This window comes from Tinamus guttatus, unplaced genomic scaffold (genome assembly GCF_059628265.1).
Source record: "Tinamus guttatus ecotype Peru unplaced genomic scaffold, ASM5962826v1 Tinamus_guttatus_pri_ptg000026l, whole genome shotgun sequence".
Taxonomy (NCBI): Eukaryota; Metazoa; Chordata; class Aves; order Tinamiformes; family Tinamidae; genus Tinamus; species Tinamus guttatus.
Window position 1 is genome coordinate 1,599,201 of NW_028288560.1, and position 543,595 is coordinate 2,142,795.

Here is a 543,595-nt window from a genome sequence, read left to right on the forward strand (position 1 = left end):
TGAGCGCCCCTTTGAAACCCAAATAGCCTATGGGTCCAGCTGCTTCCCTTCGCCCTTTGCTTAATAAGGCCTTCAAAGAGCTCCGGTGTGTTCACAAGGCCCCGTTAACTCCTCTGCTGAATGTCACGTTTACCTGCGCCCACGCTAATTCCACTCCTCATTAAGACACCCATGTCCTCCAAGGGGGGACTGTCATCCCCAGCCATTTGTTCCTGGAGCAGCCGAACACGGAGGCTCACAGCAAGGGAGCTCCCAGGGGGAGCATGAGAGACATGGGTTGTGGAAGGGCCTGGCACGGCCTCATGATGAAGAAACGGGCTCATTGTGTGTTTGGGCCAAAGCTTCTGAAAATCACCATGATGGAGCTTTCCCTGCCCTGCACCAGCTCGCTGTGCAGGACAGCCTGCTCCCCTCCCCTCCGCGTCCCACCCGAGGCTGCTGACGGGACGCCCGCGCCGTGCCGCGAGCAGAGCGCGTCTCACCGAGGCGCCACCACGCTTTCCACCTGGCCCGGCTGCCGGGAGGCCTCGCCAGTGCCGCCAGCACCGCGCCAACAGGCTGGCCATGACAGCAACCACGAGTGGGGCCCCTCTTTATTGGATCTGGCCTGGTTGCTGGAGCAGCCTCTTCCTGGGGTGAAGGCCGCGCAGGGCTCCGCTGCCGGGCGCTTGATGCTGCGTGCGACAGGCCTGCAGGCTGCTCAGATCCAGCGACGCAGCCCCGTGACGCTGTCGAAGAGATAGTCCCTGCCCGTGCCTGCAGAGGGGACACAGTCGACGCGGTGCCCCGGCATTGCCCCAAGCGCCGGGGGCCTGGCGAGGGGAGGGCACTCACGTGGGTCATGGGCCCGGCCATCAAACTGCACCTGTGCAAGAGAGCGCGGACAGGGCGCTGAGGGCCGGCCCATGCCTGTGCCCGCGCCGCGGTGCCGCTGCGGCCGCCACGTACCGGGCTGCCGGCGTCGGGGCGGCCCCGCAGCCGCTCGCCCCTCTGCGGCGCTCCAGCCCTCTGCCCTGCCAGGTCCCAGGAACTGCGGGCGGGAGGACAGAGCAAGATGGGGGCTGTCGGCCACGAGCTGAGAGTGCTGGAGCCCTTCGTCAGGGCGTTCATGAAGTGCCCAACGGCCCCAGTATCCCCCCCCAGGGATGCTGCTGGCAGCCGCCGAGCACATCCTGTCGAGCTCATGGGGCGGCCAATTTTCACCTACCTGATTGTCCACCTCTCTGGCCGGTATCTCCCCAGGTTGGCTCTGAGGGCCCAGCAGGAGACTATGGGGGAGCCCTTTTTCCCCTAAATATCACGGCCCTCTCAAGGTGACCGAGAGCAGCCTTGCGACAACATGGACCAGCTCTGGGCACCCCCTGGTCCAGCCCACTGCGTTCCATGGGCTCACACGAGCCAAGTTCCCTCCAGTAACTCAGTCCTCATCCACTGCTGCCCGTTCTCTCCTCCTTGAACCCTGGCTCAAGTGCAGAGGCCTGGAAGACTTTGCCAGCAAATAAAGGCAAAAAAAAAAAAAAAGGCACCAAAAACCTCAGTCTTTTCTGTCTCGCTATCACTACCCCTACAGGCTCGGGCAGTGTTTGAAAGGCTCCTTCGGTGCCTGACCCTGCTTCCCTCTCCTGTATGAATTCCCTGCGTAGACAAGCAGGTCTCATAGAGCTGCTTGTTCCCCGGGTGCCACGAGGGACCGTTCTTGCCCTGGGAGGACTTGCTGTCCTTGAAGACTCGCCAGCTCCCTGGAGCCCCTTTGAGCCGCCGGCGCTGCATCCCATGGGTGCTCCTTGCCAGGGCGCTGGTGAAGGCCGCGGGGCTCCTCCTGCGCCCTGCCTCATGGTGGCTGCTGAGCGCCCGGCTGTCCCTAAGCACCGCATCCCTCAGCAGCTCCTCCTTGTCAGTAAACTGCAGAGCCAGCAGCACCGTTTGGCTCTGAGGGTTAGAGCAGCCCTGAGAGCCACTCTGAGGTTCAATAGCCCTCGAGCACAGTGTGATCCAGAGGCTTCATTCGTGTCCCCGCCACAGGCAGGGGCCCTTTCGCCAGCCAGGGCTGGCACAGAGCCCTAAGTGATGCCACTGCTGTGCTGTCCCGTGTCACCTGGAGCCCTGTCTACCCCAGCCCGGCCAGCAACATGGCTGTCCCTGTGCAAAACCACCACCCCACCGTCAGCCCTCCACACCAGACAGGGCCCACGTCAGTGCCAGACCCTTCCCCTTGGGCATGCTGCTCCATGGAGCGGCCTGGAGCAGCAGCACAGACCTAAACCAGAAAAAAAAAAAAAAAAAAAAAAAAACACAAGACCCATTGAATGACCCCCAGTGAGAGGTCTCGTGTCCCCAACTGCCTGCAAGGTTGCTGCGGAAGCCCATGACAAGAATCTCATCGACGCTGAGGTGACCCACATGTGCTGCTGACTCTGCTGCCCAGCCAGATGTCACCCCAGGCCTATGTGGGCACCTACCTAGTGCCTCTGAGCAGCTTGCTGCGGCCTCGGGCACTGTGAAGAGGAGCAGAGAGCAGCTGTGAGCCCTCAGTGAACGATCAGGGCCCGGGCTGCAGCCCCCAGCTCCACGTGGTGGGAGCTCTTGTGGCCCCGGCACGAGCCAGCGGGATGGTGGCCCCAGCAGGCCGGGCTCACCTGAGCAGCAGGGCATGGGCCGCGCAGCCCAGGGCGGCCAGAAGCAGGGCGCCCGAGGCAGTCAGAGCCACCACGAACCAGGCTGGCGGGCTCCACGTTGCCTCCGTCCGCGTGATGATCACTGGCTCCTTCCGCGGTGTCTGCAAACGTGCACGGGGGCAGAGGGCCACCGTCCTTGGGGCCCGTGTAGGAAGGATGGCATGCCCGGACACGTGGGCAGAGCCAAGACCTCCGCTCTGTTTCACGGAGGAGGGTTCCACTTACCGAGCGCCAGGCGGTACTCCAGGGTGGCACCGTGGTGGGCTGGGGGGTGACGTGCACCACCAGCATCACTGTGGTGCTGCGGCGCGGGACACCGGGGCCACCCCACACCTCCACCAGCAGCACAAAGGTGCGGGGCTGGTCCAGGCCATTGGGGACATGGAGCAGGGTGTTCCCCTCCATGCGGAAGTACCTGTCCTCGTTGCCTGGACAAGAAGCTCCGCTATAAGGCCCAGACCACAGCGCAAGACCAGGCACCCTCGCTGCTGCAGCTCCTCACCCCTGATGATGGCGTAGGACAGCGGGGCACCCTCGCTGCTGCCCTGGCACGCAAGGCGTGTGACAGGCTGGCGGCTGCCTGCCTTGGATGTGACCCGCAGCTCCTGCACCTCGGGCGTGCACACAGGCGCCTCGCCGAGCACGGCCTGCCGGGAGCCACAACCCTATATGAGCCACTAGAGAATCCACAACTATTTCATTGGATGATTGGCCATAAGGAGGGGTCCAAGCATCCAGGTGACGGGCCCAGGCACCAGAGAGGGTGAATCTGCTGTCTGGGCACCCCATTTCCCCTGAGCCTACACGAGCCAATACACAAGCTGGCTCCCAGCCCCTCATCTGGCTGCACCAGAAACTGGGCGCCAAAGGCAACTCGGGACCAGTTCCTCCCTGGAAGAGGTCGCTAGCGGAGCCACCGTGGCGATGCCCCTGCCCACACCTGCACGTGCACGGCCACGTTGCACAGGCAGCTGCGCCGCTTCGCTGGGTCCGCGTCGTTGTGTGTGTCCGTGAGCCTCACCACGAGCCTGTAGCTCTTCTGCCGCTCGTAGTCCAGGGTTCCCACCACGTAGATCTTGCCTGCCAGGGTGGTGCCAAGCTGCTGGGCACCCATGGGCGCGCTCGAGCCCAGCTGGGCTTCAGGAGGGGGCCCACGCTCACCCATGCGTGTGTCGACGGAGAAGGGCTGGGCAGAGCCCACGCGCTCCTCGAGGCTGTACTCGATGCTGTGCAGTGGGTAGTCACGGTCAGTGCCAGTGATGCTCCCCACGACCGTGCCAAAGGCTGCAGTCTCCGGCACAGTGAAGGCCGTGCTGTTGGGGCACTGCGGTGCGTATTCATTCACAGGTGTCACTGTCACAAGCACGGGCACGCGGGCTGTGTGGCACACAAGGTGGCTCAGCACTGCCCGCCCTGTCCCATGTCCTGTGCCAGCACTGCCTAGGCCCTCAAGAGCGGCAACAGGAGAGGAACTTTGTCCTGCTGGCCAGGGTGTTGGGGGGCCAAGAAGGAGCTTTCTCCCTCTCAAGCTACAGTGGGGCCAGCCCTGTCAGTCTGTACACGACAGGGGGACATGGGCACAGTGGGGCACGGGGTGACGGACACGTCACTCACTGCTCCGCGGGGGCTGGCCTCCCGCTGTCACCACAATGGTGACAGCGAACTGGAAACCCACAGCAGCTGCAAGCTCGGAGTCGTAGTCCAGGGTGGTGTTGACCTGCGGAGTCCGGACAGAGGTGGTCAGGCAGAACCGGGGTGTCCTGTGGGGACAAGGTGTCCTGCAGGGATGGCGTGTCCTGCAGGGATGGGGTGTTCCTACAGGGACAGGGTTTCCTTCAGGGACAGGATGTCCCCCCGAGGACAGCAAGGAGATTGCGTAGGCAGGATGCCCCCAGAGCCACGGGGCTTGCAAGCACAGGGTGTCCTGTGGAGCTGCTGCTGTGCCAGGGAAGCAGGGAGGAGAACCTGGTGGGACTGAGCAGGAAGAGGGCCCCAGGGAGCCCAGGCCCTGTACGGCTGCCATACAGCAGGCAGACGGACACCACCGTGCCGCTCATGCCCACCCCCTGCCCACCCGCAGGGCTCACCAGAACGGCGCCCCGGCCCCGCGCTGTCCCAGCCCCCCTGACCTGCAGCTGCGGCCCCTCCATGCGGAATAGGGAGTGCGAGGTGGCGGCACCCTCAACCGCGTAGTGCAGCGCGCCATCAGGCCCGGTGGGCCCTGCGCACCGCAGCGTCAGCAGGGTCCTGCCGGGGGGCACTGTCTCGGGCACCCGGGAGCTGCGGAAGGGCAGGGGCAGCGTCAGCTCCAATCCCGCCGAGCTCCAGGGTCCCACGGGCCTTCCGCACAAGGAGAGCCCGAAGCAGCCGTCCCCACCACTGCCCTGTGACCTCCCCCGGGAGACCCACGCAGTGCCAGGGGTCCCCGTGCAGCACCAGCCCGCGTGGCCCATACATGCCGAGCGCCGGGACACAGCGTGGCGCCTGCTGGCTCCGCCGGTGCACGGTGATGTTGAGGGTCATGGTGGCACGGGCCATGGGCGTCCGCGCCTCATAGGCCTGGACGAGCAGCTGCGTGTGGGCCGCCTGCGGGAAGCGCTCCAGGTCCAGCCGACGGGTGCTGCGGATCTCACCGCTCACTGCAGGGCATGGAGGGAGCCTCACGCTGGGCCGGGGTGGCCCAGGTGGGGACACGCTTAAATGCTGGGGGTGTCCCTGCGGTCCCCTCTGCTTGCCCCACTCACCCGCGTCAACAGTGAAGAGCGCTGGTGCCTCTGGATTAAGAAGGACATAGCGGACCTTGTCACCACTGGCGTGGACCTGTGTCACCAGCTCCAAGGGGCCTATGCCCTCCGGCACCGCCACATCCCGCCATGACTCTCTGTGAGCACAGACATCAGACACGGCATGGCACGAGGCCCAGCGGCCCCAAGCCTGTCCCCACTCACGTGAAGTTGATCTGGGGACGGCGCGATGGCAGCACTTCCACCGTCACGGCCCCGCTGCAGTTGTGCCCGTGCCGATCCATCACCACGATCTCCAGCCTGAACACCTGCGGGCAACACCGGGGCCGGAGCCCAGGGGGACAGCCAGGAGCAGGGGCCACCCACCTGCCAGCAGCAGCACTGGGTCCTCAGGATGGGGTGAAGATGGGGATGAGAACAGAGAGGGATGGGGACAGAGACAGACATTGGGATAGAGATGAGGACTGCAACAGGGCTAGAGATGGGGATTAAGATGGAGGTGGAGGTGAGGATAGAAATGGGTACAGAAATGCAGATGGAGATGGGAATAGGGATGTGGATGGAGATGGAGACAAGAACAGAGATGGAGAAGGGATGAGGATGTGAATAGGGATGGGGGACAGGGAAAGAGGTGGAGGTGGGAACAGAAATGGAGATGGAAACAAGGATGGGGCTGAAGAAGGAGATGGCGATGAAGATGAGGATGGGAATAGGAACAGGGATAGAGATGGGGACAGGATGGGAATGGGGACAGAGTTGGGGCTGGGGTGCCCATGTGGTGAGGGACAGGCTGCTGCGAGCCACGGACAGGGCCATGGGGCTAATGCCAGCCAGGCTGGGATGAGGGCGATACCAGCGCTAGGAGACCTTGGCACTCACCTGGGTGCTGGGCCTGGGATCAAAGCCGCTGGCAGGTACCAGCACCGCGCCCCGTTCAGAGAGGACAAGCGGAGTGTCATTGTTTTTGAGGTAGAACTGCAGAAATGGGACAAAAGGGAGAGCAGAAACCTCCCGTCTCCCGTGTCCTTGGCAGCATCCTGTGTCTACCTTCTCCCGACCCACGCCCCAAAAGATGACAGAGGGCAGGAGGTTGGGGTGCCCCAGGCAGTCGCCCCTTGCTGGGGGGGACCCCACTGTACCCAGGACTCACTGTCAGCTCTCTGGCCGTCTGGAACGGCACCACAGTGTATAGGAGTGTCTGGGGCGCCACGTCTGCCAGGACCTGCACCGTGTCTCCTTCTGAAGCACAACAGGGGCACCCAGAGAAGACTGGTGTGAGCCGGGGTGGCCAAAAGCTGCCCCCGCCATGGGCAGCTGCGCCCCATGCCTACCGCTTCGGGTGCCCCATCTCTCCGCCGCTGGCACCGACCGTTACCTGTGCTGGCAAAGCTGGCAGCACAGCGGAGCGTCTGCACCGGCGTCACCCTGACGAAGAGCTGCCCTTCAGCCTCCTCCTCGCCGTGGCAGGCAGCCCGCAGAGTCAGCGTGTACTGGTTCACCCAGCGGGCATCAAGTGCTGCGCCCGTGCTCAGCGTGATCTGCCGCAGTGGCACAGTGCTCAGCAGGGCATGCACGACCCCTGGGCTCCCAGCCAAACCCCCTGCCCTCAGCTGGCCTGGGCACTGCCACCCGGCTCTACCTCAGCCTGAAACGTGGAGGCGAGCGAGCCGTTGCTGCTGACGGCGACGGGGTTGAAGGGACCAAGCAGGGTGGCATTGGGATCTGAAGGACTCCTGGGCTCAACACGGACCAGCATGACCCGGGGGTTGCTGCTGCCGTTGCTGCAGAGCAGGGTCACCTCGGCCACGGCGGTGCCTGGTGCGGTGTCTTCGCTCACGGTGACAGTGTGTGGCAGGCCGAGCAGGGCTGGCAAGGGCAGGCGCCCATGGACCAGGCTCAGGTCGGGGCCTCCGTCACCAACGCACCAGGCTGGAGAGTCACCCAGCTAGTCTGAGGAATCTGCTGTCCCTGTGCCCTGCGGTGCCCAGTGCGCCCTGCTCTTACCTGCGGCAAAAGACCCTGGAAAAAGGACAAGACGACGTCATCCTAACCTGCCAGAGATGCCCCAGTCCTGGTGATGCTCTGGAGATGCCCCCCGGGAAGCCCTAGAGATGTCCCAGCAATGCCTGGGTGATCCTCTAGCTGTTCCACCTAATTCCTACCACCACCCCATTCCCATCCTGGCGAAGGGGGCTGGCTGGGAGAACCTGTCTCCCTCTGCCCCCTGTTCTCACTGTCCCACGCAGCACCTGGCCAGAGGTGCCCTCAGCCCAGGCACTGGGACCCCCTGGCCAGGAGGTTCATACCTGGGCAATGAAAGGTGAGGAGGAGGACGAGAAAGGTGAGGTGGCCGTCCATGCCCATGGCTGCAGGTAGCTCTGTTTGGGACACACCAGAGCTTGTTGCCATAGGTGCCGGGCACCACCCAGGCCATGGCTCGACCCAGGCTACTTGTAGCTCTGGCTGCAGCCCCAGAGCGGTGGGATGTGACTTTGTCCCAGCAGCCACAGCCTCCACGAGCACAGACCTCCATCCTCACTGAGCCCTTGATCCTGGGGACAGAGGGACAACTTGGCACAATAGAGGCACGCCGCACACAGCCCTTTTGCGGGGGTTTTAACCAAGGCACAACTGCCCCTCACCAGCTGCGGAGCACACAGACCTCTCCGGCACGGCCGGGCCCGTGGCCACCAGAGGGCACGGCCACCCCACCGTGCCACATGTGCCAGCTCCCTCCTTGCCTGCAGCCACCCGCCTGGCACGGGAAAGCCTCAGTTTTCACAAGGGGCTGACCAGGACCTTGCCAGCCTGATGCGAGCTGGGACTAGACAGCTCTTGACTACGTGGAGGGACCGCAGCGGTGACAGGCACCGGCTCTGCCCAGCTCAACCGTGACCACCTCAACCAGCTTTAGGGGGCGGCCGGGAGGAAGAAAATGATGTTCAGCCAAGGGCTGCTGCCCTGGCAGCTACGGACTTGCCACGTGGGAACCAGGAAATAAATTAGCTGGGAGCTAAATTTTGGCCTTGTTCTTCATTTGCAAACCAGGGTGCCAGCTCCCAGAATTCCTATTAGACACTATTAGTGACCAATTAATAGACACTGGTGGAGCGCAGCCCGCGTGGCACCCATTTCCCCCAGGAGAGCGGGGCTGCCCAGCAGCGGGGTGACAGGGTGGCGGGGCAGCCAAGCGCAGGGGCGGGAGGACCCGGGCTGTCACCATGGGTCCTGCCCTGCCCGACGGGGCACTGGGCTCCAGCGCTGCCAGGGCTCCTCATCCTGCCCGGCCCCGCCGCATCCTGGGCTCCTCAATTGGAGCGGCGGGTCCCGCCCAGCGCCACCGGGGCGGCGGGTCCTGCCCAGCCCGAACGGGCAGCGGGTCCTGCCCGCCCGCGGCTGCGCGCAGGAGCTGCCGCTCGCCGAGCGGCTTCGCGTCGCGGGCGGGCCGGGCCGGGCCGGGCCGGACCGGGCGGGGCGGCGGCGCCGGTGCCGCTGCGGGCCCGGGCCCGGGCTCACGTTACGGCGGCCCCATTGGCTGCGGCGGGGCGGGGGGCGGCGCCGGGCCGAGGGGCCGGGAGACGGCGGGCGCTGCGCTGCGCGGGGCCGGGAGCGAAGCCGGAGCGGGACTGCGAGCAGAGCCGGGAGCGGAGCCCGGAGCGGGGCCCGGAGCGGGGCCGGGAGAGGGGCCGGGGCGGCCGGGCATGAGCAGCGCCCGCCTGGACGCCTGTCTCGGTCAGCTGCGCGCAGACGTGGTGAGTGTCCCGGGCGGGCGGGGAGCGGCCCCGGGACCCCCGGCGCTGGCGGTGCCGTGATGTCACGCAGCGATGAGCTCAGCGCCGTGATGTCACGCACAGGGGGCAAGAGGCACCCCTTGGGTGCCAGGACGACGCGGGCGCCCCGGGTGCCCCGACGGGACAAGGTTGTCCCGCGGCTCCCCGGGTGGCAGCTCTGGGGATGCCAGCGCTGTCACAGTGCAGTCCCGCTGGCAATCGGCATCACTGAGCACAGCCGGGGCCACGAGGGGCTGCGGGACCCTGTGGTGACAGCCCGGCCTCAGGTGGCCCGTCCGGGCCCACGGGCCCTCTTGGGGCCGTCCCAACCTCCGGCAGCTCCATGGCCACCGCCGGAGTCCTGCCGCAGCCAGGCAGGTCGGGGCCCATGCCAAGCCAGCGGGTCCAGCTGAGAGGGTCCCCAGCCAGAGTGGCTCCGGCTGCTGCTTGCCAGAGGGGGCTGTGAGCGCCGGGCACAGACGCAGGCGGTCGTTGGCATTCCGCTTTGCACCGTATCAGAGCCCGAAGGAAAGCGGACGTCAAGCCCTGCTTTTTTGGCTCAAACAATGGGAATTCAAGCAAAAGGAGTGGCCGGGTTCCCAACACGAACTGTTCCCTCAAATACCCACCCGGGAAGACTCATTTAGCCCCTTGTGTGCCCCTCCCTGCTGCCATTTCGGGGGTGGGGGGTTCCTGGGACGCCAGGCCCAGGCCTGCCTGGGCCATGACGTCACCCCAGGGTGTCCCGGGCTGGCGAGTGGGTAGGGTGGGGTGGCCGTGTCGGTGCATGGGGGGGACGCCCGGGTTGCCCTGGGGGATGCAGACAGCTCCGCGGCCCCCTGTGCTGCTTGGGCCTGAGTGGAGGGCGCGAACGGCCACCCGAAGCCACTAGGGAGCGGCGGGGGGGCTGGCGGCGCTGCGGCCCCGTGTCGTTTCCCGGCAGGCGGCGGCCGGGGCTTGCTCAGCGCGACGTGCTGCTGCACGCCGGGCGCGCTGCGGGCGGGAGCCGCGTGAAAGCGGCACCCGGGGCTGCGGGCAAGCCAGGGCCTGCGCCCGCGGCGCCCCGCGCCAGCTGCACGCCCGGCTGTGGCGGGCGCCGCTCCTGTGGCACGGGCGCCCCGGCCGAGGCGCTGGCCTCGGTCCCCCGCTTCCCGCAGCAGCTCCATCTCGGGCGCCAGGCGCAGGGGGGGCTGCTCTCGCTGTCCCACGGGCCACGGTGGCGTGGGAAGGGTGACGGCAGCTGTGCTAACCTGCCCTTCTCCCCCTGCTGCAGCTGTGCCTGCGGGAAGCGGGGGCCGCGCTGCAGGCCCACATGCACTGCATGAGGCAGGCGCTGCACGAGCTCAAGCGGGCGCAGGGCCCGGCCCCGCGCGCCGCCCCAGTGCCCGGGTCCCTCAGTGAGCAGCGCCCGCCCTGCCGCGGCTCGGACGTCTCGGAGGCGGACTCAGCCTGCTGCCTGGAGCCCGGTGCTGAAGAGGATGAGCGGCCCTTGGCCACCCGCTCGCCGCCGGCCAGTGAGCGCAGCTTGGAGTTCGACTCGGGCTACTCGGAGGTGTCGGGGGGCACGTGGCGGGAGGAGGAGGCGCCCGTGCTGCGGCGGCACCCGCCGCCCTGCCAGCGCGCGCACCGGCTCTCCGTGGGCGCCTTCCTCCGCGGCAGCTCGGGCCAGGCGCCCGCCCCAACCCGCAAGGCCCGGCCCAAGTCCACGTCTGACGCCTGCCTGGAGCAGTGGCGGGTGCTGGAGCCAGGCGATGCGCAGGACTGGACCGTCTCGCTGCTGTCGCAGAGCCGCAACCGGCAGCCCCTGGTGCTGGGGGACAACTGCTTCGCCGACCTGGTGGAGAACTGGATGGACCTGCCGGAGGTGGGCGCCGAGCCGCGGCGCCTGCCCGCTGCCGAGCCCCCCCGCTGGCTTGGCAAGCCCCACGGCTTCCTGCTCAACCTCTCGGGCAACGTGCGCCGCAAGCTGGCCAGCATGGCACGGCCCCGGGCGGCCGACGGCGCCCGCCGCGACGCCTCCAAGCGCCTCTCGTGCCCACTGGGCTTAGGTGCCCAGCCCAAGGGCACCTACTTCCACCAGTCCCACAACAACCTCGCGCAGCTGGCCACGGACTTCAACCGCTTCACGGCCCTCATGAACAGCCGCAGCCGCCAGCCCATCATCTGCAATGATGTGATCGGCTACATCTAGTGCTGCCCGTCCCCCGCCCCGCTCCCCTGTAAATAAACCTTGTTTTTGTACGGTACCACAGCCACCACCGCTGCTTTGTGGAGTGCAAGGGCTGCTCTGTGGCACAGCCGGCCTCTCGGCGCCCCAGCTCCTGGCAGGAGGGACAGGGGTGACTGGATTTACTGGGTGCGCTGGTGGCACAGACCTGTGTGACAGCATGAGGGCATTTGCAGCCCGTGACCCCATACAGGAGCTGATCCTGCAGCTTTTATTCACAGGGGAGCTGGCACCGCGGGCACGGCCACCCTGGTGGCCTGTGGCAGACTCAGGGCATGTAGCAGAGGAGTGGGGGGCAGCTGTCATCGTCCTGCTCCTCCTCTCCCTCACACACGTAATGCAGCTCCAGCTCCCGGGGCCTTGGCTTGCCGGCCGCCTCCAGGCTCTCCGACAGCCTGCACAGAGGGAAGGAGAAGGGGGGTTGAGAGGGGGGCAGGCTGCTCCCCCCAGGTTTTTGGACACAGGGAAGGCTGCATTCGGTAGCTCCTGCAAGGAGAGGGCTCAGGGTGCTCCCGTGGCTCCTGGCGGCACGGGGTCGTGCCACGGGAAGCGCGGCCAGCAGGATGTTTACCCTGCAGCGGCTGCAGCGCCGGCCCCGGCTGCGAACGGCTCTGTGCAGAGCGGGAGAGGGAGGGCGCGGACACCTCCCACCCCCCGCGCCGGTGCCCAGCACGGAGGCGCTGCCGGGGGGCAGGATGAGGCAGCAGGAGTGGAGCCAAGGACCCACCTCTGCGCCCGCTGCTGCGCCTGCGTCGCCTCGTCCCATGCCCGGTCGTAGAGCGTGGTGTAGCCATACAGGAGCATGGTCACGGCCCGCCCGTGCTCCCGCTGCAACAGCCAGGGTCAGGGCCAAGGTGAGGGGCGGGCGCACAGCCCCCAGGGCAGCCCATGGCGCTGCCCACGCCGTGCTCACCTCCAGCCGCTCCAGGAGCTCCTGCACCGTCAGCTCCTGCCCATCAGCGCCGACCGCCTGCACCTCAAGCCGGTCCCAGCAGTTCCACTCCCTCTGGCCGTACTGCGGGGCGGAACGGGCTGGGAGCAGGCCCTGAGCAGGGCACGGGCGCAGAGCCGCAGAGGGGACAGAGCAGGGCACGGCCATCCCCTTGATGCCACCAGAGTGACCGGGACACAGCCAGCCCCGCAGGCGTTGCCAGCCCCCATGGGGAGCCAGCGCCTCCCCGCACAAAGCCCCATTGAAGCGCTCCCCGGTCCCACACAACGGCCCCTTCTTGCTCCTCGCCACCCGCCTCTGGCCTGAGGGGGTCCCTGAGCCGCCAGCCTCAACACCGGTCGCCGCGGAGCAGAGCCAGCCGCGCTCACGGGGCCGCGCAGGGCGAGGGCTGCGGTGGCCTCTGCGGCCGGGCGCCATCTGGCACGGCCGCGCCGCCATCTGCCCTCGCCGCGGGGCGCGCGCTGCAGTGCCGGCCCCGCTCCTGCCGCCCAGCTGGGACGGGCGGTCGCACCTGGCTGCTCTCACCTCCCGCCACCTCCTCTCACCTCCTGCCTGTGGCAGTGAGAGCCTGGCGGAAAGGGGCTTAACCCCACGCTGGCCGAGGCGGTGCGAGCCTCCATGCTGCACCAGCATGGAGGGATGGCCGCTGTCCCGCCAGGACTGTCCCCACCGGGGAAGGCCAGGCCGTGGCCTGCTCGTGGCTCCTGCCACGGCCGAACTGGAGACCGTGACGCATCGGGCTGGGATATTGCAGGACACAAGGCAGCGGGAGCTGTCACAGGGCGACATGGGGCGAGCAAAGGGCCCTGAGGGTGCCAAGGGGCGGTGGAGCATCCTCCACCATGGCACCGCTGTTCCGCTGCGTGGCGGGACGTCCCCAGCGCCTCAGCAGCCCCGACCGGGGGGCTCATCCAGGCGCTGCCATGGGGCCGAACCACATGCAGGGCCATGGGGCGCAGGCGCAGCGAGGCCCTTGGAGCCGGAGCGGAGGCGTTGGAGGCGCCTCCCCTCCCCCTCTTCCTGCCCCCGGCCCTGGGCCCCCCGGGCCAATCTGGTTCCAATCGGCGCTTCCTGCCGCACAGGAAGGGCTGCCTCGCACGCCATAAACCCCCAGACAAAGAGGCCTCTATCGCCCAGACGGTCCCAATGTGGGACTGCCCCCCGCCCCCGCCGTGGCTCTGCTTTCGCTCCCGGCAGCTCTGCCCGGCCCCCGCGCAGCCCGGGACCCCGGCCCCGCTCCCCCCGCCCTGCGGTGCTTCCCCGGCTCCGGACGGGGCCCGCTGCCAGCTGCTCGTGGCTGCTCCAGCTGCTTTCCATAAGGCAGCTGTGAGCTGCCGCTGCGGCCTGCCGCCCCCCTTGCCGCGCGGCCCGCTGTGGGGCGTCAGCGCGGTCTCAGCCCCACGGCAGCCCTGAGCACCCCGCTCGGGCCCACGTGGCCGCTTGGGGACGGGCACGAAGCTGGGGTGGCAGGAGGGAGGCTGGCAGCTCCAGAACGGAGCTCGGCCCCGCTCCGCAGCGCGAGGGGGGCGGCGGGGCCTGGCGAGCAGCCCGCAGCCGGTGAGGCCGCAGGAAGGAGCTGATTCCTCCCGCCTGGAGACGTGCCCAGGCCCCACAGGCCCGGGCGCTGTTTCCGGAGCCCCGGCTGCCCAGGCCACCCCTCCTACACAGCCGCTCGGCGTCCTCGCACCCGGATCTGCACGCCAGGCACTCGGTCACCATCAGCGCCACGAGCCGGGGCACCCAGCGGGCCCTAGGCAGCCCTGTGCCCCAGGAGAAGCCCTTGCAGATGAGCACGCACCGCGGGTGAGAGAGAGTCCTACCTTGTAGGTGGAGGGTGGCAGGGGCTGGGCGCGGAGCAGCAGGGAGCTGGAGAGAAAGAGGTTGCTCCTACGGTAGCAGCTGAGGTCCTGGCAGCCCCACACGAGCTTGTAGATCTCCAGGCAAGCCAGGCCGGCCACGGCCATGGTGGTGGTGGCAATGGCGGGCACGATTCGTCCCACGAGGCGCTTGCTCTGCGGGAGGAGTGGGCATCACCAGCGGCGCCCACACAGTGCCGCACCGCCTGCCGAGCCCTGCCCCATGCCTCACCGTGAGCCAGTCGGCACGGGGGATGCCGTAGTTCTCTGCGCGCAGGTTGGACGCGGCTGTGACAAAGTCTATGTGCAAGTTGTCATCCTAGGGTGAAGAGTGCAGGGACAGTGGCACCGCGCAGCAACTGAGCCACCAGAGACCCCCAAAGACCAAGCAAAGCCCCTGTGGGCTGCTCAGGGACAGCAGGCTCCCAGCCTGGAGATGAGGCAGGATGCAGAAACGCTCCCTGCCTTCCAGGTCTCCTGGCTGGGAAATGACTGGCAGCGTTACAGGACAAGCCCTGTGCTCTGCAGAGCAGCTTCTGCGCTGGGGACAGTGCCCAGCACCGGGCACACGCCTCCCTCAAGCCCTGCACCTGCCCTGGGTACCTTCTCGAAGTGGATGGGCTCCATGATGGGTATTTGTGTCTCCTCAGTCTCCAGCAGCTCCTGTCGCCACTGTGCCAGCTCCCGGGTGAGCTCTGCCAGCTGCCCTTGGTCTGGAGGCACAAAGGGGCCCCAGGGGGTTATTCTTGTCCCAGCATGGGCCTCGTTGCCCCTGCAGCTCGTGGGCCAGGAAGCAGCAGCACCAGAGCCCCACTAGAACCAGGTTGGTCCCAGGGCTTCCCGGGCCAGAGTTTTATCACAGGGCACCCAGGCATCCAGGAAACAAGCCCTAACGAGGCCCTACCCACAGCCTCCTGGACCTCCTCCGGCTCCTCCGTGATGTTGATGTGAAGTCCCTCCTGAGGTGTGAAGGGCGGCAGGACCATGTTGTGCAGGATCTCCCGCGCAGCCGCGCTGTCACCGTGAGCCAAAACCTTGTGCGTCTGAGCAAAGAGGCGGGCAGCAGCCATGATATAAGCCACGTGGGAGTCCTGGGGTGCAGAGACGAGCAGTGCAGTGAGGACCATAGGTAACCTCCCCAGTGCAGCCTATGAGCCTGCTCCTATGCTGCTACAACCAGGCAGAGCAGCCCAGATTTGTCCTGAGGGGGAGAAATGTCTCTCCTCCCGGCCACAGAGCTGAGGACCTCCTCGGCATTTCCGCAGTGCCCTGGCAGACCAAGGTAACGAGGACAGACCCTGTCCAGGACTCTGCAAGTCCCAGGCAGGCTCTGTGAGCTGGAGCACAAAGCAGGTGCTACACGTCAGCTTGGCCCACAATGCTCCCATTCTGCCTGTGACTGTGGCCCAGCATCCCTCCTACCCCATCGAGGACCTGCATCTTTCCCCCCAGCCCACCAAGCCCGCCGTGGAGTGTGAGGTTCATGTCCCCAGCCCGCACAGCTCTTCCCTGCACTTACATCATCAGGGTTAAACGTCAGCTCATGGGGACACCTCCTGTTCCCCGACCAGAAGGCAATGCCGGGGCTGGTTTCCTGGGCACAGGGAAAGCAGAGTCAGGCTTGAGGGGGAGGCTGGCAGAGGACAGAGGGGGCAGGAGGCTCCCAGTCCTGCTTGGTGTCAGGCTCACGTGGTCCGGGGGGACGGTGAGCAACAGCTGGGAGATGGTGTCATGGTAGCAGCTCTGCCAGCGCCGGCGGGCCCAGCGCACACAGTCCTGCCAGTCCCGCGGCCTCTCCTGCAAGCTCTTCCGCACTCGCTGCAGGACCTCCAGCGCCTCTGGTGCCTCCAGGTGCTCCAGGAAGGCCGGGTCTCTGTGAAACCGGGTGTTCCTAGGGCCGGTCCTCATCCTGGCCTCCACAGAGCCTCTCCCCGGTTCACAGCAGGCAGAGTTGACTGCCCAAAGAGCCCTCACCAGCAGGGACAAACATCCTGTCCCAGCTGACGGGCAAGGCCTGACTAGTGTCTCTGGAATAACCCAGCAAGGTACCTTGAACGGGACGCAACAGTCTGTCCCCCGGCCCCACATGCAGCAGCAGCGAGCAGTGCTCTAACAGCAGCCACGGTCCCCTAGCTCTGCCCCCTGCCCTGCCTGGGCACCTTCACACCCGACACCCACACTCACGCCAGGAACCGGTTGACATTCTCTGCAGAGAGCCTGAAGAGCCCCTCAAACTTGTCTCGTGCCCACTGCGGAAGGGAAAGCGAGGGTTAAACATCCAGCCACAAGTGCTCACCCCAGCACCCCCCTGCACACAGGCTGCAGAGACTGGGGCTGGCACTTTGGACAGTCAGGGGATATCCTGGGGGACCCTGTAGCCCTATGAGCCCTGTGGTGCAGCACGCAAGAGCCTGCCAACCCCTGAGACAGGAGCGCCTGGTTTGGGACGCTGCCTGACACTCCTGGTTGGGGACAACCGGTCCCAAGCCCTGCCCACCCTGACATGTGGGACGATGCACGGCCCATGCGGCACCCCGTGGTCCCCAGGAAGCCCAGGCCGAGGTGCCACGGGCTCCGTGCCAGGCGGGGAGAGGCCGTGTCCGGGTTTGCGCGGGGCGGGGGGAGCGCTGGGCAGGGACGCACGTTGCGCTTGGGCCTCCAGCCAGGAAGCAGCTGGGGCCCGTATCCTGCCCACGGCTCCCCGGCACGGGGCTGGAGCTGGGGGGAACGGCTTCCTGCAGGAAAACAAAGGCCGGGGCCTCCTCCATCAGCACCAGGGGCCGCAGCTCCCGTGCGGGCCGGCCCCGGCGCCCAGCTAGCGCGGCCCTACCTGCAGCGTGTGCTCAGTGGTCCAGGGGAAGTGTCGCAGGGTGCAGAGGGGGAAGGTCGGGTCCACGGGGTCACTGGCAGGTCCCAGCAGCCTGGTCAGGTGGGGCACCATGACGAGCACGTTCCCCTGTGTGCCCTCTGTGCCTGAATCCACCAGTGGCCTGAGGGAGCGGCAGCAGCGGCTCTCCAGGTAGGTACCTGTGAGGAACAAGGAGTGCCCAGGTGCCAGAAAGGCTTTTTGGCCTAGAAGAAGTGGAGACAGCCAAGGCCCAGATGGAGACCCCAGGCCCAGATGGACAGCACCGGGTCCCCTTCTCTCCCCACAGTTACATGTGCCAGCTGCCCACCCAAAGCCATGCAGAGTGTGTCCCACTGGTGGCACATGCCGCCTGCAGCCAAGCGGCACCATCCTGCATGTGGCTCCCGCTTGCCCCAGGTACTCACGGGTCTCCAGGTTGTCCAGGGCGCTGGCAACGCCATCTAGCTGCTTGAAAAAGTCAGCCCCATAGATGAGCTCCGTGGCAGGTCCCACCTGGTTCTGGTGCGCCGTCACCTTGATGTCAGGGTTCATGAGCCTCACAGCTGCAGCTGCTACCTCTGCCTTTGGCTTCTGTGAGCGCAGAGAGGGTACGGGCAGTTCCCGCAGCCCCACTCTCCGGCCTGTTTGGGGACCCCATCCCGGTCCTACGGACACCAAAGCCCCTGGGTTCTCCCGGGGAAGGGGCATGGGGCCGGGTGCTCCAGTCACTGCCAGGCCTCGGCTCACCGATATATCTGTCGAGCGGAAGAGGAACTGCCGGTGGAGGTTGGAGCGCGCGATGTTGTCCGTGTCGGTCACCGTGATGTCCCCGCCTGCCCCCGCGGCCAAGCCCATCATGGCAAAGTTTTTCAGCAGTTCGCAGCCGATGGCACCAGCTCCCACCTGCCAGGACAGAGCTGTCACTGTCTCCTGACATGTTGACTCTGCTGTATCCACCTCCCCTACTTACCACAAAGTATTTCTGGCGACCCAGTCTCTCCTGGAAGTCAGCCCCGAACACAGCAATCTGGCCATCGTAGCGAGAGCCCCTCTGTGGGGGCAGACGAGCGGCAGTGAGCGGGGGCAGCTGCGGCATCCCCAGCGGCCCAGGCAGCTCCTTGGCACAGCGGGGCCAGGCTCAGTGCCAGGCGGCTCTCACCGGGGCGCAGTCCTCCTCCGTCAGCCGCGCAGCCCCCTCCATGGCCAGGCACTCCAAGGCATCGCAGTAGAGCCACTGATCCAACGGCAGGAATTTCCCAGAGGCGGCCTAGGCCAAAACAGGGTCCCAGCAGCTCCACAAGCTGCGGCCTCGCAGTGGGCTCCCTGCACCCGGGATAGATGATGACCCTTTCCCTGCGGGCCGGCAGAGCCCAACATATGGACACCAAGTGCCCTCTCGTGGCCACCAACGGCTGTAGGGTGGCCACGCAGGGTCGCACGAGCCGCGCCAGCTCCCCGGGCATCCAGAGCAGGTCCCCGCGCGGTGCCAATGCCACCCCGCTCACCTTCAGGGCCTCCTGGGCTGCCAGGCCCCCGACGAAGGCCGCCATGGGACAAAGGTCCCCCGCACTGACGCTGGCGAAGGCTTGCACCAGGGCCTCGTCCAGGGGCCTGTGCTGCTCGGCCAGCCTCCGGGCCAGCTCCAGCACCCGCTGGGCATCCTCCTGGAGCAAAGAGGTGCCCCATGCGCAGGATCCCTCCAGCCGGGGGGATGAGCACACGGAGAAGGCAGGGCCAAGGGCAGAGCGGAGGGAGGCTGGAAAAGGGTAGGCTGGGGCCTCACCGGCGCCCGGGGCCGCGGGAGGCGCCCGTGCTGCTCGCGGAAGGCGTGCAGGGCCTGGAAGGCCACGTGCAGGCTGCGCCTGCGTGGCAGCTCTTGGGGAGTCGACACTCGAAGCTTCGGTTCCGCCAGGGCTTCGCGCAGGGACTTCTGTGGGCAGCATCCCGGGTGCTCGAGGACAAGACGCCTCTCCGGAAGCACCAGGTTGCCACAGCACCTTGGGCACAGCCCTGTGGCTCCCCAGCAGGGCCTGGCTCGCACATCCAGCCCCAGCCTGGTCACGGGCAGACTTACATATGAATGCTCTTGGGGCAGATGAACCTGCTTCACTTGGCCCCCACAGCGGTATGGCGAGAAGGAGCTCGTGTCACCAACCTCCAGGTGAAAGTCATCTGTGAACGGCGTGAGAGAGGGAGAAGGACAGGCCCAGGCAAGTGAAGAAAGAGCCACAGTTCAGCATCTACTGTATTTTTCCAGGACATCAAACTGCAGCTGGGACCCTCTTTCAGCACTCACGCAGACCACAGCAACATCCCACCACGCTCTGGCGATGGGAATCTCTGCGGCTCGGATCCAGGCACCCCTGTGGCGAGACCCCATGCTGCCTGGGCCCCGTTTGGTGCTCACCCAGCACATGGACAGGGCAGGGCTGCCGGCCGTTCAGCTCCGTCATGCCCTCCAGGCCTGAGAACGTCACCATGTCGCCATCACGGAAAAGGTGGCCACGGCCGTCTTCTGCCACACACGTCACGATTCCTGGGTTGCCCTGGGGAGAAAAAGGGGTATGAGCCCAGCAGACCCTGATCCTGGTAACTTGAATCAGCTAAAGGAGGTGCCAGCATTTTGGAAGAGTGCTGTGACGCCAGAGGGTCCTCAGCGAATGGACAAACGACACAGAAGGCCATTGGGATGCGTCATGGACTAGATTTTGGATGTGGATTTCGGAGTCTGCTGAGGTTCACCTCCTACCTGGGAGACGTACTGCACGAAGGCACAAACCGGTTCAGTGTCGGCTGGGTCATGAACAACAAAGTGCTCCCCAAAATCGCAAAATAGCTGCCTGAGATAGGAGCAACAGCAGGTCTGTTAAACAGGAACCTCATGAAAGAAAGACCACCAAGTCCTGCCCCTGGGATGGAATAACCACGGCAGTAGGACAGGCCGCAGGGTCATGGGCTAGAAAGCAACTTTGCAAACCAGAGCAGGGACTAGGGGAGACAACAAGGTGACCAGAAGTCAGCAGCGTGTCCCTGCTGCAAAGATGCCCGTAGTAGCCTGGGCTACACGAGCAAGAACATGGGTAGCTGGTGGGGGGTCCTGTCCCTCTTTTCAACACAGACCCCAGCTGGAGCAGCGAGTGCAGAGAGGACAAGACAGGATCTTCTCCAACCTGCAGAGCCAGGACAAGAGGAGACATCCCAGGCTGGGACATGGAAAATATCTATTAGATACACGGACAAAATTCTTCACTTTGAGGATGGCGAAACACCAGAACAGGGTCCTGGGGAGGTTGTGGATTTGCCATTCTTGGAGACATTCAACACTTCACCGGACACAGTCCTGAGCAACCTGCCCTGCGGCAGTGTTGCCCAGACCAGAGCACCCCAAAATGGTTCATGCCTCAGCAGGGTTAGGTGCAAGGTTTCCCACAGGCTGCCCACCCCAGCCAGGCACGGATGGCACCCCTGCCACCATGGGCCAGTTCCTGCCAGCCACAGGGACCCTGGGCATCACGCACTTACCCTGCCAGCCCCTTCACATCGGCCACGATGAAGCAGATGCCCCGGGCATGGCACAAGTCACCGATGCAGAGTTGTTCCTCCAGCAGGGAGTCCGTGAGTACCACAACCTGTACCACCAAGGGCGTCACGGCTGCCATTCCCACCCCAGCTCGGGGCTGGAGCAGGTCCCAAGGCTTCAGGGGCCACTGCAGCAGCCTCGAGGCAACGGTGCCCCTCTGAAGCCGCTAAGTCTGTGGGACACCAGGCAGGCAGGGAGCCCTCGTCCCAGGTGAGCGTGGCTCACCTGGAAGGAGGCGAGGAAGCTCTCCGACAGCTCCCCGCTGTGCGCTGTCACCACCACGCGCGAGTTGAGCTCCGCGAGGCGCCGCTGCGACGCCACAGCCCGGTTCTGGCCCTCGTCACGCTCTGTGAGGAAGAACTGTGGGGGGAGACACGCAGTGAGCGCCCCGACAACACGACACCCTGAGGAGGGGACGGAGCACTTGCGCTGGGGGCTGTACCCATGAGGACACCCAGTGGGCTCCACCTGCTATGACAGGGCACTGCACAGCGACGGGGAAGCGCGTGCGCTCAGGGCGCAGGGCTCCCCAGGTGAGTGTTGGTGAGGCACCCTGAGGAGCACACAGCGGGACAGGGCACCCTGCACGTGCCACGCTGGTGATGGGGCTCCCCGGCTCATAGCTGTGGCGTGAGGCACCCCCCGGCTCTACCCACGGCAGGTTGCACCTTGAGGCCGGGGCACCTTGGCCACAGCTGTGAGCACAGCAGCTCACCCTGGGGTCGATGGTGGAGGGCTCCCCGCTCATAGCCATGATGGGGCTGAGCACTCCAAGGCCTGTAGCATGATGAGGGGGCGTCCCAAGTGCCATAACTGTTGGCTGAGGGGCCCCCCTGGGCCATACCTGTGCTGGTGCGCACATTCGCGTGACAGCGGGGCACTGCAGGAACTGCACCCGTGACACTGGGATGCTGACCAGCTTGCGCCCGCGATGCAGGGCCATCCAAGGGCCATCACCATGACACCCCACGGGGCACCCCCGTGACAGCGGGCTGCTCCCCAGGCTGTGCCTGTCACAGCGGGGCACCTCGGGGACACGGAGCGCAGGCGCCCGGCCACGGCGCGCCGTACCTGCGAGGCCCGGTCGGCGGCGGTGACGGCGGCGGTGTCGTGCAGGGTGACGGCGCGGACGCCCGCCAGCACCAGCGCCTTGGCCACCTCGGCGCCCAGGCCCCGCAGCCCCGCCACGAGCACCGCGGCGCCCGCCAGCCGCTCCATGGCGCCGCGGCCCAGCACGTAGCTGCGGAGAGGCGGCGGGCGTCAGCGCGGGCCGGCCCGGGGCTCCCTTCGCCCCCGCGCCCCCGCGCCCCCGCACCCACAGCTGCCGCGAGTAGAGCCCCTCGTCGGCTGGCGGCCCCGCGCCCGCCATGGCGGCGGCCCCCTTGGTCCCGCCCTGGCTCCGCCCGGCGGCGGCGCGGCCCGAGGCGGCGGCGATGGCGGCGGCAGCGGGGCCGGGCTGGGAGGCGCCGTGGCGGGCGCTGGGCGCGCTGGGCCGGGAGCTGGCGGCCGAGTGGGCGGCGCAGGATCTGCGGGCCGCGCTCTGCCAGCTGCTGCTGCTCTGGCTGGGGCTCAGCCTGCTGGGCATCCGCCTGGCATGGCGGGCCTACGGCGGCGCCGTGGCGGCCCTCTGCTACCGCCCAGGTACCGGCCGCGCCGCCCGGGGCCGCCCCGCGGCGCGGCGGCCCCGCGCTCACTCCTTCTCCTTCTTCTCTTTCTCCGCAGGCCCGGCCGGACGCAACGGCGGCACCGCCGACCACCCCTGCCCGCCGCGGTGAGTCTCCGCGCCCGGCCCGGCCCGGCCAGGCCAGTGAGCACCGGCCCCGCGGCCGCGGCTCAGCCTGCCCCTGGCGAGCGGCCTCCCCACGGTGCCCGGCCCCACGAGCGCCCGCCCGGCCCTGCCTGCCCCTTCCCTCCTTGTAAGAGCCCTCCTGGCTCAGCCTGCCCCTTGCCAGCCCGGCAGGAGCCCTCCTGGCCCTGCTTGCCCCTTCCCTACAGGCAAGAGCCCTCCCGGCCCTGCTCGCCCCTTGCCAGCCCGGCAGGAGCCCTCCTGGCCCTGCCTGCCCCTTCCCCGTCCGGCAGGACCCCTCCCGGCTTTGCCCGGCCCTCTTTGCCCTCCCAAAGTGCCCACCCCGCTCATGGCTGCTCTCAGGCCTCCTGGCCGTGCTGGTCCCCGCAGCGCTGCTGACCCCGCTGCCCCGTGTGCCCCGCAGGGAAAGTCCATGCGCAGAGCCCGCCAAGATGCACCGTGAGTGAGGGAGCGCCGAGAGCCGCCGCACGCCGCCTGCTGCCATTAAACCGCTGTGCCCACCCCGCCGCTGCCCCTTGCTTCAGGAGCTGCCAGGAGACGAGGCTGGGGAGAGGGACCGTTCGTTTATTGGGGGCCGGGGACACTGGTGCCCTCCACGGGGCGCCAGGCCTCACTTGGCCATGTAGTAGTGGGTGGGCACGAAGGGCATCTTGGTGACGAGGGCCGGGTGCTGCCGCTTCCTCACCTCCACGGTGAGCGCCGTGCCCGCGCGGCTGTACGCGGCCTCCACGTAGCCCATGGCGATGTTCTTGCGCAGGGAGGGCGAGGGGCACCCGCTGGTCACTGTGCCTGGCACCGCAGGGACACGGGGGGTGAGCAGGGCCGCACGCCTCCTCCCCCCACCTCCACGGGTGCCTCTCAGGGCTCCCTGGTCACTGTCACCATCACCCTCACCAGGCTGTGGCCACCAGCCATCCCTGCCAGCTCCCCACTTACCGACGGGCCTGCCCTCGGGTCCCAGAATGGCTGTGTGCGGCCGCACGGGGGGCCCCACGGAGGTCAGCCCCACGCGCTTGCGCTTCGGCTTCTCCTTGATCTGTGCCATGATCACGGCAGCGCCAGGGAAGTCCATGGCCATACGCCGGCGCTTCCCTGCGGGGGAAGAGACAGGTGCCGGGTGGAACAGGACCTCCTGCATCCTTTGCTGTGCCCAGAACATCCCGCTCTGGTGACCCCCTCGTGGTCCCTGTCACGTTGCTCCTCCTTGAGACCCAGGCTTCTCCACTCTCTGCTATAGCCTGCCTGTCCCCCTGAGGTGGACACAGAGGGAGAACATGGCCAAAACCTACCCAAGGTCCACACCAAACTGGCCTCCACAGGCGTGGTCGTCTCATCAATGTCATTCCCGTAGAGGCAGAGCCCTGCCTCCAACCGCAGGCTGTCCCTGGCCGCGAGCCCGGCCAGCCACACTTCAGGGTCACCGAGCAGCCGCTCCGCTAGCTCCACAACCCGCCCTGCAGGTACCGAGATCTGTGCAGGGACATGGGCATGGTCAGCAACTTAAAACATCCACTTCCCCTCCTGTTGCACTATGCGAGCTCTGCTCTATAGCAGGATGGTCCTGATGCAGACCAGCCCCTGACTCTTGGTGATACCTCCACACCATCCTCGCCCGTGTAGCCGCAGCGTGTGACTCGGCAGCCTGGCACGCCAAAGACTGTCATTATTGCGCTGTTCATGAAGGACAATTTGCCTAGGTCATTGGAAAGTCCTGCTTGCAACACCCGTGCCATGGAGGGACCTGGGGAGACACAGGGGCCTTTGGGGAGAAGCAGTATGACGGAAAAGGGAGGGGGCTGGTTCACAGCATGGGGAGCGTCCTGGTTTCCCGGAAAGGGCGGGATTCCCCCATGATGCCACTTGGCGCCAGCCCGTGTAGGGAGCCCACTACCTTGCAGAGCCAGCAGAGCGTTGTCCAAGACTTCCAGGTGCACATCGCTGCCAACTGCCTGCAGCTCCTTCACTCTGTCCTGCAATGGTGACATGACAACATCTGCCACCATAGGGACAAGCAGAAGCCACCCTGAGCTCCACAGCCACCCTGAGCTCCGCATAGCTGTGGCCACCAGCCCTGGCTTGTCTAAAGGGAGGGGAGACGTTTTCCTGCAGCCTGCAGGGCGCTTCAGTCCTGCTCATCCACCTTCTGTAGCCCCCCGGGTGAGCCCAGCCCAGGCAGGAGGCAGTGGGACCACGACCCTGTTGCATGTATCAGGACAGCGCCCCTACCTTCATGATGGCCAAGTCCTTGTCAGCACAGCCCGCGTTGGACACCACGTACAGGTGATCTTCTGAAGTGTTTGTCACGATGAGGTCATCCACGATGCCGCCCTTCTCGTTGGTCAGCAGCGTCAGGGTGCCCTGCAGGGGAGAGCACGCTTGCCCTAAGGAGCCGCGGGTAGGATGCATGGGCGGCCAGCAGGTAGCCCCAGGGTGGCCAGCAGGGCTGTTTGGCTGCCCACATCCCTTCCTCCTTGCTCAGCGCACCCTCCTTGCCCAGCCGTGTGGTGCCCATCCCTGTGTCCTCGCAGGTCCTCCCAGGGCAGGGTTGGGGAGTTCCGTCCCTTGTAGGGTGCTGCTAGGGCTGCAAATTCAGTGGCACCGGGTGACATTTTGGACATGGGGACTGTAGGGAACCGTGCACGCAGCATGAAGCCGCCAGGCACTGGCAGCGTGCGGAGCTGCGGGTGGCAACGAGGCGCTCGGCACCGCGGTACCTGGTCCGGCTTGAGCTCCGCGATGTCACCGACCACCAGGCTCTCCATGAACTTGACGCGGTCGCGGCCGTACACGCGGCTCTGCCGAGGAGACAACGATGCGAGGGGACAGTGACATGAAGAGACGGCGATATGAGGCGATGGCGACATGAAGCCCCGCGGGGCCGCCCGCGCCCGCCCGCTGCCGCTGCCCCCGCTACCTGCAGCATGTGGGAGACGTCGAAGAGGGAGCAGTGGCGGCGCGTGTGCAGGTGCGACTCGAGGTGGCCGGGCCCGTACTGCACGGGCATGCTCCAGCCGGCGAAGGGCACCATCCTGGCGCCGCGCGCGCGGTGCAGCTCGTGCAGCGCCGTCCGCCTCAGCCCGTCCCGCGGCGGCGGCGCCCCCCGGCCGCCCCCCGGCGCCGAGGCGAGGCGGCGGCGGCCGAGCGCGGCGCGGCAGCCTCCCCGCAGCATCCTGCGGCCTCTGCCCCGCCGACCCCGCCGCCGGCTCCGGCCCCGGTCCCGCCCCGCCGGGGCGCCTGGGACATGGAGTCCGGCCGGCCCCGCCGCTGCCGCCGCCGCCCCCGGCCCGCCCCGCGCCTGGCGGCCGCCCAGCGCCCGCGGCCCCCACTCGCACCGGCGCCGGCCGCGGAGAGGCGGCACCGCTGGCCCCCCCTTACTGTGAGGCACGGGACTGGCAGGTGCCCCCCTCGGGGCCAGCTGTGGGGTCAGGGTCACCCCATCAGCCCCCCGGGCTCCGCCTGGCACTGGCAGGGGGTGGCGGGCTGGAATCAGGCCCACTGCTCACCTTGGGCTCAGCAGGGGATGAGGGGCAGGGGTTGGGGACCACTGTCCCGTTACGGTCAGCCCTGGAGTTGGCAGGTGGGAACGGGCAGGGATCAGGCTCACTGCCCCCCTCGCGGTCAGCCGTGGGGCTGGCATGTGGGGACAGGCAGAGACCAGGCTCATTGTCCTCCCTGGGGTCTGCTCTGGGGCTAGCAGGTGGTGACAGGCAGTGACTAGGCCCCCTGTCCCCCTTAGGCTCAGCTCTGGGGCTGGCAGGGGATGAGGGGCAGGGGTCAGGCTGCTGCCCCCACCCACGGCAAGTTTGGGGACAGCCCTGGGGCTGGTGGCAGGGTGACCCCCCACCCAGGGCCAGCTACCCCCACGGAGCAACCTGGCATGTGGTGACCCCCAGCAACAAAAGGGAACAGGGCCAGCGAGGGAGCCAGGCCAGCGAGTGCTGCTCGTGGTGCCAACGGGACGCCCTGCTCTGGGCTCAAGAGCTGTTGATCCCCCATGAGGGCCCCCAAGACACCCAGGTGCAGCCAGCGCCAATGTAGCAGCTTTTAGTCGCGATTTAGTCTCTTCCCGAGCAAGCGGAGTTCTCCGAGCAACACGGGGAGCGCCGAGTTCTGGGCACGTCCACAGCCCCGACTTGGTCCCGCAATGGCGCAGGCCACACTCCCTTCCCCTGATCTCCAGGAGCAGCTGCTGCAGAGATAAGGCCCAACTGGCCTCCACCCTGCATGGGAGGACCCGGAGCGATGGGATGGGACAAACCAGCAGCAAACTGCAGGAACCAGGGGCCCCAGTGCCACAAGGGGCTCGCACGGGGCTCACGGGAAGGCAGCGCTGCCACCACCAAGCGCTAGGACAAGAGGAGTCAGGGAAAGGGACAGGCAAGGCTTGGGAACGGCTCCGTGCAGGAGTGAACTCGGGAGAACACAAGCCCCTCGTGTCCCCTGCGGGCGCCAGCGTCCCGGCGGAGCGGCGTCCCGGCGGGTGGCTCATGTGTAGGACAGCAGGTTGATGTCGTAGCAACCGTCCACCTGGGAGACAGAGCAACAGTCGGCATCTGTGCAACACCGCGCTGTGCCAGGTGCCCTCTCCCCGGCCCTGGCACCGCAGCGGGACGCCTGTGCGGCCTCGCCGCCCCAGCGCACCGCAGGCTGCCCCCTCCAGGCACGTGGACAGTGACTGCAAGGCCACAGCCGGGGCACCTCAGGGACAGGGCGATGTGACTCACGTCAAAGCGCCCGATGCGGGCGGCAGCCTGGCGAGCGCGAATCACCTCCGTCAACACCCACATCTGCTGCGCCTCTGCGGACACCTTCTCTGGATCAGGGAGCTCCTGGTGAGAAGAGCAGCAGAAAGAGCAAGGTCAGAGCACTCAGGGTGACGTCACAGCCCACACGGACAGGGCTGCAGCGCTGGGGCTGAGCACGGTGCACCAGAGCAGCCGGGCCACCCTCAACGAAGACGGCCAACGGGGCAGGACTCCTGTCCATCTCCCCACAGACACCGTCCCCTCCTCAACCCCCTTCTCCCAAACCCCGAGGGAGCCATGGGCAGCCGGGCGCTTGTGTCCCGGAGGAAGGAGCCCCTTGTTCCTGACCTCGCGGGAGTTTCCCAACCCTGGAAAACAAGAAAAAAAAGTAGGGCCGTGATCTAGGAAACGGCCACCTGGTACCTCCGGTGGCCCTGAGCTGTGGCTGTCCCCAGCACAGAACAGCCTGTCTCTGTTGGTTTGGAGCGAGGACAAAAAACACGTCATTGGCTAATGATTAAAAAAAATCTCATCACACAGTCCAGTCTCCCAGCAGCCTCCCCGCTTCACGCTCCTCAGGCCTTTGCAAGCTCAGAAGTTTTATATCGGAGGGGGCACTAAATCTCCTCTCCAGGTGCGGATCTTCACTTGGCCAGGACTTACAGTCTCACATGCCGCTCTGGGACTCGCTTCTCCAGAGTGAGAGAGCTGCGCTCTCTGAGCTGCGCTCCCCGTCCCACACACCCCAGCTCCTGCTCTCAGCCATGCAGGACACAGCGGGGACGCGGCGTGGGACGACTCCGTTGTCAGGGCAGTGCTTTCTTGGTTTTTATGGGCAACTGAAGTAGCTGGCTCAGTGTATTTTAACCGAAGTCCCTCTCTTCGCCCAGCGAGCTGGCCACGTCCCTCTGCAGTGCCCACGGACTTCGCTCACCAGGAGGCTGGCACGAAGGCCTGGCTGCAGTGCCGACAGCCCTAAACCCTTTCCGCGGCCACAACTGGGGGCTGTGATTTCCCTTCAACCGCCTGTTGTTGGAGCTGGGCAAGCGCTCGGTTCACTCTGTGCCCGTTTGCAAACTGCCAGGGGGTGCAAAACACCCAGGGACACGAGGGAACGGTGACGCTTCCCCCACTCCCAAGCACCCCACAGCTGCCTGGGCACTGCCACTGCCCACTGGTCCCCAGTGACGTCCCTATCCCCACCATGAAGGATGGGCAGATTTAACCTCCCCTATTGCACAGGACAGGCAGGATTTACTCTTGTCTGAACTCTGCAAGCACGAGCGAGAATGCTCCCAGTCCTTGCTACTAATTCCCAGTCAGGGCCTGGATGGGGCAGGATGCAGCACAGGGAAGCTGGGACCACGTGCAGGGGTCTCCTCACAGCACCGCCTGCCCTGGCGTGAGCTCTGCTCCGCAGCTCCCTCGTGCTTTGCATTGCTGGAGGGCTCTGGCTCCGTGCGGCCACAGGGAGCTCCTGCCTTCTCCCTCGGGACGCTGCAGGCTGTTTCCAGCAAACCACAGTCCTCCGGAGTCACCCTCTGGGCTCCGCGCTTGGGGAATCGTGGACGGATTGAGGCCAGAAGGTCCAGCCCCAGCACCCGAACTAGAGCAGGCTCTTCAGACCTGCATCTGGCCAAGCACTGACTTGTCCCCAAGGCCTGTGACCCCACAGCACCTCCCAGACGTTGTTTTAGCTTCCAACGTGGAGCTTTGTCCATGCAACCAGCAGGAATAACCTGTATCCCAACCTGCGCCATCGCCTCCTGCCCCGTGCACCTCCAGGAGGAGCCTGACTCTGTCTCCTCATCCTCCTTCACCTTCTCCTTTCCAGGCTGCAGGAAGGTGCCTCTCGCAGCCCTCTCTTGCACACCACGTGTTGCTCCTTTGCATCACAGCCTCTCCACCCTCCAGCCCCCCGCAGGATTTTGTCTCCCAACCTCCTCCTGACTCCGCACGCCTCTCCTCCCCCGGACAGCCCTCACCTCTGCAGGCACCCAGCCCTGCTCACATCACACCTCGCCCACTGCTGAGTCCAGAAGCCACCAGCGTCCCACCGGCAGACCCCAGAAACACCCGGGATGCCGGCCTGTTTCCCATCCCCCTTTCCCAGCAATACCCTAACGGCGGCTCCTCACCCTGTGCAGGACAGCCGGCTGCTCCGGAGGAGCCAGCTGCGAGAGCCAGGAGGGAAAATCTTTCTGCGGGCTCTGAAATAGAGAGCAAGGATCACACAAGCGCCGCCAGCCCCGCTCCATCCTTGCTGCAGTCCAGACCGCTCCACTGCGGACATCGCCGCTGCCATTAACGCGCATGTAGGGTGGGCGTCTGCAACCGAGGCTGGTGCAGGTGGGAAACAGGTGGAAATGAGGGGGGAGGGACCTGTCACCTTCTGGCTGGGCGGGTAGATTTGCAGCTCCTCGATGGTGAAGTGCAGCCAGACAGGTGAGGGCTGTCGCAGGATGAAGCGCACGGCCGTCACCTGGTCGACGTCGCAGAGCATCTGCAGGGCCGGGGTCGCCGTCACCGCTGGGGCGCAGAGCCCCTGGAGCGCGGAGCGGAGCCCCCGGGGGGCACCCACCTGGTGTCGGAGGAGGGAGAAGTAGTCCTGGGCGCCCTCCTCGGTGTGCGGGCTGGCCATGAGGCGGTAGTCGCGCACGCACGTGAGCCACTTGCGCGGGCCCTGGGCGCGCTGCACGCGCACACTCAGGAAGGCCGTGTAGAAGTTGCGGAACACGATCTCCTGCAGCTGTGGGGGCAAAGCGGGTCAGGGCACCCGCATGGGCTCACGGAACCGGCACTCAGGCACCTGCATCAGGTCCAACCGGCCCAGCACAGATGCTGCTTCCAGCAGCGCCCCCCTCTCCCCGGTACCACCCCCACCCAGTACTGGGTCTGGTACCACCTCTGGCACTTGCTCACCCCAGTACTGAACCAGGAGAGCTTCCCCCTCCCACCGGTATCAGGCCTCCAGCACCGCCTCCCCATCACTACAGACCCGGTACTGGGTCAGGACCTCCACCCCAGATCAGTACCAGGCTGGCACTGCCTCTAGCATCTCCTCATACCGTTACCGGGTTGGGATCGGCTCCTTCACCCGCCTCGCATTGCTACCGGGCCCGGTACTGAGCCAGGACCGTCCCCCGGTCCTTCATGGGGCTGGTGCCACCTCCCGCATCTCCCCCGGCCCTTATTGGGTCGGTACCGCCTCTAGCATCTCCCCCCACCAACACCGGGCCCGGCTGCACCTCTAGCGCCCGCTCACCCCGGCACTCCCGCCGGCACCGGGTCGGTACCGCCTCTAACGTCTCCCCCCTATCCCGCCGGCACCGGTGCCGGTCCCGGCCCCCCCGCTCCCGCGCTCACGTCGGCAGCGGCGCCGCGCGGGAAGCGCAGCTCGATGACGGCGACGCCGGGGCGCGCGGGCTCGGCGCCGCCCCCCAGCTGCAGCGCGGCGGCCGCGCGGGCGGCGCAGGGCAGCGGCGCGCGGGGCGGCCCGCCCGCCGCCACCGACATGGCGGGGCGCCGCGCCCTGACGTCACGCCGCCGCGCCCTGACGTCACGCCGCCCGCCCCGTCACGTGGCGCCCCGCCCCCCGGGGCACCGCCCCCGCCCCCCGCGCTGCCGCCAGGGGGCGCCCCCCGCCCCCGCCCCCGCCGGGTCACGGCCCGGGGCCAGTTCCGCGTGCGGCACCGCCGGGAGACACGAACCCTCCCTACAAACACCCCAAACCCGGCTACAAACACCCCAAGACCCGGCTACAAACACCCGAAACGGTGCCGGGAGACACGAACCTGGCTACAAACACCCCAAAACCCAGCTACAAACACCCAAAATGGTGCCGGGAGACACGAACCTGGCTACAAACACCCAAAACAGCGCTAGGAGACACGAACCTGGCTACAAACACCCCGAAACCCGGCTACAAACACTCAAAATCCGGCTACAAACACCCCGAAACCCGGCTACAAATACCCCAAAACCCGGCTACAAATACCCAAAACGGTGCCAGGACACACGAGCCCGGCTACAAATGCCCCAAAAACCTGGCTATAAAAACCCCAAAACAGCGCCCAGGAGACACGAACCTGTCTACAAACACCCAAAATACAGCTACAACCACCCAAAACAGCTTTGGGGAGATACGAACCCAGTGCAAACGCCCCAAAACCCAGCTAGAAACACCCCAAACCCGGCTACAAACACCCCAAAACAGCACCCGGGAGGCAGGAACCTGGCTACAAATACCCAAAATGGCGCCAGGAGACATAACCGTGCTACAAGCACCCCAAAACCCATCTACAAACACCCCAAAAGAGCGCTGGGAAACAACCTGGCTACAAACACCCAAAAACCTGGTTGCAAACACCCAAAACGGTGCCGGGAGACACGATCCCAGATACAAACACCCTAAAAGCCAGCTACAAATACCCAAAACAGCGCCCGAGCGGCCGCAGAGTAGCCCAGGCCAGAAGGGATTTAACAAAAAAGGGGAAAAAACAGAAAAAATCACAGCCCTAAAGCAAGTGGGCAGCAGCAGGGGCCCCAGGCTGCTACTCCGGGAGCCCCGCGGCTCCAGCGACAGCAGCTTCCTACTTTTTATTATTATTATTATTATTAGAGGCTGTATCAAAAATTTCCTAAAAATAACGAGAGTGGAGAGTTCACCGATTTGTTTGTGGCTATTGACTTTCTGGTGCCTTTTTTTTTTTTTTCTCTCTTTTTTTCCCCCGTTTTCTCCCCTTCCTTTCCCGTCAGCAGTGGCTGGGAGAGCCGGGGGCGGCGGGAGGTGGCTCCAGGATGGTGCCCCAAAGTGGAGCCAAATGGGAAGCGATGGCGCCGCACTATGGAAAATAAACAAAAATAGCCAAAACAGTTGGGGAAGTGTGAAAAAATAGAGTGAAAAGGGAAAAGAGAGGATCCCACCATGACGCCGGTGGGCAGGGATGCTCATGGGAGCCGCTGGAGCCACCTCCGAGCATCCCGTCCCTGGTGGAAGGTTTCTCAGCCCATCGGAAAATGGGATCGCTTGGATTAATCCCTTCACCCCCTCAAAAAAAAAAGGCTAAAAATGGGAAAAAAGAAAAAGAAAAAACAACCTTCCCCCACCAATACTTTGTCCTCTAGATCCACCCTATAACTAGACCCCCTGCAACAACCACCTCTCCCCCTTGTCCCCCAAACGATACATCCACGTTTAGGTAAACAGCAGAATTAAACGTAAAAACTTAAAACCGTTGACTTCAGAAAGTCCCTTGGATTTAATTTTTTTTTAAGTTTTTTTTTTTTCATTTTTTTTTTAGGCTACCTTTCATGTTACGTCCTGTAGCTAGACACACGTGAATAGAAAAAAAGAACAGTACAGTTAGTGTTAAAGGCAAACAGCGGAGACCCAGAGCGCGACGCCAGAGCTGCCTGCCCGCCTGGCCCCCCCGGCCCGGAGAAGCCCCCGCCGCCAGAAATACGTTTTTGAGCCAACATCTTCTTTTTTTTTTTTTTTTTTTTTTTTGTCCTTTTGTTTTCTATGAATAAAATAAACCCAAAAGCTTGTTAGGCAAAAATAAAAGGAGTGTCCCCCCCGTCCCGCCCCGCTCCCGCCCTGAGCCGCCCTCCCCGCCGGGCCCTGTGGCGCGCTGGCCCCGCGGGGCGCGCGCGGCCCCGGGACGGGCTCCTGCACGGCGAGGGGGCTGCGGGCCCGCGGGCGGCCCCGGCGGCCGGAGGCGCCTTCTGCAGCGAGAGCCGCCCGTCCGTTAAGGGGGGACGTAGGGCGGCGGGGACCTGTACGGGGTCATGTTCTTCGGGCGGGAGCCTTTGCCCTCCATGGGGGCGGTGAAGGGCGGTGGCGGCTGGTAGGGCGGCGCGTTGGGGTCCTCGTCGCGCAGCGGCGCGTACTCCCCGATGGGGTCCTGGTTGAGCGGCGTGGTCTCGGGCACGCTCTGGTTGGGGTACTCGGGAGGGGGCAGCGGGGCTTTCTCCTCCTGGAGGATGAGGGGCATGCTGGAGGACGGCGGCGGCTTGGAGTCGTCCAGCTCGTCGGCGAAGATGATGGGGACGCCCTTCTTGATGAAGGTGGCCTGGTCCTCGATGGTGAGCTTCCCTTTCCGCTTCTTGCGGTAGCAGATCATGGCGATGATGCCCGCCACGAGGAGGATGGCGGCCACCACCACGGCGGGGATCACCGTGTGCAGGTACACGTCGTCCTCGCTGCTCTTCTCGGGGTCCTTGCCAGCCGCCACCGTCGGCGTCGCCTCCGACGCCACCCTGCCGTCCTTGGTCACGGGGATGAACTGCATGTGGCGGCAGCTGCCGGAGCCGACGACCGACACGTTCAAAGGCTTGAACTCCGGCTGCAAGACGTTCGCCAGAGCCGGGCTCGGGCCTCCGGCATCATCCGCGATCCTCCTGCTCAATGTCCGGATCTGCTCCCGGGGGCAGGGCTCGAGGGGCAGCGTGTTGTTCGTCCACTCCACGACGATGGAGCCTTTGGTGATGCCCTGCACCGTGATGGTGCTGCTGTTCCTGTCGCCGAATGCCAGAGCCAGCTTCTTCACCAGCATAATTTTTTTATGGATGTCGTTCGCCACTGCGTTGTGGTCTCCTTCCAGCCTGGCTTTGAACTTCACTGGGGCCTTGTCCCCGTGCGGCCGCTTGTGCACGTGGATCTCAAAAGCGTCCACAGCAAAGAGGCCGCCTTTGTCGGTCGCGTACATGAAGTACTCGTGCTTCCCCACGTGGTTACGGTCAGGCATGCCGTACATGAGCTGACTGGTGCTGTTGAACTGCACCCACGAGTTCTCTTCTATCATCTGCTGCTCCTTCAGCTTCAGGGTGAGCTGCAGCTTGTCCGTGGTGGTGTCCTCCTTGTCATAGAAGGTATCAGAGGGTATTTTAACCTCGAAGTACGTGCCCTCCCACGCGTCAACCCTGTCGATGTGGTTCGTGAGCTTGGGCGGCTCATTGGGCTCCCAGGGCCGGGGGAGCCCGCTGGCCGTGGTGCGTGCGCGGCTCGGTGGCGATGCCGTCGTCAGCTTGGTGGGGGGGGATCTCGTGGTGCTCGGAGGCTTGGTGGGCCGTGGCGTTTTGGGTCTTCGGGTAGGCCTTCGCGTCGTCGCCGTGGAGGAATCGGTGGTGGACGGGGTGGCTGGCTTCAGGGTGGAGACTCGCGGCTTCTTGGTGGTGGTGGTTGGAGGGGTAATCACGGCCGTGGGCTCTACGAAGCCAGGCATCGTGGGGCGAATGGGCACAGTCATTGTGCCCGTGGCTTCTACCACCTTGGTCGGCTGGATTGGCCCCAGGGTGGGCGTCTGCACTATGGGGCCCCTTGTTCTGATGGTGACCGTGGGCTTCCTCGGCAGCGGGATGGGCTCCCTGACCGGGGGAGCTGTGGTCTCCGTGGGAGGCGCGATGGCCGGCGACGTTGGCGTGGGGACGATCCTCGTCGGTGGCTCTTGGGCCGCGGTGGTGGGTGGCCCGATGGCAGTCAAGGGTGTGGGGGTGGCATTGATCTGCCGCCGCATCCTCTTGGGGAGATGAGGTTTCTTGTTAGCAATGTGCCAGCCAACAACAGGGTAGCCAAGGCGGGCAGACATGGTCCCCTCTTTAGCCGGAGCCTCAACATTGCTGATGTTGGGGACGGTGTTTTGGCTCAGAGAACATCCCAGTTTCCATGAGAGTAAGGCCCCATTTTCCACCACCTTCTTTGCGTTTCCGGGTCCTGCCATGAAGGCGGACATGTCAAAAAGTCTGTTATTTACAACAGGAACCAACTTCATGTTATGAAGTTCCATCTGCGAGAAGCTTCTCATTCTCTTTAAAAGTTCAATCCTCTGCTTTGGTGTCATTTTTGTTAGGTCGGCATCCAAAATGACGGTCAGGATAGTGACCGGCTCTTCCAACCCACACGCAAACAGCGCTGCCTCACCCATATCCTGGAGAACCACTCTCAAGGACTGAGGCTCATTGTGCTCCTCTTGGTGCACCTCAATGGAGAACACGTTTGCTGCCTGCGGCACGTGGCTCCCGTTGGGGAACACCTGCAGCGTGGTCACCGAGATGTAGTGGACGCCCTTGTCTGTGTCAAGGGGCAGGCCTTCGAGCGAGCTGCTCTCCGCGTTCCAGTGCAGCCACGAGGGCAAGGAATCCTTCCCCGCCTCAGAGATCTGTAAACAGGAGAGACACAAGAAAGCGCTTTTAGGAGGAGGGCATCAGGACTGGTTCTACCGGCAGCGCAAGCAGCGAGGAAGGACCTCCCTGGCCAGGATGGGGCAGTGTGTCTCCATCTCGGCATGGTGACACAGGCTGCTTGTGTTGCAGACACCTGTCCCCACAGGCTCAAGGGGCCTGGCAAGAAGAGTGGCCCAACGCAGCACGTGATGTTGGGCCCCAAAGGCCTCCTGCCTGCCTGGTGCCAGCTCTCCAGCCCTCGTCACGCAGCTCCAAAGCACAAGCGATTCCTTTTCTCTGAGGGCAGAAGGGTAATTTAAGATGACGGACAGCTACAAAGTTGAGGGTGAAGCTACGTGACACGGGCAAGCCCATCTAAGGGCGCAGCACTGCTGCAAGTGGCTGCGCTCCTCCCTCTTCCTTCTCTCCCACCCCTGCTATCCCATCTCCTTCTTCCCCTTACAAAGCAATTCACCCTGATAGCCTGGCAAAACCCAGCCTTTTCAAAGTTATTCTGCTGGCTAATGGACTCGATTAGCTCAGGAAAGGTCAAGGCTAGGCCAGTAGAGGGCTGGAGGGGACGGTTGGGGGCAGTGACCACTTAGCAAAGTCCTTCAGGCAGCACCCCCTGACTTTGGTTCTGCTCTCCAGACACTGGAGGTCTCTAACAAGCTGCGCCGCTTGTGCCACAGTGCTTCATGTCTTGCACATGGCTTCAGGCCCGTTTACCTCCCCCAAGAGCCCGGCCAGGCCCCAGGCTCGTGCCTGGAAGCAGCTCCCAAAGGACCCCGACTACCTCAGCGAGGTGCTGCTGGTGGGGGCACCACGGCAGCTGAGGCTAGTACAAAGCTCAGCGCCCCTCACCTCTTCCTAGCTCTCAGTTAGAAAGAGATATCAAAGAGCTGCTTGGCCGTTTGAGGAAGGGCAAACCAAGGACCTACAAGAGGCAACCACCACCTCGGTTTGGTCACCGCAGAGTGTGCGGCAGCGCTGCGGCCGCCAGCTTGGGCAGGCAGGCGCACGGACTCAAACTGCACTTAGACAGGCGCGTACAAGAAAAATCTGCTGTTAACCTTAAATGTGATGTGTGGCATGGGTGAGTGGAAGCCAATTTAAGAGTGAGAGGCTTTCCTCAGGACTGCAGCAGTCTAAGGGAAGGAGGAATGCATGGGAAGCCTCCCGACTTCCATAGGCTGGAGAGAAGGAGAGGCAGAGGTGGCCTCCCCAGCTGCCTTCTCAACTTACTTGCTCTATATCCACTGGCTTTTCCCCATGGTCATCATCCCGAGGCCACCCTCCTTCTCAGCAAGTACAGGCCGCCGTCCTGCCCGTGTGCGGAGCCAAGGACAGGCACGTCCCACCCTGGGCACGTCCCTCCCTGGGCAGCTGACGTGCAGCTCCGCTGCGAGCCCCGTCTCCACGGTACAGGAAGGACACGTCCAGGAAGCCCCAAAGCTTCATTTGCTCCCGTTTTGCTTCTAAATCACAGGGGCCTAATGGCAGGGTAAGGGGCAGCCGCAGCGCAGCGGCAGTCGCGGCGCTCCATGAGGCCTCGCGGAGCGGCACCACGTCCAAGCGGCGCAGGTCACTTCCCTGGCTGCTCTCACACTTCTCGGCTGCAAAGAAAAGCGCCTCTACTTCAAAAGGCTGGGGAGGAAAAACAAAGAGCAGGATTGTTTGCTGCCAGCAACACTGAGGCCAGAGAGACAGGGAGCAGGCTGGAAATCCGAGACAGGGCTTGGGTTTTAGCAGGACTCCGGAGCATCTTCCAGGCACTCTCGGCAGGCAAAGCCTCCCAGGCTCCCGGACAGGTCCCAGGAAGCAGCGGGCACAAGGCAAGGGCCATCTCCTGGCTCCGAGGGGTCTCTCTCCCTCACAACACTGCCCTGTGTGCGCGGAGCGGCGGGGAACGGTGCCAGCGGGCCCTGCGCTGGCTTGGCTCCTCCGTGCTCTCCCGGGGCAGGAATGTGCCTGTTCCTGGGGCTGGAGACTCCAGCAGCAGCTACCAAACGGCTGAGTGTGACGCTCCGGTGAACGTGCTTTCATTCGGCTTTGTGGCTTACCCATTTATCTGACAGCAAACTTAGTTTTGGCAATGTTACATGCTGCTTCTGCTTCTCCTCGCCGCAAAAGGAGAAGCCGCTTTTGCCAAAGGAGAAAGGAGGATTTTACCTGGCACGGACACATTGAACCAAGCCTGTCTGCTGCAGGAGCAAAGGACCAAACTGTCCTTTCTTGGGCATTTTAGCCCAAGGGGGACAAATGCAGAGTGTCCTCCCACCCAGCCAGGAGCTGACTTGCAGTTGGGCCCCTTCTCACAAAAATAAAAATAAAAAATAAAATAAAACAAGCACACCCCCAAAATTGAGGCATCAGGCCAGCATCTGTTAGATTTTAGAATTTAAATTGCCAAGAGCCAGACTTTGCCACTGTCCCCTCATGCTAAAATTAGCCACTAACCTGCCCACAGGAGGGGAAGAAGGACAGGGCTCGGCCCAAGGCAGGAGCCCGGTCAGGACAAAGCCACAGCTTTCACAGACAGGAAGGATAAAACCCTTTGAGGTGCTTAATGCTTGCTAAAAAGTGTAATTAAAGGCTACGCTTGGAATAACTTCTTTCCCTCCTGTGCCCTCCACAAGAGCTTTTAATTACAGGATCACCCACTCAGCACCGTTTTCCTGTGATCTGGCGCTTTCAGCCGCACGGGACATGCGTGGAGCGGGAGCCAGGGAAGCGAGGGCCAAGGGCAGGGAGAGACTCGTCCCCTGCTTTTCTTGAAGAACATCTACTGAAAAGCAGCCCTAGGCACCTTCGTTCTCAAAGTCAGGACACTGGGTCCGAACCTGACCCGACTCAGAATGGTTCTAAAGAACCAGTGCTAGATAATTAACTTCGGGTAGATGCTCTCAGGTGAAAAATAAGGCTCTTTTGAAAAGCAAAATCACTTCCTGACCAATCACTTTTTTGGGACAGCTCATTCTAGCAAGGATGTGACAGCTCCAAAATGTTTAGAAAAACCAAAAACACTTAAACTTGTTTCAAGAAGAGCTGAACCAGTTCAGCTGTCTCCAATCTGTGAAGATACGCGGGCTATTTGTGAGGGTTCTGCACCAAGGCAATTAATATAACCAGATGTACATGTATGACACACACAAAATCCGGGACGCTGTCTGTGCCTCCCCTGGGAAATTTGGGGGAAGTTACCAAGTGAAGAAGAGTCAAAGGCACCGCTCTGCTTTAAACACAGCCATTGCCCTGCCAGCAAAGATTCACCCAGGCAAACCCTGCAAAGGAAGAGCCTGACAAGATTGGACTGGATAATCCGAGCAGTTATTCTGGCCTTGCAGCCCCTCGGGCTGAATCAAACTCCTTGTTCACGGAGGATCACGAAGCAGGGACCTTTGCTTGGGTTTGTCCCGGCCGCAGTTGTCCGTGTTACAGCGCTTTGGTGTTCAGCCCGGCCCATCCTGCTCACTGGGGTGTTTGGGGCAGAGCAGAGGGCCCTGGACTTTCTTCTAGCACCATTTCTTTCAAATATTGCTTCAAACAGTATTTGCTGGGGCTCCACAGAGTTAATGATTTGGGATCTCTAGCTTTCCCGTTATAACTTTTCCGGTTTTGTATGTACACAAGAAATATCGGCCTTAAGTCCAAAGCCCTGCCATTTCCCTCAAGGGGTCTGGTTTCAAAATACCTCTTCTGTTGCTCAAGGGGAGGATAAAAAGGCTGTCTTTGTGCTCCTATTATTTGAGATAATTGTAAATGAATGCTTATCGGGGAAAGATTACACAAGACGGTTAAGAAATTAGCCGTGTTTGCAATTTTAAATCCATACAGCGGCCTGGCCGGCTTTGAGGACCCTGTTCCCAAAGTCCTTCTGGATACAGGCGGCCTGTTATTCTAGGCCCGCCAACTGCCGACAGGCAGCTCCTAAAAGGAGATAGCTCCATTTGATTTGTTTTCTAAACTCGGGTCTTACAGCCCTGGAGTTCAGTCGAACAAAGATAAGCAAACACGAAGCGAGCAAAACTGCTGCCTCTAAGGGAATCTGAGCACGAAAACACATTCTTGCCGATGACCCTCCGGGTATTTACTCCTCCTCCTCCTCCTCCTCCTTTCAAGGAACCCTGCAAAAATGGAAGCAAATGTCCCTTGCCAAGAGATGGGCTCCTTGGGATCTGTCTCTGAGCTCACCCTACTACACCGTGCCGAAATCCCAGCCTTGGGGCCAAGCACTTGGGAAGCATCGAGGGATCTTCCAGACTATGTTTTACCAGACCCTTGCCAACCGGCAGCAGGCAGGGACGCAGCCCCTCCTCAGAGCAGCTTCCTACGCCCTTTCAAATCATCCCTAGAAGAATTTTGCAACTGTTTTGCAGCTGGAAGCGAGCAGGGATCTGCCTGCAGCTCTGCCAGATCTTCCAGTGCCCCCAGTTGTCCCCTCTCAAAGGTCCATCTGTTGCTGAGGGACGGGCCAGCATGCCAGCGATTGCACGAGGATTACACTTGCTGATGGTTGTTTACTGTACAATAGGCTCTTAGTCTTGGTTGCTCCTTCTGGATTATCCTAATATCCATGGGCAATAATGGAAAACATCATGGGGGCCCTCTCTCGATCCGGACAGAGGGCAAACTGAGCTCCATTTAGGATGAGCGAGCTGCTGCGGGGCACTGTTACTCGCAGAAGAGCAGCAGTCCTAGCTCAGAGCAGCTCCACAGGCTTTCCCTGTGTCCCATGCAGGGCAGACAGTAAAGGCTCCAATTCCACACCCGCACTGCCACAGATTTTGCTGGGAGACCTGGCGCTGCCTGTGATTTTTGGTGCTGGCACGGCCAAACCTGCCCGTGGGCATCCTCAGCAGCCCATGCTCCTCTGAGCACCAACAGCTGCTTCAGGTGAAGGTGGGACCCCACGGACACGCATCAGCTGCTCCAGGATGTCCCACACAGAAGCATCTGTCCCTGGAAGTCTCAAAACAGCCCGCAGGCTTCACCAACTCTCCGACAGCTTCTGGCATTTGGATGTGGAAGTTCAGCCCCAGGCACCAGGACAGACTAGGGGTTGGCCTGCTGGAAAGCAGCTCTGCAGAGAGGGATTTGAGAGTCCTGGTTGACAAGTTAACCGTAACTCTTCTCGCTGGTGGCCAGTGACAGGACAAGGGGTATTGGGTGCAAGTTGAAACACAGGAAGTTTCATCTCCATGTGAGGAAGAACTTCTTTGCTATGAGGGTGCTAGAGCCCTGGCACAGGCTGCCCAGAGAGGCTGTGGAGTCTCCTTCTCTGGAGATCTTCCAACCCGCCTGGATGCCACCCTGTGCCACGTGCTCTGGGTGTCCCTGCTGGAGCAGGGGGCCTGGACTAGATGATCCCTAGAGGTCCCTTCCAACCTCAGCCATTCTGGGACTCTGGAATTCTTCGGGCTCAGCAAAATGGCTGCGCTACCGAAAAGGCCACGGGCTGGCAGAGCCGCGGCCAGCGAACGCCGTCCTCGCATCCGCCCACCGTGCCCGCTCCCTCTCCACATGCGTCGGGGATAAGGGCGCTATTGAGAGCCCCGCTCCGCCTGGGCAAGGGAGCACAACAGCTGCTTCACGGGGAGGTCACCACAAAATGTTGAGTGTCCCGAGAAATCCGCCTTTTCATCCGCTCCCGCCGCCAGCTTGGAAGGGTTTGTTTGGCCGCATTGTTGGAGGGGGAACGCGGCGCCCGCCCGCGCGAGGGGCCGGGGTCGGCGCTGGCTGCCCACATCCCACTTTCTCCCTTGTTAGCGGAGCGAGCGCGGGGCGGGAAAAACCTCCAAAAGGAGAGGGCGAGAGAGAAAAAAAATCCATGAAGTTCAGCCAGGCTCCTCTTTCAGCGCGACTTTTGAGAAGCTAAAGGCCAAAGGGAAGCGAAAGAGAAAAATACGCGGCAGGAGGGGTGCCAAGCGGCGAGGGTTTGGGCCTGCGGCCCCAGCGGTGCCTCACGCGGCCCAGCCCCGCTCCCGCTCGCAGGACGCTCCTCGGCGCCCTTCGCCGTCCCCTTCTCCAGCCGCCCGCGGGCGCAGGGCGAGGGCCCTGCGAGCAGGACACAGCAAGCGAGGAGCTTCTCAGCCCGGCCAAAAAGCTGGGTTATAATTAGATGGAGTCATTTTTTCCACTCCTTCCAATTCAGAGCTTGTTACTAAGCGCATGCTGAAAATGCCAATTCCCTGACTCTGGCTTGCCGACGGGAAAAGATAAGCGTCCCACCTCCTCCCTGGCCCCCCAGCAGGAGTTTTATCGGATTATCTTATCTCTGAAGATTTCAACACTGCAGTGGAGCAAAGCCCTGCCCAAGCCGCCCTTTGCCTGGACCTGTTCCAGCCGCTGCCGTTCAGCCCCACATACGCACGTGTAAATAGTTGGCTACATCTTCGAGTCCCCAACAGTCTCAGGGTGAACAGGTGGTGAAGCTCAAAAGGCTCCGGCACCAAGAGCCTTTCAAGGGAGCAACGCTTGCAGCAGGGCACCGAGACCCAACGTCCCAACCGTGGCAGGTCGCGCTCTGCGGGCCCCACAGACCCTCCTGGTGAAGGTCTGATGAGCCTAAACCTGCTCAGTAAAAGCCACTTCACCAGATGGCAAACAGAACAGCCAGGGGAAGTGCCAAAATGGGGCTCCTATCCAGAGAGCACCCCTCGCAGCTGGACAGCCCGAAAAGCAGATCTGCTTCAGAACCGTCCCGGGCCCATTTCATTCGCCTTTCCTAAAGCAACAACTTCCTCACGAGTGTCTAGATGAGCACGTCCTAGCGGCACCTGACACCCTGTGGGCTGCCGCAAGCTGTAACGCAGCATCTCACGCCGCGGAACAAACCCTTAGTCTTTCCACTGGCTCTAACTTGGGCTCCATGCCCAAACAGGGCTGCCCTGCTCGGGCTGGACCTGCAGGCCATGTTCCTGGCCCGTTTCTGAGCCAGGCAGCTCTGCTCTTCTGCCTGTGCAGACTACAGTGTCGTGGCTCCCCCCCGGCAGCTGTTGACCTCTCTTCAAGTTGTTCAGGGTTAGAAAGGGTGCCATTACGCTTCTGTACGTGCCTGCCTTGAATATTTAGCTCTAAACGCCACCGCTAAGCACTTCTGCAGTCACTCGGTGCCCAGATGCCTCCTGCTTTCTGCAGCCAGGCTGCCAGAAAACGCTACCACTGCCTCTTCTTTAGAGTACAAAGTCCTTTCTCTGCAGCTCGGGGACAGCAAATACAGGCAGACAACGGCTGCCACGGCAGGTCCCATTGCTGGGAAGGTCAATGCCCACCTTTGTACGAGGCCTTCTCCACAGCCAAACTCGGTGTCGGCTTTCCCGGTTCACGATGGGATCCCATCTCCGGGGCGATAAGAGCGGAGCGTCGGGCGCTCTGCAATAGCTGCTGTCCTGAATCCGGACAAAAAGCGCTCGGGCTGGCTGTGCTGTGACCCCGCACCAGCCCTCGCAACGGGAGGCTTAGATTTCCATGCAAGAAGAGCAGGATGACGTTAAGAGATGGGACGAACGGCACTAAAATAGAGCGCGAGTTTAGTAACACAAAAGTCAACGGTTGTTCACTGAGACTGATGTTCTCACTTGGCATCTCAACACTTGGAAGCGGGGATAAAAAAACACCCTACAGACCCGGTTACTTCAGCTGATCACAAGACGTCTGAGCTGAAGTAAGGCAGAAAGGGAAGAGCAAACAATTGTGGGATATATCAGACAAGGTTATTTATAGCAGAGTAAAGGAAGTTTTAACGCCTTTATGCAGGACTCTGGTAAAATCTCCCCCAGGATATTTTGTGTAGCTCTGGCCACGCAAAAAAAAAATCAAGAAAAAGAACTTGAGTTGGAGGAGGTGCAGAAAACATCCGCGGAAAAGAAAGCTGATTTTGAGAGAAGACCAAAGAGATTGGCTTGTTTAACCAAATAAAAATCAAGACAGGGAAATATGCCTGTCACTTATAAATACATGAAAGGAAGTAAATATTATGATGGTAGGAAAGATGGTTAAGCTAAAGGGCAGCACATACAAAAATTTCTAGCCATCTCTAGAGCTAGGCTAGAAGCAGTGTTTTTTAATCAGAGCAGACTGATTCTGGGGCATCCTTCACTTGGAAGCAGTGAGGACAGGCAACCAAACCAGTTTTAAGCAAATGTGGTAAAACCATGAAAAACAGGACGCAGTTGACCAAGTTTGTCCTGACCACAAGTTTTCACAGGTCGGGTTCAGCAATGTCTTTGGTAGACACGAGATAGGGAGACAGGCCAGAGACAATGGCAAACAAGGGTGACGGGAGCAACCTTCAAAACGAGGCGCCCCAAGCTCGCCCTGCTCCCCGTCACGTAGCTGTCACCAAGCGCCAGCCTCATCGCTCTGCGCCCGCACAAGCACAGCCACCATCCAGAGGGTGTTTTCAGGAAGGCAGCACGCAGAGGAAAGGGGTTTCCAACAACCAGGTCTGACTCAGAGCAGCCACAAGCCCAGGCAGTCAGGCAGCTTCAAGAAAACAAGAGATCCTGGAGCAAAGCTAGGCGGTAGCTGCTACTTCACATCTCCGTGCGTCCGTCTTTGCTTTCCGACTCCCTTCCTGAGTGCTTTGGAATAAACCTGAGTGTTTTTTTTTTTCCCTCTTCGCTGAGCCACAGGGCGTCCCATGCTCTTAGCCCCCTAGCAGCACCAGGGAAGCAGCTCTGCTCTCCGAGCACGATGCGGATTTACGCCGGGCTCCAAACGCCTCGTGGCGCGCCGGCCCAGAGACGTGTTTTGTCTACGGCAGCTGGAATCTGCTGAGGAGCAGGGAGAGGATCCGAGAGCCGGGTTCAAGGCAAGCCCCGCCACGACTCCAGCCAGCTGAGGAATAATCGCAGGGAGTTATCTAGAAGTGAAGCAGTCGCTTTCTTCGGCCTCCAGATAGGGAGCTCCTGCAGGCTTGGGGGCTGGGGACAACTTTTATTTTATTTTTAAATGAGATTATACCCATTTCTTAGTTACCTAAGAGAATTGAATACAGGCAACCACATCTCACTCTGACCCACCGCATCATCTCACAGGGGACAACCCTTAGTCTTTAAGTACAGGGGTTTGCAGCATCCAAACGTAGACGTTGTTATGCTGCGGCGTAGCTCACTTTGCCCCAAACACAGAGGGCATCCAAAGAAGAGACCAGAACAAATCGCCCTGAAGTTTTCCAGCCAAGCAAAACTCCATCCCAACCCTCCCAAACTGCCCACGCAGTTCCCCTTAGCCAGAAAGCAAATCCCCGTAGAAAGGGCTGGCTCCGCTCAGCGGCCAACGCTGCGTTCTCCGCTGGGGAGCCACCTTCCAGATCCACCAGTTCAGCGAGGCCGCCCCAAGTGCCCAGGAGCCTGCGTCACCTCTTAGGAATCAATTTGGAGGGGAACAGATGCAACTCGCTTTGGGGCCAGCCCACAGGCAAGCATGGAAATCGCTCCCAGCCTTGGCTGAACCAGATGCCACCAGCAGTTGTCCTTCAAGGCTTCCTCCAGTGCAGCCCATTTGCAGCTCCTCAAACGGCCGCTGGTTTTAGCAGAGGTGCCTCAAGGCTGCACAAGTTTTGTTGTAAGGTTGCTGAAATGATGTATCACCATTTTCATTTAACTCCTGGAGCTACCAAGGGGCAACGTTTGGCCAGGGAAGGGATACAGGGGTATTACAGCAACACAAAAAACTTCTTGCCATCAAAGGATACCAAAGCAAATACAAAATTCCAACCCAAAGTCACTACATCAGCAACAGAAGATCTTGATAACCCTTTCAAAGATCTTGAAACCCTTTCAAAAGATCTTGATCCCTTTCAAAACCCAAGGGATTTCCAAGCAAAGCGCAAAGCTGCCTCAGCCCTGGCTGCAATACGGAGCAGAGGGATCCATGCGGCAGGGGTAGGAGCGGGGGGCCCAGCGACCCTCAGGAGCCCCCTTGTTCCTACAGGTTCAAGCTGAAGGGGCTGCTCCTTTCAAGGACGCTGTCCCTGCCTGGCTGTGTGATGGTCACCGTGCTCATCATGGAACATTGAGCTTGGGAGGGACATCTAGGGATCATCTAGTCCGAGCCCTGCTCCAGCGGGGACACCCAGAGCATGTGGCACAGGGTGGCATCCAGGCAGGTTTGGAAGATCTCCAAAAACGGGGGTTCTGTGGATTCCTGCCACCGAACGGCACGGGGACATCCAGCATGGGGAAGACAAGTGCGTGCTCCTCACCTGGCAACGGCCACCACCGCCTTCCTTCCCAAGCGGTCTCGCCAGCTCCGAAGTAAACTAAATGCCATGCTTTTTACTGGGAAACCAGCCTGCCCGGCCCCTTCTCCAACTCCCCTAAGTGCAGGGTGCAGCCGCTGCCCTCCTCCTCCTCCCCGCGGGATGGGCTCTAGCGCTAGCAGTTGCATTCTTGGGATTTCCTGCGTATCGCGGGCATACGGCAGCCCCGACGCCCTCGTACGCGAGGTCTCGCAGCTGAGCAGGGTAGCGGCCTGGCTGCAGACAGATCTAAAGCAAAACTGCCTTCAGGGAGAAGCAGAGCTGTCAGACTCTCTTCTGACACGCTCTGCATCTCCCTCTGATCGTCTAAAACACAAGGGCTTGCTGTTCTTACCCCCTCACCATAAATAAATAAAAATAAAAATAAACCTGTTTCAATTTTGCTCTCTAGGGAAGTTTTGCAAAACTGGAAAACTTCTTCCAAACCTTTCTCTTTTTTCCGTTTAAAATCAGACTTTCCTGAGCTGTCCATGAGGTAGGCAAGCAGCTGGTTGGCAATCATAGTTTTGGAGGTGTCTCTGCCCTCCTTCCACGCTAGCTTGACATTTTCTTGCTCTGAGTACCAATCCCCAAAAGTCACTTTTTCAGGTGTGACCAGCAGCCTGAGGGTAGGTTGGAAGAAGAGACCCCAAAGACCCCCAAAAGACCGAGGTACAAGGCCAGGAGAGACTGTGTCACGGGTGGTGCAGAGCCCTACTTGCAGAATGAGAGCTGCCTAACAATATTTTATTGCCACAGGGAAGGAAGCACCTCAGAGCATCAGAGCAGCGGTCCCAGCTCCCGAGGCAACATCTTCCTGTCAGGTCAATGTGCCCATCCTTCCTGGGGCTGGATACTTCAGATTAAGTGCAGCCCACCAAGCAGATCAATCACCACTTAAGGAAAGAGGTCTCCAAGTCTGCTGTAGAGAGAAGGAACTTTGTAATGAGGTGAGAAAAGGAATTTTCTTTAATCCTTCTTCTCTAAGTCCTAAAAATTCTCCAGGCTGCCTCGTAGTCACCCCTGTGACCCATCCTATCAGGGGGGGCCTAGCTTAGCTCCTGCAGCTGCACATGGGATCCTGAAAGCAAGCCTTGGGGAATGCCATCACTCACCTGGACTATTTCTCCATTGGAAGCAATTAAATCCATGGGGATGGAGACTCTGAAGAAGCGGCCCACCACGGCGGAGCTGTCAGGGATGCCCACCACAGCGGGGACAGTCTCTCGGAGGTCCGAGAGCACGGAGTGCATGGAGGCCTCCAGCTGGTTCTCCCAGTCCCGCACCACCTCGGCCGCCTCGCCGGGCCAGTGGCAGTGAACAGAGGCCGCCAGCAGCAGCATGGAGAGCCAAGTCCTCCCCCGGCACGGGGGCAGCGCTGCGGATCCCAGGGTCATGCCGTCCCACGATGACGCTATCCAGCCGCCGGGAATCTGGAGGCACCGCAGGGCAGGCAGGGCGGCCGCAAGTCCCTCACAGGAGCCTCATCCTAAGACTCTCCGGAACCTGATGGAACAAAAGACACCAAAGCAGCACATTAATTACGATACCCAATGGGCAGCTGACATGCACAGACCTTGTCTGATATGCAGAGGTCCACCTGCCCCACCACCATCTTCGTTTCAGTTCTTTGAGGTAGCACATCCAGGAGAAAGAGCTTTTTGGTTCTTTCTTTGGTGCACCTCAAGAAACAGGATCCACCTCCTCGTCCGTCACACACCTCCTGGTCCATGCACATTTGTGCTGCCCCTGCAGCCCCCGCACCTCAAGATCACCACAAGGAAGGAGAAAGCACCAGAGCAGACACAACTGATGCTAGAAGCCGAGAACAGGGGCATTAGGTGACCTTTCAAGGAAAGCTGGAGTCAGGCTGGGACATCGGAGAATTTAAAAGCTGATGACCCAGCGTGGAGGCGCCAGGAAATCTTTGGTGCTTGAAAGCCACCACCTGGACAGCTCGATGTATGACAGATGCTTCTCTGATCCATGAGCCTGGCTTTCAAGCCAGGTCTGCTGTTCCTTCCAGTTTTTGTGTTAGCCAATGTACAAAGGTTTGATTTTGTGGCCAGCAGCACAGAGCAGCATAAGCTCTGCACGTGCTGCATCCCACACCTCTACCCACTGACCAGTTTTCCATCTGCTTCCTCCCCACCAAGAGCCTTTTGGGGCTCTCCAGGCAGCTCTATGGTCCCCCTCACAGCACCTCCTAGTCACCGGGGAGGACGTGCCGTGGGTGGGCAGCACTTAGAGGGGATCTGGAGGACAGCAGCACTGCCCAAGGAAACCTCAAGAGCAGGCTGCAGGACTGCACAGGACTGGGCTTCCTCAGGGCTTGGCATTTCCAGCTTCCATAACCAACTCCCTTTTCCCGGGCTGCGGCGGGAGAAGCAGCTCTGAATTCCTCGAGCAAGCCCCGTCCAACTCGTAACCACAAACAGCAAGGCTCGGCGGCTCCCAGGCACGGCCGCTGCTTATTTTCCTCCAGTGTGTTCCAGCGGTGCCGCACGACGCGCATCAGGCCTTCCCAAGGGACCCAGCCGCGTGGGAAGGGAGATCCCAGCGCTCCGCGCTCTGCCGAGCCGAGACCCCGGGCCGGAAAGCAAGGAGGACAGGCCGTGTGTGTTAACACCCCCCCGTAGCTCTAGCCACGTTGCTAACAACCCCTCTGCCCCAGGCGCAGTGACCTAGAGGCTGGTCTTGGGGCTCACCACGAGCAGCCGCTATGAAGGGCAACCCTCGAGCGGTGCGTTTGCCCCTCGATGCTTCTGCAGCCGCACGAAGCTCCCCGTGAGCTCCAGGCAGATGTGAGGATGCAGAAATCCCTCCAAGGGCTGCTGAGACACCCACACAGATGACCAAAGAGCTTTGCCTTTCCAGGGAAGCGGGTCCTGGCAGACCCTGGCAGTTCGTGTGGGGGTGGCTGGGCTCCCGATCCAACTGAGGGCCGATGCCAACGCAGGAACCGCCTGGCGGCCCCGATTCTCTGTCAAACAGCTCGGCTGGTCTGCCGGGATATCCACCGTTTTCCATCTCCGGGTGCCCCATTATCCTGATGCTCCCACTTCCCAAACTTTACCCCTTGCAGGAGAGCTCTGAAATGTCCAGGCCTACAGGCCAACACCAGCCGCTGCTCCTGGCCTGGTTACCAGTGCAACTCTAGCGCAGCTCTGCGCTGGTGGCCAAAACGCGTGACTCAACCTAGGGCGTTCCTCGGTGCCTGGAGATTTGGGCAGAATGGAGCCGATCCCTCCTATCTGCCACCAGGAGAGGCAGGTGAAGGCAGCAGGGAGAAGCACCAGAGCAAGCAGCAAAGAACTCCCGTTTGGACCGTTGGGCCCCTTGGCCAAGGCAAATCAGACCCTGGCAGGGAAAGACTAGTTTGGTACTTGCAGGTCAAATGAGGAATTCGGTTTCGGGAAGCTGCAAAATAGTCTCAGCATGCGGAAGCACAGAGCTAAGGAGGTGGGTGAGGAATTCAGTAGCTGGTATCCAAAGAAAATGCATCGCAGAAGCACCTAACGTAGCTCCACCTCAGCAAGCCACTGAGGGAAGCCGCAACGGTGCCAGACTCCCGCCCTGCACGTGCTGGGCCAAGAGCAAGAGCCAGGGCAGCTCCGAGACACCAGAGTCAACCACTCACCCATGGTTCCAAGGTCCACGTGGACCACATCACTCCAAGACGGAAAACCCTTCCTGATGCCTCCCATTGGAACCCGAGTCCAGCTCAGCACGTCCATCGGCTGCAACCACGGCAGGTCCAGATGCAGCCGCAGAACAGGCAGAAGGATCGCGACACGCAACGAGGGGGGAACAAGCTGCGTGCAGGAAACATCTGCGCTCAAGCTGCTCTTCCGTGAGCAGTGGAGCTCACGGGAATATCGCAGCACGGAGCACAGGCCACTCATTCACATGAGCTCAAAACAGGGCCAAAAGCCAAACACAGAGGGACTTCTGCACTGCTCTCTGGAAAGCAAGAGGAGCTCGCTGAGATGGTTCTCAGAAGTTTCAAGGCTCAAACACCCCAGCTTATCTAGCTGCCACCCTGCTGCTGCTTTCCAGCAGGATCTGCGCTGAACGCACGCAGAGGTTCAGGTTAATCCTGAATTTCAGGATGTTTCGTTCTGTCTGATCTTCTGGAAAGAACCGAGTTTCCCTTTACCCTCCTGCTTCTGCGAGAGCTCTCCTGCTCCCAGCGTTAAACCTCCGAGATATTGGATTAAACATCAAAGTCGGCACCAACATCCGCTTCAGCCCCAGCGCGAGCTCCTTGTGCCAGACGGCCGGTGCCAAAACCCCCCTTCCAGGGGCACGGATTTTGGCCTGCGCCATGAAGCTCTCTTGATATGATAGTGAGCTCGATGGGACGCTGACTTGTCAAGACAAAGCTGGAGCTTGTTCCTTCTCCATGCAGCTCCCAGGCCCATTGACATGTTAAGGATGTGCACTACCTCCATTATTCAGGAATGCAGGGCACAAAAGACGGGGCTGAAAGAAAGGAGCAAGCCCAGGAGAAGGCAGCTAATCCCAGCCACGCTTTCCCCCTCCCCCAGAGCCTTTCATTGCTCCCCGTTGCAGAATTTGAAGGCAGGAGACGGGCCCTGGCAGGGGGGACGCGACTGCCCTGGAAGCCCGTCCTCCCCGTGGCCGCTTATAGGACAAGAGTTGGGGGAAATGCAGCCCCGCTCCAGCTGTGTCTAATGCTCGCAGAGTCGCATCACTGGGCTCTGCTAATTAGCCACCCCTGGCACATTAACACCATTGAAGCCAGGATGCAAAACGGCCGGGCAACTAACTTGCCCGTCCCTGCCTTGAGATTTAGGAGAGTTAGGAGAAATCCCGCCGACCTGAGCTGCTGTTTATCAATATGCTCATTAAAACAGATACTCATTTCACAATCTTTTTCCTGGTCAGACTCACCTATTTCTACCCACACTCGCTGCTTAACGTGACACATCCTGGGCAGGAGACAAACCATGACCCTCCTGTCGAGGTGAGACTCGGTTGCAAAGTCACCAACTTGTTCCTGAAGTCACAAGCGCCACTAAGAGCAGCTTCATGAGGGCTGTGGAGGAAGTGGTCACGGCAATTGCCACCTCCGAGAGGTTTCTATTTTGCTAGAGGAAGTGCCGGTAAATATTTAAAGGCCGCCTCTGAAAACGCTCCTGAAGAAGTGGGTTGTCACATCCTCGATATTGCTGAGCATCCAAGAGCTGCAGGAGGCCCGAGGTGGCGCTGCCGGGGCCTCCCCGCAGCCAAGACGCAGCTTTCCCGGCCACCCTCAGCTCCTCGCAGCTCCAAACCTGGAGTTCTGTGCTGCCAAAAAAGGCAGAACCCTTCCCAGAGCCCTTGCATTTGCATCTCGGTGCCTCCCTTTGCCCAACAACAAAACGCTCTGTTATCCCCCACCGGCTCCAAGCCTTTCCCAAGGGAAAAAAAAAACCCGGGACCAAAGAGACCGCCGGGATCACTGTGTGCAAAAGCGGCTCAGAGCCATGGGAAGAGCTAAATTCCCCCGTTGTGCTATGTCTGCCCCTTCAAAATCTGCCTTCCCTGCAGGAAGAGCTTCCAGCAGAGCAGAGGCACCCGCGTGAGGGCACCCACAGGAGGTGAGAGAAGGGGCGTGCGGTGGCAGCAGCATCTGCTCCAGCGCAGGGGGTGCACGAACCCTTCCCGGTACAAGCAGCTCCTGGAGGCAGAAGGCTCTGTGTCCCAGGCCTGGAAGAGCCGAGGAAGCGGTGGCCGGCGCTGGATACTTCCCACCGTGTAATTACAGGCATCTTAGTCAAACAGAGCCACTGCTTTCCTGGCCGACACATCAGGGAAGGAGCGTTCAGCAACAAGTCAGCGCGGAGGGCTCCAAATAACGACCACTTTCATCAGCTGCGGTCGATATTTCTTGTGTTTTCCGAGCTCACCCTTCCAGAAGGGAAGATTAGGAGGAAGGACCCCAAGTATCAACTCAAACCCTGGGGAAAAAACTGTCAGAGAGCCACATGGGGCACCTAAAAGTGCAAGGGGAAGAGGGGCCAAGGATCTGCTCTTGCCTCCTGGTGAAGGACCAGGAGTCCAAGGAAGCAAACGTGGAGCAGGCTCAAGAGCTTCGGTCCCCAGGATCTAATGAAGATGATTGATGGACAAGGGGAATTCACGCAGGTGAAGTTCAACACAGCCTAGGATTTGACACTGCATTGAAGGGCTGCGAGCAGAACCTAGTGCTAAATTGCCCAGGAAATTAAACGGCAAGAGGTTAAAAGCAAAAGAAGGGGGAGCTAAGAGCTACCTCTGAAAAGGCTGCACAAATGGCTCTTCTGAAGGCTGAAGGAGAACAGGCATTAATACGTCTAATACACACACATACACGTGTGTGTGTGTGTATATATATATATACACACACATATATATACACACACACATATATATAACACCGAGGGGCACTGGGAGCTAGAAATGTTGGAAACGCAAGATTTAGGCCTCCAAGGCACGGCTTCAGGCCTCAGTTTAGGCCGATGCGGTGGCACTGCTAAGGCTGCATCCTTCCTGCCGCATTGTACAACGAGGGAAAAGGTTGTTTGCAAGACCCTAACGAAACCTCAGCTGAAGCCCAGGAAACACCTTCCCAGGGTGGACTGCTCCATTACACAGAGCAGGAGATGCGGTTCTCTCCGGAGGGAGTTACGAGCGTCAAAACAAGTGAGGCTAGAAAGATTCGCAGCTCTTGCTCGCTTTCTTAATTGAATTAAGGCTGAAGAGAACCCCTTATGAGGCTCCGGAGAATCCACGCGGAAGAGAGGCCCTGAATATCCTCACCGGAGGAGAAGCTTCCACCGGAGGTTTGGTCTTATTAAATGCTACAGAATCCACAGCGGGAGGAGAAAGACCCCGAGGGATAAACTCTGTGCCCAGGAATTCGACCGGAGCCTCCTCCCCGCGCCGGCGAAAGGGGGGAGCACTCGCAGAGCGGGCCGAGGAGCGAGCGCAGAAACAGCCTCCCACTCCGCCATCCCCTTCCTTCTCTTTTAATATTAAAAAAAAAAAAAAAAAGTATAAAACTCCTTTGGCCAAATTAGCAAGCTGGGGCTGCTCGGGGTAAGGGGCAGATCGATGGGCAGGGCGGTCAGGGTTATCCACGTCCTTAGGAAACCCAATTGAACCCCCAAAGGTCCGTGTAAAGGCAGCACCTCCGTGGCCTCAGCCCTGGTGGGACCCGTGCACCCAGATTTGCAGCAGAGTGCCTGCAAACCCCCCCGTTTTGGCCGTATAGGGCACTCAGCAACATTTCGGAGGGCGCTGCCCCAAGGCAAACACTAGCTTTGCCGATGGTATTTAAGGAGGCGGCGAAGCTGGGACGCCCGGGAGGAGGCCGCTCGAGCAGCCTCGCACAGTCCAACGGGAGGAGCAAACAGTCCCCGAGCTCTGCAGGCACCAAAACCCAACAGCCGGGGAGGAAACCGCGACCAGGCTTGACGCACACGCATCAAAACACCCCATTTCCATGTCCTGCCTTGGAGACAGCCCGACACATTCCGAGGAGGTCGCAATAACCTGGCGAGTGCTCCCCAAACTCCTCAGATAAGGAAATATTTCAAGAGGGTCCCTGATGCTTTTAGCTATGCAATCGCGCGTGGGTCGAGCTCAGGGTCCTTCCCCTGCGCACCAGGGAGAGCAGCGCCGGGCACAGACAGCCCCGCGGCCACCCGGAGGGTACGAACCCCCCAAACATCTAGCGGAGACACGGAGAGAGGCAAGCGGCACCAGCAAAACGCCAAGTTTCCAGCACTCGGATGACAGGCGCGGTATCGTTTATACGGTCGGTGCCAGCGTAACTAAGGGCAAGCACGCGGTGTTTGGAAACAGCCCCGTGTCCCAGCGGTTTTACCACCCCACCCTAAAGCATCGAGCCAAGGCAGCTTCCTTGGAGCTGAAGGAATCGCTCAGCCTCAATTTATTACTCAGTGGCCGGGAAGGCCAGAGCTCCTCATCCCGCTCCATTTGCCATTAACTTCCATTTGCTCCCTGCGGAGCGCTCGGGGCATCGGCCACGTACCCGCAGCTCGGCACAGGCATTTGCCCGGTTTCTCATGCAAACTGAGTGCTTTTTGGCAGAAGGGGATATAAATGTTCCCAGCTTAACCGCCGAGTGCAGAAGGGGAGAGCTGTGAAACGAGGCAGCACTGCTCCTGCGCCGCAGGGGACAAAAAAGCCTCTGGAAGAGGAATTAATTCCTGGAAGATCAGTGGCAGCCGGGCAGCACAGCGATCCCGTGGCCTCGGGACCACAGCAATCACCAAACAGAGGGTCCCACCAACACCAAACCTGATTCCTTGGGGCAGGTGCCTCTATTTTATGGGCTCCCTCAATTCTTGCCCGGGGCCAGAGGCTGGAGAGCTGCGGTGGAGCCTTCTGCTCTCCGCAACGACCTGGTGCAGGGAGAGGGATTTCACTAAGGAAGGGACCGGCTGCCTCCACCAAGACATCTCATTCACGGGCGTTCATCTCACCCTGTTATCTCCCTGCCATTATCTTATTTGCCTACCTGCGCTGTCTAATTAAAAATACGGCCCTTATCGGGTTCTGCCTGCGGCCTTAGCAAAGTTGACAGCTTCAGGCATTGGGCAGGCTGCCTCAGGAGCGGGGAAGGACACAGCACCTTGCAGGGGTGGCTCCAGCACTAGGAAACCCAGAACCAAGTTATTTCAAGGCCAGCTCATTCAGGGAACTTGGCTCCAATGAGTATCAGTGGGATTTGGGTATCTGTTTTTGACACTAATGCTCTGCCCCATCCATGTGCATCCAGGAGTCGCTCACAAGGGCCAAGCTCATGGCTGGGGCCAAGCCCTGCGCGCCCAGCAGCCAGCCCGGAAAGGGAGAGGAAAGCTCGGGAGAAACAGCCCTGTATCCAGAAAACTCCTGCTCCCCGGAGCAGTGTAAGCCCCTCTGTGCAAGCAACGTGTCCCTATCCCTGCAAGCACCCCAGGGTGCTCCCAGCAAACCCGCCGCAGCACCCGCAGCCGGAGCGCGCTCTGGGCCGGCACCCAAAATCCGGGAGGAAAAGAATCAAAAGCAAAAATTTTTCAAGAAGCAAGCATGATTTCTCATCTATTTCTGACAAATTTCAACTTCAAATAAGCTAATATCTCCAAAGAAAGTGCACGTGCTGCTTGGGAGACTCCCTACTCCCACATTCACATTCCTACTGCCGGGCTCTGGCTCCTGCAGCTCTGCAAAGCGGCCGGTGGCGATTCCAACACGTGGCAAAACACAAACTGCTGGGGCAGAGGGGACAAGAGCTACTTAAGGAGATGCTCTTGGTGCCACAGGAGGAAGGCAAGCCAGGATGGAGAGGCCTTCGAGGGCTGAGGGTGGTTGGGCTCCCCGTGCTTTTGTAACGCAAAGATGCTGGGAAGCAATTCACCTGCTTCGCACAGGATGGGCCCTTCACTGCAGTCCCCGGGGGCAAAGGGAGCAATTAGGTACCCGGTTACGTGCACCAAAGCTTCCCTTTGCCTATTCTTATTTTACCTCAATGCTTGCACAGTGTTTTTTCAGTTTTCTGGCATTAAGAGAGTGCAGCTTTCAGACAAGAGCTGTAAAGTTTTGATCTGAATCATGCCTGTGCTGGAGGAAAACACTTCCAAGGGGACAAAAAGCTGCTACAGCTCCTGGTCACTCCCGTTATTTCCTGGCCTGGAGAGGTGAGGTTGTTATTTAGTTTGGGAATGAAGACTTGGTTATGCTGCAGCCTGGATTAGCCTCTGCCTTCCAGACAGCCCTTAAGAAAAACCCAACTCGAATTCCAGATTTCCACAGATTTACCCTCACTAACAAGCCCAGCCACAAGGGTAGCACTGGAACTGCGAGAAGACCCTGGACCCACCAAGAAGTTGGAACCATAAGTGCAGATGTGCCTGGAAATCTGCTCTTTTCCATAGGCTAAGCCTAAAAGAAACCCCTCTCCCAACTCTTCCAGCAAGAGAACAGCTTGCTCCAGGTAATGCAAAAAACTGCACCCAGGTTGCAACAAGTATATATATATATATATATGTATATATATAAATTAATCAGAATACACCAGTATTTGGGAGCTGGTCACAGCCAACCCAGTTCATTCCCATCTCCCACCCCTTTATCCCACTTTTGCTCCTCCGAACAGGCGAGCTCTCCGTCCTTACCGTTACGGCAGCGGAGGGACAGGATCCCGGCTCCCAAAGGCAGCGGAGGGACGGGATCCCGGCAGTTATTCAGCCTGTTTGACCCCGGGCTGGAGGCGGCCCTTCCCAGATAGCATCTCTGCATAAGCTCCCTCAGATAAAGCCCACAAAACACCGGCCCATTGGAGTCCTTCAGACATCCATAAGAGGATAAAGTTCAGGGCAACAAGTCAGTCCACCAGTACCCCCCAAGTTGTGGGACAACAAGCATTTCACGGTGAAAAACACCAAGTTTTGGTTGTTTGCATTGACCATTTAACACATTTTCCCCCTGCTCTCAGCGAGCCCGCGGCAGATGGGCAGCACGGGAAATTCCTGGGCTCGCGATTAGGCGGGGGAGCTGAACGCGGCTCAGCTGCCCCAGCCGCTCCGAGACAGGTGGTTTGGCCGGCGCCGCTTCTGGGCTCCCTCCTTCGCAGGACACTGCGGAGGAGGGAAAAAAAAGGCAGCCAAAGTGAGAAAGGGCTGAGTTTACCCAGCTGTGTGCGGAGCGTGAGAGCCGCTTGGCCCAGGCTCCACGGAGGCAAGTCCTGCGACGCGGAGCTGGGAGCAAATCCCGGCTGGATTCTCCGGGGTCTGCAAAAAGGGTTAAGGGCAACATCCCTTAACCCTGCTGCGTGGGTCTCTCCGCACGCCGACCCACAGCCGGGCTCCTTCCAGGCCTTTGCTTGGTAACTCCCCCTGAAAGCAGCTCCCCGCGAGCCTCAGCACCAGTGAGGCCGACGGCACCGCGGGATGAGGCCGATCGGCAGCAAAAAGGCACCATCTTCTTCCCTGCTCCAACCAAAATCCGATCCCCAAACACAAACCTGCTTTAGGCAACGTGTCTGAGCAGCAAGAGCTTGGAAATAACATTTCACTGTTGCAAAAAGTTGCGTTTCTGCAATCGAACTTTCCTCTGCATCATAACCTGGCTGCCCCCTTGTTTTCTTACTTGGGAAAGCCGTTTCTTCTACTGCCCTTGCGGGAAAGCAAAGAATTGGAGGAAAACCTGATAAGAGGACCGAGGGCACGTTGCCTTCATTTGTTAAAACTTATCAGCTCCCCAAATCAGCAGCGTCGCCAGGAATCGCTCCGAACCCCTGGCGTTGAGGGGGAGCCGAATCACCGGGAGACTCGAGATGGGAAAGAGAGCCCAGAGCGCGCAGCTTTCCCCGCGTGTCCCGCTACCACCCCAAGGCGAAACGCAACGGCTTATGGAAAGCCAGTGTCCAGCCAGCAAATGCTCACGCTGCCGTGGAGAGTCCCCAAGCCACCGCCACGGGGTCCTTCTCCCCTCCCTGCGGCTGCTCTGTCGCGGACTGGAGCTGCACGATCTCGCTTGCCCACGCGGGCGATGCCCTCAAAGCACCGCTGCCTCCAAATGAGGTTTTGCCCACAGAAGTAACACCAGATTCCTTGGAGACGCAAGGCCGGGCATCGAAGGACAAAGTGGAAGGGCAGCAAACGTGACTCACTAACTTAACCAAGCTCACTGCCTTCCACACGGGCTGCGGGGCCGCGAGCCCCAACGTGCTCCCCGTCTTTCTTACGGGGCTGCCAGCCCATACCTTGCGGTGCCACCGGAACGCTTGGCCTCCAGCGGGCCCTTCTCCCCCGCAGCAGCAGCACGAGCGCTACCTGCTCTTATCTCCAGCCCCTGCAGGGGCTGCAAGCGCTCGGAGAGGCAACGGGGGGACGGAGCCAGAGGCAAACAGCAGCTCTCGCAAGAATGAGCCCTTCTGTCGGGCCGCCGTGATTGATAAGCGCGTCCGCCGGTCCCCACCTGCCGCTCGCATTCCTGGCATTTCTTTCTGCAGCTTTTTCTCCCCGAGAAGGGACCAGCTGCTCAGCGGCGGTTGCAGGGGAGACTTTGCAGCGAGGAGCAACAGGCAGCAGATTCGCCGAAACGCGGGGATTTAGGGCATGCCAAGGCCAGCTGATTTCCAAGAAGCTGGAGATGCTGCTGGATGGGTTGATGCCAGGAGCTCTGGCAGGTTCCTGCCCTTTCTGCCAGCTGAGCCCGCGATAAGTTAAATGGGAGTTAAAGGCTTCCCCCCTCACCACCACTGCCAACACATCTTTTAAATCCCCTTTGGATAAGGCAGGGAGCGCCAGAAAAGTCCTCGCTACCCCAAGTCACCTTCTGCACCGCTCAGAGCACCCTGGGCTGAAAGGGAGGGAAGGGGGGAAAGGGGCCAGCGGAGCGGGACAGCCGGCAGATCCGCAGGGACAGCTGCGCAGCAGCCGCCCGAGCCCGGATTCCCGGCCAGCACATTCCCGCTGCCAGAGCGGGGCGGGAGCCTCCGCGCCGACTCAAATGGGTCGGAGCTGAGGAACGCGCCCCGCACCCTCCGGCCGCCGCAGCACACTGCCGCCATGGACGCAGCGGGAGCCGCGTTCCGGGTGCAGCCTCGTGGTTTCTCCGCGCTGACTTCTAACGTCGCACGGAAGCGGCAAAGTTGTTGCGGAGACTCAAAGCAGGTGGCGATGGGACACACACACCTACCTGTTTGCAGAAGACGGGGTTTAGCACCCCAAAGAGCCCAACCCCTCCGTCGGATGTGGCCTTTGGGGTCAAGGTTATTTAGAGGTCCCGTGTCCACTCCGAGGGCTGCATCAGCCCTGCTGAAATGGAGTCGGTGCCACCGCGTCCTTCCCAAAGGGACCTGATCCCACGGCGAGAGGAACGGGCAACTGCAAATAAGTCCAAGGGGTTTTTGCTTATTTGGCTTCTGTGGGGAAAGAGGCAGAAAGCAGCGGCAGGGACATTCAAGGCCCCTTTTCCTTGGCTTCTCCCTTGCGGCCGCAGGGGCTATTTCCACCCGTGGCAGCGCCGCTCCCTCGGTCAGCGCGGATGCGGTTTTACGAGCGAGGAAGCACCAAGGCGAAGGCGGGAACACCTCGGGGTTGGGATGCTGCAGAGCTGCCGGCAGCGCCGCGCAGGGTCCCCTCCGGCGGGCGGCTTCCGAGCCAGATTTAGCCGCGTTTCCCGAGCTTCTCATCCCCATCCTTGGGAAACAGCCACAGGTGGGCCCGGCCTTCGCCAGGCAGGTGTGAGCAGCGGGGGATCCGCTCACAGGAACAGCCACCCGCTGCTTTTATGGCCCCTGGGGGAAATCTAAACAGGAACTGCCTATAAATTAACTGTCCATAAAAGCGACGGGTTTGTGCAGGGCGGCAGGAGGTCGGGGAGGTCTGCTGGGCCCCGCGACACAGAAAACCCCGTTACACTTTGCCTTGCAAAGCACAAGGACGCAGGGTTTGCCCTGCTGTGTGGCCATCGAAGTCACTCTCATTCACTGCACACTAATAATTTCGCATTTCCCCTAAGCCCTGCAACGCAATCCAGATGTCCAAGCAGTTTTCAGCCCAGGAAGCCAAACACGTGCAACGTAAGCAACGGGTTTTAGCTCTGTCTGGGCAGAAAGGAGCCACGGGTGGCTACAGAGCCACTCTCCCAACCTTCTGGGCTTCCTTTTCCTTAGGGGGATTACTTAAGAGGCAATAGCAGCCCCTTGGGAATATCTGTTTGATTAAAATAATAGAAGTTTCCAATTTGAGAAGAGGACATGCCCCCCTTTTGAGAAGGCAAAGGTGGAACTCACATCTCTCAAATAAAATCGGGGAAACTTTTAAGCTGAATGGCAATACAGCGTCCCAGAGGATATTTTAAGCAGCACTGGAGTGGCATTCCAGGCCACAAAAACACTTTCTATAAATATTTTCAATTAAGTCACCCCACTTCCAAAGTGGTCTTAGGTAACTGCAATGCAATATTCAAATCTGAAACTTGAACCTGTTGTCCGAATTCGCTGCTTTACAACATGAGGATGTCCCTGATTTTTTTCCTAGGGTGCTTGTCTGAGAATATACTTATTCCGGGTTATGACATAAGGTCTCCCCTGACATCGGTCCACAAATCAAGTGATTTTATTTTAAATCCCATTTCGCCTCTTCCAGATGTCAATGAGCAAAAAAGTACACCAATAACCACGTGTGCAGAACGCCACTGTCTCTAATGCTGTTGTCACTGCCAAAAGTCATATATAACTAGTGCTAATTCCTAGGGGCTGAGTTGGAGAAATATATGTATACACCGTCACATAATAACGCACAGACATGTCAAACCTCCCTCCCTGATCTGCCATCTCCTCCCTGCAAAAGGTGGCAGGGATGTAAAGAGGGAAAACAGGTTGTCCTGCCTCCCAGCCCAGGCGTCTTGCCTGTAAATACAGAGCTTTGGGAGAAGTTTGGGTCAAAAGCCTCTTTGAGATGCTCACGTAAAGGCAGGTCTGAAACCAACCAGCCCTTCGATCCAAGCACAAGGGATCCAGCCCAATATCCATCCTTTCTGCTCCATGGACAGAAAGGGAAAACCCAGACGTGGCAGGCAGCAGTTTTAAAAGGTCCTAAAATTATGGGATATAATTTAGGCTGGAGCCCATATCCAAACCCTGATGGTTGCCTGGCTTCTCCTCCAGTTCGCGATATACGTCCTCATGCACCAGAGATGCATCTAAACCCTCAGAACAGGTTTCTACAGACACATAGCAGGGCACAATTATTAATATCCATGAATAAATCCAGAGCTACGTGAGCGCAGAAAACACCCAGCACGTAGCTGCGGCCGAGACCAGAGGCCGATATCAACTGAATGGAGGGCAGCCAAGGCCAGGGCCTCTGCGGGGAGGCGGAGGAGGAACCCGAGCAATTTGCGGATCAAAGGAGCAGGGCAGCAGCGGGGAAACAAGCGGCAGGGTGGGAGGGTGAGGAGGGACAGCCCTGCGCCCTGGCCGGCGTGGGAGGAAGGCCGGTGCTCGCAGCTCCAGGGCCTGAGGAGCAGCAAGTACCAGCGCCACCGCGCCAAAGCTCCCACCTCCCGGCGTGGGAAACGATCTACGTGCAAGCGAGCGCCGCGGGTTTTCATCGCTCGAGTTATTCATTGATTCCCGAGCTCCTTTGCAGCGCGTGGCTTAATCAGTAGCCTCTTGCATCAACGTTAGGCCTCAAACACAGAGGTTCGGCCTGGCTGCTCTTAAGGCAGTTGGGGTTAGCGAAACGGGAGAGCCCCAGGCCGTTTGTGAGACGTGTCTGCACTCTCTTTCCCACCCTGGTGCCAGCAGCGGAACGAGCCCAGCAGCTTCTCTGCAGCCAAAAGGGGCCTCTAAGGTCTCACAGTGCAACCCAGCCACTCGGAGCCGTTCTGGAGCACGAGCAGGAAAGACCCTCTGCAGAACGTCGCCTCAGGGCCAAGTCCGCCTCTCTCTTCACCCAAAAGTTCCTCTAAACCTTCCTGCTTTAAAGGGGCAGCTTTGCAGCCAAGGTGCACGTGGCCCATCTGCAGCACCAGCAAAACCTCCTCTGTGGCTCTGCTGAGGCTGCCACCCGCACGAGCAGGGGCAATGCCCGAGCATTGACCCGCCGACTCCTTCCTGCAGCCTCTTCTCCGAGGCTCAGAGTCTCGGAGGAGTCGAGCACGCCGAGGGCACCCTGGTTCCCTGCGATTCCCAGAGGTTTTTTGTGTTTTTTTAATCTGATAGTAACAGTAGAAGACTATTAAAAAAAACACACTCGCCTAAGCGACTCCAGAGTCTAAAATAAACACAGCAAGGCCCATTTGCGAGGGAGTAAAAATAGGTTGTTCCTAGCCCTTCCCAGGACCTCTGGTTTGTACACAAAAGCTTCACAGGTTAACTATAAAAATACCCAGGCCCTTCCACACCAGCAGACACAGAGGAAGGTCCCCGTCCGAGCTCGACGTGAGTTTTCTAGCTGTGCAGAAACCACCTGGCATCCCCGAAACTTGTCCTTAAGGCCGTGCGGCGCCCTCCTGTTCTTCTAAAAAAAAGGAGGGCTTCATCGCAATGATTTCATTAACTCCGAAATCTCGTGCCCAGCTCTGCGGTGGTGGCGACCAGCCCTGTGGAGCAGCCGCAAGGAAGCCGCGTGTCGGAACGGGCCAGGCTCCGCTCGGTGGCCCGCTGAGGAGCGTCGCTTCTGCTGGATTAACTTTTTCAAGGCCTGAATGTATCGGCTGGTCTCTGTGTTACCAAGGCCTCCATGGAGCAGAAAAACAGGAGCTAAGAGAGCAGGATGTAGAAGAGCTGAGTGCACTTTAGTTGTTACATCCTTTCAAACGACTCATCAACCGGACTGGGCCCATTTACGACGCTGCCTTAAAAACCAAAAAAGGGCCAGGGGAGAATCTACAACGTGGCTGCAACCTGCTGGCCTTTACACAGGCCCCGAGGCGGGCGCCGGGCAAAGCGCCAGGCGTGTTTGTCCCCGCGCCGCCGTGCGCGCGAGCCCCCGGCTCCAGCAGCCTTCCCACAAATGGAAGGCGCCGCTCCGGGCGCCGCGCAGGGATTCCTGCACCGCCGCCGACCTCCCTAAAAGGCATTGCCACCCGCTGGCACACGGAGCCGCCCGGCCGAGCAGGCATCGCCCGCCCCTGCTGCGGCCAGCGAGGCCGGGGATGCAGATTCCCGCCTTGGGAAGCGCCTCGGGCTTCGCTGGCCTAGGGATGGCGCCGGTTTCGCGGCTTCCCCACGGACGGGGCGGCCACAGACATCGCTCCGCTCGGCTCTCTGCTCTCACCATTGAAATTCAGCTCCAGAAACTCGGGCTCAGAACGAGGCTGCATAAATTAAGCAGCAATTTGGGGCTTTGGGCAAGAGGCATCAACATCTCAGAGGGTCCTTAATGCAGCCGATCTCATTCCAAATGACAAGGACAAGAAAAACACGTTTGCCTGTGAAATCCACGTCTAGGCGAGCTGCTGATATAGGAAACTCAGCGCTTTGATCCCAGATGATGGCGTTGATGTGGCCACGTGGGATGCAAGGCCAGGGTTCCCGAGATGAGCTACGCAGGTCTTTCAGGTTTCAGCCCCCCGATTAAAGCAAACCTTGGAAAGCGCAAGGTGCCTGCGACGAGGACTCTGGAAAACCACAGCATCCCCACGGTTGTTCCCCCGTTTCCATCTCGCCACCTCACACATCGTTTTGGGACGTCGCAAACACCGCTCCAAGACACGCGCACAAAACCTAGCCCTAGAGCAGCAGCTCTCGGGTCTGTATTCAAAAATACCCCCTGCCAGCGGCCGCTCAGGGCTCTCTGCGTCACCTCCAAGGCACTCCAGTCCTTTCCCAAAGCACGCACGGCTTTGGGAAGAGGTCCCAAGAGGTTCCAGGCCTCTTCCAGGGCTGTTGCTTCCCAGGACAATCCCCCACTCTGCAGACAAGGCAGGACATTTCTCACCCTACCCACAAGACTGCATTTCAGTGGATTAAATACGTTTTTTTTTTTGAGTTATCCAACGCACCAGGGGGTGCACAGAAAGTGTGATCACCTTGAAGTCCTGACATGGGATATCGGGCCCCATTCCCTGCTTTTTTCCCATTTTGCCCTGCATTTAGTGATGAAGATTGAAGAGAGGCTGCCTGTGCCCTACTTGGCATCTCTGTAGGGCCTCACTGAGGCACCCTGAGCCACCGCCTTCCCCCATCCCATGTGACAACTAGTCCTACTGCCACTGCATGGCACCTTAAAGTGCTCTGAGACGTGATCTTGCAGGTGATGTCACAGCAACACAAGATCCCATCATATAAAACTTTAATAATTTAGGGCCAAAAGTGCTTCAGAGTCAACTCAAGGAGGGCAACCCCATCCCATCTGCCTGTGCTCTCATGGGAGAATCACCTTTACCAGATTCAGCACAGTAAAAAAAAAAAAAAAAAAAAACACAAAAAAAATCACAACTTTGACAGATTTAAGTAAATAGTTTGTGTTCCCTGTTCCAAACGTCTCTTCCTCCCGGGAAAGACATGCTCTGACTTGCAACAGTACCGTGGGCCTTTTCAGCTGCTGTTACTCACCGGATTTCCACACCTCAAGCTCATCAAGCAGCTCCAGTGAAGAAACCTCTTGGCAATGCCAAAAGATGGAGGGGAAAAGAGGGTTCCAGCGGGACATCTCCCATGTGTTTCCCACTATTGTCCTAGGCAGCAGCTGCCTGGCGCATCCTGACGGCGACGGCCACCTCCCCCGGGCAGCTGCATCCGCGCACACGGCAATTCCCGCCTGGCAGCCAGCTCCGAGCGGATCTGCTCCGCGGTAATAGTCCACCCGGGCGCTTCTGGACAAGCCGGTGAGCGACCTGGCACTGGTTTCGTTGCAGCCACTAAGCCACGTGAAAAAGGCATCTGGAAACACACGAGCTGCTGCTTCTCACCCGACTTTCCTATGCCGAGACGCTGCCCGCGAGATCCCTCTCCCGCACGGAGGGTTGACTCGCGTGGACAGCGCACGGGCCAGAAGATCAGTCTAAAACCTGAAGCGAGACGAAAGGAAGAAGAAAAACAACTTGCCAGCTCTGCTAATATACCAATAACTCCTTCCCAAGGAGGAGCTGAAGGAAAAAAGACAATAATTTGCCTTTAAAAGTACTCCGGAAACCAGCTCGGCAGGCAGCTGCCACTGGGTCCAAGCAGGAGGACACCGGCCATGTTAACACTTCCAGCTGAGCCTCAGGACCATCTCTTTAAGGGGGATGTCCAGCAGCAGGTCCCAAAGCAACGTCCAGGACCCTTCCCTCGGCCCCAGCAGCTTTTGTGCCCTGGAAATTTGGAGTTTTTTAGCTCCAAACGCTCTCGAGCTCCCATAGGCACCCGGGTCAGTTTGGGAGCGGAAGGGAAGTGTCGTGTTTTCCTGGATCAGTGCAGAGCGCAGGGCTGAGCCAGCTGCTGTTGTTAATACTGAGGCTGGTTTTATTAACACTGTGAACGAGCCCCTCACCCAAGCACAAAACCTGCTCACACTCCAGCGGAGCTTCCCCAAGCAGCACAGTCCAAGCAGGCAGCTCCTGCGCTCGAAGGCCAAGTCTCACCAAGACTCACGCTCTTAATTAGCTGCCTCTGAAGATTCCTACCCATAAACGCTTCCGTAGGGGCTTCGGTTAGCCCGCGGGGATTCCCAGAGGCAGCCAGGAAATAGGGCTTTTCTCCCAGGCACTCAGCCGGGGCGACCAGAACTTGCCCTGTCGGCAGCGTCGCGATCTCAGACCACCGCGTCACGCTCAGTCGTGATTTCTGAAAGCCAAATCCTCCGCGTCACCACTGGCTCTGTTCTTCTGGCCTCTGCTTTTCTTTACCAAGCAGGGGAGAAGTCACCTCAAGTGCCCTCCCGAGGAACCGTACGGAGCCCGTGCTTCAACCAGCGCGTCCGACCATGCACGAAGAATCCATGAGAGATGGAAAGGGATTACCTGGAGGCAGCAGGATTAAGCATCGCCGGGGGAAGCTGCAGCAGCCTCCGGTTCAGGGAGGAGAACAAGCCTGGAAGCTGCTGCGCCGGGTCGCGCAAGGGCAGAGCGCGGAGGCCTGTGGAAAGGGCCCGTGCTCTGGGCGCATCCGCCAGCCGGAGGAGTCGTGCTGGGGCGGTGAGTGGCAAAGCCACCAGCGTGTCACCTACCTGCACAGGCTGCTCCCGGCACAGGCGGGCACGGAGCAAGCGCGGGGAAGCAGGAGGTGGAGGGGCTGGTTGAGCGGAGAGGACGGTGAAAGCCGGTGCGGCTCCCGGGGCGGGTTTTGGGGAGAGAAGCACACTTTGATGTAGCAGCACAGAATTACGCGGCAGGGACCAAAGAGCAGGGTTACGGCTCCCGTTTCTAGAAATAAGGGACACGAAGCACTAGGTCCTGGAGATGCGATCCTGGTTTGCGCGGGAGCAGCACCACGGCTCCGCATTCCTGCTCCCCGCACCAGGAGCTCATCCACCTCTGGGCAAGTCCCTTCAGGCCCGAGGTAGCCACAGCAATCACCAAGCCCCCTCCTCGGCCACGCTAAGAGGAGAGGAGCAGACACGACTTTTCACCCCAGCCCATCCCCATTACAACATTCTGGAGCCCCGATGACTTCTCAAAAGCTTGAGTCCACTAGAAACAATATTACACCTTTGCCAGTAACAAATTAATCCCTTTTCGAGCTACCTTTGATTGCAAAGTTTTTATAAGGTTGCAAGGGTGCCAATTATTACACTTTCCTTACAAACACATAACTAACCCAGATGAAGGCTGCAGGCAGTTACACTCTGCTTTGGTTTCCCCTGTACATTTCTGGGGGGGGATTCATATTTAGTCTTCACCTGTTTATTCTTCTTATTTTTACACAAACTTCTTAGCTCTCTAAAGGCCAAAACCTGACAAAGTTTTATTCAAAGATGTGGTAAACTGTTTCCTGTGAGATAACGAGCTGCTGTGGAACATAAAACAGGGGCTCCCACCAAGCCCGTGGTGGCTCTGCCCTCCACACACACAGCACGGGAAGGTGGGCGTTTTGCTGAACTGTTTGCTCAGAGAGGAATCAAATTGATCCTGTGCAGCCATCCAGCACTATGGTACAGACCTTTATATCAAATTGCTGCTCCAAAAAGATCTGGGCAGAGGGATATGCGAGAGATTTGGGAGCTGGGGGAAAGGTGCAGGAGGACGATGCCCCTTGGAGGCAGTGCAGCCCCAAGCCTGCACACGATCAGCATCGGGATGTAGGGGCAGAGCTGCAGTGTGCAGAGGAGACTCTCCCTGCCTGATTTCTAGACTCTGGGCAACACAGATTGCTGAGAAGAGACCAATAACTTTTCCCTGGACAGCAAAAATCTATCAGAGGTTCCCATTTTTCCCCTCCTAAGGGAAGTGCTTTGTTTTCTGAACACTGCTGTCCCTTCCTGATGGGATTCTGCAGTTCAATCCAGAGAAGACTTCAGAATAACATTTTATCCTCCAATGCAGGCCTCCCAGACACTGCTAAATAAATTCCAGTGCAAATACCTTCTTCGGGATGGGAAAACACTGTGCATGTTCTTTCACGCGGGAATCCAGCAACTCCTACAGCACAGAGGACTCGGGCACTCAACAGATGTCGAGGCCTGATTGGGAAGTCTAAGGGACAGACACACACAGGGACCAAATCCTCTCAACTCGGAATATTCTTATCACTACAAACCCGATATCAAAATCATCACAGCGTCAGCTCTCCCACTAGCACCGAGCTCCAGAGCTGTGAGTTTACGGCAAGAGCATCTTATTAAAAGAACCCCTTATCTTGGGGAGAAAAAAAAGCCAAGTATTTATCCTCTGAGGGAGCAGATCTTGGAAGGAAGATCTTTTTCTTAGAGGGAAAGAAAAGGCATCACTCCCAAGTGCTCACTATCTGCACACAGTTACGTTGCCTTGCTGCCTCCCGGCTCTCGATACACCCCTAGCAGTTGCCACCTGTGCAAGACCTTCCCGATAAGGAATAACAAAGATAACCGGAAAAATACCTCACATTCCAGCTCAACTTCTGCAATGTCTGGAGAAGATCTGGTGGAAACCCTCCTTGCTGTAGAGGACACAGGGAGCTAGAAGCCAGCGGGAACATCTCGGCTGCAGGACAGCACGGGGGGGTTGTTTTAGGGAATCAGTTTGGGGACGTCACCTGCCTTGATTCAACAGGATTTTTCCATGCTAAGGTGGAAAACTGTTGGGTCAAACCACAGCTCAACCTTTCCTTACTTTCAAGTCCATCCCAAACCAGCCCCCAGGGTTGGGATCAAGCGAGCAGCAGTTATCTGCCGAATGCCAATCCCCACCCATGAGGAACATGTCACAGAAATTAAGCTCTCTGAAGCCCAAACGTATAACTGAACTTGCCAAAAAAGTGCCCAAAAATTCCCAGTGGGAATTCATAACCTATGAGCACTCAACACTAACAAACCTAAAATTACATTAAGGGAATATACCAAAATCTCTCCTGTAATCACTTTTTCAACGCTCGAGGAAGGAGCGGAGGAATGTCGCTTGTCAGGTCCTTAATGAGTAGTATTTCCAAAGTCAAGTATTTCACAAAGGAGCTTCTGAGCCAATTTATGGAGAGTTGCGAGGAGCTGGAATCCAAAATATTTCTCAAGTTGTCCATCTGACCCTCTTATGAATTGAGGCCTTCTCAGCAAATCTATCAGAACATGTGGCCCACATGCGAACCTGGGCCACCGTTACGGCCCGCGCGCAGCGGCTGGGCATTCTGCTCCGCGTGCCGAGAGGGCCTCGATTCACGAGAGGGTCAGACAGGCAACTTGAGAAGTGTTTTGGAACCTGCCTCCCAAAGCGCTGCGGTGAGGAGAGGGAGAAAACGGGAACTCGAAGGAAACCCTCATTGTGTGAAGAGCTGCTGGAGCCTGTGAACTTGGAATCCCATCAAGAATCACCCTCCAGCCCTGTATGGGCTCTGCTGGCCAGCAAAACCAGGGAGATACTCAACTTTGATGAAGAAATATCTGTTGTAGCTGATAAAACAACCTCAGGAGACCACGCTGCGGAGAGAAGGGCTTGCTCCGATTCCCCTCCCGACCAACTTGCTAAGCCAAGGGAACCTGAGGAGGAGGGGGAAAAGGGGACAATCTCATGCCAAGATGGACACACAAAAAGGCCACGAAGGGGAACCGTGGGGCCACACGGAAGCCCCGCAGCCCCTTCCTCTCCCAGACCTCAACGCGCTGCTCCGAAATGCTGTCCCGGACGTGGAAGAGCCATCGGCAGAGACTCCAGGCAACCTCCCAGCAGGCATCAAGGCTGGCCTGGGAGAGGCCGATGCGACCTGGAGCAGGACCACGGCTCCTTCCTGGGGTGCGTTGCACCATTTGTGCCCGTCTTAACTCATGCAGAAGATGCCACCGGACAAGAAGCTTCAGCCTGAATCCAGCCTGTGCTTCCAAGCCGCAAGAAGCCCAGCCAAGCAGGTCGCTGCCCATCCGAGCAGGTCACTGCCAAGAGGTAAAGGAGGCCCCCTTTTCCTCACCCGGAACGAGGCCACGCGCTCCCGCCGCTCCCCTTGCGCCGTCTCCTTCTCATCGGCTTCCTACGTGTCCCACTAGCAGGGGGAAGTTTTCTTCTAGGAGAGCAGAGACAGCTTCAGCCAAACGATAAATGCAAAGAGTGACATACAGAAAAACATATTAGAATGGAAAGTGCGTCCACAGAGCTTATTCGGGTAGGTTCAGGCACTAACTTCTTTTCCAGCAGCACTTTAATAGTCTGCTGGAAACTCGCTCCATGTCATGGCACAAGCCCTCGAAGCACAAATTCCTGGGGTTGATCTTCCACGGTTTAAATGTCGCCACAGTCCCCTGCAAATTGGGCTTAAGGTGCAGAGCCCTTCAGACTGCACAAACATGCTGAAAACAAACATTTTCGGCATACCAAGATCCCCGATACGCCAGGTCGATCCCACCACTGGTTTATTTGTATTTCACCCAGGTCACCACTGAAGTATTTGGAGCTCAAGGAGCAGCAGCTCCGTGGTGTCACTACCAGAATAGCAAAGAAACTGGCTCAGAAGCAACAAGCTACATTAAGCCTTGGGAAGCAGAGAAGTCCTGATATAAATCTACACAAAACCCAACTGTTGGGGCAAAAATACTGCTTATTTTTGCCTAAAACAAACTCTGGGCTCCCCTCTGACCTTGTAATGAGTCCCGGGCATTTCTAAGAGTAGTTAAGTGCCCTGGGTTAACAAAAGCCATACCAAAAAAAAACCCAAAAAACACAGAACCCACTTGTTTTGGACAGTGCTTAAAGCAAGGGACGCTTGGAAGCTAATATGACTCTAAATAAATATATATCCTAATTAGGCAAGAGTTTGTGCCAGCTCCCAAGAAGCACAAATTCCTGGTGGGAGCAAAGGCTCCAACTTGCAGTCGGGCAGGTTTTGCCGGGTGTCTCTCCGAGGAAAGCTCCCCGCACGCGGGTTTACTCCCGAGCTGCTCCCGCTGGCACACTACCCTGTATTTAGGAGCACAATGACAAGAGTTGGGAAGAACGAAGAAGTGGTTTAGGATGCTTGGAATAGCAGTGGGTCTGCGCAAAGCAGACTACACTGAACTAGAAACTACTAAACTAAAGCCCGGGGGCAGAAAGACAGGCATGAAAGTAAAAAACTTTAAAAGACAGCTTTTCTCTATAAGTTTGGGAAAGTTTTTATTTGGGAACAGCATTCCCAAGGCAAGAGATGCCTGTGGTCCCCTCATATGATGGCAGTGGGTAACAGAGAGAAGCTCCTGCCAGGAAAGGCAGGGAGAAAATAAGTGAAGTTTGGTCTTTTTCCACAAAAAGAGGAGCTCGGTCTCATTCCAGAGAGCGAGTTCTGTCAGTGCCAGATTCTCAGGGGCCAGAGAGTCCCAGGGCCTCAGGACGGACCCTGCCAAGTCCTACCTGCTCCCAGGTCCTCCAGCCTTCGGCTCCCAGGCAGGAGAGCCAGGACGGGGCCGAGCTCCGAGGCTGTTTGCGGAGTTTGAGACGCGGGCGCAAACTGCGGCACCTCCTCTCGCAGCAGCGACTGAGGGGAGAGAGCTGCAGCTCAAAGAGTCGCCCCAAAGACGAGCGATTTTGCAGCCTGTTACTCCCGAGGTGCCAAGAGGGCTGCAGCGGCCACCCCCCGCGCGACCCCTTGGGGGCCACGGGGCTTTTGGTTTAAATTTAGCCCCCCGAGACAAAACCAAAGTTAAACTGTTGCACCCCAAACAGCCCCCTCCGCGGGGCCGGCGCCCAGCGGCGGGAGCCAAGGTCAACCCCGGCCCCGCGCGGCGCCGGGGCGCGGATGAGACGCGAGACGGGGGCACCGCGCGGCACCGGCTCCCGCGGCCGCCCCGGAGCCACCTGCGCCCGCGCGGAGCCCGAGCGGGACCCGCGAGCGCCGGGGCCCGGGCCCCGCTGAGGGCGAGAGCGGCGCCTGGGCAAGAGGGGCGCCCGGACGGGGCCAGCCCGGGGGGAGCCGAAGGGAGCCCCGAAACGGGGGGAAGAGCCCGATACCCGCGCGCCGCCCCCGCGCCCCCGCTGCGCCCGGGCGCTTCTCCCGCCGCCGGCGGGTCCCAGCACGGCCCGGGCGACCCCCTCCCGCCGGCGCCGGCCCCGCTCCTCCGGCGGGACCCCCCGACCCGAACCGCGAGCGGCGGCCGGGCCCTGCCCGCCGCGCCGCGAGGCCCGGCCCGCCTGGCGCCACCGGGAGGCCGCGGCCCAGCGCGCCGGGCCGCCCAGCGGGCCCCGCCGCGGGCTCCCAGCACCGGAGGCCGCAGCCCGCCGCGAGGCGCAGGCCGCGGCGCCGCTCCCGCCCGCCGCTCCAAGGGCAGGGCAGGGCGGCCGCGGCAGGTGCCGCCGGCGCCGCGGCAGGCCCGGCCCGCCCGAGCGCGGCGCGGCCCTCCCCGTCCCGCCGGGCGCGCGCGGCCCCTCACCGGTCGTGGCGGCGCCGCCGGGCCCGGAGGCCGCTCCCCGCCGCGCTCTCGCCGCCGGCGGCCGCGACGCAGCGAGCGGGCGGGCGCGGAGCGAGCGCGACCCCGCGCGGGCACGTACCTGGGGGCGGGGCGGCGCGCGGCGCCTGGCAACGCGCGGCACGAGCGCGGCCGCGGCCAATGGGCGCGCGGCGCTCGCGAGGCCCCGCCCCCTAGGGCTCCGCCCCCTCCGCCCTCTAAGCACCGCCCTCCAGGCCACGCCCCGCACCTGGCGCCGACCACGCCCATCCTCAGCAAGCCACGCCCACCCCCGTTAAGCCACGCCTCCATTCCTCAGGCCACGCCCCCTCCCCCCGAGGCGCGGGCTCTTGGCCCGGTACCGGGCCCGGGGCGGCCCTGCGCGCCCCGATGGCCGCGGCGGAACCTCCAGCCGCCCCTGCTGCTCCCGCCACCTCGGCCCCACCGCTGCGCGGCTCAGCCCGGTCCGGCCCAGGCCGGCCCTCCTGCTCCTCTCTTGGCCCCTGGCCCGGAGGCAAATATTTGCCCGGGGCCGGCAGCGGGCCTGACCCTGCCCCGGGGCCACCCCCCGGCCCGCGGAGCGGAGCTGCGCAGGCCCGGGGACACAGCGGCCGTGCCGGGGACGATGTGGGCCGCGCTGGGGCTCCTGCTCGCTCTGGCCACGGGCCGGGGCTCAGGTAGGCACCGCTGCCGTGGGCCCTGTGGGCCCGAATGGGCCTGGCAGCCCCCTGCCCTCCCCTGGCTGCCCCCAGAAGAGCTGGGGGAGGTTGGAGGGCTGCGGAGGGCGCCGAGTGCCGCACAGAGCGAGGGGACTGTCCTTTGTGGGGCTCCCGCGCTCCGTGGGGCAGCGATCTCCATGCTCCATGGGGCAGGGATCTTCATGCTTCATGGCAGGGCTCCTGTGCCCCACGGGACAGGGGTCCTGGTGCTCCAGGGGACAGGAACCCTCTGCTCCATGGGCCTATGATCTGTGGGACAGGGTTTATTTCCACCATGGGACAAGGGTCCCCATGGGACAGGGATCCCCATGCTCTGTGAGGCCGGGGGTCCTGTGCTCCACGGGGCAAGCATTCCAGTGCTCCATGGGACAGTGATACTGGGCTCCATGGGGCAGGAATCCCCATGCTCCACAGGGCACCGGCTCCGGTGCTGCATGGCATAGGGGTCCCCAAGCTCCATAGGGCAGGGGCGCCCTTGCTCCGTGGGCCAAGTCCCCAATCTCCACGGGGCACCAATCCTCTGTGGTGTGTCCATGGGACAGATCCTCTCCTCCGCGGGACAAGGTTCTCCAAGCTCCGTGGGCCAGCGACTCCCGTGCTCCATAGGGATGGGGGGGTCCTGTGCCCCTTGGGCCCAGGGTCCCTATACCCCACGGGGCAGTGGGTCCTGTGCCCCGCGTGCCAGCGCCGGCCGCCGTGCCGGGACGGGAGGGCTGAGCTCCCCGCCGCGCTCCCCAGGCCAGCGCTCGCCCCTCAATGACTTCCAGCGCCTGAGGGCCACCGAGCTGCTACCAGCACCCACCAGCACCACGCCGCCGCCGCCGGAGCACGGCACCGCGGAGCAGTGCGCCCAGCGCTGCGCCGCCAGCCCGGCCTGCCGGTGAGCGGGACGGCGCCGCCCGCGGCGTGCCAGGAGTGCCGCCTTGCATGGTGCCATGCTGGGCCTCCCTGTGCCCCCAGGGCCTTCCACCATGAGCGGCAGGGCCGCCTGTGCCAGCTGCTGCCCTGGACGCAGCACTCGCCCCACGTGCGGCTGCAGAAGAACCTCCGCTACGACCTCTACCAGAAGAAAGGTGGGGGACCCGCTGCAGCGACGGCGGCGGCGGTGCCGGCCCTGCCGTGATGCGGCGCCCGCCCCTGTGCAGACTACCTGCGGGACTGCGTGGTGGCCGAGGGCACCGGGTACCGCGGCACGCAGGCCGTCACGGAGAAGGGCCTCACCTGCCAGCACTGGCACGCCACGGTGCCGCACGACCACAGGTGCCACCGCGGGGTGCACGGGCGAGCGCCCGGCCTGCCGGGTGCCTGCCAGCTGCGAGCCTTTTGCCCGCAGGTTCCTGCCATCGTCGCGGAATGGGCTGGAAGAGAACTACTGCCGCAACCCCGACGGCGACAAGCGGGGCCCGTGGTGCTACACCATGGAGCCCGGCGTGCGCCACCAGAGCTGCGGCATCAAGAAGTGTGAGGATGGTGAGCGGCGCCATGCCAGGGATGGGCGCTGCATGGCACCGCCGTGGCGCTGAGCCCCTGCTCGTTCCGGCAGCCGTCTGCATGAGCTGCAATGGGGAGGACTACCGCGGCGCCGTGGACCACACCGAGTCGGGCACCGAGTGCCAGCGCTGGGACCTGCAGCACCCGCACAAGCACCCCTACCACCCAGACAAGTATGAGTGCCCCCAGCCACGCACACACTGCCGCCGCTGTGGCCACCGTGCTCATCTTCTGTGCTCATCCATCCCCAGGTACCCCAACAAGGGCCTGGATGACAACTACTGCCGCAACCCCGACAGCTCGGAGCGGCCCTGGTGCTACACCACGGACCCCGCGCGCGAGCGGGAGTTCTGCCGCATCCGCGTCTGCAGTAAGCACCGCTGCGACAGGGCGAGACGCCCCGCGGGGGGCAGCCGGCCGCGGCGCCAGCCCTAACCCTGCTGCTCCGTCCCTGCCTGGCCACGCAAAGCAGAGAAGCGTCCACGGCCTGGGAATGTCACCAGCGGCTGCTTCAGAGGGAAGGGCGAAGGCTACCGGGGCCGGGTGAATGTCACCGCCTCGGGGATCCCCTGCCAGCGCTGGGATGCGCAGGAGCCCCACAAGCACCACTTTGTGCCCGAGAAGTACCCGTGCAAGTAGGGCTGATGGCACCGGGGGTGGGCGGCGGTGCGGGCACCCCGCTCAGCACCCTGCGTGCCATCGCATCCCCTGGTAGGGACCTGCAGGAGAACTACTGCCGCAACCCTGACGGCTCCGAGGCGCCGTGGTGCTTCACCATGCGTCCCTCCCTGCGTGTGGCCTTCTGCTTCCAGATCCAGCGCTGCGCCACCGAGCTGGGCGCCCAGGGTGAGGGGCACAGCTGGGGCACTGGCGGGGATGGTGGGCAGCCTGCCTGCCCTCCATGAGCCGCCCTCCGTGCCCAGACTGCTACCACGGCCACGGCGAGCTCTACCACGGCCGCGTGAGCAAGACGCGCAAGGGCATCACGTGCCAGAAGTGGTCAGCGCGGGAGCCCCACGTGCCACTGTGAGCGCGCGGGCACGGGGTTGCGGGGCCTGGTGGCACGCGCCGGTGCTGAGGTCTATCCCGGTGCCACCAGCATCTCGCCCAGTAGCCACCCCGAGGCGCACCTGGAGGAGAACTACTGCCGCAACCCCGATGGCGACAGCCATGGGCCCTGGTGCTACACCATGGATCCGCGCACGCCCTTCGACTACTGCGCCCTGAAGCCGTGCAGTGAGTGCGCAGCGGGAGCGGGCGGGCGCCCCGCACCGGAGCCCCTGGCCCGTGCCCACCCTGTGCTTCCTCTCCGCAGCTGGGGACAGGGTGCCATCCACGCTGGAGCATGCAGGTAGGAGTGCTGTGCCACGTGCCGCGGCAGCGCACGGCTCCGTGGCTCACGGTCGCGCTGCCTGCAGACGCCGTGGCCTTCGAGCGCTGCGGCCAGCGGGATGAGCGGCTGCAGCAGAAGGGGCGCGTCGTGGGCGGCCGGCCTGGCAACTCACCCTGGACCGTCAGCATCCGAAACCGGTGAGTGCCCGGGCTGCTGGCGGCACCCGGCATCTGAGCGGGCACCGCACTCACCGCGGCCCGTCCTGCCCGTGACAGGGCTGGCGTGCACTTCTGCGGGGGGTCCCTGGTGAAGGAGCAGTGGGTCATCAGCAGCCAGCAGTGCTTCTCCTCCTGGTAAGTGGCCCCATGGGGTGCGGGGAGACCTCCGCAGCTGGGCACGTGGGGTTCCCCAGCGGTGCCCTGATGCCCTTCCCTGTAGCGACGCCGACCTGACAGGCTACGAGGTCCAACTGGGAACCCTCTTCAAGGACCCTGGCCCCGAGGACCCCGACAAGCAAACCATCCCCATTGTGCGCATCGTGTGCGGCCCCTCCGAGTCACACCTGGTGCTGCTGAAGCTGGCGAGGTGAGCGGGGTGCCCGCGGTGGAGGCCGGGCCGTGCCGGCGGCGGGGGCAGCGGTGGGCGCCGCGAGCCGAGCCGTGTCCCTGCCGCAGGCCGGCTGTGCTGAACAAGCGGGTGGCGCTGATCTGCCTGCCGCCCGAGCGCTACGTCGTGCCCGCCCAGACCGTGTGCGAGATTGCCGGCTGGGGGGAGACCAGAGGTACCCGCGGCGGGACCCCTGCCCTGCCTGCAGCGTCCTGCTGCCCGGGGCGTCCGCCCGCCTGCGGCATCTCCGCAGCCTTGACATCCCCCTGCCTGCGGTCTGCCCCTGCCTAGAGCATCCCCCTGCCCACAGCATCCCCTGCCCATGGCATCCCCTCCCCACAGCATCCCCCTGCCCATGGCATTCCCCTCCCACACCATCCTCCTGCCCATGGCATCCTGTGCCAATGGCATCCCCCTCTCCACCACAACCCCCTGCCCAGGGCATCCTGTACCCACAAAGGCCAAGTCCTCCTGCCCATGCCATCCCTTTCCCATGGTATCACCCAGCTTGACATAATCTGCTGTCCGCAGCATCCTTGCACCCACAGCATCCCCCTGCCCATGGTATCCCTCTTCCTCAGGGTCCCCTTGTCCATGGTACTCCCTCTCCCCCTGCCCACAGCGCCCATGCCCTGCCCGTGGACACCCTTCCCCCCCCCCTGCCCGGGGGGCACCCCCGCCTCGTGTGCTCCCTCCCTCCCCACAGGCACCACGGATGACTCCGTGCTCAACGTGGCGCAGCTGCCCGTGCTGTCCAACGCGGAGTGCAGCGCGATGCTGCGTGGGCGCATCAAGGACAGTGAGCTGTGCACCTCGCCGCTGCGCACCGGCGTCGGCGCCTGCGAGGTAAGCGCTGCCGCGGGGCCCCCGGCCACCTCGCAGCGCCTGTGGGTGCCACTGCCGGGGTGGCACGGAGTTATGCCGCTCTCTTGCTCCCGCAGGGGGACTACGGGGGGCCCCTGGCCTGCCTCACCCACGACTGCTGGGTGCTGGAGGGGGTGATCACCCCGGCCCGTGTGTGTGCCCGCACCAACCAGCCTGCCCTTTTCATCCGCGTCTCCCTTTACGTCGACTGGATGCACAAGGTCATGAAGATGGCCTGAGCCGGATGGCGCGTGGCCCGGTGGGCCCACGGGGGTGGCCTGTCCCTGCTCGCTGTGACCTGGAGGTGCCACCTCCTTGCCCACCCGCAATAAAGGCAGAGGCGCCCAGCCCGTGACTGCGTTTGGAGGGAGGCCGGGATGCCCATTGCCCTGGGTCGCAGGACACGGGGACGTGGTGGCTCATCTGCCAGCGGGCAGCCAGGAGGCCCCTGTGGCCACGTGCGGTATCCCAGTGCCTGTGGGCAGCGGGTGGGCACCACTGCATAGGGTCTCATCTGTTTATTTAGAGTCAAGGCCCCTCCCCGCCCTGTCCCTGGCTATGCCCACTCCCCCTGGTGCCAACCCCGGGGACCACGCCAGCCCCAGCACAGCCTCGTCACCGCGGCCCTAGGGGCTGTGCTGGTCCGGTGCGGCCCGGCAGGGCTGGCCCAGGTGACGGATGATCCAGCGGGCACAGCTGGTGAAGACGTTGGCCTCGGTCTCCACGCCGGACAGCGCGTGGTTTCCCTCCGGGTACCAGAGCAGGCTGCCGGCGGGAGGACACAGGATCAGCCCGGGTGCCCGCTGGGCCCCTGGCTGCCCGGCAGTGCCAAACTCACCGCACCGGGATGTCCCGTGCGCGCAGCACCCGGTAAAACTCCAGCGCCTGCGTGGGGGACACGCGTCGGTCCCTTGCACCCACGCACAGCAGCACCGGCGCCCGCACCTGCACACAGAGCCCATGGTTGGTGCCCGGCAGCGTCTGGCACTGGTCCCCGCTGCCACCGCCGCCTTACCTGGTGCGCCTGGGCGATGGGCGAGCGCTGCAGCATGGCAGCCAGGTCCTCAGTGCGCGGCACCCGCTCGAAGGAGTAGGGCAGCCCCAGCGATGCGTAGCGCCTGCGGGACGGTGCCGTCAGCGGGCACCGGCAGGCCCCGGCACGCGGGGACGGGGCGCCTCACCAGTCAGGGATGTCGGAGGTGCCCAGCAAGGTGGCCAGGTTGGTGACGGGGCTCCGGACGGCGCAGGCGCGGTAGAGTTCAGGGTGGCAGGCGAGCAGGTGGAGGGCGATGAAGGCGCCGTGTGAGCCACCCAGCAGGGCCACACGGCGCCGGTCCAGGGCCTCGTCCCGCAGCGCCTGCTCGGCCGCCAGCTGCGTGTCAGCCACGTCCTGCTCGCCCACCCGCGACAGCAGCGAGGCTAGGGCGGCCTGGCCAAAGCCCAGCGAGCCGCGGTAGTTCACTGCGGGAACGGGCGCCGTGGCAGCACGGGGCAGGGGCGCCAGGCCCTGCGGCGGCGCAGCGCCCACCCCGGCCGCACTCACCCATGAGCACGGCGAAGCCCAGCTGGCACAGCGCCGCCATGGCTGGGCGCCAGCGCGCATCGAAGACAGCGTGGGGGCCACCTGGCGACAGTGTCAGGATGGGGAGGGAGGTGGTGCCCGCAGCGGCGCCCGGCGCTCACTCACCATGTGGGCACACGAGCAGCGGGTGCGAGGCCGTGCAGGCCGGCGGGCTCAGCAGCAGGGCCTCGAAGGGCTGGGCTCCTGCGGCAGCACAGAGCAGCCGCTGCTCAGCGCCCAGGCCCAGGTGCCACCCGCGTGTCCCCGCACCGGGCACTCACCGCGCAGAGGAGGGCTCTGCTCCTCGGCGGGTGGCTGCACCGTCAGGGTTTTCCAGGAGACACCGGGCACCGGTGGGACGTCCTCCGCATACACCCACTGGAGGGTCAGCTCCTGGCCCGCTGGTGGCAGCAGCGCCACCACCTGCCACGGGCAAAGGTGCCACCAGCGCAGACTGGAGGGCACCAGGACCGTGGGCAGACCCATCGCTACCACTGGCAGGGCGCAGCTGGGCCCAAGGGTGGCACTGGCCAGGCCATGGCCGCCCACCCTGCCAAGGGTGTGACACACTGCGCCATGATGTGCCCGCCGTGCCGAGCCAGGCCAGGCCTCATTGTCCCATCCCATGCCATGCCCATCCTTTCCCTGCCCTGCAGTTCCAGCCATGCTGTGCTGGGCATGCCATGCCCTCTGCACCATGCTGTGCCATGCCATGCTGTGACACAGTGGTCACGTGGTGCCAGACCATACTGTGCTGTGCCTCACCATGCCATGCCAGGCTGTCCCAAAGCATCCCTGGTTGTGCTGCGCCATATAGGCTATGCCATGCCATGCCACAGGGGCTATGCCGTTCCATATGGCCTATGCCGTGCCATGCCGAGCCATAGGGGCTATGCTGCACTATACCATGCTGTGCCATATGGGCCATGCTGTGCCACAGGGGCTACGCTGTGCCAGCCCTGCTCTCTACCTTGCCATGCCACGATGTGCCCTGTCATGCCCTGCCTGCCCCCGGCTGTGCCCTCGTGTCTGCGCCGCGCATTGCTCGGCTGCCCTGCGGCTGTGCCACCCTGCGCCTCTCCTCACCAGGCTGGGTGGCCGGTTTGGGGCCGAGCATGTGGCCACCAGCAGGTCCCGCTGGGCCGTGAGCAGCTCCCAGCAGCCTTCGGGCGAGCCTGGCAAAGCAGAGGGCACCGCTGCTCGCTGGGCTCCCTGTGGCACGCGGGGTGAGCAGGCAGCCCCGTACCTGCCGTAAGGTTGGTCACTGTGGCCACCTCGGTGTCCACCAGCAGCAGGTCCTGTGAGGGAGCAGAGCGTGGGGTGCCGGGCGCCATGGGGCCCATGGGTGCTGCTGCCGGGCGCCCCACTCACCGTGCGGCTCCGCTGCGGGGTGCTGAGCAGCGCGCGCCGCCCGTCAGCCGCCCAGCACCGTGGCGGCAGCGCGGTCGCATAGATGCCAGCGAAGGCGTTCCCGCCGCCTGCCGGCTCCTGCACCACGTCAAGCACCGTGGCTGCCAGCCTGGTGCGCCAGAAGAGCTGGGGGTGGCCGGGGGGTCAGGGCTGGGGCTGGTGGCACCGGGCCCGCGGGCGGCAGGATGGTGTCGTGCTCACCACACGCAGCTGCAGGCACTGCCGATGAGGCCCCCCGGCCACCCCCTCCAGGTAGAGCAGGCGCCGGCCGTCGGGGCTGAGCCGGGGAGAGCACGCAGCACGGTGCTCGGCGGACAGCAGCTCTGTGGGAACACGCTGGGGGCGTCAGGGTGGCGGGGACCCCCTGCACGGCCAGGGACCCCAAGCGTTGCCATCGCGTCCCCCCGGCGCCGCTCACCGCAGCGCCCGCTGGCCAGGTCCAGGTAGAAAAGGGCCGACCTGGGGAGGATCAGGGGGCGGCTCAAAGCGCCAGCCGTGCCCGGGGCCACCCAGTGCCACGGGGACCCACCTCCTGTTGGAGCAGGCGCTGAGCCCCAGGCGGAAGGGCTGGTGCCACCAGCCCACGAACACCACGCCGCTGTCCTCAGGGGCCCACAAGGCCTGCGCGGGAGCCAGGACACTGTATCAGCCCCTGGGGCGGCTCCTGCCCCCCGTGCGGCTGGCGTCACCACCCGGAGGGCTGTGCTCACCTGCCCGGGGGACACGTCCTGCGGGATGCCCTGCAGTACGGTGACGCTGCCCTCCTTGAGGCACAGCACACACAGGACGGGCACGCTGCGGCCGCTCAGCGCCTCCCCCCAGTCCTCGCGGTACACAAACTGCAACGGGCACGGGGTGGGCGCCTGGCCCGCGTGTGGCACTTGTGGCACATCCCCACGGGGGGACAGCCTGTTCACAGGGCATGGGGCATGCCCGTAGCATGCCTGACATGCTCACTGCGTGCACAGCACAGCCCTGCTGTACACGGCCCCATTCTCAGGTGTTCCCCACCTTCTCCTCCTCCTCCTCTTCCTCCACCACAGGCCCGGCCGCTCCCGGAGCAGCCCCAGAAAAGAGGGGCCGGGGCTCGGCCTGGCTCTTCTCAGCCACGTAGAGCAGCCGTGTCTCCGCATGTGACCAGGCCAGGCAAGCAAAGGGGCCTGGCGCAGAGAGACGGTGCCAGGATGCCAAGGCCCGGCACTTACGTGGGCCAGGCGGGTATCCGGCACCGGCGGCTGTGCCCACCCCGCAGTACCCTGCACTTCGGCAGCGCGGGACGGGATCTTACCCTCCGTGTAGACCGCCCCGTGCTTGCCCAGTGCCGTGAGGTCCACGCTGCAGCAGCGGCCGGTGCTGCCCCACACCTGCAGCCGAGCGGGTGTCAGCATTGTGTGCCAGCGCCGAGCCACCCGGCGAGCCGCCGCGCCCGCTTTACCTCCAGCAGCTCGTGGCCCTGGCCGGAGCAGCGGGTGAGCGCAGCGCGGAGGTGCCCGCTGGGCGAGAGCTGGCCCAGGAACCTGCGAGGGGGCAGGAGGGCCGCAGTGAGGGGCGGCCCGCGCATGTCCCCACACCACAGCGCTGCTGGTGCTGCCCTGCGCCGTACTCATGGTGGATCTCAGCGCTGAGCGCTGTGCGGTGCACGGAGAGTGCCCCGGTGGGCGCACGGCGCACGCTGTAGTGCCGGCTGAAGCGCAGTTGTCGCTGGCGCTGCGGGTCAGGCTGGCTGCACTCTGCAGAGACAGTGGTGGTGAGTGTGTGGCCGGGCACCGCGGTGGCGCCGCGCGGGCTCCTGCACTCACCTGTGTAGAGTGGGAAGGCACCGTCGCCCCCGTCGCCCACGGCCGCGTAGGTCACGCAGGGGAAGCGGCTGAGCTCATGGTAGCGGGCAGTGACGGCCCGCGGGCTGCTTGGCAGCTGCGTGTGGGAGCAGAGACGCTGGCACCGGCGAGGCGACCCCTGCTGTGCCCACTGCAACGGGGCTCTGCCCACTGCCCTGGGGCCCATGCGGGACCCCTACCTCAGCGTCGGCCTCGCGCCCCGAGGCCATGGGCCCCGCTCCGTCGTGCTGCGCCCGGTGAGCGGCGTCTCTGCTTCTGGGGCCGGGCAGGCCGCCAGGCTGCGCAGGCGGCACCCGCGCAGGAACGCGCTGGGCAGCCCGCTGGGCTCGGGCCAGGCCGCCAGCTGCCTCGGGAGGCCCAAGGAGGCACCAGGGGGAGGATCCGCACGCACTGGCTGCTGGGCATCGGCACCAGCAGCGCCAGGCACGGCCCCGTGTGGCCCCTTGGGGGAAAGGGACCTGGGCACTGCCTGCCCCACGGCCACGAGCACCCCGGGGCAGAGGCCGCACAGGGACTCGATGGTCCTCACGGTCTTTTCCAACCTAATGACTCTATGACACCCCTAGCAGCGACGGCACCGCCCTGAGAGATGACACGAGAGGCAACACGGGCGCAGGCCAAGAGTTTATTGGGGAGCCAGAGCGCGGTCTCAGCACCGCAGGTGCTCGAGCAGCCACAGCGCGATGTTCATGAAGCCGTCGGCTTCGGCCTCGACGCCAGCCAGAGCGTGGCTGTTGCCTGGGTACCAGAGCAGCCTGGGAGGGAGGAAAGAGTGGTGAGCGCCACGGCCGCGTGCGGCCTTGAGAGCGCCCAACGCCCTGCACTCACCGCGTGGGGACGCCACGGGCCTTGAGGGCCCGGTAATACTCCAGGCCCTGCTTGGGGGGCACGCGCAGGTCGTCCTCGCCCAGCAGCAGCAGCACGGGCACGCGGACCTGCCCGAGAGCAATGTGGCCTCAGCGCCCTGGAGCCGCTGTGTGGCCGGGCTGGAGGCACAGGGACAGCACGTACCCGGTCAACGTAGCGTATGGGCGACTTGTGCAGCATCTCAGCCCACTGCGCTGGGTCCGGCAGCGCGTTGGGCGCGTAGGGCAGCCCGGTCTCTGTCAGGCACCTGCGGGGCGAGAGCCGTGAGGGGCAGGGGCTGCCGCAGGGGCTGCTGCTGGCGTGGGGCACTCACCAGTCGGGGATGTCGGTGGTGGTGACCATGGAGGCGATGTTCACCACAGGGTTGCGGACCACGCATGCCTGGTAGGTGTCAGGGAACTGCCCGATGAGGTGGCAGGCCAGGAAGCCACCGTGCGAGCCACCCATGAGCGCCACGCGGGTCGAGTCGAGCGCCTCCTCCTGCAGCACCTGCTCCACGCAGAGCTGCGGGTGCCCGGGAGCCCCGCTGAGGGCGGTGCAGGCTCCCGCGCCCAGCGCCCGCGGGACAGACATGGGAGCCCACTAGGGGAGCCCCCACGGCCGGCGCGGGGCACCCCAAGGAAGGCCCCATGCGCCAGGGCCGTACCTGCACGTCCTGCACGTCCTGCGTGCCCACGTTGCCCAGCAGGGAGTCCACGCTGTCCTGGCCGAAGCCCAGCGAGCCGCGGTAATTCACTGTGGGACACGGCGCCACGGCCCTTGTTGCTCCCACCACCCCAGCCTTGCGGCCAGGCAGCACTCAGCTCCGCTCAGTGCCAGCCTCGAAGCTGCCCCGTCTCCAGCAGCACTCACCCAGGAGCACGGCGAAGCCCATGCAGCAGAGCACAGCAGGGTACAGCATCCACCCGGCCACAAACACGGCGTGGGGCCCCCCTACGAGGCAACGGCCACGGCAGTGAAGCCTTGGCTGGCACATGAGTTGCTGGAGGGGCGGGACGCAGGGGAAACCTCACCGTGGGGCATCACGACGAGCGGCGGCTTGTGGGCGGCGTGGCCCTCGCTTGGCCGCAGCAGGATGGCGTCGAAGTCAAGGCCACCTGCGGAGGCAGCAGGGCCGTGAGGTGGCGGCGCCGAGCGCATGGCCTGGCCGCCCGCCTGCACACGCGCCCGCTGCTCACCGTAGCGCGCATGCTCCTGCCGCGGGTACAGTGTGCGCACGGCCCACGTGATGCTGGGCACTGGCGCCGCATCCTGCAGGCACTGCCACCGCACCTGGGCCTCCCGGCCCGCGCCGGGCAGCAGGGCCACTTTCTGCACGGGGAGGACCGTGTCAGCGCCGGGGCCGAGAGGGGCCAGTAGGTGCTGGGGATGGGGCCGGCGCCTTACCAGCTTGGGGGGGCAGTTAGGGGTGGAGAAACTGGCCACCAAGATATCCCTGTCGATGGTGAGGAGAGTCCAGCTCCCCTGAGGAGCATCTGGGGAGAAAAGGGGCGAGGGCCGCCGCAGGCCACGGGCAAATCTCCCCCAGATCCCGTCACTGCCAGGGCCCTGCCAGCTCAGCAGGGCGGTGGCACCTACCAGCTGTCAGCGAGGTCACCGTGCCCGTCTGCGTGTCCACCACAAAGAGGTCCTGGGAGCAGGGGGCAGAAGGGAGCAGAGCCCTGAAGCAGCCCGGTGCCGGGCACAGCACCCCCCAGCGCCACCCTGTTCACCCAGGCACAGCACCCTGTAGTGCCACCCTGTGCACGACACCCCCTGGTGCCACCCTGCACACCAGGCGCAGCACCCCGCAGTGCCATCCTGTGCATGACACCCCCTGGTGCCACCCTGCACACCGGGCGCAGCACCCCGCGGTGCCACCCTGTGCACAACAACCCCCGGTGCCACCCTGTGCATGACAACCCACGGTGCCACCCTGTACACTGGGCACAGCACCCTGTGGTGCCACCCTGCTCATCAAGGCACAGCACCCCCCGGTGCCACCCTGCTCACCCACCTGCTGGCTGCGCTGTGCCGTGTCCAGCAAGAGCCTCTGGCTGTCGGCAGCCCAGCACAGCCCTGGCAGGGCGCTGCAGTAGATGCCCGGGAAAGCGCCTGCAACGAGCGCGGCAGGGCTCAGCAGGCACCGCCGCGCCGCCCCGCGTAGCCCCACGCGGGCTCTACTCACCCGCCGCCTGCCGGGGCACGGCCTCCAGCACGGTGTGCGTGCGCCGCGTGTACCAGTCATACTGCGGGAGACAGGGCGCTGCCGTGAGCTCCCGCGCTCGGCGCTGCCGCCCCGTGCTGCACGCCCGGGGCGCAGGGCGCTGCTCACCACGCGCAGGCGGCTGCACTGCTGGTGGGGGCCCAGCGCGCTGTTCTGCAGGTAGGCGACGCGGCAGCCATCAGGGCTGAGGCGCGGGGACCACGTGGCCTCGGTGTCATCGGAGAGCAGCTCTGCCAGGGCACGAGGGGACAGTGAGGGGGTGTGAGGGGCGTGGGGGCCGGGGCGATGCCGGCAGTGGGGACAACTCACCGCACTTCGCACCCGTGAGGTCCACGTAGAAGAGCGCGGACCTGCAAGGAGCGATGTGGTGTCACTGCGGTGGCAGGCGGTGGGGCGGCCCGGGCGCCGCGCTCGCTGCCCCGCTCACCGGCGGTTCGTGCAGTGCCGCAGGCCCAGGCGGAAGGGCTCGTGCCACCAGCCCACGAACACCACGCCGGTGTCACCGGGTGACCAGAAGGCCTGCGGGCAGAGTGGGAGAGCAGCTCAGGCCCTGCGCCTGGGGTCCTCCATCCCGTCCGACGCCGGGGCCGGCTCTTCCCATGGTCTCTCTTCTCCAGGAGAACAAAGAGCCCCAGCCCCAGTGGGAGACGTTGGCTGCCTCGCGTGCTCTCACCTGCCCGGGGGAGACGTGCTCCGGGATGCCCTCCAGCACGGAGATGCTGCTGCCCTCGATGTCGAGCACACAGAGCACAGGCACGCTGCGGTTGCCCAGCGTCTCGCCCCAGCCCTCGCGGTACACGAACTGCTCGCCCTGCAACGTGCCGCCAGTGCCATGGGCACTGTGGGCCACGGGGCTGGCGAGCAGCGCCCCCAGTACAGCCCCTCGGGCCTCCCTACCTTGACGGGTGCCTCCGGCTTCTTGGGGCAGCCCAGGTCCTCTTCGGCGGAGCCGCCCAGCTCAGGCGCTTTGCTCTGGAAGAAGGACTCGGCCTTGGGCCGCTTCTTCTCAGCCACGTAGAGCAGGTGAGTCTCCGAGTGTGACCAGGCCAGGCAGCCAAACTGATCTGCGGAGAGAGGCTCAGGCAGGGACCGCCTGGGAGCCGCCAGGGCCGCAGGTGCCTCCCCGCACACCGCTCACCGTCGTCGTAGACGCTGCCGTGCTTGTCGAGAGCTGTCAGGTCAATGCTCTTCACCTTGCGGTTCTGATCCCACACCTGGGGGCAGAGCCGGCGGGGCAGCACCTGGCCACGGCAGGGAGCAGCACCAGGCACCCCGCGCCACATGCCCCACTGCCCGGGGCCAAGTCCTCACCTCCAGAAACTGCTTCTCATCCTCCTTGCTCCGGGCCTTGCGCAGGACGGCCTTGAGGGCGCCGCTCGGGGACTCCCGGCTCAGCAGCCTGCGGGGAGGCCGCCCCGTGAGCTCCGCGTGAGCCCCGGGGACACGGGCGCGGGCGGCGCGGGGACTCACTCGTCTTTGAGCTCGGAGCAGGCGCCCGCTGGCCCCGCATACACCACGGAGCAGCCGTCATGGAAGAGCAGGTACTGGCGGCAGAACTTGATGCTCTCGGCCCGTGCCAGGTCCCGCTGGGACCATGCTGCCAGGAGGATGACATGAGCGGGGAGCGGGGGGTCCCCGCACACGTCCCCCCGGCCTCGCGGTGCCCGTACCCGTGTAGAGGCTGCAGTACTTGCCCCCGTACTGGGTGGTGACGTCGGGGCCGACGCAGGCGCTGCTCAGTGCCGGGTGCTGGCTCAGCTCCCGGTACAGCGCTGCTGCCTCCTCGGCGCCCGCCAGCGCCTGCGGGACAAGGGCCGTGGGGGCACCCGCGCGGCGGCACCCCGGGACCCCCAGGGGCAGGTCCGGGAGCGCGTGGGGGGTTCTCAGGGCACGGGGGGATAACAGGAACGCACGGGGTGGGGGGGGGAAGCAATGGCGGGGGTTCCTAGGGCAGTTACTGGAACACGTGGAGCTGGGGGGCAATACCGGGGTCCGGGGGGGACAGTTCAGGAGTGCGCGGAGGGGCAATACCAGGTACTGGGGGGCAGATACTGGAGTGCACGGGGCGGGGCGGGGGGCAATACCAGGGTCCGCGGGGGTAGTTACGGGGACCCCCGGAGCGGGGCCAATCAGCAAGGTCCGACGGGAGGGGGGGGGTGCTGTGCCGGGGTCCGGGGCAATGACCCCGCGTCCCGCATGGGGCAGAGGCGACTCCCGCGGTCCCGGGGACCCGCCGCAGTTACGGGGCACCAGGGCGCGGGGGGGGAGCGGGGGGCGGGGACCCGCTGACGTCACGCGCCCCCTCCCCAGCCCCTCACCGGCGGCTCCATGTCGCGGCGGCGGCGGAGCAGCGCGGCCACTTCCGGAGCGACAGGGGGCGCGGCGCGGCGAGGAGCGCGTTCCCATTGGCTGCGACGCGGCGGGACGCGCGTTCCCATTGGCTGCGGCGCGGCGCGCGGCGGCGCCCCCTGGCGGGCGCGGGCGCCGCCGCCGCCGCGGGGCTAGGGGGCACCCGTGGGCTGCGGGGACCCCCGCGGGCTGCGGGGACCCCCGCGGCGACGGGACCCGCACGGCGAGGGCCGCAGCCCGGCTCCGTAGGGGCCCCACGGTGGAGCCAGGAGCCCCCCTGGCTCCCCTTGCCCGGTCGCGTCCCGGCCCCCTTGCCCGTGCGCAGCCCAGGCAGCAGAGGCGGCGTGCGGTTCATATCAAGTCCTTTTTATTCTGTTTCCCACAGAAATACCTGGTAGGGGCAACTTCTGGTACGGAGTCACGATTACAGCGGCGGGACACGGGTTACTAACGGGTCTCACAGGGCACAGCGGACACGCACACCGTCACAATGTTCAGAGGGGGGCACCCGGCGTCGCGCTCGCCACCGTCAGCTGCTCCTGGGGCTCAGCCTAGCTCTGCTGCTGCTGCTGCTGCTTTGCGGCTCGCCCACGGGGCCGTGGCCTGGTGTCCCCCCTCCCCAGCCGGGCCTGGACGGGGGTCCCGGGGAGCCGCGGCTGGGGCGGGGGGCTCCTCTCCGTCCCACGTGCGCTTTACACACTGTACAGGTATTTACAGCGCACGGAGCGGCGGGCACCGCAGCTGGCAGCCCCGGCGGGCAGCGGGTTAGACCTGGAGGCGCCCTCGGGCGATGCACTTGTCCTCAGCAGGGCCCAAAGGAGACCGGCCCCGGGGGCACCCGCCAGCGCCGCAGCCCCTGCCCCAGCGCTGCAGGTCCCGGGGCCGGGCACCGCAAGGGCTGGGGCAGGCAGCGAGCGGGCACCGGGGCTGGCCGCCTTTTGAGACTGCGAGCAGCAGGTCCCCAACAACAAGTGCATAAATGTGCTAAGAGCATTCAGTACAGGTGATGGAGTGATGGAAAAGAGAAAAGAAAACTCCAGGCAAAGAACGGCAAGCACTGAAACGCAGATGAAACCGTGCAGAGAAGTAGCAAGCCATGCTCTACGACAGGACAGACAGTCACGGGCTCTATGGCTACCCTTTGGCAAAGTGGCCCTCGGTGGGTCGAACATGCCACTAACTTAAACTTCATATGCACAGGTGGGTTGATAAGAGTAGTTATCCAGTTGCTCAGCGGCACGCTTGCACTTTAAACCCTTATACATAACATTGAACTTAGTAGCTATTAACAGGTCTTGTTCTTAAAGTTGTGGTATTTCATTGCATAGAACATTAGACATGAGACTCGGTCGCTGCTACCCGCGGGGTGGGTCACACCAACGAACGGCGGTTGGAACATGCTCAGCGTAAGAGAGAGAGAGAGACGGGCAGGAAGCTGACGACACGCACAAATGAGAACCGGAGCGTCTGTACACGAGCTGGAGTTCTTTACAGTGGAACGAGCTGTCTCGTTTGGGTTCCTCCTGGGCGCCCGGGCCCCGGGCAGAGAAACCTCCTCCTGGTGGGGTGAGCGAGCTGCTGCTCTGAGTTGCTTCTCCATCGTTCTGAGCATGCCCACGCGTCATGGCTTAAAGAAGGACTTGAATTGCACAGTTAAGAGGAAGGAGATATTGGCAGAGGCAAAGCTCTCCTGATCTTGTCCCATTGGGTTGTGCTCTTTTAGTAGCCTTCTGCGCTCTATTGCTTCTACAGACAACAGCCCCATGTGTTAACTCATCGTACAAAGCAAAGAGGAAAGAGGATTCGGTATAAAGTTCAGGGGAAAAAAAAGAAAGAAGAAACAGAACAGAAAACTAAACCAAACCCAGGAAACCCCAAGAAACCAAAGAAAAGCGAAAAGGAACCCCCCGCCCTCGACAACGAAGCCCCGTGCCCCCTCCCGGTGCGGATGAGGTATACACAGAAATCAAAGTGGGATGATTAAGGCTGTTCTTCAAAGAAAAAAAGGATCCCCAGGTGGCCTGGAGCACTGTGTGCCGGTACGATGGAAAGCACTGCCGTTTGAATGCTTCAGAATGGCTTCAGGTTGGCTTTGCGTGCTGAGACACGGGCCTGGCCGGCGTCTGCTTTGGGAAAGGCCAGCCCGCTTCCGTGCTGCCTCCCGGAGTCCTATGGCCTCTTATTTCAGTAATGAAACAGTGTTAGGTCCTAACTGAAGTTCTCCTGAGCCCCAGCTCGGGGTCGGAGCGGTTTCCAGTGCAGGGGGCGGCACGGGGACAGGCCCCGTGCGCGCAAGGGACCGGTGGGACAAACTGGAATGTGAAGGAGAAACGGAGCCGGCAGCTCCCAGCCCTCGACTCGCACATGGCTCAGAGAGGGAAAAACCTATGAAGACGCTAGAGTTCAGATTCAGAGGGAGCAACTCTGCGTATAATCTTGAGAAAGGGCTACGGTTTCCAACTCAGCCCCTTGGCATTTGTCTGGGGGGGAGGGGGCCCGGGGCAGCCTCAGGCCCCACCTACGTGACACAAGGGTCTGGATCGGGCCCGTCCGAGGCGGCATCCGGGCGAACGTCCCCGCAGGCTCCGCTGTGCCCGGCATGGAGCGCGTGTGCTCAGGGTCCTCCGCCAGGCCCCCGCTCCGGCCGCTGTCTGCTCCACACAATGCAGCATCCAGGGATTGCCCTGCTTTCAAAAGCTGGGCGGGAGACACACAGAGGAGCGTTAGCCGCAGCGGCTCTTGCGCCCCCGGCCACCGGTGTCACTCGGCACCCCGCAGTGATGCCGAGGGGCAGCGAGTGCATGTGGCGCTTGCCGTGCCTGGCTCCTCCATCCCCAAATTACTGTCCCTTCCCCCACCACGTCCTTGTCTTCCTTGAGAAGCTTGCAGGGAACACGACCCCTCTTGCACAAAGCGAAGGGGAGCGAGTGGTGGCAACAGCCCAAGCGATGCTGCCGGAGGAGCAGCTGCCTCCACCCACGCGGCTGGACAAGCTCCCGGAGCAGAACTCGTGAGCGCCGGAGAACGGCTCGAGCCGCCCAAACTATCCCGGCAAAACCGGTGTCTGCACAAGTGTCCGGAGCAGGATCAGCCCACACGGTGCTGCAGAGACTGGACAAATGGAGCCAAGTGCCCCCACTTGCTGGCTCGGGGCTGCGCGTGCAGGCGTTTGGCAATGGGACCAGGCGACGAGGCACGAGGACGAGCGCCCCAGGGTGAAGGGGAAAGGGCTGCACCAGCTCCCACAAGGGTCCTGCTCAGGAGCCGCTGCTTCTGCCACCTTCCTTCCCTGTCCTTCTGCACCACTTCCCTGCTCATCGCCCCCAGCTCCAGCCTGCCCAGCCTTCCTGCTACTCATGGCGTAGCCCCAAATAAGCTACTGTCCCAAGAATCCTGCCCAGCTGCTGTCCCAAGTGCCCCCAACCCCTTCTTGCAGAGAGGGCAGGTCCTTCTGGCCCTTCTCCACAGCCCACGACATGAGCTGGGCTCCTGGGGTGCCCGCGACCACCTCCTACTGCCATCCCAGGGACAACGGGACGGGAGAGAGCTGGCAGGCCGGGAATGGGCTGGGCACAGCGGGATGGCGGGATGTGAGGGACCCCAGCAGGTCTGGCTCTGCCCCAGGACACTCACTGTTATACTCAGAGTCCAACGCTGCGTGCTGAAGTCACTGGCTTCTTCATAGGTTTTTCCCCTTGCAATGACTAGACCTCTACTCGCTTCCCAAGCTCCTGCAGTGGGAGGCAGCAGGAGGAGCTGTGAGGGCATAGCCGGTGCACATGGAGGTCGGAGCATCCCTCGCTGCCGGGGATGCTCCACGGAACGAGGGGGCTCCGGGCCACTCACCTCATGCTGTTCTCTCACCAGAACGAAGTGAATTTCTTGCCGAAAGCCGACACCGCTGCAGAGGGGAAGCCACGAGAGGGGTGAGCGCTCCCGGGGGAGCCCGACACCCCCCGCTCCCTCTCCCAGCCATCCGGCTCCACAGCACCTGGGCTGTCCCCTCTCAAATTGGCACCTGGCCACGTCTGTCCCACCAATAGCCCATTGGTTCCCAATGGACCCTGGAGCAGGGGTTATCCGGAGCTGCATCCCCTCTCTGCCCCACAAGACTTCTAACTGCTCCCACATTCTCCCAGCCCAAAGCACAGGAGCTGCTCATCCCTCGGGCTCGGAGCAGCGTGCGGCACCGAGGGGCAGCCCTTACCTTCAGTCAGTTTGCCTGCTTGTTCCGCTGCCCCTCCTGGCAGGATTTTGGAGAAAACGCTCTCTCCTTCCGCCCCAGGCTGCGCAGCTGCCGTGCCGGCCGGAGCACGCGGCCCCGCTGCCTTCTGGCCAACCTTGCTCTCTGCCGGGGCACAAGCAGAGGTGCCGTTAGCAGAGCAAGGGCCAGGAGGGCAGAGCAAAGCTGGCGGCCCGGGGGAGGCTGCAGAGCGGATCCTCCAGCCAAGGGGCTCCTGGGGCTCCTGGCCCAGCGAGCGGAGGTTGGGGCAGGTCCCCACAAGCCGCCCCTGAGCAAGCAAAGTCACGGGGTGGCACTGAGCAGGGCACGCGGTCGGCGCCAGGGTGGCACCTCAGGGTGGCCTGTGGCAGGTGACCCTGGGTGCTCGGAGGGACAGGGCGCCCTGGCTGGCCCCCAGCTTGTGGCGCAGCCACCTGCGGGCAACTCACCTGCTGCTGCTCCGAGGGGCTGGGCCGCCGGCGTCCTTCCCTGCTGCTGCGGCCCCTTCGCCGCCTTGGTGGCCTCCGCAGGCTCCACTTTCAGCTGCAAGGCAGAAAACGCCTCCGAGGGTCCCGTCCTCTCCCCAGGAGCTGGGCAAAGCGGCCGTGGGGAGAGCGGCACAGCACCCGCCAGGGGTGATGGGGTGGAAATGTCCCAAAACGCCCTGGGGAAACTGGCCCCAAGCCAGTGAGCAGGGGGGACCCGGTCCTACCATCTCCCCGGGGTGCTGTGGGGCACGCATTGGCCACGACCTGCCCTAAAGGTCCCCAGGCCAAACCTTTCCCCTGCCACTCCTCGCTTCGTTCCCGCTGTGCCAGGGGCTTCCTCAGGCTTTGCCCAAGAGCGAAGCTGGGAAACAGCGGCCCTGGATGGGTCACAGTGCAACCGCACTGAACTCGGGCAGGCTCCATCCCTCCCACACAACCCCGTGCCCTGCCCTGCGCTGCCAGGGCACAAAGACGGCCCCAAGAGCAGCCTCGAGGCAGGGAGGCCAAGCCCGCACTCACCGGCATCGGTTGGTGACCTCCTGGCTGTGCATGGAGCACGGCCGCGGCCTTCCCGGGAGCCTGCGCTGAGCTCGGCGGCTGCTGTGGCGGCCGCGAGGAAGGAGCTCCCTGCATCCTGCCGCCCTTGGCCTCCGGCTGCGCGGGCCCCGCCGGCTGCTGCGCGGGCAGCCGGGTGGCCGGTGGCTGCTGCGCGGGCGGCCGGGCGGCTGGTGGCTGCTGCCGCGCTTGCGGCTGCGGTGCGTGGGGCTCTGCTTTCTGCCCCGGGGCTGGGGGCCCGTGCGGCTGCGAGGCCTTCTGCGGTTTGTGTGGCTCGGCACCGTGGTGGTGGGCGGCCGGGCGGGACGGCGGTGCGTAGTCGGCGGTGCCGTACGTTGCCCGGGCCTCAGGCTGCTGGCCCTTCTTCTGGGAGGCCGTGGCCGTGTGGCCGCGGGGCTCGTGGCGGCCCGGCTCGTGCCGGGGGTGCTGCTTGGCGGCGCGCCGGGGCTGCTCGTCGCCGCCGTGGCGGGAGGAGGCCGAGTGGCGCCCGTAGTCGCCGTGATGCCGGTGCTCGCGGGCCGGGGCGTGCGGTGCCGGCGCGTACTCATCGTGCTGCCACAGCTCATCGTCCGGGGGCTCATCGTAGTCGTGGTAGGTGTGCTTAACCGGGGGTCTCTTCTGCGAGGAAGAGTGGCCACCGTAGTGCCTTACCCTTTCTGACCGCGCTTCCCTCGGCTTATCAAACCAGTCTGTCTCCTCCTGACCCAAATGATAGGCTTCAGAAACCAAAAACAAATCACAGTCAATCTCTCGCTCCACAGGCGTGGACGCAGCCCGGGCTGAAGCCATGCAATGAGATAAAAGAAGGCAAGCAGCTTACGACACACACAGAGGGCACCGCGCCGCAGCACGAGCAGACCCCGCGCCACCAAGACACGGGATGGGACACGGAGACGGCAGGGCATCGAGCAAGCACTGCACGGGACCTGCTAACACAAAACACCCAGGACAGAGACTGGAAAAGGGAGGAAGGCACATGTCAAGCAAACGGAGGCTGCGAGAGTGTCTTTGCTTTACGACTGGACGAGCATGCCCCGGGGAATCGCCATGCTCTGGGGTGCATCACCACAGGTAGCTGTTACCTTCGCTGTCTGAAACAACGCAATGCGAATCGTCCATGGCGTAACCTTCCTCGTGCTTGTAAGCGTGATTCCTTGGCACATCTTTGATGTGTTCTTGCACATCAGGCAACGAGTGGCTGGAGCAGAACTGGGAGCAGGGGTCCCCGCCGGCCTGCGGGCCGGGGCCGCCAGAGGAGCGCGACACCCCCATGGACTTTCCCAGGGGGCTGATGGGGCTCTCCTCTTCCGAGGCCTGCGTGCGAACGGGAGTCCTCCCGCGGCTCTGGCTCATGCCAAGGGACGAGGGCTTGGAGCTGCCCTTCTGGGAGCGCTCCACACTCTCCCTGTCATAAGATTTGCTGCGGCTGCTCACGTCGCGGCCGGACGACTTCTCTACCCCGTAGCCAGATGAACGGGTCCTGCTTCCGGATGAGTAGACGCGGTCGTCCTCGTCCACCAAGTCCCTGCTGGAGATGCCGTAGTACTTCTGCTGCTCATACACATTCTTCTTGAGGCCGTAGGTGATCTCATCCTGCAGCTTCTTCGCCCGGGAGGCCACATTACTGCTGCTGACTGATGTGGTCACTGTGTAGGAGGCCAGGTCTGACTCCACGTCTTTGGCTTCTTCAATGGGAGAGAACTTGGAGATCTTCTGCTCCATGCCCTGCTTCCTGTGCTTGCTGCGTTTTGAGGAGACCACGGCGGGTGCCAGGTTTTTGGAGGAATGCTTCGGCATCGCCATGCCAGACCCGTGCTTGTCCGCCCGCGAGGAATGCCGGTACTCACTGTCCCCGTAGTAGTAGGACGAGCTCCCGGAGCTCCCTGGCATCCTGCCATTGCTCTCCCTGTGGTAGCTGTTCTTCCCTCGGTGCTCAGCACCGTGATGGTCGTACATGTCCTCCTCAGACTCCTCCTCTGCTTTGGAGTAGCAGCAGGGTCTGCTTGAGCTCTCAGGATCCATGAGCTCCCCCTTCTCCTTGCCGTGGCGGCCGTTAGCGCTCTGGCCCTGCGGGTCCCCTTTGTGGCCGTCCCCTGCCGGGCTCTCTTTGGTCAGCTCGCTGATGTCATCGATCATCACGTAGTTGCGGGGAATGTTCTGCTCCAGGTTGGTGTAGAGGTTCTCTGACGAGTAGCTGGCTGACGGGCTCGCCGTGACGCCGGCCGGCCGCGCCTCGGGGGCCTTGTACTGCTCATAGCTGCTGGTCACCGTTGCGGTGCTGAAGGCGGCTTCGGGTGCTGCGGAAGAGATGGCCACCGTGGGGCCGCCGATGACTTCGTAATTGGTGGGGATCTTCTGCTCCAAGTCAGCCAGCGAGGTTTGCCGCGGCTTCTGGTGCGGGGCGTGCGCGTCTGCCTGGCTTTGGAAGAGCGCGCTCGGCGCCGCCGGGCCGCCCGCGGTGCTGGGGTAGGTGCTCTGCGCGTGGTAGGGGTTGGGCGGCCGGAAGCTCTGCTGGCTCTGGGCGCCCAGGTCTGCCTGGTAGGTGGTACTGGGTGCAAAGCCGTGGCCCTGAAAGGCGCTGGCGGCGCCGTAGGCCGGGCCCTGCGCGGCCTGGAAGGCCTCCTGCGCGCCGCTCGCCGCGGGGTAGTGCGCGGGCGGCTGCGCGCGCGGCGGCAGGAAGGCAGCGGTGCCCTGCGGCCCGCCCGCGTACTGGTAGGTGCCGTAGGAGGATGCCGAGGTGTACGGCGCGCCGGCAAAGTCCGCGTAGTGGCCGGGTGGCGCAGCGCCAGGCCGCGCAAGCAGCCCACCGCTGTCGTAGCTCGAGAGGCGCAGGTTGTTGAGCTCGCTGTCGGACATGTAGTCCCTGTTCTCCCCCAGGCACCTCAGGTAGGGGTAGTCCCTCCCGCTCCTGTCCTTCAGCAGCGATTCCTTCCGCTGCGTAATTCCCAGCTCCAAGTACTTCAGCTTGGCGTCGATCTCCTTCTCCTCCTCGTCGAGCTCGGCCTGCTTCTTGCGCAGCTTCGTGGACTCATGCTCCACCAGCTTCAGGTCACGGTCGATGTCCTTGAGCAGACTGGCCTTGGTGACCTGCACGGCGGCGCCCGCCAGCCCCTTGGGCGCCAGGCTCGACAGGTACATCTGGGGGTGCGCCTGGCTGGCCAGCGGCACGTGCGCCTCCTCGGGCGGCGGGCTGGGCAGCGTGCGCTTCACCTTGCGCGTCAGCGGGCTCGACTGGAGGGAGGCCATCTAGGAGCGAAGCAGAGACGCGTTCAGCAGAGCCCTTGCGAGGTGGCCACGCTGCAGGGGGGCCCAGGAGCATCCCCTGCGCTCTGGACTGCCTCGGAGCCCAGCACGGCTTTCTCCAAGGGGGATCGGAACCTTGCACCCAAGCCCAGGAGGAGCCTCGGTGCAGGAGCCCCCAGGACACGTCCATGCCTGCTGGTGCAGGGGGAGCGTGCAGGGCTTGGGTGCCTTGAGGGTCACTTCTCCTCAGCAGAAGCTCCCTGGGTGCAGAAAATCCCAGGAAGGCCCTTGGATGCCCCAAGGCCAGCATCACCTTGTGCTGCCATCACCGCAGCCCAGGCCATGAGCCCCAGGGCGCCCCAAAGCCACCGCAGGGGCTACCTGCCCACAGGGCAACCTTCGCAGCGGAGCAGCACCCAGGACTGGGGGCTGGACCGCCTCGAAGACCCGTTCCCAAAATGCTGTCCATGCAGGACTACCAGGCTACTCTGTCCAGCTGGGAAACACAGGCTTCCCGTAGGGAATGTTTTCCCCAGGGAACAGCCAGGAATGGGGGTGTCAGCAGCATTGCTGGGGAGCCCGCTCTGCACCCTGCTTTTGGCAGAAATATTGAGGCTTTTGCACGTGTTCCCTTGTGCCCAGAGAAAGCCACGTTTATATAAAACCACAACAAATAGGATGGAAGTAACAGAAAGGGCACTTTCTATGAATAATTACCAGGAGTGGCAGCCGTCCAAGTGCCGGGCTGGCCTTGCGTGTGCCAGCAGCGAAACACTGTGAAGTGCTGCAAAAAACCAACACTTTGGGTCCTCACGTAGTTTGCAGCAGGGCTTGGAAATTTGGCAGGAGAGGGGCCTTGCAGAAAGCTGCTGAGACCTGGCCAAGCTGGAAGCTCTAACAAGTGCCTGTTTCCCAATCACACTCGGTTCTGGGCAGTTTCCTCCTGAATTACAGCCAGATTTTGTGCAGAAAAGTATTTAGGGTGTTCTTGTCAAAGCCTGGATGCCTCATAGGGAGCCTCGTACCTGAGATGGGTGAGCAGGCAGAAGCGCTATCTCAGAACGGGCGGAAAGCTGAAGCTTTGCATCAGTTTTGCTCTTTGGGGCAGGAAAAGGGAACCAAGGCAGTTAAAAGCCCTGGGTCCTACGAAGGAGCTGCTGGCTCCATTCTGCTTGCAGATACGCAGCAAGTTCAAAGGGCTGGAGCTTGCATGGGCCTGGAAGAGCGTCCTTGTGCATCCCGGCACTGCGACACGCTGCAGTCCTCCCCACTGCTCAGCCGCTGACAGGAGGATTGCAGAGCACCAATACGTGCATGGAGCCCGCCACTAGCTGCTGCAAGCAGGCAGCCTTTTAAAATATTAATTGCTGGAGCACTAACAAAACTGAAATGTCCTCTGGGGCCTCTTGGAGCTGTTCTCCAAGAGAAAGGTTATTCCGGCGTGGGACGAGGCTGGCCTCAGGAGTTGGGCCCAGCCTGCGCCTGCATGAGGACGTGCAGGGGACTCCTTGCCAGGCTCAGGACACTCTCCTGCTGCACAGGCTGTTTCTGCACACAAGAGGGAGGGACAGGAATCTGGGGACAACCTGCTCCCTGTGTGGAAAAGATGGGCCAAAAGACTCAGCTCTGGGCCAGCCTGCACAGAGCGCAGGGCTCTGGCCTTGCCGGTTTTATCTGCCAGGGCCATTGCCGAGCAGGAGGCAAATGCGAGCGGACAGGACGGAGGAGACCATGGCAGCACGGAGGGGGATGAGGACCTGTCGGGACAGCCGGGCTGCATCATTCAGCGCTATTCAGTGGCCAACAGGCAAGTGTCACCCTCCGTCCTCGCTCCCGGGGCTGCCTGCGAGGCCGGCCCTTCTCCGTGTCTCAGCCCTGCCACAGAGCGGAATGGGGCTGGGAAGCGCCAGGCTCGGCAGGCTCCAATCACAGGCTCCCATGGACAAGCCGAGGACTGGTAGGAAAAGCAACCCAGCCCCTCCGTCACACCTGGAGGAGGAAGAGCTCGGCCAGCGGCAGCAAGTGCCTTGGTGACAAAGCTGGCTTTTCTCCAGCACCTCCACGGATTGTCCCTTCCTGCTCTTTGCCAGGGAATTCAGTGCCTCTGGCTAGTCCGCGGCTGGCAGATCCAAGTCTCACAAGCCAGCCTCTATCCAGCCACCTCTCCTCAGTCCTCCCTCACCGGCCAGTTTGTGCCATTAAACCCCAGAGGGATGTGGAGGGGATGCTGGTCGGCTCTCCCAGGCACTGAGGAGTTGGTGGAAGATCCGGATCCACATGCCCTTCTCCCCCAGGTGCTGCCCACGGAGCTGCCTCACAGTCCCCAGAATGCAGGACATGGGCTGCACCGTCCCAAACTGCTCCCAGCAACATGGGGACCCAGCCCCTGCCCCGGCACCCGCCGCGGCTCCAGCCTCTCCTGGCTCCAGGAGACCTGAGGACCTGGCGAGGGCAGAGGCCCCAAACCCCATGGAAAACCCTGCCAAGGCAAACGCTGGGGCAGAGGGCAGCACCGGGGCAGTGCCCAGTGCCAGGAGCCTCTCGCTCACTGTCCCGTTAGCACCCCCAGCCCCAGCAGACGTTGGGCTTGGTGGTGCTGGTAACTCCAGAGCACCCAAGCGAGTTCCCGAACCCGCTTACCTGGCTGCCCGGGAGCAGCGGATGCTGGTACAGGGAGAACCTGTCCTTCCCGGATTCCTCCGACGTGGGGCTGATGGGCTTGGGGTCGGACAGGGATCGCTGCATGGTTTTGATGGGACGCGGCAGGGTCTGCTGGCGCTGGGCAGAGTCAGCCGTGAAGTGCTTCTGCGGCGGCACGTGAGCTTTGTTGAGCCTCTCACTGGTGGCGAAGGAGGACTCGAGGAGGCGGTGCGGGGACAGGGGGGACACGGGTGAGTAGAGGACCTGCGGGGACCTGGGGGGCTGCCGGGTCACCAGCTGCGAGAGGGAATCAGTGGGCAAATGTGACTGGTACCCGATCTCCAGCGGGTCCGGCTTCTTCTTCTCAAACTTGCCCAGGCTCTGCTGGCGGACGGCATGTGGGTCCAGCGGCCCGGCGCTGCCCATCTGCATGTTGGCGGAGTAGGGCGTGATGGTGGTGGGCACGGTGAGCTGGGGCACCACGATGCCCGGCTGCGGCGGGGCCTCCGGCTCCGTCTGGCAAGCGAGGCTCTCGCCCCGCTGCGTCTTCTCGGGTGCCGAGATGTACCGCACGATCTCCACGCGGGGGTCGTGCGTGGTGATGTGGATGGAGGGCGAGACCCGGTGCAGCTGGTCGGGCTCCGTCTGCACGGAGCAGTCGCTGATGGTCTGGATGGCCACGCTGGCCGTGCCGCGCGCTGCGCCGTCCTGCTTGCCATCGGCAGCAGCATCAGTGTGCCGCGAGGGCCGCGAGCGCCGCCGGCGCACGGGCTGCTCCCACTCGCCGCTGTCCTCCTCGTCCGTCTGCACGCTGCAGTCGGTGCTGCGCCGCGGGCGCCGGCGCCGCGAGAGCAGGTAGCGCTCCTCACCGTCCTCCTCGTCCGTCTGCACGCTGCTGTCCGTGATCTTCTTCACCACCACCTCCTTGTCGTAGGCGTCCCGCAGCCGCGGCATCGAGTTTCTCTTCTTCATGCCCCGGCCGGGCTCCCACGGCTCCTCGGCCTGCAGGGACATGTCCGAGGCGGAGCTGGTGAGCGGCCGCGGGAGGCCGGGGTAGCGAGGGCCGGCGGGAGCCTCCTGCCCCACGCCCGGGGCCCCCACGAAGGCCTGGCCCGGCGGTGGCCAGAACTGCCCATTCTGCGCCAGGCTCCTCTGCATCTCGGTGGCTGCGTCGGGCCCTGGGGGCAGGCGGCCGGGGGGCTCGCCGGGGAAGGCGCTTTTCTGCCTCTTCTGCTCCTCCAGCTGCTGCTGCAGCTGCTGCTGCAGCTGCTGGATCTGCTCCAGCTGCAGGCGCTGCTGGGCCAGCTGCTCGCGCTGTAGGGCGAGCTGCGCGTGGCGCTCCTCCTGCTGCTGCTGCAGCACCTGGTGCTTGATGGACTGCAGCTCCTGCAGCTCCCGGTGCACCAGCAGCTGCTCCTTCTCGCGGTGCCGCTGCAGCTCCACGCGCTCCCGCTCCAGCTCCTCCTGCAGCCGCAGCTGCCTCAGCTTCTCCAACTCCACGCGTTCCCGCTCCAGCTGCAGCACGTGCTCCTGCTGCTTCCGCTGCCGCTCCTCCTCGCGCTCCCGCTCCTCCCGAGCCGGCCCGACGGGCTGTGCTCCCTCGGCCTTGGGAGCGGCAGGCGCCGCCGGGGCCGCCTGGCTGCTCTCCTTGGCGCCCACCGCCGGCCCCTCTTCCCGGGCAGCCTCTGCTCTCTGCTGCCCCGCTGCGGGCGCCGCGACGGGAGCCTTGACCGCGGGCCCGGTGCTCACGGCACCCGCACCAGCCGCCACGGTGCCCACGGGCTTGCCCAGGTACACGGGCGTCTCCACCGGTGCCGACGCAGCTGGGAAGCGGCCGGGAGCTGGGTAGCGATAGAAGCCCTGGGATGGCAGCGGCATGCGCGGAGTCACTACGGGCACTCTGGTGAGGCTGGCCAGTGGCACAGCCGTGATGCTGCCTGGCCCGTATGGCCGGTAGAGCCCGCGGAGCATGGGGCGCAGCACCGAGGCCGGCTGCGTGGTGATGGGCAGCGTGGAGGCGATGGGCGTGTTGATGGTGGAATAGATCATGCCGTCGGCGGCCCGCACCGTTGCGGCGGATGGGAAGGCCTGCCGCGCGGCGCCCAGGCGCATGCTGGGCGCGTGCAAGTTGCCCATGGCCTGGCGCGCCTCGGGGAAGCTGGGGTTGTACATCCCAGCTGGCTTGGCGGGCGCGACGCCCGGCTGCGCGGAGCCACCGCTGGCGCCGTAGGGCAGGAGCTCGGGACCGCCCGTGTGCCGGCCCCCGTAGTGCTCCATGGAATTGAGCGCCGCGCACATGCGGCTGATCTCGCGCGCCGTCGTGGCACTGTAGTGTGCCAGGCTGGACTCCTGCAAGGGTGCCAAGTCGCATCGCGATGAGTAGCGGTAGTCGGAGTAGATGTTGGACGCCGAGCTGTACCTCCGCATGGGCAGCGGGTGGCTCAGCAGCTCCGAGGGCTGGCGGAGGTCAGAGAAGGAGCCGTACTGCACGCCGTGGCCCAGGAAGCCACCCTCAGTGAAGCTGATGCTGTAGGAATGCTTCATGGTGCTCAAATCCACAGCGGCGTCGCCAGCAGGAGCATGGAAGGGCTGATCCGCCTTTGGGGGGTAGTAGTTCATCCCGATTTCGGACAGGTTTGTGTCTGACATGGAGGAATAGAGCCTCCCAAACATGCCAGTGGGGTAGAACTTCTGCTCCTCATACAGGGTAGGGGCTGGAGCCGGCTGCTCCCGGTACGGGAACGCCTCTGGCAGCTCTGCATCCTTGCTCCCATAGTAGGGGCCGCTGGGCTTCCTGCTGGGTACCGCATCCCCGGCTTTCTTCTCCGGCATCTTGGAAGAGGGGTTGAAAGCTCCGGTGCAGCTGCTCCCGAAGGGGAACTTGTAGACCACATCGCAGCAGGCCACTTGGCTCTCGGACTTCATGCCGGTGAGGTCCAGCACGTTGGCTGGGGGCTCCTCTTTGACCACCTTGGTTACCGGGCTGGCTGCCACGTCCTCCACCTGCACCATCAGCACCTGGGATTTCTTGCCTCCCAGCGCCATGAGAGGGCTCTGAGTTTTGAGCTCCACTGGTACGGCACGGTACAGCTCCGAGCCCTGCTCCGGTGGGAATGCTGGGGTGATGCTGCTGACGCCGAGCACGTTCTGCGCATTACTGCTCTGCGTGAGGAGCACGTCCTTCTTCAGCAGAGGTGTCATCTGGCTGGGCAGGTTGTACCTCGCAAACTTGGCCTGCTGAGGGGCAGCCGCCTCAGCCTTCACGGGCGGCGCAGGCGCAGTGGCCCCGCTCGCGCGGAAGGCACCCGTCTGCACGCCCTGCTCCACCTGCTTCACTTGCGCCAGGCACACCGGGCTCCCAGCCCCTTGCCCGACGTCCATCCTGTTCTGGAAAGGGTCTCCGTAGACCACGGGCTGCTTTGGCTGCGAGATGATCATCGGCGAGGCGATGGCGACGCCGGCGCTGCTGGCCGCCGCGATGACGGCATGCGGCTGCTCTTGGGCGTTGAGGTTGATGATTAAGGGCTGGATGGCCGTGGACTGTCTGCCTGGGATTTGGTCCAGTGTGAGGCAGTACTTCCTAGTCTCCGTAGCCAAGGAGGTGAGATCCATGCCTTGGTCTGTTATGATGATGGGGGCGGACTTCATAGCCGTCCGTAAGTCCACAGCGTTGGTGCTCGGTGCCTTGGGACCTGGCTCCACGCGGGATGTGCCGGGGATCGAGGAGATGCGGCACAGGGAGATGTTTTCAGCCGGGAGCGCTCCCCAGGTGTAGAGCCCCGCGGCGTCCGCAGTGGTGGGCGCCTTCGGCACGCCGGCGCCTGGCTCCTTGGCGGGCTGCGCCTTGCCGTAGGCGCCTGGCAGCTCCTGCTCCAGCGTCTGGCTGTAGCTGTGCACCGTCCGCTGCCGGCTTGGCGACGCGGCGGGCGACGCGGCGTCGCTCCCCGGCTTCGTCTGGCTGGACGCGTCGGCCGCCAGTGGGACGAGCGCCTCCTGCGAGGACGGCTGCCGGGTCAGGCGTGGGGAGCCGGCGCGCTGCGGTGTCTGCGTCCCCTGTGCCACCATGGGTGACACTGCCGGGGCTGTGGCGCTGGCGGGGACATCGTAGGGCACAAGGGGGCTTTGGGTCTGGGTGGAGAATTCTGCGGTGGACTTGGCTGCCGGCGCCGGGGGCACGGCTGCCCGTGGGACGACGTGAGTGGGGCTCTGCGTGGGAGAAGTGGGAGACAGCGGCGGGCTGGAGCTCTTGAAGAAGGGGTAGGACTTGTGCGGCAGGGCCTTGCTGTCACTTGCGCCCTGTAGCTTCTCCCTGGCCGTCTGCGCGCTTACCTCAGCAGTGCTCTTGCCCCAGCTCACGTCCTCCGTTTGAGAGCTGTAACTCACGGAGCTCTTGGTCGGGCCGTAGCTTCTCGCCAATCCAGACGTTGCCTCCGGGCCACTTGGAGCTGCAGAGCTGTAGATTCGCGGCGTGCTCACCGCGCCGGTGGCCACCGTGGTGACAGCAGTGGTGCCTTTGCCGTAGGCATATGGAGCTGCGCTGGCCTTGGCAGCCGGGCCGGGCGCAGCCGCGGTGCTGCGCAGCTTGCCGAGGTCTTGTCCCTCTTTCGCAAAGTGCTGGGTGACCCGCACGTCGGGAATGACCTTACCCGTGCTGCCTTCGGAGGCCGAGAAGGAGACGGGAGCCGAGAGCTGAGTGGGGCTCGTGCCGGGCGTGAGCGGCCCCCCGTTCTGCTTGAGCAGGTCGGCATAGGCGCTCTCGGCGTGCAGGAAGCGTTTCTCCTGATACGCCTCTTCCTGCCCCTTCTTCTTCTCTTGCTGCTCCAGAGCCAGGTCAAACGAGGAGGAGTGGTGCATGCGGGAAATGCTCTGCGATGTCTGCAGGATCTCCTCGTACACGGCGCCCGCCTTCGAGAGGCCCCCCTGGTAGTCAGGCTGCGCGGGGCGCCCAGCGCTGCCGTCGTACCTGTACTCGTTCACGTACTGGTACTCAAAAGTGCTCTGGCCCTCGGTGCCGCGGTAGCCGACCTGCTGGTAGCCGCTGTAAGAGACTCCCTGCTGGGCCTGCTGCACCTGCTGCTTCTGCATCATTTCTGCCTTCCTCATCATCTCCTCGTAAGCTTCCTCAGCGCTCTTGAGGGGCTTGCTGGAGGGCTGGCTGGAGCTGCCCTCCGCCTTTTCTGTGGGTGAGTACAGCGACATGAAGGTGGGCAGGTTGTACTCGCTGCCGGATTTGTACAGCTTGGAGGCCACAACATCGAAGCTCTCCGCCTCCGAGTCGACGGAGGGCGAGTACTCGGAGCAGGAGGAGCGGTGCAGCTCCTCCATCTCGGCCGCCTGCCGCAGCTCCTCGGTGGGGGAGGCGTCCTCGATGGGCGAGAGGTTGCTGGGCGGCGTCTTGGAGCGCTCTCGCCTCCGCTGGGCCCTCAGCTCCTCCTTGTCGCGCTTGGTTTTGCGCGCCGTGCTCCGGATGCGCTGCTGCTCCACCTCCCGCATCTTCTCCTGCTCCCGCAGGAGCTCCTCTTCCTCGCGCAGCTCCTCCTCCTCAGAGGAGTCCTCGATGGTGGGCAGCAGCGGGCCGTGCGAGCGGTGGCGAGCCTTCCTCTGCTGCTTCACCTCCTCCAGCCGCTGCCTCCGGCTGGGGCTGCTGTCGCTGTCCTCCTCCAGGGAGGAGATGGAGGTGGGAGAGGTGCCCGACGTGTAGCTGGGCGTCGTGGCCGGCAGCGTGGAGGTCGAGTACTCGCCCCTGGAGCGCTCTTCCGGGGAGCCCGTCAGGCTCTCCATCTCCAGCTCGGGCTCCCTGTCCAGGCTGGCGTCTGCGTCCTGACTCATCTCCATGTCCCTGCTGTAGCCGTTGGTGCTGTTCAGCTCGATCGTCTTGAAGCGCCGCAGCCCGCCCTGGGCCGTGCTCACGTCGTCGCCTTCCACCGCGTCCAGCTCTTTCCTCTCCTCCTTGTAGAGGCTGCCGGAGCTGTGCGGCAGGCGCCGCTTGGCCGGGGGTGGCTCCTTGCTCCTCTCGGGCTCAGGCTTTGGCCCGGTTTTGGGGACGCTGTATTTGACATGATTGTAGTCCTCCTCTTCCTCCTCAAGGTTGTCCTCCTCGGCGCTCATCTCCATGATCTGCCGCCTCATGAACTCCTCGTCCGTCACCTCGGCCTCCCGGCCTGTGGGCCTGCCCGGCACCGGGGAGAAGCCCCCTTCGCTGCTGTCCTCCACGTAGTCGTGGCGCAGCTTGCTGCCAAACTCATCCGACGACTCCACGCTCTCCCGCTGCTCCCGCTGGTTCTCCCACTCCACGGAGTCTTCGTCCTCTTCCAGGATGTCTTCCAGTTCCTCGTCGGAATCAAAGGCTTCCGGGGTGATGGAGAGGTACCGCGGCCTCTGCCGCTGCCGTTGCTCGTCCCGCAGCTCCGCGTAGCCCTTGCCGCGCTCGCCGGGCTCCGCGGAGGCGCCCTTGGCCTCCAGGAGGGGCCGCATGCTGCTCTCCAGCTTGGTGAGCTCCGAGGGGCTGGGCGGGCTCTGCCCCGCCAGGCCGGTGCCGCTCAGCTTCTCCTCCTCCTGCTGCACCAGGCCCGTGATCTCGCTCTGCGAGCTGGAGATGCCGTCGGACGAGTAGCCCGTGTCGCTCAGGCTCTGCGGGCTGCGGGACAGGTCGGGGGGATAAGGCTTGCTTGCTTCCTGCGGGCGAGAGAAAGCAAAGGTGAGACCTGCCCACAGGCGCCTGCTTTGGGCCCCTTTCTCCCTCTGCTGCCAGGCAAAGCAGTGGGAAGCCCCGCAGCCCGGGCCAGCGCAGGGAGCCCCGAGCGGCCGCCCCGTGGCCCAGCGACGCCCCAGGAGCTCGGCAAACACGGGAAGGGGCAGCGGGTGGCTGCCGCCTCCCACCGCCACAGCCAGGCCGTGTCATTCGACTCCTTCCCGAGCGGCTGGAGTCGGCAGGGACAAGGGGAAGGTGACTCCGCGCTGGGTCTCAGATAGCACGACACTGCCTTAGACTTGGGAAACCCACCAAGCGCCAAGGTCGAGCCCGGGCTCTCCTGCCTGCTCTAACTCTCCGCCGCGCCCCACAGCTCTCCTAGGACACCTCATATTTGTAGCAGTCTCCTTTAACGCTTTCTTTTTGAGGTGAAAGGCTCGCCAAGGAGAAGCTCAGAGCCCCGTCCCCGCTGCTGCCTCCGAGAGCTCCACGAGTGGCTGCACATGGGGGCTCAGCGAGACGTGGCACAGCGTGGGGGCACCAGCGTCTGCGCTGGCCGCGTCCCTGCTCCAAGGACACTGTCTGCTTTGCCCAAGGTCTGTCACTCCCAAAGCTGCCCCCTGTGCATCCTGGGGAGGGGATGCCTTGGAAATAGCCACCTCGCAAGCAAACAGAAGGGCTGAAGGCGACGGGAGGCATCTCCCCTTGGGGCTCTGCTCTTTGGGAATGTGCAAAAGCTGCCCCGCTGCGTTATGGAGAACGTAGGTGAATGAGTTGTGTGCCCCAATGCTGGAATCCTTTGGATCCGCCAGCGCTTCCCATTGAATCCTGCCCCCAGCAAGGGCTCGGTGCCTCCTGGTCCCTGCTAGCAGGCAATTTGTGTGAGTACTGGGAAAAGTGCATCGCATCCGATGCTCAAAGCCGCTGCTGTGAAAGCAGATGTTCTCCCGAGGATAGGAACTGTTTAACCCACCCTAAGGGGGCATTCAGTGGTATTAGATTATAGGGTGGGAAAAGGAGCTGGATTCATAAATTTGTTCCAGGAACTGAGCTCCGTCAGCGTTAACTCCGCTTATAATTAATACTAAAAGGTTGTCTGCTGGTAATATTGATTTTTGACTATCCACCTGTTTAGAGACTTGTACAACTCCAAACGCAGCTGAAAACCTTGGCATATTTATGGCTCCAAGCCCTGAAGCGGGCAGAGGAGTTTGAGGCGCGGGGCTTCACACTTGCTCTTGCACCGGCACCGGCCAGCAGAACCCGAGTGCTGCCGTGGGCGCCACGCCAAGACCTGCAGGGTCAGGATCCCTTCGGGATGCCCATCCCTGCTTTGGGGAGTAGCACCCGCGCTGCGCACGTTCGCCGGCATAGCCAGGCCTGCGTCGAGGCCACCATGGCCTATGGTGGAGCAAGGACCTTCTGTGTGGAGGCAGCTGCTTTTGGAAGGAGCATCAGGGCTGGAGAGGACTATGGTCAGAGGGCACCTCTCCAGAAGCCCTACCTTGTTCTCCCCAGCGCCCACAAAGCACCAAAAGGCCATGTGAAAAATCCCCTTGGGGCGCTGCGCTGCCCCCAGGGCTCGGGGAGCTTTGCAGCAAGCAGGGAGGCAGCGCTGAGCTTTTAACCGTTCAAGAGAATTGGGGAGCACCCGCAATGAGGCTGGATTTGGGAAGGGCGCGGGCTTGATGCCCAGGAAGGTGAGAGGCTGGAGATCTCGATTCCTGTGCATCCCCCTGGACAGCCTGGCAAAGCCTCGGGAACACCACGAGCACAGCAGCTTCACTGGCAGCATCCGCTGGGCTCCGCGGCCTCTTAATGAAATTTAATTTCCGTGATTGACGATTCTTAAGGTGGGTTTGCAGGGCAAGGCAGTGCCAGGATCCTTGTGAGACGCCAGCACAAATAAACCAGCACAAACAAACCAGCACGTTGGTTTAACTGATGTTACAACTAGGTGAGTGCAGCACTCGGAGCTGCTTCGAGCACAGGTGAAGGTAACGCAGCACCAGGGAGACACCCAGGGCGTTACTCAATTCAAGCAGAGTCAGCAAACATCGGCGTGGGGTCTCTGCCCAGGCCTTCGCCTCCAGCCTCCGCTGCATCTTGAGCGTTTCCCCAGAAAGCATTGAATTAAAGAGAAAAAAAGGTGGGAGGAACAAAGAGCTCACAAAAATACCCTCTCCTGCAAGAGAAGCAAAAAATGCTTTGATGGAAACAAATTTTTCATTTCCTGACAAGGCTCCAATGCCCCTTATCCTTTTAAAACAAGAGGCAGAAGACTGAGTTATTGCCTCATGCCCAAATTCACGTCCTCATAATAAAAATGAGCGGGCTCCTATCTAGCATTTGAAATCCTTAGCAATTCTGAACCAGAGGTGTTCTGCCTCCTAAAAAGCTTTTTCTTTTTTTTTTGCAGGCTGAACCATTTCGATTAAACAGTTTTCATTCTGCTTTGCAGTAAACCCCAGGCACCTGAATGAAGATTCACCTGCAATCAGCCCTGCCCAGCACGTGATGCCCCGAGGCGACCGCAGGGTGAGGCCAAACCCGGGCAAAGCTCCTCCAAGCGTGGAGCAGCCCCGGCACCCCGGGGCTCTCCGCTGCCGCCTCCGAGGGCATGACCCTGGCACTCACCTCCTGCTCCTTGGCCCTGGGCGCCTCGCCGGGCGCCCGGCTCTCCTTGCTCTCCGCCTCGGCTTTCGCGGCTGCGCTCTTCCCCTTTGGCGTCGCGCTCTCCGCGCCTTTGGGAGGCTCGGCGGGAAGCTTGGGCAGCGCCTTGTCCTCTGCGGGAGCCGGCGGCTTCTTCTCCGGGGCAGCCCCCGGGGTCCTGCTCTGCTCCGGAGTCCTGAGATTCCTGGCGGGCGACGGGTACCTGTCGGAGGGGGCGGCCGGCTCCGCGGCTCTCTGCTGCTGGCCGCTTCCTGGCGGTTGGTGGCGTGGGGAGCCCGTCGGCGGTTGCTTCGGGGCAGGCAGTGGCATTGGGGCAGGGTCCCCCAGGCTCCCCTCTAGCAGCCTCTGAGTTTGGCAGTTCAAGCAGAGCCACTCGTTTTTCTGCAAAACAGAGGAAGGGAAATGTCAGCCTCAGATTGGGAGGCTTCGTACAACAGGGCCCAGGGGCCTCTTGCCTCCTCTGGGGCTCAGAGGAAGGAGGACCTCCTGCTACACACCAGGGACGTCTCGTCCCCATCCATTCAAGCTTCCCACAAGCTTCCTCCCCCACACCCAGCAGGGCCAAGGATTTTTGGCAACAGCCACAAGGGATTTTTGGCAACACACCTTGGCTGCCCTCGTATCTTTGAGAGGCTTCAGCTCCTGGAGGAACTGCTTGTCCCTGCATGGCCCTTGGAAAAACCTTCTCCCATCCCCTCAAGGAGGAGAAGAGGCCACATCTTCCACTTGGGGCTGAGTTCGGGTTAGCCCAAACATTGTCAAAGCTGGGGACTCCTGCTCAAACAAAGCCACACGAGCAAGTCCTGCTTGGTGCCAACCGCGCCAAGAGCACCGCGATGCCTTTAAGGTCAAGAGAGCAGATGCTGGAGGAAGGACCGAAAGCAACGTGGCCGATCAGCGGTTTCTTTCCTTAATCCCTCGGCCTCCGCAAGCTCCGGCGTGCAGCCGGCTGGCTGTGTCAGTGCGGCCCTCACCTGCTCTGGCTGCCTCCGGGGGCGCCAGCAGGGCTTTGCCGAGGCTCTCCTTGGCTTCGTGTTTCATTAAGGAGGACAACGCAGGGTTGTGTTACCTGCTTTACACCTCCTGCCAACCCCACGGTGCCCGGGCGGCTGACACCCCGCTGCTGTTGTCACAAGCCCAAGTGACCATCTTCTGTGCTGGATGCTCCAAAGGCCACAAAAGAACATGCAACACCCCATGCAGCTCCTCCAAGTACTGCTTCCCCCACAGCTCCTCATCCTTGCCGCAAATATGTGTGAACGGAGCCCTTGGGTCACCTGGGCCCTGCTGCTTGCCTAGGTGTGGTGCCCGCGGTTTACAGCTCCTGCTCAGCTCTTTGCAGTAAGTCCTGCATCCCAAAATAATGTCTCTTCCACACACGACTTGCCCCGCAGCTCTCAGCTCATTGCATAAATGACGCAAAGAGGGACCTACTACAGGATCCTACCACCAGCAGTTGAGGCAGGACAGCCTGAAGGATTTCCTCCCATTGCCTTATTTCTAAGACTTTGATTATGTGCTGAGGTTTACCTTGGCTTTTTACATGTTTCACTTTGACGGCAGCCCATCAGAGCACCTAGGTGGTGACATCTGTGTCAGCACCCTGGACTCCCGCTCAGGGTTTCTCCTCTGGGAAACTGATGGCTTCTCCCACTGCAGCACAGTAAGTTTGAGCACTTGCTGGGCAGAAAAAGCCCATCCTAGGGATTTTTCAAAAATTCTGGAAGGCCACCTAAGCTGGGCACTGGGTGAACAGGACTGGGGCATTCTCAGAAGAACAGGAGTTGGAGGCAACAACACTTTGAGTTGGGAGAATAAACGAAACTCCTTTGTCATGTGCGTAACATCCCCAGCTCCTGCTCCCCGTGCTGACCGCGGGAGCCCTGGAGTGCTGTCCCCCACGCTGGGAGCCCAGGGATGCCATGGGGATCAAGCCCCATGGGAATGCCTGGCTGCCGTCACTCCGCTGCGGAGCCATGAGCGCTGTGGAGGATGGCGCCTGGTCCAGAAGATCCATTAGCTCCTGCTGCACGGCCAAGTTTGTTAGCGTGATTATAACCCCCTTCCCGTGGCGAGGGATGTGCTCCGGCCCCCAGGAGACTGATGGCGCGGCAGGAACCGGGAATAAAAATAACGTGTCGGAATCGAGGGAGTTACCATGGCGACACGAGTGCTCCGGATGCGGGGCCGGATGGACGGGCACGCCAAAGGCTGCCGCCTTCTTATCTCCCCGTGCTGGTGCACATCCCTCTGCGGGCTGCCAAACTTGCCAAAGCACCTTGTTAGGAGAGCACCTACAGCAGCAGGCTGCCCAAGGGGTTCCCTGTGCATCCTGCAGAAAGGGAGGCCCCAAGATGAGGGGGAAACCATGTCGTTTGGACCTTGCTTGGAATGGTAACGGTCCTAGTTGTCTCGTGGTCGATGTGCAGTTGAGGATGAGGCAACGCGCGTGCCCTCCCCAAGGGGATCTGGGGGCTCAGGGATGCTCTCCTTGGTGGTCCAAAAAGACTACAAGAAGCAGCAAGCTCCTGAGAAGGGTCTTCTAGCTGGGGAGAGGATCTCCAGCTCATGGTTCAGCTTGGACACAGTCATCAGAGACAGACTAACATGTCGAAGTCCTTTCCCAGAGCACCTTGACAAGCTGAGGATGGTAAAGAGTGAGCAACTGGGTCCTGCATTGAGTTTCAGGCTGTTTCAGGCTAGCAGACATAGCCAAGAATAACCAACTTTTTTTGACTGAGCGGGCACACATCCCACTGCCTACATCCTGGTGTCTCAACTGCAGAGAAGTGCTGCAGAAGAGCAGCAAATTCACATCAAGAAAATGCAGTCAGGGAGAAATTACTACCCATCTCAGCAAAAATGCATTAAAAAGAGTCTTTCAGGCAGCATGGTGCCGGCCAGCTGCTGAGCTCTCAGAAGATGCTCTTGCATCCCTACAGCTGTTCCTGCAAAAAGCAGCCACTTTCCCCAAGCTCAGGAACATTGTAGGAAATTCAGGTACTCGGAGCTCTCGGTAATTTTAACCCAAAAGAAGGTTTATTTTTTGGAAATGTAGATTGCTTTCAAAGAAATGCAGGTGCCCTCAGTGGGGCAGAGGGCCTAGAAAGGCATTAGGCTGCTCTGAGAGGACAGTAAAGCTTGGCCACCACAGCATAAGGGTGTCCTGGGGACACGGAGCTCCCGGAGCACTGGAACTCCCTGGTCTTTCACCAGGGCAGGGGCAGCACCAGCTCCTCAGCCCAGGTTCTTCCTCCGGCCAGGAAACCCTTCCCTCCTGCATCTCCTTGGATCCTCCTGGCATCCTTGCATTGCAAAGGGAGCTGTTGGGCACAAACTGAACCAGCTAGTGCATCCCCAGGAGCAATTCCCATGGGATGGCTCTTTGCATGTCTTGAGCTGACCTTCCTCCCTCTCTTCTGCCTTGTGAGCAATCGCAGTGTTCCCAGATGCTTTCTAGGGAGAGATACGGAGCTTCACAAGGAGTCCTAGGGAAGGAGAACATCACGCTGCTGCTCCAAGGAGCCTGGGCTCAGGGTCTTCTCTAAGATCTCAGGAGCTTTTTGTGGAGTCTGTATCATTTAAAAAGTGAAACTTTGCACAGCAGCGGTTTTCTTCACCTCTGCTCCAGCCTTCTGCATGGCAAAGGCAACAACTTAGTTTTCATGTAGTCTCCTCATCTCAGGCACGGGGTTTTCAGAACACCCCACAGACCACAATGCTCCTGCCTGTGTTGCACGAAAGGACAACCAGGCAGTACCTGCCAAAAAAGGCCTCTTAAACTCAAGAGAGGCTTAGAGCCTGATCCTCAGCCCCTTCAGGTTTTCCAAGGAGAGATAGACTTTTCCACGCTGCAGGGCACGTAGTGAATCTGGCATCCACTTCAGCATGGGCAGCTTTCAGCAAGGAGATGGCAGCACCCTGTGGGCTTCCCCAGCCAGGTGATGGCTCCCCACAGAGGGGCACCGGGCTCTGCTCTTTGGGAGCTGAAGGGGAAGAGCGAAGCCTAGCAGAATGCCTTCAAAATTACATTTCCAAAACGATGGAAGGCATAAAGGAACAAACCCTGGGTTTCCTCGGGCTACCCTGGGAAGGGGCTGCTCAGCAGGACAGCCTGGACTCGCTGCCAAAGCGCTGCCCCTTCCACACGGGTTATGCCTGCCCGAGCCATCGCCGTGCAGCCCTCGTGGGCGCAACGCAGCCACCGCAAGGACGTGTTCGGCAGCTCCACGGATGAGCTGGATCCTGTGTGCAGCTGCTCATGGGCTCCGAGGGCATCTCCACAACGCCCAGGCCCATGAACACAGCAGAGCTCCCCTTGCTCTGCCTCCTGTCACAGCTGCTGCCTGGAAGAGCAACCCCCACCTGCAACAACTCACAGCTTGGTCACCGACTGTCCCACTCATGCCATTGCCCTCCGTTTTAACCTCTAGCTGGAACTGGTACCAAGCTGCATCTCATCTTATCACCGATGTGTCTGTGCAAACCTGCTGGAGAGAGCTATGGACTGAAGGGAAGCAGCTGTTACCACGCAGAACAGTTTATCTTGCCGAGCCCTGGCAGGAGGAGGCACACGTGCAGCACGTGAATGGATATTTATCACCAGGCTGGGTGATAAACCTGTCCGAGCTTCCTCAGAAGAGGTCTGTATTTCAGAAAGCACCTCTGCAGCATTGTGACAGGCTGTGTCCACAAGCAAGGGCAGAGCAAGCAATCACAGCAGCACGACTACCAAGATAAAGATTTATGGGCTAGGCCTGATGCTTCTGCACATGGAAAAGCAAACGCGAGTTTGGAAGAAGTGTTGGTACCACTAAAAGCCCAACCATGAAGGGGTTCTTGGCTAAAGACAAGGGCACGTCTCTGACTTCTGGAGAGGCCCCAGCGCTAGAGACACTGCAGCTCTCCTGGCAGCCCTGCCAGCCCCGTGGCTCGTGCCCGGTGTGCCAGGGACCCATCCTTGCCGCAAACCATCACAGCCACAGAGACTTCTCCTCCTAGCTCCGCAGGCACTGCCTTTCCTGGCCCTCACCACAGCGTTACCGGATCCTTCCCCATGCCGTGAACCAGCTAGGAGCCCCTCTGCTCTTCCCAAGTCTCCTCTAGAAATCGCTCTTCCTTGGAGTCCCATTCCTTCTTCCACCAACAAACCCAGCCCTATTTCTTCCCAAAGGGAAGTCAGCAAGAAAAGCCAAGCCTAACTCTGCATCACCAGGGCCTAAGCACACAGTGCCTGCTCCACTGCCTCCCCTTCTACCACCTTGCAAACTTTGGCACCTAGGGGCCTGGTCAAGCTGAACTTTTCCAGGTGGAGACCCTGAGGAGCAGCAACTACCCGGGGGCATCAGTGACATCTCCCCAAGCCATCTCTTCATGGGAAAGCCATTTAACCCAGCTTTGGAAGTGCAGGGCAGCCCCTAGGCTGAGCTAGCTGCCTCTCTCTTGTCTCATCCATCTACTGGAGACATCTTCTGAAGATGGACAACCTGCCCCTCTGCATGTGTCTCCCCAGCAGAGCATTGGAGGGCAAAAGCAGTTGGAAAGCCTTGGAGCAGGCTCTCTCCAGAGCCTACACGCTCCTGTCTCTTCTCTCATGCAGTTCTTTAAAACCTCTATTGCACCTTTTAGGGAGCTGCAAACGGCTTTCAAAAAGTGGCTAGAAGAGAGCAACCATCCAGCTCAAAAGTACCTGTACCCTAGTCCACTCCAGCAGCCTTCAACCCCCAGAAGCTCAGCAGCTTCCCCACCAGCAAGGCCAGGGCTGGCTCACAGCTATTTTAAACCCTCTCCCATAACACCCTCCCCAGCATCACAGATGCTTTTAATTTCCAGTCTTTCAGGTATTTTGGTTTAAAGGAAATTAAACAAGGAAGGCAGGTTACTGCAATAGCTTACCACTTCGCTGACTTCACACAGCTTCTCTTTTGCTCTGATTTGTTTTCCTCCATACAATAAAGGTTTAATAACATAATCATAATACTTAAAGTTCTTTATTTTTTTTCTGGGTTATCAGAAAATAGTGGGTATGCAAGTAACAAAAAAAATTCCCTGAGACATTACCCAAAGTACACGCTGTGCAGAAGAGAACAGGACAATCTCGCCTGGTGAAATTCTCAGCAAGAGCCATCATTTTATGACCTGGAAAAAGCAGCCTGCAAGTGGGGCTGTAAGTGGCAGAAAGCCTGCAGGGACAGGGAGGGAGCTCTGTGTTAAGAGATCAGAAGCTCTTTTCCCCTCGAGTCATGAAAGGGCTATTTTTACCTATGCAGGAATGTCCAGGAATAGGGGGGGCTTGACATTTGCTTCACTTCTGATGTTTCGTGATTTAAAACCTGCTCTTCTCTCTCTTTTTTTTCTTTTTTTTCCTCCTTTTTGCTAATAGCCAAATGTTCAAAGCCACTCAGCTCAGGCTCCTGTTTGGTAGCTTCAGAAAGCTCAGGGTGGCAAACTTACCCAAGAAACAGGCAGGGACTGGCCCGCTGTTCCCAAAGGAGCTTTTCATCCTTTGGGAAAGGCGGCCTCTCACGGGATTGGACTGGAAAGGAGGCCGTGGAGGTGACTTCCTTGGGCTTCCACCTGGAAGGTGAGGGCCACCAAAAGCCCATGCTCCCGGGCATAACCAGTAGTGGATATGGTACTTGACCTTGTATAATGGGAAGCTCAGGAAAGGGGACAACTATCATATGAGTGGAGTAAGTGGCAAGTGGCATATTCAAAACCTGAATATGCCGCCTGGGCAAAGGCAACATCCCAATTGCTGGAGTTGTTTGAGCTTAACTTAGCATCAGTTTTGGTTCTTTATTCTCCTCTGCAGCATCGAAAATGCCACGGGCAGAAATGAGACATCCCACCAGGCCTGCTGAGGTTCTTGGTGTCCCTAAGAAACGTCACTTGTCCCTAAGAAACATCACTAGTTCCTGGCTCTGTGCTTTGCTCACGTGCTCACGGTTCAACTGATCTCCATCTTTTGGGTCAGACCTAGGGATTGATCCGTTTTAGCAGGAACTGAGGGACTTCTTCCTCTGAGATCACTTGGACACTGCTCAGGCACTCACTCCAAGGGCCTGCAGCCCTCGGATGTCCTCCTGCTCCTCCTCCACTCTTCTCCTGAGGTACATCAGGAGAATCTCTAAGTTTTTGCAAGGTGCTGGAGATATTTGGTTGCTGAAAGTGTTTGCCCACTTTCCCACGGACATTTCCGGGCTCCCTGTCAGGTACACGACAGCCTCTGCTCCTTGCAAAGCAGAGCAGGGAGCAAACCAGCAGAGAGCCTTCTTGGGCAAGCCCTGGTGAGCCCGGATGCCCGCGACCTGCCCCCTGCAAGGAGCCTCCCCTTGCTCTTCATAGGTACATCTCAGCAACACATTAGGGCCTTGTTGGAGCATAAAAACCCCAAACCTTTCAGCATGGCTATATTTAATTACTGCTTAATCAAAGAGAGAGAGTAATTAAGGGGCACGTACAGCCCATTGTATCTTAATGATTGCATTTGTCTTCTTTCAGCCTCTACTCTCATCGCTTGGCTCCTGAGTCAGATCTCCTCGCCCCGCTCTGCTGTGTAATTATTTCAGGCTGCAGAAGAAAATGCAATTGCACGACACAAATTGAATCCCTTCCTCATGGAAATGTACGGTGTTTCAGCTTTCTTCCAGGAATCCCATTTTCTTTCGCCAGAGCTCCTGCTCTGATGCAAGCGGCAAAGGGAGGGAGCAGGGACAGCCAGGCTCTGCCTGTCGTCTCCACGGAGGGCCTTGAACACCCACCAGAGCACTCAGACCATAGCCCAGCCCGAGCACTGCCCTTGGTTTCCTCTTAGCTGTGGCTCCAAGGCTGCTTTTCTTGGCGGCTCTGCTAGTCTCGGCGGCTCCCCCATCGCCATCCTGCTCGCTCGGATGTGACAGCTCGGCTCTTCATGGGACACACTGGGAGCTGCAGGAGGGAAGGATCTGGGCTAAATATAGCCCTGCCAAAAAGCATCTCGAGCTACACTTGGAAATGCCACTTGCCTGTAACAGTCAGCAGAAAACCTCCAGTATGAGCAGGAGACGGAACTTTAGGAGCGGGAAGGCCGCAGGTTGAGTTGGAGCGCAGCCTCCTGCGGCTGCGAGAGGGGCCGGACAACCTAGGAAGGGATCTGTCAGGCCTGTGCTTTATCCTTCCTGCTTTGCTTCGGGAACAGCGCTGCCAGCCCCGCTGCCGGGGCAGCCGCTCTCCGATCCGCTGCGACGGGCCCCGCTCTCCCTGCAGCCGGGCACGCGGCCTTCGCGATGCGTCGCATGGAGTCACCGGTGCCCTTTGAAGGCCCACGGAAGATGCGAGAAGCTGGCATCTCACCTGGCACCCCACGGCTTTCCAGCCCTTTGCAAAAAGGAAAAAGGAACAGGCTCGAGCCCCTCAGCATCCCCGGGAAGCTCCTGCGAGGCCACGAGCGACAGGGCGCACGAGCGGGGTCCCCAAGCTCACCGGGAGCTCTGTCCCCTGCCCCGCTGTGCGTTACCCCGAGCCCCCACGGAAAATCAATACGTGTGCACGGCTGCTAACAGCAGGAAGCCGCTAATGAGCGAATACATTATTTTTTCCCTAGGCTGCAAAGGGCTCCCTCCGGCTTCCCCAGGCAGCAATGGACACCGCACGCAGCGACGCGGCCGTTCGGAACGCGGCCGGGCGGAAGCGGAACATCCGTCCTCGTGTTTCTGCGCTTGCTGCAGCGAACGCCCCGTTGCCGACACTTCCAGCTCCCCGCACATGAGGGAGCAGGAACGCCCCGAGGCGAATCCTGGGCCATCAGGGCCAGCCAAAGCAGCGGACACCCTGGGCAGATGGGGCAGCACCTAGGAGCACCCAGCCACCGCCGGGAGGATGTTTCCTCCAACCCCTTTCCCGCTCCCACCTCTTGGGCCTCATCTTCAGGAGCACCCTCAAGAGCTAAGGATGACCTGCATAACTCTCCTTGCTACCAAAACTCATGAGCTCGGTAAAGACGCTGGGTTTGAGGCACTGAACATGGTCCTCTGCCAACCACCCCATGCTGGCAGGTGACAAATGACCCGTCTCTCGCTGCCCCATAGGGTCCCACAGCACCTCTGCTCCAGGGAGACCAACTCTGCTCTTTCAAACAGATCAGCTTTACAGCAGCTCTTCTGAACTTTTATCTCACTTGGAAATTTGCTGCTCCCAATTCAGACCTAAGGAAGAGTTTACGCATTGCCAGCTGCCTTACTTGAGGCACAGAAGTATATAAAAAAAGTGCTTTAATAAAACAAACCATCTCTGCCTTGACGTTGGTGACAAACACATCCCAGGAGATTCATCTCGCCACTGAATCGTAACGAAAACCTGTCGCTTCTGGGGGGCTTTGGGGGAAATTTAGGCTCTTGGGCACAAAGCCAGCAGAAGACTCCAGAGGCCGGGAATGCCAGGGATGGGGCTTGATGCTCTGCAGTTTGCAAGCCCGCTTGGCCAAGGGTTGAAGCCCTTGGGCACCAGGGAGCTGAGGGGGCCCCTGGGATTTCAGTGGTGACAGCCAACAAGATTAAGCTGCCCCTGAGAAAAATACAAATGTTGGATGACCAGATGATGGGCTGGCTGCTCTAAACCCGCTGAAAGATTAACCAGATCCGACAAAGATAATAATAATTAGGATGTATTTAGTGCTTTACATTGGCAAACTGCGGAACACACATGAACTAATTGTCTTCTCCTGGCCAGGGAGGTAAGTAGGTAAGGAGCTTAGGGCAAAGGCACTTAGGCATCTGTCTGAACCGGCCCGCTTAAAGATGTTGAAAATCTGGCACTCGGGCCTGATCCTTGGAGGTATTTGCAGTCTACAGGAGTCAGGTACCTCTAGGTACCTTTCAGCATGGTGCTCCCGAACCCTCACCCACGGCCACATGCTTTGGGAGCTCTTCCCGGGGCAAGGAGCTGAACCAGCTCATGAGCTGGATGCCAACAGCAGCTGGCGGCTTGCGCATGCCGGGGCCTCGTGCACCAGGGGTGCCCGGGGGCCCTGTTGATGCACCACATCGGAGCAGCTGAGAATGATGCCCGGCTTCAGCCGTGCCCAGCGCGAGTGGCATAAGGAAACATGCGATAAGGCAACGGTTGCTGCAGGCACCGCTGCGCACGGCGGCGCTTCCGACAGCTCCGCACACTTCCCTTGCACGCTCCGTGAAGGATTGGCGGCTGCCCCAATGCTGGAGTCTGCATCAGGCAGGCACTGCTGCTTTGACAAGGAAACCAGTGTGTGGAAAGCCCCTCGAATACCTTCTTGGGGTCTCCAGGGCTCTTCTCCGCAGTCCTGGGGCTCTCACGGGTACCTTGCAGCTCTGGCCACCTTCCCCCATGGCTCTGCAGGGTGGCCAGCGCCACATGGCACAGCCAACCCGTGGGGGTTTCTCCTTCCAGGACGTTTTCTGTGTGGTTGTGCCAGCAGTTGTAACATGTCCATATGGTCAACACCTTCACAGGGTTATTCTGGGGAGACTACCAGGTCACAGAGAACACTGTGATCAAAGCTGCAGTCAACAGCCCCAGGCAGAAGCCTCCCATCGCTCCCAGCACAATCCCAAAAAGCAGATCCCAAAAGGAAATTTGGGTTCATTTCCAACACAAGAGCGACCACACGACAGAGAACAGCGGACAAGATGTGGGAAGGGCAGGGGTATGGGAGGAATGAGGAAGATGCAGGGCACAAGGGGCCACGTTACTGGGCGAAGAACTCATGCTGCTTCATGAAACACCCATGTTCCCTGCACAGGACAGTGACACTACAGGCACTGGTGCAGCGGGAGGGCTACGTTTATCCTTAACTGTCTCCTGGGCACCCCCAAAAAGCATAACACTGATGGAAGGACATATCAAATGGATGTGAGACAGGGGCCAGGAGAGCACAGGTAGGACAACCAGGACAAGCTTTGCAGAGCTGCAGTTTGCAGAGATGCCACCAGAGCCAGAGCAGGAGGTGCAGCCCAGGACAAGAGCCTCATTCTCACGCCGAAGCCTTGAGGCCGAAGGCTTCGGAGCTCCTCATGCTCCTTTTTGTCGCTGCGCCCACGGGGTGCACACGTCGGGGCTGAGCACCCCATCCTGCTCATGCTGAGGGTTTCCACTTGCTGGCGAGTGGCCAAAGCAATGCTAGCCAACCTCCAGCGGGCCCTGCCCTGCAATCGGCCTAATTCGATAATGGGGAACACATAAAACGGTAAGTAACTAAATGAGAAGGCTTCCTGCATAATTTTGGTCAACGTTGTCACTTGGCAAGTTAATCAAACACTGAATCCCCTCACGACTGTCAGATTTTCGCAGCCTCCTCGGCAAGCGCTAGTGTCGCTTGAACCTCTGTGCAGCGAGTTCAAGGTCTGAGGGTCTCCGCTCTGGCCAAAGCACTGGTGGGGTCTGCAGTCCTGCGAGCTGTCCCTCCTGACACCGTCTCGAGGATGTGGTCCAGCTGTTTTTGCTTTACGCAGCCAAAACAATATCTATTAAAACGCTAGGATGGGACCTGCATGCTGCAAGATGCGCGGCCTGAGGTAGGAGTGTCCTCCCCGCCGCATCCCAGCTCTCAGATGCCTCTCGCAGGAATATCGCAGCTACGTGCTGACAAGCACAGCCCAGGGCTCCGTGCTATGACAGATGGCCGACTGGAATATGTGGAAAACACTTCTGGTATCTGAATCAAGATCCAGCCTAACAGCAAGAACCTCCTAAAATCATTTCTTGGGGCCCCAGTTTGGGATATCTCATGGCGCCGCTCGCAGGAAGCCTCTGGTTTAGGGACTGTCCTGGTATCTTTCCTGCTCCCTTGTGACAGGGCTCTCCTAAGGCACCGCCAATGTCCAGGCCTCAGAGGTTTCCAGAGACGGAAGCACCGCGGTGTCCTGGCCGTGAAGAGCTCTACGGAGAGGCCTTCCACCAAGGCAGCCCGCGCAGCGTACTGCCGCGTCGCAGCCCAGCTCTTCTCACCAGCGTCTCCGAGAAGCTCCATCACGGCCTTTCCCAGCCCTTTTCCACGGATCTCATCAAAGCTGCTCTCTCACCTGCCTGCCCCGCTCCTCCTGTGTCCTCAGCTGAACGCTGCTGCTAATTCGCGCGGCTCCCTGGAAGCTGCTTCCCAGCTAATGCTTTCTTCCCGTCCGTTTTAGCCCATTATCGCAGCAGCGGCCTGGGGAAGCGGCTCAGATCACGTCCCTGCAGTCTGCAGGTACCACATGCCCTGTCAGAACCAGCCGAGCAGGAGCCGCTTGCCAGGCCAGGCCGTGCCAAGGGGACACGTCCTCGCGACAGTCACAAATGGCGAGAAGGATAAATCAGCCCAACCTATACCCTGGCCTAAGCCAGCGTGCTCATAAAAGGTATTTTTACCTCGGGCATAGCTAGTAAATAGCCGAGGACCTTGTTTTACCTCTGTCTTGGGCCTCACCTCTTCTAAGAGGCTGAAGCAGTGAGGAAGCCGTGATGTGATTGGAGTCGACCGTGAGGAAATGCTGCGTTTCAGCGGAGCGCCTGGCACAATGGCATGAGCAAGCACGGGCACAGAATACTTCCCTGGCCACCATGGCCCCTTTGCGACCAGCACGAAGCCAAAGCAGCTTCGTTTCATAGAATCATAGAATGCTGAAGGTTGGAAGGGACCTCTAGAGGTCATCTAGTCCAACCCCCTGCACACGCAGGGTCACCTAGAGCACGTGGCACAGGACTGCGTCCTAGCGGGTTTTGAAGATCTCCAGAGAAGGAGACCCCACAACCTCTCTGGGCAGCCTGTTCCAGGGCTCTGTCACCCTCACTGTCAAGAAATTTTTCCTTAAGTTCCTGTGGAACTTCTGGTGTTTCAGTTTCTGGCCGTTTCCTCTAGTTCTATCAGTGGCCACCAGTGAAAAGAGGCCAGCACCATCCTCCTCACTGCCTCCCTTGAGGTACTTCTAGACACTGCTCAGGTCCCCTCTCAGCCTTCTCTTCTCCAGGCTGAACAGGCCCAGCTCCCTCAGCCTCTCCTCATAGGGCAGATGTTCCAGGCCCCTGACCATCCTTGTGGCCCTGCACTGGACTCTCTCCAGCAGCTCCACATCCCTCTTGTACTGTGGAGCCCAGAACTGGGCACAATACTCCAGATGTTTCACCGCTTGGGTCTCCAGGAGACCACAAAGGGCTCAAGGGAAGGTAGAAAAAAGGCTGGTATCTAACTGGCAGTGCCTGTGTGCACCAGAAGGCCACACCAACGTGGCCAAGGCCACATGGGCTTCGCAGGACAGCGATTGTCCGCTCATGAGAGGGCCAATGCGGTTGTGTGATGCCGCGGGGCATCAATCAACGCCCCAAAGGCAGGGGATGCTGGACAACCATCCCTCGGGGTGACGCTCCAGCACGGATGGCGCTCGGGCCTCGGTGGCATTGCCAGCAGCAGGCAGGAGCTGCAGGGACAGTGATGGCAGCTCCAGGTAACCGGAGGTGACAGGAGCGCAGACACAGTGCCAGTGACGCTGGGGACAGCTTGCCTCAAGTAGAACCCGAGCCCGGCGTCACTCACACAGAGCACCAGCTCGCAGCAAGCAGCACGAGCGCCTGCAAGCCGCCGCTGCTTGCGTGTGCTACCTGCACGTCTGCATTTGCTAACTGCATTTATCAGGGCGCTGTTTCCGAGGTTTAGATATACCTCCGCCCCTCTACGTATATGTAATACACACACAGCTGCCGATCAGTCCCGCAGACAGCGTTGCTGGAACCCAGCTGGCTGTCTGCCACCACGTCAGCAGGGCTGTGGCCTTGGGCTGCACGTTGTGAGCCTCAGCCCAAGCGCAGAGCTTGCAAGGAAACTCGAGCAATTGAAGACAGGATGCCCATGTTTCCAGCGGCAGCTTTTTGCCCAACGAAGGTGATTACACAAAACCTGGAGCTCCTTTGACTTTCTGGAAGGAATCAACTGGACCACGCATGCCCCGGCGGACTGAATTCAGTTGCCAACTGGTCAATTTCGTGGCCAGGAGTATCAGAGCCAACGCCACCCGCAGATCAGCCCAGCTGAAAACCACTCAGGTTATTTCTACTTTTAAATACAGCGTTCAAGCGCACATGGGAGTGATGTGCTCCGCAGCCACCAGCCTCTTCTCATCTATTAATTATCCCCTTCAACCAATTTGCACCTTATTCCCTGCGTCAAACGCTCCTGACTTAGTGTCCTAGACTAGCAGCTTCTCCTCCGCCAAGTTAAGCAGTTCCTTGCTGGGGATGAGGCACCTCGTTCCGCAGAGATACTTGGGCAGCAGCAGCCAAGCACCTTGAAACACGGATGCTCCTCTCCTTGCCCACCGCTTTGCCCCCACTTTGCCTAGTGCTGAGCCACTCTCCTCTGGAACTTTCTTTTATCCCCCTTCTCCATACCCCATTTCCACCCATCTCCAAAATTAGCACAGCTGCTTGGCGACAGGAAGAGCCCGTCTATATTTTCTCAGCGAAAAAAAAAAAAAAATCTTTTCCAATCGCAAGAACACTTCCAAGCTGGAGGACTAAAACTGTTTTGCAAGCAAACGAGCATATTTTCAAATGCACCCAAGCTCCGAGTGCCTACGTGGGCTGTGTGAAGGGGCTTCTAAAAAAAGGGGACACAGCTGTCCAAAATTTGGAAACTGGTGCTTTTGGAGAGTATATATAGCCATCTCACCCCACTCAACATATTTCCTTCCAGTTCATTAGGTAAAAAAAAAGTAAAAATAAATAAAAGCAGGAGCCCATTCAGGAGAGCACTTGGATGCTCTTGGCTTGCCTAATAGCCACGGGATGGATTCCCAAGGCAGCGGGTGAGCATCCAGCTTGCTGGAAATGGCCTATTTAACCGCCGAGTCTGTCTCTGCAATTCTGCACTAAAATCAGCTGCGGGAGAGAGAACATCTGTGCAAAGCGAGGGGGCTGTGGGGAACCCGCCCGTTCGGGTGCTCCGTGGCCCCACGATCCCTACACGAGTTGCCTTTTCCAGCCGTCTGCGGCTCTGCGTGGGCTCCGTGAGGCTGCGGGATGAGCCCGTTAGTCTGATGCAGGAGCTCTGGATGCTTTAGGACAAGCCCGTGCTGTGGGCCGTGCTGGACCACGCTCCTCCAGGCTGCAACGCCCGCAGAGAAGCCCAGAGCTTTCGTGTACAGCAAGTTCCTGTGTTCCCTAGGCCTGCTTAGGGCAAAACATAATTTCCAAGGTTACTTTAAGATGCCCTTTGAGCAAAGGCCAACTCGAAGAGACCGAGGGAGGTCTCCCTGACACTGCAAAGTTGTTGGGTCCATCCACCCAGACCCAACAAGGTCCCCCTTATCACGTCGGCCTCTGCGCTTGTGTTCAGAGAAGACACAGCCCTGATTTCACATCCTTGCACAGTGCAAAGGCACCCCTCACTGGACAGCTGCTCTGATACTCATTCGGCCTCATGGCTATTTCCAACTGTATGTTTTATTTCTTCAGAGTACCGGCTACCAGTCATCATTCTCCTTCTACATTAACACCTTGACCATTAACCAGCCATCCCTTTCTGCTGTAAACACATGCAGCTAAAGCAACCTCTCACGTTGTATAGATGAATAGATTGAGCGTCTTTACAAAGAAATGGGAGAAATTATGTAAATTCTGAAAGCAAAACGGGAGGAGGTCTGACAAGGCGCAAGGCCAGTGCTGTCTGGGGACTCTTCTAGCATGGCTCTTCCTCCCAGGAGTTCAACTTGGCAGTATGAAACATCTGCAAGGGGCACCTGACCATGCTCTTGTGGTAGAAAATGCAGGAGTGTAGCTCAAGAAAAGTGAGGAATCAAAAACCAAAGCGCCACAAAAGAGCAAGAGAAAGAGGAGGTCCACGTGAGGAAGACCGAAGATCACAAAAATGCTCTTTTTCCGCCGCAGCCCATTTTGCTGAGCCTTGCAATGTCTTCCTTTCTTATCTTCAAGCCAGAACCAAATTAACTACTAGTTCAGTTCCAAGAGGCTGAAGCCAAATGGATGAAGAATTAAGAAGATTTTCTGTTCCCAAAGAAATACTGCCAACAGCATTAAGCAAGAAGAGTTTTTGGTCTGTTTTCCAAAGATTAGCTGTGGCTGTCCCAAGGAGGACAAGTTTGTGTTTGCCTGTTTTCCTACTGTCTTCCTTATAAAGCTGCCTGGACTACTGATGAAACTGGTGAAGTCCCTGCCAGGAAGGAGGGTCTCATCTACGTCCCATCTACAACACGCTCTGCCAGAAGATCAGCACGTGGAGCTCAGTGGATCTAAGAGGGGTGACATGGCTTGTGGCAGACAGACAGTGAAGGAAAAGTCATCATAATCAGAAACTTAAAAAGATAAAGGTTGAAGACATGACAAATGTGAACATACAAAACCTGACTCATGGGCCTGTACAGGATATATCCTGCCATGTGAGGTCATAGCAGCTTGGAGCGTTGCAGGTGTGCGATTCCTCAAGATCATGTCCGTGAAGCTCTCAGCTGGCTGAACAAGCTCCACAACTTTAAGCGACTGGACAAGCACCAAAAGTGCCACCATGTGCTAAGCCATCCCATACCTCTACCTGTCCAGCTGTTGGTCCTTTCCAGGGGATGTCTAAGAGCAAATAATGGAAGTTTTCAGAGTTAAATCAAAACACAGCTCCAGGCCTCTGCAGCCAAGGTGACCTCGGGTTTAACTAGAAGTGGTTAAGGAGCTGACCCCCCTTGTTAAAGCTTGCACAGACCATGCTGTGAAGACCATCTTTTAACTATGCAGGAGGGAGACGGATGTGGTGACTGTCCTCTGCCCTATCCTTACCTTCCATCTGCTTCCACATGCACCTGGAGACTGGCTGGTGGCCACCACACTCACCTTGATGCCCTGACCCACTTCCCACAGCTGTATTAGCACCACTGAGGAACCACTCTTGGAGAAACCCTATCTCTACACCGACACCTCGAGGTAAAAAACTCATGATGCCATTTGGCACCCAGCACTGAAATCCAACAGCACAAGAGTCTATTCATCCCCATCGATAAAGAAGTAATATATGGTTCATTTTTGTTGGAATCGATCTGGCCACGCACTGTAATTTACTTGGTGATGTGCTACTCCCTAACCAGATTCATCAGCCTGCCAGGCAGCCTTATCTCCAAGAGCCCACGTTATCAGGATGTATTTCTCTGCCAAGGTTAACAGGTGCAGGGGGACCTCCAAACAACACCTGCATATGGATCAGGCTGTGCTACCACCCAGGAGGCACCACCACACATTGGATCTGGTGGGGACCAGGTCTGCGTGGCCACCACCTTGGACCACCATGTGTCACACTCCTTTATGCAACCTGGCCAAACCACAATGTCAAATATTTCTCCTGGACCCACTGCTGTTTCATGCAGAAAAGGAATAAAATATTTTTTGTGTTTTTCCAAGTAAGAAAAGGAAAAAGAAAAACCAACTTTTTTTCTCCTAAGTTTATCAGAAAAGTCTTATTTAATCTAAAGCTTGTTTTTTCATAGACACTAGTGTTGACTAAAATATCCTGCCAACCAAGCTGTAATTTTCAGCATCTGATAAAAGCAGATTCGAGCTGATTGCTCGCTATAATGTCTCAAGCAGCAGCCGCTCCCTTGCAAATCAGAAGAAAATAAGTCTCTTGGGCAGCTTCACTCCCAGGCCCACGTTCTCCTGCTGTGGAGGGAGCAGGAGGTCACCTGCAGGCTCCCCTGGCTGTTTGGCACAGGGGTCCACATCCCTGGGAAGTTTCCTCTGCACGACCCCAAGGAATTCCAGCCCGAGCCACCAGCACTGCCATACGGACACTCAGAGCAGGATTCCCAGGCACCCTGGAGACCATAGCTGTGATGGACCATTTGTACCAATCATCTGCCCCTTTCCAACTCAACGCTGGAGATGCTCCAAAGGCAGCTCTTCAGTTGCATGCATCCCATGAATAACCTGCGATTCCCACCGTTTTTATCTTTTTCCTTCCTTTCTCTCTTCATTATGGGCTAGATCTATGCATTCTTTTTTAGCCCCTGCAAGGATTTTTATCCTGGAACACATGTATTCCTAGAAATGTGGATGCTTTCATTGCTGCAAGCAAAGTTGTTTGACCCTATTAAACAACTGCTGTTTCTAAAAAAGCACTTATATCCCAGTCCAAGCTGCAAGATTGAGAGCCTTGATTTCAGCGGTAGAAATATTTTAATTAAACAAGCTCCCTTTACAGGATAAATCAAATAAGCTTGAAAAAAATAAACTCTCATAATCTTCCATGCTTCTGCACAGATCAATAATCTATTAAAGAAAAAGGCTCAGAAACATTCTGGAAACACCAATGTAGAACAGAGACAGATGAGCAATTTTCCTTCCCAAATTATAGATATCAGCATCTTTCCATGCCCATGCCTTGCAATCCCTCCATCACCTTGCCTGCTATCCAAGCAAAAGCTTGAGCAACACAGTGAGTGGGCAGGGGGGCTGCAGGGCCCTCGGCAGCTTTGGAAGGAGCTTCTCCAACCTGCCCGGATCTGGCTCCTTGGATCAGAGCTCGTTGCAGCTGGACTTTAGATTGAAAAAATCAACATTTTCTGGCCAACTGGAAGGGTAAAGACAAGCCTAACTGTTACGGCTGTCATTCGGCTCCATCATCAGAGCAGCCAATTCCTTGGCAAGTTTTTGCAAGCTCCTGCATCTCCCCATGAATTCAGCTGCTGCTAGCTCCCATGAGCCTTCCTTTTCACCTCTTTAACAGAATTGGCATTAAGGTTTTGGCAAATATTGGTCAAAATGTATCTTCTACTTGACATTGCACTCCAGTGGAAGCAGTAGACTCTCATCATATCTCAACCTGGGGTTAATGGGCTGCACAAAGCTGGGGATTTTGGGAGATGTAAGCAAAACCACATTACTGTCGCTGGTGGTTTGTACTTGTCCGCATAGAAGTGAAGCTGAGCTGCTTTACACAACCATCATTTGGGTTAAGGATCTCTAACCATCACTTAGAAACACAGTTTTTGGAATGAAATCTGAAATTCTCCTCTCCGTATTTGTCATTCCTCCATCTCAGGATGCTGTCCTAGGTGTTCAGAGGGCCTATGGACGACTTCCCACATCCCTGGGGTGTTTGTGGCAGAGCTCTGACAGATCCCACCAGTGATGGTGTGTATTGAAGGTGCCAACGTAGTAAGAAAGTTTTAGCAGTGAGATCTACCTAATTTTATGAATATGTAGAGAAAAAAGATGGGAAAGTCCTCTCCAGACAAGGTCAGCAGAGGAGAACAGCCACCACGTAGTGCCCTGCGACAGCACGAGAGAGCGACCAGGCTGCTGCTGAGCTTCACTATCTTGCGCTTGCCACGGGCTGGGACCACACACCACGGCTGTCCCCATCCCTCCAGCTGCCTTGGGGCGGCTTCCTTGCGACTCCAATCCGCACGAGTTTCCCTAATCCCATTTCACACTGCGGCCCTGCTCCTGCCAGGCTGCCCGAGCGGGCCGGCGCACTCCAGCCCACGCGACTGTGAGGCCCGAGCACAGACGCTGACGGTTGTCGCCCGCCCGACGCGTCACGACGGCGCCTTGCGGCTGGGAGGTGGAAACCAGCTACTTGGACGGCACGGGGGTGGAAGAGGATGGCGGGAGGAAGGCTCCTCCGTCTGCCCTTCCCCTGCAGCTCGGCAAGGATCCTGGGAGCAGGGGGAGGGGGCTCTTAAGCCTCATGTGGAGGCCGCGCGGCGCGGACTAAGGCACGTGCTGTCCTCACGGCACCGCTGCCCGTGCTGAGCCCTGGCATTAGAGCTGCCAGCTCCTCCGTGTGCGACCACCCGGGATCCTTGGTGGCGCCACCGCCATGTGGCTGCGGGCTCAGCACTTCCGCGGATCCCAGCAGGGACATGGCACCAGCCGTGCGACCCAGTGCCCAGGGACAGAAGTGACACCACGCGGCCATTTGGATTCCCCCATCCGCCAAGGAGCTCCCCTCTGCCTTGTCTAAGTCTTGGCACTTCTCCCCAGGTCCTCCATGGAGGACATGACACAGAAAGGTTTCCCTATGGAGTCTGAGAAAAGCAAATGCTCAAACCCGATAGGCCCGGGAGACACCCAGCTCAACGCTAATGATCCACAAACCTTCCCCTGGGTGCCACGGAGTTGGAATCTAAAGGTCAGCCTGAAGGTCACCACCTTCCCTGCCATCATCACCCCATGAGGCCACCCAGCCTTCAACTTGCTGGGATGCAGCAAAGCAGAGAGACGTCGCAAGCTCTGTGCGACGCCACGATAAAGAAATGAAGCTACGCAGGGAGGCAAATCTCACGTTCCCTCCTCAGACAATTCTCCCAAATTATCTCCTGCTACAGCCTCATAAACCCAGCAGCACAAACAGCAGCAATATTAGTTCTGGGAGCATGACAGCCCAGCAGCACCGCTCAGACCTACTTGTGACACTGCTTGGGTTGAAACCACGGGAGGTTTCTTCTGCAGAGCACGCAGAGGAGTCACTCACTGTTGGACCCACATTTTGCTCTCCAGGGCTGCCCCAGCAAAAGCCTTCAGACCAGGCCACTCGGAAGCCTGGGAGCTCTTGGACAATCTCCTTTTCCTGTGTCCTCTTTGCTTTCAGCAGAGAGATGGGCTTTGGCCATACTTAGCAGTTCCAAGTAGATCAGGAAATTATATATAGGTGGGAATTTCACAGCTACTTTGTGAACAGCGAGTCCTGTCGGCGTACAGCATGTGTGAATTCCAAGGGCGGCACTTTGCTGACAGAGAGCGGGATCTGCTCATGGCACGGCCTACTCAACAAACCTGGACCTACCACATCTCCACAGGCAAGAAGCACGGCACCTTATATATATATATATATGTATATATATATGTGTATATATATTATATATGTAAAATACACATTATGCCTCACCTTATACGCTTATACCCTCCTTCATGCTATCAAGGGCCATTCCCAACCCAGTGCTTGTTTTCTTTGCCACGTGGGTTTCTGTGAGAATATTTGTTCTCTGAATCAACCAAAAATCCTTTGAATCGATGCTTCTCTGCTGTCAACAGGAATCAGGTGTTTTTTGTGCTCCAAATGTACAATTAAAAATATCCTGACAAAGAAAAAAAAAATCACCCAAACTGTCACCAAAGTCACAGAGGCTCAAATATGCTGCATATTCTAAGACTTCCTCTCTAAGGAAAAGAAAGCAAGCATCTAAAATCTGAAACGATGCCCAAAGGCAAGAGGATCCAAAACTAAAGATCGCAAATCTCAGGCCTGCATGCAGCCAGCCTCATGCTTTGGTTGCATCCCATATGAAATGGCTATGCGAGACGCTGGGAGATGGAGTTCCCCCAGCTGCTGCAACGCTCCCGCAGACCTGGCCTAGACCCCCACACGTCCATCTCGCACACACCACAAACACAACCCGTGGTACTGATCAGACACCGGCTGCTATCACCATCCCACTCGTAACACAAATAACAGCAGAAACTTTCTTGTGGCAAGGGAAAAGGCAAGTATTTCAAGGCACCATCTGAAGATCCCGAAGCAGATCTATAGAGAGAAGCTCACAATGACGTCCAAGCTTCTCTAACATTCTCCTTCCCACTTTCAGGTAATGCAGGGCAATGACTTCTGCAGGCTACTCATGCAAAACACAATGTATTTTCCCCACTTTTCACTTCATGGATGTTCTTCTTGAGGCCATGAGACATGTAAAAACTAATGCATGGCCTAACTCTTCCATACCACTTCCACCGAGCACTGAGTAACACCCATCATGTCCCAGGTGCTTAATGGGTACAGAGCAGCCCTCAGATAATCTCCCTCCCAGAAGACTCATTCTGCCGAGGAAGAGGCTGGTGCTGCTCATTCCTGTGGCCATTGCCCTATGGTCATTCCTCCTGCATGGAGAAGGACATGGGAGTGAGAAGGTGCACCAAGGGAAGAGGGAGACGTGAAGGTCCACACGCTTTCCTCCCCTTGGTTTGCACCAGCTGTCAAGGTGAGGCTCTCTTCACCTCAACTTTTCAATTTGGGGCAGCATGAGGAGCAAAAATCCTTGCAAGAAACCACACTGCGATGGCATCCCTCTCTCCATTGGAGTTGAAAGGTGCCTCCACACCGGTGCCAAACCTGGGGATAATTAAAATCAGAGGAGACAAATCCTACACCCAGCAGCTCTTTTGAAGGAGCAGCTTCCTTTAGGTCCTGCCAGCAGATGATGGTCATTAAACGGCAGCAGGGCATGCACTGAATCAGGGTTCCAGAGCCCGGGCAAGGCCCGCGTCAGGACTTCCTGAGCTCAGCACACCTCGCCGAGACAACACACGTACTTATTTTTGTCCTCAGAACAGATGGCAGTGGGAAGACAGCAACGTGAAGGAGAAGCAGGAGTCTTTTGCAATAAAGCTTGCTCTGTTGCAGATTTTGGGGGTATTTTCATGGTAGCCAAGCTGACCTCTGAGGCAGCTTATGGTTTAGCTTCTGGTGGTGCAGTGGGAACAGCTTATTGAGAGGCTCCTGGAAACTGCAGTTGCAGCCAGGCAAGATGTGGGGGAAATTTGTTCTGGTTTCCAAATACTGTGTTGCGGGCACAGCTGGCGTTTGCTCAGCACTGCCTCAGTAAGGCACAAACAGAAGAACCAAAATAATCCTCGCTAGATGGAGGTATCACAGAATCCCAGAACCCTCTAAAAAGAGGGGGCAGTGGGGCTCGGGCCGCCGCCAGGCAGAGGGACAGGGACAAGATGGTTTGGAGCAAGGGTGGCTGGCAGAGAGGTGCTGCTTCCCGCCCAGCCTTGGCCTCGCTCCCTCGTGGCAGGGGCCATGGGGTATAGGAGAGGGCAGAGGGAGGTGCAGGCCAGCGGGACATGGGGGAAGGACAGTTCTGTGTCTCTGGGCTCCTGCTCTGCTCTGCCCGGGCCTTGGGGCAGACGGTAACCCTGTGCTGGCCCGGCAGGTGCTCCTCAGCCATGGCCTCCAAGCGCAAAGCCCCAGCCAGGAGCACCCTGTGGGCAGAAGCAAAGAAGCCAAGGCCGGGGAGGAGGATGGACCCTGGCAGCCCAGCCTTGCTGAGAGAGCTCTCGCCAAGAGCCGCAGAGCGGACAGCCCCGCTGGAGCAGCCGCCGCGACAGGCAGCGGCGGAGGAGGCCGAGGAAGACCCGGCTCATCTTCCTGCACATGGAGGGCAGCGGGAATTTATTCTGCAGGGAGCAGGGGACCAGTGCCGTAGCCGGCGGTTGGCACAGGGCTCATCCCTCGGGCCAGGGCCAGGCAGGGTCTCGCGGCCGTGCCGCTCACTGTCCCCCTGCCCTCACAGCCCCCAGGGTGCAGCCACAGCCGCCCGATGCCGCCAGCACCAGCACAGAAGCGGCGGCAGCTCCCAGCTCTGCTCGTGCTCCCGGCTCCAGCTCAAGAAGCCGGCAAACACACGCGTCGCCCTCCGCCTCTGCGACACCCTCGAGCTCGCCATCAGACCCGGCGAGCTCCGCAGCCAGCAGCCGAGGGGAATCCGCGTCGGCTTCCAGCTCCCCGGCTCCCGAGAGCAGCCCCCAGGCAGCGCGGCCAGGACCGGAGCGACGCCCAGGACGCTCCCGCCTTGCCCAGCGGACCCGCCACCCCTACAGGCGGCCCTGACAGCCCTGCGGGACGAGCCGTGTGCCCACCGCCAGCTGTGGCACTGGTGCCCTGCCCCCTGCACAATAAAGTTTCTATCTGTCCTCCACGCACTGGGAGATGAGCCTGGTCTTCCTCGGCCTCCTCCGCCGCTGCCTTTCCCGGCAGCTGCTTTGCAGGAGGGCTGCAGTGGGGCTGTCTGCTTTCCCGCTCTTGGCGAAACCATCTCTGGAGCTGGCGAGGGCCCCGGCCCTGCTCCTCTGGCCTTGGGGGCCTCAGGAGGCCGGCTGGCCTGAGCCGGAGCCCAGGGCGCCGGCAGGAGCTGAGAGTCAGGGAACTCAGATCCCCTCTGAGTCTTCTCTTTTCTAGACAAAACAGGTCCCGCTCGCTCAGTCTTTCCTCCTACAATACATGCTCCAGTCCCTTAATCATCTTCATGGCCCTATGCTGGTCTCTCTCTAGAAGCTCCACGTTCCTCTTGTCCTCGGGAGCCCAGAACTGCACCCAGCACTCCAGGTGCGGCCTCCCCAGAGCTGAGCAGAGGGGCAGGATCACCCCGCCAAAGTAGGCCTCATACAGATGCCTCAGGCCATTACCAGGCGAAACGAAGCTCCACCGGGCTCTTGTCAGACCACATGATGCAGCTGCCGCAAACCTGCAGCAAGCGATGGCACGGCCACGTGCTCAAGGAGGCTCATAGGAGCGAGCAGTGGGCTAACGCAGCCTCTTGCATCAAGCTTTTTATGAAGACTGTCATTACCACAGAGCTCTCCTCAAGGCTGAAAGGCCCCAGTTCTCCTAGTTTATCATTATCATAATTATCATAATTTTTATTATAGTTATTCTGCTCCAGGAGCAGAGTTTGGCAGTTACCATTGTCAGACTCCATGATGTGCCTGTCAGCCCATTTCTCCAGCCTGTTGAGGTCCCGCGGAAGGGCAGTCTTGCCATCCAACAGGCCAACCACGTTCCAAAGAGCCGCTACCGCACACCCCCTGCAAGCCAACGTTCCCTCCCACCCACTTAAGAAGATTTTTAAGGAGCAGCAGTCCCGGTACCAACGCCTGAGAAGACCCAGTTAGACTGAAAAGACCCTTTGAACCCAGTGGTCTGACTAGTCTTCTACCCACCTTGCACACTCCCTGCTCAATCCGTCGTCTTCCCAGTTGGCCTACAAAGGATGGAAAGAGTAGGTCGGAAGCCTTCCTAGCATCCTAGGCGACAACAGTTCCTCAAGCAACGGCCAGATGACCCCCTCACCAACATCACCCTCGGCACCACACATGAGCCTGCACATAGCAACCTTTGGTGCTCATTTCCTTGAGTCACATCAGCAAGGACAAAAAAGAGCAGATACGATAAATATTCTAGCAGCTCAGATGGGTAAACAGCAGCAGCTGCTCCTTTAAAATTGTTTCTCTTCCAAACACGCTGGAAAACTGTTTAAGTTGCAAAGTGTTATCTGGGGTTTTGGAAACAGGTTCTTAATTAGCTGGAACTATTCGCTTGGTAGAGAATCATTTCCAGAAGCACCTAAACAGCTTTTAATATCAGATCTAGCAATAGACCCGCTGATATTATCAAACATTTCTTTGGGGCTGTTACTAGAGCACCTGGTTATGCCTCTCTCCTTGCTGCAGAAACTGGATGTCCCAGCAATGTACAATCCCTGGTCTGATGGGACCAGGGCAGTGTCCAGCCCAACCTCCTCCACTCAGCACTGAATTCACACCACGTTCCTCAACGTTTTGGGGTGGGGTAGGGTTTGTCCAGCCAGCTCTGGTAACGCTGCCCCAGACAGTCCCCATCCCTCAAGGTCCTACTTAAATACTTCACCATCCTTGTGGTGGTTTTTTGCTCTTATGCCCAAGTAGAATCTCCCTCTTTGCAATTTATGACCACAGTCCGGTCCTGCCTCCACTTGCCTCTGACCCAGCCAGCAGCAGCTCTGATGCCCCAGATCCCTGCAATAGCTCTATGGGGTTGGCCCGCGTTGGGAATTTTGCATGAGTCAAGAGAGAAGGGCAAGAATTCAGAGCATTTCATCCCCTGTGCTTGCTGTAATTGCAGTAGAAAGCAGCTAATCTGAGAAGAGCACCTGATGTACAACATCACAGAAAGGAGGAAACCTCTGGTCAGATAAGGGATTAAAAAAGCAACCATGTTTCTGAGCATCAGCCCTGCTACCTAAAAGTAGGACTTGTTTACATGGACAGAAGGTGATGGAGTTTCCTTTAGTAGGCTGTTTGGTTTCAATTGCTAATTTTGCATACTTTCTAGATCTCACTTCCTGAGATGTCACCTTGACCAATGCATTTCGAACTTCCTAAGAAAGCACAAAATTAACAGACGATTTGTCATGTCCCTTTTTAAGGGCGCCAGCCAAGGAATTCCGCATCACGCAACGTGGAGCGGTCCCTGATCCGGTCAGCCTGGATCCCCTCCTTCAACATTCATCTCTTCTCCCGCATTGCTCATTGGGTTTCTTCTCCTTGCATCCCGCCTGGGACCGCATTGAAAAAATTGGGGGGTTTTAAATGAATCTCTGATGTATCTTTCCGTTTCTAGCAGGGCAACACAAGAGGAAAAGCGGCTCACAGCCGCGGGGAGGTTAACCCAGTTTAAAGGAGATAAGAAAAGCGTTTTGGCAGCCTCAGAGGCAATTTGGGAGCTCACAAACTCTGATGTCTTGCGCACTGTTAGGAGCTTAAGGAATCTGCTTGGCCCGCACAAGTGGACGTCGCCGAGCCATCCTGAATTGTCTCCATTTATGGAAACGGGGCATCGGAAGCTGTAACTGCCCACACCGCACTGGAACCATCTTTCCTGAGGAAATACAAACCACGCGGAGCTGTTAGGCACTGCCTAACCACCCCAGAGCGCGGTGCTCCACGGGTGACGTCCAGCTCTCGTTGACAGGGCCTTGGGCTTGCTTGCGGCCGTTGGCAGCTCTGGATGAGCAAGAATCATGTCCTTCGCGGGGGATTTGCTCCGCCAGCCACGTGCAACCCGGGGGATGTCAGCTGCAGAGCCACCCGAGGGACTCGGCCGCTCAATGTGCCCGCCTTGTTTCACACCGGGAGGTGCAAAAAGGCACCCGGAGGACTTGCAAACTAACGGAGCAGGAGGAGTATCCAAACTCTCATTTTAGGTCAACGGAGGCTGCTATCTCCTCGCCTTCCATTTTTTCTAAGGGACTTGTTTTTTTGCATCTGTAAGTGCAGGCCAATTTCTCTCCATTTGCCTCAGAGTTTCCAGGCCACCGTCACATGCAGCCACTGTCCTTTCTGTGCAGGAGGGTGGTGACAACGGCCACCTTTGCCACCTGGGAGAAGCAGCCCCCAAATATATGGCATGGGGCTGGATCTTGGGGCAATTCCCAAAATCAGGGCTGTTATTTCAAAACATGGGGTGCTGCAAGGTGGAAGAGGACCCCAAAGCTCCCTAAGCAGCGAGTGAGGGCCATTGACCCACTATTTCCACTCCAAAGTGACCAAAAACAGCCGAGATCCCCAGGCTTTGGTTTTGACCAACTTCGCTTTGCTGCAGTGTCTCCCAGTCTCTATTCCTGTGACTGGCAGTCGCTTAAGGAAATTTCACTCTGTTGGACCTTCGTGGAGTTTGAAATCGGCTTATTCCATCTCGCTGCACAGCCGAACTCTGCGTGTGGGCTCCGTTACACAACGTTCCCGTGCAAACTGCCACCCAGCACCGAGTGGGCTGAGCAGGAAGGAGCCTCTGCGCCTCTCCTCCTCGGCACATCTCCCTAGGAAACCTCTGATTTTGCCTTTTCGTCTTTCTAGCCAATTCCCAGGCCTGGAGATGGCAGCACACGCCGGGTGCAGCATCCTTGCACCAGCTCTTCTTGCAGGCCCTCCCCTTCCTCCTGAGGGTGCAGAGAGTTGCTTGCATGAGGGGGCTCTTCCAAATCCTTGGCTAAAAAGGAGTCCTGGGTGCAGCTGCTCTCCCTCTCTTACCTCCCCTAGTACCCAAACTTCATCCACAGATCAAACAGCTCCTTGGAAAATGCCACGGATGGCAAGTCCATGCCAAGAAACAAGCCCAACCGACAGAGCAGAACTCCCTAAAAATGGAAAACTCAGGGATTTTTTTTCCCTCCCTGCTAAAGCTCAGACCAAGGACATGGTGAAGCAGCTGCATCATTTCCAGCAGCTCTTGGATTACACTGTGGGTTGGGAGCGCTGTGAGCAGAGCAAACCCTGAGGATGAACCGCCTCGAGCGGAGACACACGTGGGGATAGCATGGGGTGATGTCAAACACTATAATTCCCCCGGCCTCCCTACAGATGGGTGGCATTTATCAGTTGCTAACGCATGTAGCTGGATTCGAGGGAGAAGCAGAAGAGCATAACACCAGGAGACTCCACAAGAATAATTCTGGCAAGTTCCTGAAGGACTCCGCGGAGAGCCTGGATGTGACAAAGCTTTGAACGCCACCGAAGCAAGCACGACATGTCACATGCTGAAGGGTGACATTATCAATGCCCTGCTCCACGGGGATTATTTCCAGTCACATAAGCAAACACTGCCTGGAGTCCACTTGTGGCCACTGCGTTGCGCTAGGAGATGGTCAGATGAGAGAGACATATATAAATATATATATATATATATTAAAACACACACATTAGGCTCTACAGACAAGAACTATCATCAGAGTCACACCAAGAACCATGGAGTTTAATCGAGCAGTTGGTGCGGATTGAAACCAGAAACCAGCAGAGACTCCTGCTTTTCCCAAACACCATTTCCTCAGGGAACAAGCTCACATTTGACGGAGCATTCCTGCAGCCAGCATTTTGAGGGGAGTTTTTTCTTCCTTTCTAACCATCGACTCGGCTCCTTCTCGGACATACCCATGCCACGGCACCTTCATTTATTTACAGTTTCGAGGCAGGGAAGGAGAAGAGGAAGCCTGCAGGGATACGCACTGTCCCGGGAACACAGGAGGTGCCCATCACTCCAGCTGCTGTTTTTCCTGCCTCTCCTCTGCGTCCGGTTAATTCTCCAAAGCAGAGCAGAGGAGGGAGGCTGGGATTTCTCTCCGCTCAGATGCTGCCATGCGACACTGCCCAAACATTTCTCCTCAGGAAGAGGTGCCGTGGACTGCCAGCCTGGAGCGGAGATGGCTCCCGAGGAGCAGCTCCGTGTCCAGGTGGGAGACGGTGCCGCACGGGGGTGTTCGGCTCTGCCCTGGGCCCTCCGTGCTCAACAAGTCCTGCTTGCCCACGTCCCTCGGGACAGAGGGACAAGGGAAGGAGCCCGGGACCCTCCCGGAATGAAACCACAGCACCGATTTGTCAAAAACTCCTTTCTTCTCGATGACTTCACTATCTCCAGAAGCTGGATAAAAATCAAAGACGAACAAGGCACGCGGCTGTTGTAGGATCAAGCAGATGAGGATACGTTAATACCTCTGCTTCTAATTACAATGGTTTATAGCAATAAATACACCTCCTCACTAATCTCGTCTCAATTTCTGATTAATTGAAAGGAGCTGCTGTAAGAGCATCGCGTACAGAAGGAGAATAAGGAATCATCGGGCTTGCTGAGCAATCCAGTTTCACCACCAAGGAAATGGCAACAGCATTTTTGCAAAGAGAGGAGCTTCGTGGTACTCACACGCTCCCAAGCATTTCGGTAAAGATCCAGGGAAGCATCTAGGGGGGTTCAAAGGTTTGGTATCCAATTCCTCTGGAAGATTAGAATCTGGATGTTTCCTCCCAAGGATGCACCTCCATCACAGGGCAACCGTCACGTCCTTTCTTACTTCCCAATACTGGGTGGCAAATGCCCATTCGGTGCCTCGTTTCGGAGCCGCTCAGCACCAAGGAAACGGAGTTGGCCCGGGCCACCTGCAGGGTACCTGCCCCAAGGGGCTTGGAGGCCACCAACTCCTGTGCAGATTCCCAGATTATCCCTAGGGTGAAATTCAGTGCATTGAGCCTCTTGCACATTCAAGCTATATGGATTATTCCGAGCACTAACTATGAAATTCCTCCTAGAAAGGGGAACAGGCTGCCCAGAGAGGCTCTGGAGGCTCCTTCTCTGGAGACCTTCTAACCCTGCCTGGATGCCACCCTGTGCCCCATGCTCTGGGTGTCCCTGCTAGAACATTGGGGTTGGACTAGATGGTCTCTAGAGGTCCCTTCCAATTTAGTTATTCTGGGATTCTGCGAATATTATATAAAAAAATAAACTTTAAAAAAAGACTTGACAGTTTCATTTTTAACAGCAAGGAGGACAGATTTGAGACACGCAGCATATTTGGCCTGTGATGATGCCTCCAATTTTGTCAGCCACCATCTCTGGCTGCTTCAGGGTGCCAGGCAGCTGCCTGGTTTCTGCTGGCATTACATTACATTATCTCCCCAGGTCATGCCATCTCCTTCAGACCTTTCTACTTCAACATGTGGCAAACGCTGGCAAAAAGAAGGGCTCAACCAAACACTTCCACCCAGCTGCTGACCCGTATGGCCCCAAAATTATTCAGGAAATCACAAGGTAAATGGGACACCTTCTCCTGACGCACCTCAGGAAGCTCTTGTTTTAATTTTCTATTTTCCAGAGCTGGGCAGCTCTGCAGGGCTTCCCCCCAGCTGCAGGCCCTTTCCCAGGGAGTGAGCTCACATGCAGGGACCTCTCCACCTGGAATCCAGGCCAGGAGGAGGCAGAAGATCCCCAAGGAGGCCGTGCATTCAAGGAGCAGCTCTCCCCACTCAAAAGGCATTCCCTGACCATCCTGTGGATCCTAGTGGATCTCAGGGAACCCTCCCGCCAAGCTGACCCCGGCTGACATGACTCGTGTGAGATGCTCAGCACCTACACCAAAAGCTACTCGCAGCCCCACGCAGCATGTCTGAAGGCCACCAAGCATCCACAATGCTGAACCCTCTCCGATCTCACAACCGCTTCTCCCAGAAGGATAATCCAACGCGGATAATCCATTGATTTAGGCATCTCAGGGGTTTCTTAGTTCACAATTTCAGTCTGAAATCCTTCCCTGCGCTTTTTTGCAGCCTGTGCTCTTCCGTTGAAGGTGACCCGTCCGGCCAAGCAGCAAGGTGCCCGCACGGCACATCTGCCAGCAGGCCCTGGATGAGCCCTTCCCAAGGCGAGGGGACGCAGCCCGGACCTCCGGAGCTGGATAGAGCCACCCGCAGGTATCCCCCAGGCTTAGCCTGGCAGCTGCTACAAGCTGCCGGTTGGGACTTCAAGAGCAAGGAGGGAAGATCTTGTGCTAGACCCAGACACAGCTGAGTTTTGTGAATGAACTGAATTCTCGTTTTTTTAGTTCTCCACCAGCTATTTATAAAACCCCCTCCAATATCCATAAAGCACTACAGCAGCTTCAGCTTATTCTGCTGCCTGTCTCTTCTCCTGCTTTGCCTATTTTTGCTGCCTTCTCCTGCCTCCAACTTCCTACACTGACAACGGCGACGCTTTTTAAAGCTTCTCAAGGTCAAGAAAGTCCCGAACGAAGGCACGTTAGGGCAGTTATTGATCTTTTCTCCATCTTCCCCTTCCCCAGTGGCTCTGAACTGTGAAATCTCAGCCAGGAGACAGAAAGTTACTCAGGCTTTCCCCACTCTGGTGAGTTTTAAAATTCACGGTGCCCGGTTCACAGGGATATCAGATCCTCCCGGAGCGCCAGCCGCGTATTTCCGATCCCGCGGACGCATGGCAAGGGCACAGTCCCCTCCATCTAACCAAGGGCAGCTCCCGAGCAGCTGGTTTCCGAAGGATTCTGCCTCAGCAAAGTTCCACGGGCAGGATCTCACCCCTGCTCAGGAGGAGCAATGCAGGGACTAGCAAAGCGGAGCAGGGGACAGGAACCGAGCGCGTTGCACGGACAAGAAGTGATTCCCTAGCCCATTTCTCCGTGCTTCCCAGGAAGTGGCACGACCAACACCGTGCGGCGAAGTTTTGCCACCCATTACAGCCAAACTCAACCTGCACTGCTGCCTGCCGGGGCAATCGCCCTCTCCTCCCCAGTCCTCATGAAGCCACTCGTTGAGAACGAACCCAACGGGGACGGAGACGCCACGGCAGGGCGCTGCGTCGCTGCAGCAGGCAGGAGGTGGCCTGTAGCAGCCGCCTCACAACATCTGGTCTCACTTAGGCTGGTTTTTGAGCAAAGGTGGGGGGACCTGTGAATCTACTCGACTCTTGGATGCTGCCTGGGACTGCAGTAGAGGTTCAGACGGGTCTCAGAGCTGCCCCGATGCCCACCTGACCTCCAGCATCACTCGCTGACCCACCGCAGCAGCCCCGATTCCCCGCTAAGGCCAAGGTCTCTGCCCTGTGCGACCCACAACCTGCACCCTGGGCTTCGTTCCTGCTGCCCTTCCTGGCAAATCCCTCCTTGGTGACCAACACCTTGGCACCGCTAGCCCAGCCAGCGCAACAGCTCAGCGAACGCAGCGGAGAGCAGCTCCGAGTGCCATGGCACAGCTAACGGCCGCCAAAGGAAGATTTCATTCACTGCAAAGAGGTCTTCGTTTAGAGGCAGACGACACGGAAATCCCTCACCTTGCTCAGCTCCTGTCATCCCGGCAAACACGCAGCTTGCTTTATGAGCCATGGAAACGAATTTGCAAGCACAGGCAACAGCTTCGCCTGCAGTATTAATCAGAAATGTTTACATAGGGCTGACATTTGCCCATTAATAATATAATTGCGTCAAAAGGAGGAAAGGAAAAGGGAAAGGAATCAGGAGCTCTAATTTTATGGCTAAAGAAAGGCACTGCCATCCCTAAGCTCCTTTTCTAAACAGCTTTCGCAAGGGGTTTGTTATTTGGACGAGTCCAAGAAGCTCCAAAGATGAGACAGAAAACAAGAGGCTGAAGCTGGAGCAGGGCTGGTTTCTACCAGGGCTTCTCCATGGCACACAGCTGGAGAGCTCCAGCACCATAACAGGAACACAGATTTCATGGGAGAGGTGGACACGGATGCTACAAACCAGCCCTTTCACGGGACCTTTCGGAAGGCACCTCGGGATGGCTCCCGCCTCTGCAGGCCCGAGCAGGGCCCAGGTGCCCCAGCTCACCGCAGCAGCCAGCAGGTTAATTACAGCAGGTTAAGAAGCTGAGGAAACTCCTGACTCACAACAAGCTCTTAATTACCAATTCCTAAAGGGATTTGAGGGCTCGCACAGCAAAGCTGACTTTCCTGTCACACTGTCATACAGGGCTTGCTCACTTTGATTTAAGTATATATGACTGACCTGAATAGTAGCACCTCACCCCTACTCTGCTGCTGGTCTGGGAGCTGCTTTTGGTCCAACGCCAAGTTCCTAGCTCTAAAATAACATGAGATTTCCCAGGGGGGAATCCAAGTTTGGACAAGGCAGCGCCACTTGCTTGAGCTAGCTCTTCTGGCAGGTCTTAGTGGCAAGACACCAAGCAGTTCTACCCACCGCTGGGCCAGCTGTCCCCTCAAAACTGAGTGCACAAGTGACAGGAGCCAGCTGTGAGCACTGCAGCATGACCCCGCCTGGGAAAAGGGCTGTCCTCATGGCAGGAACAAAGATTCAGAATAAAATAAACCCTATGATCTCTCTAAGAATTCATGGGAAAAGCATCAGTTAGTTTATTCTATGGCCACATCTTCCTTCCAGAGGCCCATGGTCTGCTTCATGGACAGAGCACCAACCCGAATCTTCCAGGCAGGATGCAGAGGCCTTTCCATGGTTGGGGAGGCTGAACGGTCCAGCCTTTCCATCCCTGAGAAAGCAGAAGGCGCTGCCTGAGAGCGGCGCGAGGCAGGAGCCGGGGCTTCCCGGGAGAGCGCTGAGCCGGTGGCACTCCCTTGACCCTGCTAATCCTCTTTGACCAGGAGCCACGGACTAATTCCACATTCCCGGCGCCAGCACGGATCCACCGCGGGGGCTGGGAGAGCAGCGGGGAATTGGGCATCGTGCTCTGCGCCATCCCCCTCGAGCAACGGCCTTGGACGAGGTGCTCTTCAGAGCATCCTGTTTCGCACCTTCAGGAAAGGGGCAGGGATGACTGGAGTCCCACAAACACTAACTCCCTCCTCCCTTCTCACTCACTCCTCACTTACTCCCTCCTCCCTTCTCACTCCTAACTCACTCCTCACTTCAAACTTACCCACTGCTCCCTTCTCACTTCCAACTTACTCACTTCCTCACTCACTCCCTCACTCCCTCCTACCTTCTAACATTACTACCTGGTTGAGGCTGCCGATATTAGCCAGAAAGGGAATGTATCCCATGAAAAATCCAAGCAAATGCTGATCTTAGTTTTTAATATCAAATACAGACAGCAAAGAGCACAATGGTATTTACTGATGAGAGCAGGTAGGGAGATGTATTTCTCAGACTGGAAAACCACAGAAACTACCCGTAAACGAGGACATGGAGCCTAGACCAGCACCAGTGTCATGGTGCCCTGGTGGAAACACCCAGCAGGCAGCTACCACCACAGGGATGCAGCCCTGCTTCATCCCCCTCCACCAAGGTGCAAAATCCCTCCCTAACTCTCCACTCCCACCACTGGGCTCTTACAAAGGGACCCCTGCAGAGCACGGGCCTCGCCGGGGCTCCTGCGCTCACTTTCTGATGGTCAGAAGCATGGAGTAAGCAAGAGAACAAGTGCAATAGCCTGTGCTGCAGAGACAGGCGGCTCCACACTCCGGAGAGGGGCTGGGGTCCCGTAGAGCTGGCAGCGCCCCGGAGCAAGGGGACCCGCTGAGCGTAACCCAACCTGCGGCTGTCCCAGCCTCACACCCTTCAACAGAACACGTCACAGCTCCAGTTTCAGCCCGGCTCATTAGGCGAAGGGGGCATCGGGCCATGTTTATTGAGCGGCACAACACGCGTAGTTCATTCGGTGCTTAATCCAAAACCACCAGAGTCGAGCGGGGTCACGTAGGGAACGCGCCGTGGTGTGAGGGCACGCGCCAGCGCGCAGCTCGCCAGATCACCTGCTCGCTCCCTGGGCAGACGCCGCTGCAAACAAGAACCATCTCTCACCTCCCAGAAAAACAGCTCCACAGCCCGTCCTCCCGCAACCGAAACCTCATTCCTGCCCGCGCCGCCACCAGACGGAGGCTGTGGCACGAGGAGCGGGGTCTGATTCGGTGCGGATAGGCCCACAAGCTGTTCCCAGAAGCCAGATTCCTGTGGGAGGTATGAGGAGGTGGGAGGAAGGCTCCAGGCACCTCTAGTTCTGCTCTGTTAATTCCTGTAAACAGCTCGTTGAAAGCTGGGTAACATATATCAAGCCAAGCAGGAGAACCGGAGGTGGGGCACAACATTTGGGCTTCCTTGTCACCACGGCCTCCTCCTCAGCTCCTGGACAAGGAGCCTCCAGCACCATGAGCCCCCACAGCCTCCTTTTTCTCCCGGAAAGCACTGCTAAAATGCCATGTACATGTCTGGACGTGGCACCTCTCTCTCTGCAACTGGATGGCCCAGCTGCCCGCTCTTCTCCAAGAGCGGAGTCAAAGGGAAGCTAGTCCTGCTAGAGGACAGACTGTGCCCATGACCCTCACGGCTCGATGTGACCCAGCAGCCTGGCCACGGCCTGGAAGAGCCTCTTGAACTGCCCTTCAGCTGGCCCGGACTGTGCAACCTGCTCCAGTGCGGCGAGAACACGGGAGGAACAAGTCACCTTCAAGACCTGCATAAGAAATCTACTTCTCTAGATAAGGATGAGGAGAGAAAACACCTAACAAAGGCACTTTTCCTCAGAAAAAAAGACCAGCACTTCCCTGAGAGCAGTCACAGCTGAGCAATACTGATCGGAAATACCGCTTGCTGCATAGAAATTCTGAGCACAACAGTTTGACACAGAGGGAGAGCGACGGGAGACAACGTCCTAGCCGGATTAGTCGCCCACATAATGCTGGTATTCAGGGAAAGAGCCTCACCAGCTCCTTTCCCACCTTGCACCACCTGGAAATGAAGGAAGACGCTTTCTTTAGTCGCTCGACACCTACTCAATTCAGCCCGTGTCACCACAGAAAGCAGCACTTTCAAGCCTAGCAAAAGATAAGTTGCTAAATGTGCTCTGCTGAAATGCTAGGGGAGATGCAGCTCCTTAGAAGCCCCCTGCAACACAGCGGGGAAGTGGGAGGGGAAGGCAGAGACCCAGAGCTCCCGATTCCATCTTTAGCTCGGGAGTGGGATGCGGATGAAAATATCACGGATAAATAATGTGACGCTTTCAGGGGAGATCTGGAGTTTTCAGGGACTGCAGGTAGGGGCAAAAGCTTTTCCTGCCTTCCATTCACCTGCCAGGCTGTTCCTGGAGGACTCCTGCTTCTGCAGCGGCTGGAGCACAAGAGGCTTCCAAAGGAAAGGCTGCTCCTGGCAAGGGCCAGCTTGCAAGCTCAGGAAGCAACAAGCAGCACTACAAGTTCAGGGAAAGGAGCTCATTTTGCTGCACTGCTGAGGACTAGCAGCAGGAAAGGTGGTCAGGAACCCCTCCAGATTCATTAGCGCCTGCAGGAGGCTTTCTGTCTCACAGCCAGTCAATCAGCGCAGAGCGCTCGCGACAGCAGTAGGGAGGCTCAGAGCTGCTCTCCGAGCTGGGCCGCAGTGTTGCCTCTGGGCAGAGCCCCATTTGTCACAACCACTTCCCGTCTCCCTGCACCTACACAGGTGCAGATCACTTTTCCGAGCGGCACTTTGGATCTTCTTCCCTGCGTTTTGTAACGGCACGTGGCCGCATCTCCTAGATCCCTCTGCTGCAGGGGGCAGCCTGCCGGCTTGACCGCTTGCCTTCCCTGATTTTGATTGTGTGTTCAGCTAGTTGAGAACAGGCACGTACGGATGGTCACTGGTACATACGGGGATGGAACGCAAACATAAATATGTGGCAGACAGCCTGCTTTTATTATGGTTTAACAGCCCCAGAGGGTTTCACCTCCATCAGCAGCCTTGCGCATCCAGCCTAGCTCAGCTCCTTCAGGACTGGCTTGTTCTCAGACGTCAGTATTAGACGATGTCAGTTTTGGGGGGTCATTTTTCCTCATTTTCCCCTGCCATTAACCCACCTGAACCAACACAGCTTGGCTGCAGGGTAGTCGGAGGCCTCTCAGCATTGCTGGTCTGCAGAGGGAAGCCAACGGCTCCCGGTGTCTCTGCAGAGCAAGCGCCTGCGCCAAGGGACCCTCTTTCACGGCCGACCTGCGCAACAAAATTAGAAGCAATTCCATTTAGCTCTCTGTGCTAAAGGCTCCCAAATGCTTTGCCGAGTGGGCGTGCTTGGAAACTATCACACGAGGCTGGTTATGGCACGACTGGAAGCAACCGGGCTGCAGTACCTGCTACTGCACTGCAGTGCCTCCCCACGGGGAGGCCACCTCCCTGGCAAGGTGACTGGCACCGGGGCAGTTTGGTGACTCATTCTGCTTGCCAGCTCTCTGGCCGCTTGCCGGGAAAGAGGGATGATGGCAGCTGGCCCGGGTCAGGCTGTCTCCTGGCCTTCAGCCTCCTTCCAGGGCAGGAGCAGCCCCAGGGTTCGTGCCTGGCTGCCACCGTCCTGCTCACCACAGCCACCCGTCCCCATTGCAGGGTCACCTGTACCCAGAGCCACAGCTACTACCCCGGGCAGTCACCCTGAGCCCTCTGCTCTTGTGCTCTGGGGCTTCCAGGCTCCCTTCTCACAGCGCCGCTCATCACGGCGTCTCTCCAGCCACACTGCTCCTTCCCTCTCCCTGACCATCCCCTCTGGCCACACACTCAGGTCCCTCTGAGCCACTTGCAGTGACCATTCTTCAACAGCCGGGATGAGTTTTGAAGGGAGCCCATGTTAAAGCATTAGGATTAACGTGCATTAAGACCTGGGTATTATGCAGACCCACAGGTCACTACAGGGAAAGGCTGCTGCCAGCACCTCCTCCTCATCGCTCACCTTACAGACACCAGAAACAGCCAAATCCTGCCCAAAACAGCAGGTCACAGCACTGCAGGGCATGGGACAGCTCTGGGCACTCAGGAGGGTTGTCCCAGGGGGGATCTGCATCAAGACACTCCTGGGCTGCTCCTGATGATGCCCTGAGGGAGGCACTGGAGAGAGGCACTTATTTGGCCTCTGAGCTTTGCAGATGCCTCCACTGATACCAAGGCTGGTATATGGATGGCTAATATATTCTCTCCTGCTTACTTTCATTTTTTTCTGGGAGTCTTTCTTGAACCCCTTCACTCCCCAGCTTATCTCTGGGGGTCATCAAGTGTTAAATCACACCTTGGAGCACCTGCAACCAATATGAGTGTCAGAATTTATGTTTCCCACTGCATCAAGAGGGGAGAAGTCTCCCTCAGTGGAAGTTCATTAGTGCCTCTCTGGCAGCAAGGACAGTCTAAATACTTGTCCTACATCAGGATGGAAACATTATTTAGCCTTGTTTTCCTGTGCGATTAAACATTTTTTGCCTTGAAACTATGATCACAAGCAGCCCATCCCCAGAGTGACGCAAAGTCTTGACTACTTGCTGAAACAGCAGTGATGCAGCAGTTTCGGAGGAAAAAAATACATTCTCCTATCACTGTTTTGCAGCAAAACTTCACCTTTCCTCTGAAAGGAGAGCAGACCACCGTGCTCCATACGCTCCCTCCTCTCCTGAGGTTCACCATGATTCACACTCCTTGAAGCCAGGGGTGAAGAAGCTGCATGAGCTCCAGCTGCACCCAAGGTACCTGCCCATCTCACCTGGGACTGGATCAGCCCCGCACTGAAACCCCCTCAGCTTTCACTCAACATCAAGGTGCTGAAACATAAAAGCAATTAATGGATCAAGCCCTGCCATGTCCAGGAGTGGTATATGCATTCCTACTCACAGCCAAGCCTGGATACCCGATTTTCTCACCCAAATACACAGAATAGGAAAGAAACAGTGCCTAAGTGCTACCTAAGTTTTCTGCTCATGAGTGGATTCTGCACACAGGTCTGTTATTAAAAACATACCGCACATGCTGGTAAATAATTTCCAGCTTGTTTCCACCGAGATGGATGGCTGGAGGTTATATTCCAACATCCAAACTACAGCCACTTTCTGTGTAGCTCTATTATGAAAACACTCATTTTGCACTGGGAAGATTGCTGGTTTGGTTTTTTTTTTTTTCAACCTCTCACAGATGCAGCTTTTCGGCATAAAAATGACTCTTGGTGGGAACAATAAGCAGAACATTTCAATGGAAAATGCAGTTACGTAAGAGCCCATCTGACGAGTGTCCCAATACAAAGAGGAGCCTTTTTACACCTCTCCGCACAGGCTGCGTACCAGCTCGGGACGGGAAACGCTCCTGCGCATCCAACATGACGGCGAACGGCTTCAGGAAGCAAAGGAAATCATTGGGGGTAACTGAAACTGCGGGGAGGAGCTACAGGCACAACACGTGCCCAATTACTCACGGCAGAGCCAAGCCAAGATTAACAATCCCATCTCGGGGCATTTAGAGCTCGTTGAGTTTTCCCTGTGTTGATGATACCAGTTTTATGTCTTATCGGTTGCAAGATGCAGCGCTTCAAGAAACCCTGGGTGTCCTCAGGCAAAGGTTTCCACCAGGGTCTTGAAGCTCCTGTAGAGCAGGGGTTGTGGACCTGGTTTGCATCATACCCAGGTACCCATCTCCTGCCTCCAGGCCAAGCAGGGACCAACATAAGGTGCAGCCCAGGATGAAACGTGCCAGCCTCCACCTTCCTCTGCTTGCCCCGAGGGCAAGCCTTTGCCACCAAGCCAAGCGGTTGCCCTTCAGCGTCTCCACTGGCCAGGAAAAAGCAAGGCCATCTCCAAGAATCTGGAAGTTCTTGCCCACTTTCTGGTGAGGCTTGGAAAGCTCAGCCTCCCCAGGACACAGCCTCCAAGCCTGACAAGTGACTACACTGATCTTGGGCAGCACAAGACCTCAGGCTGCCAGTGGTCGCACGTGCCAAGGGACTCCAAAGCCTCGACAGGAAGCAGCAATTACAGTCTCTCCCCTCAGACCCCAATAACAGGGTGTGCACTGAAATCTGCAAGGCTGAAAACAGCCTCTGAGGGTTGCAAACCCCTTGTAGCCTCGCAAACAAACCCAGCAACAGCCCGGCCCCGTCCTCTCCCCAGCTCATCAGCAGCAGCGACCGCCCCGCGCGAGCCCTTACCTCCACCAGGTGAGGCGTCGGGTTGAAGCCGCACATGTTGCAGACCTGCTGCCTGCAGGTCGTGCAGCTGTTGTAGTTGGGGGGCTCGCCGGAGCCCACGTTGAGCTCCGCTTTGCAGAGCGGGCACAGGACCCTTGCTTTCGGCACTTCCTTTGGCTTGACTTGCTCCGCTTTTCCTTGCTTTGGAGCTGGCGCAGTCCCAGCCCTACCCGGCGCCCCGGGCGAAGCACCCGGGGCTTTGAGACCAGCTTCTTTGCTGGCGTCGCTGAAGACGATTTTTGGAGGCACTTTGCCAGAAGACTGCGGACTCGGAGGGGGCGCTTCTGGCTGGACAGACATAAGTGTGCTTGCCTGGGTCAAGAGGGAAGCCCCGAAGCCAAAGAGCTTCCCCGTGAGACCCTCCTGGGCTTGTTCTTGTGTGCCGGGGGTTGGAGCCGCGGCCTTTGCTGGGGAGTCTCCCACAGTCTTTCTCTGCTCGGAGGAGGAAGGCTTTGCTTGTTGATGCTGAGCGGAAGACCTCCCCGCTTCCTGAGGAGCGGCAGGTTTTGGCTGGCCTTGGCCACGCTGCTCCCGCGGAGCCGCGGCGGCTTTGGGGGGCTCCGGCTGCGGGCCGCCGGCGCCCGGCCTGGCGCTTGGCTGCATAGTTCCCGGGGGCTTGTCCTGGCCTGCGGCGACCTGCGCGGGTTTGGCGGGGGAGTGGGACGGAGACGGCGCCGGGGAGTGGAGCTGCTGCTGGCTTTTGGAGCGAGGAGCCGTGGTCATGTCCATCCCCAGGGCTCGCTGCATCTGGCAGTTCAGACAGAGCCACTCTTTCACCTGCGAGACAGAGAGACAGCGGGCAGTGAGCGAGGAGCCGGCAAAGCGCGCGGTTCTGAGGGAAAAACAACGAGCAGCTTTTCCTTGAGCAGCATTTGCTGGGCGGCCAAGATGCCGACTTGAGAGAGAAGGGGGAAAAACGGTTAATTTTCACTCTGGAAACAATGCGCTGGATGCACAGGAAAACTCCAACACTCCCTGGCTAAGCGGCGATAAATGAAAACCTTCCCCCTCGGGAGCCGTTCCCGATGACACACTAATGTCGGAATTAAGTTAATTAAAAGAGGCCGTGTGAAAGCTGGGAGCCTTCTGATAGGAGGCATCCCATGGATGCTCAGCAGCCCTGCAAAGATTAATACAGAGCAGTCTCCAGGATAACCAGGGCTGCTGCAGACACTTCCTCCAAGACAAGTGCTAAGCAGGCAAAAAGCACCAGAATATTCCCCAGAGTGGAGCTGTGTCACACACAGAGGGCCTGAACAGTCACCTGGAAACCCAGAGACTTTAAGGGCTTAAAAGCTGTAGTTTTGGGTATAGTATCTCTATAGGGAAGGCCACCAGACCTGCCCTGCCAAGTCGCTTCTTCAATATTTGGCTCAGAGCTAAGCGAGGAGCAGCTCAGCTCCTCCTCAGCAATCCTGCATCACATCGTTATTTCTCCAAGCCTTTCCAAACTACCTATTTTCTATTTGCATTGTTGATGCTATTGCAGTGTTATTAGAGATGCTGTAATTTCTCATGGTCTTGCTCTCACTATCCTGAGCCATAAACCAAAGCAGACAGAATTCCTCCCCCTTTTTTTCTTTTTTTTTTTTTTTTTTGGAATTAAAAAGTTCTGGAATTTCTCCTCGCCCTCCTATTTTGGGAGAACATCTCCTGAAATCTCGTCAGCTCCGCACCCCGTCCCCATCAGCGCTGATTAAGGGAGAACCAATCCTTTCTGTTCAGGTTTCTCTCTGCCCGCAAAGTTCTCCAGCATCTAAGAAATGCAAATCTTCCCTCTCTGCATAATCTTCTTAGCTGCACTTTAAGACCCTACGGCTGGATGGAAACCGGGGAAGGGAGCTCTTCCCACAGCATCTTTTCTTTTTAAATTTGTATCCAGCTTCTCTCCCACACGCCTTGGTGACAGCAAGGGAATACCGGCTAGGGGACAGTCATAGCATCCTCGGCACATCGGGGACCACAGCCACGGGGACACATTCCACACTCCTATCTACATTTATATAGCCTCTACTCACTGTAGCCCAGGACAGGCTCGGGTTTGTTTTCAAGGACAGGAAAACTCGTTGCTCCCCTCCTGCATAAACTTCCAACCTACCGACTCCAAACCACCCAATCGCGTGCTAAGGAAATTCAATTAATTGCCCTTGACTGTCTACCAGTCTTAACGAGAAAGACTTGCTGTTGGTGCCTAACAAACCTTTCCACATTGCAGATTTGCTGCTTTGTGGCCCTCCCTGAAATGCAATTTTGGGTGGGATTATCCAACTGCCTGGCCAGCTTTTCCCGACACAACCAGTATTACAGCACAGGGCTTGCATAGATCACAAAAAGGCTTAAAGGATCCTAATAAAGCTATAGAATAAAGAGCTAATAAAGAGGAGTGGCCAAGTAATTTGGTCAAAGACTCTTTTCACAAGAAAGGCAAAAGAGGAAATATCAAATCCTGATGAGAACCATTGCTTACCAGCCCCATGGAAGTTCGGATTTGGTGGAGTACTGGGTAAGGCACAAAAATAAATGAAGCAGGGGATTATTCAAGGCACTTGTATCACTTGGCTCTGAACACAGCTTCTTCCCCAAAGACTAACCACACAAGGGGTAGACACATGGAAAACGGTGGAGGGAAAATGAAAAGATAGTTCTCCCCGCTGCTTATACATCCATGCTAAGAGGCTGGGTAACAAGCAAAATAAATGTCACTACAACGACAAAATTGCTGTTGAACCCTTCTAAGGACGGAGGAGCATAAAACTGCTTTCTTGAATGGTCTGTATATGAACCATGCATATGCAGTCAGGTATTTATTTGAACAATCTTCTCTTGGATTTGCTGCTTGAAGCATCTGACAAAATCTGACTAGGGAAATACTGAAAGAGGCAAATCAAACTGGGAGGCAAAGGATGGTCCTACAGCTGACACAAAGTGAGGAAGGGCCATGGGCAGGTTCTAAGCGCACGTTGCCACTTTGCAGAAGGAAGGGCTCAATTAGAAACAAAATCAACAGCGACCATTTGGTTCAATACGCCAAATATCCCCTGAAGTTAAGGAGAAACTGCAAAGTGCATAAAATGCATGAAAAGGAAAGAAGTTTGGAAAGAAACAGGCAAGTGCTGGGGCAGGAGAAGGGATTGGTTGGGTGTATTAAGGGCAGCTGCCACCCTAGAAAGGACATGGGTCCATTACTCGCTGGAGACGAAGCTGTTAACGAGAAGATATGGCACAAACACTGTAATGACCAGGGCGAACGTCTGGCAAGAAGCAAACTAACAGCCATTCCGAGCACGAAGCACTTCCAGCTTATTAGCGGTTGAGGGGAACATCCGGCAACATCTACCAGCGCCGAGGATATTTCAGTTTGGCAGATCTGAATCATTTTGCATCCAAGAGCTCCAGAAGAGCGAAGGAATCTGCTACAGGCTGACATTCATTTCTAAGCAGTCTTGTGGAACTGGGGGAATTTTAGAAGAGCGGAAGAGGTTTTTTGCCTGAATACCCAACGAGGCCACAACACGGCCGGAACGGGACAGCGAGACAGACATCCGAGACGGAAAGATGACACTGCACCAGCGAGGAAGGAACCGAGGGCAGCGGATATGTCAGTCAACGTGATTTTAGGGAAAAAATAGGTGACAGCAAGCAAACCTGATTTCCTTGTTTGCTAAGGCAGCGCATTTGATATTTGCGGTATATTTGATGTCCAAGAAGTGCTTTGACCTAGTAATGCACAGCTTGGATTTTTTTTTTTTTTTAAAAAAACGCTATAAAATATGAAAAGTGAACGTGCTGAATGGCATTCAGGGAGCCTGAAGCAGGAGGAGGGAGGTTCAGCTGCCTCTTCCCACACCGACAGATTCATTCCAGAGTCATTAGCGGTTTGATATTGATATTTTTAAAAGATTAATGAAATATCGAAGATGATGTTGATGGGATATGCAAAAGTGATTCGAGGAACGGAGAAAACATCTGAAATGAGAAAATTAGAGCAGCCCTTCTTTTTAGCTTATCAAAAAAGAGATTAAGAAGTGACTTGATTATGCTATAGAAGCACATTCAGAGGAAACAATATTAGGCACTAAAAGGTTCTTAATCAGGCAGGAAAAAAAGGCATAAAAAGAACTAACGACTGGCAGTGGAAGCCAAATATATTAAGCATCGTTTTTAACAGCAGATGTTTCCAACCATTAAAAAAATTATAGACATGCTGTTGAGCTCAGTAGAAGCCTATACCGAGGTAGAGCTCACAGCCTTTCATATATGCGGTGATTTATACCTGTATTGATGCTACAGGCTTGGAAAATTTGAACTACGGAGTGTTTTTTTCTTTAAATATTTGGTATGAGGCTGACCCTTGCAGGGCATCCAGCACCAGCCCTACACAACAGCCCATGCACTAACTACGCTCAAGGCTTAGGCTCATCCCCACCCTTATCCTCACGGCATTCCTAATCTTCCCCCCCCTACTTAAAAATCCCTTGGTAGGAAATAACGGAGGCAACTCGTTGGATTTAGAAAGCTGTTGAGTTACTCCAACTGGGAAACAATCCCAGTTTCCGGGAATGATGGAGAAACAGGGAGTTCCTCCACCTCATGCAGGCTGCCCAATGCTTTGGGCTCGTTCACGAAGGCCTGGGGTTGAACACAGCAAAAGGCAGAGCACCTCAGGCAGCCTGGTGGAACCCGCAGCGGCCACGCTTTCTGAGGGGCTTTCGGGCTGCTTTTAAGAAGAATTATTATCCTCTCCTGTAACAACACAAGGCCAGCTCCACCAAAAAGGTCACAGGAGGAAAGCAGGCCCCCGTCAGCAGGATTGGCACCCTGTTTGCACACAAAAAAAGTCAGAGGTCTGCAGAACACCGTGGAAGCTGCAGGTAGCGTATCTGTGAGGGTCCCGTTTGGAGGGAAGAGGAGGAACATGAAGGAGTGTGGATACTACCGGGAGGAGAGGTCTCCTGGGCAGGCCGGCCTTCAGGAGCTTCCCTGGGTCCGTGGTCCTGACGGATGCGCCAGCTCCGCTCCCCTTCCCGAGCGGCCTTACGGAGGGAGGCTCTGCTCGCTCCAGATGGAGAACAGGAGGACGCGAGCGTGGAGGCAGCGTGGGCTGAAATTCCCCGGTCAAAATCGAAAGCACAGTTACACAAGAAGCCAACCGCGCCAGAGGGACTGTGCAATTAAAAGTATTTTGGCACTCCATTGACAAGAGAATTAGTCTCTGAGGCACTTCTGGAAAAGGCCACCTGATGCTTATCTTTATCTTCAAGCATCTCAACACAAACAAAATCCAGTCCGTCCCCCTTCTGCCCGGGAGGGGAAACCATTAAATCGTCAGTAATCATTCTGCTAACGCTTGCCAGAAAATCATCAACATGTGCTGGCTAGCAAGAGGAACAAACCCCCAAACTCATCTTCTTCACTGCAAACAACAGATGGGAATTCTGCATTTGTCCCAAGAACTGAGTTATGGGATAAGACAGTGCCATTTTATCCTATTAGTCATTTCTTAACTACTTTCCCTTACATAAATGTGTGTTTCTTGCTAGTACTCCCAAACTAGCAGAACGTTTCTAGTGTAAATCCCGGCTATCTCACACGTTTGTCCCCCAGCGCCCTCCAGCCAGTGGCTCTTATTGCTTTTACAGTCACCAGGAACCACAAATACCATTCGGCTCTTCTGCATCTAGAAGAGCACTGGCAGAGTGAACATCACGCTGCATTCGTGCTCTTCTGGTAGGAAAACACTGCGGGGATGTAAATAAAATCATCAAAAAGCCCCGGAGAGGCACAGAGCACCCACAGCGCCGGGTGCCCCTCCAGCAAGCCCCAAATCCTTCTCCCACTTGCAGCAGTAGCTGCTCCGCATCACGGGGAGGCTGCAGAGGATTTGCCAAGACAGCCGCAGCAGGGGGACCGAATGAACGCTCCTGCTTCTCAGAAAGGGTGTCAGGAGGCAACGCTGCTACTCGCGGCATTTCTAAGGTTCGTCCCCCTGCTGCGCCTGCCAGCAGGAGCGTTTGTCAGGCGAGGGGAAATGCGGGGCCCGATTCCTCCCCTCGTTTATCCCAGTCACTGATATTCGAGTCAACCTTTGCAGCGATGTTTCTAGTTGGCAGTTATGTAAGGGAGATCGGGAGCAAACTCGCAACATCCAGCTGTGGGGAAGAGGCGCTTCCCCGGCGGGAGCCCCCGCGCGCCAGCGAGGCGCCCGTAGCTCACGATCAACGCGCGGGAGGACGCGCAGACTCTCCGGATCGGAAAGAATCTCCCGCTGCCTCTCTCCAGCCTCCCTGCCTCGCTGTTCAGATGATCTTTCCCTGTATAACACAATCACCGACCCAAAGATTAAACAAAACTATCACGCACTGAACATCTTTGCTACTAACCTTGATCTGCCATTACGCACAAGACAGTTCTTGCTCCGTAAGGTCTTCTACTGCTAGAAACGTCATCTTGGCGGCTACGTCCCTGGAAAATGCACGAGTCCAACTCTTCTGCAGTGCCCTTGCTGACCGAGGAGAATTAATTGGTGGCAGGAAACCTTCTCCAAGCCAGACCTAGCGTTGCTCCTCTGCAAAGGGGCCACACAACCTCCTTGTGGAGCACAGGCCTCCCCAGCGAAACAAGTTGTCACCCAGCTAAACATGTCACCCAGCCCCAGGCACAGGGACAAGTCCTTCCAGTTCATTAGGGCCCATTTCTCGTGCAATTTGCTGCCTCGCCAGCTCCTGTTCAGACAGTTTTTGTGCTGCGTCCCCAGGAACGCATGAAAGGTTTGGACATGTGGATGGCTCAGAGGATGCTCTGTGCCTGGTCGGGGAGAGCTCAGCCCTGTTTTCCTTCTGAATCTTTTGAGTTTTGGGCACAGCCACGCCGTGAGCATCGCTCCGAGCCTCCCCTTGTGCCACGTCCTGCACCGCTCGGATAGGAGCCCTCTCCATCAAGAGGACAAAGCAGCGGATGGCTCTGCCTTCTCTGTTGCTCTATGTCGCTGCGAGTCGTCTCCCGGAGAGGCATCCGAAGGAACAAGACGCCTCTGGGGCTGGGTAACTTACTCTGTTTTCTGCAGAATTAAAATAGCAACCTGGGAGGCAGCAGGGAAGCTCGCAGGAAACAAGGATCACTGCGGCTCAAAACTGCTTCCATTCACTGGCCCCCTGAGCCCAAAGCAGCAGAAACGTGTGAGGACCCTGGGTTTCTCTGCACGTGAAGGGTCGGCGGGGGTAAATCAGCTACCAAATACAGCAGTGCTGCAAGACGCAGGAGCTGCAATAAAATAAAGAGCATAGGTGGCTGTGGATAAGCAGATTTAGGAAGGATGAATTTACGAGCTCAGTTTCCCATTGGTAATGCAGAAGGAAATCTTCATTCCTCTGCTGTGCAGCTCAGCATTTGGTCATGACCGGGCCCCAGACAGCCTTTCCCCGGAGTTCCTGCTTGCTCTGGGAATACAGCTGGGAATCCTTCGGCATAATTACAGTACTAGCAGATAACGCTCGGCGCTCAACAACTCACCTCAGCGCACGGGAACGTACACTGGCTCTTTCTGGCCTCAAACTGTGCAGCTTCTCAGCAGCTTCACCACTGAGACTTGGCAGGGGCTCAGTAAACCACGCTGGGCAGGGTTTGGGACCAAAAAAAGGGACAGCATCGCTCTGAACGGACAGCTGACGTCTCCCCAAGCAGGAAGGGAGGCTCGGGAGGCTCTGCCAAGCTTAACTTCCACCCTCAGAAGTCCTTGACATGACCGTGACCACCTCTGCACATCCCCAGCACATGACCCATCTTAGACCCCAATCCAGGCAGATCCCCTTTTCAAGGAGCCTGGGCCCAGGCAAGAGGCTGCTTCTCAGCAATACCATCATTCTCTTATAAACTTTGAAAGGCTTTTTTGCCACATATTTTTATCACCAGTCATTAACTCAATTTTGCTCATTTTTAACAGCCCAACAGGGAACACGAACATCCTTTCCAAGAGCCCAGTAACCTGCTATGCCACCCAATAACCCCTTGCCCACAGGACTACACATAGGTACAATCCAGCTTTGTGTTTTCCACTCTCTAGGAGCCAGGGTATTAACAGGGTTTGTAGATCCAGCTGCCAAAACACCCACTTTTGTAGGGTTGCTTGTGTGGTCAGGAGAAAACCACATCTCTGCAAGTGCAGACATGGTATCTGTGGGTCTTTCAATTACACTGCCACTAGCTTGGCCTTCAACACCCTCTTGGCACGTCCCAAGCACATGTGGATCCTCTTCATCCTAACAGGAGGACAAAACCAACACAGAGTTCCCATAATCCAATAAAGTATTTTGAAAGTCACAGGGCAGGTCTGGCCTTCATTTTCTCTAGACCAAAGGAGGCAAAAAACATCTCAGTTACTCTGCTCCAATCCCTATTCATGGGCGAACAAGCTGGAATGACCAAGCTTCATAAACGAACAAACTGGAGCAAGCCAACACACCAAAGCGGAATACATTTGCTTGTTTTATTTATTCTGGATTAAATATGTAATAAATGTTCCCGCAGAACTTAAAGGCCTGAAGAGAGACAAGTCATTCCATCTTTTTACATGCCTAAGCAGATTTAATTGCTCAATTATTCCAGATAAACACGATAAGTTCCTCTGCCATGAATAATTTAGGATCTAACTGGCCACACAATGAATGGAACACAAATCAGTGGAAATCTATGGTTGCAGCAAAAAAAAGCAGGCAGGTTCTGAGACATCTGATGATTTGGAGATACCTTGAAGTTGCCATGATCTGTCATGAGTTACAGGGAGAATTATTCTTCTCTGCATGTCTGAAAGTCCACTTAGAACAAAAATGTACAAACTAAGTGCAGAAGGTTCTGCCTGAAGCCCCTGGTGCACCTCACAAGCGTGTTCATGGCCAGAAGTATTTGTCTTATGTACCTTCATACCAATTTGTAGGGCATAAAAGCAGTTCTTCGATATTATCATCCCTTTCCTATTCAGTTGAAAGAACCAGTGCCCTGTCCTCCGCATAGCAGGAAAGGCCCCAAGTATTAACAGAGGACTTGACATGCGAGCTTTAGCTCTGCCCAGCAGCAGCTGCCCATCACAACTGCTGCACTGAACCAACGGGTGGGCGCTTGGGGAAACGTGGCACCGCGGAGCAAGAGCAAGCACAAAACCTCTAAACCTCCTGCGGTCTCCCTGGAGCGACCAAGAAGCCACAGAATGGGAACAGAGGGAGCTCCGAGCAAATTGTTTGCAGCTATATGTGTGTGCAGGGAGGGGAGATAGAAGGGCAAGGAGATGGAGGAAGAGGTGGGAGGAATAACGAGGATTGATAGTGTGGCAGTCTCAAGCATCCTCACCTCATATGCATCATCTTGAAGCGACTTTGGCCAGCTAGGGGATGATTTTGTGCCAAAGTCCAGCTGTAACCAGGCAGATGACCAAAGGAGCAAGAGGGTTAACTGCCCACAGCAGGTCTGGTCTTGCCTGAAATCACTCAGCCAGGCTCAGGTTGTCCTGTCACTCAGCATAGGCTAATATTGAACCAAATAGCCATAAAGGCAGGAGGTGCACCCAGGAGGAAATGCTTACGGCAGATACCCCCTTTTATTCACTGTCTGTACCAGGGTAGGTGTCTCTAAGAACTTCCTCAGATGATAATGATGAAGCTTAAAAGCTGCGCAAAAGCAGCCCAGGATGCAGTGCACTGAAGCATAGAGGTCTGCAGGGATTATCTTGAATGATGGCATTGGGAAGCTCATGAAGAGACAGGGGAAAGGAGAACTGCTGGGAGGAAGAAAGGGGTCTGTCTGCCACGGGAGAGCAGAGAAGGCCCCGGAGATGGAGGGTTACACCTGGAAAGCGTCCAGAAGGTCTGGTGATCCTAAACCCACGGTCACAAGACTGTCCCAGGCCAGCAACTTCCTAACACAAAGGAGAAATGAACATTTGTGTGAACATTTCCCCAGTAAAACGGTTGTGCGGTCAATATTCCTGCTGGTCAGAGGGCCAGGTACCACCTCACGGTTCCAGCGACCCACAACGAACGCAGAAGGGCAGTTAATGGGAATCGGGGCTGCTTTGCCAGGTCACCCAACAGGAAGTCACAGGGGCTGCAGTGACAGTCACAGGTCACTGCAGGAACCCCTGAATAGCAGTTTCTCCATGCAGTAAAAAAAATCAAGCTGATTTCCTACTTAAGGTATCCACTTTGAAGAGCGCATCTTGGCACCTATGCCATAATGTGCCCATCAGCTCCTACCCACACAGCATAAGGTACCCACGTCCACAGGTGACTGCCACGTTCACACTGCAAAATCCCTGCTCTCCATGTGCCAGCCTGGCACAAAGACCACGGCGATCCAAAACCATTGGTCTTACCACTCAACACCTGTTTTACTTAAATACGTCACAAAAACCATGTTAGAGCTAATGTATTGTTATTTGCATCCAAATGCACTTTGACATAGCTTATAAGTAACAAGTTGCCATCCTCTAATAAGCAAGAAATGTATTATTTCTAGCAAAAAAAAAAAAAAAAGCAAGTAATTAGGATTTCAACAGATACCTGTAAAGCCACACAAAGGATACGTAAAATCCAGTGAACAGTTAAGAAGGAGATGCTTAATTGCCAACTAGCTTGCAATTGCAATCACCTTTTCTCCCTCAAAAAAGTTACAAAGCGAAAAGGCAAAATTAAAAACAGTCATTTAAATCACTGTTTCTGCTCGCTGGTTTAAAGTCAGTATTGCCATGGTGATCTAAATCAGCACAGCCGGTGAAGCTGCCCACCCCGAATCAGAACGGCTCCTGCTATGGGAAAGGGAGCCTTGTCTTCCAGCAATGAATAGCCAAGGAAAAAATATCAAATAAGGGCCCTGTTGGGGGCCTGAAGAATCATCTCTGAAAGCAACGCACCCAACGTGTTCTCACAATTTACAGGCTAAAAAAATGGACCAACCTGTCCTCAACTGTTGGCTATCCTTGGAAATGAGGCCTGTCTTGTGTTTGTGAAAGGCTCACAGGTGGGACTGGAGGAGGCAGGGCTGGGCAGGCTCCCATTTAAAATACACAGGTGGAGGGATGGGAGAAGACACCCACCACCCACAGCTGCTCCTTGCATCCTGACCCAAACCCAGGCAGAAGAGAACCACTGGAAAACTCTAGCTTCATTAATGAATGGCAGGAATGCAAAGAGCTTGTTTTACATTATCCTGAAACTGTATCGGAATCTAAAACCGCATCTTAAATTGAAGAAAGTTTCTGGTGCTGGCGGCTGTGAAGGAACGGCTGAAATGGGAACATCTTCGAGATGGTGGCGTATGCCAACGTCTGCAAGCAACCTTGAAGCCTTCTCTGGGAATTACGGAGCCATAAATCCCTGAGAAACAAACTACATTGCTCCTTTGAGCGAGATAGGAGCCCTAAGACCCTGCCATGAGAGAACCTGTCCATGTCACCGCAGCAGAAGCCTCGCAGGGCAGGAGAATAACTAGGCAACATGTCAAGAGACATCAGGACTGCTCTCCCATGCTGCTCCCCCAGAGAAAAGACCCATCTTCCAAGGGGAAGAGGACCCAGCTATCTCAAGAGGCAATTCCTTTTGCTGCCCCTTCTCCAAATATGAGACAGGGGTACTGCCTTGAGGGTCAAATTAAGGGTTTGGAATCCCTTAATTTAACCCTGATCCTAAGGAGAGCCAGGCTGGGACACAGATTGAAAAAAATCTGCTTTTACAAGCCATTATAAGTCTCACAGAACACCAGAGTTTAGATGAGATGGGATTTAACTAAAATCTCAAATGAACTTGTCAGGCCAAGAAGAAGAAGAAAAAAAAAAAAAAAAAAAAAAAAAAAAAACCACACACCACACAGCTTCTTTCCCTAGTAAGTCGTGTGTTTCTCCCGAAAGCATCGACAGGCAGGATGGCCAACTCCAGGCAGCCCCCTGCGCTCTGGCTGTGCAAGTCTTACAAGAAGCACAATTTCTATAAAAACGTTTTTCCTCAAGCTAGGGACCTCTACACATACTCGTTAAGCGATGGGCATGCACAGCAGCTCTGAGCCAAGTCCAAGTTCTTCCTGGCTGCCGGCACAGCAAGAGAGTACATTTGGCTGGATTGGTAAATAAGACTCTGGAAACCCTACAACTTTGTCACACAAGAGACTGAAAGAGCAGCAAACAGCATAATCCAGGCTGGTTTCATCACTCTGCTTGGGCCTGACAAGCTCCAAACGCCACTTAGAAATGCCATTGGAGGGAAGGAACCATCTATCTTGCCATGATGCCTTCATATTTAGGCAACTGTAGTTCAATTACCGGCTCTTGGGACAATACTATGTCCTGAGATCAAGGGATCTCAGGATCTACAAAGTACCTTTTCCAGACAAGGCAGCAGAAACGCTCAGTGCTTTCAGAGCCCTCGTCCAGGGCTGTTCTCCTGGAGATGTCTCCGGGCTGATTTTGGAGAGTCATGCACCAACCTCTTCAGCTGAACGGTGGGAGCTGCGGAGCCTCAACCACTGCAATCAGGAAACATCTTAAAGCAGAGAGACGTTAGCGACGGATGGGCCGTTGAGACAGAGCTCTTTAGAACCCTCCAAATGCCATTTCCCTCAAAAACAGCAGATCCCCCAACTCTTTGGTGCAGACCTCTGGAAACCGTGACGTCCAGCACCCGCATAAAGCATTTTTCAGCATGTTCCTCTGAGCTCTGCTAGAACTTGGCACCTACAATTTGTTTTCAAAACCAGTATTTCAGAAGTCCCTGCATCTTTTTTCTCTTCCTAATTCAATACTGCAATAATGATCAGCTCCTGAAAGCGAGTAATGAGATCCCAGCAGCAGTTCAAAGACAGATGGCAGCAGCAGCATGCCTGTGCGGTGATATTTTTCCAAGCGCTCTCAAATTTGAAAGCCACAATCGTATCATCTGGAAAATTAATATGGCAGGTCAGAACAGAAGGTAGAGTTTGTAAAACCAATTTCAGGGCATTAGCTGGCCTGGCCCAGCATTGAATACTCACTGGGGACTCTGCAAAAACCCATCAGGGTTCATTCCCTAGTCTGCCAAAGTCCTTTTGGGGAAGTTGCTGAGGACTAGAACAGCCTAGTTGGATCCGATGGATCAGTTCACGTGTGCATCACCCATTGGCACCAAAAACAGAAAAGGATATTTGGTTTTTTGCAGGCTTGACAGGTTACACAATGACAAGGAGGGGCATTGCTCATGGTGGGCAAGAGGAGCCAGGCGGATCCTGCAGAGCTCAGGACACCTCTCTGCAACATCCTTGTTATTTCAGAGTAATCCAGCAGTTAGGGTAGCTCAACTCTTCCTCAGCGCCATCATGGAATTTTCTTACCGCCCACTTGCTTTTAATTGAGGTCTTCCCCCTAGGCCTGTGTATTATCTACTGGGCATCATGCTCCATTCAAGACTTTCCCAACTGGACATGGTGACAACACCAGACCAGAAGTGCAGGATGTCTCCAAGGCAGATAAGAAGACACAGCATGTCTGAGTGTACAGTCTGAGCAAACATCCATGTGCTCAAGGGCCACGATTCAGCTGCTTCTTGAGAAGTTCTGCACCTCCAAAGTTGCAAGACTCCAACCTTTTTGGCTTCTCCTTCAACAGCTCAGGGCCTGCAGCTCTCCTCCTTGCCCAGTTGTTCAGATTTTGGGGCACTCACTTCAGTAGAGGCAACCGAAAAAGAGGCAAAAAGATGAAAATAAACCCAGGACAGTGCTCCCTAAGCAGAGCCAAGCTTAGCAGCACCCCTGCCTCCCCAGGAGGGAAGCTACACGTACAGACCTACATCCTCACGCCCTTAGCAGGTTTGCCCAGCAGACAGAGCAGCACCCGTGCTCCCTGCGAAGCGGAGCTGTGCGCAGTGACAAGCTCTCCTGCTCTTTGGGGACACCGCTTCCAGGAGCTGCTTGCTAACGACAATTAAATGGGCCGAACGCTGCTGCTGACTCCAACATCGGGCCCGGGCTGCGACTGATGCAAACACTGCCTGTAGGGCGCTGATAAGGATGTTGGATGATTCAGAACACTCTAGACGTAGCTCAACATCCGAGCCTGTTCGTGCTTCTGTCTCTGTGCGGCAGGAACTCCGTGTGCCACGTTTCTTAGGAAGGGAACGAGAGAGGCTATAGGTAGGGGGACACCAAAACTTCCATGACATGAAGCCCGAAAGCCACGTGCCTGTTTTCCCCACTGCAGATATCTAAGGGCTATACAGAGGCCTCCACGTAGAGAGCTTTGCAAGCAAGAGCTGTGTCCCAGCCGCTGGCGGCAAGGATCTAGCCCAGCAACTTTTGCGACACCTTTAATTCCACAGACCTGCTACAGAAATGAGCCCCACATCATTGAGGCCACATTTTGCTCTCTCATTTTCGGGATTGAGCTATTCCAATAATCTCCCTTTGACTTCATCCAGAGCAGAAAGTCAAGCCAACAGTACCATATATTTACGTTGTGAACTGACTCCAAAACCGAAATCCTCCCCTTTGGCTGTCCCTGATCAAAAGATTTTCCAGCCTAGATTAAAGGGCGTTTCAATGAAAGCAAAAATAACCCATTTTCATAGTTCAATTAGCACCACATCCCCTCAGATAAGTGCAGCCTGGGAGCATATTTGCACATTACGGCTCAGGGATGAGGAGCAATGTAAAACAGGAGTACAAGACCCAGTCGCGAGGTTGCCTGAGCTTAAATTAAAACCCTGAGGAACCCTCGGCAGGCACCAACCGCTCTGCTGATGTTCACAAATAACTTACCCTATTCCCAGCTCTATTTCCAGAAGTTTCTGATATTCTTCAGTTCATCACACTTGGTTTAAAAGAGAAAAAAAAAAAAAAAAAAAAAAAAAAACAGAATCCTCTTTCTGCCTCTGGGTGTCTGAACGCGATTACGTATGAGCAAAAGACAAAAGAGCAGCTGAGGAAGGAGCTCTGCTCGGAGAAGCAAGTTGGATTTTTGGCAATAAGAGCCCAGAGAGCTCTATAAATAACAGCAACTTCGATTTAGCTAAAGTTCAGGTCAGAAGAGATGCCACTGGGATGTAACCACTTCTGCCCAACATCAATATCTCTAAGGAGGAGACAAACTTTAGAAGACTTGATCCTGGATGGTAAAAAGAGAGCCACATCGCTGCGTTTCCTTCCACGCCAGTGTTTTCTTAGCCAGGCTACACGTGCAGCTTGCCCCATTTGGCTAAGAAGGGGCAATAATTTTGTCTTTTTGAGGACCAAGAGCTCTCACACCTGCTTCCCTCCCAAGCCACCTCCTACCATGGCAGTGGCCAAGGGCACAGTGAATGTGGCCAAGAGTCGAACTCTCTTAACTACAGCTGAGAAGTGACTGGTGGAAATACAAAAAGAGAGAAAAAATACACAATTCCTGATTTTTCCTGCAAAATCGGATCCATTTTGAGCTCGGCAGCAGTTTTCCCATTATCCAACTTACTTTTCTCTTTAGAAAGCTCAGCAAAAAGAAGAAAGTGGGTTCCCTAGCCAGCGCTCTTTTAACGCTAACATGGCAAAATCAGATGAACGCTAGAGAAGGAGATTAAAAAAAAAAAAAAATCAGGTATCATCCAAGCAAACAGCTTGCTGTAACATAATGTACCAAGAAAGGCAAATGGAGGGTTATCGTGGCGCAGCGTGCGGCTTTGCTTCATTTGATATTTATTGAGCAAAAGAAAAGGCCAAGAAGAAAGCTGGCTGCTTTTTTCTCTTGCAGAAACATTAATCTTCACTTCCAGTTGTTCTTATTGCTTCTCCCCACCGCGTCGTCACGCAGGAAGCCGCCGTCCTCGTCCCCTCCTAAGAATTTAGCGCGTCACTGCGAACCTTTATGCTTTCCTGTAGATCTGTCCTGGCCGCCTTGATTCATCACAACCCAAACTCGGTAGATCACAGTCATTGCTTTTAGCGAGGCTGAAGAGAGCCATGAGTAACACCAAGTTGTATTAGTCACTGGGAATCATTTAGCCAAGCTATTTTTGATTTTTTTTTTTTCAAACCTCTCCAAGCGAAGTTTTCATTACTTGAATCATCCTAAGCACTGAGAAGTAAAAGGCAACATACAGCAAGGAACAGTTAAAATTACTTATAAGCTTTCCTTTGTCGCTGGCTCTAACTCAATTGCAATCTATCAAACACAAAACTTGCCTATCGTCGCAGACAGCTCCAAGAAGCCCCTGTTTGGGCTGCAGCAGTGGCTGAAAACGCAGACGAGGTGTTTATATTTAGAAAGCTTTAGCAAGTACAAGTAAAATCAGCTATTCTCTAGCCTCACATTAGCTTCTTTATTCAGTGCTAATTGCTCCATTTTAAAAGGTACAGTAGGAATTAAAGAGTTTGACCAGGCGATACCGGAAGCATCATTCACTGGTGTACTGCAGACACAGGATGCAACAGGGTGGGGATATACGTGGTCCAGAGATAAGGGGACCAAAAGGTGAAGAACACCAATGAACAAAAGGTAACATGCAGGGAATACACACTAGGGTGCCACCTTTAAGGCCAATATCAATATTTTCTATTATAAAAAAGTGTGTGTATATATATATATATTTTTCACTAAATATGGGGCAGGAGCATCGCTCCTACAAGCACAGGCTGAGAGAGCTGGGCCTGGTTAGCCCAAGACCGAAAGAGGATCTTATCAGTGTGCACAAGTACCTGAAGAGAGGGTCAAGAAAATGGGACCACATTATTTTCATCTGCCCATAAGGCCCCAAAGACAGGAGAAATAAAATTATCAGCTTTGCTGTTCAGGCAGAATAAGCAAAATTGAAACTTTGAAGAGCCTCCCTCACTTCGCTCCCATGGCAGGGGGGACATAGGCCTGGAGTCACTCCCAGCCTGCTTGGCCTGACGCTGCGTTGTGGAGCCTGCCCAGTACCACCTGCATCAATGGAGGTCTGAAAACTCCCTGTCTCGTAATCAATCACCTGCTGCTTACAAATTTATAGTAGTTAGAAGGTGGCTTAAAACCCCGAGCGCTTCAAAACATGAGGAAGTTCCAGATCTTCCAAAGGGCTTGCTTGGTTTGCTCCTTAATGAAGGATCAATAAGGAGAATGACCTGTTTGGGCTGTTTAAAAAGGGCAACAGGGACAGGAGAGATTAAATCTCTCATAAAGTCGTATTTAATTATCTATAAGCAACTAATATATTCACCCTTCTCCATCCATTACTTCTCTGCTCAGCTCCTTGATTGCTTGTGAGCGTGCAGGTCAAGTAGGATGAACCACAGCTTGCACTAGGAGCCTCTACTTGCAACCAAAATATCAGAAGCTTCTAGCTTTGTTATAACATAGAGCAAAAAAATCGGGCCATGTGTCAGGTTACTATAGGTCTGAAAATGTGGCTTCAAGCCACATCCATTACGGAAACAATTCATGCTCTGATTTAATGACTCCAGGAGTACACAAGTTAATGAGAAAGCCACACTAGACCTATGGCCAACCGTTTCCCACAAAATCCTATCAGCATTTATTAGACTCCAGTGTAAAATTCCAGCCTCACAGAAGTCAAGAGGGATTTTGCCTACATTTACACAGTAGTCACTAGAGACCTGTAAATGTTCAGAAGCTGGATGACTGAGGAGACAGCAGTTGAAGACAGCTGAACTTGAAACATTTGTTGGCCCTCATTTTCACCAAAGAAAAAAAAAAAAATGATAATTTCCCTTGTACTCTAACCACAGGGCTTCCTTCCAGGCTCACGATGTTGGTGGTCACTACAGTGACTAATCAATCCAAAGCCTCTGGAAGTCCAAAATTTGGGCTTCTTTATGAGTCACAACAACGTCAGGTCTTACTAACAGGTCTGACCTTAAAAGCATACCAGGTACAAAATCCATCCCAGGAACCAAATGGCAAACCAGCTCGAGAAAGAGCCACATGTAACAGTGAGGAATTTGACAGTTTGTGTGACAGTTGGTCTTCGTTTTTTTTTTTTTTGTTTGTTTGTTTTTTAAATTATTTGGTAAATAAATGCACAGAATGATGCTTGCAGGCACTGCTAATCTGGGTGAAATTAGGCTGGAGATGGTTTTGGACTGATGCCATTCCTTCCAAGGTGGCAAGACCTTTTGCAGAGGTCCTACCACCAGAGAGACTTCGGTGAACATCCTTCCACTCTTTGCCTCCTCAAAGTCCTTTTTCTTTATGCCACTTGTTTACCCGAATTTCCTTGCCATGATTTTGTTGACGACCCATCACTTAAGACTCCTGATCCCTCTTAAAAACGCCTCGGGAACAGCAGAGCCGGCTGTTCCCAAGGGCACATTGCGTGGGACCAGAGGGTCTGCGCTTACCCAAGAGGCTGTCACAGAGCACACAGACTAGATGGTCTCCATGCCCATCAGAAACAAGGCACCCAGCTGAGTCAGAAGAGCAATGCAAGTACTACACAACCATAAAAAAAGAAAAATCATAGTTAAATATGTAGCCCTAATTAATGCACTAAAAAAACCTATATTGAGGCATATTTTAATGCAGGGATGCTTTGCTTTAGCACTTCAATATTATTTTCAAATATTCACAGTGCATAAAGTGCAATGTATCTATTAAATCTTCCTAGAAGAGTTGAAACTTAGATCAGAAGTGAAGTTTAATTAAGCTGGCTGCCTGCAGATGCTATCGCTGTTTGATATGGGGACGAAGGCACTCAAAATGGCTTGGGGACAAAAGCAGGGGCTTTGGAGAGAAAGGAATCTGGGAAAGAACATATTTATATTTTATATATATACACAAATACATTCCTTTCAAACAGGAAAAAAATAAAACACTGAGTGCCTTTAAATTCTTATGAAACTGCATCACTGCACCTGATGAGCAAGTTTAAATATAGACAGATTAAAAAGCAAGGAAGAAAATGAAGATTTTCTATTAACCCCAAATGTTTCCAAACAAATCTATTAGAGCAGGCAGACATTTTAAGGATCCTTTCAGTACAAGTTAAAGCACATCCTATAATGCTGTGCCAAGTTAATACTTCGATTACAACTGAAGCCCAGATTTAAGAAATTCTATCATTTAAGATGGAGAGGAAAGGAATTAAAGAAATAACAACAAAACATATTAAGAGTCAACTGAAGGAGAAATTAACTCCTCAAATTAGCAGTACACTGTGGCATTTCAAAATCCAATGGGAACAAAAAAAAAAAAAAGATGCCAGCAAGTTGCCCCTTCTTATAGCAAACAGAGCAAACCCAATCAGAGGAGCATGTTGCTGAATCAGTCAGTCAAAAGCCACAGGAGCACCATTGCAAAGTGAATGATGTCTAAAAAGAGTTTTTTTTTTTTTTTTTTTTTAAAAAAAAAAAACACCTATTGTACTGGCTTGAAACTTGGCTATTCACCCACAGAGGCGATAATAGTGTCACTAGTAAGGTCTGAGAGAACAGCCTGTCAAAACCCCAAAGAATCTCAGGGTCAGCACCCAGGAAAACTAGAAAGAAAGTTTTAATGAGAGATTAAAAAACCCACTAGAGCATTAAGACTGCACTAGTGCATTTAAAATTATATGTTTCTGTTCAAAAGTTTACCCTATGTGTAGGAGAGGAAGTAGGCTATTCAGTTCTACCCCACTATTTCATGATTTCTTCAACTTTCAGTCCTAGACTTGAAAAAGACCACGATAGCTCCCTGCTCCACATTTCCCTTTACTTAAAATAACTGTCTGTACAAGAACACTGACCTTCAGAAACAAGGCAACGACCAAGAAAACTTTGGAGCAAACTCACTCGCGAGCCATGGAATTAGATGTAAAACCATGGGAGTGCTCATTCTGGAGAGGACAGAATATAGTGATATACACATAAAATATTGAACGACCCAGACAACACAGAGGAAGTTCTGCTTGACCAGTCTTGGGAAACCAGAACAAGCTGCTGTTCAAAGAAATATTTAGATAGTGAATTGAATACCAGACAATGGAGGTTTTTGCTCAGGAAGCCACCAACTGCTGGAATGTGCTGCCAGAAAACATCACATAGGCCCACTGCTTACCTCTGCGACGAAATGACCATCAAGCCACAAGAGAAAGAATAAAATACAAAAGAAAAAAAATCTGAAAGAAATATCTTAGTTCTGAAAAAATGCATATCATCTAAATATAGAATTAAAGCATTTTGTTAGGGAGATGGTTATTCCACAACAGTGGCTGTAGGTTTTTCCCTGAACTTGTCTCTGAAAAGTCTGCTAGGGCTATTTGCAGGTGACAGCATGGACTACTAATCCCATACACTTTCACAGAGACACACACCAAACTTATGTAAACCTATTTTCAAGAGTGAGCTGTCAAAAGGGCCTCGGAAATCAATACACGTGGATATATCACGTTAAACAAGTAGTGCCGTTCCCATCTCGCTGCACTCGCAGTTTCTGATGTTCCCAAAGATTGTACTGAAGATGTGCTACATAAAAAATCTCGAATTTCATAGAGAAAGAAAACGAAAGCTGTGCTTTATCATTGAATCCTACCAAATAACCTTGAAAGCAGAATGAGAAGTTAGAAAAGCACCTTTATCATAACTGCAAAGCAGAAATGTCAACTATTTGCTTGAAGTTATATTCGTAAGGCAACACAAATGGAAAAATGGATGTCATCTCATCCAAAATACTGCACAGCCATCTCGAAGGAGCTTCTGGACTTAGGAGTGATTGGAAGGGAGGAAAAACTTTTTCCCCATGAGGACAGACGGGCAGCAGAGCAGGTTGCCCCAGGACACTGCGTAGCCTCCATCTGTGGAGGCTTCCGAGACTTGCCTGGATAAACCACTGGGAAATCCAGTCTGGTCTCTGCTCGGAGTAGGTGACCTCTGGAGATCATTGCTTGACTTCTCCTGCAAGACTATGGTCATCTGAGCAAAACACAACTCGTAGTTAACTAGTCAGAAAACACCCCGGTGAGGAAGTTGCAAACAGCGGATGCCCAGGAGGACAAGGATTATAGCTTATCAAAGTGGAAAAAATCATCATCATCAAAAAAAAAAAAAAAAAAAAAAAAAAAAAAAAAAAAACCACCCACCCACACAAAAAAAGACCCACAGACAGAAAGGTTTTAGGTCAAGGATGACATACCCTGGCTCATTGCTCAAGAGGGGTTCGAATGACTTCTCTTGGATAAGGCATCCTATCGCTCTCCAGGGAGAGCGCGGGATAGAGTATCGGTGCTATAGAGCACGCTGCAACGCTGACCCGAACAATAACGCTGGATGGAGTGAGATATCCCTTTCAAAGCTGCTCTCAACAGCCTCACCACTATTGCACACATGCCAAAAATATCTTTTTTTTTTTTTTTTTTTCCCCCCCCCCTTCAAGAAACATGTGACTGTCTCTGGGGGACTCCTTTCCTCTATGACTCTATCCCAAAAATCACAGTGTGATGATAGACATCCAAACTCTATCAGCAAGAAGGAGCATGACTATATAAAGATACTAGCTGCCTCCCCGTGACCCTTTCTTAGGGCCACCGGCTTTCTTCAGACAAACTGTATCTGCACAACACAAGCAAACATAATAACAATCAAGAAAAGCAAGTCACACTTAAGCAAATGTGACTATTTTCATTGCAGTATATAGGACATCAGAGCATGAGCAAACACGTCCAGCTTCCACTGGACAACTATTTTCAACCCCGATCTCCCAGTGTGGAAGGCTGCTTGCTGTTGAAATGTGTATTAAACTCTGCACAAGAGAGTCGTCATCTTCTATCCTAGGTCCCATTAGCTGGATTTGATGTTCAAAAAAAACTCCACATCCATAAAAATTAGCTACTGCGCTAAAGGAGACAAAATGGTTCATTGAAGTAAGAACAACAACAGGACCTACACATGCTAAGAAAAAAAAAACAAAAACACACACATACATTTTTTAACAAAAAAATCCGTAAGAGATTTGGGATACAGGCAAGTGTGCTCAAACCCCCTGGGCAAGATGGTGTTATCTAGGGGCTATAAGTATGAATAGGATAATCAGAAACTAATACTTTGGGCAATACTAATTGCCCAAACAACAAAAACAGCAAGGCTATTAACAAGTGAAACAAAAAACAATCCATGGCTTTTCCTTGTCTGCACCTGAATTTTGACCTCTAAGGAAGACTTTCTCCTACCTTCTCTTCCCAAACTCATCTTGGTTCCCTGCCTCTTGCTGTAGATTGCCTTCAGCCTGACCACAAATTTGTCACCTACAAGATAGAAACAGCACCAGGAGCTCTGCACCCATAACCAGCTGAAAAACAAACTGGATAGTCTTAAGTTCTTCCAGCATCTCAAGGCAGAGGGCCACATTATTCCTCCCACATTTCCTTGGCTGCTCCAAATCAAACCAAAACTGAATCTCTTTGACAGCACTGACTCCCCCTGCTTTGTATTCCCAATGTCTTACCTTCAAGCCAAAGATTTCCCTCCAAGTCACAGTCAGTGGTCTTGCTTAGCTGCTTTAATATTTCATTTTGAACAGAACAATGTTGGGTATTTTTCCTAATAACTTCTGCTCTACAGAAGCTGCTAGACTTCCTTTGCTCAATAGATTTGTTCAGCTTGGAGAAGTCTTTTATTTAGATCTGAGATCTATTAAAGATTTTCATAGAGGTAAATAAGGCAACACTCAGCTGGTTTATTGCTATGTGTCTCACTATAGCAAGAGCATTAATGATCCCAACTTTCCTTTCTCTAAAGGAAAAATACTGTAGATCAGGAGTCTCTCTCAAACAGCAATATTTAGAAACTGCCATTTCAATAAATAAATTAAACTAAAAAATAGCTACAAATGGTGTTTCCATGCCTTCTCTTCTGCACCTGTAGTTCACATGCACACACAGAGCAAAATGCTGTGGAGGAGCCTGCATGAGTGATTTGTGGAATCCCACACACCAACCAGCCCTCAGCACTGTCAGATCTGCCCCCAGCAATCTCATGCATATATTTTACACATCCCACATCCAACACAAAGTGAAACACTTTACAAGCAGGCATCATCTTGCAAACAATTATTCTCACTTATCTCCTGCCACTGAGTCTGAAGAAAATATCAGTTTCCTATACTGTCAGAAATTCATTCACCGCAGAAAATAATCACTTGGAATGACTCAGAGCCCAAAGCGCTTGACACCGACGCTCCATTCAGCTCCCACTGTTGTCAAGCCCTTCCAATCCAGGGCACTTGCACATAGATAGACCTTGACCTCAAGCAAGTCATTCACTCCAACGTTACCTCAACGCTCTTCTCCGCCAACTCATAAGGCTGCCTCAAAACACCAGCCTGACCACGTCTTTCATCCCTCCTTAAAGACTTCAAGTATTACAGCTATTCCACCACCAATGCTGAGATTGGGTACACTGGAGAAGCAAAGCGATGGAGAAAAAGCAGCAGTTACCTCAGTAAGATGTGGGTTGGGGTTGAATCCGCACTGGTTGCAGACTTTGTTGTGACACTGCGTACAGGCGTTGAAGTTTGGCTGGTTGGGGGACGAGAGGAGTTCTGTGGTCTTGCATATAGGGCAGAGAGTGCTGCTCGGAAGAGGGGCGATTTGAGGAACGGAATAAGGTGAGGTAGGGGTGCTGCCCCGATCCGGCGATGCCGACGGAGATCTTCCCGATCTCTGGCCCCTGCTGTCCACCTGCAGCGTCCGTCTAGGCCCATCCGCCTGTTGGCCGGGCTGGCCGTGACCCCTCATCTCTCTGGTGCTTTCCGAGCTCTGAGCAGCCTGCGTGAGGGAGGGAGAAGCTGATCTCTGTCCAGCTGGCTGATCCAGTTGGTCTGGTCTTCTTAGTGCACTGAAATATCATTAAAAATACATGTACATAAGGCAATGTTTAAGATATTTAAGTCATCGCACTCTATGCTGAAAATGTAGCATCCCTAAACACAGCCCACTCCCCTTCCACAAAGTCCAGGTCAGTCTGTAGGCACAGCAAAAAATATTTTGCAAATCACAGAAATTGTTTGAAATCGGTGAAAGTTAAGGCGATGCTTTACCTTACAAAATGAGGCACAATTGCAAGCAATTTCAACTTTCTCTTATGTAACTTGGCAGCAGAGATATAATTGAGTTATTCCACGTACCCTGAGAACTGCAGTCAGAAAGTTTCACAGCAAATACAACGTGAAGTACATGGTAGATCAGCCTACTGCCAGCAAAGGGCTCAGGATTACACCTTTCCAAGGCAAACTGGTGTGTTAAGAGGCAGAAGTAACTTTGATTTAAAGAAGAACTGATTGCAGGGCCCTTTCCGTGCAGAGACAGCCAACACCCACTTAGCCAGCTCCTCACAACCTACTTTCACAAAATTCTGCACAGCAAAAAGACTAAAAGCTGCTAAAGCTAGTGAAGAAAAACATTTACAGAAGCCCCAAACCCCCCAAGACATGGCCAAGGAACTGGTCACACTTGCTTGCCAGTGCAAACCACAGTTAAGGCTTGCCTTAGCTGTTTCTCCAATGAGCCCCAGCTGGGGCAAATTAAAAGGGAATGCAAATGAGCTCCATCTTATCTAATCATTCACCTTCATGGGGCAAAAGCAGCTGCAAGAGGAGTGTGAAAGAGCTGGTTGCTCCCACCTGAAAGCTCTTCCATGCTAAGCAAAATGGTCCTAAAACAAGCTTCAGGTGCCCAAAGCTTAAGGTTTTATACTTTTAAATAAATCCTTCGTAAAATCAAGCTTCTAATGTGATTCTTTCCCAGCTGTTACCATCATGGATCTGCATCCTCCTTTCTTCCCAAAAGAGACTCTCAGAGGCCACCAAGTTTCATGGCTCTGCAGCCTCCCATGTCTCCTTCATGCAGTCTTCTACGCCTCTGATGCTAAATACCCCAAATGGCTGAAGAATATCCTAGATTTCAGCCTAAACTGTCAGCCAACAGCTTCAGAATGGAATATGGTTCTTAAATACTTCCCATTCGGCTGGAGAACCCAACACTAACTTCTTATCTCATTGTAGATGAACGTTCAATAAAATGTTTCTGTACAGGCCACAGGTTCCTAGGAAAGATTTACAATGGAGGAAACTTGTGTCATAGAATTTTAGGTGACAGAATAAGCTGAGGCACTTAATTACCCTCCCAGGACCACTTCTGCAGCAGACAGAAACCCTCATGTCCTCACTACCTGCAACCTACAGCTGTTCAAGGAAACTATGACTCAGAATCTCAACTTTAATAAATTGTTGACTTACCCAAGCAGGGTCTGACCTTATAAAGGTTTTAAAAGGGGAACCTAAATGCATAAAACTAATGAAATTCAAAGTGCACGTTGCCCACAGTTAATAGCAACACACCAGGAAAATAAATAGTAAAATAGCACGTTGGGAATACTCCGCAGGCCCCAGTGGAAAAGCAGATCTCCGAAGGAGGAATCAGACGATAAACTCAAGAATGAGAGAGGAACTGATCCGCCCAAGACTAGCCAGCCAACGCAACTGGCGGTGCAGCTACATACCTGAAAGGAGGTAGCAGACGGTCCAAGTGACACTCAGCCTTGTCACTTCTCCTGCCGTAAAAGAACGCAGGAAGCTCGGACGCGACCCAGCCCTTCCCGCGCGCGCCGCTGAGAGGCTGGTTCAAGTGACCACCATGGTCCTTGCATTTTACCTCAGTCAGCTCCTGATCCACAAACCCCCTGGAAACCTTGCAGAAGGCAGCGGCAGGGTGGCTGCACTCGGCGTCTGGCCCTCTGAGGTTGCTTAGTGGCCTTCTTGCCCCTCAATTCATTTGCAATATATCCTGTTCCTATCAAATAGCAGGGTTATCCATATAGGTATCCCTTCTTCTACATCCAGTTGAATTCATGAGCTCAAAATATCACCTAGCGTGGACATCTTTTCCTAAGTATAGAACTCTCCACCTTCCAATTTTATGGGATATTCTTTTTTTTCTTGCCGTAACAGGCAGTAGACAGACCTTTCCAAGCATATCATTCCCTTTTCTTTCTTCTCCCCATCTTTTTTCAATTGTAAATTATTTCAGCCATCTCCATTTCTCTTTATACATTTTCCGGCTCCAAATTATTTCCAACATTCGCTGATGAGTGAGCCCTGCTGAGCTGGAATGACCCTGGCAAATGTAACGTCGTTAAATTTAGAATTAAGATCTGCCTTCTGATACTGACAGCAGCAAAATCACTGCAACGTAAAATGTTCGACATCCGTGCTGATGTAGCCAAGATGGGAATTCAGGCACTCTCAGATACAAGCCATACTGTCCCAAAGCAAAAAGCATTTTCTCTCTTTAATTCATATAAACCCAGTGTATTTGTATACTAGAGTGAATACAATACTCACAACGTAGTAACAAAACAGTGCAATAAAATTTCCCAAAATGATTAATACAAATGCATTCAAATACCTCATTTGCCACAGCAGAACTCTTATTCCAATGCAAATGTCAAAACGTCTTCTTTTTATTCCTCTTTTATAGGGAAGAAAAGGTTCTCACAATGTAGGAATTTGCTACTCCAAAATAGCTCTAGCCAAAAAGTGCTACTGAATGATGGGTTTACTTCCTAGCAGAGGGAAAGATAGGGGGAAAAAAAAAAAAAAACCCTTATGGGCACTATCTATAGATCAAGTATATGAGTAGGATCATCTTTTTTTTTGCTGCTAGGATGGGCTCCACAGAAAGGAAGTGTCACACCATGAACAGACGAGTTTACTACGTTCCTGATCCAATAGAGAGCCGGGGGCTCCCTCGAAATAGCAGCAGGACATCCCAGGTCTGTCTGTTTTGCTTTGGGAATTATTCCTCAGGGAAAAAGAAGTTCAGCTTGTCCAAACCTCCCTTTTTTTCCCCCCGCCGCCACAGCCTTCTTAAGCGCTGATGAAAATCTTAACCAGCGCTGGGCTGCAAACCAGTCCCAAAGGAATTGCCACCAGATTGCGGGCGGGCGGTTAGATTGAGTTGTCGCTACGAGGCAGAATTTCGCCCGTCTGATCGAGCTCTATTGATTTTGCAAGCACCTAATGGGTTTAATCAGAGCATTACGTGGTACCAAGTCAAATATCATTGCGGAAATCCAAACATTCATCAACACTCTCACGTTTGTCAACAGTTTTAATTTTGTCCAAGAGAAAAAAAAACCCAACCGCATCTGACTGGGCTTATTAACAACAAAACCATCAAAATTTCCATTTATTATAGTCCATCTATTAATGCTTTATTGATAGACAGTCATGCAAATGTTTGCCTCCATCTGGCTGCCGTCACAGGCAGGTGAGTCAGCCTGCAGCATCCCGCTTTCTGGGGAGAGAAATCGAAATAAGATGAGTTTTCTTTGGGCTTTCTAAAACCCGTTCCATTTTCCAAAATGCCTCTGCCATGACATCAAGCAGAGCAATCCTCAAACTCCTCTCCCATCGATGCCACCCGTCAGGCCCCTTGGCCAGCACGGGACACCCAGCTTTCCCAACACCCGCTGGAGTTGAACCGTCCTTTGAGCATTGGCCGCAGGGCCACAAGGATGATCAGGGGCCTGGAACATCTGCCCTATGAGGAGAGGCTGAGGGAGCTGGGCCTGTTCAGCCTGGAGAAGAGAAGGCTGAGAGGGGACCTGAGCAGTGTCTAGAAGTACCTCAAGGGAGGCAGTGAGGAGGATGGTGCTGGTCTCTTTTCACTGGTGGCCACCAACAGAACTAGAGGTAATGGCCACAAACTGAAGCACCAAAAGTTCCACAGGAACTTAAGGAAAAATTTCTTAACAGTGAGGGTGCCAGAGCACTGGAACAGGCTGCCCAGAGAGGTTGTGGAGTCTCCTTCTCTGGAGATCTTCAAACCCGCTTGGACGCAGTCCTGTGCCACGTGCTCTAGGTGACCCTGCGTGTGCAGGGGGGTTGGACTAGATGATCTCTAGAGGTCCCTTCCAACCTTAAGCATTCTATGATTCTATCATTCTCTATATATGTGTGTGTGTATATATATAAATATAAATATATATATAAGCAAATTCTTAGCTTGAGACGTATGACACAAGGGAATCACTCTAGATTTACTAAAATAGATTCAGCATTGGTAGTACATTTTTTTTTCCACAGATAGGACCTAAACCCAGAGCCCCAGAGACCCCAAGAGGTGCCAACAGCCTGGCTGGCCTGGTGGGGATTTAAATGTCTCCTGCTCTCTGAGCAACGGATCGGATTGCTACCTTATGGCATCTAAAAAGAGCACCATGATTGTCATTGCACAAAGCAGGAGCCCAGCCATGGCTTTTCCAAGAGGAGCTGAATTTATCCAGAGAAGAGGACTCCAAGGTCCGGAGCTTTATCAAAAATAAGAGAGTCAGGACTGTGAAAGCACAGAGGGGGGAAAAAGAAACAAATGAAAGCTGATATGCTTAAAAAACAAGGTGATAGGAACATATAGGAACACACAGGAACATGAAAAGAGGGGAAAGAGGGAACACTGAGATCCCTCTACTCGAAAGACAGAGGCTTGAGCAATGCCCACGTATCAGAGCTGCTCCGTTCGGAGCGCGCATCTGACCTACTTGGTTTGACTGCAACCTGATGTGCACATTCACATGACTGATTTTCAGAATCACTGAATAAAAACAATTTAGGCAAAGCAGGCAGCTAAGGCAAAGGGGAGTTACGCTCTAGGTCAACACAAGCATTTCTGAGTCGCTTGCGACTTAGAAAAGGTAACTTTAAAGCTGATGGCTCAGCATAGGAACCGTGGGGGAAAATATCAGATATTAGCTGGTAAGTATTGCCTGTTACCAAGTCACTCTAGAAAATAGGGCAAGCAAACTCTTAATAAATAAACAGAAAAAGAGCTGTCTGGCATGGAGGGACTCCAGTTTCATCTGTGGGCACTGAGAGTTTCATAGCAGCAATACCAAAGCCTCCACACGACTGAGAATGTTGTGATGAGTTTCCGAGCTCCAAAGTACTAAATCCAACACAGAGAATTTTATATTACTCTCTGCTTTGACACACACACACAAACCTACAGAACCAAAAATCAGCATCTGCTTAAATACAAGCGCTCCTCACTTAATTACAGTGATATCCGTGCTAGGAATACGTATCTTAAATGGTTTAAAAAGAGGGCATGCCATGAAACTGAAGCCTGGTTTTCACTGGATTACAGTTTTCATAGCCCAAAGGGTTATTAAAGATTATTAAAGAGATCTTAAAGATCAAAAATATGAACTGATGACTGGAAACTGTTAGGGAGTGTTACAGAAAACCCTTGCCGAACATCACGTGCAGAAGCTTGGCCAACACATTGTGCCTGGTGAGCACTTTTCTTCTGTTAATTAAAATGATGCTTAGCACAGATTATCAGACTCCTTACAGCCTCAAGGGACATCCAACACCCAGGCTTTGAAATGGAAGAAAGTCTGGGCAGGGTCCTGGGAGAGCAGAGCCTGGTGCCTCTGGCTGCGCAGGAGCACGTGCTCTTTGACTCCTGCAGGGTTCAGAGGTGTCTTCCCAGGAAACCAAAGCTGTGGGGATGTTGCAACGGATTCCTTGGCTGAAAAGGGAAGTCTAAAGGATGTCTGCTCCGAAAACGATGTTGTGATAGGACAAAACTGCTTTTTATAAGAAGTTTCTTTAGCAGCTGCAGCTGAATCCAAGGCAAGCAATACCTGCTGACCAGAGCAGCCCCGATGAACTCCAAGGCCTGATTCCCAATCAGAGGAGACTTTTGCATATTCTCCTCGAGCAAGACAGCAAGTTGCCAAGCAAAGGACCACATACAGCTCCTCTTTCCCCTGAACTGAGCAGCTATTTTTGGCAGGGCTCCAGCAAAGACCCTCGGAGCCACAGGCAGCTCAAACGGCAGGTAATGATCTTCCCTTGCTACATATCAAAGGGTTTTCCTCCGAGAGGGCTGATCTGCTTTACAGAAGCAGGCCCATCGAAGGCTGAAAGATTCAAATCAGCCCCATTGCCAAGCGATATAACCGTTCACTGAAAACATTTACAATCTCGAACTTCAAAGCATTGAAATCTCTCAGGTATAAGTAGGGTCTCTAATATCCATTCTTCCTTGGCATCGAGGCAAATCTCTTTCCTCTGTGATAGCAAAACACCACGTTTAAACTTCCCAGAGATATAGTAGAAGCTGCTGCTTGGCTGCGATGCTGTGAGCTCCAAGGCAGCAGTAACGATGGCTGCTGAAAGGCAGGAGGCTGTGGAGGAGAAGCCCTGGCTCTACCTGGCCCTCAGGAATGCCCTTCCTAGGGTACATGAGGAAAAGGCCCATCGGATCTCCGATCCTGTGCCTGTGTCTGTCTCGACTCTTATAAAGCAACCAGAAAATGCAACGCAAACAGGAGATGTGGCTCCTCCGTGAATGACAGGAGTCACTAGGTCGGCATTTTATTGACAGCGCTTTGGAGATCGCCAACGCACAAGAAATGACCTCCGACGCCTTGGAAGAAGCCGAGAAAAGACAGGAGGCAACAGACACCCAAGCTGCTGACGCCAAGGATAGAGCCAAAGTGGAAGATGGTTGAAAACTCAGCACACATCTGCCCGTCTGTGGGTTCTCTCTTGCGACAGACGGATGGACAACCAGCCCTATGGAGAGCTCCACGAGCCAGGGTCGTGTCACCAGCCCGGGCAACCAGCCTCATCCTGGCGGGGATCAGCAGCAGCACCGCATCTCCAGCCACCACGGACTGTCCCCCAAGGCAGAATGGATATCTGGGGAGCGCTGTGACACACAGCGGCCCCTCAGGAAAAGCCCTCGGTTCAGATATCTCCGTTGACTCATCATGACCCACCCCGTGACCACACCAAGGTTCACAGTGATTCAGATAAGCGCTGAGCTACAGGGGATGACTGTGCTCTGGAGATGCTGCAGGCTGTGGGGTTGAGTTGGCTTCGGCTTGCAGAGTTTCAGTTGTTTTTTATTGCAGAATTTGGACGTTGTGTAGGAAATGACAAAGGGCCCTGCCATAAAGTCAAATACGGCCCTGTGACTACCACAGCAGTGTGCGGGCTGAAAGAGCAGCTCAAATGGGGATAAATGTCCCCAGCACCAACGGCGAGGAAGGGACTGACACCCATCTCATCCATCCAATTTCTCCTAAATGTTTCCCACAGTTTGTGAAAGGCTACCTTCTAAAACTATAGATTATTTACAGACCCATAAAGCCTCTCTGTTTTTAACCACCAACAACATGTCTTCTGGCTTGTATTATTGTCTGTTCCTTAAAGCAATGCAGAAGAGGAGGATCTGCTCTTGACTTGGTCCCACGACATGCACAAGGTCTGTTTTAATAGGCAATAAATGACTGGGGAAAAAAAAAAAAAAACAGAGTGACATTTGCGATATTTAGATTGAAAGGCAAAACAAATTACAGAAAAGGTGAGAAAGTTTGTTGAAAACAAATTAAAAGCAGCAGCTGCAAGGGAAAGAAACTAAAGTTTCCGTGTTATTTCTGTTACTCCGTTAGAGCCTCAGGGAAACCATACACTATCAAAAATGCTTTAAGACATGACCACAGAATGTCAACATAATTAAAGATTAGAGCAAAGAAGTTTGCAGAAGCAAAAAGAAATCCTTCAACAATCACAAAATTGCTTCCAGTTGAGGAAAAACTTTGGAAATAGGAAAACTGCCAGGAAATCAGTTGATTGAGATGCAACAGAAATACAAGACTGTAACTGAAAAGAAATCCAGCCTTCACGATGCTGTTTTCTAAGGACAAATTTATGAAGGTTCCCACACCAGAATGGTTTCAGACGCAGGATTTATCTGAAAAATTGTTTCAAGGAATGAATCAGCAAAAGAAATATTGGTGGGGGGCAGAAAATATCAATGAAAATAAAAATCGTGAGGACTCAACAGGACCCACCCAAGTTTTCTTCAGGAAATCAAATGTAAAACTGCTAAACAATCAGCAGGAGACACAACCTTTTGCTTAAATTGGCTTCAGGATCAGAGAACTGGAAAAGGCCGAGTGTAATATCAGTCTTTAAAAGGGCTTGAAGAGGATCTGCAAGGCAAGGCTGTCGTTTGTACCTGGCAAACAGATCAGAGCGTAATAAAGCACTGAATGAGAAGGCGCCCGGGTGAGCAGACATAAGGACAGGGTCAACAGGCTTTCAGAAGGTCACACCTCACAGACTCGGTGACTATTTTTGAAGTGGCCAGTGAGCAAGCAGTTAAGGACGGTCAGGTTGATAAGGGCACTTCCATTTGCAGACAGCTTTTGATACAGTTCCTCGCTGGAGGCTCTTACGGAGAAAGAAAGGGAAAAAGGAGGAGCAAAATATCATCAAAGAAGAATCCTTATTATGGATAATTAATGGATTAAGATACAGAAGTCACAGATGCAGGGGAACGATCACTTTTTTGCAACCAGCATTTTAGAGCCCTCTGCAATGGGATAAATAGGGTATATTTGTAAGTGGCCTGGTAAGGAAGTGAATAATGAAGGGATAAATTTGCTGAGCTACTAAAATTTATTCATTCTAAGCTAAAAGTGAACGCAAAAGAAAAAAAAAAAAAAAAACGTTGACAAGGCTCTCTCGAAAGTGATGTCTTGTAACACTGTGACAGACAAAACCCAAGGTCGAGCAACGTAGAGCCACGCGCACAGGGCAAGACAACAATCACCTTGCACAGCAATGGGCTCCAAAGTAGATGTGGCCACTCTGGAAAGGGATTTTGAAGTAATTTAGGACAATTGTCAGAAAATGGCAATTTAATGCTCATCAACAAATATAGACTGTTCAACCAAAAATACACCATGAGGCTATTTTGGGAACAACACATCTGTAAGGCAATTCAAACACAAGAGCGGAGGCAGCCTGGCCTCTTGCCTTGCTTCTGGTTTTCTTTCCTCCCTGAAAAGAGATGCACCGAGGTCTGGGGTTTTGCAAGGCTCCCTTGGAGCTTTCCCCTTGATTCAGGCAAGGATCTGGAGGGCTCTCACCAACCGGGGACCTGCGCTGGGTGCGTTCCCAGGCACCAAGTGGCTTCCTGGCGAAAAAGGGATCTTGCTCCGACAGCATTCCCAGAGCTTGGCCACAGCGCCTACGGCTTCCTGTGCGTCGACGAAGCCCTCGGCAGAAATAAATTTGTGTTTTCCTATTAAGCAGGCTGGGAAGGCTGCAGGGCTCTCTTTTGGATGGATGCCACCCATGCTCCAAAATTAAAAACTGATGCAAATAAAACCCCCAAAACGTATCGTTATCCATCTCGGTGACAGCTCGAGTCAACTGAATTCATCCCGGAATGAGAAACAACATTCGTTTCAGGCATATAAAAATGCCAAAAAAAAAAAGTACTGCTAAAAAAAAGAGCGGCAGTAATGACATACCAAGAGGAAACCAACTGGTATTTTTAGGAAAAGAGGGAAAGGAAGAAGGAGATAAACAAATAAATACAGTTAAAACGGCCCCAGTGCCTACAATACAAGAGGAAATTACAGCACGGTACTGCCGCAAGCAAAACAGCTCTGGGTAACTGCAGCAAGCGGCAACGTAAAAATCCTGACTTTGCAAGTCTATTTGTGCCCGGGCAAATGAAACTAGACCTAATATGTTTTTTGCAGCAGCGAAAATTGTAGCCTTTTATCCATCCCGTAATTGTATCTTTACACCTTGCAACATTTCGTCCGTATCACAACTGTCCCTCTACCTTTTCTCTTTTTCCCTTGCTATTGGAGACTTCAATAATTTGTTTGTGAGCGCTAACACATAACGTGTGGAGGAGCAACACGGCAGCAAGACCCTTGGGGACGCAGGAAACAGGGATCAACTCATGTCATCTCTGAAGAACGCCAACTTAGGTGCCAAATAGTGATGGTCCCCCACATCCCTGCAAGGAGGAGAGATCTACATCCAACATACGCAAGTATCATCCGATGAAAACTTTGCATGGGGTTGTGTTTGTCCAAAGCGCTCTTCATGTTCCAAAGTTCCTCCATCCCTGAAGATCTCCGTGCCAACGCAGGCGGGACGATAAATCCTGTCATTGGAGACAAGAGCGTGGCCATATGGGCCTGCCACGGGAAGCTGCACTCGCGTTGGCTTGCAGGGGACAGACGGGATACAGCCGCATCCTGGTGCGGAGCGATGCAAATCGGAAGCCCCAACACCATCCAAGCAGACTTAGCTCGGATTCAGGAGACATCAGGGCATGCAAACATGTTGTTCACAACGGGAAAGAAAGGGCAAAACCAGAAAATAATATATTTTCCATACTGTAAGCGACACCACCAGTTTCAATATTTCAAGCCGTCAGTTTAAAGGTACTCTTGAAATAGGATAGTCTGAAATAGCCCTGCCAAATTCTTTCAAGGATGAAAGAAAAACCACTTACCTCTCTGGCGGCTATAATTCTTGGAGGATCTTTGTCCCTGCGTGCATTTCTGTGCATCACATAGCTCAGACCAGATCATTTATACCAGCAGAGACGGTCTAATCTGCAGATTTCATCTATCTGTCATCGTGGTCCTGCTGAAAAGGTTTAGCTTTGCAGACTAGAAGTTTCTAGTCAAATTTAAGGCTAAGATGTTTACTCGATCAGTGTAGTGCATTGTAGGTGTGTTGGTATGGAAATACATCAAGAAAGGAAAAGCAGATAAAATAGGTTATAAAGGACATTCTTTATTAAGGGGATAGTTCTTTCAAGTTTTCTCCCAGAGTGATGTTTCCTGATACCTTATTTCTGCGAGGCTAAGGTAAATAAATGCCTATAAAAAACCCAATATGGAACAGCCTTTCTGCTTAAACAGAACTTTTCTTGCCGTATTAGTGCAACTAGTCAAACACTAGTTATTAAAGGTAAAAAGTGACAATCTGGCTTTACCTGCTCTGCAAATGACCCACAGGGATGGTTTAAAGGACAGCAAAGCACCACATGCCCCTCGGTTACTTTTCTACCGTCAAACTCCAGGTGAAGGACAAAGCTAAAGAGAGAGGGGCACAGACTGGGGGATGCCCTTGCAGGACTAACAGATTTAAAGATCTTCACTTCATACAACTGTCTTCCAAGTGGACTCTATCTCCCGGATTTCCAAGCAAAACATCTGGAGCAGCAGCAGAACTTGCAGAAAGGGAGGAAAGGAAGAGGCTTGTTGGAATTTTCCACTCGTTGGGACTCAAGAGCTGCCCGAAATAAAAGGCAGGCAGGCGATCTGGGTAGCTGCCGAACAGCATAAACAAGGAAGCAGAATCCAGCACCATCCAGCAGTGCTTGAGGAAAGCTGCGGATGCCACCCGGCCCGGCGCGCTCCGGCGTTATCTGCCGCAGACATCTCGTGAGTTTGCGCCCACGGAGACGCATCCCGCATCCGCAGATCCATCTGCAGAAGGAGCCTGACATCAATCCTGCCACTCCCTGCAGCGACGCTGCTCAAGGAGGATGAGAGGAGAGCGGGGAAGGTCTGCAAGGGCAACGGGCCAGGGGAACGCGAGGCAGAGCCGCAGGCACCTCGCGCGATGACGGTGCAGTTTCAATAGCCCTGCCACATGTTTCACGGAATCACACCAAAATCCTGCTGCGAACAGGGAAAAAGAAACCCGGGAGACAGTGGATCATCATCAAGGGGCAGAAGACAACGGAGCCGACACACCTCGGAGAAAACACGGTCAAGATGCACACATTTCCCAGACAACACCAAGCTCACCGTGTCCGATTCAGCACCAGGAGGATGCGCAGGAGTGTGAGCGCGGGGGAATACCAAGCGCATGAGACTTTCTACGAAAACTCATCCGAATTTTCTTCTGCGAGATGGCAGGGAAAAAGATGGGCACGTCATCCTGCTTCCTTCCTCTGTGTCAGTAGATCTTACTTGAAAAGGGAAAGGAGTTCAGGAGAAGATCATTGGATTCAAAACGCAGATTATTTGGGCCATACGAGGGGGGAAAAAAAAATATATATATACATATGACTGGCCTTGCATCTTGCTTGGCTTTGCCTGGACACTTAGTAGCCATGAATATGAAGGAAACTCATTTTTGCTCTGGCAGGGCCACCTAACAGGGGCCAATTTGCTCCAATGATCTCTGGAGGGAGGACTCAAACATCTCCTTCTCATTCTGGATGAAGGAAGCCAATAAATGGATGGCCCACCATTATAACATGAATTTTCACCTACAATTTCTACAGAATAGCCTGCTAAGATTGCCAAGAGGTGTGATGAGCTTGCCAAACAAGCGAGCTGCTTTCATAGTGAATTGATGGCGAACACCAGTTTCCTTGAAGGCCATCACCAACTTCAGCTCCTCATGCACCTCTTCCCATGCCTAACCGGGAGGACCAAGCTCCTTGCTGTGAAACTCATGTGAGATGCTCCTCTCTTTCCCTGCAACACTCTCTACCCTAAAGCCTCCATTTTGCTGCTCTTCCTCATGGTAAATACACACATGCAGAGGCAGCTCACGGGCAGGAGAGCAGGCTCCAGCACTGTGCGTGGAGAAGGGCATCCAAAACTGTTCCCTAAATCATAGAATCATAGAATGCTTAAGGTTGGAAGGGACCTCTAGAGATCATCTAGTCCAACCCCCCTGCACACACAGGGTCACCTAGAGCACGTGGCACAGGACTGCGTCCAAGCGGGTTTGGAAGATCTCCAGAGAAGGAGACTCCACAACCTCTCTGGGCAGCCTGTTCCAGTGCTCTGTCACCCTCACTGTGAAGAATTTTTCCCTTAAGTTCCTGTGGAACTTTTGGTGTTTCAGTTTGTGGCCATTACCTCTAGTTCTGTTGGTGGCCACCACTGAAAAGAGGCCAGCACCATCTTCCTCACTGCCTCCCTTGAGGTACTTCTAGACACTGCTCAGGTCCCCTCTCAGCCTTCTCTTCTCCAGGCTGAACAGGCCCAGCTCCCTCAGCCTCTCCTCATAGGGCAGATGTTCCAGGCCCCTGACCATCCTTGTGGCCCTGCGCTGGACTCTCTCCAGCAGCTCCACATCCCTCTTGTCCTGTGGAGCCCAGAACTGGACACAATACTCCAGATGCGGCCTCACCAGGGCTGAGTAGAGGGGCAGGATCACCTCCCTCGACCTGCTGGAGACACTCTTCTTAATGCACCCCAGGATCCCATTGGCCTTCTTGGCCACAAGGGCACACTGCTGCCTCATGGTCACCTTGTCGTCCACCATGACACCCAGGTCCCTCTCTGCAGAGCTGCTCTCCAGAAGGTCAGTCCCCAGCCTGTCCTGGTGTCTGGGGTTATTCCTCCCCAGGTGCATAAAGCCCAGAACGCAACCACTACCCACAACACAACACGAGTTTGACTGCACGAGGACTCCTGACAAAACCGTACACAAAACTGATGCGGGAAAACCCTGTCGCTGGCCACACGGAGGCTGTTCTCATAAAAACCCCGGCTCTACCCCGTTGATCTTCCAACACCGGCATCAGGAGAGGCACAAAGCAGCGGGACAGCGCGGGCGCCCGTAACAGCAGCGGAGATGGTATAAACTCCCCGCAGCCATAAATAACTCGCCGTAGTAAAGCTGGGGAGAAAGGATGCTGAGGGCTTCAAGCACCTTGGGCTGCTTAAACTAACTAGATTAAAAGCAGCCCAGCTCTGTCAACACATGCTCTAATCCCGCTTCCCGGCCGCAGGGCGGCCGTACCCGGAGCGGCTCCGGACCAGCAGCGCCCGGCGGTGAAAAGCAAAGCGGCAAAAGGGAAAAACACCAATTTGTCTCCCCGAGGGGATTACCAGGCACGTTTAAAGCACTTTGCAGGCCTAACGAGAGAGAGGCAGCAAACCCCAAAATGTGAGACCTCCTGCCGCTCCTCAGGCCAGCTGCACCGTCGCATAATAGTTTATGTAAGTAGGATTGGAACAAAATGAATTAAAAGTAATTTCGTGTTTCATCCGAAGGAGAGGCACCATTCAGAGCCAACGCGGGAAGGGATCTAGCTCAGAACTGCATTTCCCCTCCGCGTTTCATAAGCACGCGGCGTCTCATCGGCTCATCTGTTTTGCCAAAAGACTAAGGAAAATCACCGAGTCCCTTAAGACTGCATTATACATTTTCAAATTTCAAGTGTTCCTATTTTATAACTGCCCGTAACTTTGGGCATCCATAACCAAAATGTTTTCTTGAGAAGACATAAGGAAACAAACCACGCAGGTTTTTTCCCCCATCTTTCAAGCTGTTTTTTTCAGATCCAAAAAAATAAAAAATAAAGTGGCAGCAGCTACAACATGTCCATCTTCGAAAGTAATTCCCATGTACAACTTCATCCTTTGGCCAATATTAAATGTGGCAAAACCTCTTATTCCTAAAGGCAAAGATAATGATTGAAAGAAGCAAGCTATAGAAATAAAAAATATAGCAGAATAAAGTATAGGGTTCTCTGGAATTTGACACCCTCAAGGTGATGATAGGAGTTTGTTCAGCAACACACAGCCAGGCAGCTCCCGGGTATTACACCCACCACCTCTTCCCTCCGGGAAGCTCCTGGGCATCCAAGGGAACCAGCAGCAGATGCACCCTCTCCGCCAGCTTTTTAATTGCACAGCTAGAAGAAGCCAGGGCAAGAAAGTAATTTGAATTCAGTTAATAACAGAAAAAGCCATGACCAACGCTGACTTCATGTCCATGCACAACTTCTAAGGGCTAGAGGTCTAGGGAGGAGCACCCTGAGGCCATGTCAGCAGAGGCCACGTGCTCCGAAATTCTCTTAATAGAGCTTAAAATTCATCGACAAAGCAAAATTACAAAATTAATGTCCTTGTTCATGACCCTACAATTCCCAGAAGTGCCCTGGTTGATTCCTTGCAAGAAGACATCCGTCTCCGAGCGAGAGGGCAGCCTGACACCACCCTTCGCAGGCCCCCAGCTCTCCATGAAGTGGTTGCCACTCTTCCAGCTGCCAGGCACCTGGAACAGCCTGCGAGCCTCGACTGCCAGCAGAGACCCAAAACAGGCTGAAAAGCAACGTTTCCCTGTCAGGAATTACATAAAAAATAAAGTTCAAAGGCTGTTCTCAATTACTGACATTTGGCCTCTAAAAGCCTCTCTACCCACCAAGACCTACAGGGGTTTCCTTGACTTTCCAGCACCCTGGGCCAGAAGAAAATGGGCAGGTGAACTTCAAACAGACCGGCTGATGCACTCGTTTTTTTCCACATCCAAACTGAGGCAATGTTTTTGCCCAGGATGATTTTTTGGGGCCTTCAGAGGTGCTGTCAAATCCTAATCTGAAAACTGCCCGGTGTGGCAGGTTGCTCCATCAAGTATGAGAGCCTGTTGTCCCTGGCAGATCCCGGCATCAAGTGAGGAAGGGTTCATCATACTTGCCCGGAGAAGCTCAAAGCTGAGAGATGCTTCTCAGGTGGCACGGATGCGTCCTCCCTGTGGGCTATTCGCTGCTCGCTCCAAGGCGTGTTGTAGCTCTTGGAAAACAAGGAAAACTCCCGAGAGGAGGGCAGGAAATTGCCCTTCTCGTGGGGGACTGCTAAGCACGCTCAGCTTCAAAAGGCTGCAGGTGGGATATGCAATATGTCACCGCTGCCCTCGCTCCGGCACCCGGCTGGCCGAGTCTTTGAACACCCCTTGGCTTGAAGACATCATTATCTGCAGGAAAGCACTTGCCCTGCTCAAACACACGGGCTACAGGAGGCCTATCGAGCCTGCATTTTGGCTTCCCAAACCTAATTTAAGCTCTAAGTCTGTACCTTGCTAGTGGGACTGCGTGATGGGGGCCTGGGACAGCATTACTAGGAGCTAATGGCCCCGAGGTCTCTTCCAGTTCTTTGCAGCAGCTCCTTAAATGCACTGTTATGTTCCCTTGGCTTTGGGACAACTGCATCCATCATCAGCAAGCACTAACGATCTCCTAGTGGAAACATTCATTTTGATTGCGCTAGAAAGGAAAAAAAAAAAGGTGTAAAAGCTCTTCAGGTGCAATAAAAGGAAAGGAGGACGAGGGAACGTGGCAGAGGGAACGTGAAAGCAATGGGAAAACACACTTGTGAGAATGAGAGCTGTTAGAGAGAGTAAGCAAAGGACAGGAGGAAGAGAATTGGCTGGGGAACCTGATACGCAAGAATCCGTCTATGCAGGAGAGCGTTTTGTTGTTGCTGTTGCTGCAGCTCTTCTTAGAACATGCCTAATACACTTTATTGCATTAAATATACATGCATTTTTCCTCTATTGACAATGACCTAGAAATACCTCTAAATCACTTGTGATACAAGAGAATAAACCAATCCACTTAATCATAGATTCGTGGAGAATAAGGCCAACATGATCACCTATGCCGCTGCGCAGAGCAGAAACTACAGTTTAAGGGCTGTGGGAGAGGGCATTGGGGAAGGAGAATTTTCTATTATTTAATCCTCGTGTGATGGTAGATCCCATTGCACCCTGTAGGAAACTCTTTCTATACTCAATTATTTGCACTATTTACACACATTTTAGTGCTGTTTGGTTTTCAGAAGATTAAAGACCTAACTAAAGGCCTGGACTAAAGGCCTAAAAGCAGAGAAACGTGTCACCTCATTGCCCCCATCTATTAACAGGCCCTGGGTTTATCTTCACCACCAAGCACGCGCTAGAAAGCTCTAAGGAAGCCGAGATACTATTAATAATGCAATAACTCGTCCTCAGCATTAAATATGAGCGAGGAGCGTACGGATGAGGAGCCTCCCAGGAACAAATGCTCCGAACGGGACCACACCGGCCCTCACCATGGCCACGGTGCCCTTCTTACCGCAAGGAGGTTTTTGCACCCTACCTGGCCGTCTTTTGCCTGGGCAGATGCAGCCGATATGCCACCGAGTGGGACTGATATTGCCACAGGATTAGTGGAAAAATCACCGGAGCCCTCAGCGTGACGCTGTGCTAGTTGCCGTCTCGGAAAATCAAAGCGCGGTGTCGCGTGAGAGTGGAAAAGGTTTGTGGCATTAGGATGTGAAATCTGAATATATACATATATATTTTTGACAAGTTCAGATGTACATTGAGTCTTCTAAAAACAATTATAAAGTGCAGGAACAAGGCAGGTGACTAACCACCCGCTTGAACCGAATTGGAAGCACATGGGAAAGCATCAAATCCAACGCACACGGAATGGGATAAACGGCTTTTTAAGGCCCTTTGCAGAAGGGAACAGCGGTGCACGACGCAGCCCGGCGCAGCGTGTGACGTATCCCGGCCGGAAAGATCCCAAAAAAGCCACCGTGACCAAGCGGCGTGGCCGCACGCAGGATGGATCTGCTGGGTCAAATGTTCACTTGAACCGCAACAACCACCTCCCACCTTCACAGAAGGTGCCGAGAAGGAAATCAACCCCTCCAAACTCCCTGATTTGTTTTTGGAAAAATAAAAGAGAAAGGGACAGATGATGTCTCAGGCTACCAAAGCGCTGAGGCCTCCAGAACCCCCTCCTGCTTCGTGAAATTCGAGCCCGTGCCCAGCCTGCTAATCTGTGTGTTTGTTTTGGAAGGAAAGGCATTAATATTTCACACCTGACACTTGGAATATCGACGAACAGGCTCGCGGGGGAGGTTTTGGGGAGCACCCAAAGCACCCAGAACTGCACCCCGAAACCAAGGAGCTCGCGGCCACCAGCGGGACGGTCACAAGTGGCTAAAATAACAGTTGCCAAAGGGAGCACGCACTGCAGATGCCACAGCCTGCCCATCACGAGGCAAAAATACTAATTGAAGCAGCCCAGGGGGATACTTAACACAGTAAATATTTTGACTCGATCAGTCAAGCAGGCCCCTTGGTTCTCCTCTTTTTCCCGTGGCTTGCAGAGCTCAAAGCGCTGGAAACATTCGCTCTTCTCCTGCATTTAAAACCCGGGACCAGTTGCCACTTCCCGCTCCGGATTTTGGGAAACGAAGCAGCATTTCCCAAGCTCCGGTTCGGGGCTTTGGCACAGGGTCACCCTTTAGCTGAGCAAAAGGGCAGGCAAAACTACCCTAAAAGCGGAGCAAAAGGCAGAACCAAACATCATGTTTTCTAAGCAACCATTTAAAGCGAAATGGAGACATGTGATTTTTTCCCCCATTGCTGCCTGATCTTCAATCCGTGAAAAAAAAAATCTCCAAAATGATGTTCCACCCTGGGGTTCAGTGAGCAAAATATCATACTTACTATCCATTATTTCTCTTGTCCTTATTGCAAGAAAACAAGCCAATACCCAGCAAATTTAAGTGAGCTACCAAAAGGGTAGAAGGGAACACCTGAACTGCACTAATACTTTTTTTTGCCTAAATCTGAGCTATTTTCTGTAATTTGGAGAGTCGCTCTCAATCTAACTCCTGCGCTACTCTTTCCTATCGTGTGATTTTTGCTCCGGGCTCCCCTGACTGCCAAACAAGCTGATGGGAAATGTCTGTCTCCATAGACAGGACGTTTAGGGAGCTTCCCCTTAGCACCACGTCCCGCATCCCTCCCTGCGCGCGCTCCGCACCGCCTCGGTCTGCAGCCTTCCCCTTCCTGTACAAGTCTTTAGTTCCTAAACGTTTACGGCTCTGCTACTTTCATCTCGAGCTTGAGAAGAAAATAAAGGGAAAAAAAACCCAATAAAGTATTTTAAATGCCTGCCTTAGTCAACACCGAAATCTTTTCTTCTCCGTCACCTTCGCCTCGCAGTGAGGCCCCCCGAGACGCGAGCGCGTAGCTCCACTCAGAAACATGGAAATTCAGCACTAACCAACGCCAGCGAACCAAAAAAGAAGCTTTTTTTCTTTTTGCTAGCATTAACGATGTTAAAAGTGTTGTGACAGGCTCCTGCGTCGGCTGCCAGCAGCTCCGTGCGCCTCCGCGGGCTCCGTGTTCCTCCCGGGAGCCCGCGCGCCGCGGCCGCCTTTCCCGGCTGCCTTTCCAAGCCTCCACCCCACGCGGATCCCTTCCCGACAGGCCAAAACCACCTGTGGGGACAATCTGGATCCCCAGAGCAACCACGTTGCTTTGGCCAACGTCGCGCGCCAGGAAGGGAGGACAGGAATTCAAGGGCTTTGCCAACGCGCCCGGAGGGAATTGCTGAGGGAAAATCCCAAGGATTCACCCAAGGCTCCGCATTTGTTGGAGGAAGCGAAGATCCCAGTGGGCTCTGCCAGGGCAGAGATCCATTCCCAACCTGGAAATGCAGCAGTCGGAGCGAGGGTGAGTTTGTGAACACCGCACAGCACCCAGGCACCGGAGACACGTTAGCACTCGAAGTGCTGCCGGTTCCCTGCGTATTTGTGGCCACCCTTCAGCTTCCCAGGAGCCCAAGCTCTCCCCACCTCCTGTCCTGGAGCTCATCCAGCCAGGCATAGAGACAGACAAGAAAACCTTCTCACACTCCACTGTTGACCACCAAACACTCCAGAAAACAGAACTAATATGGTAAAAGTCACGCACAAATAGGGAGGTTGTTTCTCCTGCAACCTTTCTTTGGGGTACCAAGAAAGTCGCCTATGAGAAGCATCCTATTCCAAGGTATGTTTCTAAACCTGGGATCATTTCTACTCCTTCATGCAATCCCTTTTCCCAAGTCTGTCAAGTTCCACCTCAAAACGAGTTGGCACCTCTCAAGCCTATGAGGACCCTTTGGGAGACTCCTCCACATCTCCGCTTTCCAACGCCTGGAACCCCAAGCAAAGGTCTCAGTCCGAAGGCAACCACAACCATGGGATGTTTTCTTGATCCTATGGGTTTAAAGGATAAATCTGCATCTTCAGACCCTCTCCCACATGACAGGGCCTCCGATGTCCTGGCCAGGCTAGGGATAACCTTCCCTGTGCTCATTCCCAGCGTTTGAATACCCCTGAGCAGAACCATGCCCAACACCTCCAGGTAAGACTACACCAGAGTCTTGTAAAACGGTAATATGTTCTCATCCAGGCTGAAAATACCTCATCTGATGCAATCTTACACTGCATTAGCTTTTTGCACAGCTGCATCACACCGGCGGATCGTAATCATCTCAACCGAGCCGAGCATCCGTCTTCCATCCTCCATCACCTCGGCTGCTGGGCGCTCAGGCTGTCACAGGCATCCAAAACACACAAGTGAAAATCTGAATTCCCAAACGCTGGTATATGCTGCATAGCCCATAGCAAGGTGTAGCTTCTGCGGGAGAGTTTCTGCTCCCCGAAACCCGTGTTGCAACCCTTATTGCATTAAGAAAGTAAATGCAATAAAATCCGGTACATATGCTTAAAAGAGACTATTTCCTCATGTAATACAGCAGGGGCTGTGAAAATATATATATACATATATCAAAAAGTAGCATTTCCCTCACTTTACAGTGACTTGTAGCTGTTACGTTGATGTGATTTATTTCATTTAGAGAAAATAAATTGCCCAAACGTTTGGAGACACCTCCTTGCTTTTGCCTTGTCATTCTGGATTTCCAGCCCTTCTCTCTGCGCACACTCACTCATTGCTCCACCAGAACCGTGTCTTGTTAAACCTTTTATAACCATAAATCCTGGGGCGTCTTTTGCACGCTCGCTCCTGCATCTTAGCAAAACCTCTTCCCTCCGGAGGCCTCTCTTTTCCTTAATTCCTATTCCGTTGACTTGAATTAAAATCCCTCCCTGTTATCTCTGCTCCCCGCATCCCTCCCACACGCTGCGTTTAAACCGGCGCTTCACAAACCAGCCCGGTCACGGGGCGCCCGCGAGCGCGGCGGGACGGGGACGAGCCCGAGGGCCCCGGGCTGCCCGCAGACCCCTCTGCAGCCCATGCACTTAACTGCGTTAATTAACTGCAAGGGAAGGCAGTGCTGAGGGAGGCGCAGGGACACCCAGTCGTTGCCCCCCAAGGCACCAGTGAGAGGATCACAGAGCCACTTTGGTGGGGAGAAAAAGGGGTTGCAAAGAGTCGGTACAGCTCCTGCTTCACCACAAGAGCAGGAATAAAATCTAGGCGCTCCCGAACTGCTGGCTCCAACAGAAGTTGCAGCATTTTGGTTTTCGTCTCCAACGAGGATGGAAAGGAGCCCCGGCCGTGCCGTTTGGGTGGGTATTTTTTACCAGTGAAGCCAGGTCAAGCGAGGGCGAAGCAGGACCCTGCGCTGCAGCGGGGCCGTGGTTAAATACCTCCCTCTCAGACAACACAGGTTTTAGTAGGAAAATCCTACAACCGGCAGACGGAGCAGAGCCCGGGGCTGCGCGGCAGCCCAAACCGCCGCGTTCTCACCCCGCGCGCCGCGTTTCTCCACACAGCTCTCCCGCTCCTCACGGCTACTCCTGCAAACACGCTGGGGGCAGCGCTAGTGGGGCATGGGCTTTTCAAGGGGGCGCGTCTAGCCCTGTCCCGCCGCCGCTGCTCCGGGCGCCTGGCGCTCCAGCTGCTGCTTTTTAAAGAAAGAAAAGCAAACGATGAAGCGGCACCGGGCAGTTCCCGTGAGCTTCTGTGCCGGTTACTCCTCTCCGTGGTTTTGGTTACATAACGGTGGCCCCGCGCAAGGGAGCCGTGTTTGAGCACGCCGAGGCGGCCGCCGCGAGGCCGAGCGGCGCGAGGAGCCACGAGCGATGAGCAGGCTCCGCCGCGGCGGCCGCGGGCAGCTCTTGCCGCCGTGCGACAGCCCCTGTTTGTCCCCTCGCTGCCACCGGCCGGGCTGACGCCACGAGCTGCATAGGGGGCCCTGCAGCCTCCCTGTGCCCCCCCGCAAGACCCTGTGCCCCAACTGCTCCTGCCTCGTGCGCAGCCCGGGCCTCCCGCAGCTGAAAGCGGCTGGTGACTGCACCCCATGTGCCTGCGTGCTGCGTGTCTGTGCCCTGCACCCCACACACCTGCACCCTGCACCCCACACACCTGCACCCCACACCCCGCACGTCTGTGCCCCTGCACCCCACGCGCCTGCGTGCTACGTGTCTGCGCCCTGCACCCTGCGTGTCTGTGTATCTGCGCCCCATGTGCCTGCACCCTGCGTGTCTTCACCCCTGCAGCCCACGTGCCTGCGTGCTACGTGTCTGCGCCCTGCACCCCGCGCATCTGCACCCCATGCGTCTGCGTCCCTGCACCCCACGTGCCTGCACCCTGCGTGTCTGTGTATCTGCGCCCCACATGTCTGCACCCCACACATCTGTGCCCCTGCACCCCATGTGCTGCCCCCCTACATGGCTGCACCCCTGCACCCCGCATGTCTGCACCCCACACGTCTGTGCCCCATGTGCCTGCACCCTACACACCTGGGCCCCACACTCCTCCCCCCCACGCGTCTGCACCCCAAAGCCTGCACTGAGCACACCAGCACCCTGCCAGCACCTGCACCGCACGCACCTGAGCCCTGCCAGCTCCTGCACCCCAGGGACCTGCACCCTGCCCGCTCCAGCACCCCAACACCTGCACTGCACACAGGCACCCTGCACCCCAACACCTGCACTGCACACAGGCACCCTGCACCCCAACAGCTGCACTGAGCACACCAGCACCCTGCCAGCACCTGCACCCCAGGGACCTGCACCCTGCCCGCTCCAGCACCCCAACACCTGCACTGCACACAGGCACCCTGCCCGCTCCCGCCGCCCGCGGAGCTCCTGCCCTGCACAGCCCCGCGCCCACCGGCTCCCGCCTCCCCTGCGCCCCAACACCCGCACCCCGCGCACCCCAGCCCTGCTGGTCCCTGCGCCCCAGCACCCGCAGCGGCTCCTGCCCCCCGGCCGCTCCGCACCCCCCACCGCGCCCCCCGCCCCGCAGCCCGTCAGGGCCCGCGGCGGCCCCGCTCCCGCCGCCGCGGCCGCGCGCTCACCTGGCTGCGGGCGGCGCGGGCCCCGCGGCGCGGCCCGGGAGCTGTCCGGGGCCGCGCGGTGCTGACGGCGCCGCGGCGCTGCCGGGCGGCGCGGGGAAGGGCCCGGCGGCGGCGGCGGCGCCGGGCGGCAGCTGCCCCTCGGCCCCGCCGCCCTCCAGGCTGGCCTCGTTGCCCATGGCCGCGCGGGCGGGCGCGGAGCGCTCCCCTCAGCGCAGCGCCACCGCCGCCGCCGCCATCAGCCCCGCGCCGCCATCGCCGCCGGGAGCGCCGCGCCGCGCATGCGCGCGCGCGCCCGCCCCGCCCCGCCGCGCCGCGGGCACGCGCGCCAGCCCCGCCAATGGGGCGCCGGGCGCGGCCCCGCACGTGCCACGCGCCGCGGGGCCCCCCCCGCCCCCGCGCCCACCGCGGCGGCGCGCGCGGGGCGCGGCTCGGCCAATGGGCGGCCGCTCCGCGCCCCCTCCCCGCCGCCAGGGGGGCGCCCGCCGCGCGCCGCGGCCAATGAGCGCGCGGCTCGGCTGCGCGCGCGCCTCGCTCAGCCAATGGGCGGCCGCGGCGCCGCCGCCGGGGAAGGGGGCGCCGCCATGACGCCGCGGGGGGGCGCCCCCGCGCAGGGAGCTCCCGGTGCCGAGGACGGGCCCGGGGCCGCGCGACGGGCGCAAAGAGGCCGCGATAACGCGAAGGAAAAGGCCTCAAATGGCCCCTTTGCCACGGCCCCCGCGGCGAGGATGACCGAGTGGGATGGCGCAGGCTCCCCGCAAAGGGCCCGACCCTGCCGCACACCCACAGCACCAGCCCGGGCCTCCCGGCTTCCCCCTTGGTTAAGGCAGCCGTTGCACAGCGGGAGCGCTTGGCCTTGCACTCCAGCCTTATTATTTATTTACCGCTGTTAAAAGAGTAATTAGCAGCAGGAAGGAAAGGAGAAGCCCTCCAGTGCAAGAGCCCAGCACCATGCCCGGCCGAGCAGGGATCCAGGGCGAGAGCCTCCCCGCTTGGAGCCCTGGGCCCCGCTCCGAGATGAATACATGAGCCATCCTCCTCCTGCCTAAATAGTAACAAGTGCCTCCGTGTCCCTGTCCCCGTCCTCACCTGGCCGGGCCTGGGGGAGGCAGCTGGTCAGGTCCCCCAGGGCCCTTCAGCCAGGCTCAGCCCCACGTGGCTGCAGTTAATTGGGGCCCTGTAGCCCAAGGAGGCAGACAGATGGACACAGCGGTGCCCCTTGGCTTGGAACTCCTCGGATTTCCACGTTTCATGGCCCCGCGCGCAACGGGCGGCGAGCAGGCAGCATTCCCCTCCACCACACCAGGGAAAAGGCAGCCCTGGGAAGGCTGGGAGCAGGGACTCCCGCCAGCGCTCGGTGGCAGGGATGGCGACGCCAAGGCTGCCGCTGCTGCAGGATAGTCCTGCAGCTGCCTCCAAATCTCCTTGCGCTCCTCCTGCAAATTAGTTTTTTCCCTCCATTCTGGTCGCTTCCCCTGGATGCCATCAGTAGCCCTTGCAGCAATTCTGAATGTTACTTAAAAACACCCCTCTCCTGATCCCCCACAGGCCCAAAACACAAATCTCCGCAGATAATAAATAATAAATAATAAAGTGCCTCAATTTCTGTTCTTCAGGTTGAATCGGCCCTAAGCGAAGCTCCTGTCACCCTGCGCCATGATGAGAGCTCTCCAAACAGCAGGGACTCGGGCTCTGGCCACATTTTCATGGACATTTCGCTCCTGCGAGGGATGGGACACAGGTTCCCAAGTGCGCTCCCAGACCAGGGCAGTGGCAGGGGGACAAGAACCAGGGGGACAAGGACCAGGCCACCACACTTTTCCATGGAACAACTTACACCGAGGCCCTTGGCAGCAACAATGTTCACTCCAGGGCGAGAATTAATTTCTGGCGGCTACAGTTAGTTAATGCAGGAGCTAAAATTATCCGAGGAACAAAGGGCCCCGGCGTTCGGCCCTTCTTTGCAATTAAAGCTCACTGAAATTCTGCACACAGGCTATATTTAAGGAAATTAAGCTATAATTAAGCTAATTATTCGCAGGCGGGTTGTCCTCACCATGGTGGAGGAGGGAGTGGAAGGGAAGGCAGGCGGCAGGGCCAGGCCGGGCATCCCCTCTGCTTGCAGCAGGAAAAAAGGAAAATTTGCCCTGGGTCATGCAGGAGCCGGGGCCGGTGCTCCGGGAATGGGAGGCTCTGCACGTTGGGAACGGAGCTGTAGGAAAGCGGCAGAAACGCAGCAAGAGGGGGAAAGATCCCAGCCTGGAGCTGCGCCAGGTTGTTCCCGAGCTCCGGACGCCCAGAAGGCTCTTGAAGGAATAAACTAAGTTATAGGAGATGGAATGTGAGGGGACAGGGAGACTTCACGCGTTGCCTCCTCCTCGCTCCCACGCGAGAGATGCGGCATCCCCGGCCCCACAGCCCCTGCTCCCTTGTCCCCTGCTGCCATCGTGTGGCCTCTTCGTCCCTTCCCTTGGAAGCGCAAGACGCCTGTGGAGGGACGGACCCCGATGAAGGGGAAAATGGAGCACCCCAAAAATTAAGGCCCAGGGAAGGGAAGGCCCCTCCAGGGCCTCTCCCCGACAGCAGCAAGAAGGGGGCTGAGCTCTGCGCCACGTCCAGAGGGTGCTGGGTGCACACGTAGGTGCCACCTTCAAGCCACCAGCTTGGCGTTTTAGTGATAAAACCCCTGATTTTCCACATTTTCACTTCTATTGCTGTCTCCAGTGACCTGAGAAGCTTTAAACTTGACCTTCAGGGCTCAGCACAAGATGCTTCTTCCACCAGCTCGAGCCCAGGCCAGCACCTTCCCAAAGGTCATGAGCCAACACACGCTACTCCAAATCCTAAAATAAATGCAAAACTAGGTCTGATCTCACCTTAAATTCCACAGAAATAGAAAGCACTACTGATGTCCCCCTGCGAGACGGCCCCTCTGACCTGGTTCTCTGTTGGCTTTTGAGGCCCCGGTGGGGCAGTGGCAGCAGAGCAGGGGGACGTCCGCACGTGGAGCAGGAGCATCGAGCACCGGAGCCACCCGAGAGCGCAGGGAGGGAGGAGAGGTGGTCACGAAGGACAAATAAGTGGTGAAAATAATATATTTTATTCCTTAAAGACCTGCTAGTTTCAGCTAACACAGGTGCTGAGGCTCCCAGCCTGCGGCAGCTGGAATTCAGGAACACCCCGGATTTGTAGGGTACGGGATTTCCTAGTGCGGTGCCTCAGTCACTTCCCTGCGCTGCTCCAGGGGCTGCATCTGCTAGAGCCACAGGGCGAGGGGGGACTCAGGAACTAGGGAACGTGAGACGGGTCCAGCCCCTAGAGTCACACTTGAAATTAGAAATCCTATAAAATCAGGGGCCACAACAGCACTCTGATCTTCCCAATTCCCAAAGGGGACAGCGGGGATTGCCCCATCGCTCCACGCACAAAGTCACAAGTCTGGAAAAGCACAGGAGACTCCCACGTCCCCAAGCAGGGTGAGGTGCATCCCCTGTGCTTGGCCGCAGGTCTCCCGAAGGCCAGGCCTGCAGCAGAGGGAAGGAGATTAATTTGCTAACGAAGGTACAGCCATGTCGCAGCAATATGGATCCAGACTGCTTTTCCTAGTGGGAAGCTTCGTTTGGAAGAGGGCAGCGAATCAAAGACATCAGATCTCCTCCCAAAGCCGTCCCTGGCCTCCTCCAAAGGCATCAGGGCTGATGGGGGGAAAGGAGCAGACTGCTCCTCTAAAGTCTGTATCGTTTAGGAGCAGCAACTTGTTTTGAAAACTGGAGAATTGTGGCTTTTCCTGCGGGAAGTCTTGTCTTTGAATCATCTGCCGCAGGCAGAGAGTTGGCCAGGGTCTCTCCTCTCTGCTCCTGCTCCTAAATGTGGCAAGGGCAGAGCTTCGAGCAGGCCACACAATGAGAAAAACCCCGGGGAAGAAACACACTTGGGTAAAAAACAAACAGGGGTGAATAAGTCCAAACACTAACCAGAGCCTCGGTGTCCTGGGGGTGGCTACAAGGGCAGGGTTCTCCCAGGGCAGCTTGGCCCATGGGGGCTTTGCCAGCAGCGAGCCCCGGGCTCCGGGAATGGGAACTCCTCCTTGCTGAGCGGCTCCTGGGAAGGACGTGGCCTCTCACTGCAGGAAGGAGTCCAGTTTGGCTTGGCTAGAGCTGGAGCAAGGGGCCGTGGGCGCCGGCCTGGACACGTTCTTCTTCTTGCTCCTCACTGCTGCCGGGCGGATTTCCGTGGGGTTTGTCTGCAGGGGAAACTGTCAAGGAGGGCAAGGCCAGGGAAAACTGAGGAGCAACCCAGGACTCGCTCCAGGATCGCAGATCTGGGGCCCAGCAAGGTTGCTACCAAGAAAGAGCTCCCAGCAGGAAAAGCAAGGCCTGGGCTTTGCTCCCTATTCACAGGAGCAGGGCTTGGACATATTCCAGCCCCGTTCCCCCCAGCCCCAAAGGAGCACTCTCCACTTCCATGCCATCCCCTAGCATAAAATGCATAAACCAATCTCAGTGTCTAAGCATCCCCATTTGTATTTCAGGTGTGTCACAGCAAGCACCTCCGTGAGGGAAGCCACAGCACCCCAGAGCTGCAGCCCCACACAGAGCTGCCATCGGAGCAGCAGCACCTTAGGGACCCCCTTCTGAGGTAAAAGGAGCAAAAAACCCTCCCTGAACTGGGGAAGCTCCTGGCCAGTCACTACTTGCTGCAACTAGGGGGCAACTGGCACCTCTGGCTCAAGCATCCCACACATGGGAGCCCACTGGGCCCGCACAGCGAGGAGAAACCCAAAGGGCTTTGCGGAGACCCAGGAGGTTGAACAAAGGGCAAAACCACCTCAAAACAGCACCGAGCTGTGAGCTCAACACACCCACGGGTGCCGATCCGTGCAGGGAAGGATACAGGCTGTATGAACTTGGTTCTGCCTCCCAAGCCGTCGTAGCCCACCCTCACCTAGAGGGAGAGACAAGGAGATGTGTTTGGAGCAGGGCAGCGGAGCCTTGGCTACCTCTGCCTGCACCGGTTAACGGAGAGCCAGTGAGCTGAGCACACTGCGGGCCTGGGAAGGGGTTACGGGCATTTGGAAACACTCTGATGCCTGGACAATGCCCTCACCTTAGTGGAAGAAAAACAACAAAAAAGCAAGCAAAAAAAAAAAAAAAACCCATCCAAGGGCATGAGTAGAGTTTGGGTGTCTCAGCGTTTTTTGGAGCAGGCTGAGCCTTCCAGGCAGCAGCAAGGCGTAGGATTTTGTGCCTGGGGCTGAGCGCACAAGGAAAATACCCCAGGAAAACACTCCAGGGAGGTGGAGGAACAGGACCCAGAGGGTCATCTGGCTCCTGCCAAAGAGGGGCCTGAGCATCTGTCCTCCCTGGAGCCCTGCAGGAGCGGGAAGGAGCTGGGTCACATCCCAAGATTTGTCTTCCACGTGCTGCACTTAGCAGGGTAAAGGCCTCGCTCGCCTCCTCCTGTAGGGGCACGTCAGGACAGAGGCACAGGGGGCCAGCCCCTGACAGCCTCTCCAGGGAGGCCCTCGTACTCACAGCGCCCGCGTGCTTGGGGGGGCCCAGCAAGCTGCCTGAGAACGGCTTCTTGGAGAGCACTGAGTTCCTGATGAAGGCTGGCAGGAGTCCTCTAAGGGCCTCATCCTCCAAGTCTTCTGCCCAGTCCTGTCCCACAAAATAAAGTGGAAAGTCTGGTGACCAGCGTGATTTGATGCCTTGGATTCATGTACAAGCAGCATCAAGGATGTAGGCAGCGACGTGAACAGTTACTCCCGTACCATGGCTTGAGCTATGGTGCTTCCTCCCTCCCTCCCTAGCTTCAAACTTCCCCCTGGGACTCACTGCTTGGACGGAAGGAAGGGAGGGAGGGAAGAAGCACCCGGGCAGCCTGGCAGACCAGCCCCGTGGCCCGCGTAGACAGACCCACCCTGTGCATCTGGCAAGGATCATGTGCAGGGACACAGCATCTCCCCATCCTCCTTCTCCCAACCAATTCCAGACGGCCTCTCCGATGTAGTAATAAATTGGTTCCAGGAGACACTCAAGCAAAGCTCTTGGGAGCCTGTTCTGAGGCTCTGCAGGGGCCCAGTCTGCGGTGGCTGCTTTCTACATGGACAAGTTGTTTCTCAACCAAACAACAGCCAAACTTGAAAGGCGATGCAGAAAACAACATTAGTGTTTTTACCTCTGCTGTTTCCTTCAGAATTTTCTTGGACAGGTTTACCACAGGAGGCCTGTAAGAGACCAAGGGACAAGTCAGCAGAGATTTATTATCCAAGCAGAGCTGGCCAGGGCCGACGGCGAAACCTGCAGCGCGGCGCCAGGCTGCGGGCGAGCTGGCTGATCTCACAGCCGCTGTGGAGGAACGGAGACTTTGATCTCACGCAGAAGCACAAAGAAGAGAGAGAACTCACGACTTTTTATCCAGCTTCTGTCTTTTCGCTGGGCTGGAAAGAGATCTGCAGGGCTGAGGCTCAGGGGTATCCACATCAAAAGTGGCATCCAGATCGATCGGCTCGCCGTGGGCCGGGCGGTGGAGCTTGGGGTGCCGCAGCTCCAGGGGAGCGGGGCTGCGGGCACACACAGAGCAGACGTCAGCAGCAGCCCCAGCAGGTGGGCACAGAGGCACAAGCTCCACTGAGCTACACAACAGCAGTGGGAACAGCACCGACACTGCTGCGCGGCGCACACGAGGCAGCTCGCTGCGCTGGGGCGGGAGCACCGGCTCCCGGGAAGGAAGGGCTGGATAAAACAGAGGATCAGGCTGGGATCCTCTGCCTGGCCCAACTCTCTGCTCCCCAAACTCCAGGGCAGCTCCCTAGAAGGCCAACCCTGAGGCACGAGTGGGAGGCAACCAGAGGAGCAGCTTCCCTGGCAGGACACGGCAGCTAGAGCAGAGTTTGGCAAACTCAGCTCTTCCTTCCATCCCTTGCTGACCCAAACCCTCAGAAACACACACTTCTTTCCAGGTAAACCAGACACCGCCTTGTTGGTAACAGGAGAAACAAAACAGAATGCAAGCAGCTGTGCCACCATGATGCCTGCCAGGCCAGAGCACCTCTGCCTTCCCAGCACGACCTGGTTAAACTGTCAGCTCTCCCTCTGCACTCGGGGTGAGCCTCACCAACCTTTCAAAGACCAGTCTGCTCAGGGTCTCTCTGGTTACAGATGGCACTTTCAGAGTATCCTGCAGGATTTCTATCTTCTTCTTCAAACTCTGGTGGGCAGAGGGAAAGCAGACGGTGAGAACAGTGTTTGCAGCAGGTAGTTTTGCCCCTTCCGTGATGCAGCAAGGGGCAAATCCAGGGAGGGAAGGTGGCCTGGGTAAGCTGAGGCAACCCCAGCCCGGCTCCTGGCTCTGCAGCTGCAGGCCGTGGCCAGCTGCCAGCTACTGCAGCCCGAGGAACGACGTGCTCACCAAGATCTCCTTATCTGCATTCTTCAGATCCTTCTGGGTGCTTTTTAGCTCCTCCTTTGTCTTCTCCAACTCCGAGATGGTTTTCTGCAGCTGCACAATAAGTACCCCCCGAGGAGCAGAGGGCTGCTTACGCCACACACGGAAGAACAAACTCTGCCCTCCGAGCACAGCTCTGTGCTCTGCGGCACCCGCCACCGTCCCCCCGGCCCCAGGGCTGGCTGTCCCCAACACCGCCCCAGCAGCTCTGCCACGCGGGGAGTCCTGGCCAGCCCCTTCCCCTGGCTGCCTGCAGAGGGATCTCCAGGGCTGCAGAACACGGACCTCCTTGCAGAGCTCCCAGCGTTTGCGCCCCGCGGTGACAGCTTTCCCCAGCCTAACGCTGGGCACCAGCTCCCACCTCTGGACCCAACTGCAGCTCAGCAAAGCTGAGGCCAGAAGCAGGCCCAGATACAGACTGGGGTCTTCGGGCAGGGGCCACCTTGTGTCTGTCACCCTCTCTTACCTTGTTACCGACAGAAAACACCTCCTTCTTCAGCTTCTCTGCCACCTCACTGGATGTCTTCCGAGCCTCCTTCAAGTTCTCATATTCCCTGCAAACAAATGACAACACAGTCTGTATTTGTAATAGCAGAGTCTCTCTGCTGTACTTGCATGAGGATCGGGTAAGAATTCCCCAAGACAACCCAAGACCCTTGTTTGGACGCTCTGCAACCGCAAAACCACTGGATAAAACCCAGAACACACCCAGCTCTTCAAGAGCAGAGCCAAGCGATCTGCTGAGCAGCAGTGTGCCAAACATCCCACCTGGGCCATGCGGGACTTCCATAGGGAGCCCCCTCTGGCACCTGCAGCCAAGGGAAGCCTCCCTGGGCACATCCAGGAGGACACAGCGGCTCCGGCGAGCCCGGAGCACCTACTTTTTCAGGGAGACGCAGTAGACCGCAAGCTGCTCCACCGCCGCCTGCCCCACTCCCATCTCACGGATCATCTCCTCCACCTCGGGGCGCTGGCTCTGCAGCAGCGCTTCGATCCTGCAAGAGATTCCCCCCGAGCCGCCGTCGCAAACCGCCCGGGAGCGGGACGGGAGCGCCGCTGCCACCGGGAACGGCTGCTGCGGGAGGCCGGACACGGCAGGCGAGGACATCAGGACGGACAGAACGGAGATGGGGTGGCCATACACACACACTGCACCTGAATACACTCACACACACACATATATGTATATATACATTATGTAAGTATATCTCTATATACACACGAGTGTGCTCAGGCTCTGCCCCAGCGTCCTCCCTGGCTGTGCAGGGAGGCCTGGAGGCCAAGCCGGCCTGCAAACAGCCCCAGGCCTCACTGCTCCCCGGGGGAAACAAGGAAGCAGCGGCAGGAGCAGGGCCGGCCGTTCCCCGCCGCGGAGCCTGACGAGGGGCAGCAGCCGGGGCCGGATGCAGCCTGGGGCAGTGGGACCCTCTGAGGGGGATGGAGGCGGCGCGGCCGAGCCATGAGTGGGCAGCACCGGGGGTCTCACCGCTCCATGCTCCGCAGCTTGTTCCGCAGGCGCCGGGCCTCTTCCTTTGAGCTTCTGTTATCCTCCTGCTGCTGTTCCAGGAATTTCATCTGCTTCTGCGGAGGAGCGAGCACAGCGCGTCAGGAGGGCTCCGGGGGCTGCGAGGGAAGCGGCCCAGCTCGCGCGCACCGCGTGCCGAGCCTGGCATCGGGTCCCCTCTCCCCACGGAGCCGTCAGGTGCTTGTGCTTACTCCATCCTCAGGGACCCTTTGCTTTTTGCAAGCGGGGCGGTCCCCACAGCAAGTCCTGCTGCTGTCCCCCCTCCGCAGGCGGTTCAGGCCCCTTCCCTTTGGCCTCCATTTGTGGCAGGAGCTGCTGACAGCACCCACAGAAACGCTGCCCAAGCCCCTCGCAGGAGGGCTTGGCCGATGAGGACACCCCCAGGTGCTCTGCTCGCCCTGGAGAGGCTCCAGCTCTACCCCAGGCGTCACCCTTGCAGGTTTGCAAGCAAGGGGTGGCATCGAGCGTGCCCCTCAGCTGGACCGAACTCCGAAACCTGCCCACATTAGCCCCTCTGAGCAGGGCTGCGCTGCCTGGGTGCTCCAGGCCTGGTTTTCACACAGCGCTCGCTCCAGAGAAAAGGCTGCCCAGGCACTAAAGCCTCTTAAGGTCTCATATTAAGCTTCTCTTTTGCACAGGAGCTGAAGGATCTTTATCCGCCTGCTCCCAGCGAAAGCGGAGAGGTGTGAAACTGCCGGGGCTCTGCAGAGGGGCAGCGGGGCCGTCTCGCCTGTTACTGCCGCCTCGGCAGAGCCCAGGACAGCCCCCGTTTGCACTGCACAAGCTTCACGCGTTGATGTTCAAAGGAGGCCGTGCTGGACCTTGCTGGGCATTCAGCTGGGGAGCCACAGGAAGGACCCCCGGTCCCTAACCCTTCTGTCCTGCCCGTTAGCAGAAGGGCTTGAGCTGCTGCAGAGGGGTTTCCGCCAGGCAAGGCAGCAGCGGAGCCTCCTTGTAGGAGGCCGGGCAGAAGCGGAGCGCCCTCGAAGCGAGCAGCAGCTTCCACTTGGCAGCTGTCTTGGAGGAGCTGGGAGCGCTGGCGAGCGCGGAGCGTCCTGCCCGGGGCTGCCGCACGCGCCTTGTGCTGCCACCCCGGGCCGGGCAAAACGGCTGGCGCTGGCACACGGTGAGACCCCCTCCAAAGGGATCAGGAAAGGGCAGCTCCCCTCCGTGCTCCCGTGGGGCATCCGGCCTCATCGGCATTGCTCCAGGGGGATGCCCTCAAGTCACTCCGCTCTCATCCCAACAGAGACACCTCAGAGAAGCGGAGTTTCCATGTGCCCCCCAAACCCTCGTTCTGGATGCCCAGTACGGAGAGGTGACCGGAGCGCTGGCTCCCTGGGCTGCCACCCTCGCCCTGGCCACAGGACAGAGGCAGGAGCGGTGGCTGGATGGCAGCCCACTCTGCTGACACTCTTCTCCGTAGGTTTCCGTTTGATTTCCTCTCCAATCAAACCGCGGAGCTAATTTTCCTTGAATCCCGCCTGGCCTGAACCCATTTCGGAAGAACATTCTACCGCAGGGAGCCCACGTTCCCGCGCCGGGGCCAATCCCCACGCACATTTTGCACCGGTGCCTTTATGAGCTGCTTTGCTGGTGAGGCTCGGGCAGCAGCTCCGGCGCCGCATCCAAACTCCCCCTGGAGTTGTCCCGGTTCTGCTGGTCCCACAAAGAACCCGAACAGAACAGAGCTGGACAGAGCCAAGGTGCTGCTGGGCCACAATGTACCTTCAGGGAGGAGCAGAGCATGTCCGTCTCGCCCAGCACCTTCTGCAGCGACTCTATGGTGGCGTTGCGCGTGTCCAGGGTGTCCCTCAGCCCATCCACGACGGCTTGGCATTCCCGCTTCTCCTTCTCTGGAAAAGAAAGGGAGTCACGAGCCCCGTGCACGAGGACTCGGCACAACAGGCACCGCTCGGCGCCCCGGCTGCAGCCCGAAGGGGCTGAGCTCAGCGAGCGCTTCCAGATTTTCTCCAGCAAGGATAACAAGTTCCCTTAAGCAGCTTTGCCCTGCGAGCAGGAAGCTGGTGCCTCCCAAAGCAGGGACGGGCAGAGCAGGGCGGTCAGACGGAGCCGCCGCGGCAGCGACGCCATTCCAGGAGCGCCAGGGCACGCGCCGAGAGCTCCCGCTTTTTACAGGTGCCGAAGCCCAAGTTGTGCTGCTCCAGGTGCTCCTTTTCCCCCCGGCACGCAGACAAGCCAGGCACAGGGCACATGCTTGGAGCACCAAGAAGGGGGGCAAAAGCCACTGGATTGAGTTTGGCAGGACACGAAGAACAGTTGACAAGGGGACCCCCCGTACCACCTAACAGAGCACAGCCGGCATCGCTAGGGAGCCACACGCGTTGCATGGTGGCAGAAAGCAGCAATCCCTCATGCCAGGAGCGCTGCGAGCAGAGGAGAGCCCTCAGCTCAGCATCTTCTGCCTTTGCTAACGCTCCTCTGTGGCTTCAGCATCTCCCTGGGCAGCAACTCGGCACCTTTCCGAGCTCCTTGTCCTCCGAGCGGCCCCGTTTTGGATTGTGCCGCCATGTCCCATGGAAGCACAGACAGAGCCAGGCAGGACTTCGGCAGAGGAGGGACGTGCGGGAGCAGATGCACACGGTGGCCAGAGGAAGCGGCCGCACACAAGGGTTCCTGCCTCTGTAAAGTGCTTTTCTCCACTAATCCAACACCTGAGGCAGCCCTGCCTGGGGATGCTCCCCTGGGATGCAGGGACCCCAGAGCCACTAGAAAAGTTAGGAAAATTCTCCTCCTCCTGTCCCCAGCTGCCTGGAGCTGGGAGCAAGAGCCCAGGCACTCCGTGCTGCTTCCAGCTCCCGCGGTGCCTGTGAGCTCTGCACAGAGCTCCAACCTCCAGGGCCCTTTGTGAGCTGATCAGACACCGGCACTTACCCAGTGACTCCACAGAGCAGGAAAGATCTTTAGAGTGGAGAATTTCCACTCAGGAGCCACCAGAGAGCAGAGTGCCCACAGCAAAGGAGGCAGGAGGTGGGAAGCAGGCTCTTCCTTCCAGCGCGAGGACAACAGGACGGGACGGGAAACGTCAAACCCAACCTCTACTCACCAGGAGCTGAGAAGATGAGCAGGCCTCCAGGCAGTTTTTCTTGGATAAAATCCTAGCAAGCATCCCAGCCACCTTCCCCAGAAGATTTGGCTCGCTACCAAGTCCCTAAACTCAGCGAAGCTGGCAGGAGAACAGGCCTCAGCACAGAGCCCGTCCAACGCTGCTCCGGGCTGAACCCTCTGGAGCAGCCACCGGTGTCCGCCCCGGGGAAGGCGCCGGAGCAGCAGCTCGCGGGGCGTGGGTGAGCCCCCCGCAGCCCCCCAACATTTCTTTCCCCCTTTCTGCTAGTGCGCGTCCCTGCATTTCTGTCACTCACACTGACATTTTCCTTTCGCTGCTCATGACTCATGTGCTGATGACAGGCTGCCTACAGACGATGCTCAAAACCCATCGACAAGTCTCCAGGGCTTTTGCTTTCCCTGCCTCCCTCCACCACCCTCTAAAATTCAGGAGGAGAAGATGGAAGCGCACACAGAGCGCGAGCTCCGGCTGCTCCCGGGGCGGCGCACGGGGCCCCGCAGCGCTCGGAGAGCCCAGAGGCTGCGCGGGCTCCGCGTTTCCCCCTCCTGCACGAGGGGCAGTGAGAGGGGCCGTCTGCAGCTGTGTTTTCCCAGGACGCAGACCACAGGTTTTGTTTCCAGCAAGAGCACATTTAGAGCTCGCGATTAGATACGCTTGCAGAGAGCACCAGGGCCAAGCAACAGCCCTGTGGGCTGCTGTTTAGCTTTAGGAGAGGCTCTGCGCAGAAAAAGCTCTGCAAGAAGCTGCTCCAGCAAAGCAATCCCAGCCAGCACCGTGCGCACTGGGAGGCCGGGTCTGCAGACAGCTCCTTCGGGCCGGGGCGCCCGCGGGCGGCTGCCACTCACCTTTCAGGGCGAGCTGAGCCTTGGTCCTGTCCAGTTCGTTCTGCAAAGCAACAGAGAGCCCCGTTAGCACAAGCCTCTCGGCGGGACGTTCCCCGGCACTCGGAAGCGGCGCCGGCACCGAGCAGGTGCCAAGAGCAGGACGCAGCGGCGGCGAGTTGCAAACGAGCGTTATCGCAGCAACGCAGGGAGCATCTCCAGCTGGCACTCGTCAGGGGGAGCAGAGAGGATCCCAGGCTCATCTTAGCCCTGTCAACCTTGTGTTTCTCACGCTGTCACTCATCTCGCCGCAGCTAGATAATTTTGGAAGGCTCTCAGGAAACACAGGAAATCAGACAGGAAGAATTTGGGTACCGTTTTACCTAAACAAGGCAATAAGGCAGGGCCGTTGCCAGACTGGCTGCACTGAGGCTTAGGAGCAGCAGATGCTGCTGCTGTGGTGCATTTAAACAGGGTGCAGGGCACAGGACACGAGCGCCTGCACAAACACACGAGAAGGCAGCAAAGCGCACGGTCCAGGGGCACTAACTCGCAGCATGTTGGGTGCTGCATCGCTGCAGCCTGGATGCTGACAGGAGCTGACAGCTACCTTGGCCGGCCACAAACACATGAGCCAGAAATGAATCCGTAGTCGACCCGGGGAGCGTTAACGTCTCCCGAGCGCCACACGGGGCTGAGGGGGATCAGCTGCTTCAAACATCTTCAGTAAAGATCAGAAAGCAGGAGCAAATACCACACAGTTTAAATTGCAGATAACATAATAATACGAGTTGTCAACACTGGCTGAGAGCCAAAGGAAATATAGGGAAGGCAGAAAGAGGGTCAAGAAAATGAAGCCTCTTTCCATCTCTGGAGAAAAATAGAAGAAAGGCGATGAGCAAAATGCAGACGATGCCTCCAAGAGCTGCGTTACAGAGAGCTGCAGAGGGAAGCAGGCAGGGACTGCAGTGGAATAAAACCACAATAAAACGCCAGCACACGGCGAAGCGGAGCACAGAGATCCGCGTGAGCCGCACGGCGACGCGCAAATCCAGCGGCCGCGGAATCCGGTCGGAGCCGGCCTCCTGCTAACGACACGGGGAGGAGGGAGAACACGGGCTCCAAGGCTCCCGGGCGGCAGCTGGGAGCAAAGCCCGAGCTTGGATTTGCCCCCAGGGGCAGAGGCAGAATTAACTCTGCTGCAGGGAGCGTTCGGAGAAGCCGCTTCCTCGGAGCCCTGTTCAGGGACGATTAGCGACCTCGCGAGATGCGCTAATTAGCATCCAGGGAAGAAATCCTGGGCTACCGTGAGCGGCTGCATCAACTGAAGCTGAAATCCCTCATCCTCCGCCACGGCGGCGTGCAGCTTCCCCACTCCGATGGAGGGAAGCTCCCTCTCCCCTCCGCCAGCCCCGTTACGAGGCAGGGGGGTTGCGGGATCACATCCTGAGCACGGGCAGCTGGTAGCCCAGGTTTCTACTCTTCCTGGGAAAATTATCAGCAGGAATCCTCTTCCTCCTACCTCTTTTTTGGCAGCCAAAGCCTCCTCATGGCCTTTGCAAAAAGGCTGGCATCTTCGCATGTCCAGACGAGCCTCACTGTGCTGTCAGACCCCAAAACTGCCTCCTTTCCTGCTCTTGCAGCACCCACATGGGGATTATTCTGATCAGCGAGGACCACATTTAAGAGTGATACAGGTTAAAGAAAGGCTCAGCACCAAGAAAAGCTTCCAAGAGAGAGATGTCACAAGAGCATTTGGCCTGTGACCTGCAGCCACTCCAGGGAACAGAGACACTTCAGTGACCCAAAATACTTCAGGGCAGAAGCAAAAGTGGAAAGAAACCTACTCTCTGGAAGATAATTAAATAATTCTCCATCTACAAGAAGACATTTCAGAGAAGTCCGCAGTGCTTGGAACCACTTGGGTCGCGTCACACCACGGGAGATGGAGTTTGAGTCTCACCATGATGGTCATTTGCGTTCTTAAGGCGCTGCACGTCCCCTGAGGACATGGCAGCACCACTGCAACAGGGAGCTGCTCTCAGAGCAGCTTTGCCCAGTGCCAGAAAGCACCAGTACAAACTAACTAGACTGATCTACAAAGAGAACAGTTGATTCTTTCCCATTAGTGACCTCTGTTTCCTAATTAGGAAGTCGCACGTTTAGGGCTCAGTGTTGTGACACCAAAACCAACTCTCCGGCAGAGCGAGTGCTTTGGGCAAGAGCCCCACGGCAAGCAAGGGAGCAGATCTGCAGCAGAGCCTGTCGAGAGGGGGAGGCCGAGGCACCCGTTGCATCCTCATCCTTTCCTAGGGAAGTTTTCACCCATTTCCAAGTCACTTCTCCTGCGGGAACTGATCTGAGCGTGTGCGAAAGGCCGCGCTGACCCGCGCCACGGCCTGCGTCTCGGGGACGTGGCTTCCACAGGTGACAAGGCTGCTTTTGCCGGTGCCTCTGCGCGCACGCACACACACTCGGCCTCCACTCCCCTTGTTAGGGGTCCTGGAGGACAACAGCTCGCTGGTGACATCACAGTCTGGCTTGCTTCATCTTAAAAAACATATGAGGTACATATAGCTGTTGCCATGACGATGCTAATTATGGTAATTGCTGCACATGCTGATTCTAAACACAAGAGGGTACAAGCATCCCGTTATAGCAAGGTCAACTTGGTTTGGTTTTTCCTTTCGGAAGAGTTAACGGGAGCACACAGGGAGCCAGGTTCATCCACAGGAACTCGGGGGAACGGAAGGAGCGTCCTGGGATAACCCGGTGGAGAGGATGGCCCCTGGCGAACAGCTCATACCTCCAGCCAGGGTCCCCGTGGGGAGCACTGTCCCCTCCTCCCGGGTTGATGGGATCCACTTCCCAATTCCTCTTGGGAAAGCTAGGCCTCCTCTGCATGCCGCCCTGCTTTTTTACCGCTACGTGCCACGCTCCTGCCCGCACAGAGGGGCTTCCTCCGACAACCCCTTCTCTCCAGGGTGGTGAACGTGGCCTCATCCCCCCGGGAACAGCAGCAGCTGGATGCTTCCGTGCTGCTGCTTTGGGAGACTCCCAGGCCAAGTGGAAACCAGAAGGAAGCACGACAGAGCTGAGGACGCAGGGCCAAACCAGGGTCAACCCTAGGCCACCACAGAGGCCAGGCTGAGCACGGAGCAGGACAGGAGGCAGCCGCAGGGCCCAGCTTCGCGTCTGAACCGCGAGCGCGGCCCGAGCCGACGTACCTGCAGGCTCTCCGCGTCCAGCACCGCCTGCTCCTCCGCGGCCACATCGAAGAACAGCTTGTGGATGATGTGCTTCCTGCTGACCTGGACACAGGAGACACGAAGGCGCCTTAGGGACGCGGCTAGGGGAGCCGGGCGCCGCGGCGGGAGGCACCGCTCTGCCCCGAGGCCGTGCGGGGCCGGCCGGGCTCCCCAGCCACCGCGGGGGGATTCGGGCACTCGTGCAGCGAGCGCAGCCTGTTCTCTGGCAGCCGAGGCCCAGGCAGCTGCCGCGGCGCTAACGCGATGCCAAATCCCGAGACAGAAGGCCGCGCTGCTTTCTGCAGGCAGAAGGTGCCGTAATTGAATGTGATAGCTCTCCACACCTCCCCCATGCAGCTCGGCTTTGTGTTTTAAGTATTATATACAGTCATGACACCAGCTAATTGCATAGTTACGGCTACATAAGATGTTATTTCGCGATAACTCCATGGTAACCCGGGGATGTTCGAGGCAGGGGAGAACAGAGGGAATCAACAAGTCAGGCAAGGAACAAGGGCCGAGACCTTGAGAGAGGACAGAAGCGCGAGCGCAGAAGGAGCCCCGGCTGCGGGCGGCTGAAACCCACGCGCTGGCTCGAGCCGGCGCCGCGCAGCCCCCACGGGGCCGGGCCTCTGAGCGACACCGAGGACACAGAGGCCTCCAGAGAGCTTCGCTTCCCTGCTGCACCCCCAAAGTTGGTTTTCCCACCCCAAAAGCCAAGCGTGTCCTTCCCCCCAAGCCGCTGCTTCCCTCGGGAGCGGAGCGCTCCGCGGGGAGGACTCGGTGCCTGCTGAGGGGGGACCCAGAACCGCGAGCCCTCGGGTAGCTCCTCTTGGCCACCTCCTTCGTCACGCTGGTGCTTAATTCACTTAAATAAAAGCCAGGAACCCCCCGAGGCTCTAGGCACGGAGCGGCTCCCCCGGGGCGGCGGGACCCTCGGCAGCAGCCGGGCCTTCCCGCGGGGCAGGGGCTTCCACCGGGGCCGCGGGCGGTACCTGGATGCGGCACTGCGGGCAGGTCCGGCTCGGCGCCGTGTCGAACCACTGCGCGAGGCTGCGGGGGAGCGAGACCCGCGTGAGGCGGCCGCGGGCGCCCGCGCGGCCCCCCGGGGCTCCCCGGGCCGGGCCCGGGAGGCGCCGCCCCGCCACGGCCGGCCCGGGGGCCGCGCGGCGCTCACCAGGCGCGGTGGAACGTGTGGCCGCAGGGCACGGCCGCCACGTCGCGCTCGTTGTCGAAGAAGTCGGAGCAGATGGTGCAGTGCGCGCGGATGGGCATGGCGGAACCGGCCCGGCGGAACCGGCGGAACGGGCGGAACCGGCGCCGCGCGGGGCCCAGAGGCGGCCGCGCGCAGCGGCGCGATTCAAACCGGCCCGCGCGCCGCCGCTTCCGGTCCGGCACCGGAAGCGAGCGCCGCTGCGCCGCGCGGGGGCGTGGCCTCGGGGCAGGGGGCGTGGCCGCGGCGCCGTGTACCCTGAAGCCTAATGACGGCGCCGCAGCCTCAGCGCCCCGGCGCCCACCCGCGGCTGGGCCACAGCTCCGGGCAGTCACCGCCGCCACCCCTGGCGCCCCACAGAGAGACAGGGCAGGCGTCGCTGGTGCTTTCTCAGTTTGTCCTCAGCAGGGGTCTTTATTTGCCAGAGCTACAGCGCGGCGGGCGCTCGCGGGGCCAGCCCGGGCCGGGCTCAGCCCCACACACATGCAGCTGCGAGAGGGGACGGGGGGCACGGCCGTGGGCGGGGGGAGAGGCAGCTCCGGCCCGGACGGCCGCACCAGGGCCCTGGGCCGCTTCCAGGTGTCCTCCCCCCAAAAAAGCCCCTGCGGGAATAAGCCGGGGATGCGACATGCTGGGGCCCCGGGGCAGCCTCCGCTCCTGGCACCGCGGTGCCCCCAGGCCTGGGGGACACGTGAGGCTGGCACGCGAGGGACAGACTGAGAGAGCGGGGGAGCCGCCGCGGGTGGCGGGAGCAGGGGGACGGGGGCCATGCTGGGGAGGCTCTGCCTCGGGCCGCGGGGGCCGGGGCACGTAGAAAAGGGGAGGGAGGATGGGGGCGCCCATGCCAGGGGCTATGTACACGGAGCGGGGGGGACGGTGGCGGCGGACGGGGGCGGCGCGGCGCTCAGCCAGTCTCTGCGCTGGGGGCCTCCGCGGCGGCCCCGGCCCCGTTGCACGTGGAGGCGGGCGGCGTGCCGGGGGCCGGGGGCTGCGCCGGGGCTGGGGCCGGGGCCGGGCTGGCGGCGGGGGCGGCATCGGCAGCAGCAGCGGCCGGGCTGGCGGCGGTGTCGGCGGCAGCCTCGGGGGCGGGCGGCGCAGCGGGGGCCGCGGGGGCCGCACTGTCCGTGGCGGCGGCGGCCGGCGCCGGCTCCGTCTGCTCGGGCGCCCGCAGGCGCTTCATGAGCGTGGTCACGCGCACGGCTTTCTGCGGGGACGAGAGCAGAGATGTGTCCCCCCCGGCCACCTCGGCCCTGCGCGCGGCCCGTCACCGTGGTCTCTACCTCCCCGCCAGCCCTGGGAGGCACCTCAGCTATCAAGAGACCCCCCCGGGCACGACCCCCGCTGGGGACCTCCTTGCCCAGGTTGTGGCCCCTGAGGCCACCCACCTTCCACTTGGCGCGGGCGAAGTTCTTCTCGATCTGGGCGCAGACGCCGTCCTTGATGTTCTTGTCGGAGGCGGCGTTGCCAGAGATCCTGGGGGCAGGCGCGGAGCGGTGAGGCCCCCCGTGCCACCCGCCGTTCCGCGCGCCCCGCTGCGGCCCTCACCACTCGTGCGAGATGGCTTCCTCGGCCGTGATCCTCTGGTCCTGCTCCACCTCCATGAGGCGCGTCACCAGCTCCTTGGCTGCAGGCACAGGAACGGCTCAGCCCTGTGGCGGGACCCGCGTGGGGTCCCCGGGGAGGCGCGCGGGCCCCCGGTGCTGCAGCCCTCACCCGCCTGCGAGATGTCATCCCAGTAAGGGGGGTCGAACTCGTAGTCACCGGCCAGGATCTTGCGGAAGAGGTTCTTGTCGTGGTTCTCGTAGTCGTCCTCATCTGCCTCCTCGTAGAACGGTGGGTTCCCCGAGAGGCTGTGGAGGCAGCGAGGGGCTCAGGCCAGGGAGTTCAGTGCCGGGGCCCCCGTGCCGCCCCCTGCGCGTCACCCGCTGCCACTCACAGGATGTACATGATGACGCCGATGGCCCAGCAGTCGACGGGCCGCCCGTACCGCTGCCGTCCCACCACCTCGGGAGCTGCAAGGGAATGAGGAGGTGGTGGGGATGCCCCCGGCGCTCGCTCCGCTCGGCCGCCCAGCGGCTCCCCCGGAACACCCAGATGCGGGCGGGTGGTGGTGGGTATGGCCATGTCCCACTTGCCCAACAAGCCAGGGCTACCTAGGCCAGGGTCACGTGCAGGACCCACCACCATGGTGGGAAGGCAGAAGGACCCTGTGGATACGGCAGCGCCTCCCGCCACGTCCCAGCCACCCTGGCCACCCGCCCGGCTCGTCCTCACCCAGGTACTCCGGGGTGCCGCAGGGCTCCTTGATGAGGCCATTCTCCAGCTTGGCCAGGTGGAAGTCACTGATGACGATCTTGGAGTTCTTCAGGCGGTTGTAGTACACAAGGTTCTCGAGCTGCCGGCCGTGCGAGCAGTGAGCGCGGGGCTGGGCGGCGTGGCGGCACCCATGGGTGCCAGCACCCCCGCGCTCCCGTCCCGTCCACTGGCCCACCTTGAGATTCCTGTGCACGATCTTGAGCGAGTGCAGGTAGGCGACGGCCTCCAGCACCTGCCGGATGACGTTGCTGGTGTCCCTCTCCGAGTAGTAGCCCTGATCCAAGATCCAGTCGAAGACCTCGCGGCCCGTGGCCCTGCCGGCACAGGGAGGGCGGGTTGGCAAGAGCCACGCAGCAATGTCCTCATCGCCCCGCGCTGCCTGCACTTACAGCTCCAGGAAGATGAAGTACTCCTTGCGGGTGATGTAGACGTCCACCAGCTGCAGGATGTTGGGGTGCTTCACCCTGGGCCACCGGAGAGACGCGGTGGGTGGACGGGGCACGGTGCCCGGGCACCCTCCCTGCGCCAGGACTGCCCCCAGGCGCCGTTTCCGCCACTCACATTTTCAAGATGATGATCTCGTTCTTGGCCGCCTTGCGCACCTTGCGCCCGTCCCGCTTCAGGAACTTCTTGCAGGTGTAGAGCTTCCCCGACGTCTTCTCCTTGGCCCGGAAGATTTCACAGAACTCCTCCCTGCGGAGCGAGGAAAAACGGGATGGGGAAAGAGGGAGCATCAGTGTCGCCAGGATGTATTTGCAGGGCTACAAGGGCACAGAGGAACCACCCCAGTCACCCACCAGCACCCGTTGCCTGGAGGAACTCACCCCTTGCACAAGGTGGCAAGGGGAGATCCCCACAGAGCAACCAAATTAACAGGAAAGGGGGAAAAATTGGGGCAGCAAAAAGCCCCATTGTGGCCGAGGGGCAGGAGGAGGAGGGACCTGAGCCCTGGCTGTGCCGTGGGGCCAGGGAGCGCAGGGCCGTCTGCCAGGACGCGGCAGCTCCGGAGTTATCGTGAGCGCTGCCCTCAGGAGGCTGCGGATGACGAAACCCTCCTCTCTTCTATTATTCATCGCGGCCGAATCAATAGGGCCGCCGGGAGCCCTCGTGCCGGGCGCTGCGAGGAGGCGACGCCGATCCAGCCCCGGCGCTCCCGCAGCCAACGGGAAAATGTCCAAGCCGGGTCAGAGCAGTATCCGTCAGGAGCTGCTTCCACTGCTTCTCCGAGCACTTCATCACAGGTCCCTTCACGGCCCAGGGAAACTTCGGCCGGAGCAGCAGCGCTCGGCTCCCTCCAGCTTTCCCGGAACAGGAGGGTCCTGCTCCCACGAGCAGCTTTGGGGAGCCGTGATTATGCAAAACCGCTGCAATCCCAGTGGATATTTTGGCACGGGGAAGAGGGAGGGTTAATCGGAGCAGGGCTGCAACGCTGGGCTGGCAGCAGCGGAAAAAATTCACTGCAACAAGCGACGGTGCCCTCGGAGCCGGCTCCGAGGCTGCGGAGAGGGATAACACCGGGCCGGCGGCCGCGGGAACGGCACCATCCCGGCCAGCAGGCACCTCGTCCCGGAGCCGCAGCCACTCACGTTTTGATGACCTGGCCCAGGTCATATCTGTCGGTGACCTCGGACGGCTGGTTATAATCCTTCTTGTCCCCCAGCGTCACGCAGCCAAACGGCATCGCAGGGCCCGGTGCTGGAAGGGCGGCGAGGCCGGGTGAGCGCCACGGCGCCGCGCCGGTGAGCGGGAAACCCGGCGACGCGCAGGGGCTGCCGGCGCAGCCCGGCACCGGGCTCCCCGTCAGGCCCCCCGCTCCCTGGTTCAGCCCCGCCTTGGCCCATCACGCTGCCTCTTTAGCTCGGCGATGCCCGACGGGCTCCCGCAAGGAGCACCGGTGCCAGCCGGGCCAACATGTGACGAGCTGCACTGCCTCAGTGCTCGGGCACACCGGCTGTTTCGTGGTCCCCACCCCTGCTCTGGTCTCAAACAACATTTTGCCCCGGGGGCTTTCTGGGCACGACTTCTGTGACACGGGACCTGCTTTGGAGCACGGCGGGGCCCTGCTCCCACCCTCCCGGCGGGATTCAGAGCCACCTGCGCGAACAGAACTGGTGGCAGCGCTGGCCTTGCTTAGCGCCTGCTGCCCAAAAGGCACCGGCAGCGGCGGCCGCCGCCGGGCACCCCAAGGCACACAGAGGCGCCGGAGAGGACGGAGGCGCACGGGATGCGGGAGCCGGCGGCTCCGGGTACCCGAGCCTGTTGCTATGGCGATGGGAGCTGGAAAAGCAGCGAGCGGCACCTCGCTGGCGCGGAGGGGGCAGGGCCGGGCAGGCACCGGCGCATCCTGCCCCTCCACGCGCCAGGCGCCCACGCGGGCCCGGGGCCGGCGACCCGGGTGCAGTGGGACGTGGGTCCCGCCACCTGCTCGGGCGCCTCACCGCAACGCGCCGCTCCGGCCAGGAGGACGCTGCGGGATGAGGATGCCGGTGGGACGAGCCCACTCATGTTTCTCAGCCTTCCTTCGGCCTCACCGAGCTGCTGCCAGGGAAAACCTGCCTGGTGCCGGCCCCAGCGGTCGTTCCATGCCCCCAAGCCCAGCGCGGCAGCGTGGCCACCCGCTCCCATGGCGCTCGAGCTGCCCACAAGGAACAGCGGGCACGCGGAGGCGGCCGAGGCACCGGGGTGCCTGGGCTCAGCGTACGGGTGGGCGGCCGAGCCGTCGGGACGGCCGCCACGGGGACCAGGACGGGATGATCCGGGGGCTCCATCGCTGCCTCCGTGAGGGCTCATCCTGCTCAGGCTTCATCCCAACCCTGGCCCCGGGCCGAGAGCAACTCTCCAGCGGGGAAGGGGCACCTAGGGGGTGAGGGGGCTCCTGCCGCAGGGTGCAACCCCTCCCCAAAGCACCTAACTGGGGAGCAGCAGCGGGTGCAAGGCAGCGCGGGGAGGCGGGTGGCAGGTGCAGATGGAAGGATGACGCAGCCGCCCGGGGACCCCCGCTCCGACTGGAGCCGCACGGGTGCTGGGGGGCTCCCAGGGTCTGCATCCTTCCACCTGCCTGCTCCCAGGGCAGCGATCCCGCCGGGTGCCGGTGCTCCCGGTGCAGCATCCCGGGAGAGACAGGTGGAAAACGCAGCAGGGAGCGAAATAAGCAGGGGCTTGAAGGGCTGCGGAAGCGAGTGCCGGGGCGATGGTACCCCGTGGTGCTGGGGCGCTCGCCCGCGGCGCCGCAGGGCGCGGAGCTGCCTGCAGAGCCGGGGAAGTGGAATGGGAGGATAAATAAATAAATAAATAAATAAAAGTCTCTGGCAGTGGCGAGCCGGGCGCGAGCGCCGCAGCGGGGGCGCGGGGCTCCCTCCGGAGCGGCGGCTGGGGGGGGAGGCGCCCCAAGCTGGGTACCGGGGGGGTGCGGGGGGTCTGGCAGTGCCCCCCGCACCCCACGGGTCCCACGGCAGCTACTGCCCCACAGCGGGGCCCGGAGGAGCCACCAGTGCTGGGGTCCCATGAGGAGGAGGCCGGAGCCCTGCACTCCGGCGGCTCGGGAGGGGCCCGTCCCTTCGGGTGTGTGCGCGGGCGCGGGGGGGAGCGACGCGGACACGCGTGGGCGGCCGCAGGGCAGAGCCCCGACGGCAGCCTGCGGCCCCCCGCCCCGGTGCCCCCCCCCAACCCACGCGGTTACCGACCGGGCACGCGGAGCTCCCCCCCCGCGGGGCGCGCACACGCGGGGCGCACGTGGAGCGGGGCGACACGCGTGGCCCCGCGCAGGGTCCCGCGCTCACCTGGACGCCTCTCGCCGCGCAAAGTGGGGGTGGCACCGAGGCGCGGGGCCGAGCGGAGCGGGGCCACGCGCCCCTCCTTCCCTCCCTCCCTCCCCGCCGCGCAGCCGGAGCCGGAGCCGGAGCCGGTGCCGGTGCCGGTGCCGGTGCCGGTGCCGGTGCCGGTGCCGGTGCCGGTGCCGGTGCCGGTACCGGAGCGCAGCGCCCCGCGCGCCGAGTTGCGAGGGCGGGAGCGCGCGGCCCCGCCCCCCACAGCCGGGGAGGGGCCGCCCCGTGACGTCACCGCCAAACTTTGCACCCCCTCCCCACGCCCCCCCGCCCCCCCAGGCTGGGGGCACCCCCGGGGGGGCGCGCGCGGCGCGGGCACGCGCCCCCCCCCCCGTCCCCGCGCGCGCCCGCGGGGCCCCGTCCCGCGCCCCCCCCCCCCCCGCGGGTCCCTTCGCTTCCACTTAGAGTCACCTTCGCTCCCCATTAGCGTCACGCCCGCCCCCCCCCCCGCCTCTGCCGTCTGCCACCGGCTCCCTGCGCCCAGGGCTGTTGTTTTTTTTTTTAAAAAAATATTTTCCATAATTCATAGGGAAAAAAAAACGGGGGGGGGGCGGGGAAGAATAACAAATTGCCGCAAAATGCAAAAAATCACGTCCGCAAAATCACGCGACAGCCCCGCTGGGCCCCGCAGGCACCCCTGCTCTGTCGGCATCCATGTCCCAACTCCGGAAAACTTTGGACACGGAGCGACGGCAGCCACAGGGAGAGGGGGGCAAGCGCGGCTATCCGGAGCCCCCTGCTCTTGCGTAGGGGACAGGGATGGAGATTGGCACCGTCGCCCGGCGGGAGCCGCCCAGCATGTGGTGACACCATGATGCCTTTCCCTAGGTGCCGCCATTCCCGCTCCGCAGGCCACAGAGCGGCCCGGCAAGGCAGGTTGTGCCCCTGGGAAGTTGGCAGGGGGGTACTGCAGCTTCGGAGCTGCTCGCCTGGAGCCCCTGGGGGAAAACCCGCTGTTCCTAATGGAGCGCGGCCGCCTCCCGGGCTGCCGCGTGCTGCTCGCTGACATTTTGCCGCCCATATGGTGCCACTCTGGCACTGCAAAAATACCCCCCCTCCGGTGCCAGCCCTCGCCACAGCGCCAGGGCCCATACTCCCCACATCACCCGTCCCAGCGGCTCCTGGCCGGGACATTCCCGACCCCGGTGCTCCCGGCGCAGCTGCTGCAGGTGATTAAGCGTGAGCGAGCGCCGGGCAGTTAACAGGGCTCTGCCACTCGCACTGCCAATTAGGAGTTTAATCACAGCGCCGGGGAGCGGTGCTACCTGATTGTTAATCTTGGCCACGCAGGGACTCCGGGTGCGAGTGGCAGGCAACAAGCGGGCGCCCAGCGTCGCGCAAGGCTTCGCCCTGTGGCTGTTCGCAAAGAGCGGGATCCGGCGGCACCGTGCGCCAGCCCCGGGCTCTGCTGTCCCGTGAAGCCTCCCGCCATGGACATCCCGTCCGATACTAAACTGGACACCCTGTGCACCCGCTGCACGCACTGCCCCATGCACGCACCACCCGCCCAGCAGCCCCATGCCGAGTCCGTGGGCAGCCGCACAGGGCCGTGTGGGACCCCCGTGGTCTGGGGCGGCACATGGGGACCGCCGGCCTGGCCCCACTCGGGATCGAGGAAGGGGGCAGCGCGGCCCTGACTCAAGCGCATCATTGGTGGCGGGGGGGGGACAGGATGGTGTGTGTTTGAAATCGCCATGGCAACCGCCAGGCAGCGCGGCTGCGCGCCCGCGTTGGCATGGCGATGGGGCCAAATAACCCGGATCGGCTCCCTTTTGGGGCTGGCGTGGAAACGGGGGGTGGCGGGCGCCGCGGCGGCTTTATTGGCCCCGCGGCGGCGGCGCTCAGAAGCAGTGCCGGTGCACCACGGCGGGCCCGCTCTCGCCGTAGGCCCGCCGGGCGATCCAGGCGCTCTGGAAGGCGTCGAGCGAGGCGGCGACGGAGCCGCCCAGCCAGGCGGCGAAATGGCGGCGGGCACCGGCAGCCGGGGCGTCCGCGCCGGCGTCGCGCAGCTCGGCGCCCAGGCGCTCGGGGAAGCCGCGCAGCAGCGTGGTGCCGCCGGCCAGCAGCACGTTGGCCAGCAGTCGGGCTCGCGCACGCGGGCCGCAGCGACACAGGCTGCGGGCGGCCTGCTCGGGCAGGCCGGGCTCGGTCGGCAGCCCCACGGCGGCCGGCGCGAACAGGGCCTCGGGGCAGCGGAAGCGCTCGGCGCCCACCGCCACCACGCGCTTGTCGGGCAGCGTGAAGTTGATGGCGGGCGGCGCGGGCGCCCCGGGCAGCCGGCAGCAGCAGCAGTGCTCCTTGAGGTAGCACAGCTGGTCGGTGCCCAGCGGCGGCTCGCTCTCGCCCCGCAGCGTCCCCAGGTAGGCCGTGAGCGCGTCCCCAGCCACGTCCAGGCGGAAGGTGGCGTGGGGCAGCACGTAGCCGTCCAGGATGGGCGCTGCGTAGGACGTGCCGGCGCCCGAGCCCACCACGAGCCCGCTGGTGCGGCCGTAGGAGTAGGCGGCCAGCAACGAGCGGGGCAGCACCAGCATGGCCGGCACACCGAAGCTCTCGAAGAGCAGCTCGGCCACCATCTCGCGGTTGGCGGCAGGGGACAGTGGCGCGTCTGTCACCAGCACGGCCAGCTCCTCGGGGCACACGGCGAGCTCGCGGTAGAAGACGCGGTGCCACAGCGTCTCCAGACCATCCCAGTCGGTGACCACGCCGTGGGTGAGGATGGAGCTGCCGTCATCACGGCCGGCCTCGTCCTCCTGCCCGGGCACCCCCACGCGGCTCGGCACCACCGACCGCGGCTTCTCGTCACCGGCCAGCCCGCTCCTGGTGTGGCTGGTGCCCATGTCAATCACAATGGCACAGAAGGACTTGTACTGCTCCTCGAGGTCGGCACCAGCCACCTCGGGGCTCTCCAGCCCCAGGCTCCTCTCCTCGTCCAGTTGGCTCATGGCGCCAGATCCTCTTTCTCTGTCCTCATGGATGCAAAGCTCCTGGCCCTGGTTCCTTCGACGGAGCCTCTGGCAGAAGGCCAAGTTGCCACGGCCACCTAAGGTGTCACAGCCTGAGAGCCGTGACATCATGCAGAGAATCAGGGCACCCAGATGCTCAGTCCCCTCACAGAGAACGACTGGTGTCAGAACGGACCTCTAGAGATCATCTAACCCAACCCCGCTGCTCATGCGGGGTCACCTAGAGCACATTGCCCAGGACCCCGTCCAGGCGGCTTTGAATATCTCCAGGGATGGAGATTCCACAACCTCCCAGGCCAACCTGTCCAGAGGACCGAGCCAGTGCTCAGTCCCGCTCACAGTCAAGAACTTCTCCCTCGTGTTCAGACAGAGCTTCTTCTGTTTCAGTTTGTCCTGGTGGCTTCTTGTCCTGTCACTGGGCACTCCTGACGTGGGTCTGGCCCCGTGCTCCTTACACCCTTCCTTCACATCCTTATAAGCGTTGAAAAGACCCCCCATCTTCTCCAGTCTTCTCCAGGTAGAGCAGCCCCAGTTCTTCCAGCCTTTCCCTATGGCCCTTTCCCCCAGGCCCTTCATCATCCGAAGAGCGCTTTGCCGGACTCGCTCCAGCAGCTCCATGTCTCTCTTGTACCGGAGAGCCCAGAACTGGACTCAGCACTCCCCATGCGGCCTCACCAGGACGGAGTGCAGGGGAAGGCTCATCTCCCTTGACCCACTGGCGTTGCGCCTCCTAAAGCACCCCAAGGTTGGGGTTTTGTGACCTTGTTGGCTACAAAAGCACATTGCTGGCTCATGGACAACCTGTCGTCCCCCAGCACCACCAGGTCCTTCTTCACAGAGCCGCTCACCCGCAGGTCAGCCCCACTGTGCTGGTGCAGGGGGTTATTCCTCCCTGGGTGCAGGACCCTGCACTTACCCTCGTTGAGCTTCACAAGGTTCATATCCCCGCCGCCCTGGTCAGGTCCTGGCCGGCCATGGAGAGGGTCTGCAGATGCCCCCTCCCTGATTTCCCTCTGAGTCAACAGCCCTTCTCAGCACGTTTTTGGCTTCGCTCACAATTCCCTGGCTTCCTGCCAGCAGGGTCCCATCCATAGCCCTGCCACCAAACGCAGGGCCCGCTTGCACTGAGCTCCTGCAAAATTTAGATTCAGAAACACACGACTCATTTGAAAATAGAAGCCACCAAGGCACCGTCCCGCAGGGCAGCAGGGGCACGTACCACCGCTCACCGTTCCCAGTGAATTTCTACCAGGAGCAAAAGCAGCGATGGTGGCGCGGGCCACCCGGGCTGGCCGCAGCCGGCCCGTCTGCTGCGCGCTGGCTCAAGCGCAACCGCCGCGGCCCCGGCTCTCCGGGCGCTTCGGAGAGGAGCCGCGCGCCGGGGATGTTAGAGGCGTTCGAAACAACGTGGGAGGAAAAGGATGCGTGAGGCTGAGAGACCTCGGCGAGGACCAGCTGCTCCGGCAAACTCCGAAGCAGAGCCCGTTGCGTATCCAAGCGTATCAGAGGAGTCACAGAGCAGCAGGGTTTAATTCCCGTTTCCACTCGAAGACAGAAACCTTTGGCGGTCCCCAGGCACTCGAGGGATATTAGCATCTTCTGAGAGACTCTCACAGCCGGCTGTACCTAGCCGTGCGCCCTGAGCGCGGAGAGAGGCGGCTGCCACAGTGCCAGGAGAAGAGCTTCAAGTGCGTGTGTATAACAGGGATATTCACTGGGAGGGAAAATATTTATCACCGTCAGGGAATTCATTGGTAATTGGACGTGGTTTGTGCAGTTCCCTACCAGGTGCGGAGAAACGTGTATTTCTGGCCAAGGACAGTTCAGTCTTTGCTGTAGAAAAAAAAGGAGAGAAAAAGATGTACTTCATGGGCTGGGAGTCCTTTGGGTAAAGAAAAGCTCTCTGTGGGCTACCAAAGCTCCCTGTGGGCCAGCAGATCTCCTGGGCCAGCAAAGCTGCAAGGCAGGGAAGATCCCTGCAGGCCAGCAAGGCTCGCTCTGGGCCAGCAGAACTCCCCATAGGCCAGCAGAACTCCTTCTGGGCCAGCAAAACTCCTTCTGGAGACCAGCAAAGCTCTTCTGGGCCAGCAAAGCTCTCCGTGGGCCAGCAAAACTCCTTCTGAGCCAGCAGAACTCCTTTGGGTCAGCAAAGCTTCCCACAGGTTAGCAAAGCTTCTTCTGGGCTGACAGAGCTCCCCGTGGGCTGGCAAAGCCACGTGTGGGTGCAGGGGGACCTTGGGCAGGGCCGGGTACCCTCGAGTACGGCTAGCAAGGGTCGGCGTGGGCATGTTGGGACGGGACCGGCCGTTCGCGTGTCCCGTCGCGCCCGTCGCGGGCCCGGCGGAGCGCGCGGGCTCTGTGGCCGCGCCGGCACGGAGCGGGCTCAGCGCAGCCCCGCACGCCTCGCTGCCGAGCCTCTTGCAGGCATCATTAGCAAAACTTGCTCCTTGCTAAAAATGGCCCTGCGCCGCCGAGCCTGCTGCTCCAGACGGGAGGCCTCTCTTCACGCCTGTTCCCGAGCGTTTGAGCAGAGGCTAAAAACAGCTCCGCTTTGACTGTTTTCTCCTTCTCTCTGTTGCGGGGCTGCTTGACGCCAGCGCCCGGCTCTCGGCTCAAACGCTGATTTGGCACAATTTTGCCCGTCTCCGATTCAGCTTCGCTCCGGGCCGCCGCGAAGGTGGAAGTGGGGCAGGCCGGGCGCACCTGCGGCAGTGCCACGGCCCCATGGCTCCTTCCCCAGGGCCTGCTGAAAACCCGCGCGCCCTCCGCTGCCGGTGGCCACAAGGGAGCTGCCGCGGCACCCCCCGAGCGGCGGCGGGGACGGCCACCCCGCGCGGCCCCTCATGCTTTATAGATCGCGCCCGGTTTCAATAATTCATCCCCGCTAATGGCAGCACTTTCCCCGAATGAAACATTTAGGGCTGCCGCGGGTCCCCGGCGCGGGGTGTCCCTCAGCCACCAGGTCGGTGGCTCTGCCGCAGGGCGCCGGGCACGCGGGGTGGCGGGGGCGGCCGCTCAGCAGCCCCTGCCTTTAAACACGGGGCGTTTGCTCCTCATCGCCTGCAGTGTAATTAGGGCAGGATAAATGCTTGTTAGGAAGAAATCTGTCATCTCCGCAGGCATTTTTGGAGTTGGGGGGAGGAAGGCAGCTCAGCGCGGAGGCCCTCGCACTGCCTGTCAGGATAACGGTCTCGTCTGGCTTCAAACAATTTGGACTTGCGTGGCTCAAAAAGGGGGCACCGAAAGCCCCGTCTGGAGCGGTGCCAGAGTGGGGGCCGCCCAGGCTGCCCACACACACCGGTGTGGCCCTCGTGTGCCAGCCTGCACGCAGAGCCCGTCCGTGCCCCGTCCATGCGAGCGTCCCTGCGCTCAGCCCTCCCTCCACGCCAGCCGGGAGCACCGGGCCTCCCGCTCCCGCTTCAGGAGCCGCCGGCACTCCTGATTCAGCCCCCGGTGCCCGCGCGGCGCGCGAGGCCGCTTCCCGTTGCCACAGCAACTCGGGGAGCCCTTGGCTGCTCGCCCCGCTCCCGAACGGCCTTGGGGATGCACTGGGGGGCGAGTCCCGAAATCCGGGCCCGGGGCGTGTCCCGCAGCGTCCCCGCCGCGGCTCGCGCCCACCCTCCGGCCCGAGCCCCGCACCGGGCTGCTGGGCCAGGGTGCCGGAGCTAAAAAAAGCTGGGAGCTGGGAGCCGTGCCGGTGTGGAGCGCCCGGCGGAGACGGACAGCTCCCCTGATGGGAGCTGACAGCTCTCCGGGGTCCGGCGCCACTTAATGAGCCGCCAAGATTTTATTTAAAGCAAGAACCGGCTGCAGGTCGGAACCGGCCGGGCCGGCCGCGGGAGCCTGCGGCACTCACCACCCGCAGAGGCGCCCGTGGCGCCCTCGTGGCCCAGGCGCCGGGATTCGCTCCGGCACCAGCGCGTGGACCTCGGTGGGGGGGCACCATGGCGCCCCCAAGAATGTCCTGGGCTTGCCCAGAGCTTCTCCCGCTCGCCCGTGGCCACGTGGCCAGCAGTGAGGCAGCAAAGCCGGCCCCAGAGCTTTGGGAAGCTGTCCGAAGGGATGACACCTGCCGCCATCCCCCTCCTCGCTTCCCGTGTCTCATCCCAAGTGTCTCCCGGGAGATTTTTTCCCACCCCATTGCTGGAGCTCAGGCTGGAAATGTGTCCCAGCGTTACCAGACCTTCCCGTTGGGAGATCTCATCGGAAACGTGCCATTTTCCACCACCACAAGCGAAAGGAGCCGTGAGGTTGGTTTCCGCAGCTCACCTGGTTTCTCAGCCACATTCCCCTGGGCATTTGCACCAAGTCATCAGGCTCTGGATATGAAGAGACCCTCGTGCATGGGTGGAAAGGAAGGTGGCTACTCTCCACCAGCACTGCGCAGGGAGGAGACCCAGGAAAGGAACCTGGACTGGGACTGGGCAGCTGGGAAGGGGCTGCAGAGCAAACTGAGCAGCTCACGCCTGGGTACCGCAGGCCCTGGGCATGGGGTTCCTACGTGCTCCCATGGGAAATCCTGTGCTCTGGGAACACAACGCTATGAGCACCACAATCCCATGCCCTGGGCATCACAACTCCGTAGACGCTGCGATGCCACAGGCTCCATGATCCTGCGTTCTGTGCACCATGATCGCATAGGCATCACGATCCTATGACCTGGGCATCATAACCCCACAGGCACCTCTGTTCCATGCCCTGGGCACCATGATGCCGGGAGCACTGCAACCCCACAGACACTGCAGTCCCGTGAGCACCATAAGCCAAGGGGAACTGTGATCCCCTGGCCTGCGCGCTGCAACCCCCTGAGCACTGCAACCCCCATGCCCTGGGCACCGTGATGCTAGGGACACCACGACTCCCTGGGCGCTGCAGCGCCATGGGCACCATCATCTCATACCCTGGGCACAGCAACCTGCTTGGCCACCAGGATCCCGTGGCCTGGGCACCACAATTCCAGGGGCACCATGATCCCCCATGGGATCCGCTGACCCCACACCATGGCCAAGGTCCTGCCCCACCACACGCTGCAAAACTAGATCCACCCTTGCTGGAGAGCCGGACCTTGGGCTTCCCAGACCCTGGATCAGGGCAGCGGAGCTTGTGGGAGCTCCGTGTCCCTCTCTGAGGGGCCTGGGGATGCTGGAGCACGGGGCCCAGGCTGCGGGTGCGAGGGGAGGCTTGTGCAGAGCGCACGTGTTGCAAACGGCACGGGGACCAGCGCCCGGCGTGACTGCGTCGAGCAGATCCCCTGGCTAGCAGGGAGCCGCCGGGGCTGTATTTAGCCGCTGATGAAGCTGTTTGAAAGGTTCTTATCCAAGGAGACGCGCTTATCCAAGGTGGCGGCCGTGAGCCTGCGCAGGCAGCGGCCGAGCCGGTGGCACTTGTGGCCACGGCAGCCCGCGGGGCTCAGCCCCCCGTGCAGTTTGGCATCACCCGCACGTCATGGCCCTGCCGCGCGGCGCAGGGACCCAGGGGCAAGGAGGGAGCCTTGCAAGGGGGGAAACGCTTTTCCCTGGGCCCCCGGGACAGCGGGGTCCCACGGGCGCCCCTGGGCTGCTTGCCCAGGGCTGAGCCCCAGGGGCGGCAGCGCCAGCGCCGGTCTGCAAGTGCCCTCCCGTGGCTGGCACGGGAATGGTGCGGTGCCACCAGCGTCACCCTTCCCGCCCGCCCCCCGCCAAGGGGGGCACACGGGATCCCAGAGCCAGGGAGCACCCGCGGCGTAAGAAACAGGGGACGCCAGAACGGCCGCGGCCAGAAACACTGCGCACAGGCTTGGAAAAAATATAATTAGGGCTTTATGAGTGACTCAGAGTAAACGCCGACTACGTACAGCGCATGGGTGTCCTGCGAGCGATCTGCACAGGACGGGTCTGCCTGGAGGGACCAAGCACTGCTGAGCCCCACGGCGTCCCCAGCACCCACGGGTGCCCCCAGGGCTGCAGCGGGTGCTGCCGTGGCCCAGCGCAGCCAGCGTGGGGCCAAGCCCGGGGCCCCACGGCACAGTCCTGCCAGCAGAGGGGCGAGCGTGGGAGCCCCAGGGCACCCGGCTGCTGTGGGGCTGAGCCCCACGGCTCCTGGCCAGTGCGGGACCAAGCCTGAGGGTGCCAGAGCCCCCAGCAGGGTGTTGGTGTGAGCCCTGGGGAGAGGGCCCCACGGCACCCAGCCCTGCCCCAGCGCTTGCCCCATTGGGGCAGTGCCCTCCAGCACCCAGCTGTGCCCCGGCCTCCATCCCATAGGGAGAGCGACCCAGAGTGCCCAGCTGTGCCCCGGCCTCCATCCCATTGGGAGCATGTCCCACAGCAGCCAGCCACATGCCAGTGTCCATCCTACTGCGAGAGCACCCTGCAGCCAGGAGTGCAGGAGTGCGGAGCACTCCCCTTAGCACTCAGCCACGTCCTCTTCCTCCTCCTCTTCATCGTCCTCCTCATCCTCGCTGGCAGCCAGCTGCCCGTGGGCACAAGCCGCGGGAGGGAAGGGAGGGCCGCGCTCCAGGTTCACATAGGTGACATCCAGGTTGACGTAGCGCTGGCCCTCGAGGGAGGCCAGGATGCGCTCCAGTTCGGCCACCAGCATGGAGAAGGTGGGTCTCTCCTCAGGCGTGGGGGCCCAGCAGCTCAGCATCACCGCGTACCTGCCCGACAGCCCCATCAGCGCCAGCCCTGCACCGGGACGCCGGCGTCCCCCCACCGCGCAGCCCACTCACAGCACGTCGGGGCAGGACTCGGGCTGCGGCAGCCGCCTCCCGCGCAGCAGGTAGCGGGTGATGTCGTAAGGGTCCACCTCGGGGTACGGCGATGCCCCTCGCGTCAGCAGCTCCCACATGAGCACCCCGAAGGACCACTGGGAGGGAAGCGGAGTGAGCAGTGCAGCCACGCGCACCAGGAGATGCCAGCGGCGCCGCGCGGGCTTCCCGGCACGCTTACCACGTCCGACTTGGTGGTGAACTTCTGCGTCTGCAGGCTCTCCAGGGCCATCCACTTGACGGGCAGCTTGGCGTGCCGGTGCTGCCGGATGCTGTAGTACTCCTTGTCGAAGACGTCCCGCGCCAGCCCAAAGTCGGCCACCTTCACCGTGAACGTCTCGTCCAGCCTGCGGACCAGAGCCCGGCTCAGCGGGGACCCGCTGGTTGGGACGGGGCAAGACGAGGCCGCAGGGGTGACCCCTCGAGCGGAGGGGGCTGTGGAGCCGCAGCCACACGCACATGCAGTTCCTGGCAGCCAGATCCCTGTGCACGAACTTCTTCTGGGCCAGGTACTCCATACCCAGAGCCACCTGCAGCCCGAAGCCGATGAGGTCCTTCACTGTGGGGATCTGCCAGCGCGGGGAGGGAGCCGTGGCAGTTAGTGGGGCGAGATCGCTGTCCCCATGTCACCTGCACCCAGCCTAGGCCCCGTCTCCTCCCCAGCCCCGCCGCGGCCGTTGTCCCGCTCCACCAGCAGTGCCCGCGTGCCCACGGGCACCCTGGGGAGCCCTACCCGCTCCTCGGCGCGGATGAAGTGCCGCAGGTCCCCGTGGCGCATGTAGGGCAGCACAACGAGGGGCAGCCCCCGGCGGGGCAGGCAGACGCCGATGAGCGACAGAACTTGGGGGTGGTGGAAGCTCTTCATGAGGATGCCCTCGCGCAGGAACTCCTCCACCTCCTCCACGTCCGTGATGCCTGGCAAGGGGTGAAGCCGTGGGGCTCCGCGCGCCGGGACGGCCGCCTTGGGGGCAGACGAGGCGCAGAGGAGGTGGGTGCTACTCACGGTGCAGGGACTTGACGGCGCAGTGAAGCGCTCCCAGCAGCGGGTCCGTGTACGTGCCATGGTACACGCTGCCAAAGTGCCCTGTGGGAGACACCTGGGTGGCTTAGTGGATATCCCGTGCGAGGGGGTGCAAGGCGCCTGGGCACCCTTGGGTGCGGGGTGCTCACCTTTGCCGATGACCTGGTGCCGGTGGGTGACGAGCCGTTCCTCGGGGATGAGGATGTCCTTCACCTCCTCCAGCAGCTCCGGCCGCAGGTCCTCGAGGCAGCAGGACGTGGCCCTGAGCAGGGGCACGGGGGAGCCGCCAGCCGCGGCGCCGGTGCTGGCAAAGTGGGCAGGGGGACCGGCCCGGCCGGGGCTGGGGGCTATGGGCACCACTGCCGGGGGGAGCAGGCGGAGGAGCCCGTCAGAGCTGGAGGCGCCCGTGCGCCGGGCCGGCCGCTCTGCCCTCCCGCCGGCCCCGCGTACCCAGCACCTCCCGGTAGTCGACGCCGGGGCGCTGGACGGTGGTGGGGTGCTCCGTCCTGCCCGGGCTCACCAGCAGCTCCAGGTTTTCCGTCCCTGCGGGCACAGGCACAGGCCCCCGCAGGGCGCTCGCACGCTGGCAGTGCTGGAGCAGGGCGGCGGCGCCGGGGGAAGCGTCGGACACTCACCCCTCTTCTTCTTCCACTTCCATTTCAGCAGCGCGAACAGCAGCACACCAAAGGCCAGGAAGGTGACGCAGGTGCCCAGGATGATGTTGGCCATGAAGTCTGGCGGGGAAGTGGACAGCACAAAGCCCAGGTCCTGGCAGGCACCGTTGACGCAGATCTGGAGGGAGCGGCGGGCTCAGCGGGCCACAGGGCCACCACGGAGGGACCGACGAGGCCACGGGGGCTGCTCGGCACCTACCTGCACGGGAGCCTCGGCCAGGGGCAGCTGCAGCTCCTTGGGCAGCCGGCAGGTCACCTCATTTTTGAGCACGTTGGGGTGGCAGTCGTGGCCCGCCACCGTCATGGTGATGTTCATGCAGGTGGCCAGGGCGTCCAGCCCGAATTGCTGCGTGGAGAGACCGCCCTTACACCGAGGTCCCCGCGCGGGGCCCATGGTTCTGCTCGGCCCCATCGCCTTCCCGCGCCCACGCCGGCGGCCCGCGCGTGCCCGCGCGCTGCTCTGCCACCTACGTGGATCTCGATCTCATCGTCGCCGGGTTTCAGGCGGTACCGCCTGTCCTCGTGCTCGAAGGGGAAGATCTCGGGCCGGGGGTAGTAGCGCAGGCGGAAGAGCCAGCGGCCGGCGGCGCCGTCCAGCAGCACGCTCAGGTTGCCGGGCGCCGTCTCCACCTTGTTCTCGAAGGGGAAGGCCGGGCTCGGGCACAGCAGCCGGTCGGGTGCCCCCGGGGTCTGGCACACCTGGAGGCAAGAGGCTGCTGCCACCGCTGGAGCGCCCAGGGCTGTCCCGGGCCATCAGAGCCACAGGATGGCTGCTTGTCCCCACCGCGGCATCGCAACGTCCCGGCTCTCACCTGGGCTTCGGTCTTCACACCGCTGGCTTCAAAGCGGATCTTGGCCTGGTACACGGAGTCCAGGTGGTCCCCAAAGAGCGTAAGCGTGGAGCCCCTGCAGGAGGGCAGCGCTCAGGGCCCTGCGCGCCGCAGCCTCCCACCCGGCCCTGCAGGACGGGGCCAGGGTGCCCCAGGGACGGGCGCCCACGCGCTCACTCATAGCTGCAGTTGGGGGCGATGCCCGACACGGAGGGGTCGGGACGGTACTGGAAGGGCTCCGGAGCCGGGAACTGCTCGTCGTCGATCCACAGGAGCACGGGGGCCACGCCGAGGCCCTGGGCAGGGGGAGCTATGCACCGGATCGCCCCGTCGCCCTGGCTGGGGACACAGCAGCGGTGGCCGGGGACAGCGCGGCGCTGGCATGGGGGTGCCCAGTGCGTTCCCTTGCGGCAGGCCGGGCACACACTGCTGCATCCCCTGGTCGGCACGGGGGGCTCTACCTGGGCTGCTCGGCCAAGGGGCACTCGGTGCCGTTGAGCGTCACCCGCCAGCTGCTGCCCGCCGTGAGGTTGCCACCGCGGACGGTGATGGTGGTGCCGCCGCCGCGCGGGCCGAACGGGGGGTGCACAGAGCTCACATTGGGCACCTGGGCGCAGAGGCAGCGGTGGCGGCGGGCGGCACGGCCACGGCCACGGTGCTGCCACCCGCCGCCAGCCATGTGGGCCCCTACCACGAAGGTGAAGCCGCCGAGGGCGGCGGAGCCGCTGACGCGGAAGCTCACGGGCCCTGCAGGCTCCTCGACGCTGAGCACCACATGGGCCGGCCCCGGCGCCGCCGCGCCGCCCGGCTCCAGCGCGCACACCAGCACCTCCACGAAGTCCTTGCGGCGCGATGTGGGCGCCTGCCTGCGGGCATGGGCGCGGGTCAGCGTGTTCTGTCCCCAAACCCGCTCCCAAAAACAGGCCCATGCACCCCGCCACCACAAGGGCCCCCTGCTGTGGGACAGGGGCCCCGAGATGGCAGTGCCAGCCTCAGGCACATCCCATGTTCCCGTCCTCAGGCGCGTCCCACCTGGAGCTCCTGCTCTCATCCGGCAGCACCTCGCACGGCCGCTGTCCCACGGTCACCCGGTAGGTGCCGGCGGCACTGGTGGGAGCGTCGGGGTCCAGGCGGGAGCGGAAGGTGGTGCCGCAGAGCGTGAGCCGCGTGTGGCCGCGCAGCGGGGCGCTCCGGGGGTGGAACTGCGGGAGAGGCGGACACGTCGCACCGTGCACGCTGTCCCCCCGAAATGGGGCCACGGCCACCACAGAGAGCCAGGGGGGGCTCAGCCCAGCTGCAGGGGACATAAACGCAGCTACAGCTGCTCCAAGAGCAGCTGCAGTGGTGGTGGATGGAGCCAGAAGGTGACGACAGAGCCCAGCTCTTCCCTTCCCAGCACAGCCAGAGACCACAGGCCAGGCTGGACCTGGGGTCACGCTCCTTCCTTGGGGGGATATAAGGACACGTCCCCAGGAGGAGGGAGTCTGGCCAGATTGAAGCCAGGGGTTTAACGCAGTCCTGCTCTGAGCGGGTTGCCCAACCGCCAACGCCGGGGCCCCTCTGCACCGCCTGCCCAGGACCCCTCGAGCAGGAGCTCGGGCCCCCATCGCGCCGGGGCTGCGGCAGCCGGCGCAGACCTACGTCGGTGAGGACGGGCGGGCAGCGGTCCTGGACCCAGCGGCTCGCGCACTCCTCGCGGCGCGTGCACGTGGCGCCGCACCAGCCGCAGCCCATGAAGCGCTCGGCGCGCAGGCAGCGCTGGCACGTGGAGAAGTGGCGGCAGCCCGGGCCAGTGACGTTGACGCGCCACACCTGGGGGACAGAGAGCCGAGGCCAGCAGAGGCACGTGCCACAGAGCGGCAGCGCCCGGCGGCGGCGGGAAACCTCGCGCCCGGCGCCTTCTCCCACCTTGTCACCGCTGGCGAGGAGCAGTGAGTGCCCCTGCAGCCCCACGGCGCGCTGCACCGGCCACCGTTCAGCCAAGGAGAAGTTGGCCAAGGTGACCACGAAGGAGCTGGAGCGCTGAAGCACCATCTGCGGAGGGGATGGAGCACCGTGCTGAGCGGCGGCGTGAGGAGACCGACGCGGGCCCTGCACATGGGCGGCGCGCGGGGACGGCTACCTGCAGGACGCGGCCCTCAGCCGTGCCCAGGTGGGCCACGGTGACGTCGCCAAGCGCTGTGACGAGGATGGAGGTGAGGAGGACACCGGCCAGGCGCCCGTTGAAGAGGTCCACCTTGTGGGAGGTCGCTGGGACCAGGGTGGGCTGGTCCCAGCAGCTGGTGTTCACCACGGGCGCCGAGAGGTTCACCTGCGGCGAGCACAAAAGGCCTCAAAGGTGGCCCCACGCGACGCCCTGCGAGGTGCACAGCGCCCGCACAGCCAACACATGCCCGTCCCTAGAAGCGGGACCCAACCGAAGCCACCCAAGCGCCGTGGGAGCTGATGAGGAGCTTGAGGGCCACCAGGGAGCTGAGCCTGTGGTTGGGGGTGGCAGGTGCTTGTGCACTGGACCTGTTGCTCCCGCCAGTCCTCAGGGATCTTGGGATCCCTGGGACAGGAGCTGGGCCCTGCGCCGGTGGCAGGCGGAGGAGCTCCGGCCGCTCCCGCTGCTTTCCGACCCTCCGGCAGAGCCCGGCAAGCCGGGGCAGCCCGCTCTGCTGCGGAGAAGGGAGCGGTGGGAATGGCTCATCTGCGAGTCACCGCACCAGCCCAGGCACGGCGCCCGCAGGGACTGGCCGCGACAAGCCCAGGGCTGGCGGGGCCCGGCCCCGTCTACGAGGGGGCTCCCGGGTGCCTCCTTTACTCGGGATCCTCCCCCCGAGGGGGGCCCCCCCCGGGACACAGGACTCGCGGTGGCAGCGGCCGGGTGACAAACCTTGGTGACTCACGGTGCTTCCGCCTGCGGTTTCCCGGCGGCTGCGAGAAAGCAGCAGCCCCGGGGCCGGGCGGGCAATCCCCGGCGGGCGGAAAGGCTTGGTGCCCCCGCGCGCCCAGTCCAGGCCCGGCCCTCGGGGCAGCCCTGCGAGCGGCCCAGCGGGCGTCCCGTCACGCCGGCCCCAGCGGGACTCGAGCCCATGGCAAGGCCCGGCGCAGCGCTCTGGACGCTCCCATCTCCCTCGCGGCCCTCACGCATAAACAAGCTCAAGAGGGTGGCCGGAAAGAGCAGGAGGGACGCGGGCCAAGGGGGCCCTGGGAGTGAGAGATGTCCTCATGGCGTCCCCCCTCCTTGGGTGGACACATCCATCCAGCACGGAGCCAAGACTGGATCTGGCTCGCTGCCCATGCCAAACACCCCCAGACACCCCCAGAGCTCGGCATCCGCCCGGGGGACGGCTCCACCAGGGCCCTGTGCCCAGCACCTGCAGCCTGCGCAGCTGCGTTCACGCTATAGACAACAGCAAGACTGGGACTGCCCCGTATCTGTCCCGGCCTGCAAAGCAGCAGGGAAACGGGTTAATCAGTGTCCCAAGGCTCCCGGATCTGCCGGGGGAGCACGGCGTCATCGAAGCCGCCCGTGGAGCAAGGAGACTTTTGGACTCTGGAGCTGCCAGAAGTCAAGCGGAGCTGGCGCGGGGTTATCGGCGAGGCGGAGGCGAGCTGGCGGCAGGCGCCTTCCGCCCTTCGCCAGCGCGGGGACAAGGGTGGCTGTGCTCGGGGACACGCGGCCCGCGCTGCGGCGGGGTGGCAGCAACAAGGGGCGCCGCGCTCAGTGGCATGGCCGAGGCCGGGTGAGGGGAGAGCGCCTGTCCCCGGCGGGCAGGCGGCGCGCGGCGTTGACTCACCGCGCTCGGCACCGCCACAGTGGTTCCTTTCACCTCAGCCCCAGCTGGGAAACACCCAGTTTGTCGAGCGTTTCCTGGGGCCCCCGACTGCATCCAGGCCCTGCGAACCTCGAGGCACCGAGACGCCAGGGCCCCTAAAGCAGTGACCGCGACGCCCACCAGTGGGGACACAACTAAGCTGGCCAGGTCGTGCCCTTCCTCTCCTCTCAGGCTTGGGTGCAGAGGAGCTTTTGGACCATCCAGCCTTTTTGCAATCCTACCCCTAAATCGAACATCCCTACCCATTTTCCAAAGGTCATTTCATTACATTGAGCCAAATTTCCTCTTTCTGGGGGGTAAAAATTGACCTAACTCCCTGCCCCCAGATCAAACGCACTTGGCTGCCAAATGCCACCTCCTCCTGCCCCTTCGCTGCCTCCCACAGCAGGCGCAGGGCGAAGGCGGCGCGGTGCCGCGCGGGACTCACGTTGTGCGGGCAGTACTCCTCGGGCTGGTAGAAGCCGAGCCCGCGCGGCAGCGGCCGTGCGCTGAGCCCGCAGCACTTGTCCATGCCGTGTTCGATGGCCCGGTTGAGCAGGCGGAGGGGGAAGGCGCACACGGCTGAGTACTCCTGTGGCACCCGACTCTCCGGCCGGCTCTCGGCAAAGGCGCCAAAGAGCACCAGCTCTGTGGTGTTGATGCTGAGGTCGCGGGCCAGCCGGGCGCCGGGGCGGGCAGCGTGAGCCGCTTGCAGCACGTTGTAGGCCACGTCGCGCTCGGCCCCGGCCTCGGTGTTGCGCCGCCGCCTCCGCTTCGACTCGTAGCGGCAGTCAAGAACGAGCTCGCGGTAGCGGCGCAGGTCGTGCTCCTGGGTGCTCAGGCGGGCCAGCCGCGTGTGGTAGCTCCTAGAGAGGAGGCTCTCACGCTGCACTGTTAAGAAGTAGACGTAGTCGCCGTCGCTGAAGGAGTGCACGTAATGGATGGGGTAGGAGTCCTGGAAGGCCGGCAGCACCGTGAGCGAGTGGTGGCCGTCCGCGAAGCCATCCAAGGTGGCCTTCAGCCTGCGGATGGACACCGACTGGGGGCTGTAGCGCGCTGCAACGCTGCTGTTGATGGTGGAGGCCAGGTAGAAGAAGGAGGCGTAGCGGTCGGCCACCACGGTGGCGCTGGTCCCCAAGGGGCTGGCCACGCAGTCCGGGCAGCCTGCGGGGCCGTTGCGCCCGGCGGAGAAGAGGCAGCGCGTGGCCGCAATCACCACCTCACCATCGTGCACCTCCAGCTCGTGCTGGTAGCACAGGCCGTGCCGGGACGTACCGCAGCTGTAGAGCCACGGCTCGAGGGGGTCAAGCTGCAGGATAACGTTGTCGGTGTCGACGAGGCCCGGCGCGTCCCCCGCCGCCGGGCACAGGCTGCAGATCTCGCAGCGGGTGCTGCCCACGGGGCCAGTGACGAGGACAGAGCGGAGCTGCAGCTCAGGGCTGGCCACCAGGATGCGATTGCGGACGACTACAAAGATGGCGGCCGCCCCAGCCGAGTCGGTGAAGACGGCGACGTTCTGCACGGGGCTGCCGGCGTCGAGGCCCGGCAGCGGGTAAGCGACGGAGAAGTTCCTGGTGGAGCTGAAGGGGATGCGGGGGCACTGCCAGGCGCCGGCGGGCAGCGGGGCCAGGGCCAGCACCAGGAAGAAGCAGTGGGCACGCAGGGACAGTCCCATGGTCCAGAGGAGCTCTGGGCAGCCCAGGGTTAGTGCCGGCACTTGGCACCCAGTGGCTCCAGGCTGCCCCGCGGGGGAGTCACCATCATATCTGCCAAAATGAGGGAGGAAGTTTATCCTGGAGGAAGTTTATCCAGGTGAGGACGGGAGCGTGGGGCGCCGAGGAGGGACACGTGGGCGCAGGTCCCGGCCGAGCCCCAGCACCGCGGGCACCGTGGCCTCTCGGCTGGGTCCCAGCCGCAGCCGGAGGCGGTGGGAGAGGCAGTCGCGCGGAACCTCTTCCCGAAAAGCTCAACTGCCGGGGCCTGCGGAGGGGGAGCGAGCGCTGCCTGCCGCCCCCGGGAAAAGGGACACCAAGGACGCCGCGGGACAAGGGCGGCCACCCCGGGCGGCACTCCGGGCACCGCGGCGGGGTGACGAGCCCCCCGTCTCCGTGCCCGGCCGCTCCCGCCCGCATCCCTCTGCCCGTGGGCGGCAGCGTCCCGGCACGCGCCGTAACAGGCTGTGCCAAGCCGCGCCGAGCCGAGCCGAACGGAACCGCGCCGAGCCGAACCGCCCCGAGCCGGGCACTCACCGGGCGCTCCGTGGCCGCTCCGGGCCGTTCCGTTCCGTTCCGCTCCGCTGCGGGCCGGGCCGGGCCGGGGAGAGGCGGGCGCGGGGCCGCGGGCAGGGCCGGGGCGGGCCGGGCCGGGGCGGAGCGGGGCGGGCTGGGCCGGGCCCGGCGCGGGGCTGCCCGAGGGCCGGGCGCGCCCGGCCGCTCCCCAAGGGCGTGGGAGGGACTGGGGGATGCTGGGCCCGGGGGACACGGCGGGACGTGGGGCACTTAGTGCCCCCCGGGCCCCGCATGGGTTGCCCGGGAGGGACACGGGGTACCCGGGAGGGGCACAGGGTGCTCCAGTCCCACAGGGGACTGAGCGCCTGCAGGTCTGCGGTGTCGAGGTCCCATGGCCACACTGTGTCCTGCCACCCGCCACCTTGAGCTGCACATCCTGCCACCAGCAGCATCCACGTGTCCCCAGCACTCGCACCCTCTGCCCCGGCTGCCAGCAGCGGTGGTGCCGGCGCAGGGGCCTCAGGCTCCTTGGCACCTTAGGGCCCCTCTGCCGCAGCCCCCAGCTCATGGTCACAGCCGGCAGGGCCTGACGACACCCGGGCCCGTGAAATCACCGCTTCCCTGAAGCCGCCTGAGCTGTCAGCTGCCTGGCGACTCATTTCCAGGCAGGCTCAGCTTTCGAGGGGAGATTGCAGCACCGCTGTGGGCCCCGGCACGCGCCGGCCGCAGGCTCCTGGCCCTGCGGGTGTCCTGCTTCCAGACTGGGCTTGGTGCTTCCCAGAGCTGATCCTTGCTCCTGCCCCATGTCCCAGCTGCGGTCGCGCCGCCTGGCCCCCGCAGGCTGCGCTGCGATGAGGACGGGTAGGGCTGCGTTCCTCTGGGCTCCCCCGGCTGCTTCGAGGCGGGGTGAAGCACGCCGAAAACGGGCTCCCCTTTGCTCCCCACTGCCCTCGTCGCCTCGCCGAGCTCCTGCCCGCATTGTGCAAGGCCCCACGGCTGCTCGCCTTGCCCAACCGCCTCTTTCCTCCGTCTCCTTGCGACACGAGCTGGCCCTGTCCCACCTGTCTGGAGCCTTTCATGGCTCCCCCTGCTGTCAGGGTCCCCATTTTCCTTGTGTCACTCCTTGGCTTTGCTCTCTGGGGGCTTTACCAGCCCTTCGCGTGACTGGAGCTGGATGGCAAAGGTCCCGCCAGGTCCCTGCAGTTGGATTGCAGGGACCCGCCAGGCGCCACCACGGCGGGTGGCTCTGTCAGGCTCCCACATGCTCCTTTTATCAGGAAGAGGGGATGGGAGGAGAGCTGGGGGCGGGGAGCTGGAGCCTGGTGCCCATAGGGCCTCTCCGCTGGCCCATCTGGCCCTCTCCATGCGGATGGACACGCAGGCGACACGAAGCGAGCTGGGGTCCGGATAATGTTTATGAGCAAAGACAAGCAATCACAGCGCGGCAGGAGCAGCGCCGCGGGCGCCCGGGGCCCCACGCGAGCCCTGCCTGCTCCTTCCCGGCTCCCGCAGCGCCGCTCCTCGAACGGCCGCCTGGAAGCGCGGGGCGCCCCGGCAGGGCCGCCCGTCCCTGCGCCGCGGGGCCGTGCCCGGCTCGCGGCGAGTGCCCAGCGCAGGGGCTCGCGGCTGGCTCCGTGCTGCCGCCCCGAGGAGAAGGCGGCGCCATGGCCCCGTGCCAGCGGGGTCGCCGCGGGGCTGCGCTCGAGCTGCCCCTTGGGGTCCCGGCCTCGTGCCGGGGGCAGCCCTGCAGAGCGCACGGGCACCCCAGCGGGCATCCCGCTACCCTGAGTCTCGCTGGGGCTGCCTGGTGCCCCCGCGGGGCTACACGGCCGCAGCTGGGTGCAGGCCGAGCCGCCGTCCACGAAGACGACCCGAGCGTGGCAGCCTGTCCCGCCAGGGCTCCGCGGAGCTCAGGGACACGGCAATAGCAGCGCTGGCAGCGCCGGGCCCCCCCAGCACTGCCACATCCCCCCATCTCTAATAGCCGAGGTTTTGCCGTCCCATGGGCGGCTTCTCCCGTGGTCACTCGGTGCCCTCTCCCCCGTGCTCACGAGGGGGATCGGGCACGGCCCGGGCTGCCCTGGCTCGGCGGGGTCCCCCCGCCTGGCACCATGTGTCAGTACGTCTGGGGCGCCAGGATGAAGAGCCGGTCCTCCTCCTTGCGGATCCACTTCATGAGCTTGTTGACGGCGCTGATGGCGCCAGCCTTGGTGCCCAGGGGACTGTAGCAGATGTAGAGCTCGAAGGCGCTGGTCACCTGGGCAGGGGAGAAGGGCACAAGTTGGGCCCAGGTCTGTGCCCTACATGGGCCTGGCACTGCCCCTTCCCCCGCACAGGCTATGGGGATGGAGACAGGGGGCACCCTGAGCAGGTGGCACCAAGCGCCTGTCTTGCTCTATTCGCCACCCCTTGGGGCAACAAGGGTGGCCCCGGTGCAGGTTTCCTGTCACTTCGGGTGGTTCACAGCAGCAGTGTCCCAGCCCTCGGGGCCACGGGTCCCACCTCCCACTCCAGCATGCCCTGGCACAGGGACCTGACCCTCAAAGGGCCACACAGACTGGGGAGGCCACCCCAGGGACCAGAGTGCGGGCGCCACGTCCTGTCCTCCTGTTCCGCCGCGCAGGACCAGAGCGGACGGCATCACCCGAACCCCATCCCACGTCTGCTTCCGCAGGAGGCCCGCGGACCTCCCGCTGGCGCCGCACGGTGCCCGCCGCGTGGCCGGGGACCGCTGGCACGGCCCTGGGGATGGCCCTTACCCAAGCCAGGAGGTTTTCGCGGGGGCCTGTGAAGTAGATGTTCTTCAGGGGGCGCGAGGAGTTGTGAGCGCGGCTGTGGAGGTACTGGTAGAGCCCCAAGAGCCTCTCCTTCTCCTCCTCCCGCACGTAGGGCGCCTCGATCTCGGGGCTGCGGGAACACGGCGCCCTGTTAGCACCCCCAGAGACGGGCACCGGCGGAGGGGGTTCACCCTGCGCCCCGAGGCCTCGGCAGGCGTGGGGTGGCCTTCCCTGGCCGGCGCTGTGCCGGCCGCCTCACCTGGTGAAGAGTCCCGAGCTCTTGGACTTGTAGATGAAGTGGCGGAGGTCAGGGATGCCCACCTGGGCCACGCTGTAGAAAGGGGTGCGCAGGGCCTCCTGCAGAGCGTGCTGGACCCCCCGGCGCCGCAGGCGCTCCTGGAAGCGCCGCTTGCAGTCGGAGACGGTGAAGAAGTCCTCACGGTCGGTGGAGACCAGCAGGAGGCACAGGTCCATCTCCTGCTCCAGGTAGGAGATGTGCGCATGGAAGAAGCCGCTGGAGTTGAACTTGGGGAGGCAGATGGGAGTCCAGGCTTCACCCTCCCGGAAGGAGGAGGAGGAGCTGATGAGGTTGAAGAGGAGATGGAGGTCGATGGGGTGGAGGAACTGATCCTTCTTCCTGACGAGGGACACCAGCTGGTTCCCCGACAGGAGGATGGAGAAGACGAGGCTCTTGGCCTTGGCCTGCTGGAGGCTGGTGCTCACAGCGTCCCTGACGCTGGCGGCCAGCGGCAGACAGCGCACGGCGCCCATCAGGAAGCTGGGGTCGTGGGCCATGAGATCGAGGAGGTTGTCGGTGATGCGCTCGGAGCCGGCGAGCAACCTGCGCAGGTCGTAGTTCTGCTTCTGCTGGAAGATGTGGTTGAGCTGGGTCCAGGTGAGCAGGCTCAGGATCTGGTAGTAGATGTAGAGCAGCTCATGGGCGATCTCCTGCTCTGACTGCCGGGTCCGCGCCACCGCCACCAGCACCAGTGGGCTCCTCCGCACGAAGACCACCTTGTAGCCATCTGCTTGGAGGGACGTGTGGAAGAGACCTGTAATCTGTGCCCCCGCTGCAGCCCGGCTCTCGCCTCCTCCCAGCAGCCTCTCTGCCCCAGGTGCATCCAACACGGGCGCCCTGGCAGCGGGCCAGGCTCCCCGTGCTGCCTGCTGGGCCAAGGACAACACGTTGGCCCTGCCGGGTGAGCCCCAGGTGACGCAGGCCAGGGCTGGCTGCGATGGCCCCCGGTCCCACTCGCCCCCAGCGGCCCCCCGTGCGGTACCTGCGTGGATGGAGCGGATGGCGTTTTTCTCGGCCTCCAGGAAGGACACGAGGGCCATCATGACGCCCATGGTGCTGGAGAGGGCCTCCTCGGAGCCGTAGCGCGAGTACACCGGCTTGCCCGCCTCGCTCAGCACGAACACGTGCTTGCGGTGCATGCGCCAGGCGTCCATGGTGACGTCCTCCTCCTCCTTGGCTGAGAGCACCGAGTCGCGGCGGGCGGCCGGCGGCGCCGGCTCCAGCCGGCCCTCCTTGCTGCGCCGCATCTCCTCGTCCAGGTCGAGGGCCATGCCCGTGAGCTGCGTGCTCAGCTCGCTGAAGTCCTTGCTGATCTGCTCCATGCTGCTGGGCTGCGGCGGCGGCTCCCCCGGCCGCTCCTCGGGGCTCCGCGCCGCCGCGCCGGCCTCCTCGGGGCTCGTCAGGTCCTCGTAGGAGCGCGTGTGCACGAACATGGCGCCCTCCTGGCCCGCCCCTGCGGACAACGGGCCCTGCAGCGACCGCCCGCCCGCTCTGCCAGCGCGAGGCCGGGCACGGGACGTAAAAGGGATGGACGGACACAGGGAGGGACCTCCCCAACCAGCCGGGGTACCCGAGGGTGCCCGTCCTGCCGCCTGGGAGCCGCCCCGGCGCGCGCAGCCCCACGCGGGACGCGGTTCTCCCCACGAAGCCCTGAGGACGCCTTACCCGGCTCCGTGCCCTGCGCCAGCCCCGGCGTGGGGCTCTCGGCCCGCTCGGTGTGCTGCCCATCTCCCGGCGCCAGGGATCCGTTGGGCACTTCCCAGCCTTTCTTCTTGTGGACATCCGCAGCCATTCCTCGGGGCAGCGCCTGCGGGTGACCGGCACCGTCACACGCCGCCCGCGAAAGGAGACCCCAAAACGCTGCCCTCGGAGCGGCTCCTTGGGCTGATCCCGCTGGCTCAGCAGGGAGCACAAAGCTCCTGGCGAGCCGGCAGGAAAAGCTGTTCTAATCCAGCAGGATTTCCTCCCTCCCGCGGCCCTGGGAACGTGCTGTGCCGCTCGCTGTCCCTTCCAGAGTGCCCAATGTCCTCCTAAGCGCTGGGAGAGCCACCCAGGGCGCTGCCCGATTCCCTGGTGTCCCACTGGAGCTGGGCCCGCACGGCTCCGAGCTCTGCATGGAGCCAGGAGGCCTCCTGTTTGCCAAGGGCGGATTTGTGCAAGAAGCCTCGGATAAGGCGGCCGCGGAACGACCTGCCAGGCCCAGGCGGGAACGTCCTCCCGGTGACGACGTCGCTGTGACCCGGGCAGCGTCCGAGACGCGCTCGGGCACCCGGTCAGCAACTCACGGCGGGGAAGCGGAAGCAGAAGCGGGAAGGCCGGAGTGCGGGCACCGGGACGCGCCAGCCGCTGCTCCCGCCCGGGACGCGCTGCCAGGCCGGGGATTAGCGCCCTGCCCTCGCCCGGCCCCTCCGCGTGGCTCCTGCTCGCGGGGCCGCCCTAATTCCCTGTAATCGCTCAGGGCCCAAGGGCGGGCGCGGCGGGCCCGCCGGCCCCTTCCCCGCCGCCGTGTCCCCGAGGGCGGCTCCGCGGCGGAGCAGGACCGGGACGCGGGGGGCCGCGGTCCCCGCGGAGACCCCGGTGCCCGCAGCGCTCGCCCTGCGCGGCGGCCCCGGGGGGGCTCCCCGGAGAGCCGAGCGCGGCTCCGCACGGCGGGACGCGGTCCCTACGCGCGGGGACACCGGGACCGCCGGTGCCGGTTCCCGGCGCGGTGCCGGGAGGCCGCCCCCGGGCCGCGGCGCGGGCTGGGCGGGACGCGGGGGCACCGACCTTGGTGGCTGTCGCCGCTGCGGGCGCGGGCGGCGGCTCAGGGGCAGCGCTCGGGCCGCTGCGCGCCCGGCCCGGCGCGCTCGGGGGCCGCGGGCATCGCGGCGCTGCGGGGCCGCGGCCGGGCAGGCGCTTCCAGCCGCTTCTCCTCCCCGCGGCCGGGCCCCGGCGGCGCCGGCCCCGCGGAATCCTGGGCGCTGTAGTCGGCGCCGCCCGCGCGGCCCCGGCCCCGCAGGAGCGCGGCGCGACGGGGGGTGTCGTGGGAGCGGGGCGGGGAGGAGATGTCGTGATGGGGGGTGTCGTGACGGGGGGATATTGTGGCGGAGGGTACACCGCGATGGCGGGAATATCGCGACAGAGGGGCTGTCGTGACGGAGAGGATGTCACGACGGAGGGGCTGTCGTGCCAGAGGGAACGTTGTGGCAGGGGGGATAACGCGACACAGGGCCCGTGGCCGGCGCGGCGCGGCCCTCCCTCCCCGCGGCACGGCCCGTCCCCGAGGGACCCCGGCAGTCGCGGGGGCGCGGCCGAGCGGGCGCTCGGGGCAGCTCCCGCTCCGCCCCGGGCCGCCCGCAGCCGCCGGGGTCTCGGGGCCGCGACTACATGTCCCGGCGTGCCCCGGGGCGCCCCCCCCAGCCCCCCCGCGCGGAGCACTGTGGGGAGCGCGGTGCGGGCGGTGGGCGGCGTGGCGCGGGGCATGCCGGGAGTTGTAGTAGCGCGGGGGCGGCGCCGTTTCCCACAGTGCAGCGCGCGGCGGCGGCGGGCGGGCCGCGGGAACGGGGGAGCTTCGTGCCGGAAGTTCCGGTCCCCTCTTCAGGCCCGGGGCGGCGGCGGCGGCGTCGAGGTGAGGCCGCTGGGGCCGCCCGTGGGCCGGGAGCGGGGCCGGGAGCGCCCTGGCGGCGCGGCCGGGGCCCGGCCCGCGCGTTCGGCCTCGCCGGGCCGGCGCCGGGGCCCCTGCCTCGCGGCGGGAACTGCCTCCGGCCCGGCCCTGCCCCGCGGCTGCGGGCGGCCCCCCGGGGCACCCTTTGTGCCGCGGCCGCGAGGGGAGGAGGGACACGAAGCGGCGGCTGCCGGGGCGCGGACGAGCCCTCGGCGCGCGGCAGCGTTTGGGCCGCGTTCGCCGCCCCGTTGTGGGCGCGCGGCCTCCTGCCGGGCGGATGGCGCCGCCCGGCCGCTCTGCGCCGGGCCCGGGCCCCCCGCCGCCGCCTCAGAGCTGGGCATTGCGTCCCGGGGCTCCGGGCTGGCGGGGGTTACGGGGTCTTCCTGAAGAGGAGCCGCTTGGCTTGGTGCAAAGCGGAGCGGGGGAGGAAATGCCAAAGGGAAGAACACGGAGCAGCAGGTTTGGAGGTGACAGGGGCAGCCCGTGGCTCTGCCGCTTGCATGGTGCCCGCCGGGTGGCTGTTTTAGTTCCTAGATCCATATCTATGAACGGGAATTAAAAAACACTGGGCATGTGGAGAAAAGCCCTGGAGACAGGCGGATATTTGCTGCTCCGGCTCCATTTGGCGAAAACTGCGGATTGGGCTTGCCCGATGTGTGAGGAGAGTTCACAGGGGGTGTGGGTGCTGCGGGAATAGCCAGGGAGCAGCCGTCTGTGCAGGTGTAGGAACCTGCTGCTTTAGGAAACCCCGTTGTGAGGAACGGGCTGCCCGTGGCTGCCTGCGTTGGCTCCCCAGCGAGTGCCCGGGCTCCCTGGCACGTCGGCTGCCCGCCGACCTGCTTGCAGCGCTGCCTTGGGAGGACAGGCTGTCGCGTTACCTGTTGAGGCACATGGTGTCCGCGTGTCAAACGTGGAGTTCTGGGTCTTGCAGTAGCGCGGGGCTGTTGGCTTCTGCAGGCGGTGGCTGCCCGTGGGCGCACGGGCTGGAATTTGGTCCCCAAGGGGTTTAGGTCACTTCTCGAGTGACGACAGGAGCTCCCTGAACGTGTGGGTAGGGGCCAGTGTGCTGGATGGCATCGGGACAGGAGTGGGTTGGTGTTTTGGGAGTCCTGACTGACTCAGAAGTGTGAGGTGACCCCTTATGTCATCGCTAGTCACTAATAGTCTTCTCCTCCATCACTGTCCTTGGGATAAATCTGCTGTTGTTCTCTCGGAGCAGAGCTGCAGTGGATATTGTTGTCCATGGACTAATATGGGACATTAAATTCCGTTTCTGAGATGATCAGTCTCTGGCTCCATCATTTTGTTTTACACTTTGCTGCAGCCATTTTCCTGAGGAAGACAGGAGCACTTCCCACCCAAGCTCCAGTGGCCAGGAAGTCCTTACCTTCTCCCTTGGGGAGAGGAGGTGGGAGAAATTCCAGAAATTCTGTATTCTGCACTGATGCTCGTGTTAGCAGCACTGCTCAACTCGAGCAAGGAGAACAGTCACCGTCGTGATTTATTGGCAGAATGTACCCTGTTATCTAGCTACTCTTTGAGGGCAAAGTAAGCGTAATAGACCCTAATGCTGATAGTTTCCTTAAACAGCAAAGAGCTTTTGGCAAAAAAGAAACAGTTTGGGTTAAGCATTAATCACCAACTGTTGTTGGGGGACAGTCCTCGTTTGTGCGTCGCGGCGTTCTCGCCTTTCGAGTCGGGCTGCAGACAGCGGTAGACGGCGCCGTGTGTTGGAAAGCTCCACGTTAATCAAAAGCAAACAGGGAATTGTTTGCCCACCCATGCTGACAGTCTCATTTCAGAAGCTGCTTGTCGCTTACAGATTGGCACAGCTTTAACTGTTGCCTTTCTCCGTGCTCAGACCCGAATGTTGTGGTGTGTGTTTGTGCAGCTTGGATGTCCCCCATACTCTTTTTCCCAATTATTGGTGCTTTTCTTATGGGATGTATTTTTCTTGGCTTATTTTTCTGGGTGTTTATTCAACAGATTTTGCTGTCTTGGTGTTCGTAGTGTGAATTCTCAATTTCTGGAAGCCTACCAGAAAGAAGAAAAATGTGGGGAGACCATCGGCAAGGCAACAGAATGGGGTCATATCGGTAAGCATGAGTGGAGACTTTGCTTCAGTAACGTTCTTAAACACAATAAGCAACAGGAAATGTCTCTTAATATATCTGCACATCTTCCTCTGGGCGGGCTGTTCTTTTCTTTGTTTCATTTTTAGCTGCTTTTAGTGTTTCTCTTCCTTTTCCTCACCCCTTTTCTAGGGTTACTTAGTTTGGCTGTTACAAGCCAAGGTGTTGCCATGCCCTGGCTTATGGTTTGGGTGCTGTTAAGACCTGCAAGAAGTTCCTAATACTCGAATGTTGATTCTCTTCACCCACGATGATTGCTTTTATTCAGATTTAATGGAGAGTTAGACCATCAGGCCCCAATGTTCTTGGCTGGGTTACTTCAAAAGACATTTGTGAGCGTCACTGGAACTGTTCTAAAGACTTATATCCAACATATATATATATGTGTATATATTTGTATATATATATACACACACACACAACATTTTCCTGATGACAATTGCATTAGAAAAGCCAGTAGCCTCTAGAATCTGTCTCAACAGTACTGATGAAAATGATCCCCATTTGTGATATCAGTAACGCTGCTCTGCTATTGCTTAAATTTGTTTTCCTGGCATCATTCTTTTACTGTGCTGCGTGGGCACTCCTAACCTTGAACTAGGTTTTAATCGCTATTTTTTTATAGTGCAGAAATAGGGGCATTTCAGGGCAATAAATCTGGAGGCAGTTTGATTAGCATTGCAAATGTCACCTTGCATTTTGCGGGTGAGCAGTCTGTGTGGAGAAACTCAAGAACTTGGCTCGCTGTAGTTGCTAACAAAACACTTACTGGCTAGAGTTGATTTTAGGCTTATTTTGAAAGGTGTTGATATTATTCCATGATTTTTTTTTTTTTTTAACAAATTTATCGGAGTTGCATTCAGCTGCAAAGTCGGGTAGCTCCATCTCCAAAATAATTCACTGGGTTCTGAGAAACTATCCCAGGAAGAAGCCTCTGAAGTTTTGCTGTGCAGAGCTCATGGGATCTCGTACTTGAATGCGCGCTGAGCGTAACCTCTGTGTGGGCAGCCAGGCTGCAGGCACAAGCAGAGGCTCCTCTTGAACTCGGGTGGTTGACACATTCCTGCCAGGCATCCCCAAAGTCAGAAGCGATGGTTCTCTAAATCTAGACCTTGAAGGTCTCGATTCCAGCGCCAGGGAATACGTATGAACCTGTGTAGTGTGTTGATAGAGCACGTGTGGTTTCCTTTGCTCCATGGCGATGGGCTAAGTCTGTGATAGCACCCAGAGAACTTGAACTCAAGTGGTTCCTTACAGGCTTGTGCTGGTGGGGATAACAACCCAAAACACCAGTCGGTGGAACCGTGAGCAGCTGCAGAGCTGTGCGCAGTGCAGGACTATGTGGATTGCTACCATCATTAACCCATTAATATTGCAGGTATTCCCTGTTGAGTGCTTCTGGAAATTGTGCTGAAATGGGAGCACCCAAGTTTACTTTCTCACATCTGTCGTATGCTGCCTCATCTTAAACTGCCAAACATCAATATCTTCTGCGGATCTTAGACTGTTACACAACTCTATAAAAGTTTAGAGAAGATTGTGCTGCTGTGTAGATTGCAGACTCTAAGCACGTTATGAATAATACTGTCTTTATTTCTACAGTGGGAGCCAAGAAGAAAGGTTTGCTCCCGGGTGGAACAGGGAATATCCTCCTTCCCTTGATAGTCTTGCTCAAGAAAGACACTCTGGCAACTTCTCTGGCAGAGAATCACTTCCTTTTGATATCCAGGCACTCGCAGGCCTCCTCAATCCTCAGTTTGCCAACAGAGAGGAACCTTCTTTCAGCTTTGGAGCTAGAGATGGACCACGTAGTGACTACAGAGGTGGGGAGGGGCCCCGTGATTTCAGGAGCAGAGATTACCCACCTCCTGACTTCCAGAGCAGAGAGGATTCGCAGTTGGATTTCAGAGGTAGGGAGCCACCCTCGTCCGAGTTCAGGGGCAGGGATATGTACTCTGGAGACTACCGGGAAAGGGAAGGGCCCCCCATGGACTTCAGGGGTGGGGATGTCCCTTCAGTGGACTATAGGAACAGGGAGACGTTCCGCGTGAACTACAGGGATAGGGAAGTGCATAACATGGATTACAGGGGCAGGGATGAGCCTCCATCAGACTTCAGGGGAAGAGGGTCTTTTGATCTGGACTTCAGAGGCCGAGATGGTTCTCACTCAGACTTCAGGGCCAGAGATGTGTCCGAGTTAGACTACAGGGGCAGAGAGCCCCCTTACTCAGACTTCAGAAATAGGGACGTACCTGATTTGGACTTTAGGGGTGTGGGTTCCTCTGATTTGGACTTCAGAAACAGAAATGCACCATCATCAGACTTCAGAAATAGGAACAGATCCCGATCCGATCAGGATTTTAGGAGCAGAGATGTGCCTCCTCCTATGGACTTTTCAGATAGGGAAATGCCTCCTGTGGATCAAAACCTTGTAGACTTTAGGCGCAACCAACCCGCTCTACCTTTAGCGGAAAGAGAGGGCTCTGGTTTAAGCACCAGCAAGAGAGAGGACCCTGCGCTTTGTCTAGATAGAGCTCCCTTTGGTAGCCAAAAAGGAGAATTTCAACATTCGGAGACACCAGCCAGAGAAGAGGAATCCCTTGGAATGGGTCTTGAAGACGACGCTTCACACAATTTCCAAAATAGCCGTGGGCCTCGTCCTACTCTTCAGGACCAAGAGGAGCAGCAGCCTCAGAGCTTTGCTAACAAGCAGCAGCAGCAGCTTTCTGGGGGAGAGCAGCAAAGATCCGATTCTGATCTTGGGTTAAAGGGTGAAGGTGACCTGGATTTCCTTGGAAGGCAAGACACGGACTACCGAAACATCGAGTATCGCGATGTGGATCACCGGCTGCCGGGACAGCAGATGTTTGATTATGAACATGGCAAGTCCTTCTCAGAAGGAAAACCCAGCAAAGATTCTAGGCTCTGTAAGAGCCTTCAGGTAGGTGCCTTTGTGAGTCCCTGTTTCTGTTAAACCTGTGTTTGGGGGGGAAAAAAGAACGGAAGGAGCTGGAAAGGAAGGAGTCTTCTATTCATATTTCATCTCTCGAATTTTCTCCTAAATCACTGTCCTTCTCTGAGCTCATCCTCATGCTCCAGGTCTTTTTAGTGTGCCCTCCTTCCCTCTCAGAAATACTCTCTTTCGAAAATGCAATTTAGCAATTGAGGATTGCTAAACGCATAGAAGTACCTTTGGTTTAGGAAGTCCCCGAGTTTCAAATGTCTGGACAAAGGGAGGATGTCGTGGAGGAAGTACATGGAGAAGAACTTATTCTGTTCTTCTTTTCTTCTCTGGGTATCTGTTTATAGGCTGTGTTGGGCTACTGGAAATGAGATACTGAGTTAGATGGAGCCACACAGAGCAGTATCGCTGTTCCCATATGTGCTTTATCTCTCCTGTGTTGTTTAACTTCAAAAACTGAAGCTGGTAACTGCTAAATTAATAAACTCCAATGAATTTGAATCTCCCAGTTCTGCAAGGCCTGTTTGATTGTCTTGCTCTAAAAGCCTGGGAGATCTCCATGACCCAGGGCAAGAGCAGCCTTTTGGCACTCGTGAGTTAACCCAAGTTGTGTAGCTGGTAGCCAGATACCCTGAGAGCCTTCAGGCTGTTGTGCTTATTGACCCTGGCCCTTGAATTATGCCGTGTTTTATTTATTATGGCTTGACTCTGAGCTCGCATGTCTCATTTGTAAAAAAAAAAAAAAAAAAAAAAAAAAAAAAAAAAAAAAACTGTCTTGCTTCTGTGAACTCAAGGACCAAGATTACCGGACCTGCCCCAAGTACGTGAAGCCAAGCAAGCTCATTCGGCTCGGAGGAGTGCCTGAGACTGCCACAAAGGATGATGTAAGGGGGATTTTTCTTTCCTTTTTTTTGGTCCAAAATCTGTTAAGAGTTACCAAAACCTCTATCAAAAGCATTTCTAAACTTACTGTTTTTGAGCCCAGAGATTGAAGTTCACGTAATCTGTTGTTTTTATCTGTTTATTCTGCTTTTCTGGGAGTCTAGCAGTGATGGGCTTTTCTGCTGTCACATGTAGGGTGTTGGTGGGCAAAAGCCTCAATTACCAGACTCTTTTTAACATGCCTCACTTTTAGGATTGCTTGATAGTATAAGTAAAATTGTTATTACTTGGGGCATATATTTTGAGCCAGGAGGATGTTTATTGTCCAAGTACACTATTCCTTGTTAGATACCTTAAATCTGCATAAATAGTTCTTGTAAGGATGGAGATATCTCTGTTACTACTGATTTAATCGAAAAATTTAGGTTTTTCTCTACAAGATGAAGGAAGAGACCTCTCCAAAAGCTCCCATTTCTAGTTAAATTGTTTTCTGTGGCTGTTCCAGACATGAGAACAGCAATTTGGGTGATGCACAGCAATCTGAGTGATCAGAGGCTTAATGGTGAAATCTGGGTTCTGGGGAACTCATGGCAGAAGCTTTGTACATCAGAGGATGATGAGACTCAGTCACCTTATGTTCCATCATTTTTTTTAAACGCAGTAAGGCCTCTCTGACCTTAAATAAAGATCATGAGTGAGATCTCTGATGAACACCAGCACGATGACCTTGTGAATGGGTGAATTCCGGTATAAATGGTGCTCATTTATTTAAACAAACAAAAAAATACTCTCAAAAAAGATTGATTAACAGTTCTCAGTACTGGGGCAACAATGTCAGGAAAATATTTTGGTTTGCAACAGCGTTAAGCCAGAAACAACAGACATCTTGGAAAAAGAGTACTGCATGTTAGCAAGTGCCTTGCTTTCCAAGGTTTTGCTTTGGAGACTGAAGAGGATTTTTGGTTTTCCTGCAGATTCTCAATGCTTTCCGAGGGCCTGATGGGACGCCTGTGAAAGACTTGCGACTCAAAGATTACAGTTCAGGTGAGAATACGTGTATTTTTTTTCCAGTGCTTCCAGTTTTATTTATCTATTTATTTTTTTTAAAGGGTTTTTTCTTCTAATTTAGGCAATTAGGTTAAACTCCTTGATGCCATAAGTACAGGTATCTTGGAATGCAGAAGGCCGCTGCGTTCTGTAATTTGTCCTTCTTGTCATCAAAATTGGTGGCTGTGGTCACTGGTGCTTCAGAGGAAAAGCACCTGTCTCTGTACCTTTAGCTAGACCTGGGAACAGCAGGAAAACAGCAAGGCTGCTTCACAGCCATCGAGAATAAAACTAATATTGACATGGGGCATTGGGTTAATTCTGCCTATATATATGTATATATATGTGTGTATGTATATATATGTATATATTTTTAATCAGATCTTTTTGGATTGTTTTCCATCTTCTTTCCATCATCTTCCTGTGGAACAAATCTCTGAGTTTATGTTCTCATGGCACCCGCTATAGCCCAATATTTCCCCTTCAGTAATGTGAAACTGTTATCCCTCTTAATACCTAAGACAGGTTAAAGCAAATATGAAAAAGCAAGTTTTATGAATAGATATCCAAATACCCGCTCAGGATGCTCTTCCTCCTTTCAACAAATGAAGGTTTGTTCTGCTTGTGATCACTATGTAGGAGTCTGGAGAGAGGACTGTTTTACCAAGGTGCTGTGTGTGACAGTGGTGCCACTGTCACAAAAGTGTGTGGAGTAAGAAAGGAGGGATGAGTCTGGGCTGTCAGTTTGGATCACGCTGGTAGGGGATGCCTGGAAGCACGAAGGGACCATCTGAAGCCACCTCTCCTGCTCTGCTCGTCCTGAATAGCTCCCACTCCAAAGCGGATTTTTGTCACTTTGTAAAAGAAGGGGAAACTTTGGGGTGTTTTTCGTAGTTTCAACCCAGGACAGCAGAGGCTTCTACCTTGGTCAGTGTTTTTTTCCTCAGTAATGGTTTGTGGGTGGCACAGCTGCATTTTGTCGTGTCAGATCATCCCCTGTAGGCTGCTTCTGCCTTCAGGAGTTCAGGAGAGAAACTGAGGCAACTGGGTCAGCAAATATTTTTGTTTCTGGAAGCTGTCAAAGGAGATTTCCCAACCTTCTCATGAACCTTTGAACTGAAGGATGACACAGTGTTGTTACATAATCCCCTTTGGCCCAGCAGACAGGACCTAAAGGATGCAGTCGGCCTCGCTTGCTTTCTTCCCTCTTTTCTAAGCGTAGCTGTTGTCATCCCTGCAAAACTGGGCACAACCCACCGATTGCAACATACCTGTGTCTTTGCTCATGCTGATGTCATTTGTCTGGGGTTTTGTTTGTTTGCTTTTTTTTCTTTTTTTCCCTTGAAATATGGCACTTTCAGTAAGAAATCACTTGAACTTGGAGTCTGTTGCAAACCTTCTTCCTGTGTGCATTGTTAGGACTTCTTGCCCTCTTTTTTAGAGAACTCTTGGCTCCTCCTTCCCTATTTCAAAGGCTGCTCGAATGGGACGTGGTGTGTGAAGTTGTGGGTGGAAACCCTCCTTTCTGCTGATGGCCACACGTAATATGAGGGCCCGGGTTTTTTGGTGCCAGGGTAAAGGCTGCATTCTGTTTCAGTCCGTGTCCTCAGCAGCAGAGATTTTTTTTAAAAAAACGTCTTCTGGCTTTTGTGGGGAGGGAAAGAATTAACTTTAAAATTAGCTCGTCTTTTACGAGCTATTTAAAGCTGTTGTTTAACCCTGTCCGAGCCCTGCCAGTCATCTCAGCAGCGTAGTGTTATTCTAGGTTACACAGACACTCTGAAGACTTCATTTTTAATTGCATCCCGAGGCTGCTAATGCAGCTGCAAATTTAAACAGCTTTGGGGAGGTTTTGATCCTTGTTATGCAAGATGGATCCATCTAGGCCAACAAAAGCTTCCTGAAGTGTGACAACTTCGTATTGAAATGGGGTAACTAGAAGCTGTAGTAAATTGAATCCAGCTTTTCAGGTTAGGCCAACCTGGAAAGCAGATGAAACGAGAAAATTCCTGAAGAAGTGAAGCCTGCTTGAAACCAGCGGGCAGCTGCGAGCTGTTACGATGGGCTGTGACCGTAGGCAGGCGTGCGGATTGACAGCAGACTTGATTTGGGGTTGCTGATGTCTCTGGCAGGCGGTGGCCCACGCGCCGCGCTGCCGTGTCGGTTCCGTGGCCCCCACTCCGGGGAGTGCGTGCTGCGCCCGAGTGGGCTGTGTATTTTCGAGTGCTCTCCAGAAATGTTAAAAATAACATTAATCATGACTGTGCATATACTTCATGTTGAGTGTTTTAGAGAGAAGAATGGCTGCAGCTGTTGGAGAATGAAAACAGCCAAAACAACATACAATTAACTTGAAATAAGTGCGATTCACATCAGTTCCACAGCAAGATAACCCTTACCGTAAAGCTTATCTCAGCAGCTTCAACATGATGATTCCACTGTATGGTCTTTCTCGACACTCTTTGTTTTGGGGAAATTATATAGTTGACTTTTTGGGGAAAAAAAAAGCAGCCCAGCTTTTCTGAGGGCCTTTCTGCAGGCTGTTTACGCGCCGAGGGAGGCGTGTTGGCACGGGAGGCTGTGCTGAGCACGGATCGCTCTTCCTAGTGTACACGGTGCGGTTTTGCTTTGCATACCAGCTGCTGCTGCTGGCCATTATTTGGTCTCGGAGGCATGGAGACTAAAACGGTCTGGGCTGTATAAAAGGGAGGAGAGGGAGAGACGCGGAGAAGTGGCATAATGATTCTATCTAAATAGAAAGGCAGATATCTGCAAACAGTCCCAAAATGTGAAATACCCAAAAGAGACCTCACAATACTCGGAGTTCTCAGATGTTTTTGAAGTGATGCCTGTATGTTCAGACTAAAGATACTAAATTGGTGGTGGGAAAAGGCTTTCTTCTAATGTAATAAGCAGGCTTAATTGATGGCTTATCTTCCAGCTTGCCTTTTCGAGTGTATTTGGTGATGTCTGTTCAATTAATGCTTATGAAGGGTAAGTCCTGTGGTGAGACGTGCAGGTTTTCTCAAGGCCCTTCCCTTTCTGTAGCCTGTAAAAGCAGCTTGTGGTGCCCCCGCAGACGAACTGCTGATCCGCAGCACTGGGAAGCACTCTGGAGCTTCTGCCCATCCCTCCCGTTCGGAATTACTCCCTGTCCAGCCCTTGGAGGCTTCTGTGTGGCTGTGGGTCCTTAGTTCGGTGTGTCATGGGGCACATCCCCGGCCATTGTCACGTTCCTGTCCGTGCACTTGTGTGGGTGCTGCCTCTTTCACAAACCTGAAACTCCTGACCCTCAAGGAATCTCACAGGAACATGCCTCTGGTTTTGCTCTTGATCATATTTTAAGCTCCTTTCCTGCTTCCCGCCTTGTGCTTTATTTCCTACGTACTTTGCTCATGTTTAACACTTGTTAGGAAAGACTTATAAACCATCCCGTGTGCCTGGTGTGCGCGGGACCCTGCACAGCTGTGCCCGTACACCGGAGAGCGGAGCGTGGTGAGCGGGTTTGATGTGAAAGGGCAGCCTGGCAGGAGTCATCCTTCTTTAAGAGATGCTGCAGTGGTGGCCAAGGGATAAACACAGCTCTGAAGTGCTCTCTGAGCCTGCTGTTCAAATCACTCTTCTGGATGTGGCCTGCAAAGGGACAGCGTGGAACGGAGTGTTTTCCAACCAGGAATCATGGTAGGGTTAGTATCAGCCATTGGGGAAAGCCCCTCAGGGAATCTCAGCCTAATGAAAGTTGCTCATGGGGAGTTGCTCATCCCCATAAGATTCTTCCTAACCTACAAACACATCTTGGGGAGCAAGCAGAGAGCAGACGTGCTGGCTGAGACGGAGAGGAGCATGGAGAGAGGGGTGCTCCGAGGCGACCTGGAGGGACGCGGTGAGCTGGGCTGGGATTGCAGGGAGCACTGAGGTCTGCACTGTACAAACCTTCCGTGCTAGTGCAGTGGTTCTGAAATTGGGACATTTAAATCTGTTAATTCCTCTCCTGGCCCTTCTGAAATTTTTGGATTCTGCACAGGGATGTGGGAAAGAACTAAGTGCCACAGGGTTGAGGGGAGGAGAGAACCGAGGGCAGGCTCGAGGGTGTCCCCAGCACTGCCAGGAGATGCCAGCGCCCACGTAACGCTGGGTCCTGGCCTCGGGAGGCACGGAGGGCACGGAAGCCCCACGAGAAGAGCAGCCTTCTAAGACTGCGTTGGCAGTGTGTGAGCACACGGAGCTCGGCAGGAGAGCTCGGGCCGTTTTCCAGGTGCTGGAGCGCGTCCGGAGCCTCCACGTGGAGGCATCGCCTGCTCCTCAGCAGAGGTCCTCAGCCTGGAGAGCCGAACCCTTCCGGAGCCAGGGAAATACCCTCAGTGCCGGCTGGCAAGAAGGGAATCTTGTTTGTAGCTAAGTAGCTTGGCCAGGACTAGAAATAGCCCTCCAGCTGCATTTAGACCGTGGTCCATGATACCCAGCAGCAGGTTTTTGTGTCATCCTGCTTGGGTTTAGGGCCTTGGTGCATCGCCTCTTGCAAGCCAAAGGCACTAGCGCATGTCTCTGCTCCCCTGGGAGGTGCTGGCTTAGGAAATGGAAGGGAAGAGTCTTTTTAAGCTAATGTTTGCTGTCCTGAGAAGCCTCAGCGTGGGGTTCTATGGCCTGTTCGGCAGAAAAGGCAGCAGACACTGAGCCATAGAACAGGCTCGCCACCTTTTTAGCACGCACAGCCTTTCTCTCCAGGACTCTTACACACTGTGCTCGACCTTTTTTTGCATCTCGTCCCCCAAATTTGAAGGCTTTTCACAGTTTACCGACATGAATTGCTTTTCTGAGTCCTTAGTGACAGGCTGTGTAGTCGTCCCGGAGCCCGCGTCGCACTGGCAGCATTTCAAACCCCGGTTCCTGCCTGCAGCTTCTCCTCACGGGAGCAGCTTGCAGTCCTCTTCAGTGGCCCCAGCCATCCTCAGATTCCAGAGGTTCTGTACTATATATGTAGGGGCTGCTCTCTAATAAAGCTGCCGCCTCGCTCAGATCCTTTCTGCGCTCTCCTCCTGGATGGAGGAGGCTGGAGGAGGCAGGCTGCACGGGAGCATTTTAACTTGCAGATTATAAGGCGCTTTCCAGATTTTTTTGGTTTCGGTGCCGCTCTCTCGTGCAGCGTCCGCAGCACGAGCGTGCTGGAGCGTGCGTTTTCCATGGGGGGCTCTCAGGAACCGCCTCGTTTCTGCGCAGCCTTCGAAGGAGTTGGCGGCACAGCCTGCTGCAGACTCTGCTGTTTCGCCCTCAGCAGCGAGCGCTTCCCATCCAGCTCTACTCGGTTTTCATAGCTCTGAAGCCCGAGTTACTTGGGCAGCGAGGAGTTCTGTCAAAGACATTATGGCAACTCGGAACCCCCCAGCTGGTATTAAGCGCGTGGTTTTGGCTCGCGAGCTGGTGTGGGCCGATTGCCGCCCTCCCCCTGGTGCTGCAGCAGAGCCCTCCAAGCTTCTCAGCTGTGGGGACAGCTTTATTGTCCCCACTTGTCCCCACAGCTCTGCACATTCAGGAGCTCCTGGCTTCTTGGGAGCATATCGTGCGTGTCCCTAACGGTGCAGAGATGCGGAGAAATCTGCGTTTTCCAGTGTTTTCACCAGGAAAAAAGCCATTAAAGCGATTTAGGCAGTCGTCTCTTGGGCAGCTCTGGCGTGAAGGCACCGTGGGAATGCAGAGGGTGGTGGCGCGTGGGACAGGGAGCAGCAGCAACCTTGCTCAGCCCTGGCTTTCCCCGGCAGCTCGCGGGAAGCACTTGCCTCTCTTTAGAGGAGCTGCAGGCGCTTCCCACCCTTTCCAGAGCCAGCGGGGCGAGGGGGACACGCACGTCGCTTCGCCGGGGAGCACCGCACATGGATTCCTCCTCCTAGCAGGAAATAGCTGTTCTGAGGAAAGGGGAGATGTTTTAGCAGTGAGGCCGGCCAGCGGGGACACAACCAGTGAGTAAAGCAGTGCTTCCATCTTTTGATACCCTCAGGCTTAGTCTGGATCTTTCCACACTTTAGGCAACCCATTTATTATCCTGAGTGTAGGATCAACAGATTCCAGGGTATCTCTGGGCCTCTAAGGCTGTCCCATCAGTGTCTGCTTTGCTCACGGGGTTTGAAGTGGCCCTTCAGAGGACGGGTGACCTTCAGGACCATGATGAGGTGGCCGAGGCCGTGCAGACAAGTCGCTGTTGACCCTCTTCGACTCAGAGGGGGATCGAGAACTGCCCTCCGCCAAGGGCCTGGCAGCACTTTCTGATGCTGCTCCAGCTCTGCAGAGGGCAACGTGTGCCATTGCAGATCCTTTCTGGAAATGTGGAATTCCCTCATAGTCCCCCCATCCTTGACGCTGTAGTTACCATGGAAGGAACAGAGCTTTCCTCTGCGGAGAGGATGAAACTCTGCAGCGGAGTTCCCTGGCCGAGCCGGCTCTGCCACGGTGTCTCCAGAGAGAACGGCGGTATTGAGTCAGACTTCCAAGTTTTTTAGCCAAACCAGGGCACGCTAACAACAACTCAATTGGTTAATCAGAATTTGTTTCACTAAATACATCAGTTTCAAAGGCAAAGCACTGCCGCTTCTGCAGTCCCAAAGCAACTCCCTGGAGCTCCAAACGTGTCCTTACTGCAAGCATCCAATGGTTATGGCAGCTTGGGTGCAGAGGCTTGGGGATCACCCCTAAAGGACTATGGAGACCTATGTAAAGGAACACGTCAAGTCCTTTTATGTGGCTGTCCTAAAACCCAGGCAGAATGGGAATGTGGCTGTTCCACCACCTATGTGGATATGCTGGGATGAAAAACTGGGTGAGCTCAAGTGTTTGAGCCCAGTTGGTACCCTCTTTTGGAAAGCTTATCTGGAACTAGTATTTGAGCATGTTCAGAGTCTGAGGAGGGGGGAATTTTTTTTTTTAATCTTTTTGATAGAAAATCTGTGCAAAGATACTTCTAGCAAAGCAGGTAGCGTGTGTGACTCCATCCCACTTTTCCGTGGATCCCGAGGCAGTGGTTTTGCACTAGTCAGGGGAAGAAAGGTCAGGGAAAGAAGATAACGGGCTTTTATCGCATGATCTTCTCGTGAAATGTTAAACATGGGTTTAGGCCAGCCTGAGTCAGGAACCCTGCTGTCATCTTCAGCAGCTGTTCTGCTTTGCTGACGTGATCGCTTTGGTGTTGGCATTGTCACCTGCACCATATTGGGGCTTAGGAGAGCCCCGATGTGCCCTCCTGGTGGCATCGTCCTCATTCCTGCCATCGGGAGGTACCTGTCCCCCTGCCCGTGTGAACCCCCCGCGCTGCTGCGTTTGCACAGGCTGCTGCTTTAAACCCTTTGAAGGTTTCAGAAATAAAAATATCCAAGCTCGGCAGCTGCTCTTCCAAGTTGCTGCTCCTAAAAAGGATGCAGGAAAGAGGCACAGCAGTTGGTGGCAGGCGGCTCTGTAGCTGTCCCCCCCCTTAAGAAGCGGCCTCGAATGACTTGGTTTTCCTTGGCGCGTTGTCCCCGCGTGACGCGTCGTTGCGAGCGGTGGGAAAGCGTCTGCACCGGTGGCTTTTGAAGACGTTTTGCAGGAAGCGGCGTCCGTGTCGCTGGCCCGCGTCTTTCCCCGAGCTGGGAAACCCACAGAGTGATAAATTCTCATGTCATTATATTGGCAACGATCCCATATGGACAGGGGAAGTCAGGTTTGTGGTGTTAGGGCAGCGTGCCAAGAGCATAAAAACTGCCCGTGAGGTTCCACGATGATGCAGTTTTGCGTGGGTTTGTCCCTCAAGCAGCGAGTGTGAGAGGTGGTGAGGACGTAGAGCAGGACAAAATGTTGAATGCGGCAAATGCGCCTTGGACTGGGCCCGGTGGAGAGCGCGGACAGCTTTGGGGAGACCCCAGCGCCTCTCCGAAAGGCCCTTGGTGTAACTCATTTCCTGCAAAACGTGCTGGGCTGGCGCAGGTGGAAGGTGGGCACCAGCCTCCCATCCAGATGTACATCCGTAGGAAGGAGGCGATGAGCTCTTCCCCTGGCCACCTGAACTGGTGGAATCCAAATGCAGAGCGGCTTTTCTGTCCCTCCTAAATGGGCACAGGAGCAGCAGGGAGAGGGAACCGGGGCTCTTCCCTCGCTGCTTGCCTGAGTTGAAGTGCGGCAGCCCTCGATCACCTGGAAAGTGCTGTTTGGAGCGTGTTGGCTGTGGCTTGTGCAGGGTGAGGCTGCTGCTCCCGGTCGTTTCTCGGAGCTTTAGTTCTTGGAGCTCCCTTCCCCATCGAGGTTGGCTCTTAGGATGATCTTAATTCCTTGTAACGTTCACCCCGCACTTTGCTGCGGGACATAGTCATTTCAGCACAGGTAACTGGAATGCAGAGTTCAATCAGTGGCTCCTTCTGCTATGGCCTGGGGCAAGGGCTTTCTGAGGAGGGGGGAAAGCAGAGGCTCTCCGGTGTCGTGTCCCTACACTTACCCCTGCCCTGCACACACACACACACACACACACCGCCCTACATTAAATTTACAGTAGCATCTCTGGCAAGGAAATGCCAAAATGACAAAACTGGACCTCTCATTCCTGCTTTCTGGCACTTTTTCATAGCATGAGAAACTTGAACTTCAAAAGTAAGGAGGTGTTGAAGGGAAAATAGCAAAAGCAAAGGAATCCTGTTAGTTCTTTCTGCAGTGTCACACGAGTGCAAGCGCTGGCTCTTCGTGTAAAACACCTTCCCAGCAATATCCTTTTGAATGGCTTAACAGCATGTGCTTTGGAGAGCAGCCTCCAAGGTCGTACAAAATCTGAAACCCTTTCTCGTGCTAAGGAAGGGTGTGCCTGTCTCCGAGTTGCGTAATGGGAAGTTGGAACATTGTGTTATTAAAATTCTTGATGAAACTGCATAGTTAATCATCGCCCAAATAGCCCCTGCTTCTCTGCTTTTCGTTCTGGAGTAGAGGGGAGGTGGTTAGAGGGGTTGTCTTTGGAGGGAAAGGGAATTGAATATTGAAATGTGGCTTTCTTTATGACAAGGCACTAACACGACTCCCGTCTGTATTTAAATGCTGTTCCCAGGTTACGACTATGGCTATGTCTGCGTGGAGTTTTCACTCTTGGAAGAGGCCATCGGATGCATGGAAGCCAACCAGGTTGCTTTACACTTCGGTCAATGCTGCTAGAAGATTTATTTTCTTTTTTGGTGGGGTGGTGGAAAGCCAATGAGTGTGAGTTTTTTTTTTTGAACCGTTGAAAAGAAGATGTGTTCTTGTATAAAACCCAACGCTGCGGTTTAAATAATTGTTTCCAGAAACCTGCAAAGGGCTTAGAATTGGCAGTGTGAAGGAGCTGGACGCTGACCGGTCCGCTCTCCTCCCCAGCGTGTTTGGAGGCTGGTAGCTGACAGACTCCCCAACAGTCTTTGGCCCCGATGAGTTTGTACTCCCAGGGCCGATCCAGCTGGGAAGCACTTTGCTGGGACACGCACGTACACGCGTGGCTGTGGCTGGGGCCTCTGGTGCGCAGCCCTGAGCACGTGTGGACGGCCCGTCTTCGCGGGGGGTTCATCTTCAGTTGATCTCCCCATGGATCCGTCTTGTCCTTTGGCAAGCTGGAGGTGCGTACGAGGGCAGTTGCACCTGGTGAATCTGAAGGTTTCCAGCCCTTTAAATTGCAAGGTGGCTTAAATCCCCCGTGTCAGGTCAGGGGAAGCCTCCCCAGGACCTCCTGCTCGATGCTAGGGCTTTTGGCCACCACACAAGGGCCTAGACTTGTCCGAGAAGATACAGGATGCCATCCGCATGGGTGAGGATGCCTCTTTGCAGAGAAAGCCCTTTAATCATCGATCCCTGGTCCCTGTCTACATCCCGCCTTCCTCTTCCTGGTTTTCCTCAGTAAGGATTCATCCAGCAGGTTTTACCTGGGTTTTGCGTCTCGCTGTTAGCAGAGGAGCGTCGTGAGGCAGGCTGAGAGCTGGGCCTGTCTTGGAGGTCCCACTGAGCTTTTGCATTTGTCTCTCTTTGCAGTTACAGAGATACTGTCGCCTCTGAAAATGTTTTACGCAATATTCTGGTTGCTGGGAAAGAGCTGGCACATTCCCAGCGGTAGAGAAGGGTCACAGTGAGGGAAAGTTCCAAAATTGTTGTTATTTTTACCATTAGTGATGACTTTTTTTAAATTTTTTTTCCCCCTTAAGTGCTGCCACAACTCCTGATTTATTATCTTGTCACTGAGAAATCTGTGGTTATATATGACCCTCCTTTTAATCAAATACTTTTACATACAGTTTCCCCAGTTCTGCTTGGGTAAAACAGTGTCTCCCTGTGCAAAAGCCCATCCCAAATACCTGGGAATTTGGGAATACTTCCTCTTCCTGTTGTTAAAACCTGCCCCTTCTCCTACAGAGAACATCCCGGGGTGCTTGGCCAGGTTTTACCCACATCAAGTCCAATTAGGTCCGTTGCTGCAGCAAAGCGTTTGCAAGCACCTGGTCCTAAACTGAACAGAGAGCTCAAAGGAGCCCAATAAATCACTGAACGGCCACGGTGTTGTGGTGCTGCAGGAGTCCTTAGCTAGAGGAGGGAGGAACGGGCGCCCCGTGGCCCAGGGTGACCCAGGGACACGTGTCACCTCTGCATGGGCTCGTGTCGGTGCACGGCTCTTCATGGCCTCGGGTGGAATTTTTAAAACGTCGACTTTTAAGAAAGCCAGTCGGTCAGGTCTGCAGCTGGTCTGCTTCAGGGATGGAGGCTTTCAGTTCTCAGCAAAACACAAATCCAGGCATTCGGAAAGAGCGACGCAACTCGGTTGTGCTTAGGTGTTAGATCCCCCGGCTCCATCTCTTCAGGGTGGAGTTATACAAGACTGTTGCCTTCAATTGAGAATTAATCCTGATTTTTACAAGCTGAAAAAAAAAAAAACCTCATAACTTGTAGCTCAGCCTTAGCCTTTTGTAATTCAGCTGTTTATCAACTATCCTTGTCAAATCCCATTGATAGGAGAGCATAAATAGGAACTCAGCAGCAGCTCCTGTGACATCCGAGCACCTCCCTCGCTAACCTGCCTCTTCCTCGCTCTTCTGCTGGCCAGAAATGAGCAGCTTTTACAGAAAGAGCGTTTTAATGCTGTCCAATGCCTGTTTAGCTGCCCCAGCTTAGAGAACAACTGGTTACATCCCTCTATTGTGGAATTCCTGTAGCGTAAAGTCCTTTTCTTTTATTCAGCATTGGCTTAAGATCATTTCCCAATTTGCTGACTGCAGATTTACCAGGTCCAACTCTCACCATTCAGTGAGTCTAGGTGTGTATGTGACTGTGAGGTTTGAGGGGTCTTCCTAGTAAATACACCGTGCTCAAGAAAAACATCCATCCTCTGGGATGCCCTGGTTTTGTATGGGAGTTTCCTCCCACCCGTGTACCCTGCCGCAGTGCAAGTAACTAAAATAACCCCCCTTTTGATTGCTTTTCCTCGTTGATTGTTGTGCGGGCAATTTATTACAGCTCAAAGGCTGATCTAACGTATATTATGAAACGTGATGGTTGCTCTTATTGTTAGGCCAGAGGTGGTTTTGCTTAGCGAAGAGGCAGCTGTGCTGTCTTTGGGCTGGCTCTTGTGGGTCAGGAAGACTGGGTTCGAGCAGTGCTGCAGAACCCACCCTCGGGGCAGCTGGATGGTTCCGATAGTCCTGGTGTTGGTTGCTTGGTTGAGCTTGGCTGTTACCTGGCTTTGACGTTGACTTTTATGAGAGAAAATTTCTCTTTGTGTTGGGCTGCTTTGCCTTTGGGGAGGCAAAGGAATTTCAGTGGAAAATGGAGTTTGTCTGCGAAGTCGTGTGGCTTTTCCTGGATAATCTTTCCCTCCTCTATTCTTGCTTTCTAAGGTTGTGCTATGCTACGTGTTTAGCTTCTTGTGTTTCCTTTGCGTTCACTTGGCACAGCCCGCAGGGTTGTCCTTTCGGGGGGCACCGTCTTGGCTCCTCGGGCGACAACCCTGGGAACGTCCCCCATCCCAAATGGATTTGTTCTTGCCATGTGCTGGGATCTATTTGACTCCCTGATTTCTCTTTTCTCCTCCTCCTCCATCCATAAAAGAAGCACACATAAAAAGCTCATTTTTGGTTACAAGGAAGTCAGATGGGAAGTGAAGTAGCCTTTGGGCACTGTCATGTGTGATAAAGGCTGGTGAAGAAGGAGAAATGGAGGGATCCAGGCTCTGCTACGTGGAAGTCTTCCTCTTTCCACTCAAGTGGAGCTGCCTGTTATGCACATGGAAGCAGAGGAATTTGTTGGAAGCTTGACAGCAAAGGATTAGTTTTGACCGACAGTGCAGTAGTGTCTTCCGTGTTTCCTGCAATCTCAAACATAGCAACGCTGGCAGCATGACTGTTTCCCAGCTTTTCTTGCTCCAACCCCTTGCTCTTCCTCTCCTGCTTCTCGAGCAGGGGGTGAAATGGTCAAGTGGAAGCACGAACTTCTCCGTGTTCTTCCATAACTTGCTCTTGTGTCTGCTGCCCGGAGACGCCCACGCGTTTGGGACCTGCTGTTCTGCCCTGGTGCAGAAGGACCTGCTGTTCTGCCCTGGTGCAGACCTGCAGCTGGGCCCTTTGGGGAGCAGCCTCAGCTTCGTGGGGGTTTCCAGCTAAACATTGAAGAAGCTCGTGGTGCCCTGAGAAAGCTTCACCTCTGGTGAAATACAGCACTGGGATATTTCCCAAAGCCTGTTCTTGTGCGAGGAGCAAGAAACGGGCTGCAATTTTTGAGAGAAACTGCACATCCAAATACCTAAGAAAAACCTATGCTTTCCTTTGGGGAGACTATGTTGGGTTGTGTGTGTATACGGGCTGGGGATTTTTGCCTAAAATCCCCAAAACGCATCCGGGAACGGAGGATGCTGCGAACCCGGAGTGTATTCCCACCAGCTACCTGGTGTCCTTCACGTTTCTGACAAAGTCCCTCTGCCATAACGTGGCGTTAAGCTGTGGTCAGATGTGGTGTCAGGAATGAGCATGTCTCCACACAGACTGAGACCCGTTTGCCTGGGTGTCCCCAGGGCTGGGGTGGCCTTTGCCTGCGGTGTTTCCTCCTGGGTTATCAGCTGCCGCGGTGTCCTCCGGTTTCCTGCTGTATCTGCTGGGTGCAGGGCTTCTCACGGGCCGCATCCATCGAGTCATCCTCCTTTTCCCCAGATGAGCCTGTCCCGCTTTCAGCTGTGCGGATTTCTCCAGTTACTTCCCAGAGCCGCTTCCATGTGGAAGCACATCAACATCCCAGCGATTCAGCAAACCTGCAGATGAAGGAATAGCTGTGACGCACAGAAAGCTCCCCCTTCCAGGCTCCCGTGTCCTTGGGCGCGTGGCTTTCCGCGCAGCACGGCCGCGTGCTCCTCGGGCCTTGTCACGAGCTCGCCCAGGTCCCGCGTCCGTGGGGCTGCCGCTGCGTGTCACCCTTTGCTCATTCCTCGCGTTGTCCTTCCTGGCAGCTCTGTTCTGCCCTGTCTCTGGAAGCAAACCAAGTGCTAACCAGGTTATTTTAAAATAAAGCATGTTCTTAACTGCGAGTGTTAAAAGCGAAGCTGCATCTTCTGGCTTTGCTCTTACCTCTCAGCTTGCCACCTCGGCGTGCTCCTCTTGCAGAATCCTGTCCCTTTCCCTGCAGCCTCCCCTGTGCAGCGTGCCAGGGGTTGCATGCTCGGCTGCTGCCGCCAAACTCCTGCTCCATGGTGGGATCCCCCCGGAGGAGGCCTTCCTGGAGAGCTCCTCGCATCACGTAGCAGAACCTCCCGAGTGTCCCTGGCGTCTGTGTGACCACACGTGGGACACGGCAGCGGGTGTCTCCGCACTCGAACGTTGCGGCCGTTGCAGAATCGTCCGCTCCTGCTGCTGAAGCTCCTTTGAGCCGCTGTATAAATAGGTTATTCCTGCTGTATAAACAGGTTATTCCAGGTGAAACCCTTCTACAAAATGAAGCTGCCTCTCTTGCTGTGGTCCTTGGACAGTGATTTTCTGGTTACTTGCTTTTCTCTTGTTGGTTGACACTAGCGAATGTGTGATGGTGTCACTGTGAAACATCCCTTCCTTCCATATAGATCTTAAATGCCTTGGTGATGAAGTGTTCCTCTGAGACAGATGCTCTAATTCAAGTGCCAGGAGCTTGAGCTGGCAGGATGGAGCAACGTTTAAATAACTTTATCTGTAAGTAATTGCCAAGACAAGCGCCCAGTCTTCCCCAGCTGCCTGATTTATGGTGTGATTTGCAAGTGCTCACAGTGCTGCATTCACTAAGGTGGCCTGGGACGGGCGCTTCCAAGCGAGGATGCCCTGTTGGGCAGCAGGACCTTTGGCTGGACCTGGTGTGGCTGTTGCAAAATGATGGTACACGCGAGCTTTTGCTTGCAAGTGTGAAATGCAGCATGCCCAGCAGTTAAACCTGCTCCCTGCCTCTTCTGCAGGGCTAAAATTACATCCTAGAGCACTCGCTGGCAGAGCAGAAACCTCAGGAACAGCTTGATTTCAGTCGCTGCCAGCGCGCGGAGCTCCTCCCTGGACAAGATGCTGCTTGGCATGCTGTTCCTTTGACTTAGTTTGTTGCTGATATTTTGCCTTGAGCTCCAGCGCTGTGTTCCCTGGCCGCGAGTGCGGGATGCAGATACTGCTCGCTCTGTGTAACCATCAGGTCCTCTCCTCCCAGCCACTTGCTGGAATATCCTTGTGTTCGGGAGGGCAACTCAAGTCTCAAATGCTACATCAAGTACAGATTATCCTTAAAACAAGGGGCAGGATTTTACCCAAGAGCGTGGGCTGTTCCTCGTCACAGGTTTTGTGGGTTTCGTCGTGTTTGCATTCGAGTTTGGCTTTATAGGAAGTTCTGTAGAATATCTGAGCATGTTGTTCTGTAACTGATTGGAAGTTATTTTTCACTGTAGCATCAAAAGTGCTTCGGAGGAGCGTGGTAAATCAGCAGTGCTACTGAGAGGGGCTTGGAACAGAGGGATGGATTGAGTCTGAAGCCAGCTGGTGACTTCAGAAGAAGCAGTAAAATTCCTTGATCAAGCTCCTCTGTGCAAGTCGCTAGGGCTCAGGCCACTAATTTGTTTTGGCGCTTTGAAGTCATCCATTAAGTAAGCCAACAATTAATAAAGCTACAGATGCCCTATCAGAAATTCCCTCTGTAGTCTTGAGAGTGGACGGTGCTGGTGTGGCTGAAATTGCTTAAAGGAAGCACGGCGGCAGTGAGGGAAATATCTGGAAAAAAATCAACCTGTGCATGATTCCTGGGCTCAAGGAAGGCAGAAGAACTGTTTTCTCCTCTTAAAAGAGCCATATTCAGATTGCTTTTCTGCAGAAGTATGGGATCTATCTATGGGATAAATACTGTGAGTTGGGTTTTCTTAAGAATGTGGGTTTTGGTCTGATTTTCTCCCAGTCAGGTTTGTGATGGCCTCTTGTAAGTCAAGGAAGTTGGGGATCTTTGAATCGGGATACGTTCAAAATGATTATCTTGCATTTTACCACTTCTGCTCAGATTATTGGAAAGTTTCAAGTAAAAGGCTAAATATAGATGTTCCACGGTTTGAAGATGCAAGATCAAAGCTCAGGGAAACAGCGGGCAGTCAGCAACTTTGATGGGAGAACTTCTGTTTCTGCAGAGCTGGCCTGCAGCTGCCTTGGGCATGAGGTTCCTCACGAGTAAGGAAATACGGCTGAAGTGGAGAAACAGGGGCAGAAACGTCCGAATGGACGATGGTGTCTGTTACCTACTGATCAAAGAGCTTGAGGGAAACGGGCCTTGACTCAGAAAGGCACCCAGTGTTGTCCACCTCATTCCCTTGCAAGCCATGGGGCATCTTCAAGGCTCTTGATACAGCTTAAATTCCTACAGAAAGTCCCAACTCCCCTCCACGTGCTGCAGGAAGAGCCCGGAGGTGGCGGTGGCCCTTCTAACCCAGTGTGTGTGAACGGGGCAGCAGCTGGGTGCGTGGGAGCTCCTCGGTGCCACCGGGTGACTAGTTTGCTGCCTCTTTGGCTATGAGGAAGAGGAGCATCCCCAGCGCTTTGCACGGCCAGTGAGTGGAGTGAGTCCTGTGTTCTGCAGGTGGAGCAAGCTGCTTCCAAAAGCAGATCTCCCAAAGGACAGTGAACTGAGATCTGATGGGTCACATAATGGATTACACTTCTAATGAAGCTCAAGGTTGCAAAGCTCTAAGCCTGCCATGTAAATATTTAGATCTCTGAAAGTATCTGCTTTAGAACAAAAAGAGCCAAGTATTTCTTGATTGTTTATAAACAACGGGGGAGAGCTTAGTTTTTGTGACATGCAGTAGATGACTTAGCAGAACATTAGCAACATTCAGATGGGTTTCATGTACCTCATTTGAGCCAGGATGGCAGTAAAAACCCAAGCAAACTAATGCTGTATTTTTCCATCTTTGGTGTCAGGAGCAGAGTTAACAGAGGAAGTGATTTTTAGTCCTCGGAACGTAATATCTGCTTTCTGTCATAGAAAATCAGGCTGAGATCTCACTAAGAATGTGTTGTAGTCCTAGGTGAAGGCCTGCTTGGCTCTTCCCAACTTGGACATCACCGGAGAGCAGGGCCAAGGGTTTATTCTTCTTGGCCGTGTGTTCTTCTGTGCTTTGTCTGTTTGAGGTCAATATTCCTCCTGTACCTCTGCTTTCTTCTCTGTCCGTTGCACTCAATTAACTTCCTGGTTTTTCTGCTTCCAGCATGTATAGGGGCATCATTAAATATAGGAGATGCCCTTCATGGTGGGCATCCCTGGGTGACAGAGTCCCCAAGAAGGATGTCTGTGCCCGCTGGTTTTCCCTGCCTGATGCATAAGGTGCAGCCAAGCTGGGGCAGGAATTTCCATCCTGAGGAATTCCCATCCATGCCGTCACGCTCCTGGTGCCCTTCCCCAGGCAGCACCCTTGGATCTTTCTCTTTTGGGAATTGGTGCCAGGCTCCATCTTTTGCCACTAGCTGGAGTCTGGGGAGGTAGAGAAGTGCCATCTCCAAGGGCAGAACCTACCCACAGGGGTTGCTGCCTCCCAGCCACGCGCTGGGTCTGGGATGTCCTGCCGGGAGCTTTCCTGAGCGCCGGCTGCAGGGAGGACGCAGGGAAGATGGCCCTAAGCGCCTCATTAGTTGAAGGCAGAAGGGAGTTTTGGGGCTTGTCGGGGGGAGAGCAGCCTCTGGACTGTTCTGCCCGTCACGCTCTGCGCGCTCCTAACCCACACCGGCTGCTCCGCCGAGCGCCCGGCGCTCTGCTCAGCACGCGGGTCAGGCTGGGTTGGAACTGACATGCAATCTCCTGCTTGAATGTTTGGGCTAAAGGGCATGTTTTTATTTTGTGTGGGATCTATAAATGCATAATCAAATACACTGGATGGCCTAGGAATAACTTTGCTCCGTGACGGTAATTTTTCCAACGTGCTTTTTCCCCTTGGGATTGATCTTTAATGTGCTGCGAGTTTGGATACGGTGTTTAAAATGTCTAGGTCAGGAGCTGGGCCTTTCCTCCTTGTCCTCACAGCTTCCTATGGCCCTGAAGAGTTCCAAAGTCCCCCTGGGTGATGCCTGCAGGAAGGGCCTGGAGTGGATTAGTGCATAGGATTGCATTGTGCTAGCATTGCTTAATCTCTGTGTTGTTTAACAGTCTTGTGGGATGAGCCAACCTTTGAACAAGAAGGTGGCTGTGTAGGTATTGAGAAATAGGGCCAGGCACCAGAGCAGCAGTTTGGAAACTCCCAAGTGTTCCTCACATCGAGGATACAAGCTGGTTCACGCTCTTTTTAGGCACTGGGGCAGGTTTCTGACTCGCGTGGCGTCGTAGCTCACCCTCTAGCAAGTCCTCAACCCACCCCACGTTTCTCTTAGCTGTGGCACCGGGGCCTTGGTGCTAACAGCAAAGCAGAAAACTTCTTCCCACCCAAGAGCCCTGAACTCTGCTGCCCCATAGTAGGTAAAGGTGGGTGGACGGTGGGTGAAGGGTCTGCTGGGCCCAACTGGATCAAAGAAAGGGCTGCCAAAGCATTATAGATGATGCATTTCAGATCATGGACATCCCAAACCTGGTCCTATAGCCTGTCGAGTCCCGAGGCACTTGGTTGTTGGTCGCAGCACAGAGCTTTGTCCTCCTTGGAGCTTGCCCGTGCCGGCTGTTTAGGTGGTGTTCTCCGGATCGGGACTGTGTGCGCTCACAGCGGAGCACCCGCTGTGGTTAAAACAGAAGCACTTTGGTGTTTCCTAACTTGGAAAAGAATTGGAGGTCAAGAGCAATAAAATGTAGAGAACTGGCATAGTCGAGGAGGGAGCTTTGCAAAAAGGGTGAGATGTGGGGAGATGGGGTGCAGAAAATTCCTGGGGTTCAGTATGACTGATGTGCCGGGAATTTGTCAAAGGATAAATTGAAGGAAGAGAACAGGAGGTGTCTTGGTGGGGTAGGTAATGTGTCTGTGGAAATAGGAATGTGATTGAAGGATGCTGGAGGAAGTGGTGACTTCTGCTCAAGGACAAATGACCTGGGGAACCAGAAGGAAAGGGATGCCCAAGGAAGGCCATCTGGGAGCAAGCAGAAATGGGAAGTTGGGTCATGGAGATGGTCCCAGTGCAAGTGGGCAATGAGTTTTGCATGAAAGGGGTTTGAAAAGAGGCACCAAGTGTTGCCTGGGATAAGATCATCCCTATAGAGCACCTCAATTTGGTGTATTTAGCGCCTGCATCTGTAGCACTCCTAAGTTCTCCTAGTTGTGCAGCTCCGTGTCAGTGCGGTTTTGTGTGATGTTCCCGAGCCGTGCCCTGCTCGCTCAGCGCTGCTGACGGCACCTTTGGGCTCCTGCTCTCAGACCTCCCCTGCTCAGAGTCGCTGCCAGACTCATTTCAGCGTTGGTCTCCATGGACCAATGTGCATAGCAAGGGCTCTTGGATCCCTTCGGGGATGTAACCATTCCTCAGAGATCCGCCGCTTCTCCGACCATCGTCTTCCTCTGCGTGGCTTGGATGCTCATTCCCGCTGCCAGCTGCTCTGTGGCAGAGTTTGGGACACCAAGAGGTCAGGGCAATAAAAAAGAAGTCGATGGAGGAGGCCAAGAGCTGTGGAGGAAAGTGCCGCTGCACCCCTGCCCCTTTTTTTCTGTCCTTCTGCAGGAACTTGCTGAGAGTTACCGTTTCTGTAGGAAACACCGGCTCAGTTGCACATCACCAGGCTGCAGTGCTCGTTCTGCTTCTGCTCTCCCCATCGTGCTGTTTCTTGGTGTTTAGTTACAGACGGGCTGGGGTTTGTGGGCTCACAGCTCTTCTCAGCTGCCTCTTGTCAGAGGTGAGCAGATGCACTGCCTGTTGCTCTGCAGAACCGGCTCTCTTGTGCGGCAGCTGCCCAAAAACCTGGAGATAGAACCTCAGCATATGGACGGATCGGGGTGAAAAGCCAGTTTCTGGGGCTGAGATGATTGATTTTTAACAGTGCAGCTGCTCTCCTGCCTTCCCTGGGGTCCTGCTGCTGGCCCCCGTCCCCAGCAGCTCCTGCCTCATGAGTCCCACCTGGAGATGGAGATGTGCAGGGCCGGGGAGCTTTGGCGTTGGGCCCTGTCTCTGTTTTCATGCGAGGTCGAATCCGTGCGGGTGAGAACGCTGCGCTGCTCTTGCCACCTTCCCTTCCTCCGTCGTACCGAGCCGGCAGCCCCGCAGTAAAACACGGTCAGGTTATGTGGCTGGCGCTGGGCTGCTTCCATTTGCTTTTGTAATCCTCACTCAGAACCAAAGAGGAGAAAAACCCTGAAAGCAGGGTAAAAAAACAGGGAAATAACCCAGCTGCACCGTCGGTCTGATCCAGCCTCCTGCCTCCCTGTGCTCCGATCCACCGTACCCTGAGGATGGTGGGATCCTGCTGCCCTAGGAAGCGCTGCTGCCACCGTGGGCATCTCCGGTGCCATGTGGGCTCCCCGAGGCAGGAGAAAATAAGTCTTTAATTAATTTGAATAGTTTTAAACATGATTGTTTCATAATAACTCTTGGCGTAGCTGTCCTAATTATAATAAATACGCATCAGAAGGCTGGATTAACATCATACGAGCAAGGTCAGTTTTGATGCTTTAATTTGTCTGCTTTGCCCTGCTGCCTGTAAGCGGAATTTTGCTGCAGCTTTGTGTGCAATTTCTTTTGTTTCAAAAGATATTGTCAGTTCATTTTTAGCAGTGGAAATATGCCAGTGCTCTACCTTGACTGTTACTTAGCAAGATGGATACCGGAACCTTTCCTTTCGTGGCACAGATAATTTTGCCTTTAATTAAAGTGTGTGAGCACTGTAAGGGAATGAGCAGTGGGGTGGTGATTGGTTTTGCATCCGAACCAGCCCCCTGAGGTCTGAATGCAGCTTGCTCGTGCCCCGGGCACGTGGGAATGCGTTCGTGTGATTCCAGCTCCTCATAGCCGGGGGGAAAACTTCACCTCGCCCATCCTCCTGGATCCGGGGGCTCCACAGCTCAGCCTTGGGTTCCTTGGGATCCGTGAAGCTGGGAATGACGCTCGTCTTTGCACTGAGCTGGGTACCTGGGGCCCTTCTTGGGACGAGGGTCTGTGACCTGCAGTGTCCATCCCGCTGGATACACTGGAGCGGATCCGCGTCTCCGTGGAGTTTGGCAGCCCCTTTGTCAAAGCCTGACCCGTGGGGCGAGTACTTGGAGAGGTGTCAGCTCCTTGCTAGCAGGCCCTGAAATGAGATTTCACTCTGGCTTTAAATGTTGGGCCCTGTTTGGTTAAAGCAAAAGACAGGTTTGATCTGAGGGACTGCGCCATAGTGCAGAAGCTCCTGACATCTCAGGTTTTCAAGCCGCGCTTGGAAGCTCCAGGGTTTTCCCAGAGGGAGAATTTGGGAAAGCTCTGGCATTGGTGACATGTTTCTTTCTGCAATCTCTGTCTTGGGGAGAGCGGAGCCGCGTTGCTCGTGCCATTACCCCTGCTAGGAGTGCGCTGGTTTCGGTCTTAGGTTTTGGGCCATCTTTGCCATTTAGATAGCACAGAGGTGTCTGTAGTGCTTTTCATTTAACTGCCTTTAGTGACAGCAACCTTGGAGGCTGCTGTAGTAGAACCGGTGTCCCGTTATTGAAGTGTTGTGCTCAGGTGATAAGCTGTACCCAAAATACTTCGGGGAAAAGTGTCATCATCTGTGACTATCCTGGCTGAGAGATGTCTCCTTGTTCTTTCTCTCTTCTAAAATAATTTCCAGCTGGTTCTTGTGTTTTGGAGGATCTCTCCTATAAATGTGGCAGGGCACTGCTGCTTCATGTGCTGTCCCCATAGGCTTTGCACTTTCCTGGTGTCACTCTTGAGAACCACCCAACGATGGGATTGCTGCCAGCAGTATTTACACACTGGGTTATTAGTAATTTTTATTCCAGGGGATGCAGATTTTTTAGGAAATTTAGTTGCAATGAGGTTATTTTCCATTGTGTCCTTTAGACTGGACTCCTGGACTCCTGTATTACATCTTTAGGAGACCTCTAAGCAGTAAAACATGTATAATTATGTGTGAAAGGCATCTAGCAATAACATAACACATGGATCCCAGCAATAAAGTGTTGAGGCTCCGTTTTGATTGATCTGGAGATTCAGAGTGAAGAGTAAAAGCTGCTGCTACCTGAAAGGTTTGCATTTCCATCACCAAAGAGCTCTGTATTTCAGTAGGGCAGAGCTGCACTGCCTTCCAACCCCTTCCCTAGCAAGCCTGCTCTGTGTTCCCTCTTAATTTTGAGGGAGAAGCTCTTTACTGGGAGGACCAGAGAGATGGTCCTTTAGCAAAGCGATTTGAAAAAGAAAAGCCCGAATTGCTCAGAAGTTCAGGGCATGGAAAATCCCAAAGAAGGGAATTAACAAGCCCAGCGCAGGTGAGTTGCTTAGAGAACCATGATAAAATATGTGAATAGAGAGGAGATCATTGCAGGCTGGGTAACACCATGCTGTGCCCTGTCCTTGGCTTTGCTTTTCTTTGTGCTCTCCTTGGAAGCCTTTGTAGCTTCACAAAGACCTGCCCAGTAGGAACCAGCGAGCTGAAAGCTAAGGAGTTTTATCCAAAGTGTTTTGTCGGGGAAAGGAACAAGATATAACTGAAGAAGCAGCAGCAGCAAAGAGGTTTAGAGAAAAGAGAGGTTTTGAAAATGCCTGGGCTGGAATCTGTTAACAAACTGAGGAATTTGCAAATCCCTGAGATACTAAATCAGGACAACGTGTGTCCTAAGTGAAAGACACGTTTTGCTGTGTTAAATGATGATTGCAACCTGGAAAACGACTTTATTAAAAGGAAATCAGAGCTTGAAAAATGAGCAGGCAATCAGCGGGGCGCTAAGGAAATTAGTGATTATGCAAGTGACACCTTTGGTAGTCTCCGAGAGCTGAATTACAGCAGAGACCAGCACCACATGTACGTTAAAAAAATGTATCTTCCATAAAGAGAAAAACAAGAGGTTGCTGGCAAGCTGCATCCTCCTCAGCCCTGTGCTGCTGCTCCCGCCTGCAGAGCAGCGTTTAACAGCTGCATAGCAGAAAGGAAGCCTTAAAAGTGTTAAAGATGCTTAGGCTGGGGGGAACAGGCCGACTGTGGTCCATAAAGAGCGGGTTGCAGAGGAGGGAGGCAGTGAAACCCTGCCCTATGGCACGAGCAGCGCCAGGAGGGCCCCTCTCCTGCCGTGCTCTCCCACTCTTCCCTCTGCCTTCCTTACTCTGGAGCGTCTCCGTCGCAGGCAGCACCGCGGTGAGCACACGGCTATAGCACGAGTTCGGAATATCAGCACAGAGAACGCGTTTCCTTGTGCTCACGGCTTGCTCCGGAGCGCCCCGAGAGCTGTTTGCAACTCCCTGACGCCCACCTGGACCTTCAAGGAAGGGGCTGGAAGAGCAGCTGCTCCCCTGGAGCTCGGGAGCTGGGGGCCCGAGCCGCAGCGTGGGCTGGTGGTGGTGAAGGCAGCCCGTGAGGTTCAGCAACGCCCCCGGGACGCGCGACGTCTCCTGAGCTGCTGTCCTCGTTGCACTGTCCCTGCACACCGTTGCTGCCACGCTGCAGACCGAGTTTTTGATTTATTGGTGTGTGTTTGCTCTGCTGTTCCTGCATTGATCATCTTTCCCCAGTGTAAGTGTGTCCTGGAGCGGCCAGGTGTAACGTACGGAGAAGGCTGAGATGATCCCTGGCCTTGAAAGATCCCACGTGGCTGAAAATAATCCTGGGAATCACTAGCAAGGTCCCGTTGTGGTGCTGGAGAGCTGAGCTCCGTCAGGAGCCCCGTCTGCTCCCGCTCGGCCTGCATCCCGTGTGCCCGGGCACAGGCCACATCCGCGTGTCCTGGGCGGCACCGGGAACGCCGCTGCCTCCCGCCTCGGCAGCCCGCTCCGAGCGAGCTCCCGAGCAACCTCCGAGGCGTTTTCCTCCTTAAACCCCCTGGCCCGGGCTGCATCCCGGCAGTGGGGGCTCCCTCCGCGTGGTGCGGTGCACCCCGAGCGGCTCCGCGGCTGTGCCCTGCCTGGAGACCATCCCCACGGGGCCGGGCTCCCCGCGGGGGCTCCGTGGCTCCCGAGCCCGTCGCCGCGTTTCCTTAGAGGAAAGGCAGGCACGAAGCCTGACACCGGGATCGTGCCGCTGCCGCTGCGTTCCTCCTCGGGCAGCAGCCGGCTGGCGTGAAGGAGCTGGTCCAGCTGCCCCTTTCCGGCACGAGCGCCGAGGCAGGCTCACGCAGGGCCCGTGCGGTGCTCCGGTTACTCCATCCCTGCTCCTCCTGGCAACGTTTGCTCTGGAGCACATCCGCAGCTCGGTAGCTCAGTGCTAGAGCAGGACGCAGGCGGTTTCCCTGCCGCTTCCATGGCAAAGCTCCTGCAAACTGAGCGGGGTGACTTTCTCCCCTTCTCCGTTTCACTTGAAACGAGACCTTTAGAAACGGGAGCTTTAACCCCTTCCTTTGCCTTTGACACCTCGGTGCGCCGGGCACGCCGGTCACTCTCCGCGTTGTCTCTGCAGGGAACCCTCTCGATTGGCGGCAAGGAGGTGACCCTGGAGTACACGCCGTGCCCGGAGTTCTGGCGCTGCAAGCGTGTGAGTACGCGTCAGAGCAGCCCGCCCTGCTCCCCGGCTCGCTCCGGCAGGGCTAGCGAAGAGCATGAGCCGTGTCCAGCCTTAAGGGCGAAACCTGTCCTGAAGCTCTTGCATCTTCCCCTACTAGCTATGAGCCAGAGCTCGGGTGCCAGTTTTGTCCCCATGCTCTTCCCATGGCTCCTCCAGGACAGATGTTTCCACCTACAGTTGCCTGGGGCAGATGCTAGAGCAAAGAGCTGGGCTTGTAGCCCTGTTCTTTGTCCCTGACTGCCAACCAAGACGTGGTAGCAAGTTGGGAAGGGATTCGGTTTGGGGCCGACATCATTTGGGAGGGGGAAGGTCCAATCTGGGTGAAGCACCTGAGCGGTGTGAGCAAATCTGGGCTCAGAAGTTGTGTGGAAATTGCTGTTCGTGAGCCAGTCCCAGCTGAGAGCTGTGCGAGCTCTTCCCTCTCCCCCTGCCTAGGCTACCATTGCCCGTCCCCCCTCTCCCAGACTCCCACTGCCACTTTTCCATGGCTATAACTTGCTTTCCAAAAGCCCTGCCGGGCTTGGCCCCCTGGAATACGCTGCTCCCGCCGCCTTCGGGACGCGCCTCCTCATGCTCTCCGTCTTCCATTGCAGTGCAAGGTGTGTACTGTGGGCTACCGCTCCTCCTGCTCCTACTGCAAGCTGCCGAGAGACGGTGAGTGAATCTGCTGCTCCCCCTTGTGCTTCGTTTGTTAAAAGCTTCCTCTGCCCTAACAAGTGAGCCTGGGATCGCTGTGCCCGTGGTGGCAACGCTCTGGGGCACTGTTAGTCTTGCTTCGTCTAGACCCTTCTCCCCGTCCGCTGCAAAGATGTTGCGGGTAGATGTGCAGCTCCCAGGCTCTCTGCCCTTGCGAGGCCTTGTGGAGAGGACCCACCTTTGGTTGGAGGGAGCTAGTGCCAAAACACATTCCCTTCAGGATCCGCTTCCTTTTGGATGAGCGGGTGAACCGGGTGCTGGATAAGCCTCAGCCCCGCTGTTGTTTTTCCAGCCAGTTCCTGGCTTTGTTGCTCACTCGCCCAAAGCAGAAGGTCATTAAAATATGTGCTGGTGCACAGCGCTGTCCCTGCGGGTCCCCTACTTGCCTGGCACCGTGGCAGCAGCGTCACGGAGGCAGAGCCCGTGCAGCTGCCTGCCTTGGCCAGCACAGCTGCAGGTTGTAATCAAACTGCTGAGGAGCAAATGAAACAGAGCCTTTAAGGTGCTGTGAGGAGTGATTGTGCACAGGCCTCTTACTGCCTTGGGTTTGGGTATTTTTTGGATTGTGATAATGCTTGTAATAAGGTAACCCCTGTATGACTCTCTCTTAATTGCAAAATGAAATAAGTCTCCGGGTATATGCAGTCATTACTGCGGCTTTGCATGAGCCTTTGCCTGCTGTGTGACTGATGGTCTTGAGATGAATTTAACGTGTGTCTCTTACAGGGAGCAGAGCAGGCCCCGAGTCCAGAGGTGGCCCTGAGGGAGAGGACACGCTGGCTGAGCAGGAATTCAGTAAGAACTGCTCTCTCTGGGCTTGTGCTCATGCGTTTTGGGGGTGGAAGTTGTTTAAGGGCTGTGTTTTTAAAGGTATGGATGAAAACGCGTAACTTGCACGAGCTGTTCTCACTGCTGCTCGTGCAACCAAGTTTACGTGAGGTGCCGCTTGTGGAGAGTAGCCCAAAGTCTACAGGCCACATGCCAGAGATGAATTAGTGCAGGACTATCCGACATGAGCTGTGCTCACAACCAAGAGGTCAGCGCGCAGCTGCCTCAACGTTTGGGTGCCAATGGTTGCAAGTTCCCGCTGCCCAAAGATGCTTTGTGGGGGCATCTAAAGGTGCAGCTTCACTGTGCCAGGTCTTGAGCTCTCATTTCTTCCTCTTAGTGGGAAGGAGTCTCAAGATCTCAACAGCAGGTAAAGCCTGGGGGCCTCTGGCTTTGCTACCCCACAGCTTAGACTTACTTTCCCAACAGCTTTAGAATCTCAAAGCAAGGATGTCTTTTGAATTGAGACCTGATATTTCAGGAGACCTCAAGCACAGATTCTTGGGGGACTTTGATTTTCTTTATATTGCATGGCTAGGCTGTAGTAAGAGGGGGTTCCATATAGTGTCTGCCTCGTCTGTGGGTGAGTGGGTGCCTAATAAAACTCGGGGATTGAATTATGCTGCATTTCACTTAGTAGTCATAGCTGTCTGGCCCTAGTTTTATTTTAACATAAAGATAGGATGACAGTTACTAGTCTATGATGCTGCTCAGCCACGGATGTTCAAGAATAGATCAGGCAGAGTAACAATATCACTACAAGGTGGGTTCTTGTGGACCTGGATGGACCAAATCCATCCCTGATGCACGGTTGGCCAGGGAAAAGCCAGTACCAAAAGGAGGCAGAAAACCCTCTTGGTGAAGGGCTCAAATGTGAAACAAGGCAATGGAAGGGTGAGTTTGTGTATCTTGTTTTCCCTTTCCACACTTTGTGTCTATAAAGTGTTAAGACGTTGGTTACATAAATGCATAGTAGGTTAAATAGTCTTTTCCAAAGTCAGCTGCTCCCATTGCCAGAGGACAGTGGAAGAAAACATTTGCTGAAACACTGAATATGGAGCCAGTCTGTATATCTCTTCTCTAATAGCAGAGACAAAGCTTGAAAAACCTGAGCAAGAGCTGTCAGGACAGCCAGAATCTCCCAAGCAGCCTCTGCAGCCCACAGCTCCCGCTCCACAGCCGGAGTGCCAGCCTCAGGAACAGGAGCCCAGGAAGAGAGATGAAGGGAGAGAGCGGCGGCCCTCGCAGGAGAAGAGACGGGACGTGGACCGGCACCAGGACCTGCCTGCCCAGAGAGAAGCAGAGGAAACGACGCCGCAGGACGGCGGAGGAAGCCGAAGTGAGTGGCAGAGGGGACAAATCTGGACTCCCAGTGATTGTGTTGTGTGAGACCATCAGCAAAAGGGATAGCTTTTCCCTAAAACCTCAGGACGATGTTTCCATATGGTAAAAATCCATGGCATTGGGTGCAATGACGGGGTCTCCAAAGGTGCTGGCAAGTTCCCTTTAGGCAAGTTCAATCAGGGTAAGGTGTCTCCAGGATGGTGCAGTCAAGTTAGTGCAGTGGCAAGAATCACTTTGGGCAGAGTTTTGGGCATCCTTTTTGCCTTGGACTGAACTCCTCGGAGCAAGGGCCTATTTGCTGTTTCCTGGGAAGAGAAGGTGAGCAACTGAAGAGGGTACTCTGAGTATCATGCGAACAGGAGAGTTAAACGTGATGGCTTTCAGACTCCAAAGGGGCCAGCAGCTCAGGGCTTGCTCCCCAGCCTGCTCTCCTCCCTCTTGCAGTGCAGGTCAGTGCAGACACCCATCCGTGTTGCTCCCACTTCCCCGGACCACAGCAGAGCTGTGTGTGTGGTCTGTGCGTCCTATTCAGGTCAGGTCACTTCATCCCAGAGGGAGAAATCCACTGCAAGAAGTCATGACATTGACTTCTTCTGAAACACCAAAAGTTCCACAGGAACTTAAGGAAAAATTTCTTCACAGTGAGGGTGACAGAGCGCTGGAACAGGCTGCCCAGAGAGGTTGTGGAGTCTCCTTCTCTAGAGATCTTCAAAACCCGCTTGGACGCAGTCCTGTGCCACGTGCTCTAGGTGACCCTGCATGTGCAGGGGGTTGGTCTAGATGACCTCTAGAGGTCCCTTCCAACCTTCTTTAGTTTTAGTTTTCAGTTGAGGTTTTCCCTCTGCTGTCGCGATAAACCCGGACCTGAGTTGATCTTTTTGTGGTGCTCTTTGTCTCCTTTCCCTTGCTGCTGCCCAGCAATCATGCTGAAGCGGATCACGCGCTTCACGCCGCCCGAGGTGATCGTGGGGCTGCTGGCGCCCTACGTGCGGCTCTCCACGTCCAGCGTGCGCATCATGAAGAACAAGGCTGGCCGCATGGGGCAGACCTACGGCTTCATCGAGCTGGAGTCGCACGCTGTGAGTAGCGCCCGGCCTTCACACCCTGCCCCTCGCGGCGTCTGCAGGCGGTGGAAGGGGAGGGATTGTAGGAATGCAGGGAATAACTGAGTCTGTGAGGTAGCTGCCCTGCAGCTGTGGCCTCTCCTGCTGGCCTGGCTGGATGTAGGGAGTATCTGATTGCTCTCCAGCTTCAGGAGCCAAGGATTAACTCTTGTCTTCACAGCTGTGATGCTGAAAGAGTTTCTTGCCTTGGTATGTCTTGTTGTACAGCTTCCCAAACTCCAAATGGGTCTCTTGTATAGACTTCATCTGCAGTGGCCTCAAATTTAACGATCTCTGTTTGCAAAGGGGCAAATCTTAAATAACAGGCAGTGCCTCACTGGAAGGTTCATGTTTTCTTCTTAGCCAGGGTGATACCCAGACTCCATATCCATGTTTAAATCAGTCAAGAAGGTATTCACTAAAACTCTCAGGGGCAATAGCAGCCCCTGTGCTGTGTGGTTGAGGCCCTGGGAGAACGTGGTTCTTTGCTGGCTGCTGAAAGGGTCGCAGGACAAGCAGACAACCTAACGATGCATATATCCTTTCTTTGACATCCTAAATACCTTTCAGTAATGCTTGGACAAATAGGTTGTGTTTCATTCCCACCATGGTCTTCTGGCTGCTGCTCTTAGGCATAAAACCTTCCCTTCAGGCAGATGGGATTTGGGAAATGGGCTTATGTTTCCTGCTCAGGAACGTGAAGTTCTCCTTTGGTTTCACAGGAAGCGCTGAGGTTGCTAAAGATCCTGCAGAACCTGGATCCCCCAATCTGCATCGACGGGCGCACGGTGGAAGTGAACCTTGCTACAGGCAGGAGACGGTACGGACGGAGGAGGCAGCAGAGCTGTCCTGGGTTGTAAGCCTGAATGCCGAAAAGCCGGCACGGGGAGCAGCACCAAGGTTCCTACCACCTAAAAATTGTTTGGAGAAGAGAATAGAAGGCATCAGAGCAGAAGCTTCAGGGACTGAGTGGTTTGGGATGAACCGTTCTATCAGGTGGCCCCCTTTTGGGGTCCAGCCATCAGATCTCATTCCAAGGAGGCTGGCGGGTTTGGCTTTTTAAGAAGCAGTTAGAGCTGCCTTTCTGATTCAGCTGAGTGTGTTGGCATCATTTTTATGGCAATAGCCATCTGTACAGCCTCTTTGTGTCCGGGGGTGGGCGCAATCCAGCGTGTGGCTGGAGAAGATGCTCTTCCTGTCCCTGTGCTCCTGCAGCTGGTGTGGAGCGCACGGAGGTCAGGCCGGCGTTCTTAACCTGCAGCCTTTGTCTCCACAGGAACGACTATGGGGATCACGGTGACAATTCCTACTACGGCCCGGTAGGTCCCTAGAGCTTCCCAGCAGCTAGTGGAGCCAGGAGGGAGCACTGGGGTGACAGGCTGCTCCCTCTGGACTGCCGAAATGTCATCGTGTTGGAGGTGGAACATTCACCTCGGTGTGTTCCCCACCGTGCCAATAACGCTGCCATCATGAGGGCCCAGAGGTGCAGACACTGCATGAGAGGGTGCTGGGCTGGAGCATTGAATACGACACCCTTATGGAGCAGTCCTGTTCCATAGGATGGTCCTGGGCTGCAGGGCTCTTCCCATGCAGAATGAGCTGGAGATTTTGCTCTAGATTGCCCTGAGCACCTGATGCGAAGCTGCGCTGAAGCTGGTCTCGTGCTTTGCAGCGCTGCTGGTCCTTCTGTTAGATGGGAAGGCACATCAGCTTGATTCCTGTTTATTTACATGATTGTTTTCCTGAACTCCGAGCCTGTGGGAGGGAGGAGAAACAATGTGGTGTTTGTCAGAGTCTGATCCGTTTGTGTTGTTCACTTATTCCAGGGCAGAAGAGGCATGAGGGACAGGAGAGGCGGCGAATCGCAGAGATGCACCAGAGCACAGTGTAAGCTAAGCTCTGCCTCACTCCTACTGTGGAGTCTTTTCTTCCTTAAAAGGGCACTGACATGTAGAAATCATCCAGAAAATATTTTTAAAGGCTTAAAAGTAGGTTTCCTTGCTACACCCACTTCTTAGTTCCTTTGCCAATTTTGTTTAGTCATATTTTCCTATTCAATAATGTGTTTCTGTGTTCTCTTACTGTGCAAAAGCTACATGCAGATAAAGGAAAATTGCTACTTGCCTTCCTTGTTGTGTCAAAGTGATGGGACAAAATCAGCCTGGCAATTACCAGAGGAGGCAGAAGAAAATATACTCTGTGCAGCAGGGCCTGTAGTTGAAAAATCTTTCCTGGTGATTTTACTGGTGTATGTACAATAATGTTGAGTTCTGTCTATAACTATTATTATAGTTAGGAAATGAGGAACATTTCTTGTAATACAGGGTGCAAACCCTGGGCTTAGCCCTGTATTTCTGCTATCCCTGAGAAGCAGTGGGCTCTCCTTTCTTGTCAGGGGCTTTTGTGCACTTATGGGGCAGATGGGAGCAGGGGAGAGTCATCGTTTAAGAAAGGAAATTTTGCTGGCAGGACTGCAGAAGGACTCTCATTCCCAAGGAAGCAGAGCTCAAACTCATCACCCCGTTCTTGGGGAAATTACTGCAGTTCAGGACAGGTTTTTTCAGGCAAAGTGTTGTCAGCTGGTGAACCCTGTGCAAACACTGGGGAAGTTTTCCCAAAGTTTTAAAGCAGAACTTTTGTGAAAACCCATCTTCTTCCTTACTAACTGAAGAATGAAAGATGTAGGTGGAGCAACGTGAAGACACTCGTGTCTCCCTCCTTCTTCTTTCCCCTCCTGATCCTTTTACCGGTGCAGTATTTGCTGATGCTTTTGTCTTTCTAAAAGGCAAATTCTCTTTGGGAGTTTCTCGTGTTGACTCTTCTCTCTTTGTTCAGCTCCATCAGATGTGTCCACATACATTTATGATCCTGAAACTGGGAATTACTATGATCCCATAGCTGGGACGTACTATGACCCCAGGACTCAGGTGAGTGCCCAGGAAGGAAGCTTTACCTGTAGCACATTCCTACAAACTGCCCTTCCATGAGCAGCTTTTACAGCTAGAGCCTGAGGAGGGCTGGGATGGGACAACACAGGGGTGGCTTTTCCTCTGACTATGTAGAAGGGATCCCTGCTCCAAAATACCAGCTCGATGGGAAGCAAGGCCAGGAACACCTTAGCTGTGTGTTGAACCATTTTCCTTGGCCTGGGAAGTCCTGCTTTTTTGAGAGCTTTTAGACTCTTCTTGGTTGAACAGGCTTAGAGGCACAGTATCCTTGCTAGGTTTTACTGGAGGTAGGAGAGTTAGGACTGCCAACCAAAAGATGGACAGCAAGACTCTGCTTTCATGTGGGGTTTCTTTGCTCCCCCGGCCCAGACAGTGATAGTTACGGGGATGCCAAAAACCAGCCATCTGCAGAGGTTCCCTGGGCCTGCGGTTTCCGTGGGCCTGTCCGTGTGCTGCAGGGTTTGGGCTAATCTGTTCCAAATGCCTCTTTCAGAGAGATGTGGTGATAGACCGAGACGCCTGCTCGTCACCTACGGAGAGCCGGAGGCGGCGGCATGGGAGCCAGGAGAGGACGAATGAAAGGAAGGAGCCGCACGGCAGGGACAACAGGGACAGGAAGGAGAAAGGGAAACATACTTCTGCTAAGGTAAATCCCTTGTGCAGTCACTGTGCTCAGAGCTGAGGCCGGCAGGCTGAGGTAAGAAGTGACGTTAGAGGAAAAAGAGTGGTTTACAGAGGATTCAAAAGAGGAGGAGCAGCAGGAGAAAGTGGCGGAATTCATGTAGTCACCAGCAGACCGGGAACATGGTTTGGTCTGTGGCCAGGTGGGAGTAAGATCTTGTGACATGAAGTCAGAGCTTCTCATCCCTTTTCTTGTGGTAAATGATTCAGAAAGATCCTTGGAAGTGGAGACACACTCATCCTGCTGCAGCCCCCCAACTGTTGTAACAGAGCTAGTGAAAAATAGCAGAGATGTTTGAACGTAGCAGGTTAGATAAAGCAGCGATTCAGCCCTGCCCTAGCCACGGTTCCTGCTCCCGCCGAACGTCACCGGCCGTGCGGCTGCACTGCAAAGGTCACCTGGGACATAATGCAGAAACTCCCCCACTCCCACGTCTCCTGCCTGCCTGGTTTCCATGGATGCTCGGAAGTGGCTTTCCGGTTGCTGCAAGCACTCTCTGACCCCTGTGCTGCTGATGGCCTAATGCCTGTTGCCTCTTTTTTTTTTTTTTTTCTTTCTTCAGAATGAGCCAAGAGAGGAGAGGTTCTTTGCAGAAGATGTCTTTAAAAAGCCCTTACCTCCCTCTATGAAAAAGGACGAGAGTGCAAGCCTGGTAAGACAGCACACAGCACTTGCTCTGCCCTGCTCAGACATGGTAGCTAAACTGGAGCCGTCACGGTCCAGGGGAAGGTGGGAGCAGAACAGGCTGGGACGGTCCTGAGAGCTGCTTCAGCTGCCTCTGAAACCCCATGGGAGGGACTCTCAGCCACGTGTGTCCCCAAAGCCACCTCCTCCTTTCTGCTTGGAAGCCTGTTACATGAGTGCATAGCTGCTGTGCACAGACTTCCCCAGCACCAGTTTGCAGCAGCCTTAACCCTCCTGTTTTGGCTGTTTCAGAATGAGCCTGGAGAGGAGAAGTTCTCTGCAGAAGATGTCTTCAAAAAGCCCTTACCTCCCTCCGTGAAAAAGGACGAGAGTGCCGCCCCGGTAAGACACCCCCTGGAGCTACTCTTCTTGTCTTGATGAGGGCTGAGTAGATGACGGGGGACTCTCCGAGGCTGTACCTTGGGTGGCAGATGTGGCAGCTCCTCCTGCAAGAGGAGGGAGAGCAGCAGAGGCAGTTTGCTCTATAGTGCTGAGCTGGTCTGGGGGGCTCTAGAGCAGAGGGAGGATTTGAGGCTGGCATCTAACAGGGTCTCCTCACTTGAGCCATGGCCATGCAGAATCCTGCAGGCTGCCCCTGGGCTGAGCAAGGCCAAGCCTTGCTGCTCCTTAGTGCTCGTGACAACCTCTCGGTGCCAAATAGCTGCCGCTTTGGTCAGCAGCTTGTACTGTGTGTGGCACACCGGGGAAGCCTGGCACCAGGGCACGGCCTGTCCTGAGGGCAGGGGAACTTCTCCCCTGTGGCGTTTAATGCCCGTCAGGCCATTTCTTTGCATCGCTGCCCATGCTGTCAGGATGCTGCACTCTCACTCCTGGGCAGGAGCAGAGACAGAAGGGATGGGGAGATGGGTTGGGGAAGCAGAGCCCCATGTGGCAGAGCAGGTGATGCTGTAATTGTCACTGTTCTGCCTCTCTCTCTCAGCCCAAGGCGGTGAACCCTCTCATAGGCCTTCTGGGCGAGTATGGAGGCGACAGTGACAATGAGGAGGAGGAGGAAGAGGAGGAGCAGGCGCAGTGGCTGCCGCCTGCCCACCCGCCGGCGCCGCGCGAGGAGCCGCCGAGGCCGGCCAAGGCGGGCGACGACAAGCTGACCGACTGGAACAAGCTGGCCTGCCTGCTCTGCAGGAGGCAGTTTCCCAACAAGGAGGTGCTCCTCAAGCACCAGCAGCTCTCCAACCTCCACAAGGTGCAGGAGGGGTGGCGCGTGCGGCTCGGTGCTCCGCGTGGAACAGGCGGCCGTGGGCTGGGAAGAGCTGGGTTTGGCACAAGCGAGCAAAGCAGCACCGGGTGGAAACACACCGTGACATCAGACTGTGGCTTTCCAAGCTGTGTTGAGGTGGCTCAAGATTGGGGTGTCTGCAGGCTTGAGTGGGACAGCAGGAAAATAATAGTGAGAGACAGCAGTGAATACGTATTTAGCACATGGCTCCCTGTGTCCTGCGCTACCTGCAGGCTCTTCCTGCCCAGAGGAGCAAACTGCATGGGTTAAAACAGGGAAAGGAGCCTGCTTTGCCCTGGAGGGGAGCATCCCTCCTCCTTGGGGGGCAGCAGGAGTTCTGGGATGTGTGGGGAGCCTTTGCATCTGGCACAGTGCAGGTGCAGGGGCTGCTGCTCCTGGTGGGCACAGCGGGGACCCTGACAGCTCGTACCCTCTGCTGACACTGGCTTCCACGTTCCTCCTTCCAGCAAAACCTGGAGATCCACATGAAGATCAAACGGTCTGAGCAGGAACTGGCCTATTTGGAGAAGAGAGAGCGCGAGGTGGGTCCGTGAGTCTCCCTGTGCTAGGGGAGCACTGGTCCCTGCATGTGCAGTTGTTTAGGAGGTATCAGGCTGCAGTCTGGGCATCACCTGGCTCCCAAAGGGCTTTACACACCGAGCTGTGGGCTACACTCTGCGTTTAGATAGCACTGTGACTTGTACGAGCAGGGTCCCTTCTCCCAGAAGGGTCTGGCTGTGGTTCTGTTGCCCGGCAAGGCTCGTGCTAAGCGGATCCCACGTTTCCATCCGGAGCAGGCGCAGTCTGGGGGCTGCCGCTGCCCAGCCGGGCACAGCGAGGGCTGCAGCTGCCCCTTGCTCAGAAGGCAGCAGAGCTGCTCCCTGTGTGAGCAGCCACCGGTCCCGGTCAGCCCAAGAGATGCCACCAGGACAGACTGTGGCTGCCACAAACATCCAGGGTTTGTGGGTCTCATTTCTGCTCGCTTGGGGTAGACGAGAGCTTGCTGCAGGGCAGCCTCCTGGGGGGTGTTGAATCCTTCACAGCCCCTGTACTCACTTTCCCTTTCCCATATGAAGGGGAGATACAAAGACAAGGGAAATGACCGGAGGGAGAAATACCAGCAGATGGATTCCCCGGAGAGGAAGCGATTCCGACACGACCGGGACTCCGAGAGGTAACGCCTGCTGCCGGCTCCGTGTTCTGGGGCCGCCGACGGCAGGGTGGCACGTGGGCAGCTGTGACACCAGGGCAGGGGGAAAGGTCTGCACACAGGGCAGCCTGGCAGCTCCTGCCCACGCAGGCGCCCACAGTGGGAGCCTGCCGGGCACTGGGACTTCTCTGGGAAGGCCGGAGTGCAGGGGAGAGCGGAGGCTGTGAGGGTGCCTGGCCCGGCTCGGGGAGCAGAGTGCATCCCATTGGCAACTACCCCCCTTGGAGGTGTTTGCTGTCCTCCTGGCTAGGCATGGAGCCATCAGGAGAAAGAGCAAAGCTGTGTTTTGTCTGCTTCACTGACTCAGGAGACAGTAGGAGCCATTTCCATCTCGGAGTAGGAGGAGGAAGCGTGTGCTCTGCAGAGCTGCGAGCCTGTGTGTTCCCGTGGGCTGAGGAATCGTGAGGCCTCTGTGGAAGACAAAACCCCTCGTGGGCCTGTTTGCTCCTGCTGCGACACCTCAGGAAGGAGACCCTTCCCTCATGTCCTGCAGTGTAGGGATCTGTATCTTCCCTCCTGCCCTGGAGGAGCTGTGGACAACCTGAAGCAGTTGGCACGCAGAGTCGCTGCCAAGTGCTGGAGTGCACTTTGCCGAGTGCAGGAAGCTCCTTCTGTGCTCAACAGTTTCCAGAACTCTGGTTCTGATAAATGGTTGTGGATGAATAATGACCAGGAGGGAGAAAGTGTGTCCTAGTCAACACCGCGTCAGCCGAGCTCAGGGACCTCTGCTCTTGCAGCGCTGGAGGAAACAAAAGATCTAACGGAACAGCAGGGCTTAGACTTTGCTTTCTTGCTGTCACTAAAATGCAGGTATACAAAGTGTTTGCACAAAATGCTCCTGGCCTTCTCATGCCATAAATATTTTGGAGCCTGAGCTCATTCCTGTGTCCTGGTTTATCGTCCCCTGAGGCTGGACACGGAGCAGCATCGGCAGAGGTGTCTGAGCCCGGCGCGAGAACGCGTCGAGTTGAATTTCTTGGGCAGTTTGCTGCTTAAAAGCAACTCGAGTGCTCTCGGGAGAGGTCGGGGTGTAAATGGAGGTGCCATTACTAGGGCTGCAAATCCCTGGCGTGTGCCTGAAGCACCGTAAAGCTGCATAATGGAATCTCTCTTTTTGCAGTGACTATGACCCAAGGGTCGATGGTGACAGCAAAGGAAACCGAATGTTGCAGTCCCCCGGCTGGAAGAAAGGCCTGGGCTACAACCAGCAGGGCACGGCCTCGCCGGCAGAGGTAAATCCCCCCCTTCCTTTGAACAAACCTCTGCCTTTCCACCTGCAACCTCTCCCAGGACAGCTGGGGGGAATTCACAGCCCGAAGGGGAGTCAGCCTGTAGGAAGCAGCACCCGCTTGTTGGAGACCCGCACGTGCACGAGTTAAGCGTGTGGACTGGGGGCCGCCCGCTGTGGCAGCGGCCGTGCGAGGGTTACGGGGGGCTGAGCAAGGGCCAAAGAGAGGCCTGTGTCCTGCGGGGTGTTCCTGCTCCGTTTGCCGTGCCGCGGTCGGCTGCCTGGTGTCGGCGCCGCGACGCGGCTGCTGCTCACGTGGCAGCACCGAGCGCGCGATCGAGTGCGTCAGGGCAGGCAAATCTGTGAGGCTTTGCGGCGTGTTTGCTTGAGCCCACATGCACAAAAATGCATGATTCCCTCTTCAGGCAGCAAGAACCGGCCCCAGCTGCTGCTCAGTCCTTGCTGAGAGCCTTCTGCAGCCCTAAAAAGGGGTTCGCCGCGGTGCTCTGGGGGCTCTGACCCCCAACTAGGCTCCCCGCCTGGCTGGGGGAGCTGGTCACCAGACACGGCCCTGTGCAGACCTCCCCGAGGAGCCCTGGTGCCCTCCTCCCCAGCCCTGCTGGGCAAAGCCGTGTGGCCAGTTAAGCCCAGACAGCTTTCATCTCCCAGACTAATTGGTCGCATCTCTGGTATCCAGACAACGGCAGACTTAAAAGAAAATAAAACTTCCAGCCTCGGGCCTGCTCTCCTGGGCTCGCTCTGGCCAGGTAGAGCTGAATAATTCAGACACTGGCTGCAAAAGCTGGTCGTTAAGAACCAGTTGAAATTCAGCAGGAGCTACCGGAGCCCATGGGAGCTCCATTAGAGGAGAGAACAGCTGAGCTGGCGCTAATGCAGGGAGCTGCCGCCGGGCCCAGGAGCCCGGCGCTCCGGCTGATGCTTCCCCTTGCGCTGCTCCCTCCTCAGCTGCCGCTCGCCCACTGCTTTGCTGCGTTGCGGCTGGCGGCTCCTGCGCCATCGGGCGCCGGCGCTGCTCGCCCCGGCCAGGCCCCGCGCGTCGGGCCCCTCCTGGCCTTTGCCACCTGCTTTTGCAGCTCGCGAAGCCTCGGTAGTTCCTCCCAAGCAGGTTTTGGGGGGACGTAGCGCTCCCCGGCTCCCCTCGACATCCCTGAGCAAGCAGTCAGCTAAAGCCGTCCTGGAGCAGCCCCGAGGAGCAGCCAAGCCGATTCCTTGCGGGAGGAGTTGCTCATTCCGGCTGTGTCTGCTTGCAGGTGGAAAACCAGAAGGGAGTTGGCTTCGGAGCCCAAGGGAAGGCCGGCAAGAGGCAGTCCAACGAGACGTACCGCGACGCCGTCCGGAGGGTCATGTTTGCCCGCTACAAGGAGCTTGAGTGAACGGCGGAGGCTGCGCCAGGCCTGTCCCTCTCCATCTCTGTCTCTCTCTCTCTCTCTCTCTCTCTGTGTCATGTTTTCTTGGGGGTTGGGGTTTTTTTTTGATTTTTTTTTTGAATTGTTAAAGGTTTTGCTGCTAGAATTTTTTTTAATAAAACTGAAAATTTGTCAGCGATGTTTCACCATCTCCTCCCTAAAATGGCGTGTTCTTAGAAGCATGTGGTGTGTCAGAAGATTCCTGTCCTCTTTTCCCCCTCTGCTGCTGAGGCTCTGGTGGCTTCGCGTTGCCGTCACCGGTGGGCAGCTCCGTGACCACCGCTCACTGTGGTAGGTAGGACACGTTCGAGCCAGCTCCCAACTCCACTGGCCCAGGCAGTGTGGGGGGACCAGACAGCAAAGGTGAGTCCAGGTAAGGGAACACAGTGGTCCAGGCGGGAGAAAACCTTGCAGCAACTTGGCAGGAGGGCATTGGGCCGGTGCTGCCCACTAAATATCCCAAATCAGGGAAAACCAGGGATTGCAACCAGGATCTGCAAGATCTGGAGGCAAAAGGTCACCCGCAGTGGGTGATACCTCCCAAAAGGAGCAGGAGCCCCTGGAAGCTCTGGTTTGTCATCACCAAGGAAGGAGAGCTCGGAGAGGTGCAGAGGACCTGGTCCCCAGGACGACCCCGCTCCTCAGCAGCCACCGTGCCGCAGCAGTCTCCCCGGGGACATGTTGTGCTTGTGAGTATGTGTGGGAACCTGTGTCACGTCGTGGTGCTTGTGAGTACATGGAACACACGTCACACCTGGTGCTTGTGTGTGGAACATGTGTCATACGTGCTTGAGTACATGTGGAACAGGCATCACACATGGTGCTTGTGAGTACGTGTAGAACATGCGTCACATGGTGCTTGTGTGTGGAACACGTGTCCCACGTGCTTGTGAGTACGTGGAATACGTGTCACGTGGTGCTTGTGAGTATGTGTGGAACATGCATCACACATGGTGCTTGTGAGTGTATGGAACACACGTCACGTGGTGCTTGTGAGTACGTGTGGAACCTGTGTCACGTCCCACGGCAGCCGAAGCCATGTGGCAGCAGTGGGTGCTGCACACGGGCAGCGCTCGTTCTGCGCGTTGGGATGAGATGGGGCAGGATGCGGCGGGAAGGAAGAGTGAGGATGTTTGTGATGCTGCTGTGGTCCGCTGGGCAGGAGAAGGCCCTGATGTTCTGGCCAGCTGCAGGCTGGGCTGCCCACCAGGGAACACGGCACGTGGAAGTGCGGGATGCACAGGGGAGGGATGGGCACTGCCCCGTCTTGGGCATGAGCTCCACAAGCAGGTGCCCTCGCTGCATCCCTGAGGCAGGAGAGTGCAGGAAGGAGGTGGGCGCACGAGCGGAACCGGAGGGTGGGGAGCAGCAGTCACAGCGACAAGAAGGCCGAAGGAGCCTGTTGGTGCTCTCAACTGCTCAAGTTATTAACGGTGGGAGGGCAGGAGGCCCCTCTGCCATCTCCATGGGGCATATCCCAAATTGAGTCATTGTCATCCCAGGAACATAATTCCTGAGCAAAATAGGAAGGAGCCTTTGCAACCACCAACGGGGTGAGCCCTTTCTTACCTTTCGGATCACTTTGCAGCACGTGTATCACAGGGGAAGGTTTTTAATAAAGACTGGCTTCCTTTGGACATACGGCCTCACTAAGCAGGCTGTGCTCTCCGCCTCGCCTCGCTTTAACGTGTTCTTGCTTGTGCTCACGGTGATGTGTGTGTGCAAGAGGACAGAGGCAAGGCCGTGCTTGCTTAGAATAAAAGCTTGCAAAAGTTAGAAGGAAAAAAAAGAGGAGGAACAGACTGCAGTGAAAAGAGGGGAAGGGAAAACAAAGTAGCAAAACAAAAGCAACAAAAAAATCCAGTCACATGATGGCCATCTCCACCCAAGAGAAACCCTTTTTCTCTCTGTGGAGATGATGCACCTCCCGTTATTGGTATTAGTCACAGAAATCCTGGCTGTACTTGCTTTCATTGTTTTGAGAATTAGGAAAAAACATTAATTTTTGCGTCTTAAGATGTTGGCACAGCATTGTGTGACTAAGAGAAGTCTGTGATGTGAAGGGGATATGTCTTGTGACTGGAATGTGGCTCTTGTTCCAACCGAAGAGATTGTCCCAGCACTCACTGAAAAGCAAGCTAATCTGGAGGAATTCAGTAAAGGGGCTGGAACAGGAGCTGCAGGAGTCTTGGAGGTTTTAGGTACTGGGGAACCTCATTTTTTTAAGAGGTAACTAGAACCATGCACCACTTTTGGGCTGTTTTGGGCCCAAACAGGAGGCGAAGTTGGCCATTCTGGGGCCAGGGAAGCCCAGACAGGGCACTTCTGTTCATCTTGGAGCTCCACTAGCTGCAAGGCTGGTGTGCTGGGGGGCTGCCCTGGGCATCTGAGACCAGCTCTGGAATGAAAGGTACATTTTCCTTTCCTTTCCTTGGGAAAAGCAAGCAGATATTCTTTGATTTCCAATACTTACTCATATTAAAACAATATTAATATTTATGATAGCGATTTATGACCTTGCAAATGGAACAAATGGATATAAAAATGCTGAAGTTATTTTTACAATGCTGCTCACAGTGTAAGGAAAGAGCAAGGTGGGAAGAGGGAAGCATCCTTAAAGGAGAGGGGGAGAGAGAGAGAGAGAGAGAGACCAGTGGGGACACTTTGTGTCCAAGGAGGGTGGACTACATGAACAGCATGCTTCTTACTAACTATTTTCAAGCGCATGGTAGGGCTGTGCCTTAAAACACGGTTTATTAGAGAAAAAAACATAAAGTGAAATCAGAGCTTTAAGTTAAGAGGAAGAAAGTGGGTGCAGAGGAGCAAGACGCTTGAGGTTAGGCTTTTACTGCAAGGGTTTTACAGGTTGAGCAGCGGCAGGGCCTCTCTTTCAGAAAGCTGCTTTTGCTCCCCAAGTTCTGCCCTAGGCTGAACCACCCGTCCTTTCTATGAAGGAATGGGCTTCGTTTTACAGTTACCAGCTGTTAGCATTTAAAATTGGCATCATCAGTAAATATTGTTTTAGTTCAAAATTACCAGAACAAGGAGCTCTTTTCCTAGTCAGGACAAATTTCTACTGTTATAATCCCAGTTACCTTTTCCAGAGAAGCTCTCATCTCTATAAAGCACTGCTAGTGAAAAACCTTCTGCTAAACTCAAGGTGTAGTTTCTAGCTGACCTTCTTGTATGAAAGTTCTACTTTCTAAAAAGCACATGGAAAGCTTACTGATGTCAGAGTCTAGTGTGGCCCAAACTGTGTATGCCTTTAAAAATAATTATATTTGATGAAGGGAGAATGAAGGGAATTGTTCAAACATGACTGGAATTATGTATTTATCACAGTTTGTCAGAGAAATAGAGAAAGAGGTTAGCCTTTTGGAAATGAGCACACAAAACCAACTAATTCAGCTTAATGTTAGGATTTATTTTTCTTTTACAGGAATTAAATTAACAGACTTAAATCTGCATGAGGGCCCAGTTCCTAGAAATGTATAAAATCTGAAAGTATCACAGGAGAGAGAGTATTATATACACTATTTCACACAGTATTAATTGTGAGTTTTTGGAGCAATACTGGTATCCAGTATTCATCCAACTTCTACACTACCAGGCCTGTTTATGACTGCTTCAAACGCCAGGAAGAGGCTCCATGCCCTGTCTTGGTCCATTCCTCCTTACACGTAGTCGGTATTAAAGTCATAGGCATCATCCTCATCTGCTGTCTTATCCACGATGAAGGGCAGTGTGGGGGAATGACTGCCCTCTGGAGGAAAAAAAAAGGAAATTAATCTCTTAATGAAATCAATGCAAGTGCTAAGAATGCTAGAGGTTATTTTCAGAGACTTGGGTTTTAATACAGACCTGCTGCTATCTGTGTTTCTGGATTTGTTGGCTGTGGCTTTTCAAGCTTTGCTTTCCCAATCACCTGAGTGTTGTTCTCCTATGACAAGTCAGAGTTCAACAATATGAGCATCCTTGCACAAAAAAAATACTAGTGATGTCCAAATGAAAGAGGTGCTGACGGTGCACGTGTCCCTTTGTACAGCTGAAGAGGAACGCCCTGCATTTGATTTGTTACCACTGACCAGAACAAAGTTCTGTTTTTCCTTAATTAAGCAAAGAAATTCCAACCCTTATATCTAGGAGTAGAACTCAGCACTTTCTTGCAGTGGCTCCATTGTCTACATGTGCTTAGTTTACAGCTGGATACTGATAGGAGACTTGGTCCCAAGGTAGATGAAAACTTCATGAAACCCTGACTTACCTCTTTGATGCTCTGTTCATCTTCCTCCATATTGTCTTGATCATCATCACTTTCAGTGAAGTTCTCTTCCTCATCATCCTCCTCCTCCTCATCTTCCTCATCTGTTTCCAAGTTCTTATGCTCTGATGCTTTCTCTACCACTTTATTTTCCTCTATTGTCCCATTTGTCATTCCTGCTGACTGGAAACTGATGCTGCTCGCCAGATTGGGGTACTTCAGAGCTGGGAAAAGGATGGGAAATGTCTATTAAAAGTCACTGCAGGAGACAGCACCAGATGCAGTGTCTGTCCCTTACAGAAAGGCCACTTTAGCCCAGGGCTAGAAAGACAGCCCTGTCCCGTCCCCTCTTCTCCTCTGGCTAGATCAGCACTTCAATATGAACACTGCAATAAAGCAGAATTCTCCCAAAGAACAGCTTTTACAGGAGAGAGGTGCAACCTGAGCTAGGTCAGGGAAGCAGAAAGCAAGCACTAGCAGGGGTAGTTCTGCTTCTCTATGATGGCATAGAGCTGTATAGCTCAGTTGCTCAATCTATTTTTTTCCTCAAAAGGTTTATGTCCACTCTATACTGGCAAAGTTATCCCACAAACCTACAGAGACTTCCATTCAAAGTGTTCCATCATTACTAACTCGTAACGGTAACTGTGCACTAGAGTAACAAGTCCTACCTTTAACAGTGGTGGTGTTTTCTTCTTCTAGCTTCTTTAAATTAAAAGCCTTCTGCATTTCTGCTATTTTGTCTTCTGTAAGATAAGGAGGTAGTCTCTGCTGTTCTGGAGGTTGTGAGTGGTAGCTTATTTTAGCTCTGTGAAAATAAAATATCACCATTTAGAAAACAACCAAAGGTAACATGGTTAAGTAAGTGTGTTTAGAAATAAACACCCAGAGCAGAACCCTCTCAAATTGCTAACACTGGCTATAGGATAGCATGCAACATGCTTTGACTCTGCGCATAGACCATTTGCTACTTTAGAAAACTATAAATGGATGGTGTTCTCTAAAGCCATTAGCTAATCTAGCTCCTTTTCTTGAAGTAAGAGGCAGAAAAAAACCTAAAAGCAGCCTCTTTTCTAATCATACGTGTTAGCTCTCAGGGCTTCTGCTTGTGTAAGCACAGTGTTGGATCACAGTGTGAAAAGATGAGCAGCATAAAGCAAAATCGACACCATACGTACCCCGTCCAGTCACAAAGCAGTAGCTTGGCAATACTCTCTGTGTCAGGAACGCCTCCCTTCTTCAGCATGCCCCTTTTCTGAGCAAGTAGAGTTAAAAACTCCTCCGTACTCCTGAAGTCGGGGATGCTGTAGAATAGTATCACCTACCACAAAAGAAAATTCATCTGCAATTCACCTTTACCAGTGGGCTTATGAATACAGCATATTTTTGTAAAGAGCAACTAAACGTGGAACAGGATGGAAATTAGGCTTATGTTGATCTAACTGAAACAAGAGTGAGATCAGAGTTGGATCTGAAGTCTTCACTGCAATAATAAGAAACCGGAGAAAGGTCATCATTTCTCACTCCATTTCTGATATAATCTGGTTAAGTCTCAAAAGCATTTTCTTTCTAAATCTGAGAAGTTATTGACAAAATGGCAAAGATCATGTGTGTGTTGGACCCAACAGCCAAAGTTTGCCTCCTTGTGTGGGTAATACACAGGTGCTGAATGCAGTGCAGGAAGTGAAAAGGATGATGGACTCACCTGCTGTTTGTTGCAGTGGCTTATGAGGGCATCTATTCCTTCAAATACGTTTGCCAAGCCTGATTCCTCAGTGTCTATGATGCTTCTCAGGGCCAGAGCCAAGGTGCTGTTGGAAGGATCTGCTACAATACTTGGACTGTCTAAAATCTTCATCTGTTTATCAACAGGCACAACTTGCATGGACCTATGGAGACAAACGTGCTGCAAGTAGAAAAATTGGCCAGTAAAAGATTGCCTAAGCAAGCAAGCAAGACACAAAGCTCAGGGTTGGATTGAATACGCTTCACACGGAGTCAGCTTTTATGCTTTCTCATCATATGCTTTGTGTATGACAGAAAATGAAACATTAATTTTGAAAGCAGAAAAGGGGAAGGTTCTTCCATGACACCTTGGATGTACAGGTGTATGTCTTTTATCCTGGCAAATTCAGATGTGCATTTAAAGCTGCATAACACAAAAAAGCATAGAAACTACACACAAGCAGTAAACAGACTCGAGGTAATTGGAAGACGGCTACAAACATGAGCAGCTTTGATCAGTCAGCTTACTTGGTAACACCTCTTGCCGGGCCAACGTTGCAAGCACGAGCTCCTTTAAGGCCATTGATTATGCTGCTCTTCCCCACGTTAGGAAAACCTGAAGAAAAACATAGAAATCCTCAGAAATAAGAAAACTCGGCCGTAACTCGACAGTAACCACAACTGCCTTTTGCAGGTATCTTTAGTATAAAATGTACATATTCAGTGTGAGATCAGAGTTGGATCTGAAGTCTTCACTACGTAAGTAAGACAAGCTGTGTATCCTCATTTCTCACACTAAAAGTAGAAGGGACGTGAAAGAAATTATTGAATGGGAGGAAGGCAATGCAGGCTGGGTGACATACAGCCTGCCCATCGTGTTTATTTGAGCTAGGCCTTATCAACTTAGGCCTTAGATGCTGTGATTTTTCACAGATCACATTCCACAGATCATGCACATTAAGTGCAACATACTTAAGTATTGCAACAGTGAGTCTCTGATATAAAAACAAATGCTGACTAGAAGGCCTAAAAGCATCTCTCAGCCTCAGGTAAGAGGTTGCACGTTAATGGTTTTAATATCATACAGTTTGCAGTACAGGATATCAAAATTTTACAGAAGAAAGAAACCCCTTTCATCTCCCCAGTCCTTACCTACTACCCCAACCTGAATGGCTTTGTTTTGAGTCTTGTAGTGCTCCTGCAGAAGTTTCAAAAGGCACTCGCTTCCAAAACACTCAGTGTTTTTGGATAAATCAATACGTGCACTTCTTTTTGTAACCTTCTCCTGCTACAGGATCCAAAGGCAAAAAATAAGAAAAAAACATCAGCAGCTATTTAGGAAGGTGAATAGGTAGGTTTCACTTGTCTGCATTTTAGTTCTAAGCAGAAGGAAGCAGTTTAGTAAGCAGTTGATTAAGATGATTCTGGAAGTTTAGTAATGGTAGAAAACATAGGTATCAAATATTAAGAGAAAGGAATGTGAACTGACTCAAGGCTCTTTTATTTCAGTTCACAACATGTTGCAGATTAGTTGTGTGGCTATTAAATAGTTACATACATTCAGACTGTGTAATCCTTTAATCTGCAAATTCACTCAAGAGACTGATCAATTGTTTGAAGGATTTTCTTATTGCTTAACCTCTCTGTCGGGAGCTTCTGCACTGCTTGGCTTGAAGATCTATTTCAGTCTGCTGTTAAAAGAATTAGTGTGCGTGTGGGGCATCATGTGTTAGTGTCTGTAAGACTCAAACTAGTACCATCTTCACAGGGTGCAGACAGGGAGCTAACTCGGTCACGTTCTTCAAGTAACGCCAGGTGCTACACCTCGTGATGGCCAAGGTCAGAAAGGATACAGTAGAGTAAGTCAAACCAGTTTTCTTTCATGTAAAGATGCTAATGTAACTGCTGCAACCTCCCTCTATAGATGAGAAATTCCTCATCTTCCTCCTTTCAGTGTCCTCGCAGTAAAAAGACCCATTTTTACTCTCCTACAACAGCAGAACCTCCCCTACTCTATCAGGAAGCTTAGTCAAAGCATGAAGGCAAATCCATCAGTCAATGTGTAAATCAAACACGGGAAAAATAGCTTAAGGAATGGGAGTTCCTGATTATCAACGTTTCAACCCATGAAAGACCCTCTAGTGCTCTTACCATATTTTTATCCTTGAGCAGTGTTGCTGATTTAAAAGCAACCGTTGGAAATTCATTTTTCAGATAATTCAACCATTTCTCTAGGTTCTCCTTTGGCACCAAATCTAGAAAATAGAAATAAAAAAAGGGCATGGTCCTTTCACTCTCCTGAACGTTCAATATCATTCCTTGGAGTAAATCTAACATGGAACTGGGAACCTGGCGATATTTTGTCTGTTTAGTACATTTTCTTATGATACACAATGTTTGACTGAAAAGCTGGTAGTTTTTTCACTCTTATATGTAGCTCTAGTGAAATACCAGGCACGTTTCCCCAAAATAATTCTGCACAATTACATTTTCAGTTATTGTATTAGGTTTTTAAAGTTGGTATTTTGCTAGGAGACTTTGCATGATAAAAGGGGAGATGTTATGTGAAGAATTATGCCATCATCCTTGCAAAGGCAACTCTAACAAAGTTCCCTTTGCTCTTATTATTTCCTGGGTTTACAGCGGATAATAAGTTACTGGCCTTTTTAGATGTTTTCAACTGTTTGTGTGGATTCTTCCATACAGACATTGGAGAAAGAAAATGCTACCCAAAGCCAAACCTCCAACACAACTACCCTGCTGATTTGCTGATGTTTAATTCACTATTGCCTCACTCGTGACTATTATCATGACCTCTGCCTAGCCACCTATTTTCACAATATGAAGTACTGTAAAATCTCTAACTTTGTGAGATTTGACAAACTGGACAGCAGGTTCAAACATCACTGTGAACAAAGAAAGCGCTAACATGAAATTAGTCTTTTTTTAAAGAGACTTAGACTAAAAGTTGGGGCAAACGTGACCCCTTCAACAGCACAGTGAGCTCAGAGTTGGATCTTATGTCTTCAGTGGAAAGTCAGATTCCTTTGAAGTTGTCTTCATAGCTCACCTGACAAAACCACCCACTGACTAAATAACACGGCCAGAAAACTGATGTTTCTTACCAATTTTGTTCAGAACCAACAGCAGCTTTTTGTCTTGTCTAGAGCAAACAGCTTGTTCCAGTTGAGGACATCGACAGCCTAGTGGATCTCTTGCATCCAAAACCTCTAGAATCACGTCTGAGGCCTCAATCACCTACATCAGAATAAAGATATTAACTCTAGAACAGACTGAAAGATTGAAATCCTCAAAATTTCTAATAAAATTGCTTATCTCAATGTTGAAGTTTATCACAAAGATCCTTTATAGCAGTTGCAAGGAAAATGGTTTCATTGCTGATTCTCACCAAATTATATGAAAATAGTTGAAATATCTCACCTTCTCGAGCTCCCTGCAAAATGACTTTGATGAATTTTTATCCAGCAGCTTGTTTTTCTTTGCTCCAGATTTCCTAGAAGATTCCTAAATACATATAATGATGAAAGGAAATAGTTTGAAAGAAAATTAGTGTATTATACACTATACTTCTATGGTTGTACAGCAGCAGGTTACAGCTACAAACTATGTTTGCATACATGGCTTTAGAAGATGATGTTTTAGAATACCTTTATGCCTTCTACAAGCTTCAAAGAATCAAAATCTTACCAGACATACCTTTCCCTCTGTGTTTTCTTTGATTTTGGCTGCATTCTTTTTAGCATTGAGTTTTCTCTTCTTCTCAAGTTCCTTCCGTCTGTCAAGCTTCTGTTTTTGTTTTAGTTCTTCGAGCTGATTGCAAATAAACAAAAGCCAAGCTAAGTTATACCACCTTCTAAGGAAGTAAGGAAGTCTTCTGGATAATCATGAAATGTCCAGACATAACTTCTAGGCTTCTGATGGAAGAGCCTGTCTTAGTTACCTTATCAGAGGTAATTCCAGTTTTATTAGAATTGACACTTCCAGGAGGTTCGCAGTTACTATACAACTTATACAATGATGAAATGGGGTTAAAATAAGGGGAAGTTGTGACACACAGTATAACACTGCAAATGAAAAAGATGTAATTTTTCCCAATTTGTATCTCCTAAGAGTGTTTACAATCTAATAGAATTGCACCTTTGGGTTCGTATGTGCATGCCCACACACAAAGCCTCCTTACAGGAATGTTCCCTGCTCTTCTTCTCGCTAGTGTTTTTTTATTATTATTATTATTATTATTATTATTTTTACCCTCTGCTTTCTTTGCTCAGCTTCACGCAGAAGCTCTTCCTTGAACGGGGCAGCGCTGGGAATCCCTGGATCTTTCCTGGGCCTTTTGCGTCCGCGTTTCTTGGCCTCTTTTCGGAGTTTCCGGTGGTGCTCTCTGATCTGCAGGCAGGAACAAGAGCATTTTTCTCAGTGGGGGCTACCTCGCCCAAGGGAGGAAAAAAAAAAAAAAAGAAAGAAATCTCTCCTTTTTACAGATACTGGAAAAAATATATATAGCCCCGTGTCCCGCCGGCTTACCTTCTTCTGGATCTTGTAGCGCTTGTGGCAGCTCAGCCGCTTGCTCGCCTTCTTCAGCTCTGCAACGGTGCCGCCGTCAGCGCCGCGGGCCCGGCGCCCCCTCAACGCCCCCCACCGCCATTTCCCGGGAGCCGTTACCGCCTTTACCTCAGGCCCGGCGGCCGTTCCCCATCGCCGCCGTTTCCTCGCGGCCGTTACGCCCTCCCGCCTCAGCCTTTACCTCCGCCCGGCGGCCGTTACCCCCGCGTTCCCGCCACTCCCCGACGGCCGTTACGCGCCCCCCTCGCCCCAGGGCGCTCGGCGGCGCCTCCGCGGGGACGGCGCGCCCCTGCCCGCCGCCGCCGGCCCGCCGTAGCCGCGCTGCTCACTGGGCCGCTTCATGGCGCCGCCGGGTCGCGCCGGGCCGCGTCGCCACGTGCGAGGCCGCGCTCCTTCCTCCGCCCGCCGGTGGCGGGCGCTGCCGTAAAGCGGCGCGGCGCTTCCCCCGCCGGAGGTGTCGCGCGGGCCGGGCGGCGTTTGGCGGCCGGGCGGGCTTTGCGGCAGCGGCGGGCTCGGCGCTGAGGGGCGGCGGAGGCGGCGGTGGCGGGCGAGGGCGGCCGCGGCAGCAGGAGGCGGAGCGGCGGCGACGGGGTGAGTGGCGCGGGGGCCGCTGCCGGCCTTTGTGCGGCCGCTGCGGGAGGCGCCGCCGCCCGGCGGGCCCGGGCCCGGCCCGAGCGCCCCCCCCGACCCCGTCACGGGCCGGGCCTGGGCGCCGCGCGCGGTGTCCCCGGAGCGCGGCCGTTCCGGGGTGGCGGGGAGCGGGGCCCGGCCCGGCGCTGCCGCCGAGTCGTTCCCGCCGGGCCGCGAACCGCCCCGCGGCCCGGGAAGGGGCTTTTTGTTCGTCTCGGCCTCCCCAGTGGCGCCCCCGGCCCTATTTAGTCCCCACTCCTCGTCCTGGGGGCCTTGGGCAGCCTTCTCGCCCCTCGCTGTTGTGTTTACCGCTCTTTAGTGCTCATTTTTTTTGAAATGTGGTAATCCTAAATTGCCTTCCCTGCACCTATCGGCGTTTTCCGGATAGCTTTTGTTTACTTGTTTGTTTTTACTTTTTTATTTGAAGGCAGAAAGTTAAATGTGGCGCGAACCTCCTTGTTCTACACACGTTATCTCCAAGGCCCATAAAAACCTTCTGAGTTGGGGTTGGACTGGATAATAACACTCACCACTGGCTCCGTGGAGCCTCTCGGGCCGGGCCGTCTCCCACACTGTGATATATGTTAGTATTGCCTAAAGAGTGTCCTATGGAGATAACATTCTGTGACCTTTTTAGGGCCAGCACGAGCCCTTATTAAGAATGGGCTCGAGCTGTTGTTTGCAGGAGATGGGTTGTTTGTGGCAGTGGTGGTTCTTGGTGCAACCTGTGCGAGATTTGTGAGCTGGTTGTTACGCTGCAGAGAAAATAGACTACAACGCATGATATCCAGCCTACGTTTCTGTACACATCAGAGTTATCCGTGTTTGGACGTTGACATTCGTATGAGCTTTATGCGAGTCTCTCCCTGTGTACTCAATCTCCAGGATGTGGTATAAGTTTTCCATGTTTCTCAGTTACTAGAGGAAAATTGACAAGTGTTTACTAATGTTTGTATGTGCCTGGGATAGTGAAAGTGAAGAAACCTGTGTGAAATTCACAGGCAGGGCTGGCTTGGGGTTCCCCAGGTCTCTGCTAATGCTGGATGGATGGACCATGTGTCCTGCTTCAAGTGCTGTCTAGAAATACTGGTTTGAGCAGTTGCTTTTGGCTTTCTTCACAAGCAAGAATTTGTATTTTCTGGCTGTCTCCACAAGCACAAGCCTGGTGTTGGCCATTTGATACTGTAGTTGTCAGCTGAAAGTCGTAGGCACTGCCAAAAGCCACAGGGTAGTTGTTCCTGCTTAAGAAAATTGCCTGTGAGTAAAGCTCAAAGTTTCTCCATTAGGAAAATGACTAGAATGGTTAATAGGAAAATCAAAAATCTCTGCCAGGTTTTGTTTACAAACAATAGTTACATGAACTAAAGGTCACCTTACTTTACCTTAAAATGATTCTGTGCATTCTGCATGAAATTTATCAGAAAATCAGATGTAAAGACTGCTTAGAAACTGAAGGAGGTATATCTTTGGTGAAGCTGTAGGGACAGGTACTTAATGTTTCTTGCTTACAAGGATAAAAATCCATTCTGCAGACTTATGGAGGTTGCATCATCACTAGAGAGACAAGTGTTTCTGGAACATAAATTTTCTCCTCTGTTTGTGATCACTGTACTACTCCACATTCCTCCAGTTTTACTGCTGTCTGTTTTTTAATCTCAGATCAAATATCGCTTCTATTTACTCACTGCTCTGACTGATGAATCATTCCCTTCCAAGTGACTATGAAATCTGTAATACGCTTTCAGAAAAATGTGTTTTTTAATGTAAATGTTATAGAAATGTCTATGCAAAATTGCTTTGTAGAGTTTTTGTTAAGCTAAAATAATTCCTGTTTTCTCTTTCCTTCATTTTCTGTCTCTTCTCACTTTATTCTTGAACTGTCCTTCAATTTATTCTTTAGTGTTACTCTTTATCTATCAACTCCCTGGTTCTTCAATCTTCCTTTCCTTTTTCTTGTCTTTCAGTTTTGACTGTACTAATACCATTGCTGATTTGATACTCTGAGTTTTACCTTCTCCCCGTATCTTAACTTGGCCATCAGACACTATGAGGAGACTGGCTTTTCGAGGTGCTGGTTGTACTCTGGTAAATCTGGTAAATTATTGATTGTTTGTGCACCATTCGCTCCATTCCTCTACCTTAAGCTTTGCTTTTCATTAGATTAACCGTTAATTACTCCTGCTTCATTCCTGTTCATCTCATTTGTGTGCTTGAAATGAATTCTGTCTCTAATAAAAGTGCTCTCATGCAGTTACGTCATAATGCCATACCTTGTAAAATCAGTTGAGCGTTTCCTAGAAGAAATCCCATGATTTGCTTAGAAAATGGGCACTATCTGGGATAGATGAATCCATTCTGTTCTCTGGCCTTTGAGGCAGCTGCAAATCAAGATATTTTTGTAATATTCTCATTAGAAATTGGGAAAGAGCCAACAATTTGCTCCACAAATCTCCTGTTGCTGGATAGCAGTTTATTTGTTGCTGTTGGTGTTGATCAACTAAAACCTGTGACCAAACGAGGAGTTAGTTTTTTTGCTTCCTGATGACTATGCCATTTGTCCTATACTTAAAGTGGGAGTCATGGGTCACACGATGGACCAGGCCTTTTTTCGGTGTGATTCTAAGACAAGGTATTCAGTATCAGCTCGAATTCTAATTTGTTATTTGCTTTTTCTGTTTGTTTGCTTGCTTTGGCATGACATAGCATGGTTTTCCATCGGAACTGAGCATTAATTTCTGTACAGGTTCTCTCATTTATAATAGGAGCCCACACTTAATTGAGTCCTCATCCCATTCATGAGAAGGTGCAAATGGTTCAAGAAATTATCATAGTATGAACTGTGAAATATATTTTTATCGTTCTGTTTGAGTCCCAGTCTTTCTGACATACAGTGACAGCATAAAACTGCAGGACAATTTTGATTACCCTTTACTTCTGTCAGCTTTCAAGAACCTGGCTGGTATTTAGAGATTGTTTAAATAAATTGTAGCAGGTAACAAATTTATGTGAGCCCTCCTAAAGCATGACTAGGTTCAAAGGTAGTGCTCATCCCGAGTTTAGGTGTTCTGTCATGAGTTTAAGAACATGTGTCTTCATTATAGAAGAAGTTGGATTCCATGGGTTCCAAGAGGCGAAGAGCCACCTCGCCTTCCAGCAGCGTCAGCGGAGGAGACTTTGATGATGGCCACCACTCCACAAATATCCCAGGCCCAAGCAGAAAGAGGAGGAGACTTTCCAATCTCCCAACTGTGGATCCTGTTAGTACCTTTCTATTATTCACAGTGTTTTTCTTGGGAATACTGTATCCCTGACTCTCGCACTGCGTGCTCAGACCATCCGGCTCAGCCAGGGTACATGAGATTTGCCGTACACAGGATGTTCACTGGCACATGTGCAGTGGCTTGTCATGCCTCGGATGTGGCACTGCCCTGGCTAGGCGCCTGTAGTATCTCATTCAGCTTTGTCTTGCTGTTCTTATCTCCACAATTTTGTCCTTCTCTTTCCCGCTTTCCTTCTTTTTTGCCAATTATTTTAGCGGGTGAAAGAAGATTGGAGAGAGAGCTTAAGTCCAAGTGCAGCAGTTGAAAGCTGTGGCTGAATAACAAATTCAGAGGAGATAAGTAGAAAAAGGCAAAGCAGTGAAGTACATTTTAGCAAAGTACATTGCTAAACTATACAATGTCTTTGCTGTGCCTCTGAGTTAGCAGTCTAATTTTAGTTAACGGCAGTGCAGGAGAACCCGTGCTGTTGTGTTTGATGGCTATAAGCCATGGAGAATAGCACTGAATTAATTTATATATATATATTTTTTTTTTTCTTAGTATTAGCATTGAAAAAAAGCTCCCTTTTGGTTTTCTGTTTGTTTGTTTGTTTGTTTTTAGAAGAAAAAAAGATTCCACGGCATCTGAAAGTGGCAGATATAGTACTAACTTACGAGATGCAACAAGTTTGTCACACTTCTACATTACAGCACGTTGTACAATGGCACCTTGACTTACTCATTGTGAGCAGACCTTGATTTGTTATCTCCTGACAATTTTTTTTTTTACTTTTTTTTCTTGTCTTTTTTCCTGCACTCTAGATTGCTGTATGCCATGAGCTTTACAACACGATCAGAGATTACAAAGATGAACAGGGCAGGCTCCTTTGTGAGCTTTTCATTAGGGCACCAAAACGAAGGTAAGGCATAGCTGGCCAGGAAGAATTTAAGCTAAATATGTCACAGTCTCACAATGGGGTTTGACCAGAGTGTTTGATGTAATTTTTCAAAGGAGTGTGCCAATTTTTGGTCAAAAAGAAAAAAGTATTGAATTCAAAATGTTTCATATGACAGCTGCCTTAAATCTTAACTGCTTGGACTGTGAAATGCATTTGAGAAATGGTGGAATGAAATACTTAGGTTATTTCTTGGGAAGATTAATAAGACTAACCCTTGACAGTGCTGTAGGTGAAGTGAGAGGTTCAATTTTGTTTTATACTCAAAAATGACAACAATAAACTAATAATGTTTTCCAATAGAATGCAGTCTAGATATTTTAGCAGTAACAAGTGTATTGGAACACTTTTTAGTCATAAGTGTGTATAAAAAATCAAATAATACCTATTTTTGTAATAACAGAAATCAGCCAGATTATTATGAAGTGGTTTCTCAGCCAATTGATTTAATGAAAATCCAGCAAAAGCTCAAGATGGAGGAGTATGATGATGTCAACGTGCTGACTGCTGACTTCCAGCTGCTCTTTAACAACGCAAAGGCCTACTACAAGGTGAGGAAAACCCATGGTGTAGGTGTCTTTGTGCTGTTTTCTGAAAAAGAGATAGAGAACAAAAATAGATAAAGAAAACATACATTGAGAAAAGTGCTCTGTGCATAACCTGAAAGAGATAAGCTGTTCTGTGTAACCTTTTGAGATATAAAGAGATATGGTAAGTTGTATGCTGTAACTGAGATTATAGAGCAAATCTAAAACTTAACAGCTAACATTTTCTGTATTATGTTTTTAGCCTTGGAGATGATACAAATAATTCAGACCAGCATCCTTTCTGAATAACCCAACCACCCCACTAAGTGACTTTTGTAGAAAAGCAATGTTTTTTGTGTATAGGTCCATGGGCATAGATAGCTTTGGAAGATTTATGCATTAATGGATTTATGCATTTTGGTTACAGCACAAAAAGTACTAAGATTCCCAAATCGCTGTGCACTCCTGAAGCTTTGCGTGGTATTTTGATAGTAGGAAAGGATGATTGGAAGTTACCAAACGTGTGCAGCCTTTGTCTGTTTAACACTGTCTTCAGGATTACGCCTATGTCTTTAAAATCTTGCATTTGGCAGAGGAATTGTAGCTTTTTTTTCTAGTGTATAGGAATATTATTGACAGGAGAAATACGGAGTTATGAGCTGCAGGTGCAGTACACAAGCATAACCTCCTCTCTTTTCATCTTCACCTTGCCCACGCGCTTTCAGTGACGCATCCAAAACGGGGAAAGCTGATTCATTGTCAAGGTCTTCGCTGCAGCAGGTGTATTATTGGCAGTGCTGCTCTGGAAGGGAAACCTTCAGTGTTTTAGTTGTTCTGGTCCAGAATCTTTCCAGATTCCTTGAGGTGTGTCCAAGCCTCAACCCAAACAGTTTCATTGTTGAGTTTCCCAGAGACGTGCTTGCTTTGGCCCGTTAGAAGGTATATTTTTCTAGTGCTTGTTACCATTCTTAAAATATCTTTGCTGAAGACCCAGTTATTTCTCTAATTATTTATTTAATGCAGTAAATATATTTCAGTTAAGAATTTATACTGTTAAGAATTTTATTTCACTTAAGGTCAGGATTTTTAATAAGGTTTTAAAGCTTGTGTAAATGTGCTTGACTTATTTTTGCAGCCCGATTCTCCTGAATATAAAGCTGCCTGCAAACTCTGGGAGTTGTATTTGCGCACAAAAAATGAGTTTGTTCAAAAAGGAGATGCTGAGGAGGAGGAGGAAGATGAGGAAGGACATGACAATCAAGGTGGAAATTCTGAATTGGTAAGTGCAGGTGTGATAACTGCACTTCAGGAAGATATTGCAGTGTCTGGCAGCCAACCTTAAGTTGGTGATGGGCCTCCATTTGTGAAAGGCCATTATTCTTTTCGTGGGTAAATTATGTCCCTAAAATGTTTTCTCATACAAGCACTCTATGTTTTGTCTATCCAAAAAGAGTAATGTCATGATCTCTGACATGGGAGAAACAAGTACAGTTCTGTTTTGGTTGTGATTATTAATAAATATGTACTTCTTACGGTGCCAGCTTCGAGGTTTGGAGCAAGGAGGTTTCATGTCTTAATGAGATGATTTTTCAGCCTGGCACCTGTTTGGTTAATGTTTGCTTTATAAGGTGCAGATGATGATAGGAAATATGGGGCTGTTTTCGTTTTGTGTGCAATTGGGATGAATGTCTGGAGTAATTTTGATATTTTTATTCTAACAGTATAGTTCATATCTAAAACCTGCAGCGTGAATTTGTCGCTCATGTGCTTTACCTGAATGCATAAGCAATAGTTGCACATATCTTTTATAGCTGACCTTTGCTGTATTTGAAAAATAAATTACACTATAAATATATGCATTTAAGTACTTTGTTGTGGCTGTTGTTAGAGCATCCTATGTTTTCCTTTCTTCTGTTAGTCATCTCCAGGTTACCTGAAAGAGATTCTTGAACAGCTTCTTGAAGCTGTGGCTGTCGCCACAAACCCATCAGGTCGCCTCATAAGTGAACTGTTTCAGAAACTTCCTTCTAAAGTGGTGGGTATTTTCGTCATATTGGTTGTGTTTCAAATTTAGAATCTGGACATTTCTGACAATATTGCCATCAGACACTTTGCTTTCAGTCAGAATTATTGCTTTATGTCAGTTTATTGAGAAATTATACTTGCACATATCAGTGTTATCATCTAGTCTCCTGAATTAAAGCCTAGTGCTATGTTAATGAAATGTGCATTGTTCTCCTCATTTACAATGAATCCTTAATAATAGCTAATACAGAGACTTGCAAGAAATGGGACTTTTTATAGTAATACACACATTTTTGTTTTCCAGCAATATCCAGATTATTATGCAATAATAAAGGAGCCCATAGATCTTAAAACAATTGCCCAAAGGATACAGGTACAGTTTTAGCTCCTAAAGTGTCACAGTTTTCTTTTTCTAATAAATGTATCCGGATACATATCTGGCACATAAATGTATTCTCCTTATTCGATGGGAGTTCTGTTTGCCTTTCTCTGTTGATTTCATTCTCTCACCATGCAGCTCACCATGCTAACCCATTCTGTCTTTTTTTTTTTTTTTTTTTTTTTTTTTTTAAATGTACAGAATGGAACATATAAAAGCATTCATGCAATGGCCAAGGATATAGATCTTCTAGCAAAGAATGCCAAAACCTACAATGAACCTGGATCACAAGTATTCAAGGTTAGTTTCACTTGTTTAAATAAGGGCTCAGATTTTCTTTACAACTTTATATGCTAGTAAATCACTGAATGAATTTTCAGTAGAAGGTCCTGAAGACTTTAATAAATAGCAATTAATGGCTTTCCTTTTATATTCCTTTTAATAATATTGTGGTTTATGCAAGATTTTTCCTTGAGGTACACGGTATTTACCAATGAAATTTCACCTCACAGGATGTGAGTTACATAACTTTGAAGAATGGAGGATTCATTACTTGTGTTTAAAGTTGGGATGGATAAAATTCCAACAATAGTCACCACCATCATTCCAGATTGCAGCAACTGCATCCGCATCCACTGACTTGAAAGCTGGATTTGTGCTTTCTTTACACAGTCCTACAAGATTCTCTTCCTTTTAGCCATATATTTGTGATCATTACGCACCTCCTCTTTTTTTTTGTCCTCAGTGAGGTGACCAACTTTTTGGTTGCAAATGACCATGTTGCTGTTTTCCTGTCCTTTGGAAATGAGAGAATCTCAGTGGTGAATAATTCTGTTGTGTACTTGCTTTTTACAGGCTTTGTAGTGAGAGTTTTTATGTCAGTGGTTCTGGGACTCTTTAAGCTGCACCGCTGTCTGGAGCGTAGTTTCAATTCCTAGCAAAATTACTAACTCTTGTAACCTCACTCAAAACCTGTAATCTTTACTTTGTGAGCTGTTGCTCTTAGCATAAAAGCCACTGCTATAGAAGATGAGAGAGTATTGTAAAGCTTGGTGATGGTAGTAACGTTTTCCATCAAGTGACATAGAAACTCATCTGCCCGTTCAGTTCCAAGTGATGTTTGTTTGTAAATTGTAGATTTTTATTTAAAAGGTTATGACAAAAAATAAGGTCAAAGCTGCTCAGCTTCTCTATTCAGATTTTATAGCCACTGTGGGTCTGTTATCAAGGCAGACTTCCTTTGCTTCATTTCTCATGCAAAGCTGGTACAAAAAAGAAAAAAAAAACTTATTCTGTTCTTGCGTGTTTTTTTTGAATATATTTATGTAACTATAAAATTTTTCATATTCAACTTTAAACAAAGGAATTTCTTTTAATTAACAGGATGCAAATGCAATTAAAAAAATATTTAATATGAAAAAGGCTGAAATTGAACACAGTGAGTTGGCCAAGTCAAGTCTCCGAATCAGGTACTGCAAATAGAGTTCTATGTAAAATCTCATATAAAAATCTCTATAGACATTCCTTAAATTTTGCTATAGATAATCTTCTGGGAAATAATTACTTGGATTTTTATATGTTTTTAAAAGTTACAACTGAATAAATAGGTTTTAGAAGGATACCGTTTTTTCTTTTCCAAATACTTCTGTGGTGAAATATTCGTGATACGTTTGATGGTGAAAATAGCGTGTCAGTAGATCTTTAATAACTTCAACTACCGCCAGCTTTCACTATTTGCATTTATAAGTAAGAACAGAAAAGTTGTAATGATAAACAAGGTGTTTTGTTTTACAAAAATTATTGAATATTGTGAACCTTGTTAGGAGTTGCAAGATCTGGTGTGTATTTCTTTGGTAAGTTCCCAGGTAATTAGCTAGGGACAGAAACAAGGAATAAGGCTATAGGCAGCAAATATTTAGAGGAAAGTCCGTGTTCTGTAAGTTGTTGTCTGAAAACCAATCTCTAGCTATGGAAAGTGGCAGGAGTCATTGAAGATTCAGGCTATGAAATCAATGAAACATGGATTGGTCTTCAACAGCGTATAAAATACTATTGATTGTTGCATTTGTTTCATGGAATTGCTTCACTTAGGAAACGCATTTTCTTCCTGTCAAAATCCATACTGTGTAAGAAAGCAATGCAGTCATTTTAGGAGTATTGTTTAAGATACAAAGGGGTTTATTCTTGTATATACTCTTCTTATGAATCGTTCTCAAAAGTTTAAATATTACTTGCTGATATGATCCCTGTCATGTATTAAAAAACAGAAAAAGAAAGAAGAAAAAAAAAAAGGGCGGGGTGGAGGGGTAGGAAAAGAAAGAAAACAGGAAAAAAAAAAAAAAAAGCCTTTTCCAAGTCTTCAAAGTCACCAAGGAGTTACAAGCTGTTTTAGAGTGGCATTTGATGCTGAAAGGTAAATCCTCCTCATTTCTAGCAGAGGTTTGTATGATATAACTGACTGTACTATTGTTTCTTTATTTTACTGACAGTTTCAAAATTATTTTCATCTGACAAATGTTCTACATGGTTTTGGTATTGAAAGTTGTACCTAAGGTTATTGTAAGCGGTGAAAGTTCCCTCCTTGGTTTTCTCTGTGTGGTGCTTTGACACATTCCGAGTTGTTCATCTGTGTTCCATTTGTTTAATGCCAGCTTGCTTCCCATGTTTAGGCGAAACATTCTCACAGCTATAATGCTGAGAAAAACACTTTACAAAACAGGAAAATGTAAAAGCAGAAATACTATTAAGGAGTAATTCTTGATGCGTCTCCTAAAACTTTTCCTTCTTAAAAGTATGAGTAGTGCCAGAAGATCTTGAGTCAGGAATCACCCTAATATGTGTATGTAATTGCTTTGAAGTAACAAGAATTGTGTATGGGTACAAGGGCTTTATAGGTGAAGTGATTTTTCTCTTATTACATCGGGCACTGATGAAGTTGAGGACATCACAAGCATGTGTTGTACCTAATTTTGAGATTTGTACTATTCTTCAAAACATTTTTTTGCGTAAAAAGGATGACAGGTAAATCATATTTCTTAGTTGAATTCCTCTCTTGTATTGCCAACCCATCTCTGTTCCTCAGCTACTTCATCCTAGATGTTCTCTTAAGTTCTTAATAGATCTACAAGGGTAGAAGTAGCCTTAAGGACAGAATAATTTTACAGCTCCTGCCTTCATTTCTGAAACTTGGCAAGTATTTGTTGTGCGTGAGGTAGGCTACAATAACATTGAACTGTTTGATTCTTAATGCAAAAGAAACAAAAAATCTGGAAGAAAGAAAAGCCTACAGAAAGCAAATCTTTCACTTGCTGTATTGAAGCATTTTGTTGGTTGCTGTAATTCATTTTTTTTTTTTTCCTGCTTAATCCGCATCACAGAATCATTAGTTTTGATTTAAATTCATAACTGCTTAATTGTCTCAACAGGGAAGTCTGCTTTACCTATTGCTGATTTTGGTTAAAAAAAAAAAAAAAAAACTCCATAAATTCATTTGAAGTTTGCTTAGCTATGTTTGTCTTCTGAAAAATTTACCTGTTTTTCTTTGTCATTGGTGGATCAGGCTCAAAATCGTTACAGTGCTGTTAACCCGAGTCCTACAACCATGTTGCCTCTGTGTCAAAAATAATCTTACTCTTCTTATTGCCAAGGTGTTTGTGTGCTTTGTCGCACTCAGTTTCTCTTTGCCGGTGTATTTAGCTGTCCTCCCTTAAATAAGGTGACCAGAATAAAGTTACTTGGCAGTATGGATCATCAAGCAACTTGAGAGAGATTTTTGTGGTGTTGATAAATGCGATTGGATTAACTTTATCCACATGCTAAGAAACACTTTGTTGGCTGCTTTCACTGCTGTTGTATGCTGAACTGTATGTGTAGCTGTTAATTCCCTCAATCTACGTGTCGCTTTTCTGACTTTACTAAAAAAAAGAAATTGGTATTAAAATGCCAGGCCACTAAATGTATCTTACAGTGTTACTTTACTTTTAGCTTTATAACATTTTATGTCTGTCTCTGAAACTTTTGTCTGAGCTATCAAAATAATTCCATAAAGAGCTACACCCTCGCTATGTCTTTTCCTGGGTCTAAGGTGGGCCTCTTTTTTTCCCCTTTCCTTGGCTTTTCTCTCCTGCCTTAAGGACTCCATCAAATTTGACTGCTTCCAAGCTGACAGGTCCTTCCTCACAGGGTAAAGGCAGTGTTGGCGATGAGAGAAATTCTGCTAACAAATATTATCGGTAAGTAAATTGTGGACCTGGAGTAGAGGCTGGCTCGTCATCATATGGAAATACTGAAATGTAAGGTTTTGTTTTTAGTTGTGAGGGCTCTTTAATTATCAATATTGACTTAATTGTTTTCAAAATCTCATTTTTAAATACTCCATGTGTAGTATTTCTCTTGGAAACATTTTGAATAGAAATATGTTAGACTTCATAGTGAAATAAGGCATGTGAAACATAGAGTAAAGCTAGAAAGAAGTATATTAGGAGAAACAGTATGTAGGACTAAATAATTAAGAGACGTAAGGTGGAAATGAATAAAGTGTTGGGACGCATTTAAAGCGGATGTATGGGGTTAACTGGATTGCTAGAACTTTCTGCGTTGGACTTTCGTGCATCGACTGAGAGCTTTGGTACCTAGCAGAGGGCTAATCTTTCTAGGTCTACAGTCTGGAGGTTACTGAATGAAGCTGTAGCTACTCTTGGCTAGTTCCCCGTGTGTATATTCTGAAAGAGTGGTTTAAGGTTAAGCAACAAGGCTCTTCAAGGTGCATGAGGAGCGTTTGTAGAGTTGGTGTTGACTTAGACAACCCATCTGCTTCTCTCGGGGTCACTTGTGCTCCTGCAGGGCAAGGTTCAGCCCGAGCGTGTGGGTGCGTAGGGAACTGATCTAGTGCAAACACAAACTGACATGTAGAAAATGCTGTGCCTCATTTGGGGCAGGAGGGAGAAAAAGAGTGAAGCTGCTCTTTGTGAGAGCCCATGTGCATGCTGATTTTCTCCACGGGGGAAATACAGGCAGCTTCTGCAGAAACAGGGCACACTAAGAAACACAGAAAACACTAAGCGGACAGGGGGGAAAGGGAGGAGCTGGCTGTGTAGCTTACAGCATGCTGCAATTCTTCATGCAGCCAAATCTCTGTAGAACAGGATGAAAGGAAGTTGTTAAATATTAGGAAATCAGCACAATAATTCAAGTGCTTGAGTACTTAGGACAGAAGACAGTTTAAGCTCTAGCTTTCCAACTGTATATCTGTTTTTTCAGTTTGATGGGTTGCTGCTTAAAAACCCATAAGACCATCTCCATTTTAAGGTTCTCTTGTTAACCCAAGAAGAAATAGGGGAGTTTGGCATGTGTGGTCGCCTCATAACGGTTCTGGAGGCCACTGACTCGAGCTTCGGTTGTTTGGTTTTGTTCTCTGGGTGGCTATTAACTGTGGTTTGATAATGACAAAAGAGATTTTTTTTTTAATGCTTTTTTCTTTTTTTCCTTCCTTTCTTATACAGTAACAAAAGATCAGCCCAAGGGGATCGTTTATCAGCAATAACCATGGCATTGCAATATGGATCAGAAAGCGATGAAGATGCTTTGGCTGGTAGGAACTAACATGCATTTTTTTTATCCCTCTTTAATTAAAATGTCTGGAATAAGCAGAATGGTAGAGCTGCTTATCTTTTCAACTATCCTTGTTTTCAAAACTATTCTGCAGTGTTTTGAAATCCAGTGTAAAATTCAATCAAATCTGGTCCCTATTTCTTCTGCATAAGAATTTGTAAATTTGAAGCTGATAAAATAGAGTAGGACAAACTTCCACACTTGTTTTGAATTTGTTCTGTGTCTTTGCAAGTATAGTTGTCCCAGTGTTGGGAACCTGTAGCTTGCTTTTATTCCTTCTAATGTGAAACGTAAGAGGAGACAATGAGCGTCTCTCATGGTAAAAAGAGATTTACTGCAATCCCATTTGAGCATCATGTCCTACAGCATCCTTACTTCTGTAATAAGTATGCTTTACCACTATAGTATGAGTATGTATCTTGCATTATACTAGATATTTCAGTATACAGTGGTCATAAATCGTTACAGGTTACCTTCTAAATTCGTGTTTTGTGATAGTTGTATTCCAATGGCATTCTTGAGTACATTTCAGAGAGGTTTTTGAGGCATTTTTATAAATACAGCTTATGCTTTTGATTATATTCATGTGATACTAGGAATCTCTGAAGTATACGGCCTTTTATTTCCTGTCCAGTAATTAATTTGTGCACACTCTTATCTTCCAGTGGATGGAACGTGCACTGCATAATTGTGAAGTGTATTTTACACCTTGCTATAAAATAAAGATTCTAGATAAAGATTATAAAATATTATTACTCCTGGAGAGCCCAGACTTCTGTTCTGGCTTCAGACCAGCCTCTTCCTTGGGAGGGGTGGGAAGTGCTTCTTAGCATGGCTCAGCATGGTGGTTAGCTGCTGGTTTTGCATGCAAATTCTGGCAAAACACAGAGCTTTTATTTTACACCTTTGTGTTCTTAAATTCTTGATGTGATTTAACCACCTTCAGGTGCCACCTTTGCCATGGATATTATTGTTGTTCTGACAAGGTTTCTGGTAGGCAGCTGAGATTTTTGACTGGTTTGCAAACCTCTGTCATAGTTTTCTGTCCCTCTGATGTACTGCTTGGCTCTCTGTTTTTCATCTCCAGATGAGATGGATTTTCCTTTAAAGCAAGTGGCCATTTGGGTTTTTTGTTACTCTCCTCCCACCCCTTTTTTTCCCCTAACACTCATCCAAATAAATGAGAATTAGGCTGCATAACTGAACATTACAGAGAACATGTCTACGTTGCCTATACAGCGAACAGGATCTGTTTTCAACTCGGAGTTTATCCCTCTGGGTTTCATGGGATGTCACAGTATGGTGGAGCTTGTTGAGGATTTGCAGCTCAAACATACTATGACTTAAAGAGCTTCTGCAACTTTCTTAAGACTTATCCTTGCTGTAAAACTGTCAAGACTTACTTATTTATAAATATTTCATTCTCCAAGAATAGAACTTGGCTGCAGTTTTTGACAAAGTGGTTTTGAGCATCCGTTCTTGTCTAGGTGCTTTGGGACCGCAAAGGAGAGGCAGCATTGGAAGCAAGTTGCTTGCCAAGTAGTTAATTTGCTTGCAGACATTAATATATTTCTCACACTGCTGCTTTCCTGCCTTATCATTGTGTAATTGTATTTATATGTGATAGGTCCATCTATATCTGATTCCAGCTCAATTCCAGCTGTGCAGTCAAGTACTTCCTCCCTTTGCAGTAAAGTCAATTTGTCATCACTTCACTGTGAGGCTATATTAGGAAACAGTCCCTGTGTAGCAGGATGAAAAGTGGGAAATAGATTTTATTTGAGACTGTTGAATGGTGTGTATTTTGTGGTCATGGTTTGACACACACTTTTTTTTACCATAGCTGCTAACTGTAGATATGGCAGCAGCTGCATGAAAGGAGAATAGCTGCCTGCAACCCTGTGCCTGTTCTTGATGGGGCACGAGGCCTCTGGCTCCTGAATGTTAAAGAATCCTTGCATTAGGGTGTTGGTTCTCTGTCTTTTTTCTGATTTGAGTAATCCCTTCTTCACTTCTTAAGATAACAGGTTTTATAGTTGAAGGACATCATCATTATGCAATACCATAATAGCAAAATCTTTTTTTTTAACGTGATATGTTAAGTAATACTTATTTTTACCTAGTCAAAAATGATGAAAGAAACACTTCTAATGCTTATTTAATTTGTTTAGACCTTATTTGGGGGGAACGTCTTGTACTCTGTGTTTAAATCAAAATGAAGTACACTTCTCATTTAGGGAATTGGAGTGCTTGGATGCATTATATAGATTTCTTAGGATATTAATGCACTTTACTAGTAATTTTTCTTTTTGAATAATAAAAAAAAGTGTTCTGCTTTTTTTCAAATTCTGTTTCTTAATTTCTAGTAGGACTATCAGAGATCTCAGCTTCTTGAGAGCAAACAGAAACAAAGACAATATTTTGTTGCATAATCTATTTTGGCAAATTACCTGATTAGCATCTCTTACCATTAGTGATTATTCCCATGAAAATATGATTTCCATTATATTTTCAGTATGATATGGGAGGTAGAGAAAAACACTGTGTTACTTCCAGTCTTTTATTTCTACCTACTTATTGCCCAGCCTCTCACCCAATGCTATTTGACATATAGGTAAATCTTTAGGATGAGTTGGAGTGTTTTCTCCAAATCCATAATGATCTTTGTGATGTGTTTGCACGTCCACTGATGTCTCCCTGCTCGTCTTTTAGGTTGTTTCTAATTTAGCTTGCACCTAAGTTGTCTAGTTAGCCACGTGCACTCATGTGGATTGGCAGTGTCAGGTTGCAGAGGAAAAATAATGTTCAGTGTTGTTAATAGTTCTGTGCTGTTATGGGGTCAGAATGTCCTTTGGCTTGTCATCATTTCAATAGGTCCTGGCTGAGCTTGGGTAGAAGTCTTGGAGCTTTGCCAGCCTTACTGAGCAGTAATGGAAAAAATGATATGAGTGTTGGACAACTCTCTTTTCTGTAACTGAATTATCCAGTGTGTCAGCCACGGCTTTCCTTCAAGCTGTAACTCATAAGAGGGGAAAGAGGTGGCTAATATAATGATGATAATCTGTGCAAAAGTGCGTAGATTTCTATGTTACGCCTTTCTGCAGGGTACAATTTGCACCTGTTCCTGAGAAGAGCTGAAGGGTTAGATGCCCCTTCCTTTCCATTCTGTATTTCTGCTCCCCAAGTCCTTTCATCCCTGCTGTCTTTCTGTTCATGTAGTGCTTCTCCTGCATCTACTTGCAGTAGATGTTATTTCTTGATAGCACCTCTTTCACTCTTCCTAATCCTGAAGCACAATAACGTTCTTACCTATAAGTGGGAGAGCTTAAAATCTATACATCATTTGATATAAAATGTTTATGCTGCTTATATAATCAACACTTATTTCTCTTTCTTTTTGGTGTATATTAGAGGTGTACCTTCAGACCATAGTCTCACCTTTTTTCTTCTAAGCAAAGCTGATATGGTGAATATGTTTTAAAGAATTATAGATGCTTTAAAGTCATCTTTTATATATTTAAGTAAAAAAATCATTTTCAGTTCAACCCTTGTTAAGCATCTCTGGAAACTCTAGGTAGGGTTTATCAGCTCCTGTTCTTGGACTGAATTCCTCATAGGAACTGGCAGCACTTCTCTATGCAAATGCTCCTGGGATTTGGGGCAAGTCCTGGGTAAATAAGTAGATGGGTGCTTTATAGAAAGTGTGTGTTTGAATAGTCCTGTTAGTAGCCTCTTATCTGAGTAATTCTCAGCGCTTCTGTGTTTGGGTGGCAAGGATGTAACACCAGTGACTAAAGCCTTCTCCTGCAAGAAAAGTTGTGATCCAGATGAAGTGGTTTTTATGCTAGCGTGAGGTTATCGAGACAGATGTCCTTGTCTGAGATGCAGCCTGACCATCCCAGAGGGTGACTGAGCTCCCTCATCTCAGGGCACTACGTTTTGTTCTGCTTAGTTCTTTGTACATTTGAAAAGCCAAGCAGAAAACCCTGGTCTGGCTTGTCCTGCTGGGTTTCCCATTTTTCCATTTTTTTGTTCCTGCAGCTGCTGCTCGTTATGAAGAAGGAGAGTCTGAAGCTGAGAGCATCACTTCCTTCATGGATGCTTCTAATCCTCTTTACCAGCTTTATGATACCGTTCGAAGCTGCCGAAATAATCAGGGCCAGCTCATATCTGAACCCTTTTTCCATTTACCCTCCAAGAAGAAGTATCCTGATTATTATCAGCAAATTAAAACACCTATTTCATTGCAACAGATCAGGTAAGAAACCAGTAATCAAAGTATGCTTGGTGGGAGACTATTAATGAGTTTCTTTTGCTTCCATAATCCTATATTGCCAATACCTATGCAGGATACTTAGTATCCTTCTTGCATACTTTGTTGCTTTTTGTTTCAAATCAGTAAATGGATAAATCAGCAAGCTATTTATTGTCCTGTTTTGTAGATTAATTATCCTCAGCAATTGGGGTGCATTCTGTAAAGATTGCTGTGATTGTATTCCTATTCTTATTTTTCCTGGGTCACAGTTTAAATTTGGAGAATAATTATTGTTACTCAGGCTGTAGCTAGTCTGCAGTGGCATGCTGAAGCCATGCACCATTCATAAATCTATGGAAATAGCAAAGATTCATCAACTGCCAGAAGGCAGTTGGATAAAAGCCTGAGTAAAAAGAACAGTGAGCAATATCTTTATTGAGTGATGAAAGATAAGCTAACCTAATGGAGCTACTTGTCAGAGACCTGACCCAGACCAGACTCAAGCTACACCCTCACCCCCTCCAACACCTCTGCCTAGGAAGGCCACTTGTGGAATAAAACCACAAGTGGTTTTACTGATGTTTCAGATATGGCTGTGAATGTATGGCCAAGCTTTCTCTTTTAACTCTTCCTTTTTTTTTCTATGTCCTACCCTGGTCTGGCTGTTGCCTTCAGTTTTATGGCCAGCCATGTATCTCAAGGTTTTGTGTGTGTTTAAATGCAGAAAAAATCCTAAAAATGTCATAAAAAACTAATATGTTCATTTTATGTGTGTGTATATATATGTTATATATTTATATATAGGGAGAGAGATGCTTATGCTTATATATATATAAAAGTTTGTTCATTATGTCTCTTCTGTAGTCTTAATGACTTTATGAGCACTACGAGCCTCAGTCACTTGAGTGCAGACTCCAGGCAGTTTTGGGATGTGGGAGGCTATCCCACAGATGGTGTTAGCTTCCTGCTAGTTTCATCCCAACTTGCTCTTTTGAAACAAGGTGCTTGTGTCATTTTTAGAAGAGAGTCTTAATTCGGTGCCGTGATGACAGTCGGAGGAAGGTGTTTTCTGTTCAAGCTGCTTTCAACAGTGTGGAGGTAACAAGTGCTGGCAGACAGACGTGAGGAAGAAAATATGATCTTTAGAAGGAAAGGTGCAACTGCATCCAAGTTCTGAGTTTTAGGTGGTGTGAAGAAGACTTTGGATTAGTCTGGGAACATAAAGCTGCTGGTTAAATGCCATTCTGTCACTAAACTCCTGCAGGAATAGTCAAGAAATAACATAGGAACGCACAGAATGCACTCCGTTACCCAGTACAAAAGTGCTAGGTCCCTTGTAAGAGCTGGTCTTTTTATTAAATTTTACAGAGTTATTAAGTATGATCCCAAAAGCAAATGATTTCCTGCTGAACATCTCCCTGTGATGTAAGGACCCTAGCTTTACGTTCCAGTGCATTGCAGCGTGCTCAAGTTCTCCTGTAGCTCCCACTGATAGTGGCTCTTGTTGCCGCTATATCAATTAAAGTAGAATTTATAACAATTATGATCACCTCATCAAACATATTTTGCTTTATAATTTAAATCGGATAATACAGCAAATGAAGAGGAGCTTGTCTGGGAATAAGAGTTTGCTGTCTGGGTTAAAGTATTTTTAAAAGTGCATTATGTAGCAAACACTTTTTTCTTAGATTAAGCTCTTGGCATATCTACTTCTTAATAAAATCTTAACTTAAAAGTTAATTTTTCATTATTATATTGACTTCGAGAAGAAAAATGTCACTATATTAGAGTTTGCTTAATTTATGAGTGAGCCAACTAGGAAAATAACTCCTGGAGAGAAAATTATTATAAGGTTTGTTGAGTGTTGCACCTTTTTGCAATCTTCTGACCATATAGACATTTTTTCTACCTTAGCAGATATTTCTGTTTGCTCATGAAAAATCACAGGTTCAAGTTGACCAAGTTTACAGAAGTATTTTATAAAGAAGAGATTGTCATTCTTAAACTGGGCATTTTTCAAATGCACTTTTTTTCTGCATGCAATCTATGCCACCCTGGTGAGTTTTTGTGTTTTTGTTTTCTGAAGTGCCTGAAGTAGCACTGCACATTTTCCAATAAGGAGAAATAAGTTACGTGCTGATTGTGTTTTTCAGATCAATTCAGAATGGGTCTCTAGTGTATATGGAGAGAGTTCCTCTTTATACTTCAGTTTTTTTGCAGTCCTTTCATGAGCAAAGCCTGAACTGTTAGTTACCAGCAGACCTTTGAGCTTTTATCTTGCTGTGTGAAATAAATTACTATTTATTATTATACTAGTTATAAAATTCTCCCCCTCCAAAGTTGCTGAGGTAGTTTTCTTTTTAAAATTTGTCGAAGCTACGTTGCATACTGTAAATCCAGAAAGTACATGATGCTGAGTTTGGGTATGATTAAACCTGTTCAAAGTACTTCTGTAAATAACCTTCTTAATTAACCATCGCACTGTTTGCTGACAGCAAGTGCATTTAATAGGATAAGGTGGGAGGCTGTCTGCCAGCTGTGACATTGTTCACGTGTGTGGCTAAAAGTTCCCTTCCTCCTGCACCTTTTTTGTAGGCTAAGCCCTGATTTTCACGTGTGTTGTCAGCTCTTTCATGCTTTCCACTATGAACATGCTAGAAACTAGGTGAACTGCATCTCAGGTATCTGGCTTTGGATAAACAAGTGCTGATCGATGCAAGATTTTATTTGATTGTGAGATAATTTGGATGCTAGTTCCTTGTCTAAAAGAGCATTTCCTCTCCCTTCTTTCTCTGGCTCTAGGTTAAGATTGCATGGATATGATCAGATTGGGTAGTTTTGCTATTGGCAGGGTCCTCACTTAGCTCCTCCTGCAACTTGAGGTTTCTGTAGGGTCACAAGAGAGAAGGGAGCCCACGCACATAGGTGATATATTTAAGGATAATGGTTTCTACTCTTTGCTCCTTCCAGAGAAGACTGCTGCGTTGTGGTGTGTGTAGGTCAATGCCTCAATCCACTCGGCTGAAACCAGTGTGGGTTACTGGGGCACGCAGAGGACACAGTGTATTTTTGGATGCAGCACGTAACAGCAGCGTCGTGGAGTCTGCACGAGCTACCTGTCTGCGGGAGAAGCAAAATAAATCCCAGATTTCAGTGGCCAGGGGCTTGGGATCTGCTGCTGTGAAGAGGCACTCGTTCCTTTTGCTCTATCACGAAATCGTTGTACAGGAGCATAGTCCTTTTGGGCAGGACTACTTTATACTCGTGTAAATGCAGTTTTAACTTTGGAGCCAACTCCAAATAAAGAGGAGATAACATGGGGGAATAATTTGACTTGAAAAGTAGTATTCAGTTATGATGTAGTCTTTCAGGCTGTCTTTCAGAAAGCCTAACCAAAACCTCATGCAAGAGAAGGATCAAAATGCAAACTCGCAAAGCTGTAATTCCAGTTTATTGGAATTACAGCTAATCCAGCTGTACAGTTACAGTTTATCCAGCTAATTTGCTGGGAGGTGAGAGGATGTTACAGGTTTTGCTTTTCTGCCATTCTACCTCTCAAAACTCTGTAGCCCTGGGCCAGAGGGCAAACTTGCCAGAGCTGCACAGGAATGTTTATGAATCTCCTGCTACTGATATTTAAAGAGAATTCAAACTACTTAATTCCTTTCAAGTCTTTACTCAAATAATTTTGCAGGGCAACTTGTTTTCAGGATGACCTGCAGCATAAGCCTTGAAAAGATTTTGTCTTAATGCTGTGGTTGTAGTGGTTGAAACATGATTCATTTTTTTTTTTTTTTACCAGCTGCCCTTAGCAGTAAAAAACATTGAGCTGTTTTAGGTATTTGACTTAAATATACTTACTACTCGGATCATGGACAATCCTGATGTTAATTTTATTAGATCCTTAATTCAGCCTCTCAATCAGTATCAGTTGTCAGTCTGAGAAAGGAGATGGCCTGTAAATGAAACTGTTGGGTGCCGTTTTCATAAAAGGAGAGGAAAAAGCCTTTCTGCCGTAGTCTCTCCAGCATTGCATTAGCCAAGTCCCACAGCACTTATTTTATGAGTTTGTTCATACCCTTCATCTCTAAACTAGATGGCTTGGGCACCTTTTTTTAAGCTGCAGGATTACATGCCCTTGGACACTGTTTCTGTTTCCCACTGATGTTTGAAGGTTTGAATCTGTTTTGCAAACGCTCGTGATAGTCTGAGTAAACAAAGAAGCTACTGGCTGTTTATGCACTCAGTTTCCCTGTGTGGCTTGACAAATTACATTGTTCTTAAACCGGTCTCCTCACATAAAAACCTCCTTTTGTCATCTTTGGTAAAACAGGGAGGTTCAGTGCAAGTTTTTATCTGCCTTTGAATCCAAAGGAGTCATAGCAATAAAGTGTCACCCGTCAGCCTTGCAGTTCGTAGTTGTGAAAGTATATTGCTTTTTTTTGGCCTTTTTTTGCATATTTTGCATATTTTCTGTTGCATATGAGAAGTCGGAAGGTTTAAAACCATTAACTAGGACTTGCAACCTATATAAGAGGACTTACCAAGTTCCCCATAAAGCAGGTGAACTCTGATTCCTCTCCGTTTAGCGTATAAGAAACAACCTTTTTTATGAGTCCTTTTCTGTCTGGTTTCTCATGAAGCACTTCTATGTGCAGCACTAGTCAACAACGAGGCAGCTTAAACAGAAAGCAAAAACTGGAGGGTCTTAACGTGAGAGGTGTTGGGCACTTTGAGCTCTTGTTGCAGAGAACAGGAAAAGATAGATCATAGTCGAGGCATATTGGAGTCCTCTCCAAATGATGTCCTGCTTTTGGATGTCAGGCAGGAATATTAGTCTGCAAGCCTTTCAAGAGGGCAGCTTTCATAATTACTGAAATAGTTTTCTAAAAAGAGGTGTTTGCCAACTGTAACTACCATTAAAAGATAATACTGCAGTTTCAGGAAAATATTACTGCAATTAGAGGTTGTTTTACTATTAAAAACGATGATGTTAAAGAATAGTTTTACTGTGGGTAATAGATATGGATTAACTGATTTGTATTGCTCTTTTCCACAGAACCAAACTGAAGAACCATGAATATGAAACTTTAGATCAGTTGGAGAGTGATCTGAACCTGATGTTTGAAAACGCGAAGCGCTACAACGTTCCCAACTCTGCCATCTATAAGAGAGTACTGAAAATGCAGCAGGTTATGCAGGTATGCGGAGTCCAACAGGCAAAAGGCTATAGCTTCATGGGTGAATTTATTTCCCCAATAGGTACCTTTCCAAAATAAATTCTAGATAAGTCTGTATTTGCATTAGTGCTTTTTTTTTTTAAATGGTTGTGAAGAATTGATTGATAGTGTCTTGTGTGTTTTTAGTGTCATTTAACAGTTAAAATAGTTAAAATTGTTTCCAGAAGTAGTTGATAACAGGTGCTTAGGAAGGGATGTACTTGAATGAAGAGCATAGGGTGATTATTTTTACTTTTCCCCTCCCCAGTAGAGCTGCAACCTTCTGTGATTTCTCTTAACCACTTTTATACATAAACAAGTATCTTAATCTGATTAAGCTGTGGAAAAGTTGATAGCGAATGTGTGCGTAGGGAGGATTGAGTTTACAGGTAGTTTCAGGAAAGAACTGCAGGCTGAAATGGCCTTGTTTTCAAATCAATTCTTCCCTAATGTTTATGATAGTTAAAAAGAATAATTCCCCTTTCTTTTATATCAGCCAACTTGCTTTAAATAAATTCCTGGAAATATTCTGATGTGGTTTAGTTCTTGCACATGCAGAATCCATAGTTGCATCTGCTCTGTGCCAATGATTGATATTATTCTGGGAATGTTCAGCAGAGAATCCTGAACTGGGGATTTGCTCTTACTCCAGGCAAAGAAGAAGGAGCTTGCTAGGAGAGATGACATTGAGGATGGGGACAGCATGATTTCCTCTGCCACATCTGATACTGGAAGCTCAAAAAGGAAAAGGTATTTGCTTTTGTAGTTCCTGCAGACTGTGGCCTTGCTGCTGCTTTTATTTATTTAGCCCTATTTTAGAACTCCCTTAAGAGTTTGTAACTCTGAAACTTAACCTCATTAACTCTTGTGCTAATTAATTATAAAACTTTTGCTGCCTTTGTTTTCCTCTTTTTGGCCCATTAATTGGTGGTTGTTGACATAACTTCAGTGTCATGTCGCTACGTTTGGTGCTGTTATAACTTTTTCAATGAATTTCAGGATTTTGGAACGGGACGGGGTCTGGTCTGTGGACTGTCTTCACAGGTTGTTAGCAGTTTTATTCTTTTCTACCACTGTGCAATGTATGACTACTTATGTTGTTTTGGTAGCAAATTAAGATGTAATTAAAATGAATGTTTCTTTGCAAAGTTTATAATAATGTTTCTGTAAATATTTGGGGGTGGAGACTCCTGGCATTAATTTTCTTTTCCTTCTTCCAAGACCTGAACTACCCAAGGAGTTAGTGTTAGAAGTTGCACTTTTAAGTCACTTTACTTGTGAGCAGCTAGGCCAAAGAGGATACTTAATAGACAAACTATAAGATTTTACTTCAGCAACTTTCTAGACTAGTTTCTCTAATCTGCGCCTTGGTATCACTCAAAATAAATTCCTAAATTACAGTAACATGATGGCAGTAGAAGGAACCATTAGTGTAAAATTGCAGTTCAACCTCTTTCTTCCTTCTTGGTGTTGCTTATGACCTTAAGCTCCTGGGTTTTTAGTTCTTTGTCCTTATCAAAATGAGAGCAATTGAGGGGGAGGAGGGAGGTAATGTAAAGCGAAACCAAGGATTCATTCAAGAGCAGTCAAGTAAGTGCAGCAGAGTATATCAAAATGGCAAATTATGCAGAAAGAAAAAGTTATTAAGGGTACAGGAGGTGATGCAATCTAGGAGGAAAAAGAAAAGCAGCAGAATTATGAGACGCAAAAACATCAAATAAAAATAATCAAGGAACAAACTGCACAAATTGCCAGTCCTTGTAATCTTCAGAGTCGAGGAGAACCGCTTACCGAATCAAGCAAGTTAAATTATTAGCATTATTTTAACCCTGTATTGCCTCTGATCACCTTGTGCGAGGGAATGGTGAGAAGCTTAAAAGAACCTGTTAGGCCTTGTCATTGAGGGAGGGGAAGTCATTTTTTGTTTTCTTCATGCCTTAAAAGAACCTGAAAGTGCTTTTGATTTTATCATTTCAATGTTTGTTATCAGTTTCACTTGCTAAATGAAAGCCAGCGAAGGGAGACTGTAAAAGCTTTTGGAAGCAGAGCTGAAACACTGACAAGAATCCCAAAATATAGCAGAAAAAAGAAACTAATAACCTGAGGAAAAGTCATCCCACTGGGTAGATAATTGTGTTTTCTGCAGATGTAACAGAAAGTCCTTTGAATGTCCTCATTTCTTTATCAGATGCACAACTTGAATCTTGATATTGGTGTATGCCTTTTAGTATTTCTGCTTTACATTTTTGCTTTACTTTTTTTGGACTAAATGTTAACATTTGGAAAAAAATGTGGAAAATTTGGAAATTGGGAAGCATGTCCTGGCATTGCTCTTCTGCTAGTGAGAACCACTGATTATTTCCCAATAGTGAAGATGATGAGGGAAAAAAAAAAAAAAAAAAAAGGGCTTTTTAGCTACCGCAGATAAATGTAATCATTGTTGTTACCTGTAAATTTATTGTGAGAGCCAGCAAGTGCATATGCTTCTACAGAATAGGCTTAATATTGAACTTTGTGTGTGTTTAAAATGTTGTGTTTGTTTTCTTGCACTAGAAATAATGTCATTTTGATATAAATGTTGGAAGCAGGGGAAATAAGCCCCTGACGGTTACTTCTTTTCTTTTTTTATTCTTCTTTTTTAACCTAACAGTAAAAAGAACATACGAAAACAGCGAATGAAAATCTTATACAATGCAGTTCTGGAAGCTCGAGAATCAGGCACAGGCAGACGGCTCTGTGATCTGTTTATGGTTAAACCCTCCAAAAAGGACTATCCAGATTACTATAAAATTATTTTAGAGCCAATGGACTTAAAAATGATAGAGCACAACATCCGCAATGATAAATATGCAGGGGAAGAAGCAATGATTGAAGATATGAAGCTCATGTTCCGAAATGCAAGGCATTATAATGAGGAGGGCTCCCAGGTATACAGCTGCATTTCCTCTGTGCTTCACTGCAGATATTCACATAGTTTAGCTTTGGTTGTTACTCATGGTGTTTATGAGAATTGTTTACAGAATTAAAGTACAAGTATGACATTCATTCCGTTAATATTTTAAATTCTGTCTTAGTATATGGTTGTATAAGCATAAGCTTCTTCTTCATAATAGGTCATTTAACTGTGAAGGCTGGATTTATTTCATGTTGGTTAAGCTTGTTTCTCCAGTACAAAGAATGTCAGCTGAATGTTTCTTAGCATATTTAAATATATATATGTGTTGGTTATCAAATTCTGATTGTTTAGCTTCAGTAAAATCCCACAAAAGTAACTGTACTGTGAAGGGTCACCAAGCTCCTTACTTGGAGCTCAGAACCTCTGGGAAGGGAGGTCATAGTTGGAAAGAACCCAACTTAACTCTCATGAAAGGGGAGAATATGGGAGTTGAGACCAGAAGACCTGCAAAAGGAGTATGAAAGGGAAGTATAAATATAATGTAAGGTAAATTACAAGAATGTTAAAAGTCAGTGTCTTCAGGAGCAGAAGGGGTATAAATCACCATGAACCCACACACCTGAGCAGTAGAACAGTGTTTTTTCCACCAGTGAGCATGGTATAAGAGAGTAGTGGTGAAAAAGCTCTAGCTCTAGCCACTTGCAAGGAGAAGCTTGATCAGCTGCTGTACAGGACTTCGTAACACGGTTGTCTGCACTGGGGTAGGATTCGAAGACCTGGAGGGCTGCTCTAGTCCTGCCTGCCTTGATGGATCTTGAGCAATGGCTTAAGAGATCTCTCATTGCTCAACAGAATGATTTGAGGAGGAAATTGAGAAGACAACTGCACCTTGCCCACTTTATAATCTTTGGAATAGAAATACAGTTGTTAATTTGTTCAGGATGCATATCCTACTGAATTAATTTGTGATCATCATTTCTGCTTCTCTGTGTAAGTTAATTGAAGATAGACAGTTGAGAAATAACCCTTTCTTCTTGTTTAAGTAATTAGTTTTGCATTCAAACTAGCATTTAAATGCTTTTGGAGAGCTAGTTCTAAACATCTGAAACATCAATATTTGGTTATATCTTAGCCAGTCAAGTAAATAGAAATTATGCTGAAATATGATCTTAAAATCTGCCCCCCATCCTTCTGGATGGTTGTCAAAAACTGGATGTCCTGGCCCTTGGCAGTTAGAAAAGAAAATCTGTCTGGCAGTTAACCACCTTGCACTAGATCCCATCAGAAAAAAAAATGCAATAAACCTTGTTTTGTTTTTCTCTGAATACTTTACTGGTTAATAGGTATATAATGATGCCCATACACTGGAGAAGACCCTTAAAGAGAAAAGAAAAGAGCTGGGGCCTCTACCTGAAGATGATGATGTTGCGTCTCCTAAACTAAAGCTAAGTAAGGCAACTTTCTATTTGTATAGGCAACTTTTTATGTGGCATAAACCTTCTGTCATAAAAGAATTTTGTAATATTTACAATGCTTAATTTCTAAATTAAGGATTTTGGGGATAGAGAATGTCATGCGACAACTGGATTTTTAATGACTGTTGAGAGAATTTCATGTAGATCAGATTGATTTTAGAGGAATGTACTATTTGACTAAGGAAAGAAAAAATGTTCTTTTTTTTTTTGGTCTGCTCAGGTCGAAAAAGTGGCATTTCCCCCAAAAAATCAAAATACATGACTCCGATGCAACAGAAACTGAATGAAGTTTACGAAGCAGTTAAGAACTACACGGATAAACGAGGCAGGCGACTGAGTGCCATCTTCTTGAGGCTGCCGTCTCGATCCGAACTTCCTGATTATTATGTAACTATTAAAAAGCCCGTTGACATGGAAAAAATCAGAAGTCACATGATGGCCAACAAATACCAGGATATTGATTCCATGGTAGAAGACTTTGTGATGATGTTCAATAATGCCTGCACCTATAATGAGCCAGAATCTTTGATTTATAAAGATGCCCTGGTCTTGCATAAAGTTTTGCTTGAAACTCGAAGGGAGATAGAAGGAGATGAGGATTCTCATGTCCCCAATGTAACTTTGCTAATTCAGGAACTTATCCATAACCTGTTTGTATCTGTTATGAGCCATCAGGATGACGAAGGCAGATGCTACAGTGATTCTTTAGCTGAAATTCCTGCTGTTGATCCCAACTTCCCAAACAAACCTCCTCTAACTTTCGACATTATCCGAAAAAATGTTGAAAATAATCGCTATAGAAGACTAGACTTGTTCCAGGAGAATATGTTTGAGGTGCTTGAGAGGGCGAGGAGAATGAACCGGTAAGTGAGATTTTTCCAGTAGTCCAGTTGGTCTTAGAACATGAGTTTTTTTTGTTGCCATTAGAGCCTGAGGTTTTGCAGGATGTTTGCTCTTCTTGATAGGGGTGTTTAGAAAATTCTGCTCATTTTAAGGCTGTATTACGGCATTCAGTGAAATGTGAGGTTTCATTTAAACTCAAGGAATAGGTAGACTTCTGCCATGAGAGGATTTTGATGTTAGATTTTAAAAGTAACACCTTGTAAAAACCACAGATGTGCTAACTTCTGACAACATGAAAATATAAAGAAGAGCAGCTGTTTAATTGCTAGACTAGTGGATTACTCCCTTGGACTAATCACAGTTTTGTGAGTGGTGATAAGATTGTGGAAAAACTATGAACTCCTGCCTGTTCTTACTGTGTTGAACCAGAATTAGAATGCTTGGTGATACGCAAGTGAGGTCTTGACTCTGAAGGAAAGGAAGTGAAACATCTGCCAACAGGAATAGGGCTGATTGAGTATTTTTTGTTAAAATGAGTATTTTAGTTCTTGGAAGTTGTTTTCAAAAGTGAACAGCTTGCAGAGGCCCAAAAAGTTATTTTTGCTTTTTTTCCTGGTATTTTAGGATCGATGTATGCAAAAATAATGCCTTTTAGGCACACTGATACCAGCTGACAGCAGAGTAGCAGGTGCAGTATGATTGCCAGCGTCTCTGCTGCCACTTCGTTGGGAGTAAACACCCAAATCATTGCTGGAGTGAAGCTTTAGTGGATATTGCCTATCCTGTTTGTTATAACCACAATTAAACTAGGCACACAGTCTGCAAGGTGTCATAAAATCCAAGAGAATATTTCCAGGAAGATTGTTTTGTTTTCTTGGTTAGTTTTTTCCTTCCAGAATGTGTGAGTCTCTTAGTTGTTACTTTGATTTTTGGCAGAAGGTTGTTTTGTTTCTCAAATTATCCTTTAGGAAGTTATGTGTGGCTTTGAGAAGTCCTGAACTCCTGGTGCATGTCGGCATAGCCAGAGCTGCTGCCTCTGTGCAGCGTTTGCACTGCTCGGTGGGTTCGTTGCTCTTGGGCCACGGGTTGGCTGTGCATATACCATGTGCACGATAAATCCCACAGCAGCGTGACAGATTTTCTTCCAGGGAACTTATGACACTAAAATATACATTCAGGAAAGTTTATAAGTAGGAAATGTCAGAGTAAATGGCCTGCATTGTACTGTAGCATAAAAGGATGGATGCAGCCTCTGAGTGCAGAGCAGCTGACCTAATGCACAATGTCACCCTTGATGATTTCTGGCAAATTGCTTGTGAACTGGCATGGGAGCTAGGCTACACTGAATAAGCTTTTTGTTCATTTCTTTCTCCTTTATATTTTGCTTAAGAATTCTGAAGTATTTTTCATTGCAAATTATCTCTAAGATTGTTAGTGTCCACCCAGAGATGGAGCGTTAGAGATTTCTCTAAATCAGAGGGTGCATCTGTGTAGCCATCAAATAAGGTGGTAGTGTTGACTCCTAATCTGCCTTTTGCTTCATCTTCATTGAGACCTGTAAGTTCTGTAACTGAAAAGCTGGCAGTAGATTTCAGAGAATAAAATGCATTTTTTTAAGCAAAGATCCATTAAAATGGAAACAGAGCTTCATTGTTCAGCAGTATTTGCCTGGACACTACTCTCTTGGGTCACACAGTATTGATCACTTTTATTTTCCAAGGTATACAAGCAACCTCCTAAAACCTATTTTTCTCTGAAAATAATTTGTTTTGTCATAAAATGAATTCTGTCACTCAAAAATGAGTTCAGTTCAAGGCTGCTACTTGAAATTGGAAGGTTGAGCCCTGGTTATACGTCACTTCCTGATACTTCACTTCGTAAATACAGGAGGGATAGGTTTCGTGGCAAGTACTTTCAGAGGCTTTTGTGATAGATTTAGGACTTGGTTTTAAGCCAGTAGCCGGGGTACACATGGATTCTCAAATCATCTGTGTCCGTAGAGCTACATGGTGCTTACCTAATTTTCAAAAAAAAACCCCACAGATGTAAATGTTTGATTCCTCTTGAATATTTAGTATGGGAGTGCTATTCAAGCTGTAAATAAAGAAATCTTCTCATATTAATGAAGCAACATGTACCGAATGCTGTCACATTAGCTCTTTGCTGAATAAGACACCTTTGGTATAAAATATGTTTCTAATTTATCACTAAAGCTCGTAGCAGTAGGTGCATGTATAGAATCCTTTTTGCCCCTGCACAAATCATGCTTCTGTCTTGGTGTGTTGTACCTATTCCCCTTCAGGACCGATTCAGAGATTTATGAGGATGCAGTTGAACTTCAGCAATTCTTCATTAAAATTCGGGACGAACTGTGTAAAAACGGAGAGATTCTTCTGTCACCAGCTCTCAGCTATACCACCAAGCACCTTCACAATGATGTAGAAAAGGAAAAGAAGGAAAAGTTGCCCAAAGAAATAGAGGAGGATAAACTCAAAAGAGAGGAGGAGAAGAGAGGTAGCTATCTTCTTTACAACTATGTAGAACATATTAATTGAAAGAAATATCTATGCATACGGTGCATGCTCTGCTCTTTCTGCAGCTTCACCTGCTGAAAGATCCTTAATCCCCCTGCTTGCCTAGACAGGGATCTTATAATTTAAAGTTACGAGGAATGCATTTAATTCTCATTTTTGCAGGCAAAGCCATATGACTACAAGACAGACAGTTAGCTAAATACCAATGTTACGTAAACCGTTTAATCAGAACAGGTACTGCTAGTCTTATTCCAAAGGTATTATATATATATATATATAAAAAAAAAAGTCTCTCTGCTAATAAGAATCTCAGCAATTCCTTTCTGCTTTGTCATTTGTTCTTTTTTTTTTTTTTGGCAAAAAACAAGCCAAAAAAGAAACCTCAAAGAAAACAAAACATGCCCTACTGAAGACTTTTGAGCTCATTGCCATCAGCGAGTTTCTCTTCTCTCACTGGGGAGCCTCAGTAAAACTTACCTGTACAAGCAGTCTGCAATGTTCAGCAGCACCAGTAACAGGCAGGAGGGACTTGGTGAAGCACAAAACAAGCTTTAACCCTCCCCTTACATGGGAATTCAGTGGTAGAGAGAGGCATCAGGTACCATGTGACACTTCTGCATTGACCCTTTAAAAACAGAAAGAAAATATTGCCTTTTTGTGGAGTCTGGGTAACATCTAGTGCAGGTTCCTGATCCACAGCTGCAGGATGATGATCTTCCTGTATCAAAGACTGATTCATGGTAGTGTATTAAAGTATTGACACTGTCTCTGGATAGCCTGTTAGCTGTACTGATCTGCAGTAATGTTCCTGCTTGCAGTCACCTCCCTCTTTTGGGCTTTCATGTGCACTTTCATAACAGCTTTGTAAGTTACTATTAGTCATTACTGTTTTAGTGATAATTCATTAAGCCAGGTCCTTTAACTCAATTCATGAAGAGCAGATATGATTAACAAGTTGATAAGTCTATTTCTCAAGTGTTTCTTTTCTTCCTTAAGTGGCTCAAAGGCTTTGGCCACATGATTAAATTATGCTAAATTAGACTGTATACTTAAAGGAGGTTGAAATTTTGTCATTCATTTGGGTACATTAAATGCAAGGTCTTTTATTTGTCTTTTACACAAAGAGCTATCCAGCGTTTTACAAGGCACAGAACATTCCCATCAGCAGTAATGTCTAATGTGTAAATATGGATGTACTGACTTCTGTCTTCCTTCTTTATTTCTTAAAATAAGAAGCAGAAAAGAGTGAAGATTCTTCTGGATCAGCTGGTCTGTCAAGTTTACATCGGACCTACAGCCAGGATTGCAGCTTCAAGAACAGCATGTACCACGTAGGAGACTACGTCTACGTGGAGCCTGCTGAAGCCAACTTGCAGCCTCACATAGTCTGTATTGAGAGACTGTGGGAAGATTCTGCTGGTAAGAAGGTCTTTTCTATAGGAAAACAATGCAATGAACATTTCCATTATTATTGCTATTTAAAACTTCCAAGCTGAGCCTTTTCTGCATATAAATTATTCCATTTACAAACGCATGTGTGGCCTGGTGAATATTTTTGCTTGCTTCTGAAATATTTTGTTCTAAGGAATATCATAAAGTTCTTGACTCAATACACATCTTTCCCCACCAACCTTCTCCACAAATTGTGAGTATCCTGCAAAATAGGCTCTCCTAGATGGATTGGGTTACTGCTAATCAAGTGCAGCTGTGTTTATAAGGAGAGACTAAAAAGACTTCAGTTTGGAGAGAAGTCTGGAGTCTATAATTGATGTTGCAAAAATCATGTAGTTGGTGGGTAAGGCGAGTTCAGAAATACTATTCAGCAAATCCTGTGGTACTAGAATTAGAAGGCACTCATTGGCACCAACAGATCAGATGAAAACATGATCAAGTGTCTGGGTGTTTGATATGGTGGGTCATGATTGAGCCTCTGGATTGACTTCCCCAGGAGCCTTGTGGAGGCAGGTTCAAAAATGGATGAGACAGGTCAATGTACTACAGGTTTAAAACAGATAATAAGGGGAATAGCCAGAGAATAATAGCCAGATAAAGAGAATAGCTCCCCAACACCCCTAATCTAAATGATTCACCTTAGACAGTGGCAAAGATTTCCTGCTTTCCCTTAATAGCCTGGTGGATAGAGCTTATGGGGTAAATGGATCGTTGGTCTGGTGAGTTGGACCTTTTTATGTTCTTTATCAGGTACGGAGAAGGTGAATAGCACTTTTTATTCTGCCCACAGATTGCAAATTCTTTGATTTAGAAAAATAATATGTATTGCCAATTTCTTTATAGATTGGTAAACTATAATTTGATTTTTTTGTCACAGCATAATGTGGAAGGAATAGTTATTTAAAAGCTTGAAGCCCTTTGCCCAAGGGTCTTCATACATCTCTCTCTTCAAATACTCAGGTGTTTATTGTGGAGACTTTGAAGCCATTTCAAGGCCTAGAAGTCAGGTTTTAATTAAGTTGTAGTCTTATGCCAGACTTAGCCATCTGACACAAGAGAACTATCACCTCCTTTGCTTTCATGAGGTAAGTTTTCTTAGAGAGGAGAAAAAAAAAAAAGAACTTGCAAGTCTGAGTAACTAGATTTTACTTCTCTGAAGCAGTTATGGAATGTTTCCTTGTTTTAAATGGATTAGATTTTCTCCCAGTATAATTGCTATAGGGCTGTTTGATTGTGAAAACAACCCATGGTTGATTTTTGTTCACTCACGCAGTAAAGAATGTATCTTTTTACATCTTTTTTTCTCTTCTCTTCCCTCCCTCTCTCTCTTCCTTTTCCTCTGTTAAAGGAGAGAAATGGTTGTATGGCTGTTGGTTTTATCGACCAAATGAAACATTCCATCTTGCAACACGAAAGTTTTTGGAGAAAGAAGTTTTTAAAAGTGACTATTACAATAAAGTTCCTGTTAGCAAAATTTTAGGCAAATGTGTGGTCATGTTTGTTAAGGTGAGAGATTTTTCAGACTGATTTGTTAAATAATGTGTTTTTTATTATTTCCTTGATTCTATCCATTCTGATATGCAGGACTGTTCTATAAATATAAAATAGATAATAAAATAGAACTTAACTCCTGACTGTGTTCTGCATTTGCTTCATGGTATGTGTAGCTCATCCACAGGGAAGCAGAAGTGATATAAAGTAATGGTGTTTTCCAGTACTGTTTGCTTTATAGAATCATTATATTTATTACATAATTAGCTAGGTTTGGAGCAAGCAGACTTGCATATCTTGGAGGCTTGATAACAGGATGAAGTCCTTCATCTCTGTCTCAATTTAATTTCACATATTTCCCCACGCTGAACACTTTTGGATTCTTGGAACCATGTCAATATTTCAGCCAGTTTTTTAAAGGCAATGTGGCTAAGGAAAAAAGTCTTACTGCTGATGAGGCTGTGGATGGGAATTACTGTCACGTATCAGTGGGCATGGAACTTATGATATTTTTCTTGGTGGTCACAGTCTCTTTCCCAGTCCAAGCTGAGAAACCTTGGAAAGGCAATTTGGGTCTTCAAGTCTGCTTGTACTTGGTAATGTACTTTTTTTTCTCTAGATGAATAGAATACATAGGAAAAAGAGGGATTATGAGAGGGAGTTAACGGTGTCTGTGGCATGTGTGTTCCTGAAGGACTTAATCTAAAATTATTTTCTTTGCACAGGAATATTTTAAATTATGTCCTGAAAACTTTCGAGATGAAGATGTTTACGTCTGCGAGTCACGTTACTCTGCAAAGACAAAATCTTTTAAGAAGATTAAACTGTGGACTATGCCTGTTAGCTCTGTTAGGTTTGTCCCACGAGATGTGCCTCTGCCCGTGGTCCGTGTCGCTTCTGTGTTTGCTAATACAGACAAAGTGGATGAAGAGAAACACACGGAAAACTTAGAGGACAGTAAGGCAGGAGAAAGTATCATTCATCTTGAAAAGGTATGTAAGACCTTACACAGGATATTGAGTCTATTTGGCAGATCAGGAATGATAAAATGTGAGTGCTGATGGGTTTGGTTTCACGGCATCCTGAAAATTCTATCAATAGAGGCAACTAAACACTATGTAGGCAGACAGGACAGAAGATTTAACTGTGTACCTATGTGTTAGATACAAAAACAGGTAAAACAAGAGGTATGTGTGTGATCATGTGATGGATTAATTTTTCTGTGCCACGACAGAAAATTTTACTGAAGAGGTTACCCTTAGCCTAGAAAATCAGTAGACCAAGTGGTCTATTTTTTTTTTTTTAGCTCCCAGCCATGCTGAAGTTCTTTATTATATAACATTTTAGTTAAATTGTCAATAACTAGGAGGCAGTAACAAATTTAGTGCAAAGATTGGTATGAATTGTTGCCCTGTATGTAGCACATGAGTCATGAAACTCCTGTGTATGTTAATTTCGTAAAATACTGAATTCCTGCCTCCTAAGCATATTATTATGCTGTAAAACATGCCATCAGTTTAGATTGAGGGGGCTTAGCCAGTTTACAACAGTGAGGCAACGGAACCAAAAAAATGAACTTGAATTACTGAACAGGGAATTCCTATTCTGGCAAAGTTACAGCTTTGATAGTTAAATAGCAAAGTTAGTAACAGAACATAGCAGTGGTGTGAAGATAAAAGAAACATTGCCTTTTTTTCTTGCAAAATAAATGTTGTTCTTGGTTTTTTTGTGTGTTTTTTTTTTTTTTCCTCTCTCTTTTTTTTCCAAGCTAAATAGAAGCTTGCCTTTTCTGGCATGCTTTTATTTAAGTGATTGCTTTTCCTTTTTTAGAAGTTTCTAAATGTGTGCTCTTCTGTAGGAGAAAGAAGATGTTCCAGTAGAAGTGTCCAATGGAGAGCCTGGTTGCCATTACTTTGAACAGCTCTGTTACAACGATATGTGGCTTAAGGTTGGGGATTGTGTCTTCATAAAATCCCATGGGTTAGTGCGACCTCGAGTAGGAAGGTGGGTGCAACTTCTTTATTTGCAGTTTGTGCCTATAAAAATAACGTGGAAAAAAGATTGGCTTGTTGCAAAGAGTAGAAAGGATGATGATGGGAGAAGATCTTCTGAAGGAAACAAAATGCTAGAAGCTCTTAACAGGTTGAGGTCAAAGCACTACAGCCTAAAAAGGTGGTGCGGCTATAGAGATGGAATAGAGATGACTTCCAGACTGTTGTTCTGTGCTCATACATTTTTCCAGACAGTCTTCCTGAACAACATGCTCTATTCAGCTGTGCCACGTGCAGAAGATGGCCATTTGCTTATGTCACTGTTTTCTTTTTTCTTTCTTTTTTTTTTTCCTCCTCTTTCTAGAATTGAAAAGATGTGGGTACGAGATGGAGCTGCATATTTTTTTGGTCCAATCTTTATCCATCCTGAAGAAACTGAACATGAACCAACTAAAATGTTCTACAAGAAGGAAGTGTTTTTGAGTAATTTGGAGGAGTCCTGTCCTATGACTTGCATTTTGGGTAATTACCATCAACTTTAAATTATAAATCTGAAGCGATTTATAATTACATGTAGGTTTGTTTTCAAGTATTTTTTCTTATATTGAGAAGGGGAGGAGAGATTATTCCATCCATTTCACAGTGCATGCCTGTCTTTGGGGCCTGTAGTGAGAATTTTCATCAACAGCAGCTTTCTTACCAAATGGAGTTCCATTGATACAGCTGAACGTTGCCTACAACCAGAGGACAGAAAACCCATTGTTGTCAGTGTTCCAATATATTCTACCTCCAAAGTCCTAAAAATCTACTTGAAAAGAAAATCAAAATCGGCTTTGAGTAAGAAGAGGACCATGTGTATCTCATTTTGTAGCTAAGATTCAGTGCCAAATGTCATTAACTAAGGAGAGATTATGGGTTTTGATATTTTGAGAGTTTTTTTGTTCTTAAACAGAAAAGCTACGTTAGGTTTCTGAAGGTATAGAGATGTCAATTAATGTATTTTCTGCAGTTGAGCAAAATACTGGGGTTTTTCTAGGCTTGGGAGAACTCGAGTATCCCCGCCTGTTACAAAATGCCCACAAATGTGGCCTCCTCCTTACTCAGCTCTTTCATTTTTGCAGGAAAATGTGCTGTTCTGTCATTCAAGGACTTCCTCTCCTGCAGACCAACAGAAATCTCCGAAAATGATGTTTTTCTTTGTGAGAGCCGCTACAATGAAAGTGACAAACAAATGAAGAAATTTAAAGGGCTCAAGAGGTTTTCACTCTCCGCGAAAGTTGTCGATGATGAAATATACTACTTTAGGTAAAAATGTTATGGGAAAGAAGCAATCGCTTGAGAACGCTTCTATATAGAAATGATGGTTGTAGGGGAAGGTAAAAGCTGAATAATTTGATAAATAACAAGTTTTCAGGTTTTGGAGGTGGGGTTTTTTGTTTGTTTTATTTCAGTGTCTTGAGAAGGAGTCCAGATAACATCAGCATTTACATTGCTGTTTCACTGTTATCAGTGGATATCCTCTTTCTTATCTAGGCTTCAGTAAAGGTCATTTTGTTATCAGATGTGTAAATCCCTTGGGATTGAGTTAAAATGTTTGTCAAACCGAGGTCCTCATCATGGGTAATAAAGAGCTTTCCAGCTGGTGGACATTGATATAAATAAGAACATTAGCTTCTAACTTAAGTAATAACAGCTTTTTCTTTTCTGCTCTGCTTTATAGAAAACCTATAGTTCCTCAGAAGGAGCCATCTCCCCTACTAGAAAAGAAGATCCAGCAACTAGAAGCAAAATTTGCTGAGTTAGAAGGAGGTGAAGAAGACATAGAAGAGATGGGTGAAGAGGAAGGTGACATCACTGAAACCCCTTCTCTCCCTCAGCTTCAGACCCCCTTGGCTAGTGACCTGGATATAATGCCTTACACTCCCCCACAGGTAAAGATCTTCCCTAGGAAAGCTTTAAAATTTTGTATTCCTCAGTCTTTTTTCAAATCAAAAAAAAAAAAAAAAAAGGTGAGCAGAAACATTTTAACACAAGTACAAAAGAGATTTCTATTTCAGTTTAGTAGTATTTGGAATAACTTTAGCATATCCCATATGATATTCGTGATTATAACATCTAAGTTCATTTAAATTCTCACAAAGGAAGCCTGCACATTGAGGAAATCATGTGGGGTTATAACACAGAACATTTGTGTTTCTTATTAGTAGGATGTCACTTACTAAGAAATATACTAAGAATATTTTGTGAAACATATGCAAGAGTTTTATTTGAATTCTCAATTTACATAGCATCTATTTCTAAGCCTTAGAAATTCTTAGCCTTGAAAAAGGCTAACAATTGTCCCATTTTTGATAAGCTTTTAGAAAAAAAGCTATGCATCCTTTTCAAAGAGCAAAAATTTTTTTTCTATATGGACACTGTAAATCACTGGTAGGTTTTGCATTATCATTCATACTTGGAAATCAGAATTTGTAGAAAGTTAAAAGTAATCAGAATTTTTTTTGCATCTTGGTGAGCGTGCTGGAAATTAGGGCATTAGTCTGCTGTTGAATGCACGGGAGGTAAACAAGGAATCATCATGTGTTTACATGCCACTTTGATGTGGCATGAGTCACTGCTGCTGCCAACCTGGGCATTTTTGTCTGCTTTCCCTCTCTCGCTGTGTCCGTGACACAAACCCTGATGTTTATGTAACTGAGAGGTGAAGCAGGGTGTGAAATTGCTTTATCTGAAAACTAACCTGACCAGAAAGATTGTTTGCAGCTGAATTAAATCCTTTGTCCATTTCCATCAGGTTGTCATGATACGATTGTCAGCATTAAAGAAACAGTGAGAGCGACCTGCTGGGAATGGGAGGGAGTTTGGGACACCTCTACCAGCAATGCGGATATCTGTTGGATTGAATCCACTGTGAAATGACAGTAGAAGAAGAGAATGAGGCCTCTGGATAGAAATAACTGACTTTTTTTTTTTTTTGCCCTTGACATTCAAAGTTGATGAAATTGAAAGCTTTCGTTTAGTTTGAGTATTTTTTGTCAATGGTCAGACCGTCAAGCACATTTTCCTGTGCAGAGTTGTCTTGCTGCTCTCATTCTGCAATGCTAAATTCATAAATAGTCTGAAAACTCTTGCCCAGTATTAGAAAGATAGTATATTGATATTGGCATTAACCAACTATTACAATAATACCGTGATGCCGAGGAGCTCCAGAAAGCAGTTGAATAGGAATCCATGGACATTAAAGATGTCCTTGAAATGCTTTGTGCAGTATTCACTGTCTTTAGCTTTTTTTTTTTTTTTTTCCTAATAACAAGAGAAGCACTTACACCCAGCACGAGGAATCAAGACAAGTGAACATGTGGGATTGTGAGGCTTGACTAATAGCTGGGTGCCAGTCTTCCCACTGCATAGTTTGTTGTTAGTCATGAAGTAGAACCTGAAGTAAAGGAAGATCTAGAACTCTCCCTTTTTACTCTATCATTATGGCTGAGAAAAAGCATATAAAAGTGATATGGTGTGGAGTCTCAGGTTTATTTCTTCTCCTGTAGCTTCTAAAACTGAAAATGCAGTTATCTGACTCAAACCAAAAAACTTCTACTTTCTATAATTTTATATCTCTGATACAAAAATTTTCAATAGAAGTTTTTTGGTTTGAGTCAGATAACTGCATTTTCAGTTTTAGAAGCTACAGGAGAAGAAATAAACCTGAGACTCCACACCATATCACTTTTATATGCTTTTTCTCAGCCATAATGATACTTTCTATAATTTTATATCTCTGATACAAAAATTTTCAATAGAAGAACCGAATTCAGAACTCTGATATTTTTCCAAGCCTTGTTTTCCCTTCCAAACTGAGGAGTAGGTTTTGACTTTGGATTGCTTTTATCAAAACTTTGTTGCATGCACTATCAAGGCGAATCAATGGGATAAATGTGCAGCTATCTGAGAGCAGGTATATGAAAGGCCAGTTATATTTCTGAATTTTTCCCTTTTCTGATTTGGGAAGTCCATGTGCGGGCTTGCCTCAGAAGCCAAGATTGGCTGTGCCTGGTCTGTGTTTCATCTCAAGACCTGTGGAGGGGGTTTCTTCACTTCCTCCATCATGAACTTTGAAGAGTTACCTCCCAAAAGATGTGTTTCCTTTAGGTTTGCAATGGAAACATTAAAGATGGGCTGCTGTTGGAAAATGAATCCAGCAGAGTCTAAACTCTGATTCCTGAAACTGTCTGCAAGAATGCATGAGTTTATCGTGGCTTAAAGGAATGAGAGGACTTTTAAAGCATGTGGGTACAGCTGAAGCTTTGTAGCTCTGCCCGAGACAAGAGTGTTGGACTGGTGGGCTCACAGTGGCGAGTGGAAGGAGCGAAGCCTCAATTGTGAGATTGCCCTTATATCTGTAAGAGTTGCAAAGGATGAAACCATTGATTTTATTATTCTTTTTGATTGTGCTTTCCTTAAGTGTGTGTTTTGGTGTCATTTATCAGTAGCAGATGCTCCTCTCCTTAAGGGCCGTAAGTTTGCATGGTCCTCATGCAAATGTATGCAAGAGAAACGTGGAAACACTTTTAAATACTATTTCTTAACGACTTTGAATTTCGTATGTTGAGAAGCTTCTCTCTTGTGCGCTGTGGTCATCACTGCTTTTTCTCACAGTCCACTCCCAAGTCTGTTAAGGGCAGCGCCAAGAAGGAGGGATCAAAAAGGAAGATCAACATGAGCGGTTACATCTTATTTAGCAGCGAGATGAGAGCTGTAATCAAAGCTCAGCACCCTGACTACTCCTTTGGAGAGCTCAGCAGACTTGTAGGAACTGAATGGAGAAACCTGGAAGCAACCAAGAAAGCAGAATATGAAGGTAAATAAAAACTAAAATTGTAATCTCTTCTGCATTTCTCTTTCTAAATATGTTCATTGCTTTTATTCAGATGGCAGGGTTAACAAGAGGAGATATTTATATTTATGTTCTGGATGTACCTTAAAGAGGCGCTCATATTAAGAGATGACTGAAGAGGAGCAAGGACTATATTTAAGCGATGTAGTTCACTGTATCATTATGACAACTGATTAATTGACTTTGCCACAAATTGCCAACAAAGACAAAGAAAATGGGGGGGGGAAAAGTAACAGGTGTGGGGCATGGAGGGAAATTGCTGGAAATTAATTGAAAAAGAATGCCTGTGAAAGTTTTCTTAAAGCAAGAAAGGGGAGTTTGAACCAGAAGCAAGAAGCTCCTCAGAGCTGAGAGGCAGGTAAGAAAGCATACAGGGGAGCAGGAAAGAAGTTCTTTGATTAACTGAAACTCAGATTCTTAAAAAGACTTAGTGAAATAAAATCGAGAGTACATCATCTGTTACAGTGCTGGGATGTTCCTGTCCCAGCTGTTCAGTCTTTGAATTGTAACTAGTGTTATTAAGAGATCTGATATCCTCAGTAAGCCTAGAGATATACTGCATACAGGAGATACTTTAGAAAGATCTTTCTTTCTGTCTGTCTGTCTTTTTCTTTCTTTCCTGCTAATATTGATCATTGTGCTTCAACTTTTTTGATCGAGATCAAAAGATAGTTGCTCTTTAAAAGCAGTCCCTATCCCAACCACATATGTTGGCTTAGCATCTAGACTTACTGTTACAGTTAATAATACATCAACCTTTCCGATATAAACCCCCTTTTCTTTTTTAGGCAACTATTGCAATTTTATTGGAAGAAAATGCTACTGTGGATAGGAAGGTTTGAACACTCTAGAAAGTTATTGCCTTCTTACGTTATACATTTGCTCTTAAAACTGAAGTTTGGGAGCTTTTTTGCATACTCATAACTTAAAGACAGCCTTCATCTTCAAACCAGCCGTTTGCATGCTATCACTCCTCACCCTCGGCCTCCTCAGCCCTCTCTGAATTTGCAGTAGTACCTTTTTGCAGCTCTGGAGAGTAACACAGCACCACTCCTCTACATGTGAGTTTTCTTTGCAAACGCTGCAAAGGAAACGGTGATGCTCTTTCTCTGTGAATATACTATAGCCTCTTTTTGTTTTTTTTTCCTATTTTCCTTTTCTTTAACACCATTCTAGGTGCACGCGGTGTCTCTATGTTGCCAGGTCCCTCCCATGGGCTAGGTCTCCAGCAGTAGGACGGCTAGCGCGTCATCCCTTTGTAGCTTAGAGCAGCTCGACATCTTCCAATGCAAGACATGGCTGTAACACAAGAGTAGCAACAGGGTCTGTCCACTGTGCTCATGATTGCCCAAGTGCTTCCTTTTTAATCCTCTTTCTCACTTAAAATTTTCCAAAACTTTTGAGTTTTGGACTGCAGTTTCTCAGGCTTGGTATCTGCTGAGAACCGGACTTGCTTTTATTTCCTTTGAGTGACTGGGGTGGGATTACAAAGCGTTCAGACTGTGTTTGCTTAGCACATGTGAGGGACAGTCTGTGCTCCACTGCCGCAACTCAAGACTTAGGTGCTCTCTGGGGTAGACACTGCAACAGAGAGCAGGAAACTAGCAAGGTTTGACATCTCGGTAGAAAAAAATGCCTTTCTGTAGTTTGATGAAATGTAGTTTGCATTTTTAAATCCATTTTGACCCATTGAAAAGTGCACTTGGTATATACACAGAATAAAATTTTATTTTTAGCAATAGGCAAAGAACAGGCTGCATTGGAAAGGCCTGCACAATTAACTCCTCAGAATAAAATAGTACGTGGAGAATGAGGCAAAACCCTGTTTTAAGGCAAAGCTCAAAGGAGCAGGTCTCCTTTCTGTCTTTTGAGATGTGTTGGAAATGTTAGCAGTGCTTGTGATCTCGAGCACTGTCCTAGAGAAATTACCTGGGATGAGATTCACTGAGATGAAGGCTCCAGACTGAACTTCTTGACACCCTCCACTCTTCCCTTTTGGCAGTGTTACAAGTTTCATCTGTTAGTTTTGTGCCAGCCAAGACATGGAGAGAGACCAGATAAAACTCAGGCTTTGTCCTGTGCAGGGTCCTTCTTCAAAGCTCAGCGCTCCAAAGTCTCAGAAAGCTGGACGCTTAGAGTAACTTCTCATTCAGTACCGAGTTTCCAGAACTCTTTTTTTTTTTTTTTTTTTAACTGGCTAAAAATATATAGTCAGAACAGCTATTTCATCTTTTCACTAAATACCTGCTCTGCTCTAAAGAGATTTAATTTCGTTTTTCTGCTTGAGGATCTACTATACCTTATGTATTTTGTGCTTAGTCGTTTGCAAGTTGCCTGTAGCAAATTTAGGAATTCCCGTGCGTCGTCGTCACTTCTTGAAATGCCAGAACTGGAAAGGAAGGAAATGCCTGTAAAAATGGGACCAGACTTACAGCACATGGATGTAGTTCTAGAAGCTGCACAAAGAGCTCCTACAGGAGACAAACGTTTGATACTCGTTTGAAGTCGTATCCCAGGGAAAACTGGTGACATTGGCAGGATGCGTAATTTCATCTCCTCGATGAGCAGCTTAGCCTTGTCTGACGGAGGACCTTGGTTGCTGTTTTAGTGGCAGTTTGCATCTTTCGCCAACTGCACGACGACTTCTAGCCCTGTGCTCACTGATACTAAAACTTGCTGGAGGTGTGTGTGCATTTCATTTATTCTTCGTCGTTGCTCATTGCTTTCAGTAGGATACAACGTTCAGAGTCAACAACCCCGTAGCTTGCATGTCCCCACAGGACCTCGAGTAGGCGCGGGGTAGAGCTCCATGTTTGGTTGGTTGGTTTGGCTTTTTGTTTCTTTCTTCTTCCCATGGCCACTCACCCTTCCCCTACTATCAAATTCACTGGTCAGATAGCCCAGCAGCAGGGTCACAGCGAGACCCTTCATAGAGATAATGACCAGATCCATCATACCAAGGACACCCGTGCCCTCCACTGAACAGCAAATGTGAGTTAAGGGGGAAAACAAAAAACGAAAAAATAGCTCAAGAGGGACCAGAATGGGCAAAACTGACAGAGAGTGGCAGGGGAAAGCATATATAATTATTTAATTTTTTTTTTGGTTCATCACACTGCTGCTTGTTATGTTCCAAACACGAAGGACCTGTCGCCGCTAGGGAAACGTTGCAAATGCTGCCCAGCTTTGCCACCGCTTTCCAGCTGCATCAGCAGTGAAAATATTGGTAGCCTCCCAAAAAAACGGGCCACCAAGTGATCCCTGCTGTTAGCTCCAGGGCCTGTCTAGCAGACCTGGTGCTGTAACTCCAGGAGCAGCTGGTGGCCTTTGCTCCGAGTGCTTTAACTGAGCCAGCGCGCTCGAAAGGGGGAACTTTTTGCCGTGTTTCCCTAGTGTGGACTGAGCCCAGTGCTGGACTGCTGCTTCTTGTTGGTACCACTGGTGTTATTATCACGTTTGTCTTCTTTAATAAAAAAAAGAAAAAAGAAAAGAAAAGAAAAAAAAAAAAACACCTTAAAAACTCGGTGGAATATTTTTCCCGGCAGGTTTTCGACAAGCCTTAGCTGCAGCCACGCGCAGTCCAACTGTATGCGGTATAGCAAGAGTGCTCTGTTCTACTTGATACTTTTAACTATGCCAGTGTCGTGCTAGTCCTTTTGCAATGATATTTTTGAAACTCTGGGTTACGAAGCAGAACTGAAAATCTAAAAATACTTTTACAGAGCGGGCAGCTAAAGTTGCTGAGCAGCAGGAGAGAGAGCGAGCAGCACAGCAACAGCAGCAGAATCCCTCGCCCCGGGCAGGCACTCCTGTCGGGGCTCTTATGGGGGTGGTGCCGCCACCGACACCTATGGGAATGCTCACTCAGCAGTTGCCACCCGTTGCAGGTAAAACGTAGGAGCTACGACCATTTTTTCCTCATCCACTATATCAACCCCCTCCATAACTCTGAACACTCTCTTGGGTCACGTTGGTCTTAACTGAAGGAGAGAAAAAAAAAAAAAAAAAAGTAAATCCATAAGCTCGGCCTCTTTGGCTTCCTTCGTGCTTCGCGGCCTGGCGGCCCCGCGTTGCTCAAGGCTGATGAGGGCGCCGGGAGGAAGGCTTTGCCCTGGGCTCTGCTTCTGGCCTGTTTGCAGTTATTGGCTCTGTTTTACAGAGCTGGTGCGTTGGCCACAGTGGCACGGAGGGAGAGCCCTCTCTGACCTCCTAGTGCACGTGTCCACAGTGCCAGCGAGAGCTGGAGGCTTGTGCTTTTAACAGGGATACAAAAATAACCAGAATCCAATCCGAGGTTTAAACCCCAGCGTGAGGTTGCAGAACTGCCCGCTGGTAAGCAGAGCAGGCCAGGAGTTAGCACCAATGCGAAGACCCGTGAAATCCCAATGCTGCTCTTTTGGTCAGGTGGTTTTCAGGACAGAGCCGAGAGATGAGAGCTTCTCCCCAGGATCCTTGTTATTAGGTGGTGCTTGTTGTGAGCTCTAATTCCAGGTTGCAGCATAAGTGTTTCCAGGATGAGATGCGCAGGGGAGGCAGTGCAACCTTTTGGAGGAGTCAGCCTTGTGTCTGTGAGAAAATGTGCTAGAAGGGGCATCACCAAGTTATTTTTCTTCCCCTATTTCTGATTTTACAACAAGTTATCTAGATTGTGTTACCTCATTAAGGTCCAAATAGTGCCGAGTATGTAAAAAGCTCCAGAACATATATAATATATATTAAGGAGGTGTTTTGATTTGGGAGGTTTTAGGCTTAGGTGTTCCCCGCAGGACATTCCTATTAGCCCATATATTTTCTTTTTCATTTTGCTTTCCCATCTCACAGACTGTGGCCATGCTTGGAGCTCCCAGCTGCAAGTGTTGCCCATCGTGATCCCTAAATGCCCGTTGCACAGCTAGGCTGCATGGATATTGAAGGCAGAGGTCTCGGTTGGTTGGTGCTCTCCAGGTCACAGTAGCATTTCCTTATGCTCTTACAAGTGTTTGAAAACCCAGCAGATCTGTTGTGCACTGTGACTTTCTTCCAAACTGTTTTCAGTTGTTTTGTGTGTGTGTGCATATATATACATACATACGTGTGTGTACATATACATTTAGATAAAAAATAGTTCTCCAGTGTTACTTCTTATGCGAGTAATGTATTTCAGTCAAGAAAGCCTAGGAATATCATCCTCCTCTTTTTTTCTTCATTTTTTTTTTTTGAATGAGATCACTTTTCCATTATTTTGGAGGTAGCAATTAACAGGCAATCCATATTATTAATCCTTCCATAAAACTTTGCTCCAAGTACGCATTCTGCTCTCTGTACATGCTGGCTTCCTTCTCGCGGCAGCCTTCTGCAAAGCAAACGGATTGGAGACCATCATCTTGCAATTCAAGCAGGAGTTCAGGTTTCTTGGCTTCGTGAAACGCTTCCTTCAAGCAGATCGTCAGATCCATCTATATAAACTCTTGGGATCTTTGTGGCCCCTTTGGTCTCCTCAGGTCTTACCTGGATGTATCTTATTTATTCAGCAGAGACCTCTTCCAAATCATCCTCCGTCCTGCAGCTCTGTTCAGGCTGCAGTCTCTTGCTTTTCCCCTTTTAGAAGTGCTTCATCACGGTGCTTTATTTCTCTTTAGGGCCAGCGAGGGCACTTTGCAAGATGCACTTTACACTTCTTTTAGCAGGCAGTGCTCTAGCTGCTTGTATACTTATGTGTTACAAAAGCTTATTTAGTCTTGCGTTGCTTTGGTTTAAGAAAAATAAAATAAAGAGGGGGAGATTCCAAGCAATTCCAAAGAACTGACAGATCTCTGCTGTGGGAGCTGAACATAGTTAGCCAGTGCTGACTAGCGTAAAATCCAAGTGGAAACTTGGATGTGGGATGTTAAAGTGGCTGCTATGTAACCTCGTGGTGAGCTACAAGAACCGCTTTCTCCTGGAGACTTTGCTGTTTCTTCAGTAAATACCTGGAGTAAATATTTAACTTGTGAATGTAGGAAGAGGCTTTTGTACCTGACCACAAGCAGGTTTGTTTGGTTTCCTTTCCTTTATGGGCTTCTCAGCAACATTTGTAAAGCAATTGAGGATGTAACTGCAGCTTGGGGCAGGGAAATCCCAGGGCGCAGGTGCAGGGGGAGCACAAACGAGTTTCACTATAGATACAAATGAGTGTCCAGATATTTTGAACAGATGCATAAAAGCTACTCCAGTGTTTGTGTAGTTGTCTTGTGTACTGCACGAGGTGACTTGAGGGAGTCAGTCCTGGATCTTTCCGGTGCCCGCTCCGGGCCCAGTTTGGCATTTCAGGGTTCTCGCCTGGTAGCTCTTCCCCAGCAGCTGCCAGGCTGAGCCTGTGCTCGGGAGCTCCCCGATCCGGGCCCACTCTGAGGTCCAAGCAGCCACGACGGATGCAAGTTTTCAGCCCCTTATTCCAGAAATCTCCATTTTGAACGTTTCAATTCCTAATTTAGAGTGTGACAAAGACTTGGTAGATCAAATCTTGGTGCAGACTCTAGAGCGTCCCGTGAGTTTATCTGCATTTCTCTCATGTCTCCAGACCTGCTCCTGTCCTCTGTCATCTCTTCGTTGCCTTTCCAGCTCTTTCTTTGGTTCTCTGACAACATTCAACCCAACAAGCAGGGAGAGCAGAATGGTGCTGGGGTGGTGGGGAGGGACAAGCAAGCTAAAAGGTCTAGGACCTAATGAAGATACTGCCTATATATTGTCTAGGTTCACTTAACGGACAGCAGCAAACTTGACCAGAAATGAGAACAGAACAAGTTTTGAATCCTCTTCACTCACAATTATGAGCAGCAGCACAATACTGTTTTCATTAATCTGTGTTTTTCCTATAAAACTCTTGGAAAATACCGACAGTGAAATGCTCTGAGGGACTCTGTGCTTCTTTAAGCCCTTTGTTTCAGTCAGGAACCAGGAGAAGTCACTGCAGCCTGACAGTTTAAAATTTGTGTTATTCCCTTTACAGTGCACATGGCTTAATAATAACAAAAAAATCACAGCTTTTAGTTTTAAGTATGATGTAGTAGGCTCTTTATATGTTAATTTTGCATATGCAGTGCAGAAGAATGAAGGGTTTTTCCGTTCAGGTTTCGTCAGAGCTATCTTACAAAGTAGGGCTGTATGTAAAACTTGTGCAGTTAGTGTCGTGCTCGTGACTTGTATGCAGATGGCAGAGCTTGAAGCTGTATTAAAATTGCTTGCATTAGTAACATTTAATTGTGGCTGAGTTTATCCTTTGTGTTAACATGTCTGAACATTCAGCATTTCTGCCCCACGAGGAACATACAAACATGCTAAATACTAATTCATCAGAAGTACAGGGTTTCATATTTATAACTTTATTATTTTTAATTTCTGTTCAGTTTCTTTTTGCGAGACACTAATTGTAGTACTGTCCTGCCGTACTAAAGGCGCCTTTTTGTGGGTAGTGCATGTCTTGCTGTGTAGATCATACTGCATGTTATTGATGCATGTTTGAAATTTGTTGTGTCCTTCAAGGCATGATAAGTGGCTATCCACCGGTGCTGCCGCCTTTGCAGGGCCCAGTTGATGGCATTGTTAGCATGGGCAGCATGCAGCCACTTCACCCAGGGGTGCCCCCACCCCACCAACTTCCGCCAGGTATGCCAGGCATCCCGGGCATCCCACCACCCGGTAAGACCGTCATCCTCATTCGCTCCTTGTTTCATGTTCATGTTTTCGACGTTTTAACCCATTGTTGTTATCCGCAGCTTGGCTCGGTCATAGCTCGTTTGGTGGTTTCTGAACGTTACAGGTTTGTGTAGCTGCAACACACGTGACCAACTGCTGAGTATATGAGGTACAGGCAAACGGGTACCACTGACAACAGCACGTGCAGCAGACCAGGATGCTGCTCCATCCAAACACCTGATAATTCAGTTTATGAGAGGTCTGAAAAGCTGAACTCAGCCTATTCGGTTCTTTGTCGCCTAAATTGCATCCATATTCCTTAAAATAAGACTTTCAACTCCTTTTTCATTATGTTAATATTCTTCAGTATTCAGACTGCACTTAAGTAAATGCAGTCATTTAAGACCTCTTGGCCACAGGTAGGAGATAAAAGTGGATTGTCTTTAAATAAGATAGACGTTCTGCTTTATATCAATATCCTAATACATTGTTATAAAAAAGTGTTCACATTGAACCTTTAAGATAGATGAGTAATCAGAACTGTGCGGGTAAGGTGAGCTCCCTGTATTATTGTGGCCAAATTTTGCACTGATTTTTGGTAGTATATTTAGGGTACCTTTGATATTTGCTTTTCAAACTCTTGTTGAATGCTGAGCTGAATGAGCACCGTGACAGCTCATTAGTATTTTTTTTTCACTGTTAATGTCTTAATGTCATTAACCTGTTCCTCTTATGGGCGAAAATGTTATGTGCCCTATCATCCTGTTATCTGCTGATTATTTTGGGCTTGTTTTTACCTCTGATATGTCACGTGGCCACTTAGATGATGTGTATCCTGTGTGTTCAGCAGTTAAACTGTTCATCTGTAGGCAAAAAGTGGTATCCTGTTTGCCTGCCCCTGCCTCATTTCCAACTGTGTTTATCAGAAACTGTGTTAGGACTTGATATCTGTATGTAAACTGTTTGTTTGCTTGCTTTATTATTATTTTTTGATCCATCAGCATTAGGTATGCCACTTGCATCTTCATTGGTGTGTGAGATTCACTGTAGTGTCAGGCAGCAGCAGAGAACAACAACGTGTCTGCAAGTCCCTCTCCAACTCGCAAGGCAGTGATATTTAAACCCAAAAAAGCAGCATCTGTTTGTTCAGGAAGGGGAACCCAGGGCCATGCATGACTTCTGCAGAGGTCATTTATTTTTCCAACTGGAGGAACAGGCCACGTGTGTGCTGTTTAGAACAGAGAGGGGACAGGGGGCTTGCAGGACCACAGGAGTAGTGAGGAGCAGGGCTGGGCAAGCCAACGGAGGTGCCACGCGCTGCTGCTGGGCAGGATGAGGCTTCCTCCCCTCCAAACCTCTTCACTTCGTACCAAGGAAGGTCTGTGGCACAGCACAGCCCTTGTCATCAGCCCTTATGACATCCTGTTGGCACACGTGCCTTCAAATAAGGGCTGCATAAGCTGGCGGTTCATTCATTATATGCCTCTATATCTAGTGCAGTGTCACATCTGATCACTGATGTAGAAAACCATGTGCAAAATAAACTCTTAGAAAGACTGAACTACATTTTCAGCTTTCCAAAGAAAGGATATCTAGTTCTGACAAGTGGCATAGAAGGAAAAACACAAAAGTAGCGCTCATTTGTTCAGCCCCAAGCATCTACATGTGAGCTCTCAGGAGCTGCAGGGCTCTCATTTAGATTTGTATTTTTTTTGTTTGACACTTGGCATCTGCTGCACTCCAAACAACGGGGATAAAACTAATGCTCTTTATTTTTGAAATTTATTCCAAATGTTCATTTGTCTTGTGTGTATATATATAAAGTACTGTTTAAGCTTAAGCTTTTTGTGTTAACAAAACATATAATAGATTTTTTCTTTTTTTGCAATGTTTTGACTTTCTCCTGCAGTGAATGTAAACTTGAACACAGTGAAATGGTGAAACGTTGATAGAGTTTTTTTGATTCCAGGGAGATTCTGTGAAGTTGGAGTTCTGTATTCTGAACTGAAAGATTTAGTTAGGTGGTAACTAAATAACAAAGAAAGAGGAGACTACTGTTTTCTTTAGTTAAATGAATTCAATGGTCGACATGCAAGTGTTGGACAGTTGTCATTGGCTTTTTTCTTTCTTTTTTTTTTTTTTTTTTCCATCCAGAAACTTTTGAATTTTTTTTCCTTTTTTTTTTTTTTACTGGGACAATCGAGGGTATCTGAATGTAGTACAGCTGCTTAAAAGCACTAATGTCAAAGCATTTTTTTTAATTAAAAAAGCAGTATGTGACACTGCTCTGAAATGAGACTAATTCTTTTTTTGTTTGTTTGTATTTTGGAATATAGGCGTTATAGGGCAAAACGTATCCCCCATGATAGGCACTCCAGCACCAGGAGCAAGCCCCTTTGGACAGCAGGTAAATCATTTTTGCATGATTTATGAGGCTGTAGGACTCCAAATTAGCTGCTAAACAGCATCTCCGTTAAGATTCGTTGGGATGCACGTTGCCTTTCCCAGGGAGGGCATAAATAAAACGTACACAGGGATATTTAGGGCCATTTCATAGCTTAGCCTCAGAGGTTGTGTGTCTGTTTATGGGATCAAATGCTACTGGACTAACCAGGTTCCAGTGCAGAGTCTTCCGAGAGTGCTCCCTTCCCCTGCCCCTTCCTCCTTCCATTAAAGGAACGTGAATCATTTCAACTGTTCCCCAAAATGAGCTCTCTCTCCCACTTTGTCCTTACAGATAGGAATCCTCGGCCCGCCGGGACAGCAGGCGCCACCTCCGTATCCCGGCCAGAGCGCGGCCGCGCAGCCGGTCATACAGCAGCCCACGACTCCCATGTTCGTCTCCCCGCCACCAAAGACCCAGCGGCTTCTTCACTCGGAGGCCTATCTGAAATACATTGAGGGCCTCAGTGCTGAGTCCAACAGCATTAGCAAGTGGGACCAGACCCTTGCAGGTAAGGCTTTGTACCCTGGTGTTTCCTGACAGAACATGCTACCTCCTACACGTCAGTATGTTTAGCTCTTATGAAAAATGCTGAATAAATCTGTTTATTTAATAAAATGTATCTGTGCAAGCAGTAGTTAAAAACAAATCGGACATGCTGGAGATGTGTGTGTTATCACCAGGCTAATTCCATTAATGATATGGAAATCTAAGAATCGCTTGTATGGGCTCAAATACCAGAGATACGGAGATAAAAATACCGTAGGGTGATATTCTGCTTTTTCTAGTAATTGTGGTAAATACCAGAGGCAGGACAAATTTAAGCAAACCAGCAGATAACTGCTCCGTTCCTTGACTTTTCAGCACGAAGACGGGACGTCCACCTCTCCAAGGAGCAGGAGAGCCGTCTCCCCTCGCACTGGCTGAAGAGCAAAGGGGCTCACACCACCATGGCCGATGCCTTGTGGCGGCTTCGAGACTTGATGCTGCGAGACACCCTCAACATCCGCCAGGCCTACAACATCGAAAATGTTTAAGGGCATAATTGCTTCTTGGATACCGGCTTACAAGGAGTTTTGTGGAACAGCAGCCGTTTTAGTTATGGGGTGGGGAGAGATAACCAACAATAATTTGTATTGCATTTTACTGTACATTGCAAGACCATTTTTATATAAGGACACTTTTAATAAGCATATTTCACTTTTTGTTATATTAAGTTGACTTTATCAAATACACAGATTTTTGCATATGTTTCCTTTGTTTGAAAGGCGATTTCATAATTGGTTAAGTGTAGTCGAGGATTCATCTTTCTTATATTTTATTGCTGAGAATCTGATGCCATCGTTTTTATAAAAAAGAAAAAAGCAAACAAAAAGTATTTACAGATTGGTACAATGGAATGTGAAATTAGTCATAGTTTACATCTTTAGAAGAATGTGTGTACATGTGTTTGTGTGTGCTAGCCACTTCCAGCAGAAATGTCACTTGGATGTAAGCAGGGAGGATGTCTTGAAATTAAGCTAAAGGTAAGGGGTGTGTTGATGCTAGGAAAAGAAATCAAATTTGAAGTCAATACTAAGGCTGCCGAATGAACCACAGCGATCATGGAAGTGCTGGTGTGGATGGGACAAGCGTGTCCCACCTGCTGACGTTGTCCAATCCTGTCCAGTTATTTAATTGTGTAGCCAAGGCCATTATGATCCTAAATTAGTAGCAAAATATATGTGCTTTGCATGCCCTTGAAAGGTGAAATGTTTTATCTACCCCGAGCTGCTCTGGGGGTTCTGCGATGTGCCTAACACCTGGCAGTGGGAATGGGAAGCTGGTTCCCTAAGCAATTGCAGGGGCCTCTGTAGGAGTCCTGCAGAGCTTGGGATCTGGCCAGGTCTTGGAAGGTAAGTTAGAGAAGAGAGGTTTGTGAAGTAATGCAATGTTTTTAAATTCTCACACATCTCTTGATGGTCAGGTATTGCAGAATATCTTTGTGTGCTTTCCTTAAGTGTCTTGATTCACCTTAAAGAACGTTTTGCAGGGCAGATGGAGAGACATTTGATGCGTAAATCTAGCTTTAACAAAGTACTTGCTGTATGTGTAAACTCAGCATACCTAGTAGGTTGGAGAAATAAGAGAACTTGCATTGCAGCCTTCGGAGTGTTTTTTGGTGGTGTGTTTTTTTGTTTGTTTGTTTGTTTTCATTTGTTTTAATTAGTGAGGTGTGTATGGACCTTCTTGCCAAATTTCAAGTTTTCTGCTAAGGCCTTGCCGGTCCTCATAACCAAACAACCTTTTGGACTGCAAAACTATTAGTTTAAAGGTAAATCCTTTCATGGTACTTCATTTTACGCAAAAGAAGGAATACTTTTTATTTCATTAAATAAGTGAGAAAGCAGTATCAGTTTGAACAGTTGGTGGCAAGGACATTGTCACTGCAACTCAGTCCAAGTGAAAGAGCTGAGGTACTGATGTGCTTTCATCTGACTGCTAGAAATGTTCATCATGTAGAAATACATTTTAAAGTGTAGCAGCATAAAAAAATACATTTGGCAGGAGGTTAAATGTTTTATTCAAATACTGGATACCTTGGGTTCTGTTTCAGTGATGTAATTTATACTGTTGAGGGAAGCGATATGCAAGTATGAACTGTTATTTAATAATCCTGGTGAATTCCTCTTCGTCTCCCACTCCAATTTTCTAGTCATTGTGTGGAAAACGCTACAATTACAAGTAGGCCCTTAAGGACAGGTGAGGTCAGATGTGCAATGCATGGGAAGGAGATGGAGCTAAGCAGTGTGTAGGGAAATGATGATTTTGAACTCTCCAAGTCGTGCACCTGTGGTACGGAAATTCCTTACTGGCCTTGGTAAATTACCAAATTTATTAAACAAAGTAGAACCGGAATAGTCCTAGACCTTCCCCATATATACAGCATTATCTTGGAGTGTATTTGAATTATCACAGACTTTGCAATATTTAGCTGCAAAGACGGGATGTGGAACTGAATTGAGCAGCAAACGCTAGTTTTGAGTATTTGGAACCATCATGGATTGTACTAATACCACCAGATTCTCTTATTTCTCAACATTAACACAAATTACACCAAAGAACCTGGGATTAATTTTAGTTAAGTTATTGTTTTATTTATTTTCTCTTGAGGACTGGATGGGCCTCCCTCAGGAGCCTGTAGAAGGGAACCGTTTAATTTATCCGAAGGGCAGTGGTGAGCAGACTGGCAGCACTGGCTCTCTCCCACCCGAGGAGCTGAGCCCCGGCTCGGGCCGCTCCGTCCGGCCCGGGAGAGACTGGAAGTGCGGAAAAATCCCGGCTCCTCCCGTAAGGCGGTGCAGAGCACTACCGCTAAGCCACTGGGCTGGCCCTAATCAGCTGTTTTAGCGTCGTTTATTTATTTCAAAATCATGTCTCTGTGTAGGGGAGGCATTTCAAGTCGATTGCAAGAAAATTTAGGATATAATGGCTACAGTCTAGAATTCAAAACCAGCACAAGAAGCTTTTTTCTGACTCTGGTTTAAAAAAAAAAAAAAAAAAAAAAAACCTGTCTGTCTAGCTGTCTATCTGTTTCTTTCTCTTTCTGGGTATTTGAATCCCTCTTTTGTTTTCCGCCACCATTCATTGTATTGGAGTAAATGAAACTTTCATATTAAAATAAAAGTGTGTATGGGAAATGGTTGGTTTCTGTGAGAGTGGAAAAATAGATTAATCTAGGACCGGTATTTTCATAAACCCCTTGGAGACCACTTATTATTTGTTTTGCTTTCTCAGTCCTTCCCTTCTGTGAGAAAATACACTGTTTGTGTAAAAACTCAAAACGTTGTTGGTGATTATTTGGCATGTTTTTGGACCTGGTTAATTCACGCTTGGCTTTTCCTTAAATTCTGTACTCCCAAAGTTAAGCTGATAACCAGGTTTATAACATGTATGTACCATCAGTTTGTTTACCTGAGTCTTTTTAATTTGAATAAAAATAGTTTGCAAAGTGTTTTGGATTAACCAGGTTTGAGTGTCCCATCAAGACTTGCGTTGTCAGGATTTCATTTCAGGTAATTGTGGCTGTTGCGGATCCAGCTTTACTCGAGCCCTTGGTCTGTGCGTGCATGTGTGTGTGTGGGCAAAAACCTATAGGAAGGAGCTTCTATATTGTCCTGGTTAGGGCAAGATGTGGCTGGAAGGAGGTGAGAAGAGCAGCGATGCTGAAAAATACGGGTGAAAATTGAGCCGTAAGGAGCATGAGCAGTAAACCTTGAAAACTGTGTGGTGCATTTGGAAGATGCTCAGTACTGATTATGAAATTCAGTCAGTCGGTTTGCCTCTATCTTAATTAAAAATAAATAGCGAGCCTTAATATTCCACACGGGAAGTTAACCTGTCTTGGGACCAGCTTTCGTGCAGCTGGCTGATAGAGGAAATGCACACACTAATCTGGAAAAGACCCCTTTTACAAAATAAAAACCAGGATAGAAAATTTCCTTAGTGTTACTAGCAGCAAGAAAAATCAAGTGATAGTGGCACCCTGAGTCTGCAAGAGCTGCTAGTGACAAAAAGGCATTTAAAGCAGCCAGAACCAGCATTGCATTTAATTAACACAGCTTGGATCAAAAGGGTGAATTGCTCCTTAAGCAGCCTCCCCCCTTGACAAAACTTGCAGCTTTGGAAGATTGGGTGAAGTCACAGGGCGGAGACCAGCTGTTTCTGATAGTCCTTGGTGTTTTGCTTTCTCTGTCAGACACTGTGGGTCAGTTGTGGGTGTGCTGAGCTTGCCCAGCTGCGAGGGGATGAGCTTCAGCAGCGCTTCAGAGCGGCTGTGTGCGTTGGCCATCAAGGAGGACATGAGATCTGGTCCACTAATCTATGTGAAGCATTCTGATTAGTGCAAAATTCTGGGTACAACATCGCGCCGGGCTGGCCGCAGAGGCCGTCGCGCCGCGAGCAGGCGCTCAGCGCCGGAGCGGGGCCGGGCGCTGCCCTGATCCGCTCCCTTGGCCTTGGTCGCCCTGCCGGCATCACGGCCAGCCCCGGCTGCCACAGCACCAGCCCGTTTGCTTGGCCAGGCCCTGGGAGCTCATCCTGTGCAGCTCATGCGCAGCCAGGGGGACGCACCGGCGCTGCTCCGCAGTAACGAGGGACACCTGGGAGTGCGACGAGTGTGCTGGCCTGGGCCCCGGTAAGAGGCAAAGCCCCGCGGCCCCGGGCTCGGGCCAGGGCCAGGGCCAGGCAGGGGCTCGCGGCCATGCTGCTCACTGTCCCCCTGCCCTCACAGCCCCCAGGGTGCAGCCACAGCCGCCCGATGCCGCCAGCACCAGCACAGAAGCGGCGGCAGCTCCCAGCTCTGCTCGTGCTCCCGGCTCCAGCTCAAGAAGCCGGCAAACACGCGCGTCGCCCTCCACCTCTGCGACACCCTCGAGCTCGCCATCAGACCCGGCGAGCTCCGCAACCAGCAGCCGAGGGGAATCCGCGTCGGCTTCCAGCTCCCCGGCTCCCGAGAGCAGCCCCCAGGCAGCGCGGCCAGGACCAGAGCGGCGCCCAGGACGCTCCCACCTCGCGCACCGGACGCAGTGTCCCTGCCGCTCCTTCCCCTGGCTCCTGGCACTTTGCTCAGGGGACACAGCCCCTCGCTGTAGCTGGGTGCTTGTGCTTGGGTGCAGCTCGCTCATGCGGAGAAGCACGAGCCCAGAGTAAAGGTGCCGGTCGATGCAGGCAGCGACCTCTGAGCTCTGAAAAGACGGAAGAGGGTGAGGAACTGCTGGAGCACCCGGAGGAGCCTGGATAGTCTTTTTTGGGCATCCCGGTCCTGGCCCTGCTCCCAGAGGCGGAACCGGGGGTGCGACAGGGGGTGCCCCCACGGGCCAACATGTCACACTAGGCTCCCGGCCCAGCCTGTGGCCCGGCCCCGCTGCAGGAGGAGCACTTACCTTGGGCGCAAGGTAAGTGGCAGCCTGCACTTTAACCCGGGCCAGGTCTTGACTCACACAACCCCGTTAGGCTGCGCAGTGCAGCGGGGCGGCGTGAGGCGAGGACGGAGCGGGAGGCCGGGCTGGGGCTGCCGCTGCCCGCGACACCCCCGGCGGTGCCCTCCCTCCGTCGCCGTCCCGCCTGCCGGGGACGTCAGTGCCGAGGGCGTGGGAAGAGCTTGTCCCAGCTGGCCTGCGCTTGCACCCCGTTGGCACCGCCTGCCTGCCCGGACCTCCGGCACCAGCACCCTGTGGCAGCTGGGCTGGAAGGCAGGTGGGTGATCCCTGTCCCTCTCCGGGGCTCCCTCGGGAACAGCTCGCCCAGACAGGCAGGTGGTGGCCATGGGGTATAGGAGAGGGCAGAGGGAGGTGCAGGCCGGCAGGACACGGGGGAAGGACAGTTCTGTGTCTCTGGGCTCCTGCTCTGCTCTGCCCGGGCCTTGGGGCAGACGGTAACCCTGTGCTGGCCCTGCAGGTGCTCCTCAGCCATGGCCTCCAAGCGCAAAGCCCTGGGCAAGGAGCCAGCAAGCAGAGGCAAGAAAGCCAAGGCCGGGGAGGAGGATGACCCCTGGCAGTCCACCCTGGCCACCCTGAAGGCTGCACCCAAGGACAAGCCTCCCGCCACAATTGATGGGCTGTGTCCCTTGAGCAAGGTGGCGGGAGCCCAGGTAAGGACAGGGCAGGGGCTGTGCCTGCCCCTGGGCATCGGGAGACAGCGAGGACGTGGCAGAGCTGGGACCTTTCTGCCTGGCAGTGGTGGTTTGGGTCCCTCAGGAGTAGGAAGGTGGGCAGAGCAGAAGGGTGACCCACACCCCAGCTAATCCTGGGGTCATCTCTGCCATGCTAACACCAGGACAGGCCCATTCTCCATTTCAGACACACTGGACCCCTTTAGGATGTCCCTTGGGGAACCCTCTCCCACCTCAAAGGCTGTCACAGTCCCTGTCCCATACAAATGCCTCCCCAAGGCTTTGCCCAGGTGCTGACCCCATCTGTGCCACTGTAGGTCTATGAAGACTATGACTGTACCCTCAACCTGAGCGACATCGGCGCCAACAACAACAAGTTTTACATCATCCAGCTCATCGAGCACGGCGGTGCCTACAGTACCTGGAACCACTGGGGCCGCGTGGTGAGTCTGCACCCACCACCCTGGTCGCAGGGAGCCCTGGCCACCACACAGTCCCTGTGCTGGGGGCCCTGTGGGAGGGCACCTCTGAGCCGTGGGATTTCATAGCCCTGCTGTGTCTTTGGCTACCTCAAAAATGGGTTTGCTGCTCAGAGCTGCTCCATCAGTGTAGCCTGTGCCAAACCCCACCAGGGGAGCAGAGCCACATGTGGCACTGGAGCATGCAGGTAGCCATGGCACTGGGAATGATCCTGCCGTGCCGAACGGGCCTCGTGGGCAACCCACCGCACGGGGTGACATCCTGATGGGTGCCTGTGCTGCCAGGGGGAGGTGGGCCAGAACAAGCTCGTGCCCTTCACTTCCCTGGAAGCCGCCAAGAAGGACTTTGAGAAGAAGTTTCGGGAGAAGACCAAGAACAACTGGGCAGAGAGGGCAAACTTTGTGGCGCATGCGGGGAAGTACACGCTCATCGAGGTGCAGCCGGGGGGAGCCCAGGAGGCGGAGGTCTCTGTCAAGGTGAGCGCGAGGCGCCTGGCGCTGGGTGGCCTATGCTCCTCACACCCGGCCCCTGGGCACAGAGGTGGGCAGGGATTTGGGGTGGTGGGCTGAATATGGGGGAGTCAAACTAGGATCCTTCTTGAGGGACATCAGGGTCCCTCCTTGGGATACCAGGCCTGGAAAGGGGGAGCAGCATCTGCTCATCCCTCTGCTCGCACAGAGGCCCAGCTCTGCTCCTCTCCGGAGTAGCAGCCCATGCCTTGGTCCCCGTGGGGTCACAGCGAGGTTGGGGGTCTACACATGTGCCCACAGGTGGATGACGTGGATGGGGCCAAGGTCTGCAAGAAGCGGGTCCTGCCTTGCACCTTGGACAAAGCGACGCAGGACCTGGTCTCCCTCATCTTCAGCAACGACATGTTCCGAGATGCCATGCAGACCATGAACATTGGTACCTGGTTTGGTGGGGAGACCCTGGGGGCTGTGCCCTGAGGCTGAAGGTGGGATGCTGGGGAGGGCCCTTGGATGAGGTGGACACGCTGGAGGAGCACCACCTCCAGTAGCCCAAGCACTGGCAGAAGCCCATGGGCTGTGCCCGGGCAGGACAGGACCTGCTCTGGAGCCGTGGGTGCCTGTGGCAATAGTTGAGATCCTTGGGCATAGAAAGAACCATGGGGCAATGGAGAGGGCATGAGGGGGGCAGAGGGGCTGACAGAGTCCTCCCTGCCCTCTCCCGGCCAGATGTGAAGAAGATGCCCCTGGGGAAGCTGAGCAAGCAGCAGATCGCCAGGGGCTTTGAGGCGCTGGAAGAGCTGGAGGCGGCGCTGCGGGAGCAGCCGGCCAGTGCCCCCCACCTGCAGGAGCTCTCCTCCCGCTTCTACACCATCGTTCCCCACAACTTCGGGCGGGCACGGCCGCCCCCCATCGATTCCCACAGCCTGCTGCGTGCCAAGAAGGACATGCTGTTGGTGAGGCGCCCGCTGCCCCGTGCCCACCGGTGCCTGGCACCCAGCGGGGTGGCATGTTGTGCCGGGGGGAGGGAGGTTCTGTGGCTGGCACGGGACAGGCGCTCCGTGTGGTGCCCAGCAGCAGTGGTGCAGAGGAGGGCCATGGCCATGCCGAGCTCTGGCAGTGATGCCCGTGGTTGGTGCCTGGCAGGTGCTGGCTGACATTGAGCTGGCGCAGAGCCTGCAGGCGCAGAAAGCGAAAGAGGAAGAGGAGGAAGAGGTGCCTCACCCATTGGATCAGGATTACGCCCTGCTCTGCTGCCAGCTCTCCCTGCTGGAGCCCTCCTCCCGGGAGTACAAGGTACAGCTCCTGCCGCAGCGTCCCTTGGACAGGGGGGACCTGGCAGGGCCTGGGGGCACCGGATCCCTCTCTCACCAACCTTGCACAGTGAGCAACGGGGGCAGCAGGGAGTTCCTTGGTGCTCGTCCCCCTCCACGGCGTGGAGGGCGCGGGCTGGACCGGGATGGCACGCCAGCTTGACAGTGGGCATCGCTGGGGGACCTGCTGATTCCCTGCAGTGATTCTGCTTCTCTGGCTCCCTCTCTCGCAGCTGATCGAGAACTACATTGTGCAGACTGGGAACAAGCTCCAGGTCCTCAACATCTGGGAGGTGGCCCGAGAGGGCGAGGTGAGCAGGAGGGGCCGCCCATTCCTGCCTTGCAGTCGGGCACCCTGGTTCTGCCCCCGGCCTGGGGACTGCACCCGCGTGTCCTGACGCTGATGGCTTGGGGAGGCCTGAGCCCAGATGGCTGAGGGCAAACGGGCACCTCGGATATCCCTCTTCTCTGCCCCAAGCCTGCAGGATGGGGATGGGACAGAGCTAGGGCAGGTGGGCAGCTGCCCCTGCCTCTGCGGCTGCTCTGAGCAGGGCATCTCTGCAGGATGAGCTCTTCAAGGCCCACAGCCACCTGGAGCACCGGCGCCTGCTCTGGCACGGCACCAACGTGGCGGTGATCGCGGCCATCCTGAAGAGCGGGCTGCGCATCATGCCCCACTCGGGTGGGCGTGTGGGCAAGGGCATCTACTTTGCCTCAGAGAACAGCAAGTCAGCCGGCTACGGTAAGGGCCCTGGGACAGCCTGAATTCCACTCCTGGGGGTGCCCGCAGGGCTGACACAAGCCCAGCTCCCCTTGCTTGTCCCCTGGGTGGCCATTGGGCATCCCAGGCGGCTGGCACAGCCAGATGGCAACACTGGGGCTGGTGCCCTCTTCCCTCCTGACGGACAGTGCGCTACACGTCCCAGCGGGTCGGCATCATGTTCCTGAGCGAGGTGGCCCTGGGCGAGCCGTATCGCATCACGCAGGATGACCCCGCACTGTGTCGGCCACCGGCCGGCTACGACAGCGTCCTGGCCTGCGGCCGGACAGAGCCAGGTGAGCCCCGGGCATGAGGGGGCTGCAGGAGAGGCCGGGCTCGTGCCTGACGTGGCAGGTGTCCTCTTGTCCAGACCCAGCGCAGGATGAGGAGGTGCTGCTGGATGGCAGGAAGGTGCTGGTGTGCCAGGGCAAGCCCATCGCCATGCCCGCCTACAAGGACTCCTCCTTCAGCCAGAGCGAGTACCTCATTTACCAGGAAAGCCAGTGTCGTATCCGCTACCTCATCCAGCTCCGCTTCTGAGGGCGCCTGGGCACCCGGTGCCCAGATCCTGATGGCAGCCGGTGGCTCCAACCTGGTTACCTGGAGTGCAGAGCTCCGGTCCTTGTGGTCACCCTGTGCAGGTGACAGGCGGCTGTGGGGCCAGAGCTTCCCAACCTGCTACAGATGAAAATAAAGATGCCAGGGCTCGGACTGGCAGCACGGGTGTCTGACTGCAGGGCAGGGAGGTGCTGGCGGTGCTGAGCAACACGCGGGCAGGGGGTTGTGCAGGGGTGGCCGCGGCAACCTGGTGCCTCAAGAGTTAAGATGCGAGCGGGCGGCAGGGCCAGCTGCCGCCCTTGCTGCCCTGGGGAGGCAGGTGGCTGCTGCCCGTCACCATGTCCCAAGAGCTACGGAGGCAGGAGGATGAGCGAGGCGCGCTGCTGTCCATCTGCCCTGCGTGGGCACGGCGCTTTGGCACGGAGCAGCTCATCCCTCGCTGAGCCGTGCCATGGGATTCGGAGCTCGCAGGGACAGAGGCCGCGTGCTGGTTGGAGCCATGCCGGGCTCTGCTCCATGCTGTCCTGCGTGCCACCTGGGCACAGCGCGGGGAAGGGAAGCGCGGCACAGGGAAGGGCTCCGTGCATCCTGCCGCGGGCTCCAGCTGAGCCTGTGCTGGGGCTGCCTCAGGGTGACAGTGGTGCCGGGGCAGGGTGCCTCCTGCCTGCACGGCCCAGGTGACATCTCCAGAGCATCCACACGCTGGAGGTGTGGATATGGCACAGCCCTCTCCCAGGTGCCCATAGGTCTGACCACGACCGTCGGGAGGAGAGCCCCGGGAGCAGGAGCAGGCTGAGCTCAGTGGCAGCCAGGCTAGGGAGGCGCCCGGACGCAGACCCCCTCCCTGGCCGCGTTCAGGCCGCTTGCTGTGCTTTGCCATGCCGGGTCTGGGGTGCGTGGCAAGGACGCAGTGGCTCGGTGGCCTTGGTCCCCGCGCGCCCGCGTGCTGCTAGGAGCCAGCAGCTGTCTCCGTGGGACTGTGACTGCTGTCAAAGGGCAGGCAGAGCCCAGAAGTGACAGCCGGTGCCATCCGCAGCTCGCCGGCTGCGTGCAAACAAGATGACTAACGAGTAGCAGCAACAGGGAGCGGGGAACACGGCGTTGCTTGGGGCCGGGGACCTGCTGCTACTGTTGGAGTAATGCTGTCCAAAAGGACTGTCCACAGCAGCCTGATGAGAAGGGGAGCGTCTCTCATCTCCGGGGGAGCACAGGTACCCTGGAGACACCCCCGGGAAGCTCGGGAGCAGGGAGGGCAGCCGGAGCTGTGGAGCAGGGACGAGGGGCCCTGCCGGGGCTGCGGGAGCTCTGCTGGGACTATGGGGGCTCTGCTGGGGCTATGGGGCTCTGCCGGGGCTATGGGGGCTCTGCCAGGGCTGCGGGAGCTCTGCCGGGGCTATGGGGGCTCTGCTGGGGCTATGGGGGCTCTGCCGGGGCTCTGGGGGCTCTGCTGGGGCTATGGGGACTCTGCCAGGGCTGCGGGAGCTCTGCTGGGGCTGTGGGGGCTCTGCCGGGGCTATGGGGGCTCTGCCGGGGCCGCTCAAGGCACAGGAGCAGGCGGCTTCACTTGCTGCTCCTCCGGGACTGCCTCTGTTCAGCAAGTGCCAGCAAGAAGGGGAAAGGGGTGTAAACCTGGCGTGGGTCCTAGGGGTGTCCCTGGCAGGTGTCCTACGCCAGCCAGAGGACAGACTGGCCTCTGGCCTTAGGCTTGCAGGGGCTCTCCTGGACCTCTGCTTGCTCCAGCACCTTTGGGGCATTCGCATCAGCTTGGATATCATTGCTGGGTTTCCCTGTGGCTTTTCCTCAATTTGCTGCTTCTCTTTCATGCCTCTCCCCTCCTCAACAGATAAGGAACCTGCTGGTGGAGAAGATGGTGACCATGCTTGTGGCAGCACTTTTATCTAAGGGACAGAGACAAATAATTCTTGCTGCTCAGGTGCAGGAGCTGCTGGCTTAGCCCTCAGGGGGAATGGCAAACCAAATGGGGCTGAACACCACGCACAGCCTAGAGGAACCCTCTGTCTCGGAGCAGTCCACGTTCCAGGAGGTGGTGGGTCTTCTCTGCATGATCCTGCTCACTGTCACTGCCCTGGTGGCCAACACCGTGGTGATGATCGTCATTCTCAAAACTCCTCTTCTCAGGAAGTTCATCTTTGTCTGTCATCTCTGCCTGGTTGATCTTCTTTCTGCCATCTTCCTCATGCCCCTGGGGATCATCTCGAGCTCCTCCTGCTTCAACAAGGTCATCTACAGTATTGCTGAGTGCCAGACCTTGATATTCCTGAATGTCTGCTTCATCAGCGCCTCTATCCTCACCATCTCCATCATCAGCGTGGAGCGGTACTACTACATTGTCCACCCTATGAGGTATGAGGTCAAGATGACCATCAGGCTGGCTGTGGCTGGAGTGGTCTTTGTTTGGGTCAAATCAGCCCTCATGACCATCTTGGCACTGGTGGGCTGGCCAGAGGCCAACGGGGCCACCAGCGCCAGCCGATGCACAGTCTACTGGAGCCCAGGAGCCCACAAGAAGGTCTTTGTGGTCATCTTCAGCATTGCCTGCTTCATCCTGCCCACCATCATCATCTTTGCTGTCTACTGCAGTATCTACCGTGTGGCGCGGATGGCCTCCCTGCAGCAGGTGCCTGCACCAGCACGGGCAGCTGCACCCAGGCCCCGATCTGACTCCATTGCCAGCCAATTGACCATCATCACCACCAGGAACCTGCCGCTGCCCAGGATGACCCCAGAGCGCTTTCTGGGAGGTAACAAGGCGATTCTCACCTTGCTCCTCATTGTGGGACAGTTCTTGTGCTGCTGGCTGCCCTTTTTTGCTTTCCACTTGCACTCCTCTGTCACTGCTGACACGGGGGGTGAGGTGCATGGGGAGATGGTGGTCACCTGGCTCGCCTACTCCTCCTTTGCCATCAACCCCTTCTTCTACGGGCTGCTTAATCGCCAGATCCGAGAGGAGCTGGCCCGGTTTGGGCGCAGCTGTCTCAACCGGCCGCTGGGACAGGAGCTGTGTCTCTCAGTCTCGGAGGCCTCAATCCAGGAGAATTTCCTGCAGTTCCTCCAGAGAGCAACGTGCACGCTGGAGACCCGCTCTAGCTGCATCAGCTCCAGCCCCAGGAACAGGCTGGACCAGACCAGGACGGATTTTCCCATCCCAGGTCAAGTGCCCGAGGAGAGCAGCTGAGGGAGCAGGGAGCCCTGTTCTGCCATGCAGGGCGGGAGGGCAGGGAGCCCGAACAGACTGGTTTCATCCCATCATGGGTTTGGAAGGGTCCTTGTCTGGGCTTTGCCCTCCTCTCCAAGCTTATTGCAGAGGAAGGAGCCTGCTGGTTCTCTTCACCTGGGAGAAGGCAGCAGATTTGGGAAGTCTCCATCTCCCAAGGCTTTTCCTTGTGCTGGGACTATCTCTGGCGTCACCAGCGCAGCCCGAACAGGCTCCTTGGGCCGTGGGGAGGACAAGCTGGCCAGCTGCAGGGCTCTAATACGAGGGTGGAGGGATGGGGTCCCTGCGCTTGGCATTGACCTAGCGGGATCCCTGTGAGGGCTGCCCTCAGGGAAGGAGGGGGGCTCCTCGCAGCCAGCCCAGGAGCGACGGCCCCAGCTAACACCACTAACCCCAGGAATGCCAGCGCGGCGCGGGGAAGGCGCCAGCGCGGAGCCCGCTGTCCTCAGGCCGCCTCTAACCCTCCACTAACACCCCGGGCGAGGAGCTCACGTAACCCAGAGGAGCTCCCAGGGGCCTGCGGCGCTGTCCCCATCTGTGATTTCCCCATCACCCAGGGACATGAGATGCGGGGAGTTGCCGGCGAGGGTGGCGGTGGCCCCTAGCGCTCTGCCCGCCGCCGTGCCCGAGGAGGAGGCTGCTGGGGTGATTCAATGCCGGGCTGTTTACTGACACGGCCAGCCGTGGCCCACGGCACTCGTGTGCCAGCCAAGCCGGGCCACCGGCCAGGGCCGTGCACGGGCCGGCACTGTGGGGAGCCGCGCGGGGGCTGCACCCGCACGACGGAGCCTCCGCGCCGGGAGCAGCAGGCACGATCCCCTGGCACGTAGCAACGGCCGGGCCGGCACCCACCCGCCACAGGGCGCCTCTCCCAGGGCTGATAAGGCCGCGCTTATCTGCAGGGCCCTGCGCGGGGATGGAGCCGCTGCCTCCCCTCCGCTCCCATCACCCCAGAGCCTGGAGCAGGGCCAGCCCCAACCCGTGGGGACGCCTGTGGGGCCACCGTGTCCGGCCCCCGCTCCCAGGGGCATTGCCGGAGGCGGCGGCAGGGGAGGGTCTCTACTTGGCAAGGGGAATGGCTCCTTTCTTTCTGGCAAATTTTATCTTTTTATTAAACCGTTGATAAGTTACAAAGGAGGAAAAAATATAGACTTATATATATACAGCATTTTCCATCCGGGGCCAGCGCTTCCATAGGGCTGCCGGGAGGTGGCTGGAGGAGGGAAAGGTGGGTGCCAGCCCCCCTGCCGTCAGAGCCAGGGAAAGGGGAGCCCAGAGAGGCCGGGCAGCCCCTAACCCACTGCAGCTCCTAGCTTTGGGGGGCAGCAGCGTGGACAGGGCTGCCCCCAAAGCACCCTCCTGCCTTCCCCTGGTGAGGACTCCTTGGGGCAGAGGGGGCACCGGGGGCATCCGTGGCCCTGGAGGGCCCCCAGGGCTCCTGTGCCCGCCCGGCAGAGGGGCTCAGTAGGGCGAGAACTTCTGCCGATCGGCTTTCTTGGTGCCGTTGGCCGCTGAGATCTTGGTCGTGTAGGTGGTGGCGGTGCTGCCGTTGGGACCCGCCATGGAGGAGGGGGACAGCGCCAGGAAGGACACCGGCTTCAGGCCGATGAAGTTGGAGAGGGAGATGGTGTAGGGGGCTCCGAGCAGCGCCGGCGGGGCTGCGGCGACGGCGGGCAGGGCCGCGCCGGAGCCCGGCGCCAGCGCCTGGGAGAAGCCCACGCCGAGGTCCATGGAGCCGGGGCCCGGCGGCCCCGGGGAGGTAGATTTGGCCGTCTCTAAGCTGGCAAAGCGAGAGAGAGGGATGGGGAGGTGCCCACCCTGTCCACGGACACGCAGTGCTCATCCTCATTGCAGACCTGAGCCCCTCCGCCCACCAACTCACGTTGGCTTCACCCAGCGCTGCGGGTAACCCTGGGGAGCTGTCGCCCCTTGTCACCCTCCCACCAACTGCTTTTTTGGGGAGGAGGGGACGCTGACCAGGCGGTGATGAGGTACTGAGCCAGGGTGATGCTGACGGGTGAGCCCGTGATGGTGACGTGCCGCTCGCTGGAGCCCTCTGTCTGGTTGCCGATCTTGATGTGGGCGCCCGACATCTGCCGGATCTCGCTGATCTTGCTGCCGTGGCGGCCGATGATGCAGCCAATGAGCTGCAAGGGCAGAGGAGGGCTGAGGGGGCCGGGGTGCCCCTCGAGGGGTGGGCAGCGGGCACATCCCGCCTGGGTGCAGTGGGGAAACTGAGGCAGAGGCCGGGGAGGGGATGGGGGAGCCCCGCGTTACTGCCCTGGCCGGCTGGTTGCAGTGTCCCCAAGGAAGGACCCCAGGTCCCCCCACCCTCTTGTCAGCCCTGCACGTACGTCATTGGGCACCAGGAACTCCTGGGAGCTGCTCTGGGAGCTGCTGTCCAGCCCTGGGGAGAGAAAGCGAGACAAGGCAGGGTTAGGTGTCCCCAGCTGCTCCGTCCCCACCGTGCCCAGCGCTGCACGGGCTGAACCCGGAGGGGCCCTGGCGTCCAGGAGGCACTCACCTGGCACCATGGAGGCTGGGGGAGCCAGTGAGGCAAAGGGCAACGTGTGTCCCGACAGCTGCTGCAGCTTCGTCACCTGCGTGGCGCACGGGCAGGAGGAAGAGGAGGAAGAGCAGGGGGTCACGAGCGAGGGCAGCATGGCAGCTGCCCCTTGCCCTGGCGCCTCCAGCGCAGGAGGACTCACCTCCGCAGGAGAGACGCCGCCGTACTGGCCGTGCATGGAGAAGCCCTGTGGAGACGCGGGCGTCAGCAGGGGCTGCACGGGGACCCCCCCATGGCCGCCCTGCCGCCCCTTACCTGGTTGGCAGAGAGCAGGATGGTGCCCAGGGAGAGACCAGGGTGATAGGGGATGGTGGCCCCCTTTGGAGGCGACTGGAAAGGGAGCGAAGGAGGGGTGAGAGATGGGGTGGGAGGAGGCCAAGTGCCCTGGGTGCTTCCAGGGGACAAGGCGGATGCAGGGCCGGGTGCCGCGGTACCTCCAGGATGACGGCGCAGATCTGCCTCACGCACTGCACGATGGTGTCAGGGCCCCCCGAGACGGTGACCGCCCGCTCCGTGGAGTTGGGTAGCAGGTCACCGGCCACCTGCACCTGCGCCCCGGTGCTCTGCGGGGACACGGCGGGTGGCTGGGCAGGCACAGCCACGCGGCGCCCACTGCCCCACCGCCTGCATCCAGCCCTCACCTCGCGGATCTCCCGGATCTTGGCGCCCGCCTTGCCGATGAGCGAGCCGCACTGGCTGGCGGGGATGACGAGGCGCAGCGTCACCGGCGCCCCACCGTCGCCCAGGTCCTGCGGAGCGAGACACCACATCAGCCACAGAGGTGCCGGTGGGAGCCGGGCCGGGCGGCCAGGGCTGGGGGCAGCTCCCTACCTCCTCCAGCTTGAAGGCGATCATGGAGACGGCACGGAAGACAGCATCAGTGGAGCCGGTGATGGTGGTGATGCGCTCCGGGCAGGAGCCCTCCGAGATGGTGATGCGGGCGCTGCTCTGGGGACGGCGGCACGCGCCGGTCGGGGGGGATGGACCCTGCGTTCCCTGCTCCCTGCCCTTCCACCTCGGCTGCCCTCGGCTCCTGCCTGCGCCCGATGTGCCCGACGCACTGTCCCCGGGGGAGCTCGCGGTGCCACCTACCTGCTCCCGTATCCGCTTAACGGTCTCTCCTTTCTGCGGGAAGAGCAGGGAGCAGCTGGTGAGGCCCTGGAGCCGCCGGGGTTGGCGGGACCGGGACCCCCGGCACTCACCTTGCCGATGATGCTGCCGATCTCCTGTAAAGCAGAGACGGGCACAGCCCCGTGAGCAGGGTAGAGCCCATGGAGCCCCCACGAGCCCGCGGGGAAGGCCCGGTGCGGCGGAGCGGGCGCTCACCTTGCCGTGCATGAGCATGCGGAGGGTCAGGGTGATGCTGAGCTCCGTCTCGTCCGGGCTGCCGTCCGCGCCGCTCGGCCCCTCCGGTGACGCCATGGCCAGCAGGCTCGGCGCCGGGGCCGGCCGGGCCCCGCGGTGCCGCCTGTCCCTGGGAGCGTCCGGAGCAGCCCCCCCGCCTCAACACGCGGCCCTCAGAGCGCTCGTGCCTGGGGAGAAGGGAAGCAGGGCCATCTCCCGCACAGATCGCAGCACGATGCCCGCCAGTGCCCAGACTGCCACCAGCCAGGGACCCCTCCCCGTGCCACACGGTGCCCCTGGGCCTGGCGGCGGGGGCGGCTCCGGCGCTGCGTGCCGGGCTCCGCGGGGAACAATCGCCGTGTGTGCGGCCCGGGTGGGCGTCCGCGCCCGGCCGGCGGCATCGCCGCATCCCGCGGGGCCGCCCGGCAGCGATGCCAAGCGCCCGGGAAACAAAAGCCCCCGTGTTGGGGCTGCGGGGGCCGTGCGGACGCGCTGGCCGGGGGGGCACAGCACGGGCTGTGTTCGGCGTGGGGGGACACGCTGTTTTGGGTCCCGGCAGAACGGCTGCCGCTGTGGCACATTTTCCATGGGGGGCGAGCCCATGCACCGTGCACCCCCCAAGGCTGCCCTGCACCCCCCAAGGCTGCCCTGCTCAGGGGTATTAGGGACTTAGGAACTGAGACAGAGGGGACAGGATGCGATTTCACGGCACCTCCCCGGCAAGCGGTTTGGAGAACCGGGGCTGGGGGGAATGCACCCATTCCAGATGCTGGGAAGCCCCCCTGGCATGGGGATGGAGGGCAGGGGGGTAGCTCTACTTAAGCTCCTTTCTGCAGTGTTCCCAAGCCCTGGACGGGGGGATCAGGAGGGGCTGAGTCCATGGGGGCACCTGGATGGTCCTGGCAGGCGGCGGGAACAAAAGATCCCACTGGAGAGAGGAGGAAGAGGAGGAGGAGGAGGAGGGCTGCGCTGCCGGCAGCAATGGGGTGGTGGCAGCAGGTGGCCCCCTCACCCATTGCTATGCAACCCCCCCAAACAGTGACCCCCACCCCGCCACCCTCAAGGCCAGCAGCACGAGGACCGGCAGGACAATTCGGCAGCGCGGCGCTGCCGCTCGGTGCCCGCTCCCGCCCCGCTCCCGGTACCTGCGGTGCGCCCGGCGCGGCGGCGGGGCTGGCGGCCGCTCAGTGCCACAGCGGCGACAGGGCCGCGACAATGCAGCGCTCGGCAGGCCGGGCTGGGCGCCGCGGCCCCCGCCCCGGTGCGCTGGGGCCCCCCTCGCTCTTCCCCTCTCCCACATCCCTCCCTCCCTGCGGGATCCTATTACAGCGGATAAGAGGCCCTGGCAGGAACAATGCACCCTGGGAAAGGCCATCTGCCACCGCTGGGGACATTCCTGCCACCCGCCGGCCCGCTCCCCCCGCCCGGCTTGGCTCGCGTCGCCCCGCTTTGTCACTGCGCTTCGTTCCTGGAAGCCGCTCAGCTGGCAGCACTCGCCGCCTCAAGGACGCGGCACGGGCACCGGGCACGGGGCGCCCAGCACTGCGATGCCAAGGCCCACGACGACCCTCTCGCCGCCCCACGGAGGATCCCGGCCCAGCGGCACGCGGGAGGCCTGGGATGCTTCGTGGCCGGCCCGCACGGAGCAAGACTGGGCGCAGGGGGCACCGTTCCAACGGGGAGTGCACTGGGGCCTGCACAGGGGCACCCTGTGGGGGACGGGCACCCTCTGCCCGCGCCTCCCGCCACCCCAGCCCTTCCCGCGGCCGATGCCGGGGCCGGCTCCTACCTCCCGGGCAGTGCCGCGCGCAGGAGCCCCGCGCCGCTGCCGCGCCGCACCGAGCGACTGGCGCTGCCCCGCGGGCCCCCCCGGCGCTAAATCCGCCCGGCCCTGGCGTAAGCGGCTCAAGGCGGGCAGGCCGGGGGGCGGGGGGCGCCCCGCCGCGGCCTCCATCTGTGCCCTGGGTGCCCGGCTTAGCACGCCCGGCAGGGAGGCAGGTGGCGGGCAGGCGGCTGGCCCCCTCCGTCCGCCCGTCCCTCCGTCCCCTCCGTCTGTCCTTCCCGCCTCCCCATCTGCTCGTGGCGGCCGCTGATTTGGTCAATCCCTCGGGCGCTTCGCGCGCCACCGCCACGGGCAGGGGACCGCGCGGGGCTGGCGGTCACCTCTTAAGCCCCTGCAGCTTATCCCGGGCTTGGCCCTGTGCCAGCGGCAGGGCAGGAGAAGGAGGAAGAGGAAGGTGAGGAGGAGGCAGGGCCTGGCAACAGCCCCCCAGGTCACAGGTGCCTGACCCTGGGGACAGGTCGGTGGCCAAACGTGTCCCTTGGGAGCAGCGGGGCTCCATGGCACTGCTGCGCCGCTGTCCCAGGCTCCGAGCAGGGGCCCAGGTGTCCTGTGCCAGGCTCCTGTGACCAGCTGCCAGGGCACTCACCCCCTGCCGGGCAGCCCTGCGAGCGCCGGGCAAAGGGGCAGCAAACAGGGGCTGCATCGCTCGTGCCACCTGAAAGCGGCACGGAGCAGGTGGGCGCTGGTTCACCAGGCGGCACCCATGGGTGGCACTGGACATGCAGAGGGTGGGCATGCAGGGAAGGAGGCGGGCGCATCGGGAAGCAGGTGGAGCTACAGGGAAGCGGGTGGATTCAGTAGGAGGAGGCTGATGGAGGAGGCCGGGCTCAGAGGAGGCTGGCGGTGGGGAGGCCATGGCAGAGCTTGGGGTTTTATTTGGTGTCGAGGCAGCGGGCAGCGCGGGTGGCTCCCCCGCAGAGCAGTGGAGCGGCATGGGCACAGGAGGGCCCCCCCGTGGGCCCTGGCACCGCCCGCCCGTGCTCACTGGAGCTGCTGCAGGAAGGCCAGCAGCCCACGGTGCCACTCGTCGGGCTTGTCCAGGTAGCAGGCGTGCCCCGCGCCCTGCAGCACCAGCACCCGGTGCTCGGGCAGGTGCCGCAGGTTGGCCAGGCTGACCTGGCCCAGCTCCGCGTCCTGGTCGCCATACACAATCAGCGTGGGCGTCTGCGGGGGGGGGAAGCACGCGCTGAGCAGCCGCAGAGGGGACACGCGCCCCGCGCCTGCCTGCCACGCTGCCAGGCAGGGCTCAGGCTGCTGCTGTGCCGGTCCCCCCTCTCCCTTCCACCACCTGCCATCACATTCCTTTCCCGTGATAACTGGGCTTTTGGTGTCCCCCCTGCCACCAAACCCCAGTGGCCCTCCCTGCTCCCCTACTTTGATCTGCGTGTACTGTTCCAGCGGGAATTTCTCGGTGCAGATGGGTGCCACGGGCACGTAGGCCTTGAGCAGGCGGCTGTGCTCGAGGAGGAAGGGCAGCGAGTACATGCCGCTGAGCGACGGGCTGACGAGCACGGCCGTGCCGAGGCGCAGCGCCTCCCACACCGCCTTCAGGAAAGCCCCCGGCGCCGGCTGGCCCACGGGCGCCGGGGCCGCCGCATCCTTGGAGCGGCCCAGCCCTGATGCGGAGGAGAGAGAGACGTCGCCTTGTGCTGTGCCCGGTGCCAGCGGGCGCCGCGCGCCGCCCCGGGCCCTACCCGGCAGGTCGATGGCCACAGCGCGGTAGCCGGCTTGGGCCAGCTTGGCCAGCGTCTGCAGCTGCAGCCAGGTGTCGGAGGAGAAGCGAATGCCGTGCAGGAGGAGCACCGTGAGCCTGGCGCTCTGCCCGCCCGGCGCCGCTTCGCGGTAGAAGAGGCTCTGCCCGTCCACCGCCACGGTGCCCTCGGTGAGCTGTGGGGTGGCCATGCTGGGGCCCGCCGGGGCTCCTGGCACGGGCCCGGCGGGCAGCGGTGCCTCTGCGCGGTCCAAAGGTTGCCCGGGGTGGGGACGAGCGCTGCGGTGGCCGGCAGCCTCCCTCCTGCCCTCCCCCAGCTGTGACGGAGGAGTCGGCCCGGCCGCCTAGCGGTTAGGCGGGCGCTGCGGCGGTGCCGCGCGGGGCGCTGGGAACGGCGGCCTCCGGGCCTGCCGACTCCGGGGACGCGGCGGCAGGGCCGGGGCGTCCCACGCGGTGGATGCTGCGGGGCAGGTTGGTGCTGGCTCCTGGCATCTTGCTGTCCCTCTGCCGACTGTGCTGGGGGCGGGTTGCCACTCACCAGGGCGACACCATATCCCTTTGTTGCGGGGTGGGGGGTGACGAGCTGTCCCCGTGATTGACAGCTGTCACTCACCCCATCCTGTCCCTGGGCCACAGAGGGCACCGCTCTGGTGCGGGGCCGGGTGCCTGGGGAAGGGCGGCTGCTTGCGAGCTGTGCAACGAGCTGCGTGGGGCCTCAGCTGAGCCTGAGGAGCTCATGCCATGGCCTGGGCTGGGCAAGCGGGGCACAGGCTGTTCTGGGGTGCCATGGGGCAATAGAGCCCCGTGGGGTGCAGAGGAAGGGCAGGGACGCTGGACATCCCCACGTCGGGGCTGCTGCCAGTGCGGGTAGCACCGGGCGGCCCGGCCCCAACTGCCCTCACGTCCTTCCTCCTGCAGAGGCAGCCGGGATGAGCCTCGTGCGCGGGCGCCCGGCCCTCCTGGTCCTTGGGGCACTCATCACCTTCGTCCTCTACCTGCTGCTGCCGGCCTTGTGGCAGGAGCGCATCGCGGGCGGCACGGCGGGCCAGGAGCAGGGCCAGCACCACATCAACAGCTTCGTGCGCACGGGAACCGTCACGGGCACCCCAGCCATCTTCTACAGGGAGGCGGCCGTGTCCTGGCCCGCTGGCACCGCCAGCCCCCGTGGGTGAGTTTACCTTCGGGCTCCCATGTTGGGCCTGGGGATGGACCCTCTTTGGCCACATGGGTCTCCCTGCTCACATCTGTGGTGGGGGCAGTGGCACCTGCTGGGGCTGCCCCACGTGAGTTAGTGGATCCATCATGGTCAGGGTTACCCAGTCACACACGGTGGCAGGAGAGGGGTTGGGATCCATGATCTTCACGAGCCCTGGTGGCCTCAGGTGCCCCAGGCCGAGCTGGGTTCCCGTGGGCACAACCTCTTGCCCGCAGCCTTGGCACGTGTCCTCCCCACGCAGGCCGGACGTCCTGCTGCTGCACGGCCAAGCCTTCACCTCCAAGACATGGGAGATCCTGGGCACGCTGGCGCTGCTGGCTGAGGAAGGCTACCGCGCCGTCGCCATAGACCTGCCGGGTAGGACCGCACGCTGGGCTCGGGTGACATCCCCTGCGCTCGGTGGTGTCCTGCAGATTGCACTAGGGTGACATCCCTTGGGCCAGGCTCAGGAGACATCGCACAGGCAGCTCTGAGCCTCCCTTGCCCATGAGCTTGTGTGGGACCTCTCTGGAGAGCTGGGCCAGTCACTGGGCCAGTCTGTCACCCACGTCTCCAATTTGGCTCCCCCCCAGTGCCACCATGTGCTGGAATGGGGTTGGCAGGTCCAGGCAAGGGCACCAGCACGTGCTGGGTGTTGTAAAACTGCCCAGGCTCCATCTGGTGCTGAGCCTGCCCCAACCCCACTCAGGCCACGGGGATTCACCACCTTCCGACACGGTGGCCACGGAGTGGGGCCGGGTGGCCCTCCTGGATCATGTCCTGCAGGAGCTGGCCCTGCGCCGGCCCGTCCTCGTCAGCCCGTCCATGAGCGGCCGCTTCGCCGTGCCCTTCCTGCTGGCACGGGGTGCCCGTCTGGCCGGCTTTGTGCCCATCGCGCCCGCCGGCACCCGAGACCACGCGGCCGAGCGCTACCAACAGCTCCAGGTATGGCTTCCGCAGGGGCCACGGCGGTGGGACCCGTGGCTGCCGAGCCCCGCTGACGCCAGCCCGGTGGCTCTGCCCTCCTGCAGACGCCCACGCTGATCCTCTACGGCGACGGCGACGCGGGGCTGGGCCCGCGGGCGCTGCAGAGCCTCCGGCACCTCCCGCGGCACCAGGTGGCCGTGCTGCGCGGCGCTGGCCATGCCTGCTACGTGGACCGGCCCCAGGACTTCCACCGGGCCCTGCTGGCCTTCCTGCGGCAGCTGGGCCCGCACGGGACCACGGCCGCCCCACGCCTGGACGGACACTGATGCCGGGTGCTCAGAGACACTGCGGGCTCCGCTGTCCCCGGGCTGCTGGTGTCCCCGGGCTGCTGGTGTCTCCGGGGGCGGGTGTCCCCGGCGCTGGCCGGGCCCCACCACCAGGTCAATAAACGCAGGTGCCGGGACGCGCGCGTTGCCTCCGCGGGCGTCGCGGACCCGGCTCGTCCCGCCCCGACGTGACCGGCAGCCCGGGCCTCCCCTGGGCGGGCCCGGGGGCGGAAAAGGGGCGGGAAGCGGGGAGCGGGCCGGGCCAGGCCGGGCCGCGCCAGGCGAGCGGGCGCCGGGGAGCGGCGCGGAGGTAGGGCCGGCCGGGCCGGGCCGAGCCAGGCCAGGCCGGGCCGGGCCGGGCCGGGCCGAGCCAGGCCAGGCCGGGCCGGGCTCCAGGCGGACCGGACTGTGGCGGGGCGCTCGCCGCGTCGCACCGGGCCGAGTCGCCCCCTTGGCAGGGGCTGCCCGGCTCGCGCGGTGTCCCCGAGCCCCGACGTGCAGCAACCTCCCCCCGCGACACCCCGCACCACCCCGAGCCCCCACCCGCGCTCCCCGTGCACGGCCGGCGTTCCTAGACCCCCCTATCCCCTGCACCCCTGCCCGTGGTGCCCCTGCACCCCTATCCGCAGCACCCATGCGACTCTCTGCACCTCTAGAGCCCTGTGCACCCCCCTGCACCCATACCCGGGTCGTGTGCATTGCTCCTGTGCATCAACATGTCCCCGCTGCACCCTGCCATGACACCCTTACACCCACACCCATAGCACCCCTGTGTACCCTGCACCCATAACCAGGGTGCCCCTGCACCACTTGTGGCCCCCTGCACCCCTGAGCACAGCACCCCTGCACCTCCCTACCATGATACATGCGCACCCCTCCAACACACCCTCGCTGGAGGTCCTGTTGCACCTCGTTGTGCTTCACCCCGTAGCACCCCAACACCCCTGGGCACCAACCATGGTGCCTCTGAGTCCCTCTAGCACCCCTAACCACCGTACCCAGTGTCCCCTTGTCCCCTACCCTGTTAACCCTGTGCCCTCACCCACGGCACCCCAGCACCTTCCCACATGTACCTTCATGCACCCCAACCACCCCATATTCACCTGCACCCCCATCTACCCAGTGCCACCCAGGCCACTCCTCAAGTCGTCCCCCCAGGGCCTGTGTCCCCCCACCCCCAGCTGCACCTTTCCTTGTGCCTATCCTGCCCTTCCTGAGTCCCCTCCCTCCTTCCATGGTCCCTCCCCCGAGCCTGGCCACCTCCATCACCCCGGGGCACAGAGGGGCTCCATGTGCCTGGGCACAGCACCTGAGTGCTATGGGGCAGCTGCGGGGGCTCCCTCCCTCCTGCCCCCCAGCCGGTACCCAAAGATGGGCAGCAAGGGTGCCCGTATAATCCTCCCCAGTGCCCCGCACACACCAGCTCTCTGCACGCGTCCTGCCCAGATGCCGGCGCAGGAGCTGCCGCCGGAGGAGCAGGCCCGGGCACGGAGGAGCCCTTGGCCCCCAGCAGCCGCCGGCAAGGACTTTGCCCCGTCCTGCTTCGTTTCTCTGACGACAGAGCCCGCGGCCGGACTTTGGCGGGGCCGGTGGGTTATTAACCGGCTCCTTGCTCTTCCCCCAGAGCTTGCAGCCCTCATCCTCCGCCTGACATGGCACCCGGCAAGCCGGGGAAGAGCGCAGGGGCCTCGGAGGAGCCCTCGGTCACACTCTTCCGGGAGTACCTGCGAATCAACACCGTGCACCCTGAGCCTGACTACGGTGAGCAGGCGCTGCCGCGGGCGCTGTGCCCCCGGGCGCTCCGGCGCTGCCGGGCTCTGGCGGCAAAGAGATGGGGAGGACCGAGGTGGGGAGCAACCCCGGGCCGTCCCCTCCGCCTTGCGGCTCCGGCCTTTGGACCCGGGGGCCCAAGCACTGGGGCCGGAGCGCCCTTGATCCCGGTGTTAATCAGCGGCGGGGAGCACCTGCGTGCCTTATCTTGCCGCCGGTGCCTTTGGTGGGGGCCGCTGCCAGGGTGTCTCCGGCAAACCCAGATGTGCTCGTGGTTCCCGCCTGCCGCCCCTTTCTGCACTGCCCTGCTCTGGGAAGATGCTTGTTGTCCTACACAATGACCCTCCATAGGTTTCTCTCCCATTCCAATTTCCGTCTTCTCCCTGAAGCGCCATTTATTTGGGATCAGCATCTTGGTCATCTGCCCTCTCTGGATGACTCTTTCCTTGGCCTAGGAGTGCGCAGGGGTTCCCTGGGGCTGTGCAAGTGCAGTGGGAGGGGAGGCAGATCCCACCTAACCCTCGATGTCTCTGGTCCTCCCCAGATGCAGCCGTGCGTTTCTTGGAGCGCGTTGGCACCGATCTGGGCTTGGCCAGCCAGAAAGTGGAGGTAAGAGAGGGACAGCCCATCGCTGCTTGCTCCAGGAAAGGCTCTGCCTGGGAGACCAGTGTCTGCCGGACATGCTGGCACGCGACATCTTCCTCACGGAGTTCAGCAAAGACAGGAATGTGTCCCCCTGCCTTGAGCATCCCCCTCTTGGCTAGCGCCGTTGTCCTGGAGGAGATGGTGGCTTGGCCAGCCCCTGGATCAGAAAGCCCTGTGTGAGCGTGACCATCCCCAAGCACCTTCTGGGAGTGAGGCCAAGGGATCCCGCTCCCTGTAATCCAGCACTGACCCGAGCGCTCCCTTAAGCTCCCTGTGTGCTCTATTTTTGGGCTGGTCCCCCTGACCTTTATGGCTCCCTGTGCTATGATTAATGAGGGAGCAGGCAGGATCACGCTGCCTGGAGGTGTCCCTCCTTCCTGGCAGGGCACGGCTCTGCCTGGCACCAGGGGCCAGGAACAGAAAACATGGATTTGTCCCCCTCCTTAGCCATGGCTCCGTCTGAAGCCCATCCGGGAGCTCTTGGCTGCTGGTGGCCATGTCCAGGCTCATGGTCCCAGAGGTGGCCCAGGTGACACCTGCCTTTGCCCCCTAGGTGTGCCCGGGCCGCGTGGTGCTGGTCCTCACCTGGCCGGGCACCAACCCCCGCCTGCGCTCCATCCTGCTCAACTCCCACACGGACGTCGTGCCGGTCTTCGAGGTGCCGGGGACGGGCTGAGGGTGGTGGGGACGGGTCGGGCGGGGGTCCTGGCTGAAGGGGGCTTTGCTGGCTGGTGCCGTCTCTCCTCGCTCGCCTGCAGCAGCGGGGCTGGGCCACGTCGAGGGAAAGCCCTCGTGGTGCCCATGGTGCCCATCACAGCTGGTGCTCCTTGTCCCCACAGGAGCACTGGACCTACCCGCCCTTTGAAGCCATTAAGGACTCTCAAGGCAACATCTATGCCCGGGGTGCCCAGGACATGAAGTGCGTCTCCATACAGTGAGTGAAGGGCTCTGTGCCAGCAGTGCACAGCAGGGGAAAGGGGGTTCCTGCCACCTGCCAGCCCGGTGTGGGGCGGCTCTGAGCATGCCATGCCCGGGCACCCCAGGGACACTCTGCCCTGCAGGTACCTCGAGGCCATCCGGAGGCTGAAGGCGGAGGGGAAGAGTTTTGCCCGCACCATTCACCTGACCTTCGTGCCCGGTGAGTCCCCGCTCAGAGGGACAGAGAGGGGGTGGGCAGCTGGGTGACATTGTCTGTGCACCCCTCACCGTGGCGTCTGGGCACCCAAGAAGCTCCCTTGGCTCCCGAGGGCCCCTTGCCAGCCTGCCCAGCTTCCCAGCTCACCTCATGAAGGAGGCTGGGGTCGTGCTGGCAGCGGGGGACGCGCTGGGTCCTTCAGCCACGGTGGGCTTCTCTCTGCAGATGAGGAGGTGGGTGGCCACAAGGGCATGGAGATGTTTGTGCAGCGCCCGGAGTTCAAGGCACTCAACGTGGGCTTCGCCCTGGACGAAGGTGAGGGCTGGCAGGGCTGCCGGGGCACGAGGACACAGCCGGGGCTCTGCGACCTGCCTCTTCATGGTGTGCAGCCTTCTGCATCTCTGCATCGCCCCTGGAGCGCCTGGCACAGCTCCTGGGGTCCCTTCGGGACTCCCCAACACTTCCCACCTCTGGCCTGGCACCTTCCCTGCTGGCACCAGCCTGGAGGAAAATGCCACCTCCTGTCTGCTCCATCTCTGGTGCCAGGGCAGGGGGCGGCAGTGCGGAGAGCCTGGGGGCAAGAGGACATATTCTGTACCTGTGTGCCCCACTTACGTCCCTTCCATGCCCGCCACAGGCCTGGCCAGTGCCTCCGACACCTTCAGCGTCTTCTATGGCGAGAAGAGCCCCTGGTGTGAGTACACGCGTGGGCACCGCAGCGTCGGGGTGCCGGGTGCGTGGGGTGCTGGGTGCTCCAAGCCTCCGCTCCCGGTGCCGCAGGGATTAAAGTGAAGTGCTTGGGCAGCCCCGGCCACGGCTCCCGCTTCATCAGCAACACGGCGGCCGAGAAGATGGTAAGTGATGGGTGTCCCGGGTGCCAGTCCGGGGGAAGCGTGAGGGCTGGGGTGGGTCCCACGCTGGGACTGTGTGGGCTCCCCGTTGCTCCAGGGCTTTCCTAGCGCAGCTGTGGGGCAGGAGGGCTGGGACCTCACCCTGCACTTTTGTGTCCCCAGCACAAGGTGATCACCTCCTTCCTGGCATTCCGGGAGAGTGAGAAGCAGAGGTAGGAAACGGACACCGGTTCCGCTTTGGTCTGGGCTCCTTGGGCTCCCGCGTGTGTTTTTGGGGAGCCCCCTGCCCACTCCTGCGGTGGCAGAGGGTGATTTTCCCCTGTGTCCCCCCAGGCTGAAATCTGACACAGGCCTGACCTTGGGGGACGTCACCTCGCTCAACCTCACCATGCTGGAGGGGGGTGTCTCCTTCAACGTGGTGCCCTCGGAGATGACAGTCGGCTTCGATGTCCGCATCCCCCCAACCGTGGACCTGAAGGTGGGTGCGATGCCCCCCGGCCCGGCCAGAGAGCAGGCTCCGGGCTGTCCCGCTCACCCCTCTCCTGTGGTCCTTCCACAGGCGTTTGAGGAGCAGGTGGCAGCGTGGTGTCATGCTGCTGGGGACGGCGTCACCTACGAGTTTATACAGGTGAGGGCTGGCGGGGACCCGCACTCTGCCTGCAGTGTCCCCTTCTGAGTGCCCCCTCCCCGGCACCTCCCTGTGTCCCTTTGTAGAAGTGCATGGACCAGAACATCACGTCCACGGAGGAATCGGACCCGTGGTGGAAAGCCTTCAGCGGTGTCTGCAGGGACATGTGCGTAGCAAAGGGAGGGACGGGGTGTCCCCAAGGGTCCCTGCCAGCCTTGGGGCACCCACGCGGCATCTCCCCCGGCAGGAAGCTGCCGCTCAAGCTGGAGATCTTCCCAGCGGCCACTGACAGCCGCTACATCCGCGCGGTGAGTGCTTCCCTCCCTGCTCCCCTCTCCTTGCCCCACGCCTCCGTTTGCCCATGGTGAGGGCAGCGCCGCCCCCTGCCTCATCCCCCTCCGTCGTGCACCCCAGGTGGGACACCCGGCCATCGGCTTCTCGCCCATGACCCGCACGCCGGTGCTGCTGCACGACCACAACGAGTTCCTCAACGAGCAGGTCTTCCTGCGCGGCATCGACATCTACGCCCGCCTGCTGCCCGCCCTGGCCTCCGTGCCCGCCCTGCCCGCTGAGGCCTGAGCTGCCGGGTGCCGTGTGCGCCGACCTAAGCGGGACGCGAGGGCCGAGGGGACGGGAGCAGCGCGGCTGCCCCGGCGCGGGCACCGTGCACGGGGAGCTCCGCGTGCCAGGGACCCTCCTGTGCCCGGGGCTGCCGCATGCTAGAGCAGTGTTAGCCGGCACCCGCGTCCTCCCCGTGCGCCTTTGCTCAATAAATCGTGATAAGCAGAGCTGGTGGGGGGCTCTGTGTCCGGTGCTGCTCAGCTCCTGCCTATGCCCCAGCACATCCTCCAGGCGGGAGCAGGGGATTGCTAGGCTGGGAAACAGGACAGTTGGCACCAGCTGCATTGCTGCCGAGGATGAGATCCTGGAGCTGATCAGGGTATGGCCAGTGCTCCAGGGGTTAATTGTGCCCCACGACAGAACTCGCCAGAACTCACCAGGGCACGGTTCCCCAGCCCTGGGGGCCAGGAGTGGCCGTGCTCGGCCCCTGGGCACGCAGCCTCCGCTTCCCTGGGCACGCGGCCTCCATTTCCCTGGGCACGCAGCCTCCCCTCACCTGCCTACGCTGCCCGCGAGCTGCCTCCTTCCTGGCCCTTACAGCTGCCCCGCACTGCTCCCCGCTGTTGGCAGCTGCCACGGCTCTGCATGCAGTGCTGCCGGCCTGGGGCATCCCAGCTGCACAGGGGCCCTGGCACAGATGGCACCGCGGGCCCTCACATAACCAGGGCCGTGTTTGGGCTTGCAGGAGCCCGGCTCCTGCACACGGCTGCAAAACCGCACGGGCGGCGGGGCCGGCTCCTGCCTCCTCCTCCGTGAGAGCTGCCGCGAGCCGCGCGGGCGCGGGCCGGCTGCCGTTGGGGCTTGCCCGTGCAGGGCAAAGGGCACCGCGCTCCCCACGCAGCTCGGCCCCGCTCCGCTCTTCCTCTCTTAGTTGCAACCTGAGAGAAGAAGGGACCGTGCGTGGCACGTGCTGCAGGGCTGCTTTGGGAGCAGCCCCGCTCCCATCTCCACAGTCATCGGAGGAAGCAGTTCAGGCAGGATGGGACTTACCCCCCCCTCAAGTCTGGGGGGAGGCTGGGGACCCTCAGCACCCTGGGGGGCAGTCAGCAGGGTGGCCTGGCCTGCAGCTCTGTCCCCACCGCGTGTGGGATGCTGAGCACTTGGCGCGTCCACACGTGCCTGGGCTCCTCGGGGAAAACCTGGGGCTCTTCAGGCACTTTTCTTTTCCTAGGAATAAGCTTCAGGGCTGGAAGAAACCGATTTGAATCTCCCGTCAAAAACCCAGACCGCCCGCGCCCCTCCCCAGGGTGCAAAGCAGCCTCCTGGCCGCCGCGTGGCTGCTCTGATGTCTCGTACTGAGCGGCCGTGGGACACGGAGCAGGGGCCGGGGACACGGAGCAGCCCAGGGGGCGCGGGGGCCGGGCCGGGCCGGGCCGGGCCGGGCGGGGCGGGCCGGGCGGCCCATAAAGGCGCGCGCGGCGGGGGCGGCCCGGCAGCGGCGGCGCGATGCGGGCGGCGCTTTGGTGGCTCTGGGCAGCGCTGCTCGCCGCGGGGCGCAGCCTGCCCCGGCTCCGCCTGCCCTACGGCGGTGAGCGGGGACCGGGAACGGGATGGGGACGGGGACGGGGCGGGCGGGAGCCTCACCTGCCGTCGGGGCTGCGGCGGGCGGGAGGCAGCACCCGGGGGCAGCTCTGCCCCGGTCGCCTCCTGAGCAGCTCCGGGAGCCGCGTCTGGTCCCGGAGGAGGAGGAAGGCGCAGGGAGCCGCCCCGACGGCGCTGCCGCTGCCCCGCGGCCCGGGGGCTGCTGCGCCCGGCGGCTCCCCCTGCCCGGGCTGCGCTTTGAGGTGCGGGGGGCAGATGCAGCGGGGTCCTCTGGACGGGGAGTGTTTGCTTTTAATTATTCGGGCTCCTGGCATCTCCCTGCTCCACTAGCTCGGCGTCACTGCTGAGTTCAGCCAAACGTGACAGCTGAGGGGGAGGCTGGAGCATCTCCGGCTGTGCACGCCGCGTAAAAGCGGTGACATTGGCTTTAAAAAGCCGTTGGCTAATGCCATCCCCCACTTTGTAGGAGGGATGGGAGCTGGGACAGTCTGGGGAGCCGCTGTGGGTGAAAGCTGCTCGCTGGGGCTTGCACAGGCAAGTGTCCTGTGCTGGGACACCGAGAGAGCAGCACGGGTGGGAGATGACGCTAGGACACGGGCTGCCTGCCTCCCTTGGGCCGTCCTAGACTGTGGCTCGGTGGCAGGACTTGGTTTTGGGGCCTGGCGCGCAGGGACCGGGCGTGAGGTGCCCTCCATCCGGGTGCGGAGACACCCGCCACAGTCGGGTGAGCGGCCCCTTGGGGCTGCCTGGGTTTTCCCAGCTCCTGTGGGAAAGGAGCTTGTTTTGAGGCTCCTTTTGAGCTGATTATTCTGTTCTTCATCCAAATTGGAACCAGAAGCTGAGATTTCTCATGGAACAAGTCCTGCCACTGCCTTTTCCATGAAAGAGAGAGGGAGGGAAAAAAAAGGAAAATGAAAATTTCAATTAAAACCATCAGAAGTCTGTGAATGGTCTCAAAAAGCAGCGCTGACGAAATGGAAAGCTGCTTTTGCTTAGCGTGTCAGCACGGGATGCGGAGGCTTTCGGGGCTGCTCCTGGAGCAGGGAACAGCCCCGCTCCAGCCGGTGGCTGCAGAGTGACAGGGCTGGGGAGCCCTCCCTGCTCCAAGGGGAGCAGGGTGCTGCCCTCCCTGGAGCAGGGATGGGGAGGGAGCATGGGGCCGGTGTAAGATGAGGAGCAGTAGGAATTCATGGGGCTGGGGGGTGGGAAAGCCCTGCCCGAAACAATAAACGGAGCCGTTTCCTTGGCCGCTGTTATTGCGGGCTGGAAAAAATATCGTTGCCGGTCAAGAATAGGAGGAGATGGCTGCGTGTTCCTGGGCCGGGCCTGGCGAGATGGGGAGCTGGGAGGGCACAGGGTGCCCGCCAGAGAGAGCGGATGGAGCAGCCCCCAAGCTGCTAATAACCCAACAACCAACCTGAGCAGAGGCTGCTCCTGGTGCCACCTGCTCTGCAGGGACTGGACCCAAACAGCGCATGGGTGCTGGGGCCGTCTGGCCGCCATCCCAGGACGGGTGCCTGAGGGGCATGGGGGCATCCTGGGATGCAGCCGCGCTCCTCAATGGCTCTTTGTCCTCGTCCATGTGGCCGTGGCCTGGGCCACCTCAGCTGCTGCTCTGGGAGCTTTGTGGGGAGAGTCCCATGCCCTAGCACAGGGGGCACAGGGCGCGTTAGCCTCCAGCCAGCCCCATGGGACCGCTGTGGTGTCCGGCAGAGCCGGGCGGGTGCCGGGCCGAGGTCGGCAATTGGGAGCGGTGCCCACGGCGAGGCCAGCACCCGTGGGCTCTTTGTGTGCCACGCCGCTGGCCGGGCGCCTGCTATTGTGTCCGCCACTGGCACCCGCGCGGCTGAACCCGCCGTGGCCGTGGAGCCCCGGGCAGCGCCCTTATCTCGGCACGGCCCGGCACAGCGGAGCCCGCAGATAAGCGCCCTCCCTTTCATGTCCCGCGCGCGGCACCGGAGCCCGTGCGACACTGGAGCCCGCCTGTGCGGCGCCCCAGGACGCCGGCACCTGACGCGCTGCCCCCCGCCCGGCAGAGCTGCTGAGCACCAACCGCTCCATCCTCTTCTCGGGCCTCCGCGGCCCCTTGGGCTTCCGCTGCCTCTACCTGGACGAGTACCGTGACCGGCTCTTCGTGGGTGCTAAGGACGCCCTCTACTCCCTTCGCCTGGACCGGCCCGGCGCTAACGCCAAGGAGGTGAGGAGACCCCTCTGCCGCAGCCGCCCCCTCCTGCACCGAGCTGTGCCGGGGCTCAGTGGCAGAGCCCTGTGCCCTCCTGAGCGCTGGCTCACCGCCTCCCTCTGCCCGCTCCCCTGGGGTTGTCTTTTTGCCCCATGCTGTGGGCAGAAAGGAACCGAAGCGCCGTCGGCGCGCCGGGTCACCGCAACGGGGTCGAGGGCTTGTGTACCCAAGCTGCCCGCGCTGGTGCCACGCTGCACCGAGTGCCTCGCAGCCCAGCGCCTGTCTCCCCCGTGTTTCAGATCCACTGGCCGCCTGGCCCCGGGCAGACGGAGGAGTGTGTCCGCAAGGGAAAGGACCCCGTGGTGAGTCCCTGTTGCCCCACATTGCCTGGGGGGCCCCAGGTGCTGCCTGGTTCCTCCTGCACCTACCCAGCGCCAGGGGAAACCACAGCTCCTCAATGGCTCTTTGTCCTTGTCCATGTGGCCGTGGCCTGGGCCACCTCAGCTGCTGCTCTAGTTGCTTTTTGGGGATTGCTCCATGCCCGGAGCGAGGTGGGAGCGAGCCACGGGGCCTGGCCTCGTCCTGGCCATGCCCTGGCGATGGGAAATCTGCAGCTCGGTCAGGTTTGACGGCTCCGTCCCCCCAAACCTTATCCCCCTTTGCAATTACTCCCAGTCCCCTGCGCCCTGACACGAAACAGGAGCAGAGCGGGGAAGGCCCCCGCGGCTCCCCCGGCCCAGACTAATTGCTCCCGGGAGTGCCGGTCCCGCTCGGCATGTTTATTTTGCAAGCTCTCGCCAACAGATCCAGGCTGGGGGCAGGCTCGGTCTTTATTTTCCAAAGCGTTTTTTTTTTTTTTTAACGTGCTATTTTAGAGGCTCTTTGTGAAGGGAAAATAAACAGCAGGGAGGCTGGGAACCCCCGGGGGCAGCTCGGCGGTCCCGTTCCCAGCGCACGAGGGGCCTCGCGCCCCTGCAGCGGGGGGTGACAGCGGAGGGCGAGCGGGGCTGGCGCTGGCCTGGAAGAGCCGAGCGCGGTTGTGCCCGAGCGGGAGCTGATGGGGATAGTGGGAATGCCGGTTCCAGACTGGATGTGTCCCGTGTCGCAGCTGCTGGCAATGACAGGGAGCCTGGGGTGGCTCTGAGCGGAGCTCCTGGCACCCGCTTGTGCCACCGCTGCGGGCGGCTGGTTTGGGATCCCGTGCGCTCTGCCATGGGGTTTCCTCCCCGTTCCGAGCCCTGAGGCCGTGACCTTGTGCCTCCGGCCCGGCCGTTATCGCAGCTCTCCAGGCCCCCCAGGCATTTCGAGTGGCCTCTTAGGACTGCGGGGACCTGGCCCCATCTAAGGCTCTGTCTGCGATAACCAGGGAGCCCCTCTGCCGTGGGCCTTCTCCAGCAGGAGACACAGGGTGATCCCACATGGGGCCAGGAGCAGCGGGTCCTGCCCTGGGGACAGCATCTGTGTCACCCAGAAAGGCTGGATGGGGACAGCGCCAGAGGCCACGTCGCGGAGCTGCCCTTCCCTCCTGGGCTGAGCCCTGGGATGGCGCGAGGCAGTCGGACAAGGCGCTGAATCCCTGCGGTTGCCGCCATGGGAGAGGGGCAGCCCGGGCCATTCCCCGCGGATCCGCGTGGGCGGCAGCGCGGCACGGCCCCGGGTATCCGTCTTGCCTCTCCGGCTCCTGTGTTTCCTCCCTTTGTTTCCCCGGGCGGGAGCAGGTGGGGAGGGACAGCTCCGGTCGGGGCCCCTGGGACTTTGCCGGCACCGCGTGGGAATTTCCCTTGGTAGCTCCCAAGGGGCCAGCAGGCCGGTGCCACCGTGCTGAGCCGCCAGGGCTGGCGTGTTGGCCACCACACCGCTCACCGGGCCACCCTCCGCAGACCGAGTGCGCCAACTACGTGCGCCTGCTGCAGCCCTACAACCGGACCCACCTGCTGGCCTGCGGCACAGGTGCCTTCCACCCACTCTGCGCCTTTGTCTACGTGGGGCGCCGCGGTGAGGTAGGCAGTGTGGGCCGCTAGCCCGGGCGCCCCCCGCGCCCGCCGCCGCCTCACGCGCTCTCCCCGCCGCCAGGCCGCCTTCGGATGGCAGCCCGCCGGCGCCCACAGCGGCCGCGGTCGCTGCCCGCACGAGCCCGACCGCCCCTTCGCCAGCGCCCTCGTGGGTAGGTGGCCGGCCCGGTGGAGAGGGGCTGCGCCGGGGGCCCTCGGTGCGGCGCTGAGCGGGAGCTCTTGCAGGCGGGGAGCTCTACGCCGGCCTGGCCGCTGATTTTCTGGCGCGCGAGCCCGTCATCTTCCGCAGCATGGGCGCCCGCGCAGCCCTGCGCACCGACCCTGACCAGCGGCTGCTCAGCGGTAATGGCGGCGGGTACGAGCGGGGCCGGGCCGGTGCGGAGCCCCGGCGGGGTCCCTGCCCCACGCGGCTGGCTCTCCCGCAGAGCCCAAGTTCGTGGCAGCCTTCCTGATCCCGGACAGTGATGACCGCGATGACGACAAGGTCTACTTCTTCTTCGCGGAGAAGGTGGCAGAGGCGGAGGGCAAGGAGCACACCGTCCTCAGCCGCGTGGCACGGGTCTGCGTGGTGAGCGCCGCGGGCACGAGACGGGCTCTCCGCATCTCTCTGACTGTGGTTTGAGGACAGTCCCCTGGCTGGGCTGCTCTCCGTTCTCTACCCTTTCCTTCCCCGAGGGGTTAGCATGGCCTGGTATCTGCAGCGTCCCCTGGGAGGTGACACCAAGGCTGGCTGCATCCTTGGCTGGAAAAGCTCCACGTGGCCACACAGGCACAGGCTTGGAGGGCTCAGTGCCTGCAATGCCCACGTGTTCCCCGGTCTTAGCCCTGGCATGGGGACCTGGTGCAGCCAAGGGTTCCCAAAGGGAGCCACAAGGCTACGGCGATGGCCCTGACCCTCCCTATCCTTACAGAATGATGCTGGGGGACAGAGGGTGCTGGTGAACAAGTGGAGCACCTTCAACAAGGCCCGCCTGGTGTGCTCTGTGCCAGGCCCCGGCGGCATCGACACCCACTTCGACGAGCTGGGTGAGGGCCGCGCGGGCTGTGGCTCTGTGGAGCTCATGGTGGCTCTGCCTGGGGCAGTGACAAACGCTGCGCTGGGGCTCCTCTTCCCCAGAGGACGTCTTCTTGCTGAGGACGAAGGACGAGAAGAACCCTGAGATCTTCGCCCTCTTCAGCACGGTCAGGTGAGTCGCCCAGCTTCCACAGTGAGGTGAGGGCCCGGCCTCAGTGCACGTCTCTCCTGGCCGTGAGGAGCTGCCACAAGACAGCGTCCAGCAGCAGACAAGCAGCAACACAAGTGTGTGGAGATGCGCGGGGCAGAAAGGGCTGGTGGTGCCCTGTTCCCGTGCTGGGGGACAGGAGCATCCCAGCACTGGGATCTAATGTTAGGAGAGTGTTCCGCAAGCACTGGCCGTGGTCAGGCGTTATCCATGCGCAGTTTTGCATGCTCAGGAGTGGATTTTTTCCCTGAGATGTGTGAGATCCGCCTCTCTGTGGTGGCAAGGAGCACCCAGGGCCTGCTGGTGGCTCACTGGCCAGTTGGGCTTGGCTGGGGCTTGCTGAGCGCTGCTCGCCATCCCGTTCCAGCCACGTCTTCCGGGGCTCTGCCGTCTGCGTGTACCGCATGGCCGACATCCGGGACGTCTTCAACGGGCCCTTCGCCCACCGGGACAGCCCCCTGCACCAGTGGGCCGCCTACGAGGGCCGGGTGCCCTACCCGCGGCCTGGCGTGGTGAGCAGCTCCCCGGCTGGGGGGCACCACGGGGTGGTCTGGGACAGCCTCCTGACCCCCGGGGCTGCTGGGGTTGGGGGATAAAGCTGGTCTTGCCCCAATCCGTGATGTGGGATGGGGTTCCTGCAGGATCCTTGGCACTGCCAGGGACATGCTGCTGAAAGAGGGAGATGAACCCCACATTGCATGGGGAGACCCCAATCAGCTCCCCTGCCCAAGGATAGGGTGGGAGAGGGATGGCCAAGCACAGGGCCAGGCTGAGGGGGGCTGCTCTCGGCCCCGCAGTGCCCCAGCAAGACCACGAGCCAGCCCAGGCACCAGTACAGCACCACCAAGGACTACCCCGACGATGTGCTGCACTTCGCCCGCACTCACCCGCTCATGTACAAGCCCGTGTACCCCCGGCACGGCCGGCCCCTCCTGGTCAAGACCGACCTGCAGCACCACCTGCGCCAGCTTGTTGTGGACCGCGTGGAGGCCGAGGACGGGCACTATGACGTCCTCTTCCTTGGCACAGGTAGCTGCGTGTGAGGATGGTCCTTGGGGCATCCGTGGGGCTGCTGGGTGTGGTGGCACGGCCGCCCTCCAGTGCAGCAAGAAAATCCCTGAGAAGGATTTTCTTTGAAATACCTCTAAAACCTACTGAGTTGATCTGCACTTTGCCAAAGGTGGGCATCACCTGCTGCCTCTCCTGCCCCTCATGCTCTGCAGCACCATGTGTTTCCGCTCTGCTCAGGGAAGTGGCATTGCCAGCTCCATCGGTTTTTATTTTGCCTCATGCTTTGAGGCTGAAGCCATGTGAGAGTTTTTGCTCGAGATGGCTCTAGAGGCTGCGTGGATGAGTGCCCAGAGGTTCATAGCAGATGCACGGAGGGACCCCGTGTGCCACCTGCCTGACCCCAGCCCTTGCCCCAGCAGGGAGGCACCGAGGCATGGGACTGAGCGCTGCCCCAAGGGTGCTGGAGACCTCGCGCTGTGCAGGGTCTTGTAAAAGCCCAGGGCTGCCCAGCGCCCTGCTCAGGGGCAGCCGCGCGGCTGGTCGAGCGCGGTGAGAGCCTCATGCCCCATCCTCCTGCTTCTCCCTAGATGCCGGCTCGGTGCTGAAGGTCGTGGTGCTGCAGAACGCAGACTCGGCCACCATGGACGAAGTCGTTCTGGAGGAACTGCAGGTTTTTAAGGTGCCCTGTGCTGCCCCAGGTGGAGGGGGGGCTGGAAACAGCAGCTCTCCCTGTATTTCCCAAAGCCCCAACCTCCTCCATGCCCCTTGAGGCCCTCAGGGTGAGGGCGGGCGCAGCCTGACGCCCTCTCTTCCCCGCAGACGCCCGTGCCCATCACGCAGATGGAGATCTCTGTCAAGCGCGTGAGTGCAGCCGGGGTGGGAGCGCGGGCCGGGCCGAGCCCTCCCGCTTCCCGCCTCATCGTCCCCATCTCGCGTCGTTCCCCCAGCAAACGCTCTACGTGGGCGCCAGCCCGGGGGTGGCCCAGGTGCGGCTGCACCGCTGCGAGGGCTACGGCACGGCCTGCGCCGAGTGCTGCCTGGCCCGGGACCCCTACTGCGCCTGGGACGGCACCGCCTGCGCCCGCTACCAGCCCGCGAGCAAGCGGCGCCAGCGGCGCCAGGACGTGCGCCCGGGCAGCCCCGCGCACCGGTGCCCGGAGCAGAACCTCACCGGTGAGAGCAGTCGGGGATGGGGACCCCGTGTCCCGGCTCATGGTGGTGACAAAGGCACCCCTTGTCCTGCTCCTATGGCGCCAGCACCGTCCTGGGGAGCCTGGGACTGAGGCGAGCGGTGCCCAAGGGTCCCTGGGGCACAGAGGGGGCTGTGGCCATGACAGGGGTGTCTGTGGGGGCAGAAGGGGCCAAGGCCACCCCGTGTGCGGGGCGGCCGCAGGGCCCGGGCTGCGGCTCTGAGCCCTGTCCTGCCCGGGCGCAGCGGACGACGCGGAGCGCGTGGAGGAGCGTGTGCTCTACGGCGCGGAGCACAACAGCACCTTCCTGGAGTGCGCGCCCCGCTCGCCGCACGCCACCGTGCGCTGGTTCGTGCAGAGGCCGCCCGACGCGCGGCGCGACGAGGTGAGACCCCGGCCCCCCTCCCTGCCCGGGGGCCAGCCCCCGCGCACGGGGGCCCGCGTGCCCTGGGACGTGCCCCTCTCCGTCTCCCCTCGCGCGGCAGGTGAAGCCGGACGAGCGCGTCCTGCAGACGGAGCACGGGCTGCTCTTCCGGCGCCTGCACCGCAGCGATGCCGGCGTCTATTCCTGCCGGACGCTGGAGCGCGGCTTCGCGCGGACCGCGGCCCGCACGGCGCTGCGGGTGGTGGCGGCCGCGCGGCTGGCGCGGGGGGACGAGGCCGCGCGGCCGCCCTGCCCCGCGGAATCCTCACGCCCCAAGGGCTGGTTCAAGGACGTGCTGCACCTGCTGAGCGCGCGCGGCCTCGAGGAGCACTGCGCCCGTCTGGGCTGCGCACGCCGCAAGGGCGCCAAGGCCGCCGACGCCGCCATGGACACGGGGGACAAGGCGGGCAGGGCGCGTGGCGCCAAGGGACGGCGGCCCCGGCATGCCGGCAGTGCCGCGAGGCAGCCCCTGGCGGAGCCCCGGGGCTGAGGGTGGCGTGTGGGTGTCACTGGGGTGTTGTGTGGGTGTCACTTGGGGGTCACACTCCAATAAATCAGCCCCAGGGCTGAGGTTGTTGTGTGTGTGTGTGTCACTCGGGTGCCCCTGGGGCGTTGTGCGAGTGTCACTTGGGGGGTCACACTCCAATAAAGCAGCCCCGGGGCTGAGGGTGTTGTGTGCGTGTCACTGGGGTGTTGTGTGTGTGTCACTCGGGTGTCGCTGGGGTGTTGTGTGTGTGTGTCACTTGGGTGTTGTGCGAGTGTCACTTGGGGGTCACACTCCACTAAAGCAGCCCGCGCCCCCGCGGCCGCCCCTGCTCCACGTCGCTGCGGGTGGGGGGTGGAAGCGGGGCCCGCGATAGCATCTGGCGGCGGCCGCACACACAATGGCGCCATTGTCCCGCGCGCGGGAAGGCGACAAGAATGGCAGGAAGCGCCGCACAAAGCGGTGACGTCACGCGCGGCGCGCGGCGCGGCCGTGACGCGCGGCGGGCGGGGCCGGACATGGCGGCGCGGCCCGGCCCGCGGGAAGATGAATAAGGGCTGGTTGGAGCTCGAGAGCGACCCCGGTGCGCGGCGGGGACCCGCGGGGAGAGGGGCGACAACGGGGACATGGGGCTGGGGTCGCTGTGCGCGACGGGGCTGCGGCCCGGTGAGGGGACACGGTTATGGGGGCGGGTGGGGAGCGCTGGGGCTCGCGAGGGGCAGGGCTGTGGGGCAGGGCATGGTTTGGGTTCGGGGGGCCAAGGCCTGTGCTGGGGGTGCTGGGAGGGGGTTGTGGGGCGCAGGCGGGGGGTGAGGGGCGTCGCGATGGGCTCAGGCTGTGGGGCCCTGCAAGGGCGTCCCCGGCCTGCGCGGGAGGAGGTTGTGGGGCTGTGGAGAGAGGCGGCGGGAGGTGCGGGGCAGACCCGGGGGCGCAGCCGTAGCCTGCGGAGGGCTCCCGAGGGAAGGCGGAGAGGGGCGTTAGGAGCCTGAGTATGGGGGCAGCTGCGGGCAAGGGGCTCCCGCGGGCCGGGGCTGGCTCTGCTGGGCACCGCAGCGCGCGTGGCCATGCCCTGCGTGTCGCCTGCGCGTCCCGGCCTTCACCTCTGCGAGCGAGGGCCGTTGCCGTTCCGTTGTGTCGGCACTGCGGTAGTGAAGTGTGGCCCGGTCTTCTCGGGGGTTAAGGATCCCTGCTAGGGTGTGAGGGTTCTGCTCTGGTCCTGCTTGGGTCCTGGAGACCCCGGGTGAGGAACCGGGACCACCTTGCGCTGCACTCATCTCCCTGCACTCAGTGGAAGAGTCTTTGGCATCTTCCAGGCAGCCTGGGTTTTGCTGCTCTCTACCTGCTCTTAATGATCGTTAGGAATCGCCAAAATTGTTTGTGTTTTCTCCCTTCTTCATCATGAAGACACCCAAGTCGCGGTCCGGCTTGGGTGCTGACACCTGGGAGCGGAGGCTGTGGAAGAAAATCCATCCCCACACAACGATGCCTCCAGCATTAAGGCCAGCTCTTTATCTGAGTGATGGGAAGCTGCAAACTTGGGGGTTCTGCCCGAGTTCCCGCCCCAGTCCCACAGCTGTGGGCACATGGATTGCTTTGGGATGCAGCCCCCTCGCTGTGGTTGTGGCTGGAGCTGGAACGGGGGTCAGTGCTGCAGCTCAGCCCAGCTTGTTGGCTGCTCCCCCGGTAGCTGTTTTGCTGCGAGCCTGGGAGGAATTGCACCTTGTCCAGCAGGAATGGCTCAGCTCTCTCCGGATATATTCCTGCAGGTTTTTATAGGTTTGGATTCAGTGCTGGGTATTCGGGCCTGGCAAACGCTGTTGTATGAACTTGAACTGTGGTTAGGAACGAGAGCGATGTGAGGCCCTCGGAGCTTGGGCTGTGGACTTGTCTCTGCTGGTGCGTGGTGCTGGTGCAAGGAGGAGGCTGTGTGTCCGTCCAGCACTCCTGGAGCTCTGTCTCCTGCGGCCTGCCCGGAGGTCGGGTCCTGCTGGGGACGTGGGTGCTGCTGTGACCGTTTCTGCGTATTTGTTTTTGCAGGGCCTCTCTCTGGGGCCTCAGATCAGAGCCATGCAAATCTCAGCTCGCAGTTTGCGATACGGTTCGTGTCATCTCATACCATGGTTTGCTGTGATCAATAGACTGTAACTTTGATCTCGGCTTTGAAATTGGAGAACAAGTGAGGCTTGTATAAACAGGAGGTGTCTCAGTCTCCAGCAGGAGACTGCTTCGTGGTAAGGGTCAGCCTGCACATCCTCCAAGTCTTTCTTTTCAGCTGTTGCAGATTGTGTTTCAGCTGTTGTATTTACTGTTGATGCACTCCACCTGTAAGCAGCTCCTGGTGCCCTGACTGGTGCCACCTGAAGAAGAGCAAGAACTGTGGCTCTAGGGGCATCTGGAGACCTTCACAGTCTTGAGGCTTGGGCCTGCCACCCCAAGGCGGGTGGATGTGAAGGTGACATTGCAGCTGCACGCTGCCAAGTAGCACTTTTCGAGCTGGCACATGGAGGAAGGTTTGTCCCCAGGGTGCGATTGCTGGGGTCTGAAGTCACTTTCATCTCCAAGCTCTTGGATGTTGCTGTGACTTTTTCTGCTAAATTAGTGGGGGCTTTTCCTCTTGGAAGTTTTCTCCCCATTTTAGCTTTGACGTGGGAGCCCCATCCCTGCTCTCTTCCCTTCTTGGCTAGACCATTTACATCAGGTTCCTTAAATCCTTGGCTTGTAGGAAAGTTTCTCAGAGTTGAATCCTTATTGATATTCCATGGACCTCCTGCCAATATTTCAACAGCCTTTTAAGGAAGCACGAGGAGCAGATTTAGTATTCCAGTCTTGAGCTTCCTAACTCAACTGCCTGAACGCAGGGCCAGCCACGTTTGCTGGGACATTGTAGCTCTGCCTCAGTTGCCTGTCTCCAATAATCCCTTGACCTCTTCTCTGCTGTCCTTCCATAATGGGAATGTTGTAATTGATGAAGGCAGGCTGGAGTTTGTTGCCCTAGGAGAGAGGAAGATGAATGTGAGCCTTTTGGGGGCCCCGTTGCTCCCAGCTGGCTCTCCTGCCACCGTCTTTACTAACAAAAACATGAAAGTGCTTCTTTTAAAAACACTGTGGTCTATTCAGCTGGTTTTCCTCCAGTTAGAAGAGCGTCAGTTAGAAGAGCTCTGCTCTTGGCAAGTCGCGAGGCTGAAGCAGGAGCTCAGCTTAAGAGGGTCTCTGAGGACAAGGGTGCAAAGAGAGGTTTTGCTTTACATTGTCCCAAGTGTTTAAGGGGCCCCACTGCCTGCAGTGCAGCAGGTTTCCTGCCTGCTCTGCAGCCAGAAATGATCTCTGCGTTCTGTTCCCTTCCAGGTCTCTTCACACTATTGGTTGAAGATTTTGGTGAGTGTGAGAAACCCTCTTGAGAAGTTGCTTTCATGCTTGGCTTTATCTCTAGCCTTTGCTGTTAGGGGTTCTACACCACATTCTACCCTTTATTTGCAGGGGTCAAGGGGGTGCAGGTTGAAGAGATCTATGATCTGCAGAGCAAATGCCAAGGGTAAGTAGCCAATTTGAAAGTTTGATATTTTTCACTAAGCAAAATGTGTCTCTGTGTCTGGGGACTCATTTTGCCATGTCCCTGTGAACCTGTCGGTCCCCAAGTCAATGCTGCCAGCTCTAAACCAGGAGTGCTTTAGGAGGCTGAGGCAGGTAGGGGATCTCCTGCCCTTGCTTTGGTAATGGCTTGCTCCTGCTGGCACTGCAGGCTCAGGTGGCAGGTTGGCCCTGGGACAAAATTAAGTGAAGAGAAGGGTGCTGCGGGGTGGTCACGCGCGTCTCCAAAGTGGTTCAGGTGCTGACTTCTCCCTGCAGGCCTGTGTACGGGTTCATCTTCCTGTTCAAGTGGATCGAGGAGCGCAGATCCCGCCGGAAGGTCTCCACTCTGGTAGATGAGACGTCGGTGATTGACGATGACATCGTTAATAACATGTTCTTTGCTCACCAGGTAAGTCGGAGGCGAGGGAAGAAAGGGGGGGGTTATCTCTTGTAACACTGCAGGGAGGGAGAGCTGATGGCAAGAGCTCTTCTGCTTTGTTGTCACATCCTTTAGTGAAGAAAGGAAGAGCTGCCAGTCTGGCAGTGGGGACCAGTGAGATGTGTGTGACATCCCCCTGGGAGAGGGGACACAGCCAGCACAGGTGGGGACACTGCTTCCCTCCTGTGCCTCCCTAAGCCTGGCTGCAAAGGCAGGCAGCTCTCCAGGGCACCCTGGCACTGCTGGATCTCATGGGGCTATGGGGGGCCGTGTTGTGATGTGAGCAGGACTAGGAAGCCCCTCATACATCCCAGCACTGTGCAGAGAGGCAGCCAGTGCACTGAGCAGTCTGGCCTTGTCCCTGTTGCAGCTGGGCTCTCTTTGTGTCCCCTTCTTTGGGAGTGAGGAGTTGGATAAGTCGCTGCTGTCTCTTGCATCACTACTGTGCAGCTGATTATTGTTAGCTGTGGGGGTCTCTTGAAAGACTTGTTCCTGTTAAGGTGGTTTTCTGTCAACCTCCAGCTCATTCCCAATTCCTGTGCCACGCATGCCCTGCTGAGTGTCCTCCTGAACTGCAACAATGTCGACCTGGGCCCCACGCTGAGCCGCATGAAGGATTTCACCAAAGGATTCAGCCCTGAGGTAGGGGGGAGGAGTCCCGGAGAGTGTGCTCGGGCTTGGCCTGTGTCTCCTACTCCCCTCGTGGCCTGATCAGTCTTCCCAGACACTCTGCTCTTCTCACCTTGCCTCATTTAGGGCCTCTGTCCCCTTGTGCCGGGCCCAGCTTTCAGGTTTCTCTCACACTTTTCCCTAGTCCAGATATATTAACGTTGTGATCAGATGTCTCTCCTGCCTTCAGACACATCTTTTCAGTCTGCTTCTCTCGCACTAATCCCTCCCTTCTCTTTAGCAGAAGTTGTGTGCCCTTTCCATCCTGGGTTGTTACCTGTAGCTCAGTAGAGCGCAAGGTGTGCGTGAAAGTTGCTCTTAACACCCTGTGTGTGGGTGAGGCAGCAGGGAGCTGCTCAGCTGAAATATTTTGCTGCTTATTCTCCCCCCTTGCTCTCTGTCTGCTGCAGAGCAAAGGCTATGCCATCGGGAACGCCCCGGAGCTGGCCAAGGCCCACAACAGCCATGCCAGGTGAGTGGAGGTGTCTCCTGCAGCTGGTCTGTGCTGGGGGAGGCTCCGTACTCACCTCCTGGCCCTCCTGCCCTCCCAGGCCGGAGCCACGGCACCTGCCGGAAAAGCAGAACGGGATCAGCGCCGTGCGAACCATGGAGGCGTTTCACTTTGTCAGCTATGTCCCCATCAAGGGACGTCTGTTTGAGCTGGACGGCCTCAAGGTTTATCCCATTGACCACGGTAAGAGGCTAAGGGCCGTGTGACCCTGCTCATCAGCCCGGGACATTCTGGTTTGTCTTTTCTCTCCTTCTCCCAGTTCCAAGAGTGCCAGTGAGTGTTGTCTTCATTGCCCTTAAGTGTTAGCGGGTGTTCTTGGAGAATCACTCCAGTGACTCCTTGATTTGTGTTAAGTTTTAATAGCTCACTGGGAACCTGTCACTGAGGATTATGTATAGAAAACATGATTGTTTCTAAATCCGTTACATTGATTTTTCCAGCCTTGTTGTTTTCCTGTCCAGGGGTCACAAGGTCCTTCCATAGGTCTCCAGAATTGGCTTTTGTTTTTCCTCTCCAGAGTAACTTGGTGTTGCAAGCATAAGTTGTCTCTTCCTTGCCCTTTCCCTGTGCCAGATAACCCCTGTATGTCGAGGCAAAGTCCCCAAAACAGATCCCAGCAGGACTGCTCTGATTACTCTGTCCTCTTACAACTCTACTGCTTCAAACACTTGCTTATCTGTGCAAGGACTTTGCCTCTATATATTAGGACTTTTGGTAAAATACTCGCCAAATACATTCGGATTTCTTGGATTTCACTTAGGACCAAGATGCAGCCGCATGGATCTCACTGGTGGGGTAATGTGCTCCCAACCACGGTCTCCTGTCAGTGCCCTGGTACACAAGGGAGCCATGAGAACACAGTGGGAATGACAGGAGCCGCTGCTCTGCAGGTCTGAGGACGCAGCTTTGTCCTGCTTTGCTAATTCCAGCTCTACCTTTTTACAGGGCCTTGGGCTGATGACGAAGAATGGACAGACAAAGCCAGGAGAGTAATCATGGAACGGATCGGCCTGGCCACTGCAGGGTAAGGTCCTGGGCCGTGCTGCATGGGGACTGGCTTGTCCCCATGTCCCCTGAAGCGTTTCTGCTCAGTCACTATGTACAGAATGGTGGAAATGGGGATGGAGAATGTTACTTGGGAGGGACACAAATGCACCCCCTTCCAGAAAAGTTATGTTTGAATCTCCCCAGATTACTCATTTCCATGATGCCATGCTGTCTATAGCCCTACTATTCAGTTGGTGTTTTCAGGCATCTTTGCCATTGGGACTGAAATGACCTTGCTCTGCTGCTTGAGCTGATGTGACACTGATTTCCTTTGGAGGGAAACACCTGCCATGTGTTGGGGTTGAACACAGGGGCAGAGCAGGCTGGAAGCTGCTCGCAGTGCTGTGCTGTGGCCAGCAGCCTGTTGGTGGCCTTGCTGGGGACAGCCACGTCGTGTGGCTCATGCCTGCTGCGCCTCTCTGCAGGGAGCCCTACCACGACATCCGCTTCAACCTGATGGCGGTGGTGCCCGACCGCAGGATGAAGTACGAGTCCAAGCTGCACATCCTGAAGATGAACCGCCAGACGGTGCTGGAGGCGCTGCAGCAGGTGGGACAGCGCGGGCCCGCGGCAGCCGGCCTCGAGCACCAACAGGCTCTGCTCTCGGGGCATCTCCTTGTACTGTTTTGACCCAGGCAGACTTGCTGCTTTGGGGGATGTCTTCTGGGACGGGGAGGCCTGGCCTCCCTTTGCCTTTGATCCCATTCCCACACTGTTAGCGCTGCAGAGCACTGAACTCTCTTGCTCTCTGGCCTGTCACGTTCACCCGGGAGGTTGTCTGCTCTGCTGATAGTGTCAGATAGTCTGCAGAGAGCTGAGAGGGGCCTGGAGCCTGGCGTAGCCTTGCCCGTTCTCCTTCTGCAGCGCCCCAGACAGCGGCGTGTGGCGTGGGTCTCCCTACTCCAGCTCCCAGTTTCTGCTTGTGTTTTGCCTTCAAGCTTATCCGAGTAACTCAGCCTGAACTGATCCAGACTCAGAAGCCCCAGGAGTCTCAGCCTTCTGAAGAGTCCAAGCCGGCCAGCAGCAAGATGGCAGCCCCAGAGAGCACCCATCCAGGTAACAGCCCTCACTCCAGCAGGGTTGCCAGCTGCCCTGGCACAGCTGGCTGGGAGCAGCTGCTGACTGACTCGGAGCTCGAGACAGCTGTGGTTGGCTTCAGGTTATTTTTTTCCTCTCTAAGCCCATCTTGGCACAGTGTCCTGGGGTGGGCCTGACCAGGTGCCTTAAATGCCCCTGTGCCTGGCCGGAGTGTGGGAGGGATGGAGAGCTTCAGAAAGGAAGGGCTTAATTATGGGGCAGTGGGAGGTGCAACAGAAAATGGGTGTGATACCCTGGGTCTCGTGGAACATAAGAGCCCCTCTGTTCTGTGGGGTGGGAAGGGCCTGGATGGCAGGGGACGTCAAACAAAGGGTGGCCCTGCTGGTGGTGAAAGGCTGCCCTGTGCTTGTGTTGCAGACAGCAGCGACGAGCCCGCCGGCCAGGGTCACGCTGCAGCCACGCAGAGCCCCCCCAGCAAATGCAAACCGGTGGCAAAGCCATCCGTGAGCAGTATGAACGGGGCGCCTCCGGCAAACCCCAACCCCATCGTGCAGAGGCTGCCAGCCTTCCTGGATAACCACAATTACGCCAAATCCCCCATGCAGGTAGGCAGGGGTCACGGGCAGTGGTGTGCCCGACTGCAGCTGAGCTGCCTGCTTCCAGCCCCCCACTGCCGGGGGTTTTGCTGATGGCCACCCACCCCCTCCCCGGCCTGGCAGTGAGTTTCTCCTCGTGCCACCCAGGCTGGGTGGTGAGAAAACTTAACCTGGCAGGAGAGCTTAGCTTGAACATGAGCCAGAAGCTGTGGGAGGGTTGGGGGTCTGAGCCAGGGGGCATGGGGAAAGGGAAGGGGAGAAGGACAGAGCCTGGCTCCCCCCGTGCCTGCTGACGTGGCGTTGCCTAACGCGGGAGGGCTGAGGACACTGCTGGGATGCTCCTCCCGAGGCCTCTGGGGTGGTCACTCTGCCCCATGGCCGGCAGGCTGTCACCAGGGGGGTTTTGCAGGAAGAGGAAGACCTCGCAGCCGGAGTGGGTCGCAGTCGGGTGCCAGTCCGGCAGCACCAGCAGTACTCGGATGATGAAGATGACTACGACGATGACGAGGAGGAGGAAGTTCGTAACACCAACTCAGCCATCAGGTAATATAGGTGGAGCTGTGTCAAGCAGGGCTGGTGGGTTGTCCCAGGGAAGGCCTCCCAGTAGTCGATAAATTGCTGTATTGTGTTGGAGGCGCAGGGGCTGTCTGAGCTGTGTTTGAGGGTGCTGGTGGCCAAGGATCCTCAGTGCACCCCGCCTTGGTGGGCACAGGACCTGGTGGACTTCCTTTCTGCAAACTGAGCCTTGGCTTGCTCGTGCTAATGGCCAGATTGGGTCACAGTGATGGTGTTTTGGGATAGCAGTGAGGCTGCTGCTTCTGAATGAAACATGGGGGAGCACAGCACACCATGGGAAGCCCTCTGGACATTTTCAAGCCCCCCTGAGCTGCAGGAGTGCCTGCAGCCAAGCAGATGGGTGGGAGTGAAGGGTGTCAGAGCAGCTGGTAGCAGAGAGAGCCGTCTGGAAGTGTTTCAGACCTTGCTTTATTCATCTCTGTTTCTGGGCAGGTACAAGAGGAAGGGGCAGGTAAAGCAAGAGCACGCGGCGGCGTCTGCGGACGGCCAGCTCTCGGTCCTGCAGCCCAACACCATCAATGTTCTGACTGAGAAGCTGAAGGAATCTCAAAAGGACCTTTCCATTCCCCTGTCCATCAAGACAAGCAGCGGCGGCGCTGCCGTGGCCGTCGTCACCCATTCCCAGCCTTCTCCCACCCCCAGCAACGAGAGCACGGACACGGCCTCGGAGATCGGCAGCGCCTTCAACTCCCCGCTGCGCTCGCCCATCCGCTCGGCCAACCCCACGCGCCCGTCCAGCCCCGTCACCTCGCACATCTCCAAGGTGCTCTTCGGCGAGGAGGACGGGCTGCTGCGTGTGGACTGCATGCGCTACAACCGCGCCGTCCGGGACCTGGGGCCCATCATCAGCACGGGCCTGCTGCACCTCACCGAGGACGGCGTGTTCTGCCCGCTGGCTGTTGCAGGTAGGCAGGGTGCAGGAGGGGAGCGTGTCCTCGCACTCGGGCAGCGAGGGCAAGGTCTTGGTGGCGGCTTCTAACTCTCCCTTTTGCTGCGCGCAGATGGGGGAAAAGGTTCCCCCTCTTCCATCAAACCCGGTGAAGAGACCCAGGTCGCTATCAAGCTGGAAGAGAAGGAGGGCAGTGAGGCCAGTGACAGCAAAGAGAAGGTGGGACTTGGCAGGACCAGTGATCACCCTGGGGGGGAAAAGTATTCTCCCAAGGTGAGTTTTGTGCTGTGACAGCCCTGGGAACGTGGAGCTCCCCATGCTCGCCCAGAGCCGCAGCAGCGCTGGCAGTGACCGAACCGCTCGTGCCCGCTGGCCTGAGGGGCTCTCACAGCAGCCGTGCCTCGAGGCACGGGGCAGTGCAGGTTTTGTGACTTGTGTCCTCTTGGGTATGGTCCTGTTGGCTCCTGGGCCCGAGTCTAGCAGGACCCTGGTCAGGGAGAGCCCATCCGGATCTGCCCCGGTTCCAAGCTTTGCTGCCTGTCTCCAGCCAGGAGCAGGCTTGGACTGCACAGGCGCGTTGAGGCCTCCTGAGGAGGGCTGCCTAGGAACATGCTTTCTACTTAACTTAAGGGAAGTCTGCAAGTGTTTTCTTTTCTGTCCTTTTTTAACTCGAGCAGAAGAACCAGGCCCTGGGGTGTTCCTGGCACACACGCAGTTACTTCCCCATGTTCTGAAGCAGTTGCATGGTGCTGGGCTGGGCCCAGGCAGAAGAGGCTCCTCTGGGGCTGGGCCTGCGAGCCGCCCGATTGATTATTCTCCAGCTCGGAAACTCCCCATAATGAAGTACTGTTTGTTTCCCTGCCCAGAGCCTTTTGTCCTGATGAATCATCCCTTTCCCAGCACAGAGAGGCAAACCCGCCAGCTCATCCCGCTGGCTCGGGGGCCGTGTGGGGGCCAGCAGCTCCCTTTCCCTGGCAGGGCCCCGTCTGCTCACGTTTGCTGTGCTTGGTCCTGGCAGGAGCTGCTGGCGCTGCTGAAGTGTGTGGAGGCAGAGATCGCAAACTACGAGGCCTGCCTGAAGGAGGAGGTGGAGAAGAGGAAGAAATTCAAGGTAATTGAAGCAGCAGCAGCTCATGGAAGATGGCGCGATGCCGCAGCCAGGCTGCGGTCAAGCCTTGGCCCAGCCGGGAGGGAGAGTGGGAGTTAGCCTGGATGTCTGGCAGGATTCCTGCTGCTGCCTGTCTCCTGCTGCCTTTTGTGGAGAAGGCTGGGGTGGAGATGGTCCCTCTTCATGCCTGCTCGTGCTCCAGCCTCAGCCGCACTGCTGTGGCTGGGAGTCGTGTCCCTTTCTGCTTCGGTCTCCCTGGCCTGTGGGATGAGCTGTGTTCTCTGCCATGTGGCACAGCTGGTGGTCTTGAGCTCTCCTCCTTGCTCTGTTTGGTAGATTGATGACCAGAGGAGAACCCACAACTACGACGAGTTTATTTGTACCTTCATCTCCATGCTGGCCCAGGAAGGTGAGCATGGGACAGGGACTTGGTTCAGGGCCAGCTGCCGTGGAACTGGGGAGCAGCGCTGGGAGTGTGGGGAGCTCCCCGTGGGCTTCTTTCTCCTGGGCCCGGGGCACGAGCTGCTGCTTGGTGGGCTTGTTCTGGACAGCAGCATCTCTGCTCTGCACCCTCCTTGTTTTACTGTCCCAGAAGGAGCTTGGTGATTTGTTTTGGGTAAGAGAGGGAGGCCGCGCTCCTGCATGGGCAGTATCAGTCTGGAGCACCCCAGTTTCTGCGCGTGGCCGGTGCCTTCAGCGCGCTCCCTGGCACGTGTGTGCTGCTTGTCCCCGCAGGCATGCTGGCAAGCCTCGTAGAGCAGAACATCTCCGTCCGCAGGCGCCAGGGAGTCAGCATCGGACGCCTCCACAAGCAGAGGAAGCCGGACCGCCGGAAACGCTCCCGGCCATACAAAGCCAAGCGCCAGTAGCCTCGGAGTCGAGACTGTGAGAAGCAGCTGGGCCCCGTGGCTTTGGGCAGTGACGCTTGGATTTGTGTTACCCGTTGCCCAAGGAAGAGAGGACCCCCTGTGAGAGGCCCTTGGCTGGATCCTCAGTGCTCGCACCCTTAGTGTTATATAAAGGGGGAGCCCGGGCGCAAACGGAAATGGGGTTTTCCTCTGAGCCCAAGTTGTGAAAGGCAGAAACGCCTTGTCCTAAGGGGAGCCCCTGTAGCTGCAGCAAAGGCAGCTCCGAGTGCCCGGCTGGCTGTGCCCCAGCCGCATGCGGCCATGAGGGACCACATTCCAGTGGCCCTGGCAGGATGGGAGGAATGTGGCCTGCTGGGAATCGCGGTGACGCGGGGCTGCACCTTGTGCCCTCCTGTGCCCAGGCCTTCAGCCCTGCACTTCCCGAGGATGTTCAAGGCTGTTTCCGATCCTCTCCTTCCCTTCGCCAAGTTCATGTTCTGGTTGTGGCACGCTGGGCTCGTGTTGCTGAGGTGGCTCCTGGACAGAGCCTGTTCTGCAGCACTGCTGCCCTGCATCCACCCGCCTCCCCGCTGCCTAGAGCAGGCAGCTGTGGGCCTTGCAGCTGCCCCTCCGAGGTGGCACTGGTGTGTGGCTGCTCTCCTAGGGACCAGCTCTGTGGCTCCAGCGATGCCTTTGGGGTTGCTACAAGCCCAGAGAAACCCAGCAAAGAATGAGCACGCCAAGCGGGGCTGCTGCTCGTGTCCCCGGGCTCGCAAGGCAGCCGTGTGGTCACAGGGCTCCTCGGGGCGGACCTGCCTCTGGGGAGGAAGCTGGGCCAGGTTGGTGCCCCCAGTAGAGCTTTTCAGCGCGGGCAGAGGTGACAGTGGTTGCGGTGGAGCATGAGGCAGGGCGAGCGATGGGGACTGCAAGCCGGAGCTGAGGGGACGCTCCAAAGCTGCCCGAGCCGCAGAGCTCCCCGGCAGGGGCAGCAGCCCGTTTCACACCGCAACGCCCTCGCCGGGCCTCGAACCTCCCGCTGGCACCTCTGCACCTGGCTTCCTCCTCCCTCTCCCTACACCCTGGCGGAGCTGGGAAGCCTCAGGTTGGTGCCGCTCGGGTGCTGTCCCGAGACGCAGCGGAAGGAGCGGCTGTGGTCGGGGGAAGAGCCAGGGGGACGACAGTTTGCCAAAGGGGCAGGTTTGTACAGGACTTGACTGTGGAATGAAACTGTCTGTCTTGGTATTCGTTGAGGGGAAGAAAATCCTCATCTCTTGCTGTGTCTAATACCAAGTGCTGTATATAGTGGATCTGTCGAATGAATAAAGCTGTCGTGTAACAGCCACCCACGGGAGACGCGTGTGAGGGAAGGGAGAGGTGCGGGCGCTGCTCCCAGCAGCAGGCGCTGGAGCACAGAGCCCTGCTGTGTTCCTGGCACGTTGGCAACTCTTCTGTGGTGGTAAAACTTGGCATAATCATGGGGAAATACAAGAGATGGATGTGACGGTGGAGTCGAGGTGTTTTATTGGTAATGCATGGGCTGGAGGAGGTCGGGGAGCGGGATGGCACCTGCCCGGGCGGGTATCGTGGCTAGAAATCCAGGGCGCAGATCAGGGCTGTGCCCCGCTTGATCCAGTGCCGCTGGGGCTTGTCCGTAGGGATCTCCACGGCGATCACGTAGTTGGTGGAATGGCCTGTTGTCGACAACGTTCCTGGAAGGGGGAGAGGGAGAGCAAGGAGAGGGAGCGGTGGAGTGGTCCCGGCATGGCTCCCAGGCAGAGCGGGGAGCCCCGGTCACGCTGTCCCGTGTGACGTCCCCGTTCCCATCCCGGCGCTGGGTGACAAGCGGAGCAGAGGACGGACAGCAGGCTTGGGTGGCCTAAGGGCTGCCCTTGGGGGCAGCCCAGCCGGAGGTGCTGCAGGGTAGCGAGGCTGCCTGGCTGCTCTGGGCTCCTCCTCGAGTGACACCCTGGTTTTCCCGGGTCTCCTCCGTAGCGGGGTGTGCTGGGAGCACAAGTGCTCCCCGGCACCAGTTGCGAGAGCAGCCTGGCTGCCGCTGCAGGCTCCCGTGCCTCCTGCAAGCTGCCCTACCTGCGCGAGTGAGCGTCTTGTAGATGGGACACAGGTAGACACCGGTGGCCGGCGGCTTGCGGTTGGGGACAGGAATGAGCCAGATGACGGCCATGTCTGTGTAAAGCTCCTTGGGCCGTGACTCGGCCAGCTGGAAGGCGCAGGGGTCCCAGCGGGCCCCCTCGAGGAACAAGCCGTGGATGTAGCAGCCCTCCTGGGGACGCTGGGTGAGCTCGCTGGCCGACTCCTTCAGGACCTGGCAGGACAGTGACACCAAGGCTGTCATCACAGCCGTGTCCCTGGGCTCCAGCCCTTTGCCTCCCTTGGACCCTGTTCTTGGCTTAGTGCTGCCAAAGGGGCCCTGTCCTGGGTCTGAGGGGGGCCAGACCCCGTGCAGCCGGGGGGCTTCACCTCCCAGGTAGGACATGGCTAGAATTTGGTGTCCTGCACGTTTTCTAGCAGCAGGTGCTGGATGGGCAGCAAAAATATCCAGTGACTCGGGATAACTCACTGACCTCAAAGCTAAATGAGATGGTGTCGATGGAGATGACTGACTTCCTGGCAAAGTTCTGCAGTGTCCCAGTGAGGAAGGCCTGGGGGAAGAAGAACCCGCTGATCCAGAACACCGGAGGGATCCCGTGGCTGATCCACTTCTGCAGGAACTCGATCCGCTGCAGCAGGTCGCTGACCCAGGACGCCAAGGGCTTCAGTGACGGGTAGGCCTGCGGGGCAGCCACACTGAAGATACACAGCAATGTCCCCAACCTAGTGCCCCTGACGGCTGCCCGGGTGCACAGCAGGGGAACAGGAAGGTGGCTGAGCTCGCGGGGAGCATACCTTGGAGTCCCACAACTTGGGGACACTGTTGTTGTACAGACTGTCAGCCATCAGCTCCAGCTGGGAGGACATCACCACCAGGCCCTTGAGAGCCTTCAGCAGATCCTTCAGGGTCTGGGCAATCGCCTCCAGGAGCCTGTTGTACCTAGGGAGAAACAGCTGATGTCTCTGAGGAGGGACCAGAGGGACCCAATGCAGATATCAGCACCCTGCTGAACTCTGCCCAGACTCCTGCAGGGAATCCTGATCCCTGTGCAGTGAGTAAAGTTCTTCCCTGAGAGCCTCCAGCTTCTTTCCTCTTGGATGAGGCTCTTGTATCTGCCCGCAGAGCCCTGGAAGCGGGATCTGGCTGGGATGACAAAGCCATCGCTGCAGCTCCCAGCACAGTGCCTGCTGAAGGCCATGCTTGGCGGGAAGGTGGTAGCAGGGACCTGTGCATCCCTGTCTCTCCGGGGGACCGTCCCCTCCCAAGGTGAGGACTATGTCCTGGGTGCTGCCGGGGTTACCTGATCACCTCCTGCACCAGCACGGTGTTCATGGACTCCTCGTAGAGCACCGGGTACTTGCGGATCACCTCCTGCAGGTTGATGGGGGGAGGCAGCTTGGCCAGGATGTCCTTGGAGATCTCCTCCACGAGCTGGAAGGCAAACAGCAGCAGGTGAGTGCCTCCCATCCCAAGCTGCAGGGAAGGGGGATGCCGGTGCCTCCATGGTGGTGTCGGTGCCATCACCCCATGGGCAGCAGAGGTTGGCATTGCCCATGGAGGGCTGGCGAGGGCTCGCTCTGGCTGCATGGATTTGGCCATGGACAACACTTCAAAGCCTTTGGTTCTGCTTGGAAAAAAAGCTCTAGGTGGAGAAAAGTGAGATAGAGTATGGGGAACATGGCTGGATGGGGCAGCATCTCTGCCCATCTGTGGGACCACAAGGACATTAGGGAAGGGGCCTGAGCCAGGGATCAGTCAGAGGGAGAAGGAAGAGGGGATGGAGGAAGAAAGGGAGCATGTGAGCTAGACTGGCAGCTGCAGCACAGCTAGGGACATTTGGCACCCACCTCTTCCCTGCTGCGGCCCCCAGATGTGGATGTCTTGGGCTGCAGCTGGATAATGGCCCCCAGCAGAGCAAAAGTCTCATTCTGGGCAAAGGTGATGTTGGCGTTGTCGTGGAGCCCGAAGATCTCGGGGATGTCATTGAGGGGCAGGCTCTTGATGTACTGGAGGTATCCCTGGAGAGGAGGGCACGGGGGAGAGGCAGACAGCAAGTTTGGGAGGGCAAGAGCACGGGGGGAAAATTGCAGTGGCATGAAAGAAATAACCAAGCTGGGGCTCTTTGATACTCATTCCAGCCAACTGCAGACCTGCAGCCTCCGCTGGAAGATGCTCCTTGTCTCTCTGCTCAAGATTTGTTTATCTGACTCTTAGACAGCTCCGTGTCACCCGTCACAGCCGGTAGTGTTGAATTCACGGCTGCTGCTCGGGGCAGCTTTTGTGAGTCCAGAGACACTGGGTGATAGCAGAAGGACCTGGGCTGCTGGGGAGGCCAAGGCAGTAGCAGCCTCTCTGAGAGGCTTGGAGGCCATGGCCGTGGTGTGAGGTTTGGCTGGGGAGTAAAACTGCCCTCATGATGGAGAGAATGTTCCATGGGAACGGAGAGCTTAGCAGCTTCTTGCAGTGGCTCCAGGAAAGCTCATCAGAGGCCTAGATCTAAAAGTATCTGATATAACATCTAATTTGATGTTACAGCAAAGGGATTCAGAGTACAAACACTTTCAGCTGGGCGAATCTGGTGGGAGTTACTACCTTCCTGTAAGAACAGTTGCATTTTCCTTCAGTTACTCGAAACAGATGCAGATGGATGAAAGTGGTTTAGGATTTCCAGATTTTTACCAACCTGGAATCCTCCTGGGAACTAGAATCCTGCGGGCATCAGAGAGGAGGAGACACCACTTGTGCTAGTGCCTGGATCCACGAAGATGTGGGTTTTTGCTTGTTTGCTAGTTTTACTCCCTCACAGTACTCACATTCAGGTCATAAGAGGTGCTGATCTGCTTGTAGATGCCTGATTCAGAATAGGCAAAGTCGGGCATCAGGACCTCGGGCCTGTAGAAATCCTCCAGGATGTTCATGATGCAGCGCCTGTCCCAGTCATCGGTGACGCGGCCGCCGTAGTTGATCTCCCCGGCCGTGTACTTGAGGACCTGTGAGGGGACACGGGACACATCTCCTATGGGCACGTCCCTCTCCCCGCGCTAAGGGGCCAGCCCGTGCGCTCACCTTGTACGGGATGTCTGCGTACTCGCTCAGGAACATCTTGAGCTGGCTGATGCAGATGCGGAGGTCTCCGTCTGTGAACTCGTAGGGGATGTTGAACCCCAGCGGCCCGAACTTCCTTCTTTCCAGCATGTTCCCATGGAAAAGGCAAAGTGACAGCAACAGGGATTTAAACTCTGTGACCTGGGAGCAGGGAGAAGAAGTGCTCAGCTTGGGAGGACATGACATTGGATGGTGTAAGTACCCACGGGACCTGGCAGCAGGCAGAAAACAGCATGTGCCACCTTGCCAGTTCAGCAGCCCCAATGAGGGGGAGGCACCTGGGGAGGTGGAAAGCCCAGGTCTCTGCAATATCGTTGCTTTATTTCTCAAAGTGGGAGTGCAGTTTCTAAGTGGCTGCTCATAGGGGAGATCCTGGCTGAGGAGAAATATCCCCAGCCCTTCTCCAGCATGTGAGAGCTCTAGTGGAGGGAAGGTCTCTGCACAGAGTGCAGGTGGGAAGCATGCTTTGGAGCAGGAGCCCAAAGCAGGAGGTGGGTCTTACCTTAGGGCAAGAATTCAAGAAGTCATCGCTGAAGCTAATGTAGGACTTGAGCAGGTTGGCCTTGACCCCGCGGGGGGGCTCGATGGTCATCTTGGAGCTGTTCTGGAGGATGGACACAGGGAAGCAGTTGCTGGGTAGACTCGTGAGCCAGAGGCGAAAATCCTGATGCACCTGCAGAACCAAAGGCAGAGAGGGTTGGACACGGCCACTGCAGCTGCCCTGAGCCAACCCTCCAGTTTGACTGGGAACCTCTGGATGGGACGGAGCAAGGTCTGGGCTCCAGCAAGGTGGGTGCCTCCCTGCCCGTCCCCTTTGGAGAGCACCCGTGGCCTCATAAAGCAGCTCCTGCCACACCTCTGTCATCCATCCCCATGGGTTTTTCATTAGACTGTGTGCGAGACCCACGTCCTGAAGGCTGGAAACTTCAGCAAGTGGAGACACCAGCTGCACGTCCACCCCTTGGCGGGGATGTAAGAGCATCGGGTTAGTTCTCCCCATGTCCCCAGCTGTGGCATGTCACCTTTTCAGGGTTAATGCCCTCGATGAGTCTCTCCAGCAAAGGCATCCAGCTGGGGGCCAGGTGGCAGTTCTGGAAGAAGACCCATTGGCCCTGCTCCATGGCTCTGTGCATCATGGCTTCAGCACGGGGGCCCTGCACGGGGACAAGAAGAGAAGAGAGACCGTAAGCTAGGTTGGGGGAGAGCTGCTGAGCGAAGGGATCAGTCTCCAAATCCATAGCCTGGAGTCCACAGCGCCAGTCTGACCTGGGCCCTGTCCCTTAGGGTCAGTTGGATCCTCACTGTCTGTGATCAGCAGGTCTGGGGGCCATGGAGTGGGAAGATGGAGGAAATGGAAGAATTAAGGATGAATTTAAGAGGTAGGGGGACATGGGAAAGGGAACTGCTGCAGTCCTTCCTGCTGAATAGGCTCCTCCAGCTGGTGGAAGGCTGGTGAGGAAGGGCCTTGGTGCAGGAGGGCTCTCACTGTGTTCCAAGGGTGTTTTCCTCCCTGGAGTTAGGTGGGATCTCTGAGAGTGCCGGCGCGGCAGCACTACCCCAGTTGCACCAGCAGCCTACCTGGCCTTGGCCCAGGGAAATGGCAGAGAGCTTCTTGGAGAACTCCATCTCCTCAGCAAACTTGTAGAGGTCAGCAGCTGGGTCGGTGCCAGGGGACAGCACGAATACGAGGGGGGTGGTGGCAGCGGACTCCTTGAACACCACCGAGAGGTCGGTGGTCTGCAACGCAAAAAGGCCGGAGGGTTTGTTGAGAGCATGTGTGGGCACCACCCACAGCACCTTCCTCATCCTGCCTGTCCCCAGCTCCTCTGCCAGCTACCCATGTGCTCTGGACACGTCATTTCACCTCTCCCCGTGTTTCCTCAGATGGATGCGGTGTTGTGCCACCCTCCGCTCTGGCCAGAGAGTGGCACTGGCATCCTCACTGCAGTGGGAAACGATGTCCCCGGGCTCAGGACCTCCTGCTCCCATCCTAGCGCTGCCGCCACCTCATTTGGAACAGTCACCTGCGGCTCGATAAAGCGCTGATCCAGGTTCAGCGCCACGAAGTCCTGCATGGCATCGGTAACCTTGTCTCCCCGCAGACATCGCAGAACCAGCAGCTTCTGGAAGGCATCAAGCTCAGTGTCCCACTTCCCAGGTAGGGGCTCTCTGCAAAGCAATCGTGTGTGTTTTGAGGGGACATGGCAGATGCTGCAGCTCCTCAGGATCACCTGAGCTGTCTGCAGACAGCAGCTTCAGAGGGGCTGTGGCCCTTCCAGACAGCTGCTTCCACTGGGAAAGCACCAAGTGATGCTGGGCTGAGGCAAGCCGCAATTCCAGGTGCCCAGCTAGTGCAGACTGCCATGTGGAAAGGGTACAGTGGACTCACCTGTGAGGTTTGGGGCTGTCAAAAATGGCCCTGAACTCTGCGAGGTTTTCCCCAAAATCGTCTGCAAAGCTGGAGAAATTCTGCAGGTTGCTCAAGGCCAGGATGTCTCCCCACGCTCGCTCGTACAGCCACTCGGGAGCTGGGTTCTCCCGCATCGTCTTTATGGCCCCCCCTGACAGCAGGTAGTGCCACTCATCCTGGGAAGGAGAGAGGACATGGGCATGGGGGACAGCCTGCCTGTATGGCCTGTGTGTTTGTGCAGCTTTCTGGTTGCCTCTCCTGCCACGTGTTGGGGTCAGGGAGTGTACGAACTGCTGAGGCCAACATGACCATTCACATCTCTTCTGTGGCGAGAGGTGCACGGAGAGGTTTGAGGTCTGAGTGAGCAGAAGGGCCACACGTTTGCCTACTACCTGGATATGTATTTTAAGGGGAAACACGGCCCTGTCCCCACTCCCAGGACATTGACCTGAGGCCACAGTAAGGCTCAAACTTGTGTCTCTGGGGAACTTTGGAGGAACAGACCTGCTCTGCCAGGACACAGGCAAGGGGAGGTTTGCAGATCCCTCCTTGCTACTCCCTCACGCTACCTGTGGCCTCAGGTCAAGTAGGAAGGGTAGTAGGAAAAGTCTCAGGTCAAGTAGGTGGCCTCAGGTCAGGTAGGTAGGTAGTAGGAAAGTCCACCCCTTGTTGAGAGCACTTGCTCATGGGTGACAAAATATTCTCCAATATGTGTGAGGGAGCTACAGTGGGGCTTTCAAGCCAGCCCTGGAGGGTTGACTGTGTTCAGAAAGTCTTTCCTGTGTGCTACCAGGGCTGGGCTTCGGTTGCCCTGGCTGGGATCCCACCAAAGGACTAAGCTCACTCACCATGTTGATCTGCCCTTCGTTCATCATAATCCGGACGCACACCAGAAAGGCAAACATGAGCTTGTGCTTCTCAAAGAGGCTGCGGCACACATTGCTGTAGAGACTGAAGGTGACGTAGTTGTTGATGTTCGTGATCCGCTCCTTCAGGGTGTCTGAAAACAACCAGACAAGGGTGGAGGTGTTGAGGGTGCTGTGGAGGGTGCTCTTCACAGCAGCTGTCTGTGCCTGGTCAAGTGTCTAGTCAGTCTCAATTATAGAGACTGTGCAGTGATGTGCAATCACTGCATTTCTGAGACACTGCAAAGTGACGAGTATGACACTACTAGGGGCAGCCCTGGGCCACGAGCTCCAATGGAAGCAGACACATCTGTCTTGATTCTGCAGGAACTCCAGCCTCCGCTCCTGAGGGGCTAGGCATGTAGTGCAGGGAAGGGGATGGCACCGGGCTCCCTGGAGCTACCTGCTCTCTCGGAGTTGGCGATCCCTGTTAAGAAGATGTTGAGGAACCACTCGAGTGAGTACTGGTACATAGGGTCCACGTTGGCCAGGTCTGAGACACAGAAGTAGAGGATCTGGGTGCGGACAGCGACGGGCACATACTCCATGCGCGTGATGTCAATGTCCTTCTCTGTCTGCTCTGCAACCTTTACCTTGGCCTGGGAGCAGCAGAAACCTCACAGTTAGTGCAGGGCAGACAGTGGACACACAGCTGCAGGAGAGGGCACCTCTCACTGACCTCGATCTCTCCTGCCTTGAGCTTGGATGCCTCCAGCACATTGATGAGCTCCAGGTCATCTACAGGGTTCCCCTCCGAAGTGCTGAGCCGGTAGAGGATCTGGTCTTCTATGGCCTTCAGCTCCTGGCGCATCTTGGCATTGCTGACGACCAGCTGGTTTCTGGCCTCTTCTAAGTCAGGCCTCTCCTCAGCTACCACTTGGCCCAGCAGCTGGTCTTCCAAGCCACTGCAAAGAGAGCCAGGGGTGACGATGGCAGTCGTGCACGTGTGGTGCTCACTAGCACGGGCAGGGACAGAGCAATGAAGTGGTTCTTGCTGCGCACCGGGAGGTTGGGGAACTGCCTGCTGCAGGGATTGGGGTTCAGGTCCAAAAACAGTTTCACAAGAGAGGAATAACTTCCTAGATGTACAAATATAAACATAGTCAAGCTGTCTCCTAGAAGTGCAACCTGCAGGAGGCAGGAAGGATTGAGGAGGGTGTTGCTATGGGGTGGTTTATTCTTATACTCTTCTCTGTTGGCTATTGGGCACTGTTGGAGACGGGATCCTGGGGCAATGGCCCTTTGGCTGCCCAGGACAGCTGCTTGCCTGATGACAAGATGAACATTGCTAGGGAGGTCCATGCTTCCCGACACGTGGGACAAGCTGTAGCTGAGCCCCAGCAGCACCAGGTTGAGAGAGGGAAAAAGGCAGTGGGGATCTAGAAGAGGAGCTACCCGCTGCTCCTGGAGTAACAACGCAGCCCCGAGCCAGGAGGGGCAGGGCAGCAACTCTGCACGCACAGTTCAACCCGCTGCACGTGCTGACCAGAACCAGGAGAAGGGGGATGGACACAGCCTGAAGTTCTCAGACAAGGAGAAAGGTTTGAGAAATGTGGGGCACGAGCGAGCACAGCCAGCAGTGCTGCCCGGCCTCCTCAGCGAGCCGCCAACCAGGGAGACCCACAAACTGTCACAGGTCTCGCAGAGGCTGTGGCAGAACAGAGATGTGGCCCTTCTCTGCAGCACTCTCCCCCTTCCTGAGCAGGTCAGGACTTGGGGAGAAGGGCCAAAGCCCATGGATTGTGGGGAATGAGGCTCACCAGGGTGAGCAGCTACCAGCGCTAGCAGGTACCTGGGCGAGAGGGTGAAGTTGATGAGAGTGACCTTCGTGCAGACCTCCGGGGTGTAGTGAGGGTTGGGCAGTTTGGTGGTGATGTACATCCTGAAATCCTCTTGGTAGGGGATCACTGTGTCCCCCAGCTTCAGCACTGTGTTGCCTTGGTGCTTGTAGGTCTGTACCGGAGAGGGATCAAGTCAGGTGGGTTGGGATGTCTCCCTGCTGCATTGCAAGAGAAAGCATCCCACTCTGCCCTGGACTCTGCCAGGAGAAGAAGGTGGAAAGAGACACAGAGGTGCTCAAAGCCGCCCAGCAGACTGAAGGCCTGAATGGAGCAGCCAAATGCCCTGGCCCTGCCTGCCAGGCACAGGTCTGCTGCAAGGACATTGATAGCAGAGAGAGGCTACCACTACACAGGAGCCCTGGCTGAGGCAGGGGAGCACAAAGCAGCAAATGTTGCCTGCCCAGAGAGACCAGCAAAGCCACAACTTTGATCTGAGGGTACAAGCACCTTCCTCTATGCCCAGCTACCCCTTTTCAGTGTGGCCACCGCGCTCTGCTTGCCCGTTCCTTGCCACGGTGAGAAACAGGACCTGTTTCAAGAGGACAGGCTCAAGGGCTGGGTCTAGCTCCTCGCCAACGTTCTCCAGCAGGAAGGGCTTCCCAAAGCTAATGGAGTTCTCCAGAGTGCTGAGGAAGTCCCGGTCACTCTGCTTGGCCACCTCCAGGTTGTTCTCCTTCTCCTGAAAGGCAGCAGGAGAAGGCAGGGATGGAAAGGAGTCCAACACTACATGGATGCGCTCTCAAGGACTGCACTACTGCTGTGCTGAGTAGAGAGGAAGAAGAAGGGTCTCAGCTGAGCCTGCTGAGACCCTGGGCCCAGATGTGGGGCCAGGTCTGTAACATGTTTCTTGATGTGATGCTTCCTGGGACAGGTAGGCTATTGCTCGATGAACCTGCTGTCCAGCAAGGGGGTCTGTTGCCCTCTCCCTGCTGCATCTTGCAGCTCTGGTGTGTAGATGTCTAACATGCTGATTTAACTCATTGAAAATGACAGCTTTTCTGCTCAGCTGCTCTTCAGCAGATTTATCCCACTCACAGAGGGTCAGACACCAAGGGTGTCCAGCTAAGCAGCAGGTACAGGGAGGGAATGGCAAAACCCTCCTTCCTACAGCAGAGCCTTGTGGAAACAACCCTGCAGAGCACTGCTCTGGCAACTTGGAGCTCCTTTGCTTGCAAAGTGAGGGCAGGTGTGTGGGAGAAGACCTCAGGAAGCAGCTGCCAGACCTTCCTTCTGACCTTTTAAAAGGCCAGTAAGGGCTTCTTTTGTCTGCCTCTCTGAAATGGAGCAGAAATTGTGCTCTGTGTCTCCAGGACCCCGGCAGCTGATACTGAGCTTATAGCCAGGTAATACCACTCCGAACACCCTCCATCCTAGACCCCCTAAAAGCTTTTTTGAGAGCTGCCAGGTGGGGGTCTGGTGAAGGGTGTGAAGCTCCCCAGAATGCTAATGGGGAGCCAGAGCTGGAATCTGATTCTCCACTTGCTTGCAGAGGGCCCCTCCTGCTGCGTGCGAGTTCCCCTGCTCAGGGGAATCCAGCCAGGATGGGTGCAGAGCTTGGGAGCCTTGTCTGGTGCTGGAGAGGCATCGCTGGGACAGCGGGAGGTCCCCCAGCACTGAAAACAAAACTCTGATGCTGCAAGGCCTTGCTCTGTGCTGCTCCTAGCAGAAAGCTCCTTCCCCCGTCTCAGCACCCCTGGGTTTCCTCCTCGTGGCTCTTACCAGGTTCTTGATCCACTTGTTTGCTTGTCCCTGGGGATCGATATAGTGAGTCCAGCGCTGGGAGAACTCCGTTATTACCCCATTCTCCACAGACAGGCTATCGTTGGGTAAGCCAGCAATCTGGTTAAGCCAAAAAAAAGCTGTGTATTAGAAGTTAGCAAGGCTTGATGGCCCCATGCAGCTTTCTCCCTGTGGTTCAGGAGCTGGCTGACCTGGCCTCCCTTTGCTGCGAGTGTCAGAATTACCCTGGTGCCCAGTTTCAGGGGGTCCCAGCCCCTTGGGCTGTGTTTGCTCAGCTAGGGTGGTAGCTACTACAACACGATGAGGATTCTCTTGTCCATGACTATCATGGTCGTACTGAGGGGCTCCTGGATGGGTAGGGGTTGCAGCAGCTGGACCCCAAATTGCAGCTTATGGATAAGGTGTGTGATACCCCCCAGGGTCATTGCTACCCTGGACAGTGCTGGGCTCTGAAAGTGACCCCTTGATGCACAAGGAGCCCCAGGGCCTGGCAGCGGTTCCAGTTCTGAGGTGTGAGGCACCTCGTTGTTACCGAGCTATGCAGTCTGGGGCTCTGTCCTCCGGCACAGCTCTTTCTGGTGACTTGTGAGCTGAGCATTTTGGCCTCTGCCCCAAGTGCTGTCCCCTTCTCCCTGCCGTGCTCACTCCGGCTGCTTGCCTGCCAGGAGCGGATTTCCATGGGATCTCCGAGGGTGCTGATCAGGTTGGGGTCCTTGGTGTGGGGAACGTTGTTCTCTGACAGCTGCCTCAGCCACTCCTTGCACAGCGCTGTGCGGTAGTCGCCCTGCCACAAGAAGCACCTTCACAGTCATCCTTTTAGTTGCACCTAGTCTGCTGCGATGGTCTAAGCCCTCCCCGTTCATGTTCATATGTGGCTGGGTGCAGCCTCTGGCATGATGGAGAGAGAGATCCAGGAGGGCCCTTGCATCCTTTTGCTACATACGTGCCCTGTTCTGCAGAGACTGAGGTGTTACAGCTCTGATTTTGCCCCCTGCAGGTGGTGGCACGTGGAGGTGGTGGTGGCAGAGTGACCTGGCTGCCCCAGGCCACAGAGGAGCGGGAAAGTGCTGGCAGCTGTGGTGGCCACTGGCCCCAAAGCGGGGCAGAATCCGACCTGCTTCCTCCAATCTTTCCACTGGAGTTTCTCCAGCTAATCCCGCGACAGCGAGAGGCACGTGGCCAACTGAACCCCTCAGGGAGAAGGAGCTCTGCCCACTTACTGTGAACGGGCCCAGGTAGGCCACGAAGCCAGCCGCGACCAGCACGTCCCCGGCGATGTTGTTGAGCATGTAATCCAGGCTCTGCACGGTGTCCTGCCAGCGCACCTTCTCGTCAGCCAGGCCGTTAATGAGCTGAGGATAAGCCATAGACACGGGAGCCTCAGGCTGGGTAACGCAGCGGATGAGCGGGGGTCCCAAAGCAGCCCCTGCCATGCCCTGAGCTCTGTCCCCGCCGCTCAGCTTGCAGCACTGTGTCCTAGGAGCACTCCTGCCCTGTGGTGGCCTCGGGAGCTGTGCTGCAAGAGGGCAGCAGCTCTTCACGTGCCGGGGTGTCTTGTGTAAGCAAGCAGAACGCAGCTCTGTCCCCTACCTTGTCAGCATAGCCCAGCCTCTGCTCGCACTGCTCACACTTCATCTCCAGCTCTTCCTTCTTGGCCACGCAGTTGTTATACTTGGCCTGCAGCATCGAGATGCCGTCTTCAACCTCCCTCAGGCGGTCCTTGGCTTCCTCAAGGACCTGCTGGGTGAGGTGCAGGTCCGCTTCTGCTTCCCGGAAGGCTTGCTGAGGAGAGGCACAAGGGAATGGTGGATGTTGTCAGGCATGGGGCCAGGCAAAAAGGCAGCCCCTGTGGCAGGAGCTGCTTTGCAGAGCAACTGTCACTTGCTATGAAAGCACTAGCTGGAACTGAGATCCTTCCCCACGTGGCAAAGGCTATCAAAACTGCTGTGAACATCCCTTGCACATCCTGGAGATATGGCAGGCTTTTCTGCTGGTCTTCTGACAGTGAGAACTTCTGTTTGAAGCCCTAAAGCATGGCCAGGCTGTTGGCATTGCTCAGCTGGGTGGAAGAAGGCACAGGGCCAGCTCTGTACTGCTGCTGGACTTGGAAATCCCTGCGTTACTGTGGAGGGGCCCCACAGCAGTTATGCTAACATGGTGTGACTTGACCTGCAAAAGCCTCTAAATTAACTTTGCAAATCCTCTTGTTGTGTCTGATAGCAACTGGCCAATTAAAGGCCATGAGCTTGCTCTGCTGCATGGAGTAGAGGACAGGATTCCAGGTCTGGCCTGCTTCACTTTTTGGCTTTAGGTGACCTGCTTAACTCCAAGGGTATTCTGCAAGCCTAGGAATAAAGGTAGGGGTGGGAAGGGCAGTTCTGCATAGCTCTGCCAGTCCAGCAGCCTGTGCTAACTTGAGCATGAGCTCAGGATGTGGCCTGTTGGGTAAATGGAGGAAAGGTTCCTCTGCTTGCTCCAAATAATAATACAGAAGTCACTAGGCTTAGAGAAGATTAAGCACTGTAAGAACACTTTTTGCTAAGCCAAGACTCAGCCTTAAGAACAGAGCATCACCTCTGCCCAGCATGTTCTAGATTGATTTCTCCTGTTTTCATACCCTAATGTACTTCTGGGCTTAACGAATGTTGGGTCAAGCCTTGATTTGAACAGGCCAGGGCTGCACCATGCAAAAGGAGCTGCTCGTTCTGCTCTCCCTAACGCCCAGGGTGACCCGGTGACGCGGCCTCTTACCCGCTTGGGCTCCACAGCCTTGGCCACAAAGTGGTACTTGTACATGGCACGCACCCACTGGCAGATGGAGGTGCAGGCTTTGGAGACCTTGGCAATGGCAGATGGCTGGAACTCCACGCTGTCAATGTAGGGCTGGATGGCTTTGATCACAGACTCTGCAATGTTGTCCTGTGAGGAGCAGTGGAAGGGAAAAGAATCATGGAATCACAGTAAGAAAACAGAAGAGGGTGCTAGAGATCTGACTGAGGCAGATCTGAAAGGTTTTGGGGCACTGAGGGCTCAGCAGAAGCCTCAGGGGTGAAGAAATAATCCCTGCTTTTCATTTCTGTTAGATAGCTGAGGGGCTGCAGAAAACAAAGCCCTGGAGAGGGGACTTCTGGGGAATAACAAAATCCAGCTAGGTCTTCTGCAACCACAGCTACAAGGGATGACTCTTCCCACAGCTACAGTCTCTCTCAGATCCTGGCAAGGAAGTTAAGGCATCACACTGGAGCAAGAGGAACCAAACTGCCGCGCCATCAGATAACTCCCTTCTTGTACCATGTGTCAGGGTTTGTGTCCTCCTGCACTGATGGGAAAGAGGAAGGGACAGAAGGGAGGGCCTGGGCACCTGGGCCCCCTTGCCAGAGAAGTATTGCTGGCAGAAAGGCCCCTCTGCCACTACTTACCTTGTTGTACTTAAATAGGCTGTCCAGGAATTTCCCCGGGTCCTGGAGAAGAGCCTTGCCTGGCTCCCAGTAATCATCCACCTTGGTGCCCAGCTTTTCTCCTGGCACCCTTTTGGGCTTGATTTCTTTCATGATGCAGACAGCTTCGATCACCATCTTCACACCAACTGGAGGCCGCTGCATTGCTCGTACCTTCAAAACCCAAGCAGAGACACAGTGGGTTGGCTTGGTGCTCAGTGCCCTGCTGACAATAGCTGCTGGAGAACCCTGGAAGGGCAGAGCAACTGGGGTGCTTGTTCCTCAGTGCTGGCCAAGGGCAGGTGGGGACCAGAGGTAGGGCTTGGGGTCCTGTGGGCATGAGGTGGTTTCTTCTGACCCTGAGGGAACGCAGCTGCCACATCCAGCTAGAGAGTATGGGGACAAAAGGAAGCTGTTGATCTTGCATGCTGCTGATACTTGACTTCTGGTTATACCCACTCATTTAAGGGAGGAAAAAAGAGGGTAATCACAGGTTGAATGTGAGCTGGAGAAAGCTTTGACTGCTGTTTTGCTAGGAAAACTCTGCCTCTCCTCCCAAGCCTCCCCCAGGTATCTCTGAGCAATCCCTGTCCCTGGCAGCCTTCCCTGAGCCCCTGGAGCTGCTGCTGGTTGCTCACCAGGACTTCTTGTTGATGGGCTTCTCATGCACAGCTTCCCACCTTAGTGAAAATGTGGTAGCAGAGGGAGTGACGTGGGGGTGACAGGTGACGAGCACCGTGTGTGGAACAGGAACAGGAAAGGCTGAGGGGCCAAAGGGACTAGCAGCCTGGCTCAGCGACAGGGACAGGCAGGACCCAGGGGTGAGCACTCGTTGAATCCCTCCCTCTGGTATGATGTGGGAAGGACATGCTGGAACACTCAACAGCAACTGCTGCCTCTCTAGCCTTCAGCATGGTTTGCTCTTAGAGTGAAGCTGAGTGCGTGTCACCTCGGGCAGGATGCTGGAAAAGGCTGGGGATACTGAAAGCCCATGGGAAGGAACTGTTGCCAAGGGTGGCCAACCAAAGTCAGCTGCAACAAGTTGCCTGCAAAGCCTGGGCAGCCTTGCAGCACAGCAGAGACGCTTCCCTCAACCCGGCCCAGCTTCCCTCCATGCTCCCCCAACCCTGTTACCTCTGTAACATCATTTTTGTTGAGGTTCCTCAGGCTGGCAAGAGCAGCATCCAGGGCTGGAAGTGCTTCGGCCAGGTCCTTCTGGGCATCATCTGCAATGGCTTGAGCTGTCTGAGCTTTGGCTTTGGCTCTTGCCTCCTCAGCCTGCACAGCGTTTCGCGTCTCTTCAGCTACAGCTGCGTCCGCCTGCAACGCCACAGAGAGCCTCAGAAACGCGGTTGGAGCCAGAAGACCTATTTGGCTTGTCTCCATATCCCTAGGTAAGGATCCCAGTTTTCCTGGCAGGTTGTGTGCCTTCTCCTGCTAGAGGGGCAGGCACATGTTGGAGCTTAGTTGCTGCAGGGAATCCCCTCCTTGCAGGAGATTTGTTGGCCTGTGAAGATGATCCACAGTCTCCAGTTTTGGCTGCCCTGGGGGACTGTTAGCTCTGCAGGAATTAGCAGCTCTACTCATCTCCCCTGGTAGCAGAGGGTGGATGTGACAGCAAATACAGAGGGAGATGGAGGAGTAGCAAAACTTGCTGAGGGTTTTGTGGGTAGGCAGAAGTGACAGTTTTAAGACAAGTTCCATGGTTTCTGCCACCCCCCAGTTGAAAGGTGTAAGGGAATGTGGAAGAGAACCAAATCTTTGAGTGGATCAGGCCACCCCCAGTGAGCTATGTGGGAAGATGAGAGATTATAAACTCTTTCGCCTTTGTTCGTGGAGCTGCAGGATGCTGGTGCTTCTGTTCTGCCTCAATCTGGCCACCCTATAGTGGGAGACAGGTGGGGAGGAACTGGGGAGGAGGTGAGAGCCAGCACAGGGACAGTTCTGTGCTTGCAGAACAAATACCCTGCCCAACTCCAACAAATATCAGAGCAGGGTCCCCAGCAGAAGGCAAATCTTCCTGGCAGTGCTGCCAGCCATAGACATGTGCTGGACTGATTTAGGGTCACTATAGTGGTCCCCCAAGCTTCTGGCAGAGGTGCTGCCATGATGCAACCCAGTGTGACGCTACTTGGTGCTTGAGAGGTTTGTTCTTGACCACACAGTCCAAAATCCCTGTCCTGTCTGAGCACATGGACTGGACAAGCGTCCAGCAGTGGTACCTGCAGTTGTTCCATAGTTGCCAGGGTGTCCTTGGCCGCTTCTGCCAGGAGAGGGCGAGCAGACTCCAGCTCTTCCTGCATCTTTGCCACATCCTCTGCTGTCTGCAGGAGCTGGGGGAGCAGAGCAGAGGGAAAGCCCAAGCATAGTCACAGAAAACCCCAGCAAAGGCCTTTCTGGGTGCTCCCTGCCCCAGGCAAGCTGGCAATGCAGGTCTTGCCTTGGTGCTGTTGCAATCAACAGGCTGGATTTGAGAGCAGTTTTGTTAGGGTGTGCATGCAGACAGCAGTGTCTAATGGTGCCTGCACGTCATGAGTGCAGCTTCTGCAGACACTGCTCTGCTGCACAAATAGTGTTAAAGTTTGTATTAAATCCTATCATCTTATGACCCTTATTACAACCAGCAAAACTGTGTTACAGCTTGGGCTGGTCTTAAGTCCTGGCATCTCTGTGGCTGTAGAGGAGATAAGAGGAGCCTAAAGCTCTCATAGCTGTGAGGTACCAACCTTGTCCAGGCCGCTTTTCATCCTGTTCATGGCTGTCTTCAGTTTCTGTTTCTTCTTTCCAATGAGGGAACTGAAAAGGCTGAGGAACTCTAGGTAGCTTTTGGGAGTGACATAATTGTGCCTGGCCAGCTCTGCCAGGTACATCTGGCACTTTTTTGCCACACTCTGATGGATTTCTATACACATCTGAATCTACAAGGAGAAAGGGAAGACAAACCATCTTATTCAGCACAGCTCAGGTGTTAGGCAAGGATTATAAGGAGCCTAAGTATATGATTGCAGGGAGCTTGCACACGGATGCAGGCTTCAAATAAGAGGGTAAGCCACACAGCCTTGCTGGAAGGCCACAAGGACAGAGGATGAAAAAATTATGTGACCACCTCAGGGCATAGGAATTTGAATGAAGGTGTCCTGAAACACTTCCTTTACAAGGTAGGGCCTTTTCTGCAGGTGCCTGCATCGTCTGCCCATAGGTATCTGTGCTTTGCTTGTTGAGTGTGGCTCTTACCATCCCATCCACGCCTTCTTCATTGGCACCAAGATCTGGGATCTCATTCAAGAAGGAGGAGGCAACACATTGCAGTGCTTCAGCAGGCCACTCGTTAAACCAGTCAATGGTACAGCAGTTCACTAGAGAGGGGAACTGTCTCAAGCGTGCTCGGAAAACTTCACCAATAGGGCTATGCCATGACGAAAGCAGAAAAGAGATGTTACAAGCTACTGATGCAACGTTAAAATAGCTTTTCTTCCCTAGAACCATCTTGAACTCTTACAGAGTAAGAAGGAAGGGAGTATATATGGGGAGAAGGAGGAAAGATGGGAAATAGGGAATGAGAGTATTGGTAATGCTTCACCCTCCCAAGGTGCAGGTCACAGTTTATCCCTGAGACATCCTGAGTATATTCTGGAAGCACTGAGACAGGGGAGTGATGTTTTCTGGGCCCCTCACTAAGGATAATGCTCAGGAGATCAACAACGAATTTTGAACAAATTTTGAACAAGATGACCAAAAGCAGGGCCCTGATTTGATCCCTGTACTCTGCTGTGACCACCTTGTATCTTCAGGCAGCCCCCTGCAAGCACCACAGCGAGCCCCACGTTCATGCACAATATTTCTTGTAACAGAGAGCTTAAGGATGCATGAGGGAGGAGGAAGCCTGTATTTAATCTGGATCCCCTATAATCATATTAAATTTCTCAAATTTCATTTTAAAATCAGCAAGGAGCAACGAATGTAACCGTTCCTTGTGGAAGGCTGTACACAAACCTTACCCCAAGGTCACGGGTTCAGAAGTACCAACCCTAGGAGCGGCGCAAGGCAACGCACAACGCGGGGATAACGAACACGGCTACGAGGAGGCCGTCTCGGCAGGAGGTACCTCATGCACAGGACCATGTGGATGGTGCTGCGCACCCGTCCCGTGTAGGCAGCCATCAGGTTGGCCTTGGTGGGCTGCAGGCCCAGATCCCGAATGACGGGCTTCATCGCTGTCATGATTTGCTCTTGGTCGTCAAGGTTGTAAATGTTGGGAATATCACCCGAGTTGAGCATGCTGTTGATATCCTCAAGGAAGGACTCGCTTTTAATCTAAGTAAGGGGGCAAAAAAGGCCAGGTTTCCTAAGCCATAAAAGAATCAGACTCCAGATGCCCTATAAATCACTTATGGATAAATATAGTCCTCAGCCTCTGTGACAAGGAATCCTCTGGGTGATCACTGGGCTTGTGTGACACATACAGTGACAGAGTTTGCAGCTGAACAGCTATGATTGGTGGAGGGCAGAGGTGGTAGGGCTAGGACCAAACCTTTCTTCTGCTCCTTCACTGCCTCCCACCAACAAGACTGTGCTCAAGGCTTTGCTCCTTGCTCCTTGCCCTGAGATGACTCTGTGGTCACACTCCAGGCACTAGATGCTCTGAGTCTTTGTTCTTCTGGCACAGAAAAATTCTTTGTTATTAGAGTAAAGCTCATAAAAATGGTAATTTTATGGAGATATCAAAGTATGAGCTTCCTCTTCCTACCTATGCACATCTGAAATACATATCATCCATCTATTCAGGTAAAGGTCCCCTCCTTTCCCCTGCCCCACCCCCCACATATATGTTCTTCACTACATGAAAAAAGGATGAGTGAACAAGCAGTGCTTGACAGATGTTAATCTCACTGCTTAAGGCACTGCCAGAAGGGACTTGGTTCCTATGATAATGAAGACAGTATAACATCCTGTAGGGAACATAACTGAACTCCAGAATTTGGCTAAGTTATTAGCAAAGTGTAGCTAAATCTACAGGTGTCTTTGAAAGGAAAGGGAGAAAAATACAGTCCTTCTTAGTGTCAGTGGTCAGCATAGTGTTTAGCTCCAGGCAGGTGGGTTTAAAATCTTTGATCCCACCAACTGTACAGAAGGAGCCCACGCTGCAAGGGAGGAGTTTTGGAGCTCCAGAACCAGCCCACTAGCACACAGCTTTGCAGTCCCCCTAGCAAGAAATGTCCCACTTTTTTTTTTTTTTTTTTTTTTTTTCCCTGGGAGTTATAAAATGGTGAGGGTGGGCCCCTGGGGAGATAAATGTTGTGTTGGCTTCATATCAAGCATCACAATCCTCTTTAAGGGTTTTCTTGAGCTTAGAAATGTGCTTTTGACTCCTCTCCAGCCCTCCGCTGTGTTAGCACTGCTGTACCTGTGTGTCTGCGAACAGAAACGTCATCGGTAGGCTTTGAAGGCCTGCCTTCATCATGATCTTCTTCACATCATCTCGCCACTCTGTCATGCCGTAATTTTTGGACAGTTCAATCTGGAAACACTCATACTCGGCCCTAAAGGAAAGAGAATTCTGGAGTTATATCCCGCGCCAAACACCTCTTACAGCAGTCATGAGTATATGTTGTGGATACAGTGGGAGAAGAGCAAGTTGTTTTCCTACACCGAGTACACACATGTCCTTGTGCACACTCAGTCACCAACTCTGAGTGTTTTATTCACAGCTAACCGAAAGGAAGGCAGGGCTGCAACAGAATGAGGGTGGTAAAACCAGTCACTTAGATGAAAAGTAGAAGCTCCAGCTCATGTAGAACAGAGATATGTGAACTAGCCAGAACCAGGGAGAAGCTACAGGAATTACCCAGCTTCTTGGACCCAGGCACACATCCTTGAACAGTGCTTCACAGTGCAGGGGAAGCAGCCCTGTCAATCATTTTGTGATCCTGCATTCAGTGCAGATGTGTCTGGGAACTCTAGTTGTATTTTTCTAGGATTGTTTCCTGTATTCAGGACCTGAAGAATTTGCTTGCCCTGGCCTATTCCCCTGGCTGCTCAGATATCCCTCTCAGGAGCCACTGGTTCCCAAGACCCAAGGGGAGGCTTGCCTGGCTATCGGTGTCACTCGATCACTTGTCACTGGTAATGCCTGTCATCACCTTCCTGCTGCCCAGCTGCCAAGAAGGAGCCTGTGTCACTCCCATTGCTGTGCTGAGTGATTTGACTCAGATTGTGCTGCATTTGCCGCACACCTACAGGAGCAACCCAAGCTAACAGCAAGCTAGAGGCTCCCATTTTTCTAGCATAGACATACATGTCAGCCAGCCCTTGGCTTCTGAGTTTTATACATGAAGTGTCAACCAGGAAAATGAGTAAACAATGCAAGGAAAGACAGGAAGAGCCACTCCTCTAGCGTCAACATCATGGAGTTGCTCCACACGATGTATGGGAGCACCTGACTCACATGTGGGAGGCCAGCCTGGTGAGAGACTGCCTGCCGCTGCCCCCGACGCCCAGGAGCAGCGCATTGCCCAGCGCCTGCCGCAGGATGCGGCTGAGGCGGCAGATGTGCTGCATGGCGTCCATGAAGAGCACCAGCTTCATCTCCGTCGTGTTCATTTGGTTGTACTCCTCCAGGTACTCCTCGATCACCGCCTTCAGCTGTGGGCAAGGAGAGTCAACTGATACCACCAGATAAAAGCAATTGTGATGGAGGGGGTGGCTACTGGAGGGCTGTTAGCATGGCCAGGCCTTGGGGAAGGTGAGGCTGGTCCCTCAGAGCTGCCTGTGGGGAGGTGACATTTCTGTTTGCTCTGTGTTTCTCCAGGAGCTGCCATGGAGTGGGCTGAGCTTGGCTTGTGGTGGCAGCTGCTGAATGGTGACCTAAACCAACTCAGGCAAGTGACTAAAGGTTGTTGTTCCCAGCAGTGCTGTTTTCCTGGAAAAGCAGCAAGGAATAGTTCAAAATAAAACTGGCGACAGGTCAGGGCCTTCCTTTGAGTGGGGTGCTTTGGGCTAGAGCTGTTTGTTGCATCCTGTGGTCAAGATACTGTCTGGAAAGGGTGGGTACTGGAAGGGAACCCCTCTGGCTGGAGATGGGCAGAGGGGAAGCACATAGCAGTGGTAGGAGCAGTGTCCTCAGTCCTTTCTAGGGCTCTCTTCAGCAGTGCCCATGGTCTACAGTAAGAGATGAAGCCCCAATTCATATGGGGTCTAGTCCTAACCCGTCAGGAATCTCTCTGACGTGAGAAGAGCCAGAGGCTGGTGGGCATCAGCAGCTTGTGTGGCCCCTCTACCCCTGACTGTCTCAGTAGCGCCCACCTTGGTGCCCACCGACATCATGAAAGAGAATAGCAGTGCTTGTCACACAGATATCACAAGAGGAAAAAATGACAGCATTATCCTCTGTTTCTGATAACGAGTGCAAAATGCACTGCTGGCCGCCTTTGCTTAATTAGCACTACCAAAGCACTCCCCATATCTTCCCCAACAGGGAATATGGGAAATAACATTAATTAACTTGGAAAGGTCAATTGCGAAGGCTGTAACAGCAAATGTAGTATTATTTGGGGCTAATGTGCCTTTTCTTTCTAGCAAATTTCACTTTTCTGTCTAGAGAGTGGCTCACTTGAGAACTGGCGCTGCAGCCTGTCCCCACGATGGCAATGCAGAGACAGCTTGTTCCACCTCAGCCTCCCATCTGCTCCAAATGCTGCCCCTGTCCATACTTGAGGTGAAAGCCCAGAGGAGAACCCTGCTCAAGTCTGTAATTCTGGACTGTTTTAGCAGCCCTACAGTTAACTGTGTGTGTGTGTGTTTTTTCTTTGCAGAAGACTTTTAGAATGTGAACCTAAATTACAAAATGGTGGAGGTCTCCAGAGTCCTCCTACCTTTTCCTGGCTCTCAATGGCTTCATACAGTTTGGTATCAGCACCTTGCAACATGAAGTCACCAAACAGAACTGGCTGGGAGGGGATGACCTCCTCAAAAGTGGTGCCTAACTCCTCCATCATGTGCTTCATCAAGTCATCAAACCAGGTGCGGTCCTCGTCACTGACCAGGCGATCACAGAAGACCCGACAGCTCTCGTGGTACCACAGTCTCAGCAGCTGCAGCTTGTCCTGGTAGGAAATCACAGCAGAATCCCCCCATTAGAGAAGCAGAGAAGTGCCAAGGGCTTCTCCAGCAGGAGGGCTAGTCCCTGCCCCGCATGTGGCTGTTTTCTCCTGCTGGAACACAGCTGGAGGGGAGAAGGAACTGCGGGGAGGAAGCTGTATTCCCTTCCCTTCACAAAAGCAAATCTTGCCATAACAGCTGCTTTGCAGAGAGCTCATTACTGCTTCATTAATACCTGCTCTATTTGTCTGTATTCTGAGCTTTCTTTGATAGATTTTCTTTTCATATTGCTTGTCCTCATCTCTCCCTCACGGCTTTCACAAGCTTTCAGATTTCAGGAAAGATCCTGTTAGTAAAGCGTAGCACAGCCAAATCCCCTGGTACTCCCTGTGGTGAGTCACCACCTTCCAGCTAGGCTGAAGTCCTCAGCAGAGCGGAGAGGGTAAAGGCCCTCCACTAGCATAACCTGGTAATAAGGTAATACCTCTGCCCCGTGGTCCCCCAGTCTGTCCTCATACAGCCCTATGGGAACGAATGCCAGGGCTGCTTAGCACTGACTCCCTGTGCCCACTCACCCAACGGCTTGTCCTAATGGTATTAGGAGAGCTCTCCAAAAGGCAGGACACAGCACTCACTGAACAATATCTAAATGCAAGTATCTAAGGAGCTGTTGAAGCAATCGCCCCATTGGTGAGCGTGAGCTGCAGCACTTCCAGTTTTCCCCTGGGGCAACGGCTGATGAGAGGACTGACCTCAACCTTGCTGGGCTCAGCCATGAGCATGCCCTGGAACACTTTGGAGAGGTCTCTTAGGTTGAAGGTGTAATGCGACTTTGCCGGCGTAGGCAGCAGCGTGGACGTGATGGTTGAGTACACGCAGATAGTGGCATCAACCAAAGGCTCGTTCAAGTCCTTGACAGCAAGCGCTCCCGCTGCAGGGACAGAGGAGGGTGGAGAGGATGTCAAGGTGGCATCTCTGGGACAGCAGCATGGCCAGGTGTGAGTGACAAAAGTGTTGCTAGGACTTTGCCAGGAACGTGATTTTCTAATGTTTTCTTACACAGAGTCTGTGTGGGGCCCTGATCAAATCACTGCTCATTACAGCTGAAGAGTTTGCCCAAAGCTGTCCAGAGGCTGAGCCCAGCTGGGATGAACACAAGGGGGACCAGATCTGGGGAGGGAAGGATGCCTCACACACAGCGTTAAGTTCTGTCCACCCCAGGGAGAGGGGAGCCCTGGCCACATCAGTGCCCACATTAAGTGCTCTGGGTGGGTTTTCTTCTTCCATCTTAAACTCTTCAGCGGGGTCTTGGCTACTTGTAAGCTAGAAGGTGCGTGCGAGCACCCTCTTAGTTAAACACCCTGGCAGCTCCTTGAGCCTAACAAACGCAAAGTCCCTGAGGAATGGTTTCTTATGTGATGGTGAGTGGAGTAGGATTTAAACACAACTGCCAGTTTTGGAGCACAAAATGCGGCTTTAAATCCCAACAGATTTCATTACAAATGCCTTTGGGGAAGTAGAGTCCTGTGACACCCAAGCATTCCACATTCTTTTTTTAGTTCCTTATTTGATTTACTTTTAAATTGCAGCTAGGCATTTTGGTAGGCTCTGGAGCTCATAGTCAGGTACTGACATTTCTTGGTATTGCAAAGAACCCCCATATGAGCACTTGGAAAGCTCTGCTCTGCCTTCCTCATAGCCCACTGTTCTCACTCCTTCCTGCTGACAGATTTGCAGAGGAGGGAAATTTGCAAAGGTGATCCTAAATTCCCACCCTGTCAAATATAAGAAAACTCATTTCACTCTAAGTGAACCCTATTTTTTCCCCCGGGTGGCGGCAGCACCATGCTCAAATCCTCCCTGCTCAGCTGTCCACAGGCTGCAGCAGATGGAGAGGAACAGAAGGCTCCATTTCTGCAGAAGGCTCTGTCGTCTGGGCAAGTGTCTGCCTACTGAAAGCACAGGTAAACTGTGCTGGTTTCTTTCTAGCAGCCTTGTTCTGCTCACAGTCTCTCTCTCTCGCATGTTGCTGCTCTTACTTACGCACTGGATCTCTGTAACTCCTTTCTCCTAGGAGCCCATCTAGAAAACCAAGAGAGAAAACATAAGTTGTTGCTAAACTTGCAGAGGTGGAGGACATGTAGCCCATCAAAATCCTCTTTGAAAAGCCTCTATTGTGGGATACCTTATGATACAGATAGTTCCGAATTTTGTGAGGACTGAAACTGGCACATCTTAATTTACTTTGAAGTTTGCTGATTTGCACAAGTAGAGTTTCACCCTAAGACTAAACAGCAGATGGTCTCTGTTTACTAAGACTCGGTCTCTCAAAAGCACTTTCAAGCAGCTTTCAATTAATGCCAGCTCCAGTTTCCAACATTTTGATCAGATTGTCAGATGAATTCTTTCCCTTTCCACCTCCAGGTTAACTTGCAATGTGAGAAGGAGGCAGCAGTTGTCTGCAGAACTTACCCATCCAACTGCCAAGGATAGTGGAGAAGATGGTCTTCTTGCTGCTGTCCTCCATCTCCGTGAAGGAGAGGTAGTTGAAGTGGCGGGTAAGGCGTGGAGTGACAGGATTCCTTCCTCCTCCAGGAGGCCCCATGGCACAGACAAAATTAATATCTACCAGCTTCTTAAAAGTACCTGAGGAGAACAAAATCAGGAGGGGACACGGAGCTAAAGCTCAAAATGCTTCCTGAGGATCTCCTCGGTAGGTTTGCATCTATCAACAGGACAACTTTTGCTGGAAGCCCTGGGTAAGGTTCTCGGTCGTACCGATCTGCTTGCGGTCGTACCAGCCCTGGTGGTCCATCCACTGCCTCAGCAGCTCAATGGGTGGCTGAGCACCATACGTCTCCAGCGCAGGCATGTTCAAGTCATCGATAAAAAATATGAAGTAGCGCCCGAGGGGAGGCCCAAACACACCTTTTCGCCTGTGAGAAGGACAGAGGATCCAGGACACCTCCCATTGTAAAGGTACTTGTAACTCAATCCAAAGTCTTTTTTTTTCCTTTCCCCTCTCTCTCCTACAGGCTTTCTGGGGCAGTATTTTCAGGCATTCTACACTTAACCTCCTCCCTAGACTCCTTTATAGCTCTTTGGTAGTCTTTCCTTTAAGCCTTTGCATAGAAAACATCTAATGCAATATTTGAGGCACTGACATCCCTGTAATCCTATGGGCCAAATTTTGTCCCAGATCAGGTTTGGTGTTTGCCCTGTTTCTGTTATCCAGAGTTGTATTTGTCAGGGGCCCCTTCAGGTCTTGGGTTTAGAATAAATGGTGAAGCTGATAGTGCAAACACTGAGCTCAGTGGTGCAAACACAGGAAGAAAACTTGCCTCTTATCCAGTTTGCTATCAATGAGATCCTGAGTTTGGTTGGCAGAGGTGCGAGCAGAAAACATCAGGAAGTGGGAGATGTATTTGAGAGGCAAATTCTTCAGAAGTTTGTCTGCAATAGTGAGAGTCTTTCCTGTGCCAGTGGGACCAACACAAAGAACCTGGAAGTACAATCAGCAGTGCAGTGTAACTACAGGTGGGTGGTTTATATTTTCCAGCTCTCTGACACTTGCTGGCAGCAATGCAGACTCCTGCTCATGTGGGTTTTCAAAGGCTGGGAGAAGGCAGAAGGTTCCCTCCTTCAGCAAGGATCCCTGCTTGAGCTTGCATATCTCAACATGGAAGAAATCCAACCACAGAAGTGTGAGAGGGAACTGCAGAAAGCAGGTAAAGAGGAACAGTGACAGACTGTCATCCTGACGGGGAGGGAACTAGAAATTACTGCACTTGGAGCTACTGAGAGTTGTTATTGCTCTGGGGCATCAGCCTGGTGCCCGAGAAACTAAATGGACAACTGTTGTTTAAGCACAACAGACCCATGAAAGTGAGGAAGAATCTAAGGAAATCAGGAAACTGCCCGGTTTTGAAAACAATGGGAGAGGAAAAGATGTTTCTGTCTAAGAGAATGAAGTTGAACCCAAAAGCAAAGACAAGGCTGAGTGCGTACTGGCTTACGGTTGGTGAGCAACAGCTCCAGGAGATGGGCCATCCGGACTGTATTCATTGTGGGGATGATAATGTCACAGAAGTTGGTGTCCGGAACGAGGGTGAACTGTGCAGTAGAGTCCAGCCACTTCTCCCAGTGCACCTGGAAGACAGGGGTGTATTTAGAGGAGGTACCTGCATCTGCCACTGTGGGAACAAGGAAGTGGCATTTCTGATGTGTTTTTCCCCTGTTGAAGCTCCTTGTGGAGAAGCTCAGATTTTGACCAGGAATTCAGAGCCCGGTCACTCAGTCTAGTCTTGCTATTCCACAGGTTCCTCATGCATTTTCCTGTAGGAAGGCAGGTAGCCTAAGAGTTAGAGACTATTCCTTTAGAAATAACACACTTTTCCTTCTGAAAGCTCAGCTCAAATGACGAGAAGCAGCATTTGTGATGTTTGTAAGTGGAATTCTGCTTTAACCTGACCTACCCTGTGAGAAGTAGTCCACTGCAGAGGACTAAAGAGGATTTAGGTGGAATCTCCATGTTTGGTGCTCTCTTTGCTGTTGCGTTGAGAGTCACATGGAGGGCAAGAAACTGTCCTCTTCCTTTAATGAAAGGTTTGATTTCACTTTAAGCATTCTCACATGGTTCTTATGGGCCTTTCTTATTTCTTTTTGATGAGAAAGTCTTGCCAGATCCCAAATCCTGCAAGGTCTTGGTGCTTCCTGCCCCTCCTCCCTGCCTTGAATTTCCCAGTTGGGAGTTGACAGGTGAAGTATTTTACCTCTTTAATGATCTCGTCATCCAGATCATCTTCAGCACTACTGAGCCCAGCATCGTCCAGTTTATAGTCATATACCAGCCCTTCTTCTGGGAAAAGTAACTGTATCTGTGGGAATAAAGCTGTGGTGAATGGAGGGGCCACGCTGCTGAACTCACATGAGGACCTGGGCTGCTGCAGAAAAGGGCACTTTAGTAACAGCATTTTGCAGGTTGCTCCTGCCTTTCTCCCAGGGCCTCTAGCTCAGGTTGTCTCTTGAAGCTTGATGGTTGTGTACTGGATTCTAGGAGGAAGCCTTTGTAAATCTTAGAGGATTCAAGGAGCTCTGACTCCTACCCCTCATTAGCAGCTCCTCTATAATGAGAAAGGATCTGCTTTTCCTTTACCTTTTCCTTTGCCATCTTCTTCCTCAGCCACAAGCTGAAGGCCACGCGGCTTTGGGAATCTCCTGTAGCACCCACGCTCCAGATCAAGGCAAACATAAACCAGGGTTCAATCAGCTCTCCGATACGTGCTGCCTTCTCCTGGGGAATACTCCTAATTCCCTGAGGAGCCAAGAACAGCAGAAATTGTGAAGCCTGGTTAAGCTGCATAAAATACAGACTCTTCTTTAAGGTGAGTGTTCTTCTATCAGCTTATATGTAGAAATTTTTTAGACCTTTCTTCAGGTCTTTTCATTATAATCTGTGGATTAAAATTTCCTCTATTCCACTGGTGTGCTTGAGAACCTCCTTGGGAGGGGAGTATAATTTAGTTTTGGACGATTTTAATTCTAAAATTGCCCATCTTCCTTCAACACTAATTTTCAAAGTACCTGCAATCTGAGTTGTATTGCTGCTTAGCTCTGATCTCTGCTTTCTACTCACTCCCCAATTCCCTCTGCTATAAATATGTGAACCTCTTACATCCAGCCTGCTTGGCCTGGAGCTTACCTGTTTGTTCTCTCAGTGGACCAAAGCCTAATTCTTGCTTGTGTGCTTAGCCTGTGTTATATTCTAGCTCTCCTTCCCCTGATTGTGCATGGCCTTCAGGTTTGCCTGCACTCTGCAGGATGCTGTACTGCCTTCTGCCATGTATATGTGCTGCACTTTGAGGTTTCCTTGCTCCCCAGTGACTTATCCTCTGCACAAATTAGTGCCCAAAAGGGTGAGAGGCACACACAGGCAATAGCAGCAAAATCCTACCTCGATGGCAATGAAAGGCTGAAACAAACACTCCAACAGCATGAGGAGGCTCCTCGTGAGGTTACTGTCTGTTGAGGCAATTATCTCCTTCACAGAGTTTCGGACAAAGGTGATAGCCTCCTGTAAGGAAAGGTGGGAACAGCTCGGTGTCACTGCCACACACATTTGAGTTTGTTTGTCCCCTAGAGTTCTGGTTTCTCCTCTCTTCCCTGCAGGTTATGTTGAGGATAAACGGACTGCTGAGAATGCTGTCATCTCCTGTTGTGTTCCAAGCACTGCTGTTTTACTGGACAGAGGTAAGCTAGACATCTAGGTTGAGTTTTAACTATATCAAAGCTTTGGGCCCACCTTTTGGCTCTAGAAGTGACCAACACCTTGCACCAGCAGTGTTGTTAAATGGTTTGCTCCTCTCAGAGCTATCCTCAGCTCTGCATTATTCATGGCTCAGGAGCAGAGTGGAAGTAGCAAGACTTGTTGTTATGAATTTCTCCCAGAAGTAACACCACTGTAAGAAATGGAACTGATCCAGGGGTGATTTTGGCTGGAGGATGATTTAAAATTAAAGCAAACAAACAAAACACTATAATGGCCAAGAAAACTGAGTCACATCTCTTGGTATAATTGAATAATATCCATTAAAACCCAGGAAATTCACAGAGCAGTTTGTATACAGCAGTCTGAAGTGCTCCTACGATGCCATTTAAATCCCTGTCTTGAAGTATAGGCCAGTCAACAGCAGAGCTGAGGGGCTCCAGGTCATGGAAGAGCATGTTAGTTTACCTTAAGGAATCTCCTGAAGAGCGAGGCCAACTGCTCTGAGAAGGGCTTCATGATGCCTGGGATTTTCTTCAGCCAACACTCGGTGAAGGGCTCCAGCCCCAGGATGCTGGGCTCCAGGTAAACCATCCCACAGCGGGAGACTGTGGCGGGGGAAGCGACAGCCAAGTCCTGGACTTCAAACATCATGGTCATGTTCTGGGAATTCCAAAAGAGGAAAAGCAAGGATCTTTCAGCACAATTGTTCTGTTGGTCACCACAGCAGAAGTCTGGCCAGGACAGGACTACTACTGAAACACAGATTTCCACACAAGTTAGTCATGTAGCTCAAGTGGAAAGCAAAAGGCAAGTCTGTTCAGCAGCGGGGAGAAAGAAAACAAGAGACAACAGGCAGCAAAAAGAGCAGCAATGAGATACCTCGGTAAGCTTTATGATTTCTCCTGAGCTGAGACACAGCTTCTTATTGTCATCCAGCACCGTGTTCATGTTCTCAATCCACACGGCATCGACTGGCCCATCAAACATATACCACTTCTTGTTGGTGTCCGTGGCCACAGCTCCACGCCGGATGAGCGAGGAAAGGATCCCATCTGTCCTGAAAGGTGGGAGGGAGGCAGCGCTTGGCCTATTCTCTCTCTTTTTCTTGTCTGTTTTTTTTCATGAAATGGGTGGCAAAGCTTCTACATAAGGTAATGGATTCAGAGTCTTGCCCTGGATCATGTGCCTGAGTATAACTGTGCCTCACTTGTTAATAGCTTCATGAAGGTTTATCCTGTTCTTTCTTTTACTATGTGTCTCCATCTGAGCGGCACCGTGAGGCAATCTCTTTGGGCATTAGGATGTGGGCTTTGTGCCATTTAACTTTAAGATGTCAAGTTTCCCTTTAACTGTCCTCAGTGAGAACAGATAAGGTGCTGCCAGCATCCAGTTCAGCTGGCTCTCTGGAGGCACCTCTTCTCCACTAAGTATAAAGGGAGACTCAGGACAGGTTCTCTGCTAAATAGTTGCTTCAGCTGCATGGCTGTATGTCAGGACATACAATTCAAGGCTAAGGAGCCTGAATCTACCCTCCTTATAACTAAGTTTTCCATCCTCAGCTGGTGAAAAGGAGAGCAGACAAGGAGCGATGGCTGGTGACACTGAGAATTTAATCTCTACGTGGAAACCGGGAGTGCAATTTCAGTTCAGGTCCTAAACTCCACTTTCATTATTAAATAATTATTTGTTATTTATCTAGTGGTAGTGATGCTCAGGGTATTGTTACTGAGATTGAGGAAAAACAGTTTGTCCTAAAGCTCAGCTGATTAAAGCAGATGGATTTATGGCCATAACTGCATTTTATGTGGATGCTGTAGTTTTTGTCACCTGGATGTGCCTGCATGTGCCCTTGGGAAGAGTAGCACTGTAAATAAGTTGTCAAGTTTAACTGGCATATCATATAAAATGTCCTTCAGTAAGGATGCACTAGAACCCAGGTCTGGATAGCTCTTGGACTAAACATCAGAAATGTTTATTTGCTCGCACTTTTTTTAGGTACCTGTTTTCAATTTTACTTTTTCCCCCCTGTTTTTATGGAACATGCCCCTTAGCTTTGTCCCTAAGCAAGTGATGAGCAACAGGCCCAAATGGAGAGTCATACTGGTTCTTACCCCTTAGTGCCTGGATAACCTGGTGGCCAAAAGGGCAAAGAAGCCATTGGCCCTTACTTTCAAAGCATGAAGATAAGCAGGATCCCTGATGATGGAAAGGAAATACCTGCTGTCCCTCCACGCCTGGAAGCTGTCTCACATTATTTAAGGCCACCAGCATGTTTATTCATCACAGTCCAAATGTGCAATGTAAAGCTCGCTTTTCTTCAGAAACATGTCAAGTGTTTTTAAGCTGGAGCAGGGGCATCTGCTCCAAAGCAATTGAAATATTTCTTATTGTGGCTAGCACTGCAGTAACTGTCTGGGAATGTGCTGAGAGCTCAGCTGAGCATACAAGAAAAGACGTCGGCTTACAGAGCAGCGACTGGCTATTACAAGTTGGTGAGGAATAAGGACTTGATCACTTCTGCTTTTTTACCATTACTCTAAGGAATTCTCAGCCTCCAAGAGAAGACTCCCAAGACCAGAGAAGAGCTTCCAGAAGGAAGGAAAGCAGGTTTTGTACTTTACCATTCATGCGTTAGCAAGTCAAACTCTCCATAAAGCTGGCCCATTGTGATGGACTTGGGGTTCAGGATAAAGTAGTTGACTGCTTCATAATTTCCACCACTTGCTGCAGGCTGACCTTTCAGAGAAGTCATTGCCTCTGCCAGGACTTTGTAACTCTGCAAATGCAGGAGAGCAAGAGAACTAACTGCTGCAGCTCCAAAACATCAAGGGTAACAAGAAAATGCCATCTGTATTTACAGAAATAGAAGATTCTAGAAGCATGGGGAGGAAACTAGTACAAGAGGCCTGAGGCATCTAGAGACATCACGTGACACTGGGGGAAGATGTTGAAGCTTGAAGTTTGCCTCAGCTTTAGAAGTTTACAGCAGTGCTAATAAGCCTCAGCCTAATCTCCCAGCTCCAAAGAGCAAGCTACTAATATATTTCCCCATGGCTATAAATCAATATTTAAAGTCAGCACAGAAAACATATGGTTGCTGGCTTTTGTCGGAGAGAATCTGGAAATGCTAGAGTGTGAGTGTCTCCTTGAAGCTTAACCCTTTACCTTGCTAAGCAGGTGCTAGTTTGCTGAGGCCAGCATGGTGCCTCAACCCTACCTTTGTCTTCCCGGAGCCCGTTGGCCCCACTAACATGAGGCCGTGTCGGACCACAGTGGTTTCGTACAGCTGGATGCATTTAGTCACAAAACCTGTAGAGGGAGATGGTGACAAGTGGGTCTCGGAGCCTCTGTCCCTTTCCTAGCGCAGAGTGCTGAACTGAAAGCCCAGGCACAGAGCCCTGTGCTGCAGAGCCTTTCCTCTCACCATCAACATCCTTCAGATTCTGTTTGATGCAGGATTTACGAATGGCTTCTTCCAGGATACCATAATCAACAGGCTGTTCTTTGATTTTGGGAAATAAATCTGAGACGATACCATTGAAGAGCTTCAGGTCATCCTGCAGGAATTTAGGCACGTTTGCATCCCTGATAGCCCGCAGGCAGATCAGCTCCTAAAAAAGTTAAGAATTCATAACTGTAAAGATCCTGCCTCTCTAATGTGGCTACAGACAAGGCTGCTAGGTTTATGGTGGTGTGAAGTACAAGCACATTCACCTCATCCATGGCTGGATTCTCCCTTTTGAGGTTGCCAGCTGCTGAGATGACAGTCTTCACAGCTCTCATCCCAAAGTCATAATGGTCCTGAAACAGGTATAGAGGAAACAATTTCATGAAACTATGCATTTGATTAGCAAGTAAAAAAGAAAAGGGTTATGTCTTCGGAACAATCATTCTTTCATCACAGTCTGTTTACAGGATCCTTCAAACAACTACTCTTCGGTAGGGAGAGCAGGTAAGGAAAACAAGAATACCTGGATGATGAAAAACCCTCCATGATGGAAGGAAGAGTCGGCAGGACTGCTTCACTCTATTGTCCTAGTGCTGTTTTATTTAGGACTCTTAGATAAATGTAAGTCCAGGCATAGGAGGGGAAACTGGAATTAAGCACTTGGATAGTAGGTGGATAGTAGAGAGCTACCCAGGTACTCTGCCTGGGCTGAGGAAACCTCCTATTTAACCAAGACATTCATGGATTTCAAGGCACCTACCTGGGTGCTAAGTTGCTCTGATGATAGTTTGAATGTGGTGGTGATCTTCTTTGCAAGGACCTTGGCTTCGTTAAACCCAAAGGAGTACAGTGAGATCTCAGCAATCATGGAGTAGTCTGGCACCATCATAGCCACGGGACGGAAGAGAGCCTGGAACATACAGTTCCAATAGAGATGGAAGACGCTGTCGTTTCTCACTTTTTTTTTTTTTTTTCCAGAAAGTTGAAAAGGTTGTGTGTTTATCCCAAACTGTGCTGGACACAGCATGAATGTGCCAGACACCTCCCAGAGTGGTACCCTTGCAGATTCAGAGCTCAGGAGCAGCCCTGCCCTATGAATGTTGCTCAAACCTTAGAATGATCCCGGACACCTTCTAAGAGCATCATCTCCTAACTGTTATCACAGACACGCTGGTGGTCTAGGTAGCATCCAGCACCCTTCTGCCTGTGCAGTTTGCCCTCCTTACCTTCAGGTTATCGGGTAATTCGGTGCGTCCAGCATACCCTGGGTTCATCGTGATGAAGACTGCGCAGGATGGGACTAGTGGTATCTCCGTGCCTTCAAACATGAAGCGAGTCACCTAGAAAACGAAAAATACAGCCATCTCCAAAGGACAAAGCCAGGCATGGGAATTAAAAGCTGGGAACATGATCTTCCACAGGAAGGACAAAGGATTTGAGTAGTAAAATCAGCAAGTGTGGACACGGCTGCTCAGTATTGTAGTGCTGCAATTTGGTTCGACTGTAGGAACTTGGCATTACCAGGAGTACTTTTCCCTCTTGAAGAAACTTGGCTCATAGATTTACTGATAGGATACCAAATTGTTTGGTGCTCAGACATACTTCCATCCCTCTGGCTGTAAACAGTCGGATATCTTTCCATTTATTCTGCAGGAGAGTTAGGGCCTGATTTAATTTGTGGCAGACAAGGCAAAAGACAAACCTAAATCCTTTTTAAAGCTGTGTAGGTGGTAATTTCAGATGGGGGATAAAGCAATACAGAGGAATTCACAGACAGCAAATTTCTAATTCCAAGCCAAAGCCAAAGAGCTTCAGGTCTTAAACCCTCTGAGTCTCCAGAGGAGCAGAACAGAGGCTGACTACTTGCTGACAGCTGAGTGTCCAAGCAAAGCCAACTAGTAACGTTATTCTACAACTGCATGAGCATGGATTTTTGTGACGCATTGGGTTTTGTGAATACACAGAAGCTTGGAAAACTTATTTAGGCAAACCTGGTGCTGAGCAAGTCAGTGTAGAACACTGGATGCAACTCCAGATTGAACCAGCTCCGTGGACCTACATCAGTGAGCTCTCCCACAGCAAAGTCTGCAGAGCACCCAGTCTGCTGGTGCTGCAGCTCGAGCTGGGATGTGCCTTAACCTTTAGAGTGTGAGCAATGGTGGCAGCAAGGACTAAGGTGAGGTTCTAAAATCATCCAGGCTGCAGAGTATGTAACAGGCTGCTATGAGGCTGCTGCAGCTGGGGCATTGCCCATACCCATCCAAGCTCAAGTATGTGTGTGTGTCTGTACGTGAGTCTGTGATCCTCCGTGAAGATGCATGCAAAGAGAGAGTTGCATAGCTGAAGATTTTTTTTATATATATTTTTGGCTTTGCATCTATATGTTTACTCACCCTCTGCTGCTGTGCCTTCTGGATGGTTGTGATCTGCTGGGCCACCACAGACAGCACCTCAATATCAATGCGGTTGAACTCATCAAAGCAAGCCCATGCTCCAGAGCTGGCCAAGGAAGGAAAAATGAGGGAAGTCAGGAACACCAAGTAGCTACTATGCATTGCAGATCATGTGAGGAGCAAAAAGCTGCATGCCATGACCATGGCTACATTTGACCCTACAGTCTCACACAAAACCTGCTTATTAGAGATCAAGACCTGAAATAAGTGACATGCTGCATTCCTGTTTTGCACCTGAACAATAATGATGTAACTTAGGCATCTCTCAAGTCCATTGTTCCAAAGCTTGGAAGACAAGTGTATATATGAGGAAGGTAATCTTCCCACAAGGTATGGTTTAAGCATGAAGTGGAAATCACTCATAAAGAAAACACCTGAGAACAGTATCAGCATTTGCTGGAGTAACTAATTCAGATTTACCAGCGTGCAATGGACTAATTGGACAGCTCTGATATGTAGAGAAGCAGGAAGCTTCTCTGAGAGGATTCCTTAGGGCTTAAAGCAGTGTCTCTTGGCTACTAAATTTTTGATACATTCAGCTTTCTCTCTATTTCATTCTCTTTCTTAAGATTAAACAGCTTCTGGACTGATTCTCAGTCCACCGTGTGAGATATTAAAGCAAAAGCCAGGGTTGAAAACGTTTGTAGACACATCTAACAGTGGATGGTACAAAGCATTTTAATTTTGCTTTAAATGAAAAGGCCTTTAATGAACAAGACTTTTTTTCTTTTACTGGCTCAGCAATGCCCTGTCCTTTCCTCTGGGCAGGCATTTTGTAGCTTTGCTCATTCTGGAGTACGGTAACCCCTCTTACATAGCCTTATTTCTTTTTATTGGGCTGCTATGAAAAATACCCACCAATTCCTAGTGGCAAGCATGCCTGTGTTCTACCTGCTCCTTGATAATGATACTGAGCATTTCATTGTACCTGGCTAATCCCTTGAAGAACTTTCCCATTGCCATAAAGTCAAGCTGGTCGGAGCAGTTGAACACTACAGTTTGGATGGCCATTGCTTTCCCCAGGTCTTTTGTTGTTTCTGTTTTGCCCGTTCCTGCTGGTCCTGCAGGTGCTCCTCCAAATTTCAGGTGCAGAGCTCCCGTAAGCGTCAGGTAACACCTAAAACAAAGAAGAGATGAGACATCAAGAACCACTTCTGCTACTACTTTCAATAAAAGAGCCGTGATCTATCTAACTGGAGACAACATGACAGGTAGGAATCCATCCTACTACTCACGAGAACTGCGTATCTACGCAGGGCTCTGCAAAAGAATTAGCTATGTGGCCTTGATTAGTATTCATGGGGGCCTGCATGGATAAATCCTTCTGCCACTGTCTGCAAATTCGCTCACCAGAAGGACTGTTAAAAGGGCATAGCTATTACTGCTGATGCATATTTCGGAGTAGTAGATGTTCGTGTATACTGATTTGTAGAAGTGTTCCTAAGCTATCAGGGGGCATTTTATACAATTCAGAACACTACATTAAGAATGAGAAAAGTGAAAGCAATCAGTCAGAGTACTAATGACTAGGAATGTTGTAGAACCTGTGCCAGTGTGCTGCTTTGACCTCATTTCAGCTATTCCTTTACTATACAGTTTCTATTTACACACTTTAAGCAGAAACACCGCCATGGTCATACCCTTAGCTTAATCCCTAACAAGAGACTTGTGCATTCAGAGGTAAATACACACACACACACACACATATATATATATATATGTACATATATACAGTGTTTATTATTCAGAAAACAATCTCCTTACCTGTCAGTGAGGGGTGTGATAACCAGACGGCCACTGTTCCCCAGATACTCATAGCCATAGATAAATTCAGCATTGACAGCTCTGATGTACAGGTCCCCCCTTGTCCAGTAGTATCTAATGGTGAATGAACATAACATCAGAAACGTAATCACTGGCTAGTGGACAATACAGCAGCTCATAATACTGTAGCCTCTTGCTGATAAGCCACAGATTTGGATAACTGGACATCATGGGATTTGAAACTTTAGAGAAGGATAATGTAACACAATGGGATGATTGGGAATTCTCACAGGACCTAAAATCTGGTATTATACCAAGTATTGTAAACTTTCTTGGGCAGTCGCAAGCTGTTTTATGTTGCAGTACTTAAAATACCATGGCAGGACTTAATCTGTATTTCACATACCCAAGCAGATGGGGTCTGTCTCAGATGCCTTAGAACTGGCATTCTCAGGAGATTCTAACTATGCTCCTCATCAGTGTGTTAGAGGAACCTCAGGAATACCACATACAGACTAGGCAAACACTTGTTTCCTTGTGTCCCAGACACGACTGATGCCTAAGAAAAAGGAAGACTGGCCAGTGGGGCCAGCTGAGGTTCAACAGCTGTACCTGAGCTGGGAGATCCACTCGAAATCATTCACGCCTGTCACGTTCTCCTCAATCAGCTTCGCAACAACATCCTTGGCGTGGACCTCAATCACAATGAGAGCTGATAACACTGCTCGCTGCATCTTGGACAGTTTTCCACGGACCAGGGCAACCAGACCGGCCAGCTGAGTGAGAAAAAGAACATACTCTGGAGCAAGCCATATCTCAGAAACCCAGGCTGCACTAATGTGGTGTAAAACACCTCAAGGTATGCATGCTGAGTCCAGATCATAGGCTCATGTGTCCAGATAACTCTGGAAAAGATATCCTTCATTTTCTTTCTGATTTCAGATAATGATATAATGTACAGAGCTGATAGTATAAGAGTCATGATGACAAATATACTAATGATTAAACTGATAAAACTGTTTTTCAGCTGTGCAATGCAAGATTTTATCCCTAGGAGAATACCACCATCACGTTGTGGCATACTTGGATTTGATGAGGTTTTTGGGAGCAAATTTCAGATACTGTATCTGTAGGGGCTTAGGTTAAGAAGACAAGGGTACAACTACTGGAAGTCCTCATGACACTGTCATTACTACTTATCTTATAGTATTGTCCTGACTGTATTTTTAAGTGATCTCAGGTCTTACGACTGACAGCAAGTCTCAGTGTGGCAAAATCTTACCCTTGCATTCACTTTCTTACCTGAGTACCCAGCTGTGGGAAAAGTCTGCTGGCCAAATCTCCAGCTTCCAGAGCTTCGGACACCTCCTTTGTCCAGAAAATCTGACAACCAGCAATGGTCACCTGGCCAGGCCATTGCAAAACCCAGGTAGTACGTGGTGTCTTTAAAAAAATAAATAAATAAAAATACACTTTTTTCTAAATCTTCCTGTTCTGAGCGGCATCACTAACACACATCCAATTTGTTGCAGAAAGAACACTGCCCTTGTTCCACAAGAAGCATTGAAGATTTCCATTTTCTCTTTGGTTGCCACAAAGATATCTCCTCCAGACACAGGCTCTCCGGACACTGCGTAGAGCATCTACCTTCCTTCTGCTTTGCCATCTGCAGGTTAGTAACCAGCTACAAATGGCCACCAGCAGATAAGGACTGGGAATGTGTGAGAGCCAAAATGATGTTTCCTTTCCTCTGGCTTGACCCCGCTTTCCTAGTTTAAAATCTTGGACTGAACATAAAACAGAAACAGGAAGACCTGAGGCCCTGTCCTTCTTCAGCCTTTCTCTATCCCTAGCCTCCCCAAAGATCAAAATTTAGATTTTCTACTAGTATATATTTCACACAGAGAACAGAGCTGAGATGCATCCCTGAGTGCATTGAGTGAAACCAATGTTTCATGGAGCCCTGGTTGGTTTTACCAGCTCCTAGCACAGTATTTAAGACATGAAGGAAAAGACAGGAGGCAGATCCCTACAAAGAGGAAGCTGCCTGGAGAGAGGAACAGAATTGGATTTGTACAGGACTGTTCTGTGTTGGGAAGGTTGTCAAGTGAGAGTACAGGGTTTGAATTCTTTGGCCCTGCTGGACCATTATCTGCTTGCTGAGCTTGGCATTCTGCACTTGATCCATGTAGAACAGGATTATAGCTTGTATTTTAAAAGGAGTAGAACACAACCTATTCATCTGTCCCATCACTGGTGACCTTTATGGCTAGTCTGGAGTTAAGGCATCTGAGCCATCAGTCAGTCTGGGATAAAACCCTTACCTCTGGATACACACCAACTGATCTCTCTATGTTGTCTCGTACACTGGCCTTCATGGATCTCTCAATTTCCAGCAGCCAGTCCTCCACATTTTCAGTGGGATAGATGGGAACAAACAGCTTCACCTCTTCTCCTTCAGCAGAGTACATGTGTGTGATCTGTAGGTCCTCCTGGAACAGCAACTAAGAGAGGATGCACAGCAGGAGATATGATTGGAAAGTTTCCTTTCCAGCCCTACCAAACTATATAGTGGTGGATGCTTATTATAAATCTGGCACCAAGCTTGGCTGTGGATAACGATAATAGTGTAACACAGATGTGCAAAATTAACTATCCAGAAAATGGAGAATGATTACCCCAAACCAAAAATTTCACTTCCCTGGTTTAACTTGAGTGAAGTCAATCAAGTTATAGGTAGGATTAACATTTCTCATTGCATGTCTTGAATCATTGCCAAGGATTCAAAGCCTTGATTCCTGTCAATCATTTCCCTTGAGGTCAAAGTGGCCTGTCCTAAGGGTAAAATTTTAACTGCTTCTCCAATGCCCCAGCAAATCACTGAAAGTCTCCTTATTTATTCCAATGGCCTTGCAACAGGTTTTCAATTCAATTTCTTTCCTATTTTCCCAAGCTAATGACTAGGAGATGGGATTCAGTGCCTGAATATTGTGGTGGTTTGAGCTGTGACCCATCCTGGAGTCTGACGTTTTATAGGAACAATAAGGAGGAAAATAGCGGGGTTAATACCAGCTCCTAGGGAGGGATAAAAGCAGAAACCAAATTTAGTTCAGGCTTGCTCATTCCGAGACTCTGCTGCGACTGTCAGCAAGTGTGGGATTCCACACAAAGTGTCTGGAAGTAAACAGCTAAATCTGAGCTATTTCTCCTGGCCTCTGTGGGTAACCAGTGGGAGGCACAGCCATTTCCAGAGGGAGCATCCTCTCATCCTAAGATGGGCATCTAAGAGAAATCCAGTAAGTTGCCTTCTGAAAGTGCCTGTTTTGTCCACAAGCAGTCAAAGGTGCCCGGTCACAGGCAGATTTGTGACTGTAGACATTTCACAATGGTGTTGCATAAATCCCACTACAAGGCAGCCAGCGACTGCAGGGCATTGCTACCCTTCCACAGAGTCTGCTGAAGACACGTTGCACTGCTTTGCAGACTGGGAGTCTTAACTACTCTTATCCTTTCCTGACGCTGTTTAGTAAAGGGCAAAATTAGCTCAACTCCTTTATTCCACGTAGAAATAATGAAGCTGTCTGAAAGAACCAAGTTGTTCATGTCTTATGGTGGCTGAGCCTGCATCTTGCAATGCCTACATATAATTATAGGTTTTCAGAAGGTGTTTTTCTGCACAGCAGAATGTAAACACTCCTCCAGATCTGGGACCACCTCCAAGTTCCCATGTCACTTGCTTTCTAGCGGTGGGTCGAGCCACGAAGGTGCTTGTTTTGCCTACCTGTGCAATGTTCTCAAAGCATTTACGGAGATGAGGCTGTACAGCAGTAGGGTCTTTTGTCTGAGACAGTATTTCCAGCAGCTCATCATCTGAAAGGAAGTAGAACCTGGAAGCAAAGAGCGAAGGGTGAGGGGAGGCTCTCTTCACTGTAGCACCAGGGGATGAGTCTTGGCAAAATGAGTAACAAATGAGTAACAAATCTATTGTTAGAGACACTGGTTTTGACTATTCACTGGTGTCTTGGTGCAGGAGAGTAGCAGTCACGGTCCAGCTACCATTAAGCTATCAAACCTTTGCAGAGAAAGAGGAAGACTCCTCCACCTGCAGAAGCCAGTTATTTCCATGCAAAGTAGGTTTAAATTAGTTTGAATGAATAGTGTGTATTCCTACCAAAATGAGACAGTTTCCTGAGGTTTCCATTTTATTCTTCTTCATTTCTAAGCAAATTAGGATCAAAAGGCACAGACAGGCAATGATGTAACCAGACTAGCCATAACCTGGGATATTTGTCCCTGCTTGCTTTCTCCACCTCAGAGGGCAGCATTGAAAGGCACAGTCTGGCTGGTGTTTGAAGTCTCATATCCTAAGCTTAGATTCTTTTTTTCTCCCTGCCATGTTCTGTCTTAACAGAGCTAACTGGAACGAGCCCTTGATATTTTTCTGAACCAAGAAGTGTGATCCAATGCACTGAAATCTGGGGTTACCTGGGGAAAGCACTTCTCTTGGTCTCCAAATATTCACTCAGACCTTTCTGCACAAGTTCTAGCAGTTGGTTACATTTCCGCAAGTTCTCTAGTAGCTTAGGATCAGGACACAAAGAAATCACCTATAAACAGAGTGAGGAGAAGCAGCAGCATCAGTATTCTGAGCCTGTGGGAGATGAGGCAGTGGGGATAACTGGGTTGCCCAGTGATGTTACTGATAGGATCAAAATGACTCATTCACAGAAGTATTTTCTCGAGGAACTGGAGAGGTGTGAGTTTTGTGGGCAAGGAGGGGAAACAGCACTTAGGGACGTGACAAACACATTTTTGGGTTCCTCTAAATACCAAAATTTGCAATACAAGTGTTGATGGAGTCCTGGGAAGTAAAGACAGGAAAACAGAAGAGTGTGGAACAGTGGTACCAGGACACAGGAGCAGGGCAAGGGCAGCAGAAGATCCAGACCATGTCTCTAAGCAACTTTAGAGAGTCATTCTAAAGGAGGAGTTGCCAGGGATCTTACAGATCAAGGTCAAAGCATGCCTGATTATGGGAGTGGAAGTGAGAGGCAGGAGTAAAGGGCTCCGTTTGCTGCAGAGAGTCTCTGGGACAAGTCTGGGCCACTCAGTGCAGAAGGACAGGGCTGGCGCATGCTATTGCAGGAGATGCCTGAGAATTGAACACTAGAATGCAAGGCTGTCTTCCAAGAGAAGAAATCTAGCACACCACCCTGGGTAAGGTTCACACAGTGTGTTGGTGCCCATTCCATTACAAAAAATGGCTTAAAGGCAGCCCTTTTGTGAGTGCTGAGGACTTGGAGCTAAATGGACTGGCTTTCATCAAGGCACACACCTCGGGGTTTTCCTTAGCATTTTTCATGATGTTCCTCCAGATTCTATCCATGGTCTGGTAGCGTGAGCTTTCCACTGGGAGTTGTCTGTTGATGTCTTCTGAGCTAAAGATGGGCTCCAGGTAGAGCCAGGAGCGCTGGCAGTTCAGCCATTCCTCTAGGACATCCTAGGGGGGAAAACAGAGGAGCAGGTCAGGACACCAGTGCTTGAATCTACTAGTCAATCTGTGCAGAAAAATGTGTTAAAAACTGTCATGCTCTAGCCAGGAGCTGTAATTCCCTTCCAAAATGTTTAACAATGAAATAACATAAACATCTTCTTTGCTAGCTACTGTCAGTAGGCATCAGAATCAACACCCACTTGTTTAAGGGGTGCAGTTTAGGTCTGTATGTAAGTCAGTACTAAAGATCCTAGGAACTTTGGTGCTGGATCAAACTGCTGTGACAATTCAATGTTTCTGTATTTTACAGAAAAGTGCCCTATATGCTAGCAAAATCTTATTTTGTGAAAAGAGGGGGAAGGGCAGACAGAATGCCACAAACTTTCCAGTTCTGCCTAGTCCTTTCTCCTCCCTGATATAACTGACATCCAAATGAGCAAGAATTGGGTTGGAAGAAAATCCTCTTCTGTTTTCAGACACGGAAGGTTTGAAGGTATGGGGAACCTGCCCAACATGGCAAAGTAGCTGAAACAGTTGCCTTCCTTTCACACTGTCAGAGCAAAAGCAGCCTTAGTCACAAATACTGTTCCCTGATCCCAACCTGCCCCTTGACGTTGCAAGGGGAAGGGTTCTCTGGTAGTGCAGACAGCTGTATTTGCTGCTTTATCAACAAGCCACTTCCCAGACAGGGAATCGTGGGCCTGCAGGGACAGGAATAAATGCAGTCAAGTGAAGCAGGAAAGGGATAACACACATACAACATCCTAGTCCAAACCACAGAGTAAATAACTGGATTCCCCACATCACCTGCTGCCTTAAGGCTTGCAGCAGCATTTCTGTACACAAGGCCAGCAGTCTGACAGCCCATGGCCCCAGGAAAACCCAAATAATAAATATTAATAAACACAATAGTGTCATTAAAAATAACAGAGAACAATGCTGCCATATAAACAGGCATTTACATAAAGTTCTCCAGCCAGGTACTTGTAAGGCAACTTCTTTCCTGCAACAAAATATTGTTCTGCTAGTTGATTCCTGCTGGATGCTGAGCCTTCAGCCTCTGGTTTGAGGTAGAAGTGACAGCACAGTCTGCCAGAGCTGTTCTAAACAGCCCTCTCACGTGTTTTCCTGCACTGAGATGTGAATGTTTAGCATGGAATGGACTGAACCAGCCATTTGATGTGGTTACTGTAGGGCCTGTGTGTGTGGTCCAGGTGGTGCAATGACACTAGAGATGCCAATACGACTACCCATAGCAATGGGAGAGTCCTGGCCCTAGTGAACTCGAGGAAGGTGTTGTCATTGGTAGCAATAGGGCTGGAATTTCCTCACTGCCATTTGCAGAATAAAACTTTGAGCTTGTCCCTTTTTCTGGAACCAGAGTGCTTTGGCAGGTCTTTTTCCTCCCTGAAGACAGATGTCCTCTACAGTCCACCCTGCTCCCTAGCAGCACAGTGTGTTCGAGCATGGCACCACGGCCCAGATGCTGCCTTTAGCACCTGAAACTGGGTGGCAGAGCAATACCTGTGTCATCTTCAGCGTGCTTTCCCATGTGTTCATCCTGTCCTCAAAAGGTTTCTTGTATGGTGAGAAGGACATGCTCTGAGTCATGACGATGTGATCGTCCAGCAGCTGAGAAGCTTCATCAGGGTTCTTCAGAATAAAGGTATCTGTGTCTTTATAGGGCATCACAGTAAAAAAAATGGAGCTCCATTCATTCTCCATCTTGTCCAGTGCCTGGAACAGAGGGACAGCAGTTTAATTCTCAGACACAAACTGTGCAATGTTTATTCCGGCTCCCACATCTCTTATTGCCTCTCCTCTACAAATGACGGATTTTTATTCTTGGATTCTACTGGAAACTGCAGCCGTGTACTTAATGCATGACACATTCAGCAACAGCACGTTTCCCCTGCGCTGGGTTCAGGGACCCAGACACCTCAGCCTTGCCCTAAAAGGAGCACCTTGAGGGCAAAAAGGGGCAGTTTCATCTCCAGGCCCATTTATGCTACTGGAAGCAGAGAGGCTGCCAGCAGAGTGCCTATTAATGATTATGGTAATAGCAGCTTTGTGAAGGAGGCAGCTATCCACTGGGAACTCGCCTGAGATTTTGGAGAACAAAAGCTGTCAGATGGTAATGACTTTCAATCAAGACCACCTTAGGTCACATCAGAACTGGTGACCTGAAGCTGAAAGACTATCTAACCTATGAATCTCTGGAGCCAGCGAGTCCTCCCTGCATCCCTGCATGCATTTACTGTGTTAAAGGATTTGACACCTCCATTTCCAGTCACAGCTAATATCCCTGAAATAGGTTTCGAATGGGAGAATGCAGACCATCCAATTAGTTTAATTTAGCAGTTACTAATCCCAACCTGAGGTGTAGGAAACAGCCAGTGGGTCAGCATAACGACCATTCAGGGCTGTTACATCTGTACTTTCCATGTCAGGAGAAATAACTTCTTATAATGTGTGAATGTAATTGCGTGCTCACTGCTCCTGTCTCCTTGGGCAGCGATTTTCTCACTTGTGCTGCAGAATGTGTATAATGTTCCGGAAAAATGTGAAGACCATCCAAAGCAGGTACTGCCTGCACAACAGAGGTCCAGCGTAAACACCTTTAAGAAATGAAGACAGACACGAAAACCCCTCAATGCTCACACTCTCGATGGCGTACTCCTTGCTGGCTATCTCAGCTACTTTGGCAATGCTCTCAATGTGGTCCAGCAGTTTCATGTCCAAGCAGTGAGAAAACGTCAGCCCAGCGTGTGGCTTGATGTTGATGTTAATGTCTTTTGAGAGCATCTCCCAGTGCCGGTTCCTCATGCCAGGATTGTGCAGCCCTTGAATCAGGGGAATGTACGGTTTGAAGTCTTCAATCTTGCCCCGGAGCTCCACTGCCATATCCCGGCAGGCTTTCAGGGAAAGAAACAGAAGAACATCAGGAACAACAGCAAATAAGGAAATTGCCTTAAGGGATTTCCTGAAAGAAGTCATACAAACACTGATGCGCCTGTAGATACAAGACACAGAGGTAAGTAGCAGGGCAGAATGCACTGGGAAATGCAAGCTTGAAGTAATGGGGACACAAAGGTTCTCTCACTAGAGCCAGGGTTACTCTTGCCTCATAAAAAGTCAAATTCGTAAGGAAAGGGCTCGGGGAATGCAAGACTTGCACTCCAAAATGCCATGGAAGCCCACGTCTCTGCACCATTCATCTCATGCTCTTTGTTAGCTTGTGCTTTTGAGAACAAAGGGATGGGCAGGCAACAAATACGGGAACTTGCTTCCTTTCTGGCTACAGCACATGCTTCTCAACCGCGCTCTCCGTGGAGCTGCCACCCCTTCACATTTCCTGCAGGGTGGCATGAAAGGACAGACAGCCTCAAGACCAACACACATATTGTACCAGGTGCTGCAGGATATTGCAATGAATATAAGCAGGTATTCTTAGTATTTCTGTTTACCATAATGATTCATACTTACTCACGCATCCACTCATCACCTCCTCCATTGGGGCTGATTCATGGCATTGTTTAAGAGAGAGTTCAAGTGAAAAAGGATGAATCAAAAATCTCCCACTGCAAAACATATTTCAATCTAAACCATCTGGCAGGAGATTTTAGAATTAGCTCTCAAGAATGACCAATGCGTCTTCGAGAATCATGGAATAGGAAGTTAAGCTATGACTGAAGTCTCACTTCCAGTTTTAGGAGCCATGATTAAAAGAAGCACTGGATGCGATCACCTAAGCTTAACACTAGGACAGACAGGAAACCAATTATTGCATTCCTCATATCATTTCCAGACTTTGGAATTTCATTTTGCTCATAGCAAAAAAAGATCCTTTTTGGCTTTTCATTAAATTCAGTGGTCAATGCTGAGGATAAAAATGGCCAAGAGAACAGCACATGGAAGACCTAGATTCAAGTTCATTTGTTGCCCAACTTGAGCAGGCACTTAAAAATATTCTCAGGGGAAAATAACTTTGCTAGCGTTTCTTTCAGCTGGCTCTAATACACACAGCTCAACAATATGACAGCCTGACAATCCTTGATCTGAGCTTTCTGTGACACTGCTCACATCAGTATGCTGGTGTGCACCAGCTTCCTTTCCCCAGACAGCATAGCTACCTGGCGAATCCTTGAACTGCCTCACACATCTGTGCATCGTCTTAAAAGATTCATTGACGTTCTTTTCTAGCTGTTCAGCATCAATTTCCGTGAGAGGATCGTTCATCCAGCTGTCATACCAGCGCATCCAGTCTGAAACTGTAGTCCAGAGATCGTAGTATGGCTGGAATTCCTTAACCATCCTGGACAACCTACTGTACTTTGGGAAAACACAAAAAGCTAGTATAAACAACAAACATATACTACTCTGGATGACAGTTTTTATGTCAAAAAGACAAAAAAGGGAAATAATTCCTTTGTGAATCTCCAGCAAGCAATGAGAAGGCACATATGATTTCAAGAGAAAGCATTAGTTTCTCTTCTCATGCAGGCCTAGGACCACAGTGTAGATGCCCAGGCAGTGACTAGCAGAGCTGGGTGTTACATCTTCAGGTCAGGAAAAATGAGTGTTTTCAACTCTAAAGTATTTCCTTAAAGGAATGTGCTCTGATCTGAGCCCAGCCAGCTCCCTGCACCACTGTGCAATGATAGCTGTTCACATCTATGTAACTGCAGTAGGAGCCTTATGGAAATTGACCTATCTTAACTAACATTTTAAGATCTTCCCCATCCAACTCCTGTTTGATAGCATCACTCAGATTTGATATGTACCCTTGATGTCTCTCAGGGAAGTAACCCTATCATGTCCATGAACAGCTTTCTACACTCCTCTGGGAACAGCTCCTCTGCAGTGCAGGGGAGTGACTGAGCAGCACGGTCAGCCTAAGGGACTGCTAAGCCTCTCCAGTCACTACTAGACAAATCAAAAGAGAGTGGGAAAGGGAAGAAATGTCTTTATCTCAAATATATGATGCTATGTGGAATTATTGTTCCCTCTTGGGGAATCACGACTCATTATTTGTGTTACATAACACCTAAAAGGCCCAATGTAGACTATGCTCTTGCAGCAGACCCTGTAGGAGACCAGATTTGACACTTACATTAGTAACTGGCATCCCAAAGATCCTTTCCCTGTTGTTGTAGAGAATAGCCAAATTCTGAAGCTCCTTCTGCTGCTTTCTGATCCGCCTTGCCTCATTAGCCAACTCATGAGCTCGGCTAACGTCCACCTGGATGGAAAACCCACCCACGCTCAGCTGGAAGAGAAAAGGCAGACATGAGATACAGCTCTGAAGTAGAGAGCAGCCTTGGGAAGTCTCAGCTTCTTGGCATGCTTCATGCTATGCTCAGAGGTAAGATATTTTCACCTCTTTTTATCTATTTCTGTTTAGACCACAATGGAAGAGGTGAGGAGAGGCAATAACAGGTCAGGGAGCTAAACATGCAACTGTTAAGGGCTGGCTGCTTTTTTTGTTTTTGTGACCAGCTGTCAGCCACTAAAGAGATGAATAAATCTGCCCAAACTTCTTGCTACTGAACTATAATATCAGCTGTTATAGAATCTGTGAAATTAAAATCATAGCTCTACCAGGTAATTCAGTCTACTTCCAAGAATTATTTAATAACATCATATGCTGAGCTTCTCTAATCATTTTGTGTTTTATCATTAAGAGTACAATGTTGGGGTGTTATCGTTTTAGGAGGGTACTTCTGAGATTACAGCCTTTCCAAGATGGTATGTTTTCTAGAGGTAAAAGTTTCTGTTGGAAAATAACAACAGAAGTGTTTTGGTGAAAAAACAGAAGTATTTCAGCTCCAAAATTCTGCTATGAATTCAGGATCCTTCCCACAAAGTGTGTTCCCTGCCCGAGCGCTGCCTTTTCTCCTTCAATGGCAGCACACTGTGGTAGACATTCTGTGAGGAGCTGAGTACCCAAGAGAAATAAAAGGAGGGTACATGTAGCACCCAGACTGCTGCTTTCAGAATGAGAATGCTGTTACATTGTGGTGAATATCTTCCCTATGAAAAATCAATATTTTCTATGAAATGCTGACTTTGAAACAAAAATGAAGCTCTTAATCAAAAACCCAATTTCCAATAAAAAGTAGAGGGACTTTTTTTTTTTTTTCCTAATACTGTACTAGCCTAAAAGCACTAAAATCTCAAGGTTTCCCACCTGGCTGACCACAAGAGCTCCCAAACCTGTTTCTTGGACAGTCTGTTCTCAATGGTTTAATACCTGCATTGCTTCCAGCCTCTCTTGAAAGTTGTTCTGATCCATGAGCTGGATCTTGCGAAATTTCTCTTCCTCTTCCAGGTGCTGCAGCTGAATGGCCTTGGTTTGCATAATTATTTTCAGGGGCCAGTAACTTGCAGCCCACCTGCACTCACATGATAAAAGGGAAAAAGAAAAGAAAATAAGGAGAGGGGAGAGGAAAAAAAAAAAAAGACAGAGAGAGAAGCTTTTGGGGCATATGCTTGAAATGCTGAAAATAACAGAATGAGAAAACCAGCCCCCACCACCAAGGAAGCTTAACACCAAGAGAAACATACGTGTTTTCAACAAAGCATGCTTTTTTCCAGCTTTTCTTGCTGATATGCTGTCTTTGTGACTTGGCTATTCACTTAGAGAAGGCTCAGGAGAGGCAGAAGGCCTTTTAAAAAGGAAGAAAACCAGGAAGATGCTGAAAAGCTAGGAGACAGCAAAATAATGGTAGGCACCCAGAGGGACTGTCTGTCTTTGAATGCATTCACAAGAAACAGAACAAAATGGGGTCAGAGTCCTGGTCTGTGGCTTTACACGACTACTGAAAAAAGCCAGTCCCATGTTAAGAAAGGCAGTGAGTGCCCAGGATATCTCAGATAAAGGCAAGTCCTGAGCAACAGAGAATCTGCAGAAGGTACTGGGGACTGCAATGCACCTCTGGGTTCATGCCAGGGATGGTTGCATGGTCCTTGCTCAGCTGTGGCCCACTTATGGCTCTGTTTGGACTTTTTAGCCTGTGGGCAATGCCAGCTGCAAGCTTTACTGCTGCTTTGCAGCATTTCCTTGCAGCCATAACCTTCCCAGCAACTGGGGATGAACCAATCTACTAATTCTGCATGCACCAGACCTGGCTAGTGGGAACACTGCTACAGCTGTGCTAAGCTGCCTTGGAGCTGAGCTGATTTTCTGCAGACGCTGAGTTTTCTTGGCACAGTGCATCCCATATCTCCAGTTTCAGGAGAACACTGCATCCGTGTCGTGAGAGCAGCTTCCAGGGATGGGATGACTTTTGAAGCTCAAAAGGTGTGAGTTTTGAGTTGACTTTGCAACAGTGGCATAGTCAAGCCACAATCTGAATAACATAGCCAAGAATAACTACGAGGAGAAAGAAATGCAGTGAGAACGAGCCATTACATTTCTTCCTAATCCTCAGTGAACCCTGCAAGTGTTCCTACTTTGGACATGGCCATGAAGTTTCAGACACAGACTAAACTGTGCCCTTACAGACCTTGCAGATGATGTCTCTGAGAGAAGGAAAAAAAAAAAGGAAAAGCTTTGGTATGTTAAAGAGGTTAATAGCTACCAGTTTGTCTTGCCCCAGGCCAGAAGACAGCATGAATCCATGCTTCTCTGTAAGCTTTGTTTTAGGAGTTCAGTGCTCATCTAGCCTGAGAGGCACTTAAAAGTTCTGCTGGAGCCCTTGATAGACAGACATATCAGCCCCTGAAGTGCTAAGAGTGGTAATTGCTGAAAAGTGTCCCATTTTGGCAGTGGGAGAAATGCCTTGTGCTCACTTTGCAGTGAAATCTTGTTGGGTAAGGTTGTAAAGGAATTCCTCCATGACCTCGTAATCTGCCATGACTTCCTTGATCAGTTCCTGCACAGGGCGACAGAAAGGGATATAAAATAGACACCTTCAGACTGTCCTGATTACAACTCTCTGCAGTATACCTCATTTTCATGAGACACCTTTGAAGGGTGTTAGTCACGCGTTTAGTGTGCTTTAGGCTGCTCCTCTGCTATATGAACAGAAGGAGTGGAGTTCCAACCCCTTGCTGTATGCATGATCACACTGCCACATTGTCAGGCAACATTTTTAACTGCTATTCTGTTTTATGTAGATATTAGTGTTTGTGGCATGCATTTTTATATGTGATAGGAATCTTATGGCCTAGTGTACATAGACATATATGTGGAGTCGTGTTTCTGAGACTCCACACATTGCACTGTCAAGGTTACACCCCACCTTTCCTGGTGTCCCTTGTCCCTCGGGCCAGTGCCCTACCTCCTGCACGCTCAGCTGCTCGGGGACTCCCTTCATCCACTCTCGCAGCTCAGCCAGCTCCTCGATGCTGTTTGGCTTCTCGTGCATTTTCCAGCTGGTGGCTTTGTACGCCTCGCAGATCTGCAGGATGACAAGCAGGCACCACTGCAGGCACGTGGCTTCACCCTGCGGCTAACAACCCTCATCTGGATGAGGACTGACCTTCCATCAACAAGCCACAGCAAAAGTTTTCATGATGCTGAGCTCATGACCCCCGTCTAAGCCACCCAAAAGCCAACCAACACCTTTTAAAATCAAGTAATTAATCTCTAAGGGACAACTGGAAAATCAGGTAGGATCCACACGTGTCCCACACCAAAGGTGGTCTAAAGGGATTAGCACCCACTGCTGCTACTTTTTGTTCTTCCCTCTCAGTCCTTCTCCATCCATTCCATTTGAGTTCAGATGGAATGAGAAACGCAGTAGTTGAAATGATGAAAACAACTGAGTAACAAACAATTGCATCTGTCAGAGAATTGTCTATTGCAGTTGTCATGAGAGGAATCAGAAGGCACTTCCAGTTGTCTACTAGACAGATCTTTTGAATCTACAACTATTTTATGAGATAGTGGAGTCTTAAAGGCTTCTGTCTCAAGAGATACAGCTTTCAGGGACATTATTTATTAAATGCACTTAATACTTTATTTGGTTGATTTTGCATATTTCCTCTCTTTTGTCTTAACTCTCCAATGTAATCTATAAAATGTCCTCACTATTGTACCTTCAATCGTCTTTTGTCAATCCCCAAAATGTCTTCTGGCTGCTTCACAAAAAGAGCAGAAGGCAAGACACTGAGACAAGCTACTGACCCAGGTTACTTACATTCTCTACTTGCAAATGGAGGTTTTTAGCCAGAATGTCCAATATGGAAGTGGCAAGCGCTTTGTATTTTTTGGACAGATTTTGCTTAACACCTTCTGTGATGATGTGGAAGGGACCAATGACAATGGAGCTAGGTAAGGTGTTATCCACATTCTCTTTTTCAGACAAATGTGTGATTACTATCTTCCTTATCTCCTGGGCAGATGGACATTGCTCTTCGTAGTCCCTGTAAATAAAAACACCAAAGTGACCTGAAGATTATTTTAACATCCAAATTATTCATAGGATGGCCCCACATGCCCATTCAAAAGATCAAGAGATAAAATTAACATATGAATCTGTTTACTGTGATCAGAAACACATATCTGTTCCAACGTATATAGCTTTTTGCAAGCACAGTGAGCAGCTGCCAATATCTTCTAGATTTTACAACCAAAGATAATGATTACATAGGAAATGAAGAGTGTTAGCTTCAACATAGCACAGGAGCTAGAGCAGCAAAGATATAATACAGGCTTCAGTGTCAAGTGCATCATGTGTGCAGAGACCAATCCATCCTGGGTTACCAGCCTGCACTGAAGCCTCTGCAGTCCCCTCTTGGCTGCTGCTGTCACCATCTCTGAGCAGAAGAAGCCAGGTCGCCTATGACTGCAAGCAGTGCAGCTGCACCCACGTAGAGGACTAGACAAACCCAACAGTGACAGAAGACACGGGTAGAAGAAGACACAGGACGGGTAAGCACCTGAGGAGTGTTACAGGGAGAAAGGGAAGGGAATGACTCGAGTCATTCAATAAGGATGAGTCATTTTTATGGACAGTAAAATCTCTGGTTAAGCTTCAAATATGACATGGGTGTGAGTGCTGTCAGGAAGAGATTCTTGCTGGCACCACTGATTTCTATTAAAAGCAAGGGCTGCTGCCCACAGCCAGAGGCTGTCTCCCATGGCTGCCTCCTCGGATACATCTGAGGAATGTCACCTATGCATAAGGGCTTGGAACAGATCCCATATTCTTGCTGGATGCTACATACTCTTGTCTCTATGGGATGCCACTTACTTCGTAAAGAACTGGATGTCATTGTTATTGAGTTCCAAGAATTTCTCATATTTCTTGGCATAGGCTTGGAGGGGGATCAGTGCCTTTTCCATGGCAGATTGTATAGTTTTGCGTAGTTTTTCCACTGTTGGTTCATGCAGATCCACCGATTCCAGCAAGGGTGTGCCCGCAATAAGTATGTTCTCCAATACATACTGTAAGAGCACAAGAGAAAAGATCTTATAGGGCTAGCAAAGCTAACCATGCTGGTCCACCTGGGAAGAAACTTCAGCTGTTCTCCATGGAGTCCCACCAAGGTGAGACATCCATGTCAAGGCACATGGTGCTAAAGAGATTTACACAGGTACATTGCTGTTTATGCAGAGTAACTCACCTTCTCCAGCTGTGGGATAGTGTGGGTTGCCAGGATTCCCTTATTGAACAGAGAAATGAGGGATTTCTCAAAGTTCTCCACGGGAGTGCTGAAGTGAACACCATTGCTGTCTAGCACCAGGTCTACTACAAAGAGTGGATTCTTTCGAGGTCTGCAGTGGAAGAGATGAGGAACAGCAGAGCAGCTTTTTAAGAAAACAGAACGTGATAATAGTGCTATGGTCTTGATACTTAAGTGCCTACTGGAAAGGAGAGGAAAGCAGAGGAGAGGAGGATCATCCCGTTCAGATGAAGGCGCAGCACAGTGTACCTGAAGTAAAGACTTTGCCACTCCTTTCTCTTTAAATAGGAAAGAGGTTTCAATGGCGATGTATCGGGATCTTCAGAAGCCATAACCCTATGATGAGAATCAGAGCTGACTTACAGAGAAACTACAGAAGCTCTTCAAATGGGGATGCAACACCACCAATAACTTCTGCAGGGCATGTTTTAGAAGTGTAAGCGAGCTCTTCTAATCCTGAATATCGCCAGCATGATTCAGAATCAGCTAAGTTAATGTCAAGACTTTTACTAATTTCAGAGTGTCTGGTCCAGGCCCCATGTAAGTGGCAGACTTTTTTTTTTTTTTTTTTTTTTCCTTTTTTCCTTTTTTCCTTTCTAAACTTTCCTTTTTAATACTATGAAGTTCAGTAGTTTTCAAAGGGGGAAACAAATTCCAGGCATGCAGACAACCTGAATTTGGTATGTTTTAGAGATCCCAGGACAGATTCTATTCCTGAGTCTTAACTCAGGAATGGAATTAACTAGTCATAAAGTCTCCCGGTATTCCTCATCCTGGGCTCCAAAAAGAAGCTAGCCCATAATTGCATGCTTTCTCCAGAGTGTTGGGAAGCATTCATTCGCCCATCTTAAGACCAGCGTATCAAAGAGGCAGACCTTGCTTCTGTTGGCTAACTCATACTGCTAAGACAGCAGCTTGAAATCTGTCCTAACAGAGCAGTCGGCTCCACATACTTCCCCCAGCCCCAAGGGAGGAAGGGCAGGGGCAGGGGGTGGTGATGGGGGAACAGCCCAACCTGAAGTTCCCATCTAGTGCAAAGCTTGCTTGAAAAGATGGTAATTAGAAAGAAAAGGGCACTTCACTTCTCTGCTCTTTCCACTCTTTGACCTTTTATCTCCTCTCCTTACTTGTATGGACTGTTGATGAGATCGTCCCCCCATTCCATATCCTCTGAGCAATTCATGACACTGTGGCAAGCATCCAGTAAAAGTTGGGTGAAGCTGACCAGTGAATTCTGAACCAAAGAGCGCACAGAGTCTTGCAGGTTGAACTTGATGCGGTTCATCAGCTTATGCAGCTTGGACATCTCGTAGATATAACTGTTGCCCTGTTCCAGGTTGTACCAGCCTTTGCCTATATCTCTCAGGCAGCTTTTTATTGCAATCTTTAGAGTATTGATCCAAGTATCCTTGAGAAACATCTGAACCTAGGGCAAAGAAACAAAGCAAGCTGTGTAATCCTCCAAGAGCTGGTGGAAAAAAGACACGGCCAGAGTTAGCTGCCAGCTGGGAATGCTGGACCTCTCTCTGCTGGGGGAAAAAAAAAAAAAAAAAAAAAAAAAAGGAGATATTCTCAAGAGTGGCAGCAGCTAAACAATAGCCCTCAAATCCATGCACGCACACGGCCCCTGAGTCCGGCCATACATCTCCCAGTGACAAAAGTACCGCAGAGCAAGCGGATACTGAAAAGCAGGTGAGCTCTATTATGTCTTTTTATCACAGTTGTTCATTTCTGCTTTCTCCTCTATAGAGCAGCATCTCAGAAGCTGCCTGTGTTAGGGTTCCTCAGAAGAGGTTCTGCAGACAGTATGACGAGCAAGTGAAGGACAGAATTTTGTCCTCTCTTGACAAGCAAGGGGAAGTAGCAAAGGGCAGCAACAGCCTGCAGGGTTATAATTCATTAAAATAATACCACCAAGTGTCACTTTTGTTCCACAGGCAGCTGCTATTTGTGTGCAACACTAAAACCTCAGCCACGGAGCAGACGACAACACTACCTTGTTGAAACAGCGTGGGACTGGGAAGCATATACCCTAGGCCACTGATTTACTGCACAGCTCTGGGTAGGTCATATACGTGCTCTGTGGGCCCATATCCAGTGTCATTTAGATGACATGAATATCTTCTGGTGAAAGTTGCCACCGAATTACAATTTTCTTCCTAATCTGTTTGTTGGCATTTAGAGGCAGAGTAGTCTAATTAGATACATAAAGAACAGTTGTTTAGAGTGGAGGAAAGCATTAACCTTATGAGTGCTTTGGAAAAAAATCGAAGCTCTTGTGCCTTGCAGCTAAAAGGAATAGGGAAATAAGAAACAAACAAAGAAAAGGGAAATCCAAGGGTGTCAGCCAGGATTGTAGTCTGAGTGGGGAGAAGGAAGAGGAAAAAGGGGATGTGTAGCTATGTGGCCACTTGCTGAAAGGATGACTAAGAGCATGGCTGGCTGAGAAGCTATGGCTTCCTCATCCAGTTCTCTCCACTTCCCGATATATTTACTGGTTTATGATGCAAAATGCTCCCTTGGCTACAAGATCTCCTTTGAAAGCTCACCCATTTTTAGTTAGCAGTTTTTGAGTCTGTCGGATACATATAGAGCGCCCTGTGTTGGCTGCCCCATGTGTCTGACCCCCATCCCCATGATTTTGTCTTCTCACCTGAGTGAAGGTCTGGGTCTGTATCTGTTCAAACTCCTCCAGGCGGACCTGCTTGGCTAGAGTTGAGTGGAACAGAGACATGGCAACCGCCTTGTTGCACTCATCTTGCACCTGTGTCAGGGCAAGGAGGACTTCTGGCCTGGTCAGGAGCGAGACAAAGCTGAAGCGTGCTTGCTGCTCATTAAAAGGATAGTCTAGGATACGGATGAGCCCTGGCACCAGACAAAAGAATGTGTTATTGCCTGCACTGTGAGACAGACTCTCCTTCTGTGCTAATGTGCAAGCAGTTTCAGCAGATGGCTGGAGGAGAGAGCCTCCTCTGAAATGTTCTGCAGCCTCCCCATTAGAGACTGAGGTCTTGGTCCCTGATGTTCCTAGGGTTTTGTCTCATGAAAACTTCCAGGATAAAGAGCAGGGAGCCTGAGCAGCTTCTTGCTGAGGCTTCAAGGCTCATCTGAGCCAGCTCATGAGAGTCAGTTCACCTGGTAAAAGGCCACTCATGTTCCAACTTATAGAAGAGGGAAGTGCAGGACAGAACCCCATTTTTTTTCTGGGCATTTTACTAAAAGAGTTTGGGTCATCTCTCATGTATGAGCTCTGGCAGTGAGCCCTAACATAGTGCAGAGTGGAAAGCAGTTATGCTAATCACTCCACCCTGCGTTTGGTGCCGATTAAGGGTGCACTTGCAGAGTTGCTGCAACTACAGCTGATGGATGGTAATGTGTTACGCTGAGGTAACCTGAATATGCAAATATACCCTAAAACCCAGCAGGCATACTCCAAAAACTTGTATCATCTCCTGCTGCGGTCCATTATGGGTCCTAATCATCAACGTGGATCTGAGAGTTTCTGTAACAATGTATGAATCCTATTATAAATACAAGTCCTATACCACAGCAGAGTCCTAGATACTTCTCTACGTCCCATACCTTTCTCTGGCACTTTCTCTTCATCTTTGTCTGGCAGAGTAACGTAAGAAAACGTCTGAGGTTTGGAAATGACAACTTTGTCAAAGATGATCTTGTTCATTGCACGTTCATAGTCTAATCTCACTTCTTTTTCCAGCTGGCACAAACGGTCTAATACCCTGTTAAAAGGATATGGAACCAATGACAATCCACAGGATTTGAGCAAAACTCCATGTCTGTACCTTTATTCCAAAAATCTACCCATCAATCACTTCTGGATTAGCTGACCAGAAGCTGTGCCACTACCAAAGGCGTTAGGAGAGCTGTGCAGACTACAGAGCAGCCAGCAAAGCTATCAGCTGGAGGGTTAATGAGAGGTGAGTGGGGACCTGGGACTAGGACTGCAGCCTTCTCAGGTGTTTTCTCAGATCAAAGTAAAATCTCTTGAAGTGTTTTGCAGGGAAGAAGCATTACAAGGAGGAAGGGAAATAACCAGAACTGAGGAAGCAGTCTGGTAGTTGCAGAAAAGTGGGCAACCCGGACTGTCCTCTCAAACTGTCCTGCTGAACCTCTTGAGGACACTGGTTTCCTGACCCAGGACATGTAAGTGCTGAGTCTTTGCTCTTTGTGACAACTTTGTGAAGTTGTCCTCTTTCACCTCAAGCAGACAGAACACTTTTCTTATTTGTGCTCACAAACAGAGACCAATTACTCTCTTTCCAGGTCAGGCTGGCAGACCAGCCCTTCACACCTTCCTGTCTCTGAGCAGGGCAATCAGTCACGGCTCATTCCCAGTAATGCTACCAATGGCTCATGATTCATCAGCCCAGGGACTCTTAAAACTCCTTCCTGATATGAAATGCATTTGAAAGAGACACTGTCTGGGGGATGCTTGTTTGTATCCAGGCGGAGATCTCCTGTTCTGTTTGCTCCACTAGTTCACTAAGCAGACCTTTTGATTTGTTTTAGTGGCTATTAGTGGTAGAAGAGTCACCAGCAGGCAATTGTCAACCTCTGGAGACAGCTGGTGGTCTGCAGATCAGTTCAGAAATGACCGGTCTGTGTCCTGGAAGCTGTTAGGGACTGTAAATCAAAGTGCACGGTTCTCTCTCAGTATTAAGCTCCCCTGCATTCATGGAACTGCCAAAAGCAGAGCAGGCAGGGATGTAGCAAGGCCAGTGCTGTCCAATACGCCTGCTGTTGAGGGCCACCCAACTCTGGGTGCAAGCACTGCTTGGGGATCTGCACGTGCAGTGTAGCTGCTTTATCTGGCAGTGCTGACAGTTTTCTATACTGCGCACGTCATCAGGGTTCTCATCCTACCTCTATCTGGTGACGCTCTGGGGAAGAGGGTGGCATGAACAGACTTGAAAACAGATGAACCCCCTGGGCTATGAGTTGGATGCTCAAGATCTGCCTGCACTGCCACCCATTCTGTGTCCCTGTGAAGCCCTATAACGTTAATGAGTTGTAGGCTGAGAGCCTAGACGTGTACTTGATACTCTACCGTTCCTCTTCCTTCAGGTTGGGCGTATGCACAGCCAGCAGCCTCATCCTGCCCAGGCTCTCCTCACTGATGCTGTTCAGGCCATCTGTGGGCATGCAGTCCACGTACAGGTGGTAGAGCAGCAGCGCCTGTGTCTTCTTACGCAAGCTGTTGGCAGAAACCACCCGCCGGGCAAACACCCGGGGATCTTCGGCCAGAAACAGCAGGCAAACCCGGGGAACCCAGTACTGACACGGCAGCAGCGGGGCCCTTCCTGTGAAATGAAGGGAAGACTTAGGAGAGTCTACAGAAAAGAAAACGCTCAGAATGGCTTGCAGCAGCTAGCTGACTCACAGTGTAATTGGGTTGATACACTGGAGACCAAAATGAGCAACTGTGACTGAGGACAGCAAGAAACAGTGTCATGGAATTAGCAGCATTGCCATCCCTTTCAAAAGATGGGTACTTCATCTTAGCTTGTCGGTACCTTGCATTGGTTCAGGAAGCTCAACATTTAACTTCTCTTGAAGGCAGGGAAGGCAAGAAACAAAGGAAAGGTATTTCCATAGGAAAGGCTTCAAATAGATTATCAAAATAAGGTGTGGAGTTCTCTCTCCCAGAGGGTTTTTTAAGTCAGGTTAAACACATCTGTCAAGAAGGATGCAGGGAGAAGGTTTAAGTGACTTCTTGACATCCATTCCATATACACCTAGGACCAGTGTGAGTAATGGACTGACTCAGAGTATAGGCCAGACTCCAGAAAGTCTTTCTGGGTACACACCTTCTGGAGTTACTCCTCCATTGACGATGGGTCGCCCCTCTTCATCTCTTACTAGCCCATTCTCATCTGTTTTATGGACCAAGTAGAGCTTTGTTTCCTTGTCATAATCCAGAACACCAACATCAGCCCACTTGTAGATTAACTGCTGACTTTTGGGGTCCTCTGAGAGGAATCAAGCATTAAAATAGGGTTAGTCCATTCTCCTGAGGGCTGCAGCAAATAGAGCTTCCTGATTAGACTGGCAGGACTAGAGTTAAATTCATCAAATTTTCTGCCCATCAATCTTAGATAATTTCTGCAGTGATGAACAGAATAATGAACTTGGGTCTTGCATCTTAGTATTTCCAGCTCTTTGCACATACAAGTGCGCTCCATTTCCCTTCTCTTACTCGTGTGTGTCATCCTCCCACCTCCTGCTTCAGGTGCTCCCATTCACTTTTCTTGGCCATACCCCATTCCTGGGTTTTGTATGCCCCTACATCCTCCCTTCCAGCTCATGCCTGGAATCTTCTCAGCTTCCCCATTCCCAGTTTTGACTGTACTGGCTTCCAGTCACAGAAACTGGTAGGGAAATGTCAGAGAATGCTACTTTAAAAACAACAACAAAATAGGAAGAGTTGAATCCAGGGCAGGACTGACAGTTGTCCAGATTCCTGGTCTCTTGCTCTGACTGCTTGAGCCTGTTCACAGATAAGCTATTGCATTTCTGCTGATCAGAACTGCATTCATCATAACCTAAATGTTCCCTTCTGCTCAGTGGGCCTGTAGTTATTAGCTCTTCTCTCCCTCCTTTAGCAGCTGTTCATTCAAGCTTTACCATGTCCCAGTATATCATCCGTGGGTAAAAGTGCTTTTCCAGGCACTGGCTTTCTCTCATGAGATCCTGGCTCCAGTCCTAGCAAGATCCACTCTTCTGGAGTTCTGCAGTCGTATTCTTCATTGTCAAATATCTAAAAAGCCAGGACATAATTGAAAAGAAGTCTTGTTTCAGAGAGAAGAAAATATCCTGATACTAAATTTAATGAGAAAATTAGTAAGCAGCTTAAGCTACAGTTCTTAAATGGACTCTAAGAAGGAAAAGCAGTGGAGGTGCAAAAGCTGCTTTTGATCTTTGCTCAACCAGCTTTTCCCAGAAAACAGTTAGAAGTATCTTCAAGGGCTATTAGTTCTGATAGAAGATGTGGGCAACCTGCAGATGCTTCGCATCTTTTAGGTATTCTTCAGTGTCCAAGCCCATATCAATGACTTCTAAATTTCTTGTGATTCTCAGAAAGAGCCTGTGGTGTCAGCATTGAGGCAGTTTACAAAGAATACCAATGCTCTTACCTTTAGTGGAAGGTAGACAGGAAAAATAGGATCTCTCTTGTCCACAATAGTTGGCATAGTGTCAGGTTCCTGGTGTCTTGGCATCAGCTCATTGGAGTCTATCCCCTCAGCGGATAAGAGCTGAGCAATGTCAAGGCTGCGGTACAGCCGCCTTCTCCTGTTTTGATTTGGATGAAAAAGTAACTGCTTAATGATCCTGTAATTGCTCCTGTGACACAGGGGACACTAGGGTCTGGAAGAAATGAAAACTTTCTGAGAAGCTTTGCCACAGAAAATTGGTTATACGGGATCAGTTCTGAGCTAACAGTGCTGACTGCAGGCTCAGAGGTGATATAAACTCCTCACAGGACCATGTTTTCCTAAAGGCTTTTGATATACCATGTCTTGAAAGCAAAAATGAACACCCGGCCTGTTGTGTCCATTCCATAATGATGCTTCCAGCCACCTTCTGGCTACTTACCTCTCTATCTCAATCTTTCGAGGGCACTGCCCTGGAAGCCTTTGGAAGGGAATCTGCACTTTGGGCTTAAATGCTTGCAGCGGGAAATCTGACTTGATGAGGATCTCGGTGGTTGGGCCAATCACTTGCTTCTCTAGGCAACTTCCAATGTCCTCGGGTATCTTGAAGGTTGTGACTGAGAGACAAATAGAAACAGAGGTCTGAAGTGGAAAAGCATCACTCTGCTTTACATACCTATATACTGGAGAACTTGCTGTCTTCTAGATTCTTCCTGTGAGAGCAAAAATCAGTAGTAGCAGGGTTGAACACGGTCAAGATAGTGATAAAAGGCTCATGAGTATTGCAGAGGAGCCAGCTGCTTTATGCTCTGAAATCCCTGTTCACCCTTTACTGGGGACAAACTTTTCCTCAGTTCTTGCTCAGGAGAACCTCCCACTCACTCCAGCAGTGGTGTGTGTAAGCAAGGGCTGAGTGAAACAGCTAACAGTCCTAGAATTTGGCCAAATGGGAATTTGGACTAAGAAAGAAGTATACGTTTCCAAGAACTGGCTGAAATTAAACCATACTCTGTCGTTTACTCCATAAATAAACCAAGCTGTTTGGACTGCTAAACAAATCATTGCTAGCTTCAAATAATAGAACAGTAGCAAACTGGGAATTTGAAAATGAACCTAAATTAAGTAAATGCATGCAAGTCTGTCTTTTTTTTTTAAAAAAAAATACTATTCCTGAAGCAGAGCTAACCATTGAGGCAAAATGAGATTTTGGTGGAGTGCAGGGTTTTCATTGATGAATTTAGATACTTAACTGAGGCGAAATTAAAGTTCTGGCTTAGAAGTGGGCATTGTAGATACCAAGTTCCCAACCCCGTCCTTCCCGCTTCTGGGAATGTTTGACCCTTAATTGCAAAGCAGCTGTGTGGTGTTGAGCCTGGCAAAGGGCAAGCACACATAGGAGGCACTGTGCACCTCACTGGTGCCACTGCAGCCAGGGGTGCTGAAGCCAGGGATATTTCAGGAGGATGCTGGTACAAAAAGGCTGCTTTCAGAGGTCATTCCCTAGCCCTTAAAAGGGTCCCTGACACAACCTTTGTAGCTGTACATTGTCTGCTAGAGGAGGTAGCTTCCTTCAGGACTCATAGCTTGGAATAAATATGATAATAAACATTTGCACTGTCCATACCAAGCTATACATTTCTGATAATTTTGGGGAATCCATAAAAGGCAGAGGGTTTCCTACTGCTCCTTTAGCCTCACACATCTCATTGCTTGGCATCTTTGGAGAACAGTCCTGATTTATATTTGTTGTCAGGAAGCACAACTCTTCCAGCACTGTCGCTCTGCTGTTGCAGAACCCATGGCACTATTCATGATGGCACTTTGTGCACTATCAACTATTTATGTCAATACTTAGCACGTCATTTGCATTTGCAGTTCCAGCCTGGTGGCTTCTTCCCCGTTGAAGAAGCAGCAGCTCATAAATAGAGATCTGTCCCCACTCGTTAGGGATAAGTCTATCTTGTCAAGACTCACTTGAGGATGCAGTCATTTCTCCTCACTCACGAAAATAAATGTCACTTCTAAGCACAGGAAAGTAATGTACATATAGTTACCATCCCTCTCTGAAGCTGAAAGCCTCTTGTATGCACTGCCAGCCCCCTGGACACAGTGCATCCTCTGAAGAAGGGATATATCCAGCAGGGAGAAGGAGGAAAGAAAAAAAAAAAAAAAAAAAAGAGCACAACTCTGCCACCCAGGCAGGTCACTTTGCTCCATGTGAAAGGCAATTCACTCTTCCTGGGACCTTCAAGCAGTTCAGCACCACTGCTGGCACTGAGGGGAGAGTGAAAGCTGTGCCCTAACCTTGGCAGCTGACAGTCAAGTTCCTGACACACTCAACACTAGCACCGTTAAGAGTTGCCACAGCAGGTTTCTTTGCAGTAGATTTACCTTTTGGGCTGTGCTGCTCGAGGTCTGCCTGTCTCACCAAATCCTTGTGCACGTGGGGGCCAGCACAGACGTCCTGAAATGCATCATGTGGGGGAAACGTCAGAGGTAACAGGACACAGTTGTAGTGTAGTGAGTTAAAGGGGGCCCCAGGGAGAGTGAGCCACTGAGACCCAGTTTAGGAACAACGAGAAGCTGTGAATAAGGGCTAGGAGAGGCTTAAAGAAGGACCAACATCCAGAAACTTCAGCCCAATGCAAAATCAAAGCCAGCCATGTGCCTGCCCCGGCAACTGGCTGGCATCACAAGCCCAGACATAGTGATGGAAAGGAACCCTGAGGATGCCAGCACAACTGTGATGAGGGGAGCCTCATGGCTTCGCCTTGCGAGGGCTGAGGTTGTGCTCAAAGGCCCCTGCCCCCAGGGAAGGGCTAAGGCCTGGGGTTAAGCCACGTTTACCATACGTGTTGCCAATTGAAAGGGTCCTGGGTGGGAAAAGAACCATTCTTTGCACTTACCACGTTGCTGAGGGTTGTCTCAGTGAGCACATCCGAATAAAAACTCCTTTCACTAAAAGCAGAGTATTTCCTTTTTCTCCCCTCGGTGCTGCTGCTGGAAGGGGACGGAGTCGCCCCTGCCCCGCCGTGCCAGCGCGGCGCCTCGCCGCTCGTGTGGGCAGCGCAGGGCCTCCTCCCGAGGGAATTCGGCGAGTCCCGCTTCGCTTCATCCATCTTCTCCGGAGAACAGGGCTGGGACGCGACCCCGGGCGTGCTAGAGTGGAAAGACATGGAGCGTGTTAAGCGCAGCACCGCTAGCACTGCTCCTGCTGTGCTGGATAGCGTCGCTCGCTAAGAAGACGAGGGGGTGACAAGGTAGGTTCGGCCCCCAGCCTCGCGTGGCTGCCTGGCTGGCTCCCTAAGCCTGGAGAAAAAGAGGGTTTGGTTATTCCGGATGGGTTTGGGAGGCGAAAAGCAGCCGCGCACGCACACAACGCTGCCTTCTGAAACAGCAGGGGCTTCCCGGGCCTGCGGCGGCTTTCAAAGGGCTGTCGGGAGAATCGAGGCAAAGTGGGACTGCTACAAGAAGTGCTACTTTTGCTGTACCAAAATCCCTTAAAAATCTTGTCACACTTGCCTCCAATGGGAGCACGCTCTGGCCTAGATACCAACACAGCTCCTCCCAGATGTGAGGTCTGAGGCTTTCACTTAAATAATGCAGGAGAGACGTCTAAGCGTGGCCTGACGAATATGAAAATATAGCCAGAAGCTCCCCTCTCTCTGCTCCTGCAGGGGATATTTTTACTGGTTGCCGCTGCTCACAAATAATTTCTGTTCTTCCACCTTGGGAGATGCAAGTCCAGGCAAATCTCACACGTGCACAGTCGAGAGAGAGGGACTGAGAGGAGCCTCGGACCTAGGGCACAATAAAAACACAAGCCTTGATTTTAGACTTGTACCTGCCATGGATAGAGGAAAATCCCTTGCTCTTCCCGCCAGGCCCTCTCCGAGTGGCGTGAAAACGATGCCCGTTCCCTCCTCTCCATCAGAGAGGGCAATTTTTCTGAGTTTCACCTTGCTGCCTGCCTGCAAGAATGAATCAGGCACACGCAGCAGGGAGAGCATTACCCACGCGCCCAGATAAGAGGGAAGAGCCGCTGGCGGGTTTAGTGCCGCAGGTTCAAGCCGGTGCACAATCTTGAGAGGCTGATTCAAAAACAGAAATCAGATAATAAATCAAGGTTACCACCATGCGAATCCTTTAAGTGAAACAGAGTAAATGAGCAGATTGCAGAGACTTGGGAGGCAGGATCAATAATACCTCCTGCCCTCCTTCAAGCTAGAAAATCTCAACTCTTTCTCCTCTCTGCTTCTCTTTGGCTCAGCAGCAGGAGCCTCATACCCTGAAGAATGAATTTGCCATGGAGGATTTGGGTTTTATTAGTTATTTTATGCCCTGGCTGTATCTACGTTAGCAGCCCAGCAGGAGTGATTGGTATCAGCGGCGATGCAGGGATTCCTGATGAATCGCTCGCTGCTGGACTCCTCCAGGCCTCGGCACCGGGTGGGAGAGGAGCAGTGGGGCCGGGACCTCCTGGATGTCACGTCCTGGGGGCGCAGGAGAGGAGGTGACACTGTGACCCCTTGTTCTGCCCGTCTGCCTTGAGCGCTGCAGGCCCAAGGCTGCCCCGTTGGGAAGGCGAATTCCAGGCCCTGCTCCTTCACACCCCGTGTGTCACTCACACCCCGTGAAGTCCTTCCCGAGCACTGAATTAACCCCCCAACTAAACACAACCCGATTCGGTGTCCAGCTCGAAAGCGACCACCCGTCACACTGCTGCGACACACGGGAGGGGGCCCCGGTGTTTGCAGCTGCCAGGGGAAAACACCCACCGGCCACCCAAAACAACCGCAGCGGCTCCCAACAGCCGCAGCGGCACCTCAACCACGGAGCGAGCAGCTTGTCTGCGCCAGCACAGTGACCGCAGGGCAGCTGAACGGCCCGGGTCCGCTCGCGTGCAGGGGTTCCGCAGGGAGCTTCCCTCGGGATGCAGGGGGTTTCCACAGGCAGCTTCCCTAATTCAGCACCTATTTCCTCTGGGTTTAACGCGCGCCTCGCTGCTCCCCGCGGGGCCGGCAGCCACAGAGGGGCCGCGCGAGGACGCAGGGGGCGGCGGCCCCGGTGCCGGTGCCGGTGCCGTCACCGCTACCCCCGCCCGGCCCGTACGCACCGGCCGCCCCGCGCCGCGACCGCCGCTCGACGCCCGCTCGTTGCTAGGGGACGCGGCGGGCGATACCACGTCGCGGTGGAGGGGGGGCGGGGCGGCTGCTCTCCCGCCGCCCCTGCTGCCGGCTCGGGGTTCCACCCCCGGCCCCCCCCGCGCGAGGCGCTTGGTCTCGTCCGGCTCGGGGAGAGCGCGCGGGGCCGCAGGCTAGAGCGTCCCCTGCGCGAGGCGGAAGTGGGTCGCTCTAGCCACGCGGCGGCGGTCGCGTTGTCTGCGGTGTCCTCCATCGCCTGTCCGCCCCGGCGCCACCGCAAAGCCACCGAGAGCCACCGCAAACCCTGCGACCGGCCACCGTGAAGCCGCCTCCATCACCGTTATGGAGCCGCCACAAGGCCGCCAAGCTGCCGCCACCGCCAAGCCGGTGTCGCCGCAGGGCCACCACGGCGGTTCTCCCGGAAGCCCCCGTGCTCTGTGATGGCGGGCGGCCTGGCTCGAGGCTCTCCAGGCGGCCGGGGCTGCGTTGTGGGGAGGCAGGAGGGGAACGGGCTCAGGGCTGAGAGGAAGGGGAGCGGGGCAGAGCAGCGGCCCCTCGTTACCGCAGGTCCCAGCGCTCGGTTAGGGAAGGAGCCCGTGCTGCTGGTCGGGATTAGGCTGCTGTAATTCCAGTTCTTCCCGGCCTCCTGGAGCCTCGTGCGGGATCGTCCTTGCCAGGAGCAGCCCTGCTCCTTCGGGAGCCTGCTGGGCCGGCAGGGACACCAGGCGGGTGCGTGGCCCACGCGCTCCCCACCGGCTGCCACGGCTTTCACCTCCAGACTTGCCCGCCAAAGGGCCTCGACTCCCAGGGAAGCTCCTTTCCCAGCGCTCCAGCGCTGCCCTGTTCCCATACATGCTCTTCCAGCCCAGGGAAAGAGTGCTGGACAGGCCAAGGCTGGAAGTGGGGTTGGTGATGGGCGCTTGGCACAGAGCTGCTGAGCGCTGCTGTGCTCTGCCCTGTTCATACGAACCCCAGCGTGGATGGGGCTCATAGGAACACAAAGCCTCAGCACTGTCTTGCTTAAGACAGATGAGAACCAAACACGTCTTGATGAGGTGCTGTGATGTGAACCAGCACCAGGAAGGTAAGAAACATGAAACATGCTAATGGCTCCTGCTCTCTGGAGGCTCCACTTACAAGTCATTGTTTTTCTTTTCTGTCTGGAGAGCCCGACTTCTCTGTTTCCTATTGTCCAGATCTGTTGGAGCCACCTTTCCTCCCCTCCTCGAGTCGCTCTCACCTCTTTGGCAGTGGTGCCTCTGTCCCAAAGTAACTGATAGCTCAGAAAAGAGCTTGGCCAGGATAGTGTATCACACATGAGTTCATATTCTCACAGTGTGGCCTTCCTCCAGTTATAGAAAGAATAATAAAATATCAAAATGCCTGATTTCTGTGGACCTCAGAGATGATGCACTGAGTGCTTTGTGTCATCTCCTGCCCCTCCATCTCCTTCGTGGGTGACACCTTCAGATTTGGCAGCGTTTCCATAACCTGCTCCACATGCCTTTTCCTAAAGGTGTAAAGGATCCTCACAGCACAAGGCCACTGGAGAATTAGGCCCTGGGTTTCTCTGTCTCCACACCTACATGTGTTCCCACACACGAGATACAGCATTAATCTGGAGTAGAACACCACATATTGACAACACTAACAATCCCTTTCACAGAAACTACTTAAATCAACCCCAAAATGCAAAAACACAAGGAATTTGTAAAGCAGGAAAGCCAGGGCTAGCTGAATTCTGCCCTTGTGTTGCATGTGCATGCACACATGTGTGCATAATTGTCTCTTGAAGGGGCAATTTGATTTAACAGCTGCTTCAGCTGAACTGTTCCAACTGTCTCTAACACTGTCCTACCATCTTCTCCCTAGGGCTGCAGTCTGAAAAAGCCTGTCAAAAGCCAGCAAGCCGAGAGCTCCAAAAATCCTTTCAGGAAGATCCTGGATGCAGGCTCCCGAATGCTCTGGGCTTAAACCTTTAAATTCCTCACAAGCCCCAGCCGGATAAGCGGGCCCCAGCCTGACGTGAGGCACTGACAGGTCATTTTTCGGGACATGCACAGGGGTCTGGAAGTGCCACAGGCCCCCAGCAAAGGTAGCCCAGGCAGTTCCCTGTCTTCGTGGGAGACAGCTTCAGGATGGAGCCGTATCTCTGACCACGGGCAGTCGGGAGCAGCGGGGACACCGGTCACCCCAGGTGAGCTCTGCCCATGAGGAGTTCAGGAGGCCCCATCTGTGCTGGGCAGGATGCAGCCCCACAGGTTGGGGTTCTTGGTGCTCTTCAGAAATTTCAGGTTCACAAATATACACACTTCAAGCCTCCAAAACACAACACTTGAGAGGCTATAGATAGAACCTGCTTTCTTCTAGGAAACATATCACCCGCCCCCGGTGAAAACTATCCTAAAAGAACTGCAAGCCATTTCTGAAGAGATACTAGCAGTCGTACAACTCAAGCTTTCCCAAACAACATACAGGGATGGAGGTCCTCAGCTGATTTATTTTGCATCTTCAGTCAGTTCAGGGGGATATGTTTTACAAATAAGATGGAGGAAATGACTTTCATGCTTTTAGAAGGGTTGGAAATTTCTCCTGAAGCTTCAGGAGGAACATCAGGCTTTTCATGAGAGAGACAGACACGTTGGCTCCCGGCAGCAGGACTGTGGCCAGGGCATTCGATGGGAGCGTGAGGAGCCCTGCTTCAAAGCTCTGTGCTGGATGAGGCCAGTGATGCACGATATTGTATCTCCCTTTAGCAGGCACATGTCTAGATCGTCTGCTTTTGAGCAGAAATTCATCCTTTGCTGACAAACAGCATTGCTCAAACTAACGTATTCTTGTGAAAAGCCTTTCTTTGAACTAGCTGGCATTTTCCCAAGGAATCCCCAGCCTGTTCACGTTTATACCATTTGAAACCATATGCTAAAAGCTGGAATAGATACTCATCTGAACAACACCATTTTAGAAGCCGTATAGAGCAAGGCCTGAGCTGATGGGCTGGAGAGAGCAGCCAAATAGGTTATTTTTTGCACCAGGCCTTAGAAGAAGTCAAACATCCCCAGAGGCTGGGGCTCAGGCACGCCGCGTGTCAGAGTGGCGTCACTGCACGCGCTGACAATCCAACATTTTTGGATTTAGTGTGGTTTCAAAACATATCTTCCTGACACTCCTTCGTCGGTTGATTTATTGCACTGAGTGCCAGCTTGACTTCCTCCCATCAGTAACACGGGGCTGTCAATATCTGGGCGTTCGTATCATTTATCTGGCTGGTTTGTCTATTCTCAAAGTATCATCGCACTTAGCAGTGAATCTTTCTGTTCTTTTAAACACATTAAATGCACCAAAAAAAAATTAAAAACTATTGGAGAAAGCAAAAAAACAAGTGTTTTTTTTCTTTTTTTTTTCTTTTTAATGCGTTTGTGATTGTTGTAACAATATGGGTATGAATATGAAAATGAAACTCAGAGGAGAACGTGGCAGCTGAGCATAAGCTTGTTCTTTTAGTTGCAAGTCAGCCTGCCAGCCCTGTGCTTGTGAAGGGAGTTACTGGTGTGTCCATCCTGCAGAGCTGCCTGGAGGAAAGGAGCCGTGTCTGGGTCCAGGAGCCGTCGCTGGTTCAGGTCGGTGGTGCCGCTCGTGTCTGCCTGCCGAGCGGTGACATTTTGGGCTCTCGCCATGGGGAGGAGATTCCTGAAGTGAAGGTTGAGCTTCCTCACTCCAAAGGCAGTGACACCCACTCGGCAAAGGCCGAGCCTTCTCCTCCAGTGCAGAGGACAGAATCCAGAGCAGCCAGAATCTGGAGGGGGACATGGTGGCACTGCTTGAGAGACCTGTGTCTGGGAGAAACGAGGCAACCAAGTCAGAGAAGTTACAGATTCCAATGTATGTCATCACTCTGCTAATTCCTCGCTCTTCCGCTGCTCCCTTCTCTGCTGATGCTCTAGTCCCTGCTTCAATACCTGCCAGGTCCTCTTACAGAGCTGACATTTCCATCCCTGACATTTTCTGCAGCTCCATCTGGGAATTAATGGCCGGATATTAACAGCGATGGGGCCGTTTGTCATAATTAGTCTCCTGAAGCTACAGAGCATCCAACTATTTTTCATCAGCACCGAGGAAATAAACTGCAGGATCCAGTAGACGAGACGGACGATTTATTTATTGATTGATTTATTTGGGTTTGTCAGGATGTGGCTTTAAAGTTCGCGGAGATGAGCAATGTTTCTTGGAGGCAATGACGGCGGGAGGACTGGCTCGCCTTGCGTGCACAAGCTGCAGAAAAGAGGCCCTGGACCCCAGAAACAGCCAGGGGACCTTTGTTATCCGGCATCTGCCCTTGTGCTGGTGTAAAAGATGTGTCGCGACAGGTCGAGGCCTGGCATGCTCATGAAGAGACAGGCGCCAGCCACACGATGGCACCATGAATGAAGGTCATCCCGTTGCGTGCCTTGTTTTCCACACCAGGGAGGTGAGGGAGGATGCTGCTCCTCCTGGAGGAGGTGGCACTGCGCTGGCAGCTCCAGGACAGTCAGCCAGGTGACCGTCACCAGCACGGTCCTCCCAGGGAGCTCTCCTGTGGATGAATCGAGTCCTTGGGTTCCTCTTGCTCATCCCATGTTTGAGCCTTGGAGCAGTCCCCTTGTGGCAGCTGGTGTGACTCATGGCTCAGGAGCAAGAACTGGGCACCGGAAGGACCTCTTGGCCTCCGGAGGGACAAGGAATAGCGTCAAGGCCAAAATTTGAAGAGCCCCAACAGTACCTGCACATGACAGGCCACCTCCATCTAGAAATAAGTATCTTGCCTGCATGAACAAGAACAGAGCTGGAGGAGGACCTCAGCTGTATCCGCACAGAGACTGGGATGTGCCCAAGGACATGTTCCGCAGGAGGTGCAGACCCCTCCAACGAGTCCACCTGATTCTGCATGACCAGGCAGGACCTGGCACTGCCTGCAGCAAGAAGTGAGGATCGCAGGACCCTGTGGAGTTCTCCCAAAAAAGGCATCCAGGGCTCCCGGACCACCTCCTGGTCCTTTTCTCTGCAGATTTGATACCTCCAACCTGTGGCTCTACCAGCACCTCAGTGCTCACCTGCAGCGGGCCCAGCCCCACGGCTGCAGGCTGATTGTCGGGAGCTTTCCATCCTGAGGTTTGCTATGCAAACATCAAACATTTGTGTTTAAATATTACACTCCTCTGCTGAGGCGAAGCCAGTAATTACAGCCAGATGGGACCTGGCTTGCAGGCAGACACCAGGCCCACATGCTGCTGGGTGGCATCTTTTTAAAAATCCATGTGCCCGACCACCGGGAGGAAGATCAGAAAAGCTGAATGTAATTAAAAACTGTGAAAAAAAAAAGAGAGTTTCTAAATATACCACACAGCATATTCCAGGTGAGAGCTAAGCGTTCCTGGCTGTGGTGCTTGGCAGCCTGAAGGCTGTAGCTGGGACACGCTCCAAGCCAGTGTGTTGGAGCCACAGATCTCTCTAGGCACAGCCTGACAACGACATGCAATAATTTGGTATTAGCACCTCCTGCAGTTCCCCAGAGCCTGATCCTGCAATCTCTCCCTTGTCCAAATACGAGCCATTCGCACGAGTGCCTGGGTCCAGCCCTGTGTGCCAGTCAGGTCTGTAAGATGCTGTGATTTTTAGCTTCTCTGAGGAGTTTGAGGAGCAAGTAGGGCTAAGTTGAGGCTAGAGAGGATCTTGCACCAGCCCTGACCCCGATCCTCACAGCAGAGTGGTCCCATTGCTACTGGGACCAGAGATGGTGTCTGAGACAGCATGAGGCCAAGAGCAGCCTCTGCTTGAGCTTGTGGGAAGGGCAGCGACTGGTACCCAGGCCCATGCGTTGGCCTCCGAGTTGGTGTCAGGGCATAAGGTCTCCTTTTGGGGTTGATGCCACCAGGCTGTGGTGGGACCAGTTCAGTGCCTTCTTTTTTAATGCTCCTCTGCAAAGCCCTGCAATGTTTCGTCTGTGAGGGTGATGTGAGCAGCAGCGGGGTACAGCGAAGGGCAGATCTGGAGCCCAGCAAAGTAGCCCTATGCTTGTGTTGCACGTCCAGGGCCACCACATGGCTAGTGTGAGCGACCGTCCGCTGCTGCCTCCTCACCTGCCACGTTCAGAGATCACCCTCGCTCTGCTCGCAGGCCCGAGGGCACTTCTGCCTTGCCCACGTTGCCCGAGGTAGGAAACACTTCATTTGCCCCCTGCTCCATGATTTCAGCCCCGATTCATTCAAGGCCAAACAAAAGCATTGCGGTTAGAATCATCTGGGAAAAAAAACTCCACCACTACCTCAAACATCCATATTCAGATTCAGCGTCTGATTATATCTGTAACAGAGAGTTCTCTCCCCGACGGCCTCTCTCCTGGGCAGCGCGGCTCGTTGCACGTCCTGCGCGCTGGCCGTGCTGCGTGTGCACCCACACCAAGGGCTCGGGAAGCCGCCCTCCTCCTGCCCTGCAGCCCTGCTGAAGCTCTAGCTGCCTCTGGGATACAGGCAACAGCTGCCAGTCACAACCTGAAATACAGGCGAAATCTAGCTAATCATGCACAATTTTGAGCAGCTCAAGTGAAGAAACTGTTGCAGGTGACACTCCAAGGAACACAAGAGCTATAAATGCTATAACCTTTTCCCTGCAAATCAGCCTATCTCCTTCTAACCCCCATCTTCCCACCAGCTGCCCTCTCTCCACGTTAGTAACAAACCCTTCAGCTTTTTCGGAGAATATTCCCAATCCAGGTGGTACAAAGTCATTGCCCAGTCTCCTGCCCAAACAGCCAGGGATGTTGAATTCCCCAGGACAGTTGCTGGGATATATCCTGCATATTACAGCAGTCGGCATTATGCAGCCACCTGCTCAGCCATCCAGATGTACGAGGCGTTCTGCAGCCAGCCTGCCAAGCAGGAGCTCCTGCCTCTGCTTGTAAGGGGGAGAAGGAGAGAAAGCAGCAAAATGGGAGAAAAAGAAGGTTCGGGAGACGCAATAGAAATCATCCTTCTTGGTGAGAAATGGTAGAGCTGTGGCAAATACGTGCTGTGATTTGAGATAAACGGGACAGACTGAGGAGAGATTTATACGCAAAGAAATCAGAATCACCTCGTGGTGAGAGGTGGAGGAGAGCTGACAAAACAGGCTGTAAGACAAAGCTCGATACATCCGTGAGCCTGCACCAAAACTCTTGGATCCCTGTCTCAAAGGCCAACCATCCAGCTGCATCCTCTGGATTCTCCACGCTTAGGTTCTCAGCTGCCTCCATCTCACTTTTGTACCTCCTCTCTGAGAACCTGCTTCTCCCTTTCCTTGTGCTATGTGGACTTCTGACTTCCCAAATCTCCCTTGACCAAGAGTGCTTAATATTTTTGCTCTCATACACCCTGGGAGAGCATGGTCTGCCCCGCAGTGCATTGGAAGGAAGGGAGAGCCACAAGGTCTCTCTGTTTTCTATGGCCAAGGGCAGAAGTTGGCCATGCCATCACCAAGCAGCACCTCTGGCAGCATCCAGGGATCTCTGGATCCCTTTTCCCTCTCGTGTGTCTGGAATAGTTATTTGCTGTCTCAGGGGCTGATCATGCTGAATCCCAGCTCTAGTCCCTCCCCAGATACAAGCGTTAGAAACGAGAGCACCAGAAAGATTCCAAGCAGTAATTAGCAAGGGCATGAGCAGGATCTACCTCTTGCATTTTGTTAGCTATTTAACGCATTTCTATTGCTGCTGCTGTGATCAGGGTCCCAGGTGCCCTAATAGGCCTTCATAGCCCTCACCTGGGGTCTCCACCCACTGCTGCACGAGCTCCATTTAAGGCTCCATAAAGGCTCTGTAGTCCTTTACTGAGCAGTGTTTGGGAGGTAGGTTGTCTTCTGGCCTTGTCTGTTCTTGCTCCTGCTTCTGTTGGGACTTTCTGGGTGAGCTCTGGAGCTGTTTCACCCTTCATCTGCTCCGGGACCATTTATGGGCCACAAGCTGGCTCTGCCTGATGTTGTGGGGCTGCTTGCCTGCTGGTGAGGGCTCTGGCTGTGCTGGGCTTTCTTGGGCTCCTGGTTTCCAGTGCCTTACGGAGTGGCTGGACTGTTCCCTGAGATCTAGTTTCTTTCCTTTTTTTTTTTTTCCTGAAATCTCACCTTTTAAAGGCAAAACTATAGCCTTAGGGGAAAACGCCCATCATTCTGGCTCTAGAAACACGTAGTCTTTAAGGCTAAAAGCAGCAAACCTAAGGTCCTGGTGTGCCTTAGTATTAAAGGAATGATGTGGTCACCACCTGTCCAATGCAATCTTGTAATCTTACTTCCCATTTCCATTAAAATTACTCAGCTTTGTTCAATGTTACCCAAAGACTGCTACCAAAGCTTTATTTTTATGCAGGTGTCCCAGACCTGGTTGTGAGGTACCCCTCATTTTAGCAGGGAATTATGCAATGGTGCTTGTCTGCAGCATGTGAGTCCCTTTCCTTAGCTGTGGTTGCAATAGCACCAGGACCCAGGACCAGGGCTCTGCAGAGCTTAGCTAAGTCTCTCCTAAGTGATGTTGCAGGTGTGAAGACCTGTCAAAGCTGTGCTCTGGTCCTGGTTCACATGCTGCCTTCTTTCTCTGTCAGTCTAATTGCTCCAGGCTGTGCAGCTGAGACACATGAAGCTTGGAAGCCCTTATGTGGGACTCTGCTTTATCCCTGCACCTCCTTGTGCCCATCGCAACGGCTGCCAGCCCAGTTCTTCAATCCCTGTTGTCCATTCTCTGTGTTGCTGCCTCTGCATATTAGCACCATTCCGTGGCCTCCTCCAGAGCCTGTGGACTGATAGCTCCTAAAAGAACTGTGAGGATCTGAAAGCCAAAGCACAGGGGTGGTTTAAAAACCCTCCCAGTGTGCAAGTGGAGTCTGTGGGACTTGGATGAAAGTGTAATGCTTGCAAAGAGCCGGGAAGAAGCCGGGGTGATAGACCCTGGTGCAAGGGGCTCGTGGAAAGCCACGTGTGAAGGCTGTTGCCCTGGAAACTAATGATGTCTCCCTATTATCAGGGCTAGGAAAATGCCATGAGTGCCACAGTCCAGGCCCTGTTGCTACCACTGTCTTTTTTCCCTCCTCTTCCACAGAGTCAAGAGGAAAAGAGGCCCTTAATATTCTGTGATAGCAGCAAGTCACCTGGCCCTCAACTCCCAAGGGATCTCAGGCTCAATGCTGTTTGATCTGGAAGATCAGTTCCCTTGGCAAACCTGGTGTCCTAAACTACTGCCTGGCAAAAGCTGGAGGAAGGATCACACAACATTCCTGCCTGGCGGCTGGCAGAAACATAGTGAAAGGCGGGTGAACCTTTGGTCTGTCCTGATATTAATCTCATTTTTCAATGTCCAATTAACATATTCTGAAAGGGGATTGAAAAAAACTAGTTTCTTCCTGTCTCCTGTCAAAACTTATGCTTCTGTTATAGCAGATAGTATCTCCAAGCACTTAAGAGCCTTAGAGTTTGCAGATGACAAGACAAGAAGAAGATTTCACTTTCAGTGGGGTCAGAAGTATCTGTTAGGACTGCTCAACATTTTGCAGCATAAGGCTTGTTTTCCAGTTGCTTATAATTTTGTTGAACTTCAGCTGACTTGTCTCTGCAGGGCATCTACCTTTGGCTGACCTCTTAAATCTGTGTGTGTGGGGGGGAAATAACTGTTTATGTATCCCCTTCTACAGCTACTCTAAAACCATAGAATAAAATACATTAGCATCACAGAATATTGGAGATTGGCCAGGATTTCTGAGGATCACTTAGTCCCACTGCTCTTCCCCAAGCTGGGTCAGTTAGAACAGGCTGCCCAGGACTTGATTGGGGGTCTGAATATCTGCAAGGATGGAGATTTCATGACCTCTTTGGGCAGTTTGTTGCAGTGTTCAAACTCTCTCGCAGTAGAAAGTTGTTGCTTTTTTTCTGTTAAAACAAGAGTTTCTCGTAATTCAGAATGTGTTCGTTGTTCCTAGTCCCATCACTGGCAATAGTCTAGCTCTGCTTTTTTTTACACCCTCTGTTCAGGTTTTTATACAGACTAAGATACCCCTGAGCCTTTTCTCTTCCAGGCTGGACAGTCCCAGCTCTGAACATGGTGTGTCAGAGTCCCAGCAACGGAGCAGAGACCTTGGGAAAGGAAGAGTATTTGGGCTGCAATTCTGTGAAATATGCCCAAATTGGGCTGAAATATGCTGAAATTTAGGCAACAAGGGGCTGTATGGGTCACAAAGGATGGTCATTAGAGTGGAAGGTGAAACACTAGGTCAAGCTCCTTTGCACAAACTTTATTTTTTTTTGTTGTTGTTGTGTGAGTTTTAATGTTGACTGTACAACAACCAAGCTGCTTTCCTGGTTCATCCCGTGGTAGGACAGACACAACATGGGTACCAGGAAGCTCTGCAATATTTTGTTACCACCTGGCTGTTCATTGCATGAAGCCCTCAGGCCGTATTTGCTGAACATTATTTGGTCTCTGCTAGGGAGATAGGATTATTAGTCTCCTAATGAGCTTTTTAATGGAGCAATAGCTGAATGTTTCAGGACTATTAATGATTTTTTTGCACTGCAACTCCCCTGCCGGGGGTAGGTCTGCACTAAGCCTCTCATATGGACAACAAATCCTGAGCTCAGGAGGCCTGAAGAGATTTTAAGTGTTAAGATACCCCAGCTATGACTTTACAGAGCTTAAAAGGATGTGGCCTTCAGGTGTTCAAAGTGCAGCTCTTGGGACTAAACTTCAGCCTGGGAGCAGCCAGCAGTTCTGGAAGTCCATGCCAGGCCCCGTGGCAGACGGAGAAGGGAATCGTGTGCTAAGGGAGGAGTTGGCCTGGGCCATCTCTGTGCCCCAACGGCAGCGGGAGGATCTGGGCAAGTGTTGGCTCATCTCGGCCTGGGCGCTTTGGATGTGGGGGAGCTGGTGTGGAGCAAAGAACAGCCCTGGTGTCGAGCTCGGACACACAGGTGACACAAAGCGCCTGGCAGGCAGCCTCGTGGCCCCTGGGACGGAGCCGTGGAGCTTTCATTACACAGGTGGCAGCTGATCCCTCCAGTCCACAGCTGTTCCGATAATCCAAGGCAGCATTAACCTTCTTGTCTATAGTCCAGGGAACCTTTTGTCATCAGCCTAGAGACCACTGCAGTGAACCCTTTTCCTGCTTGCCCCTAGGAGGGGGATTTGGCTTTTGTTTGGGCAAATGCTCTCCCGATTCGGCAGCCGACATGTGGAGGGGGCGAACACATTTCAATTCCTCCAGTGGGTTTAATTCATGAAATTCATGCTGATCCGTAGTGTCAAGCCAAGGAAAGTGGCAGGGGGAAACGCAGACAGAAAAGAATTGGAGGAGCGGACCCAAGGCAGGCCTGAATTCCCTGGCTGCGGACAAGAGCGGAGCCCGCCCTCCCCTTTCTGCAGCTCCTTCCCTTCACTGAGCACAACCCAAATCCCAGCGAGGCCCCTAATCTGCTTTGCCATACAAAGGGCCAGGCTACCGGCTTTCCTTTTCTTTCTGCCTCTTTAAAGTTGGAGCGAGGATCGGTTTCCAGACGCGCGGGCAGGGAGGGGGAAGGAGCCAGGCACGAGCGGGGCCTCCACAGAGCTGGGCCCGCGGCACCCGCTGAAGGAGACGGGCGTTCAGGTGGCCTTGTCATAGGCCAGGGGTGCAGGACATCATCCCTGGGGTCAGCGAGACCCTCCTTCAGGTGCTGCAGGTAACTGCAACACATAAGGTCTTTCCTAACTCACCAAGCAGCTCTTTGCCCTCTATGTCTTAATGCAGAGCAGTTCCTGAGCCCCTCTGCCTCCTTGATCAGGAAGTGCTTTCTAACTACTACCTGAGATTTTCTGATGTACTTCAGTCTTCTCATGCCAACATCACCTGTTACTTTAGCTTTTCTTCCTCCAGTGTGTCCTGGCCACCTCCCCAAAGAGCAAAATAGAGAAGGTGTCTCCTTTCAGCCTTTGTTTTACTAGGCTGCTTGTGAAACAGGATCTCCCTTCTCTTGATCATCCTGGGAGACTTTTCCTGCATTGCTTCTAGTATAAACTCACCCTTTCTGACCAGGGTTGTGCACCGTATTGCAGAGGAGGGCTTGGCAGTCCTTTGTACACTGCCATTAATGATTTTTCTGCCTCAATTGGAAATGCCCCAGGGCACTAAGGCCTCACTTGCGTTTTTTTGTGCAACTTTTTTTGTGCTCCTTGGTGGTTTATAATCATCCTGGAATCAACTAATACATCCGAGCTCACCTCCTGCTCAGTCACATCCAATTGATGTGCTTCCTGTTTCTTGCAGAAATCCTTGTGATTAGTCTTGCATTTAATGCTATTGAATTTCAGCTCATTCCTACCTCTGTGCGCCCAAGGTCATCTGCTTCTTTCTGTTTGATGTCCCTTTCTCCTCTGCATTCACAACGCCTCCCTCTTTTGCGTCACCGAGTAGCTCAGTCTGAGCACTCTCACTTCTTATGACAACATAATTTATGAAGAGAATAAACAAGATCAATCCCAACATTGATTCCAGGGAGACACTAGTCGTCAACTCTAGCTGGCTCCTTACAGAGGCATGTTTACTCCCATTTTCTATGTTTTCTACTAATCCCATCATCTTAGTTTTAATAACTTCCCTGCTGTTCCCTAGAATGCAGCTTGCTGAATTTGTCTAGAAATTTGTCCAGACAACAGAATCTGTTAGAGATGAGCTGCTTGTGTCTTGGGTGTATGGTATCTCTGACACGATTACCTGTAGTTTAGCTTATTTTCTTCTACCTGTTTAACCATTTTCTTCCACAAGATTTCTCCTAAAGCTTTGCATGCTACTGACCATCCACAAATCCCCTACCAAAAAAAAGATCAAGGGTGTCACATAGATGTTTTTTTTTCCTCCCTCCCCTTCCATGACAGGTTCTCTCTAACAACCTTGTTCCCCATCCTGCAGCTTGACACTTGGCTCTGCTTGGACTGCGTAAGTACCTGTTCGCCCTGGCTTCAGTGCACTGAAAATCTGACTTCTCTCTTGTTCAGCTACCCCATTCAGTTCTTGTGCTCTTTCTCCATCCTTCATCTGTCCCATACAGTCAGCACCACTGTCGTACCCAGGCTGTGGTGGTAAATAGCTCCTGGGCTGTATCAAGAACAACTTTGCTGCCAGTAGACTGGCTGCCTTTAGCTCCCCAAAGCGATGCAGCTGCCCAGTAATTTTCTTTGTAGTCACATGCTTTGCAGGGTGTCTCAGCTTGATGCACCATGCTGTCTTTACCACATCCAAGTCTCTTGCATGACACTCTTGTCCCCAGCCCTGGTAGCTGACAGCTGCCCTGAGGACATGGATCCAGATAGTTCTGGAGCTCTTTAACCTGAGCTCTGTCCTGTTGATGTGAGGGACACACATCCCAGTCCCGGATCCTCAGCTGGGGGCTCAAGGGGGTCTCAGAGGATGGATCAGCTTTGCCAGCTGATACGCGGGGGCAGTTGGTGCTCCCTGTTTTACTGGCCTTTGGTCAGCCCTTGGGGGTCTGGTCTGAGGTAGCAGTGGTGCCCCACACCTGGCAGAAGCCACTGAGGTGGAGTCATCAACCTGCAGGAGAATTATAACAACCTATGTCCTGGTTAAATTGTAAAACGCTTTATCTCAAGCCACCAAAAGGAGAGGCTCTCCCAGGCTCATACAGCCTGTCGGTCACAAAGAGGGTGGCAGGTCCTGTGTCACCGGTAAATGGAGAGGGCTCTGGGGCAGAGCCCGGTGGCCGTGTGGCAGGGCGGTGGCACGTCCCCCCGGGAGGGCCACCACGGTGGCTCCCGCATCCCCAGGGATGCCCACCTGCCCCGCTGGGCTCAGCGAGGCCGCGGCAGAGCCGGCGCCTCCCGTGCGCCCGCCCTCCGCAGCCTCTGTCTTGCAGCAGAAATAAATTGCCTCGGATTCCTGTAACTCAGGCAGAAAACCCCGGCCCCTTGCTGATAAAAACAGCCGGCCTGGACAGCGTTGCCATGGCGACCTGCACTTTCTTCCCCATCCTTTTGTTCAGCCTCGGACCCGGACTTTTGTACCCAGCCCTTGTGAGGCCGGGCGGCGGGGCTGTTTGCGGGGTGAGGTGCGAGGAATTTCATTGAGCCGCGCTCGCCCGGCCCGGCTCCTTCCGCGGGGCCGCCCAGGAATGTTATTGACCGAGGCCCCATGCAGCGCCGGAGGCACTAAAGAAAGCACTTTAGACTAGGGGCAAAGAAAAGAAATTCCTGCCCTCCCGTGCAAACACGTACCCCCACCCAAAAAAAAAAAGGCCTTTTGTCTCCTTATTTCTCTTTCTGTAACTTCCCTCCTCGCCCCTCTCCTGCCTACAGCTGCTCCCACCGGCGCAAACAAAACCCTTCATCGCGTGTCATGTGCCTGGTGGCTCCAAGCCTCCTGGGGCACCTCTCGGAGAACGGGAGGCCGGGTGGGCGCTGAGCCGGCCGTGGAGCAGGCAGGAGCTCCTCGGATCCTGTGCTGGGCCCGGAGCAGCTGCTTTTCCCAGGAGTGTCCGCATGCTCCGTGTTACGAGAGCCCCGGCCAGCCTGGGAAGAGTTAACAGTTCTTGCTCGCCCGCCTGCAGAGCAGACAAAAGACTGCCTTGAGATTCAATATTGAGGCTCCCAGGGACACCGCTGAGGAATTCCTATTAGCGGGTGCTCTCCAAGCAGGACTGGGAATGCCAGCAGCTGCCCGCTCCGCTGGTGCCAGGGCGGCAAGGGCGGCAGCCCCTTCCCCGCGCTCCACTGCATGGCTGCAGTACGGCCCCAGCCGTGTCCTCACGTAGGACGGTCAGAGCTGCTGTTCCTCTCCTGTGTGGCTCTGGCGGCAGCGGGAACCCTCTGGGAGAAGCTCCTGCCTCTAGGTTTCATCCTGGGGTTAGCTGTGGCAGTTTTTTCCTTCACAGAAGGTGCAGGCTTCGTGTCCTCCAACCCCAGTGTCATAAGAGAAGACAAAACAGCAAAGTGTTTGGGTGAATGGCTTCCAGGAGCTGTTGTGGGCCAGGCAGCGCCATTTGCAGTGTCTCCTACCTCACCATTTTCCAGGACAGCTGTGCAGAGCAGGAGAGTCTTCCCTGAGCAGCCAGCCCTGAGGGGTGGCCTGTGAGTTTATTCTCCTTAAATTCTGCTAGGGAGATAAACAGACCATAAAGCCTAAGTCCCACTGGCCTGAGCAAGGACCCGCTTGGGAGGGAAGGGAGGGCAGAGGTCCCTGCTTTGCCTTTCTCTGACCTCGCTGTGTTTGTTCCCATCACCTGTAGCACCGAGTGCGACAGTGACTAGGTGTGAGCCTCACCCGCCTCTTCCTTGAGCACTGCCACCAGCAGCAACCCAGAGTCTTGTGGATGAGGAGAGGTGCTGGTGGAAGCTTGCTTTTTTTTTTTTTTTTTTTTTTTTTTGTGCTCCTTAATGGATTTTCAAGGTATTGTTCTCTCCCAATTGGGTCATCTGATGTCTAATTAGAGGTGAGCTCATATGCCGCAGCTTTTCCCTTCAGCTGGAGCTGTGAGAAGATGGAAGAAAAAGACTTGGCACTTGCTCTTATAGCACTTAAATGTCTTTGGGACTCCTACTCTTCTCTCAAATCTAATTGAAAAATCAGCCAATGGGTTCAAAAAGTTATTGGGAAGGAGGTGGGGGGGGAAAGAGAAAAAAAAAGGGAAGGAAAGGGGACACAGACAACAGGATTGCAGACACCTTCTCCTGGGCGCAGAGCCAATGAAAACCAAAGCCAGGGCATGCACAGTTGGCTCTTGGCAAAGGACTATAGCTCTGGCACTGTTTCAATGCTGTTTTCCTTGAAGGCATGAAAACCCATCTCTAAAGTATGCTGGGAACCAAGTGGAAACAAAATGCACACCAGCCATGAATAATGGGGCAAATGTGTCAATGCAAACAGCAACACGCTGCAGCCCTTCCTTTAGCGAAATCTTGGCAAATTCTGCCCAAAAGCTGCTGTTAGGGTGAGCCCTCCCAGCAGAAGGGAGCAAGCAGAGCATGTCTGTGGACGCAGGCCGAGCTGTGTTTGATAAACGTGCATCAGGGGTTAATGGCTGGGCACAGCCTCACCTCTGTACTCCCAGAGCTGCGCTCCTTTCCCTCGTATCCTGCGCCTCCCTCACACCAACCTGCCAACCCCTGCGCTTTGTAGATTACCTGAGAACTTATTTTTTTCAAGTGCTGATCTTTTTTTTTTTTTTTTTTTTTGTGCAGGTTGTCAGACTTGCAAATTCCACCAGGAGAATTCTAGTGTTTGAAAGTGGCTTCTAAGCAACCCCTGAAATGTGAAGCCACGCTAAAACAGACCCTTTTATTGCATTCCTAGGAGCGTTAGCGTTCGTGTTTCTTAGGTTTCCTTCTGGCATCCTTGTGTGACTGAGAAGAGCTTGGGGCAGGCAGGAGGAAGCAGGCTGGGACATGCTCACAGACAGCTCTCCAGGAAGAAGTTGGGCGGAAGAGACATGTTCCTGGGCAAGAAGGACGACTGAAGTTCAGAAAGGTCATTGCTAATGGGAGCAGAGCTCTTGAAGGGCTACAGGGAGGCAGGATCGATTTTGCAGGAAAAAAAAAAAGGCTGATAGTGAGCCTTAAAGCTTGAGATCATAGAATCATAGAATGCTTAAGGTTGGAAGGGACCTCTTTAGGTCATCTAGTCCAACCCTCCTGCACACGCAGGGTCACCTAGAGCACGTGGCACAGGACTGCGTCCAAGCGGGTTTGGAAGATCTCCAGAGAAGGAGACTCCACAACCTCTCTGGGCAGCCCGTTCCAGTGCTCTGTCACCTTCACTGTCAAGAATTTTTTCCTTAAGTTCCTGTGGAACTTTTGATGCTTTAGTTTGTGGCCATTACCTCTAGTTCTGTCGGTGGCCACCACTGAAAAGAGGCCAGCACCATCCTCCTCACTGCCTCTCTTGAGGTACTTCTAGACACTGCTCAGGTCCCCTCTCAGCCTTCTCTTCTCCAGGCTGAACAGGCCCAGCTCCCTCAGCCTCTCCTCATAGGGCAGATGTTCCAGGCCCCTGATCATCCTTGTAGCCCTGCGCGGGACTCTCTCCAGCAGCTCCACATCCCTCTTATACTGTAGAGCCCAGAACTGGACACAATACTCCAGATGCGGCCTCCCCACAATACTCCAGATGCGGCAGGATCCCCTCCCTCGACCTGCTGGAGATGTTCTTCTTAATGCACCCGAGGATCCCATTGGCCTTCTTGGCCACGAGAGCACACTGCTGCCTCATGAGATAGCTAAATTAGTCTGTTGGAAGGTTTTGAGACATGGGAAAAAACTGGCCTGTTGTGTAATCTGGTAAGTGCCTTAAAACTGCTCTGCACCTATTTACCCTGCAGCAGTGCATCCTCCCGCTAACCCTTTCCTTCTGCACGCCCAGCAGGAACGATCCCGGTTAGCTCGGGCTCTTCCTGATGGCTGGAGCCAGCTGGCCAGACGTGAGCGGAGAGCAGGCACCCAGGTTGCCACTGCAAGCACATCACTTCTTGGCCAGACCCTGCTGCGCTGCTGGTGTCAGCTGTTTGAAGTGACATCCTGTCACTATCCACAAAGCTCATGCTTCCCTCTCCCGTAAATGCCATTACCGCAAAAGGTTGGATAATTTTGGCATCTCTTTACAGACTGGCAGGGGAGATGTTTTGTCTCCTACCCACGCCTGGAAGTGTCTCTGCAGCACATGCCAGAAGTGCCCACGTCTGCGCGGCTGCAGGAGCTTGTCCTTCTCGTGGCACCTCAGCAGGAGCCAGTCCAGCGACTGAGCCCTCTCGGCTCCTGTGAGCTCCCTTTGGCCTCTCCAGATGCTGGCTGAGAGCAAAGGGTGTTCGGTGCCCTCGTGAGCTGCCCAAGTGGCTGAGGGGCTGCTGGCACGTGGGGACGCTGGGCACCGCTTCCCTTTACGTGGTGGGCTAGCTGGCTTGGCTAGCTAGGCTGAAGCTTTGCCAGCCGTGGTAAGGGTGTCCATCACTGCAAAGCAAGGCCAGAAACGCTGTCATTCAGTGAGCTGAGATCCTTCTTGTCCGCCCAGGAGCAAGGAGAAGGGTCAAGAAGACATCCTTTCTCCACCCAGCTCTTGTCTGTAACCCTCTTCAGGCTGGCTGTGCCAGGTAGCTCCCTCTCCTAGGACATCATGCAGGCAGAGCTGCCCTGCAAGCCTTGCCTGGAGCTCTGCTCTCCAGAGACCTTCCCAGCCTCTGGCAGAAGCCCAGTGTGCTGGTACAGAGCCCAGACTTCCAGCCAGCTCCCACATGATCTGCAAGGTTGAAACAGCTCCTGTCGCTTGATGGATGCTTGTCCAAGTATCTCACAGTGCTGTTAACCCTCTGCTTCAAAGGAGGCACCGAGACCTTCAGAAAGGAACTTCAGCTGGCAGATCTGAGGCTGGTTCTGAGCAGCAGCCCTGTGGGAAAGTCCTGTTTCCATTTCGAGTCCTCATCAGTGCGTCCTCGCAGCGCGGGAGGCTCCGCGCTGCCTTGGCCAGCATCTCTGCAGGGTTCGGCAGGTGGAACCGTGCACAGCTGCTCAACCCAGCAAGTCTCTGGGACCTCATCCAGATCCCAGGCAGCTGTGGAGATGCCTCCTGGGCCGCCTCTCCAAAAACCTGCACGAAGAAGCAGGGTTACCAGCCTCGCTTCTGAGACGAGACCGAGGTGCTTGCAGGAGGAACTGGTCGCTTGGGTGCCCCCAACCTCATCTCCAAGAAAGCAGGTGTGTTCTCGTGCGCATCGTAGAGGTCTGCGGGGGACCACAGGGTGTCTTTGAGAGACGGGGTGCAGCACCTTCGAATCCTGCCTGTTTTGGAAGGAAAGGCTGCTTTCCGCAGCGGCAAATCGCTCGACGCCTGGGTTTTCGGAGCAGGAATCATGGCAGGGGGCAGGTTGGCGCAGGAGAGCTGCTGCCACTGATGTCTCATCAAGCCAATACGAACTTAACTTGTCAGATGAAACAAGAAGTGGTCGAGACAGAATACCAGTTAATAGGCTTTAGGACATACAAAGCAGCAGGAAACCCATTTTTCTCCAACCGCCCACATTGCACACTAATGTAGCCTGGGCTATTTCAGCTTTGTGTTGGTGGAAACAAAAGCAAGTCCCTTCTGCAGTCCATTTAAACAAGATAAATGAGATACAGCAGAGGCTCCTGGGGAGCTTGGTTGCATCAGAGATGCCACTAGTGGAGGGAGCGGAAAAGCGAGCGGTGTCCGTGTTGGGGGATCGAATTCCCGGGTATCGCAGATTGATCCCGCTGGAGTTTTGCACGGAGGGCTCCGGTCCCTGTGCTGCCATCCCTCCTCGCTTGGGTCTGGGGTTTTGTCCTGGGCCGCAGGGCATGGGCAGTGTCTTAGCTGCGATGCTGAGCTCCCCTAGCCAGGGCATCATCCCACCGTGATGAGGAGTCCCCAGGGGAGGCTTGGGTGTGAAAAGAGTACGAGGCGCTTCCCCGCGTGGCCCGGGGAGGATGGTAACTGCGGCCAAAGCTAAATTTGTAAATCTGAATATGTGAAATGTTTGGGTTTTTCCCCCTGCCCTCTGTTTTTGGAATATTAAGTACTTTGTGTACATTATTTTAAAGAAAAGGAAAAGGATGACTTGCAAGCTGGAGAGTTTTGCATGAAAATATATTTTTGGGGATCACTTCTAAGAGGGAGATGGAGAGATTTCACCCGAGTTTCCCTTTTAGAAAAATCCATACCCTGCATTTTCAGATCAATTAAAAAAAAAAAAATCCATCAGCTGCTCCTCGCTTTCTCCGTGCTCTCTCCTGCTGCTGCCTTCCTCGTTGTCCTCCCACCCGCTTGGGTTCGTTAGTGGAGGAGCATTACACGCTGCTCGGCCTCACAAAAGGCAATTAGATTAGAGCGGGGCTGAGCCGGCGCCGCTGCCTGCGCCTTTGTCTCCTGCCTCGACCTGTTGTGCAGAGCTGCTGCGTGGGGCAGCGGCGGCCCTGGGCCTTGGACGGCCCTGGGCCCTGCATCGTCCCGAGCCTCATTAGCGGCCCTCGGTCGTTTTGCTGCAGTAGAAGGGGAGGAAAATAAGGAGGGAAAGAAAGAGCAGCTCGAGGAATTCCAATATTTGCTTTTCGGTCCGAAGAAGGGATATAAAAATGCAAGGCAGATCAAACAAATGAAAAATACATCAAGACAAACCAGAAATGGTGTCAACTTTCCAGCAAATTACACACTTTGCATTTAGAGATCATGGCTTCTTTTTTTTTTCCCTTTTCCTCAATCCTCCAGGATGTTCCAGGGCAGTATCTTCTGGCTGCTTCCTCATGCAGCTGTGGTTGAGTCCCGAAGCTTTGTGTAAACTCCAAAATTGTAAGAGATTATAGCTAACACAGGCAACAAATCTCCCCCCTTTTTATATTTTAAGCATGGCCTGGTACCAGAGGTGACACGTTGCTTCACGTCTGTACCCATCCATCACGAGTCCCTCATAACAGCCTCTGATAAATCCTATTATTTCAGCTGCATGTTTCCCTTGCCCCAAATCAGCAGCTGATGATACACAGAGCGTTGCAATAAATGTTTATGGCAACGCTCTGCGTCTCCGCAGCCTTTAATTTCAGCGGCTTTATGTTGATGAGCGCGTTGAATGGCAGCCCGTTTTTCTCATTAAGGCTGTGTACAAACAGCCCGTGCCGGAGAGCCGCTCCGGCTTGGCTGCAGCGCTCAGCGCCGCTTGTTAGAGGTGTTTTAAGATACGATCTTGTAACTCACGGAAAGGGATGGCTTCCCGCGCCTTCCGCTAGCAGCCTGGGCCGTGCAAGGCGCGTCGATGTATTTATGGGTGGATAAATGCTCTGGGTGCATCCATATCTTGGGATTTTATTAAAACATATACTCACCTCGGTGCCTCCGGGCAAATTCACAGCCAAAGCGCGCCATCAATTCAGGAACCAAGCGCTGGCTCTGAAAGGCAGCGATTAAACATTCCCCTAACCCGGCAAGAGGAGCGATCCCTGCCAGCGGCCGGATTCACCGGGAAGGCAGCAAGGGGGGCATTGGAGCCTGCTCGGGCAAGGCCAGGGGCAAATAGGCGCTTGCTCAGTGTCATTGTGGGCTCAGCAAATCCAGGTCGTGGCACGGATCCTGCGGGAAGGGCCCGCGCCAAGCGTCCGGGGTAGAGCTGAGCCTCTGCTCCTCGGGTCGAGCTTCTCCACCAGGATGACCATCCTCCTGCAGCTCCTGGCGGAGTTCAAGACCCCAATATGACCACATCTCACTAAGAACAAGGCTGGCCTTCCTCAGGAAAGCTTCCTGCTGGGATACAGGCTGGAAAACAAGCTGCTTGACCAGCGTGGCAGCCCAACTGTAGGGCAGCGTTTCATGTGTCCACGTATGCGATGGCCTACGTAAGACCACACCTCGGCTATCCGGAACAACTGGAAAAACACACAGAAACACAAGAAAACGCTACAGGTGAAGGGCAGGGAAGTGAGAGTGGAACGGGCAGGAGGACGCAGTGCTCTCAGCCGTGATCACGAAGAGGAACCAGGGGAGGCTGCAGGCAGAAACCGGGAGCCAGAGGCAGGTGACACGCGCAGACGGGACCGGTCCCGCCGCATCAGAGCACAAGCAGCGCTCCGGCCAGCAATAATTGCTGCCACAAGCCCAGGGAAGGGGGGCGAGGGAGAGAGGCCGGGGCTCCGCTCGCCGGAGAAATGAAGTTCACAGCTCAGTTGTCAGCAGTGGAAGGGGAAGGGAAAGGGGGGTTCCTGGGAGAAGGATGGGGCCGGGCGTGCGGGTCGTTAGACTTCTGCTCACATCGGCGGGGGAAAGCAGTTTCATTTGCTGGCCTGATTGGACTGATGAGATTTCCATATTCTTCATTAAGGGGCTGCCAGCGAGCGCGGCTGGCCTGCCATTTCCCATTACTCACAGCCTATCCATTATGCAAAAGGAGAAGGGGAGAGGGCCGAGGAGCCGGGGAGCCTCCGGAGCGCGGGGAACGATCCCGGCTGCCGGAAAGGGGGAGCCGTGAGGATGCGGCGCTGCCCCGCGCCAGCCATCGAGCTCCTGGGCCTGCTCCCGGCGAGGAGGGGACAGCCGCGGGCCCTGTGAGTGCTGGGAAGGGACACGGTGCCATCCCTAGCGCCCGTAAGCCCCACAGCGGGCGCTCGCTGGCTCCACTCCAGCCCGGTGGAGGAAGCTGCTGAGAAAATGCAATTACAGCAAACAACAGCCACGCGCGCAAGCGCTGCAATCCACACCTGGCACTAATTAACTTAATTAGCCCTTAATGAGCTACACTGGTCGGAAGGCCTATTTTTACTTAATTATCCCCTAATGCGCTTGGCAGAAAGTGGGGGTCCTGATGGATGGTGAGGTTTTGCCTGGCTTCCTCTGCTTGGGCAGGATACTCCATCATCCCGGCTTCCCTAACGAGTAAATGTGCCCGCGAGGGAGAGCGGCGACGCGCTGGGCACGGGTGGGAGCCGGGCACCTGCCCATGAGCGTCAGGTCTGGCTGGCCAAGGGCCCACGGTGGGGCCGCTGCCGCCCCAAGGGGACTTGTCCCTGCTGCTGGGGTTCTCTGGCTGTCCCTGCCACATCCAGCATCCCGGGTGTCTGGATTTGGTCCCTCCATACTGCACTGTGTGTTCCCCTTGGGTGCATCTGTGTCCTGGAGAGGCTGCAGGTGGGATGCAGGGGATGTGCAGGGCACCAGGTGGTGGCAGGGGCAGCGAGGCGATGGCAGCTGTCACTGGTGGTTACTGATGCCGTCTCTTTCCAAAAAGATATATATATATTTCTTTAAATTAAACGAGGAGTGAGCCAAGAGGGCAGCATCGCTCTCCCAGGCTCCTGCAGCCGCTCCCCGGGCGAGCGGCTCTGTAAATTATAGATCAAACCCGCGCACTTCCCGCCGGCGCTGGAGCTGCTGAGCCCGTGATGGGCCTGCGAATGGAGCGGGCGGCCAGGAGCCGCGGGCGCCGGGTCTGCCACCTCCGTGGTGTCCGGAGGGGACAGGGGGTGACGCCTCGGGAGGGCTGAGGATACTATCCCTCTCATTCAGCACCCCGTAGGTAGATTTTCCAGAGGCTTTTCCATGCCCAGAACTTGTTGGACTCGCTCTGCTCTCCCTAAGGGCACAAGACAGGAGCAGGCGGCCACTTCCAACATGCTGCAAAGCGTCGGAAGGAGCTGGAGGAGGACGGTGCTGAGGACGGTGCCGCGGGGCTCCCCGCGTATCCCGCATCCTGGCAGGCGCTCCTGGGAGCAGTTTTCACTGGCTGGGGTTTCGGAGAAGCCGAAGGCGGCGTGTTCTACGCGCAGGGCTGGGGCTGAGCGGCGAGATAAGCTGGCAAACAAGGCAGTTAAAATAATTAACACACTAGGCAAAGTGGCAGAGCGGCGCACGGGGCTGGGAGCGCGGCCCTCCGGGTGCCGCTGCCGCAGGAAGGGCACCCAGCGGAGCGGAGCGCGCGGAGCAACCGAGTGCTCCCTGGTGCCACACGCTCCCCTCGCGCCTCCCAGGAAAGCGGCTCTCCCGGCCGTCCCCGTCCCAGGCAGGGACCTCGCAAGCCCTCGCACCGGCTGAAATCCACATCGCTTTGGCCGATCCCTCTCATTTGGCAGAAACTGCCCCCCAAGTAGGCATGTTCCGCCACTCGCAGCGCCTATTTTTACATTCCTCAATTTTTAATAACGGCCCTTTGGAGGAAGGTGCTTGGAATTAGAGTTAATCTTTGTTTTAGGCCAACGCCAAGGCTTTATTAGGCCTGAGCGAAGCTTTATTTCCCCGGCGCTCTGGCGGGGGACGGGATGGGCTCGGGCCGGCGCGCGGCGCCGCAGGCAGGTCGTGGTGCGGGCTGCGCTCTTGGCAGCCGGCCCGGCGGCCGGCGCGAGCTCCTGCTGCACTTTGCAGCTCGCAGACAGCTCTTTAACACAAACAGCCGAGCTGTTATCTTTTCCCTTAGGGCCACCATCCCTTTCGCTTCTCAAATGCCAAATTACAGCCTACATTTAATTTCCAGGCCGCGGGGAGATCCGTGTCAGGGGAGGGCAGCTTCGTTTAAAATTAGCCGCTTTAGACGAACGGCGAGGAAGCCGAGGGAGAGCCGCCGAGGAGGGTTTCCGAGCCGGAGCGGCCATCCCTGGTGCAAGGATGCTGCAGCTGGCCGAGTCTCCCGGCATTCCCAGCTCTTCCGGGGGTGCTCCCGCGTGTCCCCACGCTCATGCCGCTGCCTCTGGCGGGCGCAGCGTAGAGGTGCCCAGCGTGGCCGTGTGTCTGGTCACCCGTGTGCAGGTGTCCCTGGGGAGCTGTGTGCGCCGGGAGCCTGGGCGATGCATTTACAGAGGGACACGCCAACAGACAAAAAAAGGGAACGCACACGCGTCACTGCAGGCTGGCACTTGGTGCAGAGCAGCCCTTTAGGGATAACTCAGTGCATGGAGCCCAGCGCAGCCTCCTCCAGGAGGAAAAAACACGGAGTTCCCCCCTGCAAGGCAGAACCGGGGCAGCTCTGCCTGGGGTGGCCCTCGTGACCGGGGCCTGGCGGCCGGTCCCCTGCGATGCCCCTGCCCGGGAAGGGGCCGCCGGTGCCGTCAAGCCCGGGCAGGCGCTCGCTCGCACGTGGCGCCCGGCGGCTCCGGCTCGTGCGCCTCCGGCTGCTGTGACTTGCATGCGTAATTCATTTTTAAAAGGGGATTCTGGCTTCCTCCCGGCGCGAGCTGCCTGCTGGCTGCTCCCGGAATTTCCAAGCGGAGGGAAGGGGAGAGGGGCATGAATAAAATATCGCGGCGACAGCTTTTCTATAGACACACGAAGCTGCTTCGCAGCGGCAGCGCCCGGGAGGCCGCGCGGGGACCCGGGAGCCTCTTCCATGGGGTCCCGATCCGCATCACACTCCGCTTGGCACAACCGCTCCTTTATTAATGAGCTGCAACCTGCTTGGAAGGGGAGGAAGCTGTCAGGAAAGGGGGAAAGAAAGAAAAAAATGAAAATAAAATAAGAAAAAAAGGGAAACCTTTTGCCAGCCAGCTCGTTTTGCCCCTGCCTTTTTCATTTGCATCAAAGTGATGCATTTTTCAAGCCAACCTATTTCTTGTCCAGCTGCAGCCGGAGTCCGTAGGAGCGTGTACATGTGTGCAGGCTCTGGGCCCGCGCGGCCACCCGCAGCCCCGACGGGCAGGGGATGGGCTGCTGTGACCCTCCTTGGGCCCCGCACCGGGCACTATTCCCACGCGGGCCCTTCGCCGAGCAAAAGGCACGAGCCTGTTTTCTTTTCTAATCTAGGCGGTTAGCGCGGGCTTAATGAGCGAATGAATAATAAATTAGCCCAATTTTGTTTTTCTTTCTTCAGTGAGGCGCGGGCTCGCGGGGGGACCGCGCGCCGCTGATGGATGGCAGCGGATGGCTGGCAGCTCTGCTGCTCGACTGGGTATTAAATATGAAACAAATAACAGGGCAATTGTTTTAATCTCATTGCCGCGGCGGGCGAGAGGAGGAGGAGGAGGTGGGGGTGGAGGAAGAGCCGCTCTCCATCACCCTCTGCTGCTGCCCCCCGCAGCGGCCGGGTGCTCCCGCCGGGATGAGAGGAGACGAGGGCGGCAGCATGAGGTGGAGCCCGGCACAGTGGGGTCCGCTGGCAGCCGCGATGCCACAGAGAGGGGCGTCCGTGCGACCGGAGAGCCAGGCGCAGTTCACCGAGCGGTGCAAAAGGGGCTAATCCCCAGGTACCTTTCAGCTGCTTAAAATAAGAAGGAATTCCCAGCGGCAGCAGCTTATCCCGGCTCTGGCTGGCTTTGCCCAGCCTCGGCGGCTGCCTTTGACGCTCCCGGCCAGAGCCGCGGGGAGCCGGCCGGGATGAAAGCGCCTGCTACCTGCTTGCTTCTGCTCCAGTGCCCGGCGCCGCGGGGGCCAAAATAAAAGAAGAAAAATCCCCAGATAATTCCTCCCCACAAGGGAAAAGCCTGTGGACGGCCAGCTGGAGGAAAGCTCCTTACCTGGCCACACTTAACAGCCTTTGTTGGCGCGGCAGCCTGGAAGTCCCTCCCGCGCGGAGGCGGAATTGCCTCCGGAGCCCGGCGGCTTCCCGGACGGGCGTCCGAAGGGAATCCGGCTCGGCCACTGCTCCGGCCACGCAGAGCTCACAGGGGAGCCCAGGGGATTCGCGCACATGGAGCGGGAGCCCCACTGCTAAAATGTCTCCTGCCCTTTGGAGCTCTCTTGTGTCGGTGATCCCAGTTCAGGTGCTTGCTGCTCTCTTGGAAAGCAATGTTTCTAAGCAGTATCTCTGTTGCCAGCTTATTAATTAATTAACAACTTTATTAGTGCTTGCAGGACAGCAGGAACATCTGAGGGTGCCAGGCGAGAGTCCAATTCATGCAGGGCCCTCGGGATGCCCAGGATGGTTCCCAAAAGGGAGCCTGAAGTGACTGGGGGGGAAGCACTGATCCCCCAGCCGAGATGGTGCCGCGCAGGCGTCTCCCCTTGTCTGCCCGAGCCTCGGTGCTCCCTGGGTGCAGGGGCAGGGCCCAGATTGGGTGCCCCCAACGTGTCCTGCAGCCCTGCTATGCCAAGGAGAGGGTGGCCTGGCGGGACCAACCGTCTCCCCACGTGCCCTGCAGCAACGTCCACGGGGTTGGACTGCGCGGACCCCCCTGCAGCCCCGCACCCTTCCGCAGGCACCAGGGCCTGTTGGTGAGGGCGCAAAGCGGGCAGCCCGTGGGGGCCCGGCTGCTGCGTGGGCCCCCCAGCGCCTCGCGCTGCCGTGGGCCGTGTTGGGGCCACCCCGCGCGCCGCGGCGGGACGCGGGGGGAGCTGCGGCCGTGTCCGCACCCCCGGGCCGGGCCGGGCCGGGCTGGGCCGGTCCCGCCTGCGCCCCCCGCCCCTCCTCGGCTCCCCCCGCCCCCGTGGGCACCGGCGGCTCCGGGCGGGGGGGGCCGCGAGGGGGCGGTCCGGGAGGCGGGGGCGGAGGGGAGGGGAGGGGGCCGGGCCCCCGCGGCAGCCGCACACGGGGCCGCCGGAGCCGCCGCGCAGGTAGGAGCGGCCGGGCGGGCGGCGGGGACGCTCCGGGTCGGGGTTCGGGTTCGGGTCCGAGTCCGAGTCCGAGTCCGGGTTCTGCCCGCGCCGGGCGCCCCGAGCTGGCGCCTCGGGTGGGTCGCGCGGAGCTGCCGGGCGGCACCGGGACGGTACCCGGGAGCGGGGCTGGGGCTCCCCCCAGGGCTGCCCGCGGCCCCCGCTGCCGGGCTGAGCGCTCGCCCCTCCGCGCGCGTGCCCGCCCGTCCGCGCGTGTCCCCGCCCGGCGCGGGGAGCAGGATGCGGCCCCCACGCAGGGGCCGCGGCTCGGCCGGAGCGGGGGCCGTCACGGCTGCAGCGGAGCCCCAGGAGCAGCGGGCAGCGCCGCCCGCATCCTGCCCTCCCGCACCTGCACGCAGCCCCCGCCCGCTCCCTGGGGCTCCCCGGAGCTCCCCGGGGCTCGCCGGGCGGAGCGCGCTGCCCCGCCGGTGCTCGGCCCGGGCAAGGCGGGCGCGGGGCTGCCCGGCGCGGGCACCTCCCTGCGCGCCCGGCGGGCGCTGCCCCGGCCCGCGGCGGCGGGTCCCGCTCGGGCGCCGCAGCCCCGCGGTCCCCTCGGCCGCTGCTCCCGCGCCGCGGTCGGGGCTCTCCCTGCGCCCGGCACCGGGTCGTTCCTCCCCAGGCGGCGCGGGAAGGGGAGCCAGCCCCCTTGCAGCGTGCGGGACGTGGGGGCTGCGGTGGCCTCCCCAGGCCGCGCGGGACTGACCCTGCTGCCCTCCTGGGTGTCCCCGCACGGGGGGCAATTTTGGCCCCTTCTCTGCAGGAGAGCCCTGGCCACGAGGGGCTCTGCACAGCGCTGCCCCCCTCCCCGACTGCCAAGACTCCCCCGCATTGCCCTCGGAGACCCTCGGGGATCCCGCAGGCTCCGTTCGGGCAGTCGGGGTGGCCGGTGGCTGCGCCCGTAGCCCCATGGGGCTGCTCTTCAGCTCTCCCCATCTCCATTTTCGCCCTTCCACCCTGGCCGCGGTGCCTGTGGGCCCGGCCGTGCCCTCCCCTCTCGCTTCAGGGGCCGAGCTTTAATTTTCCCCCCGGCCCCCCCGCCCGGTTTCTCTCCTGCACTCTCGCTCCAGCCCTCGCCTTTGTTTCTGCTGCAAAACAGGGCCGGCTCCGCGGGCGAAGTTGGCCCTGGCTGCGTGACCCTCCGGAGGGCGAGCGCTGCCGCCCAAGCCCGTGCAGCGCCCGGCTCCGGCACGGGCACACGGGCCCTGCTGCGTCAGTGCCCGCTGGGCAGGGCGATGCCGCCCGGAGCCTGCGGCCGCCGCAGCCTGGGGCGAGTGGGAGCCGAGCGGAGCTGCGGCGTTGGCCACGGCACAGGTATCTCCCGCGATGCCGGTGCTCCCTGTGGCACTGGGGGCGAGGGGGGGAGTCTTTTTCCCACTGCTCGGGGTGGCCGAGCCCGCGTGGCTGCGTCCAGCGTCGCCTTTGTCTGCGTGGGGATGGGGGGCACCTCGGCGGCGCCCTGGGGAGCACTCGGGGTCATCCGGCCGTGCTGCTGGACGCAGAATCCAGCCCCTTGGCTCTCCCCAGGCAGCAGCGGGAGCTTCAGTCCTTATCTCCATCTGATACGGAGGCTGGCACTGGGATTTCCCTGGCACGTTGTGAGTCGCCCGGGCTGCAGGGCAAGGCTGAATAGGGGGCTGTGGGGTCACTGTGGTCCTTGTTGGTCCTGGGGCAGCCGGACCGGCTACGGGAAAGTACAGACAACTCGGGGAGCTCGGCTGGCTCCGGCTGTGCTGGAGCCGTGTTGGGGAGGGAACACGCCGCGGTACCGGGCTCTGGGATGAGCGCAGTGCGTTGCCTCTGCTCCGGCTCTTCCTGCTCTGGCTCCGTAAGGAGCAAAGAGAAGCAGCCCGCGCCGGGCAGCGGCCTCAGGGGCGGCTGCAGGAGGAGGCTGCTTCCAAAACCCTTGCGCACAGCGGCCTCGTCCCAGGAAGGCCCCTTGGGGCTGCTCCTGCAGCTTGGGTGGCTCCACGGTCTGGGAATCAAACGTTCCCACAATAAAGGTGGGCTCAGCTGAGCAGGATGGTGCGAGGAGGGTGCCCAGACCTCGGCCATCCCATGCTGCCTGGGCGGATGCTCGATGCCCTCAGGAAGGAGGGAGCTTTGCCCTGGGCCGATGCAGCCTCGATGCCCACCTGGCCCTGCTGTCGTCCCCAGCGAGGACTTCTCTTCTCCCTCACGGTTTTTCCGCAGGCCAGATGCATCGCGGGGCATCCCGAGTGGCCACTAGCCGGGCTCACATGGGGGACAACGTGGCACAGGGAGAGCCCAGGGAGGCAGCTTGGCGCTTTTCTCTGCCCGGTTTCATCCTGCTAATTCCTGCAGACCTGACTGCCGCTGGGCTGCGGGAGACGGTCCCTGGCACCTCCTGGCTCCGATCTTGGTCCGTAGGTGGCCGCAGTGTCGGAGTGGGGCAGCGCACGGGTTTGTGCGGCGGGAGCTGGTGACCTTGTGGCGTCTCCGCTCCAGTGTCACTTGCTTTTTTTGTCCCCTCCCGGCGCTGGCGGCTGGCCGGTGCCGGGCCCCGGGGGGCCGCGCGGCTGCTATTATCCCGCAGACAAAGAGGGGCCGCGGACACGTTGCCGCTGCCGCCTGCGGCCGCCAGCTGCTGGGGCCGGCGCTGGTCGTGTGTGTCCGGCTCGCGGGGACAGGGACGAGCACCTGCAACCTGCCGGGTGCCAGAGTGCAGTTACGCAGAGCGCAGGGATGAGCCCCTCGCCGTGGTGGCACCTTGTCCCTCCGCGCGCGTGTGGTGGCTGCCTCCCCCCAGCGCCGTTCCTGCGCCCCGGGTGGCCTCCGCTATGATGGGATGGAGACGTTCCCAGCTGGGAGCTGGATCCCATGCCTGGCATTGCCCGAGATACCCCAGGATTTGCCCAGGATTGCGTGGATTTGCCCGGCGTTGCACAGCAGCCACCAGCCCCTGCCTGCACTTGCCATCGCTCCGAGGCCCGGGCTGTCCCCGCAGCGGCTCCGTGGCAGGCACAGCTCTCCCCGGAGACCCTGGCCCTGTTCCCATGTGCCAGGGAATCGATCCTCTTATTCCTGGCGAGCAAGCAGGGATTCCCCTGGGGCCGAAGCTGGATCCTGCTCCCCCGTGGGAGGCTGCCGAGAGCCCCAGGGGAGGTGGAATCCATCCTGGATGGCTCCAAAGAGACTGCGGCAGCGGCAGCGCTCCTGCGGGAGCTCCCGGGCTCCGGAGCGACGCTCCAGCCCAGCCCATGCTGGGATGCGTGGGAAGGAGGATGCTGTGCCAGGCTCACCAGGAAGCGCCGGCTGCTCCGGGGTGGCACAGGGCATGCGGGGGAAACTGAGCTGAAGGGCTCTTGATTTACCTTATTTTTGGTTTTGTTTTCCTTCAAAAATACTGATTTTCCTGCAAGAAATCTCATTTTGGCTGGAAACTTTTCATTTCCCCATTTTGGGGGCTGTTCTTTTTGCTTTTAAGTCAACATTTCCCCTGACAATGTCGTTCTGGCCAGGGCTCCTTTTTAAGCAAAGCCCGCGATGACATTTTAAGTGGAGGAGAAAATTCCTGCTTCCTCTCAAAATGTCAACACAGAGCTTGCGCTGGGGGGTTCTGCTGGGGTTTTCCCAGGGAAACCTGGAATGTTTCCATTGGGATTGAGCAGCTGCTGCCCCCAGGAGATGCGGTTTGGGGCAGGAAAGCTGCGGGCACCAAGGGGAGCGGGAGCTGGGATGTGTCCGGGTCTGGCGCTCCCGTTCCTCGCAGCCCCTGCTCGCTCTGCGCTCGCTGCTTCGGCTGCAGCCTCCTGTTATCTCACTTGTATTTATTAGGGCAATTATACCTAATGATTCACGCGCTCGTGGAGAATAATTGCTCCAACACTCCGCGCCGCTGGTGTTCTCCTCCGACCTGGGTACGGTGATTCAGAAATGCATCTTTTCCTGCGATTCATCAAGCAACAATCCTTTAATTGCCTTTTTTTTTTTTCCCCCCAAGAGTGGCTTGAGAATGCCCCAAGGAGTCAGCGCCCCATGAGCACTGGCACATTGCGAAGCGCCCTGGCTGGTCCCAGGGTTTTCAGCAGCCCCGTGCACGGGTGATGGGCACTCAGTGCCAGGCGGGGGTCTGAAGGCTCCCTGTTCTGGCGCTGTTTTCCCTGGAGCAGTGGGGGATACGTCCCCGGGGAGCGGGAACATCCTCCATGGACTCACCTGGAGATGTTCCCAGTGATGGCTAAGGAGAAGCCGGGATCTTAAGAAGCATTCCCCCTGGGAACACCCCAACCCTGCAGCCCTTTGATGAGCTCTTCCTGCTCTCCGTCTGCCTCCCTGTGCCGGGAGGGACCCCAGTGTCCCTTGTCACATGGTCTCGGGAGCACCTCGGTTTACCTGGAACCTGCTGGGGCTCCCTGGGCTCTCGGAACAGGCGGCTGGGGGGCTCCTCGCTGCCCGAGTCGTCTCCCCCGGGGCTGCGTGGGGCAGCCGCGGCAGGGCCCACATTGTCCTCGCTGAGATGCCACCTCTCTCCTTTGTCCCCCGCAGGGCTCGGCTGCCGGACCCGCCGAGGAGCCCGAGCGCCCCGGAGGCAGCGAGGGCCCCGCAGCCGCCACACTGGGACTCGACGTCGCCGGCGCCCCGCGGCGCCTCGCGGCCTGCCGTCTTGTATGGCTTTTTATTCCTATGTGATTATACGTCACGCACTTCATATAGGGATTGAAGCCGTGCAAAACGCCGGCGCCCTGCAGCGGAGAGCGGCCCGCGCGGGAGCCGCGGGAAGCCGGGCTGGAGCGGTGCCCCCGTCCCTGCTTTCAGGAGCCTTCCCGGAGCGGTTGTCCTGCATCGGAGCAGCAGGAGCCACGTGAGCAGCACCCCGGCCGGGACCGTGCGGCCGCCCCAGCGCGACGCTCCCCGCGGGCCTCGGGAGCCTCCACTGCTCCGCGGGCTCCGTTCAGTGGGTCCCGGTAGCGAAAACGGTGGGAATCATCCAGCAGAGCCCTTCCCACCACTTCATAAGGCAAGGGCCCCATTACACCTGGGGAAATATTAGCCATTAATCAGGCCCGGCGCAAAATAAAGTCCGTCTGCGTTTATCATTATTGGATCCTTAATGAAGTGCTAATGGGCACACTGGGAGCCGGGATATTAATGCTTCCTAAGAGGAAAGAGCAGAGCCAAGGGCAGCAGCCAAGGTTTGTAATTTACCGCCCATAGCTCGCCCTGTTAATGCCCTGGTGGCTTCTCCGGCCGTTCATGCTGTTTGGCCACCAAGAGCGCCCGGCCACCCCGTCCCCTGTGTCACCTGGGCTTCCCCGAGGCCACCGCGCTGCCTGCCCTGGAGAGGGCCTTTATCCCTTCGTTTTCCAGATGGTTTTTCCAAAGGTGGCTGCAAGCCTGGAGCAGGGATGTCCCCAGGGGCTTCACTGCGTGTTGGAGGGGCTGCCCCTACCCAGAGCAAACGGCCCCTGGCAGGTAAGTGATGCCCACCAAAGCTCCTCACGCGGAGCAAGGACTGCGTCCCTCTCGGAGCTGCCTCCGGCGCCCTCATCGCTTTGGGAAGGTGGTTTCGGCTCCTCAAAGCAACTGGGCAGGAATGAAGCTTGGCCCTACGCAGGTAGCAGCATCGGAGGAGCAGTCCCGTAACGCGAATGTCCTTGGTCAACATCTTCGTCCGTTATCTCCTCATTAGGAAAGAAGGGCGAAGAACAAACCCGTGTGCGGCGGCCGAGCAAGCGCAGATGTGAAGCGCGCTTCAAAGGGCCCCATCCTTTCAGGAGACCTTTCATCAGCCTCCTCTCCCCACGACTCTTTAATCATTTGGGAGAAGCCCGTTTGGGAAACAAGCCCCGGCGCAGGTACGTGGCGCTCATAACCCAGGCCTTTCCCCGGAGAAGCCGGCACACGCGAGCAGCGGGAGGGCGCGCGTCCCTCGGCGTTGGGGGCACTCGGGACACGGTGCTCTGGCCACACACCTGCCAGCCCAGCCCTTGCAGCTGCTTCGGGGGCCTCTGGTCGCCGTAACACAACCCCTAAAACCTGCCGGAGCCCCTTGGGGCTGCAGGCACAGCCGCCGCTGCGGCCTTGCTTGCCCCGCGGCTTCGAACCCGAGCCCAAGCTGGTGCAGCCGTGCTGGCTCCTGCAGAGAGGTGTTGATGCAGCCCCCGTGTCCCTAACGTGGTGCTCTGCTTGCCCTTCTAATCCCAATTAAGTGTCTGACTCTTCCTGATGCTTTTGCTGGGGACGTCTTCTCGTGTGTCTAATTAGTGGGGTCTTTCTCTCAAAGATTTTAGCGACCTCGACAGCTAGCCCTAATTTAAGCAGTTTATATTTGTCTCCAGTGTTAATGTCCTCATTTGCCCTTGGTCCTAGATAGGTGCGGAGGGAGCTCTCAGGATCTCTCCTTGGCTCGAATTAAGACAACCTGGATGTCCATGACGTTGGTTCCCGTCAAGCCCGTCACCAGGAGGTGCCGTCCCCGCTGGAGCCGGTGGAAGAAGGAGTAGGAGTCATTATTGCTGAGGAAGGCCTGGGCGTCGAGGCCCTCGCCGCGCGCCTCGTCCACCAGCTCGGGGCCGCAGACGGCCCCCGCCGCCGCCGTGGGCCCGTCCTGCCCGTCGGTGCCGCCGCTGAGGAAGACGACGTCGCAGGCGCCCAGGGGGCCGCCGGGCTCGTCCGCCCGCGCTCGGTGCAGCCCCAGCCCCACGCGCAGCGCCAGCTCCTGGTTGCGGCCTCCCCGGCCGCCGCCGCGCAGCCGCACCGTGGTCTCCCCGCCGGCCAGCACGCAGAGCGCGCCGCCGCGCCGCGCTCCCCGCAGCGCCCGCAGCGTCTCCCCGGGATCCCAGCCGGGGAGCTGCAGCTCGGCCGCCAGCTGCAGCAGCGGCGCCGTCCCCGCGGCGCTCGCAGGCCCGGCCGCCAGGGCCCCGCACGCCAGCTGGATGAGCTGGCAGTAGAGCGCGGCCACACGGTCCACGTCGCCGCACACGGCCGCGCTCAGCACCACGGCCACGTAGCCCAGCTCCTCCGCCCGCCGCTTGGCCTCGGCCAAAGCCAGCGCGTTGGAGCCGATGATAACGTTGAAGACGTGGGAATAATCTTCCGGAGCGGTGGGTTTTGCTGGAGAGCTGGACAGGACTGTTTCCACCGACCTGGGCAGGCGGGTCAGCAGCTCGTATTTGTCCAGGACGTGCAGGCAGTCCTGCACGCTGTGGGAGCTGGCTGCGGTGGGCCCGCTCGCTATGACGTCCAGGGGGTCGCCAATCACATCGGAAAGGATGAGGCTCACCACCTGCCAAGAGAAGCGGGTTAACGTGGCGGGCAGAGACAGGCGCCCGTGCCAAGGCATGGACACTGCTCAGAGTTACACCTGCAAAGCAAAAGATTTTCTCTCCTCAGGCTGAAACTGTCTGCAAGGGCAGCTGAAGCCTTTCTCCCTTTTGAGCAACTTCCTTGGCTTTGGACAAGATACTCCAAACCTTTGCAGTCCTCTCCGGGGAGGCCAAGACCTGTTGTTTGGGAAACAGATTCCCCCCAAAATAATGGGATTTGCTCAGTGATGGGTGCAAAACCTGCAAACACAGCTGGACCAGCCAAGGAAACAGCCCTTTGGAGAGCAGCCGGGTGCGCTCCCGTGGCTTCCTCACCGCTTACCTGTGCCGGGTATGCCAGCCGCGCCAGCCCTCCGCCCTTCAGCAGGGACAGGGCCTTGCGGACCGTGTTGAGCTCCTGTATGGTGGCCCCTCGGGAAGCCAGCAGCCTCGTGAGCTCCTGCTTCTCCTCGAGAAGGACGGGCGGCCGGGGAGCTGGCAGCAGGGCCGAGCCACCACCTGGAAGGCAGAGGAGAGAGCGGGGCAGGAGGGCGCGCGGGCTGGCCAGCCCCAAGGCAGAGGCACCCGCTCCTCCGTGGTGAAACCTCAGCTGTCTCCGGCACGCAGACACCGGCTGCGTCTGTGGCAAGTCGGGGAGCTGCCGATGTGCCGAGCAAAGCCCGGGAGGAAGGAAGCAGGGGAGAGAAGCACAACGGACCCTCAGATGCCGGCGTGATGCCTCTTCACGAGGAATCCCGTTCAGGGAGTTCATGCAATTGGGTATGGGACAGCAGCGAAGGAGGCAGGAAAAACGTTAGACAGGAAAAGCAAACTGGATGGTAAAAAAAGGATTGGGAGTGAGATGCAAGTGGAGGGTAAAGGCGGACAGAAGCACTGCCAAAACCTGCCACAAATGGGGAAGGGCTGCTCTGAGGTTAGAGGGAAACCTGCATCAATAAAACACGATGAGCAAGGAAAAGGAAAAAAATAGCCAAGGCCCCTGTTTCAATCACTTGTCAGGATGCTGGCTGAGGGGGAGCAGGGGGAGCCTTCGGGCTGCAGCGGGGCGCTGAGGCAGAGCCCGCGCCGGGCGTTACCTGAGATGAGCACGAGGAGCAGGTCGTCGGCGCCCAGCCCCTCGGCCAGCTCGCGGATGGCGCCCGCTGCCCGCAGCGCCTCCTGGTCGGGCAGGTTGTCCTTGGCGCCTTCCATGACCCGGATCCTGCTGTGCGGCCTCAGCAGCATGTCCCTGCGGGCGTGCAGGGCCTGTGTCACCCTGGTGCCCATCCACGTGTCCCTGTGCTCGCCCAGCTCCGCCACAGCCCGGGGCAGGGAGGGTGCCTGTGCTGAGGGTCTCCCCACCTCCCCAGTAAGTTGCCCATGCACCAGTGCCACGGGGAGGACCAGAGGGCCAGGACAGCGCGGTGGACACGGGGACAGCAACACCCGCAGAGGACAAATCCCCAGCAGCCCCCCCGCAAACTGGCCCGGCGCAGGCTCCTTACTGCATTCCTGCTCGCCGCAGGCTCTCCTGGATGCCCGTGGGGACGCTGACGATGCCCCGCGCGAGCTGCTCGCCCAGGATGTCCTCGGCGGCGGCGGCCATGCCCAGCACGGCCTTGCCGAAGCCCACGAGGTAGAGGCTCCCGCGCAGCGGGAACGCGCGGCCCTGCACGAGCAGGCGCGGGCGCCCGTCCGCCCGCAGCGCCAGCGCCCGCCTCAGCATCGCGGCCGGGCGCACGCTGGCCACAGCGCTGCCGAGCAGGGCCCGCGCGTGCTCCGCCAGGGACATGCCGCCCGCGCGCTCCCACCTGCAAGGCAAGGCAGCGCCGTCACCCGGGAGGGAGCGGAGGGTTTCCGCGCTGAAGAGGCTGATTTTTCTCATTCCTCTCGCTCTCCGCTAAAATCCCATTCGGAGCTCCAGGAGGGCTGGAGGGCCCAGCTGCACCCGGGAAGTCCATCCGAGCTGGTCCTCGGGCGGTATCAGCGTCACGCGCGCTTGCCACGAGCGTGGGCAGAGGAACCACAGCTGCTCAAGGTAGGGGTGCTGGTCCGGACCGAGGATGGGACCAGGGCTCGGGGGCCTCCCTCCATTCCTCCCGGCCATGTGCAGCATTTCTTGCTCCTTTCCCTCCTCCCTTCACAGCAAGTTCACTGCCTTTCTCCCGGTGCCAAAGAGCCTGTGACATGCGGCTCTTGGCCCCTCACTGTGGGGCCTGGACAGCCCCCGGCACACGCCGGTGTCCGCGTTACCTGCCAGCTCTGCCCTCTTCTGCAAAGGGACCGCTTGGGGACAAGGCCAGCGGCTGGGCCCTGCTCGGAGCGCTCGCGGGTGCAGAGGTCTCTCGCCCCGTCCCTCCCGCAGCATTGCTGTTAATCATCAAGCTGGACAAACTTTGCGACAGCCCTTCTGGGTTGGGCTGTGCGGCTCCATGCGGGGTCTTTCCTTCCCTCCAGGCACGAGGCAACAGTGTGAGCTGGGCAGGAGCCGTGCTCTCCTCCGGCAGCGGCAAGAGGAACCGCGGCTTCCCTTCCCTTCCCTTCCCTTCGTGGGATCTCAGTTAACAGCCCCGATACCGATTGCGGGTTCGCGGGGGTAAATCCAGAGTGATCCACATCGCCGGCTCTGCGCCGCTGCGGCTTGAGCTGGATTTGGCACCTTCCCACTAGCTCGGGAGCTCTCAGCGTGCGGCTCCGCTCGCTGTCAGCTCGGATTAGGCCCCGCAGGAGCGCCGGGGGCTCCCCCTGCGCCGCCGGGGCCGCTAGTGACGTCGCCCAGCCACTTTCCTGTGATTTATTTATACCGACTCAGGCAGCGGGTGCTGCAGCGGCGGCGGGGAGCAGTCGCGCGCATTAAAAAATAACATCCCTGCTCCTCTCGCCCAGGCTTTGAAAGCAAGATGAAGGGAAGGGAGCACGGCCTCGCACCCGCACGCACGCAGCCTTGGAAGGGAAAGGCGCCCAAATGGCAGCTCTCGGGCTACTGCCGGGGTGGTGGGTCTAGGGATAAGGGAATTGCCAGTTCGCTGCTCTGTCCAGGACATGGAGAAGTGACATTGTCGCCTCCCTGCCACCTTCTGCCCCTGGTTTGCTTGGAGGAAGCTGGGCTAAGGAGGGTGCTGGCGAGGTGACTCCTACGGACTCATGTTCCAGCTGACCTGAGCTTCCCAGGTCGGGAACGCCTGGAGTGTGGAACTCAGGAAAACGATGCTGAGAATTGCCCGTTCCAAAAAGACAGGAGAACTGCAAGGGTTTTAGATTATCCCCTTTAAATGAAAACTCTCTCAGCTTTTGTTAATGAGCGATGTTTCCTCGTTGCATGCATTGCCACTACAAGAGCTGCTGCTCTTTCTGCACAGGGCTCCTCCTAAGTCGCAGCAGCTTTCTCTGTTAGCTCTCGCAGCAAAAACCCAGCTCCTAATTTTCACCTTCTCTGGGAAAGAGGGAGGAAAGAGGAACCTGGACTGCGCTAAAACGTAGGCGAAATACTTGCTTGCATTATCTTTCATTAACTTTTTAATTAAAGCAATTAGGCAGGCAAGGAGCCAAGGCCAGAGGAAGACAGAAACATCCAGCCCCGGGGCAGAGACGTGGGGAGCTGCCAGGTAAATGGGACGGTGGCGGGAGCCAGCGGCACGGACACAGGCAGGCACAGCCTGCGCCGCGGGCTTGGCCCCACGCTGCGGGGAAGACAGTGCACAAATGAGCTACGCAAGGAGAAAAATGAGCCAGCCCTCGCTCCGCAGCGGGCAGCCGAAAGCAGAAAAAACGCTCCCTTCCAGGGCCAGCCTGCCACGCTGGGCAGAGCCCAGCTACTCTGGTGCCCTGTTCGGAGTTTTTTTTCCATGAGTTTATATCATAGGCTTGTATTTTTTTAAGACAAAGCAATTGGGCTTGTTGCAGGCTGATCTGATCACAATATCCCCAAAGGAACCTGTGCTGCAAGGTCTGAGGATGTTGAATATTAATGCTCTGGAAGCCTAACTAGGTGATATCTTCATGACTCTAAGTTAGTTTCCAGCTAACGTCACTGGGATTTCTCTGGATTCCCCCCGTGTGCCAGTGATTGGTGCTGGGTCCACCATGCACAGAGCCCCAAATCCCTGAGGGCACCAGAAAGAAAACTCGAGATGACTTTGGACCAAGCCCCAGTTGTTCAAGCTAATAATTTGAGCTCATGGTGTAGAAGACCGATTACATCCCTATTACAGAGCTAAAATAGCAGTTACAGCAAGTCTTAGCAGAGTCTCCTGCTACTCATTTTTCTTGCTACATGACTTTCTTCAGGCCTCTTGGTACCTAAATTACATTAAACTCACCAAGGCTTAACTCTTCCATTTTTCATGCATTATCAAGGGAGTTTACCTATGAAGTACAACAGAGCTCAGATTCTACTGCATTTAACTCCCATGTTCCCACTTGCTGACACGTCTTTTCGATCCCTCGATATATCAACTTTAATTTGCCTGGTGAGCCTTGCTCAAAATCAAGCTTGCTGCCCCAAACGGTCCCAAAAGCATTTTGGGAAAGTTTGCCAGGAGATGCGCAGGACCCAGGAGGAAAACAAGGAGAGGAAGGTTTGTTCCAAGTGACTATTCCAGGAGGATTAGGTGGGGGATTTTTCAAGACTAATCTCTTTAAATGAAAATTTAGAATTTGATTATTTTTTAATCCCACACGGATTTGCATAAAATTACCATGCGGTTTTATTCACACTTTATAAAAGATAAAATACCTGCAGGTGAGATGCACCAACTGATCACTGCTCTGATATGAGGAATTCTGTGCACAACGCGGTGCTGCGAGGGACGGGGGACAAGGACGGGACAATTCCGTTCTCCTCGGGTCACCACGGCACTCCTGCAGCAGTCACTGGGAAGGAAAAGGACATAGACAGAAGTGGCATGATTAGACAAGAGCTCTCCATAGCTGGTCTGCTAGCGGGGCAAGGAGAAAGGATGGAGTCCGAGCACCTTCGTTCAAGAATATGCTGAGCTTTGGAAACCCAGGAGTCCTAATTTCCTGTTTTCTGTACACTTCTTGGAAAAGAAACATGTTGCTCTTATGACTGATTTACTCACCAGGAAAGAGTCAACAGGGTCTCTTTGCCTTTGATGGGGAATGTAGCCTAAGGCCAGATATAGGGAAGATAAGTGTTCTGTTCAGCATTATATATATATGTATAGATCAGCATCATTAGTAAAAAAAATTAACTGTATTTGACATATGCATCTTACTAGTTTTTCTAGGTCACACTGCCTTCACTCCCAATATACCTTTTGGAAATGATTTTCCCATGTGCTTGGGATTGTAGGGAAGAGAAAAAAACTAACTAAAAAAATCCTTCTGAAGTTCAGTGCAGAACAGCACTACCCGAAGCCAAGTCCATGCCAAGTCTCCTTCCTTTATGCTGCAATTTCTCAAGCTCTCTATTCCGAGTCAAATTGCAATCAAAGTTGACAGTCATTTAAAATACAGAGAAGGATCATAGCATTCTAGAGAAGATGAAAAGTTGCCAGCCCTTGAGGACTGGAATAATAGGAAGGGGGTGAAATTCAGTACTGCAGCACACAAGGTCATGCTCTTTGGGATTAATAGCAAAAATTTATGAGCTCTTCAGTGAAATGACATAAGAGGAGAAGGAGCAGGAATATTAATCAGTCCAGGATTACAATTACGGCTGCCTCCTAGGCTGAGGCCTGGCTATGGGAGCAAGGGAGAGTGGTGGATGTAATCCACCTCGACTTCAGTGAGGTTTGTGACACTGTTCTCATTAGCAAGCGCGGGCTGGGCAACAGGCTGTTGGACTGGCTAGAAACAGCTCACTCACTGGGCTCAGAGGGCACAAATCAGTGGCTCAGGTCCAGGTGGCAGCTTGCTATCACATGAGGAGGCCCTGAGTCGATCTGGGGGGATCTGGTCTCTCCCACAGCTTCTTCGGCGGCCTGGAGGGCAGCACGGGCTGCATCCCCAGTGGCACCCGAGCAGTGTTGTTAAGAACAGCATCTCCCTGAAATTCATGTCCATTATCTGAGCAAATCAAGCACAGAACTGTTTGCATTGCGTAGGTTAGGTTACAACGGTAAGTAATATATAAATGCATAGGTAGAATACCTGCATTTAATCAATATCACTCAGGCAGCAATTAAACCTCCTTTCCATTAACTGGTTTTGCAGGTCATTATCCATAATTCCTACATAATATGACATTTTGCTAGAAGACCCAATTATCCTGCCAATTAAATTCCAGCTTGGTATAAACTGACAAACTAAGTTCCAGTGATTAGGAAGGAAGGCAGAAGAAAGAATAAAAAGGGAGTGACAAAATATCAAATCAACAACCCACAGTGTTATACAATCTAAAACTTGGCTAAGTATTGTAGGTGTTTTGAAGTAAATTGTCTTATGATGGTATTGATGAGTCATCTTTGGGCCACATGAGATAATCCAGGCTTTGATCTTACAATCTGCAGTGTGCAGGAGGACTGCTGTTCTGCATTTCTCTAACATCTTTCACTGTATGAAGATACATTTTAGAGTTTAGGCTGACCCGCAACGGGGAGCTGACCCTGACACCCTCAGAGGTAATAAAGGTGACTTTTGTTGAGTCCTCCTGTACTCCGGTGTTAAAACCCTCTATTCATTTCAGAATAAAGCTCCTTGAATCATGCTGGCTAGCCAGTCTGATCAGGATACAAAAGGACCTAAATCTGTAATAGTGAGCTGTAGTAAACAAACTGCAGGAGCAAGTAAGCGCAGAAAAGACTTTTGTTTTACCAAATGAGACATATGCATGTGCAATAATTAACCGTATTTGAGTGACATGTAAACAGACCTTTGACAATACTTGCCAGATTTACTGGTGTTTGACCACAGGAGGGCAATATTATTCTAAAAGCAAAAGCAAACTGTTCTGGAGACTATGAAAGAGAAATACAGTTAACACGTATGAAGGCATCTAGGGTTTATATTTCCTTCTTTGGGTTCTAAGCTTCTCGAGGACTGAAATAATGACAGGAAGGGTATTCTCCTAAAATTAAAATACCAGCTTATGGGAAATTTTATTGGGGAAATTTTAAAGGGTCTGATAGATATTGCTGTGCATGGAGAATAATGCTTGAAAAGGAAAAGTATCATCATTGATTATATTAAAGGAAAGGGGATTCTGGTGTCAGAGCAGGCGCAGATAAATATGGGAGCTAAGTCTCGACTGAAGGAGCTGAGCTCCTGGCTGGCTTTGAGGCGAGGGCAGGATCCCTGGGGAGAAGCACCCCAGGGCTTTCCCTGCGGATAAGCAATGGGAGCTGCTGAGGCTCTGCAGCCACAAACCACCCTGACCCCTGAGACCCCTTTTCCTTATGGATAGGAAACAAAACAGAGCAAGAAACAGAGGAGCAAAAAAGAGGCAAAATACCGAAGGCAGCGGCACAGGGACTGTTCTCTGGATGCCATCCAGAGGCGCTCGGCCTGCAGCCACCGCCACACTAGTGACTGGTTTTCACCCCGTGCCACCCACAGCGTTTCACATGGCTGGGAGAGCCGGTGGCCCCAGGAGCGCGGCGGAGGCTGCTCCATGGACGAGGGTAGAGGGAAGGAACAGGCACAGCTCCCGCAGCCCTGCTCGCTTGGCAGTCCCACCTCACGGTGGTGGCCTGGTGCCCTTGTCACGGTCTGTGGCCAACCAACCCCCCCTCCCCCAGGTGGGCACGCGTGGCGTGGAGGAGCGGGGCCCTGTGTGCTTGGGACTACAGCGGCTGCCGAGGCCACGGTGACAGGCGGCGCTGCGGGGGAGCGCCACACTCAAAATGGCCGCCGCCACACGTCAGTGCCCTTCTCCCTCCCAGCAGGCCGCGCGCGCGCCCCGCCGCCCTCCCACAAAGCCCCGCGGCGGAGCGGCGGCCCCGCCCCGCGCTCCCGCCGTGCCCCGCGCGCCGCCCCGCCCGTGGCGGCGCACAAGATGGCGGACACAATGCGGAGGAGCCGCCTCGCCGCGGCCTGAGCGGCCCGCGCGCCGCCGCCGCCCGCCGCCCCCTCCCCGCCGCCCGCGGCGCGGCCCGGCACGGCCCCGCGGCATGAAGCTCACGGACAACGTGCTGCGGAGCTTCCGCGTGGCCAAGGTCTTCCGCGAGAACTCGGACAAGATCAACTGCTTCGACTTCAGCCCCAACGGCGAGACCGTCATCTCCAGCAGCGACGACGACTCCATCGTGCTCTACGACTGCCAGGAGGGCAAGTGAGTGCGGGCCGCGGCTCCGGGAGGCGCGGGCAGGGCCGCCCGCTGCCCGGGCCGCTCCTCTGGGCGCGTCCCCCGGGGCCGGGGGCGGTAACGGCGATCGGGGGCGGGCTCGGCCCGGCAGGGAAGTGCCAGCCCGGGGCTTCCCCCTGCCGCCTCGCGGGGAGCCGTGGGCTTCCGAGCGGGGGTGTCTGTGAGAGCGGCTCCCCGCGCGCCTCCAAACGGAGCGCCCCGATCGCGGAGTGCGCTGGGGAAAGCGGCTGCTCCCTGCTCAAAATCCCTTTTCTAGTCGCATTTTTATCCATGAAGCACCTTTAAATTACCCCTGTGACTTGCGTCTATCTCCAGAAGTGGTCCAAATTAATAATGAACCAATAAATATCCCTGTTGACTAATCTTATTTAGCGTTATTAATAAACTGTTAATGGATTTAGGTGCATTGGTTGCTCACTGAATGCAGTTGTGCCGTTTATCCTGCTTCCTTTACCATTCACACAATCTTTGTCCCAACTTTTGGGTGGATTACTGTAGTTTGCACAGCGCTTGAAATATGGTCTTCTTGCTCAGAGAATGCAAGTATGCAAAGAAAATCAGTTGTGGTTTTTATCTTAGAGTAACCACAAAGTATTTTATGAGAGCTGGGGCAAAGGGAGCCAAATGAGTGTATTATTTCTTTAAAAACCTGCTGTCTGGGCAATTTTGAGTTGTTAAAAAATATTTTCACATTTAGGATACTGATTTTCAGTCAAAGCTTCAAGGTGCCGTAGAGAGGTGAAAGCTGAGCCTGGAATTCAGTTCAGGGAACCAAAGAGATTTGTCTCTTGATATATATCATGCAATAAGGAATTTAAAAGCTGAGAATGATGCAAAGAAAAACAGTGGTTGCAAGTAAGGCACTGTGTGTTTGGCGCAACTATGCAACTCATCTAAATTATTCTCAATTATGTTTAACTTTACTGCTGGTGTAGAGACTTGGAGACTTTTTGGGCAGATGAGAGTAGACAGCATCACGTTCATATAACAATGCAAGAAAAAAGTGCTGTTTGTAGGAAAGAGGATGGATAGGGCAGCAAAACAGGAGTGAAAATGATCCTGCTTAGGAGTGCCAGGAGGGAGGTGTGGTGGTGCTGCATGTGTTTTATGGTAATCCTGCCTTCCTCACCCGTCCTGCTTATTTCCTCACCCTTACCCGTCTGAGCAGGACCTTGTACCTGCTGCGTTGGACAGCCTGTCTTCTGCTTTGTCTCTTTATTCTGTGCCATTTTTATTGTATGTTGTTTTATATTTGCTTAGACTGTTCGCTTTGCAGGTTAATGTTCTTGCCACTCCCTGATACACAGCAAATATTAATTTGAAATGCATTACTTGTATAAATAAGAACAGGTAACATAATATGGATGCTGTCTGCCATGGGCGCTATTCTAGGTCCTCATCACATACCATAGCAGAAGGGCTGAGTGCTGTTAATGCAGATACTATTGATTCTTCTTCCCCTTTCAAACTTGTAAAGAACAATTTGATGAGTTGGGAGGCATTTGGTCCTTTCATTCCTCTCTCTCTGCAGTCCTGGTGGATGCTGTACAGTGAAAGGATTTGCTTTAATTAAGTTAGACATAAAAGATCGATGGTCTCTTGCTGCAGTATTATAGGGCAAAGAGAGCAGTTTGAGCAAGGTAACCCACGTTTGGGGTGCATTTCTGCAGTGGCTACAAGGTTAATTTGGATGCTGCTCACGTACTATTAACCAGCTTCAACCACAGATGTGATTTTGGAGGTGTCTAGGGATGAAGGGGATGCTTTTGTCTCATCTTAGAAAGCTTGGGCTGTGAATTACTTTGTCTCAGGAGGTTTGCATGGTGATGAAAAATTGAATCAGTGACTGATTATTGTTGTGATGTGGTGGAATTTGACAGATTCCCACCTATAGTTAGTTTGTTTCAAAGGTCTGAATCTCTTGTCGTCTTGTAAGTATTATTCCTAAAGAATCTAAGGGCCAGCGGAAGAGTTTTCTGCTTTTGATGTAGTAAAGGTGGCCTAAATGGTAAGCTTTTCCCAGTATAACAGTGGCAAAATTTTGACTTGCTTCTTTCATTTGGTTTCCTTTTAGTAGGAGTAAAGCTGAGAAACTCAAAAGTGCAACTTTGTTCAGTTCCGCTTTAAGTATGTGCATGCCTGTCTGCTTGCTTTGCCATTCCAGAATAAACTGTAGGGAGAGGGGAATCCCCTTCCTGGTGTAAGCAAGCCCGTCTGAGGGGACTGCCATTTCTAAGCTGTGTTGGCCAGCAAACGCCAGGACAAGATTCTCTCCTTGAAAGAACGTCTCTTTATTTTGTATACGGAACAAGCTTGAAAGACTAGTGTTATTTTTTCCTGAACGTACAGTAATTTTGGAGATGACATTCCCTTTGTTTTCCAAATGTGTAAATGGTCACTCTTGTGATTTCAATCCACTATACATTAACAAGTAACTTCAGGGAAGAACTGTCTCAAAGCAAAAATCAAGAGGCTTGTCAACATCTGGTGGGGTTTAAGAATGATCGAAAATGCTCAGAGTAAAGTGGTACCTTGTGAGCCTGGTACAATATAACAGTGGCCTAGCAAAGGTTTGTTTAGGTTGCATTTCAGTATGTATTAGTTGTATATTATTTTATGCCCAGGGCTTTGATTGAAAATTGGGCCTTTCCTTCGGTCTTTACGGATTCTAGTACCGCTTTGGTGATAGTGTATCCAGCCTGGGGTCCAAGGGTTGTAGGGCGGTGGAATCCAGCGTTTCCTGTTCCAGAGAGCACAGATCTGCCCTGGTTCCTGTCTAACCACAGCACGGTAGCTGTATCGGTGAGCCTGGCGATACAACCTGTGCTGGTTGTATCCGTTCTACCTGTGCTGACACTACTTCTTACAAACCTTGCCCGTGTTTTGTTTTATAGCAGCCTTGACAGTTATTTTCTGAAGAATTTTTCTTTGGGGATATTTCTTGATGGTTTTTTTCCAGTGAGCTCAGTATATTAACCTTAAAGTTGGCTTATGTTTAGTGATAGCAATTTGTTTAAAAATACACAAAACTGGAAGCTTTCCTTTTTGTATGTAAGTAGTAAATTGCAGCAGATGGTGTTGTGTGCCAAGTGGCACACTGCTGCTTTTACCAGCTTCCATGGAAACTTCACCTTTGGGCAAATAACAGTTGCTTTCCTCCTCTTTGGTAAAAATCTCGTGTCTGTTTCTTGTTGTTAATATCTTCATGTATATTCTCAAGTTTAAGGGATTGCCCCTCCCCAGTTAGAAAGGGAAAAAGTCTGACTGTTGGTCATGGTATTTTTCCAATTTAGAGTTTGTGTACATATACACTTTGTGGACACTTTGTACCACATTATTTAAAATAATGTGGAGAGAGAAATTTGCAAACTCGGCTCGTTTGTCCAGTCACCAGTGGCAAATTACAATTGTAAAATGTAACATGAGAAAAAACTCAAGTCTATTCCAGAACAGAGCAAGTTTTCAAGGTTTTTACTACTCCTTATTTTGTCCTTTTTTCTTTTGGTTAGGAAAGCTCCAAGGTTTTGTGTCTGAACTCTGGGTGCTGCCAGGAAGTTTTAATTTGCTCCTGTGTTGTGCCGCCTTTGCCTGTTATTTTACTCAGCCTGACAGCTGTCTCAGCAAGCTGTGTTCTTATTCTGGTTAGCGCTTCTGAGCTTTAAACCTTTCATGGGTAAGGAAGAAACAGCAGGCATGAGGTTTTGGTATTTGTAAATAAATAAAGTAAAAGCAAGTTGCATGTGCATAGCTCAGGTAACCACAAAGAGCAGAATGGGGAAGTACCTTAAATATAATGTCGGTGAACATTGGTTCCTAAATTTAAAGCACTTACATTTGTGCTTTCCATCTGTACCATGGTTGCACCTGTCGAATTTTTGGAGCTTTGAAAGTTTACTGTAAAGAACTGAAGAAGAACCTGTGAAGATTTGGAGTGAATGATATGGGTAATGTAGAGCTTTTAGTTACTTTTCCTGTATAGACTTTCAGTTTTTGGAAGTTTAGTCCCAGCAAGTTCACCCAAAGGCTGGCGCTGTGACTTCTGCTCTGTAAAAATTAATCCGTGAAGACTATTTTTGCTTTAGAATGGAGTGTCTCCAGTTTCTGCTCTTGTTTGGATGGGTAGATTTCAGGCTAATGAAAACAAGGAAAGAAAGTGAGGCACCTTAGAGGCACCTCATGCCCGAGGGTATAGCCTGAGCTGTTGCTCTGGTCGTGGTTTTGGTTCAAAGGGCTCCTGCTGTTTGTTTCCGTTCTCACACCGTCCTCAGCTTGCATCGACAGAGCTTTTTATGGGGCTGGGTAATAAACAGAGTTCAGAATTTCTAGATTAAAAGTAGCTTTCTGGAAGAAAAAGAATTGTGTTATTGCTAACCTTGATCAGCATCCCTTGCTGGTTTGCTGCCCAGCTGCAGGAACCACTCTGCTACCGTAGCTGGGGCAGGAGGGTGCTGAGGAGCTTCTGCCTCATCTGCAGCTGAAAGATGTGCTTAAACTGCTGCTTCTAACTTGACTTTTCACCTAAGTGTCTGTTATTGCAGTACTTCACTTTGTACATCACAGACCCTAAAAGTCCAGTTTTGTAGGTCTTCACAGCTCTCATTAGAATGTCTTTAATTATATCACAGCATGTTACATCGGAGTCTTATACTTTAATTAAGGTTGGGATTTGAGTACAATTGTCCAGCAGTTTGAGAGCATCTCTGGTGCTTTTAAGACTAATAATACATATGTGGTTGTGCTCATAACAAAAAGCCCTGGTTCTGAGCCAGGCACTCAGGTCTAGGTTTTGAACAAACAGAAAATACAAAGGCAATCCCTGTCCCCAACCAAATTATTCTGAATGGGGAACTAAAAAAGAAAACCCAGAAGAAGAATTGGAGTATTTTGAAGGGCAAGTGAATGATGAGGCAGTGCTGTTTGACATTAAGGACTCATTACTTTAGGCCCTCCAACTCTTCACAGTAGACATCATGGGAAAGGAATTTTTGAAGGAGGCTGCTGAATTTTGGAGGTGTTGTAATGAACTCTTTGAGCCTCGGGCCTTGCTTGAGAATTAAATATAAATGTTTTTCTTTCCTTGCCTGAAAGCATCTGGCAACTTCTAATGGTCTAGTATTGTTAGTGTGGTGAGTCTGAGCTTCTGCAGCGGGTGCAGCTATTTCTGCTTCCTTCTGGCAGACCCAAGAGAACGCTGTACAGCAAGAAGTATGGAGTGGACCTCATCAGGTACACGCACGCTGCCAACACGGTGGTCTACAGCTCCAACAAAATAGATGGTAAGTGCCCAGATGGAGCTTCATGGCAAGTTTTTATTTATTAATTTATATTTGGGTTTTAATTTAAAATTCAAATTTAGCAATTTGCACAGATACATTCAATAATTCTTCTATGCAATAATATTTCTTTGTAATGTTTCAGATTGTCTCAATATTGCTTTGTAGTCGTAGTCTTGCAACCAGAAGTTCAGAGTGTTCGTCCTTCAGAATTGCATTATTATCAGTCTTTAGTGAGGATAGAAAGAGTGTGAAAATACTTGTTGCTTGTACTAACTGCAAGGCTAATGAAAACTATCAGTGCATTTTGTACCTATGCTCTGGGGTCCACATGCCTTAGTACTAGTCTAATACATGTACTCTTGGGCAAGGAGCGTTGCATTTGGCCTACCTTGCTGTTACCAGAAGAGAAAATGAAGCCGGATGTGTTGTAGGAGGGCTGACACTTGCTCCCAAACACTCGGTTTATGTTGGAGTTGCTGCGATTTGTTTATTTCGGAAGAGTTTCTCAAGACGTGTGAGCTGAGTCGCGCCTGCCTGCTCCCAGGCTGAGGTAGTAGTTTGTACAGTTTGAGGGTCTATGATACCACCCGGTACAGGAGATAACTGTACAGGCCACTGCCTTGCCTGGGACAGAGCGCTGCCGCCGGGGACCCTCTCAGCTGCGTTTCCCCCATGCCTCCTCTTAAAAGAAACCCAAGTTCTGCACGGATCCTTCTGGAATCAGGTAATGCCAGTCCTTGCAGGAGAACACGAGATGTGTGTGTGAACAGCCTGCTTGGAGCACGTTCCGTCCGCTCATATCGGAATGTGAAACTTACTTTTGTGCGTTAATGTTTTTGGGATAGTTATTTAAGCCTTCTAGAGCCTCTAGAATGGTGTGTGGTCAGGATTGTTTCCCATTTGATGAGTTGCCCTTAATTTTGTTGTCAAATATTAGAGGATAGTGTGGAACTCTGATCTCAGCAGGATGGGAAGTTTCAGGCAAAAAGTGGTGATTTCCAAGGCAGAAAAACTCTCAACTCAAATTCTTATTTCTCTGTCCCTCTCTCGAGGTTGCACCTGACTAAATGCAGAGAGTTCATAAAGGTGTTGATTATTCGATTAAAAACTTTTTTGTTTAAGACTTGCTATTTTTTAGTGTTCCTGTCCTGGCTTTGCAGTCCATATTCATCTACTCTCTGGCTAAGTGCTGGAATTCATGCATTTTCTATGCTTATTGTTTGCCTGGAGACAAAGCAAAAAAAGGTGGTGAAATCAACTTGTAGAGTCCAGATTTTATGAGAATGATGGAATAAAATCTTCTAATGCTTTAAAAGTTAATTTATAATTTGCTACTGGAGTGAGCCCAGTGGAGGGCTACTAAAATGGTTGAGGGACTGGAGCATCCCTCATATGAGGAAAGGCTGAGAGTTGGGCCTGTCAACCTGGAGAAGAGAAGGCTGAGAGGGATCTTATCAGTGTGTAAGTGTCTGAAAGGAGGGTGTAGAGAGGATGGGGCCAGACTCTACTCAGCGGTGCCCAGCGGTAGGGTAAGAGGCAAAACTTCACTCTGAGGGTAATAGAGCACTGGGGCAGGCTGCCCAGAGAGGCTGGGGAGACTCCATCCTTGTAAGATACTCAAGAGGGCCGTGGCCACCTGCTCTGGGTGACCCTGCTTGAGCAGGGGAAGTTGCACTGAATGGTCTCCAGAGGTTCCGTCCAACATCAACCGTTCTGCGATTCTGTTAAAAGTCATGTGGCAGTTTATAAATCTTAACGTGCTTGGACTATGGAAAATACCCTTCCTGACGCTTTCCATTCTCGCCGGTGGAAACCACGTTGCTTTATGTCTCTTTCGAACTTGATGCTGTTTAAGTCAGACCTGAAGTCAAGGAACCAGGTTTACTTAGTGTGGCAAGAGTCTCGTGCTGTCAGGTCCAGGTTTACTGTGCAACCTGTTATGCTCATGGTGTGATAAGGCTTGTGTTTTATTCTTATGGTTTCAGATACAATACGATACTTGTCGCTGCATGACAACAAATACATCCGGTATTTCCCGGGGCACACAAAAAGGTAAGATGTCATCTGCAGAACAGTACAGGAGAGATGGAAATAATGGTTGTCATGAGTATGAATTGTGTTAGACTCAACTGAGGCTCCTTCTCTTGGTAGAAGAGTACTCATGGGGAATTAGAAACTTGCATGCAACTGTTGGGCTAGATGTTGCATCAGGATTCATGTGCTCCTCTGTGTTACAGAGTGGTTGCCCTTTCAATGTCTCCAGTGGATGATACTTTTATTTCTGGATCTCTCGATAAAACTATTCGACTTTGGGATCTCCGCTCTCCAAATTGCCAGGTAGGAATATCAAATTCATGGGTGCATTTTTGTGCATTAGGGAACATTCTTTTGGCTAGAGTGGTGTGCAGTGGCTGCGTACTTGCTACAAAAACAAATACTACCACTCTAACATAGGCTGCAGAGTTAGCACTGATGCCTCCCTGGAATGCTGAAGGAATTTGGATCATGAATCCTTATGAAATATTAGTAACATTACTCACTTTGACCCTTATCTCTGTGCTGGAGAGGCCCTGGGAAGAGCAAGAAGTAGCACCCAGAGCTGATGAAACAAGAGAAGAGCTGGATGTCATCAGTTTGCTAATCAGGCTGCTACACGGTGCAACGAGTGTGCTCTTCTAGCAGGCATCTCTCCTGGGCTGGGCATGGTAACAGAGCAGGAATTGAGAGACTTATTTTATTGGAGTGTCCGTAGAGTCTTTGTGCTCAAAGTCAATATCTCAGTGCCATTAAATGTGATGAAGAAATTGGAGGTCTAAAACAACTACTGTAAGGTCTGTTCACCGCTTGTGCTGCCTTTTTTTTATTGGTGCCACCTGTTAGAGTAGAGTCAATAGTTTTTTGCTTTGTTCAGAAATTATTTTCTTATTTTGCTGGAATACGGTATATTTTTTTTTCTTTTGCTTGGAACACGCTTATGTGGGCTGAGAAACATTGTACTTTTGTTGTATTCTCCTTTCTTAGTGGAACCAAAGTGTTGGTAAGAGGGGCAGGTACTGATGCCAGCTGGTACAACTGTAAATGCAAAATGAATCACAGAACAGTTGAGGTTGGAAGGGACCTCTAGAGATCATCTAGACCACCCCCCTTGCACAAGCAGGGACACCTAGAGCACAAGGCACAGGGAGGCATCCAGGCAGGTTTGGAAAATCTCCAGAGAAGGAGACTCCGCAGTCTCTTTGGGAGTTACATTTCTGACAAAACAGTGTTTTTTTACCTTAAAAACAAGTGTTTTTTTTAACTTAGAAATCTTAATTCCACCCTTTCCTGGAGGCGTGCTCTAAATGAGCTGCTCACCGTTTATTCTTGCTCATGTGTAAATTTACTTTGTAATGCTTCTCAGTGTAGGAGTTGCAACAGATAAAATTGTAAATTCCTTGGCAGCTCTGTGATTTATGCTAATGCCTGAAACTATGAGACTAGCAGAGCCAGGACTTGCAGGTAGAAGCTGCATCCTGGAAAGTTTGGGAAGCACGTATGGGGAGTGACGCTTGTCATTCCCAGTTTGCCCATGGGATGGCAGCCGTCGTGCGGTGAAGCAGTGCAGAGGAGTCACAGCCGTCCTGCTCACGGTGGCATTTTGAGTGTTAGATTCCTTACTGCCGGCTCTGGAGCTCTGTACAGCCACCTGGAGTAGTCAGAGTTGCTTTTGTTTGAGGAGCTGATGCCTGAAATTTTTGTAAAACTCTGTATTTGTGATAAACTTGCAGCTTTCAGCCTGTAGGTTGCTGTCCTGCTCACAGTGGGATCAAAGGGTGTTGCTGGAAACGAGCACATCCATTTAATGAAATAAACTGTACCGCTCTACTTTTTAGGGTCTTATGCATCTCCAGGGGAAGCCTGTGTGCTCTTTTGACCCCGAGGGGTTGATTTTTGCTGCTGGAGTCAATTCTGAAATGGTGAAGCTTTATGATCTCCGCTCTTTTGACAAGGTAAGATATGCGCGCTTCGTTTCTTATGCCTGTTAGCTCCCCAGAAGTATCTAAACCCATCATTCAGCATCCACGCTTGCTTGAAACACTGGGTCGCCGCTAGCTGTTACCTGGGGAGTTTTGGTAAGTAAGTAGAGGCAAGTTCATGGTTTCAGCAGCATGGTTTCCTGAAATCCACTCCAGGATCAGGTTTGCTTCAGCCAGATCTTTAACTTGTTTCAGACCCCTGTTTGGGGTGGAGGGGTTTTCTTTGGTGAAGAGCGTTAGGAAAGATGGACAGACCACGATCATTGGGCGGACACCCAAACTGGATATGGCTGAAGCTATGCTTGGTGCTAGTTATTGCCACTGACTTTCTAAAACTGTGCCACAAGTTCCTAGTTTAGCTTCAGTAGGCAGCCTTGCTGGAAAATGAAAACTTAACCATGCCTTAAATTTCTTTTCTTGGATGTAGTAGGATTGAATTCTCTTGAAACTCGACTGGCAGTGAACCATGGTTGTGTGTGCGTCTCCTGTGGGAGTACGAGATACTGAATGATGACTCTGGAAAGCCAGGGCTTCACACTTCTCTTTGAAACCTATACACAGTGGCAGGTTATTGCTGTAACATTTTTCTTTGGCTGGTAGCTTGTGTTTTTCTGTTCTATCAGGGTATGCAGCTTTAAAAAAAAAAAAAAAAAAAACTTTTTTTTTTGCTAGCAGTAATAGTAGCCTCTTATTAGCAGTGATGCATGCAGTCTGTCACTTTTCCTCTTCTTTTTTTCCTTTGAAGGGTCCATTTGCTACCTTTAAAATGCAGTATGATCGAACATGCGAGTGGACAGGTTTGAAGTTCAGTAATGATGGCAAACTCATCCTCATATCAACCAATGGAGGCTTCATTCGACTGATTGATGCTTTCAAAGGAGCTGTCCTGCATACGTTTGGGGTGAGCACATTTTCTGTATTACCTGCTTGAAACTTGGTGCTAAGAACTTGATGGGGGTGATGTGAACCCAGTGGCAAACAGCTAAGATGGTGCTTTGTGTTGTGGGCTAGATCTCTTCCTTCCTGTTGTGAATGACAAGGTATGGATTTCAAAGGAGGCTGCTTAACATATGGGCTGACAGGTTGTCTGGTTTGTCTTGAACTCGGGACATTCTTTAAACCTCTATTTCCACTTTAAAAGCTTGTCTGTGTCTCCTTTTGGTACAGATGTCTGTTTCCTCATCAGTGAGGAAAAGGTAAATTTAGGCCCGTTATCACCAAAAAGCAGCAGTCCTGCTCCTCTCTGCCCTCAAAGCCCTGCAGGGCCATAGGGAGGAAGGTGCCCTTTGCTGTGAGCGTGTGGACGTGCTCTCTGCTACATGGTGTCCTGTTTTGTGCCCTAGGGGTATAACAACAGTAAGGCTGTCACGCTGGAGGCATCCTTCACGCCAGACTCTCAGTTCATCATGATAGGTAAGATGATATCCTTAGCATTTATGTGTTCTGAAACCAGATGTGTTGCCTAGGACTAAAAGAGTGTCTCTGGGACCAGCATATATCTAAATAATACAAGGTAACCCTAAGCTGCAGAGTCCTTTTGCTGTGCAGCAAGGTCTGAGAGGTGGGTGGCAGGAAGCAGCTGCAGCTCCTGTCAAAGCTGGTGCTGCAGGTTGGGCACCCCGGGCATGCGCTGCCCTCTAATGCTTCTGTGGGGTGTTGTCCCTCTAGGCGCTTTCTTTTTATTCTCTGTTTGCTCATGGCTCTAGCTGGTATGTCAAATTGTTTAATTTACTGGCAATTGATAGACTTTTTTTTTTCTGGCCAGGAATTTTCTGCTTGTGCCCTTCCAAACGAAAACTGCAGTAGGAAGAAAATCTAAAGTGCTTATTCCTGTTCATTTTTTACTTATGCTTAGTGTGCAACTTGTGCTGCTTATTTTTTTGCCTCTGGAAGGGCGTACAGAGAAATATGGAAGCAGAAGAAAATTCTGTGCACTTTTTATTAGGAATCCTACTTAAGATGAGACTAAAAGAGACTTAAATAGTAAAAATGCTAAGTATGCAGCTCCTGAGCACTGTGATAGTGAAAGCTTGCCGGCATAATTAAAATGAAAAGCTTGCTCTGCTGAACTCATTAAGGCAGTGATATCTCTAATGAAGCTTCTGCTAGTCAGCATAATGTGTTGATATCTGGTTATCTTCAAGCCAAAGCCTTTGGTTTGATTTTGTGCTTAACTAGTCAAATGTTTATCTGTGTGTGGACCTCTCCAGTGTATCTTCTGTATCTTGATTTGTGTTTTTGTTTTACTCCTGCTCACAGGTTCAGAGGATGGCAAGATTCATGTTTGGAATGGGGAAAGCGGCATGAAGGTGGCTGTGCTGGATGGGAAACACACGGGTCCTATAACCTGCCTGCAGTTCAATCCAAAATTCATGACTTTTGCTAGTGCATGTTCCAATATGGTAAGAGATAGGGTTAAGTTCCTCTAGTGCATTCATGTCCTGGCCCTTTGGAGTAAAGCTGAGAAGGCCCCGGGCTCTGCCAGTGCTCCCTGCCTCGCTGCAGGTCCTGGCAGACCTGGGCTTGAGCAGATGCAGGGTGACAGCACAGTGGGTGAAGGTGCTTTAGGTGGTTATAATGTGACTGCTGTGTTGGCTTTTTGTGCCTGGCTTGCTCTAGAGAATGTGCAGAGCAGGGCAAGCAAGAATTGTAATCTAAACTGTTGGGGCACTGCTTCCTTGTGGGCTCTGCCCATGTGTATGCAGAAGGGAGCAGCAATGGACTCCTGACCCGTGCTGCAAGGAGGCCTGTGTTCTGCTATGTAAAACATGTTTTTTTCCTCTTTTGCAGGCCTTTTGGTTGCCAACTATCGATGACTAATTCCTACGCTGCAGCTGCTGCCAGGTGACATCCCTAGTGCTAACAGCAGCCTACTCTCCCAAGGATAGTGTTGGGATTGCTTAGCTCTCCTCAACTGTTCCCACTCCTGTGTTATGTTTCCATATGTCTTACCTTTGTTTGCTGCATTCCTTTGCAAGGACTCCTCCACTCAACCTCCTCGTATGTTCAGAAGCAGCATGTGGCTCTTTCTTACCTTCCAGTCCATTCCCACCTGAGGCTGGAGCTGGCACGGTATTATTCCTGAGCAACGGAGTCCAATTTATTTATAAAATGCTTGTGGCAGTTTTTAATCTGTAATTGTGTTTTTATTTTTCCTGTAAATGTACAATGTTGTTGATGTTCCAAGGTTGAACATGCAGTTTTTTCCCCCCACGAGCGCGTGTTTTAACATCGGGAATTTTTGATTTCATTGTGGTCTGCGGATGCAGAGTTACTCCTGTGCCAAACATGAATGCTGACTGTTTTTAACTCAGATAGTAGATGCTGGGTGCTTTTTGCAGCTGAACACGTGCTGAAAGTTTGTGACTGTAAATAAGCATTACATGGCCTATCATCCTTTTTTTGTTGTTTTAGTGTGCAGCAAAACATAGAGGTTTTCTCCACTGCCAGAGCTTGAAGGAGTCTCCTTTGCTGTGGCAGCCTCCCCGAGGCACACGCAGTGCTGAGGAGATCTGGTCAGTGCCCAAGCAATAAAGGAGGTTGACGGCAGCAAGCTGGAGAAACCGAGCGAGGATTGAAATCAGTCTGCCCATGTGTCTTTCTCATGTATCATCCTGGCTGATCTTACTTGTAAATATTGGAGGGGAGGAGGGAGGGTAGTGGGAATGGGCCATATTTTTTTACTTTTAGATATTAAAGAATACGATGTGGGCCAGTATTGTGGGCTGTTTAGGCTGTTTGCCTTCACCGATGCAGTTATCCCCTCCTGGTTTGTAAATAAGCTCCGTTAAACTCTCCCAGCCCAGGTTTAGAGCCACATCCCTTTCGCGGGTGGAAGGGGCGTGCACAGCTGGCTCAGCGCGCGCTTTGTCACAGGTCGTGCAGGTTTCCGGTGAGCGCTGGAGGAGCTACTCTCTCTTGCCAGACAGAGTCTGCAGAACTGAATGCAAAAGCTGTTCCAGGTGCAGTGTGACTTGGCTCTGCTGTGGCCTGGCTCCAAGGAATGTCCCTCTGGGAGACAAGAAGGGAATGCGCTCTCACTCCAGGGGAGCTTGCTGGGGTACAGTGCGAGGCAGCCTTCAAGCACTGCCCCGAGAGGCAGCCGGGAGGCTGGGAAAGGCCCCGTGTAGACACGCTGATCCTCGTGCCCCTCCTTTGCCAAACACTCCTGGTTTGATTTGCTGGGTCACGGCTTGGAAAGCAAAAGCTTTCCCTTGCCTTGTCGCATGCACTTCCCCTCTCCTAAATACAAAAGCTTGGAAAGGTGACAAAATAAACGTGGAAATGGGTGTGTTCTGTGTGCTCTGAGTATCAGTGCATGCTGAAAACAGTGCTGTCATGTTTTACCTTAGGTAACTGGTCTAGATGTTCCACGTTAAAGCCAAATTTCTTAGCTGTTGGGCCCTGTATATAATTCAGAGCATGTCTCCCTGGAGAAGCAAATTGGCCCGTAGAGCCGCTTCCCTGTCTTGCTTTCTCTTGCATTTTCACAGCCCTTGTGGGAGCGTTTGGGGCTGCCGGGTGAGCACTTGTGCAGCGCTGGCCCCTTGGAGTCGCAGCGGGCGCTGAGCTGCGGCGGCCGCTTGCGAGGGGCGCGCGGTGCCGTCAGCGGGACGGCCGAGCGGGAGGCAGCCTGCGCGGCTCCGGGCCGGGGTCTGGCCCCGGTTCCCGTGGGGCTTTGTGACCTCCCTCCACTCGTGCTGCTGGGGACACTCGAAGCCCTCTGCGCTAGCATCGTGTGTGGTGTGAGCCAGCCTGCCCAGGCCAGAGGAGGGAAGAGGGGCTGGACTGATGATGCTGGAGATCTTGCCAAGCAGCGTCTGCTGCTGGAGTTAGGTGCCTTGGTGTCCCTGGTGTGCGCAGTCCTGCTCTCACCCCCAAAATGCCCAGGGCAGAGGAACACGGATAGCTTGGTCCCCTGCCATGAGGAGATCTCCCCAGTACTTCCCGACCTCAGGACTGCTGCATCCCGGTGCTATTTCACCATTGTCGGTGTCTGTGAGCGGTGCTTTCTAACACAACACGCAGCTCCTTGGGGTTGGTGGTGCGTTTTAACTGCTTGACCTTGGCCTTTGGTAGCAAATGGGCTTGGAAGGTTTTGCAAAGTCCCTTGGCTAACAAGGGAAGCGAGAGCCCCCAGCTGTGTTTGTCATAACTTCCCCAGGCAAGCGTTTGGAGGCTTTTTCTTTCTAAAAACGCTCTTTGCTCATGTTTTGCACTGGTTTGAAGACTGTTGTTCACTTCTCTTCTGCTTGCAGTGTTGTAAATCTCTGTGCATTGCAGCATGAAATGTTTTTTTTTCCTTTTAATCAAAGTGCTGATCTAGAAGGATGCATGTCGTGAGAGCACCGGTGGCTTTCTGGGGTGGAGGTAGTTTACAGGTTCATGCACAACACAACCCTCATGTGCAGTTCAAAATTAAACTGGGTGCTTTTCCAGGGCCTGTTGCCACCCATGTGGTAGCCAAGATCTCTTTTTGGCTCATGGAGTGGTGAACACTTCCCGTCCACCTTTAGGAGATGGAAATGTGCCAACGGCAGTCAAGAACCTGCGGTACCAGTTGGTTCTATAAAACGAAATGGCATTGAAAGGTGAATAAAGGTATTAGCTTCCAACTTTTACATGCTTCTCTAAAAGTACCAGGACTGTAAGTGTTACGCTCTTAAGGTTGCCCAGAAACGTCAAAACATAAAAATATCCCTCGCGTGTCTAATAGAGTACGCAGCCCCGTGTAGAGCCAAGCAGAAAATAGTTTCCATTCCCCCAAAGTTGAGATTTAAAAGATGATCCCCCCGTCCTGCTCTGGGATGGAATAAAGACCTCCCTTCAAAATGAAGGATGTGCCGGACTCGTCACCCGCTGCCTAAACGAGCAGCAGCCTTGGGCAGCCCCTCTGCTCGGCTTGTAGGAAGCTTGGGTGTCATTCTCCACGTCGAGACGTCGTTTCAGACTCCTCATCCTTGGTTCGTACCCCGGCCTCCGCTCTGGGGGACAGAGAAATCCAGTAAAGAAATTTGGCAGCAGCAGTGCATCTTTCCCCATCTCACTTCTGGCTATATGTGCACTTTAAGAGTCTTCACCTTATTTTTTTTGGTCAGAGGTTAGGGTCCTGTTGAGCCTTTCAGAGAAGCTGTTCTCCTTGGTTGTGAGCTGGTATTGTGAATTTAACTCCTAGATGGGATCTGCCAGATAAGTGTAAATATATATGAAGTGAAATTATGCTTTGTCACAGAAAACTACATATGTGGATAATTCAATGTTGTGGCTGTTATCAATAAATATTTTGTAGACAGATTACTGAGTACTGTAAATTCTGCGTTCATCCAGTGTGATACAAATTGTTGGTTTCTGAGAGGGGAATGAGAAGAATCGTGTATTTTAAAAGCACCTTGGTTATGGAAAGGCAAATTCTGCAGCGGAAAACGTGATGCATCTAACACTATCTCTGCATTTATTGCCCCTTTCAGGAGGATTCTGTGGCCCAGGAATGTGCCAGAGCAGGGAAGCTGCTTGTCTGATGTGTGGTGTTCACAGAAGCCTGTGATGGGGCTGCAAGGGCAGAGCCCTCCCCTGGGGCTGAAGAAACAGCTTCTGGATTCAGAGTGAGACAGGCTTCACAGGTGCTTACACTCAAGTTGCTGGATGTGGGTGGCAATGTGGGGTCAAACTACACGTGCAGCATTTTAAGCACAAGAGAATGGGGAAGGAGTCAAGCTGCAGATAAGTCTTCTTGTTATAGCGCTTGCTTAAACCATACGCAAAGACCTGGGAAGGCTCCCCCCTTCTTTGACCCAGGTTCTTGCAGCAGGAAATAAGCATTTGCTAGCTGCCTCTCACAGTTTAAACAAAATACAAGTTTAGCATTCTGAAGGAAATACTCCCCCACTCTTCTCTGGCCATCTCTTTCAATGTCAGGTCTGTGCAAAACCTCTGACAAGATTAAAGCTGTTGAAAGTTAACAGTGAAATAAGTTGTTAAATACTAGGACTTTCATCCTTACAGAACTGGAGCACTTGACAATCAAATACTGGGGCTTGTCTTGTTCCCCTGGGTAATGTTGCAGGGTGTATAAATGAATGATAAAAACAAGAATTGGGATTTGGGAAGATGGGAGACTTGTCCACATCCCAAGTGACCTGCCCAATGAGCAGGGTCCAAACCAGCCCAGTGCAGTTCCCAGCACAATTCAGTCTGGCCCATCTTGCTCCCTGCCCTCCCTGGTGCTGCAATGAGCGTAGTGTTTGTAATGCAGCACTCAGACACATTGGAAAAACTGCTTTTATTTTCCTTAGAGGTCTTCTAGCAAATGAGCTGATGTACTGAATTGCTTGAGATCTCATCAGGGCTACTGCTCCAACAGCAGCCTCGCTGTGAATGACACCTGAATGAACAGAAAACTGTTGAGGGTCGTGGACTTCTAACAAACCTTTGTTAGAAGTACACACATTGCATCATTTGCCATATACTTAATGCTCCTAAGTAACAGCAAGGCCTGTACCCTTCTTTGTAGCTTCATCTGCTGACAGCATCTTGTTCGGAAAGGGCGCTGCCTACGGGAAGCAGCTTTCTCCCTGGAAGGGCCCTAGGCAACTGCTTCAACATTTGGGCTGTATGGGGCAGGCACGGCCTCGGGTGACACTGTCCTGGCAGTGACAGCTCCTCTTGCTGTAGATCTTGTTCAACAGCAAGTGGCTGAGGGCCCTGCAGCCTGTGCAGCCAGTTTGATTGGATTAGTGTCCAGCTCTTTGGGAGCCTGGCTGGATCTCCTGTGCAAACCAGAAAGGTGGGGGAGGTCATGAGGATGTGGATTGGAGACTAACTGCACCTGAAGATGTTAGGAATTGGGCTCTTTCGTGGCTGCCTTTGAATCTCTCAGCACAATAGAGGGAAAGGAGCAAAAGGAATGACTTGTTGCCCCCTGTTCTTTCCTTGCATGTTCATAAAGAGTTAATTTTCTTGATCCTCTTGTACATGATGCTGCCGGAGCATTCTCAGGTTCCACGGGAGGTGGTTTTGCTCGAGAAGTGCACCTGCACCACGAACTTCCCTGTCTTGCTTTGAGGCCGAGTGGCTCCGCAGTAGGGGAGCACTGTTGGCCATGCTAACACTTCACATCCCTGTTGTGCAGGGGGATGACGAACACAGAGATGTCATCGTAGGATGCTTCGTGGCTGTCATCCAGCATCCACTGGTGGCCTGTTTTCTTTCCTCTTGCTCTGCGTACTAAGTGCTTGGCCAGTTCTGAAAACCTGGGGGTGAAAAAGATGTGAATTTCTATTTGACATGATGCTGTAAGAGCAACACTGAGATGTGGCAAGGGTAAGAGATGGGTGTTACCTGTGGGGGTCTGTCCTGTTTTCTGCAAGGAAGGTCCTGACCATATGGGCCACCTCTTCATTGCACAGAACATCCCAAAGGCCATCGGTTGCCATGACAAGGATGTCATCCTCCTTTATGTCATGCAGAGCAAAGTCAAATACCTTCACCTGGAGAACAGCATGAGTAAAGCACATTCTCACAATGAGAATTCAAGGTATTTACCAAGGGTTGTAAGTTTCCCTGTTGCATCTGACTTTGGCAGCATTCAACAACCCTGTGATTCTTTAGCTTCTCTGTGCAAGGGTAATCATAGGCAGCAAAACTCTTCCAAGTGACAACCTGCCTGTGAGCAGACCCTGTTGTGGTCAGGAAGCTGGAAGCAACTTCACTTGCTACAATGTTACAGAGCAGGGGGCTGAGAGGGTTCCTTTGACTTAGCCATCTGTGCCCTGACCACTTTGTGTTGCCCTGTTGCAGTGCTGCTAGGTCACTGCAACCCTGGGGACTTTCTGGGAAGCGGAGAGATGGGGTGGGAACAGGACAAGGCTGACCTGCCAGATCTGTAAAGTTGGGGCTATTACAGAGGGGGAGCAGTGTGTTTAATTCCAGCAATTCCCGCATGCTGCGACTCACCTTAGGAATGCATGAGAGGAAAGGTTTGACTTCAATGTTGGTGTCGATGACTTTGAGCTGATGATCCCCCAGCCCTCGAGAGACAGCCAGAGTCCCCAGCAAGCGAGCCTGGTTCCAAGCAAAGCAAACCAGCACTGAAAATCAGTGTGTGCCACCTCTAAAAATAGGTATGTGGCTTTGGTGACTAAGGTGTGTTGCCTATATGACCCTTCTCCAAGTATTGCATCAAACAGCCCCTGGAGATCACAGAGATAACGTGATCAGGATGGCCTGAGGTGGATATGGAGACACGACTGCCTGAATGTGGATGGTCCTTGCTGGCAGTAGCTCGGGCTGTTGGACTCTGGTGTGCCCTAGAGTTTCAGCCTGGTGGAAGTAGCATGTACTTGGGGTAATGCTTCAGACATCTAGAAGTCAATGGCTGCATCTGCTTTTGACTTGGGGTGACATGGGAGATAATTTGGGTTTCTTTGAAGGAAAGTGACTTTTCTCCTTGCACAGGCAGTTCTGCAGAGGGTGGCATGGGGGAAAATGGCACTGGAGGTGACAGCACTCCTGCCTGACCCCAGCACACTCACTCTGGCTGTGTGTAGTCACTGCTTCTCCTACCTCCTTCCCTCTCCAGACTGCTCTTCAACCTCCTCTTCAGTGAGGGGGTTAGTGGCAGAGGCACTAGTTGCTGCTGGAGGTGGTGAGATCTGCTGATAGCACAGGGAGGTGACACCTGAAATGAGCTGTTGTGCACAGGGGCTGACCAGGAAAGGCCAGGCTGCCTGTCTGCTCCAGCTCAGGTACTAGAAGCAGTCTCTGTACCCAAGGGGGTCCAGTTCACACCATCCTCCTCCTGCTCTGCTGTCACTAATGGGCAGCACTAAGCAAAGGGAGCTGCTGTGACCCATGCAGGGACGCAGAGCAGTGTGTGCTCTGCAGCAGCAGTGTGGTGGCAGTGCTCCAGAAAGTGACTGGGAGCGACCGGGATGCTCCAGGCACCCCCAGCAGACTCGCCTCTGCCTGCAGCGTGTAGGACATGAAGCTACCTGCTTCCCGTGGCCGTGGACAAGAGGGTACTTGAGGTCGGCTTTCTCCACTGTCTTGTATCCCCTAGAACAGAAGATTCCGTGTTGACCTGGGATTTGTCTGCCTTGAGGGTACAACTTTATCTGAGCTTTTCAACTGTTACTTGACCCTCGCGGTGCTCCTATTCCCAGGGAGTTGCGCAAGGGAGAAACAAGGAGACTTGCAGATACAGCAAATGCCCCGCTCTCTCCCTCTCCCCAAGGGACTTGCCCCTGCTCCACTCTGCGGGAGCCCAGGGCTGTTCCTTGTAGCTGCTTCCTGACCTGCCTCTGAGGGCTCAGCTCCTACAGCATGGGAGCTACTTCTGCGTAGCCACTCGCAGCGTCACTTGTGTGACCTGCCCCAGTTCTGCACCATCGAGCTGGCTCTTCTCCCCAGTGCTGGGTTCGCACAGCCCCTTCTCTGCCCTAAAGCTGCTCTGTGCGGCGCTGCTGTCCTCCATCTCCTCGTGCAGAAAGGACTCACCAGCCCTCCATGAAGTAATCCCGGTACAGGACTTTCTGGCCCACGTCATCTCCCTTCAACCTCCGTGGAAACTCAAAGCGTGTGAACTCGCCACCCAGGAGCTTGGGGAAGAGAAAGGCCTGGAGGAGGGAACACAGACATGAGGGTGGACAGACGCTGCTCTGGAAGAGATGGGCACTAAAGCCACATACTGCTCCTGCCGTGGGACTCACATTCCTGTCTGCAGAATGGGAAAAGCCTAAGGACAGCGTTGGGAAGCACGCTTGAAGGCCCAAAGTGTTACAGATGAAGTTCCGGCCACCCTGTCCTTACTGCAGCCTTCAAGGAAGCAAGTTGTGCTCTGGCCTTGAGCTCTCCCTGACCCTCCCCTAGTGACGTGCTCTCAGCTGGGTTATCCGATATGTGACAGGAGTCACTCACCAAGTGCTGGATCCGCTGCCTCTCTGTCTCGGGTGTGAACTCGCAGCTCATGGGCACAACGCTGTCTTTCAGAACGAGCAGTGCCCTGCGAGGGAGAGAGGCAGGGCACTGAGCAGCGTCCTCTGCATCCCCCACGCAGAGCCTTCTGCACTGCCCTCCTCTTGCTGACACCGGCCCCGCGGGCAGCCAGGCACGAGGGCTGCTGTAACCAGGGCAAAGCAGCACCAGGCAGCAGGAGGCACGAGCACATCCCTCTCTCCCTCCATCCACCTGAGCACCTCCATCCATCCAGAGCAGGCATCACAGAAACAGCTGGGCAGCTGTGCCCCAGCATGGAAAGGCTGTTCCTTTTGTGGGATTAAGGTGGGGGAAGCCCTGTTTATTTCCCAGCCCCCTGGCAACTGCCCCCTTCACTGTGGCTCACCTGCTGTCCCCAGCATTAGCCACATACAGCTTTCCCTGGAGATAAAGGGCTGCCAGGGCTGTGCAGCCTCCAGTCTGGTTTGTAGCTTCCATCTCCTGCCCGATTACTTCATCCTGTTGGTTTAACCAAGTTGGGAGAGTGATGTAAGCGGCAGAGCTGCCTCGTGCTTCCTAGCTGATATCCAGAGCACTGACTGGCTGCACACAGCCCCCAGGAAACCAGTAAGATAAAAGACACCACTGCTTTGGCACAACCACTCACGCATTCCTGGAAGGCGTTTTCCAGGGCTCCCACCACCAGGTCTTCTGCTTGGATCTGCTTCTCCTGCACAAACTGGGGGTCGCTGTCGCAAACGCAGCGTCTGCTCAGGTGCATGGGAGGCTGCGCCTCTGTGATGCCCCCCACAACCTCCTCCAGCTTCTGCTTAATGCAGTAATGCAAATAGTTGGAGGCGATGATGGCAGCTTCGGGGCCACCGTGGCCATCAAACAGCGCCCAGTAGGAACCTGTCAGATACTGCAGTGGGGAGGAGAGACAAAAAGGTGAAGGAGACCTTTGAATAGGGGGAACAACAGGAGCGAGGCCGTGTAGCCAGCAGGGTAACAGCCAGGGCTCTGCTGGATGTTTTCTGTCTGGCTCTTCCACCCCCTCTGCCCTTGCCTGCACCTGGTTACTCCCCTGCAGGGCACAGACTGGTGTGACACCCGTTTGCTGCCCTCCCAGACCTGCGAGGGCATCATCCTCCGAGCTGCTGGATTGCCAACCAGAGCTGGGCGCAGGCACCATTGCCCAGCCTGCCCCTCCTCTGTGTTTTAGGGCAGAGGGGCCTCTTCTGCTCACGAAAGAGGCAAAGCTCTTCCCAGTAAGGCAAGGGTTGCTGGTGCACCTTGCAGTCTCTGAGTAATAGTAATTAATGTCCACAGCACCCTGAAAGCAGAACAAGAGAGTGAAGGGCTGGGGCAGCTATAGGATGCCCCAAGGCATGGGCAGTGCAGACAGCAGTGGCAGATGAGCATGGAAAGATGGAGGCAGCAGAACCCAAGCAATAACCTGCCCAAATACGTGTGCAGACAGAGCTGGGCCTTAGCTGGCCAGTCACAGGGCACTCCAAGACATATCCCAGGAAGGGCCCCAGCCTGTGTTGGTGGCTACGCAGGATGGACAAGGCAACCCCATGTTTCCCATCCCTGGGGCCTCGGATGTGGATCAGGGCCCACTGCAGGATTAGGACAGGCACACAGCAGGCTACATACCCGCGTGGAGCACAGGATCAGCCACTCCTCGTCCTCCTCCTGGCTCAGCTCTCTCTGTCGAATGGAGATTTGACAACACGCTGCCTGGTCCTCGTTGAACTCCGACTTCTCGGCATTGATAACCCTGCGGGTGCAAACGCTCCAGGTGAGACACACCAACGTCCTGAGCAGTGCTCGCTCCCTGCCAGCTGGCAGTTACGTGACACAGCCCCAGCAAAGGGCTGGACCTGGGAGAGACCCTCAGCTCCTTCCTTTCACCCTGCTCTTGTTACTTCAAGGGTCTCTTTGACACAAAGCTAAATATCAAGTCCTGTATGCACTGCTGGGAAAGGCCAGGGACACAAGGAGCTACAGGGCAGGAGCTGGGCAGCGCTCGCTCCTCGGTGACACAGGGAGTTGCAAAACTGCTGTCCCCATTCTTCCAGCCTTGTTCCTGCTTGTCCCAGGGTGGGAACCCACCTCCCTCACCCAGCTCCTCACTGTGTTGTAGCCCCTGGCCATGGGGTGCCGAGGGGCTCCTGCTGCCGCTGCCTGGGACCACAGGGCAGCGGCCACTTTGGGTGCGAGCCCCAGGCTTGCAGATTTCCAGCCGGTTTCTACGTTCTGGGGGTGGTGAAGGCTCAAGCAGTCGCGGGAGCTGGGAAGGACGCAGCCAGCCCTCCCTTCCCAGCTCCCAAGGGGCCTCGGTGCAGCCCGGAGAGCAGAGCAGGAGGAGCCAGCCCCGCTCCCCTCCTCTCCAGCACCAGGAGTTCGGGGGCTCCGGGCCCGCTGGGGCGCCCCCTCACCCCGCCCCCCGGCCCGGCTCGGCTCGGCTCGGCCCGGCCGCACTCACTCGGCGTAGCCGGCTCCCCAGGGCAGGCCCCGCTCGCCGCCGCCGCCCCGCACGGCCCGCCGGGCCCGCGCGCTCTCCTCCTCCTCCTCCTCGTCCTCGTCCCCGTCCTCGGCGCCGCGCAGGAAGCGGGGCCGGCGGTAGCGGAGCGCGGCGGGCGCCGCGCGCGCCTCGCGCTCCGGGCCGGGCCGCGCCGCGGGGCCGCCCCGCCGCAGCCGCCGCAGCCACTCGGAGGACATGGGGGCCCCGGCCCGGCCCGGCCCGGCCCGGCCTGCGCGGCGCGGCCTGCAGCCGCCTCCGCCTCCCGCGCGGCTCCGCCCCGGCCCGCGGCGCCTCCTGCCACCCGCGGCCGTGGCCGGGGTCCCTTCGGGGCGTCCCGCGCCCGCCCCGGCCCGGCTAAAGCTGGGACGAGCGGCCGCGCTCGGGTGCGGGCCCCGCGGCTCGCGCCGTGCAGCGGCACCGCAGGAGCGGGAGCGAGGGCCGCCCCCACGCGGGGACGGGCGCGAGGGGCGCGGGGACGGCGCCGCTGTGCCCCGAGAAGCGCGTGCGGGGACACGCGTGGGCCCGGCCGCCCCACGGCGGGGAGGGCAGCGCGCTGGCTCCGCCTGCGGCCCTGGCCGCGTCTCCCGCGTCTCCGCGGGCTCCGGCAGGGGGCGCCGCGGCGCGGGGCGGCCCCGGAAGCGCGGCGGGCGGCGCCGCCTGCGCAGCCGTGTCCGGGCCGGGAGGCGCGAGCGGAGCGGCGGAGCCATGACCCACCAGACCGGCATCCACGGTGAGGGGCGCGGGGGTCCCCGCGGCGCCGCCGCCGCCTCTCCGCGCCCGCGCGGGGCGGCCGCCGCGTCCCGCCTGCGGCCAGGCCCCGCTCGCGTGGGCGCCGTGCCCGGCCGCGGCCCCGCTGCGTGGCGCGGGGTCCCCGCGGGCTCGTGGCCTCCGTGCCGCGCCCGCGCCGCGTTCGGCCGCCGCCTCGGGCCCTCCTGGCGCTCGGAGGGCGGCAGGAAGGTGCGAACACGGAAACGCAGGGAACGCACCCCCCAAAAAAACCCGCCGCTGTTGACCTCCCCCAGCCCCTCGCTTGGGATGGAGAGGGCCGATTTGGAGAGAAAAACGAGATAATTGGGGCAGGAGCCATGGGTGGCGGTGATGGCTCCCAGATTGGCGGGTTTCTTGGTATGTGATTGTGTGCGTTTTCATAGTGCTTCCCTCCTCCTCCTCCCCAGCTGGCAGCTTCTTTGGCAGCATTAATTAGAGCTCTACTTGGTGCATAATTTATGTAACCCCATCAATATGCAAGCGGAGATGCTGGAGATGCGACGTCGGGGCCGCGGTCCACCCGCCCGCGTGGGCAGCGCTGCGCCGGGTCGGGTGTCAGCGGCGGTGGCGCGTGTCCCTGCGCGTGGGCACAGGCTGTGACCCCCTCACTGCCCCGCGTTAACCACCTTCCTGCGAGCGGCTGGAGTTTATGGCTGCTCTTTGCTCGTCGCATGACCTTTCCTTCCCCAACGCCTTCCCGTTGCTCGAGGACACGGCCAGGAGCATCCTTCCCTCTGGGAGGAGCAGCGCCTGTGCAGCACTGGCTCATGGTGCTTGGGTGTGTTTCGCCTGCTTTGCCTGGGGTGGCTGCGGGGTGTCTGGATAGCTGACAGCATTTGGGTTCACGTTCTTCGCCTCCAGTTTAAGCACAAAGCCGAGATGCTGAAGTTCAGCATCCAGTGAAGAGGTTCCAGTCGATGGGATGAAGCCAGAGCACAGCACCCTGTGCTCCCTTCCCGCTGCAGAGAGCTCTCCCGTGGCTCCTGTTGCAGAGCAGGTTGGTCTCTGCAGCTGTCCCTTCCTGTGCTGCTCCGTTAGGACCCTCTTCTTGCTGGGGGATGCAGATGCCCCATTGCTTGAAATGGAGCCGGTGCAGATCCCCTCGCCTTGCAAAGCTGAAGAGCAGCTCTCAGAGACCCTCACCCACCGTGGTGTGAGTGCTGGACAAGGAGGCAGCGAGGTGGCTCTGCCCCTTTCCTGTGGCACGTTGTTGGCGCCTTTGCCACGCAGTGCCGTGCAGCGCGACAGAAATCGGCAGGGTCAGGTCAAGTCTGTCATTGCAGGTCTTCCCTCTGTCTGTTGGGCAACCTCAGTGTCCCCTCTTGTCCTGCCTGTTGTTTCTTGTGCTAGGTTAGCTGGGACGTCGTGTGGGGAGCTTGTCCATCTCCACGTGCTCGGCAGTTATGAAGAGGAGCTCCTGTTTACGCAGCGCTTGCAGCATCTCTGGCATCCCTCTAGATGTGCACGTTTCCGATGCAATTTTACTCATCTCTGCTAACTGATTGGATTTATTAGTCCAGGATGAGCCTCAGCATAAAGAAGTGATGGAGATGCAGGCCGTGATCCAGAGCAGCTCTCTGCAGGGGGACAAGGTCTTTCTCTCCGCTTCTTCCCCAGAGAGACCGAGGGCCGTTGTGCCCTGCTCCGTCGTGTCCGTACCAGAGCGTGGTGTGGGGGCTCCGTGCTCTGATCGCTTGTCAGTTTGGGGCCCTGTGTTCTTTTCCAGGAAGCAGTATCTTCCTTGCTAAATGTTCATCTCCTTACGTGCCCATGAGGCAAGGCTCAAGGGAAGCACCTGGTTGGTTTTGGCGCCCCGTGGTCTCCTCTGCCATGCAGACTTCCCCACCCTGCCCTGCCGCTTGCCAACAAGGAGGAATTTTCCAGATCTCCCTCCCCGCTGCTGATTTTTCTTTTAACGCTCGTGTCCCTTTTGCCGGCAGGCGCCTGCTCCCGGCGTGACTACGGTCCTGCACGTCAGCTGGTTTAGGAGCGGGGCAGGCGCGAGGGCCGCTCCGGCTCGCTGCGGGAGCCGGGCTGGCGGCGGGCGCTGCGCGGGCTCGCCTGCAGCTTTCCGGGGATACTGAGTCACCCCTCCGGCTGCTGACTCAGCCGCTGACGTCGGAGGGGACTCCTGGGCCCACGCGACGCTGGCCTCGTCCGGAGGAGGCAGGTAGGGCTCTGCAAAGCCTGCGCTGGCTGCTCGGCACCTGTCAGGCGTTTCCTTGCCCGGCAGTCCAGGCCTTTTCTGCCTTGTGCTGCCGGCTGTTTCTCCGGGGAGCGCTTGCTCAGCGAGCAGCAGCACCGTTTGCTGCCCAGCGCTGCACCCGGGCGTGCTGGGGCACCCTGCGAGCAGGGTAGTCCTTCGGGCCGCCTTAGCCAGCCCTGTCCCGGGCGAGTTTTAGCGCAGGAGGAAGTGAGAATGGGATATCAGCTGACAGCATGAAGGGGAGGGACCGCTCCGGGTGACTTGGAAACTCCAGCGACCTCCTTTTCCTTTGCAGCCGGCAGCGGCCGTGCTGCCAGGCCGGGGGATCTGCAGTCTTTAAGTCCCTAACAGTTGGGGAAGATGCTCGATGGGGAGGGAGGCAATGGCCAGGCATGCACCGCGGCCTGGGGTGTTTGCCCGGGAACTGCAGCTCAGCCTGAAGCCTGGAGACAGGAGAGAGATTTGGAGGGTATCTGTGGCCACTCACCTGACAATGCTGGTGAGAAAAGGGGGCTGCCCCGGGTGACTGTTGGGCAGAGTGGAGTTGAAGAAGCTGCTTGTCAAGGGCTGCTCTGGGGTTCTTTTGGCTGTGAGCTTGCTTTTTAACTGCTGCTGCGGAGGCCTTACCAGGTGGTGTTTTACAGCCCGTGTTCTGCCCTGAGCCGTGTTAGATGGACACTCTGCTCTCTCTCTGGTTTAAATCCAAGGTTAAATCCACAGCGCCTTATAAAGGGATGTGGATCATGTAGACCCGAGGCAAAGTTTTGATGTTGGTGCAAAATTATCCACTTGCTTTGGGTGAGATTTTCAGTTGCTTCTAAGGACTCTTTCTGATCTCTGAGAGTAAGAAGTCATCTCTTAAAGGGGTTGTTTTTTTGATCTAGAAAATAAAGAAGTCTGTATTTTCTAAGGCGAGCTGCTAACATATAGGTTTCTTCAATCGGAAGAGAATAGAGGTTGGTGTCTGTTCTTCTGCACGGTTTCACTGGCGTCGTAGGAATGCGTTCTGGGGGGGAATGCGGGCAGGGCCCTGGCAGTGGCCATGGGCAGTGCGTTGGTCCCTCCTGGCTGGCCGCAGCTCCGCTCCCCTTGCTGGCAGTGCTGGATGAAGCCAAGAAGACCCTCCTGGAGGAGGATGGATCATCTCTTAGAGGGCACAGGGGCTGCTGAGCTGACTAAAGACATGTCTGTCTTTGAACAGGCCCCCGAGTGGCCAACCTGGCAGGAGACAGTGAGAGCAGCACGTTTGGTGCTTCTGACCTCTGTTTCTGCCATGAGGAGAGGGATCTTCTGGGGGTGCCAGTTGGAGCTGTCAGCAGCGTGTCCCTGGCTTTACCTGCCCTGAACTGGCTGTTGCTGTGTGTCGGGGTGGCCGGGGCTGCTCAGGGCACAAAACTGAACTCCCCCGGCAGCCGCTGCCCCGAGAGCGAAGCCGGGAGGCCCGGCCCTCGCAGTGGGGGTCGTGTCTGAGGAGTGCAGAGCGCACAGGTCCGCTCCGAGGGTGGCCGTGAGGCGCAGAGCCAAGGTGGCCTCTGCCGAGGGGTGATCAGGGTGACCTACCTGGTTCCTGCCCCTCGCTGAACCTCAGCTTGGCTCTTGGACGTTGTGGGGTCCAGGCCCCTCACAAGTGTCGGGGTGGGCACTGCGTCTCCCAGCCTGGGCAAACGTGAGGCTAATTCTCATCCTGAAGCGGGAGATGCGGAAGCGGAGGCGGAAGAGTTCACAGACATACGTGTGGAAAACAAGGTGTTGCAAAGCGAATTGCTCATGGTAGATGAGTGGCTGGAAGTCCCTAGGCAGCATTTGCAATCTGGGCAAGGAGTCGCCTGTGTTAAACCCTCATGGGGAATAGAGCCCAGCCTCGTGGAAAATTGGAAGGAGCTTCATCGTGTCCTCACTTGCTCAGAGGGGGTTTTCCTTTCCTTCTTTTTTTTTCTTGATCTCTGAGCTTTTTTTTTCTCAGAGAAAACAAAATCTACAAGGGCAAATCTTTTTTATAGTGAGAAATAAAATCCCCCTAGCGTCTTAAATTGGCCAAAGCTGCCCACATAAGAGCTCGCGGTAACAGGAAGGTTGAGCAGGTGATATATGCTGGGGCTGAATGCAAAGGAGCGTTTTTAGCAGCGGTGGCTCTTTTGTGCCTCCAATGCGTGGAGCTTGGCGTGCCGGCATGCCCGGGGTGCAGGGTGGTCCCCTTCTCTGGGCCCTGCGGGGGTGCAGCCGTGACAGGAAAGCAGAGCTGCTTGGAGTCGCTTCCGCTCGAAGATTATGTCCCGGCAATGAAAGATTGATGGCCGGGGGCTCGGGTTGCCTGTCCGGAGGCGCGGGTGAGGCAGCGTGCTCAGGGAGGCATCCGTTTCAGGGAGCATGTATTATTGATCCGGGAGCGCGGCGGCATCGGGAAGGTTCGGCCGGCGGCGCCTGCGGCTGGGGGCGCCCGTTTGCTTCCCCGCGGCGTGTGCCGTGTCAGCCGGACGGGTTGCCGTGGCAGCGCTGTCACCGCGCACGCCTGTCCCCAGGGTCCGCTCCGCGGAGCGGGCGCCGGGAGAGCGGGCCCGGGAAGCAGAGCTCCCTGCAGCTCGGGAAGGGACCACTGTGCTGGCCCGCAGGCCCCAGGCAGGGCCACCTGCAGGGCCACCCTTCGGCCTCGTCCTCCCCGCTGTGCCGGCAGCTTTAGTGCGTCTGTAGCCTTGTGGGCTGCACCGAGAAATTGTCTGGAGGGCTCCTAGGGAATAACATGTCCCAGCTCCTGCAGGAAAGCAGCTCCCTGGCGATGTGTGTGTGCGCCTCATATCATTGCCTGTTTCTAGCTCAGCAGGGCCGAGTCGGGGGAAGGAAGGTTGGGAGGTTCTCGAGGTTGCCATGTGGCAACCCCAGCATCAAGGCAGCGGCGCCGCTGGCCCCTCGGGGCAGCGTGGAGGCTCCTTGTCCCCAGGCCTTGCTGGGCTTTGGGCACCGTCAGGGCCAGAGCACTCCCAGTGCCTAGCCAGGACCACACTGGCTGCTGGTCAGGGCCTGTCGCTCCTGGCTGAAGAACTGATGGAAATAGTTGGCTTTTTGATGCCATGTTCTTCTCCTCGGCTCCCTCACCCTCTCCTGAGCTGTGTTTCCTAGTGCTGTCACCTTGCTGCTGTCCCCAACCGCTGAGTCCCCAAGCCTTGGCCGCACCAAGCAGCGCGGCCGCATTGAGGCCCTGCTCCTGGTTGCTCCTTCAGCAGTGACCTGGCTTTTTACCTCCCTTGGCAAGAGCATGATGTTGTTAAGCCGTGTTCAGCTTGTGACCCAGTGTACCAGCTTCTTCACAGGAAGTGCTGCACCGGCTGTTCCCTGCCCTGCGTCAGTGTAGCTGGCTGTTCTCATCCCAGTGCTGCACTTTGCTTTTCTTCCAATTGAGTTTCATTCTATTTCTCTTTTTTCCAGCCCGTTTCTCCAATCTGCTGAGAGAATGATGAGCTCTCCTCCTTGTCCTCCGGTGCGCATTTGCATCTCTTCTAGCTTCCAGGTTATAGCTGCAGAAATGGCACTGTTGCACTTGTCAGAGCTGTTCTGGGACTGTGGAGTGACCCACAGCAGGCCCTTGGAGATCTTGCTTGACCCAACCTTTAATAACTTCCCGAGCAAGTTATTTGCACCGTGTTGGCCTGGTGCTGTAGGATTCACCAAGACCCCGTTTCCTAAACTGGCTTATGGAACTTGAGACACTTAAAAGCTGAGTGGAGCTGAGACCTGTGAACTGCGGTGCTTCTGCACGGCCCGCAGACCTGTTTCTCTGCTGGAAGGAATTAGATCGATCTGAAGCAATATGTTCCCGATAGATATGCCTGCTGGCTGTAGCCCAGCTGGTGTTTATGCTTTTGGATTGTCTGATTTGTTCCAGGATTTTCCAGGAACTGATGTTAAGCTGGTGAGTTTCTGGTTACCCCCTTCCCTCCCGCCCCCAAAGGCAGGTGGCTCGTGCGTTGCAGCTCTCTGCTGGGTGGCGCGTCCTTCCCCCGTTGTCGCATCGCGGCCGTGCCCGGGCTCGCTGTGCTGCGGGGAGCTCCCAGCCAGCCCTCCGCTCGAGCGGAACCCGCAGCGGAAGCGCTGCTGCCGTTAGCCCTGCGCAGCAGCCCTCCTTTGCCCGCCTCGCCCTTGCTGTCCCGTTGGGGTCCTCCTTCCTCACCTCACCTGGCTCGCAAAGGTGACAGGAAGCCTCAGGGAGAGAGGGCAGCAGGGCTTGTGGGTTAACCCGGCTGCCTCTTGTGGTCCCCATGTGTTGCAGAAATGTGCCACAAACTGTGGTTCCTGCGAGAAACTGTCAGCTGGAATGAACTTGTGACCTTCCTTCTCGCCTCCATCCTAATTCCCCCACTGGCCCTCAGGGCTTCCCTGCCTTGAAACGTCTTGGTTGCGTTTGGCTTCTTTGATCTGCCATCTCCTCTGTGCTGGTTTGCATCCCACTGACAGGAGCTGGGCTTGATTTGATTAAAAAAAAAAAAAAAAAGAGAAAACCATCACCACTGTGTCCCGTGGACTTGCTGGGCAGCAGCCAGGAACGTCCCCCTTGGATTCCCACGCGGCTTCTTCAGCTGTAGCCGGTGCCTCTCGAGCTGCGCGTCTTGCTCTGCGCCTCGCCGTGGGCTGACGTGTCCTCTCCTCCTCCCAGCAGCAGCAGCAGCCCCTGCCCTCCCACATTAACATTTTGGGCACGCGAGCTGCCTCGTCACGGCTGCTGAGCCAATTAACCCGTAATCACGCTCTAATGTCGCGGTTGCCGAGCCGGTGCTGAAAGCCTCCCTAGCGGCTTGTTTCTCTTCACTGGGTTGTGATTCTGCATTGCAGCAGACATAAGGGAATTTCAGACACCAACATGATTTTAAGTGTTTTTTATTCTTATTACCATTATTTACTTACCATTTTTACTATTATTTTCAATGAAGTTTAAGTCTGCTTTGAGGTTTTTTGGAAGCTCCCTGTCCCTCAGGACCTTTTGTTTCTTGTACAAGTTCTGCTGTAAATCTCTCCATGAGGAAGACCTCAGCACCTGGCAGTAGCCACAGATGCTGCTGGAAGGAAACAGCCCATCTTGGTGAGAGAAAAAAAGGGGTTAAAAATCCCAGACCAGCTTAGGTAGCAGCTTGGGAGCAAGCCCAGCTCGTGCTGGTGCAGGGAGAAAATGAAGTTCTGAGCAGGTGTATTGGGAGCAGGGAGAGCCATGTGCCTGGATGCTGGTGAAGGAGACGGATTCCTAATGGTGGGGTTGCCCCCCGAATCTTATGTCTTTTGTAAGATACCATTGGGGACCGCCTGGCACTGTTCCCTCCGTCACTGGTGTGCCGCAGCCAGGGCTCTGCGTGCCCTTCACCTGCTGCTGTGTCTGCCGTCTTGCTGAGGTGACATCTCTGTGCTTGGAAGTGACTTTTGTTGTTTCGGGGAGCTGCTTCTCTCTCCGTTTTTGCCTTGTCCTCCCACAGAAGAAGAAACGTTGGGGTGGGGGAAGTACCAAGCGCTCTGCTCAGGTGTGTTTCACACCGGGGGACAGTCGCAGCTCCGACGGAAGCAGCAGTTTCCTGGGCGGCTCCTCGGGGTGTCCCGTCCCACCTCCTCGCTGCGTCTCCATATGGATGTGGGGGATGCGTCCCCTTGTTTCCTTCTGCCCCAGGGCTGTGTGAGCCGCAGGCCCCGCTTGAGGTCTTTTCCCGTGAGGCACCGCGTGCAGCGGCGCTGGCGGCTCCGGGCCGGCGCGTGTCGCCCGGGCTGGCGGCTCCGGCGCTTTCCCCCTCGGCCTCCCCGCTGCGCGCGCAGCTCCCGGCAGCCCAGGGACGCGTTTTCCCCGCGGCGGTGCCCAGGTATCCGGTGTCCATGTTGCCGGCACGGAACAGACACGGCCCCGGCGACAGGGGACGGCTCTTCCCGCTGCTGCCGGGGGTGTTTCTCCAGGCGCCGGAGCTGTCGACTGGGATGCTCCGGTGCTGGAGCGAGCGGCATGCCCAGCTCCGCTGCTCTGCAATGGGTGCAGGTGGAGCGCGCACGCCGAGGAAGGCAGCTCGGGAAGGGTCCCCGGAGGGCCCTGCTCCGGGCGCTGCTGCTCGGTGTTTCCGTGGCCTCCGCGCGGTTGGCAGCGGTTGCCTTGCTCAGCCTCTCATCTCTGTGCAAGGGCCCGGGCTCCCTGGGGAGCTCTGACCCTCTTGATCTTGAGTATCCATGCGAGCCGGGGCATCCCTGGCCTTCCCCAGGGGAGGGCATCCGAGTGGCTTTCCATGGGAGCTGCCGCCTGGGGAATGTCCCTTGTCCTGGGGTTCAGCCTCTCCAGTCTGGATCTCTTCCTGTTGCCTTCGCTCAGGTCCTCCCATAGCATTTCCAACGGGCAGGATGGGTGCACGGCACCAGTGATGCTTTCTGGTAGATTAAGGCTCCAATCCCAGCTCAAGCTTGGCTGTTCCCGACGAGCTGGAGCGATTAAATCTAGCGGGGCAGTCGCTGTTGATCCTGGCATCCGGGAATCCAACCTTGGCAGAGGTTACGTCCCGCTGCCGCAACCTGCAAACAGGCGAATGCCCCGAGCCCTCGCGGATTATCCTTCCCTTCAGAGGTGCTTGGATCTGAGCTGGCGACTCCCGGTTGGACGGATCCTGGCTCCGGGATCCCGGCCGTCGGAGCCGGCCGCCTGTCGTGACATATCCCAGGCAGCCCTCGCGCAAGCCTCGCTGCTCTCTAAAGTTAATAAACTTGTCACTTGAGCTCTGGCCGCCTGCAGCGGCCAAGCCGTCGTCTAAATTTGGGTGATTATGTTCACGCAGGCCAAGTATCAAGTTATCTGGATCACATGTGCTCCCAGCTGCTACTTAACTCTGACGCCTCTGGGCGACGCAGCACTTCACTTCCCCTGATGAAAGGCTAATGAAGAAGCCCCTTGTTTGTTTTTTGTATTATTGTTATTACTTTTATAATAACTAGCTTTTGTGCTAGTGTTTTTTGTTTTACTGAAGTTTTTCTCCTGCCAAGTTCCTCCCCCTGCCAAAGAGCAGCGTCACGCCTGGTTCAGCTGCTCCATCTGACCACGATGTTTCTGGTTCTTTCAGCCACCACGGAATTAAGGGACTTTTTTGCCAAAGCCCGGAATGGTTCCGTTCGCCTCATCAAAGTCATCATCGAGGATGGTAAGTGCCGTTTTTCAGTGCTTTGACCCCTGCTCTGCTGTTTATCCTCTCGGCTTTATGGCTGCAGTGGGATGTGGTGCCTCAGAAGAGGACCGCTGTTTGTGGGGCCCCACGGAAGGTCTTGCTGGGACTTTCTGGAAGGGCAGCGGTCCAGAAGGGACCCGTGGGCACCCGTGGGGGCTGACGTGGGCGCAGGGCCAGGCTCCCTGGCGCTGCGGTGCCGCTGGGCTGGCAGAGCCCCGTGTTGGGGCGGCTCGGCCGTGCTGTCCCTGGATGCGGCTGCTTGGTGCGGGGCTCCGGGGGCTTTTCCGTGTCTGAGACGGAGCGCCAGGCCGCAGGGAGCCCTGCAGGCGCTGCAGGAACGTGGGCGGCGCGGGTGGCAGCCTCCCGCGGCAGCCGGAGCGCGCGCTCGCTTTGGAGCGGGCCGCGGAGCCGCAGGAGCGCGGCCTCCCGACTCCGCCTGTGCTCCAGCCTCTCCCAAAGGAAGCGCCGGCCCTGGAGCGCGGCTCCGCTCGCAGCCTCTGCCAGCTCTCGGAGCAGAGGTGGGAGCCCTGGCCGTGAAAGCCACGCGCTCCTTCCCGCTGCTGTTACCGCGGGGATGCGCGGAGCCCGCCTCACAGCCGGACCTGGCAGAGGGGACACTGAGTTGCCTCTATATCTATCCAAAAAACCCGTGGAACAAGGCACTGATTGAGCGGCTCAGCGGAGAGGCCGCGGGGCAGCTTTTTCCATAACCTCAGTCTCTTACAATGGCATGAACTTGTTTCTCACGTGAACGCGGCTGGCAGCGCCCTGCCAGGCTGCTGCCACCGGCTCCATCACGATGCCAGCTCCGTCCGCCGTGGAGCCGGGAGCTGCCGGTGCAGGACGGGGATCAGCCTGGCACCGCCGGGGCTCCGAGGTGTCCCAGCCCGGGTATCCCGTGGGGCAGGGATGTCCCCTGTGCTGTGGCACGGAGGAGCTGGGATCTGACAGACAGTCCTAGAGGAAAACCAGGAATAACGTCGCGCCGCAGCCGGGTGGTGCGAAGCAGCGAGTATGGAGAGGGACACGAAAGTGGCCGTGGAAGGTGGCTTAAAGGGACCTTTTCGTCCTGCACAGCAGGCTGGGCTTTAAGCAGCATAAAGCAGCTTTTGGAAGAGCAGCATAGCCTCAAATTTGGAGGATTTCTCCACAGTGATTTCTTTGCCTCTTTCAGCTCCTTTTCCTCTTGAAAAGAGGGAGTCTGGCTCCTGTTAGGATAAGTCATGCGGGCTCAGCCTGTTGATCAAGGTGCGAGGACTTGCAGTGCTGACTTGGGATTGTGACTACTGCTCCCAGCAAGAGACTCTTGATGAGAACCATACTCCCCGCTCGGGGCTCGCTGGGCTATATCTGTCCGTGCGATGTGTCATTGTCACCAGCTGCTTTTTAGCCCAGCCACGTTTGGCAGCGTTTTGTGCGGCCGGGTCCGGCTCTCCCTGTCCCCAGCTGCCGCTGCCTCCTGTTTCCCAGCCTGGCCCAGCAGCTGCTCCCAGCCCTGCGGGATCTGCCCGATCACCCCGCGGATCCTGGGGCACCTCTGTGCCGGGGAGGGCTCGGCCTGCCAGGAATGAGTGAGTGGTGGCGCTGCTGGTGACTCGGGCTGTCCACCCCATTGCGAGGAGAACCGGGGTCATCCTTGTCAAAACGGGGTGCGAGTTGCCCCTTTCCTCCGTTCACGGATCCTCCCACGTGCAGGAATGTCCTGAGCCTCCGTCGCTGCAGAGCCCAGTGTGGTGAGGGGGGCTCCCTTTTCTGACGCTCTCTGGGCAAACGGGACAGCAACCACCTGGATCATGCATGGGAAGATGCTGCGTGGGCTGGAGAAGAAAGTTTGCCCTGAACACAGCCCGGTCTTTGAGTGGAGCTGCGGAGAGGCGAGGGGAGGAACATGCAAAGAAGCAAGAAAAGCTGAGGAGTGAGGTTGGAGATGTGCCCAAGGAGAGCGGACGGGCAGGTTCCTGGTGCTTGATCCATGGTGCTCCCTGTCCTCCGAGGGAGCAGAGGTGCTCTGTGCAGGCCCCGTGGTGGAGCCTGCTCACGGTTCCTGCCCGGGCTCTGCAGAGAGCCGATACGGTTCAGGAAGTCCGGCTGCCTCTGAAAAGAGAAGTCTCATCTTTTCGTTGCTTGTTTGTTTCAAAATGACTCATGCGTCTCCAGAATCTGTCGCGTTTGAGATCAGCTGCGTAGTCGTTGAAGCAACTCGGCTCCTGCTCGTTGGGCTTGTTGCAGGCCCCAGCGCTGGTGCTGCAGCGGCAGGAGTGGGTCCTGCGGCCTCATGAGAGCCCAGGTGGTGCCGGTTGCTGGCAGCGCTGCTGCAATCTGCTTCTTCCAGGTGCTCTCCTCGAGCCTGACTTGCACAGAGCCTGGGAATCATGACCTGATGAGGATCAGCATTGATTTGCAGCAGGAATGTGTGTGAAGAGGGCTCACCTTGTGCAGGGGATGTTGGGTCACTTGGCAAAGGGGGACGTGCACAAGCTGCTGATGGGTCGACCAGGAGAAATTCATTGCAGTCTCTGTGTGAAGCCAGCTCTTGGCATAGAGTATTTTTCCATGGCTGCCTTGCGTGTTTTAGGGGTACCTTGACTTCTTGTGACTCCCTTCCTCCCTCTCCCCAAAGAGTTTTGCGCAAGTTAAGGTCTATTTGCACCGTCTTTGTGCTAAAAGTGCAGGCTGGGCATGTCCACAGGCCGTACGCGGCCTGGTGGTGCCTCTCTGGGGCAGCTCTGGCACAAGAGCTCTGAGCAAGTTGTTAATCATCTTGAAACCTGAAGCCTCTTCTGCTTTTTGCAAGTGTGGCCCTGTCCATGTTCAGGAAAGCTCCCCTGGGTTTAGGGTGTTCTGCTGTCAAGGGGCAGGCTCTGCTCTCTGTGAAAATGCCCTAGTCTGGTGGGCAGCAGTGATTTACCCCTGGTGTGGGAGTCAAACACTTGACTCCTCTCTGATCCGACTAAAGAAGCATGTTCCACCCGGTGGTGCATGAAAGTTGTCTGAGTATTCAGAGAGTCGTTTGGCAGCTCTGCTGAGCGCGTTCCTAGTCTGCCAGTGCCTCTCCCCTCTTGCAGCAGGGCCTGGGAGCTCCACGTACGTCCTGGAGGACCCTGAGCCTGCACTCCCAAGGGTCCGAAGGCTCCACACGCACTTCTTGGCATCCAAGAGGACGGGTCATGTTGTTTATTTGCTTGGTTGGGGCACTGACCACTGAAGCTGGAGGTGCCTCCCCTGCCATAACTACGTCTGCGTGCCCGATTCCGCTGGCCTTGTTTGCCCTGCTGGGAATGTGATCCCAGCTTTCCTGTGGCGGGCAGCAGCCTGCCCGTCGTCGAGGCTGTTGTCCGACTGTTTGCTGCTGGCTGTTGTGCGTTTTTGATTGCTGCCAAGCCTTGTGCAGCCGGCAGCTGTTCCGCGGGGGTGTTTTCTAGCTGGAATATTCTAAGAAGGCCTAGATCTGTTTTCCCTCCCTCTCTTCTCCTTCAACACCTGCTAATAACGCCTGGGGTGAGCAGAGCCGAGGAGCCTGTCCCTGGCTGCCTCCGGATGCATCCCATGGGAGCCAGGCGCTCTGCTTGGCATTTGGGACTCCCAACCCTGTTTATACTTCTGTGCCAGTGGGAGAAAATAAGCCCCGGACACTTGAGATGTGGCCACGTGTCTCAAATATGTAGGTCACTTCCAGAGACCCCAGCGCTGCGAGCAGCCCCGGCGCCCGCCGGGCCGGTCGGGGCGGCCGAGCTGGGTCCCCGTGGTGGAGGGAAGCCCCCAGCTGCCCCGGGTATGGGCTTTGGGTGTCTTTTGCGACTCTCGAATGTCTGGGATGGCAGGGAAGCGATGAGGGTGCCTTTGGCTCCCTTCCCAGCCTGCTTGGCTTTTGCTGTGGGCTCTTCCTTGGCACCCTGTGTCTCGCCAGACCTAGTTCCATGTGGCGCCCTGTGTGGGCAGAGCCGGGAGGGTCCTGTAGCTCCAAAGCCCCTTGAAATTCCCTGCTGAAGAAGCAGAGGGTTCATTCCCCTGTGCATCCGCCTGTGCTTGCAGCCCTGAGCTGCGTGGAGCTGGGAGGTGCTGAGGGCCCCTGGCCAGGGGCCAGGCCACCGTGACACCGTTGATGGCCTCTGCAAATGGAGACCCCACCGCGAGAAGCACAGGAGAGAAGCTGGTTGGATAGACAGTGGGATGCAGAGGGAAGCCTGGGTCCTCCGGCCTCGCGCTGGAAGTGGGTGGGAGATGAGCGGCCAGGTTGGCCCGGGGCCCTCAGCACCTGGCCCTGGTGTTTCAGGGAGCCCCCAGAGGCCCGTGAGCAGCCCTCGCCCCAAGTCGAGCCTTGCCGCTCTCCCGCATGACCCTTGCCTTCCTCTCCTTCCAGAACAGCTCGTGTTGGGAGCGCACAAGGAGCTGTCGCGGCGCTGGGACGCGGACTACGACGCCTTGGTGCTGCCGCTGCTGGACGAGCAGCAGCCGAGCTACATCCTGTACCGCCTGGACAG

The 543,595-nt window shown here is 55.0% G+C and overlaps 32 protein-coding genes and 4 non-coding genes across 50 annotated transcripts in view; 13 read left to right on the forward strand and 23 right to left on the reverse strand.

The window, feature by feature from the left end:
• Window positions 1-700: 700 nt before the first annotated feature.
• Window positions 701-7,783, reverse strand: CDHR4 (cadherin related family member 4). The gene is made up of 20 exons (XM_088526785.1): window positions 7,726-7,783; window positions 7,424-7,438; window positions 7,059-7,285; window positions 6,795-6,957; window positions 6,570-6,658; window positions 6,299-6,394; window positions 5,624-5,727; window positions 5,420-5,556; window positions 5,131-5,314; window positions 4,805-4,955; window positions 4,290-4,392; window positions 3,837-4,052; window positions 3,616-3,755; window positions 3,178-3,322; window positions 2,901-3,103; window positions 2,637-2,776; window positions 2,460-2,495; window positions 949-1,030; window positions 835-865; window positions 701-756 (listed from the first exon to the last, which is right to left on the reverse strand). Exons 1-20 carry the CDS (start codon window positions 7,781-7,783, stop codon window positions 701-703), a joined length of 2,376 nt encoding a protein of 791 aa, XP_088382911.1.
• A 1,322-nt stretch (window positions 7,784-9,105) lies between these two features.
• On the forward strand, window positions 9,106-11,432 carry INKA1 (inka box actin regulator 1). The gene is made up of 2 exons (XM_088526461.1): window positions 9,106-9,171; window positions 10,463-11,432. The coding sequence occupies exons 1-2, from the start codon at window positions 9,121-9,123 to the stop codon at window positions 11,378-11,380; spliced, it is 969 nt and encodes a 322-aa protein (XP_088382587.1). The 5' UTR covers window positions 9,106-9,120; the 3' UTR covers window positions 11,381-11,432.
• A 252-nt stretch (window positions 11,433-11,684) lies between these two features.
• Window positions 11,685-22,021, reverse strand: UBA7 (ubiquitin like modifier activating enzyme 7). The gene is made up of 24 exons (XM_088526796.1): window positions 21,972-22,021; window positions 21,724-21,892; window positions 20,878-21,012; window positions 20,595-20,701; window positions 19,822-19,912; window positions 19,480-19,618; window positions 19,147-19,244; window positions 18,856-19,002; window positions 18,578-18,736; window positions 18,232-18,339; window positions 18,043-18,123; window positions 17,820-17,975; window positions 17,498-17,663; window positions 17,055-17,251; window positions 16,409-16,473; window positions 15,914-16,097; window positions 15,744-15,818; window positions 15,129-15,315; window positions 14,828-14,937; window positions 14,457-14,543; window positions 14,189-14,380; window positions 12,330-12,431; window positions 12,144-12,244; window positions 11,685-11,811 (listed from the first exon to the last, which is right to left on the reverse strand). Exons 1-24 carry the CDS (start codon window positions 22,019-22,021, stop codon window positions 11,685-11,687), a joined length of 3,033 nt encoding a protein of 1,010 aa, XP_088382922.1.
• On the forward strand, window positions 22,020-22,427 carry TCTA (T cell leukemia translocation altered). Its single transcript, XM_088526806.1, has 2 exons — window positions 22,020-22,293; window positions 22,375-22,427. Exons 1-2 carry the CDS (start codon window positions 22,020-22,022, stop codon window positions 22,425-22,427), a joined length of 327 nt encoding a protein of 108 aa, XP_088382932.1.
• Window positions 22,428-23,041: 614 nt separating this feature from the next.
• On the reverse strand, window positions 23,042-25,628 carry AMT (aminomethyltransferase). Its single transcript, XM_088527282.1, has 8 exons — window positions 25,374-25,628; window positions 25,174-25,254; window positions 24,686-24,817; window positions 24,351-24,429; window positions 24,055-24,200; window positions 23,749-23,929; window positions 23,396-23,551; window positions 23,042-23,248 (listed from the first exon to the last, which is right to left on the reverse strand). Exons 1-8 carry the CDS (start codon window positions 25,626-25,628, stop codon window positions 23,070-23,072), a joined length of 1,209 nt encoding a protein of 402 aa, XP_088383408.1. The 3' UTR covers window positions 23,042-23,069.
• A 1,296-nt stretch (window positions 25,629-26,924) lies between these two features.
• Window positions 26,925-30,720, reverse strand: NICN1 (nicolin 1, tubulin polyglutamylase complex subunit). The gene is made up of 6 exons (XM_088527292.1): window positions 30,571-30,720; window positions 29,786-29,953; window positions 29,594-29,707; window positions 29,343-29,414; window positions 27,184-27,288; window positions 26,925-26,986 (listed from the first exon to the last, which is right to left on the reverse strand). The coding sequence occupies exons 1-6, from the start codon at window positions 30,718-30,720 to the stop codon at window positions 26,945-26,947; spliced, it is 651 nt and encodes a 216-aa protein (XP_088383418.1). The 3' UTR covers window positions 26,925-26,944.
• A 2,231-nt stretch (window positions 30,721-32,951) lies between these two features.
• On the reverse strand, window positions 32,952-47,064 carry DAG1 (dystroglycan 1). The gene is made up of 2 exons (XM_088527302.1): window positions 46,729-47,064; window positions 32,952-35,363 (listed from the first exon to the last, which is right to left on the reverse strand). Exons 1-2 carry the CDS (start codon window positions 47,008-47,010, stop codon window positions 32,955-32,957), a joined length of 2,691 nt encoding a protein of 896 aa, XP_088383428.1. The 5' UTR covers window positions 47,011-47,064; the 3' UTR covers window positions 32,952-32,954.
• Window positions 47,065-71,704: 24,640 nt separating this feature from the next.
• MST1 (macrophage stimulating 1) lies at window positions 71,705-76,343 on the forward strand. Its single transcript, XM_088526817.1, has 18 exons — window positions 71,705-71,756; window positions 72,537-72,678; window positions 72,759-72,871; window positions 72,944-73,058; window positions 73,132-73,268; window positions 73,342-73,462; window positions 73,541-73,659; window positions 73,759-73,924; window positions 74,005-74,135; window positions 74,213-74,315; window positions 74,389-74,525; window positions 74,605-74,640; window positions 74,708-74,819; window positions 74,898-74,975; window positions 75,061-75,207; window positions 75,297-75,403; window positions 75,935-76,074; window positions 76,170-76,343. Exons 1-18 carry the CDS (start codon window positions 71,705-71,707, stop codon window positions 76,329-76,331), a joined length of 2,118 nt encoding a protein of 705 aa, XP_088382943.1. The 3' UTR covers window positions 76,332-76,343.
• A 375-nt stretch (window positions 76,344-76,718) lies between these two features.
• Window positions 76,719-81,110, reverse strand: LOC148596199 (acylamino-acid-releasing enzyme-like). Its single transcript, XM_088526828.1, has 20 exons — window positions 81,081-81,110; window positions 80,863-80,977; window positions 80,667-80,793; window positions 80,499-80,580; window positions 80,352-80,427; window positions 80,075-80,223; window positions 79,774-79,902; window positions 79,593-79,684; window positions 79,482-79,522; window positions 79,265-79,386; window positions 79,025-79,189; window positions 78,900-78,951; window positions 78,740-78,828; window positions 77,935-78,076; window positions 77,780-77,857; window positions 77,636-77,716; window positions 77,274-77,553; window positions 77,108-77,210; window positions 76,931-77,037; window positions 76,719-76,857 (listed from the first exon to the last, which is right to left on the reverse strand). The coding sequence occupies exons 1-20, from the start codon at window positions 81,108-81,110 to the stop codon at window positions 76,719-76,721; spliced, it is 2,199 nt and encodes a 732-aa protein (XP_088382954.1).
• Window positions 81,111-81,513: 403 nt separating this feature from the next.
• On the reverse strand, window positions 81,514-86,304 carry LOC104569948 (acylamino-acid-releasing enzyme). Its single transcript, XM_088526837.1, has 22 exons — window positions 86,293-86,304; window positions 85,645-85,774; window positions 85,445-85,571; window positions 85,286-85,373; window positions 85,113-85,188; window positions 84,872-85,038; window positions 84,648-84,785; window positions 84,402-84,493; window positions 84,284-84,324; window positions 84,083-84,204; window positions 83,936-83,996; window positions 83,765-83,862; window positions 83,347-83,398; window positions 83,155-83,243; window positions 82,947-83,079; window positions 82,782-82,865; window positions 82,621-82,701; window positions 82,415-82,503; window positions 82,082-82,272; window positions 81,913-82,015; window positions 81,730-81,836; window positions 81,514-81,656 (listed from the first exon to the last, which is right to left on the reverse strand). The coding sequence occupies exons 1-22, from the start codon at window positions 86,302-86,304 to the stop codon at window positions 81,551-81,553; spliced, it is 2,187 nt and encodes a 728-aa protein (XP_088382963.1). The 3' UTR covers window positions 81,514-81,550.
• Window positions 86,305-90,183: 3,879 nt separating this feature from the next.
• Window positions 90,184-174,742, reverse strand: BSN (bassoon presynaptic cytomatrix protein). The gene is made up of 10 exons (XM_088526842.1): window positions 174,717-174,742; window positions 172,020-172,070; window positions 169,958-170,357; window positions 146,538-147,353; window positions 106,796-107,216; window positions 97,472-104,142; window positions 92,671-94,834; window positions 91,553-92,304; window positions 90,995-91,088; window positions 90,184-90,224 (listed from the first exon to the last, which is right to left on the reverse strand). The coding sequence occupies exons 1-10, from the start codon at window positions 174,740-174,742 to the stop codon at window positions 90,184-90,186; spliced, it is 11,436 nt and encodes a 3,811-aa protein (XP_088382968.1).
• A 22,579-nt stretch (window positions 174,743-197,321) lies between these two features.
• TRAIP (TRAF interacting protein) lies at window positions 197,322-210,607 on the reverse strand. Its single transcript, XM_088527309.1, has 15 exons — window positions 210,510-210,607; window positions 210,328-210,385; window positions 209,312-209,395; window positions 206,109-206,148; window positions 203,904-204,031; window positions 202,137-202,231; window positions 201,532-201,645; window positions 201,117-201,204; window positions 200,615-200,704; window positions 200,325-200,413; window positions 199,611-199,766; window positions 199,382-199,430; window positions 198,736-198,861; window positions 198,095-198,145; window positions 197,322-197,444 (listed from the first exon to the last, which is right to left on the reverse strand). The coding sequence occupies exons 1-15, from the start codon at window positions 210,605-210,607 to the stop codon at window positions 197,322-197,324; spliced, it is 1,389 nt and encodes a 462-aa protein (XP_088383435.1).
• An 842-nt stretch (window positions 210,608-211,449) lies between these two features.
• Window positions 211,450-216,758, reverse strand: CAMKV (CaM kinase like vesicle associated). The gene is made up of 11 exons (XM_088527316.1): window positions 216,641-216,758; window positions 214,448-214,556; window positions 213,423-213,554; window positions 213,251-213,325; window positions 213,037-213,175; window positions 212,820-212,940; window positions 212,482-212,557; window positions 212,259-212,395; window positions 212,091-212,169; window positions 211,931-212,018; window positions 211,450-211,749 (listed from the first exon to the last, which is right to left on the reverse strand). Exons 2-11 carry the CDS (start codon window positions 214,540-214,542, stop codon window positions 211,450-211,452), a joined length of 1,242 nt encoding a protein of 413 aa, XP_088383442.1. The 5' UTR covers window positions 214,543-214,556; window positions 216,641-216,758.
• Window positions 216,759-218,526: 1,768 nt separating this feature from the next.
• Window positions 218,527-219,627, reverse strand: LOC148596200 (uncharacterized). The gene is made up of 2 exons (XM_088526850.1): window positions 218,996-219,627; window positions 218,527-218,953 (listed from the first exon to the last, which is right to left on the reverse strand). The coding sequence occupies exons 1-2, from the start codon at window positions 219,625-219,627 to the stop codon at window positions 218,527-218,529; spliced, it is 1,059 nt and encodes a 352-aa protein (XP_088382976.1).
• A 6,402-nt stretch (window positions 219,628-226,029) lies between these two features.
• On the reverse strand, window positions 226,030-234,396 carry MST1R (macrophage stimulating 1 receptor). The gene is made up of 20 exons (XM_088526860.1): window positions 233,170-234,396; window positions 231,041-231,229; window positions 230,827-230,952; window positions 230,560-230,730; window positions 229,951-230,120; window positions 229,610-229,784; window positions 229,380-229,525; window positions 229,096-229,257; window positions 228,901-228,994; window positions 228,560-228,787; window positions 228,288-228,434; window positions 228,050-228,206; window positions 227,865-227,957; window positions 227,564-227,773; window positions 227,397-227,477; window positions 227,127-227,308; window positions 226,853-226,962; window positions 226,575-226,740; window positions 226,355-226,491; window positions 226,030-226,282 (listed from the first exon to the last, which is right to left on the reverse strand). The coding sequence occupies exons 1-20, from the start codon at window positions 234,394-234,396 to the stop codon at window positions 226,030-226,032; spliced, it is 4,224 nt and encodes a 1,407-aa protein (XP_088382986.1).
• Window positions 234,397-237,046: 2,650 nt separating this feature from the next.
• Window positions 237,047-239,828, reverse strand: MON1A (MON1 vesicular trafficking associated A). The gene is made up of 5 exons (XM_088527325.1): window positions 239,690-239,828; window positions 239,007-239,477; window positions 237,986-238,751; window positions 237,709-237,856; window positions 237,047-237,206 (listed from the first exon to the last, which is right to left on the reverse strand). The coding sequence occupies exons 1-5, from the start codon at window positions 239,814-239,816 to the stop codon at window positions 237,066-237,068; spliced, it is 1,653 nt and encodes a 550-aa protein (XP_088383451.1). The 5' UTR covers window positions 239,817-239,828; the 3' UTR covers window positions 237,047-237,065.
• Window positions 239,829-241,545: 1,717 nt separating this feature from the next.
• On the forward strand, window positions 241,546-286,165 carry RBM6 (RNA binding motif protein 6). The gene is made up of 23 exons (XM_088527332.1): window positions 241,546-241,631; window positions 243,654-243,763; window positions 245,402-246,740; window positions 247,556-247,645; window positions 248,618-248,687; window positions 257,740-257,813; window positions 272,655-272,729; window positions 273,353-273,413; window positions 274,182-274,250; window positions 275,371-275,622; window positions 276,546-276,706; window positions 277,453-277,550; window positions 278,007-278,049; window positions 278,557-278,617; window positions 279,566-279,657; window positions 280,172-280,324; window positions 280,923-281,012; window positions 281,297-281,386; window positions 281,985-282,248; window positions 282,749-282,823; window positions 283,358-283,455; window positions 284,612-284,723; window positions 285,991-286,165. The coding sequence occupies exons 2-23, from the start codon at window positions 243,720-243,722 to the stop codon at window positions 286,111-286,113; spliced, it is 3,534 nt and encodes a 1,177-aa protein (XP_088383458.1). The 5' UTR covers window positions 241,546-241,631; window positions 243,654-243,719; the 3' UTR covers window positions 286,114-286,165.
• A 3,594-nt stretch (window positions 286,166-289,759) lies between these two features.
• Window positions 289,760-297,147, reverse strand: GNL3 (G protein nucleolar 3). Its single transcript, XM_088527341.1, has 15 exons — window positions 297,049-297,147; window positions 296,681-296,739; window positions 296,405-296,542; window positions 295,850-295,963; window positions 295,574-295,657; window positions 295,258-295,390; window positions 294,284-294,387; window positions 293,285-293,420; window positions 292,661-292,748; window positions 292,113-292,296; window positions 291,586-291,728; window positions 291,079-291,215; window positions 290,411-290,631; window positions 290,008-290,086; window positions 289,760-289,909 (listed from the first exon to the last, which is right to left on the reverse strand). The coding sequence occupies exons 1-15, from the start codon at window positions 297,059-297,061 to the stop codon at window positions 289,821-289,823; spliced, it is 1,722 nt and encodes a 573-aa protein (XP_088383467.1). The 5' UTR covers window positions 297,062-297,147; the 3' UTR covers window positions 289,760-289,820.
• On the reverse strand, window positions 291,854-291,929 carry LOC148596201 (small nucleolar RNA SNORD19). The gene has a single exon (XR_015913546.1). It is a non-coding gene; the product is annotated as a small nucleolar RNA SNORD19 (small nucleolar RNA).
• LOC148596202 (small nucleolar RNA SNORD69) lies at window positions 292,364-292,441 on the reverse strand. The gene has a single exon (XR_015913547.1). It is a non-coding gene; the product is annotated as a small nucleolar RNA SNORD69 (small nucleolar RNA).
• LOC148596203 (small nucleolar RNA SNORD19) lies at window positions 292,851-292,924 on the reverse strand. Its single transcript, XR_015913544.1, has one exon. It is a non-coding gene; the product is annotated as a small nucleolar RNA SNORD19 (small nucleolar RNA).
• On the reverse strand, window positions 295,126-295,200 carry LOC148596204 (small nucleolar RNA SNORD19). The gene has a single exon (XR_015913541.1). It is a non-coding gene; the product is annotated as a small nucleolar RNA SNORD19 (small nucleolar RNA).
• Window positions 297,148-297,206: 59 nt separating the features above from the next.
• Window positions 297,207-348,626, forward strand: PBRM1 (polybromo 1). 13 transcript variants are annotated; one of them, XM_088527355.1, is made up of 32 exons: window positions 297,263-297,310; window positions 299,314-299,443; window positions 300,451-300,606; window positions 301,431-301,528; window positions 301,968-302,115; window positions 303,227-303,370; window positions 304,010-304,126; window positions 304,421-304,489; window positions 304,697-304,795; window positions 305,879-305,964; window positions 308,629-308,727; window positions 309,997-310,085; window positions 314,147-314,363; window positions 319,420-319,561; window positions 320,232-320,329; window positions 320,579-320,623; window positions 322,230-322,506; window positions 323,819-323,924; window positions 324,171-324,813; window positions 327,096-327,307; window positions 328,561-328,746; window positions 330,128-330,285; window positions 330,996-331,262; window positions 332,129-332,274; window positions 332,626-332,783; window positions 333,383-333,566; window positions 333,982-334,192; window positions 336,918-337,119; window positions 344,656-344,811; window positions 347,145-347,215; window positions 347,546-347,762; window positions 348,116-348,626. In XM_088527355.1, exons 2-32 carry the CDS (start codon window positions 299,396-299,398, stop codon window positions 348,286-348,288), a joined length of 5,022 nt encoding a protein of 1,673 aa, XP_088383481.1. In that variant the 5' UTR covers window positions 297,263-297,310; window positions 299,314-299,395; the 3' UTR covers window positions 348,289-348,626. The 13 variants fall into 13 exon arrangements, with proteins under 13 accessions (XP_088383501.1, XP_088383481.1, XP_088383506.1 ...); XM_088527375.1 differs by lacking the exon at window positions 299,314-299,443 and having other exon boundaries at window positions 297,207-297,310; XM_088527380.1 differs by lacking the exon at window positions 299,314-299,443 and having other exon boundaries at window positions 297,290-297,310; window positions 300,454-300,606.
• Window positions 348,627-353,702: 5,076 nt separating this feature from the next.
• On the forward strand, window positions 353,703-357,463 carry PARP3 (poly(ADP-ribose) polymerase family member 3). Of its 2 annotated transcripts, none has more exons than XM_088526468.1 (10): window positions 353,703-353,882; window positions 354,221-354,346; window positions 354,668-354,859; window positions 355,154-355,289; window positions 355,580-355,806; window positions 355,997-356,146; window positions 356,397-356,474; window positions 356,728-356,905; window positions 357,073-357,219; window positions 357,294-357,463. In XM_088526468.1, exons 1-10 carry the CDS (start codon window positions 353,703-353,705, stop codon window positions 357,461-357,463), a joined length of 1,584 nt encoding a protein of 527 aa, XP_088382594.1. The 2 variants fall into 2 exon arrangements, with proteins under 2 accessions (XP_088382594.1, XP_010223792.2); XM_010225490.2 differs by having other exon boundaries at window positions 354,668-354,853.
• Window positions 357,464-359,429: 1,966 nt separating this feature from the next.
• On the forward strand, window positions 359,430-360,677 carry LOC104577963 (putative G protein-coupled receptor). The gene has a single exon (XM_010225491.2). It carries the CDS (start codon window positions 359,448-359,450, stop codon window positions 360,675-360,677), a length of 1,230 nt encoding a protein of 409 aa, XP_010223793.2. The 5' UTR covers window positions 359,430-359,447.
• Window positions 360,678-362,165: 1,488 nt separating this feature from the next.
• Window positions 362,166-364,755, reverse strand: PCBP4 (poly(rC) binding protein 4). The gene is made up of 12 exons (XM_088527431.1): window positions 364,609-364,755; window positions 364,485-364,508; window positions 364,375-364,407; window positions 364,114-364,230; window positions 363,924-364,031; window positions 363,717-363,845; window positions 363,538-363,612; window positions 363,425-363,469; window positions 363,241-363,316; window positions 363,071-363,123; window positions 362,694-362,863; window positions 362,166-362,496 (listed from the first exon to the last, which is right to left on the reverse strand). The coding sequence occupies exons 1-12, from the start codon at window positions 364,702-364,704 to the stop codon at window positions 362,178-362,180; spliced, it is 1,245 nt and encodes a 414-aa protein (XP_088383557.1). The 5' UTR covers window positions 364,705-364,755; the 3' UTR covers window positions 362,166-362,177.
• Window positions 364,756-367,450: 2,695 nt separating this feature from the next.
• LOC148596205 (putative protein-lysine deacylase ABHD14B) lies at window positions 367,451-368,371 on the reverse strand. Its single transcript, XM_088527439.1, has 3 exons — window positions 368,164-368,371; window positions 367,844-368,085; window positions 367,451-367,633 (listed from the first exon to the last, which is right to left on the reverse strand). Exons 1-3 carry the CDS (start codon window positions 368,369-368,371, stop codon window positions 367,451-367,453), a joined length of 633 nt encoding a protein of 210 aa, XP_088383565.1.
• Window positions 368,372-369,109: 738 nt separating this feature from the next.
• On the forward strand, window positions 369,110-370,628 carry LOC148596206 (protein ABHD14A-like). The gene is made up of 4 exons (XM_088526872.1): window positions 369,110-369,348; window positions 369,638-369,753; window positions 370,085-370,320; window positions 370,407-370,628. Exons 1-4 carry the CDS (start codon window positions 369,110-369,112, stop codon window positions 370,626-370,628), a joined length of 813 nt encoding a protein of 270 aa, XP_088382998.1.
• A 1,652-nt stretch (window positions 370,629-372,280) lies between these two features.
• Window positions 372,281-376,236, forward strand: ACY1 (aminoacylase 1). Its single transcript, XM_088526885.1, has 14 exons — window positions 372,281-372,389; window positions 372,943-373,007; window positions 373,597-373,701; window positions 373,883-373,977; window positions 374,105-374,181; window positions 374,404-374,493; window positions 374,816-374,872; window positions 374,959-375,032; window positions 375,192-375,241; window positions 375,363-375,507; window positions 375,589-375,657; window positions 375,744-375,823; window positions 375,905-375,965; window positions 376,072-376,236. The coding sequence occupies exons 1-14, from the start codon at window positions 372,281-372,283 to the stop codon at window positions 376,234-376,236; spliced, it is 1,242 nt and encodes a 413-aa protein (XP_088383011.1).
• A 1,488-nt stretch (window positions 376,237-377,724) lies between these two features.
• On the forward strand, window positions 377,725-386,352 carry SEMA3G (semaphorin 3G). Its single transcript, XM_088526898.1, has 16 exons — window positions 377,725-377,806; window positions 379,857-380,017; window positions 380,302-380,364; window positions 381,883-382,002; window positions 382,076-382,166; window positions 382,240-382,356; window positions 382,440-382,582; window positions 382,926-383,040; window positions 383,132-383,201; window positions 383,605-383,749; window positions 384,035-384,266; window positions 384,836-384,927; window positions 385,068-385,109; window positions 385,196-385,421; window positions 385,684-385,823; window positions 385,924-386,352. Exons 1-16 carry the CDS (start codon window positions 377,725-377,727, stop codon window positions 386,350-386,352), a joined length of 2,268 nt encoding a protein of 755 aa, XP_088383024.1.
• A 492-nt stretch (window positions 386,353-386,844) lies between these two features.
• On the forward strand, window positions 386,845-397,686 carry BAP1 (BRCA1 associated deubiquitinase 1). Of its 2 annotated transcripts, none has more exons than XM_088527452.1 (17): window positions 386,845-386,929; window positions 389,692-389,721; window positions 389,824-389,878; window positions 390,193-390,325; window positions 390,878-390,997; window positions 391,435-391,496; window positions 391,576-391,718; window positions 392,481-392,559; window positions 393,008-393,131; window positions 393,521-393,638; window positions 394,038-394,225; window positions 394,626-394,759; window positions 395,225-395,697; window positions 395,794-395,954; window positions 396,700-396,792; window positions 397,126-397,198; window positions 397,525-397,686. In XM_088527452.1, the coding sequence occupies exons 1-17, from the start codon at window positions 386,893-386,895 to the stop codon at window positions 397,656-397,658; spliced, it is 2,157 nt and encodes a 718-aa protein (XP_088383578.1). In that variant the 5' UTR covers window positions 386,845-386,892; the 3' UTR covers window positions 397,659-397,686. The 2 variants fall into 2 exon arrangements, with proteins under 2 accessions (XP_088383578.1, XP_088383582.1); XM_088527456.1 differs by having other exon boundaries at window positions 395,794-395,900.
• Window positions 397,687-399,224: 1,538 nt separating this feature from the next.
• Window positions 399,225-461,692, reverse strand: DNAH1 (dynein axonemal heavy chain 1). The gene is made up of 78 exons (XM_088527466.1): window positions 461,423-461,692; window positions 460,908-460,980; window positions 458,959-459,133; window positions 458,499-458,655; window positions 457,990-458,122; window positions 457,173-457,334; window positions 456,413-456,665; window positions 454,927-455,084; window positions 453,998-454,209; window positions 452,472-452,770; window positions 451,285-451,435; window positions 450,912-451,105; window positions 449,856-450,081; window positions 448,995-449,114; window positions 448,504-448,586; window positions 446,963-447,104; window positions 445,823-445,978; window positions 444,843-445,041; window positions 443,371-443,624; window positions 442,234-442,446; window positions 440,551-440,715; window positions 439,701-439,822; window positions 438,997-439,102; window positions 437,540-437,719; window positions 436,518-436,658; window positions 435,828-435,991; window positions 435,216-435,329; window positions 434,380-434,568; window positions 433,392-433,497; window positions 432,225-432,338; window positions 431,759-431,908; window positions 431,265-431,351; window positions 430,975-431,161; window positions 430,768-430,859; window positions 430,172-430,326; window positions 428,430-428,607; window positions 428,016-428,210; window positions 427,236-427,355; window positions 426,438-426,596; window positions 426,055-426,159; window positions 425,291-425,431; window positions 424,624-424,784; window positions 424,061-424,218; window positions 423,755-423,928; window positions 423,326-423,364; window positions 422,035-422,213; window positions 421,057-421,287; window positions 419,631-419,827; window positions 418,590-418,725; window positions 417,291-417,499; window positions 416,420-416,591; window positions 415,912-416,103; window positions 415,408-415,518; window positions 414,320-414,505; window positions 413,168-413,359; window positions 412,500-412,667; window positions 411,339-411,530; window positions 410,969-411,100; window positions 410,407-410,532; window positions 409,728-409,847; window positions 408,538-408,687; window positions 407,960-408,120; window positions 406,847-407,072; window positions 406,571-406,766; window positions 406,111-406,262; window positions 405,242-405,438; window positions 404,877-405,021; window positions 404,431-404,589; window positions 403,875-404,006; window positions 403,355-403,525; window positions 402,814-402,993; window positions 402,561-402,737; window positions 401,595-401,765; window positions 401,048-401,178; window positions 400,542-400,686; window positions 400,220-400,426; window positions 399,726-399,960; window positions 399,225-399,346 (listed from the first exon to the last, which is right to left on the reverse strand). The coding sequence occupies exons 1-78, from the start codon at window positions 461,690-461,692 to the stop codon at window positions 399,225-399,227; spliced, it is 12,732 nt and encodes a 4,243-aa protein (XP_088383592.1).
• A 35,256-nt stretch (window positions 461,693-496,948) lies between these two features.
• Window positions 496,949-499,749, reverse strand: GLYCTK (glycerate kinase). The gene is made up of 4 exons (XM_088526485.1): window positions 499,463-499,749; window positions 499,055-499,206; window positions 498,301-498,476; window positions 496,949-497,938 (listed from the first exon to the last, which is right to left on the reverse strand). The coding sequence occupies exons 1-4, from the start codon at window positions 499,747-499,749 to the stop codon at window positions 497,042-497,044; spliced, it is 1,512 nt and encodes a 503-aa protein (XP_088382611.1). The 3' UTR covers window positions 496,949-497,041.
• Window positions 499,750-505,971: 6,222 nt separating this feature from the next.
• Window positions 505,972-519,233, forward strand: WDR82 (WD repeat domain 82). Its single transcript, XM_088527478.1, has 9 exons — window positions 505,972-506,190; window positions 511,402-511,499; window positions 513,485-513,551; window positions 513,737-513,836; window positions 515,372-515,488; window positions 516,261-516,416; window positions 516,859-516,928; window positions 517,775-517,917; window positions 518,306-519,233. Exons 1-9 carry the CDS (start codon window positions 506,030-506,032, stop codon window positions 518,333-518,335), a joined length of 942 nt encoding a protein of 313 aa, XP_088383604.1. The 5' UTR covers window positions 505,972-506,029; the 3' UTR covers window positions 518,336-519,233.
• A 4,337-nt stretch (window positions 519,234-523,570) lies between these two features.
• PPM1M (protein phosphatase, Mg2+/Mn2+ dependent 1M) lies at window positions 523,571-529,174 on the reverse strand. Its single transcript, XM_088526495.1, has 10 exons — window positions 528,939-529,174; window positions 528,107-528,230; window positions 527,115-527,369; window positions 526,854-526,966; window positions 526,430-526,514; window positions 526,010-526,128; window positions 525,505-525,568; window positions 524,468-524,575; window positions 523,853-524,001; window positions 523,571-523,764 (listed from the first exon to the last, which is right to left on the reverse strand). Exons 1-10 carry the CDS (start codon window positions 529,172-529,174, stop codon window positions 523,617-523,619), a joined length of 1,401 nt encoding a protein of 466 aa, XP_088382621.1. The 3' UTR covers window positions 523,571-523,616.
• A 460-nt stretch (window positions 529,175-529,634) lies between these two features.
• TWF2 (twinfilin actin binding protein 2) overlaps window positions 529,635-543,595 on the forward strand; it is a 23,509-nt gene continuing 9,548 nt past the window's right edge. The window contains exons 1-3 of the mRNA XM_088527487.1: window positions 529,635-529,707; window positions 539,013-539,090; window positions 543,475-543,595. The exon at window positions 543,475-543,595 is cut by the window's right edge and continues 58 nt beyond it. Of these exons, the coding sequence (XP_088383613.1) occupies window positions 529,683-529,707; window positions 539,013-539,090; window positions 543,475-543,595 (224 nt within the window). The 5' untranslated portion in view covers window positions 529,635-529,682. The remainder of the gene's footprint in view (window positions 529,708-539,012; window positions 539,091-543,474) is intronic.

Bases quoted from the DNA above. Each gene is read 5' to 3' on its own strand.
- CDHR4 (XM_088526785.1), bottom strand. From the start codon at position 7,783: ATGGGCATGGACGGCCACCTCACCTTTCTCGTCCTCCTCCTCACCTTT. The intron at 6,659-6,794 runs GTAACGGTCGGT...GTTGTGCTTCAG, and splicing joins TGCCAGCTTTGCCAGCACAG to AAGGAGACACGGTGCAGGTC. The intron at 2,496-2,636 runs GTGAGCCCGGCC...TCCTCTTCACAG, and splicing joins GCCCATGCCCTGCTGCTCAG to TGCCCGAGGCCGCAGCAAGC.
- INKA1 (XM_088526461.1), top strand. From the start codon at position 9,121: ATGAGCAGCGCCCGCCTGGACGCCTGTCTCGGTCAGCTGCGCGCAGAC. The intron at 9,172-10,462 runs GTGAGTGTCCCG...CCCCTGCTGCAG, and splicing joins GTCAGCTGCGCGCAGACGTG to CTGTGCCTGCGGGAAGCGGG.
- TCTA (XM_088526806.1), top strand. From the start codon at position 22,020: ATGGCGGCGGCCCCCTTGGTCCCGCCCTGGCTCCGCCCGGCGGCGGCG. The intron at 22,294-22,374 runs GTACCGGCCGCG...CTTTCTCCGCAG, and splicing joins GGCCCTCTGCTACCGCCCAG to GCCCGGCCGGACGCAACGGC.
- UBA7 (XM_088526796.1), bottom strand. From the start codon at position 22,021: ATGGCGGGCGCGGGGCCGCCAGCCGACGAGGGGCTCTACTCGCGGCAG. The intron at 18,340-18,577 runs GTGAGCGGGGTG...GTTTTGGCCTAG, and splicing joins CAGCCCAGGAGGCCCTGAAG to GCCGCCTCTGGGAAATTCCT. The intron at 17,664-17,819 runs GTGAGCCGAGGC...CTGCGCTCACAG, and splicing joins TCCGCTCGACAGATATATCG to AAGCCAAAGGCAGAGGTAGC.
- AMT (XM_088527282.1), bottom strand. From the start codon at position 25,628: ATGCTGCGGGGAGGCTGCCGCGCCGCGCTCGGCCGCCGCCGCCTCGCC. The intron at 23,552-23,748 runs GTAGGTTTTGGC...CTTCCCCCGCAG, and splicing joins CAGTTTGGTGTGGACCTTGG to GGAAGCGCCGGCGTATGGCC. The intron at 23,249-23,395 runs GTAAGTGGGGAG...CTGCGGTGCCAG, and splicing joins ACCCGAGGGCAGGCCCGTCG to GCACAGTGACCAGCGGGTGC.
- NICN1 (XM_088527292.1), bottom strand. From the start codon at position 30,720: ATGTCGGTGGCGGCGGGCGGGCCGCCCCGCGCGCCGCTGCCCTGCGCC. The intron at 27,289-29,342 runs GTGAGGAGCCGC...TCTTCTCACCAG, and splicing joins AGCCGGCTGTCCTGCACAGG to GAGCTCCCTGATCCAGAGAA. The intron at 26,987-27,183 runs GTGAGTCACATC...TCTGTCTCCCAG, and splicing joins CCCGCATCGGGCGCTTTGAC to GTGGACGGTTGCTACGACAT.
- DAG1 (XM_088527302.1), bottom strand. From the start codon at position 47,010: ATGACCCTGGGATCCGCAGCGCTGCCCCCGTGCCGGGGGAGGACTTGG. The intron at 35,364-46,728 runs GTGAGTGATGGC...TCCTGTTTACAG, and splicing joins CCAATGGAGAAATAGTCCAG to ATCTCTGAGGCGGGGAAGGA.
- MST1 (XM_088526817.1), top strand. From the start codon at position 71,705: ATGTGGGCCGCGCTGGGGCTCCTGCTCGCTCTGGCCACGGGCCGGGGC. The intron at 73,660-73,758 runs GTAAGCACCGCT...GGCCACGCAAAG, and splicing joins CTGCCGCATCCGCGTCTGCA to CAGAGAAGCGTCCACGGCCT. The intron at 74,976-75,060 runs GTAAGTGGCCCC...CCTTCCCTGTAG, and splicing joins CAGCAGTGCTTCTCCTCCTG to CGACGCCGACCTGACAGGCT.
- LOC148596199 (XM_088526828.1), bottom strand. From the start codon at position 81,110: ATGGCCTCGGGGCGCGAGGCCGACGCTGAG. The intron at 78,952-79,024 runs GTGAGTGGGGCG...GCTCCCTCACAG, and splicing joins CCCCGCAGCGGAGCCGCACG to GACCTGCTGCTGGTGGACAC. The intron at 77,038-77,107 runs GTAAGGCGGCGG...CTCTGTGTGCAG, and splicing joins CCATCGCCCAGGCGCACCAG to GTGCGGGCGCCGGTGCTGCT.
- LOC104569948 (XM_088526837.1), bottom strand. The intron at 85,572-85,644 runs GTACGGGCACCG...TCCTCCTGGCAG, and splicing joins GTACTGCAGCCTCTACACGG to CATGGTCCCAGCGGGACCTG. The intron at 83,399-83,764 runs GTGGGTGAGCAG...CCCTGCTCCCAG, and splicing joins CGGCACAGCGCAGCCAGCAG to GACCTCTTTGTGGTGGACAC.
- BSN (XM_088526842.1), bottom strand. From the start codon at position 174,742: ATGGTGCTCTTTTTAGATGCCATAAG. The intron at 107,217-146,537 runs GTAAGGGCTCGC...TCTGTTTTGCAG, and splicing joins CGACGCCTCACCTGGTGGAG to AAAAACGAGTGGCTCTGCTT. The intron at 94,835-97,471 runs GTAAGCGGGTTC...CTTCGCTCCTAG, and splicing joins CGCTGCTCCCGGGCAGCCAG to ATGGCCTCCCTCCAGTCGAG.
- TRAIP (XM_088527309.1), bottom strand. From the start codon at position 210,607: ATGCCCATCCGCGCGCACTGCACCATCTGCTCCGACTTCTTCGACAAC. The intron at 198,146-198,735 runs GTGAGTACGAGG...CTCTCCCTCTAG, and splicing joins CCCCCAAGCACGCGGGCGCT to GTGAGGGTGGGCTACGACGG. The intron at 197,445-198,094 runs GTATCCTTCCCT...TTTCCCCTGCAG, and splicing joins GAACCAAGTTCATACAGCCT to ACAAACCCCACGGAAATCCG.
- CAMKV (XM_088527316.1), bottom strand. From the start codon at position 214,542: ATGCCGTTTGGCTGCGTGACGCTGGGGGACAAGAAGGATTATAACCAG. The intron at 212,558-212,819 runs GTGAGGACGAGC...ATTCCCTTGCAG, and splicing joins CGGCACCCCGGAGTACCTGG to CTCCCGAGGTGGTGGGACGG. The intron at 212,170-212,258 runs GTGAGGGCTGCA...CTGTGCCTGCAG, and splicing joins GGATGACATCTCGCAGGCGG to CCAAGGAGCTGGTGACGCGC.
- LOC148596200 (XM_088526850.1), bottom strand. From the start codon at position 219,627: ATGAGCCAACTGGACGAGGAGAGGAGCCTGGGGCTGGAGAGCCCCGAG. The intron at 218,954-218,995 runs GTGCTACCTCAA...CCGGCTGCCCGG, and splicing joins CCGCTGGGCACCGACCAGCT to GGCGCCCGCGCCGCCCGCCA.
- MST1R (XM_088526860.1), bottom strand. From the start codon at position 234,396: ATGGGACTGTCCCTGCGTGCCCACTGCTTCTTCCTGGTGCTGGCCCTG. The intron at 227,958-228,049 runs GTGAGTGTCCGA...CTGTGCCCGCAG, and splicing joins GAAGTGGAAGAAGAAGAGGG to GGACGGAAAACCTGGAGCTG. The intron at 227,309-227,396 runs GTGAGTAGCACC...ACCCCTTGCCAG, and splicing joins CGCCGTCAAGTCCCTGCACC to GCATCACGGACGTGGAGGAG.
- MON1A (XM_088527325.1), bottom strand. From the start codon at position 239,816: ATGGCTGCGGATGTCCACAAGAAGAAAGGCTGGGAAGTGCCCAACGGA. The intron at 238,752-239,006 runs GTACCGCACGGG...CCCTCCAAGCAG, and splicing joins CATCCGCTCCATCCACGCAG to ATGGCTACAAGGTGGTCTTC. The intron at 237,207-237,708 runs GTAAGGGCCATC...TCCCCTGCCCAG, and splicing joins GCGAAAACCTCCTGGCTTGG to GTGACCAGCGCCTTCGAGCT.
- RBM6 (XM_088527332.1), top strand. From the start codon at position 243,720: ATGTGGGGAGACCATCGGCAAGGCAACAGAATGGGGTCATATCG. The intron at 243,764-245,401 runs GTAAGCATGAGT...TTATTTCTACAG, and splicing joins AACAGAATGGGGTCATATCG to TGGGAGCCAAGAAGAAAGGT. The intron at 273,414-274,181 runs GTGAGTGAATCT...TGTCTCTTACAG, and splicing joins CTGCAAGCTGCCGAGAGACG to GGAGCAGAGCAGGCCCCGAG.
- GNL3 (XM_088527341.1), bottom strand. The intron at 294,388-295,257 runs GTAAGAAACATC...TCTATTTTCTAG, and splicing joins GTTGGTTCTGAACAAAATTG to ATTTGGTGCCAAAGGAGAAC. The intron at 292,749-293,284 runs GTAAGGACTGGG...GTTTTTCTTCAG, and splicing joins CATTCAGGTTGGGGTAGTAG to GTTTTCCTAACGTGGGGAAG.
- PBRM1 (XM_088527355.1), top strand. From the start codon at position 299,396: ATGAGGAGACTGGCTTTTCGAGGTGCTGGTTGTACTCTGGTAAATCTG. The intron at 304,127-304,420 runs GTGGGTATTTTC...TTTGTTTTCCAG, and splicing joins AGAAACTTCCTTCTAAAGTG to CAATATCCAGATTATTATGC. The intron at 347,763-348,115 runs GTAAGGCTTTGT...TTGACTTTTCAG, and splicing joins GTGGGACCAGACCCTTGCAG to CACGAAGACGGGACGTCCAC.
- PARP3 (XM_088526468.1), top strand. From the start codon at position 353,703: ATGGCCTCCAAGCGCAAAGCCCTGGGCAAGGAGCCAGCAAGCAGAGGC. The intron at 354,860-355,153 runs GTGAGCGCGAGG...ATGTGCCCACAG, and splicing joins AGGCGGAGGTCTCTGTCAAG to GTGGATGACGTGGATGGGGC. The intron at 355,290-355,579 runs GTACCTGGTTTG...TCTCCCGGCCAG, and splicing joins CATGCAGACCATGAACATTG to ATGTGAAGAAGATGCCCCTG.
- LOC104577963 (XM_010225491.2), top strand. From the start codon at position 359,448: ATGGCAAACCAAATGGGGCTGAACACCACGCACAGCCTAGAGGAACCC.
- PCBP4 (XM_088527431.1), bottom strand. From the start codon at position 364,704: ATGGCGTCACCGGAGGGGCCGAGCGGCGCGGACGGCAGCCCGGACGAG. The intron at 363,470-363,537 runs GTAAGGGGCGGC...GCGTCTCCACAG, and splicing joins TCCTGCTCTCTGCCAACCAG to GGCTTCTCCATGCACGGCCA. The intron at 362,864-363,070 runs GTACGTGCAGGG...CTGCCCTTGCAG, and splicing joins AGTTCCTGGTGCCCAATGAC to CTCATTGGCTGCATCATCGG.
- LOC148596205 (XM_088527439.1), bottom strand. From the start codon at position 368,371: ATGGCCACCCCACAGCTCACCGAGGGCACCGTGGCGGTGGACGGGCAG. The intron at 368,086-368,163 runs GTAGGGCCCGGG...CCTCCGCATCAG, and splicing joins TGTGGCCATCGACCTGCCGG to GGCTGGGCCGCTCCAAGGAT. The intron at 367,634-367,843 runs GTAGGGGAGCAG...CCCCCCCCGCAG, and splicing joins AACAGTACACGCAGATCAAA to ACGCCCACGCTGATTGTGTA.
- LOC148596206 (XM_088526872.1), top strand. From the start codon at position 369,110: ATGAGCCTCGTGCGCGGGCGCCCGGCCCTCCTGGTCCTTGGGGCACTC. The intron at 369,349-369,637 runs GTGAGTTTACCT...CTCCCCACGCAG, and splicing joins GGCACCGCCAGCCCCCGTGG to GCCGGACGTCCTGCTGCTGC. The intron at 370,321-370,406 runs GTATGGCTTCCG...GCCCTCCTGCAG, and splicing joins AGCGCTACCAACAGCTCCAG to ACGCCCACGCTGATCCTCTA.
- ACY1 (XM_088526885.1), top strand. From the start codon at position 372,281: ATGGCACCCGGCAAGCCGGGGAAGAGCGCAGGGGCCTCGGAGGAGCCC. The intron at 374,182-374,403 runs GTGAGTCCCCGC...TTCTCTCTGCAG, and splicing joins TCACCTGACCTTCGTGCCCG to ATGAGGAGGTGGGTGGCCAC. The intron at 375,508-375,588 runs GTGGGTGCGATG...GTCCTTCCACAG, and splicing joins CCCCAACCGTGGACCTGAAG to GCGTTTGAGGAGCAGGTGGC.
- SEMA3G (XM_088526898.1), top strand. From the start codon at position 377,725: ATGCGGGCGGCGCTTTGGTGGCTCTGGGCAGCGCTGCTCGCCGCGGGG. The intron at 382,003-382,075 runs GTAGGCAGTGTG...CCCCGCCGCCAG, and splicing joins ACGTGGGGCGCCGCGGTGAG to GCCGCCTTCGGATGGCAGCC. The intron at 385,824-385,923 runs GTGAGACCCCGG...CTCGCGCGGCAG, and splicing joins CCGACGCGCGGCGCGACGAG to GTGAAGCCGGACGAGCGCGT.
- BAP1 (XM_088527452.1), top strand. From the start codon at position 386,893: ATGAATAAGGGCTGGTTGGAGCTCGAGAGCGACCCCG. The intron at 390,998-391,434 runs GTAGGGGGGAGG...TGTCTGCTGCAG, and splicing joins CCAAAGGATTCAGCCCTGAG to AGCAAAGGCTATGCCATCGG. The intron at 391,719-392,480 runs GTAAGAGGCTAA...ACCTTTTTACAG, and splicing joins GGTTTATCCCATTGACCACG to GGCCTTGGGCTGATGACGAA.
- DNAH1 (XM_088527466.1), bottom strand. From the start codon at position 461,692: ATGTCTTTCCACTCTAGCACGCCCGGGGTCGCGTCCCAGCCCTGTTCT. The intron at 455,085-456,412 runs GTAGAGTATCAA...TCCTTTTAACAG, and splicing joins AACCTGAAGGAAGAGGAACG to GGTATTAGACCGTTTGTGCC. The intron at 422,214-423,325 runs GTAAGTAAGAGC...CTGTCCCTGCAG, and splicing joins GAGTTACAGAGATCCAGTGC to CGGGAGCGCTTGCTGTCAAG.
- GLYCTK (XM_088526485.1), bottom strand. From the start codon at position 499,749: ATGTCCCTGGCGGAGCACGCGCGGGCCCTGCTCGGCAGCGCTGTGGCC. The intron at 498,477-499,054 runs GTAACGCCCGGC...TCTGCCTTCCAG, and splicing joins GCTCCTCGTGCTCATCTCAG to GTGGTGGCTCGGCCCTGCTG. The intron at 497,939-498,300 runs GTAAGCGGTGAG...TTCTCTTGGCAG, and splicing joins GGCTGGCATACCCGGCACAG to GTGGTGAGCCTCATCCTTTC.
- WDR82 (XM_088527478.1), top strand. From the start codon at position 506,030: ATGAAGCTCACGGACAACGTGCTGCGGAGCTTCCGCGTGGCCAAGGTC. The intron at 515,489-516,260 runs GTAAGATATGCG...TTTCCTTTGAAG, and splicing joins ATCTCCGCTCTTTTGACAAG to GGTCCATTTGCTACCTTTAA. The intron at 517,918-518,305 runs GTAAGAGATAGG...CCTCTTTTGCAG, and splicing joins CTAGTGCATGTTCCAATATG to GCCTTTTGGTTGCCAACTAT.
- PPM1M (XM_088526495.1), bottom strand. From the start codon at position 529,174: ATGTCCTCCGAGTGGCTGCGGCGGCTGCGGCGGGGCGGCCCCGCGGCG. The intron at 526,967-527,114 runs GTGAGTGGTTGT...TTAAACCAACAG, and splicing joins AAAACGCCTTCCAGGAATGC to GATGAAGTAATCGGGCAGGA. The intron at 525,569-526,009 runs GTGAGTCCTTTC...CTTCTGTTCTAG, and splicing joins GATTACTTCATGGAGGGCTG to GGGATACAAGACAGTGGAGA.